General features: G+C 36.0%; 68 protein-coding genes, 2 long non-coding RNA genes, 5 other non-coding genes and 12 pseudogenes across 137 annotated transcripts; 50 read left to right on the forward strand and 37 right to left on the reverse strand.

Annotated features, from left to right (window-relative positions):
* The first annotated feature begins 1,820 nt into the window (after positions 1–1,820).
* Positions 1,821–3,677, forward strand: LOC104722698 (PR5-like receptor kinase). 2 transcript variants are annotated; one of them, XM_010440902.3, is made up of 4 exons: positions 1,821–2,241; positions 2,309–3,005; positions 3,334–3,380; positions 3,472–3,677. In XM_010440902.3, the coding sequence occupies exons 1-4, from the start codon at positions 2,187–2,189 to the stop codon at positions 3,564–3,566; spliced, it is 894 nt and encodes a 297-aa protein (XP_010439204.1). In that variant the 5' UTR covers positions 1,821–2,186; the 3' UTR covers positions 3,567–3,677. The 2 variants fall into 2 exon arrangements, with proteins under 2 accessions (XP_010439204.1, XP_087331886.1); XM_087475760.1 differs by having other exon boundaries at positions 2,095–2,241; positions 3,288–3,380.
* A 7,800-nt stretch (positions 3,678–11,477) lies between these two features.
* LOC104727811 (cysteine-rich receptor-like protein kinase 13) lies at positions 11,478–15,588 on the forward strand. The gene is made up of 12 exons (XM_087472329.1): positions 11,478–11,795; positions 12,027–12,087; positions 12,544–12,990; positions 13,629–13,775; positions 13,869–14,012; positions 14,099–14,214; positions 14,310–14,520; positions 14,613–14,850; positions 14,936–15,080; positions 15,130–15,160; positions 15,263–15,476; positions 15,582–15,588. The coding sequence occupies exons 1-12, from the start codon at positions 11,478–11,480 to the stop codon at positions 15,586–15,588; spliced, it is 2,079 nt and encodes a 692-aa protein (XP_087328455.1).
* A 694-nt stretch (positions 15,589–16,282) lies between these two features.
* LOC104722699 (cysteine-rich receptor-like protein kinase 11) lies at positions 16,283–20,131 on the forward strand (annotated as a pseudogene).
* Positions 20,132–34,405: 14,274 nt separating this feature from the next.
* LOC147933796 (small nucleolar RNA R71) lies at positions 34,406–34,512 on the forward strand. The gene has a single exon (XR_015573409.1). It is a non-coding gene; the product is annotated as a small nucleolar RNA R71 (small nucleolar RNA).
* Positions 34,513–43,356: 8,844 nt separating this feature from the next.
* Positions 43,357–46,388, forward strand: LOC147933797 (uncharacterized). Its single transcript, XM_087472330.1, has 6 exons — positions 43,357–44,205; positions 44,289–44,502; positions 44,588–44,820; positions 45,086–45,439; positions 45,622–45,648; positions 45,738–46,388. Exons 1-6 carry the CDS (start codon positions 43,357–43,359, stop codon positions 46,386–46,388), a joined length of 2,328 nt encoding a protein of 775 aa, XP_087328456.1.
* Positions 46,389–49,303: 2,915 nt separating this feature from the next.
* Positions 49,304–50,308, reverse strand: LOC104727815 (uncharacterized). The gene is made up of 2 exons (XM_087472332.1): positions 50,122–50,308; positions 49,304–50,016 (listed from the first exon to the last, which is right to left on the reverse strand). Exons 1-2 carry the CDS (start codon positions 50,306–50,308, stop codon positions 49,304–49,306), a joined length of 900 nt encoding a protein of 299 aa, XP_087328458.1.
* Positions 50,309–52,633: 2,325 nt separating this feature from the next.
* LOC104722700 (cysteine-rich receptor-like protein kinase 11) lies at positions 52,634–55,360 on the reverse strand. Its single transcript, XM_087475758.1, has 7 exons — positions 54,450–55,360; positions 54,231–54,362; positions 54,032–54,153; positions 53,740–53,950; positions 53,418–53,655; positions 53,186–53,336; positions 52,634–53,112 (listed from the first exon to the last, which is right to left on the reverse strand). Exons 1-7 carry the CDS (start codon positions 54,589–54,591, stop codon positions 52,789–52,791), a joined length of 1,320 nt encoding a protein of 439 aa, XP_087331884.1. The 5' UTR covers positions 54,592–55,360; the 3' UTR covers positions 52,634–52,788.
* On the reverse strand, positions 54,355–55,293 carry LOC147933798 (cysteine-rich receptor-like protein kinase 11 pseudogene; annotated as a pseudogene).
* A 427-nt stretch (positions 55,361–55,787) lies between the features above and the next one.
* LOC104722701 (uncharacterized) lies at positions 55,788–57,087 on the reverse strand. The gene is made up of 3 exons (XR_757241.3): positions 56,909–57,087; positions 56,294–56,807; positions 55,788–56,200 (listed from the first exon to the last, which is right to left on the reverse strand). It is a non-coding gene; the product is annotated as an uncharacterized LOC104722701 (long non-coding RNA).
* Positions 57,088–66,313: 9,226 nt separating this feature from the next.
* Positions 66,314–66,420, forward strand: LOC147933799 (small nucleolar RNA R71). Its single transcript, XR_015573411.1, has one exon. It is a non-coding gene; the product is annotated as a small nucleolar RNA R71 (small nucleolar RNA).
* Positions 66,421–72,841: 6,421 nt separating this feature from the next.
* On the forward strand, positions 72,842–75,330 carry LOC104727816 (cysteine-rich receptor-like protein kinase 10). Its single transcript, XM_087475759.1, has 8 exons — positions 72,842–73,147; positions 73,297–73,527; positions 73,615–73,745; positions 73,823–73,944; positions 74,026–74,236; positions 74,321–74,558; positions 74,640–74,790; positions 74,864–75,330. The coding sequence occupies exons 4-8, from the start codon at positions 73,900–73,902 to the stop codon at positions 75,185–75,187; spliced, it is 969 nt and encodes a 322-aa protein (XP_087331885.1). The 5' UTR covers positions 72,842–73,147; positions 73,297–73,527; positions 73,615–73,745; positions 73,823–73,899; the 3' UTR covers positions 75,188–75,330.
* Positions 75,331–94,295: 18,965 nt separating this feature from the next.
* On the forward strand, positions 94,296–94,402 carry LOC147933800 (small nucleolar RNA R71). Its single transcript, XR_015573282.1, has one exon. It is a non-coding gene; the product is annotated as a small nucleolar RNA R71 (small nucleolar RNA).
* A 3,969-nt stretch (positions 94,403–98,371) lies between these two features.
* Positions 98,372–99,304, forward strand: LOC104727817 (cysteine-rich receptor-like protein kinase 11). The gene has a single exon (XM_010446888.3). The coding sequence runs from the start codon at positions 98,457–98,459 to the stop codon at positions 99,252–99,254; it is 798 nt and encodes a 265-aa protein (XP_010445190.1). The 5' UTR covers positions 98,372–98,456; the 3' UTR covers positions 99,255–99,304.
* A 2,917-nt stretch (positions 99,305–102,221) lies between these two features.
* Positions 102,222–105,046, forward strand: LOC104722702 (cysteine-rich receptor-like protein kinase 11). 2 transcript variants are annotated; one of them, XM_087475750.1, is made up of 7 exons: positions 102,222–103,163; positions 103,251–103,382; positions 103,500–103,621; positions 103,720–103,930; positions 104,016–104,253; positions 104,340–104,499; positions 104,588–105,046. In XM_087475750.1, the coding sequence occupies exons 1-7, from the start codon at positions 102,317–102,319 to the stop codon at positions 104,651–104,653; spliced, it is 1,776 nt and encodes a 591-aa protein (XP_087331876.1). In that variant the 5' UTR covers positions 102,222–102,316; the 3' UTR covers positions 104,654–105,046. The 2 variants fall into 2 exon arrangements, with proteins under 2 accessions (XP_087331876.1, XP_010439208.2); XM_010440906.2 differs by having other exon boundaries at positions 102,223–103,163; positions 104,580–105,046.
* Positions 105,047–105,149: 103 nt separating this feature from the next.
* LOC104722703 (cysteine-rich receptor-like protein kinase 10) lies at positions 105,150–108,150 on the reverse strand. Of its 2 annotated transcripts, XM_010440907.2 has the most exons (7): positions 107,136–108,150; positions 106,786–106,923; positions 106,560–106,678; positions 106,255–106,465; positions 105,931–106,168; positions 105,693–105,843; positions 105,150–105,619 (listed from the first exon to the last, which is right to left on the reverse strand). In XM_010440907.2, exons 1-7 carry the CDS (start codon positions 107,953–107,955, stop codon positions 105,296–105,298), a joined length of 2,001 nt encoding a protein of 666 aa, XP_010439209.1. In that variant the 5' UTR covers positions 107,956–108,150; the 3' UTR covers positions 105,150–105,295. The 2 variants fall into 2 exon arrangements, with proteins under 2 accessions (XP_010439209.1, XP_010439210.1); XM_010440908.2 differs by lacking the exon at positions 106,786–106,923 and having other exon boundaries at positions 107,136–108,116.
* Positions 108,151–118,775: 10,625 nt separating this feature from the next.
* On the forward strand, positions 118,776–121,916 carry LOC104722714 (cysteine-rich receptor-like protein kinase 5). 2 transcript variants are annotated; one of them, XM_087475748.1, is made up of 7 exons: positions 118,776–119,943; positions 120,026–120,166; positions 120,245–120,366; positions 120,496–120,706; positions 120,791–121,028; positions 121,110–121,263; positions 121,347–121,916. In XM_087475748.1, the coding sequence occupies exons 1-7, from the start codon at positions 119,016–119,018 to the stop codon at positions 121,668–121,670; spliced, it is 2,118 nt and encodes a 705-aa protein (XP_087331874.1). In that variant the 5' UTR covers positions 118,776–119,015; the 3' UTR covers positions 121,671–121,916. The 2 variants fall into 2 exon arrangements, with proteins under 2 accessions (XP_087331874.1, XP_087331875.1); XM_087475749.1 differs by having other exon boundaries at positions 118,857–119,734; positions 119,820–120,166.
* Positions 121,917–122,044: 128 nt separating this feature from the next.
* Positions 122,045–123,410, reverse strand: LOC104722712 (cysteine-rich receptor-like protein kinase 14). The gene is made up of 2 exons (XM_010440917.3): positions 122,493–123,410; positions 122,045–122,380 (listed from the first exon to the last, which is right to left on the reverse strand). Exons 1-2 carry the CDS (start codon positions 123,307–123,309, stop codon positions 122,259–122,261), a joined length of 939 nt encoding a protein of 312 aa, XP_010439219.2. The 5' UTR covers positions 123,310–123,410; the 3' UTR covers positions 122,045–122,258.
* Positions 123,411–123,851: 441 nt separating this feature from the next.
* On the forward strand, positions 123,852–126,857 carry LOC104722711 (cysteine-rich receptor-like protein kinase 10). 2 transcript variants are annotated; one of them, XM_087475755.1, is made up of 7 exons: positions 123,852–124,964; positions 125,056–125,184; positions 125,267–125,385; positions 125,493–125,703; positions 125,808–126,045; positions 126,139–126,289; positions 126,378–126,857. In XM_087475755.1, the coding sequence occupies exons 1-7, from the start codon at positions 124,172–124,174 to the stop codon at positions 126,699–126,701; spliced, it is 1,965 nt and encodes a 654-aa protein (XP_087331881.1). In that variant the 5' UTR covers positions 123,852–124,171; the 3' UTR covers positions 126,702–126,857. The 2 variants fall into 2 exon arrangements, with proteins under 2 accessions (XP_087331881.1, XP_010439218.2); XM_010440916.3 differs by having other exon boundaries at positions 125,270–125,385.
* A 252-nt stretch (positions 126,858–127,109) lies between these two features.
* On the reverse strand, positions 127,110–129,947 carry LOC104722710 (cysteine-rich receptor-like protein kinase 14). 2 transcript variants are annotated; one of them, XM_010440915.3, is made up of 8 exons: positions 129,507–129,947; positions 129,044–129,395; positions 128,822–128,953; positions 128,567–128,691; positions 128,267–128,474; positions 127,954–128,191; positions 127,710–127,863; positions 127,110–127,609 (listed from the first exon to the last, which is right to left on the reverse strand). In XM_010440915.3, exons 1-8 carry the CDS (start codon positions 129,864–129,866, stop codon positions 127,316–127,318), a joined length of 1,863 nt encoding a protein of 620 aa, XP_010439217.1. In that variant the 5' UTR covers positions 129,867–129,947; the 3' UTR covers positions 127,110–127,315. The 2 variants fall into 2 exon arrangements, with proteins under 2 accessions (XP_010439217.1, XP_010439216.2); XM_010440914.3 differs by having other exon boundaries at positions 129,044–129,905.
* Positions 129,948–131,526: 1,579 nt separating this feature from the next.
* LOC104722709 (cysteine-rich receptor-like protein kinase 5) lies at positions 131,527–134,401 on the forward strand. The gene is made up of 7 exons (XM_087475751.1): positions 131,527–132,452; positions 132,532–132,672; positions 132,756–132,877; positions 132,966–133,176; positions 133,261–133,498; positions 133,582–133,735; positions 133,824–134,401. The coding sequence occupies exons 1-7, from the start codon at positions 131,651–131,653 to the stop codon at positions 134,157–134,159; spliced, it is 2,004 nt and encodes a 667-aa protein (XP_087331877.1). The 5' UTR covers positions 131,527–131,650; the 3' UTR covers positions 134,160–134,401.
* Positions 134,402–134,630: 229 nt separating this feature from the next.
* Positions 134,631–137,494, reverse strand: LOC104722708 (cysteine-rich receptor-like protein kinase 8). Its single transcript, XM_087475757.1, has 7 exons — positions 136,613–137,494; positions 136,284–136,436; positions 136,073–136,194; positions 135,774–135,984; positions 135,436–135,673; positions 135,203–135,353; positions 134,631–135,115 (listed from the first exon to the last, which is right to left on the reverse strand). Exons 1-7 carry the CDS (start codon positions 136,764–136,766, stop codon positions 134,798–134,800), a joined length of 1,347 nt encoding a protein of 448 aa, XP_087331883.1. The 5' UTR covers positions 136,767–137,494; the 3' UTR covers positions 134,631–134,797.
* Positions 137,495–140,043: 2,549 nt separating this feature from the next.
* Positions 140,044–142,919, reverse strand: LOC104722707 (cysteine-rich receptor-like protein kinase 8). 4 transcript variants are annotated; one of them, XM_010440912.3, is made up of 7 exons: positions 141,997–142,919; positions 141,740–141,877; positions 141,529–141,644; positions 141,215–141,425; positions 140,875–141,112; positions 140,637–140,787; positions 140,044–140,553 (listed from the first exon to the last, which is right to left on the reverse strand). In XM_010440912.3, exons 1-7 carry the CDS (start codon positions 142,877–142,879, stop codon positions 140,299–140,301), a joined length of 1,992 nt encoding a protein of 663 aa, XP_010439214.2. In that variant the 5' UTR covers positions 142,880–142,919; the 3' UTR covers positions 140,044–140,298. The 4 variants fall into 4 exon arrangements, with proteins under 4 accessions (XP_010439214.2, XP_019087864.1, XP_019087865.1 ...); XM_019232319.2 differs by having other exon boundaries at positions 141,529–141,647; positions 141,997–142,918; XM_019232320.2 differs by having other exon boundaries at positions 140,044–140,566; positions 141,529–141,647; positions 141,997–142,918.
* A 5,832-nt stretch (positions 142,920–148,751) lies between these two features.
* Positions 148,752–151,839, forward strand: LOC104722706 (cysteine-rich receptor-like protein kinase 5). Of its 2 annotated transcripts, none has more exons than XM_087475763.1 (7): positions 148,752–149,764; positions 149,881–150,018; positions 150,091–150,212; positions 150,302–150,512; positions 150,615–150,852; positions 150,937–151,090; positions 151,217–151,839. In XM_087475763.1, exons 1-7 carry the CDS (start codon positions 148,972–148,974, stop codon positions 151,523–151,525), a joined length of 1,965 nt encoding a protein of 654 aa, XP_087331889.1. In that variant the 5' UTR covers positions 148,752–148,971; the 3' UTR covers positions 151,526–151,839. The 2 variants fall into 2 exon arrangements, with proteins under 2 accessions (XP_087331889.1, XP_010439212.1); XM_010440910.3 differs by having other exon boundaries at positions 148,858–149,785.
* A 504-nt stretch (positions 151,840–152,343) lies between these two features.
* On the forward strand, positions 152,344–154,949 carry LOC104722705 (cysteine-rich receptor-like protein kinase 5; annotated as a pseudogene). Its single transcript, XR_015572702.1, has 7 exons — positions 152,344–153,192; positions 153,296–153,433; positions 153,514–153,635; positions 153,728–153,938; positions 154,025–154,262; positions 154,336–154,489; positions 154,572–154,949. The product of XR_015572702.1 is annotated as a cysteine-rich receptor-like protein kinase 5 (transcript).
* A 189-nt stretch (positions 154,950–155,138) lies between these two features.
* LOC104722715 (adenylylsulfatase HINT3-like) lies at positions 155,139–157,062 on the forward strand. 2 transcript variants are annotated; one of them, XM_019232328.2, is made up of 5 exons: positions 155,139–155,587; positions 155,665–155,720; positions 155,938–155,995; positions 156,130–156,176; positions 156,659–157,062. In XM_019232328.2, the coding sequence occupies exons 1-4, from the start codon at positions 155,270–155,272 to the stop codon at positions 156,160–156,162; spliced, it is 465 nt and encodes a 154-aa protein (XP_019087873.1). In that variant the 5' UTR covers positions 155,139–155,269; the 3' UTR covers positions 156,163–156,176; positions 156,659–157,062. The 2 variants fall into 2 exon arrangements, with proteins under 2 accessions (XP_019087873.1, XP_019087872.2); XM_019232327.2 differs by having other exon boundaries at positions 156,140–156,176.
* A 6,286-nt stretch (positions 157,063–163,348) lies between these two features.
* On the reverse strand, positions 163,349–166,313 carry LOC104727818 (cysteine-rich receptor-like protein kinase 11). 2 transcript variants are annotated; one of them, XR_015572703.1, is made up of 7 exons: positions 165,241–166,129; positions 165,018–165,164; positions 164,770–164,879; positions 164,453–164,663; positions 164,155–164,392; positions 163,906–164,042; positions 163,349–163,795 (listed from the first exon to the last, which is right to left on the reverse strand). XR_015572703.1 is itself a non-coding variant. In XM_019232333.2 (7 exons), exons 1-7 carry the CDS (start codon positions 166,031–166,033, stop codon positions 163,469–163,471), a joined length of 1,980 nt encoding a protein of 659 aa, XP_019087878.1. In that variant the 5' UTR covers positions 166,034–166,313; the 3' UTR covers positions 163,349–163,468. The 2 variants fall into 2 exon arrangements, 1 of the variants encoding a protein (XP_019087878.1); XM_019232333.2 differs by having other exon boundaries at positions 163,906–164,059; positions 165,241–166,313.
* Positions 166,314–168,836: 2,523 nt separating this feature from the next.
* On the forward strand, positions 168,837–169,304 carry LOC147933801 (uncharacterized). The gene has a single exon (XM_087472333.1). It carries the CDS (start codon positions 168,837–168,839, stop codon positions 169,302–169,304), a length of 468 nt encoding a protein of 155 aa, XP_087328459.1.
* A 2,709-nt stretch (positions 169,305–172,013) lies between these two features.
* Positions 172,014–174,714, reverse strand: LOC104722717 (cysteine-rich receptor-like protein kinase 15). Of its 2 annotated transcripts, XM_087475761.1 has the most exons (8): positions 174,058–174,692; positions 173,807–173,967; positions 173,543–173,680; positions 173,338–173,456; positions 173,040–173,250; positions 172,709–172,946; positions 172,478–172,628; positions 172,014–172,399 (listed from the first exon to the last, which is right to left on the reverse strand). In XM_087475761.1, the coding sequence occupies exons 1-8, from the start codon at positions 174,636–174,638 to the stop codon at positions 172,076–172,078; spliced, it is 1,923 nt and encodes a 640-aa protein (XP_087331887.1). In that variant the 5' UTR covers positions 174,639–174,692; the 3' UTR covers positions 172,014–172,075. The 2 variants fall into 2 exon arrangements, with proteins under 2 accessions (XP_087331887.1, XP_010439227.1); XM_010440925.2 differs by having other exon boundaries at positions 173,807–174,714.
* A 13,999-nt stretch (positions 174,715–188,713) lies between these two features.
* LOC104722718 (glutamate--cysteine ligase, chloroplastic) lies at positions 188,714–193,831 on the forward strand. Its single transcript, XM_010440926.2, has 16 exons — positions 188,714–189,933; positions 190,305–190,656; positions 190,848–190,998; positions 191,171–191,278; positions 191,360–191,452; positions 191,592–191,675; positions 191,792–191,860; positions 191,948–192,018; positions 192,099–192,167; positions 192,384–192,477; positions 192,604–192,693; positions 192,782–192,862; positions 192,962–193,054; positions 193,137–193,217; positions 193,330–193,399; positions 193,490–193,831. The coding sequence occupies exons 2-16, from the start codon at positions 190,313–190,315 to the stop codon at positions 193,576–193,578; spliced, it is 1,587 nt and encodes a 528-aa protein (XP_010439228.1). The 5' UTR covers positions 188,714–189,933; positions 190,305–190,312; the 3' UTR covers positions 193,579–193,831.
* A 1,088-nt stretch (positions 193,832–194,919) lies between these two features.
* LOC104722720 (glutamate--cysteine ligase, chloroplastic) lies at positions 194,920–198,539 on the forward strand. 4 transcript variants are annotated; one of them, XM_010440929.3, is made up of 14 exons: positions 194,920–195,165; positions 195,782–195,899; positions 195,983–196,133; positions 196,214–196,414; positions 196,514–196,666; positions 196,763–196,833; positions 196,958–197,026; positions 197,112–197,205; positions 197,295–197,384; positions 197,484–197,564; positions 197,649–197,741; positions 197,845–197,925; positions 198,000–198,069; positions 198,183–198,539. In XM_010440929.3, exons 2-14 carry the CDS (start codon positions 195,796–195,798, stop codon positions 198,269–198,271), a joined length of 1,347 nt encoding a protein of 448 aa, XP_010439231.1. In that variant the 5' UTR covers positions 194,920–195,165; positions 195,782–195,795; the 3' UTR covers positions 198,272–198,539. The 4 variants fall into 4 exon arrangements, with proteins under 4 accessions (XP_010439231.1, XP_010439232.1, XP_087332049.1 ...); XM_010440930.3 differs by having other exon boundaries at positions 194,929–195,165; positions 195,724–195,899; XM_087475923.1 differs by having other exon boundaries at positions 195,014–195,165; positions 195,768–195,899.
* A 1,824-nt stretch (positions 198,540–200,363) lies between these two features.
* On the forward strand, positions 200,364–204,222 carry LOC147933802 (glutamate--cysteine ligase, chloroplastic-like). The gene is made up of 14 exons (XM_019232753.2): positions 200,364–200,419; positions 201,397–201,518; positions 201,599–201,749; positions 201,844–202,044; positions 202,160–202,312; positions 202,401–202,471; positions 202,591–202,659; positions 202,754–202,847; positions 202,955–203,044; positions 203,142–203,222; positions 203,300–203,392; positions 203,483–203,563; positions 203,687–203,756; positions 203,871–204,222. The coding sequence occupies exons 2-14, from the start codon at positions 201,415–201,417 to the stop codon at positions 203,957–203,959; spliced, it is 1,347 nt and encodes a 448-aa protein (XP_019088298.1). The 5' UTR covers positions 200,364–200,419; positions 201,397–201,414; the 3' UTR covers positions 203,960–204,222.
* Positions 204,223–205,603: 1,381 nt separating this feature from the next.
* LOC104722719 (glutamate--cysteine ligase, chloroplastic-like) lies at positions 205,604–208,950 on the forward strand. Of its 6 annotated transcripts, none has more exons than XM_010440927.2 (14): positions 205,604–205,707; positions 206,187–206,311; positions 206,396–206,546; positions 206,648–206,848; positions 206,957–207,109; positions 207,210–207,280; positions 207,391–207,459; positions 207,550–207,643; positions 207,744–207,833; positions 207,941–208,021; positions 208,099–208,191; positions 208,283–208,363; positions 208,435–208,504; positions 208,614–208,950. In XM_010440927.2, the coding sequence occupies exons 2-14, from the start codon at positions 206,205–206,207 to the stop codon at positions 208,700–208,702; spliced, it is 1,350 nt and encodes a 449-aa protein (XP_010439229.1). In that variant the 5' UTR covers positions 205,604–205,707; positions 206,187–206,204; the 3' UTR covers positions 208,703–208,950. The 6 variants fall into 6 exon arrangements, 3 of the variants coding, with proteins under 3 accessions (XP_010439229.1, XP_010439230.1, XP_087326975.1); XM_010440928.2 differs by having other exon boundaries at positions 205,621–205,707; positions 206,199–206,311; XM_087470849.1 differs by lacking the exon at positions 205,604–205,707 and having other exon boundaries at positions 206,072–206,311.
* A 960-nt stretch (positions 208,951–209,910) lies between these two features.
* Positions 209,911–212,360, reverse strand: LOC104727819 (protein neprosin-like; annotated as a pseudogene).
* Positions 212,361–216,182: 3,822 nt separating this feature from the next.
* Positions 216,183–218,686, forward strand: LOC104722722 (RHOMBOID-like protein 7). Its single transcript, XM_087475924.1, has 4 exons — positions 216,183–216,590; positions 216,875–217,202; positions 217,293–217,546; positions 217,671–218,686. Exons 1-4 carry the CDS (start codon positions 216,328–216,330, stop codon positions 217,771–217,773), a joined length of 948 nt encoding a protein of 315 aa, XP_087332050.1. The 5' UTR covers positions 216,183–216,327; the 3' UTR covers positions 217,774–218,686.
* On the reverse strand, positions 217,870–221,219 carry LOC104722723 (protein IQ-DOMAIN 22). The gene is made up of 4 exons (XM_010440935.3): positions 220,428–221,219; positions 218,978–219,190; positions 218,800–218,877; positions 217,870–218,653 (listed from the first exon to the last, which is right to left on the reverse strand). Exons 1-4 carry the CDS (start codon positions 220,983–220,985, stop codon positions 218,006–218,008), a joined length of 1,497 nt encoding a protein of 498 aa, XP_010439237.1. The 5' UTR covers positions 220,986–221,219; the 3' UTR covers positions 217,870–218,005.
* Positions 221,220–225,110: 3,891 nt separating this feature from the next.
* LOC104722724 (uncharacterized) lies at positions 225,111–229,235 on the reverse strand. Of its 4 annotated transcripts, none has more exons than XR_015572825.1 (14): positions 228,658–229,148; positions 227,921–228,347; positions 227,689–227,811; positions 227,069–227,600; positions 226,919–226,959; positions 226,767–226,835; positions 226,576–226,676; positions 226,393–226,471; positions 226,200–226,298; positions 226,040–226,108; positions 225,896–225,950; positions 225,682–225,763; positions 225,497–225,591; positions 225,111–225,399 (listed from the first exon to the last, which is right to left on the reverse strand). XR_015572825.1 is itself a non-coding variant. In XM_010440937.3 (14 exons), the coding sequence occupies exons 1-14, from the start codon at positions 228,978–228,980 to the stop codon at positions 225,303–225,305; spliced, it is 2,187 nt and encodes a 728-aa protein (XP_010439239.2). In that variant the 5' UTR covers positions 228,981–229,235; the 3' UTR covers positions 225,111–225,302. The 4 variants fall into 4 exon arrangements, 2 of the variants coding, with proteins under 2 accessions (XP_010439239.2, XP_010439238.2); XR_015572824.1 differs by having other exon boundaries at positions 227,689–227,814; positions 228,658–229,145; XM_010440937.3 differs by having other exon boundaries at positions 225,896–225,945; positions 228,658–229,235.
* Positions 229,236–230,030: 795 nt separating this feature from the next.
* LOC104722725 (plant UBX domain-containing protein 13) lies at positions 230,031–233,712 on the forward strand. Its single transcript, XM_010440938.2, has 10 exons — positions 230,031–230,391; positions 230,924–230,985; positions 231,089–231,485; positions 231,609–231,805; positions 231,908–232,163; positions 232,283–232,456; positions 232,624–232,767; positions 233,056–233,199; positions 233,288–233,344; positions 233,439–233,712. The coding sequence occupies exons 1-10, from the start codon at positions 230,308–230,310 to the stop codon at positions 233,544–233,546; spliced, it is 1,623 nt and encodes a 540-aa protein (XP_010439240.2). The 5' UTR covers positions 230,031–230,307; the 3' UTR covers positions 233,547–233,712.
* A 2,278-nt stretch (positions 233,713–235,990) lies between these two features.
* On the reverse strand, positions 235,991–237,788 carry LOC104722726 (protein DETOXIFICATION 49 pseudogene; annotated as a pseudogene). Its single transcript, XR_015571085.1, has one exon. The product of XR_015571085.1 is annotated as a protein DETOXIFICATION 49 pseudogene (transcript).
* A 6,916-nt stretch (positions 237,789–244,704) lies between these two features.
* LOC104722728 (uncharacterized) lies at positions 244,705–247,305 on the forward strand. Of its 2 annotated transcripts, none has more exons than XM_010440940.3 (3): positions 244,705–245,589; positions 246,225–246,321; positions 246,741–247,305. In XM_010440940.3, the coding sequence occupies exons 1-3, from the start codon at positions 244,933–244,935 to the stop codon at positions 247,256–247,258; spliced, it is 1,272 nt and encodes a 423-aa protein (XP_010439242.2). In that variant the 5' UTR covers positions 244,705–244,932; the 3' UTR covers positions 247,259–247,305. The 2 variants fall into 2 exon arrangements, 1 of the variants encoding a protein (XP_010439242.2); XR_015572826.1 differs by having other exon boundaries at positions 244,791–245,935.
* A 5,671-nt stretch (positions 247,306–252,976) lies between these two features.
* LOC104722731 (UDP-galactose/UDP-glucose transporter 2) lies at positions 252,977–255,842 on the forward strand. The gene is made up of 7 exons (XM_087473881.1): positions 252,977–253,561; positions 253,903–253,931; positions 254,031–254,232; positions 254,322–254,564; positions 254,670–254,771; positions 255,177–255,284; positions 255,384–255,842. The coding sequence occupies exons 1-7, from the start codon at positions 253,439–253,441 to the stop codon at positions 255,612–255,614; spliced, it is 1,038 nt and encodes a 345-aa protein (XP_087330007.1). The 5' UTR covers positions 252,977–253,438; the 3' UTR covers positions 255,615–255,842.
* Positions 255,798–261,564, reverse strand: LOC104722729 (uncharacterized; annotated as a pseudogene). The gene is made up of 16 exons (XR_015571782.1): positions 261,228–261,564; positions 260,466–260,883; positions 260,148–260,380; positions 259,802–260,050; positions 259,595–259,710; positions 259,388–259,486; positions 259,173–259,260; positions 258,823–259,052; positions 258,545–258,729; positions 258,239–258,438; positions 257,669–258,001; positions 257,468–257,569; positions 256,892–257,189; positions 256,589–256,737; positions 256,213–256,497; positions 255,798–256,127 (listed from the first exon to the last, which is right to left on the reverse strand). The product of XR_015571782.1 is annotated as an uncharacterized LOC104722729 (transcript).
* Positions 261,565–263,351: 1,787 nt separating this feature from the next.
* Positions 263,352–263,826, reverse strand: LOC104727822 (uncharacterized). The gene is made up of 2 exons (XM_010446891.2): positions 263,599–263,826; positions 263,352–263,504 (listed from the first exon to the last, which is right to left on the reverse strand). Exons 1-2 carry the CDS (start codon positions 263,824–263,826, stop codon positions 263,352–263,354), a joined length of 381 nt encoding a protein of 126 aa, XP_010445193.2.
* Positions 263,827–267,815: 3,989 nt separating this feature from the next.
* Positions 267,816–271,350, forward strand: LOC104722732 (SPX domain-containing membrane protein At4g22990). Of its 6 annotated transcripts, none has more exons than XM_010440942.3 (10): positions 267,816–268,156; positions 268,523–268,581; positions 268,672–268,792; positions 268,884–269,195; positions 269,275–269,840; positions 269,912–270,219; positions 270,313–270,491; positions 270,574–270,764; positions 270,844–270,977; positions 271,060–271,350. In XM_010440942.3, exons 2-10 carry the CDS (start codon positions 268,529–268,531, stop codon positions 271,296–271,298), a joined length of 2,103 nt encoding a protein of 700 aa, XP_010439244.1. In that variant the 5' UTR covers positions 267,816–268,156; positions 268,523–268,528; the 3' UTR covers positions 271,299–271,350. The 6 variants fall into 6 exon arrangements, with proteins under 6 accessions (XP_010439244.1, XP_010439245.1, XP_087327871.1 ...); XM_010440943.3 differs by having other exon boundaries at positions 267,816–268,112; XM_087471745.1 differs by having other exon boundaries at positions 267,821–268,112; positions 270,319–270,491.
* Positions 271,351–272,965: 1,615 nt separating this feature from the next.
* LOC104722735 (uncharacterized) lies at positions 272,966–275,221 on the forward strand. Its single transcript, XM_010440950.3, has one exon. The coding sequence runs from the start codon at positions 273,246–273,248 to the stop codon at positions 274,944–274,946; it is 1,701 nt and encodes a 566-aa protein (XP_010439252.1). The 5' UTR covers positions 272,966–273,245; the 3' UTR covers positions 274,947–275,221.
* Positions 275,222–275,688: 467 nt separating this feature from the next.
* On the reverse strand, positions 275,689–277,273 carry LOC104722736 (uncharacterized). Its single transcript, XR_757243.3, has 3 exons — positions 276,879–277,273; positions 276,232–276,317; positions 275,689–276,065 (listed from the first exon to the last, which is right to left on the reverse strand). It is a non-coding gene; the product is annotated as an uncharacterized LOC104722736 (long non-coding RNA).
* Positions 277,274–277,541: 268 nt separating this feature from the next.
* Positions 277,542–288,172, forward strand: LOC147933803 (separase). 6 transcript variants are annotated; one of them, XM_087474347.1, is made up of 28 exons: positions 277,571–278,360; positions 278,486–278,666; positions 278,761–278,868; positions 279,071–279,205; positions 279,299–279,488; positions 279,570–279,762; positions 280,110–280,215; positions 280,328–280,453; positions 280,619–280,912; positions 280,983–281,099; positions 281,281–281,502; positions 281,587–281,697; positions 281,816–281,950; positions 282,058–282,435; positions 282,515–282,604; positions 282,718–282,981; positions 283,053–283,176; positions 283,287–284,036; positions 284,441–284,672; positions 284,797–284,899; positions 285,002–285,199; positions 285,344–285,399; positions 285,485–285,714; positions 285,786–286,026; positions 286,174–286,585; positions 286,825–287,064; positions 287,145–287,232; positions 287,337–288,172. In XM_087474347.1, exons 1-28 carry the CDS (start codon positions 277,726–277,728, stop codon positions 287,903–287,905), a joined length of 6,528 nt encoding a protein of 2,175 aa, XP_087330473.1. In that variant the 5' UTR covers positions 277,571–277,725; the 3' UTR covers positions 287,906–288,172. The 6 variants fall into 6 exon arrangements, 5 of the variants coding, with proteins under 5 accessions (XP_087330469.1, XP_087330471.1, XP_087330470.1 ...); XR_015571975.1 differs by having other exon boundaries at positions 277,542–278,360; positions 279,299–279,762; positions 285,802–286,026; XM_087474343.1 differs by having other exon boundaries at positions 277,542–278,360; positions 279,299–279,762.
* Positions 288,173–288,898: 726 nt separating this feature from the next.
* On the reverse strand, positions 288,899–292,565 carry LOC104722737 (uncharacterized). The gene is made up of 12 exons (XM_010440951.3): positions 292,275–292,565; positions 291,954–292,054; positions 291,751–291,830; positions 291,576–291,663; positions 291,159–291,480; positions 291,003–291,057; positions 290,829–290,910; positions 290,584–290,664; positions 290,379–290,483; positions 290,252–290,295; positions 290,051–290,114; positions 288,899–289,277 (listed from the first exon to the last, which is right to left on the reverse strand). Exons 1-12 carry the CDS (start codon positions 292,429–292,431, stop codon positions 289,125–289,127), a joined length of 1,332 nt encoding a protein of 443 aa, XP_010439253.1. The 5' UTR covers positions 292,432–292,565; the 3' UTR covers positions 288,899–289,124.
* Positions 292,566–294,377: 1,812 nt separating this feature from the next.
* On the forward strand, positions 294,378–298,520 carry LOC104722738 (agamous-like MADS-box protein AGL19). 2 transcript variants are annotated; one of them, XM_010440954.3, is made up of 8 exons: positions 294,378–294,699; positions 294,868–295,083; positions 296,804–296,882; positions 296,973–297,034; positions 297,136–297,235; positions 297,903–297,944; positions 298,075–298,116; positions 298,214–298,520. In XM_010440954.3, the coding sequence occupies exons 2-8, from the start codon at positions 294,902–294,904 to the stop codon at positions 298,367–298,369; spliced, it is 663 nt and encodes a 220-aa protein (XP_010439256.2). In that variant the 5' UTR covers positions 294,378–294,699; positions 294,868–294,901; the 3' UTR covers positions 298,370–298,520. The 2 variants fall into 2 exon arrangements, with proteins under 2 accessions (XP_010439256.2, XP_087330477.1); XM_087474351.1 differs by lacking the exon at positions 298,214–298,520 and having other exon boundaries at positions 298,075–298,128.
* On the forward strand, positions 298,462–301,070 carry LOC104722739 (putative serine/threonine-protein kinase At1g54610). 5 transcript variants are annotated; one of them, XR_015571976.1, is made up of 6 exons: positions 298,462–299,212; positions 299,309–299,596; positions 299,676–299,993; positions 300,081–300,304; positions 300,403–300,585; positions 300,664–301,070. XR_015571976.1 is itself a non-coding variant. In XM_010440956.3 (6 exons), exons 1-6 carry the CDS (start codon positions 298,883–298,885, stop codon positions 301,003–301,005), a joined length of 1,689 nt encoding a protein of 562 aa, XP_010439258.1. In that variant the 5' UTR covers positions 298,462–298,882; the 3' UTR covers positions 301,006–301,070. The 5 variants fall into 5 exon arrangements, 4 of the variants coding, with proteins under 4 accessions (XP_010439258.1, XP_087330474.1, XP_087330476.1 ...); XM_010440956.3 differs by having other exon boundaries at positions 300,077–300,304; XM_087474348.1 differs by having other exon boundaries at positions 298,830–299,202; positions 300,077–300,304.
* Positions 301,050–303,681, reverse strand: LOC104722740 (dihydroorotase, mitochondrial). Of its 4 annotated transcripts, none has more exons than XM_010440958.3 (9): positions 303,430–303,681; positions 303,130–303,198; positions 302,793–302,941; positions 302,406–302,587; positions 302,138–302,274; positions 301,890–302,055; positions 301,693–301,809; positions 301,444–301,604; positions 301,050–301,361 (listed from the first exon to the last, which is right to left on the reverse strand). In XM_010440958.3, exons 2-9 carry the CDS (start codon positions 303,163–303,165, stop codon positions 301,170–301,172), a joined length of 1,140 nt encoding a protein of 379 aa, XP_010439260.2. In that variant the 5' UTR covers positions 303,166–303,198; positions 303,430–303,681; the 3' UTR covers positions 301,050–301,169. The 4 variants fall into 4 exon arrangements, with proteins under 4 accessions (XP_010439260.2, XP_010439259.2, XP_010439262.2 ...); XM_010440957.3 differs by having other exon boundaries at positions 303,372–303,483; XM_010440960.2 differs by lacking the exon at positions 303,130–303,198 and having other exon boundaries at positions 303,430–303,659.
* LOC104722741 (magnesium dechelatase SGR1, chloroplastic) lies at positions 303,647–305,910 on the forward strand. The gene is made up of 4 exons (XM_010440961.3): positions 303,647–304,313; positions 304,439–304,612; positions 304,896–305,063; positions 305,155–305,910. The coding sequence occupies exons 1-4, from the start codon at positions 304,176–304,178 to the stop codon at positions 305,479–305,481; spliced, it is 807 nt and encodes a 268-aa protein (XP_010439263.1). The 5' UTR covers positions 303,647–304,175; the 3' UTR covers positions 305,482–305,910.
* A 408-nt stretch (positions 305,911–306,318) lies between these two features.
* On the reverse strand, positions 306,319–309,658 carry LOC104722743 (protein FIZZY-RELATED 2). The gene is made up of 8 exons (XM_010440962.2): positions 308,953–309,658; positions 308,401–308,523; positions 308,192–308,296; positions 307,524–307,766; positions 307,237–307,431; positions 307,040–307,141; positions 306,808–306,939; positions 306,319–306,711 (listed from the first exon to the last, which is right to left on the reverse strand). The coding sequence occupies exons 1-8, from the start codon at positions 309,451–309,453 to the stop codon at positions 306,658–306,660; spliced, it is 1,455 nt and encodes a 484-aa protein (XP_010439264.2). The 5' UTR covers positions 309,454–309,658; the 3' UTR covers positions 306,319–306,657.
* Positions 309,659–310,809: 1,151 nt separating this feature from the next.
* Positions 310,810–312,221, reverse strand: LOC104718016 (uncharacterized). The gene has a single exon (XM_010435672.3). It carries the CDS (start codon positions 312,207–312,209, stop codon positions 311,061–311,063), a length of 1,149 nt encoding a protein of 382 aa, XP_010433974.2. The 5' UTR covers positions 312,210–312,221; the 3' UTR covers positions 310,810–311,060.
* A 594-nt stretch (positions 312,222–312,815) lies between these two features.
* LOC104722746 (PGR5-like protein 1A, chloroplastic) lies at positions 312,816–315,391 on the reverse strand. Its single transcript, XM_087474352.1, has 10 exons — positions 314,853–315,391; positions 314,410–314,516; positions 314,216–314,312; positions 314,018–314,118; positions 313,868–313,924; positions 313,698–313,774; positions 313,441–313,603; positions 313,262–313,359; positions 313,089–313,171; positions 312,816–312,994 (listed from the first exon to the last, which is right to left on the reverse strand). Exons 1-9 carry the CDS (start codon positions 315,040–315,042, stop codon positions 313,102–313,104), a joined length of 960 nt encoding a protein of 319 aa, XP_087330478.1. The 5' UTR covers positions 315,043–315,391; the 3' UTR covers positions 312,816–312,994; positions 313,089–313,101.
* A 1,734-nt stretch (positions 315,392–317,125) lies between these two features.
* LOC104722745 (leucoanthocyanidin dioxygenase-like) lies at positions 317,126–318,555 on the forward strand. Its single transcript, XM_010440966.3, has 2 exons — positions 317,126–317,729; positions 317,821–318,555. Exons 1-2 carry the CDS (start codon positions 317,243–317,245, stop codon positions 318,387–318,389), a joined length of 1,056 nt encoding a protein of 351 aa, XP_010439268.1. The 5' UTR covers positions 317,126–317,242; the 3' UTR covers positions 318,390–318,555.
* Positions 318,556–318,949: 394 nt separating this feature from the next.
* Positions 318,950–323,343, reverse strand: LOC104722744 (protein TPX2-like). Of its 4 annotated transcripts, none has more exons than XM_087474354.1 (18): positions 322,807–323,343; positions 322,421–322,591; positions 322,224–322,262; positions 321,691–321,823; positions 321,503–321,614; positions 321,283–321,333; positions 321,096–321,193; positions 320,936–321,011; positions 320,794–320,856; positions 320,609–320,695; positions 320,429–320,487; positions 320,245–320,323; positions 320,101–320,166; positions 319,934–319,996; positions 319,778–319,840; positions 319,645–319,689; positions 319,451–319,557; positions 318,950–319,334 (listed from the first exon to the last, which is right to left on the reverse strand). In XM_087474354.1, exons 1-18 carry the CDS (start codon positions 322,979–322,981, stop codon positions 319,316–319,318), a joined length of 1,506 nt encoding a protein of 501 aa, XP_087330480.1. In that variant the 5' UTR covers positions 322,982–323,343; the 3' UTR covers positions 318,950–319,315. The 4 variants fall into 4 exon arrangements, with proteins under 4 accessions (XP_087330480.1, XP_087330479.1, XP_087330482.1 ...); XM_087474353.1 differs by having other exon boundaries at positions 322,182–322,262; XM_087474356.1 differs by having other exon boundaries at positions 322,182–322,262; positions 322,803–323,103.
* A 1,187-nt stretch (positions 323,344–324,530) lies between these two features.
* LOC104722747 (uncharacterized) lies at positions 324,531–327,164 on the reverse strand. 2 transcript variants are annotated; one of them, XM_087475934.1, is made up of 5 exons: positions 326,575–327,133; positions 325,960–326,196; positions 325,384–325,601; positions 324,901–325,088; positions 324,531–324,811 (listed from the first exon to the last, which is right to left on the reverse strand). In XM_087475934.1, the coding sequence occupies exons 1-4, from the start codon at positions 326,848–326,850 to the stop codon at positions 324,905–324,907; spliced, it is 915 nt and encodes a 304-aa protein (XP_087332060.1). In that variant the 5' UTR covers positions 326,851–327,133; the 3' UTR covers positions 324,531–324,811; positions 324,901–324,904. The 2 variants fall into 2 exon arrangements, with proteins under 2 accessions (XP_087332060.1, XP_010439271.1); XM_010440969.3 differs by having other exon boundaries at positions 324,531–325,088; positions 326,575–327,164.
* A 115-nt stretch (positions 327,165–327,279) lies between these two features.
* Positions 327,280–329,759, forward strand: LOC104722749 (putative sodium/metabolite cotransporter BASS6, chloroplastic). 2 transcript variants are annotated; one of them, XM_087474357.1, is made up of 9 exons: positions 327,280–327,583; positions 327,679–327,764; positions 327,995–328,158; positions 328,235–328,428; positions 328,508–328,760; positions 328,861–329,114; positions 329,208–329,290; positions 329,362–329,436; positions 329,625–329,759. In XM_087474357.1, exons 1-9 carry the CDS (start codon positions 327,409–327,411, stop codon positions 329,673–329,675), a joined length of 1,335 nt encoding a protein of 444 aa, XP_087330483.1. In that variant the 5' UTR covers positions 327,280–327,408; the 3' UTR covers positions 329,676–329,759. The 2 variants fall into 2 exon arrangements, with proteins under 2 accessions (XP_087330483.1, XP_087330484.1); XM_087474358.1 differs by having other exon boundaries at positions 327,995–328,122.
* Positions 329,669–331,350, forward strand: LOC104722748 (uncharacterized). Its single transcript, XM_010440970.3, has 5 exons — positions 329,669–330,032; positions 330,382–330,460; positions 330,587–330,655; positions 330,818–331,002; positions 331,088–331,350. The coding sequence occupies exons 1-4, from the start codon at positions 329,719–329,721 to the stop codon at positions 330,923–330,925; spliced, it is 570 nt and encodes a 189-aa protein (XP_010439272.2). The 5' UTR covers positions 329,669–329,718; the 3' UTR covers positions 330,926–331,002; positions 331,088–331,350.
* Positions 331,351–332,868: 1,518 nt separating this feature from the next.
* On the reverse strand, positions 332,869–333,852 carry LOC147933804 (uncharacterized). The gene is made up of 2 exons (XM_087472334.1): positions 333,126–333,852; positions 332,869–333,074 (listed from the first exon to the last, which is right to left on the reverse strand). The coding sequence occupies exons 1-2, from the start codon at positions 333,850–333,852 to the stop codon at positions 332,869–332,871; spliced, it is 933 nt and encodes a 310-aa protein (XP_087328460.1).
* A 590-nt stretch (positions 333,853–334,442) lies between these two features.
* On the forward strand, positions 334,443–337,595 carry LOC104722750 (nitrate regulatory gene2 protein-like). Its single transcript, XM_010440971.3, has 2 exons — positions 334,443–334,693; positions 335,044–337,595. The coding sequence occupies exon 2, from the start codon at positions 335,263–335,265 to the stop codon at positions 337,504–337,506; it is 2,244 nt and encodes a 747-aa protein (XP_010439273.2). The 5' UTR covers positions 334,443–334,693; positions 335,044–335,262; the 3' UTR covers positions 337,507–337,595.
* LOC104722752 (uncharacterized) lies at positions 334,578–340,109 on the forward strand. Of its 2 annotated transcripts, XM_087474359.1 has the most exons (8): positions 334,578–334,693; positions 337,928–337,987; positions 338,082–338,236; positions 338,431–338,872; positions 339,167–339,245; positions 339,344–339,412; positions 339,566–339,751; positions 339,839–340,109. In XM_087474359.1, the coding sequence occupies exons 4-7, from the start codon at positions 338,556–338,558 to the stop codon at positions 339,677–339,679; spliced, it is 579 nt and encodes a 192-aa protein (XP_087330485.1). In that variant the 5' UTR covers positions 334,578–334,693; positions 337,928–337,987; positions 338,082–338,236; positions 338,431–338,555; the 3' UTR covers positions 339,680–339,751; positions 339,839–340,109. The 2 variants fall into 2 exon arrangements, with proteins under 2 accessions (XP_087330485.1, XP_010439276.1); XM_010440974.3 differs by lacking the exon at positions 334,578–334,693 and having other exon boundaries at positions 337,849–337,987.
* Positions 340,110–340,657: 548 nt separating this feature from the next.
* LOC104722753 (zinc finger A20 and AN1 domain-containing stress-associated protein 9) lies at positions 340,658–342,379 on the forward strand. Its single transcript, XM_010440975.3, has 2 exons — positions 340,658–341,178; positions 341,619–342,379. Exon 2 carries the CDS (start codon positions 341,641–341,643, stop codon positions 342,217–342,219), a length of 579 nt encoding a protein of 192 aa, XP_010439277.1. The 5' UTR covers positions 340,658–341,178; positions 341,619–341,640; the 3' UTR covers positions 342,220–342,379.
* A 2,941-nt stretch (positions 342,380–345,320) lies between these two features.
* LOC104722754 (AT-hook motif nuclear-localized protein 24) lies at positions 345,321–346,984 on the reverse strand. The gene has a single exon (XM_010440977.2). It carries the CDS (start codon positions 346,638–346,640, stop codon positions 345,654–345,656), a length of 987 nt encoding a protein of 328 aa, XP_010439279.1. The 5' UTR covers positions 346,641–346,984; the 3' UTR covers positions 345,321–345,653.
* Positions 346,985–352,307: 5,323 nt separating this feature from the next.
* LOC104722755 (protein DETOXIFICATION 56) lies at positions 352,308–354,536 on the forward strand. Its single transcript, XM_010440978.3, has one exon. It carries the CDS (start codon positions 352,804–352,806, stop codon positions 354,262–354,264), a length of 1,461 nt encoding a protein of 486 aa, XP_010439280.1. The 5' UTR covers positions 352,308–352,803; the 3' UTR covers positions 354,265–354,536.
* A 96-nt stretch (positions 354,537–354,632) lies between these two features.
* TRNAK-CUU (transfer RNA lysine (anticodon CUU)) lies at positions 354,633–354,705 on the reverse strand. The gene has a single exon. It is a non-coding gene; the product is annotated as a tRNA-Lys (tRNA).
* Positions 354,706–359,600: 4,895 nt separating this feature from the next.
* On the forward strand, positions 359,601–362,657 carry LOC104722756 (ACT domain-containing protein ACR7). The gene is made up of 6 exons (XM_010440979.3): positions 359,601–360,127; positions 360,627–360,672; positions 360,780–360,894; positions 360,971–361,038; positions 361,133–361,804; positions 361,909–362,657. Exons 1-6 carry the CDS (start codon positions 360,066–360,068, stop codon positions 362,296–362,298), a joined length of 1,353 nt encoding a protein of 450 aa, XP_010439281.2. The 5' UTR covers positions 359,601–360,065; the 3' UTR covers positions 362,299–362,657.
* A 3,838-nt stretch (positions 362,658–366,495) lies between these two features.
* LOC104722757 (AT-hook motif nuclear-localized protein 2) lies at positions 366,496–368,679 on the forward strand. The gene is made up of 4 exons (XM_010440981.3): positions 366,496–367,383; positions 367,689–367,759; positions 367,859–367,990; positions 368,104–368,679. Exons 1-4 carry the CDS (start codon positions 366,942–366,944, stop codon positions 368,473–368,475), a joined length of 1,017 nt encoding a protein of 338 aa, XP_010439283.1. The 5' UTR covers positions 366,496–366,941; the 3' UTR covers positions 368,476–368,679.
* On the reverse strand, positions 368,665–371,602 carry LOC104722758 (pentatricopeptide repeat-containing protein At4g22760 pseudogene; annotated as a pseudogene). Its single transcript, XR_015571978.1, has one exon. The product of XR_015571978.1 is annotated as a pentatricopeptide repeat-containing protein At4g22760 pseudogene (transcript).
* A 2,530-nt stretch (positions 371,603–374,132) lies between these two features.
* Positions 374,133–374,770, reverse strand: LOC104722762 (uncharacterized protein At4g22758 pseudogene; annotated as a pseudogene).
* A 5,891-nt stretch (positions 374,771–380,661) lies between these two features.
* Positions 380,662–383,407, reverse strand: LOC104722764 (uncharacterized protein At4g22758). Its single transcript, XM_010440986.3, has 3 exons — positions 382,584–383,407; positions 382,200–382,404; positions 380,662–381,077 (listed from the first exon to the last, which is right to left on the reverse strand). Exons 1-3 carry the CDS (start codon positions 382,932–382,934, stop codon positions 380,857–380,859), a joined length of 777 nt encoding a protein of 258 aa, XP_010439288.1. The 5' UTR covers positions 382,935–383,407; the 3' UTR covers positions 380,662–380,856.
* Positions 383,408–384,442: 1,035 nt separating this feature from the next.
* LOC104722765 (methylsterol monooxygenase 1-2-like) lies at positions 384,443–386,638 on the forward strand. The gene is made up of 5 exons (XM_010440987.3): positions 384,443–384,935; positions 385,034–385,356; positions 385,810–385,957; positions 386,043–386,075; positions 386,266–386,638. The coding sequence occupies exons 1-5, from the start codon at positions 384,600–384,602 to the stop codon at positions 386,323–386,325; spliced, it is 900 nt and encodes a 299-aa protein (XP_010439289.1). The 5' UTR covers positions 384,443–384,599; the 3' UTR covers positions 386,326–386,638.
* A 118-nt stretch (positions 386,639–386,756) lies between these two features.
* Positions 386,757–386,829, forward strand: TRNAK-CUU (transfer RNA lysine (anticodon CUU)). Its single transcript has one exon. It is a non-coding gene; the product is annotated as a tRNA-Lys (tRNA).
* A 12,098-nt stretch (positions 386,830–398,927) lies between these two features.
* LOC104722766 (methylsterol monooxygenase 1-3-like) lies at positions 398,928–400,943 on the forward strand. Its single transcript, XM_010440988.3, has 5 exons — positions 398,928–399,476; positions 399,820–400,142; positions 400,287–400,434; positions 400,549–400,584; positions 400,697–400,943. Exons 1-5 carry the CDS (start codon positions 399,153–399,155, stop codon positions 400,739–400,741), a joined length of 876 nt encoding a protein of 291 aa, XP_010439290.1. The 5' UTR covers positions 398,928–399,152; the 3' UTR covers positions 400,742–400,943.
* Positions 400,944–401,027: 84 nt separating this feature from the next.
* Positions 401,028–402,797, forward strand: LOC104722767 (methylsterol monooxygenase 1-3-like). The gene is made up of 5 exons (XM_087474360.1): positions 401,028–401,524; positions 401,604–401,926; positions 402,072–402,219; positions 402,304–402,342; positions 402,470–402,797. The coding sequence occupies exons 1-5, from the start codon at positions 401,201–401,203 to the stop codon at positions 402,485–402,487; spliced, it is 852 nt and encodes a 283-aa protein (XP_087330486.1). The 5' UTR covers positions 401,028–401,200; the 3' UTR covers positions 402,488–402,797.
* On the forward strand, positions 402,722–405,548 carry LOC104722768 (putative protein S-acyltransferase 13). Of its 2 annotated transcripts, none has more exons than XM_010440990.3 (7): positions 402,722–403,104; positions 403,819–404,047; positions 404,149–404,240; positions 404,506–404,635; positions 404,822–404,907; positions 405,022–405,084; positions 405,231–405,548. In XM_010440990.3, the coding sequence occupies exons 1-7, from the start codon at positions 402,916–402,918 to the stop codon at positions 405,357–405,359; spliced, it is 918 nt and encodes a 305-aa protein (XP_010439292.1). In that variant the 5' UTR covers positions 402,722–402,915; the 3' UTR covers positions 405,360–405,548. The 2 variants fall into 2 exon arrangements, 1 of the variants encoding a protein (XP_010439292.1); XR_015571979.1 differs by having other exon boundaries at positions 402,737–403,104; positions 404,754–404,907; positions 405,231–405,273.
* Positions 405,549–406,199: 651 nt separating this feature from the next.
* On the forward strand, positions 406,200–407,082 carry LOC104727827 (methyl-CpG-binding domain-containing protein 4 pseudogene; annotated as a pseudogene).
* Positions 407,083–408,779: 1,697 nt separating this feature from the next.
* On the forward strand, positions 408,780–410,020 carry LOC104722769 (methyl-CpG-binding domain-containing protein 1-like). Of its 2 annotated transcripts, XM_010440991.2 has the most exons (3): positions 408,780–408,850; positions 408,958–409,015; positions 409,382–410,020. In XM_010440991.2, exons 2-3 carry the CDS (start codon positions 408,977–408,979, stop codon positions 409,832–409,834), a joined length of 492 nt encoding a protein of 163 aa, XP_010439293.1. In that variant the 5' UTR covers positions 408,780–408,850; positions 408,958–408,976; the 3' UTR covers positions 409,835–410,020. The 2 variants fall into 2 exon arrangements, with proteins under 2 accessions (XP_010439293.1, XP_087332192.1); XM_087476066.1 differs by lacking the exons at positions 408,780–408,850; positions 408,958–409,015 and adding an exon at positions 409,032–409,177.
* Positions 410,021–410,609: 589 nt separating this feature from the next.
* On the forward strand, positions 410,610–412,233 carry LOC104722770 (methyl-CpG-binding domain-containing protein 1). The gene is made up of 3 exons (XM_010440992.3): positions 410,610–410,753; positions 410,904–410,994; positions 411,532–412,233. Exons 2-3 carry the CDS (start codon positions 410,950–410,952, stop codon positions 412,039–412,041), a joined length of 555 nt encoding a protein of 184 aa, XP_010439294.2. The 5' UTR covers positions 410,610–410,753; positions 410,904–410,949; the 3' UTR covers positions 412,042–412,233.
* Positions 412,234–416,291: 4,058 nt separating this feature from the next.
* On the forward strand, positions 416,292–417,755 carry LOC104722773 (methyl-CpG-binding domain-containing protein 1). 2 transcript variants are annotated; one of them, XM_010440994.3, is made up of 3 exons: positions 416,292–416,437; positions 416,584–416,638; positions 417,084–417,755. In XM_010440994.3, the coding sequence occupies exons 2-3, from the start codon at positions 416,603–416,605 to the stop codon at positions 417,561–417,563; spliced, it is 516 nt and encodes a 171-aa protein (XP_010439296.1). In that variant the 5' UTR covers positions 416,292–416,437; positions 416,584–416,602; the 3' UTR covers positions 417,564–417,755. The 2 variants fall into 2 exon arrangements, with proteins under 2 accessions (XP_010439296.1, XP_010439297.1); XM_010440995.3 differs by having other exon boundaries at positions 416,386–416,465.
* Positions 417,756–419,092: 1,337 nt separating this feature from the next.
* LOC104722774 (uncharacterized) lies at positions 419,093–421,377 on the forward strand. Of its 4 annotated transcripts, none has more exons than XM_010440999.3 (7): positions 419,093–419,359; positions 419,676–420,127; positions 420,212–420,426; positions 420,516–420,596; positions 420,687–420,762; positions 420,862–420,945; positions 421,031–421,377. In XM_010440999.3, the coding sequence occupies exons 2-7, from the start codon at positions 419,704–419,706 to the stop codon at positions 421,156–421,158; spliced, it is 1,008 nt and encodes a 335-aa protein (XP_010439301.1). In that variant the 5' UTR covers positions 419,093–419,359; positions 419,676–419,703; the 3' UTR covers positions 421,159–421,377. The 4 variants fall into 4 exon arrangements, with proteins under 4 accessions (XP_010439301.1, XP_087330487.1, XP_010439298.1 ...); XM_087474361.1 differs by having other exon boundaries at positions 419,097–419,359; positions 419,681–420,127; XM_010440996.3 differs by having other exon boundaries at positions 419,097–419,359; positions 419,676–420,426.
* A 1,398-nt stretch (positions 421,378–422,775) lies between these two features.
* LOC104722775 (jacalin-related lectin 45-like) lies at positions 422,776–424,989 on the reverse strand (annotated as a pseudogene). The gene is made up of 6 exons (XR_015571263.1): positions 424,931–424,989; positions 424,573–424,771; positions 424,346–424,471; positions 423,824–424,264; positions 423,281–423,743; positions 422,776–423,209 (listed from the first exon to the last, which is right to left on the reverse strand). The product of XR_015571263.1 is annotated as a jacalin-related lectin 45-like (transcript).
* Positions 424,990–428,039: 3,050 nt separating this feature from the next.
* Positions 428,040–431,004, reverse strand: LOC104722776 (uncharacterized). The gene is made up of 4 exons (XM_010441001.2): positions 430,106–431,004; positions 429,732–429,992; positions 428,758–429,648; positions 428,040–428,679 (listed from the first exon to the last, which is right to left on the reverse strand). The coding sequence occupies exons 1-4, from the start codon at positions 430,533–430,535 to the stop codon at positions 428,195–428,197; spliced, it is 2,067 nt and encodes a 688-aa protein (XP_010439303.2). The 5' UTR covers positions 430,536–431,004; the 3' UTR covers positions 428,040–428,194.
* A 1,962-nt stretch (positions 431,005–432,966) lies between these two features.
* On the reverse strand, positions 432,967–434,855 carry LOC104722777 (uncharacterized). The gene is made up of 4 exons (XM_087471320.1): positions 434,679–434,855; positions 433,837–434,376; positions 433,588–433,743; positions 432,967–433,500 (listed from the first exon to the last, which is right to left on the reverse strand). Exons 2-4 carry the CDS (start codon positions 434,035–434,037, stop codon positions 433,150–433,152), a joined length of 708 nt encoding a protein of 235 aa, XP_087327446.1. The 5' UTR covers positions 434,038–434,376; positions 434,679–434,855; the 3' UTR covers positions 432,967–433,149.
* Positions 434,856–443,147: 8,292 nt separating this feature from the next.
* LOC147933805 (LOB domain-containing protein 32 pseudogene) lies at positions 443,148–444,295 on the reverse strand (annotated as a pseudogene). Its single transcript, XR_015570498.1, has 2 exons — positions 444,225–444,295; positions 443,148–443,927 (listed from the first exon to the last, which is right to left on the reverse strand). The product of XR_015570498.1 is annotated as an LOB domain-containing protein 32 pseudogene (transcript).
* Positions 444,296–446,576: 2,281 nt separating this feature from the next.
* LOC147933806 (LOB domain-containing protein 32 pseudogene) lies at positions 446,577–447,612 on the reverse strand (annotated as a pseudogene). The gene is made up of 2 exons (XR_015570669.1): positions 447,543–447,612; positions 446,577–447,245 (listed from the first exon to the last, which is right to left on the reverse strand). The product of XR_015570669.1 is annotated as an LOB domain-containing protein 32 pseudogene (transcript).
* A 1,901-nt stretch (positions 447,613–449,513) lies between these two features.
* LOC104722778 (flavonoid 3'-monooxygenase CYP75B137) lies at positions 449,514–451,534 on the reverse strand. The gene has a single exon (XM_010441003.3). It carries the CDS (start codon positions 451,323–451,325, stop codon positions 449,745–449,747), a length of 1,581 nt encoding a protein of 526 aa, XP_010439305.2. The 5' UTR covers positions 451,326–451,534; the 3' UTR covers positions 449,514–449,744.
* Positions 451,535–458,956: the final 7,422 nt, after the last annotated feature.

The raw sequence follows: 458,956 nt of genomic DNA on the forward strand, positions 1-458,956 counted from the left end.
CTTTTTGCATTTTCGATTCTATACTCTTCCACTCTACTCTATTTTTAATATAATGCAATTTTCTTTTATCTATGCTTTTGTGTTTTCTGCAATAAGATCTGAGTAGTGAAACAAAGTTTCTAGGGATGGGATAGACGATTTTGTGTTCTTGATCGGTTAGGATGTCTTAGCTTTGATATTTGTGTTTTATAAATTCCCTTCTAGATTGGTTTTCTTAATGCTATCAACAGACCGAAAGGTTGAGATTAGATCTAGGGCGTTTTACCACCGAGAGGTGTAGATGAAATGCTTGAATAAATCAATGCTAGAGATTTACTCACTTAGCCTAAGAGATTAGATGAGTAAGGGGTTTATTGACAATAATGAATCGGTTTTTATTGCCTGCTTGGTCATGTTTCTCCAATGAGAGTTGGGTAGGGGAGTGATTAAGGTTGATTGTTTCTATCACGAGAACGCTTTAACAAGATTTTAGAGATTCATTGTCTAGGGAATATTTGCTTGAGGCATGTAGGACATCCATATTGGTCAGGAACACTTAGGAGTCGATTACCCCATCCTTAGGAGCTTTCGTATTTAGATTGTTTACATTTTATTCATAACTCGATCTCTTACCCGAATAGGTACACGATCACATGCTTCGAGTATACCTTCGAGCTGTTCTTGCTTATCCTGTTTACTCGATCACCCCACCCGATCCTATACTCGAATGCTTGCATCGAGTGCTTAGGTCGTGTGGTTCTTGTTTATTTGCTTTCTTTAGTTTATTTTAGGATTGTTAAATCAAACCCAACTATTGCTTGTCTTGACTTGCATAGTTCTGATTGTATCTTATCTGCTAGCATAACAACCATTTGGATTGATAACCCTTTGTACTACAACTGCATAGGGAATTGATACCCTGGGTGAAAATCCTGTTACCACAGCCACGGTTAAAGCATACATGGCTTTACCTGCCTTGACCTTCCACTTCTTTAAGGCGTCATGATCACTCGTTGGTCTTTGAGGTGCAGCATCTTGTCGTACTGTTGTTGAGGTTGAGGTGTTGGAAGTTGTATATGTGCTTCTTGCTTCTTTTGGTGGTGTCGTCTCAGCTCCATTAATGATATCCCATAAATCTTGTCCGAGCAAATAAAACTTCATGCGAGTACTCCATGACCCATAATTGTTGTTATTGAGCTTCTCAATAGAGGTAGTAAAATCCGCCATGATTTTACCAAAAGCTTCCAAATAACAACTAAACAAATAAATATTATAGTTGGTCGGCTCGACTTCGCTCTGATACCAAATGTTGAGAATTTAATCGGTTTAATATTGGGTTAAAATATAATTGGTATCTTGTAAATACACAATTAATAAATTAACCACAAATATATAAGTCAACTAAAGTAAACACTCTTATATTTATTTGTAAATCACTCACAATACAAAGTTTATAACTTAATAGTAAAAACACTCAAATCTCACACCACTCGTTATTTTCTTAAATCTCACACACTCACTTATTTTGTATGTTGCTTAGTATTTCAACTTCTCTTTTATTATACTGAATGCTATGTGATGATTTTCTCACGTTAGATCTCTCTCTATTTATAGAGAACTTGCAGCCACTTTTGTTGACAAATATAACAACCACCACTTCTTATTTCAACAATAGAAACACCTTCCTATTTAATTACCTTCTCTTTTTGACTTTTAGTAAATCTTTGTAGCACATGTGAAAGTGATGATGAATTACTTTTAACAGTTCCATTGAGACGGCTATGTGAGATATGTGACTTATATATAGTCAATCAAAGTTTACAGACGAAGTCTTTTACCTTGGCTACATTTATAATCAATATACCAAGGGATTCTTGACGTATAATATCAAAACCGGTTTGTTGACTTAACCAGTCCTATATCTCGATGAAGAAGTAATTAAGTGTCTTGCTTATCTATTGCTTTTCAGTACCTGTGTTATTTGTGACTTGAATATTGGTTCCACTTTGTTTACCATTCTTTTCCCTTTCTTTATGTCACTTTCGTCTGCATGATTTTGACTTTTCTCATCGTAAATCTAGTCCTCACAACGTGTATTTATGGGTTAGGCTTTTCTCTCATGGCCGGTCTAGTCCTGACAACCTGTTTGTGTTTATTTGTTCATTAGAAAATAATAACGTTCTCAAAAAGAAGATATTTTAAAGACAATGACGGAGAGGCTGCCATTGATTGTCTTCCTTACTTCACATTTGTTTATATCTGGTAAGATATATTTTTTTGGTTAGTTGTTGTTAATTGTTGTGTTTCTAATCTAACTTTTTGTTGACAGGAGTGTTGTCAATGAGTATACTTACCATCGAGAACAAATGCAATAACACAGTTTGGCCGGTAATTTTCTCATGGGATTCACATATCTCCACCACCGGCTTCGCTCTTAGAAGCGGGGAAGCTCGTGCCCTACTCGCACCGTCTTCCTGGTACGGTCTTATCTCCGCTAGGACGCTGTGCTCCAGCTCAACAGAAAAATTCTCTTGCCTCACAGGAGACTGTGAATCTGGAAAAATCGAGTGTCCTGGTACATACGATTGGTCTCCAGTGACATATGCCTACTTTATAATCGATAAAGGAGGAATCGACAGCTACTTCATCAGTGTCGCGCACGGTTACAACCTTCCGTTAATGGTCATCCCGTCGTCACAGAGTAGCCGCCGGACATGTATCAGCTCCGGTTGTGTGGTTGACTTGAACAAGACTTGTCCAAATGATTTAAAGACACTGGTCGAGGGAAAACCAATCGCGTGCACTAGCGCGTGTCACAAATCCAAGACAGATGAGAACTGTTGCACCGGTGACTTTGAGTCAAAGCAAAAATGCAAGCCGACAGTTTACACGCAGAACTTCGAGCGCGCTTGCCCATCCGCGTCTAGCTACGCCTACGAAAATAGTAACAACACCTTCGTATGCCCTAACTCAACTGACTTCACCATCAGGTTTTGCCCATCCTCCAATATTCCAGAAAACACCAGGTAAATTCCCGTATATATCCCTCTCCCTTCCTTTTATTTTCTAGTATTTTGCTGGAGTTGATTTCGTCAAACATCACATAATTCCAGTTTTCGATTTTAGAGCTTACCTTAACTCATAGGAATTGGATAAAGTCTCTAATAATCAATCATATTTACTTAGAACAAAAGTTACATGTGGTAACCAAGATCTAAGCCCAGCCAATACTAATTTCATATCTACAATTTCCAACATCTGGAACCCAATGAATGCATAATTACAAATTTCTTTTTACACACACACAGTATGCTGAAAGCTAATATATGTCATTATTTCATTTGCTTGGAGAAGTAACAACAGAAGCTCCATGGCTCCATTACCATTAGCAGGACCAAACCGTAAGTTTTTTTTTTATACTACAAAAATTATATGCGGATTATATATTTTATTGATTTTGTTAATCAGATTTTCTCTTTGATACATTTGCAGATAATTCTCTACCGAAGTTAAAACCCATTTTTGGTACGACCGTCACTGCAACCACGTCTCTCTTGCTCATTCATATCTTTAAAAAAATTAATTAGAAATTATGTACAAATTCTTCGATGGTATTTACTTGTTCTTTCCCAGAAAGTTGTGTCTTGTCACCGAGTGAGTTACAAAAAAAATAAATAATAACATAAGTACTAACCCCATATATTCGTGATTTTTTAAAAATCTTTTTATAGACTAACATCGTGAATCTATATGATCATGACTCAATATAAGAAGAAAAGATGACCTTATTTAAAAAGAAGAAAAAAAAGTAAGAGCCACATTAGTAACTAAAATGCTATTTTTTTTTCAAATAAATGTAATAATGAACTAAAAAAGATGATGGGGCAGGGACTCGTCTATTCGTTAATCTGGGGAGAAATCAGAATAACAAAGTTAGATTCATCTGTTAATGAACGGCTTAATAGGACAAACTAATATCATTAAATGATAATATTTGAACCTAGGTTTCATCAATTTGGGACCGTGCTACGCAAGTAACTAGATCCAATATCCACCAGAGTCCGAGTTTTCCCGATATTTTACCAAAAGGTCCAAAACCGGTTTGTTTGCAAAACCAGTGACACTCTAGATTCATTAGCCTACTGCAATGATCATGATCATCTGATCCCTCTGTATTTGCCTCTATGGTTCGTTCGGTTTTTGTGATAGGAGACTTAAGAGTTTCTTGGTTCAACGGTTAAAACATATGGTCACGAATGATGATTAAATTTCAACGTTTTCAATTACCCCAAAACCGTTGAATTTTGTCGCAGGCCCGTTTCACGCCGTATATGTCTAACATGGAAGGTTTAAGGACCACTGCTTATCAGTTTTACGTATTCAACATTTAGAGATTTTCAGAGACACTTCAATTTCTTTTTAAATAAGTAAGATCTCGAATAAACTCCTAAAGTGCTAAGCCAAAGAATTAGCAATCATTTTTTTTAAGGAATAAGACTATGTGACGAACGCTTGATATTGTATAAGTCGAATGATTTGCTGCATTATTAACGTCGGCCTGTTCGTTTGCCTGTCGCTGGATCCAGCGACCAACGACAGATTCCAGCGACAGCATATGTTGTTCGTTTGTCTCTCGCTAGCGACTGTCGCTAGAAACTGTCGATGATTTGTTTGTTTGTTTGTCGGTGCGACTAATTACTATATATATTTTTTAAAATTTAATAAAATTTAATTTTTGATAATGTATATTTTTATTTAAAAATAGAAATTACATATACCCATGAAAATAAATTAAAAACATATTCACATATTTTAAAATAATTAATTTGAATTTTATTTTTAATTTATTCATTTTAATATTGTTAAATTTAATTATAACTGATTTTTTAGAATTTTATTTAAATATATTCAAATTAATTTGTTATTTTATTTAGTTAGATTTAGTTTAATTTTAATAACTATATGTAGTTATATTTTTATTTAATCTATATAATAATAACAATCCGAATAAATGCGACCAACAGTTGTGTTTTTTCAATGGATCATTAAAACAGTTATTTTATGAAAAATTACAACTGTTCACTGTTAAGTTGTGTTGATTGGAACATTCATATCTTTTGAAATCTATATATATTTGTCTGTTTGAACTGTTTTCATTTTTTATGTCATGACACAAAATCAACTAAAAATTCAATTTCAACGGTTTATACAGTTTTCTAAATTATTTTCTAGCTAGCATTCATTCTTTTAACAAAAGATTTTTGGAATGATGAAACTAATTTACATCTTTTAGTTAATTTTAAATATAAAAGTTTAATGAAAATACCTAGAGTGTTATTCCAAGAGTTAGATGGATTACATAGTGAGTTTTTGGATTTGACTTTTCAATATGGTAATAAAGACGCTTTCATATATAAAAATTTAATGTAACTAGCTATATATAATAGCAATCCGAATAAATGCCACCAAAAGTTGTGTTTTTTCAATCGTACTTTTCGGATAATTTTCCAAAAAAATCTGTAGAAAATTTAAATTGTGTGTTTTATAAAAAGTTATGATTGTTCATTGTAACGGTTTTTCGTAAAGTTGCAACTGTTCATTGTAGAGTTGTGTCTATTTGAATATTCATATCTTTTGAAATATATATATATATATATATATATATATTTCTGTTTGAACTGTTTTCATTTTTTTTGCCATGACACCAAATAATAAAAAATTTCAATCTCAACGGTTTTTACAGCTCTCTAAATTATTCTCTAGCATTCATTCTTTTAAAAGTAAAGAGATTCCTCCTGTTCTTGATTTAACAAAAGATTTTTGGAATGATGAATCTAATTTACAACTTTTAGTTAATTTTATATCTAGAGTCTTTTTCCAAGAATTAGATGGATTATATAATGAGCTTTTGGATCTGACTTTTGAATATGGTAATAAAGATGTATTTTATTTAAAAGCAGTTTATATGAGTTTGTAGGTATAATCAAGTGCAGATACAACGGTTGCGATTTTTCGTAGTACTTTTTCATAAAAAAAATGTTTTTCTTTGTTTTTTATAATTCAAACGGTTGTATATGTTCATTGTAGATTTGTGTCTTTTCAATATTTTATTAATATTTTTTCATCACAACTTTTCGTTTTAATAGGTGTGTCTATTTAAATAGTCATGCTTTTTGAACTCTCTTTATATTTGTCTCTTCATCACTAACTAACAAGTTCGTTGAAACAAATTTTCCATTATATGTTGATAATTGAATATATTCTATAATCTAGCTAAAATTTTAGAAATGATTATAGCAATAGAGAAAAATACAACTTAGTATTGAATTTACAGTTGTTTTTATTTATCTTAAATTTCCGTTCAAAAAATATAATAACAATATGAATAAATGAGAACAACAGTTGCGAATTTTCGTAGTATCTTTTTGTAAAAAGTTCATTTTATTTGTTCTTTTTAAAAAACTCAAACAGTTGTGTCTTTCACTATATTTTATTCATATTTTTTCATCACAATTGTTTTGTTCTAATAGGTGTGTCTATTAAAATAGTCATATCTTTTGAACTCTATATATTTGTCTTTTCATCAATAACTTACAAGTCATTGTTCTTTGAAACAAATTTTTCATTTTATGTTAAATCTAAATAATTTGAATATTAATATCTAATATTTAATGTTATTCTATAATCTAACTAAAATTTTAGAAATGATTATAGTAATATAGAAATTTAATAAAACTTAATATGAAATTTACAGTTGCGTCTATTAAATGTAACTTTTCGTTAAAAACTATTTTAATATTTAAAATTTATTTTATTTTGTTCTTAAGAGTTGTGTATTTTAATTTTATTTTTTTGTTGATACTGTTTCACTCATTATTAAATATATTTTTAATTATAGTTCTTTCATAGAAAATTACATTACTCAATATAACATTAGTTCAATATTCTCAATAAGGATCACTTTTTATAATATATATATTTTTTTCATTTTAGCTCTTTACCATAATTTTTCATAAAAATATCTTATATTTACAATACTTTAAACAATCTGTTTTGCAAAGTTGCGTCTATTCTATATAATATTTTTTGTTATAAGTTTTTATTTTGATGATTGTGTTTTTAGTAACAGTTTATGTATTCAAAATATTCTATTACATTCAAATAATTTCATAATGTATAATTTTAAATTTAATTTTTTTTCTAAAATATTTTTCCCATGACATCGCGGGGTCTGAGTCCTAGTTAACTTTAATTTTGATCATATTTAATTTATCAATTTTTATTTTTTTATTTTATTTGGTCGTTATGTTGTTCGTTTGACTGTCGCTGGATCCAGCGACTATTTTCAGCGACTGATCGCCCATGATCGCTGAAAATTTTAGCGACTAAAAATTACGGTCGCTAATCGCTGGCGAAAGTTGCTGCGACTGGTCGCTGAACCAGCGACGGACAAACAAACAACTTTATGTTACTGCCGCTGGTTTTGGTCGCTGGCGACAGGCAAACGAACATGCCCATTTACTTTGCTAATGAATATGAATATATGATTGTATAGCTGAACTAAGAAATGAGACTACTTGCTAATGAATATGAATATACGTTTTTTTTTAATGTTAAGAAATTGATTATCAAAAAGCTATGTATTTTGGCTACAGACGAGTTTTACTGGTGCCTGCCTCGACCCCAGCCTACAGGCCTAGTACAACTTATCTACATTATTATTTGAAAGGATTTAAACATAATACTAATACTGTATGAAACTTAGCCTGCGGTGAAAAAATGTTTTTTCTCTCTCGTGGCGATCGCGAAGGCGATTCACGATTCCATAACCGCCGAGGACAAATTGATTCGATTTCTCTTTATGAGAGTGTTTTTCCGACATTACAGACTGTTTTCGGTTTGGATTTTGACGGTTATTCTCTGCGACAGATAACTGTTAGCAGTTATGTATCCCCGATTTTATCGAGGGATAACTGTGAAAGAAAACCGCCGTGGACTTTTTTCTATAAATACGGTGGAACTGTGTCGTTCATCGGTAACATCCAAACCCCCCCCCCCCCCCCCTCTTGTCCGTAATACTCAAACACTATCTGTGTCTCCCACGATGAGTGATAATGTACGGAAGTCCTTACAAAACCTTGATTTGGGGATCAATGATGCCCCAATTGTTCTGCCGTCTGAGTTATGTGATTGTCTGCGCTGTGAATCCGAAGAAGCAAAACTTAAGGGCGATTGTTGATCAAATGCCGAAGATTTGGGGTTTCGCCAATGGGTGTCGTGGAAGGATTCTGGGTGAGGGCAAAGCACTCTTTGTTTTCAAGACAGAGGAGGCACTGAACTTAGTCCTTTGTCGTGGTCCCTGGACGTTTAACGACTGGATGCTTACGGTTCATCGCTGGTACCCCAACATCTCTGAGGCGGAAACAAAAGTGATTCCTTTTTGGATCCAGGTAAGAGGAATACCAATTCAATTTCTCAACACAGCCATGGTTAACTATATAGGGAATCAACTGGGTCATGTTGCAAGTGTGGATTTTGATGAAAATGCTAATTTAGTTGAGTTTTTGAGAATCTGTGTGAATTGGAATGTTGATACTCCACTAAGGTTCCAAAGAAACTTCCAATTTGGAGGCAATGATGACAACAACATCTGAAGTTTAAATATGAAAGACTCCGCAATTTCTGCTCTAAGTGTGGTGCTCTTACACACGATGGCAAAGAGTGTCCTCTGTCCTTTGACAATGACGCCAATGATGATGAAAACGATGGTGATGATGGCTATGATCCGGATGATTACGATCACCATGATGGTCGGGCTTACCAGAACCCTAATGACCCGGACTCTGACACTAACACGCTTCAAACCATTGCACCAGATGGTGAGATCCCGGGAGTTGGTCCTGCGAAGGCTAACCGTGAATTCATTATCTCTAAATCTGATGATGATTCCTCTCCAAGTGTTTTTGAGGACACGGAACTGACGGCTGAAAGACTTCGCTACATATACACAAAGTATGCAAAGGGGAAAGAAGTGATGACCCTGTCATTTCCACCACAGGGTTACACACATAAGCGAACTAGAGATGACATGGAACCGTACTACTAATGTCGTGAAGTGAAAGAAGACCTGATGGCACTTAACCAGCTCAATAAGAAATCTCGGCTGGAGTCTGCAGGTTCCTGCAGTGGTACTGCTTTGGACGGAGGCGCGGGGGGGGCCCGGTACCCCCATTGTTTCCCCCATGAGAGTCGTTTCCTGGAACTGTCAGGGCATCTGCTCGCCCTTAACACAATCTCGTTTAATATATCTATGTCGTATTTTAAAACCACAACTGTTGTTTTTGTGTGAAACTCTTAATAAGTGTTCAGTAGTATGTAATTTTGCTTCTGTTTTAGGATACTCTAATGTAATAACACAACCCCCTCAGGGTAGGAGTGGAGGTTTAGCACTGATGTGGGCAACCGATGTCTCCTTATCATCTATGTATCAAGATGAAAGGATTATTGATGTACACATTGAACATAATAATATTACCTTTTATTTTTCGGGTGTGTATGGGCATCCTGATCCAAGTCAAAGACATATATTTTGGGATCACTTAGAAAGTATCAGTGAAACTAGATGTGGAGCCTGGATGTTAGCTGGAGATTTTAATGAAATCCTCAACAATGAGGAGAAAATTGGAGGTCCTCCTAGAGAAGAGTGGACCTTTCGAAGATTCAGAACTATGCTGGCAATTTGTGACCTATCTGATTTGAGATCAAGAGGGGACAGACTCTCATGGGTGGGTGAAAGACGAAACCAAACTATAAAGTCTGCGGCTTTTCCTACTGCAGAAACAGAGTTCTTGGAGTTTAATGGCTTTGATCATAAGCCGTTACTGACTAACCTTAATCCTACAATCTATGGTCCCCATAAACCATTTCGATTTGACAAACGCCTCACAAACATAACAGATTTTGATAAAATAGTTGAACAAGGATGGAACTCTTGTAAAAACCAAGACTGTTACAATATTTGTGACCAAATAACACGATGTCGTCAAGCTATGGCAAAAGGAAAGCATTCTGCCAATATAAATGCTGCCAAACGAATAGATCATTTTCAAGCGGCCTTAAATAAAGCAATGACAAGTCTAAATCCAGCAGAGAGGAGCCACATACCAAGATTGCAGAGGAAACTAAATTCGGCATATAGAGATGAAGAATATTATTGGAAAAACAAAAGTCGAAACCAATGGCTCACTCTTGGTGATCGGAACACTGCATATTTTCATGCTAGTACCAAGACTAGATATGCCAAAAACCATATCAAAACAATTCAGGATGATATGCAAAATATCCATCAAGGTGACCATGAAATTGGTTCCCATGCACAACAATACTTCACCAAAGTTTATACATCTAGTCATATTCCTGTATCTCCAATAGACTTTGGCGACTTTCCTTCCATGGTAACTTCAGAGATAAATGCAGAGCTAACGAAAGAGTTCACTAGTGATGAAATTTATGCTGCTTTATCTTCCATTGGGGATGACAAAGCCCCAGGGCCAGATGGACTCACAGCTCGATTTTACAAACACTACTGGAGCATTATTGGAACGGATATAGTGACAGAGGTCAAAGAATTCTTTGCCACTTCCTACATGAAGACAGGTCTGAACCACACCAATATCTGCATGATAGCTAAAAAACCAGACCCGGTTACACTTGCTGATTATAGACCGATAGCTTTGTGTAATGTGATATACAAAATCATTTCAAAGTGCTTAGTGAATAGATTAAAACAACATCTTGACTCTATAGTTTCTGATTCACAAGCTGCTTTTATACCTAGTCGGTTAATAACGGACAATGTATTGATCGCACATGAGGTTATGCATTCTTTGAAATCAAGAAAGAGGGTTTCACAAAACTATATGGCAATTAACACTGATGTCACAAAAGCCAATGATCGAGTAGAATGGAAGTTCCTTGAAGTTACGCTGCACTTATTTGGATTTAATGATCAGTGGATATCGTGGATAATGGCTTCAGTTCGATCAGTTAGCTATTCTATTCTAGTAAATGGATCACCACACGGCTTGACTATCCCTGAGAGAGGAATCAGACAGGGGGATCCCCTTTCCCCTTATCTCTTCATTCTCTGTGCAGACATTATGAGTCATTTAATATGAACTAGAGTACAATGTGGTGATATAAAAGGAATAAAAGTTGGAAATGAAGTTCCGGCTGTTAGTCACCTGCAATTTGCAGACGATTCTTTGTTCTTCTGTCAAGCAAACACTAGAAATTGCAGAGCCATTAAAGAGGCTTTTGAGGTGTATGAATACTATTCTGGACAGATGATAAATAAAAGCAAACCACTGATTACATTTGGAGCACGCGTACATGGTCCTACTCAAGAACGTCTTAAGAGAATCCTAGATATACCAAACCAAGGCAGCGGAGGAAAGTATCTTGGATTACCAGAATAATTTGGTCGGAAAAAGGCAGAAATGTTTAGTTATATTGTAGACAATGTACGGCAAAGAACATCATCCTGGAGCACCAAAAGACTCTCTCAAGCTGGCAAAGAAATAATGCTCAAATCTGTAGCTTTATCAATGCTTGTATACTCAATGTCGTGTTTCAAATTCCCTATGAGTGTGATAACAGAGATAGACGAAGTCCTTCAAAAATTTTGGTGGGAGAAGAGTAATAGTGAAAGGGGCATTTCATGGGTTGCCTGGCAAAGATTACAATACTCTAAATCAGAAGGGAGTTTAGGATTCAAAAACTTATCCAAATTTAATGATGCCCTTCTTGCCAAGCAAGTGTGACGTTTGATACAATATCCAGAGTCCAAATTTGCAAGAATAATGAAGGCAAGGTATTATCCTGACACTCACATCCTTGACGCCAAGAAAAGACCATACCAATCTTACGGATGGGCTTCAATTTAAGAGGGCCTTAAGATAATCAAAGAAGGCTACAGACACCTAACTGGCGATGGTACATCAATACGGGTGAATATTGATAATGTTCTACCTACAACACCTCCTCAGCCTATTCACAGTATCACTACTGATAATGATCTAGTGGTCAAAGGCTTGCTTGCAAATACAGGTTCTTACCGTTTTTGGAATGATGATAAACTTTTAACTCATATCCAACAGGAGGAACATGATCAGATCAGATCTTTATATTTACCACGGGTTACACAACTAGACAGAATTGTTTGGCATTACACTAGCTCGGGTGAATATACAGTACGATCAGGCTATTGGCTAAGTATGCAGAACCATCTACAATTGGATCTTCCACCAATACCACATGGCTTTGTAATTTTAAAACGCAGGATTTGGAAACTCAATATTCTTTCCAAAGCACTACCATCAATAACTAGACTGAACACACGAGGAAAAAATATTGACCCAATATGTCCAAGATGTTTTCAAGATGATAACACAATTAAACACATTTTATTCCAATGCAGATATGCGAGACTAATCTGGGGACAAGCTAATGTGCCAATAGATATTCTTTTGGATATGAATTCTGACTGTGAATCAATTTTAACAGCTTTCTTGGATTTGGATTATACGGAAGATGTCAATACTACAGCTCAGTTACTACCTCTCTGGTTACTCTGGCACATTTGGAAGTCAAGAAATAAATTTGTTTTTGAAAGCATTACAGAGCATCCGAGGAACCTAATACAGAGAGCACAAAATGTTCAGAATTGGGTTACCAACAACCCTCAAAATTCTCCAAGAACTACAGACCAATTGGAGGAAACAATCAAATGGAGAAGACCTGTGGATACTTTAGTTAAATGTAACTATGATGCAGGTTACGATCAACTCTCAAATCAAGCCACTGGTGGTTGGATCATACGAAATAAGGATGGGATATCACAAGGATGGGGATCCAAAAGACTTGGAATCACAAGAACACCACTTGAAGCTGAAGCAAAAGCACTCTTAATGGCTCTCCAACATTCCTGGATTAGAGGCTTTACTTCTGTTTGTTTGGAAGGAGATAGTCAATTATTATATAAGATACTCACCTTCAATCATATAGAAATCTCACTAGATGGGATAATTCAGGATATTAGAGTTTGGGCATCGTACTTCACAACTCTTGTTTTCAGTTTTACAAAAAGAGATGGTAATCATGTAGCTCATCTTCTAGCACAATATCGGTGCCTCAATTGTAATTTCTACTTTGACTGTTTTAATCCTCCAAGCTGGCTCTACAAACAATTGTATTTTGATTATCAACATTCATCATCAATATAATTTCTTTTCGACGAAAAAAAAAAAACTAATACTGTATGAACAGAAGAAAAAAAAAAGCTTTATGCCTTTCGATTTCCATATCTAGTTTTGTGACAATTAGAAAGTTTCCGAGAAAAAGCAATTGCTGTTTAAATTGGTAAGAAACAAACAGATGTTTAAACACTAAAACAAAGCTACAATCTTTAAGGCAAAATGAAGCAGAGGAGTTTCTTATAAATTCTCTGTTTTGTCCTCTTGAGCTTTCTTGTTGCCTCTGTTTCAGCACAAACATGCATACAGAACCGTAAGAATTTCATACCCAACGGTACATACGATTCAAATCGCCGTCTCATCCTCTCTTCTCTTCCTTCCATAACGCGTCTCAAGATGGTTTCTACTACGGTTCGATTGGAGAAGAGCCAAATAGAGTCTACGCATTAGGGATGTGCATCCCAAGATCAACTCCAAGTGACTGTTCTGATTGTCTAAAGGGCGCCGCAGACGATCGGGCCAATCCCAAGACTACAGACAATAGTAAGTCCTTGCAAATTTATGATTGAGAGTTCTGATAAAAGACTCTGTCCAAAGGTTCAAAGATTATAATGTTATAAGTTTTTAATTCTCCAGGCAGCGGAAATATGTCAACGAAAACTATTGTAGCAATTGTTGTGGTTGGGGTAGTCATCCTTAGCATTATCTTGGGACTTATTGCTCGCCCGTTTGCTCGGAAGGGAAAATCATATCAAGAAGTTGAACTTAATCAAAGTGAGTGTTGTTCACTTTTTTAAATTTGGCCTCTTATCTTTTAGCAAATATAGTCAATGGAATCTAATTAAGACCATTTATTACAACTGTAGCTGGTATTACATCTGTACGCTCTCTGCAATACAAATTTAGCACGATTGAAGCTGCAACAAATAATTTTTCAGAGAGCAAAAAACTTGGTCAAGGCGGATTTGGAGATGTTTTCAAGGTATCATTTCTTTAGCTACTTGTTTATTTGCTTCCCTTGCCTATTACTTGGAGTAAAAGCAAGCTGGTATATCATCTTATTGATGTTATTTGTAGGGTATGTTGCCTGATGGAAAAGAAATTGCAGTCAAGAGGTTGTCAAGAACATCAGTGCAAAGTAAGAAAGAGTTCAAGAATGAGGTTGTTCTTGTAGCGAAACTTCAGCATAGAAATATCGTTAAGCTTCTCGGTTTTTCCGTCAAAGGAGAAGAAAGAGTCATAGTCTACGAGTTTTTGCCTAACAGAAGTCTGGACTACATCCTCTTTGGTAAGAAAATAAACAAATGATTGGGTTATATATATTCTCCTAAACCCTAATTCTTGATCTCATTGTATAATGGGTCTATATGAGATGTGCAGACCCTAAAAAGCAAGGCGAGTTAGACTGGGAAAAGCGGTACAAGATCATTGGAGGGATTGCTAGAGGGATTCTATATCTTCATCAAGATTCACAACCCACAATCATACATCGTGACCTCAAAGCGGCTAATATTCTCTTGGACGCTCATATGAACCCGAAAGTTGCAGATTTTGGGACGGCAAGGATCTTTGGGATGGACCAAAGTGTAGCTAACACAGAGAATCCAGCTGGAACTCTATAAAATACTCTTATTACCCTTGATGGCTTATGAACTTAAGTTTCAAGAATCTTTTCTTGACCAAATGTACAATTAATCTTGCAGGGGTTACATGCCCCCAGAATATAGGGACCAAGGACAATTCTCAATGAAATCTGATGTGTATAGCTACGGAGTCTTAGTTCTTGAGATTATATGTGGCAAGAGGAACACAAGCTTCTCATCTCCGGTTCATAATTTTGTCACATATGTGAGTACCTAAAAAGAACAGTATAAATCTTATGATCCTATCTAACTAGGTCTGGAGGAGGAGAAACAAGATGTATCCACATTGCCCTCCAGAGAATTACATTAACCTTGTGGACCAAGCAATGTGGATACATCTTGTTTCCGGTGACCAGATTTCTCCTATCTAACTATGGTTGTTATAACTTAACCTTGTGGACCAAGCAATTGCAGAGAATTATAAAAGTAAAGAAGTAACAAGATGTATCCACATTGCCCTCCTATGTGTTCAAGATGATCCCACAGATCGTCCCGACTTTTCTATAATCATGTCGATGCTCACTAGGAATTCCCTCATCTTACCTGTTCCTAAGCGACCTCCATCCCTCATTCCAGATAGGCCCAACCAATCTAGGCTGAGGTCCAATTCCCAAACCACATGAATGATGAAATTTGATCCTCGTTAAAGATGATGTTCCATTGGACTTGTTTGATGTTAAGTAACCATGTTTTTCTGTTATTTCAGTATATAAACTGTAATGAAATTATTCAAAAGTTGTGTATGTGTTAGTTGTGACTTGTGAGATACTCATCAAAAATTACGTACCCTTTTAGCATTTTCTAGTTTCTACGTTCTTTAAGTAGCGCTCTTTGTTATAAAATCCTTTATCTGAATTTTTATCAATTTACTTCTTTAACCGGTCCTCGCTAATTCAAGTTATACGGAAAGGTCTGTTAGTTTTTTTCCTCAGTTCTAGTCAATGAGGTACAGCTCAGCTCAGCTCCCATTTCTTCTCTTCAATAATTACATGCCAAAAAAGATAATTCAATTTTGATTTTTTAAGACAGTAGTGCATGATACTTTACTCAAATTTGATAGTACATTTAGCTATAAGAAAAATAAGGTTCTTTAATAAATTCATCACTTTATGAAGGATTTAATATTCAGGATGCTTTAAATACTGTAAAGGAAAAGGAAAAGAAAATGAAAAAATAGTCTTTCTTGTTATTTAAGTAAAAAGTATCTAGTTTAGTTTTAATATTAGGTTTAAGGAAAAGCTAAGGATTCAATAATCAATACATAGGTTTAAGGAAAGAAACACGTTTATCAGTTTGACGAAATCAACATCTTAAAAATTGGTTGATCGCTTTTATTAACAAAAATATTAGAAGCTATAGTTGCATGTTTACATAATCTAAGGCAAAGCGATAATCTTTTAAAGAACCATGAAGCAGAGAATTATATTTTCAATCCTCTGTTTTGGCCTCATAAGCTTCCGTGTTGCTTCAGAGATATCACAAACATGCACGAGTGACCAGGGGACTTTCAAACCCCACAGTACTTAGACGTAAATCGCCGTCTCATGCTCGCTTCTCTTCCTTCCAATGTCACAGCTCAAGACGGCTTCTTCTACAACGGTTCCATCGGACAAGAACCAAACCGTGTCCACGCAATAGGGATGTGCATGCCAGGATCAGTTCAAGAAGACTGTTCTCGTTGTCTCACGTATGCGTCAGATTGGTTGATTGGGAGCTGTCCTAATCATATAGCTGCGTATATTTGGTATATTTGGTCATCTGATCCAAGGCTTTGTTTTGTGCGCTACTCCAACGTCTCTTTCTCAGGATCTGCAGATCTTGACCCCAAGTATGTGGTCTATTTCACTGCGGATGTCACCTCAAATCTAACCGAGTTCAAGACGATATGGGAAGGATTAACACTTAGTATGATTTCAGCAACTCCGGCCGCAAAGAACGTACCATTATCTAGTAATAACTATTACAAAGCTGATGTCGCAACCTTCACCAAATTCCAGAAAATATACGCTGTGATGCAATGCACGCCAGATTCTTCTAATGTTGATTGTGACAACTGTCTACGACAAAGCGTGTCTGACTACCAGTCATGTTGTGAACAGAAGATAGGAGGCTATACTATGCGGCCAATTTGCTTTTTCCGGTGGCAGTTTTATCCATTCTGTAAGGCTTTTGGTAACATTACATTGACTTCTCCTGCTCCTCGTCCTACGATGGAACATCCTTCTTTAGTCGACCAAGCCAACGTGAAAAAAATTGGTAAGTTATTGAAAAGCTGTGAGTATTATGACAAGAAGCTGTTAAAAGATTCAAATTATAATGTTATACTGCATTTGCCGCAGGTAGTGGAAAAATCTCAACAAGAGCTATTTTGGAAATTGTTTTTCCCATTGTATTAGGCGTAGGTCCAGTATTTGTGTGGCATGCCGGCATGAGTGAGAAGCGACAACCCGGTTTCAACGATGTGGCGATGCTTTCTTTCGGAAATCCCATTGTGTTCAGGAGTGTGTGGAGGTGATGTGAGATGAGAGATCCCTGAACTGGATAGGAACGATCGTAGAGCAACAAACTCACCGCCATTGTCAGAGTATAAGGTGCCTATACGTTTGTTGAAGCGGTTTTCAACAATGGCCTTGAACGTGATGAATGTGTCGCGGACTTGAGATTTAGTGATCAACAAGTATAAGGTAATATTTGAAGATATCTATGGATAGGATTGGGGAGGTCCAGACATCGGAGAAGATGATTTCAAGAGGGGCAGAAGAGATAATGGATGTTTGTGAAAAAAGGAGTTTATGGCTTTTATTAATAGCGCAATCAGTACACAACAGTGTCTGTGAATCTGATTGAGAATGCAAAAGGGAGAATTTTGAAACAATTGTTTTGAGGATAGAGTGAGAAGGGTGGCCTAGCCGAGAATGCCAGTCTTTGAGAGATGGTTTGGAGGAGGGTGAGGCAAAGAAAGATTGGATGGTGGAGAGAGAGACCGGTCACTCGTAAAGTTCGCCTTTAGTTTTGCCTTGGAGTAATGGGACTCCCGAGATCAGATCCTTCACCTAAAAGTGAGCAGGGAAAAAGTGGACAGAGACACTGTTAGAGTTACATAGACGGTATACGGAGAGTAGATTTTTGTGAATGTGAGGGACACATAGGACATTGGTAAGAGATAAAGGTTTAGAGTTGGAAGGGAGGGACAGTGAACCAGTGTGAGAAATTGAAAGACCCGAACCGTCACCGATGAGGACTGCATCATCTCCTTGGTAAGGCTGGTGTGAGGCCAAATTGCCAAGATTGCTTGTCATGTGATGAGTGGCTCCGCTGTCAAGTATCCATGGATTTGTCGTCTGTTGATGGCCAAGAGCAAGATTGGCACGTGGTTGCCATGGGTGGAACGGAGAGGGTAGAATGCCACTTTGAGAGCCATAGGAGGGCTGTTGAAGGTGGGAGCAACGTTTGGCACTGTGACCAAACACCCCACAGATTTGACACTTGCCTTGGTATCCCTTGAGCATGCGGTTGTCTAGGCGTGGTTGTTGATAATGATGCTTGTTGTTGTTGTTGTTGTTCCATGGCTGATGTGGACGGAAGGAGTGTCCCCCAGAGTTGAATTTGGGACGATAGGTGGCAGCATAAGCCGAGGTTGGTCCAGTGGAGGTGGTAGACAAGGAGAGAGAGAGAAGTTTAACCTCTTTGTTAATGAGCTTTTCATGGACTTTGACAATGGAGGGAGGAGTGTCACGTCCTTCCACTTGATCAACAACAGCTTTGTAATCTTCGGGTAAGCCACCAAGGATAACTTCAAGTTGGTCTTCAAGAGCAAGAGGCTTGCCAAGAAGAGCAAGTTGATCAAACCGCGTGGTGAGTGTCTGCATGTCCTCATCAATAGTCTTCTCACCTTTCGATGCTTGCTTGAGTTGCAGACGGAGTTGTTGAATGTGGCCCCAGCTTGGATTGGAATAAGTGGAAGAGATGTGTTTCCACAACTCAGCAGAGGATTTGGTTTTGGAGACCACTGGTTGGAGCGCTGGAGACAATGTGCCAAGAAGAGCACTGTAGATCAGCTTGTCTTGACGTCTCCACTTTGCATATGCCGGATTTGGAGTTGGCAGAGTAGTGGAGCCGAGTGTTTGCTCTGGTGGAACAGAGGAGCCATCAATGTAACCAGAAAGGTCGTAGCCGTCGAGGAGAGAATGAACTTGAAGGCTCCATGTGAGATAGTTGGTAGAGGTGAGCTTAGTGATATTCATCATATTGATGTTGAGGAGACCTTGAGTTGAGTCAACAATTTCTGCAGCAGCCATTGTAGAGAGTGAGAAAGAAACGAGAAAGAAGAATGAGATCTGGGAATGAGAGGGGAAGAAAGGAGATCGAAGGAGAAGATACTTTGTTGGCTGGGAAAAAAAAAAAATTTAGGGGTATCGGTCTTGCTCTGATACCATGTAAATGTTGTATTATTGAATATATATATCAAGAATGATTACAGACTCATATATATACTGAGAGGAGAGGAGGACTCTAGGTTATACAACTTATGGAATGAAATACAAACAAGGAATGAGAATATTGAGGTAGTGAAGTCGTGATACTATTGTATCAAGGTGATACGACTGTATCAAGGTGTGATTCGACTGTATCAAGATGTGATACGAATGTATCCTTGACAGATACGATTGTATCCTTAACATCTTCATCATCATCATTATTTTGGTACTGCTTGCTCGGCGATCTGTTATACTTTGCTGGAGGAAAAAACCATATCAAGAAATTGATTTTGACCAGTGTGAGTGTTATTCATATGCTTTTCACTGAACTAGCTTTTATATATAGTCTATGGAACTAACTAATTAAGAACATTTATGAAAACAGTCTCTGATGATTAAAATTTGTTGTTGGTGATATGATTATGCAGCTGGTATTACCACTGTACGATCCATCCAATTTGATTTGAAGACAATTGAAGCTGCAACAGACAAATTTGCAAGGAGTAACAAGCTTGGTGAAGGTGGATTTGGCACAGTTTTCAAGGTGTCATTTCTTATGCTACTTTGGTGTTCATTTCTTCTTTTAAAAAGTAATGAAAGTAAGATGATCATATTATCTCATTGATGCTATGTGTAGGGTACACTGCCTAATGGAATAGAAGTTGCAGTGAAAAGGCTATCAGAAACAGCAGAACAAGGCACACTAGAGTTTAAGAATGAGGTTGTTGTAGTTGAAAAACTTCAGCATAGGAACCTTGTCAGGCTATTAGATATTTAAATGGTTTAGTCTTGGTTATGTACATAACCGGTTTGTACCGGATACACACTACTTGTATATAACATTTGTACTCTGCATTAAGTGTGAATAACAGAATCATTTTAATCTGATCTTCATCTTCTTCATCGCTCTTCTCTCTTCATCATCTCATCGATTATGTTCATCATATTCAACTAATATGGTATCAGAGCTATACACTTAGCTCAGATTTCGTTTTCTCTTACTTTGATCGTTTTATTGTTGGTGATTTGTTTTGTACTCGTTTGTGTCGATATGGGAGTTCCGATCCGGAAAAGTACTCGTCGTCTTGGTAAATCCACTGGTGCTGGGAGTTCTGCTTCAAAATCGAAAGCTCCGATGAGCTCTTTCTCTTTGATTCTGGCAGATCCAGCTCTGGGTGTTCCGATCACCTCCGTTTCTGAGATCGATACTATGGATAGTCCACACTCACCGTTTTTTCTTCACAGCGCTGATCATCCTGGCCTCTCTCTTGTTGCGGATCGTCTTGATGGTACGAACTACAACCACTGGTGCTCTGCGATGAAGATTGCTCTTGATGCAAAGAACAAACTCGCTTTCATCGATGGTTCTCTTCCTCGTCCGGATGAAGGTAATCCTATCTTTCGGATATGGTCTAGATGCAACAGTATAGTCAAATCTTGGATGTTAAATGCTGTTTCAATGCAGATCTATGGTAGTATTTTGAACTTTGATGATGCTACTATGATATGGAAAGATCTACACAATAGGTTTCATATGACAAATTTGCCGAGAACCTTTCATTTGATTCAGCAGATTCAAGATATGCGTCAGGGTTCCATGGATTTTTCAAGCTATTACACTGCTTTAAAAACTCTATGGGATCATCCTGATGGCAGTAAACCTACTGAATCATGTTTGTGTTGTCGTTCTTTCAACTGTGTGAGCGAACGTAATTTTCAGGCAAAAGTTGAAAGAGGACGACTCATTAAATTTTTGGCTGGTTTAAACGAGTCTTACTCTATCATCAGAGGTCAAAGCATTATGAAGAAGCCTCTACCTGATATTGCTGAAGTTTACAACATCTTGGATCAAGATGATAGTCAGAGACTGTTTGGTGTCAGTGTCGTACCAGCTTCTTTTCAGGTTGGGAATGTTGTGCCACATCCTGGAGTGATGAATGCCACTGTTCCTCCCACCTCTGCTGGTTCAATCAATGCTGCATATCAGTCTCACAAGAAGGATAAACCAATTTGTTCTCACTGTGGATTCATTGGCCATGTTGTAGATCGTTGCTACAAATTACATGGTTATCCACCTGGTTGGAAGCCTAGAAAACAGCAATTTGCAGCTTCTCAGTCTACTACTCCTGCTGTTACTGCTCAAGTTTCGGCTCCAGTTGGTTCTATTGATAAGAAGTCTGATGGTTTTGAAAGTTTGGTTGGAAATCTATCTAAGGACCAGTTGCAAAGTTTCATTGCATATTTCAGCTCTCACCTTGTTCCTCAGTCCACTTCTCAGATATCTCAGCCTACACAAGCTCCAACAAACGATGCTTCTTGTTCTGGTATATCTTTCTCTAATTCCACCTACTGTTTTATTGGGATATTAAATGCTGCTCAATGTGTAACAAACAAGAGATCATGGGTTATTGATTCTGGTGCCACTCATCATGTCAGTCATGATCAGAATTTGTTTGAGGATCTTGATGGTTCTTTTTGTCGGAAAGTTAATCTTCCAAATGGCAATCTTGTTGTGGTTGCTGGTATTGGAACAGTGGTGATCAATAGTTCTATCAGTTTGAGAAATGTTCTGTATATACCAGATTTCCGCCTCAATCTTCTTAGTATAAGCTCGTTAACTTCAGACCTTGGTTATCGCGTGATCTTTGATCCTGCTCTTGCATGATACAGGATCTTACCAAGGGATTGACGATTGGAAGAGGTAGACGGATAGCAAATCTTTATCTCCTGGATGTTGAAGAACCTGCAGATTCAAGACAACTATCTTCTTTTAGTTTGAATGATGTAATAGATTTGGCTGTTTGGCATAAGAGACTTGGTCACACTTCTTTTTCTCGGATTGATATGCTTAGTGATGTTCTTGGGATTTCTAAACAAAGGAATAAAGGAGTTTTACATTGTGATATTTGTCAAAGAGCAAAACAGAAGAAATTACCATTTTCTAATAGAGGCAATATCTGTTCTGCACCCTTTGACTTGCTTCATATTGATGCTTGGGGTCCATTCTCAGAGCCAACAGTAGAAGGATTTAGATATTTTCTAACAATAGTGGATGATCATAGCAGAGTAACTTGGGTTTACTTGCTAAAACTTAAAAGTGATGTTCTGCACATATTTCCAGAATTCATACAAATGGTTGAGACTCAGTTTGACAAACGAGTTCGATGTGTCCGATCAGATAATGCTCCAAAGCTGAAGTTTTCTGATCTTTATCGGAGATTGGGAATTGTTGCGTACCACTCATGTCCAGAAACTCCAGAGCAAAACTCGGTGGTTGAAAGGAAGCATCAACACATCTTAAATGTGGCTCGGGCTCTTTTGTTCCAGTCTCATTTGCCATTGTCCTTATGGGGAGATTGCATACTTACTGCAGTCTTCCTCATCAACAGAACACCATCACCACTATTAGAGAATAAAACTCCATATGAGAAGCTTACTAACAACGCACCAGAGTATGAAGATTTGAGGACATTTGGTTGCTTATGTTATGCAAGCACTTCTCCAAAACAGCGAACTAAGTTTGAAGATAGAGCCAAGGCATGCATTTTCTTGGGATACCCTACAGGATATAAGGGTTATAAATTGATGGATATTGAGAGCAACCAAATGAAGATACTGTTTTCATCTCGTGAAGTTCTTCGAGGATATTTTTCCTTTTCATGATTCTAAGAATCACGAAGGTGCAACCGAGTTTTTTCCTCATATTTGTACTCGTGTTTCAAACATTGGTGAATCATCTGGGTTATCTGATCAGGGGGAACCACTTACGTCTGATAGACAGGGGGAATCATCCAAAAGGGCTTCTCGACCTCCTGGTTATCTTCAGGATCAATGTTACTCTACGCAAGAATCTACAATGCATCCTATTTCACAAGTCTTAACCTACTCCAAACTCTCTGATTCATTTTGTGCTTATGTTAACGCTCTTACCAAATATCCTACACCAACTAGTTACTTTCAAGCTACTAAAATCAAGGAGTTTTGTGATGCTATGGATGTTGAGATAGTGGCTTTAAAACGCACACACACGTGGGACGTTTGTTCTCTTCCTCCTGGTAAGACCGTCATTGGTTGTAAATGGGTATACATTGTTAAGTTGAATGCAGATGGGAGTTTATAACTGTATAAGGCTCGACTAGTGGCAAAGGGATATAATCAAAAGGAGGGTCTTGACTACGTTGAAACCTTCTCTCCCGTTGCTCGAATGGCCACTATTAAGTTTTTATTGGCTGTTGTGGCACCTAGAAAATGGTTCCTTGATCAGCTTGATGTTTCAAATGCGTTTCTTAATGGAGATTTAAAAGAAGAGATTTTTATGAGTTTACCCCCTGGCTATGGTCCTAAAGAGGGAGAATCGTTTCCACCAAACGTTGTTTGCAAGCTTTGCAAGTCCCTATATGGCCTTAAACAAGCCTCACGACAATGGTTCTTGAAGCTTTCTGAATCTTTAGTCTCTTTGGGTTTTCAGGGTGGCACTGGTGATGATACACTGTTTACAAGGAAGACTGGAGAGGTGCACATGGCAGTGTTGGTATATGTCGATGAGACATTTCATCGAACACCTTTTGGGTGTCGAAATGTCTAAGACATAGTTCCAATTGATCAGAGAGAAACTATGATTTCTAACTCTAGTCCAGAAGGGAATCACACGAATCTAAACTTAAACACCCTACATACTAAGATCTTCCACCTAATCTATCCCATCCCCAAGAACTATCACACTACTCGGATCTAGAAATAATCATCAAGGATACAATCTCAGAAAATGTTGAATCAAGCATCATCAGATAGACAAAAATGAAATGAACAACTTTGTAGAAGAAATAAAATGCAAAATCTCAATAAAATCAAAGCTATCTGGATTAAAAAGTCTCAAGCGTTTTAGGTGGCTCGGTAAACCTTAGGGAAAAGAAAACAAAAAAAACGAGTTAAAAGAATGTCTCTGTCAAAACTTAACAAAACGTATTTATAGTAAAACATGGAAATCCCTAAAACGTAAAACGACAATATAGAACGTCGGTTCGGGAACCCTTCTCGGACGCGTCTTCAGAACAAAACCAGGACGTCAGTTTAAAAGCATCGATCGAGTCGTATCGTGGGAGTGTCGATCGAGTCAGAGTTCAGAATGTACGTGCATCCACTAAAACGGTGATAACGTTTGAACCACGCCTCCGATTGGCTTGAAATCAATGGAATTGGAAAAATGACTCAATTCTATACAACTTTGATGAAGACGTAGAAGGCTGAATCCCAAAGTAAAATCTTCACTCGACTCGATCAAAGACTTGGAAGGTTGGGTCGCGCTGGGTAGTGTAGATCGAGTCGCTGGACTGCTCTCCTGCTCTCTGTTTGCTCTTGATGGTTTGGACATCTCCTAAAACACCTTAAATAATACCAATATGCAATATGCATGCAAAACCAATGCGAAGACTACCTAAATATGCATATTATGCAAAAGAGACGAAAAACAGTGCAAAACAATGAGTTAAGAGAACAAAATGAATGAGAAATGCATGATGAAAGTGTGTAAAATATATACATATCAACTCCCCAAACTTATTCTTTGCTTGTCCTCAAGCAAACAATCAATAACAAAGTATGGAAGAGAGGTTTGAAGATGGGGTCTCAGAACCTAACACATGCTGAGTAGAGTAGTTAGAATCAAGGTCCTTGTTTTTAGTTCTATGATGCATGGTGAAGGAACTCTATTTAAAAACTTTAGACAAGCTCATCACAACTTGAAACGATTCCGAACCTTAGTCTACACATGCTATCATTTCTATCATTCCCGTTAACATTCATTAACAAAGAACCATGAATCAAGCTATGCAATGTCATCAAACTCATTTGGCTGCGGTGAAAGAGTAGAGACAAAAATGGTCTCCTTTTCAAGTGGTTTTAACAATGTAGAACAAGGTTCTCTCGCGAAAATGAGTTGAGCTTAAGAGAAGGCTAAAGGTTGAAACCAACTGATACATACAAGAGCAGTGTCCCGTCTACCCAAAGGTGCCAAAGAAACTTAGCTCTAACTTTCTAACCCAGAAGTTGGTTCTATCTCTACCCTTCATCGATATCTCTTTTTAAACCCATTCTCTCATTCTTTTCACTTAGCCTTAGGAGGAGGTTACTTCATATCAATCTAGCGGATGGGAAACTTTTTTATCACTATGGTTCTCTTTCTTTTCTTCTTAGAACTCTAGACTTCTTAAGCGTTTTGCTTTCTCTTCTTTGTCTAAATTTTTTTCTTTCTATGCCCAGAACCAATAACACTTTTACATTGCACAACCCACATCCGTTACTAGACTTGTAAAACTTGAAAACACATTCCCCTACTAAAGACTCTTTACCCTCTTTTTTCTTTCTCTTTTCAGTACAAATCCAATCCCAAAACCCAAAATCGAGTTCTCACCTAGTCCTACTAGCCAAGAAAATGCGAACTAGAACTACACATGATCTTACTCTTGTCGGCTAAAACCTAACACTTTCTAACAAGCTCAACTCGGAAAAGGCCTCACACTCAAGAATACAATTGGCTTGAAAGAACGGTTGGTTAAGGGTGCGGGAAAATGTTCCAAAGATGGGAATCAGCTACTTGGATAAACAAGGGTGGTAAAAAGGAGAAAGATAATCCAAGTATGTATATAGTATCTATGAGTTCAACTTCAATGCATAACAGGATAATTGCAAGTCAGGATTAGGTTCATATAGATAGGGAATGCTGTCAATTCAAAACATGCTTCAATCAAGACTAGAATGCAATTTCGAGAATTCAAAGCCTGGTTCAGTCTTACATTTCAAGTTCAATCAACATGCATCAAAGAACTAATAACGAGGGCCTTGATCCTATCCTATTGAATTCAGCTTGCTAACAAGGTTACAATCATCATCAACCCCTATGCTAAATGCAACAGCCCTATATGAATAACACTAGACTCAATCTTAATATGCAAATGCAAACTACATGAACACTCTTTTTTTTGTGGAAATTTTTGAAATTTTTTCAAAGTTTTTTTGGTTTTTCTATGCAAATAGATGAATGCAGACTCAAACATGATATGATGCAAAATTTTTAAATAAGAATCACAGAAAACATCATCAGATACATCATCTCAAACCCTCCCCCAAACTTAAATTACACAGTCTCTGTGTAAGAAAAATTTGCAGAAGGATTTAAGAATCACAACACAAACAATGCATGAATGAAATGGTATATACAAAGGAAACGTAGGAGTACCTCAGTAGTAGAAGAAGGAGTCGGTGCTCGCCCAAGGAGGAGCGTGGTACTGACTTTATCTTTCGCCTTGTTCAGGGTCCGCATGAGTGACCTCAGTTGGTTGGTCGACTTGCTCATCAATCACTTGCGTGTTCGGATGAACGTTCTGCTGTCCATCGCACTGCATGTCGTCGACGCGAGACTCACCATGATCCGATAATAGCACAACATCCACCGTAAGCGGATGGTCACCTTGAGGCTCATTCTGCTGCTCAGTCGCTGGCCTGGTCTGGTATTCGATCTGAGACTCTTTTGCTGTTCAACCACTAGTTCAGGTAAGTGCTCAGAAGGACCGCCTTTGTGATGCTCAGTTGGACGACTTGATGAAGTTCCCTTCTTGGCTTTCTTCAACGACCTTCTCGCTCTGTCCCAAGGCTCATGAGAGGAATGCCGTGGTCGAGCTGGAGAGGGTTGCTGCGTTTGTGGTGTGTAAGCAGATCGGCGTGCTGGAGATGGCTGTGCTCGGCGAGTTGGCTCGAGACGTGTAGACAAGCGTCCCTGTACTGGCATGACATCCTAAAGAGGCATTGGGATGGCGGCAGTGGATGTTGAACAACTGAATTTACTCATGAAGTTCATGAAAGTCTTCTTGAAACTACTGAGCGTCCTGTCCCTTGCCTTGCCCCATTTCTGAAGCTTGTTGAGATGTTAATGAGCCTCCCTAACACCCTTTCCTAGTCTCGGTGCTGTGTAATCGTCGAAGTGATACCTCTCAGGGCGATAGTCTTCTGAATCCTCCTCCATCGGGTTGTCTTCTTCTGCAGAGATCTCCATTCGCTGATCTTCTTCCTCAACATACAAAACGCTTCTATCAGGGATAAACTCAATGTTCTCACCATTCAGGATCGTTGTTAGACTCGCACAAGGGAGAAGGATTCTTGCTTCTTCTACCTCTGGGTGAACGAATTTGTAGACAAACTTTCCATGCTTGTTTTCCCAGTCTAAAGTGTGAATCTGTTTCAGGTGGTACATATCCATCCAGCGCGGAGGAAACGAGTCTGAAGGGAGAGGGACACCTGCTGCTTCTAATATCCATGTCACAACCCCTCCCATACACATAACTCCGGGTGAATGAGTTTTGTTCAGTCTCACCACCCACGTCTTGTAAGTCTGCAGATGGTTCAACAGGAAGAAAGAGAACGATGTGTCTGATGCATCACGTCTAAGCATAACACCCTCTGTAGTCTTCTTTAGCGGGTCCTTAAGTGCCAAATCCAACATGTCAAGCTCTACCTTGGTGACAAGGCCAGTGATTTCCTTCGCGTAGAAAACGTTCGAAATAGCCCTATGGAAGTATCTCAACACTGGGCTTCTTATTAGCGTCCCTTTCGACCTTGAGGCGTTGAAGCGCTGCTCAGTGCTAATCGATGCCCATAATGACGATGCCTCTTCCCTGTCGATTTCTGCGGCAATGCCAGTCCCATTAGTGAATCCAAACACTTCCTCAAGCTGCCTCACAGTAAGGCTATAAGTCCGACCATGTATCATAAACGTGAAATAGCCTAAACTGCCATCCGACTCTTTCTCAGGTGCATCTGCAAACAGGTGAACTTGCAAAGAGCTTAGAAGCTGTATGGTTTCCTCTCTGTAAGCGTTTTTTGGCGTGTTCATAAGTCTGCTGAGGCTGCATTCGCCGAAAAGATATTCAACATCTTCTGCTATACCGAGGTCCTTCATGGTTTGACTGTGGGGATATCGTGTTCCCATAAATTCATGTTGCTGAAACAAATCATAGTACTCCTGGGCAGATAGCTTCGATTTAGACTTCTTCTTGATAGATTTCCTTGATGATGCACTCTCGCGAGCCTGCTCCATCTCATAATCGCTACCCTTATCCCTCTGTTGCACTGGCTTCTTGCCACGAGCTTTGTCTTTACTAGATCGTTTTACTGCTCTGCTTGAGTCTGCGCCTTGCATAGGCGGATTAGAAGTAACAGCACGTCCTGGTACCTCACAACCATACTTGTCATACATCTCATCCCAAAAATTGTTAGACATTGTCAAGCTGAGACAATTCAAACTCAAAACCAAAGATTAGTAGGTTAGTGACGAGGCAATAATACAAAATGCAAAAATCAATGAGAGAGCTACGGTGTTGGGAACAGGCAAACGCAAAAGATCGAGGATAGGCGTCTCGGGTAGCAGCTCCGGGACGGTCGATCGAGTCAGGTTTGAAGTAACAGTGTTTGTCAAATCGAGCGTCGGTTGAGTCAGGTGGGTCGAGTCGGATGGGTCGAGTCGGAACCTCGTTTCTCGATCAAGTGGAATAAAGAGGCTGCTTCAGCGGGTGCTCTAGGACGTTGGATCGAGTCGCGTGAAACTCTGAGAGTGTTCTGGTCAAGTCACTTGAGGAAAAACAGCTTCAGACTAAATCACACAAGTTGCAGTGTCGTTGGTCTTGAGAGAAGCTAAACACAAGGAATCGATGAAGGACGTCTTGGTTGGCAGCTCCGCGATGGTCGATCGAGTCGGGTTTGGCTTGATGGTGGTCCTTGAGGATAGATCGAGAGAGACGGTTAACAACTTGCTCGAGGTGGAGCTTAAACGAGAACTTCTCAACGACGACGAGATGATGGCGGGATGAGTCAGACGGTTTCATTTGAGTTGCAGCTCCGCGCCGGTTTGGAGGGACGTCGAGACTGTCGGTCGAGTCGAGCTGCGAGAGGGGGCTTCACGGCAGCTCCGGTCGAGTGGAGTAGCGTCAAGGGTCGAATCAGCGAGAGTGAAGTGTGGAGATGAAAGCTTGTTTGGTTGGTGGGAGTAAAGAATGAGGAGGGGGGGGGTGAAATAATTAAAGAGAGAGTGAGGGGGATAGGGATGGTGGTGAGAAGATGAGACAGAAATGTGATGTGTCTTCTGAGAGGGAACAAGAAAGGGAGAGATTGAGGTGATGTGTGAGAGAGTTCACGTGGGTTGCATTTTTTCTTTTTCTTTTTTTTTTTTTTTTTTTAAATGCAACCTCACTTCACTTTTCTTTCTACCTTTCTTTTCTATGTATTCTCTATCTCTGTTGCTTATACTCCTTTCTGTAGATTCCTGAAAACAAGAAAACCAAAAACAAAAATTAAAAACATAAGGATCCTAAAAAATATTTACAGTGATACATTTGGGACTTCCTCCCAAGTGAGCTTGTTTAGAGTCCCAAGCTTGACTTTTCAGTTTATAAGGCTTTTGGGGGTTCATAGAGGAGCCTTATAAACTGAAATAGTGTCCATTTACCATATATCAGCTGAAATAGTGTCCTTCCTATTGGCGTTTTGAAAGCCGTCCTATACGTCTAGAGAGTCTCGTCCAACTTGACAGACCAATCTTTCTTCGAAACCCCAACAATCCTTGACAAGATACCCTTGATCTGCTTAATTGAGACTTCAACCTGTCCGCTAGTCTGAGGGTGATACGCGGTAGACACTTTGTGCTTGACCCCATACTTTCTCAGCATACTCTCGAACACCTTGCTGAAGAAGTGAGTTCCACCATCACTAATCACTGCTCTGGGTATCCCATACCTTGGAAAGATTATACTCTTGAACAACTTCAAAACGACCTTGTGATCATTGATAGGACTGGCAATGGCTACAACCCACTTAGAAACGTAATCAACCGCTACAAGAATATAGACATTACCATTTGATGGAGGGTTGAAAGGTCCCATGAAATCTATCCCCCAAACGTCAAATATCTCTACTTCCAGGGTCGGATTCTGGGGCATCTCGTTCCTCCTTGTGATGTTGCCCATCCTTTGACAAGCATCACACTTGGTGATGAAACTGTGAGCGTCCTTGAACAAGGTTGGCCACCAAAGACCTGCTTGAAGAACCTTCTGAGTTGTCTTGAATGTGGCGAAGTGACCTCCATAGGTTGAACCGTGGCAGTGTTCAAGCACTCTCTGCACTTCCCCTTCTGCTATGCATCTCCTGAACAGACCATCAGAACCTCTTTTGTACAGATAGGGCTCATCCCAGAAGTAATGGTTGACCTCCCTGAAAAACTTTTTCTTCCTGTAGGGATCCACAAACCTTGTAATTCACGACATCTGCATACCATGGTGCAGTCTCAGAAGTGATCGCCATGCATCTGATTCTGAGGTTGTCAAGCTCCGTGTCATGCATCTGCTCACAAACTTGGGCGACCAGAAGTTGTTCCTCAGGCATTGAATCATCTATAGGAACAACATCTTCAATCCTCATCCTTGACAGATAGTCCGCAACTCCATTTTCTATGCCTTTCTTGTCAACAATCTCCATGTCAAACTCCTGAAGAAGCATAATCTATCTCAACAGTCTTGGTTTGGTATCCTTCTTCGAGTAGATGTGTCTCAGAGCAGCGTGATCAGTATACACTATGACTTTCGAACCCAAAAGGTAACTCCTGAATTTTTCGAATGCAAACACAACTGCTAGGAGTTCCTTCTCTGTGGTTGCGTATCTTCCTTGAGTCTCGTCCAAGGTGCGACTAGCGTAGTAGATGACATGAAGCTTCTTGTCAATTCGCTATCCCAGAACTGCTCCAACTGCGAAGTCTGAAGCATCACACATGATCTCAAAAGGGTGATCCCAATTTGGAGCTTGTACTATCGGTGATGAAACCAACGCCTCTTTGATCTTGCTGAAGGTTTCCAGACATGCTGCATCGAATTCGAACTCAACCTCCTTACACAACAACCTTGTTAATGGTCTTGCAATTTTTGAGAAGTCCTTGATGAATCTTCTGTAAAACCCAGCATGTCCCAGAAAACTTCTGATGTCCTTCACTGTCTTTGGCGGTTGAAGCTGAACCATGACCTCAATCTTTGCTTTGTCAACCTCAATTCCTCTTTCAGAAATCTTGTGTCCCAGAACAATACCTTCTTCAACCATGAAGTGGCACTTCTCCCAGTTCAGCACCAGTTTCGTCTCCTCGCATCTCGTCAATACCCTGCACAGATTTAACAAACAGGAGGAGAAATTGGAACCGTATACAGAGAAATCTTCCATAAACACTTCCACTGACTCCTCAATCAGATCCAAAAAAATCGATGTCATGCACCTTTGAAAGGTGGCAGGTGCATTGCACAAACCAAATGGCATGCGTCTGTAGGTAAAAGTGCCATAAGGACAAGTGAAAGTTGTCTTTTCCTGATCATTTGGGTGGATTTGGATTTGGAAGAATCCACTATACCCATCAAGGAAACAATAATAAGGATGACTAGCTAGTCTCTCCAACATTTGATCAATGAAAGGGAGAGGAAAATGATCTTTCCTAGAAACAACATTCAACTTCCTATAATCAATGCACATCCTATGTCCTGTGATGGTTCTATTTGGGATTAACTCTTTTTTTTCGTTTTTGATCACAGTTATGCCTTCCTTCTTAGGTACACAGTGCATTGGAGATACCCAAGTACTATCAGAGATAGGATAGATAACTCCAGCATCAAGCAGTTTTAAGATTTCTTTCTATACTACTTCCTTCAGGTTAGGGTTCAATCTCCTTTGGGGTTCAATGCTAGCATAAGACTCATTTTCAGGATTGATCCTATGTGTGCAAAGACTAGGTGAGATTCCCTTGATATCATCTAAGGAATAACCTATAGCCTTTCTATACTTCTTAAGCTCAGTTACCAGCAACCCCAATTTATCATCACTCAACCTAGCATTCACTATGACAGGATAAGTAGAATTGGTTCCCAGAAAAACGTACCTGAGCCCAGAAGGGAGAGTTTTGAGTTCTACCTTTGGAGCCTTCAGTTCCGATAAGTCGTCTGCGTGGGAGTCTGGAGAGGTGACGGTCGAGCGGCGGGGGTGCGACTCGATCGGTGCCTCGATCGAGTGAGACGTTGGTGAGTCGAGTCGAGTCTTGACGTCGGTCGAGTGGGAGATTTTACGTTCTGAACTCTCTGTCTCAACTACACATACCTCCTCTGTGTCAGATAGCTGCTCGAACTCCTCTTGTCCTTCTGTTTCTCTGTGGGAGTCTAGCAGATTCTTGTAATAAGTGGTCTTCTCATGCAGGAACCCTTCTTCTCTATCCTTGGTTAGAGCAGTTTTGAGAGTATCCTCCTCAGCTAGTTCCTCCAACAACTCATCAGCCAACTTATCCATATCTTCAATGTAGAAGACTTTTTCTCCTATTGTTGGCTTCTTCAAAGTATCCTTGATGTCAAACTTCATAATGAAGTCATCGCCCAAGTTGAGATCAATCTTGCCATTTCTGACATCAATGATGGCTCCAGCAGTCGCCAGGAACAGTCTTCCTAAGCTCAGAGGATCTTTCGGTTCTTCATCCATCTCCAGAACCACCAAGTCGCTTGGCACTTCCACGTCTCTGATCCTGATAGGTAAGTCTTCTAACACACCATTTAGAAGTCTCACTGATCTATCTGCAAGGATGAGAGATATGTCGCATCCCTTAAACCTTGTGAAACCCAACCTCGTAGCAACAGAGAGTGGCATCAGATTAACTGAAGCGCCAAGATCACAAAGGCACCTGTCAAAAGATATAGGTCCAAGGGAGCAAGGTAGAGTGAATGATCCAGGATCTTTGAGCTTCTTGGGTACAATCTTCTTCTAGATGATTGCACTGCACTCAAGACTTAGTACCACCATGCCTTGAACTTCTTTTGATCTCTCCATCACTAAGTCCTTGAGGAATTTCTGGTAGTGAGGAACAAGTGTGAATGCATCCAGCAATGGCATCCTCAACTCAATCTCCTTGACTTGTTTTTCGAATAAGGCTTTGTACTTTTCAGTAAGCTGCTTCTTGAACCTCACTGGGAATGGTAGAGGAGGCTTGTATGGTGGAGGGATGAATCTCACAGGTTTATCTTCAGAAACGACCTGTTCCTTAACAGCTTCAGATTCGGACTTCTTCACTGGTTTAACCAGGTCCTTGGCTGCTTCGACTGGGTTCTCCATGTGAGCCTCATCCTGAACAAAAGCCTCCCCATCTAATTCCTCACTGTCCTCAGTGACGTCCGGAACTCCCCGTCTAGGAGGCAATGTTTTCCCACTTCTCAGCGTAATTGCATTTGCAAACTCCTTGGGGTTCTGAACGGCTTTCCCTGGGAATTGGCCAGAATTTGGTGCAGAAGTAGAAGCAGATTGGCCTTCCATATACCTTATCTTTGAGTTCAGAGCTTCAAATTTGATGTTCAGGTCATTGTAGGAACATTCCATCTTCTGACTAAGGTCAGCAAACTTCTTAGCAGTGTTCATAGAACCGCTAGCTTGACCTTGAAGAAGTTGTTGCATCATTTGCTTCATTTCTTGATCTGGGGATGTAGTAGGCTGAACTGGTTGAGGGCGGAATCATGGCGGTGGTCCTGAAGGAGCTTGGTAACCCTATTGGAACTGTTGTTTTGGAGCGAATCCCGGATTGTAAGGCACAAAAGGTTTTTGTTGACCTTGTTGTTGTTGTTGAGGCGGGTACACCTGATCTTGTGGTTTAGCAACATTGGTACTTCGGTAAGACAAATTAGGGTTCGTCTTGTAGGGGTTGTAACCTTTGTTGTATCCACCCTGATTCTGAACATAACTGATCTCCTCAGTCTGCTCGCCCTCCCCATCTGGAACTTGGAAAGGGTCATCCTCAGCTACAAAGTGGACGCTCCTCTGCTGGCTTAGCAGGATACGGTCAAGCTTCTCATTGACATTTTTGAGGTCCTTCTTGTACTTGTCTTCAGACCCAGCGTCGCCGTGAACTGCGCGGTTCAGGAAATTACCATTAAAAGCAGTGTCAAGAAGCATACGAATCTTTGGTAGTACACCACGGTAGAGAGTGCTCAACAGTGATTCGTTCTTGAAACCATGGTGTGGACACTGGCTATGGTAACTCTTGAAACGCTTCCAGGCTACACAGAATGATTCTGAGCTCTTCTGAGTGAAGCTGGAAATATCATTCCTGAGACGTGCTGTTCTGGAGTTGGAGAAAAACTTGGCCAAGAATGCTTTCTTGCAACCCTCCCAGGTGGTCATTGATCCCTTGGGAAGGTTTTTCTCCCATTGATGAGCCTTGTCTCCCATCGAGAATGGGAAGAGGCGCAACTTGTAACCATCCTCACTCACGCCATTGATCTTGGTGAGACTGCACAGACGGTCGAACTCGTCCAAGTGGTCGAGTGTTACCTCCATAGGCAACCCGTGAAACTTGTTTCCTTGGATCATGGAGATAAGACCACTCTTGATTTTGAAGTTGTTGTTCTGCACGGCGGGAGGGACGATTCCAGCATGCTGAGTATGAGTGTTCGGTGCATCCCCAACACCAATGCTTTGCGGTCCCGGATGTGGTCCATTCGGTTGTTCCATTGTGACGGGTGTGGGGTGATCAGTGAGTTGACGAGCTTGTCGTGGTCTTTGTAACCGGTTGATATTGTCGATAGCAGGAAGGAGGTTCTGATGTCCTCTTGATCTGGTGTGCATGCAACGTTGCAATCAACAGGTTCCTGAGATGCAAAACAAACAAGCAGACAACCAAAACAAGTCAATACTCAGAATGATAAGTGTAAAAGAACTTAATCTTGCAAACTTGAAATCGTAAATGTAGCAAAACGAATCCCAAATGGCAACGACGCCAAATTGGTACTAAGGTTTTTTTGTCTATCCTAGCAGGTCTCAATTAACCTTATGCAGTTGTAGTACAGAAGGTGTCAATCCAAATGGGAAACTTTACTAACAATCGAGATGCAATCAAGCAGTCACAAGTTAAGCCAGATTCAAAATGAGTTTTTGTCTAACAACCTAGAGTGAACAAGATGCAAGAACAAAACGAGTTTGCAGAACAAGAGCTAAAATGCAATAACTTAAGAGAGCAAAAACAAGCTAAACGAGCAGAGACAAATGAGCAAGCTATTGGAACAGAAATAAAGAACAAGCTTAAAGATGCAGAAACAATCAGATAAGATAGAAGTCCTAAGGATGGGAGTAATTGATGTCGGTGGAGTCTCTTAATCTACAGAGTGTTTAACATGCCACAAGCAAGCTATCCCTAAACAATGAACATCACGACTTAGCTAATCCAATCTCTTGACAGAAGCTACTCAAACTCAAACACTTCCAAACCTAGCTCTCGCTAGAGAAACATGATCAAGCAGGCATGACAAACAAGTTCATTCACGTCAACAAACACCCTAGACAACTAATCTCTTAGGCTAGGAATGTAAGTCTCTGGCACTAGTTGGTCAGACATTTCATCGAACACCTTTTGGGTGTCGAAATGTATAAGACATAGTTCCAATTGATCAGAGAGAAACTATGATTTCTAACTCTAGTCCAGAAGGGAATCACACGAATCTAAACTTAAACACCTACATACTAAGATCTTCCACCTAATCTATCCCATCCTCAAGAACTATCACACTACTCAGATCTAGAAATCATCATCAAGGATACAATCTCAGAAAATGTAGAATCAAGCATCATCAGATAGACAAAAATGAAATGAACAACTTTGTAGAAGAAATAAAATGCAAAATCTCAATAAAATCAAAGCTATCTGGATTACAAAGTCTCAAGCGTTTTAGGTGGCTCGGTAAACCTAAGGGAAAAGAAAACAAAAAAAACGAGATAAAAGAATGTCTCCGTCAAAACTTAACAAAACGTATTTATAGTAAAACATGGAAATCCCTAAAACGTAAAACGACAATATAGAACGTCGGTTCGGGAACCCTTCTCGGATGCGTCTTCAGAACAAAACCAGGACGTCAGTTTAAAAGCGTCGATCGAGTCGTATCGTGGGAGTGTCGATCAAGTCGGAGTTCAGAATGTACGTGCATCCACTAAAACGGTGATAACGTTTGAACCATGCCTCCGATTGGCTTGAAATCAACGGTATTGGAAAAATGACTCAATTCTCTACAACTTTAATGAAGACGTCAAAGGCTGTATCCCAAAGTAAAATCTTCACTCGACTCGATCAAAGACTTGGAAGGTTGGGTCGCGCTGGGTAGTGTAGATCGAGTCGCTGGACTGCTCTCCTGCTCTCTGTTTGCTCTTGATGGTTTGGACATCTCCTAAAACATCTGAAATAATACCAATATGCAAGATGCATGCAAAACCAATGCGAAGACTACCTAAATATGCATATTATGCAAAAGAGACGAAAAACAATGCAAAACAATGAGTTAAGAGAACAAAATGAATGAGAAATGCATGATGAAAGTGTGTAAAATATATACATATCAGTTCGTCGTGTACGTGGGGTGGTCGAGAATGTCTTAATCGCCGGTATAATCCTCATTGTTATATTAATCTCTTTGGTTTCGTAGATAGATCTTTCAATTAAGTTGTAAAATCTGTGAACCTTTCTTTATCGTGTCTGTTTGTTTGAATGACATATTTCTGTCTGTAATCTGTGAACTTGCTTCAGTTTCTGTAATATTTGGACGTCTTCGTTGTCTTCAATAGTTGACTTTTACAATAGACTTCTACCGTTTAGATATTGTCGAAAAATTAAGATTATGAAGTCTACTCCTTAATCTGTGTAAAGAAGTCAGGGAATGAAGTCTGCTCGTTAATGATTTACGACGCGACGGTTTGCGTTATTAATTAATTATATGTAACTGTTTATTGCAGCCTCTTCGTCTCGTATATATAACCCAAACCCTGGGCCTTGTGATTATTTTAAAACTACAACCAAAAAAGTTATCAGTAAATCATTTATTTTCTCTTAAAAAATAGTACGTAGTTCATCTTCACGACAGAGAATTGGTGATTGAAAGTCTTTCAGTTTCATTGGAACAGTCAATATAAATCATCACAACCATGAGGAACTGTTCACGGTTGGGTAATAATAGAAACTTTCTCTATATCAGTTTGTTTTATTTAACTTATAAGTGTAGAATTCTATCACGGTTGGGTAATTAGTTTCTATTCAACTTCACTTCACGCTTATAAAGTGAACATATACCATAGAAACTCGTTCATCGAAGTTAACGATGTATTAATCTGGTTGATTAGATAGATTTGCAGTTTAAATCACGTTTCAGTTTCCCAGGAAGAAGTCTTCTTGATAAGTCTACAGCATAAACAGTACAAATATTAATTTGATTTGATGGATTTGCAGACGGTTCAGTGGCCCGTGGAGAAGTCTGCCAGAGAAGTCGTCAACATCATCATTACAAGGTATAAATTGATTTGACGTTAGTTGGCGGTAATATATATATGTTTAATTTGTAAGAATTAATCACGAGTGAGAATGAAGAGAACTCGAGAAGAAGAAGATGAGAGATTTAGAGTATAGGGAGAGAACAGAGAGACGGCGAGATGAGAATAGGAGAAGGAGTGTTTCTCATTCCTTAAGAGAAATATTGACCTAGTTACATTCTATTTATATGCATACAAGAAGATCAAATAAGGAAAGTTCTAATACTCTACAAAACAACATAAACGACATATATACTAAGGGTTGGCGTGTTCATCTCAATACTCCCCCTCAAGCTTAACCGTATGAGAAACAGTTGAGCTTGGAACTATGAACACCCACCTCATTAAAAAAACCTTAGTGTATAAAACCCATTTGGGACAAAAACACACTAAGGAAAAAGAGTATGGGGTCAGTAGTTTAGGGTCTTCACTTGCGGCCTAGTTAGATCCATGAGCCCGAGTTTGGAGTGTATATACTCATAAACCTTTGAACTTGCTGCTTTGGTGAAGATGTCCGCCAATTGTTCAGAACTCTCAGTGTGGCATGGTAGGATCACTCCAAGTTGAACTTGTTCCCTGACTTTGTGACAATCCACTTCTATGTGTTTGGTCCTTTCATGAAATACTGAGTTGGTTGCAATGTGAATGGCAGCTTCATTATCACAGTGCATTGTGATCGGTTTTGGAGTGTTGATGCCTAGGTCCTTTAAGAGAGCTTTGAGCCACATTAGTTCAGTTGTGAGCTTCCTCATTGCCCTGTATTCTAATTCAGCACTTGAGAGAGAGACCACCTTTTGCTTTTTACTCTTCCAAGTGACAAGGTTTCCTCCCACAAACGTACAATAACCGGTTGTTGAGCGTCTATCTTTACGATCTCCAGCATAATCTGCATCACAATATTCTACAAGCTCCGTATTTTTGTTACATCCCATCCAAATGCCTTGACCAGGAGCTCCTTTGAGATTCTTGAGTATGCGGCTCACCATCTCCCAATGATCTATTGTTGGCTTTTGCATATGTTGGCTTACCTGGTTCACAGCAAAACATATATCAGGTCGAGTTATGGTGAGATAAATGAGCTTACCTACCAACCGTCGATACTGTTTTACATCTTCAAACAGAGCTTCATCAGACTCCCCCTTACGTTTTGACTTGTAGTTTTCTTCGAGTGGTGTTTCAACAGGTCTTGATCCAAGCTTACCTACATCTTTTAACAGATCAAGTGTGTACTTTCTTTGTGATAAGAAGAGTCCTTCCGAACGACACACTTCTATCCCAAGAAAGTACTTTAGTTCTCCAAGATCTTTAATATCAAATACAGATTTAAGGTACTGTTTGGTATCTTGAATGCCTACCTTGTCATTCCCAGAGATGATAATATCATCAACATATATAAGAATGACAATAATACCTCTTTGGCTTGGATATGTGAACAATGTGTGATCAGCCTCTGATCTTCTAAAGCCTTTATCAAGGAGTGTTGAGCTTAGTTTGTGATACCAAGCCCTTGGTGATTGTTTTAGACCGTAGATGGCTTTCCTGAGTTTAAACACCTTTCCAGGTCCGATAGTGTCTTCAAGGCCCGGTGGTGGTCTCATTTACACCTCATCCTCGAGTTCTCCTTGTAGAAACGCATTCTTCACATCCATCTGCCACAATTCCCAAGAGAGGTTAACCGCTAGTGAAAGAACTACTCTTACCGTGTGGAGTTTGGCAACTGGTGCGAATGTCTCAAGGTAGTCTTCTCCATAGATTTGGGTGAATCCTCTAGCTACAAGCCTGGCTTTATGTCTTTCTATCCCCCCATCACTCTTGTACTTGATAGTAAATATCCACCGAGATGTCACGGCTTTCTTCCCCTTTGGCAAATCAGCTTCATCCCATGTATGATTCTTTACCATAGCATTAGTTTCATCTCCCACAGCATCCCTCCAAACTTTGTGTTCTTAAGCTTCCTCATAACTCTCTGTGGGATCCAATGTTGGTCTATTTGAATAAGAAAGACTTGATGTTCGATAGGAAGGTGTGCAAGAGTGCAGACTGCTTGTATAGGGTGAGCCACGGCCTGACTATTGTAGTAGACTCGAGTATTTTTCCAGTTTGATGCAGGAAACTTGAGACGCTCACTTCTACGGAGTGGTATAATATCGGTCTCCACATTGATCCTCTTCAATTTCAGCTTCTTCTCCTTTAGAGGTAAGATCATCAGCTGATGTAGATTCCTCACTCTTGTCAGTACCAAGAGAGTTGAGAGTTTCCTTATTGTTATCAATGTCATCCTCGGCTTGATGTTGTAGACCAGGTTCTACTGGTGAAATGCTCACGTCCTCACTTGTCGAGTCCGGGTGATGCAGCTCAATCGGTTCATTGTCAGATGTAATTGGTGGTGTGTTGACCAAAGGTGATGGTGGAGGTTGATTATGGACATAAGGTGATGGTGAAGGCTGATTATTTGTAACCCCAAGCCTCTCTAGCAGAATTCGAAGATTGTTTGCTTTGTCGGATTGTGAACAGGAGAGATCTTTCAAGTCTTCCAAATTCTTTTCATCATAGAACCCCTTGGATTCTAAGAATTTTACATCCCTTGACACCAAGACTCTTCTAGCTTCTGGTTCATAGCATTTATATCCCTTCTATGTAGTTGAATATCCAATGAACATGCTCTTGACACTCTTAGCATCGAGTTTATCACGTTGCTCACCTGGTTTTAGGACATAACATATACAGCCAAACACACGTAAGTGATTAATAGATGATTTAATTTTGTTAAGCACTTCAAATGGAGAGATATCACCCAGTATTTTTGTTGGAGTTCGATTGATTAGATAGCAAGCCGTAACAACTGCATCTCCCCAGAACTTCTTTAGTACATTTCCGTGGAACATCATCGACCGGGCAACCTCCATAAGGTGTCTATTCTTACTTTCAGCTACACCATTTTGTTGTGGCGTGTAAGGACAACTTGTTTGGTGTACAATCCTATGTTTGGCTAGATGTTGTTTGAACATATGACTTGTGTACTCCCCACCATTATCTGATCTCAAAATCTTTATCTTAGCATTAAATTGGTTAGTCACATAATTCTGGAAGTTGAGCCTCAAGAACTCTATCCTTAGATGGAAGCAAGGTTAACCAAGTATATTTTGATTTTTCATCAATGAAAGTAACAAAATATTTCTGATTTTCACGAGACAAGCATGGTGATATCCAAACATCAGAATGAATTAAATCAAAACAATTCTGATACATAGTAGAAGAGTTGGGCAAAACTCTTTTGCAATGTTTACCAAGAATGCAAGCTTCACATTCATTATTTTTAAAAGAAAAACTAGGTAAAGGTAGTTGTAATGCACGAAAATGTGGATGACCAAGTCTAGCATGCCAAATTGAACCATTTGTCTCATCGATTATTGATTTAAAACAAGAAGATAAAGCAGTGGTGAGATTCGAATCCTCAAGCACATAAAGATCATCTTTAGTGCTTCCTTTGCCAAGAACTTTTCTTGTTTCAATATCCTGAAAAAATACATCATTAGGACCAAAAATTGCATAACAATTAAGATCATTAGTTACCTTCTTAACATATAACAAATTTGATATGAAACGAGGCATATAAAACGCTTTAGATGTTCTATCAAACAGATTTAAATTTCCAACTCCCTTAATCAGTATCTTATCTCCATTTGCTATGATCACATTCCCTAAAGTCGGTTTGATATCACTAATTAGCTTAGAATCACTAATCATATGGTGAGAAGCTCCAGAATCCACAATAAGAGGTTTTATAGCATTACGAGTGAGATAAGCATTACCAGAAGACTCTTTTAAAGCCTTTATGAGAGCATCGAGGTCGGACCTCCTCACTAGCTCCGAGGAGGCTGCTAGTGCTGCTCCATTACCTTCAGTGGTGTGAGTCGTCACCTAAGCTTGACCTTCACCATAGCCACATGCTTGGTTTGCTTTTGGATTGACACTTCTTGGTCGGAGATGAGGATGAAGGTTCCAGCATTTATCCTTGACATGACCCGGCTTATTACAATGGTAACATATGACACGGTTCTTCCCATCATTTTTTTAGTACCCCTTGTTTGCTACAACAACCTCTCCTTTGTTAGCAGTGATAAGATCTCCTTTAGCTCTAAATAGACCAATCGAGCCATGCTCCTTTTGAATTTGATTGCACACATCATCGAGACTTGGGAGTTTATCTGACCGGAGGATGTGCTTCATGAGATCATTGTATGATGAGTTTAACGTCAAGAGAAGACCAAACACTTTATCTTGCTCACGGCGTTCGTTTAGGACTGCTGGATCCACCGATTTAGGTCTTAACATCTCTAACTCTGCCCACAGAGATCTGAATTTCCCAAAATGTTTGGTGAACTCCATCTCTTCTTGATTAAGGTTGTTGATGGCTCTCTTTACCTCAAACACACGGCTGAGGTTTGAAACATTTCCAAATACATTTTTCAATGTATCCCAAAGATCCTTAGCCGTTTCGCAGTAAGAGTATGACTCAAGGATCGGAGCATCCAAGGAGTTTTGGATGAAAGCCAAGACACTTTGATTCTCTTGGAACCATTTGTCACCATCACAAGCCACGATCTCCTTTCCTTCTTCGGTAGTCGTGATCTCCTTTGTAGCTTCATTCTTCTCAATGTGCTTCCAAAGCCCACGACCACACAACGCTGTCTTTGTAGTCCTTTCCCAAAGCAAGTAGTTTCCACCCTTGAGTGTGACCGAAAATGATTAGTGTTTTGTTGAGATCCATGAGAGATTTTCAAACTGAATTTGGTTGCGGAATAAAACAGACTGAGATTTTGTAGAATAGGAGCGTTACTGCTCTGATACCATGTAAGAATTAATCACGAGTGAGAATGAAGAGAATTCGAGAAGAAGAAGATGAGAGATTTAGAGTATAGGGAGAGAATAGAGAGACGGCAAGATGAGAATAGGAGAAGGAGTGTTTCTCATTCCTTAAGAGAAATATTGACCTAGTTACATTCTATTTATATGAATACAAGAAGATCAAATAAGGAAAGTTCTACTACTCTGCAAAACAACATAAACGACATATATACTAAGGGTTGGCGTGTTCATCTCAAAATAATTTACCGATAAGCGGGAATTGGTTTACCGATAAGCGGAATCCGGTTTTAATCGGGTTCTTTATAATTTTTCGGTAATTATTATAATTTTATACAACTTAAACACCGAGATAACAATAATTGTTATCTCTAACTCTGTCTTGCTCATTTTCTTGTTAACTTTCCTCCTCCGCTTATCTATTTTGCTTATTACTAACAGTTGATTTTCCCATTTCTTTTTGTGTTAAACTCAAATCTCTATCTTTCGGATTGTATTTTTGCTTACTTCGCTTAATGTTTTTGTACCAGATCTCGCCGAACTCTGTATTCTTCAACCCCGCCGCTTCATCTTTGCCGCAACGTCTTCGCCGCCGTTTCATATTCTATTTAACTGAAAGTTGACTTCTTTTTCAATTCGATTTTAGACTTCTTTTTTAATTCTATTGTAGACTAATCGTATTTGTCTTATTCTATCTCAATCTATCGTGTTCTAATTCCCCGCCAAAACTAATCTTATTTTTGCAGAATGGACGAGGCAAACAATCTAAAATTTCCTCGGAGGTTTTTCACGAAGGGTGAGGAGCCGTTCCCGTGCAAAAGCATCAGCTATTTCAGCAACGATACAAAGCTGTTTGATGAACTGCACGAAGCTCTCGAACCGGATGAATGGGATGAGATTCATAACTCTCGACTGGGTGTCTTCTTACAGTTCAACCGTCTCCAATTCGAATGGGCTTCCAGACTGGTTCACTATATGCTCAGTTTTCAGCTAGTTTGCAACAAAAAGTACGAGATATGGATTCTGGTTGGGTCTAATCCAATAATATTTTCTTTGAATGAGTTTGAAGCCATCACTGGACTTAACTGTGAAGATGTCGAGTCCTTGGAGCAACCACAGGTTGATGTGACAGGCGAGATGGAAGAGTTTTGGGAGAAGCTTGGAGTCAGTTTAGACATCGGTCCGAGTATTGAGCAACTCGTCGCAGCATGTAAGAACGCTTACGACTGGGATAGAGTAGATCGTATTAGGTTGGGTTATTTAGCCATCTATGATGGGTTTATAGAAGCTAGAAAACCCTCAATGCCCACCCGTCTAAATATGGCTAGGTTAGTCATGGATTTAGATGAATTTCTTGATTATCCATGGGGAAGAGTTGCTTTCAAGAACCTCATCCATTCTGTGAAGGAGAAGGACATTAACAAGAGTTACACCATAGACGGATTTGTTGGACCTCTGCAGATTTGGGTATACGAATCTATGCCAGACTTTGGTAAGGAATTTGGCGATCCGTTGCCTAATAAACCAACTCCACCGTTGCTTGCTTACCGCGGTTCCCGCGGTGGAAATTATGTCAAAGAGGGCATTCTAAGACACGTACGCATATCAGTCTATCTACTATCTTAGATTTGTCTATTAGCAACACTTTGAACAACTATACTGATTTATATCAATTGTAGACTCGTTTCAATCACTTCAAGACCATTGGTGGCATGATTAGCCCTGTTTGGGAAGAGGATGAAGCAGATGACAAAATTGATAACATTTTGAAAGCATTGAATGGGGATTTTGGTCCATGGAAGTGGGGGAGAGGCTTGTGGGAGACGGATGATATTTATGAATCCAACAATGCGAAGGTGAAGGTGGAGGAAAAGGGTGAGAAGAAGACAGCCGGTACATTTTGATGAACCAAGTGGGAAGAGGCACTGTCCAGGTACTTCAACTGCCTTGGACTTCAATATCTTGGATTCTATTAAAGATGAGCTCGGCATATGGGTAGCAGCTCTGCTTCAAGAGATTAAGGACGAATTTAGCAGTTGCAATTTGAGGTTTGACATGCTGAATGAGAAGATTGAAAGCCTGGCTTCGGATCTTACCAAAATGAAGGGAGTTGTAACTGGTAAGTCAGATGTTGATACCAAACCAAAGGAACAGAAGGCTCATGAAGCTACTAGGAAAAATGAAGAGCCTGTCACTCAAAAAACGGATATGGTTAGTTCTGAACACTTGCAAATTCCTAATACGAACCCTCACAAACACAATACCAGGTACAAGGCGAAGAAAAAATAGACTTCCAGGAGTTGTCAACTTCGCAGACAACATAACAAGTGTATCAAGTAGACTTCATTACGTGAAGTAGACTTCTTTAATTGTGTTGTCTTTGTTTGTTTTATTCGAGACTTTTAAACATATGTTGCGACTTTAGTATTATTTGTTTTCATCAATGATCATGTAACTTTTAAATCGGAATTTTCAGAACACGCTAGGTCAATCTCAGACCCTGGACCCTTCTCCATCTGTTAATCGTACGGATAGGAAGGTGCCAAAGGGGGTCAGCTATGAATCATCTGACACTGATTCAGAGCCACCTGAGTTCATTCGCACAGAAATCCCAACATCAGTGGACTTCACTGCCAGAGCTAAGAAGCAACAACCACGAGTTGAACCAGCTATGATTGTGTCACATGGAAAGGCTGAAAGGGTTAAGAGATTGACGTCAAGTCAGCGATCTCCATTCGTTGGTGATAACACAACCAAGACTATCATGGGTGATAAGTCAGCTACGTCAGCATACAATCCTTTTGATAAAGCAGACAAAACTTTGAAGAAGGTTTTGGTTGACTTCTTAAAAAAAGATCCGTAAGTCTACTACCTTTTATGGTATGTTTAAAAAATTATACGTTTCGAGACTCTAGTAACTTATATGTATCCAACCCATTCTTCACCCGTAGGACGTAAACGAACAAGGCTCCAGACAAATCCCGATGTTGTCTTTGGTGGTACGAACTGCAGACAAGAACAATGTGGCTACGAGATTCGGTAAGTCTACTAGAAAACTTCTTGTAGGATTTATGATGACAATCTTCAATATTATTAAGCTTCGTTTTAAAATCTATGTGATTATCCAGCACATGGATGCGGGTTTGAATCTATTGAGACATCAATACATACATCATCCTGAGAGGTTTAAATCGAGTAGAGTTGCCTTCCTAGACGCTATGTTCACTCATCTGTTGACATCGAAGTACTTTGATTTTGTCAAATCTGAGCCGCATGCTAATGGATCTGGAAAAGTTCTGCCGGCTGGTGCCTTCAGCTACCACGCTGGTGAGTATCCACCGTATGCTCAGTCTAACAAACAGTGGGTTCTGGAGGTGGACGACTTATACGCGCTGTTAAATGTCAAATCGACGCATTGGGTTGCTATGTGGATAACGATTCCAATGAGACACATAGTGATCTGGTACAGCATTCCCAATGTCACAAACGATGATGAGCTTGCGTCTGCAGTTGAGCCGATATCCGTGATGATCCCGTATGTGCTGCGGGAGTTGGCCAGTCATGACCACAAACACATGTACCCATACGAACCCTTCACCCATGAGCGTGTCACAAAGGATGTGCCTCCGAATGGGAAGCCAGGTGACTGTGATGTTTACACATTGAAGTACATAGAATGTCATGCACTCGGACTATCGTTTCCTTCTACGTTGTGCGACGCAAACATCACATGGATAAGGGAGAAGCTGGCTTGTGACTTATTTCATCAGATTGAGTGATGTGGACCAAATGAACAGAACTACACTGAAGACTTTAGGCTCTATGATCCTCCCCCAATCCGGGGCTAACTAAGAACTTTGTTTCTGTTGTTTAAACTCTTTTTAATTATGTATGTCTTATGTATGACCTATTAGGATGATGTTTTGTTTCTGTTGGGGGATCTTGATATTTTGTGGGTGGGATCTTTCTTGTGCAACTTCTGATTATGGGCGGTATCTTGATATTTTTTGTGGGATCCTCCTTATTAACTTTAATGTAAATGGATTATTGTTCTTGTTGTCTACTAGTTTTTAGTTTTATGTGGGATAGAAATAGGTATCCATTATGCATAATGACATGACAAATATAAATAGAAATAGGTATCCATTCGGCATACTGACATGAAAAAAAATAATTATGAGTTTGTTTTTTGTGGATATTACATTAGGTAAAACTTACAATATAAAAAGGAGTTTGGGTGGTGCTACTAATTGTTGAAACGGACACCAAGCTTGCCCCAATCAATAGGAGGAGGAACCACACACTGTTTGACATCGGCTGCCGCAACCTCTCTCATCTCCTCTAACCTCTTGTGCTCTGCCTCGAAGTCGACAAGTTGTTGACCTAATATTTGATTCAGTTGGGATAGTTGAGCGTCGATTAGTTCCACTTGATGCACGAGGGCGGTAGCCTCTTCCTTCTTCTTCATATGATCTTTCATCATATGAAGAATTGCTTTGAAGCGATCCGATGTCTCTATCTCAACCACGACTCTCGTCCTCTCAAACGCATTTTTCATGGCCTCTATTGCTTCCTCTTCCCACTCGAAATCAGAATTGCTTCGTGGTCGTTTACTTGAACTCTCTCCGGCCATAGCTCGAGAATTAAAATGAAAACAATCGTAACCAACTTATTCTCTTGTGATCGAAGAAGAAGATGCAATAGATTGAGTGGAGATTGAGAGGATATTTATAGGTGCAATGATCGAAGAAGAAGATGAAGAGAAGGCAACAATACAATGAATGTAGAGAAAGCAACGATACAATGAATGTAGAGATATCAAAAGGGTACAATGAATTTAGAGATATCAAAAGGGTACAATAAATGTAGAGATGTGTATATACGGAATCGGAACAATACAATGGATTTAGAGCATATCAGAACTTAAAAGAAAAAGATACAAGTAGCGGACATGGAAAGCTTAGTAGACTTCAGATTGAAGTTAACTTGGAGACTTCTATTATCACCTACTTCATACACATCCCAAGACATATGGCGATGACAACAATGAAACCTATCCAAGACAAAGCCATGAATTGTCGAAGTATTTTTTCCCTCTCATTGGCTGTCATAACATCACACTCAAACTGCTTCTTATCTTCCTCATATTTGTTAACCAACTCAGAGTTCACTAGACCATTAACAACTTGTTTATTCATTGCTCTTATAGATTCTTTAAGTACCTTGATTTCTTCTTTCTGTCAACGAATCTCATCCCTCGATTCAAATAAGCTCCACTTTTGCCATCCATGTGATGGTTCTTCGTCTGACCAATGGGAAAAGCCATGAACAGTGGATCTGAAGAAATTTCTTCCCGGATTTGCATCTGTCCATGATTTCACAAGTACCGTAGATCTACCACAGTAGTTACAGATTGGACCAGGAATTTGTATCAGAATCTGACCCTGAAATATGACTCATCATTCTCTATCTAATGATATTTGATGAAGAAGAGAAGAAAATGGAATCCTCTTAGGAGAAAATAGATAATGTCGAATTGAACACGTGGAAATATATCCGAAAATATTACAAAAACATATTAATGCTACGGAAATTCCAGTTGACTTCACGATGAAGGTAACTTCTACTCTCCGTCTTCAGCAACCTGAACAAATACTATTAGTATAACCAACGATATCAGCCACAAAACATTAAAAACAATCAAGTGAATGTTACTCACACAATTAGGTCGAGTATGTCCAGGCTGCCTGTATTTTGAACAAGCATATGACTTCTGTGTCTTCCTCGGCTTGGTCCCCTTTTTACGTGACAGTTCTAGCCATGTAAGCCAACGAGACTTCTTTTGCCTACCAGGCTTCCGCTTTGGTATTGGAGGTATACATCGGATATCTGGCCCAATCGGAGCGTGCTCGACATTGGGCATAGTGTTAGCCGCGTACGACGCATATACATAATCTTTTCTATAGTAACCGTCGACCACGGTAGACATATGCCATCCAGCTGACTTGACATCCTTAATTGCATGTAAACATGGTATTTTCTCAACACCAAACACTCCGCATGAACAAGATTTTGCTTCTAAGTCAACCAAACAGTCACGTTGCCCACCACGAACGTGGAAAAGCCAACCATCAATATGTTCGACCTTCATCATATCTGCGTAATGCTCCCTTACGGCCAATAACAACTCAACACCCCAGCTAAAAGTGGTTGTCAGACTTAGTGCATCCTCTCGTCTTTTCCAATACCACCTACCTAACGTTTTCGTAATAAACTCAATGAGATATGTGATGGGATAACCTTTGGCTTTCATTAGCATGGAGTTAATAGATTCTGCGATGTTGCTAGTCTTGATGTTGTATCTATCTCCTGGACAGTAAACTCGAGACCATAAAGCTGGATCTGCCTCATTCAAATATGCTTCAAGAGCCGGATTTACGTTAGTGAGCGAAGCCATGTAGCGGGTGTAATCATCATGCGTTTGCGCATATGCTGCCCCTTTCACCAAGTACATCAGTTGCTTTCCATTGAAATTAGAAATTATGTTTTATTGAAGATGGTAATAACATATCCCTCTTGTTGCCCATGTGATAACATTGCGATATGCTTTAGCTATTGTATTGTGCCTATCTGAAACTACTACCAAAGGATATTCATTCGAGATACACTCACTTAATTTGCTGAAAAACCAATCCTATGAAGCATCACACTCCGAGTTGACAATTCCAAAAGCCAACGGAAATATCTGAAAATTGCCATCCTGTGCGCAAGCGACTAACAGTACACCTTCATACTTGCCAGTGAGATGGGTCCCATCAACCACGATAACTCGCCTCACGTAATTGAAACAACGGATTGAAGCATCGAAAGATATGAAGAGGTACTTAAACCTATGCTCGTCATCAACAACAAGGTCAATGACACTTCCCGGTTTTGACTGCTCTATTTTCCAAAGACAATAAGGCAACTTTTCATATCCGGATTCAGCGCTTCCTCTCACATATTCTTGCGCATATTGTAAAGCCCTGTACGAAGTGGTGTAATCCAAAGTCATGCCAAACATTGTCCTCATTGAATCTTCGATATGTTGTGGGACAACACCATGTACTATTCCTATCCGGTCGATGAAAAGCCTCCCAATATATTTTGAGGTGCAACGCTTACGGTTAGCTATGCGGTCCACAATATAACATGTATGCACGTTCAGATATTTGGTGACCCAAAAAGTGTTTGGATCATTCTTCACAGTGGCTACGACCCTCCATGTGCATCCTGGCACAGAGCATATTGCCACCAACCGAGACTTTGTGAACTTCTTAATTTTGAAAGAGAACTTTAACATAACAGCGGTCAAACGCACCTCAGTTATGACGTCATCTTTGCATGCAAAGCATTGACCTACTTGGTCTATCCAAGGATTATTTAACTGTCCATGAATACCACCAAAAAACGGTTTCCCTACTCCATCTCCATCTCCATCGTCATCTTCATCTTTAAATTTCCCTTACTCACTGTAATCGAAATCCATATCATCAACATCTTTTGGCTTCTCATCTGTATGATCAGTTTCATGACATTCTTCTGCACATTCATCTGCACACTCTTCGGCACCTGGATCTACATCGTTACCAAATTCATCTGTTGGCTCTCCACCGTCAACAGAACGAGAGTTGTTTAACATAACCAGATGTCCATCCATGCACTGCGTAGAGACGCAAAGGCGAACAACATTCCTACTACTAAAATCTATCAAGTTCTGAACTGATCTATCATTTGTGACATAGACAGGAGGGGTATTTTGGGGCAATTGCTAAAGCATCATCTCTGTTAAGGGATACGATAACTGAACCATCTCTATTTCTTTGTCAATCAGATAATCTTCTACAACCATTTCAACAAGCTCAGCGTATGTACAACCGTGTCGCAAAAAAAATATTCTCCCACCTTTGCGTCCATCCATGTCAAAATGCCGAGACCCATTTCTCGTCAGCCATACTCCGAAACAACAAGTATTTGCGCCATTTACCTGAAAGAGTAATCAACAAGTTAAATACTCAATAACCTAATAACCTAAGAAAACCAAAAACATGATTGATCGAAAAGTATAATTTATTATCATCGTAAAAATATACATAGGCAAGTACATAACCGATATAACACGTACGCACTAAAAATCAAAAAAAATCTTTATAAATTTCCAATTAAAAACTATTTCAATTCTTCAGACTTCACAGATAACTCCAACATTTTGACTTCCTAAATAAGTCTAATTTAATAACCTAATCATGTCAAAACATACAAAACGAAGTACATACGATATATCAAAGAATACAACAATAAAATCTTTAAAATTATTCACCAATTTGCAATAAATTGGTTTTCAAATTATGACGACTTCATGTTGATGTCAACATCGTAGACATAAACTAGCCTCTATGAAGATACTTCCCTTGAAGTCTATTTTGTGTGGTCTATTTTTGCAATTACAATTTAGTAAAGCAGACACCGTATGAAGTCTACTAGGATAGTTGACTTCTTTCGTTATCTTCCTTTGTTAATTTTTTGGTCTGTTTTGCAATTAAAAACAAATAACAGAGTAGACTTCTTAGCAAGTTTGAAAAAATTAACTTCGACTACAGTCTACGCTGGTTATTTTTGCAATTGACCAAACCATTTACTTTGTAGTAGACTTCTAGCTAACAAGTAGACTTCATCTATCCGTCAACTAGAAAAAGTAATCTTCGTTGTGGTTAGTTTTGCAATTGACCAAGTTTGACTTTCGCCAATTAGACTAAGTAAGAAGTCTCCAGGAATGTTGACTTCATTTGCAGTCTGCCGTGGTCATTTTTGGGATTGACCAACATTTTAATTTTTTAACTAGTAGACTTCTTTTGCAGTCAAATAAATATTTTTATATCAATAATATTACGGTTAATGCTTTTATATTTTGGTCAACCCCAAAAATAGCCACTATAGAAGTCTACTATTTTATTATTCTAAGAAGACTTCGTCCGACAGTCATACTAAAAAGTCAAGAATTTGGTCAATTGCAAAAATACACCTTCGTAGACTGCAAACGAAGTATCCGTTGGAAATATTATAATGCAGTCTAAACCATATTTTTTTGTTTTCAAATGAAATTAAGGAGACTGAAATTTTAGTCTACGGGCTCGAAACTCGATAAATTTTAAATTGCAAAACTGACCACATAGTATACTTTACATGATATTATGACGGTTGGACTAACAAATGAAGTCTAATTTCGACAAAACACAAGGAAAATCATGAAATCTACCGGAAAATAACCTTACGGTGGTTGTTTCGCAATGTCAAACACCGAGGACGTTGTCTTTAGTCACCACGGAAGAAACCCAGCGCCAATTTAATCACTATCCAAGAATCATGACATATAACAAGATGAATGCAATTGCAAATTTTCTTGGATTAAAATGGAGAGGAGATGGAAGAAAATGAAGTTCTCATAGCATTGAGTGTTATTTAAGCTTACAAATTCAGGTTGTTGAAGCATTAAGAGGTTCAAATTTGGTTGTTCATGGTTGTTGGAAAATTGATGGTGGTGGCTCAACCGTAAATAAAAGAAGAAGATGATGATATGAATGTAATAAACATTTTCGCAAGAAATTCAAATAAATCACAAATAATAACATTTTTTGAATACAATGAACACATAAGGATTTATTAGGGAGAAAGTGGCAAATGTTGGAGAGAGAAAAAGAGATGGTTAGTTTTGCAATTGACTCAAGTTAGGGGTCTAATTTTGCAAGCATCCTTTTTTTTTCTCCATGGACATAAGAAATATTGCATGTTTATCTGTAATTATATGTTGTTAACTGTAAAATGCTATGGTCAGTTCTGTAAGGATCGCTTCATTGTTAAGTTCTTACAGAAGAAACATCTGCAATTTAAGACAATATTTACAGGTTTAATTTTACTTTCTTCAACCTGAATGGAATTCTCTTCTTTATCATTGTGTAGGCTTAATTTGGAGAAGAAAAAAAATCACTGTTACGTCTTCAAGAAGAAACGCGTAAATGGTATATATCTCATGCATGCTTGTGGTTACAATTACAGTACTACAAAAATTCTACAACAAAACAATTTAACTTATTTTCAACACCAATAGATTCAGGAGTCAGGCAAGAAGGTAATCATTCATACTCAACGAGGATACAAATCTGTGATCGATGCGTCGTCAACAGACCCTATAAGAGACCTGGTCGTTGAAAATTGGTCCGTATCAAGCGGGTCTTTTCCAATTCTACTCTGGAAAGAAAGACCTGGTTGTCGTGGGACGGGCAAAGTCATAGTGTTACTAGTGAGCATCATAACAATGGATGACAATGTCGGACGCTCAGAAGGATCTTCTTGAACACATAAAAGACCGATATGGACACATCGAACAACTTCATTTCTTTGAAAACTATCAGCAATAGCTGGATCCACGAGTTCTGATGGTGTCCCGTTACTCCAAAGCCTCCAAGCCTAGAATATCAATAGATCAATCAAACACTTACAACTATAGGTTAATATGGAACTTGATTGCCTCAAAACTTACATATGAGACCAAGTCATGTGCTTCGTCTGTTTGGTAGAAGCTGCTATTCTTCTTTCCACTTATAATCTCAAGAACTAACACTCCGAAGCTATAGATATCAGATTTCATTGAGTATTGACCATGCATTGCATACTCGGGAGACATGTAACCACTGTAACCCACAGCAAAAACTATGTTAACAAAATAATGTTCAGAAAACTTGAACTTATGAGAAGTTACGAGGAAGACTTACTAGGTCCCAACTATTCGGCTTGTGTTCTCTTGGGTTTGCTCCATTCGAAAAATAGTTGCCAATCCAAAATCTGAAATTTTTGGGTTCATATTTGCATCTAAGAGAATGTTACTTGCTTTGAGGTCACGGTGTATGATTGTGAGACGTGAATCTTGATGAAGATACAGAACCCCTCGAGCAATCCCTCCAATGATCTTGTATCGTAGGGTCCAGTCTAGCTGACTTTGCTTTACAGGGTCTGCACATATCAATGTACAATCAATCAGGACAAAGCTCAAGAAGAACCTTTCTAATAAGCCAAAAATATTGAAAGGAACCATACCAAATAGGAAATAGTCAAGGCTCTTGTTGGGGACAAACTCATAGATCAAAATCTTCTCCTCTCCTTCCAAACAGAAACCAAGAAGCCTAACCAGATTCCTATGTTGAAGTTTTGACACAAGAACAGCCTCGTTCCTAAACTCTCTTGTGCCTTGTCCTGACTTTTTCGACAGTCTCTTCACAGCTACTTCAGTTCCGTTAGAAAGCTTACCCTACACATACCATTGAAGAAACAAACATTATAAGTTAGCCTATATGAACTTAGAATAAATGGAAAACAGAGACTTTCTTACCTTGTAAACCGCACCAAATCCACCTTCACCAAGCTTATTACTCATTGCAAACTTGTTAGTTGCAGCTTCAATTGTCTTAAAATCGTATACCAATGAATCTGTACTTGAAATATCACTTTCAGCTGCAAAGAACGTGTGTATTAGTTATGTGTCGATTTTTGCCCTTTCGACTAAAGAGGTAAAACACAAAGAAACTAACATTCAATCTCAGCTCGTTGGTATGGTTTTCTCCTCCGGAAAATAATAAATCCTACAACCAGCAGTATCAAGACGGCCATTACAGTGGGAACGGTAATAGCCACAACAACTCCAGCTGAGATTCCTTTGTTATCTTTTCACAACACACACAAAAACACAATCTCATATATTTCAATTCTGCTTACAGTCATAATAGATATTCCACAGCTGGAAGACTAACCATTGTCGGTCGAGTTGTTCTGATCACCTGCAGGTTGTGGCACAGTCACAGGAGGTTTTGGAGGAGGAGAAGCCACCGTAATATTATCAAAAGCTTTGGAATACGTATACAAATCCCACCGCAAAAAGCAGCTTGGCCGCATAACAACACCTCCTTGCCTCTAACCACAGCATGACTGGTAGTCAGTTGCGCTTTGTCGCAGACAATTTTCACAATCAAGAGAAGAAAGATCCGGCGTGCATTGCATCAAGGCATATATATTCCGGATAGGTGTCAAGGCTGCTGCATCAGCTGTGTAATGGTTATCACTAGAAGAAGGTGTGCTTTTTGCTGTGGAGGCTGTCGAAATCATACGAGCCATTAATCCTTCCCATATTGTCGTGAACTCTGTTAGATTTGAGTTGATATCCCCAGTGTTATAGAGCAGTGAGCGCGGGTCAAGATCTGCAGATCCAGAGAAAGAAGTGTTGGAGTAGCGCACATAGCAAAGCGTGGGATCACCTGGCCATGAATACGCTTCTGTTTGGTTAGGACAATTCTTTAAAAATTCATCAGACGCTTTCTTGATACAATCAGAACAGTCTTCTGATGTTGATCCTGGGATGCACATCCCAACTGCGTATACACGGTTCGGTTCTTGTCCGATCGAACCGTTGTAGTATAAACCGTCTTGAGCCGTGACATTAGAAGGAAGAGAAGAGAGGACGAGACGGCGATTTACGTCGTAAGTACTGTTGGGTCTGAAAGTCCCCTTGTCCTCCGTGCATTTCTGAGCTGAAACTGAAGCAAAACCGAAGCTTATGAGGACAAAACAGAGGATTGAAAACAGAGTCCTCTGTTTCATTGTTTCTTCAAGATTATTGTTAAAGCAAAATCTTTATGTTTAGTGTTTATGCATCTGTCCGTTTCTTACCAGTTTAAACATCGAAGTTTCTATTCCAAATTTATAATATTGAATTCGTCAACTGTCAACGTGGTCCTTTGTTTTTTTTTTTTTTTTGTCGTCTACATAACTGAATTTGCACGGTCATAAAAACGAGTATGATAGTCAAAGTCAAAGGTATTTTCTATGTTCACATTATATAATAAGGGATATGTTGGAACGAAAGCAAACCCACTAACCCAGTGATGGAGTAGACAAAAAAAGTAGGTACTATTAAATTTAAGTGTCAGTTTCATTGCATTGGTGGTTACACAGTAAAACCGGTTTTGGTCAAGATTATTGACTTAGAAATTAGAATAGTATAGGACCTATTAAGTCAACTAACCGGTTTGGCTTATCATACAAAATTACAAACATGTGACACCAAGAACACGTCAAAATTTAGAGCTATAAATACATAAGTTTAATTTAGTATATATATCTCACAACTGATAACGCGGTTTTATGTTAAACAGGTCCAATTTCTCAATGGAACATAAATTCAACGAGGTTCAAGATCTGTAATGGTTACATCATTGATAGTTTGTGGATCAGACCTGGTCGTACACTGGCTACACTCGACACCATCTCTTTCTTGGTTATGTCTATTTGGAAAAAAGAATCCAGATGGCTGAGGAACGGGTAAAATGAGGGAAGTGTTAGTGAGCATTATCATGATTGTCGACAAGCTGGAACAATCTGTTGGATCTTCTTGAACACATAGAAGTGCCATGTGGATGCATCTTGTCACTTCTTCGGTTTGACAATTTTCTGAAATGGTTGAATCCACGAGTTCTAATGGCGACTCGCTTCTCCACAATGTCCAAGCCTGTAACACAGATCATCAACCAAGAACTTACTGGTAATTTAATCACAGTTAAGCATTTGATAATCTAACAAGAAGTTCTTCTTTTGTACTCACATATGTGACCAAATTCTCTACTGTAGTGCCTGCTCTGGTGGACGAATCTGTTACTTCGACCGCCAATAATCTCATGAACTAAAACTCCAAAACTGTAGACATCAAATTTTGTTGAGAATAGTCCATGCAACACATATTTTGGGGGCATGTAACCCCTGCAAGAATTTAAAAAAAAAAAAAAAAAAAGCAAAAAATATGAAGTACATAAATGGCGAAAAAGATTCTTGAGCTTTGGTAAACAGGACACATCAAGACTAAAGAGTAATAAACATATATCGTGTCCCAACTATTCTATTTGTATTAGCTCCACTTTGGTTGATCCCAAAAATTCTTGCCATTCCAAAATCAGCAATTTTAGGGTTTATATCGGCATCTAGGAGAATGTTGCTGGCTTTGAGATCATGATGTACGATTGCGAGCCGTGAATCTTGATGAAGATAAATAATTCCTCTAGTCATTCCCTTTATAATGTTGTATCGTTTTGTCCAGTCTAACCGCCCTTGCTTTGTAGGGTCTTCAAATACAAAAGTATTTATTAGCTACCTACTTTGGATCTCACCTAGAGAAGCTTATTAAAATATCATGAATACATATATTTAAGGTAATTTCACATACCAAAGAGGAAGTAATCGAGGATCTTGTTTGGGACAAACTCGTATACAAGTATCTTTTCTTCTCCTTCTAGACAAAACCCGAGAAGCCTGTATTAGTTGAATATGATAAACAGAATCGATGAGATGATGAAGAGAGAAGAGCGATGAAGAAGATGAAGATCAGATTAAAGATTCTGTTATTCACACTTAATGCAGAGTACAAATGTTATATACAAGTAGTGTGTATCCGGTACAAACCGGTTATGTACATAACCAAGACTAAACCATTTAAATATCTAATATTCCCCCTCAAGATGGAGTGTATATGTTAATAACACCCATTTTGCGAATTAGTCTCAAGAATTGGGTAGAAAATAATGGTTTAGTTAAGACATCAGCCAATTGATGTTCAATCCCTACATGCATTGTCTTGATGATGCCCAACTGAACTTTCTCTCGAACAATATGACAGTCCATGTCCAAATGCTTGGTGCGTTCGTGAAATACAGAATTGTTGGCAATGTGGAGAGCAGCTGTATTATCACAATAAAGGGCAAAAGCTTCAGAAGAATCAACCCACAAATAAAGCATAAGTGTTCTCAACCAAAGAATCTCTTTCACTGCTACGGCCATAGCTCTATACTCAGATTCTGCAGAGGACATGGATATAGTATCTTGTTTCTTTGACTTCCAAGAGACCAATGATGGTCCAAGAAACATACATAATCCCAAAACAGAGCGCCTTGAATCACTACACCGACCCCAATCTGCATCCGCAAACCCTTTTAATTTGAGATCAGAATTTGCAGAATAAAACGTACCTTGACCAATTGTGCCGTTAAGGTAGTGGAGAACCTTATAGACAGCATTCAAGTGAGGTTGTCGTGGAGCAGAGGTGAATTGGCACAACTTATGAACCGCAAAAGTAATGTCAGGCCTCGTGAATGTAAGATACATGAGCTTGCCAACCAGCCAACGATATTGTTCCACATCTTGCAATAACGTCCCTGTTTCAGTGTTTAAGACATCACTAGGATCCATAGGGATAGGTAATCGTGCACACCCCGATAGTCCTGTCTCATCCAATAAGTCCAAAACATATTTACATTGACAAACAAATATACCAGCCGAGGTCCTTGCAACTTCAAGACCCAAAAAATATTTAAGTGGACCTAAATCTCTCAACTTGAAAGTCTCCTTCAGAGCCGTGGTGAGAGAAACAGTAGCACTAGAGGAACTGCTTGCTATGATGATATCTGACCAACTAGTGCCAGAGACTTACATTCCTAGCCTAAGAGATTAGTTGTCTAGGGTGTTTGTTGACGTGAATGAACTTGTTTGTCATGCCTGCTTGATCATGTTTCTCTAGCGAGAGCTAGGTTTGGAAGTGTTTGAGTTTGAGTAGCTTCTGTCAAGAGATTGGATTAGCTAAGTCGTGATGTTCATTGTTTAGGGATAGCTTGCTTGTGGCATGTTAAACACTCTGTAGATTAAGAGACTCCACCAACATCAATTACTCCCATCCCTAGGACTTCTATCTTATCTGATTGTTTATGCATCTTTAAGCTTGTTCTTTATTTCTGTTCCAATAGCTTGCTCATTTGTCTCTGCTCGTTTAGCTTGTTTTTGCTCTCTTAAGTTATTGTATTTTAGCTCTTGTTCTGCAAACCCGTTTTGTTCTTGCATCTCGTTCACTCTAGGTTGTTAGACAAAAACTCATTTTGAATCTGGCTTAACTTGTGACTGCTTGATTGCATCTCGATTGTTAGTAAAGTTTCTCATTTGGATTGACACCTTCTGTACTGCAACTGCATAAGGTTAATTGAGACCTGCTAGGATAGACACAAAAATCTTAGTACAACGAACTGACAGACATAATTCCTTCATATGATCTTTCACCTTGTCTAGCTCCTGCTGGACCCATAGATTTTCCTCATTTTCCTTGATGGCTGTAATAGAATCCCTTTGGTCAGCAAGTCCACCTCTCATGCTTGAAGTTCTTGCATAATAGCCTCATCCCACCATTTCATAATATGGTCCTCTCCATCCTATACCATAGAAATAAATTTACCATAAAAAAATTATCTATACTCAAATAATAATAATACCAAACAAACAAACCACCAGACAATCTAACAACCTCATGGTTATTGCATCCAAAGAAAATCCTTCCAAAATTGTTGGCTGTGGTGGAACATTTCATAACGGTTTCCCTTCTGCAGAAACATTTATCAGGAATTTCAACAGTCAGGCCAAGAAAGTTTACTTCGGGTGGACCTTCACTCCATACTTGCAAAGAATTAGAAGATGGCTGAGTGTAGCTGTGTAACCCCATATATGTGTGCAAAATGAACAAAAAACGATGAGAACATATATATTTTCGAACAAAATTAGCTAAAGCGTTACAAAAGCAAATCGCCGACGATAAATCAAGAAATACTTATCTTAGATGTCCTTGAGCTTCGAAGACGAGAAATGATGAGAATAGAACAATATCGGAATTTTTGAGAGAGAGATCACATAAAAACTAGGGTTGACTTACAGAAAGAAGTATATATATCGTTAAATTATCCTGTTAGGTTAAAATCAAAGAATCAGTATGCATTCGGTTAGGTTCAACTATCAGTTTGGTTAAATTATCGGTATTAATATGATAATAATAATTGATGGCATAACAAAGTCAACCACAAATAGTCCACAGAGAATTCTACTTAAGCAAACCCTAAATCAAATAATTATAACCTAATCAGCTTTTCCTCCCTTAATTTGACTCGTTTATAAGTAAATTTATTTTATTTCAATGCAGGAAGTCTATGTGGTTATTATTTGGTCAATAGGTTTATCAAATTATTTTTTATAATTTTTTTAATTAAAATTTATGTCTTCTTGTTAACGTCAATTTGTAATCCACCTTAAAGAAATCTATCGCAGACTTCCTCCGGGTTACATCTGTCATTTCGGCTTGTGTTTTTTGTTTGGTCGTAAGGGAGTCAACTGTAATTTCAGTACCCTTAGTGGTTATGTTTCTCAAATATCGAATATGGGGTTTACTATTGCATTCAAGACCAAATAAAGGTATACAAAATGCAATTGTCCCGAAAAAAAATCAGAGGAAACATATCACTTCTTACGAACTAAATGAGGAAAAGACTGCTAGTAGTAGACTGACTAGACTCTGATCCCTCAGATACCAGGTCCTTTTCTTACTACGTGGGAAAAATCCCGGTAGGCGAGGCACTGGCAGAGTGACATTGTTGCTAGTGAGCATTAACATTGGACTGTCTATCACATCCCCAAGAACTCTAACTCGGATCTAGAAATCATCATCAACGATACAAACTCAGAAAACATTGAATCAAGCATCATTAGATAGATAAAAATGGGAAGAACAACTTTGTAGAAGAAATCAAGTGCAATAACTGAATAAATTAAAAGATATCGGGATACAAAGTCTAAGAACGTTTTTGGTGAGTAGGTAAAACCTTAAGAATAAAACGAGATAAAAGATGTCCCTGTGTAAAAACTGAACAAAATGTATTTATAGAAAAACATGGAAAACCCTAGAACATAAAATGACAAGATAGAGCGTCGGTTCGGGAATCGGGTTGTCCAAGTCGTGGATCATCAGTCATGGGAGTGTGTTGGTCAAGCTGGGTCGAGTGGAGGGGTGTTGGCTCGACCCAGAGTGGTGTTGGCTTGATCCAGAGTGGTGTTGGCTCGATCCAGAGTGGTGTTGGCTCGAGCTGGGTGTATACGCATCCACTAAAACAATGATAACCCTTGAACCACACCTCCAATTTGCTTGAAATAAACAGAATTGGAAAGATGACTCAATTTCCTACAAATTTGATGAAGACAACGAAAGCTATATCCCTCGACTGGTGGCTCGAATGGTGGCTCGAGCGCGTGAGTGAAATTAGCTCGATTGAGTGCAGCAGCTTGAGTGGCTTGATTGAGTTCAGTGGTTGGCTCGATTGGTGAGGCTCGAACAGAAGACAAAGTTGGATCGAGAGAGGGAGTTCGGAATGTTGGCTGTCGAGCGGCTCGAGTGAGGGAGTTCGGAATGCGGCTCGAGCGTGGATGTTGGAGCGTGGCTCGAGCGTTGATGTTGGAGCGTGGCTCGAGCGTTGATGTTGGAGCATGGCTCAAGTGTTGATGTTGGAGCGTGGCTCAAGCGTTGATGACATCCATTCCAGGCATGATGGATCGAGTGGGATACTGGTGCTTCTTCTTGGGAGCGCGTCCAAGTCGCATGTCGGTCGAGTCACATGACGTCCATTCCGATCATGCTTGGTCGAGCCACATATCTCAACCTCCATTCGGTTCCAACAGTCTGGACATCTCCTAAACACCTGAAATAACTCCAATATGCAAGATGTATGCATGACCAATGCAAAGACTACCTAGATATGCATATTATGCAAAAGAGATTAAAAACAATGCAAAACAATAAGTTAAGAGAACAAAATGAATAACAAATGCATGATGAAAGAGTGTAAAATATATACATATCAACTCCCCAAACTTATTCTTTGCTTGCCCTCAAGCAAATAACAAGAACAAAGTATGGAAGAGAGGATTGAAAATGGGGTCTCAAAACCTAAAACATGTTGAATAAAATAGTTAGAATCAGGGTCCTTGTTTTTAGTTCTATGAGGCATGGTGAATGAACTTTATTTCTTTAATCTACACATGCAATCCTATCAATCACTCCCTTTAACATTCATTAACAGAGAACCGTGAATCAAGCTATGCAATGTCGTCAAACTCATTTGGTTAAGGTAAAAGGTTAGAGACAAATGTGGTCTCCTTCTCAAGTGGTTCCATCAATACATAACAAGGTTCTCTCATGAAAAGGAGTTGAGCTTAAGAGAAGGCTAAAGGTTGAAACCAACTGATATATACAAGAGTAGTATCCTGTCTACCCAAAGGTCCCAAGGAAACTTAGCTCTAACATTCTAACCTCGGAGTTGGTCCTATATCTACCCTTCATCAAACTCTTCTCAAACCCATTCTCTTATTCTTTGCACTTAGTCTTAGGAGGAGGTCACTTATTATCATTCTAGCGGATTGGAAAATCTTTCTTTATCACTATGGTTCTCTTTCTTTTCTTTTCTGAATTCTAGACATTTTAAGTGTTTTACTTTCTCTTCCTTGTCTAAACTTTTCATTTTATGCCCAGAACCAATAACTCGTTTTTTTTTTTTTTTACTTTGCTCAACCCAAATCCTATACTAGACTTGCAAACCTCGAAAACGCATTTTTCTCCTAAAGACTCTTTACCCTTTTTCTTTCTCTTTTACTCTTCACTTTTCTGCACAAATCCCATCCCAATACCCAAAATCGAGTTCTCACCTAGTCCTACTAGTCCAGATAATGGAACTAGAACTACACAGGATCCTACTCTTGTCAGTTAAAACCTAACACTTTCTTACAAGCTCAACTCGAAAAAGGCCTGACACTCAAGAATGCAATTGGCTTGAAAGATGGGGTTGGTCAAGGGTGCAGGGAACTGTTCCAAAGATGGGAATCAACTACTTGGATTAATAAGGGTGGTAAAAAGGAGAAAGGTAATCCAAGTATGTATATGGTATCCATGAGTTCAACTTCAATGCATAACAGGATAATTGCAAGTCAAGATTAGGTTCAGGTAGATAGGAAATGATGTCAATTCAAAACATGCTTCAATCTTACATTTTCAAGTTCAATCAACATGCATCAAAGAACTAATAACAAGGGCCTTGATCCTATCCTATTGAATTTAACATGCTAACAAGGTTACAATCATCATCAACCCCTATGCGAAATGCATCAACCCTATATGAATAACACTAGACTCAATCCTAATATGCAAGTGCAAACTACATGAACACTCTGTTTTTGTAGAAATTTTTGAAAATTTTCAAATTTTTATGGTTTTTCTATGCAAATAGATGGATGCAGACTCAAACATGATATGATGCAAGAATTTGAAATACGAATCACAAAACACAACATCAGATACATCATCTCAAACCCTCCCCCAAACTTAAATTACACAGTTTCCTGTGTAAGAGAAATTTGCAGAAGGATTTGAGAATAACAACAAAAACAATGCATGAATGAAAGGGTATATACAACGAGAGGGTAGGATACCTCAGTAGTAGAAGAAGGAGTCGGTGCTCGCCCAACGAGGAGCATGAAACTGACTCTGTCCCTTGCCCTGTTCGGGATCCGCGGGAGTGACCTCAGCTGGTTGGTCGACTTGCTGCTCAACCGATTGCGTGTTCTGATACACGTTCTGCTGCTTGTCACACTGCATGTCATCAACTCTAGACTCACCATGGTCTGATACCAAGACAACTACCTCCGTAGGCTGATAATCACCTTGATGTTTCATCTGTTGCTCAACCGCTTGCATACCCTGATAATACCCCTGAGCTTCATCTCCCTGCTCAACCTCAACCCCTCGCTCATCTTGAGCTGCAGAACGACACGCTGATCGATGACTTAAGGAGGCTCTGGAATCTCGCGAACCTCGTCTCCTTCTCTCCCTGGACTCATGAGACGAGTGGCGTTGGTAAGATGGTGATGACTCGCGTGCGTCGAGTGGAAGCTGTGAACGTAACGGTGTCGGTCAAGCGGAGCGGTGGTTTCTTGGGCGAGACAGATTTGTCGGTCGAGTGGAACCGGATTGCAGACGAAGGCTCGAGTGAGGCAATCGGGAAGGTCAGTTCGATTCGTTGGTTCGGAACGGCAAGAACAGCGGCTCGAGTGAGGCAGTCAGGAAGGTCACCTCGATTCGTCGATTCAAAACGGCAAGAACAGCGGCTCCAATGAGGCAGTCGGGAAGGTCGGCTCGATTCGTCGGTTTGGAATGGCGAGAACAGCGACTCGAGTGAGGCAGTCAGGAAGGTCGAGTCGCCAGCGTGATGTGCTGGTGCCGGTCGAGTCGAGTTCCGCGCGTGTTGAGCTTCCTGGTCGATTGGGTCTTTTGACTGCTACTTTCACTTTTTCTTTTGTATTGCTCATACTCCCTTCTGTAGATTCCTGAACACCAGAAAACAAAAAAACAAAAATCAAAAACACAAGGATCCTAAAAAATATTTACAATGATACCTTTGGGAATTCCTCCCAAGTGAGCTTGTTTAAAGTCTCTAGCTTGACTTTGCATACTCCTTATGCTTTGGGAGGGTCATAGAGAGGTTTTGTAGACCCCTCTAGAATGTCTTGTCTAGCCATATACCCTTTAACATTCTGCCCAGGTTCAATGAGAAAAGATCTTCTCTTCTTCATTATCCCCAACCTCTGCCTTACTTTTCTTGGAGAAGAAATTTTAACTTTTCCCTGAAGCTACATGATTTGCCCTCTCATCTCCTCCAACATGGCTGTTAACTCCGTCACTATATCCATTAGAATCTTGGTTGTTTGGAATTCAGACAAACTGTCAAGCGCGGGAGGACTTGTCTCTTGCGGTTGGTGATTAGGAAGTAGGTCTTGACGCTTAGGGAGGGTAACGACTGCACTCGAGTTGGAAAGTGATCGAGTGACACTTTGAGTTTTCTCTTTGGTTACCAAAACCTCTTTTTCTGCCTCATTCACACCCTCAAAGATGTCAAACCCAACTTTCTGATCTTTCTCTTCAATCACGAAGGTTTGTCTATCAATAGTTGGTTTCTTCTTAGAATCCTTGATATCAAACTTCATCATGAAGTTTTTACCCAGATTGAGATCAATCATCCCCTTCTTGACATCAATGACTGCTCCAGATGTAGCTAAGAAAGGTCTTCCCATGATTAGTGGATCTTTCAGCTCTTCATCCATTCCCAGCACCACAAAGTCAGTAGGAATCTCAGCTTGTCCAATTTTGATAGGCAGGTTCTCTAGTAGACCATGAGGTAATCTAGTAGTCCTATCAGCCAATATTAAGCGGAGGTTGCATGACTTGTATTTCTTGAATCCTAGCCTCTGAGCTACAGAGAGTGGCATGAGACTGACTGAAGCACCAAGGTCACATAGGCACTTTTTGAAGTACAATGGACCTAGAGAACAAGACAAGGTGAAAGAACCAGGGTCCTCTAGCTTCTTTGAGATAATCATCTTCTGAATAACAGCCTTGCATTCATGAATAACCCCACCTATGACATGTACTACCCTCTCATCTTCCAGAGCCTTAGCTTGAGCTCCTTTAGCTATCCCTCCTTCTCTTTGGTCCTTTCTGTTACCAAATCAGTTAAAAACTTTTGATATTGAGGTACAAGTGCAAATGCATCAAGCAACGGCATCCTAAGTTCAATCTCCTTGACTTGTTTTTCGAACAGAGCTTTATACTTCTCAGTAAGTTGCTTCTTAAATCTCACTAGAAATGGTAGAGGTGGCTTATATGGTGGAGGAATGAATCTCACAGGTTTATCCTTGGGAGCAGCGGGTTCTTTAGTAGCTTCAGGATCACATTGCTTGGCTGACTTAATTGGATCCTTGAGCACATCGACGGGATCCTTTATCTGAACTTCATCTTGAAGAAAATCCTCCCCATCTAAACTCTCATTGTCCTCAGTGAGCCGTACATCTACAGCTTGGGTGGTGATGGCATGGATAGTAGCATAGTCTTTGGGGTTTTGAACTGCTTTTCCAGGTAGTTGGTCAGGTGTTGGGGAAGAAGTAGAAGCACTCTTGCCTTCCATATACTTTATCTTGGAGTTAAAGCTTCAAACTTGACATTCATATCATTGTATGAACACTCCATGCGCTGACTGAGTTCAGCAAGCTTCTTGGCAGTTTCCAGAGAACCGCTAGCTTGACCCCTTGAAGAAGTTGTTGCATCATTTGCTTCATTTCTTGATCAGGAGCTGGAGTAGGCTGAACTGATTGAGGGCGGAATCCTGGTGGTGGTCCTGAGGGAGCCTGATAACCTTGTTGGAATTGTTGTTTAGGCATGAATCCTTGATTGTAAGACACAAAAGTTTTTTGTTGACCTTGTTGTTGCTGCTGAGGAGGGTACACTTGATCTTGGGGATTTGCAACATTGGTGCTCCGGTAAGACAAATTAGGGTTCATCTTATATGGGTTGTAACCCTTGTTGTATCCACCTTGATTATGGACGTAGTTGATCTCCTCAGACTGCTCACCCTCCCCATCTTGAACTTGGAAAGGGTCATCCTCAGATACGAAATGGACATTCTTCTGCTGGCTAAGCAGGAGGCGATCAAGCTTGTCATTAACATTCTTTAGGTCCTTCTTGTACTTATCCTTAGAACTAGCGTCGCCTCTAACTGTGCGGTCATAGTCGTCATGGTAGTTGCCGTTAGACTGGGCGAGATTCTCAACCAGTTGTCATCCTTCATCAATGTCTTTGTTCAGGAAATTACCGTTAGAGGCAGTGTCAAACAGAATTCGGATTTTTGGAAGGACACCACGGTATAGAGTGCTCAGCAGTGACTTGTTGTTGAAACCATGGTGTGGACACTGGCTCTGGTAACCCTTGAAACGCTCCCAGGCTTCGCAAAATGATTATGAGTGTTTCTGAGTGAAGCTGCAGATTTCATTCCTGAGACGTGCTGTTCTGGAGTTAGAGAAGAACTTGGCCAGGAAGGCTTTCTTGCAGTCTTCCCAAATGGTGATGGATCCCTTTGGAATGTTTTTCTCCCATTGATTAGCTTTGTCTCCTAGGGAGAATGGGAAGAGTCGCAACTTGTAACCATCCTCACTTACTCCATTGATCTTGGTGAGACTGCAAAGACGGTCGAACTCGTCCATGTGATCGAGTGGATCCTCCATAGGCAACCTGTGAAACTTATTCCCTTGGATCATGGAGATCAGACCACTTTTGATCTCGAAGTTGTTGTTCTGCACAGCAGGAAGGATGATTCCAGCACGTTGAGTATGACTATTCGGTGCATCTCCAGCACCAATGTGTCGCGGTCGCAGATCAGGTCTGTTAGGTTGTTCCATAGTGACTGGTGCGGGATGATCGGCGAGAAGACGAGCTGGTCGTTGTCTTTGTAACCGATTTATGTCTTCAATGGCAGGAAGGAGATTCTGATGTCCTCTTGACCTGGTGTGCATGCAAGGTTGCAATCAACAAGTACCTGATATGCAAAACAAACAAGCAGACAACCAAAGCAAGTTAGTACTCAGAATGATAAGTGTAACAGAACTTAATCTTGCAAATCTTGAAATCTCAAATGTAGCAAAACAAATCCCAAATGGCAACAACGCCAAATTGATACTAGGATTTTTGTGTGTCCTAGCAGGTTCAATTAACCTTATGTGTTGTAGTACTTAAGGTGTCAATCCAAATGGGATGTTGCTAGCAATCAAGCAATCACAAGTCAAGCCAATTCAAAAAGAGTGTTTGTCTAACAATCCTAGAATGATCAGAATGCAAAATGGAAATGAGTTACAAAACTAGAAACAAAAATGTATGACAAGGAGTAAACGTGAGTAAAAACGAAATCGAGTCTAAACAGGAACTAAATAGCAAGATGAATAACGGTCTCAGGAATGCAATATCAATCAATAAGATAGAAGTCCTAAGGATGGGGTAATCGATGTCGGTTGAGTATCCTAGTCTACAGAGTGTTTAACATGCCACAAGCAAACTATCCCTAAACAATGAACATCACAACTTAGCTAATCCAATCTCTTGACAGAAGCTACTCAGACTCAATCACTTCCAAACCTAGCTCTCGCTAGAGAAACATGATCAAGCAGGCATGACGAACAAGTTCATTCACGGCAACAAACATCCTAAACAACTAATCTCTTAGGTTAGGAATGTAAGTCTCTGGCACTAGTTGGTCAGACATTGCATCGAACACCTTTTGGGTGTGGAAATGTCTAAGACCTGGTTCCAATTGATCAGAGACAAACTAGTATTACTAACTCTAGTCCAAAAGGGAATCATATAAATCAAAGCTTAAATACCCTACATCCTAAGATCCTCCACCTAGTCTATCCCATCCCCAAGAACTCTAACACTACTCGGATCTAGAAATCATCATCAACGATGCAACTTTGTAGAAGAAATCAAGTGCAAAAACTGAATAAATTAAAAGATATCAGGATACAAAGTCTACGAACGTTTTTTTGTGGCTAGGTAAAACTTTAAAAATAAAACGAGATAAAATATGCCCCTGATTAAAAACTTAACAAAATGTATTTATAGAAAAACATGGAAAGCCCTAGACCATAAAACGACAAGATAGAGCGTCGGTTCGGGAATCGGGTTGTCCAAATCACGGGTCGTCAGTCCTGGGAGTGCGTCGGTCGAGCTGGGTCGAGTAGAGGGGTGTTGGCTCGACCCAGAATGGTGTTGGCTCGATCCAGAGTGGTGTTGGTTCGATCCAGAGTGGTGTTGGCTCGAGCTGGGTGTATACGCATCTATTAAAACGATGATAACTCTTGAAACACACCTCTGATTGGCTTGAAATAAATGGCATTGGAAAGATGACTCAATTCCCTACAACTTTGATGAAGATGTCGAAAGCTAAATCCCTCGACTAGTGGCTCGAATGGTGGCTCAAGCGCGTGAGTGAAATTGGCTCGATTGAGTGCAGCAGCGTGAGTGGCTCGATTGAGTTCAGCGGTTGGCTCGATTGGTGAGGCTCGAACGGGAGACGAAGTCGGCTCAAGAGAGGGATTTCGGAACGTTGGCTGTTGAGCGGCTAGAGTGAGGGAGTTCGGAATGTGGCTCGAGCGTGGATGTTAGAGTGTGGCTCGAGCATTGATGTTGGAGTGTGGCTCGAGCGTTGATGTTGGAGCATGGCTCGAGCGTTGATGACATCCATTCCAGGCATGATGGATCGAGTGAGATACTGGGGCTTCTTCCTAGGAGCGCGTCCAAGTCACATGTCGGTCGAGTCACATGACGTCCATTCCGGTCATGCTTGGTCGAGCCGCATGTCTCAACCTCCATTCGGTTCCAACAGTCTGGACATCTCCTAAAAACCTGAAATAACTCCAATATGCAAGATGTATGCAGGACCAATGCAAAGACTACCTAGATATGCATATTATGCAAAAGAGACTAAAAACAATGTAAAACAATGAGTTAAGAGAACAAAATGACACTACAAGAAAACAGGATATTTACGACTACGATTGGCGACTAAATACGTAGTCGCTTATTTTCCCGACTACTTGCCGACGATTTCGCTACCATGTTACAACTGCATAAATTTATTCGTAACTTAGACGTTATTTACCGACCAAATACAATAGTCGGTAATGTAGTCGTTGATTAAAGACCATTATACGATTAAATGGGAAGAAATTAATTTAGTTGCATGAAAGTAGTTAATTTGGCGACTACGTAGCGACTCAGTCTTAGAAAATTGTTTAGACTTGAGCTTTTGTTTTCTATTACTGCAGATGTGAATTGGTTGGAAAGTGAAAATTTACCTATGAAAATGAAGGTCAAGAAAATGTATATAAATCAGTAGGTCTGAATTTTTAAATTTAGTATCTTCATTTATGCTAAGTCATAAATGTAATTTTATTTGAAAAATAGAAAATATAATTTTTACTATATTAAGTATATATGTAAGTAATGTTTTGTATAATTCCAAGTGATCAATATATTATATAGTGTATATATAAGTAGTATGCTTTATATAATATGTAAACTAATTTAAATTATATGTTTTTTATAAAATTAATTTTGGCACTGATTGGCGACAAACAAGTGACTATCTTCAAAATATTGGGCTTAAACATGGTTATTACGTGTTGGACCAGATTTTGAACTCCAAAACAAGCCCAAATTTTTAATTAAAAATTACACACCAACTATACCACGACTAATAAGCGACTACTTTTAAAACATTTTGGGTTAATTAAACCCGGGAATCCATTTACGCGGTCCAGCCCATAACTTCACGACCTAACCCTAATTTTACAACCCTAATCTCTCATTTCTCACCATCCTCTCTCAATCGCCGATTCCCTCAATCGGAATCCTCTCTCAATCTCAATCCTCTCTCAATCGCCATCCTCTCTTAATCACCATCCTCTCTCAATCGCTCGATGCCTCATGTTAAGAAGCCTGGACGAAAGAGGAATGTTGTCCCCAACGCTCCTCTCAGATCCGGTGGCTCTAACCCTCCGTCGAAGGTGAGAAAAGTCAACCCTCTACCGCCTCAATACAACTTCACGCTGGCGGCTCAAAATCCTACGCCTTAGACGCCTCAAGAACAAGTCCTCGTTTCCCCCCAACTCTCGACGTCAGCCGCACTGCAGGTGATGAACTATCCACCACCGCAGACCCTATTTCAGAACTCCTTTAATTGAAGCGTTGATGACCAACCAACTAGGTCATTACCAGAAGTTCAGAACAATCCTTTGGTTCGATCGAATCCTTTGCATGATTCTGCGAGATCTCCAGCTTAGAACTCTCACGCTCCTTCTTCTCAAGGTAACAACTTCGGCGAGTCAGATCTAGTGTTGCCGGAACTCCAGGAGGACACGTTGAGGGCTATTAACGCCATTCTTATGGTGTCGGACCGGCATACCTTTACAACCGTACTCTCTCCGGAACCGAAGCCTAACACGACTTGGTATGTATACACTTACTATCTAGAATTCGACATGTTTTCATATGTTTTCTTCTAGATTAGAGTCGATGAACTCGGTTGCAGAATACATGTTTTCATATGTTTTCTTCTAGATTAGAGTCTTATGTTTAGTAGTCTCTCATCAGTTAGTAGTAAGTAGAAGAGTAGTAACTAGAAGAGTACATGTGTTTTTTTTATTTGATTTGATTCTTATGTGCTATGTTTTTTATTTGATTTGATTCTTATGTTGGACCCGGTTTACTCGTGATGCCAAATCACAACTGGTGCGGAAGATTACTAAGGATTTTACAAACAAATTTGATGGTCCATACTATAACTGGTCTTGTGTGCCTCCGGAGAGACGAGAAAGATACTTCCTTGAGTTTGCGGTATAGTTTTCAGTCATATATCATTCCTCTTGAGGTTTTAATTGTTGTTTATCACTAACTTAATTCTATTTTCTTTTTCCTAAGAAAACACACACTTGGGATCAATTGATAACAGGGACAGTGCAACATTTTTTCTATGAGATATGTCAACGCCGGATGAAAAACATGGTAAGCGATGCTAGGACTAGTCGAGTGCAACCTAAATGGATCGCGGGTGAACTGTGGAAAACAATGGTTGCGCAGTGGGATACTGAAGAAGCACAGGAAAGGAGTCGAATCTATTCCAATGCTCGTATGTCAGACCGTAATGGTCTCGGTCCACACTCGCACTTATCTGGGCCAACATCGTATCAACAAGTGAAACACGGCTTGGTGAGTAATTTTAACTTATGTCTTAAGGTTTTTTTGTAGCTTTAACTTATGTCTTAACCTTTATTTTGTTTTTGTAACATTCCAGGAAGAGAAACTTGGGAGACTAGTGAGTCTTGGTGAGGTTTTCAAACAGACACATACAAGGCCAGATGGTACGTATGTCGATCGAAAAGCTGAGAAGATCTTCTCAACTTATGAGAAAAACTTACAAGCTAAGATATCTGAGATCGAGTCAGATCCTTCACGAGCTCAGGAGCTCACAGCAGAAGATTATACGGCCATCTTTATTCAGGTAAAGTATCATTTTCACAATCTACATTGAAAGAGTCTTCAAAACTTTCATTTTCAGAACTAACAGTTTCAGTTTTTCTTTTCTAACTCCACTAAGAAGGATTCACGAGGTAATCTTTTTGGACTTGGAAGCCTCAAGGATCATCTTCAGGATCTTCTCTGTGGCAAGAGCTATCAACAAGGACAGTCGTCGTTTGTAGCATTGGAAGAGAAAATGAAAGAAGCTCATCGTATAATTGAAGAACAAGTTGCCTATAATGCAAAACGTGATGCTGAGATTGCTGCTCGTGAAGCAGAGCATTCCAAAGTTGTGGCTGACCAACAGAAGAAGATAGAGAACTTAGAAAACTACTTGGGCAAAACTGATCCAGCCTTTGTGGAATTCCTTGTGTCTGAATCAAGTGATGCATCCACCGCCTCTCCAACACAAAGATAACCTACTTCTTAGGTTACTTCTTAGGCTACTTATCTCTATTCCTTAACTCTAATGAACTTGTCAGTCATAGTTTTTGATTGATCATTTTGCTTCTCTTTTGGTAATTATGAAATTGTCACTTTGGGATGATGTGTCAATCATTGTTTTTGATTGATCATTTTGGTTCTCTTTTTGTAATTACTAATGTGGTGAACATATTACTATTGTGGTGAACTTTTGGTTATTAAAAATGTGAATTTTAGGTTTCTCTTTGATTAGAAATTCAAATTATAAAACAAAACAAAACAATTATGGTTTTAATCACTATGGTAACCAGCCATTAAATCTGGCTTAAAGTCGTTGTAACATAGTCGTCAAATAGTCGTCAAATAGTCATCCAATAGAAGCCACGTAGTCGCATAATTTAACGACGAAATCACAACTATTATCAAACTAATCGTAAACTACTTCTGTTCACATTTTATTAATCGTAACATTGTCATTAAATAGTCGTAACAATTGATGACTAACTTATGACTACGTTTACCACTACGCGTCATAGTCGTAATTTTGTCGCTATTTACCGACTATGTTACGACTGAATTTCCTTACCGACTATCGATTTACGACAACAGTTATTAGTCGTTATGTATGAAATAGCGACTATTTAGTGACTATTAGTGCAGTCGTAAATCGCCTGTTTTCTTGTAGTGTAAATAACAAATGCATGATGAAAGAGTGTAAAATATATACATATCAGCAGCGGTTAGATGCCCCAAAAATATGTGTTGCATGGATTATTCTCAACAAAATCTGATATCTACAGTTTTGGAGTTTTAGTTCTTTAGATTATTAGCGGTCGAAGTAACAGATTCGTCCACCAGGTAGGCACTACAGTAGAGAATTTGGTCACATATGTGAATACAAAAGAAGAACTTCTTGTTAGATGATCAAATGCTTAACTGTGATTAATTTAACAGCAATTTCTTGGTTGATGATCTGTGTTACAGGCTTGGACATTGTGGACAAGCGAGTCGCCATTAGAACTCGTGGATTCAACCATTTCAGAGAATTGTCAAACCAAAGAAGTGACAAGATGCATCCACATGGCACTTCTATGTGTTCAAGAAGATCCAACAGATCTTCCCAGCTTGTCGACAATCATGATAATACTCACTAACACTTCCCTCATTTGGATTCTTTTTTTCAAATAGACGTAGCCAAGAACGAGATGGTGTCGAGTCTAGCCAGTGTACGATCAGGTCCGATCCACAAACTATCAATGATGTAACCATTACAGATCTTGAACCTCGTTAAAATTAAAGTTCCATTGAGAAATTGGACCTTACATAAAACCGCGTTATCAATTGTGAGATATATGTACTCAATTAAAGTTATGTAACCATTACAGATCTTTCTTCTCGTGATTATGAAAATCGTCTGCGACAAAGCGCAATTGACTACCAGTCATGCTGTGTTCAGAGGCAAGGAGGTGTTGTTATGCGGCCAAGCTGCTTTTTGCGGTGGGATTTGTATACTTATTCCAAAGCTTTTGATAATATTAAAGTGGCTTCTCCTCCTCCAGAACCTCCTGTGACTGTGCCACAACCTGCAGGTGATCAGAACAACTCGACCGACAATGGTTAGTCTTCCAGCTGTGGAATATCTATTATGACTGTAAGCAGAATTGAAATATATGAGATTGTGTTTTTGTGTGTGTTGTGAAAAGATAACAAAGGAATCTCAGCTGGAGTTGTTGTGGCTATTACCGTTCCCACTGTAATGGCCGTCTTGATACACTGGTTGTAGGATTTATTATTTTCCGGAGGAGAAAACCATACCAACGAGCTGAGATTGAATGTTAGTTTCTTTGTGTTTTACCTCTTTAGTCGAAAGGGCAAAAATCGAAACATAACTAATACACACGTTCTTTGCAGCTGAAAGTGATATTTCAAGTACAGATTCATTGGTATACGATTTTAAGACAATTGAAGCTGCAACTAACAAGTTTTCAATGAGTAATAAGCTTGGTGAAGGTGGATTTGGTGCGGTTTACAAGGTAAGAAAGTCTCTGTTTTCCATTTATTCTAAGTTCATATAGGCTAACTTATAATGTTTGTTTCTTCAATGGTATGTGTAGGGTAAGCTTTCTAACGGAACTGAAGTAGCTGTGAAGAGACTGTCGAAAAAGTCAGGACAAGGCACAAGAGAGTTTAGGAACGAGGCTGTTCTTGTGTCAAAACTTCAACATAGGAATCTGGTTAGGCTTCTTGGTTTCTGTTTGGAAGGAGAGGAGAAGATTTTGATCTATGAGTTTGTCCCCAACAAGAGCCTTGACTTTTTCCTATTTGGTATGGTTCCTTTCAATATTTTTGGCTTATTAGAAAGGTTCTTCTTGAGCTTTGTCCTGATTGATTGTACATTGATATGTGCAGACCCTGTAAAGCAAAGTCAGCTAGACTGGACCCTACGATACAAGATCATTGGAGGGATTGCTCGAGGGGTTCTGTATCTTCATCAAGATTCACGTCTCACAATCATACACCGTGACCTCAAAGCAAGTAACATTCTCTTAGATGCAAATATGAACCCAAAAATTTCAGATTTTGGATTGGCAACTATTTTTCGAATGGAGCAAACCCAAGAGAACACAAGCCGAATAGTTGGGACCTAGTAAGTCTTCCTCGTAACTTCTCATAAGTTCAAGTTTTCTGAACATTATTTTGTTAACATAGTTTTTGCTGTGGGTTACAGTGGTTACATGTCTCCCGAGTATGCAATGCATGGTCAATACTCAATGAAATCTGATATCTATAGCTTCGGAGTGTTAGTTCTTGAGATTATAAGTGGAAAGAAGAATAACAGCTTCTACCAAACAGACGAAGCACATGACTTGGTCTCATATGTAAGTTTTGAGGCAATCAAGTTCCATATTAACCTATAGTTGTAAGTGTTTGATTGATCTATTGATATTCTAGGCTTGGAGGCTTTGGAGTAACGGGACACCATCAGAACTCGTGGATCCAGCTATTGCTGATAGTTTTCAAAGAAATGAAGTTGTTCGATGCGTCCATATCGGTCTTTTATGTGTTCAAGAAGATCCTTCTGAGCGTCCGACATTGTCATCCATTGTTATGATGCTCACTAGTAACACTATGACTTTGCCCGTCCCACGACAACCAGGTCTTTCTTTCCAGAGTAGAATTGGAAAAGACCCGCTTGATACGGACCAATTTTCAACGACCAGGTCTCTTATAGGGTCTGTTGACGATGCATCGATCACAGATTTGTATCCTCGTTGAGTATGAATGATTACCTTCTTGCCTGATTCCTTCTATTGGTGTTGAAAATAAGTTAAATTGTTTTGTTGTAAATTTTTTGTAGTACTGTAATTGTAACCACAAGCATGCATGAGATATATACCATTTACGCGTTTCTTCTTGAAGACGTAACAGTGATTTTATTTCTTCTCCAAATTAAGCCTACACAATGATAAAGAAGAGAATTTCATTCAGGTTGAAGAAACTAAAATTAAACCTGCAAATATTGTCTTTAATTGCAGATGTTTCTTCTGTAAGAACTTAACAAAGAAGCGATCCTTACAGAACTGTCCATAGCATTTTACAGTTAACAACATAAAATTACAGATAAATATGCAATATTTCTTATGTCCATGGAGAAAAAAAATCAGAGGAAACATATCACTTCTTACGGACAAAATGAGGAAAAGACTTGCTAGTAGTAGACTGACCAGACTCTGATCCCTCGGATTGTGCTTTGCTTACTACGTGGGAAAATCCTGGTAGGCGAGGCACTGGTAGAGTGACAGTGTTGCTAGTGAGCATTAACATTGGACCGTCTACTAGGATTTTCTTTTAAAATTACATTTTGTGTTTATCATAATTTTAAATACAATACTATAATTTTATATTTTATTTGATATTTTGTATTTTAACATAAACAGAATTACAAATATATGTAGTATTACATTTTTATTTTATTATTAACTTAATAAAATAAACCTAAAACTAGTCATTGATTAAAACTAGTGCTTGTTTAATCTTCATTTAATCTCCGATGTTTTCGCTAGACGTTAGGCTCATCCCGCCTGTCCAGCTAGCGCTTCTAAAACATAGGAAAAAACTATGGAAATTTTTTAAAAAAAAAATTAACATGATTATCAAAACATTGAACTCCAAATTTACGATTTAAACTCTAAACTAGATTAAGACCCGTGCTAGAGCACAGGTTGAAATTCATTTTATTTACATTGTAATTTTTTTATAAAATATAATTTTGTGATTATTTTTAAAAGTTTTTTTGGATAAAATATTATGTAACAAAATCATATGCTAAATATGATGACTTGAAAAAGATACTTATTTTGTAAGTTTTATATTGTTAATGATTCTAGATAAGTATCCGTGCTATAACACTGGTTAAATTTTATTTTATACAAAATTTTTTATATGTTCTATTTTAAAATAAAATTTTAATATGTTGTATTAGTTTATATACTTGAAGTTATTTCAACAATGTATATTCTACCCCATGACTTGAATGTCATTATAAGATATAATTTTGTGAATTTGGTCTTTAAAAAACGAGTTATTATATTATGAGTAATTTAATATATTGTTATACTTTTTGTTTTAATATACTTGGTTTTGTAAAATTCTTTCATATTATAGTGACATATTATTGACATTGCTATAACAAACCAATTTAGAGTGTTTATAGTTTCTAACTGTAATATCAAGTTTCAATATTTTAAAAATATTTCAAAATAAATTATTTAAAGTTTATTATATTATATAAAATTATAAAATTTAACAAAAAAGTATGAAATTGAATTTAAATATTCAAATTTTGACCCGTTACTTAGTAAAAATTTTAATTCAATAGATATATTTTTTAAAAATAATATTAATAAAAATTGAATATTTTATAAATTGAATCATTTATATTTGTTTTTAAAAATTCAACTTATGGTATATCCGAAAATAAAACTATTTTTTAATTATAATAAATAATATGAGAATTTATTTGTTTCAAAAAATAAACTCATATATAAAAATGAGAGGTGAAGTATAATAATAATTAACAAATTAATATGTTAAGTTAGATATCAAAGGATTTTATTTGATGAATAATTTAATAAAGAAAATTAATATGGTAAGTTAGATGATATCAAATGATTCTTTAGAATATTCTCTTTAAGATTTTTGGAAATAATAAATCCATACTATACAAATAATATAAAACTTACTCTATAATCTATTTATAACTAACATATTAAAATTATATAGTGTACAAAAAATGTTATGTACTTCCGTTTTATTATATAGGGGGATTCTTACGTTTTTTTAATCGTGAACTACATTTGATATCTCATTCCAGAGAAATAGACTATTATTGGTATGTGGAGATATTTGAGGAGAAAGAAGATGTAGCATGACATGATTTCAGACATCTTAATTACTAGTAGTACAATTTAGATTTATAATAGTATATAATTTTTTTTTTCTTGAATTGAATTAAATTTCTTTTCATAAATTGTCCTTTTGTTGAATAGATTGACCTTTGCAATCTTTGTTGACTCTTCTTTAAAGAAATATTCTGGGGCCGAAAAGTATACCATATACGCTATGATAGCTAATTATATTTGTTCCAAAAAAGAGCCTAGATTACTTCCTCTTTGGTATGCGAATTAGCAAAAATATGTATTCGTGATATTTTGATAAGCTTACCTAATTAGATCTAAAGTAGCTAGCTAATAGCTACTTTTGTATTTGAAGACCCTACAAAGCAAGGGCGGTTAGACTGGACAAAACGATACAACATTATCAAGGGAATCACTAGAGGAATTTTTTATCTCCGTCAACATTCACGGCTCACAATCGTACATGGTGATCTCAAAGCCAGCAACATTCTCCTAGATGCCAATATGAACCCGAAAATTGCTGATTTTGGAATGGCCAGAATTTTTGGGATTGACCAAAGTGGGGCTAATACAAACAGAATAGTTGGGACAGGATATATGTGTATTACTCTTGAGTGTTGATGTGTCCTGTTTACCAAAGCTTCAAAAATCTTTTTTCGCCATTTATGTACTTCATATATTTTGCTTTTTTTGCAGCGGTTAGATGCCCCCAGAATATGTGTTGCATAGACTATTCTCAACAAAATCTGATATCTACAGTTTTGGAGTTTTAGTTCTTGAGATTATTAGCGGTCGAAGTAACAGATTCGTCCACTAGGTAGGCACTACAGTAGAGAATTTGGTCACATATGTGAGTACAAAAGAAGAACTTCTTGTTAGATGATCAAATGCTTAACTGTGATTAATTTCACAGTAAGTTCTTGGTTGATGATCTCTGTTACAGGCTTAGACATTGTGGAGAAGCGAGTCGCCATTAGAACTCGTGGATTCAACCATTTCAGAGAATCGTCAAACCGAAGAAGTGACAAGATGCATCCACATGGCACTTCTATGTGTTCAAGAAGATCCAACAGATTGTCCCAGCTTGTCGACAATCATGATAATGCTCACTAACACTTCCCTCATTTTATCGTTCCTCAGCCACCTGGATTCTTTTTTCCAAATAGACGTAACAAAGAACGAGATGGTGTCGAGTCTAGCCAGTGTACGATCAGGTCCGATCCACAAACTATCGATGATGTAACCATTACAGATCTTTTTTCCAAATAGATGTAACAAAGAACCTCGTTGAATTTAATGTTCCATTGAGAAATTGGACCTGTTTAACATAAAACCGCGTTATCAATTGTGAGATATTATACTCAGTTAAAGTTATGTACAAACTCTTATCATTTCCACACTTGTATTTATAGCTCCAAAATTTGACGTGTTCTTGGAGTTACATGTTTGTAATTTTGTATGATAAGCCAAACCGGTTAGTTGACTTAATACTATTCTAATTTCTAAGTCAATAATCTAAACCAAAACAGGTTTTACTGTGTAACCACCAATGCAATGAAACTGACACTTAGAGGAAGGCCAACGGTGGGATTTAATTTCCAGTCTCTTATGTACTGTTGTAATTTTTAATGAATATAATATGTACTGTTTATAAAATAAGAACCCTTAACATTTTAATTAAAAATATCTTCCTTTAATGGTAAGACATAATTTTGAGTCTCTTATTTTTTAAAATATAATTTTTAAAAATATGTTCATGATTAATTAGGAAGAACCATGACAGAATTTCTTTGATAAGGAAGAACCATGACAGAGCAAGAAGAAGAGCCAAATGGCAAGCTCTGCAACAGTTTTCTAGAAAACACATCACAACAAAGTTGACACTTGATGGTATATGTATGAATTGATGTTTTAGATTGAGACCTTTCAAGAGAATTCATGATCTCGTAGTAGAAAGCAAAGAAGTTGAGAGCAAGGCCAAGACGAATCGGATGGGTCAAAGGAAGCTCATTGCTTGCAGCTTGTGTTGCAGCCTAATCAAGATCATGCATATCACCACCACTTTGGCTATCTTGCTTTCACGCCTTAACTGATCCTGCATATCAATCAAAACTTTTTCTCAAAAAACAATCTCAAGAATCTAAACTAAGCTTGTGAAGACTGATTTTGCTTAATGGTATGGTAATTCAATCTTCCAGTAATAACATTCAAGGAACAATTCTGATGTTAAATGATGGAGAAAAGAGTTTTGATAAGAGTCCAGGCTGGCCAATGTAAATGCTAAGTTCAAGCATCTAAAAACACTACCTAGATGTAGAGATGCAGAGATAATTATATCCTGAACCAAAGTAGAACTACTACTTGTCCGAAATCTCATGTCTCCGTGGATATATCTTGAACCATATTAAAATTCAAGCCAAGCCTGCAGCAAAATAAAACCAGTACACCCTAACAGAGAATGAACAAAAACATATCAAAACATTTGTAACAAACCAACAATTTCCAACTGAGCAGCTAAATCAGAACAACAATCATAAGCAAAACAATGAAGCTTGCACAATTTTTTGAGACAATAAGAAAGCTACATAGAAAATTGTTCTAATCAAACCCAACAAATAGGTTCAATTTTGTAGCTAGGAGAGTACATGTTCATTTTTGCGATGTCTAGTGCTAAACAATAAAAACAAACCATCAACCCCATCAAGCCTATACCTTTCTAACATTAACTCATCTGATGTCCAATCATCAGTAATTTGAACTAAACAATAGTTTACAAAACTCCTTAAATCTTCTAGCTATGAAGACGCAATGGCATGATCGATTATCGAAGGCTACTCCATCAAAACCGTGGGAGATTAAAAAGAATTGCTTACCTGGGAACATTATAAGTGAGAGGGATAAGATAATTTGAAGGAAGACCAGCGACATGTCCTCCAAATTGATGCACAGGAACAGCAAAGATCCCAGCTCCACGGTTCATGTGTTCCTCATACTGACCAGGATTCAATCCGGGAACAAGACCCGATTCCAGTTCAATCTCCTTCGATTTCAGTCTCCTCGATTCCAGAGGGAGAGAGAGAAATCGCGCAATTTGTTTTTGCTCTCAATAACACTATTCACCCGATCATACGCTGACAAGTCACAGTTTCTTATGTAAAATTGAGTATACTATATAAGAATATTTGCATTCTAACACACTTTTCTATAAAAAAAATTGTATTTTAACACATTTTTGGACCACCACACACTTTTCTTATAGTGTTTTACTTTCTTACCCTCTAATTCTCTCTCTCCAAACACATTACTTCTCAACACACATCTTTCTTTTATTTTTTTTATTTTTTACTCTATTTTCTTTCCTTTATCTTTCTTTCTCACCCTCTCTAACTCTCTCTCTATTTCCAAATAATTTTTATTTTATTTCTTTATCTTACTCCTTTTCTTTGATATATGTATTTGAATAATCTTGAGTAGTGGATAACAATATATATATTCCTTTATATCTTTTTAAAATTTTGTATTTTGATATATTTATCATCTACAAAATCAAATCCAGATGCTTATATGTTTATGATTATTTAGTTTCATGTTCAATATATATAATATCATCCATCAAATCTTTTTCATATGTTATTGATCATCAGTTTTATGTTTTCTAGTAAAAAATCTTCAGATTTGGCTACATTTGTTACAATTACTATGAAATTAAATTTATGATTATGGTTTATGATCTAAAATTTAGGATTTATGGTTTAGGGTTTAAAGTTTTAGGGTTTAGGGCTTAGAGATTTAGGGTTTAGAGTTTAGTATAGGATATAATGAACGGTTTCATCCTTAGGTTTTTAGGGGATATGATGAGGTTAAAATTGTTTAGTAGTTAACAATGACTAATTCACCAAAACACAAGTAGTTTTTAGTGGAAGTGTATAATTTAGCGTCTATGTGGACTTGATTTTATGGACATGAAATATTAAAATCGTTTGATAGTTTACCATGACTACTTTACTAAACCACAAGTTGTTTAACTAATTAGGTATTCATATTTTTTTTCTCTGGTCATCCAAAATAAGTATCCATCTATGCATGTTAACCATCCAGATAATAGCGAACAACATCAATAAATTTGGAAATTTATAAAGATTGTAATGCAAGAAGTCAAAAATTTGGCCTAATTTAAGGTTCAGGCTTTACAGGCTGGGATAAGTCAATTTCATGTTTTATAGTAAAGGATCTTCATATTTGACTACATTTGTTAAAGTTTCTATGAAATTAAATTTATGATTATGGTTTATGATCAAAGGTTAAGGTCTAAAGTTTAGGATTTAGGTGTTAGGGTTTAGGCTTTAGGGTTTTGGGTTTAGGATTTAGAGTTTAGGGTCTAGGGTTTAGAGGTGATACTAGGATATTTGTGTGTCTCCTAGTAGGTTCAATTAAACTTATGAAGTTGTAGTACTTAAGGTGTCAATCCAAATGGGATGTTGCTACCACTCAAGATGCAATCAAGAAATCACAAGTTAAACCAATTCAAAAAGAGTGTTTTTATGTCTAACAATCCTAGAGTGATCAGAATGCAAAACGAAAATGAGTCACAGAACTAGAAACGAAAATGTATGAAAAGAAGCGAACAAGAATAAGTAAAACCGAAAACGATTCTAAGCATGAACAAACGAAACAGTCTCAGGAATGTAATAAAAATCAGAAAGAAAGAGGTCCTAAGGATGGGAGTAATTGATGTCGGTGGAGTATCCTAGTCTATAGAGTATTTAACATGCCACAAGCAAACCATCCCTAAACAATGAACATCACTCCTTAGCTAATCCAATCTCTTGACAGAAGCTACACAAACTCAACCACTTCCAAACCTAGCTCTCGCTAGAGAAACATGATCAAGCATGGCATGAAAAACAAGTTCATTCACGTCAACAAACATCCTAGACAACTAATCTCTTAGGCTAGGAACGTAAGTCTCCAGCACTAGTTGGTCAGCCTTTTGGATGCGGAAATGTCTAAAACCCAGTTCCAATTGATCAGAGAGAAACTAGTATTTCTAACTCTAGTCCAGAAGGGAATCATTCAATCAAAGCTTAAACACTCTACATCCTAAGATCCTCCACCTAATCTATCCCATCCTCAAGAATTACTACACTACTCAGATCCGAAAATCATCATCAACAATACAAACTCAGAAAACATTAAAACAAGCATTCTTAGATAGATTAAAAAGTGAAGAACAAATTGTAGAAGAAATCAAATGAAAATACTGAATAAACTCAAAGGTGTCGGATTACAAGTCTCAGAACGTTTTTTTTTGTGGCTAGGTTAACCTTAAGGAAAAGAAACAATATGGGATAAAAAAGATGTCCCGGGACAACGACTTAACAAAATGTATTTACAGTTAAAAAAACGTGTGAATCCCTAAAACTTAAAACGACAAGATAGAACGTCGGTGTGCGCAATTTTGTCAGTGTGCGTCCAGTGGCTCGATTGAGTGTTCCCGACTGGTGAACTCAGAGTGGCTCGATTGAGTGTTCCCGACTGGTGACTTCAGAGTGGCTCGATTGAGTGTTCCCGACTGGTGACTTCAGAGTGGCTCGATTGAGTGTTCCCGACTGGTGACTTTAGAGTGGCTCGATTGAGTGTTCCCGACTGGTGACTTCAGAGTGGCTCGATTCAGTGTTCCCGACTGGTGACTTTAGAGTGGCTCGATTGCATGTCTGAGAGTCTACGTTTCCGACGTCTCCTAGACACCTGAAATACTCCGAAATGCACAATGTATGCCAGGATGATACAAAAACTTCCTAAACATGCAAAGTGTATAAAAAAGGTTCTAAAATGATGCAAAACGACTAGTTATCCTAGCTAAAAGTATGACAAATGCATGCTAAGGAGATGCAAAATATAGACATATCAACTCCCCCAAACTTATTCTTTGCTTGCCCTCAAGCAAACAATTAAGAACATAGTATGGAAGAGAGGTGTGAAGATGGGGTCTCAGAACCTAAAACATGCTGAATAGAGTAGTTAGAATCAAGGTCCTTGTTTTTAGTTCTATGATGCATGGTGAAGGAACTTTTATTCTTTAATCTACACATGCAATCCTATCAATCATTCCCTTAAACATTCATTAACAGAGAACCGTGAATCAAGCTAAGAAATGTCATTGAACTCATTTGGCTAGGGTAAAAAGGTCAGAGACGTAGATGGTCTCCTTCTCAAGTGGTTTTATCAATACAGAGCAAGGTTCTCTCACGAAAAGGAGTTGAGCTTAAGAGAAGGCTAAAGGTTGAAACCAACTGATGCATACAAGAGCAGCGCCCTGTCTACCTAAAGAACATTCCAAACCGAAGTTGGTCCTATCTCTATCCTTCATCCGAAACTTCTTCTCAAACCCATTCTTTCATTTTTTAGACTTGGTCTTAGGAGGAGTTCAATTCTTATCATTCTAGCGGATTGGGAAATCTTTATTATCAGTAAGGTTCTTTTTTTCTTTTCTTCTAAGGACTCTAGACATCTTAAACATTTTTTTTTTTGTTTTTTTTTTGTCTAATCTTTTCATTATATGCCCAGAACCAGTAACTCATTATTTTGCTCAACCCAAATCTTTTAATAGACTTGTAAACTTTGAAAACACATCCCCTTCCTAAAGACTTTCTACCCTTTACTTTCTTTTTACTCTTCACTTTTCTGCATAAATCCATACCCAATGCCCAAAATCGAGTTCTCACCTAGTCCTACTAGTCCGGATAATGCGAACTAGAACTACACAGGATCCTACTCTTGTCGGTTAGAACCTAACACTTTCTAACAAGCTCAACTCGGAAAAAGGCCTGACACTCAAGAATACAATTGGCTTGAAAGAAGGGTTGGTTAATGGTGCGGGGAACTGTTCCAAAGATGGGAATCAGCTACTTGGATTAACAAGGGTGGTAAAAAGGAGAAAGATAATCCAAGTATGTATGTGGTATCCATGAGTTCAATTTCAATGCATAACAAGATAATTGCAAGTCAGGATTAGGTTCAGGTAGATAGGGAATGATATCAATTCAAAATATGCTTTAATCTTACAATTTCAAGTTCAATCAATAAGCATCAAAGAACTAATAACAAGGGCCTTGATCCTATCCTATTGAATCCAACATGCTAACAAGGTTACAATCATCATCAACCCCTATGCTAAATGCAACAACCCTATATGAATGACACTAGACTCAATCCTAATATGCAAATGTAAACTACATGAACACTCTGTTTTTTTTTTTTTTTTGTGGAAATTTTCGATTTTTTTTCAAATTTTTATGGTTTTTCTATGCAAATATATGGATGGAAACTCAAACATGATATGATGCAAAAAATTGAAATAAGAATCACAAGACACAACGTCAGATACATCATCTCAAACCCTCCCCCAAACTTAAATTACACAGTCTCCTGTGTAAGAAATATTTGCAGGAGGATTTAAGAGTCACAACAGAAACAATGCAAGAATGAAATGGTATATACAAGGAAAGGTGGGAGTACCTCAGTAGTAGAAGAAGGAGTCGGTGCTCGCCCAAGGAGTTGGTGCGTGATACTGGCTCTATCCTTCACCGTGTTTGGGATCCGCGAGAGTGACCTCAGCTGGTTGGTCAAGTTGCTGCTCAACCGCTTGCGTGTTCTGATACATGTTTGGCTGCTCGTCACACTGCATGTCGTCGACTATGGACTCTCCATGGTCCGATTCTAGCACAACTACCTCGGTAGGCGGATAATCGCCTTGATGTTTGACCTGCTACTCAACCTCTTGCTCACCTTGAGCAGCGGAACGACACACTGATCGACGACTTGAAGAGGCTCTAGAACCACGCAAACCTTGTCTCCTTCTCTCCCGAGATTCATGTGACGAGTGGCGTGAAGGGGCAGGTGTAGGTTGACGCTCCCGAGGCACATATGAAGATTGACGTGCTGGGGAGGGAACTAGAGAGAGTGTTCTCTGACGAGTTGGCTCGATTGTCACGGAGGCTCGTCCTGGCATGGGTCTGGTGTCCTCGGGGATAGACCTAGGGACGGCGGTAGTGGAAGTCGAGCAGCTAAACTTGTGCATAAAGTTTGTCATTGTCTTGGTGAAGCTGTTGAATGCCTTGTCTCTGGCCTTCCCTCATCGCTGAAGCTTGTTGAGGCATTCATGAGCTGCTCTAACTCCCTTAGTCATTCTCGAGTCTGAGTACTCTTCGAAGTGAAACTACTCAGGGCGGTACTCAACTTCGTCCTCCTCCATCGGGTCTGCTCCTGCTTCTGCAATCTCTACCTGCGGCATCTCATCCCCAGACTCGTATAGAGTGTCCGTGGGAGGTATGAACTCTACATATTCACCCCTCAAGATAGTAGTCAGCTCAATGCAAGGCAGGAGTAATCTCGAGGGATCAACCTCCGGATGCAAAAACTTGTAAATCAACCGTCTCTGCCTCAAACCCCGCTCCAGAGTGCGCAACTGCCATAGTTTGTTCGCGTCAATCTAGCGTGGTGAGTGTGGCTCGGATAGTAATGGAACACCAGCTGCCTCAACAAACCAAGTCGCCATGCCACCCATACACATCACTCCGGGAGAGTTGTTGCTGTTGAGTCTCGAGACCCAAGTCTTGTATGACATCATGTAGTTGAGGAGGTAGAGCAAGACGGAAGTGTTGGATGTGTCACCTTGCAGCTCGGTGCCATCCATTGCCGTGAATGAGAGTCCTTTGAGCGCTAGATCTATCATCTCGAGCTCGCTGTTCGTGATGTATCCCTTAATCTCCTTGGCGTAGAATGCATTGGCCACTGTCTTCTGGAAGTAACGCAACACTGGGATTCTCAGGTTCGTCGCTTTCGTTTTTGATGAAGTGAATGTGGGCGTGCTTCCAATCGTCACCCAGAGTGCTGATATTTCGTTCCTGTCGAACTGCGGCGTAGTCCCTGTTCCGCTGGGAAATCCAAAGATCTCTGATATGCTCAAATTTAACCCTGAGCTACTCTCTCAAATTAAGAGATCAATTGTAGTACTTAGGGATCGTATCCACAAGGACTCCAGATTCACACAATAGATTTAATAATCTTTTAATTATGCTAAACCAAAATATTAATTTAAAAGCAATGCAAAAACAGAATTCAAAAAGTGTTGTAAATACAGGAATTAAAAACGCTAGGCTTAGGGAATTTCTCAGGAAATTATAGAATATTAAATCAATAAATTAATAGGGTTCAAGCAATTAAATTTCAGATCTAGAACTCTAAACTCTTATGTAAAATAAATCAGTTCTCACTGCAAATATTATCTAAATTTAAAACCAGAAAATTCAAATCTCTTTGCAAAATTCTAGGTAATAAATCAGCTTTAAAAACAAGTTTAGATTGTTCACAAAATCACTAAATCAAATCTCTTAGGAGAAAGTAATTTTGCTCATCAAAAGGTTTTATCAGGAAAATCAATTATATTCTCATATCAATTTATTTTCCTAGGTTATTAATTCTAGGTGATCAATCAAGAATCAATATGAAGAACAACCTAAGATGAAGATCACAGAAGATAAAGAACCCTAAAAATAACAGATTTAATAAACCATAGAAACCCTATGAAAAACCCTAAACCTAACAAGCAAACTATTCAGACATGTTCAATGAAGAACAAAACATCTTTTCTGAATAATAAGCAATAGATATCAAGAAGTAAGAAAGGAGTTCAGGAATTCTTCTCTCGAAGGAGTTCAAATCTCTCTCCCAAAAGCCCTCAATATCTCTTCTCTCAAAAAGGTTGCAGAAATTAACTTAGGTCTAAACAATAACCCAAAAATCCTATTTATTTTCCTAAAAACGTCCAGGGACTAATGATGCAAATATGGAAGACTTTGGGGCAACTTTGTAAATCTTCAAAACTTGTGAGAAAACTTCTGATTCTTCTGTGGGATGATGCATCGATCGACACCATCACTTGCATCGACCGATGCAAGTCTCTGAACTTGTCTCCCAACTTCGTAGCTCAGCCTCAATGCTTGATTGTGCTCCAAATCCTCCTATTTAGCTCCATTATGCTCATATCCATGCTAAATTCTATAAAACCTGTAAAGACACTCAAAGACTCTAAAAACAACCAAAAAGACTCTATAAATAATACTTATATCATGGCTAAAAACACCTAAACACCATGATATATCAATCTCTTCGATGGTTCTTAAAGTAAGGGTGTAGAACTGACCATGAACGCGGAATCTAATGTACCCCAGCCCTCCATCAGACATCATGCCTGGCTCATCCGCGTATAAGTGCATCTCCAAAGTAGAGAGGAACTGGATAGTCTCCTCTTTGTACCCATTCTTGGGGGTGTTCATGAGTCGCTCCAGATGGCATCGCCTAAATAAGTACTGAACATCCTCTGCAATCCCGAGTAGCTCCATAGTCTCGACATGAGGGTATCTTGTTCCGCTGAACTCCAACTGCTGAAACAGCTCGTAATACTCCTTGGGAGTCAGTTTCGTCTCGGTTGATTTTCGTCTTACGGATTTCCTGGGAGCTTGCGCGGAACGCGACTCAGGTTCTTCCTGTTCGTAATCACTGCTTTCCTCTCTTGAGTTAGAAGTTTGTGCCGGTCTCTTCCCCCGACTCTTGCTCTTAGTGAGCGGATTGGCTGGTCTGCTTGACCCCGCCGCTTGGCCTGAACCTCCAACAACTTCGTCGACCATGTTTTTCATTTCTACGAAGCGCTTCGCCATAAACTTAGGCGATGAGCGCTCTCCAGCCTTACAACCATATGCATCTCGCATTTCCTCTATTAGCTCAGTACTCTTTCTGCTCCGCTGAGACATGATGAACTCAAAGATAAGCGTTAATATGTTAGTGCACAAGTGACAAGAGCAATTATAAAGTTTAAAACTGTAAAGTGCAAAGAGAGGATAATCCAAACGAGCGTGTGCAGCGGAGTTGGCTCGATTGCGGTGGTCGGACAGGCGAGAATAGCGTCGATCGATTGGGGAGGTGAAACTGGCTCGATTGGGGAGGTGAAACTGGCTCGATTGGGAGAATCGGGATGTGGCTCGGTTGCTTGAGTTCAGATCGAGTTAAAGATAAAGTCGAGAGTGGTATCATGAGCGGAAGGTGTGAAGACGACGGCTCGAGCAGGACTTCGGTGGTGGCTCGATTGAAGTGGTGAGATTGGCTCGATTTACGCTTCCCAAAGACGGCTCGATTGACGCTTCTTGGACACGGCTCGATTGACGCTTCTCGGACACGGGTCGATTGCAGAGTCGTGAACAAGGGAGTGCGGAACGTCGCGAGCGTGTGAAGTAGAGTTGGCTCGATTGACGAGTTCGGAGGTACGTCACGGGACAAATCGAGCGGATGAACGACGGTGATGAACGGGAGAGACGAACGGTGGTGTTGAAGCGAGCGTGGTGCTGCGTTGGTGGTTGAGTGAACGGGTTGGCGGAGATTGCAGCTGCGGTTGGTTTGTGCGAGCAGAGTTAAATGAAACAAAGTGATAACAAAAATAAAGAGTGATGAGGGAGAGTGATGCGAGAGTGTGGTAGGTGAAGAGGGGAGAGGGATGGTTTAAATATTAAAGAGAGAGTGTGATAAGAGTTTGTCTGCTGAGAGAAAAAATAATTGAGATTTCATCTCTTCTGTATATTTTCTCTGTATCTCCCATCTCTTCTGTAGATTTCATCATATTTGACTTGACTCTGGACTCACTCTTTTAATTGGTCTCTTTTTTTTTTTTTGTTGCTTATACTCCCTTCTGTAGATTTCTGAACACAAGAAAACCAAAAACAAAAATCAAAAACACAAGGATCCTAAAAAATATTTACAATGATACCTTTGGGATTTCCTCCCAAGTGAGCTTGTTTAAAGTCCTTAGCTTGACTTTTCAGTTCCTTATGCTTTTTGGGGTTCAAGGAGGAGCACAGAAGATCCCTCTGGGCGGACTTGGTCAGCTAAATATTTCTTGACTCTCTGACCATTTACAGTAAATTCACTACTATCTTTGTTCAGAAGAGTGATGGCTCCGAATGGCAGAACTTCCTTGACGTCAAAAGGTTCAGACCACCTAGACTTAAGCTTTCCAGGAAATAACTTAAGTTTGGAGTTGAAAAGCAAAACCTGATCTCCAACCTTGAGCTCCTTGACAACAATTTTCTTATCATCAAAATTCTTGGTTCTCTCTTTCTAAATCTTTGAGCTCTCATAGGCATCAAGTCTGATTTCTTCCAATTCATGTAGGTCGAGAGTCCCCTTGGCCTGAGCTGTATCAATATCCAAATTCAGCAGCTTGATAGCCCAAAGCGCTTTGTACTCAACCTCCACAGGGAGATGACATGCTTTACCATATACCAACTGAAATGGTGTTCTGTCTATTGGCGTCTTGAACGCTGTTCTGTACGTCCAGAGAGTTTCGTCCAGCTTGACAGACCAACCTTTCTTCGAAACCCCAACAATCCTTGACAAGATACCTTTGATCTGCTTATTTGAGACTTTAACCTGTCCGCTAGTCTGAGGGTGATACACAGTAGACACCTTGTGCTTGACCCCATACTTTCTCAGCATACTCTCAAACACCTTGTTGATGAAGTGAGTTCCCCCATCACTGATCACTGCTCTGGGTATCCCATACCTTGGAAAAATTATACTTTTGAACAGCTTCAGAACAACCTTGTGATCATTGGTAGGACTGGCAATAGCTTCGACCCACTTAGAGACATAATCTACTGCCACCAGAATATAGACATTACCATTTGATGGGGGGTTGAAAGGACCCATGAAATCTATTCCCCAAACATCAAATATCTCTACTTCCAGGATCGGATTCTAGGGCATCTCTTTCCTCCTTGTGATGTTGCCCATCCTCTGACAAGCATCACACTTGGTGATGAAACTGTGAGCGTCCTTGAACAAGGTTGGCCACCAGAGACCTGCTTGAAGAACCTTCTGGGCTGTCTTGAATGTGGCGAAGTGACCTCCATATGTGGAACCGTGATAGTGCTCAAGCACTCCCTGCACTTCCCCTTCTGCTATGCATCTCCTGAACAGACTGTCAGAACCTCTTTTGTACAGGTAGGGCTCGTCCCATAAGTAGTGGTTGACTTCTCTGAAAAACTTTTTCCTCCTGTAGGGATCCGTGTCATCAGAAACTTCTCCACAAACCTTGTAATTCACGACATCTGCATACCATGGTGCAGTCTCAAAAGTGATCACCATGCATCTGATTCTGAGGTTGTCAAGCTTTGTGTCATGCATTTGCTCACAAACTTGGGCGACCAGAAGTTGTTCCTCAGGTATTGAATCATCTATGGGAACAACATCTTCAATCCTCATTCTTGACAAGTGGTCTGCAACTCCGTTTTCTATTCCTTTCTTGTCAACGATCTCTATATCAAACTCCTGAAGAAGCAGAATCCATCTCAACAGTCTTGGCTTGGTATCCTTCTTCGAGTATATGTGTCTCAGAGCAGCATGATCGGTATACACAATGACCTTCGAACCCACAAGGTAACTCCTGAATTTTTCGAATGCAAACACAGCTGCTAGGAGTTCCTTCTCTGTGGTTGCATATCTTCCTTGAGTCTTGTCCAAGGTGCGACTGGCGTATTAGATGACATGAAGCTTCTTGTCAATACGCTGTCCCAGAACTGCTCCAACTGCGAAGTCTGAAGCATCACACATAATCTCAAATGGGTGATCCCAATTCGGAGCTTGCACTATGGGTGCTGAAACCAAGGCCTCCTTGATCTTGTTGAAAGCTTCTAGACATGCTGCATCAAATTCGAACTCAACCTCCTTGCACAGCAACCTGGTTAATGGTCTTGCAATTTTTGAGAAGTCCTTGATGAATCTCCTGTAAAACCCAGCATGTCCAAGAAAGCTTCTGATGTCCTTTACTGTCTTAGGTGGTTGCAGATGAACCATGACCTCAATCTTAGCTTTGTCAACCTTAATTCCTTTCTCAGAAATATTGTGTCCCAGAACGATCCCCTCTTCAACCATGAAGTGGCACTTCTCCCAGTTCAGCACCAGGTTCATCTCCTCGCATCGCGTCAATACCTTGCACAAATTTAACAAACAAGAGGAGAAAGTGGAACCGTATACAGAGAAGTCATCTATAAACACTTCCACTGACTCCTCAATCAAATCCGAGAAAATCGAAGTCATACACCTCTGAAAGGTGGCAGGAGCATTGCACAAACCAAATGGCATGCGTTTGTAGGCAAAAGTGTCATAAGGACAAGTAAAGGTTGTCTTTTCCTGATCATTTGGGTGGATAGGGATTTGAAAGAATCCACTATACCCATCAAGGAAACAGTAGTAGAGATGACCAGCTAGTCTCTCTAACATTTGATCAATGAAAGGCAGAGGAAAATGATCCTTCCTAGAAGCGGCATTCAACTTCCTATAATCAATGCACATCCTATGTCCTATGATGGTTCTAGTTGGGATTAACTCATTTTTTTCATTTTTGATAACAGTTATGCCTCCCTTCTTAGGTACACAGTGCACTGGAGATACCCAAGTACTATCAGAGATAGGATAGCTAACTCCAGCATCAAGCAGTTTTAGGATTTCCTTCTTCACTACCTCTTTCAGATTAGGGTTCAATCTTCTTTGGGGTTTAATACTAGCATAAGATTTGTTTTCAAGATTGATTCTATGCATGCAAAGGCTAGGCGGAATACCCTTGATATCATCTAATGAATACCCTATAGCCTTCCTATACTTCTTAAGCTCAGTCACTAGCAACCCTAATTCATTATCACTCAACCTAGCATTCACTATGACAGGATAAGTAGAATTGGTTCCCAGAAAAACGTACCTGAGTCCGGAAGGGAGAGTTTTGAGTTCTACCTTTGGAGCTTTCAATTCCGACCAGTCGTCAGCATGGGAGTCTGGAGTGATCACGGTCGAGTGGGAGGGGTGCGACTCGAGCGAGCGGAACGTCAGTGTCTCAAGTCGGGTCTTGACGTCGGTCGAGTGGGAGATATCACGTTCTGAACTCTCTGTCTCAACTGCACATACCTCATTTGCGTCAGATAGCTGCTCGAATTCCTCTGGTCCATCCGTTTCCCTGTGGGAGTCTAGGAGATTCTTGTAACAAGTGGTCTCCTCATGCAAGAACCCTACTTCTCCATCCTTGGTTAGAGCAGTCTTGAGATGATCCTCCTCAGCTAATTCCTCCAACAACTCATCAGCCAACTTGTCCATCTCTTCAATGTAGAAGACTTGTCCTCCTATTGTCGGCTTCTTCAAAGTATCCTTGATGTCAAACTTCATGATGAAGTCGTCGCTCAGATTAAGATCAATCTTGCCATTTCTGACATCAATGATGGCTCCAGCAGTCGCCAGGAACAGTCTTCCTAAGATCAAAGGATCTTTTGGTTCTTCATCCATCTCCAGAACCACAAAATCGGTTGGCACTTCCACGTCTCTGATCCTGACAGGTAAGGCCTCTAAAATACCATGTGGAAGTCTCACTGATCTATCTGCAAGGATGAGGGAGATATCGCAACCCTTAAACCTTGTGAAACCCAACCTCTTAGCCACAGAGAATGGCATCAGATTAACTGAAGCGCCAAGATCACATAAACACCTATCAAAAGACATAGGTCCAAGGGAGCAACGTAGAGTAAATGATCCTGGATCTTTGAGCTTCTTGGGTACAATCTTCTTCTGGATGATTGCACTGCACTCAAGAATTAGTACCACCATGCCTTGAACTTCTTTTGATCTCTCCATCACTAAGTCCTTGAGGAATTTCTGGTAGTGAGGAACAAGTGGAAATGCATCCAGCAGTGGCATTCTCAACCCAATCTCCTTGACTTGTTTTTCGAACAAGACTTTATACTTCTCAGTAAGCTGCTTCTTAAATCTAACTGGAAATGGTAGAGGAGGCTTGTACGGTGGAGAGATGAACCGCGCAGGTCTGTCATCAGAAACAACAGGTTCCTTAACAGCCTCATGTTCGGAATGCTTCACTGGTTCAACCGGATCCTTGACTGCTTCGGTTGGGTTCTTCATCTGAGTTTCATCCTGAACAAAATCCTTTCCATCTAATTCCTCACTATCCTCAGTGACGTGGAACTCCCTGTCTGGGAGGCAATGTTTTCCCACTTCTCAGCGTAATTGCATTTGCAAACTCCTTGGGGTTCTGAACAGCTTTCCCTGGGAATTGGCCAGACTTTGGTGCAGAAGTAGATGCGGATTGGCCTTCCATGTACCTTATCTTCGAATTCAGAGCTTCGAATTTGACGTTCATATCATTGTACGAACATTCCATCATCTGACTAAGATCAGCAAACTTCTTAGCAGTATACATAGAACCGCTAGCTTGACCCTAAAGAAGTTGTTGCATCATTTGCTTCATTTCTTGATCTGGGGGTGTAGTAGGCGGAACTGGTTGAGGGCGGAATCCTGGCGGTGGTCCTGAAGGGGCTTGATAACCTTGCTGAAACTATTGTTTAGGAGCGAATCTCGGATTGTAAGGCACAAAAGGTTGTTGTTGACCTTGCTGTTGTTGTTGAGGCGGGTACACCTGATCTTGTGGATTAGCAACGTTGTTACTTCGGTAAGACAAATTGGGGTTTGCCTTGTATTGGTTGTAACCTTTGTTGTATCCACCCTGATTATGGACATAGCTGATCTCTTCAGTCTGCTCACCCTCCCCATCTGGAATTTGGAACGGATCATCATCAGATACAAAAAAGGTGCTCCTCTGCTGGCTTAGCAAGATACGGTCAAGTTTCTCATTGACATTCTTGAGGTCCTTCTTGTACTTCTCTTCAGACCCAGCGTCGCCTCTAATTGTGCGATCATAGTCTTCATTGTAATTGCCGTCAGAATGGGCGAGATTCTCAACCAGTTGCCAACCTTCATCTACGTCTTTGTTCAGGAAGTTACCGTTAGAAGCAGTGTCAAGCAGCATACGTATCTTTGGTAGTACACCACGGTAGAGAGTGCTCAGCAGTGACTCGTTGCTGAATCCATGGTGCGGACACTGGCTGTGGTAACCCTTGAAACGCTCCCAGGCTTCACAGAATGATTCTGAGCTCTTCTGAGTAAAGCGAGAAATCTCATTCCTGAGACGACCTGTTCTGGAGTTGGAGAAGAACTTGGCCAAAAATGCTTTCTTGCAACCATCCCAAGTTGTGATTGATCCCTTGGAAAGGTTTTTCTCCCATTGATGAGCTTTGTCTCCCAGGGAGAACGGGAAGAGGCGCAACTTGAAACCGTCCTCACTCACGCCGTTGATCTTGGTGAGACTACATAGACGGTCGAACTCGTCCAAATGATCCAGTGGATCCTTCATAGGTAACCCATGAAACTTGTTCCCCTGGATCATGGAGATCAGACTGCCTTTGATTTTGAAGTTGTTGTTCTTCACGGCGGGAGGGACGATTCCAGCACGCTGAGTATGAGTGTTGGGTGCATCCCCAGCACCAATGTTGTGCGGTCCCGGATTTGGGCCATTCGGTTGTTCCATAGTGACTGGTGCGGGATGATCAGTGAGTTGACGAACTTGTCGTGGTTTTTGTAACCGATTGATGCCGTTGATAACAGGAAGAAGATTCTGATGCCCTCTTGATCTGGTGTGCATGCAAGGTCACAATCAACAGGTTCCTGAGATGCAAAACAAACAAGCAAACAACCAAAACAAGTTAGTACTCAGAATGACAAGTGTAACAGAACTTAATCTTGCAAAACTTGAAATCGTTAAATGTAGCAAAGATAATCCCAAATGGCAACAGCGCCAAATTGATACTAGGATTTTTGTGTGTCTCCTAGTAGGTTCAATTAACCTTATGCAGTTGTAGTACTTAAGGTGTCAATCCAAATGGGATGTTGCTACCACTCAAGATGCAATCAAGAAATCACAAGTTAAGCCAATTCAAAAAGAGTGTTTTTATGTCTAACAATCCTAGAGTGATCAGAAAGCAAAACGGAAATGAGTCACAGAACTAGAAACGAAAATGTATGAAAAGAAGCGAACAAGAATAAGTGAAACCGAAAACGATTCTAAGCATGAACAAACGAAACAGTCTCAGGAATGTAATAAAAATCAGAAAGAAAGAGGTCCTAAGGATGGGAGTAATTGATGTCGGTGGAGTATCCTAGTCTATAGAGTATTTAACATGCCACAAGCAAACCATCCCTAAACAATGAACATCACTCCTTAGCTAATCCAATCTCTTGACAGAAGCTACTCAAACTCAACCACTTCCAAACCTAGCTCTCGCTAGAGAAACATGATCAAGCATGGCATGAAAAACAAGTTCATTCACGTCAACAAACATCCTAGACAACTAATCTCTTAGGCTAGGAACGTAAGTCTCCAGCACTAGTTGGTCAGCCTTTTGGATGCGGAAATGTCTAAAACCCAGTTCCAATTGATCAGAGAGAAACTAGTATTTCTAACTCTAGTCCAGAAGGGAATCATTCAATCAAAGCTTAAACACTCTACATCCTAAGATCCTCCACCTAATCTATCCCATCCTCAAGAACTACTACACTACTCAGATCCGAAAATCATCATCAACAATACAAACTCAGAAAACATTAAAACAAGCATTCTTAGATAGATTAAAAAGTGAAGAACAACTTGTAGAAGAAATCAAATGAAAATACTGAATAAACTCAAAGGTGTCGGATTACAAGTCTCAGAACGTTTTTTTTTGTGGCTAGGTTAACCTTAAGGAAAAGAAACAATATGGGATAAAAAAGATGTCCCGGGACAACGACTTAACAAAATGTATTTACAGTTAAAAAAACGTGTGAATCCCTAAAACTTAAAACGACAAGATAGAACGTCGGTGTGCGCAATTTTGTCAGTGTGCGTCCAGTGGCTCGATTGAGTGTTCCCGACTGGTGAACTCAGAGTGGCTCGATTGAGTGTTCCCGACTGGTGACTTCAGAGTGGCTCGATTGAGTGTTCCCGACTGGTGACTTCAGAGTGGCTCGATTGAGTGTTCCCGACTGGTGACTTCAGAGTTGCTCGTTTGAGCGTTCCCGACTGGTGACTTCAGAGTGGCTCGATTGCGTGTCTGAGAGTCTGCGTTTCTGACGTCTCCTAGACACCTGAAATACTCCGAAATGCATAATGTATGCAAGGATGATGTAAAAACTTCCTAAACATGCAAAGTGTAAAGAAAGGTTCTAAAATGATGCAAAACGAATAGTTATCCTAGCTAAATGTATGACAAATGAATGCTAAGGAGATGCAAAATATAGACATATCAAGAGGTTTAGGGTTTTGGGTTTAGGATAGGATATAATGAACGGTCTCATGCTTAGTTTTTTAGGAGATATGATGAGGTTAAAATTGTTTGATAGTTAACAACGATTGTTTCACCAAAACACAAGTAGTTTTTAGTGGACGTGTATAACTCATCATCCATGTGGATTTGATTTTAGAATAAGTATCCACATAAGTATCGACAAATAAGACATTAGTATCAACAAATACGTATCCACATAATAAGACATTTTTAGCATCCACGTAACAATTAACATATATTAACTATAATTGGATAATTAGGTATTCATATATTTTTGTCTGATCAACCAAAAGTAAGTATTCATCTAGATATGTTAACCATCTACATAATAGCGAACAATTATTAAAATTTAAATAGATAATGTATAACTAATCAGTATCCATAGCACCTCATCCACATGATGGCATCAAATTTTCATTATACAAAGCTAGTTTTTAAGATACAAATATAATCTGCTCCATACAAATTAATGGACACCAATTTTGTAAAGAATGTTGTCCACATAAACAATACATAATGGACACCATTAGAGAAACATTCTTATTGGAAACAATGCATTATTATGTTAATTAGGCATTCTTATATATCCACAAAAAAGTATCCACAAAAAAATATTCACAAAAACGTATCCACAAATAAGTATCCATAAAAAAGTATCCACAAATAAGTATCCACATAATAATTTACAAATATTCAACTATAATTGGATAATATGTAATACAATTATTTATTTTTAAATATAGTAAAATGGATCTTAAAATGTAGAAAAAAAAATTATAATGAATCATAAAAACAAAATTGAAAATATATGTCATCATAATTAAATAAAATGATTACAAAGAGAGAAAGAGATAAACAAGAAAAGAAAAAGATAAAGAAAAAAGTGAAAAATAGAAAAAAAGTGGACAATTCTAGTTAACACTTGGTTAGAGAGTTTCAATCTTTCTGCTTTTCCAAGTGTTTCTAGCACAAAAACCAGTGATATAATTCTCAAATCTTTCTTTATCAATTAAGAACAACATCAATGAATTTGGAAATTTATAAAGAATCTAATACAAGGAGTCAAAAATTCTTCAGTTTCATGTTTTCTAGTAAAATATCTTCAGACTTGGCTACATTTGTTAAAATTGCTATGAAATTAAATTTATGATTATGGTTTATGATCTAAAGTTTAGGATATAGAGAATAATAAGAAAAACATATAATGAAAAAAAGAGAAGGAAAATAGGAGAAAAGAAAAAAAAAATGAAAAGAGAGAAGAATAAGAAAGGAGACAAAAATATTTGTATTTTTTTGTTGTATTTAGTAAAGGTATAATAGTCATAAAATTAATGAATAGTAGAAAATATGATGCAAAAAGTGTGTCAAATAAAAGAAATTTTAGATAAAGTGTACTATTATGCAAATCTCCCTACTATACAAGAAGAGCTCTTCCTTTTTTCTTTCCTTTGTGATTTATTTTTTTCCTACTTTTCTCTTAAAACTTCTTCTTAAAACCTCCGTTGGAGAAGGTCTTAAGTTTAATAGTACTTTTTTTGTTCTTCTCCATCACTCCATGCGTCACAGTTGAAATTGGTTTGGTTTCGTTCCAACATATCCCTTATTATATAATGTGAACATAAAAAATACCTTTGACTTAGACTATCATACTCGTTTTTATAACCGTGCAAATTCAGTTATGTTGACGACAAAAAAAAAAAAAAAAAAAAAAAAAACGACCACTGTTATCACGTTGACAGTTGACGAATTCAATATTAGAAATTTGGAACAGAAACTTCGATGTTGTTATTTAAACTGGTAAGAAACGGACAGATGCATAAACACTAAACACAAAGATTTGGCTTTAACGATAATCTTGAAGAAACAATGAAACAGAGGACTCTGTTTTCAATCCTCTGTTTTGTCCTCATAAGCTCCGGTTTTGCTTCAGTTTCAGCTCAGAAATGCACGGAGGACAAGGGGACTTTCATACCTAACAGTACTTACGAATTAAATCGCCGTCTCGTCCTCTCTTCTCTTCCTTCTAATGTCACGGCTCAAGACGGTTTATACTACAGCGGTTCGATCGGACAAGAACCGAACCGTGTTTATGCAGTTGGGATGTGCATCCCAGGATCAACATCAGAAGACTGTTCTGATTGTATCAGGAAAGCGTCTGATGAAGTTTTAAAGAATTGTCCTAAGCAAACAGAAGCGTATTCATGGCCAGGTGATCCCACGCTTTGCTATGTGCGCTACTCCAACACTTCTTTCTCAGGATCTGCAGATCTTGACCCGCAGTTACTGCTCTATAACACTGGAGATATCAACTCAAATCTAACAGAGTTCACGACAATATGGGAAGGATTAATGGCTCGTATGATTGCTACAGCCTCCACAGCAAAAAGCACACCTTCTTCTAGTGATAACCATTACACAGCTGATGCAGCAGCCTTGATACCTATCCGGAATATATATGCCTTGATGCAATGCACGCCGGATCTTTCTTCTCGTGATTGTGAAAATTGTCTGCGACAAAGCGCAGATGACTACCAGTCATGCTGTGGTCAGAGGCAAGGAGGTGTTGTTATGCGGCCAAGCTGCTTTTTGCGGTGGGATTTGTATACATATTCCAAAGCTTTTGATAATATTACGGTGGCTTCTCCTCCTGTGACTGTGCCATGATGTAGTACTTTTATCAGTTAAATTATGGAACCTCAGTTTGCAATGATCAACACACTAGGAATACACATGAATGCTTAATCTAAGAAAATTTAAACAAAGTAAAAGAAAGAAAACACAAAGCAAGGAAAAAACAAACTTAAAACTGATTTAAATCAAGATTAAACAAATGAACCTTGGGCAAAGTTAATGACTTGAGAAATAGCTAATCAATCCTAGATGTCTAAGCAAACAATCAAGAACAATTAAATTTAATCTAACATTATAATCACTAAAAAAGAAATGATTCATGTAAATAAAACCTTAAACAACAAAGATCAATCATCTATCTCCCTAATCAACCAAGCCCAAAGTTCTAAAAGATCTACTCACTCATGATCATGATCACACAAAGGTAGATGTTTGATCTTTGTAAAAACATAATTAGAGATTGTAGATTAGAGAAGATAATAGAGGAATTACTATTGATAACTTGAAAATCAACAAAAAAATCCAACAACTTAGAATAAACAAGCTTAAGAACCCTCAAAATTGCTAAAACAAAATATGGTCTTTCTAATGAAGAGTTAGTGTATTTATTAAAAATTAGGAAACTAAACCGGGACAAACCGGATTGGAATAAAACAATTCAGAGAAAAACGGAATATACCGGGTCTTGGTTCCAAAAATAACATTTGATCGACCATTGATCGATCGCTTTGATCGGTCAAGTCTCAGAAGTCTGGTCAAGTCCAGCTCGGGTTGATCGACCATTTGATCGACCAAATGGTCGATTATTGAAGTCTGGGAATCTGTTCAAGTCCAGCTCAAGTTGATCGACCACACGATCGACCAAATGGTCGATCGTTTTGTCCCGTGGCTCCAGTCTTCGCTCTGGCTGTATATACGTTCACTAAAATAGGTATAACATTTTACACGCACGTCCGATTGGCCTGAAATCACCTCCATTGCAAAGCTTACTCAATTTAAAATAACTTTGATGAAGAATTCTGGAGCTAAATACAAAATAAAGGTCTTCATAAGAGTCGATCTTTGAGGGACTGCAGACTGGTTCCGAATCATCAATCATCTTGTTTGCATCCAAACGTGTGTCTTCCATTATATTAATCTGAAATGGTTCAAAAGACACACAAAACACACCAAACCATAGATAAAGACACTATATAACCTCTAAAATGTAAGAAGACTCACTTGGACACTAAATGCAACAAAACACAATGAAAATACTAGTGAAACACAATATAATGGAACATAACAACCATGAAAAAACAGTAAATATAGAGTATATCAACTCCCCTAAGCTTATCTTTTGCTAGTCCTCTAGCAAAAACCAAGTGGAAACAAAGGAGAGAGGTATAAAAATGGGACTCAGAACCGAAGAGCATGAGACAAAGGATTCAAACCACAGTCCTTAAATGCAATTCAATGGTGCTAAGATCAATCAAAGTGTTTACAAATATTTTTCTAAGCTTATCACAATGCACCACTCTAGTTCACCTTCTATCTATTGGCAAAGACTTGCAATCCTATTGAACATCTCTTTCACATTTATTAAAGTGTTTGGTGCACTCTTGCAAATGGAAAACTTTAAAGTGGGTTGGCATAAGTGTTTTTAGATGGTTTACTCTCAAACAAGAAGGAACAATAGACAGTTGTGAAACAATCTAAGATTGAGAACAATTTGGGCATACAAAGCTTAACTCTTGATGTTCTACCCACCTAGAAGTTTTTCTAACACTTTTATCATCTTTCTTTTCTTTCTTTTCAACCCAAAAGCTAGACTTTAAGCTCTTAAACTTCCTTTATAACTTCTGGTCTTATTCTTTTTGTAAATCTCTAAAGCTACTCTTTATTTTAAACACTAGTCCCCTTTTTTTTATTTTTTTTATTGCTATACTTCCAATCTTATTTGACTTTTCTTTACTTTTTTCTTTTTGATTCTAGGAGACTGTAACAAGACTTAATATCTCTTTTCTTTGAGACTTGGAGATTTTAACCAAACTTAACCTTATGGACTTTTTTTTTTTTGACCAAGTAAACCTGTCTTTCCCTTCCTATTCTTTCTTGTTCCCAAACCTGAACCCAAATCAACATTCTAACCACCTATTTCTTTCAAAACCAATCATATTAAGCCAAACCAGTTTATGACTTAATGTAGAAACTGAGTTTCACACAATGAATTTGTTTGAAGGGGAAAACAAATTCAATAAAAAACTTTCTCAAAGAAACTCGATCAAAGCTTAAAGAACAAAAGGAATTGATATCTCTTGAGGAAGAAGTTATGGTTTCCCAAGAACAAAGAGGAATTAGGATTTTTGTATTGATTATTGGATATTTTACAAGGAGATGGGTACCTCTCTATTTATATGAATGTATTGATTACAAGATAAGTCTATTTTCCTTAAATCTCGAATCTTCAAATATGGTAAATTTCCTCTTCTGATGATCAGGTCGGGCTTAGGAGGCGGTCTCGGAAATCGGTCAAGTGACTTCGCCGGGCTTCTGCTTATAAGCCTGTTTAGCTGGTCCAAAGGGGATCCCTCGGTTTAGTTGATGTGCAAGATTACTCGATTTACCTTCGGTTTAGGTTGGTATGTCGTGGGTGCTAAATCTCGCACCAACACTTAATAACAGGTACTATACGATTCAAAGAGGTTTTCTCCAAGTCTATAATATAAACCAAAACTGGTTTAATTGCGTAACCTTCAAAGACATTGACAATTAAGTTTAATACTTTATCTTGTTCCTCTCCATCACTCCATGCGTCACTGGGTTTGATATCCCTATTATTTTATGTGAACAAAGAAAATATCATTGACTTTTATCTTTGACTATGATACTCGTTTTTATGACCGTGTATGTAGCAAATTCAAAGGACCAAAGTTTATGTGACAAAAAAAATAAAAATAAACGGACCACTGTTTATCAAGTTGATAGTTGACGAATTCAATATTAGAAATTTGGAATAGAAACTTCGATGTTGTTGTTTAAATTGGTAAGAAACGGACAGTTGCATAAAACACTAAACACAAAGATTTGGCTTTTACGAAAATCTGGAAGAAACAATGAAACAGAGGAGGACTCTGTTTTCAATCCTCTGCTTTGTCCTCATAAGCTTCAGTGTTGCTTCAGTTTCAGCTCAAACATGCAAGGAGAACAGGGGGACTTTCATACCTAACAGTACTTACGACGTAAATCGCCGTCTCGTCCTCTCTTCTCTTCCTTCTAATGTCACGGCTCAAGACGGTTTATACTACAACGGTTCGATCGGACAAGAACCGAACCGTGTATACGCAGTTGGGATGTGCATCCCAGGATCAACATCAGAAGACTGTTCTGATTGTATCAAGAAAGCGTCTGATGAATTTTTAAAGAATTGTCCTAACCAAACAGAAGCGTATTCATGGCCAGGTGATCCCACGCTTTGCTATGTGCGCTACTCCAACACTTCTTTCTCTGGATCTGCAGATCTTGACCCGCGCTCACTGCTCTATAACACTGGGGATATCAACTCAAATCTAACAGAGTTCACGACAATATGGGAAGGATTAATGGCTCGTATGATTTCGACAGCCTCCACAGCAAAAAGCACACCTTCTTCTAGTGATAACCATTACACAGCTGATGCAGCAGCCTTGACACCTATCCGGAATATATATGCCTTGATGCAATGCACGCCGGATCTTTCTTCTCTTGATTGTGAAAATTGTCTGCGACAAAGCGCAACTGACTACCAGTCATGCTGTGGTCAGAGGCAAGGAGGTGTTGTTATGCGGCCAAGCTGCTTTTTGCGGTGGGATTTGTATACATATTCCAAAGCTTTTGATAATATTACGGTGGCTTCTCCTCCTCCAGAACCTCCTGTGACTGTGCCACAACCTGCAGGTGATCAGAACAACTCGACCGACAATGGTTAGTCTTCCGGCTGTGGAATATCTATTATGACTGTAAGCAGAATTGAAATATATGACATTGTCTTTTTGTGTGTGTCGTGAGAAGATAACAAAGGAATCTCAGCTGGAGTTGTTGTGGCGATCACCGTTCCCACTGTTATTGCCGTCTTGATACTGTTGATTCTAGGATTTGTTCTTTTCCGTAGGAGAAAACCATACCAAAGAACTGAGATTGAATGTTAGTTTCTTTGTGTTTTACCTCTTTATTTTTTTCCTTTCATTATCAGCATGTGTTGTCCCTTTAGCCAAGAGGGAAAAAAATTGAAGCATAACTAGTACACACGTTTTTTTGCAGCTGAGAGTGATATGTCAACTACAGATTCATTGGTATACGATTTTAAGACAATTGAAGCTGCAACTAACAAGTTTTCAATGAGTAATAAGCTTGGCGAAGGTGGATTTGGTGCGGTTTACAAGGTAAGAAAGTCTCTGTTTTCCATTTTTTTCTAAGTTCATATAGGTTATGGGTAATAACTGAAACTGATAATGTTTGTTTCATTCAATGGTATGTGTAGGGTAAGCTTTCTAACGGAACTGAAGTAGCTGTGAAGCGACTGTCGAAAATGTCGGGACAAGGCACAAGAGAGTTTAGGAACGAGGCTGTTCTTGTGTCAAAACTTCAACATAGGAATTTGGTTAGGCTTCTTGGCTTCTGTTTGGAAGGAGAAGAAAAGATTTTGATCTATGAGTTTGTCCCCAACAAAAGCCTTGACTATTTCCTATTTGGTATGGTTCCCTTCAATATTTTTTGCTTATTTAGAAAGATCCTTCTTGAGCTTTGACCTGATTGATTGTACATGGAGATGTGCAGACCCTGTAAAGCAAAGTCAGCTAGACTGGACCCTACGATACAAGATCATTGGAGGGATTGCTCGAGGGGTTCTGTATCTTCATCAAGATTCACAGCTCACAATCATACATCGTGACCTCAAAGCCAGCAACATTCTCTTAGATGCAAATATGAACCCAAAAATTGCAGATTTTGGATTGGCAACTATTTTTGGAATGGAGCAAACTCAAGCAAACACAAACAGAATTGCTGGAACCTAGTAAGTTCTGCTCATATTAGCTGAAAAAAAAAAAAGTTCACTGAATCTTTTTCTATTGCATATTAACGGAGTTCTCTGTTTTTCAGCGCATACATGTCTCCGGAGTATGCAATGCATGGTCAATACTCCATGAAATCTGACATTTATAGCTTTGGAGTATTAGTTCTTGAGATTATAAGCGGCAAGAAAAATAGCAGCGTCTACCAGATGGATGAAACTAGTACTGCTGGAAACTTGGTCACTTATGTGAGCATATAGTCCTCAACTTTCAACATTTCATCATGTTTACACAGATGCCAAAGGTTATTTATTGTTCATTGTTTTAGGCTTCCAGGCTTTGGAGGAACAAGTCACCATTAGAGCTGGTGGATCCGACGATTGGAAGGAATTATCAGAGTAATGAAGTCACTAGATGCATCCATATCGCGCTCTTGTGTGTTCAAGAAAATCCAGAAGACCGTCCAATGTTATCAACAATCATCTTAATGCTCACTAGCAACACTGTCACTCTACCAGTGCCTCGCCTACCGGGATTTTTCCCACGTAGTAAGCAACTGGACCTGGTATGCGAGGGATCAGAGTCTGGTCAGTCTACTTCTAGCAAGTCTTTTCCTCATTTAGTTCGTAAGAAGTGATATGTTTCCTCTGATTTTATTTCTCCATATGGACATAAGAATATTGCATGTTTCTCTGTAATTATATGTTGTTAATTGTAAAATGCTATGGTCAGTTCTGTAAAGATCGCTTCTTTGTTAAGTTCTTACAGAAGTAAAAACTGCAATTTAAGACACTATTTACAGGTTTAATTTTTATACTCTTTAACCTGAATCAAATTCTCTGATTTATCATTGTGTAAACTTAATTTGGGGAAAACAAAAAAAAATCAGTGTTACGTATTCAAGAAGAAACCTGTAAATGGTATATATCTCATGCAAGCTTGTGGACTTGTGGTTACAATTACAGTACTAAAAATACAAAACAATTTAACTTATTTTCGACACCAATAGATTCAGGAATCAGGCAAGAAGATAATCATTTATACTCAACGAGGATATAAATCTGTGATCGTTGCATCGTCAACAGATCCTATAAGAGACCTGGTCGTTGAAAATTGGTCCGTATCAAGAGGATCTTTTCCAATTCTACTCTGGAAAAAAAGACCTGGTTGCCGTGGGACGGGCAAAGTCACAGTGTTACTAGTGAGCATCATAACAATGGATGACAATGTAGGACGCTCAGCAGGATCTTCTTGAACACATAAAAGACCGATATGGACACATCGAACAACTTCATTTCTTTGAAAACTATCTGCAATAGCTGGATCCACAAGTTCTGATGGTGTCCCGTTACTCCAAAGCCTCCAAGCCTAGAATATCAATAGATCAATAAAACACTTACAACTATAGGTAAATATGGAACTTGATTGGCTCAAAACTTACATATGAGACCAAGTCATGTGCTCCGTCTGTTTGGTAGAAGCTGCTATTCTTCTTTCCGCTTATAATCTCAAGAACTAACACTCCGAAGCTATAGATATCAGATTTCATTGAGTACTGACCATGCATTGCATACTCGGGAGACATGTAACCACTGTAACCCACAGCAAAAAAACTATGTTAACAAAAGAATGTTCAGAAAACTTGAACTTATGAGAATTTACGAGGGAGATCGACTTACTAGGTACCAACAATTCGGCTAGTGTTTTCTTGGGTTTGGTCCAATCCAAAGATCCTGGCCATTCCAAAATCCGCAATTTTAGGATTCATGTCTGCATCCAAGAGAATGTTACTTGCTTTGAGGTCACGGTGTATGATTGTGAGTCGTGAATCTTGATGAAGATACAGAATCCCTCGAGCAACTCCACCAATAATCTTGTATCGTCGAGTCCAATCCAGCTGACCTTGCTTTGCAGGGTCTGTGCACATTCATACAGTTAACTCTAAAGATTTGCAACCCCAAGTGTCAAGAATCATTGAAACAAAGCAATAAAATTCAACTGACCAAAGAGGAAAAAATCAAGGCTTTTGTTGGGGACATAATCGTACACGAGTAACCTTTCTTCTCCGTCTAGACAAAACCCGAGAAGCTTGACCAAATTTCTATGCTGAAGCTTTGCAACCACAACAACCTCGTTTTTGAACTCTACTTCACCTTGTCCTGATGACTTTGATAGCCTCTTCACCGCAACTTCAGTCCCATCCGTTAACGTGCCCTGTTATTTATATCAACATCATCCTCTTATCCAAACGTGTTGGCTTTAAGTTTCAAGAAAAGAAAACACCTCAAGGGAAGTATAGTATAGTTACCTTGTAAACCTCACCAAATCCACCTTGACCAATCTTATTACTCGCTGCAAAATCATCAGTTGCAGTTTGAATTTTTCTATAATCAAGCTGCAGTGAGTCTGCGGTTGTGATATCATCTCCTGTTGCACAAACGAAAGTCTTAGAAGGCAGGAAAAATAAGATGACCATTGACATTAATCAACATTCAAAACCTAGCTAGAAAGACTGAATCATGCGAAATCTATACCATCATATGCAGATGTTGTGTCATAACTCTTCTTTGCCCTTTTTGCAAGGAAACAATAACCAGCTATGAAAAGCAGAACAGCCACTACAATAGGTACAACAATGGCTACCACTAACACATTTGAATTCCCACCTTTCCCTGCTTTCCAAACATCAGTTGCTTAAGATCAGACGAAAAAGAACGAAACTTTCCCTATTAACATAGCTAATTTCAAGAAATCAGGGGAAAAAAACAGAGGAAGAAGACAGATTAGATCATGAAAGACACATAGCAAAGCGAAATTATGTCGAAAGGATGAAACTTTCTATTAAACTAAGGGAAAAAACAGAGGAATAAGACAGAGCGCTTACCAGGTCGAGGAGGAGCTGACACAGGAGGAGCAGAAACCGGCCGTGGTGGTGGCGGCGGTGGTGAAGGTATTGTAATGGCGGATTCGTTGTAAAACGCGTAAAGCTCGTATCTTGAATTACAGCTGTGCATAATGAATCTTCCCCCAATTTTGTCAGTAGGTAACTGATTAATGCTTTGTTGAAGACAACTCAAACAGTCTTGTCTCGTCAGATCAGGAGTGCACTGAACCAGTCCGTACAAACTCCGCAACCGAGTAAAATTGGCTGTTCTTGCGCTGAATTTTCTGGGACTGTTGGCAGCTTCAGTGGCGGCTTGGTTCATAGTGGACGCGACCAAATCTTTGAATTGGTCGAGTTGGTTAGATGTAACGTTTTGGTTGTTCCACATATACATTCCTCCACCGGTGCTTAGGGTTGAGAGTATACTCTCGTTAGAGTATCTGAGCATACACTCATCGTAATAAACCACGACCACTCTCTCCTTAGGACACCGATTGAAAGTGTCGTTGACGGCAAAGGTGACGCAGCGACGGCAAACTTCCGGCGACAAGTCACCACGGCAGAGGAAAAGCCCGGTGACCCTGTCGGGAGCTTTCCCGGCTGTGGCGTTTTGGAATCCGGTGGAGTAAGGGGAGTTACGGGACGAGAGAGAAGCCAAAACGGTTCTGAGATTGGTCAAGTAAGTGCTGTTTCCTGAATACGTCGTCGTGTTGGGACAAATATGGTAAAGGTAAGTGTGATCTTGATTTTGAGCAGAAACTTTGAAGCAAGTAAGGAAGGAGAAAAAGCAAAGGAAGATGAAAGAGGCGCGAGAAGACATAATTTGGCTTTTTTCTTGATTTTTGTGTCTTCCTAATCAAGAAGCTTTTGGGAAGTGGCGATATATATGAAACAATAATTTGATTTTTTATTTGTGGCTCTCTTCTCTGTGGCTAGTGTAGATAGCGTGAAACAGAGGATGGTTATGTGAAAAGTGACGACGAAAAGTCAAGGTCAAAGTAAACGCGTTTGTATTGAATTGTCGGGTCCAATCCAACTACTTGTGTTGAGATTCTAATTTAATGATTTGGGGAAAATAATTTATATAACTGGAAGAAACTATGGAACAAAAAAAATAATATATTCAATTAACATGATTATCATAACATTTAATTCCAAATTTACGGTTTAAACTCTAAAATATAAATTCTTACGTGAACTACACTCGATATGTCATTGCAGAGAAATAGATTATTAGGTGGAGATATTTGAGGAGAAATAAAATGTAGCATGACATGATTTCTCAATTTTCAAAGTTCGAACATCTTAATTACTAGTAGTACAATACAATTCAGAAATTTTTGTAATTATTAGACTTAGATTTCTTTTCATAAAATGTCGTAGTATGTTTTTTTTGTTGAATAGACTTGACTTTTGAAATCTTTGTTGACTCTTCTTTTAAGAAATACTAGGAAGTGGGTCCGTGCATTGCCGCACGAAAAAATGAAAGTTTAAAAAGATTAACATTGTTAAGTCATGTTTTAGAGAGGAAATTTGATAATAATTCTCTTATTGAGAGTATTTCGATTGTAGAATTTCTAAATTGGTTTTACGGCTATTCATTTTTCTGATTTATCAAGTTTTGTTAAAAATATATTTTTATAACTTTTTATAATCTTAATCACTTTTTATTTGGATGTGTCCATCATCGTCGGCTTTTTTGACAAAAATAATAATAATAATAAGCTAGATAAGTTAAATCTTTGCACAAAATAGGAGAATTCTAAGGAGTATATACATAAATAGGGAGTGCCTAACATTTTTTCGTAACTTCCTCCACACTGCAGTCGTTAGCTTGGCAAAGAGATCTTAATTTGTGTTGTTATAACCACATCTTAATTTTGTTATAACTATATCTTGCACCCAAAAGAAAACTACAAACTCTATTGTTAATAGAAAACTACAAACTCTATTGTTAGCCCGATATATATAGGGACATTTATCAGTAAAAATAGAAATGTTCCAAAGTCATGATCTCATTTATCAACTTTAAATCAAGATCCATATAAAGTGTACAATGTGAACAAAACACAAATCATATGTGAGAAAAAATAGAAACATAAACAGATATGTATATATATGCTCTACTGATCGTTTTAAGTTACAATTGATGTTATAGTATATATACTATGTAGCCATATACATACTCAATTCGAGCATATTGCCAATACAATGCCATGATAGTAATACATGTTGTCCAACTAATTAAACTCTTATACATTAAAATAAAAAATCTGAATTAACAGTATACATATGTACTTATTAGAAATTTATTTTTCAATAAAGCAAAAATAAAATCTAAAATTTCTTTTAGTGTTTCATCAATCAAGAGGAAAATATCAATACAATAAAAGAACAATGTGTTGCTTTTCTTGTGTGACACATCAGCCTCAACATTGAACATGGTGTTGACACCTCATTTAAAATCAATAGCCAATGAATACATTTCAATTAATACAACTAAGATTTCTAAACCAATAAAAAAAACTGTGTGTCACCAGGCATGTCAATTAGGCCCAAATCCCGCAGGCTGGTCCAGCTCGGTCCGGTCTTGAAAAACACCAGGCTCGGACTAAAATATATGTCTAGAAAAACACAAGGCTCGGACAAAAAAAATATAATTATATTTGTATAAGAGTTTTCGGGCCCGCCCGAGCCCGATCGGACTAAGCTCTAAAATTTTGATTGATTTGAATTTTTGAATTTTTGATCCGAAAAGTCTTGTAGCCCTGTTAGAGGCGGGTCAGGCTTTGAAATATAGGCTTGAAAATATTTTGGGCCGGGCCGAGAAAAGCTTAAATATATCCGGGTTTTGCGGATTTTGGGCCGGACCGGGCCGAGCCAGCCTGATTGACACCTCTATGTGCCACATCACGTTGTCTTTCACTTCATAGACCTTTGCCAACATAATAAAAAAAAAAACACGACGACTCTAATCGTTTGTTCTTCTCCTTCACACTATAAAACTGCTCTAATTTAGAAAAAACAAAAGAATCGTCACAAAGTTTTGCCTTCAATGAAACAAACATAAAGAGAAGAAAACGCACGACTCGTGCAGCACGAGACATGGAAGAAGCATAGGTCATTGTTAAAGAGGCAAAACAATCTTCCCAAATTCACCTTTGATTAATTCGAACAAGAATTTTATCAAAATCTACACATTTTGAAATTAAATTTTCCGGTTATCGATAACTCTTTGAAAGAAGAGGCAAGGTTAAAAATTAGGATAGGGAAGAAATTTGAAAAGGTAGAATAGAGAGAGAGAGAGAGAGAGAGAGAGAGATAGAGAGAGAGAGAGAGAGAGAGAGAGAGAGAGGAGAGAGAGAGAAACACATAGTAATATGAAGAAGAAGGAAGAAGAGAAGAGAGACATAGAGATATCAATTCCTCAGGTAAGCCCCTCCCTAACCACATAATTGACGTCTGATATACAAAAGATTAAAAAATTCACAAAATAGCAACTTGGGCATAACAAAGTTCATTAATTTCTTTGCAGGTCCAATCGAAGTAAAGATGTCGTTTTTATTCAAGCTTTTAGGGTTGATTCAAGAAGAAATATTAGTGTTTGTGTAAATTGACTCACCTCTTTTTTCTTGACTTAGGTCTTAAATGAAGAAGATATTGAGCAGATTGCTACTTTGGATCAGAACATTTTCTTTTTTTTCAAGGTTTAGTACAATACATATTAATTACTTACTAATACTTATAGAACTCTCTATGTGAAAATTATCATTTTTTATTTTCCTTTTGATCTTAGTAAATTTCAAAAGTTTCATCTTTGGTTTATGTCAGATTTTATGAGACAAAAGATTGAAGTGGTTAAACCTAAAGTACTCTAAGATATCCATTAAAAACATTTGAAATGTAGACATCAAAGAGTAATATGTCTTACTGTTCTAGAGGATTTGTGAGTGAGAAACAAATCAAGAACTAATGGTTTGTAATCCCTAAACTTATTTGGTAATAAATATTAAACAGAAACTAAATTTATGAAATAAAAAAAAACTCAAGTATCATATGATGATGTAAATAATAATAATAATAATTTATTGAAATTATCAAAAACTTATGAATTGATTCCAAATAACATATATTAAATTATGAATCGAGAAAGACAAAAGAGAAAAATATGATAAAAAATAATATAAAAAAATTAATCCCGCGGCGTAGCGCGGGTACCAACCTAGTATATATGAAAAAAGATGTATGAAATATGTTCACTTAAATTTTAAGATGCTTACCAGTTAATTTCTTTTTTTTTTAGAGTCAAAAAGGAAAAAACAAGATGCTCAACATTGTAAGATGCTCAACATTGAAGGAATAATGTTGGGCTTAACTGGTGAGCATCTTAAAATTTAACTAAATTCGTTAAACTGATATAGTAACCCTTGGATGAAATATAAATTTTAACTTACTGGATTTATAATTTTAAGATGCTCAACATTGTTCCTTTTGGCTTTGGTTAATGCCAAAGCCCAAAGACAATATCATCGGCTTACGCTCGTCGTAATCCACAACAGATAAACCATATTTTGAATTATGAAAAATACTTTCCCATCTAATCAAACATCAAAAGAATATTCCAAAAATTAAATATACTTATATACACATAGGAGAGTTTCCAATTAAATTCGTTAAACTGATATAGTAACCCTTGGATGAAATATAAATTTTAATTGTTGCAGCATGTTAAGTAGAAATCGTAACATTGTTCTATATCGAGCATCACTATATTTACGAAGAAGAAAAATACGAGTATTTTAACAAAATTTATTTTTATAAAGAAAGACCTCATGGAAAATGTTCACAAAGGTTTTTTTTCTGGCCTGTAAATCATTTTTTCTCTAAAAGATTCGCAGCTTTGTTGTTATTACTTCTGATTAATTGAAATTGAACATTTGAAAATAAATGATTCATATTGATCGTACTGAACCCGCGACGGACTTTCGGAAATTTTTTTTCGTTTGAAACATCAATTCAATTACATACATGCCTCTCTGACTACTCTCCCTCCATGATAAGACTATCATTATGAAGGGTAGGGGAGTTAGATGATACCCATAATATTTATAATGTAAAGAATCATAATATCCTTCTATAGTTACAACACAAACAGATAAAATGTCTAAACATCTGTTAATTATTTCATATATTTTATTTGATTTTTGAAATAACTGGCCAATATATTTTAATTATTTTATTATATCTTAGATTTGATCCTGTAGAGCTGTTCTATACCATATAGGAATACAATATGATAATAAAGGAATCGAAATCATGACTCAAGCGGTGCAACGTTAGTGACAAACTGTAGTCTATGGAGGTGGATAGTTTTGGTGATGCGGGTGCGTGTTGACTTCCAAACGTTACCACCGCCAAATTAAAATTTTTCCAGCATGTCTTTCCTCGAACAAAAAACTTTAACACTCTTTAAGTTTGGAAACAAAGAAATCTCCACCCTTCATCAAACAGAGTCATGACTTGCAACATAATTCTCTTCATCTTTGACGCATCATTCTGCTAACAAGTGTTTTGGCTTGTGAGGGCATACGCGCGTCTCTATAAAAGCGTATTGTGGTTGTATATATACCTTTGTTAAACTCAAAGTCTAATCACATTTATTTTCACTTAGAAAAATAAAAACTCAAATAAAAGAAACACAAAGAAAGAAGTTCAAGTAGGGGCGTTTCACAATCATTGAAGATGAAGAAGCCCTTGTACGAAGCTTTTCTTTTGAAAGCGAAGAATCATTGTTTATTAACTTAAGAAAGAAAAAAAAAGTCGTTGATTAGAAGAAAAACTTTTCGAAGCAAAGCTGCTATTTCATATCCACGGATTAATAACAACAACAGGTTTACCGTCTATAACATGAGCGATTAAAGTGATGAAAATCAGAAACTTTGATGATTTAATTAAAGAAAACTCAGACAATATCAAATCCAAACAAAAATGAAGTTGTAATCAGCAAATGAACTAATTCATCAAAGTCAATCTAAACAGTACATTATAATGATGGTTAATATCAGTTCCACAGAAAATCTACATATGGCTTTATATATTAACATGCCTTTAATTATGACAATTAGTGGACTAAGCGACTAACTCAGAGGGTATGTATGATATATGAATTCAACCCCATTCATCAGAGACTAATCAATATAGTTCTCCATCTGTCGGAATGAAAGTGACTCCCATCTGCAGTTTTCCATATTATTTTTTGGATTACATTTCTATCAGAACGTACAAGTTAAAAGATCACTGGTAAGTTTAATTTTTACAGACCTTCTTGTTTGGAAAATGATTAAGAGAGACAGAAGAGGTAGGAGTTACATAAAAGAGAACACCAACCTAATTAAAGAGTAACGATGGTAAGGGTGTCACATCTACCATCGTGTCACATCTTGTTGACTATAAGAGAATTTTACGAAAACAAAGACTGGATTTATAATGTCAAGTAAACGGATTAATATATATAGCAGATTCTCTGCAAATAAACACCACACGTAAAAGTACATAACTTAAGCAATGCAACATTATCTGTTTCGTTTTAACATTTAATCGAACATTCAAAAAATATCTAAATATAAAATCTACACATTGAGAATTAAGACATTAACGTTACAAAAATATGGCAGGCCTACTTACCATCAACAAATGGAATTCAGGGACAAACGATAGGCTTGAAAAATTTAAGAAACAAAAAGTTTACAAAACAAAGATTAATGATGACTGGGTTTAGAAAATATAAAAAACATCAAAAGGGTCGACTTTATTCTGTAATACATTTGTTAAAACACCAACGAATACGCATATCTCGACCGGACAAACTGTTCAGTTATTCGAAGAGAAGAGAGAGTAAACTACTCCTTGCAGTAAATTCACGACAATAAGAGAGTATATAGATAAAATGTGAACCATAACAACTAAAATGATTGAACGAATTCCAAATATATAGATCTGAAAAGAGGCAATTGAACAGGTTTTTTACATAGAGAAGCGTTGATTCGAAGGGCTAAACAAAGTGAAGCGACGATTTGGGGAAGGAAGAGAAGTGCATTTTCATTTAATAAATTAATGACATCATCTTAGATCTAAACTGTTGGATGAGAAAATAAAATAATTTTATCCGTTGGATTAAAAAAATGACGTCAGCAGTGTCTAAAAAATGAGTTTGCTATTATAAAATTATCTAACCGACAAAATATAGACAAACAAAACACTTCAGAAAAACCAAATTTCTGTTAATCTATAATCTATATATGAAAACGAAACCGAAAAGGGAACAAAACCAATTTTTCAGAATGGACACTAACAAGTTTATAAACATACCTTGATATAAAGATTGATGCAGGTTAATTTAAAAACACTCCAATAAAACAATTCTTTGATTTTATTTTTAACTTTTAAAAATATTCTGAAAACGATAAATTCGAAACTTGTTTTTGTATTCCATAGAAGTTTATATATAATAAATAAAAATGTGTAAAATTTATAGGTGTGAAACCAAAAGGTGCAAAAATAAATAAGTAGGATTTTTAAAAGATGGAGGTACGACGAATAGATGCAACAATTAAAAGGTGCGATTTTTAAAAGATGGAATATGACAAAAAACACACGATTATTTAAAGGAAAAATACTTGCAACTCTTGGATCATTAATAAATATCAACCATTAGATGGAATAATAGAACAATTCTCATCCGTTGGATTAAAGATAACACAAAAAAATGGATTTGCTATTATATATAGATTCTGGGGACGAAAAGTTGTACTGTATCGCTATGTTGAGAAGTATACTGTATACCAAACAAATTTATTTTTTTTTTCATAATATTTTTACTCGGAGGGTTCACTAACATAATATTCCACATGACGTCGTTCTCATTCGTGATTCATGTTTTCACCCTTTTAAAGAAAATTTTCCTTTCTTCAAAAAAAAAAGGCGAATTTTCCTTCCATAAGCTCTATCGTCTAGTTGCAAAGTTCTTTTTCTATGAGTTTGTATAGATATATGGAAATTAATATTGATCGATTGCCCCTTTCTCACTTTGTTGCAAGCTACACATAAGGAAGAATAATAGAAGAAAGAAAAAATGACAAAAGGAAAAATAATGAAAAACCAGATTTTTTTGACAAAAGTAAAAATTTGGTAAAATTTATTTTTAGTATATAGGTTCTCATGTCCAAGTACAAAACGGTAAAGACAGCGACGCTGTTCCGTAAGGTAATGCATGATACGGGCATATGAGACCTCCGCCATGACTTCTTCGTGAAGAAGACTTGACATAGTTAATCTGTGACCTATACTTTAGGGTTATACAACTTCGATCGATTGCCCCTTTCTCAAGTATTCGTCACTTTTATCAAGAAATAAAAACGTAATCAAAGAATCTCAGGAAGAAGAAAATAATTACTGTTTAAAAGACTACTCTAAACTCAACAAAAACAAACAATTTTGGCACTAATGTAATCATACATATATAATGGAAGAAGCTAGAAATCTTTAAAGAACGTGAGGTAAACAAACGAGACGATGAGGAGGATGTGATAACTACAAACTAGAGGAGGATGTAATTATATATATATATAAAAACCTAGAGACTCGTATGAGGCGGTGGGATACACACCAAAGCCCTTTTATTTTTTCGGGCTAATTGAAAACCCTATATTTAGCCCAGAGAGTACGAGGGGATATTAAACTCATATTTTATAAGATTTTAAAGTATTCTTAAAATCACTTGTTATTCAATTGATGATTTTTAAAACTTTTTAAAAATCCTATGTTATTCAACTTGAAATTTAGATAAAATCATTTAGAATGATTCACAATCTCTTGTTATTCAATACATAATTTGTAAAACTCACTTAAAATCTACTGTTATTCAAAATATTACAACTTTTTTAAAAAAAGCTACTTTGAATGATTTTAAAAGATTTTTTTAGTTTTTTTAGTTGAAAAATATGACTCATACAATCACACCCTTTAGGATGGGATTTTGAAGGATTTCCAAAAAAAAAAGGTCAAACCAATTGCATCTTCCACCTACGTACATGACTCTGTTTTTCGTCATAGCCACTGCGTTTTCCCGATTTGTGAACGTCACTGCGACAATAGATGAAGGCTCGTATCTTCCCACTGAACCATTTATACCCTCGTTGGCAACATAATTCCTCAAAAGCTTCGTTCAATACGACATCAGAGTCACTACCAAAACAATCAGAGTTATTACTGTCCAAATATCAGCTTTTTAGCAGAGAATGAAGTGTGAGATCCAGTGGGAACCATAATGATGTTCAATTATTGTTTATCAAAAGGCCATTTCATAGTTTCTCGTTTACTCTAAAGTGTTTTGTGTTTTTTTTTTTTGCAGGCTGCTAATGACGATGAGATATCAATTATGTTAATCATCAAATCTTCTGGCCATCGATCCACCATCTGTTAGCTATAAAAGCTAATTTCAGTCACTCTTCAAAGCAAAAGAGAATTGCTCATAAGAACAACACAAGAACTCAAGTTTCTTAACAATATTTTCTTCATGTTCGATTCTATAATAGCCAAGATGCTTAAATACACAAAACATAAACTAGCTCCTAAGAACGTGAAACATGGGCAGAGAAACACATTCCCACTACATAATTAAAATAACCAAATAACTAAATGTTGTGTCTCATACATGGTGTATACAGTTGGAAGTCTGGTAATTTCTTTAGAACCATCTTTACAACATCTCACACTTGGAATCATTTGAGACCAACTCGCTCTACCCAATCTTGGGCAAAAGTTGTGTGGTATAAAGGAAACATTCCCAAATTGGCTTCCACTTTCTGGATCTCTCCCTCGGATAGACTCCCAAACAAGATCAAGGCTTCACTCTTGGGGTATCACCAATGCTCTCTCCTGCACCTGCAATCTTCACAGAGAAACACGAGTAAATCTCCTCTATTGTTTCCTCTATCTTCAAACAAATTGACAGGAACATTAGGGGCACTATTATGGTTCGGAGAGAGCACCATGCTTTTAACAATCTTCTTTAACAATGGTTTTGGAGTAAATCTCTGCATCTTGTACTTCCCTTTTTTCAATACCACTGCTACGCCAAGATCTTGCAAAAAAACTGTTCCTTTTGGTAAATAATATTCATATTTTATCAAAAAAAAAAAAAGTTAGATAGTGTGTTTTGAAATATTCTAAAATCACTTACAAAATCTCACAGATTCTCATTTCATTTTCATTTTCTTTAAATTAAAATGTCTAACAAATAATCAAATTTCCTAAAATCTTACTCAAATCTTTCAAAATCCTAAAATATTAAAATCTAACTAAATCCTAGAAAAAACAAGTTGAATACCCCTCTCTACGTACTCAATTCTTTTACATAGCTTGACAAGGAAAAAACACTAATCGGCTTTTTATATGCACAAATTTTTAACAAGAGGACTGCTTCAATGCTCGTCTTGAACTTTAGCGTAATCTTTGATGTTTTGTTTTTGATTATCGATCAGCGTAATATAAATGGCAACACTAACGTTTCTAGTTTTGTGGCCACTGAGCCACATATTTTTCGGTGCTAATATACACCGTTGCTACTGTTATATATCCACATAAAACTGAGGTGAATCCATAAAATTTAAACACTCATTTTTCATTGATGTCAAAAAAAAAAAAAAATGGAACCACGTTTGTAGCTAAAATAGCCATATATATTGTAGTAGCCACTGCTAGCCATATAATTCAGTTGGCAACTGTAATTTAGCCAGAAAAATATTTTAGGTTATTCGTACGTGGCTGAAAAAAATGAACCACGTAATTTTAGAGATTATTCACAAAATTATTCACAAAAATATATGTGTATCGTAATCACTGATTCTTGCAGTATTGGTCGCAGGTTTGTCTTGCAGGATCTTTGATTATTAAATCACAACCCATCGATTTCATCCAATTCCATAGGGTAATTGATCTGTTTTTTGGGTTGACTCATGCATATACAATTTTTTATTGAGTCAACCGTGGCGTAAGATAATTGCAAATATATGGCACCAAGAAGAAAATGTCATATATAGAAAATCAGATAGATGCACATTTTGGAACAACCAATAAAGAAAGGATTAACGTAAAAACAAAAATATTTAGACCAAGTAATATAATGAAAGCGAAAAGGAAAAATAGTAACGGATTGAAAAGTCCGGTCCATTGATTGGAAAAAAGCTAGCAGAGCAACACTATCAACGACGAAGACGAAGATTAAACAAAAATACCAAGACTCGTTGGCTGCTTCACAATTATTATCTTATCTTTTGTAAACGAAGTATCGTCTACTCCAAACTGTGTATATGACAAAAAAAGAAAACACGAACATGAATGTAAAACATGCAGTCAATTACATTGATGAAACATATTTTTACTGCAACATATAAAGAAAACAAGAGGAACATCGTATAACGTAATACAACTGGACAACTAGGGCTGTGAAGTAGCTTTCTTTTGTTTATTTATTAACCGTTCACTTATTACTTTTCCTGCAAGAAAGAAACTCTAGGTTATTTTGTTTTTGAGTTAATTAGTTGACTGACAAAAACTGAAGAAGTGTTTAGGTATTAGAACATAGCTAATGAAATTCATTAAAAAAAAAAAAAAAAAAAGAAGAAGGTGAAAATGTTATTTTCTTTTGAAATATTCTAAAAATATATTTCAATTAATGCAACTCAAATTTAGACTGCACGAATGAAGTTACACGTCAAGTAGAAGTCCTTTTTGTAGTTAAGCGTTGACATGACTTAAGAAACTGTATAAGATTTACAAAGCATTGCACTCTTGATTTGAATAAAAAGCCCAAAGGCATTCATGGCTAAGTGTTGGAAAATGTCTGCTTGTGGTTTCCTCTTCATTCTCACCTTCCTTACAAGCATGAGACCTTCAACACAACAACCGAAACCTGTTGGTTCTCATTGTCCTCCGGGGAGACATACTTACCTCAAAAACAGCACATATTTTTCCAATCTCAAAACCCTTTTGTTCTCTCTGTCTTCTGAAGACAATCATTCATCCTCCAACGGATTCCTACGCCTTTCAAAGGGACTAAAGCGGGACATGGTTTACGGACTTTACCTCTGCCGAGGAGACTTGTTGCCGGAAGTCTGCCGTGATTGCGTCAACTTCGCCGTCAAGGACATTCTGAGACAGTGTCCAAATGAGAGAGAGGCTTTGATTTATTACGATGAATGCATGCTGCGATACACTGACCGGGATACTCTCTTGGATCCTGTAGCCACACCTGGAATCTTGATTATGAATCAACAAAATATTACGGTAAACGAATCAGAACAGTTCAATGATGAACTCCTTTCTTTAATTAACGAAACTTCAAAGGAGGCTGCTGATAGCTCAAGAAAATTTGCGGTTAACAAGGGGAAATTCACATCGTCAGAAAACATTTATGTAATGGTTCAGTGCATGCCTGACCTGACAAGAGAGAATTGCTCAAGCTGTTTGCAAGAAACCATCAGGAAATTGCCTCGTGACAAAACTGGAGGAAGACTTCTCTGGCCAAGTTGTACGTTAAGGTACGAGCTTTACCCATTTTACAATAAAACCTTGCCAAGGTACGAGCAGTCAGAACGTTTAAGTCAAGCTCCTACTCCTTCCCAGTCAGCACGTTCAAGTCAAGCTCCTCCTCCTCCTACTCCACCGCAATCAGAACGTTCAAGTCAAGCTCCTCCTTCTCCGCAGTCAGTACTTTCAAGTCAAGCTCCTCCTCCTCCTCCACAGTCTGGTAAGAGCCTCTCTCTCTCTCTCGTTATTTTTTTTCTGGATTTGGCAAACTATATGTCTTGTCTTATCAATGGTTTACACAGGAAAAAACGGAAACTCAATCGTGATAATCATAGCAATTGTTGTGCCATTAGCTGTCTATATTCTTCTTTTTGCTGTTATTTCTAGCTTCCATGTGATAAATAGAGTGAAGAAGGCTTATGAGACAGCAGCTGCAGATGATGGTAAACAAAATCCTAAATAAACGATAGTATTTGTTTACTTGGAAAAAGCTTTATATATGGAGATTCATGATTTGGCAGATGGGGATGATATTACAACTGCTGGCTCATTGCAGTTTGATTTTAATGCTGTTGAAGCTGCAACAGATAAGTTTTCCGAAAGTAACAAACTCGGTCAAGGCGGATTTGGACAAGTTTACAAGGTATATATACTTGTTTAATTATTGTGTTCCACAAGGACCACACAGGGTAATGATTTAGGTTTTAAATTACCATATATTATTTTTTTTTTTCTTTTTGTTAACAAATCATACATATTCTATTCTTTGTAGGGCACATTCCCTAATGGATTACAAGTTGCGGTGAAGAGACTATCAAAAACATCAGGACAAGGTGAACAAGAGTTTAAGAATGAGGTTCTTGTTGTTGCTAAACTTCAACACAAAAATCTGGTCAAGCTTCTCGGATTTTGTTTGGAAAGAGAAGAGAAAATACTTGTGTACGAGTTTGTGCCTAACAAAGGCCTTGATTACTTCCTCTTTGGTCAGTTAATTACATTAGTACTATTCATTATTCGTACCCCTTCATTCACTGTTGTTTGTTAACATTGTAAATGCGATGGTACAGACTCTACACTGAAAATCCAACTTGAGTGGACAAGACGGTACGAGATCATTAAAGGAATTGCTAGAGGAGTTCTTTATCTACATCAAGATTCACGACTCACAATCATACATCGTGACCTCAAAGCGAGTAACATCCTCTTAGATGATGATATGAATCCAAAAGTTGCTGATTTTGGAATGGCAAGAATTTTCGGAATAGACCAAACAGAAGCCAATACAAAGAGAGTAGTTGGAACCTAGTAAGTTTTTTTCCTTACTATATATTTGTTGCCTTTGTAGACCGTATCATGCATTAACTCAAGTTTTGAGTTTTTTCTTAGTGGCTATATGTCTCCAGAATATGCCATGTATGGCCAATTCTCCATGAAATCAGATGTCTATAGTTTCGGGGTCTTAGTTCTTGAAATAATAAGCGGCAGAAAAAACAACAGTCTTTATCAAATGAAGGACAGTGCTGGAAATTTGGTTACATATGTGAGTATACACCCTTAACACACTTCCAATCTCTTGCTTCGTTTAACAATGACCAACATTACAATTATTATAATGTTCACTAGACTTGGAGACTATGGAACAATGGATCACCAATAGAGCTTGTGGATCCATCTTTTCAAGAAAATTATCAAGTAGACGATATTACTAGATGCATCCATATCGCTCTACTATGTGTTCAAGAAGAAGCTGAAGACCGTCCAACCATGTCAGAAATCAACCAAATGCTCACCACAAGTTCAATCCCTCTCGCCATTCCTCAACCACCTGGTTTTTTCCTCCGGAGAAAACATGAACAAGTAGGATCATCAGGAGCAGGTCCATCGACAGGTTCGTCTGTTCTCTGTTCCATCGACGATGTTTCCATTACTCAAGTAACTCCTCGTTGAAGACAAAACATTTTACAAAGACTAATAAGCAACGACAATGAAGAAATATTTTTCTTAGTTAATTGTTCATAATTTTCTTTTAAGTACCACTGATAGTAAATTATACAAATATTTAATATGTCCTCCTAATTCATCTTTGTTTCTCTTTTTATTTCTTATGTGTCTCTTTTAATGTTTTCTTTTTTCTCAATTACAAACAGAATGTCTCTAGTTTGATCAGCTAATAGATAAACAAATAATTTCACTTCTTTTTTTAAACAAAACATACTAATTGCCATTCGTTAGGTGCATTCTTCATTATCAAGTCAAGATTGCTTAAGCCTTTTGCAAGGGTCCATAAATGAATTGCATTTATATAAAGAGTTGGAGGAATATTTTTGAATATTTTTGTATTGAGTAATAACTCAATATGTACTCTTATTTTTTCTCTTGTAAATTGTAAATTTAGAAAGTAATTAACTAAGATAACAACAGAACCAGAATCAACTTGATGTTACAGAAGTAGCAGTTTCCTTGGACTTATATGTAAGATGGATATGATCGTTAAATCTTCAACTGAGCAAAGAAAAAAGAACCGTCTGGATCGGTTCAGCTCTTCAAGAAATCTCCTTTCTGATTAGACTTTCTCATCTTGCGAGTAAAACATGCTAAACCAAGTAATGCCAAGAAGATAATAATTATCGTGGGAACAACGATTGCCACGACTATTCCTGCACATGCCCGGATAGAGGCAACAATTGACACAAAGCAACATAAATCATCTAATGGTTAAATATGTTTCAAGCCTTTTTTAAATCATGGGGCAACAGGTAGACAACTTACCTTTCTTGGTTGTATTGGTCTTGTGGCCTAGGTAAGGCGGGATAGATGTTGGGGTTTGAGCTGGAGGTGCCAAAGTAAGGTTAAAAGCCTGAGAAAAGGGATAAATCTCCCACCTGAAAACACAGCTGGGACGAAAAACAATGCCACCTTGCTTCCCATGGCAACATGATTGATAGTCTCTGACACTTTGACTTAAACATATGTTGCAATCCTTTAAAGATATGATTGGAATGCATTGCATTAATGCGTAAATATTCTGGATTGATGACAAAGGTACTGCTTCAGCCGCATAGTACTTGCGTTCAGATGACGATGAAGTAGCTCTAGCTATCATACGACTTGTTAAGTCCTCCCACAATGTATCGAACTTTGTTAAATTAGATCTATATTTGATATCTCCAACATTGTACAGGATATACTTTGGTTGCATCTCGAGCGATCCAAAAAACGAACGGTTGGAGTAACGTACCATACAAAGAATCCCATTTTCAGGCCAGACAAGGCCTTCTATCTGGTTGGTACATGTCTCAGTCACCTCATTAGAAGCAAGGTCAATACAGTTTGAGCAAACCGTTGGTTCAGCACCTTGGATGCACATCCCCACAGCATACACCCGATCAGGTCCTTGTCCAACCGAAGCATTGTAGAAGCCGCCTCGAGCTGAGACATTAGAAGCAAGAGAAGAGAGGAGAAGGCGACGGTTTATGTCATACTGCTGATTTGGTTTAAAGAAACCAGTTTTCCCGCATGGTGCAAACACAACAGGAAAGCCTACAAGGAGAAACCAGAACAGTGGCGAAAGATTCTTCAGTTTCATTTTCAAGATATTGTTTGGGTTACGTTAGGACCGGAAGCAAGTCTGTGTGTGTATATATGTTTTGTCCATCAATTCCTCTGTATCAATTAATTTACCATTGCAAGTTGTCCATGACCCGTTGGTCCTTGTGTCTTAATCAATGTCAATTGGGTTGACTCACGTTCAAACTCTGTTGAGTGGAGCTGGAACTGTACAACGGTTGTTGCAATTATTTGAATGAGTCATGTGGCACTCAGAAGTACACGTTATAGAATTTCAGAGATTGAAAGGAATTTGTAATGAGGAAAGTCATAACAATTCATACAAAATGGAAAATTAGTCAATTTAGATAAAGCAGAGCAACATTATCAAAGACGAAGACAGAGCACAAAGACTCATTAGCTGCTTCACAATTCTTATCTCTTTGATATATATATTTTTTTTTTATGTATTTGACAATTACAACAATGCATTATCGTAACAAATAGAGTAACTTACTCAGATGAAACCAAATTTTAATGCATAGCATTATATCCCCAAAAGGTTGAGTAAAAAAGGCTTGTGCATCTAGTTGACGAATAAAATAACGTAGAAGTTACAATCATACATCTCCAAAAATGGTGCCAGTATAATAGCAGAAAAAAGTCGAGTGATCAGATAACGGAAAAAAAACAAAACAGGATACTAAAACGTTAAAATTTTAGTATTACACTATTTTAGTTGTTATACCTTTTGATTGACTTATCAGCCGTACGTCACAAAATCACAAAAACCATCGCCTGAAACCAGCCTAATATACAACAGTCCCATATAGAAACTAAAAACTCAACTGTTTTCATATGTGCTAGCTTCCCAAAACTTGACGAGAAACAGAAACATAAAAATGTCATATTACGCCTGTTTCATATTCCTACTCCTCTTCTCTTTCCTCACGAGCTCCACAGTTTGTGCTCAAAATCATACTTATTTTGGTCATGACTGTCGGAAAGAGAGAACTTACACAAGAAACAGCACTTACTTCACCAATCTAAGAACTCTTTTGTCCTCTCTCTCTTCCCGCAACGCCTCTTACACCGCCGGATTCCAAACCGCAACGGCTGGACAAGACCTTGACAAAGTCACCGGACTTTTCCTCTGCCGTGGAGACTTATCCCCTGAAGTTTGTCGTAGCTGCGTCACCTTTTCCGTCAACGAAACCTTAGCTCGGTGTCCAAATCAGAGAGAAGGCGTTCTCTATTACGATGAGTGTATGCTCAGATACTCTGACCGGCATATTCTCTCGACCGTTGCACTAGACGGTATTGGTCTCGGTGCACTATCATCTAGTAGCAACCAGGTTGTTCCATCAAACCAATTCCAACGATTCAACGAGGTGTTGCTGCTTACCCTGAACCAAGCCGCCAGCTATGCCGCGGCAAGTCCAAGAAAATTTGATGCGAGAAAAGCTAATTTCACAGTATCACAGACTGTGTACGGGCTGGTCCAGTGCACTCCCGATCTGACAACACAAGGCTGTTTTACTTGTCTGCAAAAAGCTATCAATCAGTTAGCTACTAACAGACTTGGTGGAAGAAGTCTTTTCCCAAGTTGTAGTTCGAGATTCGAGATTCGCCCGTTCTACAACGAAACGGCCCTTAAAGCCCCACCACCACCGGTGACAGCTCCTTTACGACCTGGTCAGAGCTCTCTCTTCTTCCTCTCTTTTTTTTTTTTTTTTTAAGTTTTGTCCTTTTAATTGATCTTAAGCCAATGATCTTTGAAAAGCAGGAAAAGGTGGGAAATCAAACGTATTGGTCTTACTGATTGTTGTGTCTACTATAGTGGTTGTTTTGCTTGTTATATCTGGTTATCGTTTCTATGCAAAGAAGGCTTATGCTACGGCACCTGCATTTTATGGTAATGATATATATTGGGTCTCATTGATGTCAATGCTCTGCTTTTTTTTTTCCTCTTAAAAAGACTTTTCGTTGTGCAAGAGGAGATGATGGAGCAACGGCAGACTCGTTGCAACTCAATTACAGAACAATTCAAGCTGCAACTAATGGTTTTTCAGAGAGTAACAAGATTGGTCGAGGTGGATTTGGCGAGGTTTACAAGGTACTATTACTAGTTCCTTAAGATAGCGCCTGAGGTTGAGTATTTTTTTTCATGAATTTTGTGCAAGTGCGTTTTAATAACGAGGATGATGCTGATGGAAATGGTAGGGTACGTTTTCAAATGGGACTGTAGTTGCAGTGAAGAGACTGTCAAAAACATCAGGACAAGGTGAAGCAGAGTTCAAGAATGAGGTTGTAGTTGTTGCAAAGCTCCAGCACAGAAATCTAGTTCGGCTTCTCGGGTTTTGTTTAGAAGGAGAAGAAAGGATACTGGTCTACGAGTTCGTGCCCAACAAAAGCCTCGATAACTTCCTGTTCGGTCAGTTGCATCCAATGCTTTGTTTCAATTGGTTTTTTAGCCATTCTTGAAACTGATATGGTTGCAGATATGTAGAGGCAATGATAATATATGAATGTAAACAGATCCTTCAAAGCAAGGTGAGCTGGACTGGACTCGACGTTACAACATTATTGGAGGAATTGCTAGAGGAATTCTATATCTCCATCAAGATTCACAGCTCACGATCATACACCGTGACCTCAAAGCGAGTAATATTCTTCTAGATGCAGATATGAATCCGAAAATTGCTGATTTTGGAATGGCAAGAATATTTGGAATGGACCAGTCTGCAGAGAACACAAACAGGATAGTTGGAACCTAGTAAGGCTTCCCCTTAACTCCACATAGTTGTTTGAAGTTTGATGGACAGTTTTTTCCAAGATATATAATTAAGTTTTTTCTATTGTGTTTCAGTGGGTACATGGCTCCTGAGTATGCAATGCAAGGTCAGTACTCAATAAAATCTGATGTATATAGCTTTGGAGTGTCGGTACTCGAGATAGTAAGCGGCAAGAAGAATAGTAGCTTCTACCAGACAGATGGCGCACATGATTTGCTCTCATATGTAAGTTTAGAGGCAGTCAAGTTTCATATTACCTCTCTTACAAGTTACAAAAAAGGTGAAAGTATTAAATAATTGACTAATATTTTAGGCTTGGAGGCTTTGGAGAAATGGGACACCATTAGACCTTGTGGATCCGGTTATTGTACATAATTGCCAAATGGATGAAGTAGTTCGATGCATCCATATAGGTCTTTTATGTGTTCAAGAATATCCTGTAGACCGTCCAACCTTACCAGCCATCGTTATGATGCTTACTAGTAACACTGTGACTTTACCGGTGCCTAAGGAACCAGGGCTTTTCTTTCAGAGTAAACCCACAAAAGACCCGCTTGATTCAGAACAATATACTAAAAGCAAGTCTGTTCCTTGGTCTGTTAACGATACATCAATCACCGATTTATATCCTCGTTGAAAATGAAATGGTTACCTTCTTGCGTAAATCAACTGGTGGTATTGGAGATTAATTAGTTTAAAACTTGTTTCGTTGTAATATTGTTTGTATGCTATTGTAACCAGAATCACATATGTAAGCTATTTAACACATAATAGCAAATGCATATTACAATTAGTCACTCCAATACCAGTGACCTAATCTTCTAAAGGCTCTGATAAGTCAATCAGAGAATTTGATTTGTGTGGAGTAAGAATTCAAATATCCTCTCACGCTTTTTGCATTTTAACGTTTCAGATATGATGATGTTATCATATGTCATTAATGTCATTGGATTAACACCCAAACCGGTTTTGTTATGTATAACATCAATTGATAAATCTGAAAACTTGGATGGGACATAATTAGAATATGATTTAGAATCTTGGATGCACAAACTTGTTCTAGTAAATAAACTACATATGGTAAAGATTGTACAAAAACAAGTGTTGTAAATTGAACACATAATACACATATATAATATATCCATTATAAAGATCGTAATTACCAAGACGGCAGAAACATAATCAACATGATACTACAGAAGTAACATTTTCCTAGGACTTGGATACATATAAGATGGATATGTTGGTTTTTCAACGAGGTTCTAAATGAGTAATCGTAGCATCATCGACTGACCAAATGAAAGAAGTGTCTGGATTGTTTCCACTTTTGAAGAAAAATCCAGGTTCTTGAGGGACTGGTAAAGTGATTGTGTTACTCGTGAGCATCAATATAACTGTACTCATCCTTGGGCGATCTGCATGATCTTTCTGTACACATAACAGAGCGAGATGGATGCATCTAATGACTTCGTTACGCTGATAGCTCTCCTCAATAGCTGGATCAACGATTTCTAATGGTGACCCATTTCTCCATAGTTCCCAGGCCTAAAGTATATAATCAGTCAATGAATGAGTACTCACAAGTCTGATCAGAGTTTGAGTAAGTTCAAAATTCTGGAATTTGGTTAGCTTAATATATACTCACTTGTGCGATCAAGCTGCTAGTATTACCATCCGGCTGAAAAAAGCTGCTATTCCTATTTCCGCTTATAATTTCAAGAACTATTACTCCAAAGCTATAGACATCTGATTTCATGGAGAAATGGCCTTGCATTGCATATTCTGGAGCCATGTAACCACTGAGATAATAATAAAAAGAGAGATAACTTAAGATTACATACAACAGAAATGATTAGTAAAAATGGGCTATCAAGGGAAAATGTACTTACTAGGTTCCAACAATCCTGCTAGTATCACATTGAGTTTGGTCCACTCCCATAATCCTTGCCATTCCAAAATCTGCAATCTTTGGGTTCATATCAGCATCTAAGAGAATGTTACTTGCTTTGAGGTCACGGTGAATGATTGTGAGCCGTGAGTCTTGATGAAGATAAAGAATTCCTCGAGCAATCCCCTCGATGATCTTGTATCGTGTTGTCCAATCCAATTGTCCATGTTTTGAAGGGGCTGCGCACAAACCAACATTAGCTATAACTTCTGCCAGCTAGAATTTTCAAAGAATGTCTATTAAATTCGACTAACCAAACAAGAAGTAATCAAGGCTTTTGTTGGCCACAAATTCATAAACAAGTATCTTTTCTTCTCCTTCCACACAGAATCCAAGAAGCCTAACTAGATTTCTATGCTGAAGCTTTGCCACCAGAACAGCCTCATTCTTGAACTCTCTTGCACCTTGTCCTGAGGCTTTTGACATCCTCTTAATAGCAACTTCTGTCCCATTAAGAACAGCCTACGTACATATATGAATACGACAAACATCATCTCATATGTGGATCCGATCCCCTTTAGAAATCATAAATCAGGCTGTTAAATAAACCATACCTTGAAAACTTCTCCAAATCCACCTTCACCAATTACGTTTTTCTCTGAGAATTGATCAGTTGCAGCTTGAATCGCCTCGAAATCAAATTGCAGTGAGTTTGTATCTGTGATGTCAAGACTAGATCCTACAAAAAGAAAGGACGTGCAGAGTTATATTGGTGAAGTAGTAAAACACAATAAGCATGTCCTCAGTGCAGTAGTATCACTATTGTGTTTTTTTGCCTTGCATCCAAAACAATGTGCAAAACAACTCACCTTGGCGAAGAAAAGCTTGGTCTGACTTTCTCCTCCTACAAATAAAAATTGCTAGAGCAAGTAGTACAAAGAAGATGATGACAGAGGGAACAACAATTGCTACGATGATTCCTGTTGAGATAGACTCGCCACCTGCACAAACCCGAAATAGCGTTAACACAAAGAAACATAATATAATGTTTTTATATGGTTTCAAACTTTCTTTAAAGAGTAGTCAACTACCTCTTTTGGTTGTATTTGTCCTCTGGTTTACCGAAGGTGAGAGAGGTTTTGGGGGTTGAGGTGGAGGTGCCAAAGTAAGGTTAAAAGCCTGAGAAAACGCATAAATTTCCCACCTGAAGACACAGCTGGGACGGAAAACAATGCCACCTTGCTTCCCATGGCAACAATGTTTATAGTCTCTGACACTTTGATTTAAACATAAGTTGCAATCCCTTAAAGATATGATCGGTGTGCATTGCATTAATGCGTATATATTCTGGATAGACGTCAAAGGAACTGCTTCAGCCGCGTAGTACTTGCGTTCAGATGAAGATGAAGTAGCTCTAGCTATCATACGACTTGTTAAGCTCTCCTACAATCCATTAAACGTTGTAATATTGGATCTGATATCTTCAACGTTGTACAAGATATACCTTGGTTGTATCTCAAGTGATCCAAAGAAGGAACGGTTGGAGTAACGTACCATACAAAGAATCCCATTTTCGGGCCAGACGAGACCTTCTGTCTGGTTGGGACATGACTCAATCACCTCATTAGAAGCAAGGTCGATACAGTTTGAGCAAACCTTTGGTTCAGCACCTTGGATGCACATCCCCACAGCATACACCCGATCAGATCCTTCTCCAACTGAAGCATTATAGAAGCCACCTCGAGCTGAGACATTAGAAGCGAGAGAAGAGAGGAGAAGGCGACGGTTTTTGTCGTACTGCTGATTTGGTTTGAAGAAACCAGTTTTCCCGCATGGAGCAAACACAACAGGAAAGCCTACAAGAAGAAACCAAAAAAGTAGTGAAAGATTCTTGAGTTTCATTATCAAGATCATACAGATATGGTTTTTGGTTGGGATAGCAAGCAAGTGTGTATCATAAAATACATATATATATATATATATATTATATTTACGTACATCAAAACCTCTGCGTGACTTTGTCAAATAAATTTCCATTGCAAGTTGTGTCTGACCCATTGGTCCTTGTGTCTTAATCAAGTTGACTCATGTGCGGTTTCTGTTGAGTCAAGGGTCGTAAACAAGCTGGGGCTTGTACAGATAGTACTGTTGCAATCATATGAATGAGTCATCTGGCACCAAGAAGTACACGTTGTATAATCTCATACGCAGAGAGATGATGCAATGCCATATAAAGGGATTTGCCATGGCAAAAGCCAAAAAATATTAGGACGAAATAACATAAAGACAGCTAAAAGAAAATTTGTAAAATTTGTCCATTGATTGGAAAAATTTAGAGCAACACTATCTATCAATCAAAGACAAGAAGACTAAGTAAAAACAAAATACGACGACTCACTAGCTGCTTCACAATTATTATCATCGCATTTTCTCCACATTATATAGAGAACGAAAAATATGGAACTGATTTAATCTAAAAACAAATATAAAACAAAACGAATCAACAATCTAAAAATCTACAGAGCACCAATAGAATCAAAATGCTAAACCCTAATTCAGACGCTAAATTGAGCGAAAACAGAGGATCGCATAAGTTTTTTTTAGGATAACTTAAATTTTCGGTTTAGTAAATTAATCGGTCTGGCGGTTTGGGTTACATTACATTCATATCAAATTCGTTTTAAAATTTCAGCCATGTAAGAAAAGTAAGCTCATGACTATTCAAATTACTAATGACAGAATACAATTACTAGTCAGATGTAGCTCTTTGTATTTGAAATTGGATTTAGTATTGTTAGTATATTGTAGGATATGATTGTACCAAATCTTATCTCTTAGCTTGGGACTCAAGGAAAAATCTTAATCACTTAATATATGATTTGATTGCATATATTAGGAAGATTTATATAGTATATATCTTTTTCTATATATAAAGCCTTATGGCAATTGATAATAAACAAGAAAACATTTTTCAAATTATGTTTTTTTAACAAGTACTTAGTAGAACATGATGCAGAAGAGCTACTACTATGATGATGGACGACTCCATGTTTCCATCCATTAAAGATTATGTTTTCAAACTCAAATTGATTTCACAACAGATGATTATTATTTTTTGGCAATCAAATTTTTTTAACGTTCTTTAAAAGTATAAAAATCGTTTTGCGCACAACACATGCAAGAAATTAATTTTAAATTAAGTTGATTTTAATCTCTTTCATTTCTAAATTAATGGGATTCAAATCCATATAGTACATTAGTTAAATATGTAATTTCGAAGAAAGTGATAGGCGTTAAGAATCATCGACCTTTTTGCCAATCGTTTTATAACTTCTACTTGGAATCTAGGTGATTTTTACGTTTAGACTGTTTAGAATAAATTAATTTATATATGAAATGAATATAGTAGAAAAGTTCAACATTTTTAAATTTTACATTCTATAGTAAGTAAAATAAAAAGGAAAAAATTATCAGATATTTAGACATAGGTTTGATATTTTTCTTTCAAAAGGACAAAAATATAAAGTTGATGTTACTAGTCAACTACAAATAATTTGGGGTTTTATGCGTTGACGTGGAACTGCAAATGCAAAAAAAGAAATTGTATCGGTTAACAGAGCAGCACTCCTCATTGGCTTTAGATTTATCAAAAGACCAATCAAATAAATAAGTTAAAAGCACAACTGAATAAGTATATAATGGTTGCTTATGGTTCTCTCTTCCTTCTCCTCGCCTTCCTTACAAGCTTGAAACCTTCTATACAGACAGTACAGCAACCCGTCCCTAACTACGTCGGCTATAGTTGTACAAATGGGAAAAACAGCATATACTCCTCCAATCTCCGAACCCTTTTGTCTACTCTTTCTTCCAGCAACACCTTCTCCATCGGATACCAAAGCCTCGTTTTAGGTCAGAATCCTGACTTGGTTTTCGCACTTTACCTTTGCCGTGGAGATGCCTCGTCTGAAATCTGCCGTGACTGTGTCGTCTATGCTGTTAGCGAAATACTGAATCTATGTCCAGATGGTAAAGAGGCCTTGATTTATTACGACGACTGCATGCTTCGATACGCTGACAGGAATATTCTCTTCGATCCTCCTAAGACAAGAAATGAAATCGCCTTGCTGAACCAGCAGGATGTTACGGCAGACATATCAGATCGGTTCAATAAGGTACTCTTCTCTTTGATGAACGAAGCTGCAGAGGAGGCTTCTGAAAGTCCAAGAAAATTTGCGATTAAGAAGACGTACATCACATCGTCCCAAACGGTTTATGTAATGGTTCAGTGCACGCCTGATCTAACAAGCGATAACTGCTTAAGTTGTCTGCAACATACCATAGGTATATTGCCTCGTGACAAAATAGGAGGATTACTTTTTTTGCCGACTTGTACCTTAAGGTACTATACTGATCCTTCCTTCGGTGACACCCCACTTACTCGGCTGGTACCAGCTCCTTCATTGCCAGTACGTCAAGCTACTCTCCCTCCTCTGCAGCTTGGTAAAACTAAAGCTCTCTCTATATTACTTCATGATCATGAAATTTTCATATGGCATTTCTGATCTAAGACTTAACGCAGGAAAAGGCAAAAAATCCACAATAATAATCATAGCAAGTGTAGTTGCCGTGCTTGCTATCTCTGTTCTGCTTTTCATAGCTTGTTATTGTTTCCGTGCAAAGAGGGCCAAGAAGACTTATGAAACAGCAGCTGCGGATGATGGTAAAAGACTCCAAGAGATACTAGTTATTGCTTCTCAAATTTATATCAATGGAGCTAAATCTTGCAAGCATTTTATTTTGCAGATGAGGATGATATTACAACTGCAGGCTCACTGCAGTTTGATTTTAAGGTTGTTGAAGCTGCGACAGATAAGTTTTCCGAAAGTAACAAACTCGGTCAAGGTGGATTCGGACAAGTTTACAAGGTACATTACCTGTTCGTTCAGCAGCCTAATTAGTTGCATGAGAGTTTTCCATAAGGTGATGACTCTGTTTAGTGCACAATCGTTTTAGGGAACACTTCCTAATGGCTTACAAGTTGCTGTGAAGAGACTTTCAAAAACATCAGGACAAGGTGAAAAAGAGTTCAAGAACGAAGTTGTTGTTGTTGCAAAGCTTCAGCACAAAAATTTGGTGAAGCTTCTCGGATTTTGTTTGGAGAGAGAAGAGAAGATACTTGTCTACGAGTTTGTGCATAACAAAAGCCTTGATTACTTCTTGTTTGGTATGTTACACCAATGCTATTTATCAAAGACATATAATTTTTTTTATTGATGTTTTTTGACATTCTTACTGTATGGGTGTGCAGACTCTAGAATGCAGAGCCAACTGAATTGGACTAGAAGGTATAAGATCATAGGAGGCATTGCTAGAGGAATTCTCTATCTTCACCAAGATTCACGGCTCACAATTATACATCGAGACCTCAAAGCTGGTAACATCTTACTGGACGCTGATATGAACCCGAAAGTTGCAGATTTTGGAATGGCTAGAATTTTTGAAATGGACCAAACCGAAGCCAATACAAGAAGAGTAGTTGGAACCTAGTAATATTTGTTTATTCCATCTATTTAATTTAACAGGCTTGTATCATGCTTCTATTAACTCAAACTTTTATGTATAATTTCAGTGGCTACATGTCCCCAGAGTATGCAATGTACGGTCAATTCTCAATGAAATCAGATGTCTATAGCTTTGGAGTCTTAGTTCTTGAGATAATAAGTGGGAGGAAGAACAGCAGTCTCCGTCAGATGGATGGTAGTGTCTGCAACTTGGTTACATATGTGAGTGTAGACACTTAAAGTAATCTTAATATTTTCTTTTATATTTTGAAAGTTACCAATGTTTTGAAGTCTTAACAATGTTTGATAGACTTGGAGACTTTGGAGCAGTGGGTCTCCACTAGAGCTTGTGGATTCATCCTTTCGTGATAACTATCAAAGAAACGAAATTAGTAGATGCATCCATATCGCTTTATTATGTGTCCAAGAAGATACCCAAGATCGTCCAAACATGTCAGCAATCGTCCAAATGCTTACTACTAGCTTGATCGCCCTTGCAATGCCTAGACCACCTGGATTTTTCTTTGGAAACAAGCATGAACAAGCTGGTCCATCCATCGATAAGTATGCTCCCTGCTCCGTCGATGATGCATCGATTACATCTGTAGCTCCACGGTTAAAGATAAACTCAGTTCACAAACCATAAACAAGCGCAAGTTTTTGTGTTCATATTCGAATCTTGGAGAACGCCACTTGCTTTGTGGTCATGGTATATGATATAAGATTATAAGCCCTCCCAGTTTTGAAACAAAAACAAACCACTTAAGTTTTTATCAAAGTCTTAACATTGTTTATTTCACCACATTATAAATCATGTACATCACTTTCCCACAGTACTCTGTTTTTTTCCTCTGTTTCCATATCAAATGGTTCAAGTCTTCAAGATCATTGGAGGTATTCACACTATTCACATGCATACATTATGACTTCAAAGCAGGTTATATCCTCTAAGACGCTGATATGAACTCCAAAGTTATAGATTTTGGAATCGCCAAATTTTTAGAATGGACCAAACTGTAACGTAGATACTCTCTCTAAGTTCTCTCTCTCCCGATCTCATTTTTTTCACTTACATAGGTAATGAATTTTTAATCGGTGGTGATGTCAATAGAGAGACTAGATTAATTATTCTTTAATTAAAAATCAAACCAAATAACAAATGGTTTTATTTTTTTTAATTGAAATAACAAATGATTTTAACAAACCAAATCGAAACTAAACAATAAAAAGGATTGATCAAGTCTAGAAATATGTATGCTTCAAGCCTGAAGGTTAACATCATATCTAGCGAGGATATAAATCAGTGATTGATGCATCGTCAATAGACCCTGACTTGTCCGTGGTAGATTGAACTGAACCATGCAGGTTCTTTTCGGGTCTACCTTGAATGAAAAACCCTGGTTGTCGAGGCAGTGGTAAAGTCACAGTATTACTAGTGAGCATCATGAAAACGGTTGATATTGTTGGACGCTTTACAGGATCTTCTTGAACACATAAAAGACCGATATGGATGCATCGAACTACTTCACTGTTCTGGCAATTATCTACTATAAGTGGATCCACGAGGGCTAATGCTGCTTTGTTATTCCAGAGCCTCCAAGCCTAGAATATCAATTTATCAATCAGTTCTAGCTAACATTTCTTAATGTAAGGTAGGAGTGGTAAATATCGATTGCCTTTAAAACATACATGTGTGAGCAAGTCTTGTGCGCCGTCTGCCTCGTTGAAGCTACTATTCTTCCTACCACTTATAATCTCAAGAACTAACACGCCGAAGCTATAGACATCAGATTTCATTGAGAATTGGCCATGCATCGCATATTCAGGAGACATGTAACCGCTGGAATCCACAACAAAAACATTAGTATATATATGTTGACAAAATAATGCTCAATTTATGAGACGTTAAGTGGAAGACTTACTAGGTACCAACTATTCTGCTTGTGTTATCCTGCGTTTGGTCCAATCCGAAGATCCTAGCCATTCCAAAATCTGCAATTTTTGGATTTATATCCACATCTAGGAGAATGTTACTCGCTTTAAGGTCACGGTGTATAATTTTGAGCTGTGAATCTTCATGAAGATATAGAATCCCTCGAGCAATTCCTCCAATGATCTTGTATCGTTGTGTCCAGTCCAGCTGAACTTGCTTGGTAGGGTCTGTGCACATCCATGAGTTACAATTAAATAAAGATAAGTAACCCTAACTTTAAAAGAATGGCTAAAGAATCACTGAAAGAATGCAGTAAATGCAACTGACCAAAAAGTATATAATCAAGGCTTTTGTTTGGCATATACTCGTACACCAATATCCTTTCGTCTCCTTGTAGCGAAAACCCTAGAAGCCTTACCAAATTTCTGTGCTGAAGCTTTGCAACTACAACAACCTCGGTCTTGAACTCGGCTTCACCTTGTCTTGAGTTTTTCGACAATCTTTTCACCGCAACTTCTTTCCCATTTGAAAATGTATCCTATAGGTTTACAAAATATTCATCAGCATCATATCGTTATTGTTGACAGAAAATATCAATAAAAAGAACTAATAATAATATAGTTTACCTTGTAAACCTCGCCAAATCCACCTTTACCAATCTTATATCTTTCTGCAAAATTATTTGTTGCAGTTTGGATTGTTCTATAGTCTAGCTGTAGTGAGTCTGCGGCTTTTATATCATCTCCTACTGCAAAATAAAATGTCTCAGTAATCAAATATGAAGCTGATGAATGACATTAATCATAATCCAATTAAGATTGCTTATTTGATCTTTACCCTCAGAATCAGATGGAGGTGCTGTGTCATAAGTCTTCTTTTTCCTTTTTGCAAGGAAACAATAACCAGCTATTGAAAGTAGAACAACCGCTATAATAAGTACAACAATGGCTACCACTAACAAAAGCCTTGATGTTGAATTCATACCCTTCCCTGCTTTTTAAAGATCATTGGCTTAAGATCAGATAATGGTAGACAGAAGTATAAAAAAATTACAAAATCAATCGTAAGGACAAAACTTTCCCTATTAGTCTTACATGCAAATTAAAAAGAAAAAGAAAACAAAAACAAAATCAGGGTAAAAAACAGAGGAAGGAGAAAGAGTTAACCAGATGATGAAGGTGATTTCATCGGAGGAGTAAACACCGAAGAGTCCAACGGTGGGGGTGTTTGGATGGCGCTCTCGTTGTAGAACGGGTATAGTTCGTACCTTACACTACAACTCGGCCAAAAAAGTCTTCCTCCAATTTTTTTAAGATCCATTCCATCGATACAACTTTGCAAACAGTTTATGCAGTCTTGTCTTTTAAGATCAGGAGTGCACTGAAGCAGCCCGTACAAAGTCTGGTATGCGGTCAATGCGGTCTTTACCGTAGAGAATTTTCTTGCACTGTTGCCTGCTTCAATGGAAGCTTTCCTCGTCGCGAACGACACAAAACTTATGAACCCGTCTATTTGATTTTGAATAGTAGAAATATTACCAGGGTCATCATGAGTAATTGTCCTTCGTACGTAACGGTCGAGAGTATACTCTTGTAAGAGTATCTGAGCATACACTCGTAATAGAGCACGACCGCTCTCTCATTCGGACACCGAGTTAAGGTTTCGTTAACGGCAAAGGTGACACAGCTACGACATACTTCCGGCGAGTAATCTCTGCGGCAAAGGAAAAGTCCGGTGACCCTGTTGGGGGCTTGTCCTACCGTGGCGTTTTGGAATCTGGTGGAGTAAGGGACGTTACGGGAAGAAAGAGATGACAAAACGGTTCTGAGATTGGTAAAGTAAGTGCTGTTACTTGTGTAAGTTGTCGTATTTGGACAATTGTGATATATGTAAGAAGGATTTTGAGCAGAAGCTCTGAAGATAGTGAGGAATGAGAAAAGGAAAAGGGAGATGAAAGACACCAAAGAAGACATGTTTCGACTTCCTTAAGAATTAAGATTTGAATTTCACATAATGGAGATCTCTCATTTATAAACTGAAAAAAAATCTTTTCTCTCTAACTACGGCTGATTAACGTGAAGTAGACGACGATAAAGTCAATCAAAGTCAAAAAGTCAAAGTAAACAAATTTTTTCTATTTTTTTTTTTTTAAATTGTATTCTTATAAAGATTCTCAAAAATACTCATTTTAAATATCCTTCCATGACCATTTTTAAAACTACCTTTTTTTATATACAAAATAACCAAATTACCCTATTATTGAGTGATAACAAGAATGTACAGTCATCAAAATCGAAAAAATTTCCCGCCAAAAAATAATAAATTTCCCACCAAAAAAATATTATTTTACCCAAAATCGAAAAATTTTCTCGTCAAAATTACGAAATTTGATTCTTCCACCAAAATTTTTGAATTTTATATCTTATAAAAAGTCTTTTAAAAATTTTGTAAACGCTTTTAAAAACGTTTAAAAAGTCTTTTAAAAACCTTGTAAACGCTTAAAAATATTATAAAAACCTTATAAAAACATTATAAAAACCTTATAAATGCTTTTAAAAACATTTAAAAACCTTGTAAACGTTTTTACAAGGTTGTAAACTTTTTTAAAACGTTATAAAAGCCTTGTAATTTTTTTTTACGGGAAAATTTTTTGTCGAAATTTTTTGTCAAATTTTTGTTGACAAAATGTTTTTTGGTGGGAAAATGTTTTCGAAAATTTTTTGGCGGGAAAATATGTCAAAAAATTTTGTGGTGGAAAAATTTTATTTTTCATTTTATTGATTGAATAAATTTTTATGTAAGGTTACAATGGTAATTAAAAATTAAAGGGTGTCAAAATGAAAATGGCCAAAAAAGGGTATTTTTGAAAAAATGTATATCAAAAAGAGTATTTCTAACAAATTCTTTATTTTTTTATTTTGAGGTTCAATTGGTGACCAAAATTTAGGAAAAGAATGAGGATAAATATCACATTCCTCTCTATTCCACAATTTTTTTACCATTTGAAAGTATTAAAATAATATTAATATTATCATTGAAATTTAATTTATTTAATATTTAATATATTTTAAAAACATTTTTATTGTTTGGTTACCATTTACTATTTTGTTCTTTCTCTGCAGATTTTCTTTTCATTCCTCAAAAACTGTTTATTCTATTATGCATTATTCTTTTTATTCTTTTTTTTTTTTTTTCTAATGGTTACCAGTAGGAGCCTTGGTTTTAACGTGAAGATTTTTTTTTTTTTTTTAAATTGCCATTTTAACCAACAAAAAAAAATAAGAATTGGAAATAGGCTATGATTTTAGTTATTGGATCAATGATCTAAATATGGAATATGTGGCGTCTATTGGAGTTTGCTTTTAAAAAAGAGAAATACCCTAAAATAGCACTAAAACAAATTTATGAACAATTATAGCACACATTTCATAAATTTCCAAAAATAACACTATTTAACACATAAAATATTTAAAATTAATTTTTAGAGTTTTTTTTTTTTAGGTTTGGGTTCTCAATTTCATATTTAGGATATAGTTTTGAGGGGTAGGATCTAGTATTTTGAATTTAGGATTTAATTTTAAATGATTAATTGGTGCTATTTAAAATATTTTAGAAATGTTGTGCTAAGTTTGGAAAAAAAAACTTATTTTGGTGCTAATTTTGAGAATCTCTCTTTAAAAAATGATCTAAGGAAGAAGATGGGAGAGAGTGATCTAAGTCATATTTTAGTTATTTGTTTTCCAAAATGACTGAAAATCTAATACACAATTGTCAAGCACTATAATAGAAATTCAAAGGTTCTTTCTTAGATGTGTACTTTTCCGTTGAGCGTGTTGATTGGTTCTGAAGCAATGAATGAAGGATAGAAACTGATTCAGCTAGGGTTGTGATATTACTAATGTTTTAAACTTATAACTGTTCGTTTGTTACTTGTCTGGTACGTAAGTTTAACGGTGCTGTATTATTGACCTCCGGATTTTATAATTCTCTTCTTTTTTTCCTGCTTATCGCTTTCACATGTTTAGACTAACATTTCAATAACAATTAAAGTTGATGTTACTCTTGTAGTTGGCTTTGGCTTTCAAGAAATTGTATTGATTATTAAGTACGCAACCAAGAAAGAAAAAATAGTTTGACGTGCTGGATGGTTTTCAAATTTTGATTCGTTAGTAGTTTATTACTCATGACCCAGTAAAGATAAGAAGAAAAAGAAATGTATCCTTAACTACAGCATAAACAACACGCATAGTGACATTTACCTCTGTCGCGACTCGCGAGTCGTGACATCGTTAGACTCGTGGATCTGGTTATTAGCTCGATGCATTCATATATTGGGCTTTTGTGTTCAACTTGTGAAGTTGTGATGCTCACTGTGACTTAACAACGGAACCATGACTTTATTTCTTCAATAATAGTAGACCCGCAAAAGACCATTTGATTCAGAACAATCTATTAAAAGCAGATATTTATGTTCCTTGGGTCTATTGTGGATACATCGATCAGCAATTCACCATATGTCCTCGTTGAAAGTGGTACTGAAGATTAGTTTAAAAATTGTTTCGTTGTATTTAAAATGTATATATATAACAATGATAAATTTGGATTTTGAAGTTATTTTTAACTAAAAATCAGACAAAATTACAAATGGTTGTAACAAACCAAATCAAAACTAAACAATAAACAAGGTTGACCACCTACAGAAATATCAAATATGTAATAAATACATGCTTAAACTTGATTTCAGTAATGCCAGTTAGTTCAAGCGTGAAGGCTAACACCATTTTCAAGGAGGATATATATAAGTGATCGATGCATCATCAACATATACTGAATCTGACTTGGTCGACGTAGATTAATCTGAATCAAGCGGGTCCTTTTCCGGTCTACTTTGAATGGAAAATCCTGGTTGTTGAGGCACTGGTAAAGTAATAGTATTACTAGTGAGCATCACACAAATGGTTGACATTGTCGGACGCTGTACCGGATCGTTTTGAACGCATAAAAGACCGATATGTATGCATCGAACCACTTCACTCTTCTGGCAATTATCTAATATAACTTGATCCACAAGGTCTAATGCTGTTCTGTTACTCCAGAGCCTCCAAGCCTAGAATATCAATCTATCAATCAGTTCTAACTAACATTCCTCATTGTAGGAGAGGTAAATATTGATTGCCTTTAAAAACTTACATGTGTGACCAAGTCTTGTGAGTTGCTTGTCTCGTCAAAGTTGTTATTCTTCCTACCGCTTATAATCTCAAGAACTAACACTCCAAAGCTATAGACATCAGATTTCATTGAGAACTGGCCATGCAACGCATATTCAGGAGACATGTAACCGCTGGAATCCATAACAGAACTTTAGTATGTTGACAAGATAATGTTCAACCAAATTCAACTTGTGAGAGAATTAAAGTGGAAGACTTACAAGGTACCAACTATTCTGCTTGTGTTCTCTTGGGTTTGGTCCAATCCAAAGATCCTAGCCATTCCAAAATCCGCAATTTTGGGATTCATATCCGCATCTAGGAGAATGTTACTTGCTTTTAGGTCACGGTGTATGATTGTGAGCCGTGAATCTTGATGGAGATAAAGAATCCCCCGAACAACTCCTCCAATGATATTGTATCGGCGAGTCCAGTTCAGCTGAATCTGCTTTAAAGGGTCTGTGCACATCCATGTATTACATATAAATCTTAAGATTTACAAATTACAACCCCATGCATGGCTTAAAAAATCATTGAAAGAAACCAATAAATGCAACTGACCAAAGAGGAAGTAATCAAGGCTTTTGTTGGGCATATACTCGTACACCAATACCCTTTCTTCTCCTTGCAGCGAAAACCCAAGAAGCCTAACCAGATTTCTGTGTTGAAGCTTTGCAACTACAACAACCTCGGTCTTGAACTCTGCTTCACCTTGTCCTGAATTTTTCGACAGTCGCTTCACCGCAACTTCTTTCCCATTTACAAATGTACCCTATCCATTTTTATCACCATCATCACGTTACCCAATGTGTTTCAAGAAAAGGTACATAAACCTCAGGAGCAAGTAAAGAACTAATAGTAATTTTATAGTATACCTTGTAAACCTCACCAAATCCACCTCGACCAATCTTATTATTCTCTGAATAATCATTTGTTGCAGCTTGAACTATTCTATAATCAAGTTGCAACGACTCTATGGTAGTTATATCATCTACTGATGCAGGATAAAAGAGTTAGTAATCAGGAAAAATATACTTATGAATGAAGTTAATCAAACCAAATTAAGATTGTTTATTTTATCTTTACCCTCAGATGCAGGCGCTGTGTCATAAACCTTCTTAGCCCTTTTTGCTAGGAAACAATAACCAGCTATGAACAGCAGAACAACCACTATAATAAGCACAACAATGGCTACCACTAACATATTTGAATTCCCACCTTTCCCTGCTTTCCAAACATCATTTGCTTAGTCCAAATTATGTTAAAAAAACGAAACTTTCTGTTTTGGTGCTATTTCCAAAAAAACAGGGCAAAAAAAAACAGAGGTAGTAAAAAGTGTTTACCAGGTAGTGAAGGAGATATCACCGGAGGAGTAGACACAGGCGACTGTAGCGGTGGTGATGATGGTAGTGGTGGTGGTGATGGTGTTTTAATGCCGGTTTCGTTGTAAAACGCATAAAGCTCGTACCTTGCAATACAACTCGGATAAAGAAGTCTTGCTCCAATTCGGTCATGAGACATTCCACCGACAGAACGTAGCAAACATCTCCTGCAGTCCTGTCTTGTAAGATCAGGAGTGCACTGAAGCAGCCCGTAAAAAGTCTGAAATTCGGTCAATTCGTTCTTTATCGTATATAATTTTCTAGAACTTTTGGCTGCTTCGGTGGCAGCTCGGTTCATCGTGGAGGACACCAAATCTATGAACCGCTCTGTTTGAGTTTGATTAGAAGAAATAGTATTCCTGTTATTCATGAGTATATATCCGTCGTACGTAAGGGTCGATAGAAAATTCTGGTGAGAGTATCTGAGCATACACTCATCGTAATAGAGCACGACCTCTCTCTCATACGGACAAAGAGTTAATGTTTCGTTAACGGCAAAGGTGACGCAGCTACGACATACTTCCGGCGAGTAATCTCCGCGGCAAAGGAAAAGTCCGGTGACCCTGTTGGGGGATTGTCCCGACGTGGCGTTTTGGAATCCGGTGGAGTAAGAGGCGTTACGGGAAGAGAGAGAGGACAAAAGGGTTTTGAGATTGGTGAAGTAAGTGCTGTTCCTTGAATACGTTGTCGTATTTGGACAAAAACGACCTAGGTAATTAAGATTTTGAGCAGAAGCTTTGAAGCTAGTGAGAACTGAGAACAGGAAAAGGGAGATGAAAGATACCAAAGAAGACATGGTTCGACTTCCTTGAGATTTGAGTTTCACATGATGGAGCTTTCTCATTTATAAACAGAATAGTTTTCTTGTCTCTCTGATTAACGTGAAGTAGACGATGGTTTATGACGACCATAAGTAGGAAGTCAAAAAGTCAAAAGTAAACGATTTTTTTACTTCATTTTTATTTAACAACATAACTTTTTTGTGGGGAAAAGGCCATGTTAAAATTAAGTTGAATTTCGATGAAAAAATTAGGTATTTGATTAAATGACGATTTACATAATCACTTATTGAATGTAACAATGTACTTAAGTAATTAAAGGGATTTTTGATGTACTAAGACAAGTGAAATGGTACTTGGCTTAGTTCGAGCCAACACAACGCCACATATGTAGTACAGGTTGAAAAGTTTACGGGACGTTTGCAGCGGGAAGACATCTCCAGTGAACTGGGTGAGGGACCTGATTAGTTGGTGGAATCTCCGTCGGATCGCAGCGGTCGCCTTGAGCGTAGCATTCATAGACCGGTCCATAGATTGTCTGGCCATAAGACGGTTCGGGGGCGTTACAACGGTGATATCAAACCCAAAAGTTCATACTCCTATTTCACAAAGAACATTATTTTAGACTTTTTTCTTTGTTTCACAATGAATGTCACTTTACATTTCCAATGTGATTTTTAAATAGGTTGCAATGGAAACGGATACGTGGAAACGAAACGTTTCAGAAACGGGAAACGATAATCTTCTAAAATTAAAAAATGAAAACGTTTTGGAAACGTATGTATACCTGGATATATATATATATAGATATATATATATATACATAATAAAACATCAAACATAAAACCTATATCAATAAAAATATTTGAAACAACATAAATTCAAAACATAAACTTTAAATAGTTGAATTAAAACATTAATAATATTATATATTTATATGTATTATGAATATATATTTTCAAATTATTTTATTTATTAAGTTTCTTAGCTAAAAAATGTCTCTGTCGTGTTTCCAAAACGAAAACGGAGTTTCCATCGTGTTTCCAAACAGAGATTTTTAGGAATCATGTTTTCGTGGCTTGTTTTCGTGTTTCCACGAGTTTCTATTTCTGAAACGTTTCGGAAACGGGAAACAGACCTTAAAAAAAGTTTACATGCAACATAGATTTTTAACATCATATTTTTTATTCTACTCTTATCCCGAAGCTCTTTTTACTAAATTTAAATAATTAATTACTCCTTCAATATATAAAGATATGTATGTATAATTTAATTTTTTTAATTTGTGTGTAATGTGTCAAAATAACACTTTGTGAAATAGAGTAAGTAATTGTTTCTGCACCTCTAAAGTCTAAACCAAAAGAGTTTAGTGGAAGCTTGGCTTCAAAAGTTAAGAGATTTATTAAATTTGTAAGGTTGTTTTTTTAGAAACCTTAGTTATAATTAAGGGATCGTGCGTTTCTCAAATTTGTGTTTTATTAAAAAATTGTAAAAACAATGACATCTCAACAAAAAATAAAATTACCGGAAACTAAAAATTTTGAATAACAAGAAGTTTTGAGTTGAATATAGATATCATGAAACCAATACACACTAAATTTTATTGTGAATATAAAAACCCATGATACAAAATAACAAAAGAATCATATATGCAACTTTTACACACGGCTTCTTCCTCATTCTTGTTGCAACCTCTCTTTCCCGTTACACAATTTGACAATTCCTCATTCTTGTTTTGTTTTGTTTTTTTTTTTGATATAGAAACTCTTGAGATCACTCTTTTCCTCAAAACTTCTCTTTTGTCACCTTCAAATCTAACACACCCCCTTACGCTCAGGACTGGACATCTATAGCGTAAAGTTTGGGACTGGACATCCACGAGTGGTAGTTCACAATCAAGAAATTTGAATCTATTCTCTGATACCATGTTAGAATATTGAGAGAAAGAAGAATAGAAACAGAGCAAGAGACTTTGTCTCTTCTCTTTGGAGAAGACAAGAACGAAAACTGAAATATGTATTTGCATGAAACTTGTTGTTTACAATCAAGACAAAATTGGTTTATATAGTTAACAAATAGACACGATAACACAATGACTTGTGTCTTTTCATACTTGATGACTCTCTAGTGAAACATCCCAAACTGCAACGTTTAGACCAAAACGTTGCAACTGTTGACCAAACTCAATTATCAACTAACAGATTTCAGTAATACATTAATACCAATTTATTTTTATCACGAAGGGTAACACCATATTCAACGAGGATGTAAATCGCTGATCGATCCATCGTCAATAGATACAGCTAGAATATACATGTTCCTCGTTGATTGATCTGATTGAAGCGGGTTTTGTCTACTTTGCATGAAAAACCCTGGTTGTTGAGGCACTGGTAAAGTCACAGTATTACTAGTGAGCATCATGGACATAGTTGACAAGGATGGAAGCTCTACTGGATTTTTTTGAACACACAAAAGACCAATATGGATGTATCGAACCACTTCACTCTTGTTCTGACATCTTTCTACAATGATCGGATCCACAAGGTCTAATGTTGTTCCCTTATTCCAAAGCTTCCAAGCCTAGAATAGTCAATCAGTTCTTGCAACTATTAATTGCTTATTGTAAGAGATGAGAAAAAATATAGATTTAATTTCCTTTAAACTTACATGTGTGACTAAGTCTAGCGTGTCGTTTGTCTCGAAGAAGCTGCTATTTTTCCTACCGCCTACAATCTCAAGAACTAATACACCGAAATTATAGACATCAGATTTCACTAAGAACTGGCATCGCCTCGCATCGCTTATTCAGGAGACATGTAATCAACAACAAAAACTTTAGTATGATGGCAAAATAATTTTCGACAAATTTCAAGGTGTGAGAAGTTAAGTGGAAAGACTTACTAGGTACCAACTATTCTACTTGTTTTCTCCTGATTTGATCGATTTTAAAGATCTTAGCCATTCCAAAATCAGCAATTCTAGGATTCATATCTGCATCTCGGAGAATGTTATTCACTTTGAGGTCACGGTATATGATTGTAAGTCGTGAATCTTGATGAAAATATAGAATCCCTTTCTTTGCAGGATCTGTGGACATCCATGAATAATAGTTAGCTCTAAAGATTTGCAAACCCATGTTTCAAGACTGATTAAATGAAACAAATCATTTCATGCAACTGACCAAATAGGAATATATCAAGGCTTTTATTTGTCACATACTCATAGACCAATATCCTTTCTTCTCGTTTTATAGAAAATCCGAGAAGCCTAACAAGATTCTTGTGTCGAAGGTTTGCAACAACTACAACCTCGTTCTTGAATTCTGTGTCACCTTTTTCTGAATTTCTCGACAGTCTCTTCACTGCAACTACGGTTCCATTTGTAAATGTTCCCTATCCATTTTTATCAGCAATATCTCGTTATCCAAATGTACTAATTCAAAACCGCAACTGATAAATTATATACAGTATATAATAATAATATACCTTGTAAAAAAATAATAAAAATAATAATAATATACCTTGTAAACCACATCATATCCACCTTGACCAATTTTGTTGTTTTCTGAATGATCATTTGTTTCAGCTTGAACTGCTCTGTAATCAAGTTGCAGCGACTCTACGGTTGTTATATCATCTCCTGATGCAGAATAAAAGTGTTAGTACTCTGGAAAAAAGGGAATGACATTAAGCAAATCCAAAAATATTATCTATTGAATCTTTACCCTCAGATGCAGGCACTGTGTTATAAGTCTTTGATGTGTCTGCATTTTGTAGGATTTTAACTATAGTTTTTACACTTGTTTTGAGTCTTTTATTAGGTCCAAGTGTGCTTTTAGAGTCTTTTTAGTCTTTTGTGAGTCTGTACAGGTTTTAGGCTACTTTGGAAAGAAACTAAGTGTTTTGGGGATGAAAGCATGCATTTGGAGCTAAATTGGTTGAAGACCGATCAGACAAACAAGCAGATGGAGATAATGCAGAAAAACATCCAGGATCGGCTGATCCTCATTCGGGATCGATCAGTCCCGTACCCGAAGCAACTTTTCCTTTTTCGTTTTAAACCGACTTTTAGGGTTTTATTTTAGTATTAAAGCACGAGGCTCGGCCTCCAGAGACACAACTTTGATATTACGCAGCTTTTGAGTACTTGTAAGCTTTGGGAGAAGATCTCTAATCCTCTCTAACCCTTTGGAGAAGAATTCTGAACCCTTTTATTTCTCTTTGCAATTCAATTATGTTTTCTTCATCTTTGATTTGTTGTTCTTTTGTTTCCATGTCTGAGTAGTTTCACTATTGGGTTTCGGGTTTCAAAAGGATTTATGTTTCTCTAAACATAGGTTGTTAGATTTGGGGGCTGATCTATTTTGTTCTTCATCTATTGTTGTTCTTAAAGCTTAAGCTAGATTGATCACCTAGATTAAGATCTTAGGTTTAATTCATCGGGGCACCAAAAGTGTTGTTGAGTTGCTGGAAAAAAGCTTAGCAGAGCAAGATGGACCTTAGCCAACGAAAGTTGAAGTTGAGGCACCTTGTGAACAGATCAAACCTAAACTTTTATTGCTTGCTTGATTTGCTAGGTCCAAACGACAGTTTAGGGTTTAGTATATTTCATTACATAGGTAGCTAACGTTGCGGAAGTAGGTTAGTTTTACATCAGTGATTTGAGTTCTAGAATGGTGTCTAATGCAACCTCATCTTCCACCTTAGTCTGAGAATCATCCCCATATCCCTACGCCCAATATTTCCAAATTGATTTAATAGCAGTTTATTTACTTTCCGATTTTAGTAGTTACTTGAAACACAAACTTCCTCTTTTGTTTTAGCTAGATTCGACCATCATAGTTTTATAGTGCAATACTTGGTCTCTGTGGATTCGATCCTAAAGTGTTATAACAATACCACCCACAATTACACACACATAGTGGTACAACCACTTAGGAGGTTTTTAGGATCAATGCTAAGTGTTTAGGAAGTATTTGGAAAAATATTATGTAAGTATATAAGAAAAATCTTTATACAAGGGGATAAACTTTATTATTGAAACACTCAAAAGGTTACAAGAACTCTTAAGACTCTTACTCAAACTCACTCAGTTAAGCTTGAATGAAACTCTTCACCAAGCCTTAGTATTTATATTACAAGTCTTAGGGAATATTACATAGAATATTCCTTAAGATATTTTTATGCTTTATTTTACAACCCTCCATTTATTCAACTCTCTACTTTATTTTACAACCCTCCATTTATTCAACTCTCTCATAACCATATACGCCATATCATATATCACACACTTATTATTTATTTTTTATTTTACAACCCTCCATTTATTCAACTCTCTACTTTATTTTACAACCCTCCATTTATTCAACTCTCTCATAACCATATACGCCATATCATATATCACACACTTATTATTTATTTTTTATTTTACAACCCTCCATTTATTCAACTCTCTCATAACCATATACGCCATATCATATATCACACACTTATTATTTATTCCCCATAGATCCTGGTGGAGTATACACTCGGTTTTAATTGACCTTTGATCAGTCTTCTTTCCCCTTTTTGCAAGACAACAAAAACCAGCTATGAATGAAAAAAAAACACATGGTAACGTGATACAACTGGGCCAACTAGGGTTGTGAAGCAGTTCTTCTTTCTTTGCTTTTCAAGTTTCAAACTGCTTAGTTATACTTACAAGATACATATATAGTCCCGGCAAAAAAATCAAATTCGGTCTTCAAAAACCATGATATTTTGATTCTTAACGGATTAGATTAAAAACTTATGTTGTCCCTAAACCCCGATTTAACAAGTGTTTTCTTAATCACGTTTTCGTTTTGGTTTTGAAAAATCGATTTCACTTTTTGAAATAGTGGAGTTGAAAATTCTACAATTAAAGTAAAGCTATCTACCGACGTCAAAAAAAAGAATCATTACAAAATAGAAGAAACTTGTTTTTTTTCTGTGTGAAAACACTAAATATCAAGTTGATGTTACTCGTCAACTACAGGTCTATCTCTTTGGTTTTAAGCGTTGACGTGGACTTAAAAGAAACTGTATTGTCTTACAAAACAGAGCACTCTTGATTGGCTTCAAATTCATCAAGACCACCAATTAAAAAATAAATAAACGAAGCACAAAGGCATTAATTAATGGAGAAGTGTTGGGAAATGTCTGCTTATGGTTTCCTCTTCCTTCTTACCTTCCTTACCAGCCTGAGACCTTCTATACAGCAACCTAGACCTGAGTACGTCGGTTTTGTTTGTTCGAGTTCCTATTCTACTTACCTCGAAAACAGCACATACTCTTCTAATCTCACATGGCTTTTGACCTATCTTTCTTCCAAAGAAAATTATTTATCCTCCAATGGGTTCCTATGCCTTCCGCGGGGAGAATATCCCGACATAGTTTTCGGACTTTACCTCTGCCGCCGAGACTTGTCCCTGGAAGTCTGTCGTGACTGTGTCAACTTCGCCGTCAAGGACATTCGAAATCAGTGTACAAATGGGAAGGAGGCTATCATATACTACGACCATTGCATGCTTCGATACGCTAACCGGAATATTCTCTCGGATCCAGTAACAACAACTGGACAGTTCATGAGAAACCAAAACACTGTTCCGGCAAACCAATCAGATCAGTTCAATAAGGTACTCCTCTCTTTGATTAATGAAACCGTAGAGGAGGCTGCTGCTAGTCCAATAAAGTTTGCGTTTAACAAGGCGAACTACACAGCCTCCCAAACGATTTATGTACTGGGTCAGTGCACGCCTGATCTGACAAGCGAAAACTGCTCAAGCTGTCTGCAACAAGCCATCATGAACTTGTCTCGTGATACAATCGGAGCACGGTTTTCTTGGCCAAGTTGTAATATAAGGTACGAGCCTAACCTTTTCTACAATGAAACCTTCAATCCATCTACTCCTCCTCCTCCTCGGCAGCCTCGTAGGAGTCCTCGGCAGCCTGGTAAGAGCTCTCCATATCTCTCTGTAAATGTTTTTTGTATTGTGAAATTCAAGATTTTGGAATTTTCGTCATGTCTGATTCAAGACTTAATGCAGGAAAAGGCAAAAAATCCATAGTGATAATCACAGCAATAGTTGTGCCATTAGCCCTTTCTGCTATGCTTTTCATAGCTTGTTATTGTTTCCGTGCAAAGAGAGCCAAGAAAACTTATGAGACAGCAGCTGCACATGATGGTAATATATACACTAGTGTTTGCTACTTAATCATTTGCTCGAGCTTAATTCTTAAAACATTTAAAATTGCAGATGGTGATGATATTACAACAGCAGGCTCCTTGCAGTTTGATTTTAAAGTTATTGAAGCCGCAACTGATAAGTTTTCGGAAAGTAACAAACTCGGTCAAGGTGGATTTGGAGAAGTTTACAAGGTACATGTTTACCAATTCACTAAGCGTCCTGATTAGTTCCATAACCAAATCAAACAATGTAAATGGGTTGGAACTCATAATTTGTGTAGGGCACATTTCCTAATGGGTTACAAGTTGCAGTGAAGAGACTATCGAAAACATCAGGACAAGGTGAAAAAGAGTTCAAGAATGAGGTTCTTGTTGTGGCAAAGCTTCAACACAAAAATCTTGTCAGGCTTCTCGGATTTTGTTTAGAGAGAGAGGAGAAAATACTTGTCTACGAGTTTGTGCCTAACAAAAGCCTTGATTACTTTCTCTTTGGTAAAAAAAAATAACTACAATATTTAATCCCAAAACTATTCATTATTTCAAGCCCTTTCTTGAGACCAGTGTTCTTTAACATTGTGAATGCGGATGTTGCAGACTCTACAATGAAAAGTCAACTTGACTGGACAAGACGGTACAAGATCATTGGAGGAATTGCTAGAGGGATTCTTTATCTACATCAAGATTCACGACTCACAATCATACATCGTGACCTCAAAGCGGGTAACATCCTCTTGGATGATGATATGAACCCAAAAGTTGCAGATTTTGGAATGGCACGGATTTTTAAAATGGACCAAACGGAAGCCAATACGAGAAGAGTAGTTGGAACCTAGTAAGTTTTGCGTTTCCCCATTCATTGCCTCTGTACGTAGACTGTAATATGCTTCTATTAACTTTACACTTAATATTATGGCAGTGGCTATATGTCTCCGGAATATGCCATGTACGGCAAATTCTCCATGAAATCAGATGTATACAGCTTTGGGATCTTAGTTCTTGAAATTATAAGCGGCAAGAAAAACATCGGTACCTATCAAATGGATAGTAGCGAGGGCAATTTGGTTACATATGTACGTATACACCCTTTAAATTTTGGTCATTGTTGTGAGTATATACAAAGTTATTTAAACTTTCAAAATCCTCTGTTTTATATAAAAATGACCAAAGTTTTGAAAATTTCTTGAACTGTTTAACAGACTTGGAGAGTATGGAACAATGAGTCACCAATGGAGGTCGTGGATCCATCCTTTCAAGATAGCTATCAAATAAACGAAATTACCAGATGCATCCATATTGCTTTACTATGTGTTCAAGAAGAAGCTGAAGATCGTCCAACCATGTCAACGGTCGTCCAGATGCTCACTACTAGCTCAATCGCTCTGGCTGCTCCTCGACCACCTGGATGTTTCTTTCAGACTAAGCATGAAAAATTTGGTCCATCGATGGGTTCGTCTGCTCTATGTTCCGTTGATGATGCTTCTATTACTCATGTAACTCCTCGCTGAAGACAACGAAACGTTTCAGAGAGATTATGACAATGAAACAAGATTTGTCTTAATTTACCTTCTTCCATTATTTTGAATTTTACATGAGTGCCCCTCAAGCAAGTGTAAGATACTCTTATTTACTACATAATGGGGGCAAAAGAGTGAAGAGACAGTGGCCTAATTGTTGATTCTTGGCACTAGGTTTGTTTTGTTGGAACAGAGAGATGTGTTAGCTAAGTACGATATTGTGTAGAATTTTGTGAGGAAAATACTCAAAATAGAGAGGTGAGAATGATGTAAGTAAGCATGTATGAGTTCCATGTTTCCCAAAATGACTCTAAAAGACTAATACACACAATTGGTAAAGTTAACAAGGTAAAAAAGTACTAAAATACGAAGTCAACGACTATTTCTAGAAATCAACCTTCCACTAAATAGTGTTGATTGGTTTTGAAGCAGTGAAGGCTCTAACTGAATTAGCTAGGGTTGTGAAATTACTTACTGTTTTAATTTAGAACTGTCCATTTGTTACTTGTCTGGTAAGTAAGTATAAAACGGTTTTTGTCTTAATCACCCAAAGTCTCCGCGCCTAGCAAAATAATCTTGAACCTATTCAATATTCAACTCCAATATGTTTTATCTTTTTCGGAAATAGATTGATAGAGAATAATAACTTTATTTTAAGTAACTGATTCATTGTTCATCATTTAAATAACAATACAAGTTGATGTTACTCGTCTGGTTGACTTAGACTTACAAGAAAATTGCATTATTCTACAAAACCAAAATTTGACTGGCTGTTGGTTGGTTTCACATGTATTCATTAGTACTCATAAAGAAAAAAAAAAAAAAAAACAGAGAGGAAAGGAGATAATGTCTGATTATGCATCATTAAACTCTCTCTTCTTTCTCACCTTCTTCATTACAAGCTTAAGAGCTTATGCACAATTACAAGACCCTATTTACGTCGGCCATGTTTGCAGTAACAGGATATCAACAAACACTAGTGACAACTCAAATGTCGGATCCGTTTTGATTTCTCTTTCTTCAAACACTTCTCTCTTCTCCAATGGATCAAATATTATCACAGAGGGTCAAAACCATGACAAGGTATTCGGAGTTTTTCTCTGCAAAGGAGATATCTCCGCGGAAGTTTGCCATGAGTGCGTTGCATTTGCTTCTAAGGCCGCTCTGAAACGATGTCCAGGAGGGAAAGAGTTCTTGATTCAGTATGACGAGTGTATGCTTGGATACTCGGACCGGAACATATTCATGGATCCTGATGCCACAACTGCAATAATCACTTGGAGCAATCAGAATGTTACGGCCGAGCAATCTGGCCGGTTCAACGCTGCGGTCGTCTCACTGTTGAAAAAGTCTGCAGAGGAAGCGGCTAATAGCAAAACAAGAAAGAAATTTGCGGTTAATAAATCGGATTTCACTTTGTCCCAAACGCTTTATACATCGGTTCAGTGTATTCCTGATCTGACTGGTGAAGACTGCTTAAGCTGTGTTCAACAGTCTATCGGAAAACTATATTTCAACAAAGTCGGTGGAAGGTTTCTTGTCCCGAGTTGTAACTCAAGGTACGAGATTTACCCTTTCTACAATGAAACAATAGAGGGAACTGTTCTTCCTCCCCCCGGATCCGGCTCCTCCATTGCCACTGGTTTCAGCTCCTCCTGGTAAGAGCTTTATCTTAATTCAATTCCATGATAGTTATTTTGGTTGAGACGACATTCAAAATTCGGGAAACTATGTGTCATGTCTAATCTAAGACTTATGCAGGGGGCAAAAATTCAACAAAGATAATCGTAGCAATTGTTGTGCCGCTCGCTATCTCTTTTCTTCTTTTTGTAGCAGTTTTTAGCTTCTATGTAACAAAGAGAGTGAAGAAGCCTCATGATACAGCAGCTGAAAAGGATGGTAAGGATTTTAAAAATTTATGTGTGTGCTGGTTAAAGTTTTTTGGACTTGAATTCTCAGAACCTTTTATATTTTTGCAGAACGGGATGACATTACAGCTGCAGGCTCATTGCAGTTTGATTTTAAGGTTGTTGAAGCTGCGACAGATAAGTTTTCGATATGTAACAAACTAGGTCAAGGCGGATTCGGACAAGTTTATAAGGTACTACTACTAGTTCATTGAGCTTCCTAATTAGTTTTAAAAGAGATTCAACTAAGGTGATGACTCTGTTTATTAACTCACAATCTTTTCAGGGCATACTTCCTAATGGAGTACAAGTTGCGGTGAAGAGACTATCGAAAACATCAGGACAAGGTGAAAAAGAGTTCAAGAACGAAGTTGTTGTGGTGGCAAAGCTTCAACACAGAAATCTAGTCAAGCTTCTCGGATTTTGTTTGGAGAGAGAAGAGAAAATACTTGTCTACGAGTTTGTGCCTAATAAAAGCCTTGATTACTTCTTGTTTGGTAAGTTAAACCGATGCTTAATTAGGGAATATATTTCATTTTTGAACTCATGTTTTAGATATTCTAACTATATATGGAATGTTCAGACTCTAATAAGCAGAGCCAGTTGGATTGGACTACACGGTATAAGATCATAGGAGGAATTGCTAGAGGAATTCTGTATCTCCATCAAGATTCACGACTCACAATCATACATCGTGACCTCAAAGCAGGTAACATCCTCTTGGATGCTGATATGAACCCGAAAGTTGCAGATTTTGGAATGGCGAGGATTTTCGAATTGGACCAAACAGAAGACAACACGAGACGAATAGTTGGAACTTAGTAAGTTTTGGTCTTGTCATCTACTAAATGTAGAATTCCTTGATTAACTCAAACCTTTTATGTATTATGGCAGTGGTTACATGTCTCCCGAGTATGCCATGTATGGCCAATTCTCAATGAAATCTGATGTCTATAGCTTCGGAGTATTAGTTCTTGAGATTATAAGCGGAAGGAAGAACAGCAGCCTCTATCAGATGGATGCTAGTTTTGGAAACTTGGTTACATATGTAAGTATAACACTTCATATCTCTACTCTTTTCCTCTATTAAACAGTCACAAATAATTTGTCTTAAATCGCTCAACATATAGACTTGGAAGCTATGGAGTAACGGTTCGCCACTAGAGCTAGTGGATTCGTCCTTTCGAGAGAATTACCAAAGAATCAAAATAATTAGATGCATCCATATTGCATTATTATGTGTCCAAGAAGATACTGAAAATCGTCCAACCATGTCAGCGATAGTCCAAATGCTTACTACTAGCTCAATCGCCCTCGATGTACCTCAACCACCAGGATTTTTCTCCCGGAGTAATCATGAGCAAGCAGGTCCATCGATGGATAAGTCTTCTCTTTGTTCCATTGATGTTGCGTCGCTTACTACTTTAGTTCCTCGTTAGAGAAAAACTAAAACCAAAATTAATTGAAATAATTATTCAAATGTTATCCAAAAGTTAGTTTATTACTCATATCTATAAATCTTTTGAAAATTACTCAAATGTTTAGTGCTTTGAGAGTAATTACAATTTACCCTTTGGTTTTTGTTTTTCGATTTTGAATAAAAAAATATAAAAAAAAATACACATCAGCAAATTAAAATACACATTATTTTCGATTTTCCACGTTATGTTAAAAAGGAAAATCAAACAGTTTCCACTGTTCATAACCGAAAAAAAACCTCTCTCTCGTCGCAGAAACTCTAGTTCCGCCGGCTCGCCTGCGATACTCTATCTTTGTCCAGTCTCTAGCCATCAAACAAATCGTCTTAAACCCTGAAACCCTAGATGAGATGAGATCAGAGAACAGATCAAACACTGAGTCCACCGTTAGAATCAGAATCATCTACATTATTTGCTCTTTTCGGGAATCAAAAGAATCGGATTATTATAATTATTTGGTTCAACTTCAGATAATGGAAGCTAGAAGGCTTGCGATCCTCTGTTCACACCTCAACCCACATGGTCCGAACCCGTCCCGAGACCCGACTCTCAGGGTCTTCGGTTGCAGCTCTGGTTCGTCCGGCGACGACGGGAAAGTGGAACCATCCAATCTCCAAAACGACTGCGTTTTCTGTAAGATTATCCGTGGCGAGTCTCAATGTCTCAAGGTTTTAAAAACTCTCTCTATTTCTTCAAATTTCTTTATAACAGAGAACTAAAAACTAACTGAACTCTTTTGATGCAGTTGTACGAGGATGATATGTGTTTGTGTATACTGGATACTAATCCACTACGCAATGGGTAATACAGTCAACAAATCTTGATTCTTTTTTTTTTTTTTTTTTAAGAACAATCAAAACTGAGATTGGTTTTGCCATATGCTCTGTTATATACTTGTGTGTTCTTGATTACTTGGTGCAATTTGGTTAGAATCTTGATTGATGGATTGCATTTTGTTACAAGTGTTTGTTATTCTCGAATCTGATAGCTATGAACTTTTTTTCTTCGGGTGTTTCAGGCACTCTCTTATTATTCCCAAGTTACATTATCCAACTTTAGAGGAAACTCCTCCCTCAGTAAGTTCCTCTTCCTACCTTGTAATGTTTTATTTACTTATGGATTTTGGGTAGTTACGTATGTTTCATTTGTATGTCTTCTTGCTTGAAAGTTTTTTTTTGTATATAAGATTTTGATTATGGTCTCCTCCAAGGAGAATGCAGGTCGTTGCTGCCATGTGTTCTAAAGCTACTGACAGTGGTATGGTCTATCAATTCTCATTTCTCTATCCATCTCTGTCTGATACAATCAGATTATAAGAACTGTCTTTACATATATATTAGTAATGAAGTTGTAAGAACCTTAACATTTTGATTATGTAACTTTCCCTTAGGAACCCGATCTCTCGATGATCTCAAACCCATTTCTTTGCGCATCTTTTAATAGAAGGACCGTATAACCTATGTCTAGTGTCTACCATAGTTTTCTTATACAGAAAGAGTACAAGGCTTTTCGTTCAAGACCTTATATATCTCATCATTAGTTCACGCAACCATTGAATACCTAACCTGGCTTGTGAACTAAGTTTCTTGTTCTTGTTATGTAAACATAGCAATCTTGTTATGCAAAATAAAACAGACTTTGAACGGGTTTTACCAGTACTTGTTGTCATATTCTAAAGTAATCTTGCCATTCCTTAGAGTGATGGTGGACTCAGTGTTTGATCTGTTCCAATGATGAAGGGAAGGATGTCTCAGCAAAGAAAAGCAAGAAGAAGACGGCAAAGGGTGAAGAAGAAGAAGAAGAGGTGGTGGCAATGGAAGAGGACAAGTCAGAGAAAAAGAAGAAGAAAGAAAAAGGAAGAGGAAGATGGAGACAGCAGAGGAGAATGAGAAATCAGAGAAGAAGAAAAAGAAGAGTAAAGCTGGAGGAGACGAGGAGACTGATGATGGCCACATCATGAAGAAGAAGAAGAAGAAGTCAAAGAGTGCAGATTAGGGATGCAAAACATAACAAACCCTGTATTGTATTTTTATTTTTGAGTAATGTCGGTTGCGTTTCGTTTTCTTAGTGAACTTTGGATAATTTTTGTTTTGGTCTGGAAACGATGCGAGATTGGTAACATCATAATATTGTTTAGGTTTCACGATTCTGTTTTCACTTTTCAGTTTTACAGGCTGTAAGTTCTGCAATCACATGATTACTTCGAAAAATATCATTAGAAGTGCATATCAAAATCTCCCATGCTATGTGAAAAGATTAAATGGTAAAATTAGTATGTTGGATGACGTTTACAACCGTGGAGTCTCCATTTTACAAAATACTACAACTGCTAATAATAGACTATTGGTTGTGCTTGTAGAGTATATAGACTATTAGTTGTGTGCCAATTGTCAAAAAAAAAAAAATTATTAGTTGTGTGCCTATACAACATTAGTTTAACTTTTTACGGTAGGGATCTTAAATTGCCTCCATATTTCATCATCATGCTAGTTGTGCTTGTATAGAGTATGTATCATCATCATGCTAGTTGTACTTGTATAGAGTATGTATAAAACTATAAATTAATTAAGAAACATAGCTTATACAAATTGCCATCTTTCTATATAACATTGAATTGAGGCCATATTATACATATCTATGTGAATTGAGGCCATATGATACACATTGAATTGAGGTCATATGATACATATCTCTGTGTATTTAATATTGATAAATATTAAATAAACATATATGTTATGGATGAGTTATGTACTTCGTACGGCTGAGTTATGAACTTGGTACGGCTTCATTTGGTCTTCCGTGTTGTGCCTCGATATTACAAAAAGTGTTGTTGGAGAAACCCAAGCAATAATTTTGTGCCTGCTAAGATCCACACGCGTAATAAATTTATAAAGTTAGTTTTTTCACAATATATTATACAAAATAATTAAAAAATTGAACTCAAAATTCGAATAAAAAATAAAAAAATTTCGACGAAGTGACTAAGTGATGGCTGAGTTATTGACTTACACGGCTGACTTATGAAATATTTGTAAATTTATATTATTATAACTTAATATTTAAATGTACAATTGAAATATGAATATTACAATTATTGTAACCAATAAAAAAGTAATAATTATAGAGAAAGATTGATTTTTACACATTTTCACCAGAATATGTTAAACATACAACACATGATGTTTAGGGGTTAGGGTTAGGGTTGGAGTTTAGGGTTTGAGATGTAAGGTTCAGATGAGTAACGTTATTTGTTTTTTGGTTTTGGTTCTAATGTATTTTAATGTGTTTGGTTTAAGGTGGTAATATGGATATACTAATATTATTACCATTTGAATATTTTTTTAAAAAAAATCAAATTTTGTTTTGGTTATTTCCGGTTATGGGTCGGTTAGATTAATATATAACCATAAATAACTCAAAATATATTGTAATTAAGTAGATTAGCCTAATATAACCGAAAGTAAGCCGAATATAACCGAAATTAACCAAACATACCAATTCAAAAATACCAAATTGGAAAAATTATTTTTTTCGGTTCGGTTCGGTTTGGTTTGTTATTTAGTCATTCTAATTTGAGGGTTGGCTGAGTTATGGTATAATTATGGCTGAGTTATACAACAGATATGTTAATTTATTATATACCTTCTCGAGAATACAAAAAGTGTTGTTGGGGAGACGCAAACAATAATTATGTTTATTGTTAACAACCACACGCTTAATAAATGAGATTTTAGCGATTTTTTATTTAAAAGAAATTCAAAATTTGAATTTGAATTTTTTAATTTTTTTTTAATAAAAGTATTTCTCAAACAATTGACTGATATGGCTGAGTTATCGACATAAACGGCTGACTTATGAAATATTTGTAAATTAGAATTATTATAACTCAAAATTAAAATATAGAATGAAAAAATGAATATTACAATTATTATAAGCAATAAAAAGTAATAATTATGGACAAAGATTGATTTTTACACAGTCTGATCAAAATGTGTAAAACATTCAAAACATGACATTTAGGGGTTAGAATTAGGGTTAGGGTTAGGGTTAGGGTTTGAGGTTTAGGGTTCATATTTCCAACATTATGGGTTTTAATATAACAGTTTGGTTTCGGTTATATTGTGTTTGGTTTAAGGTGGTAATTTGGATATACTAATATGATAACCATTTGAAAATTTAAAAATTTTGAAATTACTTTTCGATTATTTCCGGTTATGGGTCAGTTAGATGAATATATAACCATAAATATTCCAAATGTTATCCAAATTAGGTCGATTAACTTAATATAACTGATAGCAAGCCGAATATAACTGTAATTAACCAAAAATATTGGAAAAAATAGTATCCGGTTCGGTACGGATTGGTCGGTTATTTAGTCATTCTAATTTGAGGGTTGGCTGAGTTATGGTAAAGTTATGGCTGAGTTATCGTTTAGGGTCTTCTCAATAATATGAAAACATATTTTTCTTTCAATTTTGGGTCTTTTGTTCGGTCACATTCCTAATAAGTATTAAAACGTCTCTCTATGTCACAAAAAGTGTTGTTAGGGAAGCGCGAAAAATCACTAATGTTGTGCCTGCTCAAATCCACACGCATAATAAATTCATAAAGTGATCTTTTTATCACAAGATATTATTGCAAATAATTAAATAATTATTATTTGAATTTAGAATTTTATTTTTCTAAAAGTATTTCTCCAACAATTGGATATTAAAATTATTATAACTCAAAATTTATATTTAGAATGGAAATATGTCTATTATTTCCGGTTCGGTTCGGTTTGGTCGGTTTAGGATCTTCTCAATAATATGAAAACATATTCTTCTTTCTTTTCTGGGTCTTTTGTTCTGGCAGATTCCTAATAAGTATTAAAACGTCTCTCGATGTCACAAAAAGTATTGTTAGGGAAGCGCGAAAAATCACTAATTCTATGCCTGCTCAAATCCACACGCATAATAAATTCATAAAATGAGCTTTTTATCACAAGATATTATTGCAAATAATTAAATAATTATTATTCAAATTTAGAATTTTATTTTTCTAAAAGTATTTCTCCAACAAGTGAATATTAAAATTATTATAACATAAAAATTAAATTTAGAATGGAAATATGTCTATTATTAGGTTAACTGATGGTTTCCCGCCAAAATATCGCTTTACGGCTGAGTTATAATCATTACGGGAAAACGAAAGGTCATGTGTCGGCTGAGTTATAGTGAGTTATGGCTGAGTTATCACAAGAAACAATCTAAAAGTAAATGGATGATATATATGACTTTACGGCTGAGTTATAATATTTATGGGAAAACGAAAGGTCATGTGACGGCTGAGTTATAGTGAGTTATGGCTGAGTTATCACAAGAAACAATTTGAAAGTAAATGAATGATATATATGACTTGACGGCTGAGTTACAATATTTACAGGAAAACGAAAGGTCATGTGACGGCTGAGTTATAGTGAGTTATGGATGAGTTATCACAAGAAACAATTTGAAAGTAAATGAATGATATATATGACTTGACGGCTGAGTTATAATATTTACAGGAAAACGAAAGGTCTCGTCGATTCATGTTACGGCTGAGTTATCACAATAAACAATATGAAAGTAAATGACTGATATATATGACTTTACGGCAGAGTTATAATATTTACGGGAAAACAAAAGGTCTCGTCGATTCATGTGACGGCTGAGTTATAGTGATTTATAAATCCTTAATGGCTGATATATCGGAGTCGTCGAAAACATTAAATCGGATTTGAAAATTCATCGTCTTCTTCTTCGTCAGATGCTACTTCGACAACTTCTTCTTCTTCTTGGTTTTCTTTGTCAACGATCTTACCATAATCAAAACAAGTGCCTTCAAATCCTCCACTGTACACTTCGTTTGTAGATTCTACTTTCGAGTAACTGCTTGGCAGAATCATACTTCCTCTAGCTCCACTAGTTTCTGTAGACTTTTTTGCTGAAAACTCTACACAGAGACGTAGCTGATCGTTTGTTGTGCCTCCATCTATCTGCACAACTATAAACCCTCTATCGTCGGTGTTAAATACATATCTCTATGTCTTTACCCAATTACCAGAAACAACTAGAACCGGAACTCGATCCATGAAAGAAAATGAAGAACAAGGTGAAGAAGAAGTAGAAGAACAAGGTGAAGAAGAAGTAGAAGAACAAGGTGAAGAAGAAGGTAAATAGTTCACTTATTTACCAGTTGAAGAACAAGAGTCGAACGACGTTTCGTATTTCCGGAGGAAAAAAAAAAGATGACATGGAATGCTGACATGGATGCTGCATCCGACGTGGCAAGTCAGCCATCAAACAATTAATAACTCAATCTATATAAAACTCAGCCATCAAACAAATTATAACTCAGTCACAATATGAAAAACATTACAGTAATTAAAAAGCAAAAAAAATTGCTGCCAAATTCAGCCGCTTCATCAACTGAAAATATGTAACTCAGCCGTATCGTTTAATAAGTCAGCCGTAACTGAATAACATTCTAGTAATTAATTTTTTGCTACTAAGTCAGCCGTCGAATGGCTGAGTTGTACGATAAGTCAGCCTATCACGGCTGAGTTGTACGATAACTCAGCCAGTCGGAAAATGGTAACTCAGACGTGTCGTAGTGATAACTCAGCCGTGTCATAGTGATAACTCAGCCAAAAATTTTACAACTCAACCATCGGATGAAAACTCAGCCGTAAGGACGGCTGAGTTAGAGCGTAACTCAACCAGATTTTGATAAGTCAGCTGTAACGTTTGGCTGAGTTAGAGCATAACTCAGCCAGATTTTGATAAGTCAGCCAGATTTTGATAAGTCAGCCAGATTTTGATAAGTCAGCCGTAACGCTTGGCTGAGTTATGCTCTAACTCAGCCGTCCGCTCTTACTCAAATGTTTTTTTCCATAACTCAGCCGGAATATACCTATAACTCAGCCGCAACATACCTTTGTAATGCCTTATGGCTGAGTTATTGTTACACGTCAGCGTTTTGACGTGGCGTCTGACGTGGCAATGATATTTTTGTAATTACGTTTTTTCCGGTAACATAAAACAAGAGTGCGCTGGGTATTTTGAAAATACCCGAAATATTCTAGTAATAAAATCTTTGTTTGTAGATTATGGTAATATTACCTAATTTGGATAACATTTGAGTAAATCACCCAAATTAATTTCAGTTTTTGTGTTCATATTAGAATCTAGGATAATGTTACTAGATTTGAGGTCACCGTGTATGATTTTTAAGCCATGAATGTTGATGGAGATAAAGACTTCTTCGAGCATTGACTCCAATGATATTGTCTAATCCATATGTACCCCTCGTTTGAATGGTTTGTATCCCTAAAAAATTTCCAAAACTAACATTACTCCAGATTTTGTTTTCTTAATATTTTACATTCCATTTCTAACATAATACTGCAAATATTTTATGGAAACAGAAACTATAATATATTAATGACACTTTCTATTGTTTTTAAATTTTTTTGCTTCTATTCTATAGAAACAGAAACTATAATATTTTATGGAAACAGAAACTATAATATATCACAGGTTATATAGCAAGACAAATTTGAGTTGATATAAATATAAATTAAAATATTATTAATTCTGTGTTCATCATGTTATTATTTTATTAACACCATCAATATTAAAAGATTAAATTTTAATTAAATTACGATTATGTAAAAAACAAATATCATGCAATGTACCATAAATTAACCATAAAATTAACAATCTAAATACAATTATACGATCGCAAACACTAAACAAAATCAACAAACATTTATAACTTAAATTTAAAAGTTTTGGTTTTAAAAAAAATTGTCTCGTGGTGTACAACGGGTTAAATCTTAGTAAATAGTAACTAATCAAAACCGACATGTATTATTTCCACAACTCTAGTGATAATTATATTTTATTCTAAATTTAGACAGTTGGTAGATTTTTCATTTTTTTTGCTTAATAATATTTTGATGGGAATGATGAGAGTGCACGCTTATATACATATGGAAATTTTACATATATGGCAGATTCTGATTTTGATTTCGTTCCCATCTCCCATATAACAATGTATCAAAAAAATTAGAAAAAAATAATAACATGAAGCAATAGTTAACCATGTAATCGAAAATAGTTAACTATATAATAATAAAAAATCACTTTTATTATTCTTCGCAATATTATTATACCCTCGTTTAAAATACGTACCTACATAGAATGATAGAAATCATGAAGACTTTTTCATTAGTGATATATTTGATTTTTCACACCAATTTTTAATTAGAGAGTTTCGTTATTGCTTCATACTGCTTTTTCAAAAGAAAATCATATTCAACTTTTTTTTTTTTTTTTTGTGAACATATTCAACCTCTTGTATTCATTTTTATAAATGTGAATGATAACTGATGTTAAAAAAATAGATTGTTGTTAGATAACATGATATTGAAATATTTTTAAGTAACTTCAGCGAGTATATCCAACAACAAATGTTTTACATTCAACAATTTGAATAGGACATTACAGACATAGTTTCGGTGATCTTCAACGAGGTTCAGGATCTGTAATGGTTACATCATTGATAGTTTGGGAATTGGACTTGTTCGTAGACTGGCTAGACTCTAGGCCACCGTGTTCTTGGTTGCGTCTATTTGGAAAGAAGAATCCAGGTTGTTGAGGAGCAGGTAAATTGAGGGAGTTTCTAGTGAGCATCATGTTAACTGTCGACAAGTTTGGACGATCTGTGGGATTGTGTTGAACACATAGCAGCGCAATGTGGATGCATCTTTTCACTTCTTCGGTTGGACAATTCTCTGAAATGGTTGGATCCACGAGTTCTAATGGTGTCCCGTCTCTCCATAACCTCCAAGCCTGTAACATAATGTAACTATCAACTAAGATCTGACAATTAGATAAAATCATGTTGTTGATATTGTCATTTTGATCATCAATCAAGAATTTAGTTCTTCTTTGGTACTTACGTATGTTACCAAATTCTCAACTGTAGTGTCTAACTGCGGGAGGAATATGTTTTTCTGACCACATATAATTTCAAGAACTAAGACTCCAAAACTATAGACATCTGATTTCGTTGAGAACTGGCCTTGCATCATGTATTCTGGGGACATGTAACCGCTAAAATAGTAAAACAAACGAGATATTGAGTACACTAGTGAAGAAAAATTTCTTAAAACTTCAGAAAATAGAACATATCCAACACCCGTACGTACCGTGTCCCAACTATTCTTTTTGTATTAGCTCCACTTTGGTTCATCCCAAAAATCCTAGCCGTTCCAAAATCAGCAATTTTCGGATTCAGATCTGCATCTAAGAGAATATTGCTGGCTTTGAGATCACGGTGTATGATTGTGAGCCGTGAATCTTCGTGAAGATATAGAATTCCTCGAGTGATTCCCACAATAATGTTATATCGTTTCATCCAGTATAGCTGCCCTTGCTTTGCAGGGTCTACAAATACGCAAGTAGTTATTTGCCACTCATACAAATTCAAACAAATAAGTCACGTACCAAAGAGGAAGTAATCGAGGCTCTTGTTGGGGACAAACTCGAACACAAGTATCTTTTCTTCTCCTTCTAGACAAAACCCATGAAGCCTAACAAGATTTCTATGCTGAAGTTTTGCAACAACAACAACCTCATTCTTGAACTCTTGTGCGCCTTGTGCTGATGTTTTTGCTAGCCTCTTCACAGCAACTTCGGTTCCATTAGGCAACATACCCTACAAATAAAACAATGAGGTAATGTTGATCAGCATACGTTTACTCTGTAATTCCAAGTTTTGTCCAGAGAAGTAATTAAATAGCACTTAGCTACATAAATGACACCTTGAAAACTTCGCCAAATCCACCTTGACCAAGCTTGTTACTAAATTTTTCAGTGGCAACTTCAATTGTCTTATAATCGAATTGGAGGGAGCGTACATTTGTAATACCAGCTGTAAAATCAATTTAATTAAAGACATTCTCTCTGATATTATCGACGAGTTATGTAGTAAATGTTCTGAACTATTCCACAAAATATATACATGCTAAAAGCTAAGAGGCCATATAAAAAGGATGTGAAAAACACTCACATTGATCAAAGTCAATATCTCGAGATGGTATTCTCCGCCAGCAAAGTACAGCAGATCGCCGAGCAAGCAGTACTAAGATGATGATGACAACTACTACAGTGGGAACAACAATTTCCACAATTGCTCTTGTTGAGTTTTCTCTACTACCTGTAATAGTGCAATATAATCGTTAAATATTTTGACCGGTTCTTGTCACAACACTCATAGCTTTGCGACCACTTACCATTGTCAGAAGGAGGTTGCAGCGGAGGAGGAGAAAAAGCCACCGTAATATTATCAAAAGCCTTAGAGAATGTATACAAACTCCAACGGAAAAAGCAGCTTGGCCGTATAATAACGCCATCTTGCTCCTGACCACAGCATGACGGCTGTTGTTTCAGACATTTTTCACAATCACGTGAAGAAATATCCGGCGCACATTGCATCAATGCATATATATTTTGGAATTTTGTCAAGGCTACAACATCAGCTGCGTAATGGTTATTACTAGACGATGGTGTGCTTTTTGATGTGGAGGCTGCAGCAATCATACGAACAACTAAGTCTCCCCATATGGCCGTGAACTCCGTTAGGTTTGAGTTGCTATCACCTTGGTAGGCCAAATTTATAAGGCCTAGATCTGCAGATCCCAAGAAAGAAGTATTGCAGTAGTGCACATGGCAAAGCGTAGGCTTACCTTGCCATGAATACGCTTCTAACTGGTTACGACAACTCTGTATCAAACCAGCAGAAGCTGTCTTGATACATTCAGAACAGTCACCTAAAGATGACCCTGGGATGCACATCCCTGTTGCATAGACACGGTTTGGTTTCTGTCCGACTGAACCGTTGTAGAAGAAGCCATCTTGAGCAGTGACATTGGAAGGAAGAGAAGAGAGTATTAGTCGGAGATTTGCGTCGAAAGTACTGTTGGAACCGTACCCAATGTTCATGCAATGTAGTTGTGCGGAAACTGAAGCAACACCGAAGCTTATCAGAACAAAACAGAGGATTGAAAAAAAAATCATCTGCTTCATTGTTCCTTAGATTATAGCAAACGCAGGAATTTCTTTTTTGTTCAAGCAGGAAACAGCAAAACTGAAGTCCTGTTCCTCTCTAATGTTGAATTTGTCGACGAATGCCAAAAGTCAGATAAAGTTGATTTTCACGTGACTCGGAAAATAGCTCCGAAATTTCTAATGAGTGTTAACCCAGCGAAGCACGGCAGATGGAGAAAGACCTGAAAAAATGACATAAACTAATGTGTGTAGTGCTTTTGTCTTTTGTCTTTCCACCCCTTTAACATGTCACTAAAACAATTTTCAAGATTTGTCCAGAAAAAAAAAACAATTTTCAAGAATAGCATTCTATTGAACCAATCTTTTCATCATCAGCTAGTACACTCGTTTAAAATTTAATCGGCTTGTTTTGTCCAAAAAAAGGAAAAGTGGATCGGCATGAGTCAATATGTCAACACTCGAATCCATCGGCCGTGCTTCGCTGGGTTCTACAACTTGTTTCACGATCGGCTGGAGTCAAAACTAATTTCTTTTAGTTTTTTAATATATATTTATTTGATAAGATGTTTAATTTTCTTTCTATTGTTTTAATGTAATAGCCAATAAATATTTTTCTTACAGAATATATTAAATAAGGTAAAACAGAAAACAGTTGTTTTCTTGATGTAAATAAGAAATCATAAATAACCAAAAAACACTTTAATATTTAAAAAATTTAAAAATTAAATTAATAAACAAAAGATAATTTAAAAATAATAAATAATAAGCACTTTAAAAAATAAATATTTTTTTAATACGTTCAGAAAATACCAAACCTTCTAGCTTCGAATCTAGATCGAGTTTTCTAGAGCTCAAATGAAACAATGAGATGATAAACGAATTTGATTAATTTAGCGATGCAGTGTAACAAAAATCAAAGCAGAGTTCTACGATCCAAATTTGAGAATTTGTGGAAATGTCTAGTAATTTTTTCTACAAAAAAAGTATAGTAAAAGGATGAATATGTGACCTCAGTTGTATTTGACAAAAAAAAATCAATTAAGTTTAATACTAATTTTTCAGTGACCCCAAATTCCTTCTTTTTTTTCTACACTAACGTTAGTTTTCACTTTTCACAGTATCGTTTGGGATTTTAATTTTAAATATTTTTATTAAAATAAATTATTAAGTTCAAATATAATTATTCAAACTTGTGAGTATAAATCTATATAAATACTAAACTTAATTTACTAAGAAGGGGTTATTGAACTTAACGTTTTAAAGGATTCTTAAAATCTTTTGTTATTCAATTGAAAATTTAAAAAAATCTCATGAAATCATATGTTATTCAACTAAGATTTATAGAAAGTCTTTTAAAATAATTCAGAATCTCTTGTTATTCAATCAATAGTTTATAAATCCAAATTTAAATCTCTTGTTATTCAAAATATCACAACTTTTTTTAAAATGCTACTTTGAATGATTCTAAGAGACTTCTTTTTTTTTTTAGTTGAAAAGTACTCCTCTCAAAAGAACAATTCTTGGATTCACTCCTAAGGTGAACCCCTTTGTTCACTTCTCTTTATTTTAGCCAATGAGATTCTGACATGTCCTATTACATTTAAGAACCTATTTATTCACCTCCTTATAAAATAAGGAAACAAAATCTGTATACATTATTATAAAATTAAAAACTTAAACCGTTTATTTATAAACCCAAACCGATATATAATTTCATTCTAATTGTAAAATCTAAACCCTAACCATCTTATTTCTAAACTCAAACCGACATATAATTTCATTCTAATTGTAAAATCTAAACCTTAACCATCTCATTTGTAAATCCAAACCGACATATAATTTCGTTCTAGTTATAAAATCTAAACCCTAACAATCTCATTTGTAAATCCAAACCGACATATAATTTCGTTTAATTGTAAAATCTAAACCCTAATCACTTCATTTGTAAACTCAAACCGACATATAATTTTGTTTTAATTGTAAAATCTAAACCCTAACCACTTCATTTGTAAACCCAAACCGACATATAATTTTGTTTGAATTGTAAAATCTAAACCCTAATCACCTTATTTGTAAACCCAAACCGATACATCATGTCATTCTAATTGTAAAATCTAAACCAAGCCAATATTTAACTTTCCTTAAAAAAAGTTATACATAATTTGTTTCCTTAATATGTATTGCTTTTTAATTTAATTTTGATTTATATTTTTAAACAAAATAATATATAGAAGATTCTGATTGGTTGAAAAGGAAGAAGTGAACAAGAATGTTCACCTAGGAGTGAACCTAAGTATTATCCCTCTCAAAATCATACCTTTTGAGGTAGAATTTTAAAAGATTTCAATTAAAAACAAAAGCAAACAAATGAAAGGAGCAGAAAACTCTTGGGCAGCTACCACCAGCAAATGATGCACGAACCCTCCACCCATCGTCTCTTATTACCAGCCACAAAGGAACCAAAGTCACCAAATTTATCACATGACTAAAGCAAACTAAACATACTCGGATCCAAAACCTATCAAACTAACACACTCAAAGAAAGGAATCTCGGAGCTCACCTTCTTCGATAAAGACAGAGCAGCCAAAGTTATTGGGATAAGACTAAATCTTAGGCGATTATGTTCAATATATGATTCATGTATATCTTTGCTAGAATATAGGATCTATCATAGCCGACTCTGATCTGTATAAATACTTGTACGTTATGGTGATGAATAACAACAGCAGAGTATTATTGATCTTACATGGTATCAGAGCACGATCTGAACCTTTGACAAATTTTTTTCTATTTTTTTTTTCTTTTTGCTTTTTTAAAAAAATGAGTGAAATTGAATCTACCACCTCTGTTGTTAAACCTGATTCAAAAGAAGCCTCTGCTGCTCTTATGTCTCCGTACTATCTTCATCCAGCAGATAGTACAGGACAGGTGCAGACTCCAATCTTGTTGAATGGAGCGAATTACGAACGGTGGTCGAAGTTGATGTTGAATTCTCTTCATACCAAGCGGAAACTGGGTTTCGTTAACGGAACTCTTAAACGACCTACCGATAACCCAGACGAAGAAGAGAAGTGGGATATGGTCAATGCTATGATCATTGGTTGGATCTACAGCAGCGTCGAACCGAAGTTGCGACAATCAATCTCGTTGGTGGACAACGCCAACTCGATGTGGGCAAGCCTACAACAACGATTCTCTGTCAGTGATGATACGAGAATTCATCAGCTACACTCTGACATCGCGGCGTGCAAACAGAACGGCGATATGATTCATGTATATATTTGCTAGAATATAGGATCTATCATAGCCGACTCTGATCTGTATAAATACTTGATACTAAGATTTTTGTGTCTCCTAGCAGGTCTCAATTAACCTTATGCAGTTGTAGTACAGAAGGTGTCAATCCAAATGGGATATTGCTACCACTCAAGATGCAATCAAGAAATCACAAGTTAAGCCAATTCAAAAAGAGTGTTTTTATGTCTAACAATCCTAGAGTGATCAGAATGCAAAACGGAAATGAGTCACAGAACTAGAAACGAAAATGTATGACAAGAAGCGAACAAGAATAAGTGAAACCAGGGACGATTCTAAGCATGAACAAATGAAACAGTCTCAGGAATGTAATATCAATCAAAAAGATAAAAGTCCTAAAGATGGGAGTAATTGATGTCGGTGGAGTCTCCTAGTCTACAGAGTGTTTAACATACGACAAGTAAACTATCCCTAAACAATGAATATCACGACTTAGCTAATCCAATCTCTTGACAGAAGCTACTCAGACTCAACCACTTCCAAACCTAGCTCTCGCTAGAGAAACATGATCAAGCGTGGCATGACAAACAAGTTCATTCACGTCAACAAACATCCTAGACAACTAATCTCTTAGGCTAGGAACGTAAGTCTCTGGCACTAGTTGGTCAGACATTTCATCGAACACCTTTTGGGTGCGGAAATGTCTAAGACCTAGTTCCAATTGATCAGAGAAACTAGTATTTCTAACACTAGTCCAGAAGGGAATCATACAAATAAAAGCTTAAACACCCTACATCCTAAGATCCTCCACCTAATCTATCCCATCCTCAAGAACTACTACACTACTCAGATCCGAAAATCATCAACAACAATAAAAATCCAGAAAACATTGAACAAAGCATAGTAGATAGATAGAAATGAGAAGAACAAGTTTGTAGAAGAAATCAAATGCAAATACTCAATGTATTAATAGAAATCTGGATACAAAGTCTGAGAACGTTTTTGGAGGCTAGGTAAAACCTTAAGAACAAAATGAGATAAAAGATAAGATGTCCCCCAAACCAAGACTTAACAAAATGTATATATAGTAAAAACGTGTGAATCCCTAAAACTTAAAACGACAAGGTAGAGCGTCGGTTCGGGAATCTCCTGAAGCGTGTGAAACCAAACATGTGCGGTCGAGTCGCATGTCGTCTCTCCCTGGGGTGCGGTCGAGTCGCATGTCGTCTCTCCCTGGGGTGCGGTCGAGTGGAAAGGATCGAGTAGAGGTCATACGACTCGAGCTGGGTCGAGTGGAGGTGATGCGACTCGAGCTGGGTGTATATGTATCCACTAAAATGGTGATAACTCTTGAACCACACCTCAGATTGACTTGAAATAAACGGCATTGGAAAGATGACTCAATTCTCTACAACTTTGATGAATACGTCAAAAACTGAGTCCCTCTACCGGTGGCTCGAGTGATGGCTCGAGTGGCGACTCGAGTGGTGACTCGAGAGTGGCTCGATTGGTGCAGCTGAGAATGGCTCGATTGGTGCTGCTGAGAATGGCTCGATTGGTGCAGCTGAGAGTGGCTCGATTGGTGCAGATCGACTGGTGCCCTGAGAGTGGCTCGATTGCGTGGGTTGAATGTGGCTCGATTGCGTAGGTTGAGAATGGCTCGATCGTCTGCGTCTCCGACGTCTACTAAGCACCTAAAATACTTCAAAATGTATAATGTATGCAAGGATGATGCATAAACTTCCTAAATATGCAAAGTGTATAAAAGAGATTCTAAAATAATGCAAAACAACTAGTTATCCTAGCTAAATGCATAACAAATACATGCTAAGGAGATGCAAAATATAGACATATCAATACTTGTACGTTATGGTGATGAATAACAACAGCAGAGTATTATTGATCTTACAAAAGTCAATAGCTTTGAGCATAGCATCCTGATCATTACTCGAGAGCAAGAAATTCGCAGGCTTTAAATCACGATGCATCACACCCATGAAATGGCAATTCTTCACAACATTCACAATATCATTTTTCTATATTTTGTGACCATTCTTTTTGTCTTTTTAGATGAATTATTTTCATAGTTTTTTCAAAAAAAGTGTGAACCTTACAATGTCTTCGTTTTAAATCAAAACTTGTAAGTTGAGTTGAGTAATTAATTTTTTATTTTTCTTAAAGTAAAATTTCATAATATATTTTTGTAGTATATGTTTCTTAGAAACTAATGTTTCACTTTAATTGTATTTCTATGTTTACAATTTTATAATTACAATTACATAAATTCTTTATTTACTCCACCAAATGCATTAAAATCTTACTTCTATTCTAAAACTCATTAACCTATTCTAAATTTTGAAATATGATCATTTTTTGGTTAAAATTTGAATAATAACATTATTACTAAAACAAAATTTTAATATTTTAAAATGTTCATTTATTTTAGTTAATTCATTTTATATAGTTATTATTTTATTATTTACTAAAAAATATTATTGTTTTTCTTATTTTAAAATTTCATTAATTTTACGTAATTCATTTTTTATTTATTTTTTATTATTATTAATTATAAGTAATAAATATGCAGTGAATGAATATTTAAAATAGAATTTTTAATGTTAAAAAATATAACATTATTTAGGTTGATGCTGATGTGGTGGAAGAAGGTAAACAGAAAAAGAAAAAATAGATAGATAGATTCACTTGTAGTGAAAGTGTAAGACAACCCGTAGCATTAAAATATTTGATAAAGCAAAATAAGCATTTCAATACGAATTGGTACAAGCGTGGAGGTAACATCATATTCAACGAGGATATAAATCAGTGATCGATTCACTATCAACAGATCCCTGGAACAGACTTCCTCGTTGTTGATGATCTGAATCAAGTGGGTCGTTTCCCAGTCTACTCTGAACGAGAAACCCTGGTTGTCGAGGCACTGGCAAAGTCACAGTATTACTAGTAAGCATCATAAAAATGGTTGGCATGGTCGGACGCTCTACTAGATTTTCCTGAACACATAAAAGACCAATATGGATGCATCGAACAACTTCACTGCTTTGAAAATTTTCTACAATGATTGGATCCACAAGGTCTAACGATGTTCGGTTACCCCAAAGCCTCCAAGCCTACAACATTAATCAATCAATTGTTGCTTACTGTAAGAGTGGTATATATATCTACAACATGATTGCATTTGAACTTACATATGTGACCAGGTCATGTGCACCGTTTGTCTCGTAGAAGCTGCTATTTTTCCTACCAGTTATAATCTCAAGAACTAACACCCCAAAGCTATAGACATCTGATTTCATTGAGAATTGGCCATGCATCGCATATTCAGGAGCCATGTAACCACTAGAATCCACATCAAAACTTTAGTATGTTGGCAAAATAATGTAAGTGGTTTTTGTGAATACCAAAGTTGGAAAACTTACTAGGTACCAACTATTCTGCTTGTATTCTCCTGGGTTTGGTCCATTCCAAAGATTCTTGCCATTCCAAAATCAGAAATTTTAGGATTCATATCGGCATCTAGGAGAATGTTACTTGCTTTGAGATCACGATGTATGATTGTTAGCCGTGAATCTTGATGAAGATATAGAATCCCCCGAGCAATCCCTTCAATAATCTTGTATCGTCGAGTCCAGTCCAGTTTCCCTTGGTTTGAGCGGTCTGTGCGTATATCAATGAAATATAGTAAAATCTTAAGTTTCCAAGAGTAGCTAAAGGACCATTGAAACAAGTGAGTAAATAAATCCAACTGACCAAAGAGGAAGTAATCAAGGCTTTTGTTGGGCACATGCTCGTAGACCAGTATCCTCTCTTCTCCTTCAATAGAAAACCCGAGAAGCCTAACCAGATTTCTGTGCTGAAGCTTTGCAACAAGAGCAACCTCGTTCTTGAACTCTGTGTCACCTTGTCCTGATGATTTTGACAATCTCTTCACCGCAATATCACTCCCATTGGAAAGTGTACCCTATTCGTTTCGATTAATTAGCATCATCTCGTTATCCAAAATGTGAAAGTACACAACATCAGGCGAATTAATAGTAATATGTAGTACCTTGTAAACCTCGCCAAATCCGCCTTGGCCAATCTTATTATTTTCTGAATAATTATTTGTTGCAGCTTGTATTGTTCTATAATCAAGTTGCAGCGACTCTACGGTTGTTATATCATCTCCTATTGCATAATAAAAGTACTCTTAGTAAATAGGAAAAAAGAATCTGATCAATGACCATTAAGATTGTCAACATTGGATTCTTTACCATCAAACGGATGTGCTGTATCAGAAGTCTTCTTTGTCCTCTTTGTAAGGAAACAAAAACCAGCAACGAAAAGCAGAACAGCCACTATAATAGACACAACAATGGCTACCAGTAACACGTTTGATTTCCCACCTTTCCCTGCTTTTCAAAAATCTTTATGTGAGATAGTATAGTGACAGATGAATTAAATCTCGACAATTAATCACAAGGAAAAAAAAAATATGCATCACGGCAAAAACAACAGAGCAAGAAGAAAGAGTTCACCAGGTCGTTGAGGAGATGACACCGGAGAAGTAGAGGCGGGCGAAGGCAACAATGGCTGTGGTGCTTGTTGTTTTCGTGGTGCTCTAGCGGTGGTTTCGTTGTAGAACGGGTAAACCTCGTACCTTGAGTTACAGCTTGGCCAGAGCTGTCTTCCTCCAAGTCTGTAAAAAGACAATCTATTGATGGATTCTTGCAGACAGGCCAAGCAATCTTGTCTTCTAAGATCAGGAGTGCACTGAACCAGTACGTGCAAACTTTGGAGTGCGTTCCATTTGGCGGTTATTGTATAGAACTTCCTAGAATTATTGGCTGCCTCCATGGCAGCTTGGTTCATCATGGAAGATACGAAATCTCCGAACCCGTCTTCTAGATGAGATGAAATATTATTGGCGTTCCTCATTCGGTATCCTCTATCGTATATAAGGGTTGACAGAATATTATTGTGAGAGTATCTGAGCATGCACTCGTCGTAATAGAACACGGCTTCTCTCTCATTCGGACACATAATTAAGGTTTGGTTGACGGAAAAGGCGACACAGCTGCGGCAAGCTTCCGGGGACAAGTCTCCACGGCAGAGAAAAAGTCCGGTGACCTTGTCGGGCGCTTGTCCCACCGTGACGTTTTGGAATCCGGTGGAGTAAGAGGCGTTGCCGGAGGAGAGAGAGGATAAAAGGGTTTTGAGATTGGTGAAGTAAGTGCTGTTCCTTGAATATGTTGTCGTATTTGGACAATAATCGTGTATGAATTTGAAAGTAGGGCTTTGAGCAGAAGCTCTGAAGTTAGTGAGGAGAGAGAAAAGGAAAAGGAATATGAAAGAGGCGTAAAGAGGCATGGCTCGATTTGGGTTTCACATCATGGATCTCTTTATTTATAAAATGAATAACGTGAAGTAGAGGATGGTTTGTGACGACCATATAATTCTATCAAAGTCATAGTAAACGCAAAACGCCTCTTTTCCTTTTTTCGTTTCATTTTTTTTTTCTTTTCTTGTATTTTATTGTATGGCAAATTTTTATAGTTTCATTTACCGGATCAGAATGATGACAAAAGATAGTTTTGTCACTATTAATTATTCTTCCATGTTGATGCGGGAATTGGCACCTCCAACATACTGGTTTAAACTAAAGATAAACTGGTTATTTGATCTGGGAATCCGTCCGAACTGTAAATTCAGCTTTCGAATGAAGGTCCAATTAAATTCAGTCTAGGAGCAACAAACCGACTTCCCAAATCACCTCATGACCGACTTGATTAAGAAGAAGAAACTTTCTTCATTTCAGTTCAAAGTATTAGGAAAGTATACATATTATGTAATCTAAGAAAGCATATAAATAAAGGGAAACCCCTCTTTGTAATCTATCTAGCAATTAATACAATAACTCTAGTTATTCATAGTTCTTGAGCGAAAACCTAACTTGTTCCTCAAGAGATTTAAATTCCCTTTTTATTTTTAGCTTTGATCGAGTTTTTTGAGAGAGTTATTTATTGAATTTGTTTTCTCATTCAAACAAATTCATTGTGAAAAATTTAGTTTGTACAGTTAGTTGGAACAAAGACGTGCTAATTAAACAGTCCTTCGAGGAAAAGAGAAATTAAGATGATATATGTAACTGTCAGATCCCTATTGATTTCTCTTCCCTCCAACGCTTCTTTCTTTTCCACTAGATCACATAGTCTCGCTGAGGGTCAAAACGCTGATATGGTATATGATCACCAAACCAATGTTTGGATAACCAAATATCTGTAATGTTTGTTTCTATATTATTATTTTTGAAGTACATTTTCTGTTATGTCTTTGAAGTTTTGGTTATTTAATTTGTTTTATTTATAACATTAATCCATAAAACAATTCCATAAATAACATTGCAGAAAAACTCAAATACTAAACTTTCTTAAATTGACCAACATTTGTTACATTTATTGCCATAAAATCTTAACAACATCTATACATTCCGATTTTTCCAAAAACAACTCTACCCATTAAAGTTTTAACCCATTAAATCTCCAAAACTATTTTTATGGATGCTAGAATCTCTCAAATTTAAATAATATACAACAGATTTTGCCATAACAAAAGTTTACAATCTCCATAATTATATTAACATTAATAAATTTCCTAAACCGAAAATCTAATTTTAGAATGATTTGAAAACCAATATTCACAAATATTTAACTTTAGCAAGAAGACATACATTTAATTCAGTATATATTTTATTTAGAAACTGAATATTGTTTGGTAATAATATAAACAACTAAAAACGGAATACAATTAAATTTCGCTTTTATTGGTCTCGATAAAAGACTCCTTCCTCATCAAGCATATTTAGATATATAAATATCAACTTCAAAAACTATACAAAACATCTACGACCAAAACCTACAATCTCATATCTAAAAGAGAAATGGCTGCAACATTTGGTTTTTTGAGAGATGTCCGCCCTTACAAGACGGCGTGGAGGGTGCAAGTGAAAGTCCTTCACTTGTCGCGTCAATACACAAGCAGCACTGCGGAAACCCTGGAGCTGATCTTGGCACTGTAAGAATCACACAAAAACATAATTTCCATTATTCTCTTTTATTATTCACATGAATCTTACTATGCTGCTTTAATCATTTCAGGGAATGAAAATCCACACATTAGTCAAAAAAGACATGGTTACACGGTATGTTTGATTATTTTGATTTTTTTTTTTATGCAAAAACTTATTTTGATTATTATTTTTTTCGCAAAAACTTATTTTGATTTTTTGTGAGACGGGTTGGCATTAATCCCATATAGGGAGTTAAGTGGAATTGTTTTTTTTTTAAACACTTTTAGATGTGTACCAGGAGATAAATGTATTACTAGACTATACATATACCACACGGGTTAAAACTTTGAAAACACTACAAAAATCCTATACTTTGAATACTTATATCAAATACCTGTAAAATTTTATATTTTTAAAATTAATAAAACAATAATAAAATAACAAATAAATACAATATTAATTTTAAAATTGTAAAATTAAAAATATTGTCCCGCGGTGTACCGCGGGTTAAATCCTAGTACTAGATGAAGAGAATATAAAGAATTAATAGATACAATATATGTAATTAATATTTTCACTTTTAAATATATCTTAATATTTTTGAAGTACATTTTGTATACAAACCTTACAGATTTTATATTAGTTGTTTCTAAATATGATCATTCATCAAACTACAGATTTTAAATCTATCATTAACAAAAAAATTATAGCTTAAAATCGAGATCATAACAATTACATACTAAACACAGCTTTTTCAGCTTTAATTAGATTATTAACTATAAATATGTCAGTCAATATTCATTTCTCTTTCCTTTTGTAAATAGACAACAAAATATATACTAAAAAATTGTAATATTTTATTAAAAACAAAGAATATCAAACATTTCATAATCCCCCTATATAATAAAACGGAAGTACACAACTTTTTTGTGTAAACTATATAATATGAGTTATAAGATTAATTATTTGATTATTTGATAGGTTATAAGTTATATGAGTTGTAACCATTAGTTAAATCTCGATTTGAGATCCTCTTAGAAATTCTAAGGATATTCCAAAAAAAAAAAAATAAATAAAATAAAATCTCCACTGAATATTTAAGTAACCATATATACGCAACAAAATATCAAAAATTAATATTATTCACAACAACTTTTAAAAACAATCACTTTTAACCCGGGTCCTAAATTTCAACTTGGTTCTTAACTTTTATTCACAATAACTTCTAAAAACAATCACATAAATTATATTTTATATAAAAACTACAATATAAATAAAAGAAATTTCAGTTCGTGCTCTAACACGGGTCCTAATCTAGTAGTATATAAACTATTATCTCTTGATGTACCATAGAGTCCTACTAATAAAACTTAAAAAGATACAAAAAGAGGTAAAATTTGATTTCCTTTTAATAGCACAAGTAAAAGTAATTATATAGTGAGTAACATTGTCTTTAATTAAATTACACCGATTCAAACTTGTATGAACATCTGCCATTTGTAGAAATGCAATGTATTTGTTTATGTGACCTGTCCAAAAGTAACGTAACGTTCTAAAATTAGTCGTCACTCGTCACGCAGTAATCGTGTTTACCCAAATCAATGTTTACAAAAACGGTGACGTGTTAAGTTTGGTTTGATGTTGATTCTATCGAAGAATCTTGAATGAGTGTTTTTTTGTTGATAAAAAATTAGTGTATTTAAGAAAATTAATGTAGTATACTTTTTATATAGATGCATTGTATGGGAACAATATTATAAAAACATAAGCTACAAAAGTCTCCTTCATTTAACCTAAGCTACAAAGACTCCTTCGAAAGAATCTCATTTGCGCTCGACATTTTTGGGAGTAGATGAAGAAGCATTTATATAGATGCATTGATTCTTTGAAGTCGGCATTTAATTCATCAAAAGTGAAACCAATATTGATCCAGGGAAGAAAAAAAACCTTAACTTTAGTCACTTTAACATGTCAAAGTCACCAAAGATGTGATTAATAATTAATATGAAGATCATTTAGGTTCAGTGGTATTGGGTCAACAGGAACATATCCGCTTTTGAGGTTTTATCGTGACATTTTAGTAGGCAGCAAAAAAAACATCAAAATTAAGATTCAGACAAAACGTGAAAGGAATCTACATCTGTCAAAAAAAAAAAAAAGTTATCTTTGAATTAGGAATTATCTCTGAATTAGGACCATGCCTGAAAACCCTTTTCGTAACGTCGATTGCCCAATGACTCAGTGGCCAAAAGTTGAACTCGCACCTGCTTGTCAATCCATCCGATAAGAATTATCTCTGAATTAGGAACTTTACTATGTCATCTTGCATTTCTCTCCCGTCAGATAGAATGAATGGTGAGTTAGAAGGTGTGTTGTGTCAAAAAGCCTTGTACTCAATCAGCCAGAGACTCTGTAACATAATCCACTAATTGTTGCCAGATTGTAGTGAACCTATGTTTGTAAAGACTTTTTGCCATAGCAGACCAAACTGTAGAGGTATATTGACCTGAGAAGAACAAGTGATTTTTAGTCTCAACCGGTGCAGAATAGAGATGCAGTTTGCAGTACAACCGTTATTCCAAACCAACATTCGATCCCCTGTTGACAGACGGTTAAGCACAGCTAGCCAAGTACAAAAAGAGTATTTCAGGGTTGAGTGAGCAAACCATACTCCGTTGTGCCAAGCTACATTATTTGAGGTAGTTCGAATATGATTCCATGTGTCCTTAGTAGTAAAACTTACCTTGAACACGTCCCCTTCAACTTCTTCACTATGTCATGAAAGATGTCCAACTCGCAAAATCGTCTTTGCCACGTACAACATCTATCTCATGCTTTTTCTGCATGTCAAGTGAACTTCCTAAGCTTCTTCAAAACGGTATCATAAACATTCTGCATGTTAGAGGCTTTAGAGCCAGGATTGCGTTTACGGTTTGGGGTTTGCTTATTCTCTTGGACGAGATTCAGCAATCATTTCATTTTTTTGGAAAGCAAATGTTAAATTAGATTTAAAAAAAAATAGCGTTTGTACATTAGGTGCAACGTTTATGTCAAAACTGATACAGAACAGAGGAATCGTTATTCAGTGATGATTAAATTGTGAAGCAAGCCAAATCTCCAGACCGTCCTTATATCTCGTATCACTGCCGAGCTGGATTGCAAGGAGCTGATTTCGGACATGGTGGTCAATCCGGTGTATAAGCTGAGCTTGGGGAGTGGGAGTGGTACCGTGACAACGATAATTCCGCTCCTGCCAAAGGGTGTAAACAACTGTCTGCAAGATGTATCGCACAAGAAAACCCGACGTTCGGTCTGTCCAGTGAGTGGAGGCACATTCGACGATAGTTTGCTAATCTGTAGAATATCGAGTGGTATAGATAGGTGAAGCGAGGTCTTCCCAAATGTCAGCGGTGAAAGCAAAAGAAAAGAAGAGGTGATTCCTCGTCTCAATCGCATTATGACAGAAGACGCAAGTTGCATCAGCTCTCCTGTTCCACTGCAACAGCCGACCCCCTGTCGAAAGCTTGTTTTGGACAGCTAACCAACACAAAAAGAATATTTGGGAGTGGCGTGAGAGAACCACATCCCATTACACCAGCCTATAGCGACTGAATGCATTCGAATATTATTCCAGGTATCTCTAGTGGAAAACCGTGGTCGAAACACATCGTTTTTCCCCTTCCAGAGGACCATATCCGTTTCAGACTTGCAGGTAGACCAATGTGTTGATAATTTATCCTCCATTAAGTTGAAATGTGTCATATGGTGGCATCTTCTACGACTGTTCCAAGCCTCAGCTACCGTGGCAGTGCCACCAATACCCATGTCAATTGGTCCTCTCACCCCCGCAATCTCCACAAGTCGACCCATACTTGACCAATTATCAAACCAAAACGATGTCCGATTGCCATCCTTGACAGTAGTTTTGCAGCATCCCTAAATTTTAAGATCTTCCTCCACATCCAGGACCCTAGCTGCGTGGCATCAACAGCCCAAAGAGAGGAGTTCTTAAGCAGGGACTGTTTTACCCACTTGACCCACAACGAACCATCACATGATATAATACGCCAAATGAGGTTCAAACAGCTTACATCATTTTTTTCTTTCAGAGAACGCAGGCCTAAACCACCCCGAACTTTGGTTTACAGACATCCACCCAAGCTACTTTTGCTTTCTTAGTGTTTAGATTCGCACCAGACCACAAATAAGCTGAACAGAGCTTCTCCACCGATCGTATATATTCCTGTGGGAGACCAGCCATCCAAAAGTTGCAAATACTCCATAAAACAGAAGTAATTAAACTGAGGCGCCCTGCATAGGACATAAAACATGCTTGCTAGGAGCAGATTTTCTTTTTAACATGCTCAATCAGAGGGAGGTAATTAGTGGAGGAGAGACGCTTAGTGACAAGGGGAAGTCCTAAATATCTAACCGGGAGAGCACCCACATCAAATGAGTACCGAGCAGCTATCTCTTGATGAACATCATCTGTAAGTCCAGCTAAATAAATTATCATCTTTTCCATGCTAATTCTAAGCCCTGACCACTTAGCAAACTCATCGAATACTTGCAAAATTCCGTCTACGGAACGCACTTTACCATCCGAAAAAAATTAGGAGATCATCTGAAAAGCTAAGATGGGTTAAACCAATGTTTTTACAGCGAGGATGATACCCAAATTGGCGTGAACCGGCAGCTTTATCCAGCTTCTTATATAGCACATCCATGACGATGACAAATAAATAAGGCGAGAGAGAGCATCCTTGCCGTAAACCACGCTTACTAGTAAAATATCCTGCTAATTCACCATTAACTTGAACTGAGAAAGAAGGTGTAGTGATGCAAAGCATTATCCAATGAATAAATTGCGGTGGAAACTCCAACGCCGCAAGAGTGTTCCGCAAGAAAACCCATTGAACTGAGTCAAAAGCCTTGGAGATGTCAACTTTAATAGCACAGCGTTCTGAGACAGAATCTTTATGATAATCCTTCACTAATTATGTGGCAAGCAAAACATTCTCAAGAGCAACCGGTTCTTGACAAAAGCAGACTGGTTACCAGCAATGAACTTAGGGAGGACTAACTTCAGTCTATTAGATAGGATTTTTGAAATTACCTTGTACAAATCATTGCAACATGAGATTGGTCGGTAATCCTTCATCTCACTATCTGATTTTTTTAGGAATAAGAGCCAAGATTGTGGAGTTGATACCCTTGGGCAAGAAACCTTTTACGAAAAACGACTGTACAGCCATGACAAACTCGCTTCCCACAAACTCCCAAGCCATTTTATAGAAATCAGAGGTATAAGTATAACCATCCGGACCAGGAGACTTGTCATTAGGCATTGCAAACAACACTTTCGTGATCTCCTCTGTAGTAACGGTGCGAGTGAGCATAAGTTTGTCTATATCAGAACAGCGATAAGATAGAAGTCTTTGCAAAACATCCGATGAAACCTCCTCATAATCTCTTGGTATCAACTGCAGAAACTCCCGAAAAAACCGTTCAGCCTCTGTTTTGATAGCCGCTTCTTGTTTAGTAATCGATCCATCCGGTAGCTTGATCTCCCTAATCTAATTATTCGCTTGTCGCTTAAGAACAGCACGATGAAAAGTTTTGTTGTTCATGTCCCCCACCTGCAACCAATGCAATTTGGATTGCTGCTTAAGATAGTTCTCCTCCAGTCTAGGAACACGCTCCCAACGTTCATAAGCCACAGTCTCCTCTTCCATGGCTCGAGCAGTGGGGCACAATAGTGTTTGTTCCTGCTTACGACAGAGCTCCTGATAGGCCTCCTTAGCCTTCTTAACCAAGTCTCCCATTCGAGTCTTTGTCAGCTGGTGTAGGGCCGGTTTTAAGGCTTTCAATTTCTTGGTGAAGCGATATAGAGTGGAGGTGGACATATACAACGGCTCAGTCGCTTGCCACGCCTCACGAACTAGTGGTTTAAACTCAGCGAGACCTGTAGTAGTGTTTACAAATTTAAACGGCTTCTGACAATTACCTTGACTTCCCATTCCGGCTAGAAACTCTATCCGACATCGCAAATGGTCAGAGCACCCACCTGCCTCAAAAACACTATACGATGATGGGAAGGAGCTCAACCAACAGGCATTTACCAAAACGCGATCCAATTTCTTGGAAATCAGGTCATTTTCTCGCCTATTACACCAAGTATATAGAGGACCATGAGCCGCCATATCTGACAAAGAGCAATAGGTGACAACATTCTGGAAGTCCCGCATACCAGACGTAACCACATGCTGAAGATCCTGATGAGAGTGCTCCGACAGATCTAATGTTTCATTAAAATCCCCCATTATTATCCATGGCTTACTACGAAGAAGTGGAGAATCCGCATGATCACGAAGCTCCTTCCACAACTCTGTTCTCTCTGATGCCGTATTCAAAGCATAAACAAAAGAACAAAAATATTCTGCATCATGAGTAGGTAATTTTATCGAGCACGTGACCATCTGTTCGCTTTTGTAGAAAGGCATAATAAGAACATCATTACCCCACACTATCTAAAAGTGACCTCTCCGATTGTGCTCATAGTTTATCAAAACAGATCAATCATTCAAAACTTTATTAACCAACCTCTGAACATTTTTCTCTCGAACTCGTGTTTCAATGAAACACCCAAACTTCATCTTCTTCTCCTCAACCCATTTCTTTATCACGGAATGTTTTTTAGATTTGTTTAAGCCACTTCATTACAATGGACACTGTAGCAGAGGTCTCTTGAGGCTTTGGATTCCCAGTTTCGGACATTTTTTCTCTACATCTTCTGGAAGATAAAGCCACTCACTGCACTATAAGCTTCACATTTTTTCCTTATTATGATATAACAACAACAGAAAAAAATCATCCAGAAACAAATACCCAATTATACTTGTCAACAAACATGTTGATTGAGAATTGAATTTGTGGCTACAAAATATAAGTGAGTTGGAAGAATTGGAAGTTAGATTTGAATTATCCGGAGGTTTGCCTTATATATAAAACAATATACTAGTTAATTTAGAAAAAAAATTGGGTTCATCCTAATAACCCGTTCTAATATTTTTATAGCAACAAGTTAATTTATACTTAAACCGAAATCAACTAAGCAGGGGTGAGTATGGTAACAATATACCCGACAAAAGAAAATTTTACCAACAGAAAAGTTAACTACTTAATTATGTAATTAAATGAAAATCACTTAGATATTTAGTACTGTAGTATTAGTTACTCGAATGTGTACTTGATTCTTAATTATCACGCCAGACTATGTTTGGATATGTTTTGGCATCGTTTTACAAATAGATAACCAAAATTTATGTGATATAACTTCTGTAGATATCTACTGAGCCTTTTTCTTTTAAGCTGGTTTTAGTAATCATATAATTAAATTAAAAACAATATAAAAGAACTAGTATTAAGTTTTACGATAAATCTGTTTTGTTTTTCACTTTAATTAAATAATAAATTTGAAAGAAAGACTATGAGGCAAAAAGGGAAAAGAAGAAAAAGTTTTGAAACTAATATAATATATATATATATATATATAATATTTCCTTTTAATAGCAAACAAAAGCTAATTAATCACGCATTTTGTTTTTTTGTTAATAACAATTAAATTCTATGAACTGTCATTTGATATTTCGTCCAATATAAATAATGACTATTAAAATGATTTTTTGTCTTTTAAGTTACAAGAGAAAAACTTCGCACCTTGCATTCCGTTTTCCAATGAAAACGACACCAATGGTTAAGTCACATGTTTAAGCTGAATTTTGAGCGTTCAAAAACATTTCTAGGGTTTGTGAGAGTTGGTGACATTATAAAGTAGAAAACTGTCTTCAATAGTGAGAATTTGGAGAAAATCTCTAAGTTTCTAAATCTCAAATTTGGTGTTGTTTTTTTTTCACTCAAATTTTTAACTTTACCGTTCAAAATCATGTTTTAATGTTCAAGAAATAGTTCATTGTAAAAGTTGGATTTTCTTCACTTTATAGCTTCAGTATATTTTAACTTTAGGTTCTTTGGAGATCTTATATTGGATTTTGAGATTTCCGATAATCAAACATAAATACAAGTAAAAGCTGCGAAAAAGACTTTGAAACAAAAATATTAACTCCATTAAATGAAGAACAAGCTTGAGCAAGATGAGCTCACGAAAGAGGGTAAAAACTAAGAAAGTAAAAACAATGTATTCTGTATTGATCAATGAGTAAAGAGTGTCTCAGTTCATTTACAAGTCAGTGAATATATTAAGTGGTTTAGCTTAAACGTATTCTTATCCACTAAACAAACTCCAACCATGTAATTAGCCACTTATCACTTTTAATAAATAAAAAACTTTATTGTCCCACAATGTAATTTTCTTTTCTTTCTCAACATGCATCGTTTGTATATGGAATTTTTTAGAAAAGAAAGATAGAGAATCCCCGATCTCATTGGTACACAAATAACAGCTAGCTGGAATCAAAGATGATTGAGGTTCAAAGGAATATATTGGATGAAAATTCTCAACAAAGCTGATATTTAATGTTTATGATAGAACACATAATTAATAATCAGAATTCAGAAAAATACTCCAGAAAATAAAAGATAAGAACTAAATCTTAGACCAGTCATTGTTGTCTCCTTGGTTTTACTTTAGTCTTGCTTATGGTTCTGCGGACATGGTTCCTTCACGAGCATCTTCGCTATCAGCTGAAATTGTTGGTTCTGGTGATCGAGCTCTAATGAGAAGAGCTTTGTAGGGGGCTTTTCTCGTACCAGTGTTTCCCCTCGGTGTCATGTTTGTACCGGTAGCTTCACGATCCGTTGAATTCACCCTAGCTGGTTCAGGTGACTGGGCTCTTATGAGAAGAGCTTTGTAGGGGGCTCTACTCGTACCAGTGTTTCTCCTTGATTCCATCGTTGAACCGGTAGCTTCACGATCCGTTGAATTCACCCTAGCTGGTCCAGGTGACTGGGCTCTTATGAGAAGAGCTTTGTAGGGGGCTCTCCTAGTACCAGTGTTTCTCCTCGATGTCATCTGTGAACCGGTAGCTTCACGATCCATTGAATTCACTCAAGCTGGTTCAGGTGACTGAGCTCTTATGAGAAGAGCTTTGTAGGGGACTCTACTCGTACCAGTGTTTCTCCTCGATGTCATCTGTGAACCGGTAGCTTCACGATCCGTTGAATTCACTCGAGCTGGTTCAGGTGACTGGGCTCTTATGAGAAGAGCTTTGTAGGGGGCTCTACTCGTACCAGTGTTTCTCCTCGGTTCCATCGTTGAACCGGTAGCTTCACGATCCTTTGAATTCACTTTAGCTGCTGGTACAGGTGACTGGGCTCTTATAAGAAGAGCTTTGTAACGCTTCTTGAGATGGGGAGGAGCCCCATATGACGTTATTCTTGACGGCTGACACTTTTCCCTCATTGAACTTGGAAACCTAAAAGAACAAAGGAATCAACAAGTGAGAGCGTGAGAAACAATGAAAGATAAAAGATTGTGTATGAGAAATTATAAGTGTCTTGGGATGACTTTATATATACATATAACATTTTATCCTTCACTACAGGAATGCGCGATTTTATCCTTCACTACAGGAATGCGCGAAAAAACGTTGCATTTTTAAATCTGACCGTTTGTTGAGCCGAATTGGAATTCTTAAATAATTTACATCTATTTAAAAATGTGATGCGATACAATGTCAATAAGTTTATATAATTTATAGTTCAAATTACGACTTATTAATTATAATTAGTTGGAAAAGTAACATATATAGTTCTTTAAATTATTTTACTAGATTCAAATTAAATTGGTAAAATGTCCTCTACAAAACTGAGGTATTAAGATATATATATATATATATATATATATGTATATATTATTTTTGTATTTTTTTTACTATAAATGTATATGGTATTAAATTTTTAAAACATGGAAATAAGCTTTCCCCATATATAATTGTTTTATATTTGGTAAAATTTATTAAATATGATTTTTCCTTTATTTTATTTTAAATAAGGACATTATGTATCTTTTGCCTCTTTTGTCAAATAAATTTCAAGACAGTTCATTGTTATTAGACATTTTTTTTCTTTTAATCATTTTCATCTTGTAATTTATATTAAGAAAAAACTCTCTATATAGTCATTAGTTTTCTATTGTTTCCTTGATATGCTTCTATGACTAGAAAAATAACACTTAAACCATTTAACATAGACGACAAGTTTCAATATTTTCATAATTTTGTAACGTATAAGTAAAACTCATAGACGCATAAATAGGAAAACTAGAAACTTGACTTTATAGGAGACATTTTTAAATATAAATTATAAAAGAAAAAAATAAGTTAGAACATTGAAAACTGTCTTGAGATGGTGGTATTGTCTAGTTAGGAAGAAGTTGCAGCTCGATGTTGGCTTTTATAGGCTTTTCGTTATGGGCCGTAATCGTTTGTAAGGAATCCAATTACACCAAAAAACACTTTGGAACAACCTTCAAGATTGTGTATCATCTCCCTCTTTGGCCACATTAATATAATTTGTATAGATGGACTGATTAAATCTCGGACAAGTTTCAACTTTTGTAGTATGAGTTAGAAAGCAAGGTAAAGAGAAATAGATGGAGAGACAAAATAGCCTAAGATCAAGCAAGCATATCAAAACCATCTTTACCATATATCATAGCCATTTCTCGACAGTCGAGAAAATAGAATGTATTTTGGTTTGCCCTCGCAGAGCTACTTCTGCTACAAGGCGTAGATGGTTCTTTTTACTCTTTCATGCGCCCCCTTCAAAGGTTAGGAGGCATGGATTTTAATAGTCAGTAGTTGACTTTAGTTGAAACATATTGGGCTTGTATATATCATTTGACAGAGATTAATTAACTGGGCCTGAGACTCACCTTTTAATTAGCAAAGTCGATTTGTCTATACTCATTTTTCAGGTGCTTCGTTATTCTCATGTTAATTGTAACTTTAAATCATTATAGTGCAATTATTTAATGTATGTGTGATCATATTACATACTTTATGCTGAAATTAGGGGGGGTTTTGATGTGAAATCGGAAGTTTAGGCTAGCTGGTAATAATTGAATAATATTAAGGTTGTAACTTGTAAGTATAAAGGAAATATCAATTGAAAGAGTTTGTAAAGCACACTCCAAGCTTAATTTCGCATCATTTGTATAATTTCGTGACTTCACTCTTGACGGCTATCATTATTTTTAGTCTATCTTTTTATTTTGACGGCTATCTTTAATCTTTCTTTTTTTCCTTGCTATATATTATTAATGATGAGATATCGATTATGTCAAATGTTAATTATCATATTTAACTTTATGTCCAAAAACAAAACAAAATGTTATTTATTGAAACTTTTTGGAGATAAGAAGTTTCGTTGACGAATGTCAATAGGAAAAGGAAGAAACTGTGGAGGTGGGGTTCCGTTTACGGCTTTGGGTGTGTGAAGAGTAGTAGTAGTAGTAGTAGTGTAACTGTGTAAGTAAGTCATGGCCGCCATATTTGAGTCACGTGTCCACCTACCTTACCTTCTGCATCCATGTTCCATTCCATATCATTTTTGTTTTGGGTTTAAATATCATATTTATTTAAATAATACGATAACATAAGAGTGCACAATTACACTAGTTTTTTTTTTTTTTCTATGTCTTGTAGAACGCTACGCTACAAGAGTTTTGACGTACGTATATGCACACGTAAGCAATTCTGCATCTATTTGGTTTAATACCCTAATGGCAGCCATAATTGATATCGAATAAATAAATTACTAAAGCCAAATGTTCTTTTGGTTAGCACATTTTCATAACTTGTAAAGAGTATCGATATGCAAAACACTTACGGATTTTGTAGTAACAGTATCAATAGTTTTATTTGTGTAATCAAAGAATTTAAAAAATAAGAAATTAGCACTATCACGTATGATCAAATTGTTGTTATTTATTAGTTTTCCTATTTTTTTGGATTTTTTAGATATAACCAATCTGGACCATACTTATTTTGTGAGACCATAAAAACTTGATATCTCTCAACACCTGAGATAAATCGTCAAACTCATCTATAAATGAGCTAATATACATATTATATGATAAAAAAACAACAACAAAAAAGACACTTATTTCTAAAAATTAATAGAATGCTCATTTCATCAACAATATACACAAAAAGGCAAACCCTTCTATTATTACAAGTAGGATATCTTCAAATCCAATCCCGTATCTAGATATTACTAGAACTTTTGAGAGTGATTCATTATCTACCCATATATATTCACGTGTTTTTTTTATTTTAATATTTATTTCATTCATTTAATTTGCTGAATATAAAAAGTAGTACTATTTGATTCCACCTACTACAAGAAGTAGCAAATATACATATGAGGCCAATTTTTTGTTCATCACACCAAAGATATTATGTCGACATGATACTGTTTAATATTATTTCCCATCTACTATGGTTATAGGTGCCGGATTAAATAAATTTCGAGTCCATTCTGGTTAGTGACACACTTTTTCATTAAATTTAGGGGTTATTGTCTAAATAGGCTTTTATTCTTCTAAAACTTTGAAATTGGGTATTTTTTTCCATGCCATCGATTTTAGACATTTTTAGATAAACCAAAAATACAGTTTAACCTTCTTCTTCCTCCCCTTTTGCTGATAAAAACCCACGCTTCTTCTCAATTGACAACCATGACTTCAATGGATTCAATATATCTCTGTTTGGATGAAAGAATCTAAACCCTAAAGGAATTCAATCACAAATAATCATCAAATTAAAATTTCTAATATTCCCTTTTCCGACCAAAACGCAAAACTTCTCCTCCACCACCACCACAACCACCGGATCTCATCCTCGCCACCACCATCTCGTTCACCGGATCTCATCATCTTTACCAGCATCACTTTCACCGGATTTCATCATCACCACCACCTTCTCCGTTCACCAAATCTCATCATCGTAATCACCACCTCCGTCACCGGTTTTCATCATCGCCACCACTCTCCACCAAATTTCATCATCATCACACTAACATTGTTCGCTAAATTGAGAAAAAGAATTAAAGATACAATTGTCTTTTTAATATGAAAGTAAATACCTAAATCTGTAATGTAATCATGAACAAAAAGTCTTAATTAAATAATACTTTTTAAAATAAATGTTTATCCCATAATTAACTCTTAAATTTATCTGCTAACTAATTAAAAGAGATGCGAGGAGGTTAATAAAGTATAGTATAGTATTTAAAGAATAGAAAATACTATAAAGTTAGAACCTCGTTTAGTATTATAATAATAGAATTTTATAAAACTAATGGGTAAAATTTGTGAATATTAGAAAAGTAAGAGGCAAAATTAGGAAAGAATCATTTTGTTCAATGATTATTAAAAGACAGCTCAGCTCAGCTCCACTGATCGGCTCGTGTTTCATTTCATCGTCATCATCATCATCAATCTCCTTCGTCTTCTCATTTCTTTAAAATGGAAACGCCGATGCGTATTCGCTGAGAAAAAAAAAAAGCTTTCTTATTTCCTTAGCTCTCTTCTCTTCTCTATTTCTACGCTCTCTCACTCGCCGACGATTTCAGGTATGATTCTTCTTCATATGCTTTATCTTGTTCTTCGCTTTCTAGATTTCTGGATTTTTTTTTTTTCCAAAATTTTCTTGGTTCGTGATTGATTTGTCCCCATGATTTTCAGATTTTACTTTATTTGCATGATTTTAGTTTTGATTCTTGTTTGGTTTTGAGTCGAATTTTGCTGATTTTTTTTTTTTTTTTTTTTTTTTTGATTTGGTGATCTATATATATATATATGATTCATGGAGTGTTCTTGGGTGATCTATACTCGTTTCATAGTTTGATTGAGTGGGGAAGCTGCTGATGCCATTCATATTTTATTGGAACTGGGAAAAATGCGGATATCTTGTGGCTTTATGATGAGTTACTGATTGTTGCAGGGGGAACCATGGCGCTCTTGTCTCAAGGAGGAGGATCATACACTGTGCCATCTGGACCTGTATGCTCAAAGAATGGAGCTAAAGCAGTTTATGGTGGTGGTGTGAGAAATTTGGATGTGTTGAGGATGAAGGAAGGGTTTTTTGGATCCTATTCTGGGACTAGGAGTCTAGCTACTACCAAATCAATGCTGCTCCGTTCAGATCGTTCTGTTAAGAGGAGCAAGAGAGGGCATCAATTGATTGTTGCGGCTAGCCCTCCAACAGAAGAGGCTGTAGTTGCAACTGAGCCGCTGACTAGAGAGGATCTCATTGCTTATCTTGCCTCTGGTTGCAAAACAAAGGACAAATATAGGTATAGTTGTATCCTTTTACGTTCTGTTAGAGTGTCACTTACCTAGTGTTAATAATTGTGACATAGCTCTTAGTTTGTGCTCTTCTGTGGCATTGGTATTGTTTTAAACACATCCAGATTTTTTTTTTTTCTTTTTTCTATTGGAGAAATGTCCCTTTTGTGCTAACTAACTTAACATTCTGTGTTTGCAGAATAGGTACAGAACATGAGAAGTTTGGTTTTGAGGTCAATACTTTGCGCCCTATGAAGTATGATCAAATAGCCGAGCTGCTCAATGGTATCGCTGAAAGATTTGAATGGGAAAAAGTAATGGAAGAGGACAAGATCATTGGTCTCAAGCAGGTCAACATTCCCCTGTGTTTCATCTTTTGAGCCGTTTTATTATTTAAATACATTTCCACTCTGTAGAACATGTTAGCTTGATATACGACACAATGATGCTATATATTATAAGGTCACTTTTTCCCTTTTTGGTTTGCTGTAGATAATTTTTTCTGCCATTTTTGTTGATCAGGGAAAGCAAAGCATTTCACTGGAACCTGGTGGTCAATTCGAGCTTAGTGGTGCACCTCTTGAGACTTTGCACCAAACTTGTGCTGAAGTCAATTCACATCTTTATCAGGTATACTAATTGATACTAATTATTGCCAATACTCTTACCCTAAAACGTGACATATAACCAACTCTCTATGGATGTCAACAGGTAAAAGCTGTTGCTGAGGAAATGGGAATTGGTTTCTTAGGAATCGGCTTCCAGCCTAAATGGCGTCGAGAGGATATACCCATCATGCCAAAGGTACGAGCCTTTCTCTATTCTTAAGATTGAAGAAAGTTCATACATTTTGTTTCATCTTCAGACAAGATTACATGGTTCTTTTTAATATTTTACTATGGCAAGTCTGATAGTAAGATTTGACATAATATGTTCTGTGCAGGGAAGATACGACATTATGAGAAACTACATGCCGAAAGTTGGCACCCTTGGACTTGATATGATGCTCCGAACCTGTACTGTTCAGGTTAGATGAATATTTTTGACTTAGTGCCTCTTCATAATTTCCTTAAATTAAACTTTCAGCTCTCATTAATTTTATGTTAAAACTTATAGAAACTGAATTACATGCAATCTTGACAGGTTAATCTGGATTTTAGCTCAGAAGCTGATATGATCAGGAAGTTTCGTGCTGGTCTTGCAATGCAACCTGTGAGAAGCTCGAGCTCTTTCTGGCATAACCACTTTTTATTAACCAGTATGACTGACCATTGCCTGAATATTATCCAAATTCAACAGATAGCAACGGCTCTATTTGCAAATTCCCCTTTTACAGAAGGAAAGCCAAACGGATTTCTTAGCATGAGAAGGTATCAAGATCCAGTTGTTATTATCCCCAATATATTTATTATTTTTTCCTCCCAAGTTGTAACTCTGGTCCTTTTGACAGCCAAATATGGACGGACACGGACAAGGACCGCACAGGAATGCTACCCTTTGTTTTTGATGACTCTTTCGGGTGAGTATGAAATTGTTTTTTCCATGAACGACAATTACATCACATCGTTTAGTTGGTTTGAGAAGCTTGTCTTCAGCATTCTTGATGAGTTATTCAAAAATTGATATGTGCTATTCTTACGTATGTATGTGTTCAAGACATAAAGATGCTTCGGATCTTTATCTTTCTCATGCAACAGTGTGGCTAAACTTAATTGTACTACTCTCACTGTTATAGGTTTGAGCAGTATGTTGATTACGCACTCGATGTCCCTATGTACTTTGCCTACCGAAACAAGAAATACGTGGACTGTACTGGAATGACATTTCGGGTAGAAATTTACCTTTTTTATTTCTGTTAGATTCTATAAACTCTTTCAAGGCAAGGAAATGACAAAATGCAATCCATGGGATCTCCTTGAGCCATTAATAATCTCATCATTTTCTTCATGCTGCAGCAATTCTTGGCAGGAAAACTTCCCTGTCTCCCTGGTGAACTGCCTTCATACAATGATTGGGAAAATCACCTGACAACAATATTCCCAGAGGTTTATCATCTGCCTCAAGAGTCCATTAATTACCCTGACTACGTTCCCTTTTTGATGTTGAAGTCTGACAACGTTCCATCATTAATAGGTTCGGTTGAAGAGATACTTGGAGATGAGAGGAGCTGATGGAGGTCCCTGGAGGAGGCTGTGTGCCTTACCAGCTTTCTGGGTAATTAACACCTATTCCTATATATATATTGCTTGCTACATGAAGTCGTTTCTTTTAAAGAAATATTGACTGTTGTTTTGATTTGTCCGCAAATTTCAGGTGGGTTTATTATATGATGAGGGTAGTCTCCAAGCTATTCTTGATCTGACAGCTGACTGGACTCCAGCAGAAAGAGAGATGCTGAGAAACAAAGTAACTAGGAGACACACTACATATACATTTTCTGATTCCATACTTAAACAACCTGTTTACACCAATACTTGATTTCCAACAGGTTCCAGTAACTGGCTTAAAGACGCCATTTAGAGATGGTTTGTTAAAGCATGTTGCTGAAGATGTCCTGAAACACGCAAAGGTGTGTTCTTGTGCACTGTCTTAAGAAACTTCTAGCCAGCTTTCTACCCTGTCTGGTCCAGTTCCTGACTATAAATATATTGGGCTTCTTCCTTTCTTTTCTTCTCCCTCAGGATGGTTTAGAGCGCAGAGGCTACAAGGAAGCTGGTTTCTTGAACGCAGTCACTGAAGTGGTCAGAACAGGTAAATGAAGTTTCCCAATGTATAATTGAATCGCGCATTGACATTTTGTTTGTTAACATGTTGATGAAAATATGGTTTCGATATTGGCAGGAGTGACGCCAGCGGAGAAGCTCTTGGAGATGTACAATGGAGAGTGGGGGCAAAGCGTAGATCCCGTGTTTGAAGAACTGCTGTACTAAGAATGGGACGTGAACAAAAAGGTGTCTTAAAAAGCCTTTGTGTGTGTGTTTATCATGGTATCTGAAGAACTCATGTCTCAGGAATAAGGTTCTTCTTTGGTTGTAAAGTCGGATTTTATAACTGATTTTGTTTGTTTTAGAAATTTCGAAGCCTTGAAAGAAAGTTATGACTCAACGATTTCGGTTTTGGAAATCGTTTTGGAAGTGTGTTGGCATCTTTGAATAAAAATGACCCGTTTTATCTTGTCACAAATTTGTTCACATGTGCGAGTTCTTCCTTGCAATACTTACGTGTTAGGAATGTGGCTTTGAAATTTAGTGATGTTGAATCTACCAGACTCGGCGTACATCAAACGTGATTGATTGCAATGGGGATAATCTCGAAGATAGTGACTGACACGAAGGTACCGACAGATAATAAGTAGACCCTACGAGAGTGAGAAGCAATAATTAATTCCTAGTAGCAAATAATTGCTCGAACGACAGCACCAAATTTGCGTTACAAATCACATTAAATTTAGTGTTTCGTTGTCTCTTTTTTTTCACATTAAATTAAGATTTTTTGTAGCTTTTAATAATCTAGTAAACATTAAGTACTTATATAACTGAACAGTTAGAAAATTTTTAATAGAAAATTATTATCGTGCCAACCCGAAAAAAAAAATTACATAAACTAATAATAGCTGAGAAAAATTACATCATACTAATTAAATTATTTTTCCAATAAATCTTCAATTTGTGTTTAATATAAGCTTTTTGATCTTTGATTTCCTTGTAATTTTTGAAATGAGACATATTTATCACCTACCATCTCAACTTCTATGGTTAATAAAAAATAATTTACTTATATTACTAAATAAAAATCTCAAACAAAATATTTTTTGTTTTAGTGTTTATGAACAGTCTCATATCAAATGTAGTGGTGTTAATGTGATAACGTTCATAAACACTAAAAAAAAACAATTTGCCAATCAATTTTTTGTCGTCCTTTTGTCTTGTCATCCCAATGGAGAGGGCCTAATGAATGTACCCACATTACTAGCCTCATTCACTCACCTCAGTTCACTTACTTCAGTCCACTTACGTCACGTCAATGTTTGCATGTCCGTGTGAAATTGGAATGGAGTTTCCGCATACACGAGTGAATCCATAAGTATAATTTATTTAAATATGTTTTGTATAATATTTAATTTATTTCTGACATGTTACTGCATTCCATTACTCTAAAATTAATGCCAACGTGGGCCAGTCAATAACAATAATAGTGTCTCTCATTTTATTTTATTTTTGTATCAAGCGGTGTGGAAAGTCTTAGGGTAACGATATGTGGGCAAAATCATCAGAAAGGTTATCAACATTATCTCGACATTTTTTCAAAAAAAAAAAAAAAAAAAAAACATTATCTCGACAGAGCAATATATATACATACAGGTCTGTATTACTATGTGGCATGTGCAGGCCTGTATTATGTGCACAGAGGTACTACAAAACCACCAATAGTTACTACTAACCCTGCATGCCTTTGTGCTCTCTAGCCCCTCCTCTTCTTCATCCCTTAATTTAGACAACTTCAGTTCAGCTGTTCAGGTGACTCTTCTTCGTCTTCTTAACTCTTCATTTATATAAGTTTTCTTGTTCTTGTCGCTACATATCATCTCCACTCAATTTTAGAGGAATAGTTTTCCTAATCATTTTTTTTGTTGTTGTCACAATAATACAGTCATACAGATTTTCTAATTGATGTTTTTTTTCTTTTTCATTTCAAAATAAATGCAATATATAATATAGAAATCCGCTGCTACTTCTTATATTAAAAAAAAAACACTTATCTAATATGAGACAGGTTTTGTATCAACTATTTTGCATGCAGTTTGAAAGATTTTTATGTATCTCCAAAATTCTCATTATCTCAAAATCTCCCAAAATATATATCTAGTTAGCAAAATTTCGTCTCTTAATTGGTAGCTTGTCTTGTTGTAGACCTGTAGTTATATGAAAAATATAATGTATGATTTTTTAATATATAATACTTTCGGTATTCCTTATGGGTTTGACTTAATTCATTTGAACTAAACCACGGCGCTCTTACACTCTTCTTCTTGGGTTATCGCTGTGATAAACTCCGGTGCTTTAACTTAATGCTAGCTTTCACCATGACCACCCAAGTAATCTCTTGCTCCTAAAATAAGCAAGATTGTTGCAGGCGATCAAGTGAATATGGTCACCGCAACCGCATCTTCTGTCGTCACGACCAAGCCACTGACCAAAGAAGATCTAATTGCCTATTTTGCTTCTGGTTGCAAACCAAAGGAAATGTGGAGGTACGAGTATGATCATATATCATCTCCTCTCTTTACTTTAACAAACTAAATTAATTGCCTCTCTTGGAATATTGGGTATTCAGAATAGGTACAGAACACGAGAAAATTGGTTTCGAGGTCAAGACCTTGCGCCCTATAAAATTTGAACAAATAACTGCACTGCTTAATGGTATAGCTGAGAGATATGATTGGGATAAGGTGATGGAGAATGAAAGAACCATTGGTCTGACACAGGTAACTACCCTCTTGATCTCTTCTTTTTAAAATACTAAATACTGATAAAAAAAATATGTTTTATTATTATTACATTTCAGGGAACGAAAAGCATATCACTAGAACCAGGAGGCCAACTAGAGCTAAGTGGAGCACCTCTAGAGACTTTGCACCAAACTTGTGATGAGCTCCATTCACATCTACACCAGGTGAAAAATGTTGCTGAAGAATTGGACATTGGTTTCTTAGGAATTGGCTATGAACCCAAATCTAGTCTCGAGGATGTAACTCTTGTGCCCAAGGTTCCTTCTTTCACAAGCATATAAGTTCTCATATTATTTAACGTAGCTTACAAGCAATTTTCTTTTAATTTAACGCGCCAAGTATTTTTTAATGAGCAGAAAAGGTTTGACTTTGTAAACGACCACTTAGCCAGAGCTAGCTTATCAGGACCTGACGTGTTTTTGAGAACGTGTACTGTTCAGGTCAATTTAGACTATAGCTCAGAAACCGATATGATCAGGAAGTTCCGGGCTAGTCTAGCTTTGCAACATGTGAGATGCTTGATTCTAGATCTTTTAATGCTAGTATTTTTTGGACTCAAACAAACATTTTTCTTACTTTTTTGGGTTATATTTCTAATCAAACAGGTCGTGACTGCCATGTTCGCAAATTCCCCTTTTAGTAATGGAAAACCAAATGGGTTTTTAAGCGTGAGGAGGTTGGTTTCTACGTTACTCGTTAGTATCTTAGTAAAAGCAAATTCTACTCAATGTGCCTCTCTCGCTCGCGTTCATTTTCTTAGCTATAAGTTTCTCATCTATTGACATGCTTTAATTTGACAGTCACACATATATAGATTCCGTTAAAAACCGCACAGGGATGCTACCTTTTGTTTTCGATGACTCATTCGGGTGAGTATAGAACTGTTTTTATCTAAAACTGTGATTGAACTTTTTCCTAAAACGTATGGTTAATCTTCATTGTGTTAATATATAGGTTTGAGCGGTATGTCGAATACGCACTTGATCTTCCAATGTTGTTCTTAATTCGAAACAAAATCTATCTCAACTGTGGAGGAATGACATTTCGGGTATAAGAAAAATCATATAGTTTAACCCTTTGACATGACATCTTCTTGAGTCTGGTTATGATCTGACCATACTTATTGAGTTTTTCCAGGATTTCTTGTCCGGGAAAATTTCTCATCTCTCTAATGAACAACCTACCATTGACGACTGGGAAACTCATATAGGAACAATATGGCCAGATGTTGATTACTTTCTCTCAACAACACAATTCAAATTCCTTGTTTCTTATTGCGTTCACAGTCATTTTTCTTATGATTATGTTTTTTAATAACATTAATAGGTCCGGTTAAAGAAATACTTGGAGATGAGAGGTGCTGATGGAGGTCCCCTGGGGATGTTATGTGCCCTACCAGCTTTTTGGGTAACGACATATTTACATTCTTTTTACAAATATATAAACATTTTCTTGTTTAGTGGGTTACTTTGGATTGTACTTGCATCTCAGGTGGGTTTGCTATACGATGAAGACTCTCTCCAAACTACTCTCAATATGATAGATGATTGGACTCCTGAAGAAATAGAGATGCTTAGGAGACAAGTAATTAAACTTAAAAGAGAGAGCAAAATACTCGATATATTTTGTCCAACTTAACGAAATATAATCGTTAAATTTGATACCAATTTTCATCGGCTTTCTCTAGGTTCCAATCACTGGCCTAAAGACAATGTTTAGAGATATGCCTTTGAAACATGTCGCAGAAGATATCCTAAAGCTAGCAAAGGTATATGATGTGTGCCTGGTTTCTCCTTATAATGTGTTATAATTACTTATTAAAGTTATTTTGTCATTGTTCAGGATGGTTTGGACCGTAGAGGGTACAATGAAACCGGTTTCTTGAACGCTGTAGCCGCGGTGGTTAGAACAGGTATTTTTTTTTTGTGTTTCTTGGTCAACTGAAATTAAGCTAATTTTCTTGAAAGAACAGTTAATACTTTGTCTTAATTAACTGAAAATAAGCTAATTATATTGTTAAAACAGGGGTTACGCCTGCAGAGAAGCTCTTGGAGTTGTACAATGGAGATTGGGGAAAAAACATAGATCATGTGTTCCGGGGACTGCAGTACTAGAAAATGAACTATGACCACAATAGCGATGAAAGGACGTTCAAAAGCTCAATTGGAGTCGATAGTTAATTAATTATTTAATAATATAAATAAACTCTCATGTCATTTGAAAAATAAACTTTTCGTTGGTGGGTGAGGCCGGGGAAATGGTAATTTCGGTGGAATAAAATATTGTTGTAATTCATGGAAAAATATTATTGTGAATCTTGTGATTGTTGGTAAAGAAACATTGTTGTACTTTAATCAATTTATTTAAAAGTTCCCTTAACCATATAGTTGATCAAGTTACTTACAAATTATGGTCCAAAACTTACACGAAGTTGACTATTGCTTACATAGCTGTCCCTCATGATCTCCGTATATATATATTGCAAGGAGAGCGTCTTCATCGTGGAACATGTCGTACATGAAAAACTGTTTGTCGTGGATCTTAAATTCTTAATGTTACAAAAATATCTGGTCATATAAAAATTGTTCATTGAGGCTATTTATTGCTTTCTCCGTATTATGTCGTAGGATATTTTAGAGATTTTTTAATTTTTTAATTTTTTTTTCAACCTAATATTAATTAAATTAAAAAATAACTCCAAAATTGGTTGTCCAAACACGAGGATAAAAGTTTACAAATGAAGTTTCAGAAATTAAAGATCTTGAAGAACGGACAAGACAATTCACCCTTACATTGAGCTCTCGTGTGATCCGGGTCAGAGTGAAGGAAGGAAAAGATGATTTGAGCAAAAATAACTCTTTCAAGAGATTCGAAAAAGCAGGTCAATCATCAAGCGTCTGTACCATCGCCACTAATTCTGCACAGTATGTCTCAAAGGTCTGACAGTCAACTCCAACCGCCAACAAAGACTCCATAGCCCATATCATAGTTTGTAACTCTGCGTGTAAGGATGTAAGACCGCGTCTATGACTCTGTGCGCCCAAAAGAAACGTTGAATCTTCACCATTACAACACCACCAACCCAGACCCTGAAGAAAGTCTGAACCTTTCCATAAACCATCAATCTGACACCGAAGAAAAGTTCCCCTGTCCTCCAATATTGGCAGAGGATGCAGAGATTTTTTAATTTTATAATATAAGATATTTTTAATTTTCTAAGTAATTTTTAGATTAATTTAATATTTTTATTATTTATTTCATACGATTTTGTTTATTAATTAGTTAAACTTTTTAAAAATAAATATTTATTTTTATGTTTTTTTGGTTAAAATATCTATATTTGAAATGGTTGGACCGCCGGAGTATAATGTAAATGTTGCATGTAGTTAAAAATTATTATTAATAAGTTTATATCAAATATATGTAATCTAATATAATAGACGATATCAACAACAAAAAAAAAGTTATAAATATTTTTCTCTGTTTGAACTTTGAAATCCTAATCCAGATCCGCCAAAGCTATTAAATTTTATTTGATTCTAAAAAAAACATAAAATTTGTAACGTAGAGTTAAATATGATACATATAAAATATTGTGATCCTTGGTGTAAAAGGATATACGGGTCTAGCCGTCTAGGGTCAGAAACTCCTTGATAATTACAAATATATATATGTTACATTACATAGCTCAGTTGTCGGCCACATGACATTTGGAGCCAATTCCACCAATATTAGTAAAATATGTAGGAACTAGAAAGTCTAGTTTGGTCTTTTTTTTTTGATCAACTGGAATTATACTAAGAAGGTTGTTACTTTAAAAGAATTGGTTTGGTCCAGAAACCTTTAAAGTAACCCGAAATTTTTAAATTTTAGTGACACATCAACAGATCATCTCTCGAAAAATCTAAAGCAGCGATGCAAGTGTCGGTAAAATACTAAAATACGACATCGGACCAAACCAATTTGTATTATTATTAGTTTGATAACTATCTAATGTGTTGTTGTTGCTTGTTACTCCTATTACAACGTGGAGATAAATTTAATGTCAACGGGGGCCAATTAATAATAATGATGTCTTTATTTATTTTTTCCTTTTTTAGTAACCACGTGGTGTCTTAATTAACAATTTGTGGGCAAAATCGTCAGAAAGATTATCAACATTATTTGAACACAAGCATATACATATATATGTGCATAGAGGTACTTACAGAACCACCACCAAGCTTCATCCTCTTATTCAGCCCTAAATTTGACAATTTCAGGTGATTCTTTTCGTCTTCTTATATCTTCTGTCGCTACATCATTTCCATTTTTTTCTTTCTTTTACATCATCTCAACTTAATTTTGGAGGAATACTTTTCCTAACCATTTACGTTGTTGTCACAATAATACAGATTTTCTAAAGGATGTTTTTCTTTTTATTTTATTTTTGTGAAAGGATCTAGGATTTTTTCTTTTACATTTCAAAATATATGTTGGATATAGTAAAACTTCTATAAATTAATACTCGGTAAATTAATAATTTCTATAAATTAATAAATATTTCTGGTCTCAAGTTGAATCAATATAATTTTGAACACAATTCGATAATATAATAAAATAATAATTATTTTTAAAATATTTTATAAATGTATGGTCCCATTAATAATATAAATAACTAATTATATAAAATTATCAAAAGATATACACATTTTTTTATTAGAGTTATTTCTAATATTTTTATTATATCAAAATATATGATAAATTGTTATTTTATTTGTAATTGATTAAATAAAAATATTAGTTATAGCAATTAAATCTTATTATTATTTTTATTTTTATTTTTTGAAATTTTTACCAAATTAGGAAAGTCTATAGAAATAATCAAGAAATTAAAACCTCTATAAATTAATAGATTTTATTAAGATTTTCATGGTCCCAAAATTATTAATTATAGAGGTTTTACTGTATATATATTTAATATTTAATTTAGAAATATATCCGTTGCTATTTTATCTCCAAAATTATCATGACATCATCTCAAAATTTCCAGATATACATTTCTTCGTCTCTTAATTGGTAACTTGTCTTGTTGTAGACTTGTAGTTATTATATTTGAAGTTATATAATATAGCTACTGTATGAATTATATATATTTTGTATTTCCTTTGGTTTGATTCTACTTCATTTGAATAAATTAAACAATTAATGGCTCTTACTCTTCTTATGTGATAAACTTGGGTACTTTAACTTATGGTAGCTTCTCAACAAGGGAAATATGGACACTGCAACTGCATCTTGTGTAGTGGCGACCAAGCCACTGACCAAAGAAGATCTGATTGCCTATTTTGCTTCTGGTTGCAAACCAAAGGAAATGTGGAGGTACGATTATGATGATCATCATCTCTTCTCTTGCTTTATCGAATTTAATTATTGTATCTTTTGGAATATTGGTTATTCAGAATAGGTACAGAACACGAGAAATTCGGTTTCGAGATTAAGACCTTGCGCCCTATAGAATTTGAACAAATAACTGCACTCCTTAATGGTATAGCTGAGAGATATGATTGGGATAAGGTGATGGAGAATGAAAGAATCATTGGTCTGAAACAGGTAACTACTTTCTTGATCTCTTCTTTTTAAAACACGAAAAACTGATAACAAATTTCATATGCTATTTTGTTTGGCATTGATTATTACATTTCAGGGAATAAAAAGCATATCACTAGAATATGGAGGCCAACTAGAGCTAAGTGGAGCACCTCTAGAGACTTTACACCAAATCTGTGATGAGCTCAATTCACATCTTCACCAGGTGAAAAATGTTGCTGAAGAAATGGAAATTGGTTTCTTAGGACTTGGCTATGAACCCAAATGTAGTCTCGAGGATATACCCGTTGTGCCCAAGGTTCCTTCCTTTACAAACATATATAAGTAGTTCTCATATTATTTAATGTACCGCACACTAGCAATTGTGTTTTTTTATTTAATGCGCAAGTATTTTTTTTTATTTTTATGAGCAGCAAAGGTTTTACTTTGTAGCAGACCACTTAGCCAGATCTAGCTTATCAGGACCTGACGTGTTTTTCAGAACGTGTACGGTTCAGGTCAATCTAGACTATAGCTCAGAAGCCGATATGATCAGGAAGTTTCGGGCTAGTCTAGCTTTGCAACCTGTGAGATGCTTGATGCTAGTGGCTTTTGGACTCATACAAATATTTTGCATTTTGCTTACTTTTTTTGGTTATATTTCTAATCAAACAGGTCGTGACTGCTATGTTCGCAAATTCCCCTTTTAGTAATGGAAAACCAAATGGGTTTTTAAGCGTGAGGAGGTTGGTTTCTACGTTACTCGTATGTATCTTAGTAAAATCAAATTCCACTTTCTGTGTCTCTCTCGCTCGTGTTCATTTTCTTAGATATAAGTTTCTCATCTATTGACATGCTTTGACAGTCACATATATATAGATTCCGATAAGAGCCGCACAGGGATGCTACCTTTTGTTTTCGATGACTCATTCGGGTGAGTATATATAGAATTGTTATTGTTCTTTCTAAAACTGTGATTGAACTTTCCCCTAAAACGTATGGTTAATCTTCATTGTGTTAATATATAGGTTTGAGCGGTATGTCGAATACGCACTCGATCTTCCAATGTTGTTCTTAATTCGAAACAAAATCTATCTCAACAGTGGAGGAATGACATTTCGGGTATACTACTATACACCTTCTTCCTACGAAAAAATCATAAAGTTATAACCCTTTGTGATCTTCTTGAGTGAGATTATTATCTGAACATACTTCTTGACTTTTTCTAGGAATTCTTGTCCGGGAAAAATTCTCATCTCTCTAATGAACAACCTACCATTGACGACTGGGAAACTCATATAGGAACAATATGGCCAGAGGTTGATTACTTTGTTTCAACAGCACCATTCAACTTCCTTGTTTCTTATTACGTCCAGAGTCATTTTTTATGATTATGTTTTGTAATAACACTAATAGGTCCGGTTAAAGAGATACTTGGAGATGAGAGGTGCTGATGGAGGTCCATTGGGGATGTTATATGCCCTACCAGCTTTTTGGGTAATTACATTATCTTTTAACAAATATATAAACATTCTTGTTTCGTGGGTTTAATTTGGATTGTATTTGAATCTCAGGTGGGTTTGCTATACGATGAAGATTCTCTCCAAACTACTCTCAATATGATAGATGATTGGACTCTTGAAGAATTAGAGATGCTTAGGACACAAGTAAACTTTCAAGAGAGCAAATACTTTATTTTTTTGTCCAATTTAACGAAATTTTATCGTTTAATACCAATTCTCATCCGGTTTCTATAGGTTCCAATCACTGGCCTAAAGACAATGTTTAGAGATAAGCCTTTGAAACATGTCGCAGAAGATGTCCTAAAGCTAGCAAAGGTATATATATGTGTGTCTGGTTTCTCCTTATAATGTGTAATATATACCTTTTTTATTTGGGTTTTAATGTTAATTAGTGTAATATATACTTACTTTGTTATGAAGTTATTTTGTTGTTGTTAGGATGGTTTGGAGCGTAGAGGGTACAATGAAACGGGTTACTTGGACGCTGTCGCCGAGGTGGTTAGAACAGGTAAATTTTTTTGTTTCTCGGGCAACTGCAAATTTGCTAATTTTCTTGAAAGAACAGTTAATACTTTGTCTCAGTTTACTGAAAATAAGCTAATTTTTTTGTGAAAACCTACAGGGGTTACGCCTGCAGAGAAGCTCTTGGAATTGTACAATGGAGAATGGGGACAAAACATAGATCATGTGTTCCGGGGACTGCAGTACTAGAAAATGAACTATATATAACCAGAATTACGATGAAAGAACGTTCAAAAGCTCAACTGGAGTCGTTAACTGATTATATAAATAAATTCTCATGTCATTTGAAAAATAAAACTTTTCTTTGGTGTGTGTGTGTGTGAGGGGACAATGGTAATTTCGATGGAATAAAATATTATTGTAATTCACGGAATAAAAATATTGTTGTGATTCTTGTTAAATAAACATTGTTATGATTTAATTTAATTTATTTAGAAGTTTCTTAAATCAAATGGTTGATCAAGTGTATTAAAAGTTTTATGTCCGATTTGGGATTCGAATCCCAAATAATGCATTTTCTTACAAGTTATGATGTAAAACTTCTACGAAGTTAAGTTTTGCAGGCATAGTCCTCAGTTTATTGTTTCTATGTATTATATTACAAGGAGATCCGAATTTTCCACCGTGGAGCATATTGTATATGAATATCTGTTCATCGTGATTTTGAATGTTACGGAGCTATTTATTATAAATGTGTATGTTGCAGCTAGTTGAAAATCATTATGAATAGGATTATATCAAATTTATGTAATATAATGTAATCGTAGACGATATCAAAAAACATTGATTGATCCTCATATAGTTCTGCCAAAGCTATTACATTTAGTTGGCCTCTAATAAAAACATATAATTTGTAACGTAGAGTGGAATTAAATATGATACATTGTGGGGCATACGGCATTAGGAGCCCATATCACCAGTATTAGTAAATAGCTAAATTATGTAGAGAGCCTCCTTTCCTGGCTAGGTTCGTTTAGTCCGGATACATTCAGAACATACCATTAAATTTTTAATTTTGTAATGACTCAGCAACACATCATCTCTCGAAGGATCTAAAGCAGCGATGCATGTCGCGACATCGAAACAGGGCCATATATTTTTATTACTAGTATTATACTAATTATTTTGATAATTATTGTAATGCGTTGTTACTTGTTACTGTTTCCCCATTATCAATGCGGGCCTAAAAATAATGCGTTGTTGCTTGTTACTATTTCCTTAATTTCTATGTTTATAACAGGTGTCTTTATTTCTTGTTTTCTTTTTCCTTTTTTATTAACCACGTGGTGTCTATATTTATTTTTCCTTTTTATATTAATCATGTGGTGTCTTAACTAGATATTAATCTGCGAAAACTTGCATGCTAAATTTTTTTGATGAAAATTTGTAATAATTAATTTTATTATTTATTAATTTTTAAAATTTAAACTGTTAAATGGATATAAATTTTATTCGATTAGATTTTTAATAAAAAATCTAATCTGTGCTGGTAAAAAATGTTGATAAAATTTGTAGTTGTAGATTTTATTCGATTAGATTTTTAAAATCTGTTAATTTTTTAATAATATTTTTCTTTTCAAATAAATTAATTTAGATTCGAATATATTCTATTTACTTTTATAGATTTAATTTAATTTGATCTATTAATGATTTTTCTATTTATTAATAATTAATTAAGATTAGTTAATTAATTAAGTTTTTTTAATGGCAAATGAATGTAATTTTTTATAGATTATAAGATTAGTTTCATATTTGTACTTCCTAATTAATATAGTAGGATTAGAAAAGTTGATTACCAATTTGTGGGAAAAATCAATTTATATAGTAGGATTAGGAAAGTTGAACGCAGAGCATATATATGTAAGTGCACGTAGGTACTTACACTACCACCACTAAGCCTACGTCCTCTTATTCAGCCCTAAAGTAGACAAATTCAGGTGATTCTTTTTCCTCTTCTTAGCTCTTCATTTATGTTTTCTTGTTGTTTCGTTGTACATCATCTCCATTTTTCTTCTTTTTTCTTTTACATCATCTCCACTAGATATTGGATGAATAGTTTTCCTAACCATTCTTGTTGCCACAATTATACAGATTTTCTAACGGATGTTTTTCTTTTTACATTTTAAAATATATGTTGGATATATATATGCAACATAAAATTTAGAAATCGACTCGTTGCTATTTTATCCCCCATATTAATTCTCATGATATTATCTCAAAATATCTCGATATATATATATCGTTGTAGACTTGTAGTTACTTTATTTGAAGTTATACAGGACTAATGTATGATTATATAATAGTTTCTCTATTTCCCTTTGGTTTGACTCTAATTCATTTGAACTAAACTAAACCACCACGCTCTCACTCTCTTCTCGTCTTCTCTGATAAACTCGAGTGCTTTAACTTATGTTAGCTTCGTATCAAGGGAAATATGGTCACCGCAACCGCAACTTCTGTAGTGGCCACGACCAAGCCATTGACCAAAGAAGATCTGATTGCCTATTTTGCTTCTGGTTGCAAACCAAAGGAAATGTGGAGGTACAAGCTAAGTATGATCATAATCTCCTCTCTTTGCTTTATCAAACTAAATTATTTACATCTCTTGGAATATTGGGTATTCAGAATAGGTACAGAACACGAGAAAATTGGTTTCGAGGTCAAGACCTTGCGCCCTATAAAATTTGAACAAATAACTGCACTGCTTAATGGTATTGCTGAGAGATATGATTGGGATAAGATGATGGAGGATGAAAGAATCATTGGTCTGAAACAGGTAACTACTCTTTTGATCTCTACTTTTTAAAATACTAATTACTGATAACAAATTTCATATGCTTTTTGCTTGGCATTGATTATTACATTTCACTATTTCAGGGAATGAAAAGCATAACACTAGAATATGGAGGCCAACTAGAGCTAAGTGGAGTACCTCTAGAGACTTTGCACCAAATCTGTGATGAGCTCAAGTCACATCTTCACCAGGTGAAAAATGTTGCTGAAGAAATGGAAATTGGTTTCTTAGGTATGGGCTATGAACCCAAATCTAGTCTCGAGGATGTCACCGTTGTGCACAAGGTTCCTTCCTTTACAAACATATATAAGTAGTTCTTATTGTCTAATGTAGCCTACACTAGCAATTGTGTTTTTTTTTTTAATGCGGAAAGTTTTTTTTTTTATGAGCAGAGAAGGAATGAAATTGTAGCAGGCCACTTAGCCAGATCTACCTCATCAGGACCTGACGTGTTTTTCAGAACTTGTTCTGTTCAGGTCAATCTGGACTATAGCTCAGAAACCGATATGATCAGAAAGTTTCGGGCTAGTCTAGCTTTGCAACCTGTGAGATGCATGCTTGATGTTACCTCTTTTAAAGCTAGTGGTTTTTGGACTCAAACAAACATTTTTCTTACTTTTTTTGGTTATCTTTCTAATCAAACAGATCGTGACTGCTATGTTCGCAAATTCCCCTTTTAGTGATGGGAAACCAAATGGGTTTCTAAGCGTGAGGAGGTTGGTTTCTACGTTACTCGTTAGTCTCTTAGTAAAAGAAAATTCCCCTCTCACAGTTCATTTTCCTAATATAAGTTTCTCATCTATTGACATGCTTTGACAATTGACAGTCACATATATTTAGGTTCCGATAAGAGGCGCACAGGGATGCTACCTTTTGTTTTCGATGACTCATTCGGGTGAGTATAGAATTGCTTTTTTTCTTTCTAAAACTGTGATTCAACTTTTTCCTAAAACGTATGGTTAATCTTCATTGTGTTAATATATAGGTTTGAGCGATATGTCGAATACGCACTTGATTGTCCAATGTTGTTCTTAATTCGAAACAACAACTATCTCAACTGTAGAGGAATGACATTTCGGGTCTACTTCTTCTTTATAAGAAAAAAATCATAAAGTTTTAAACCTTTGATATCTTCTTGAGTCTGGTTATGATCTGAACATACTTCTTGACTTTTTCCAGGATTTCTTGTCTGGGAAAATTTCTCATCTCTCTAATGAAAAACCTACCATTGACGACTGGGAAACTCATATAGGATCTATATGGCCGGAGGTTATTTACTTTGTTTCAAAACCACACCATTCAACTTCCTTGTTTCATATTACCTTCAGAATCATTTTTCTTATGATTATGTTTTTAATAAATAATAACACTAATAGGTCCGGTTAAAGAAATACTTGGAGATGAGAGGTGCTGATGGCGGTCCATTGGGGATGTTATGTGCCCTACCAGCTTTTTGGGTAATTACATTATCTTTTAACAAATGTATAAAAATTCTTGTTTCGTGGGTTTATATTGGATTGTATTTGAATCTCAGGTGGGTTTGCTATATGATGAAGACTCTCTCCAAACTACTCTCAATATGATAGATGATTGGACTCCTGAAGAATTAGAGATGCTTAGGACACAAGTAAAATTTGAAGAGAGAGCAAATACTTTACTTTTTGTCCAATTTAACGAAATATTATCGTTTGATACCAATTATCATCTGGTTTCCATAGGTTCCAATCACTGGCCTAAGGACAATTTTTAGAGATAAGCCTTTGAAACATGTTGCAGAAGATGTCCTAAAGCTAGCAAAGGTATATGTGTGTCTGGTTTCTCCTTATAATGTGTAATATATACTTACTGAGGTTATTTTGTTATTGTTCAGGATGGTTTGGAGCGTAGAGGGTACAATGAAACCGATTTCTTGAATGCTGTCGCCGAAGTGGTTAGAACAGGTAATTTTTTGTTTCTCGGCCGGTCAACTGAAAATTTGCTAATTTTCTTGACAGAACAGTTAATACTTTTTCTCACTTAACTGAAAATAAGCTAATCTTGTTAAAACAGGGGTTACGCCTGCCGAGAAGCTCTTGGAGTTGTACAATGGAGATTGGGGACAAAACGTAGATCATGTGTTCCGGGAACTGCGGTACTAGAAATGAACTGTGACCACAAGAACGTTCAAAAGCTCAATTGGAATCGATAATTAATTATATAATTATATAAATAAAGTCTCATGGCATTTGAAAAATAAAACTTTTTGTTGGTGTGCGAGGAGAAAAATAAATATTTGTATGGAATAAAAATATTGTTGTAATTCATGGAACAAGAATATTATTGTTGTAATTGTTGTTAAAAAAACATTGTTGTAATTTATGTTATTTTATTTGGAAGTTCTGATTAATGGTTGATCCAGTGTTTATTAAAATTTCTACTTCTAGTCTCGTGAATTATAACAGGTACTAGGTAACAATCCGCACTAATGTGCGGAATAAATCAATTTAAATAAAATTATTAGGAGTAAAATTATATTGAATTAATATATGTTTTTATCAAACGTAGTCTATAGTTAAAGTATTTTTTTAATTCAAATTTTCGTTTATTTCGTGTTAAAATACGTCTTACCCGTGAAATTTTTGAACGTGAAAAAATTTTAACGTAGTCGAAAAAATATTGATATAAGATTATTATTTATGGCAACATGTCTTTTGCTCAATTTATTGAAACATGACAAATGACTAAATAAAAAAAAAAAGATATTTTTAAAATTTTGGAAATTTTCAGAAGTGTAATATGCATTTACATAAAATGTAAAGATATGAGTACTATTAAGTTCAAATTTGTATTTTAATTTGCTGTTTTTTTTGTTACATTCATTTCTTTTTTTTTAGTTTTTGGGAAAAAAAATTTGGTATATTATTGATGAATAACTATTTTTACTAATAAAATTAGATGTTACATTTTAAATTTTTTTTTTAAGTACACATTAACAAAATATAGTACAGGTGAAAAAAAGAAAAATTTAACAATAATTATTATTACTATTTTTTGGTTAAACATATAATGGCATGTATTGTAAATAGTATTACCAAATAGGGGTAAATTGCTAAAAAGTGCGTGGAGTTCTCCAGCGACGTCACCTCAACATTATTCTCAAAGTGCTTCCCTATTAATATACAGGGGATTTAATTCAACATTGAAAGTTTTGGAACATATATTTAGGTCTTCTTTTAACCACAAATAAATAAAAAGTAAACTCATATAGTTATTTTTTTCACTATCCTTCATATTAAGAATATTTATTCTCAATTGGTTTCTTTCAACATGTTAAGATATTACAGTTTTGGAATAGTTCTAAGCATTATCAAAGTTTATTACACGCACGGCCTCCGTAAAGAACAAAATGACCTACATGGTTCCAAAACGAGTCCTTTACGTCGAGCACTGGATAACAAAATTTGTTGTTTGAAAAAGTTTCTGTGTTCCCCACCCTTTTGTCGGTATTATAATTTTCATCCACAATCGTGATTAGGCGCATGTAGGCGTCCTCCTCGGGAGTCAACCGTAGATCACCATTTCCCATCGGAGGACTTGGAAGTGACGGGCTATAGACTTCACCACCCCATTCTATACCTGTACCATGACTTTCTTTGAATCTACTTGCTGGCCAGAACCCAATTTCTTCCCATGAGGGCCCCATCAGCAGCCACCAATTCCCGTTGGCTTTGTCCTGTACTCAACAAAACCAAAATTAAAATCAAATTCTTATTTTATAGATAAAAGAGCTTGTCATGGCTTCAGAGTTCAAACATATTAACATATTACTATCCGTACCCCCTAGTATGATCGAATTTATGACTTTAATAGTTGGGGAAAAAAATGAGCACGAAAAAAGTGACCTCTGTATGGCGATGTCATAATCTCTCTGATGGAGAAGTAGACCAGGAGCAAAATCTTGCCTGACTAGTATCATCCCGGATCCGTCCGGACAGAAGTTATTAAAACACGGATGTCCTCCCGCCTGTATTAAACCATATAACATGTGACTATTAATCATTGATTTATATATGGTATGGAAATATTTTTAAAAAAAAGATAGTCTACTCACATTTGTAAATACAAACAGCCGAATCAAAGCGTCTTTGTATAATTGTGGGTGTGACTAAAAATGAATAGACAATATGAATCATATATTTTGATAATAGAAAAGGATATAAAAAGCAGATCTAAATAAATCTACTTACGATCCGACCAACTTGAATGAATTCATTTCCGATTTGAAAGGTCATCCGACCAGAGCCGAATTGCATAGGTCCAGCCAGACAAGTGCCTCTATGCATATTCATAGATGCACCATTGTAAATCCTTGGTTTTCCTTTAGTCCGCACCACAGAAAAGTACTGAAAACAATGATTGAGAAAACTAACATTGTGATATGGCATAATTGTAATGTGCTCGGATAGTATCAATATCATAATTAAAATCCCCCATATATAGAAACCACTATTTTGCTATATTCAAATATATAAATGTATCACACTATATATAATATTAGAAATTCAACTACAATGTACTCATGTTTTTTCTTAGCAAAAAAAAAAATTACTTATGTTTTTAATGTCATCCGCCATATGTATGTATTACTATTCACGATATATAAATCAAAACATTTACTCTTGGCAATCAGGTATATACATTTCAACGTGTTTAAACCCCTAACCACTTAAATAATTGTTATCTATATATCTACTTAAAAGGGAGATTTTAGTCATATTTTAATTAATCATTATGTGCAAACATATTCATTTCTCGTTTCAACTATACCATCGGTCTTATTATTACGTACGATGTTCTATTATGTTTGGCATATCTTACTCATAACATAAAAACTTAAAGAAAGCACTTACGTGATGACCAAGCGTAGGTTGATAGGTACTTTCCCACGAACTTTGCGGATTATAATTCTCGTCATCAAATGATTTCATTCTTAAAAGATCGTCTTTGGTGACTCGATATGTGGGAACCGTACCAATAGGGCAACCTACGCCATTTTCCCATAAGTGACCAAATGTTTTCTTACGAAGTACTGTCTCTCTTTTTTACTTTTGATCCTTTAGGGTGTGATATCATACGCATCTGCACATCAAAATCCAATATCAGTTAATAAATTACTTGAACCAATATTAGATTAGGACAAAACCCAACTGTTTTTAGTATATTACTCAAAAAGTTTCTTAATTTCATAACAGTAAAGCTTATTCAGAAAAATAAGTCATATCATTGCCATGCCAATTTCTTAATTACCATTGAGATCCTGGTTGAAATTCATATTATTAGAGAAACATACCTCATAGTGGAATGTGTGGTTCTTCATGGATGATTGGTCAAATCCTGGTTGTTTGTAAAAGTCCACGCATCCATACCGTTGACCAGAAATAGACTGGATTCATAAATAAGAAAATATATTATATATTTTGATAAGTGTTTCTCGCATGATTACATAACTTTAATTACGTTTGTATTATATAGAGCTAAGGATACTTAGGATAGTAATTCTAATGTTCATATATAATAAAACACCTACGATTATTGTTTTAATATGGTGAGAAGATAAACCTTTATAATTTTGACAGCAGGTTTGTTGATATGCTTTAGTTTTTGCTCTATGTCAAAATCTTCAAAACTTTTTATTTTCTCCGCTGCTTCTACAATGTCATGGCGATGACCTTGACTCATCAAAATACTACAACATAGAATATAGCACAAGAAAGTCATCCACATTACTGGAAGTGGACACCCCAGTTTCATTTTCATCAACCTGCTAAATAGAGAAATGAGATGGTTAGTTTTTTCTTATATATAGAGAGAGGAGCTAATTATTATGAAAGATTTGTTATAGAATTGGAGAAAGATTGAAGAAGTCATTTGAAATATAATCACATTCTCCCTATAAATGTAATATCTGGCTATACATGTAACTGCGTTTCCTCAACAGTCTTGTAGTTAATTTTGAAACGTACATGTCAAACGAAATCTCTCTATATTAAGTAATTTCCATCAATACATTAACGAGATTTAATGTCATCTTTAACGCAAACCTTCACAAGTCAAAGGAGGCATAATTAATTGTCAACCAAAATATCTTCTTAGGCTGAGTAATTTCCGTCAATACATTTGAGAGTTTTACTGTTACATTTGATGAAATTATTTAAACTCAACTCGGAATCATAATTAGGTGGTTGGTCTGACCGATACAACGGAACTTTCACGGATTGAATTTTATTTATATAGAAATTTTGAATAATTTTTTATATTTTATATTTTGATATGTTATACTAGTTTAAAATCATCTCATCATAAATTTTGAAATTCTAAATTATCATTCAAAATCATAATTCATTCTATCATATACAGTAAAACCTCTATAAATTAATAAGGTCGAGACCATAAAATTATATTAATTTATAGAGGTTTTAGTTTATCGATAAATTAATAATTATTAATTTATCGATTTATTAATTTATGAAGAGATTTTCTCATATTCATAATTTTGAAAATTTTCTATTACAACATAAAATACTTTTGTTATCATTTACATTTTTAAAGAAATTTTCTTAATTTATAACATTGGTTATCGTAATAGGATGAATGTCAATCGTTTACTAAATTATCTAGGTAAAAATGATAAATGTAAGAAGTTTTGAGATTATAAGAAATTGCTACTACTATCTTTTATGGTAATGATGAAGTCGAATAAGATATTGCGGTACATTTAGAACCGGTTACTAAATAAACAATTATCGCATCTAGACTCTCTACAATTTTTGGATGTGATTGAAAAGACAACAATAAAAAAGATTAAAGATGAGTTCCAACAAGAATACAAATTCAATAATAGGCAAACAACAATAGAGTCATATTTCACTAGATTTTTAGTTTATTTAATTATTAATTTATGATATTGATGAGATCATATTTAATTATTTTTAGTTTATTTAATTATTAATTTATGATATTGATGAGACCATATTTTTACATAGGATTTCTAAAAAAAATATTATCTTATTATTTTATCGAAATGTGTCATTTTTTATACCGGCCCAATTGGGGACCGAAAAAATTTATTAATTTATAAAGGTTCTATTGTAACTCACTACATTTAATCCATCATCTGCTATATGAAATTGGTCTTTTTTAACTCTCATAATTAAATTAATACCTAAAACAAAAACTACAATAATAAAATATATAACTTAATCTAATTATAAAAAAACTACAATAAAAAAATATATAACTTAATCTAATTATTAAAAAAAACTACAATAATAAAATATATAACTTAATCTAATTATATTATTACGAAGCTTTTGAGGTAAAAGATCAAAATGTGCAGTTGTGCACACAAAATAATTTCTTGCAATTTCTTGAAATTTGTTGCACGTCTTGCATCGCAAGTTTCTAAAGGTTGAAGGATTAGTTTTACAGATTATATGTGACTGGTCCACTCTACATTCTCCAAGTTCTAAACAAAAAGCACTGTTAGATGATGAAATGACGAAATATATCTATAACAATTATTGATAATGTCTGAGTTTTGCAATGTATGCTTGTTGGAGCCGTCATATGCGATGCAATGCTCTATCCTCTTGGATCTTATGGACGCTGGAGATACAAGGTATGTATATGCTTTTCCCTTAAACCCTAAAAAATGAATTGATGTACATCAACTCTCTAATTCTTTTACTAGCAAAAGAGGTGTCGTGGGATCAACAAAATCCTTAGTTATTTTAAGCCAACAGATCCAAACGGAAATAACGAAAATGGCAGGATTTGTATCTGGCTAGCAAGTGTTGATGGAAGGATATGGTTCTTTTTTCTTTGTGTGGTAATCAAGTGTTACAACATTGGGCTAAAATTACCCTTTACCCTCTATATGATTCTTCTAGGTTTGGTTTGGTGAGGCGGACGTTGTTGTTTGGAGCTTCAAAATCGTGAGGGAAGGATGGATTGGATCTTCAATTGGTTTCATTGAGACAGGGGTTTGGACTTCCAAACGACTTCAATATCCTTGAATGAGACAAATTATCTTTTAACCTAAACAGATTTCCAGATTCATGAGCCATAGCTCATGATTTCTATTCTGAATCGGATCAATGTCACGTTATACCTCTCCCCGGCCGATTATGGTATTGCAATCTACAGATTATACAACTTATAAAAGTTAGGAGTTGAATTATAGTACAACTCATGAACATTTGTAGTCGTTCACGAATTGTAAATCAATTACCTTACAGGTGGTATAAACACTTTCGGTTATCAAAACAATATGCGATATCACAAATTACTGTGTGCATATAAATAAAGTTCTTATATATGTTGTACGTCATATACATACCAACTAGCTAATAGCCTAATACCAATTACCAACACACACAAAGCTGAAACCAAATTCCCAAAAAAAATACCAACTATTTAATATTTGCCAGAAAAAAACATGAATTTTTTTCGGCGCCAGAAAAATACGGAGACTAATTTTTAGTTGATAAAAAATACATAAACTATTATTTTTTCCCTTTTCTGTTACGACCGTTAACGGTATTATGACGGTGTTACTATTTTTGAAAAACATTCCAGAAAAAAACACAAACTATTTAATTTTGCCAAAATAATACATGAATTTTTTTTATTTGCCTGAAAAATACATAATTTTCTATTAACAATGTTAGAGATCATAACTCATAATTTTCTCTGCTCTCTTGAACTTCATACAAGTTTTCACTACTATTTAGGATAATTAAATCCAAGAACAAAAATATACAATTAGATTAATCGATTTCCAAATTTCTCAATTAGTATTGTTTTTGCATTAAAAAATGGTGAATGTGGTTAGGTTGCAGGAGTTGATGTCCCACAAAATGGCTATAATCTATGATCTCGATCAAGTTTGCCTACACCAGGCCATTTGATGATTTACACTAGCTATAAGCATCATAAAAGATACTAAACTAAGGAGATGAATATTTTATGAAAGGTATACAAAGGTGGAGATCTCATGAAATTTTAGAGTTTAAGTATTTATGAAGTTTCAAAATTTGTAAAGTCGGTATAAATCCAAAAACAACACTAATTGAGAAATTTGGAAATCGATTAATCTAGTTTTGTATTTTTGTTCTTGAATTTAGTTATCCTCTATAGTAGTGAAAACTTATATGAAATTCAAGAGAGCAGAAAAAATTATGAATTATGATTTTTAACATTGTTAATGGAAAAATAAGAAATGGAATATTACGTATTTTTTAGGCAAAGAAAAAAAAGTTCATGTATTTTTCTGGCAATAATAAATAGTTTGTGTTTTTTCTGGAATTTGTTTTAAAAATAGTAATACCGTCACAATGTCGTTAACGGTCGTAATGGAAACAAGGATAAATTGGAAAAAAATAGTAGTTCGTGTATTTTTTATCAACTAAAAAATAGTTTGGGTATTCTTGCAAAGAAAAAAGTTCATCTTTTTTTTTTGTAAATATGAAATAGTTGGCGTTTTTTTTTTTTGGAATTTTCCCGTTTTTTTTTAAACTCTTTGACAGCAAATATCTCTCTGTTCGCAGTTTACCTGTCTAATGCGATTTGGCAGTTATTATTTAAATATTTTTAAAATTTTTTAACAATTTGAAGTTTTCTTTTTAAAATTTTGCTCAAACTATGATATGTTCCCAAATTCTGATACTAAAGAAACATATTCAAGATTCGCAGAGATTGCTATATTAATTAGCTAAAGACAGAGATGGTTTCCACGGCGGAAGCAGATCCTGAAGAAGGGAGAGACGGTCATAACGGCGGCGGCCAGACGACGAGGAGACCTGACGTGCGATGGAAGTCGTGGGTGATTCCAATGGTGGTGATCGGGAACGTCGTCGTTTTCATTGTGGTGATGTACTTCAACGATTGTCCTCACAATAGCGATCGATGTCTGGGAAAAAAGTTGCTAGGACGATTCTCATTTGAGTCTTTCAAGTCAAATCCTCTTCTCGGTCCTTCTTCTTCTACGTGAGTCTTTCATTCTCTCTCTCTCTCTGAACATTGTAGCAAATTTTGATTTCGTTATAAAGTTTAAGTTTTTATGATCTGGGTTTGAGGTTTTAGCATTGTAGATTTCAGATTTTAGTCAAATCCCCAATTTTTAGCCAAAAAAAAAAGTATTGAATCTTGTTTGATTCTTGAAAATGCATTGGGTAGGTTTTGAGCTGACGAGCTCTGTTATGTATTCTGAGAAGGTTTAGTTCTTAAGGATGCATTGGGTTTGGTTTTGAACTGATCTGTGAATTTGGCAGGTTGGAGAAAATGGGAGCTTTGGCATGGGGCAAAATAGTTCAAAGGGGTCAAGTTTGGAGACTCTTAACATGTATGTGGTTGCACGCTGGTGTTATCCATTTGTTAGCAAATATGTGTTGTGTTGCCTTTATTGGAGTTCGTCTTGAACAACAGTTTGGTTTTGTTCGAGTTGGGACGATCTACCTAGTATCTGGCTTCTGCGGGAGCATATTATCTTGTCTGTTTGTTCAAAATGCTATATCTGTTGGTGCCTCAAGTGCTTTGTTTGGCCTCTTAGGAGCAATGTTATCTGAGTTGTTAATCAATTGGACTACTTATGACAACAAGGTATGCACTCACTGAATGATCTGATTTTAGCAACTCTGGATTCACAATTGTTTGGTTGGTTGATTCATTTTTTTCTCTCTTTTTTTGTAGGGTGTGACTCTGATAATGCTTTTGGTGATTGTTGGTGTTAACTTAGGATTAGGAACACTTCCTCCTGTTGACAATTTTGCTCACATTGGAGGTTTCTTGGGTGGTTTTCTTCTCGGCTTTCTCCTCTTGATTCATCCACAGTTTGAATGGGATGAAAACAGAGTTTCTCTTATCCCTGGTTCCATTGTTAAACCGAAGTACAACACTTGCCAACTCGTGCTTTGCGTAATTGCATCCATCGTCTTTGTCGCCGGGTAAGATTCACAACTTTCTTAATCCTTCATGATACCAACGACCATACTACTTAAGCTTCAGAACATTTGTTTTGTCTATAAACATTTGGCCTTTGATTGTGTTACTAAACTGGCCAATGTGCAGGTTTGCTTCGGGGTTGGTGATACTATTCAGAGGAGATAACTTGAACAGATACTGTAAGTGGTGCCATAAACTGAGCTACTCCTCTAAATCCCAGTGGACATGACATTTTTCTAAGAGTTAGATTTTTTTTTTTTTTACACCAGTTCTGTCAAATTGCTACAATCTAGGCAAATGATAGTGCTTTCTAGAGATGCCAACATTTTGATTAAGCAAGTTGTATTTGCAATTTAGATTAAAATCCACTTAACTCCAAACTTACAGACCAAGAAAATTAGCAGTAAAGCTCAATCCACTGATCTACAACAAAACCAGGTTAACCAGTCCAGCAACGTTTCTCAATACCTATATCCAATTGGCATTCCAAGACGGTCCAACCGACCTGAACCGGGATAAGCCTTGTTCATAAAACTAGTGTGCAGAACAGAACCTTTCTGAGGACCTGACTTCATATCACCACAGAATGGACCTGACTTCGTATCACCACAGTATGGCACATCCACAAATCCAAACCGTTTAGACGAAGACCGCTCGTAATATAACTGTGGTCGAGACTTTGGGGCACTTACGGACCTGGCCTTAGCCCTAGAGGACTCTGTACAAGCCATGTAGCTTGGATGGTCCCCGTAACAGCAGCTTTTTGTGCAATCGCTCGGTGCTATAGAACTTGCAGTGAAAGTACTGCGTTTGCTTCTAGAAGTCGCTGAGTATATCTGAGGACTGTTCTCTGCAGTGCAAAACTGGCTTGTGATCTCTTCATGCGACGAGGACGGACTAAAAGGCGTGACAAAAACTGGTTCAGAACGGCCTGCATTGTCTAGGACAAGGTGGGATGAGTAGAACATGTCTGGTCTGCTGCGTCTTGTGTAAGAACTGATGTGTTTCCTGTCGATTTGAAGGATCTTTTCTTCTTCATCCATGGCTGAGAATGTTTCTCTATGAGCAGCATAAAGTCTGTTGTTGTCGCTAGCCTTAGAACCAATCCTCTGAAAATTTTAATCCAAGCTCTTAGTTTAATTGGTTGTAGGAGTCACAAACTAATTAGAATAATGAAATGTGAAATGGATAAGCCTAACATAAATTCAATAATGTGAGAAACATATAAGGTTGGACCATAAGCAAAATCTAATACCTTAAAAAGATGAGAATGAGAAAGCTTGGAGCTGCGGGAAGAGATTGAATGCTCGAGTTTTTCCGGCGTTGGTGGACCCTTGAGGATAAATGAAGTTGTTAAAAAGGAACCTTAGACTAAAAGACATATTTTAGGTTAAAAAGAAACAATGTTAAGGGATTTAATTAACCAGGCTTACGGGGTTCTGGAAGTGAGAAGATTTGGTATTGTTGGATTGAGAAGAAGAAGATTCAGGAGTGACAATAATCCGACTGGCACGGACACGAGACTGAGCCCGAACCAAAGCGTGCATCCTGCGCAGATGGACTGACATTCTCTTCCGTTCGATATGGCCTCTAACTATTGCTTGAAGCCTAACCAAACCCTTGAGTGCCCTTAACGCTCTCCTTGCCTACGATTAAATTATACAAAAAATCACAAATTGCTTTTAAATTGGAGAGAAAGCCAATAATCACCAGAGAATATTCCAAGTGTCAATTCTTTAAATAAATTTGAGTCCTTGAGATCAAGCCTCCCATTATGGACAGGACAGGACCACAAAACCATATTGAATTTTTCAAAAGCATTACTTTTGAGTTTTGATAGAGGTTGGCGCCAAACGTAAGTGGAATAAGAAAAAAAAACAAGTTGACCTTTCCAAAACGAATTGAACTTTTGAAATTCAACAAAAATTAAATAGAGGGATATAAATAAATAAATACCATAAAACCAATTATTTACATGTATAGTCACTCTCTACGAGAAGAAAGATGAATCGACTATTAATGAACAATGCGACTTTTATGTCGATGAGTACACATTCGGGGTGTGAATTGTCTTACACACTACTATACACTAATAAAAAATAAAATAAAAAGGATTCGCCATAAACTATAAAGTACAGAGTGCAATAGGCATGCATGCATCACAACATTAATAGACATATATATTAACTACATAGAGGCTATAAAATATAGAGAATGAACTGAAATATAGACTAGTTATAGCAGCCAGCAGCATTCACCATGTTGTTACAGTGGTCCAGTCCAGTTAAAGACAATTCAATAATAACCAATAGGAAAAAAAACTCCTAATAATTTGTACTGCTTGATTGAACAGAAAAACCTCTTAATTTTGTAATAATTCGTTACATGGTTCGAACCGGAATCAATTTTAGAGTCGGTTGAACAGAAAAACAATCAATCCATTAACCGGTTAATATAAAATTAAGAAGAAAAAGCAAATACTACTAGTACAATTTTGTTTTTTGGGTATCCGCAAAGCAAATTACTTTATAGTTTTATACAAAGAATATTCAAGTGGCCTCTATAGAAGAAGGTTAATGTGTCTAATCACTCGTCTAGGGAAGTGGAAGCAGCAGAAGGTTTACGACATCGAAAAATGTTATCTGGACGATAATCCCCGTGAATTTTTTTTGTATTAACAAATCTATAACCATTTTTATTAACTTTTATGAAATTATGTAACAGATAAATTTATTAAGCTTCCGTCAAAGAAAAATTTAGCTTCGTAGTATAAAGTTTTATTTCTATGAAATTATAGATTTAGCTTCGTAACATACTTTTAAGAAACGAGTCAAATAAGTATTGTATTAGCATAGCAATTAAAGAAATGAAAAAGAAAATTACCAAATATCCACGAAACGTTGCTTGTATCTTAATCACAGCAAGATCTTCACGACCGTCGCGGCCGTAACCGTTAAACTTACTAACATGCGCCGCCGCGTCGTCGTATCCGTCGCTAAAACGCGTCTTAACAGGACTTCTCGTCGACCTCCCGCTCGTGCTCGTGAGCCTGACGACCGCGGCAGCAGCATTAGCGGCGGCGACGGCAGCCTCAGCAACAGCAGCAGTCGCGGCGGCCACCGCAATCGCGTGCTTGTCAGAATCTTCATCTCCCTCGTCCTCCCACGTCGGCTTCTGTTTCCTCCGTCGTCTCGGAGACGATTGGTGGTGAGACGGCGGTGGAGGCGTCGAGTTCGGTAGCGGAGGATGCGGAAGAGGAGGAGAAAAGTGATTCGGCGGTGCGGTTTCTTTCTCGCGTTTGGATTTGACGAAGCTCCATCGGCGTTTAGGATTGGAGGAAGTTGACCGAGAAGGTGTTTCGAAAGATGGATCCGGATAATAACCCGGGTCGGGTTTCTTAAGTCCGAATAAATTCTTAAACCACCGTGAAGCTTTTCCCATTACTATTAGTCACTTGACGAATGAAACGACAACGTTTCTTCTCGCCGGAGTTATTTGGAGAGAGAGAGCAAGATAGAGAAAGAGAGAGAGAGACAAACAAAAGAGAGCTTTGTAATAAAAGAGTTAAGTAGCCTCGTAGCAATAGAACACAGTGTTCTGGTTAGTAACCAAACGCCTCACTCGCGCGTGTGAGTCACTCACTTTCTATTTTCTTTTCCCGGGAAATTTCGTTAATCTCCATATCAATTAGTAATGTAGTATTATTTATTTTATTCCAGTCCAGAGTTGCGTCTAGTAATTTCCATGCATTACATAGTATTAAAGCATGTCCATTGGAGTTTTTTCATAAAAATTTGTCGCTTAAAAAGATATAATAAAATACATTAGAATATCGAGAGTTTCTCATAAAAGGTGAAAACGATTCTCAAATGAGAATCTTTAAAAACTTTCTTCTTTGTTTAAAGAAACTTTTATAATAGTACAAAATTATTATTTTATATTTTATTAATTTTTTTGTTAATGAAAAACTTAGCGAGAGACTAACTACTGCACATTATCTTAATAGCACCATCTTATAAAAATATTCTTACATATCATAATGGGTTTTTGAGATAAATCCGCTAATCCAAGTAGGGCCGTGGTTTTTAGTGAAGAAATTGGAAAAATCCACAAATCATAATAACTTATAAAAAAAAATTAGGAGTCAATAAAAAAACTTGTAAATTTGGGGACATTTTGATATTTAGAAAACCTAGTAGCGTTATGATATCTTTTTAAAACTAGAAAGTTATCAAAAACTTGATACGTATGTTTCGCCTACTTACATCTTTTGTATATTTCTACTTTGTCGGTAAATCTACTTAATACTATTCATAAAAACTCTTGTTAATCATTTTCTACTTTGTAGTTTGTAGTTTTATGTGCCATCTTATAGTAACACTTTGTAGTTTTGTTAAATTTGAGACAAACATTCAAATCAGTAACTGTTTAGGAAGGCTTATTTGGACCTTTACAAAGTAATCTTTAATTTGTAGATTTATTTCCTGTGGTTTAGCTAATTCTTTTTAGAATCGCCTAAAGTCTTTGTCGTCGTAAGCACCGCACTGGAACCAAATCTAGAAAAAAAGTAACATTTATTTAAGAAGAAATTGTCATTACTATAGTTATTTTGGTCATGTGAATCTGAAGAAATAATATGACGGAGTCCTAAAGAACAGAGAGATGACAAAAAGTGTCAATACTTTTTTGTTAGAGATGCATGGGAAGAGGACCACAACTATACTACGGACCCCATTACGGTTGGCGTCACTTTGATATGGGTCCTTCTCCTTCGGCCGTAAAATCCAATGGCCTATCGTTATAATAATATCTCCTTCCATGATCACGTTTTCGAGGTCCCTAACTCCTTTTTTCGTCTCGTTACGGAATAGCGCCGTCCGGTGTTACGTCGTTTTGCTCCATGGGAAAAATCGAATTTGGTATACAATTCTTATACAGTATTTGTGTTTTTTCTTTGTTAGTTTCCTTCTCTTGTCTTTCAAATCATTAATGTGCATTTGGACTGTATAGCGAATTTTCTATGAATAGTTGTTTTCGTTTCGATGCGATTAATAATATTGTTGTACGAATGAAAATTACGTAATTCACAAAACTACATAAGCACTCATATGTATAAGTTATATATATATATATATATATTGGAGAAAATATAATATTAAGATGTTTAGTCAAACAATCAAAAAAGTTTCCTAAGAGTATGTTCTTAATTAATCTAATTTTTATTCGACGGAGAGAAAGAGAAAACTCATTATCCACCAAGTCGCTACTAAAACCAAAAGAATGAAAGATAGTGTGTTTTCTTTAGAACAAAAGATAGTTAGTGGGAGTAATATTAAATATCTAAAATGGTAATTATATTGCAAATCATCTTGGACTTGTACTTTGTATTGTACAGATTTCGTGAGATGCAATTGACTAAATTACAAGACATTAAGACAATTAGGGATACTAAGTTGAGTTGTAAATATATCATATGTTTCATGTCAATAAGAAAAAACACTGTTAAGAAAGATAAGTCTCATAGTATGTATATAACGAATCCCATGGTAATCCCATGGTTCACGTGTATGGCTTCAGAGAATCTAACTCGTAGTCGTAAAAAGGAAAACAAGAATTGGACCGACAATTAATCCGCACTGGAATCTTCGGTATGTCTCATGACTCCATGCAATGAGAAAAAGACAGGACAAAGACTGAGAGAGATGGAAGAAGACATACAGACGAAACGGCCGTTGCGATTTAGCCATGTGTCATATACAAGTACAAAATGTGGAGGGCCACATGAGTTTTCTTAATAGAGTCGTATATAGTAGTCGACTACGAGTGGACGGTGGTTCTTCTTCAGCTTTTTACGGATTGTGTTGACCTTGGTCAACCTCTTATCGTGTGTGAACTCGTTCGTACCGTGTCTCTCTTCGCGTTCTGTCTCTAAATTTAATACTAGTCAAAATTTATCAGCGGGAACTATTGTTTCCTATCAAAATAACATTTTTGTTGGCAAGTAGTATATTTGATGTTATTGTAATAATGCAAGAGATTTGGATAGGAACTAGGAACTAATTTAACGAATACTATGATTTATTAACAAGATTAGGTGCACCTAATAATAAGAAACATCCAATTTAGGAGTGAGATTGCAAAAAAAAAAAAAAATGAAAGTCATTTGATAAGATTAGTTTCGTGAGTTGTTGCGATCACACACGTTCACGCCATGCGGGACATTTTTAATTTGGTTTATTCTTCTTTACGCTCGTTTGTTTTAGTGGAATTATACTTTTCTTCAGTCACATAAATTTCAAAACTAACTATCTAAACTGAACTAGAATCAGTATTCAGTAATAAGCCTAAAAAGAGGAATCCTTTACTGACCGATAAAAAAAAGCATTGCAAGCATCGCAAATTAGTACTGAGTTTAGTCATGTTTTCTGTTAAGTCACCACTGGCATCATTTCTTATCATGAGCATCAAATCCTTCCTAATCAATATCATTAAAAGGTAAAAGATTCCATCTACGAAACTTTAACCTACTCTATTTTTGTTTCTTTTATTCGATAGTTTTTATTTTAAGAACGAAAATATGTTTGCACAAAAAAAAAAAAAAAAGAACGAAAATATGTATTGGTCCAAAACAAAAATATGTACATATATTACGATCCCTAAAAGATACCTCTTGGTAAAATAGACACGTTCATCAATCAATGAATTACACATAATAGAAAGATAAAGATGTCTCTATTGTGAAATGTTACAATATCGAAATACATACAAGGCAAACAACAAAAAAGTCTTAAAAGTTTTTTTTGTCTAGAGGTCACAAGCATGTATTGTAAACTAAATATTTACTACTATGTAGCTCGATGTGATTTGTTCTGACCTAACCAGACAAGCAGACAATTATCTTCAACCCCCAAAATTTTCTTCCTTTCAATACTTCTCTTCACGCACATGCATGCACATACTCGGTACAATATACCCATCTATGTATCCTTTTAATTTCTTTTAATAAATCAATTATGTAACTGCGTCTACATCAAGATGCCGAATTGAAGAATTAAAAGTTTTTAAAAAATATTGTTGTATTTAGGCTTCTGACTCTTTTATATTAGGTGCTGAGAAGCTACAGACGACGCAGTGATGGGAAGCTGTAATGAGAGAATAAAAAAGCAAAAGAAGCAAAGCTACGAATTGTCACTACTCAGTCACCTTACCCCTTGCTTCCATTTTCTGCTCTCTTCTCTACCCCATAAAAAGAAACCAACTACAGTACAATTCACTACAAGACACCAAATCTCTCTGTTTTTCTCCTTATTCTCTTTTTCACCCCTTTTGTTTTATAAATTACATCTAGGTCCTCCTCTGGCTGCACTTCCCATCCCCATTTTACGACTAAACCGAACTCAAACCGAAAGCATACCAAGTTTTATTGCAGAGAATTGAACCAAACTTTTACCACTAATCGGAAAACAAGGTTCTATTTCTGTAGACATTCCAAAACAGAACAGAACACACTAGCCTAACTCTAATAAACTAATTAGTAACGGGTATGTATGTTACTTTGATTCAGCCTTTTGCTTTCTTTCTTTCTTTTTTTTCATATATTGAAAATATATAGTAGTTTGGTATAATACAATGAAACATTTGTATAGTAAGTGATCAGGACGATGCTTTCTTTTTTTACACGTCCTTGCTTTGAAAACCTTTTCTTTTTTTGACAATTATGCCTTGTAAACTTTTAAAACCATGAACCATTTACCTTCTTCAATCATCGTCTTCTTGCGCACCCGACCCAGGTTTGCGGAAGAGACTCATCATCTGACTAATTAATTCCTCAAACGAAGGTCGTTTTGCTGGATCACTGTTCCAAGGATAGAGAACAAAGATTATTAAAAAACGCTTTTCCGAAGTTTTGAGGGTGGATTTGATGAAACAATTTATACATATATCACTCTTACGTTTGCCAACAATCCTGTATTATGGATGCGATCCGGGGATTTAATCCTTCAGGTAAGTCTAATCGTCGATCCATGAACCCGACTACTCCAACAACCTAATTAAAAGTTGATAGTATTACAATCTTAAGATTAATACAATCTCATGATTTAGCTATACTATCCTAACGACATCATTCCAGAGATACCTGAATAGAGTTTAGACGGTCCCATGGTATTAAAGTAGTCATTAGCTCCCATAAGATGACTCCAAAGCTGAACACATCACACCTATTACAAGTTTACAACGAAAGTATTGAGTTTTTTTTTACTCCAAGGGAATGTTCAAGTTATCGAATAATATTGTCAAAAAAAAAAGAGAATAAAAAAGGGTTTAGTATGTTCATATTATATCAACCGTACTTCTCATTCGAAGGTTCACTTCTGAGAACTTCAGGAGCCATCCACTGCGGCTGCACTTAGAAAACAATGAAAAATGATTAGTAACAGAAATCCAATAATGTTTTGTGGATTAAAAAAACAGAGATGACATTTACGAAACATTACAGTTCCTTTCCCGGATTTAGTACTCAAGAAGGTTGCGTTCTTCCACTTTGACAACCCAAAGTCTCCAACCTAGGGAAGAAAGAGTTGTCAGTACATGCAGTAATAAGCTCAGTTTACAGGTATTCATGAATGCAACTTGAGTAAACTGAAGCCTTTGTACCTTGACATTCCAGTTTCTGTCCACAAGTAGATTGGACGATTTCAAGTCTCTATGTACTATTGGAGGATTTCTGCGATGTAAGTAATTCATTCCCCGAGCCTGCAACAAAAATAGAGAACCCGAACTCGCTCAGCATTTCATATGTTTTTCTTTCATTGGGAGGGAGGTGGTCTTTGGAAGATCAGAGTCTTACAACATCAAGTGCCATTCTTAGACGACGTTTCTTGTCCAATGGCTGATTCGAACTATGTAGTATTTTGAAGAGACTCCCTCTAATCACCAAAACCGGAAGGAAAAAAATGAACACAGGGTAATTTATACAACACACTCGATAATGAGCAACACTACATCCAGATCCATAGGTCAATGATCTCACCTTGGCATATACTCCATGACTATGGCAGATTTTTCTTCTGTGCAAACCGCTCCCATAAATAATAGCACATTCGGATGTCTCAGTTTCTTCATAATGTTGATCTGGTGATATTGATCCCAACTGATTTATTTTGTCTGGCACAGATTATTTCTCTAAACACTTGCATAGCAGAGGGAAGTAAATATGCGTACCTCCTTTTTGCACTCCGTCAATGTCATCGCATTGTAATCACCCTCGAAGTATACCTTAATAGCAACATCCTGATCCAGATAGATTGGACTACTTAATAACTCATCTGCACTGATACAGGAACCATTTTTGAATCACATTACAAAAAACTTACTGATCCATTCCAAACTCCACGATGAACCGCAGCAAATGAACCTGTGATGTAACACATCATCGATTTAAACATACAAGACAAAGATCTGTACTGAATTTTGCATATCTAAAACGTGAAAATGAGTACAAGACTCTGGTAAACGAAATGCACCTCTCCCGACCTCCTCCCCAAGTTGTAAATCTTCCCATCGTATCTCACATGACGAATCAGTAACGAATCTATTATTCCCTTGGTTGGCAGGAGTTTGTTGCTTATTGATGCTGACTCCAAGAATTGGCAAGGGATCGCCGCTAGGACGAGTATTCCAAGCATCTTCTATCTCACCATTTAGGTCCGACATTTTTGTTCCCCGCATGCCAGACACCAAACCACTCTCTAGTCCTCTGGGAGGTTTCCTTTGTCCCAGATTCCCAATATACTGAAAGCGGTCTCCATTATGTATCACATCATTGAAATCCTCATCTCCATTCCCATAGACATCTGAAAATCTAATTTCAGCCTTTTTTGGTTTTCCATTGCCATTGTCTCTGAAAGCCGTATATGTAACTGCATTAGAAGCCTTAGAACTAGCTCCACTGCCACAGGCTGACTTATTTATACCATTTCCTAAGATAGGCTCATTATCTTCATTTCCTTGGTTGCCAGTAATCTTTCTTTGCAGCTTCCCCAAAAACTTATCCGCCTACACTAGTATATATGTAGATTCAGAATCATTGTACTAAGACATTCTAATGAGAAGTGTCCTGTTTAAGTAGACAACAAAGACTTACCAGTGAACCATACTTCTCGAAAGTTGTGGAGGCAACAACAGGAACATTTTCATCTCGGCTCCTAGAATTCTGATTTGCATTGACAGAATCATCTCCATTTCTCTGTGGTCGAAGCTTCGACGCCTTCTTGGTTTGTGCACGAAACAGCAAAGCAAACTATCATTCATCTTGCACAAGTTTTTTTTTTTTAAAAGGTACAAAAAACTTCGAACACTCAGGATGCGAGATTTACCAGGTTTGAATCAGTTGATGAATACTGTGGGACAACTGGAACCTGTGGTGGTGCAGCAATCTGAGCCCTGGGAAGGTGCCATTGGTGCTTTCTCGAATTTGATTGCTGTCTATTACTATGTGATTGTTGCTGATGCTCGTTACTTAGTGGATGCATCCTATTGAAAAGCGTCGCATCACTCGAGACAGTAACAACACCAACGAGCTCACCATTTTCATAAACAGGGCTTTTAGTCACCAACGCCATGAATAGTTCACCAGTTTTCTTCTGAAACGGAAACTGACCAGTCCAAGTCTCTCCACGGCAAACCCTATTCCTGATACCCGTAAGGCTATTACGGTATTCTTCGGTTACAAGCACATCAATCGTTCTGTAGCCAACAACTTCCTCAGCATACCAGTGGTAAAGATTCTCAGCAGAACGACTCCTAAGATAACAAAAAAAAAAAAAAAATCTCTTCACTCAGAAACGCATAGTATATTACCCCACTTGCATAAACAAAGAATCACTAATTATAACTTTGTTTAACTGCTTAATCTACAGAACCTTAAGCAGATTCAGATACTCCAATCTCGAATTTTCATTTGTAAAACTCACTAAATAAACTAAATTCATCAGGTATAGCGGATCACAGAAGGCAAATCAATGGAACAGTACACTCCTCCCTGATTTAAGCAAAAGCATCTACAAAACACCATAGATGAACACTACACCGAAGGAAGTTATCAGTCTCTCACCAGAAAGTAATTTCTCCAGACGCGGCAGATGTTACATGAATCGCGTGTCCCATCGAATCCATCAAAGTCCGATACGCACTATCAGCGAAATAGAATCCTGAAACCGCTCTCTCCCAAGTCGCCGTCGGATTATCCCAGGAATCCGCCGCCTCAGCCTCCGCCTCCGTTTCCAATTCCGCCGCAGGTTCCTTACCGGTTCGACTCTCCTCCTGAAGCAGCAAGTCATCAACGTCCTCCCTCAATCTCGCTTGGCTCGTCTCCATTCTCTGACACCACTCCACCAAAACCTGGTAGAGACTCGAATCCGAGTTGTTCCCGGCCATCGTACTCGCCGGAGAATTGGTTTGAGCAGTCGCATCAAGATCCGACTCTGGTAAAATCCACAAATTAAGTTATAAATTTAAAATAGACGAAGACAATCTTGTGCTCCACATTTGTTTATTAATTTTTTTTTTTTTTTTTTCAGCTGCTTCTTTAATTACGTTAGTGACGTTATAATTAACAAACCCCAGCTAATAAATAAACACTCCGACGCATTAAGCGTATGCCACGTGTACTTAAGCTAATGAGCTGCTGACACTTGTGGAATTGCCGATGTAAGAGGAAGATTTGAATTTCGAGGATAGACGAAATTGTCAGGATTTAAAAGTGGTGATTTGACGATATTAACCTTGATGATAGCTTTAAATTACGATACAGCCTTTCTTGTTGCCGCCGCCAGTGCCTAAAAAATATCAAAAGGGACCTTGACATGTGTAATTTGATTTCATTGATCGATATAGGCCTTTCTAGTGTATTTTACATTCACAGTGTCTCTAACTAAAAAAGTTCAAGTCGAATAACAAATCAATTCTAGATTAAAAAAAAAAATCAATTATTAATAGTCTTCAAATCAGTGTAGAATAGTATATTTAAATGTAGTCAACTGGATTTGTTTCAGTTTAATCTAAACACTTGCTTGTTCCTGGAACACAAATTGAAATAGCCAAGCCAAATGACCACAATTCTCCAAACTCCAAAAAAAAGAGCATGATCATCATCATGAGCTAGTTTCTGATTATGGGTTTTATAAGATTTTTTTGTTGGGCCTAAGGCCTTTTTACGTTTTAAGGCTTATATTTCCATATATTTACCGCAATTGACAGAAAAAATATGTGGTAACAAAACTGTAAATACTAAATAAGCATCAGGTAAGAAATTTATAATATTGAACACAATATATTTTAATAGAAAAAATCTCAAATATATATATATATATATATAAAAAATATTCAATCGAATTAATTTTTTTTTTTTTTTTTGTAAAGATTGGGAATTTGGGATACCCCAAACCTAAATATTAGTATCTTAAATAGGGGAATATCCTGATTCCTGAACCGTACAGCGAAGAAAATTTACAAAAAGAATAAATATTAAAATAAAGTAAAATCTAAAACCAAAAAAAAAAAAAAAGAATGAAGGAAAGAAGAACCAAAAAAAGGCTTTAAACTCTGAGAGTCGCCGATCCAATTCATCTTCTTCCACTCTGCAATTTATTTAGGAATTTACATAAAACATTATTAATTCTTTGCCTCCTCCTACACTCCAGCTTTTCAAACACACACAAAATCTTCTCTACGACGATACTTCCTCTCTCAAGGTTTCTCGTTAATGGCGACACCCACTCAGGAAGCAATCGACACCTTTATGAGCATCACCGGCGCTTCCAATGCCGTCGCCGTTCGGAAGCTAGAGGTGATTCGTTTACACTTTTCTTCTTCTATTGATTAGAATTTTTCTTTTCTTTTTGGGTAACTTTAGGATTTGATCATCAAAATTCCTTTTTTTTTTTCTAAATATGTTCCCTTAATAATAGTATTGTTTTTAGTTCAAAATTTTGAAGTTGATTTTGTCAAAATTTAGGTCATCCGATGATCGGATTAAGTTTTTGTTTGGAACGTTTCTGCTGTTTCATTGCTCTGTGTACTGTGTAGCTTATCGATTTTGGTATTTGTTCATTGATTATCTAAACAAGTCTGTGTTACCTATACGCATTGTGAAATTTTGTGGTTTAAGTTGGGAAAAAAGTTTCGTTCTTTTTTTTTGTTTTTAGGGTTGTTAAATATGCTGAGGGGTTTAAGTTGATTGTTGGAAGTTTCTTCAAACTTCTTCTTGTGTACAATTTAGTTTGGGTTTACAACTTATTTATTGGGTGCTTTATGCCATTCTATAGTCTCTGTATTACTTGTAGCGTTTGCCTAAAACTTACATGATTTCTTTGTTACAGGAATATCGTGGGAATCTTAATAGAGCTGTGAATGCGTACTATAATCACGGACATCAAAATTCGTATGCCCTCCTCCCACTCTTTTCTATCTTTGTTGCTACCTTGCATGTTTTTTTTTTTTTTTTAGACATGTGTGTGTGACTCCTTCCTATCATCTTTGTGCAGACTATATGAAAATCAAGCTAATATCCCTCAGGGTGATGCAATGGATACAGATGGTGATGTGACTCCAGCCCTCTCAGAAGCTAGAACCACGGTCCCCTTCCCGCGCCGGGATCCTCCGATGCCACCTCATCCAAGGGGTGTCAGGCAGATACCTATAGAGGTTAAGGACAGCAGTGTGCCATCAGGTCGATCTAATGATGCTCCTTCTATCGAGGATGTGACCCAGACATCTCGAGCTCATAGTCCAGCTCCCCAAGAGGCGGTCATTTTAGAATCTAATGATGATAGTCAGTCTGCTCCAACCGGACAAAGTAGGAATGCTATACCTGTTGATTACAATGACATAGAAGAAGATATGATTCGAGCTGCTATTGAGGCCTCAAAAATGGAGACTGGGGTAAGTTTTGCTTCGATAATGGAAAGTATTTAAAACTTAATAATTAGGGATAGGCATAGCCTGCTCGTTTTCTGTTTACCTTGAAGTCACAAGATTTATTCAGTGGTTTCTATTGTCATATAGGTACCAAGGAATCAGTCGCCTGAAAATGATCAGTCTCGCATGGAAGATGATGATAACGCAGCAAAACCTGTCACAGTGCAGTCAGCAGAGGAAGAAGTGTTGCGCAGTGAAGGTTGGAAGGCTTCATCCTCAGAAAGAGAAGCCTCTGAAGTTTTTCCTATTCCAGGACAGCAGGGTACCCGAGCCTCAAATGGAAGGTTAGTTTGTTCTGTTTTGTTTTGGAACACCTTTTGTAGTCCATCAGTTTGTCTTCTGTTTTTCCTAGAAAATGTCCCAAGAAATTGTTTTTACATGTGTAGACTCGCAGCACCTAGCTCACTGTCTGAGGATGATGATGATGACGACGACGACGATGACTATGATGATGATGATGATGATGACGACGACGATGACTATGATTATGACCCTGATTATGTTGACGAGGAACTCATTGAACCCCGTGTTAGGCACAGACCAAGACGTGCGGTTTCTCGATCTCGGGCCCCACTTAATGATGATCTTCCCCAAGATGCAATTATTCATTCAACTGATGCTGACAATGGTTTTCCTTCTGAGGTAGTGAAGCATATATGTGTGTTTCCTATATTTATTAATCAGATTACCTTTACTTTCAAGTAAGAATCCTAGAGTAATTAGTGGCTGAGCTATTACTCTTATTACATGTTTGGTTTAAGTGGGGAGGCATTTCGTCTGAGGAACATGATGAAGCTGTCATGCTAGAGGCTGCCATGTTTGGAAGCATTCCTAATAGTGAATATCGTGTTCCTTATGCACCATCTTATCCGCGAAGGACACAGCGTCCACCCTCACCGTCATTGACAGCTCAAAGGTTGATTCGAGAACAGCAGGTTAGAAATATTTTTTTGTTTCTTTCCTCCCCAAAGTTGTTTGGAGATTACTTTTTTAATTGATCTATCCTTGTGACAGAATAAAAGTAATGGGCAAAGAGTTTAACTCTTTTAGGTTTCGAAGGGATTGATAAGTTTTTTCTTTGTTGAAATGTGAACTCATGTAGGACGATGCGTATCTTGCATCGCTGGAAGCTGACAGGGTAAAGGCTGAGGCTCGTCTATTGGCAGAAGAAGCTGCTAGAGTAGAAGCTCTTGAAGAAGCAAAGAGAAAGGAGGAAGAAGCTCGCAGGAAGGTCGAAGAGGAACAGGTGCGCTTCTGGTTATACATGAGTCTCTCTAATCCTGTGTGTGAACAGGTTATCCCGAATGTTATGTTTTGAGTGGTTACCAAGATCCTGCACTTGAATAGAGAAAGAGTACCCAAACCAAATAAACCTTTGGAAAATGGATGTCTATACTTTCTTGCATTTACGAAAAAATAGTTAGAACTAGCCTCCCTACTAGGTTTAAAGTCTCATAGGTACTAAGCTGTAGGCGGTATTTGGATGAGTTTCTTCAGATTCTTGAAAAACCAATTTTTTTATTTCTCTTACTAGGAGCTGGAAAGGCAATTAGTTACCAAGGAAGCGTCTCTGCCTCAGGAGCCACCAGCAGGCGTAGAGAACTCCATTACACTTCAAGTCAGACTGCCAGATGGCACCCGCCATGGCCGCCGGTTCCTTAAATCCGACAAACTCCAAGTGAGTATCCCAAAAGCAGCTTCATTTATCCTCAGACAATATGAAAAACCTTACAACCCACTAAGCATGTCTTCTTTCTCATATGCAGTCACTTTTCGACTTTATGGACATCTGTAGAGTTGTGAAGCCCAACACTTACAGGCTGGTAAGTGGTTTGTGCCAAAAAAATGCTATATTCAAAATTTCGTTGGAGACTTTCTTTTATTCTTAGTTGGTAATGTTTGTGTGATCAAAAACAGGTAAGGCCTTTTCCACGGCATGCTTTTGGCAATGGGGAATGCTCATCGACTCTAAACGATGTAGGTTTAACAAGCAAACAAGAAGCATTGTTCTTGGAGCTGATCTAAAATGGGTATTCTATTGGGGTCTATATAACTTATTCTTTAGGTCTCTTTTTATTTTTCTTCATAGAAAGTTGTTTCCTCTTATTGTTTTATTGAATATTGAATCCAAGGCTGGCTTTTACAGGAAAGGTTTCGTTTTCGCCAATATACATCTTCGTATTCGTTGGCTTTTGTTGGATGTGATATTCTCTCTTTACATATATTATTAGTATTGGTGTTGTGGTGGATACCAAATTTACCAGATTAGCAAAGATATAATATTCAAAGCTAAAGTTTTGGAATTATAGAACTATAGAACTCATTGTAGCGGGATCGAACTTTAATGCTCAAATTTATCCTAGAGCTATTCTCTCAAATTAAGAGATCAATTGTAGTATTTAGGGATCAAATCCACAAAGACTCAAGACTACACAATAAAGAGTTTTATAATTAAGTTAAACAGATTAATTTAATCGAAATAACAATGAAAAATATTAAATAAAACTGTTGTAAATTCAGAAGATCAAATAGCTAGTTCTAGGGAATTTTTCAGAAAATTATGGAATATCAAATCAATAAATTAATTAGGATTCAAGCATTTAAAAATCAGATCTAGAACTCTAAACTCTTCTGTAAAATAAATCAGTTCTCATTGCAAATATAATCTAAATGTAAAACCAGAAAATCCAAATCTCTTTGCAAAATTCTAGATTAAAAAATCAGCTTTAAAAACAGGTTTAGATAAGTTCACAAAATTACTAAATCAAATCTCTTTGCAGAAAGTAATTTTCCTCATCAAGAGGTTTTATCAAGAAAATCAATTATATTCTCATATCAATTAATAATCCTAAGATCTAAATTCAGATGACTAATCAAAGATCTAGCATTAAGAACAACCTATGATGAAGATCTAGAAAGATAATGAATCCTAAATAAACAGATCTAATAAACCATAAAATCCCTGTGAAAACCCTGAACCTAACAAGCAAACTACTCAGACATGTTTAATGAAGAACAAGACATAATTCTGAATAATAAGCAATTGAAATTAAAATAGTAAAGAGGGAGTTCAAGAATTCTTCTCTCAAAGCAGTTCAGATCTCTCTCTCCCAAAAGCTCTCAAAATCTCACAGGGTTGCAGAAAAATAAAACTTGCTAGAAAATAACTTAAAAGTTTCTAAAACCTAAAAATACTATTTATATGTCAAAAAACACGTAAGGGACTAAAGATGCAAATATAGAAAACTTTGGGGTAGATTTGTAAAATTTCCAAAACTTACTTCTCTCTCGGCTAAACATGGTGTCGATCGATGCTAAGGCAGTGTCGATCGACACTCTCATCCTTCCTCGGCTCCAAGTTCTCTTCCTTAACTGAATTGCTCCAAAATCCCTTCTAATTGCTCCATTTTGCTCTTTTCATTCCAAAATCCTAGAAAATCTGTTAAAACTCTAAAACATCCTTACAAAACAAATCAAAAGACTCTAAAAGACTCCTAATATCATGGTTAAAAACCATAAAAACCATGATATATCAATATAATACAAAAATCCAAAAGATTATGCAAGTGTCTTAGAAGTTTAAATTATAGATCTAGACAAAATAATTGAAGAGAAAAAACAAGAAAAGAAGAGGTGATGGAGGATGAAAGACATTAGAAGCTATAGTTATATAAAAGCAAGTTGGGACAGTTGAGGGAAAATATATATTTGATGTTAGTGGCAAGTTCATAACTAATTCTCCTTCGTTCATGCTTCATCTTATGGGCCATTTTTGTTCCTTACCACCACACCATGAGTTTGTTACATTTTTAGTAGTCTATAAAAAAAAGTTCAAATTTACACCATGAGTTTGTTATAACCAAATGGTCGTAAAATTTGTAATTCAGATTTGACTTCTAAAGTTGTATTGTCAAAAAAAAAGTTCTAAAGTTGCATTATATTATTATACTTTATCCAACTCATGGGAAACCAAAGAAAAATAAAAGTGGACTGAAACTATGAAACGAGTCGGGTAAACGGGTTAGTCGGCGTTGTTAGTGGAAAAAAAAAACGAAGGAGACGACAAAGAGACCAGGTCGTTCACGGCGTCGGCTGTCGCAAACGACGACCTTAAACTTTTCTTGCCGTCGTCAAAAAAGTTACACAAACTCCTTACTTACACACGCGCTTTATCACGTAAACGTCACGCGTACACAGGAGGACCACTTAAAACATGCATGTATATTATTTTTCTCTTGCATAAGAATTTCCCGGCAACGAAACCAACTTCTATCTTGTCCTTTAATTGCTTAACCAGATTCATATACTTTATATAACAACTCAAACCACTTGAAAAGGATAGTTTTATGTTTTATATTCAATTTTAAAAGTCATTCTCATGACAACAAATTCACTCTCATGATTTATTTTTATTTTTTTTTTAAATGGACAGGTTATTAAATACTATTGATTATTAAAGCTTTTTACAATCAAATCAAACAACCTTTGTAACATTCATTACTTAAAATCAAATATATCTCACAAATCAAATGTTTCATCCTAAAATAATCAATTAGAAGAGTTGAGTGTACAATGAAACGAATCTCGTTAGATGCCAATAAATCAAAACATGGAGAGACAAGGTTTTTAAAACACATTCAAATGCCTATAATTCCCACTTTCTTCTATATCCAAAGAATCCAACAAAAACGGGGTCGTGTTCCCATCGTCTTCACCATCACATGATCTAGTCATGAGCTCTTTTGATCTATGAACTTCGACTTCCCAATCAGTCGTAGCCAACACAACCAACATCGAAACCAGGCATGATCCTTGCGCCGCAAAGAGACCGAGCCACAGTCCCTTGAAGTCAAACCCACTAAAGAAACTTAACCATATAGCCACTGGCATTCCCACAAAGTAGAAACAACACAAGTTTATGTTTGCTCCTAACTTAGGTCTCGCACTTCCTCTCAACACTCCACAAACTGTGGTCTGAGGACAGTTCCCTAGCTCGCAAAGCCCTATGATAGGCAAAACCATAGAAGTCAACTTCACAATCTCTTCCTCATCCGTGAACAATCTAGCCCAGCAGTTCCTCACCATGAAAGCGAAAAACATGGCGAATAAACCTAAACCTAGGCTTAAACCTAGTCCTGTTCTCGCGGCTACTTTCGCTTTATCAGGCTGATTCACACCTAGTTCGTTCCCAACACGTGTCGAAACGCTAACACTAAGAGAAGAAGGGAAAATGTAGACCAAAGCGGTGGTTTGGATCAAGATTCCCATAGATGCCACAGTTGCTTGCGGGTTAAGTAACAGTCCACATAGAAGAATCATGATTTCGTACCACCACCATTCGAGACAAACCGAGACACAGCTAGGGATTGCTAACTTCATTAGAGATCTCCATCCTTTAAAACAATCCATCGAAAACCCTCCCCAAGTCTTGTCGTAAACACCGGAAAACACAATATAGATGATCAGAAACCCTAAGAGATTGACATTAGTCCAGATTGCTCCCAAAGCGACTCCTTTAAGTCCGAGACCAAGGGAAGAAACGAGAAGGTAGTTGATCGGAATGTGGAGCAATACGGCGAAGAAAGCAGAGTAAGTAAGAGGAAGAGTGATCGATTGAGATCGGAGGTAGATACGGATAGGGTGTAAAAAAGATTGGAGAATCAGATCAGGGAGAGAGAAGAGGATAAAGATCTCAGCTTGGTTCGAGATTTCTTCGTCTTGTCCGAAGAACAAAAGGATCTTTTTGATGTTGAGCCAGAGGATAGAGATGGGAAGAGAACAGAGGAGAAGCAAAAGTGTGGTTCTTTGCAAAGCAAGGCCTAAAAGTTTGAATCTTTTGGCGCCAAAGGCTTGAACACAGATGGGTTCCATACCAATAGAGAGACCGGAGAGGAGAGAGTAGCCTGTGATGTTTGCAAAGCCGAGTGCGAGCGAGCCGCCGGAGAGAGCAGAGAGATCGTTGAGACGGCCGAGGAAGAGCATTGAGATCATTGAACGAGAGTAGAGAAGTAAACCAGTTAAGATCATTGGGAGAGATATTTTGGCGATTGATTTGGCTTCTTGAATCAAAGAGGAGAGATGATTCGGGTTTGGATTCGGATCTTGTCGGTGATCTGTTTGGTTCTTGATGATCAAAGGAGCTGCCATGATTACAGGTTTGAGAGAGAGAGAGGACAGAGAAAAAGAGAGAGGATGATGAAGAAGAAGAAGAAGAAGAAGGTATTGTTGATGTGTGAAAGGTGTGCTATAAGTTTGAAATTAAGTGACTAATTATGCTTTATTGGGAACAAGAGATGTTATTTTGACTAAGATATTAAGTCTTAATTACAACATAACAATTTTGGCGGTTTTTGACTAGCCATTATGTCATTTCTTCTTATGACTCCGTCTTCATCCTACTACTACCGAGAAGACACTATTTTTTTTTTTTTTTTTTTTTTTTTTATCATTTGTGGGAAATTGAAATACAAAAACAAAAAAAAAGTGTCCAAGAAAATATGATTTTTTTCAGATTTGGAATAACATGAAAATTTACGTTTATTTGGATTTCCAGGGGAAATTTCCCTTGTAAATTGTATTTTGGAAATTTTTTTATATATTTCTAGAGATACATTACAAGTTTACAACTAAGCTGAGATAGAAATGAGACGTTTGTTGGGGTTTCTATTCTTAAAAAAAAAAAAACCAGTGTAACAAATTGACTCGTGTCGTTATCTTCCTCACTTTTAATAGTATTGAATTTGACTATTAAAAGGATTCTTCAAGGTGCCAAAAAAAAAACAAGAAATTGTTTTGTAAAACTTACGTATTTTTTACAGAACCTCAATTAATTAATTAACTGCTCAAAGTAGTAGTAGGCTAATAGGGAACACATGGACACAGATCATACATATACCAAAATGGCGATTAATTTGGCTTCTTGGATCGGTATGATCACCACGAATTGAATTGGTTGGACAATCTGATGTAAAATACATGTGATATTATAAAATAATTTTCCATTTGCTCGAGTCTTTGACCAATAATGTATAAGAAATCTCCTTATTTTTCTGTATAATATGATACAACTTCGTCCCATTCTATTTTTGTCAATCCAAATAATAAATTAAGCAACTATAGAGAGATTGATATCAAGTTGTTTCGAAATACGTACTAAGATTTAAAATTTCTGGACCCTTTGTTAATATTAAAATTCGGAAGATGTTGATGCTTGCAAATTGCAATAAAGTGAGAAATTATATGGAGTACCTATTTAATACATATTATAAATTGCAAAATAATTATTGGACCACCCTATTCATATAGTCGAGGGGAAAATTCTAGTTTGGCACAAAAGAAAAGCTTACTTTCATAATTAGTTTCAATTGAATATTTTTTTATGAGGTGTTTATATATATTTGGAATAAGAATTTATTGTTTGTGCATAAATATAATACGAGGTCACATGCTTCACCTCTATAGAATGTGGACCATTAATATATAGCTTAAGTTGAGGGATGATGGGATATAATAATAACATTATCTTATCACAAGCTATGTCGATCGTTTATTATATTATAATAAATAATTCACAACCGTAAATAGAAATAGAGAATATATGAAATACAAATAATAATTAAAATTTTAAATATAAATGATATGACAAAATTACACATTACAAATATAATTAAAATCTACTTATTTTTAGAGATTTTATATTTGATTTTCTAAATGATAAGAATTTTCAAATAAAAAAGATTCAATCAATTTTTAGGAGAGTTTTGCTTTCTAAATCTTTAAATGACCCGATATACGAACGAAAGAGAATTATTTACATCAAGAACTAAGTTTTCTTTTAGAGTAAACTTGTTGTCTAGTATTAGACCTATAAAGTTAATAACGAATCACAAATTAGATCAAATTATGTTTTATTGATATGATAAATTCCAAGATTTAAGAATGTACTGTATTTTGATGATATCGAATCTTATTTTAAAATGATGTGAATGTTTAGTTATTCTCTTCTTTTTCTGTGAAAAAAATTTAAACTTGGGTTAAGGTAATCTTGAAAAGAAAATATAAGGTTAAGGTTATCTAGGAATCTAATAGAGTACAATTAGATAGATTTTTTTCCTTGACTGTTAAACTGTGTTCCTAATTCTCATTATCCTGTCAATGTTCGATTGTATTTTTCCTGTAATCAGTATAACACATATATTTAATGGTTTGTTATCCATATACATTAATCTAGAAACAATATCTTCATATATATGATCTTAAACAAGAATATCTTGTGAGACAAAAGATGCCATATAGTCAAAAATGTTCAAAAAACTATAATATCCTTGGCATGGAATGAATCAACAGCAAAAAGATATCCTAAGTAATAGGAGGAATCCTAATAGTCTAATTTATGCATTCTTATGCATGTAGCTTTTAACTAAACAAACCTTTGTGTCCTGTCGCTTTTGGTGACTTTGGTTTATGAGATAACCATTATCCGATAAGCTAAAGAGTAAATAAAGTACTCTACATTCAATAGCTTAGTTATATACACTTAATGCTTAAATATATTTAGAAGTTGTCGTGGGATCTAAGATATCAATCATCGTATTACCTTATAAAAATTGTTTACACGCTCGTGCTTTAGTTGGTATTTCTTCTTAGTCTTAAGTTTACAAACATTGAAACATTCCTCTGTAATGGGTATCATTTGCTTTTGAATATATTTAAGATTTACACCAAAAAGAAGAAAAAAAAAAAAAGAGAGTTAACATTTTGATAGGATTGTAATGACTTTCTTTAGTCTTTATTAAGATCACTGAGTTCTGTTAGAATCGTTTATACGAAGTGGATTGTCATGATGACTCATGACTTTCATGAGTTCTTTATTTCATGACTATTAAAACAAAAGAGAAAATAACGTTCTTGGAGCTTCCAACGGTGAAAATACTATTTTGAGGTTTTTAATTTTTTTAATAATATATTTTGTACTTTCTTAAAATAAGAATTTGTGAAAGAGTAATAAAAATTTTGCTCTTCCAATGATGAAATTTTTATTGGAGTTTTTAATTTTGAAAAAAAATATTTGTCAAAAATATTATTTATGAAATGAAAATATTTTAAGTAAAACATAATTACTTTGAATGTTTAAATATTTTAAATTGTATAAAAATGAGAAATAATAGCATTTCATAATTTTTTAAACATTAATTTTTAAACTTAAAAATTATAAAAACATAGTAAAAATAGGAATACAAATCATAAATGGGATAATAGATTAGTTGTAATCTTGATTGTAATCTTGATTTGTGCCAAACTTTTGTCATATATGCTCAATCAAATCATTTTGCAAGCGTTCATTTGTTCTTTTATCACGAACATCATTTCGCGTAATCATCATCTCGGTGATGTTTGAAAGCCTCGCAGTAAGAAGTGCGTAGTCCACATGTGAACTTCTGTTTGATTGTATTTGTTCGAATTCTGCAGCATTAAACTGTGTGTACCCAACATATGATAGTAGAAGACAAACGCGATGGGTACATACAGTTTAATGATGCAGAATTCGAACAAATACAATCAAACAGAAGTTCACATGTGGATTACGCACTTCCTACTGCGAGGCTTTCAAACATCACCGAGATAATGATCACGCGAAATGACGTTCGTGATAAAAGAACAAATGAAAGCTTGCAAGATGATTTGATTGAGCATATATGACAAAAGTTTGGCACAAATCAAGGTTACAATCAAGATTACAACTAATCTATTATCCTATTTATGATTTGTATTCCTATTTTTACTATGTAATTATAATTTGTAAGTTTAAAAATTAATGTTTAAAAAATTATGAAATGCTATTATTTCTCATTTTTATACAATTTGAAATATTTAAACATTCAAAGTAATTATGTTTTACTTAAAATATTTTCATTTCATAAATAATATTTTTGACAAATATTTTTTTTCAAAATTAAGAATCCCAATAAAAATTTCACTATTGGAAGAGCAAAAATTTTATTACTCTTTCACAAGTTCTTATTTTCAAAAAGTACAAAGTATATTATTAAAAAAATTAAAAACCTCAGAATAGTATCCTTACCGTTGGAGAGAAGCTTTTATTGATCCGAAATTAGAACTGTCTCTTTTGCTTTTCTGTGTTTTTGATTTATTTTTTGCCCAATTTTAACATAAGAGACATGGTAAGAGGCCTCGTTGGAGAAGCTCTTATGCCAAGGGATGCCAATACAAAAGCCCAGTATTTGTTAGATAAAGCCCAACAAATATATATCTTCCACCAATTTACATTTTTATTTTATTTTGTCATTAGTTAACTAGATCCCAAATCCCACCTTTCAAAAATTGGAAAGAAAAAAAAACTCATACTGAATCAGTGAATCTCTGAATTAAATTATACAAAAATAGTTTATTACAAAACCAAACAATACATAACTCATATCTGTTCTTTGTATGAAAGTGCAAAATGCACCTATGATATCTGTGTAGGAAAAAAAAAAAAACCTTATTTCCTGTTATTTTACTGAAATCTTTGTTATTTTACGGTATACAGTTTTTGAATATTTAGTAGACCATAGCACGAAACTAGTGATCTGAAATACCGGACTTATTACAAAATATATTTCATCATACAATCTCAAATTCGAACTCTAATGAGGTGATTACGTCATGGTTTCTCAAATTCAAGCTCTAGCTTTAACCTTCGTCCGAATAAACTATACGTCAAAGTCTTAAAGATATGAAAACAAATGTTATATAGATGGAAGTCAGTTGCCTCGTTGCAGTGTCGAAGCTGTTAGGAGAGATCTAGATAAGTCTAAAAGTATAATAAACTTACATTATTCGATTAAAACAGCAATTTGTTTCTTTTACAAGTACAATTAAATCTGAAAGACGTGCACACGTGGTGGTGGCTTTAACGATGATTGGGCAACATCTGCATGGAAGCCGCAAGAATCTCGTCCACTGTCTTTTATTTACGAGGTCAACTTGAGGTCTTTCCTCTTAAACGGTTAAACCCATAAGTCATATAACCCACTAGTATTTGCTCCTAGCATACGCACGGAATTAAAAGTGTTGAAATCATATAATATAGGAGTATTAGCACAAAGAACCACTACGACTTTCTAAATTATGTGTTACTTACTTGCTTAGGGCACATGGCAATTAGCATATATGTAATTTATTGGTCTGCTTCGAGTTCCAAATGCTTAAAATGTTCTCCGGCGATATAATAGAAAAGTGAGTGAACTGAAATAGTGGGATGGAATGTTTTTTTTTTCTCCATTGTCAACTCCCCGAAATCCTTAGAAACATTTTCCTACTTGAAGGCATACTTGTTCTGCAAAGTTTTAGATAAAGTAACAAAAAATAATAATTTGGAATTTGGTAAATTGGTTTACAAAGTTCAGCGTACTTATGCACGTGGATTTCAAAAATAATTGTTTTGGTACCTTCTCTTTTAGTTGTTTCCTCAACAGCTTTCTAGGTCGGCAACATGATCCTTGTGATTAATTAGCAATTGGGCCTCTGAAATGGTCTTGTTGTTACTTTGCATCTTTCTGTTTGTCCTTAGAAATTAAGACGTGAGCATAATAAATACTTTTACTATCACTCTGCAACTCCTTGAACACTGCATATTGCCAAATACATGGTTAAATGGGAACAATGTATCCATATAAACTATCATATTAACAAAAAAAAGTATATGCGAATCTCAATTCTCAAAAATCATGACATTGAATTATCCAATGAACTGAGCAATGATGACGTGCTAATCACCTTAAATTATCATCCCACTTTCCATGAAGCATCGTAATTAAGTATATCTCTCCTCAAGGATACTTGAATAAATAACTAAGACACAAAGAGCTCATGACGATTCTTCCTCCATGACAGATTTGATGCGAAAGAATAAGACGATGAAATAAATAAACCAGACATGAGCAAACGGAAAAAGACATATATAGTAAATTGTAAAAGATCAAAAGGACGAAAATCCTTGAAAGTGAACATAAAAATATGATTTGAAGCCATGCGTACTCTAGGGTTTTAAGAAAAATAAAGAATGAAAAGAACCCAAACTATGAAGATGAGGCAAATATGAGAGATCAAGACATGCTTATATATGAGAATAATGAACTGTTTTTGTTTAGAAGCATGGCCGAGAAAAAGGGATCGTGGAGTAGTGCCTCAGTGGAACAGTTAAATATTGTTTTTTTTTTGTTTTCAGATTTCTCTGCAATGATATCTTGTTTTCAAATACGTTTTTTTAGATTACCAAATCATGGGCCTTAAACTTACGAAGCCAGTTTTTTTTCCTACGCCTTTTCTTCAAATTTTGCTTACTTTTTCTACACGATCTCTAATTTGTTTTAGAATTGTTTTATAATTAAAATTTAAAATAGAAGTCCATTAGCAAAATTTTACTGTACATGTGACTTGTGCTTTATAGTATAAAGGATAAGGCATAAAACAAAAAAACTAATTTTACCAAGAAATTTGTGAAAATCGATATTCTTATTTCGTAAATTTTAAAAATTTCAGTTGTTGCAGTTTATTAGTAAAAGTTTATCTTCCCATTAGTTATATGGAGTGAAGTACATAACATTGTCATTTATATACTATTTTTCTATGTGGAGACCAGATGGTTTGTTTTAAAAATAAATCTATCTTTTCAAACGTAGCATTCAATGTATAATTAAATCCAACATGATTTACTCGGTTTCTTGTCTGTCGTTTTCATTTTTGAAAATTTATATTGATGATTTTTCACATATACTACTATATATGTATATTTATTATTTATATCACTGTGAATTAAAAAATAAAAAATATTACAAAACTACAAAAAAGACTCACACCCTTTATATAATTGTGTTGTTAATACTGTTAAGCTGTAGTTCAATAATTTTGTAATTATTAAACATCTAAAAACATTTTCCCCATACGGGACACCTCATACCAAATCGATAAAATGTGTGTAATCTCCGTAATCAATCATTTGAGTTTTTTTTTCTAATCTTATGACAATCGTAATAACTGATCCTCTATAGTCACGTCGCTACCACATCTTTGTTTTTTTAGCATATATCTTTGTAATTACGTACTTACAAACATATCTATCCCTATAGATAAAATCATAAATGTATAAAACTTTAATTTCCCCTATAGCTGTTACATATAATTTTTTTTTTTTTTTTTAACACTGTATCCTCCCAAAAATTAAATACAGTATCTCACCTCTGTCAAGTATTCAAAATCCACAAAGAAGCTTATCATTTCCCTGCTCTTCTTTTATATACTTGTGTAACTCTCTCTCTCTCTCTCTCTCTCTCTCTAACTCTTTATCTATCAATCTCAGTCATCACTCACATCTTCAGATTCACATGCTCTTCGATTGCTTCCTTCTCCAATGGCATCGATCAGTTCCTCCAATCATCACCTTCCGGTGAGCAAAAGACGGTTAAATCCATTGATATTACGAGATTACCTCCTCGAAGATCTCAGCTCATGCTCATCCAACGGCTTCAAATCATTCCCTCGCATCCTCAACGCTGAGGTCAAACGTTCAAGAACCTTCCACCACAGTCCTCGTCTTACCTGCGGGTTAGCGTTTAGTCACGCCGTTCATAAAGCTTCGACGGCGTTACTCACCGCCGTTAAACTCTTGCCGTTCCCTTCCTCTCCGTCTCGGAAGAGAGATAACAAGAAAGTGCTTTTCTCAAGAAGCTTCTGGAGGATCAAACGTTCACGACGTGAGCTCAACGTCGACGGAGGGACCAAACAAGAAACGGAGGATCGTGAAAAGGAGATCAAACGGTGGAGAATATTCGCTGATTTTCTCCAAGAGAGTCAAGATCAAATGTCCGATCACGTTTTCCCGACGGATTCGTTTTCCGGTGAAGCGACATTGTCAAACGACGCCGTCGGTGGCTCGTTAAGTTTTAGTAGCGAGAACTCGGAGGTCGTGACTCACTCATCATCAGGCGAAGTAGTAGTTATTATGAGTGGGGATTGTGTAGGGTCACATGTCAGTGACGGATCGTCGTCTCTCCACGACAACACAGAGGTTAGTTAGTTAACAAACTTTCAATTTTATATTTTTGGCTTGTCCACTGATCATCGGCCACGTCATTTTTCTCAATGCACCAAACTATTAATATCACAACTTATTACAAGAGCTAACAATTAAGTGAACTAAGTTGAACTTAACATTATGATGTTGGTTTTTCTGAAAATTGTCGGTTCGTACGTGAGTCACGTGTGTGTGTGGTAGGAGGGACTTGGAATGTGAATAAAAATATGAGCGATGTAACCGAGAGCTCTCTGATTCTTCTTGGTGGCTTCGAAAGCGGATTCTACGGATGATATGATATCACTCAATTCCCAACGTCAATTTTGGTCCATTTATATTCGTAATCTATTAATCTCTTAATTAAGTTTCGGAATTAGTACTAATAGTATAATTATAAAAATATGGGAAAATGTGGAGAGAATGTATAATGTTGTTGTTGTTGTTGTCTTGAAGTGGGTTAACTCGTCGATTTCCTAGATTTTGTTTTGCCAGCTTGGTACAACTTTAAAATTTAGTAATCTAAACTCGTACACGATTTAATACACAGTTGACCTCTCGTTTATACGAGTAAATTCTCTTCCATATACTACTATTGTCTATTGAATTAATTTAATGAGTGTAAATTGTAGGAATGCGTGAACGAAGAAAAAGAACAACACAGTCCAATATCGATCTTAGAATGCCCATTTGAAGATGATGCTATCTCTCCTCCTTCGCATCACAAGGGTAAAGTCACTGATTATATCCTTTACGTTCTTTGAATATTCGCTAATCGATGTAGGGACATTACTTTGTAAACTTGTACTGTCTATACAATATATAGGTTTTATTTACGTTTACAAGTTATACTATATTTGTTTTTTTCTTTCTCTTATAGATTTACCATTTTTAGCGTCTTCTCTTTTTTTTTTTTCTTTAAAAAGAAATTTTCAAACACACACGTGTGAAACAGTAATAAGATATGAAAGTGTTGTTTACGTTTACTATTTTTGATTCATGTTCGATCAAAATATCAATTAAAATATTTTATGTGTTTTGAAATTTAGATAAAGATTACAATATGTTTATTTGGAAGCACTTTGTTTTTTTGATAAATCCTACCAGCTGATCCGATGAACTAAACTTTTATAAATTGACATTTACAGAAAGAGATGAGAAGACGAAAAACGAGAGAAAAAGCAGAAGATTTGAGAGTTTGGTACGACTTGAGCCTGTGGATTTACAGAAACGCATAGAGCAATACGTGGGAAGACAAGATTACAACTCTGATCACATTATTAAAACCGAAGAAGATCAATCCGAAACCCGAGCAAACCGTTTGCTTGCTCTAGTGAAGTCTAGAACAATCGAGGAACAGAACCATTTACTGGCATCTCATGTAGTATACAATGTGATGGTAGATTTTTTCAAAGAAAAAGGGAATAATGAGACAAGAGACGAGGACAAGTTGGTGGATATAGTTGAAGAATGGGTGACGAAGAGACAAGAAGAAGAATATAATATGTTTACGAGTTGGGGAGTGAGAGAGAATAGAGAGATCTATGTAAAGGAAATGAAATGGGGTTGTATCAATGAAAATGGGAGAGAGTACGTGGTTGAAGAGCTGGGGACTGGTTTCGTCAGTTCCTTGATTGACGAACTTATTCTTGATCTATCGTTGTAAAACTAAATTTTTTTGTCACATGTTCGTTATTGTAATTCATCACCAAAGTATATGTATTACTATATATATATATATATATATATATGGTTGTCTTAGTGAATCGTTTGAACTTTGAACTTTTGAAAAAAAAAATGAAGAGAAAAATATATAGTAGTACAAAAAGATAATAGTTAATTACGACGTTAATGTAGAAATGTTCCAAGTAATCTTTAGTTAATTACGACGTTAATGTAGAAATGTTCCAAGTAATCTTTCTTAGCTTCAATAATATTATACCCACTAGGTAACAATCCGCACTATGTGCGGGATAAATCAATTTAAAGGAAATTCTTATTCTAAAACAAATATATATTTTTGTCAAACATAATACGTAACTAAATTTTTTTATTTATTTATTCAAAACTGCGTTTATCGTGTAAAAAATACGTTTTCACCCTTGAAATCTTTGAATGTGTAAAAGGTTTTATGGTAAAGAAAATATTGATAAAATGTTACCATTAATTGCAAGATGTCTTTTATGTGGTTTAAAAATCAAATTCATATCTTCTTATGTTTTATTTTGTAATCATAAAATTTTGCATTTTTCTTATGTAACCGTAACAACATATACTAAATTACTCAGTAGTTTAATTATTAAATTTTATTATATGTTAGTAACAATCGGATTCTAAACCAAATTTTCCGAAGATAATCTAATTTATTGATTTAATATTATGACTAGGCTATTTAAATATTTTGAGTTAGTTGGTTTGTTAATATTTTCTATAAATGACGAATTATTACCAAAAAACTATTATGAAAAAATTAATGAAATTCCAAAATCGATAACTAATAAAAAGTTTTATGAATGGGATTTCCACATCAACGAAATTTTTTAGGATTTTTGGGGTATGTATGTATTTGAGAGAAGAGAGAAGAGAGAGAGAGATGGAGGAGGTACTTTGTAAAAAAAAATTGCAATAGGTGTCGTCGAACTTTCTTTTCAAAAAAAAAAATCTGTCAAAGTTTCACTTTTAAGGTGTGATTTTTTGTAAGTCATATTTTTAGCTAGAAATGTTAGAAAATCTCGTAGAATCCCATTCAGTAGTTTTAAAAAAAAAAATGTGATATTTTGATTAACCGTAGATTTGAAGTGAGATTAACAAATTATTGATTGAATAACAAGAGATTGTAAATAATTTTTATAAATTTCACATTCAATAACGATTTCAGATGATTTTTAAAAATCACCAATTAAATAACAGAGGATTTAAGAATACCCCAAAATCTCCTAAAATAACAAGTTCAATACACCCCCTATGTCTCTTTAAATGAGTTGGAGATAATTCAGGGATAATTTATTTCCTTTTATAATCAATTATAATAACTATTGAAAGCTTGTTATTTAAATTATTATGGTAATAATACTAACATAAAAAATAACATTTCGTTTTTATATGATTATATTAATAAGTTATATGTTCTTTATTTTTATTAATTTTATATTATTGATATGTTTTTATAGCCTTTTAAAAATATTTTTATTAACTTTGACTTGTATATTTGTAAGTAAATTGTAGTGAAATTTTACCTTAAAATAGTATGTAATTATTTAATTGATTATAATATGTGATAGTTAAATTTGTTTGAGAAATGATGACATATCTAATTATTATTCAGTTAGTTGTTTCTAAAAAAATATAATGTCATGTTAATGTAATTAAGTAGAAAATTTAAGGGTATTTTGCTAAAATGTACACAGAGCTCTCTGACGGCGACACATCAGCTTTTTCAAGAATATGCTTTTCTGTTAATATATAGGAGATTACGCAAGATGGACTCAAATATAGCTATTGTTGAGCTTTAACAACTTTGGTTTTGGTGATGAATTGCGATGGTATGTAAGTGAATGTTGCGATCGTTGAACAGCAGTTTTTCACTTTTCAGGCCCGTCGGACTTCTAAATCGCTATTTGCGATTTCAGTAGTTGTGGTCAAGTAGATAAGTTTAAATCCATGTAGAACGAGTGTACCACTAAGTAACTGAATTGTAGTTTTAGTTAGGAACTTAGTACAAACTACAAACTACAACGTATGCAGTATCCTTCGAAAGCTTAGTGAATGATTTTGGTACGTAGGTATGTACATAAATTGTGGTATATATTATTATTATTCTTAGGGCGCGAATGTACTAAATAATTGTTGGGGAGAGATAGACACTTAACCGAATGAAAACAGTTTTGATATTTGAAAACTTGTTTATTAGTAATTTATATGAATTTAACAATAATGCAGTTGTCGCACTTAACAGATATCACGACATATCACCTATCATTGCATTTTTAATCACACATATGACAAAAATAATTTGGTGATCTTTGTGTGTGTATATATCGATTACACATCTATAATATTTTCAAATTAAACATGCTTATTTTATCATACAAAGTTGAATACGTGGAATACCAACAAGACGTATGATAGAATTATAATCTACTAAATTTAAGAAAAATGTGTATAAGTTGATATCTTAAAAAACTATACTTTAAAACATATTAGTAGTGAAATATATATATATATATATATATATATATATATATATATTATCACCTAGTTATTGCTATGATAAAATATTTGAATTTAAGCATATAATAGATTTAACAAGTGTACGTATTCTACTATGCCAACCCTATTTTAGTCATGGTATGAAGGCCCATAATTAATGTTTAAAACCAAATAACTGTATCTTAAAAAAAATTTAGTACATGATGTAGTTAATACTGTATTTATTTATTTTTTTAAAAAAATCTTATTTCATATTTATGGAAAGAAGGAGACAGGAGTGTAACTGGACCTGTCTTCGGTTTGGTAAGATCCCGGTGCGCGGTACAAAATGGCCGAAGATAGACCCACACCATTTTGACCGTACGTCATTGTATTGTCTCTCTAACGACTTTGATTCCGTAACTCGACCCCAGTCTCAATATTTATATATTTCCTTTTTTGTGAATATATGTAATGTGATCGGTTGCTTCCAAATGCAAAAGTCTCCAGCGCAGTCTCCCGTTTATTATAAACCACACGACTGGTTTTAAGCAAGAAAAAATATCTACGAGTGTAATCAATTTTGTTATGTGTATTTATGTTTTGATACCGTTTCACGTAAAGATTTTTACCTTAAAATACACTCCTAGATATTTGTTAAGAAAGGTTGCACAAAAAAAAAAAAAAAAAAAAAGATATTTGTTAAGGAAAATATGTAATGCTAATTGCGATATATAGTACACATTTGTTGTTGTTGTTGTAGGTTGTAATATCAAATTTATTGGCCTTATTTGTTGAGGAGTTGGATTAGTCACGAATAATCGCTCCTGATAAGTTGAGGTGGTATAATTAGTTCTCTGAATAATTGTCAATTTCATGTAATTAGTATTTTCAAGAATAAGAATGCGGTCTTTGCGAAGGCTAACTGATTGTCGTCACTATTTCAAAGCAATTATTAAACGTTCGATAATATTAAACAAAGCATTTGGTCTATATGCTAATTCATATACGATTATATTCGCATTTTGTTTTTTAGTTTCACCAATTAGTATCAATTATGAATAAATAAGAATGTATATTTTCGACTGTTCACCCTACACGACTACACACCTTTCACCTAATTATGCTATAAGCCTATATAACATGTACTCTTTTTGTTTGTTTTGTTTTATAAAAGGGCTTAACAGTTACTTCGTTGACTAAATATTGCCATTAATTTGTCTTTAATCGTCTATAATTTAGTGCCTAATTGCTCACCTAATTTTGTTCAATATCCAATTTCACTAGTGTCCAATAACCGACAAAACTGTTACTCCGTTGGTGAACGAATGAGTATGCACGATATTTATATAGATTATAGAAGATGACAAACAAAAAATAGAAGAACAAAGACCGAAACGTGTCCAAAAATATATGATTAAGATGTTACTCTGACATAACAAAGAGCTACTACTACTATAACGCATTTAACAATCACTACCGAAATTGTAAGAGACAGGCTGTAATGGCGTCTATTGAGACGATGACTCGATTCACTTCAACCAGAAAGTTGACTCAGAAGCCATTCTTGATTACCATTATTAATTTCGTTTTCATTTTCTCGAAGTTGTAACTTTCCTTTAGTCAACTAAAAGAAATATGAAAATGAGCCCTGAAGTGTATGAGTCCTTTAGTCATTGACACACTTTTTAACTTTATTTGAAGATCTGATGATATCATGATTTCTTCTAGTTAAGGTTTCTATAAAAAAAAGTGCCACACTGTTCAAATGTAGATGAAAACATTATAATATGTTTACTAAGATAGATATTTAATGTGGTTTATAGAGAAATCTAGATATTTTTATATCTATCTTAACATTTTTGGAGTACATTTTTGTGTCATCTTTTTTTATCTTTGTATCCAAACAAGTCTCAATTAAATTCTCTACAATTCTTACAACCAAACACAATCATTTCATTATTTGATAATATTAATTTCAAATTTCCTAAAATCTATCTACCTAATTTAAAGCAATATGTTAGATTAAAATATAATTCTCCTTTCACTTTTATTTAATCTTATCTTTAATTATTTGAATTACTATTTAATACATAAAGTTAAAAAATATTAGATTTTTTTCAATATATGATGTGATTTGAATTTTTATAAACGGATATATATTTTTAAAATCTATCTTAACATTTTTGAAGTATATTTTTGTGCAATAATCTTTTTTGAAATGATTTTCCAAAAAAACATGGTCTTAAACACTATTAATCACCATAAATTTGATTTTAATCATATTTTATTTTATTTTTGACCATGGTTTAAGACCATGCACAAAACCATGGTCTTAAAACAAATTTGATTTTAATCATAGTTCATTGTATTTTTGAAAGTACACATATTTATTGTTCTTTCAAAGTCAATCCATATAATTTTATTAACAAGTACTGTTAATTATTGTAAAAACACCAAAATAAAATATATATATAAGTGCATTGATATTACAAAACAAAGAAATTTACTATGGGGTAAATTTTGCAAATACAACGTATTATATATAATATTCTAATATTTATATTAACTAACTAAAAAAACCTGATTATATTAGTATACTAACCTATTTAAATGATTTATGAAAACGAATAGACCATGGTGTACTACGGGGTAAATCCTAGTACTCATAGCATTTATCATTCTTGTCTTTATTATATATTAAGAAACACAAAATAAATGTTACAAATCTGGTTTTCAATCATATACACAGATACAACAAAAATTGTCATACAAAACTCAATTTCTATATATATACAAAATTATATGTTGGTTTGGGTTTACAAATGAGATGGTTATGGTTTAAATTTTACAATTAAAATGAAATTATATGTCGGTTTGGATTTACAAAAGAGATGATTATGATTTAGATTTTACAATTAGAATAAAAATATATATATCGGTTTGAGTTTATAAAAAAACGGTTTAAATTTTTAATTTTATAATAATGTATATAGATTTTATTTTCTGTAAACCCAAATATACTTTACTTATACCACAGATTAAATTCTTAGTGATCTTAAATTAGCAAACATGAGATTATGCACTAAAAAGCTACAAGACAAAATAGAGGTGCCACGTTGGGTAATGTAAATTTTGTCATCATGTGTAAGACAACCAAAGTTTTTCAGACCTCAAGTAAAAATAAAATAAATTTAGGGACTTATTTGCAAAAATTGATTTTGACCGGTGAAAAAAAAAAAAAAAAAGAACAAAGGAAAACGTAAAAAGAAGAATAAGAAGAAGAAGAAGAAAAACGTGTCAACGAAGTGGCAAATCACGCGACGAGTCTCGGACTCGCCTCTTCTATTCATTCTTCTTCATGCGTTTTCTCCTTCCTTCTTAAAAGCTCTCTTCTTCTTCTTCTTCTTCTTCTATTTCTCTCTCTCTACTTTGAAAGTAATTGGACAGAGACCTCGAGACTCGAGAGAGAAAGAGTGAATTAGAGAAGAGTTTGGTTTACTGCGATCACCCCCTTTTTTTTTTGGTTACATCGAGGTGGTGATAATTATACCGTTATGAATGAGTGACTTCAATTCCTAAGATTTAATTTTTCTAGGTTTCCTTTTCATTGCAATCTCTCTCTCTCTCTCCGCCTCTTATTACGAAAGAGCAAAAAATGAAGGAGGAACAGTCAAGATCTCTGTTTGGAATCTCTCTGTCTGATCGACCAACTTGGCAACAGTTTCTCATTTGTACTTCTGGTTTCTTTTTTGGTTACCTCGTCAACGGAGTTTGCGAGGTTCGTTTCTTCTTTTCTCTTCTCTTTTTTTTTTTTTTTCAGTTCCAATTTTGATTTCCGACAAAACATAATCGATGTTTTTTTTTGTTTGTTCTTGTGATAATTCACGTACCCTGCCTGCTCCTGAATTTTGTAAAGTTTTGGTTTTTGTTTTTTTTGCATGCTAAGTGTTTGATGTTTGGTTTCTGAGAAAAAAAAAAAAAAAACAGAGGAAGAAGTAAAAATTGCATGACGAACTAAACTCTCTCCAAACAAACATTTTGGTTTATATCTTTCAAAGTTTAGTCAAAAAGATTTGTGAAATCACACCAAAGATGTGATCTTTGATTTTTTTTTTGCAGGAATATGTTTATAATCGCCTTCAGTTTAGGTAAATAAAATAGTCAAACTTTGATTCATTCTCCTAATTTTTTTTGAGATTTTAAGCAAAAAGTAACAACAATGGGATTGATTTGCTCTGTCTTTGTAGCTTTGGTTGGTATTTCACGTTTATACAAGGATTTGTCTACTTGTTCCTTATCTACCTTCAAGGCTTTACCACTAAGCATATTGTTAATCCCATGAGAACTTATGTCAAACTCTCTGCTGTTCTCATGGGTTCTCATGGATTAACCAAAGGATCTTTGGCTTATCTCAATTATCCTGCTCAAATCATGTTCAAATCCACCAAGGTGATCTACAATCCACAAATTCTCAATGTGGTTTTTAATGTATAGGCTTAAGTGTTTAAGAGAATGATCGAAATGGCTGATGTTTATAGGTACTGCCGGTGATGATAATGGGAGCGTTTATACCCGGTCTTCGAAGAAAATACCCTGTCCATGAATACTTTTCAGCGTTCTTGCTAGTTCTTGGTTTGATCCTATTCACATTAGCGGATGCTCAAATGTCTCCGAACTTCAGTATGATTGGGATTATGATGATAACCGGTGCATTGATCATGGATGCTTTCCTGGGGAATTTACAAGAAGCTATCTTCACAATGAATCCAGAGACAACTCAGGCAAGGAACCCGAACAAAACCAGAGTTCTTTTCGGTTTTTTTTACTTTACCGTTCTGTTTTGTTTTGTTTCGTGTCTGAGATTCTTGTGATGTGTTTGTGTGCAGATGGAGATGCTTTTCTGCTCAACTGTTGTTGGATTACCGTTTTTGTTCGTTCCCATGGTCTTAACCGGTGAGGTTTTCCGTGCGTGGACTGCGTGTGCACAAGTAAGTAAACAACCTTTTTTCCCTTTTCTTTTCTTTCTTTCTTTTTTTTTTTCTGGTTTGAGTTTTGGTCAACCTTTAACCATACCAAGTTAACGCGTTTCGGTTCTTCGTTTATACACCATTATATGAGATAGTTGGCCATCTGAAATGAAAGTGTCAAAAGTGAAACCTTGTATTGGCTTTGGAAAGTACTTGGTTTAGGTTTGACTCGGTTTAGTCTGTATTATAGAAAAAGTCAACACTAGTAGGATTCTTGGAACCGGGGAAATGAAATCATTGACCGACGACGTGCCTGAATCTGCCAAGCTTTTAAAAAGCCAAATTGTCATATTATAAAAATGAAATTAAATCTATTGATTCTATGACATATTGTAAAATCAATTGTTCCTTTTGTGTAATTTGCAGCATCCGTATGTGTACGGAGTGCTTGTATTTGAAGCTATGGCCACATTCATTGGTCAAGTCTCTGTTCTATCCCTCATTGCACTCTTCGGAGCCGCCACTACCGCCTTGGTAAAATACCTATTCTTATCTGTAAACGCTCACTTGTGTTTTTAGTTGACTCAGCGTTCTAAATTCACATTTTGGTTATAAAAAAAATGTTTTGTGTAGATAACAACGGCGAGGAAAGGTGTTACGTTGTTGCTGTCGTATTTGATATTCACGAAACCGTTAACTGAACAACACGGGTCAGGCTTGCTGTTGATCGCAATGGGGATTGTATTGAAGATGGTTCCAATGGATAGTAAAGCTCCGACCAAGATTCCAGCTAGACCAGCGGTTAGGAGCGCTAGTGGGGACGGTGATAGAGAAGATGATGAAGAGAGGAAGTCATTGGTTTGAGAATGTGACATGTATTATTTATATACACACTATATTTTTATTTTCACTACTTCAAAGGGTTTATAGAATAATAATGTTGGGTGAAGGGAAAACAAAAGGGAGAAACAGCAAATAGATTTAAAGTTGTTTCAGAGACTTGTTATTAGATTCTAAAGTAAAATCACAAAAAATTGAGATGTTAAATTGTAAACTATGGTATGATTTATATGTCGTCACTTTCAAAAGCAACCAGTATTCATCTCATAAGCCTATTCATAAAGGCTGGAAACGCTACAGACTACATTCTAAAAGGTAAAGTGGATCAGTGATGAACCTGATTCTATCTTAAGACTCTTCATTTTTTTTTACTGTTCTACGAATAACAAAATGATCAACAATCTTTACGGTGTTGACGGGATCCTGCTGCAATGTTGTTGCACACCATTTGCTTGGAAACATTCTGTGATGACTCATCTTCACAGTCGGTCTCGGCTCTGCATCCCAGTCCTTGTCCAGCTTCCATTCCTTTGGCACCTAGACTCATTCATCACATACATTTCTCTAGTTAATTCCATAATCACAAACTTTTTCTTTTGTAAATTTCAGGTTCTTTTCTCACCTTGTCTACTCCGAGAGTGAAGACTTCAAGGTCTCCGTCAGGTTTGATGTGCAAACGGGTGAATGATTTGTAATTGGCGATCCGAAGTGAAGAAAATGCTTCATCAAAGTGTATGTGAAGCCAGTTGATGGATATATATAAGTAACTTCCAAAAACCAAAGATACAACAGGAGTTGAGAAGACCCAAAAGTAGAGGAAGACAGAAGCATAGTAGATTGCTGCTCCGCTTCGAGAAAGCGACTCCATTCCTTCTCGACATATGTTAGTCCGTGTAACCGCCATTACCTAATGTTAAACACATTAAGTTCGGCTGCAAAATAAATAAGTATGTTTTACCTATAGCTATAATGAAGACTAAGTTGACGAATTATGTTACCTCGGGAATATCAAATGCCGACATAAGATACTTGATGCAGGCGGGGTAAAACCCGAACGTCCACTGTTCAATACGGTCTCGAAGGCCAGTTGGGTCTGGAAAGTGTTCATTTTCTACTGATTTATACCATTGATACAATGTATGATACCCTGTGTAGCCAAGAGTTCCAAAATCTCAAAATCCATTAAGGTTTAATCACAGACGCTAAAAACGATGAAGGTAGGATCACTTTTTTTTAACCATTGGTGTCAATGTTATTGTGATGGAGAAAGCGAAAGAACATCTTATGGAAAGGAAACTGACCGGAGGTCGCAAGAAGCTTATGCTGAATACAGATTTCTATGCCAAGTTCCAACAGCAACATTAGAATCAAAGCAGCTGTCAGGTGTGCAGCAACATGGAGGATTCCAATTACCAGTCGTCTCCTCCGAGATATTTTTGAGGGAACAAACATTATTGCAGTTATTAGCAACATAAGAACACTGGTGAAAGACACATATGACTGCTCTGCTACGTACACAAAGGAGCTCCAAACTGTGCCAAAGAAACTCCCCAGGTGGCCAGAAAATGAATCACCTCGTAAGATATGGCCTAGCTTACACTGAAACCAACGAGGAAATAAAGACCTTCTTGTGAGTGCAATTAAGTAAAACATGGTTCACTTCACACAGCACAAGAAAAAAAAAGACTGCAGATATGCAAAGGCTTGTCTAGGTTTCACCATTCAGTAGTGGATGTTAATAATTTGTACCGATTTAATAGACAAATCTTAATGACTAATTCAGGTTGCATTGCTGGCAGAAGAAATAAATGGAAAAAACAAGAAACAGTACATAAGAAAAAGGAGTTCGAGGAAGCCAAAGCTCTGTAAAACTGCACCTGAGGGAACAAGGAAAAGACCAAGAGAAAGTATATGATGCCACCAATGAAATCGAATTGCCAGTTCTTTTTCCTGAACTTTAAAATATTTCCTAAAGCAATCTGCAAAGAACATCAAACAACATAAAATATCTGAATGTGAAGAAGGAAAAGTCAGTGATTGTGGACTATAAGCAATCAGAAAAAAAGAAAAATGTTTACCCTGCTTGAATCATGAAACGAAGGATAAGCAGATTTACTTTGATAAGAAGCACCATAAAACTTTGAAAAGTTGCTAAAAACATGGGTGGGATGCAAAAAAGCCCCTCCACAACCATTAACGAGGAGATGTTGAACATGAGCAGGAGCATCTGATTGAGTACATGAATGACGCATATAATGATGCAAATCTCCTGCCATTCTAAGTTTACATCTGCCTTTCAAAAAGTCACATATCAGGTGTCTCATGTTCTTTCCAGTATCATCGTTCCAATACCAATCAAGAAGCCAATTCGGCTCATGTGTGATAATGATCACTGCATCTTTCTCCCCAATCTAAATGAAAAGATTATAAACATTCATCAAAGAAACAAACTATAAATTTACTAGTATCAAACAGAAGACACCTACTCTAATAGCCCAACCCATTGTCATTTCACAAACCAAAGAAACACCCAACCCATGGTCATGAACAAAAGAACAGAAGAGCTCAAGTAAATAAGAAATAGTATATTTTGTACAGCATCTGCAGAGTCTATTTAGCAGGAGAAATAAAGAGGATGCTGAAACTACCTTCTCCTTCACCAATTCAGAGAAGAAATTGAACTGGTACACGTCAATATCACCATGAAGCGCCAGATCCAAACCAAACACCCACCATCCTTTAGGTAGTTGCAGGGCAAAATAGCTTTTCTTTTGAGGCATAAACCAGCCACCCAACCAACTTTTATGGCATACATACCTCATGAAAGTATTAAGTCCATCGAACCAGTCTAAAAATATGTATACGAGCATTACAATTAGAAGCAATACCAACAAACACCAATTATGTGAAACATGTTACTAGAGAGAGATATAAAGTTGAGAGCTGAAACTCACCATGGTTTCCAGGGATAAGAAAACATTGGGGACCATCATAATGTTTCAGATCAGACACCCCATCAGGTAATTCAGGCTTGTCAACAGAAATTGAGTCCGCTTTATACCAATGGGGAGGTTGGAGCGCATACTCAAAAGGACAAAATAGACGTTTTTCATATGTAAACGCTGATGGATTGGGGTATCTGCAATATATCAGAGAAAGACATTGATTCTGTACATTCAGACCTGACAAAAAAACAGAGAACATGGAAATCACAGGTATACAAAAATCTTACGCAAGATCTCCCCCAATAAGCAGTACGTTACCCCTTTGCAGAGATATTAAATCATTATCTAGCGGGACTTTGATAAAAGGCTGAGCTAGGAGTTTCGCAACAGAATATGATGAATTTCCACCATCACCAGTATCAGCCATGAAGTCAAACCAGAAGTCATCCTTATCGGATAAATGGTCATATAAAAGTTCCTTGCTCTTGTTTCCATCACAATCATTGGTCATTGCAGCCTAAAAATTTAAAGATGAGGAAGGTTACAAAAAATGCAATATAATAAGGAAATCAAAACGCGGAAAGATAAAATAATCTGAAGTTGAAGAGGCAAAAAAATATCACTAAAAATAGTATACCTGCATCATTCGCATGTCAAAGCGGCCAAGAAAGACAGTCACTGATACGAGGAGGTCAAACACAGTTTTAAACAAATCAGCTGATGTTCTGAAATAGATAGTTAGAAAGATCAGACAATGCTCAAGTATCCTACTTTTAATGTGTATTCTTCAAAGAAAACATTGGTAGATATTAAAATGTATAGAAGGGAAAAGATCAGTTGGCATAGACGTACCCTGAATACCAAGGAACCATATCTAAGAAATTAGGTTTCATCTGTTGCCTCTTCAACTTCTCATAATTTTCCACTGACAGAGGATGTGCCAGAGCCCACCTAACGTTACAACGAAATTTAACATTAGACAAGTAGTTATTCTGTATGTGTTGAACATTTTAGTTACAATATTCGTTTAACAAAAACTATGCCCAAGCTGCCACTTACCCTGTTGATCTCTCCACTACATAATTAGCAATGTAAAGGCCAATAAACGTTGCCCACAGTGAGTATATAGGAGAAATTTCATCAGATGAATCAGGACAAGAGCCATTGCATGCCAACTGCAAATAAAAAGGTAGGAATACAACAGGAAGTGGTCAAATAAGCAAGAACACAACAAATTAGAATAATACTGTATAACAGAAGCCAGACCTCCCCATAAATGACCCATTTGGACAATAGTGGATAGTCACGTGCAGATCCAACAGGAGCAAACCATGATGAGCAGACTTGGTCTCTCAGCTCATCAATGTGAGTGAATTTCGCAAGCCAAGTACTATTGCCATCTTCTCCTTTCCAGAGTGAAAAACGACTAGAATGCTTTCTTTCAAGGGGTGTTTGCCTCAGAAAAGCACGATTACCACAATGGCTGTAGAAAATACAGCACGCTATGCTAAGAACCTGCACAAGATAAAGGACGTTGAAATTTGATTAATATGTAAAATAATGCTTATAAGCAAGTGTCATTGATCTACAAGATTGGGGATAGCGTACGTACAGCACAACTTTGAAGAATGGTTAAGATCTCTGGGCGCCTTCCAGCCACACGAGAAACAAGACCAATATACCAAAGCCCAAGAAAAATAATGTGGAAGACAAAAAGGAAGACTATGGATGATATATAAATTGTTAGAAACAAGGACAGATTCATCCTCAAATCCAGACCCATTGACTGAAAACTTGGGACTTGGGAGATGGTACAAAGCTGCAACTAAAATCCACGCAATGTACCTACAGAACAAAACAAACAAAGAAAAAGTGTTACATAATTTTTTGATATACACATTGTGGAAGACAGAATAAAGGATCCACTTACCACCGACTGAAGGTTGAGTAGCTAGGTCGAATAGTCTTTTTGATGAATGGAGATGAAAAGAAATAGAAAAACCCAAGCAAGCAGGCATACATGGACCACCACTTGAAATTATTGTCTAACTTTTCTACGAGGCTGTGCATGTTCTCGGACGAAATAAAGAAAAGGCAACCCAAAATCACAGCAATCATAGCATGACGTGAATGCTCATGAGGATAAGGGTAAGTATGGGTAAGGATCGTTCTGACCCTCTCCATCTTGAGGTTATGTAGAAAACGAGCAGAATGCTTATCAGATCCCATTGCTTGAGGTTCCCCTAGTCCTTCAAAAACTTATTGACGAATCCAAATCTTGACAGAGCTAAGAATGGTTAGCAGAATAATAACTTCAGCATCCCGATTTCAAATCCAGCATACAGAACCTTCAAAGCAAGAAAGGAATACATTTCAGCACACAGTCTGGTCTACTAGCGGAACTGAGAATTCATGAACCATTGAATTGCATATACAAGCATGAATGCTACTGATTCCCTAAAAATTTCCTAAAATGCCAAAAAAAAAAAATCTAATTTCCTACCTAAACTTTGTCAACAGTCAAAATCAAACTCTATATATTCTTGTGGCAACAATCAAAACAGTACTTATATCAATTATTATCATCCTGATTGATTCAATCACTTAATAATCCTAAATTAATAAACATTAAACAAAGTAATGTCTCAAACAAATACGTCTGACGATATGAGAGAAAACTATGTATATACACCTTCAAAAGCTTCAACTGCGTTTTAAAAATCGAACCTTGGAATCAATCGAATGCTATCGAATTCTCCGATCGATTCAGTGGAATTGGTAATGATCGTCTCCCAAATTGACTCGTAACCCTAGAAGAAAGTACATTTCTTAAGAATGTTGGATTCGGGAAAATGGTAACGGTTGATTGATTGATTCTATGGTGGGTGGGTGAGTCAAAGCGGATGGTGAATCCACGAGATTTGTGGTATTGAAAAGAGAAGCACCATTTTTTTCGGAGAGGGATGAGGTACAGATGAAGAAGATGAGAGCATAGATGATTTCCATTTTTTTTTTCTTATTCTGCTGATAGAGAGGGAATCTCCTGATTCCAGAATCTTTTTATTCTTGGGAGCTCATTTGTTTTTTGTTTTTTTTTTTGTTATTATTAATTTTCCAAAGTTTTTTTTTCCTTTTTTTTTTGGGCAAAGATATCATTGATTTACTATGTTAAAAAAAATTGTAAATTTTTATTTCATTTTTACGTGTAAAAACTTATTTTTGAGATTTTAAAAATGGTCTAAACTAGATTTTGGGAACTTTTTTTTTTTTTTTTTCTTAGCCACTCTCTAGTCATATATATACTTCAAATATTTCTTAGTATTTCTTGTACAAGTGCTTTCTTATTGTCTATTGTACAAGTGCTTTTAATTTCGCATAAACTTGTAAAGCACATGTTTAATTATAGCGCAATTGTCATAAATACCAGGTTTTTGTTCCAAAAATACCACAATTCAGTTTTTTTTCTAAAAATACCACTAAAATATATCTTTTTCCAAAACTACCATATAATTGAACTAAAGTTCTAATACTAAAAACTAATTCCTAAAGTGAAGTGGCCTTAGTGCAGTGGCAGGAGGTAAATCCATTTGTATAAGGCACCATCACACCCAGGATCGAGTCCCGGCTCCTACGAATGTAGGAATTTGGCTAATGGGCCGGCCAATTGTGGCTCAATGGTTGACAAAAAAAAAACTAATTCCTAAATTTTAAATACACTACCCCTAAAAACTAACCCTAAAACTAAATGTGTCAACCCAAACCTCAAAAAAAAAAAAATCTACATTCTTAAAAATCAATTTTTTGTGTTTGTGGTAATTTTGGAAAAAAAAAAATTTATGGTATTTTTGAAAAAAACACAAAAATGTGGTATTTTTAGAAAAAAAAAATTTTAGTAGTATTTAAAAGAATTTCTCTTAATTATATATGAAACCAATATACTTTCTTAATTACATCAAATGGAAATTCCGGTCAAGATTACCATTTTATAAATCTAGTAGGTGAAATAAGATTTAGGGGATTTTGGGTCAGACTTTCGGTAGAAATAATGAAAACAAAGAAGGAATGACGAACTGGACTTGTATTAATGTTTTTATCGGAAAGTTACAATCTATTTTTTACATCCTATCTTGAGACACTTATATCGAAAAGCTCCAACGAGGATCCCTGGATTTACTCTGATGATATCGCTTCGTTCATTTGCGATCTCCTCAACTCACCGTCGTCCGACTCGGCACCGTTCCTCAGCCAACTAACATCCTCTAGGCCCTTCTAAAGCTCACCATAAACCCATGGAACCCACTACTTAATGGGCATTACATACAGGCCTTTGATTGGCGAAACCCAACCCATGATTGTTTTATGTTTGTTTTCTTTCTCTACCTACACTTATTAGTTTATTATGTTTTGTTACTATCATCTATTGTAATTTTTTTAAGAATTAATTGTGTATTGTTTTGTAAATAAGAACCCATGATCTCTTTAAAATTTTCTCCTCCAATGGTAAGTTCTAATTTTGGGTCTCTTATTTTTGAAAAAATTGTTTTTTGAAATTTTAAAATTTTAAATAGAATAGAAGTAGTATAAATGTGTAAACATTTAAGATTTTATTAAAATAGGAAAATATTGCATTTAATTAATTTGTAAACATACAAAACATAATAAAAAACATTAATACATTGTCAGAAAGAAGAAAGAACACACATTATTCATGTAGAAATCAATGTCTGCATTGGAGATGATCCCACCATTGGAATCAACTGAATGAATTTTTGGAGAGAGACTGACCTTTTGGTAAAAGCCATCTGCCCATGGCTCCTCACCTTAGCGTGGACTCATCAACTTCCATGTATTTTGCGAGCTTAGCAAGAGAAATGGAGGAGTAGACTTTGAGGAATGTCCGCACTCCCGACAACAGCTGCTGCTGCGTTACCTCATAAAGGAACATCTTCAACTGAAGCTTGTATGCGTCCTGAGATAATTCCCAAGTTTGATAAAGGTAAACAAACACACAAGTCCTTTTTGTAAATTTTGTTTTGACTCTGATATAATAAAAACAGTGGTACCTGATTGTAGTTGACAAGAGGCTCGTCGAAACTTGGTGCCGAAGGGGTGATGAACTTGGGGCATGCATAAGAGAAGAGCTCATCATAGATACCAAATGCCTCATCGTCATACCTCTGCATCCTCATCATCTTTTCACCATACTTCTCGCGGAGCTGAGAGTTGACAGAGTCGTCAACGAGTTTAGTTTGAGGGTAGAGGGAGAGGCAAACAACAAGTAATGCATACATCTGCTCATTCTTCTTGAGTATTTGCTCGTACTACAGTGACTTTTGATGGTACTGCTTAGTCTTGAAAATGTAGAGGAGAATCTTGTTGAATTCACGAACAACATCAACATACCTTCGCACCATGAGGTTGGCAAAGCCATAGTGATAAATAGTAGCGATATGGCATCCAATGACACTGGTGTAAACACCTTGCTGGGAGATGTCAATGGGCTGAAACATTTGAGAGCAGTGTGGTAGTCACCGAGGAGGCAGTGAACACACAAGAGACCAAAAACATACCATCTGTCTCATGCTCCATGATTTCACAAGGAAGACATAATCAAATGAAAGCAATCGACTTTATACAGACATTTTCACATCAATTCCTTATAAAAGTTGAGACAGAACATAATATAATCTTAAAAAAAAACAACACCAACACCTAAACAATCAGAATTAACACCAAAAATACTCAGGACATTCTCTGTGAACCCTCATACAAGAATCAAGGAGTCAATTCGATTTCGATTGTACACGCCATGGTCCTAAAATGCTTGTGAAACTCCTTCATATTAGGAATACAACATGCCCAAAGAACCTAAAATCCATCATTCATTAGACTTGATGTATCCTTTGAAACATTAACAATCACCATTTCATGCCTGATTATACTGAATACGAATCCTACTCATTGCTCTTATTCATGTGAACGTTACTTAAAGAGGAAAACAAAATCAACCAAAAGCTTAAAAATTTACGCAAAGAACAAACAAATCCAGCTTACAATATCCAAAATTCTCAAAATTTCATCATAAGATTCTAATTAAAGAACCCTAATCATAAAACAATATGCAATTTCATATTATTCTACTGACAAACTTACCTTGTGATTCCAATTGATTCAATCTCCAGAACCTTCGAATCCAAACCCTTCCTCTGATTTCAGATCAATTGATTCCAAACTCTTCCTTCTGATTTCAAATTCCTTTGTCGTATCAGCATATCGCGAGAGAAAGAGAGGGAGAGATAGAGGAAAAGAACTCGAGTTTAGAGGAATTTTTGTTTTCTTTTGTATTATTATGTTCGGCCAACAGAAACAACATGTAGCGTCTCTTAGAACAAAATCGGGTATACTATATAAGAGGCTCTCTTAACTTTTTCTTTTCTTCTAAATTATTTTTTGTTTCAAAACACTAAAAACTCCTCAAAGAATCTACCGATGGAGAAGGTCTAATACTTACTAAAAGCACTACTCAGCTTCTTCATACGTACCTTGAGAACTCGTGTTTTTTTAGAAGTATTAGACTACCAGCTACATTCGATCTGATGTTTGAAAACAAAGTATAATCAGCATAGTTTGTTGAGTTGTATCATATGTCAGATTCTCTTTTGGTTCTTATTAGCGTTCTCATTACCCTTTTCGTTTAGTTGGTCAATACGTTATTTGATCTAGTGACTAGTAGTTAAAGTATGGTCATATATCGTCGAAAGCAAATGGCTTCGGTTAATTTTTATAGTTTGATTAATTGGATAAACAGAAATCGAATATCCCTGTTTCGAAAGTGATACTACTTTTTGAGTTTATTTGTAATTGTATTCGTCATGAATCTCATGATAGAGGTTCGTATTTCTAGACTAATATTTTAATTTGTCTACTCATTGGTCAGATTAGCTTGTTCACGTGATGATATTTATATGGCACATGATATTATACTAAAACTAGTATTTTGTTGTCTCATACATAAAAAGAAGAGATCCTCAACTTAACATTTTATATAATCGAGGACCCACTCAATCTTTCAGCAAACATGAATTATTTCATTTATGTACTGACATGATGAAGTAAGTAAAGTACTAGGTGGTAATTCTAAATAAAATGATGACTTGATTGTTTATCTAATTTATACTTTATACTTGTACTGGTGGTATCTTATCAGTTTTCGCATTCACATCCAGTATATGTGTGAATTATTGAGAAAATGTAAATCAGTCTAACCACACACACATGACACATGTATGTCTTTTGGGCTGTGCACATCAATGCCACCAACTACGTACATGTCTTTCTCGATATTTTTAGTTTTGTACTACTATTTTATATGGACAAGAAATTTTGTTTTTCTGTTTTTTTCCATATTATGCTTGTTGTCTGTGTGACGATCACATACAAAGTCTTTGACACTTCTTGCAGGCACATGGGAACTTGGTTCTTGGGGTCATCCTTATTTATCAACCCATGCAGTACTGGTTAGGAATTTATTACGTTCTCTGTTAGCTAGTAAGATAATGTTTCGTTAATTTTGATGTAGAGATAGAGAGAAGATACAATTGTCCTTATGTGATTTGTAATTACCCTAGATTTTGCCTCAAGACCCTCAACTATCACGAAAAATAAATTACGACATATTTTTGTTTGGAAATATGTAAGTGCTACACATTAGTCATTAGTACATATCATGTTACGTGTTTGTATTAACTTTTAATACACAACATGTCATTTAACGTCTGTTAAGAAACTCAAATCCAACCTAAATCCATATTTCCAACAAAACATTTGACTTTTATCATACTCTACGTATCGTAGAGATTGTTTTTGGAAATATTTATATCATAATCAATGTTTCTGATAGTGGTTTATTGTAAATTGCGTACATAATTAACATGTGCTATTTAAACACAGGTAAGGTACAATCGAGCAATCGTGGCAGGGACCACATTACAAGAACTACCACATGAATTCTAATGACATACTTATATACTAACGGTTTAAGAGATGGCTAAGAATGACGACATGGACCAAGAACACACATGGACCGACCATGATCATGAATATAATGGATGTCTACATTAGAAGGGATTAGAAAGGTATATAATAATATGCTTGAAAAGATAGAATGGACCAAAAGCAAAATGAACAAACTTTTCAGAGAATGAAAATTAATATTGGTTTTTATTAAGAACTTAAGAAAAACGTTGACAAATCATATGACGAATCACCACTTCATCTAGTCAATCTGGAATCCGAACCGGGTTAGATATTCACTATATATATATAAGTTCTGAAATAATAAATTGAAGCATGGAAACATTATACAATAAAGGTAACCACAGAAAACTTTCGATGAACACTACGAATCTTGATCCTCACTCCTCATATCCGTATCCACGTGAACTATACTACGGATAAGCGTCTCACGACAGCCAAGTAATCATATGAACTTTCCACACCATTAAACCATTCACTAGAATTAGTTGGTCCCAAAAAAAACAAAAAAAAATCAGTAGAAATAAATATTATATAAAACCAATTTCTTCTTTTATACATATATATTGATCCCAACTTTTTCAATTAAGTAATAATGTGATCTAGAAATAGAATCATATCATATTTGACCATTATGGTGGCACACCTCTCAATTGTTTCAAAGATGCTCTTATCAATTGTTTAGTAACACATGTTTAGTAGATCCCACAAATGTATAAAGGTCAAGAATACGTCTACGTCTAACCCCCTGAATCTCATGCCAAAAGCAATGACTTATTATAAAATGCCATAACCTCGGATTAATTATATATCATGCAGTATGATCGTAGAGCTCTTCCAAGGAATGTGTTTTGATTTTTTTCAACACACGTAATTGTAGATCCTATCTACGGAAAAGTCTACTCATTTTGTTTGATCTATTTTAACTTTTTAGGCAAAATTCAAAACATTAAAAAAAAAAAAAGAGGATAACAGAAAAGAATGAGATATATATATATATATATATATATATATATATATATATTTTTAATTTTTTTGTTTGCCGTCATGAAAATGTTTTTCAACAGAAAAATTGCTGTTACCAAGATAAAATTTTAAATTCATTATCTCAAAAAACCAAAAAATATTAAGAAAAAATAAAAAAATAAAATTGAATAGGTCCGAGTCGACAAAAAAAAGATGGACCCGACCCTGTCAGCAGCACTTGGTTACTCTTCATTCATCCTCTAAAAACCGTATAAAAATCGTTCAACGTGACTCCACAGTTCCAACTCAGAGAGGTCAGAGAGCCACTCTCTTAATTTGATTTCTTTCCTTTTGTTTCTTTTCTCACCGAATCTTAGTCTCAAGTCGGTCCTTAGCCAAATACAATAGGGTTGTTTTACAGTTAAACAAATTACGATTTTGCAACAAAAACAATTTTCTGGTCTCTCTCTCTCTCTCTATATATATATATATCAACCTTTGAGAGTACTGAACCTTTCTCTGTTCTCTTCACGGTGAGTTTGTAAAGACTAAAGGTTGAATCTTTAATTCATTCACGGTGAGTTTGTAAAGACTAAAGGTTGAATCTTTAATTCATTCACGGTGAGTTTCTCTGTTTGATGATTAATGGCGGTTTCGCTCATTTCTTATCCATTGGATAAGAAAAAAAGAAGAGTTGTTTGTGAATTCTTGTAGATTGCATTATAACTTCAAGTTCTTATTAGTGATTTGTTACCATTTGCGTCTTTAACTCTTTATCTGAAAACAGAGTCTCTCTGGTTGACCAAATCAACACATCACAATCATGAATCACACTTATTGATTACATATCTCACACATATCCGAATCTTTATTTTCCAGTAGCAGCAACATGTCTTGTCCCCGTCACTAATTGAGTGCACCGCATAGTTCAGTTTGTGTTTGTGGTTTTCATTTAAAGTTGGATTCGTCTTTTTATTTTCATTGTAGAAGAAGATGGTTACCTTCGGGAAGAAGCTCAAGGAACGGAGTATTCAAGAATGGCAAGGGTAATTTCTTGATATACTATTCGAAACAGTACTAATGTTTGTCCTTTACTAATGTGAATCATGGTCTCTCTCTCTCTTTCTCTCTTGTAGATATTACATTAATTACAAACTGATGAAGAAGAAAGTGAAACAGTACAGTCGCCAGTTAGAAGGAGGGAATCTTGAACGTCGCCATGTTCTTAAAGATTTCTCTAGGATGCTTGATAATCAGGTAACTACACGTTTTAGCGTGTTTTAAGAATACAAAAGTGGTGTGGAGCGTTTTGTAATTTGCTAATTCGGATGTGAATGCAATTTACTAGATCGAGAAGATAGCTCTTTTCATGTTGGAGCAACAAGGATTGCTTTCAAGTAGGCTACAGAGACTAAGGGAGTCGCATGATGCTCTTCAAGAGCAGCCTGATATATCTCTTGTAACTAATCTTAAGGAGGAGTACAGAGCTGTTGGACAAGATCTTCTCAAGCTTCTGTTTTTCGTTGAGATGAATGCTATTGGTATCCGTAAGATACTGAAGAAGTTTGATAAACGACTTGGTTATAGATTCACAAACTATTATGTCAAGACTCGTGCTAACCATCCTTATTCTGAACTTCAGCAAGTCTTTAGACATGTGGTAAGCTCAAGTCTTATATGCAACTGTATTGATCACTCTTGATCTAAGCTTGAATTTAATTATAAATGTTGATATATAGGGCCTTGGAGCTGTTGTTGGAGCTGTATCTCGTAACCTTCATGAGCTTCAAAACAATCAAGGAAGCTACTTATCGATTTATGATCAGCCAGTTCTTCCACTCCAGGATCCTGTTGTGGACTCAATTAGAGCAGCAGTGGATAGGCTAACTCGGTCAACAAACTTTCTACACTTTATGGCTCAGCACGCGCTTATAATGCAAGAAGAGTTACCGAGTCCACAAGATGAGGAAGGGGAAGAAGAAGATGGGAGATATCACTTCATGTCTCTATTGTTGAATTTGGTTAACACGTTTCTCTATATGGTCAATACATATATCATTGTCCCTACAGCAGATGACTATTCCATGAGCCTCGGTGCAGCAGCAACGGTGTGCGGTGTTGTAATTGGTGCTATGGCTGTAGCTCAGCTTTTCTCTTCAGTTTACTTCAGCGCCTGGTCCAATAGATCCTACTTTAAACCCCTCATATTTAGTAGCATTGTCCTCTTTATTGGGAACTTGTTATATGCCTTAGCTTTTGACCTCAACTCAATAGCAGTTCTCTTGATTGGTCGGCTTTTCTGTGGGTAAGTCTCTTTAGGCTTCAAACTGCTCATATCATCAGTTCTTGAGGAATTAACCATATTGTATATATCAGGTTGGGATCAGCAAGAGCAGTGAACCGGAGATATATAAGTGACTGTGTACCGTTAAAGATCAGGATGCAGGCTTCAGCCGGGTTTGTTAGTGCAAGTGCTCTAGGAATGGCGTGTGGTCCAGCGCTTGCTGGTCTATTGCAAGTCAGATTCAAGATCTATAAAGTTACATTTAACCAAGATACATTGCCGGGGTGGGTTATGGCTATAGCTTGGCTTATGTACTTAGTCTGGCTAGCTATTTCATTTCGGGAGCCTGCACTTCACCCTGAGGAGATTCCTAAGACTTCAGAAGAGTCTAATAACTCTGGTATGTCTAATTCCTAATTCCTTCTTTGATAGACTGATAGATAGGACTTATCAAAAACTGATTGTAACGGTTTTTGTTTGGTGTGAGTGATAGAAACAGTCCATGATGTGAATCTGGAGAAAGGTATAAAACAACCATTGCTGATTACAGCAGAAGAAATAGAAGAACAAGGTGAAGATGAATGTGATGGAAGCGAAGAAGCTGCTGAAGATTCCCGTGCACCTGCAAACTCCATTGTAGCTGCTTATAGGTTACTTACACCTTCAGTAAAGGTATATAAAAACCTGAAACAATAGAATTCACTTCTGAGATGTAATTGTGCAATTCTGATGATGCAACTTGATTGGTTTTCAGGTTCAACTATTGATATACTTCATGCTGAAGTATGCAATGGAGATTCTTCTCTCTGAATCTAGTGTCATCACAACTTATTACTTCGGTTGGTCCACGAGCTCAGTTGCCATCTTCTTGTTTTGTCTTGGTCTCACGGTTCTTCCTGTTAACCTCGTCGTTGGAAGCTACATAAGCAACATGTTCGAAGACCGGTAAGTTTTTTTCTCTGTTTGCTGATTTCTTCTGATCTCCTTAATGTTTCCCTAAAGTCATAAACTTTATGTGTCACAGGCAAATCCTCTTGGTCTCGGAGATCATGGTCTGTGTAGGAATACTTCTCAGCTTCCATGTAGTTGTTCCTTACACTGTTCCACAATACGTTTTCTCAGGACTCATCATGTTTGTTTCTGCAGAAGTTCTTGAAGGTAAAAAAAAATAAAAAATTGATACTATACTCAAAAACTTCTATATAGATCAATCTTACTAACCCCACTTGTTGTTTTATAGGTGTTAATCTATCGTTACTCTCGAGAGTAATGTCGTCGAGGCTATCGAGAGGGACTTATAACGGAGGTTTGCTTTCGACGGAGGCTGGCACGATCGCACGTGTGATTGCTGACGCAACGATCACGGTGGCTGGTTACTTAGGACGGGATATGCTTTTGAATGTCACGCTGCTTCCGTCTCTAGTCATTTGTGTTTTGTCCATCGTAGCTACTTGTTTTACTTATAACTCCATGTATTAGTAGTACAAATTTTATCCCTTAATAACCAAATCGTTACAATTTGAACCAAAAAGTAGATGTCACACTAATAAGGGTACGTTGACTAAAACATTAATGACATATCAAAAAGGACCATTTGCCTGCGCTTTCGGCAAATTTAATACAAAATCGGTCACGTGATTGGATAATTATTGTGCTATGGACCTCAAACTCCTACTTTACTCTTCTCTTTGGTGGATCATCGGAATTAATTTCTATAAAGTCTTTGATATTTGTTTCTTTCTTCTTATTATAATCACATCACCTGCTGTTTACATATTTTGACGATTTATTTCTGTGAAATATCATTTCGAAATGTAACAAAACTGTTCTTTTTTTTTCAGAAGTTTCTTCGTTTGCTACTTTTTTTTTCTTGGTTTTTCTGTTTATTTGGTTGTGATCGTATAGTGGATGCCACACGGATTGTAATAACGCCAAGAAAATCATAAATCATTGTAAACTTGTGATTTGGTTCGTTGAAAATGAACGTTGCCACTAGCAATTGTTCCTTGGTTTCCTTTTTCACTTTTTTGTTATTTTTTATATATTGTAGTATTTCTTAAAGATATAGTGCTTTATAATCTCCACATAATTATGTCTCGTGATTCTTTAATTACAAGTCTCCATACATGGCTGACCAAAATCAACAAGTTGGTTTTAGTTAAGCAACGTTCAATGATTCAGAATTTCATAAACTTGATTTAGCATGCGACCACAAATCTTAATATATGATGTGATATATTTTGTTTTTATTTTAATAGATGTAACATACAGTATTTGTTAATATCATAAGCTATTATATAAAAGTGCAAATGAAGATATACAAAACACTAACACAAACCACAAGTTTACAAGTTTTTATTCATCTTTCTATAATTAACCAAACACTAGTTATAAAAAAAGCAATTTGTACCACCCAACATCGACACACCCATGTAGTGGAGTCAGGAGTGGATGATAAATATATGGACACGTATAATATGGATAAACGCACACACATACATTCCATGTTTGATTGTGATGAGTGTAAAGACATTAATGATTAAAGTGTAGTGTAAACACGAGATGAAGAAAGAATAAGAAGATATAATATTGACCAAGTCCAAAGCGCGTCGCCCTCGAGGTTCTACTTCTACGTGCATGATTCATGAAATGATGAAGTTGCCATCTACTTTCGCATTCGTTTGAAAGGATGTTACAAAACAAATGAAACATGATTAGCATTGAAGAAGAAAATCTTATAGTAAAATATTATTTCAGTTAGGAAGTCTCTTATTGCACAAGTGACTTAGTATATTTTAACAACAACCAAGAAAAAAAACAGACTAGTCCAATATATCGTTATAAGAAACATTAAAAAGTAGTAGGCCAAAAAAGTTATATTTTCACTTGGACCCCATTTCATGGATATAATTTTACTGGTCATTGGTCAATAAAACATCTGGCCAACCATTTAATTCGTAAACTAATAAATCTCTTCGATTGCTTGTTTGTTTTTTCTTTACCAACATATTTTACAATTCTCATTACCATTACACTAATCAAATGGAGTAGTATAAGCCAACAAAGAGACAGAAGTCAACTCTGTTCAACCTTCAACGTGAGCATAATATACTTACCTAACTACCCATAATATTCTTTCTATACATTATTGTTATGTTTTAGAAATTGACTACTATCAATCAGAAGCAAAATTTTGGTACGAGTCTCCTTTTCTCCAAAGAACAGCAACTTTTCTTTTGATTGACTATGCATTGCAATTAGATTACGACAGCAAATTATTTTTCTAAAGACCCAATTTTACACTTTTTTTAATCTCATTGACTTCAACGTTCTCTCAAGTCACTCCTCCCTCTTTTCTCCGGACAAAAGAACAGAGGAACAGGGGAGAGAGAGAGAGAGAGAGAGAGAGAGAGAGAAAAAAGACAGATGAAGACTTCACACTTCATACAAGAAGCTTGCTTCAATGGCTGCTGTTCATCACCATTCTCATCTCATTCAGTATCTGAGAAACAAGAAGAGCTCGAGTTCTCAGTAATCACAACAGGAGCTTCTTTACTAACACGAGACGCCAAATTCACGAGCCAAGAATCTCTCCCTCGTCTCCGTACATCTTTCTACGATCTCATCACAGCTTTTCCAGATTACTTGCAGACGAATCAAGCCGATCATCTCCGATCTACTGATTACCAAAACCTCTCATCCTCTCCCCATGTGTTTGGTCAGCAACAACCTTTGTTCTCTTACTCCCAGTTTCGACGAATCTCAGAATCAGAACCCGATTTGAATCCTCCTTCTCTACTTACCTTCTCTTGCAAGCAAGTGAGCTCCGGTAAAGAACTGATATCATTCGCGAGCGAAGAAGAATCTCAGTTTCAGTCAAGGATGAGGAGAAGACTCACGGGTTTTATGAATCTTGAAGAATCCGAATATCACATGATTCTAACTCAAGACCGTTCCTCTGCTTTCAAGATACTAGCAGAACTCTACTCTTTCAAAACCAATCCTAACCTTCTCACTGTCTACAACTACGAAGACGAAGCAGTTGAAGAAATGATCAGAATCTCAGAGAAAAAGGGTGTAAAGCCCGAATCAGCCGAGTTTTCATGGCCGAGCACTGATATTAACTCGGAGAAGTTGAAGAGAAGAATCACGAGAGGGAAGAGAAGAGGAGGCAAAAGAGGGCTCTTTGTGTTTCCGCTTCAATCTCTAGTCACAGGAGCTTCGTACTCATACTCATGGATGAGTCTAGCTCACGGAAACGAATGGCATGTGTTGCTAGATACCTCTGCTTTAGGGTCTAAAGACATGGAGACTTTAGGTCTTTCTCTGTTCCAACCAGATTTCCTCATCTGTTCTTTTACAGAGTTTTTAGGTCAAGACGATCCTTCTGGTTTCGGTTGCTTGTTCGTAAAGAAATCTAGCTCTCCAGCTTTGTCGGAAGAGCCAACAAATCCGGCGAATCTCACGGCCGTAAAAGCTGAGCCAGCTCGGGAATGGAAAACAGAGTATTCAGAACAAAATGACGAAACTACCCGTGTGGACCACGAGGACCACAAGGCGGCGTCTACTTCTGGTGGCAATGAGATAATTGAAATCGAATCATCATCGAATGAACAAGATAATAAAGCAATGATTGAGTTTCGAGGATTGGATCACGCAGATTCTTTGGGACTAATACTAATCAGTAGAAGGTCAAAGTCGTTGACTTTATGGCTTATACGAGCTTTGATGACTCTGCAACATCCAGGCTCTCATCAAAATGAGATGCCTTTGGTGAAACTCTACGGACCAAAGACGAAACTGAGTCGAGGGTCGTCTATTTCGTTCAATATTTTCGACTGGCAAGGTGAAAAGGTTGATCCTTCGGTGGTGGAGAGCCTTGCGGAGAGGGAGAAGATTGGTTTGCGATGTGCGTATTTGCACAAGATTAGGATTAGGAACAAGAGGAGAAGTGATGAAGCGATGAGTTTGAGATTGTCGGTGGTGAGTGTTAGGTTAGGAGGATTTATGACGAATTTTGAGGATGTTTTTAAGGTTTGGGAGTTTGTGTCGAGGTTCTTGGATGCTGATTTTGTTGAGAAAGAGAAGTGGAGAAAAAAAGCTCTTGAGAAAAAAACCAATGATTGATTATTGCGTTAATTTGTGTGAACCGTATAATCTTAATCCGCATGGTTCAATTTTGTCACCCATGGTTGAACATTTTCGGATTTGGATTTCGGTTTTAGGCACTTAAGCTAGATTTGTTTTTTTATTAGGGTTGGTTTAGTTTTGTTTCATTTTGGTGGGTACATATTTTCGTTTTCAACTTGGTCTCGGTTTGATATGACAAAATCCAAAATCAAACGCACAATTGTTTTTATACTTTGAATAAAAAGATGAACAAACTAGTAACTTTTGGAAAATTTAAATACGTTTAACAAATATCTAGCATATAAAAACATACTCATATTAAGCTGTGCTAAAATATCAAATACTATTTGCTGTCAATCAAAACGTGTCCAACAATGTATTACACATTGTACTTAAGGTAGTACGAGTACCTAAATTTTGGATACTATAGTTTTGTCCTCGGACGAAGCTTGTCCACAAAAATCGGTATTACGCCGTGTTTGAGTTTTGGATTGTGATATAACAATATAATACATGTCATAAACCCATATAAAAAAGTTTGAATAACTTAACTAACATCACATGACAAAATATAGGATTACCATAAATTATAGAAATGATCACATATAAATTATTAGAGCATCTTTATCGGGAGATTATAATTTTGAGACTCTTAGAATCTTTTAACAATAAATTGTGTACTTTTTAAAACTAAGAACTTTTTGTAGGTGAAATAAAATTATCCCCCTCCAATGGTCAATTTCTTAATGAGATTCTTATTTTTGAAAAATATTGTTTTCAAAATAAAAATATTTGAAGTAGAACATAAATGTTTACACATTTAAAAGAGAAGGTAAAGATGAGCTTAAACTCATGAAGAGAAAGATCTGAGTTTACTCTTTCATAGATGATATAATAGCTTCATGATCTTGGACCCATCAAAACGGTAACAAGTACGCTTTCCAACAATCTCAGCAGGGAAAGCAACATCTTCGAGCATTGCTTCATGAACAGAGGTTAGAGTCCTGTTACGTGGCCTCTGAACAGCAGCACCTTTCTTGGGAGGACGCATTATCCTTCTGAATGGGATGTAATTAAATCACAACAACTTTGCGGTTTCGAGAGATATCCATGTGCCTGCAATGAGAAATCAAATTATTTTCCCTCTGTATAACAGAATGCAACCATTAAATGAGAAGGGGAAGACACTAAATAGAGCAACAAACAAAGCCTAAGAGAAGATGAATAATTCCACAAAGGAGGACAAAATTACAAACAAAGACATAAAAAAGGTATTAGTTACCTGAGCAACTTGCTCCTGGCAATCTGTTGGTTCAGCATTCTTATCCTTCTTGATCTTGTTCTAAGCGGATAACATCTTCACAGATCCTGAATTGCAAAGAAACAAAACAAGAAAAAGGTCAGACTTTAGGCATAGGAGATTACTACTAACATAACAGGTAACCTTGTAATATACGAATCATTTCTACAAAATTCAGGAATACACATTTTAAAAGTCCATGAACACAAACTAAGTAATAGTTTCAACCAAAGCTGAAGGCTTTCAATATCAAGAGAACAATCTATCAAGAAGACGTACAAACAAAATTTGTTTGATTCAATCATACTAGTCTGCAGCAAAAGACAATGCTTGATAAACTACAGAGACTTAAAGTATATCTTTAACCACAATAAGGCAACGAATCAGAAGCCTAATGACAGAAGCTGAATTTTTATGTCACCAGTTTACAAAGCTCTAAGATTTTAGTAGAAAACACCAACATTGCCTCTGAATCAATTTCAAATGTGATCCAAAAATTACAGTTTCTAGCCGAAGAAGAAGACATAATTTTCAAAAATCCAGTTGAACCCTAATTTCAAAAATCAATGAACACTAATTTCTGAATCCTTACTAAACAAAAATTGATTCAAAAATAAAGACAAACATACTATGAGAAAGAGATTGGTGATTGAACATCTCCGAATTAGTGAAGGAAAGGCTCCGATTTGGTGCTCTCCGATTTCATCTAACCAAGTCGTCGATTAACTCACCGAAAGTCACCGTTGAGATCCACCATCGGTGGAGAGGCTGAGCTAACGGCCAAGAACAGACGAATGGTGACCAAAAATCGAATCAATCTACTCCACTTCCAACAGATCATTGAGAAATCTCAATCAATTTCGCAACCTTCATTGCGAGAGAGAAGAAAAAAAAAAATGTAATTTTTGAGCACGTCGACGCTTCTTAGAGATTCTTAAACGCCTTAATTAAGAGGCTCTTCTTAGTAATATTTATGATTTATTTTTAATCAGATTAAAGTTAAGAAGTATGACTAAGAAGTCCCGATAGAGATGGTCTTAGTAAGCAATATCAATACACAAAATTATCATATCTATGATACTTACTTTTACTGCAAAACCTCCTTAAACAGAAAGGGCTTTGAAAAAGTAAAGTGGGCTTTTATTTTTAAATATCATAAACAAGCCCACTAAAAACCGCGAGAGAGAACATCCGGAAGGTGTTTTAAAAAGCCGTTTAGGGTTCTTCTAATTTCTAAAACTTGTAAAAAATTCCGAAACATTTTCAAAATAAATTACACAAAACAGTTTTTAAGAGTTCTGATTATAATTTTCAAAATTTCAGATTTAAATCAACTGTCTTCTTCACTACGATTCTTCACGGCGACTGAGATTTTGAAATTACAAGGAAGAGAGAGAGAGTGACTAGAGTAGACCTAGAGGAATGAGCATCTTCTTCAATTAGCGGGAATTCTAATTTTTTTTTTTTTTGAAATCAATGGCGTCCGCTGACGACCTCCGTCTTCTCTCACTCATCGACTCCACCTCCTCCGCCGGCGAAGATGTCTTCTCCTCTTTCTCCGATTACCTTAAACCTTTCTCGACTCTATCATCAACAACTTCCCGGAATAAAAAACAAGACCGAGCAACTACCGTTCGAGCCCTAGCTAAGCAATTCCTTCCTTTCCTCAACAAATCGATGTCGCTGCTGCCGAAACGCCTCTCCGTCGCCAAATCTGACGACGGAGCTCGCGAATCCGCCTTGGGTTTGTTCCGCGTTTATGAGCTTTGCGTAGATTGCTTAGAATTGGTCTCCGCTCAGTTAGCTTGTAAGCCTCATACCGTTCAGTCTCAGAGGCTGCGGATGATTTATTGTCTCGATGTTTGGGGTTTGTATGAGAATGTTTATGCTGAAGGGTTTACGGTTCTGGAGAAGCTAAAAGGCGGCTCTGATTGCAAATCCCGGAAGTGCCTGTTGTTACCTGAGGTTCAGGATGGTGAGGCGGAGCTGGCTTTGGTCGTTGTTGATGCGGTGAATGCAATCATTAAGGCTGTGGCAATGGGTCAGCACTTAGAAGATAAGCGGTGTAGGAAAGTCCTTCTTTTGATCGAGGAGGTTAGACCCTGGTTTAGGTCAGTTTGGGTTTATTTAACTTTCTCTTCTTTGATTATTAGATCAATGCTGTTTCCATTTGGCACCAGTAAGTTGAATTTTTCTTTCGAGAGATAGCACAGCCTGAAATTTTGGTACTGTGTAGGGTCTTAGATGCTAAGGCGAGTGAAAAGTTGCAGAGAGGGATCGTGACATATATGGGTAAATGTGCTGTTTCCTTGGTTAAAGAGGCTGAACGTTTCGATGAGGATTTGGTGCTGTCTTTCTGCGACTTAACTGTGAAAGAACTCTATAAATCTGCATTGTCAAAAGATCGGATTTATAAGGTTGCTTTTGTCCTTTGATGTCTTTCCTTCTTGTTGCTGCTTTCTTTTACATGCTGTCATCTAATAGATAGTTAAATCTGATCCCTGTTTCCAGTTTGCTCGCGAGGTGCTTTCTGTTCTGTTCGGAGTGAAGTATAGAAAAATGTCAGTGACCATTGACATTTCAATGGCTTTGTTGCGCAGCTTAACTTGTCAATTTGAGGTTTGCACGATTTCCTTGCATCTTAATTATCTACCGTCTTGTGTACATCGAGTAACTATTTCCACGAATTTTTTTCCATACATTTTGGTGTGTCCTGCTCCTTTATCTGTTGCTAGATTGGATGACTTTAGGTTTCTGCTAGCTTCTCAGTTGATGTTCTACCGTAAACTTGCAATACCTTATAACACTGCTTCTTTTTCAGGATGAAAGTAATGAGAATTTAATGGAATTTTATGACCTAGTCGCTTATTGCGCTCACAAGTTTCGAGCAGCAGGAGACATGTACTGTGCAAAAGTTTCAAATAAATTAAATGAGATGGCAGCTACTTTCGTAGAGGTATTTTTACTCTCCTAGGCATGTAAACTTGCCTTAACTTATTCATGATTTATCCTGGTGTATGAGTTAATTTACAAATTGACTGCTTGGCAGGCAATACCCCAACTTAATCTGGTTCTTAGACTGTATTCGACTGGGTTGTCCATCACGGTTTGCGATTCCAAGCTCGGAGAAAGTAAGGATGAAGATGCAACAAATGATTGGAAGATTCAAGCTTTGTTTGATGATGATGCCAGATGGCAAAGCTTAGCTTCTTTACTCGGCATGGTTGATAGTTACTCAGGTAAAGTGGGTAATCGGACTGGTTCATCATTGATTGGTGGGAATAAGAACTACAACAATAAAAGACATGATAGCTGTATAGACAGGAACGAGAAGACTTGTCGGCCAGAATACTTAGATGCCTTGAAATTCTTGTGCCAACCGCTTGCAGACTTGATATATTCAGTGAAAAGAAAAATTGTGTTGAAGACAGAAATGCCCTGCGCTTCTGCTCATCTAACTACTATTCACGATGCCTTTCTCCAATTTTGTGATGGCTGTCTCTTCCTTCAAAGGTAAGGTGATCATTATCTGTCCCTTATGCTATATTCTGTAGCTTTTAGTCAGAGTCGTGCGGATCATCAGAAGATAGTTTTTGCTTATCACATAGTGAATATATTTGGGTGGATTTCAGAAGATAGTTCTTTTAAATTGTAGGTTTTATGCAACTGTAAAAGCATCTTTTTGTCACCAGTTTTTTCAATATATGTATTGTTATCATGGTTATATGCAAAGCATTGGCAGGTGAGATGATGTCTAAATTTTCAGTGCACATAGAAAGTGGAAACTATATCAATTCTTTTGTGAAATCATCTTTTGTGGGTTGAATGCATCTCTCACATCTCTTGTGCCCACTTCTTAGATGCACGTCTGACAAGGGAGATAGAGAAAATGACAATAACAAAGTTTTGTTAAACGTGGCTATGGGTGCTTTCATTGTCTCATTGAGAACCCAGCTTAAAGTGGAGGTTTGGTATTAATGTGCAGTGCATACAAATCAATGGATTTAATTTTGTTCAATTTCCTGAACATGCGATCGATCATAAATCTAACTTAGTAATCGAACATCTTTCTTTTCAGATCAGTGCCCATGTAGTTGAAGTTGTAATTGCCAGTCCATGGATCCGATCTCAAGAACTCAAGTTTCTAATTGCGACGCTTTACAATATTGGTATCGTATTGTACAGAGATAAGGAGCTAAATAAGGTGGAGTACATGCTTTTTAGCGTCTTATAATTTTTTCTATGCAAACAAGACTAGAATAAAAAACTGGTTTTGCTTTACTTGTGCGGACCTATGCATCTAAATGATACATTCTTTTACTTCTTTTCCTCATGGTACATTTTATAGAGTTAGTGTTCTACTTTGCAGGCTTGTGAGGCGCTTGAGCTGAATTCCAAGGCATCATGGAGATGTGTTGAACTACATTGTCAGATGTTTGTAAATCAGTCTAGTTCATCTGATACTGACTTGTCAGAAGATGCCATTATGGATTTTGTGGGGGAAGCATGTAAGAGGTGTGCATTCTACCTGGATATACTCCAGCAATGTAGCAGATGTAAGATTAGACAGAGTATTGTTCATATTCTAGAAAATTGGTTGTCAGCTGAACATCTGATTAGAAGGTTACCAGGCCCTGAGGCAATTGTTAAGCAGTGGGTTAAGGTAAATTTTTGATGAAGTACATTTATACGAATTTTTGAAGTACAAGTATCTGAGTCTGTGCTTTCAACAGATAGAACGGGAATGTCACACGAATCTGGATGCGGCTGATTCTTGTACAACTTTGTACTCACTGTTATTATCTTCTCCACAAAAGTCAAAGCGTGGTATCGGAAAAATCCTAGAGCAGGTTGGGATCCTAACAACCTTTCAGTTAATGTTTGAATAAAAGTTTGAGCATCTTCTAACTTGACGGGGCATGCTACTAGAAAGTCCGTTGGATACTTAATTGGTGAATGTACTTTACCTATAAAATTGGTAATCCTGATTTGTTTTTATTTTTATCTTCTCTTTTCTATAAATGCTTGCAGGAGCTTCTTGCCTATGAAAAAATGTTCTCATTAAGTTCAAATCTAGGTCAAGTAACGCGAATCACGATAGCAGATATCCTTTTGAACGATGTTTATGTCACTGAGGATATGCATATAGAGAGAGCAAGAATCTTAATATGGAAAGCACGAATGACAAGGACATCTGGAACTGAACATCTAAATGAGTGCATTTGTTTACTGTCAGAAGCAATCTCTATATTGGTATATGTCTTAGTACCTTCACAATTAATAGCTCATTAATGGCTTGTATATTTAGTGAACAAATTTCGTATTGTCTGAAAGCAGGACGAGGTACATCATGGGCCAAACAAAGAGGGTACTCCATCTTCTCACATGTTACCTATTGCGTATTGCTTGAGGGCTTTCTGTACCCAGGAAGCTGAGCCAAACTCGAAGGTGCAAATGCGTATTGCATAGCTTCTAATCATTGACAGTTTATCTTTCAGTTGGTGAATTGTGTTTCACTGTTTACTTTATCTTTCTTGAAACATTTTGCCTCGTCCCTTTTGCGCAGAAAGTTTTTCAAGATATTAGAACTTCACTAAATCTCTGGCTGAGGATTCTTAGCCTAGATGATAGTGGGGACAGTCTACCAGCAGAGAACATAATTCCGTTACTGTATAATATGATTGATTTGATGTCAGTGAAGGTAACATTTTTCCTATTATGTAGCTGCACTATGTTTTTTTTAGTGGCATACTTTTTAGTGCGTTCTTCATATCTATCTGGCCATTGATACTTTTTTTCCATCTCCAGGGATGTACAGAGCTCCATCATCATATATACCAGCTGATTTTCAGATTGTTTAAGTGGAAGAATGTCAAATTGGAGGTCTGCCTTGGAATGCTGTGGGAATGTAGAAGGCTTAGTCATGCCTTATGCCTTTCCCCCATAAGTGATACCTTTATCCGTACCTTATCAGAGAATTGTGGTGACAAATCTACATGCATTAGTTTCTGGATAGATTGCTTGAAAGATTCAAAAGCAAAGTTAATTGGGTTCCAGCAGAACTTCCATGATTTACATAATAATTTCTTGCGTGCCTCCAATAAAGATGAAGGCCCCTTTCAATCAGACATCACAACTGATGATATAAAAGATGCAGCTTCAGAACTCATTTCAAGTGTAAGAAAGGTAACTTATGTGAAGTTTTGTCCTCTCAAAACAATATCTATGGGGATCATCCAAATTTTGCTAATGAATGTCATTGCAGGCTTCACTCTCTGGTACTTCATCTTTTGTAGCCGCATATCTCTATTATGATCTCTGTGAAAGGCTCATATCATTTGGAAAACTTTCTGAGGTAACGTAGTTATACATATATTACATCTATTGCCTCAAAAGTTTGATTGTGAATAACTGCCAGTTTCATTGTTATAATCTCTTGAGTTGATGGTCAACCATTTTCTCTTACAGGCTCTTTCATATGCAAAAGAAGCATATAGGATACGGACTCTTATATTTCACCAGAAATTTAAGTATTCAGCTGAGAAGCAGTTCGAAAAACACAACGACGCTGGAAAAATATCAAAGATACGGACTTTTGGCATAAAAAACTTCCAAGTCTACGGATGGGTAGCAACTGAGTTTTGGCCATGTGGAAATTTTCTCTGGGACGTCAATTGCTGCTACCTAAGTCCTTGGAGTGTACTCCAATGTTATTTGGAAAGCACCCTTCAGGTTGTTCAAACTTTCTAGTCTAGCTGGGTCCCATCAGTTCTCTGTTTCTCAATTTGGTGTCAAATGTGCAGGTTGGAATTCTTAATGATCTAATAGGGAATGGACTGGAGGCAGAAACCAGTCTATCATGGGGAAAAGCCATTTCATGCTCGCAAAGTCTATTCCCTTTTTCAGTTGCATTTTCTTCTGCCTTAGGTATGAAACTAATCCTTTATTCAATGGGTATAGTCTTTTCTTTTAGGTTTCCTTAATTATTTTGTTAATAAGCTGCTTGATTTGTTTTCTTTCTTCTTTAATTTCTCAAGGAAATCTTTACCACAAAAAGCAGTGTCTGGGTCTGGCAGAAAAGGAACTCCAAAATTCAAAGGAGATACTAATTGCTAATCAGCGAGATTTTTCGTGCGTCAAGTGCAAACTGAAGTTGGAAGTTACATTGGATAAACAACTTGGAGACATATCTCGGAAAAAAATTGATAAAGTTTTCCAGACAGATGGCTTCTTGCATGCTGAAAGCTTGTTTAGTACTGCCCTGGGAAAAGTCTGTTGCTCAGCATGGAAAAGCTGCATCAGATCACATGGGGAAGAAATTGCTGAGGAAATAGTGATTGATAGAAATGGAGGGGAAGTTTTAGGACATAAATTAAGTAAAACAAAACTCAATATAAAGGAGCCAACAGGAAACAGAGCCTCCAGAAGGGGTCGAAGAGCTATCCCAACTTGTTTGTCAAAGGACAAGGATTTGATATCTGAGCCAACGTCAAGGTTGACTCGATCTATGCGTCAGTCACTTAAAGAGCAATGCCAAAACCTTTCCAATGTGCCTGAAGTTATGTCAAATAACTCTAATTTCTGTGATAGATCTGATGGCACTAGGGGTGAAAGGGTGTTCTTGGACACAAAAAATGCAGTCCTTGGCTTTTGCATTTGCTACAAAGAAAAATATCAGCAGTGCCTCTCCGAAGAGGCAACAGGATCTGGGTCTCTCAACAATTTAGTGAGTTTGAAATGGGAACTCTGCCATAGGAAGCTTGCGTCCTCAATACTTGTTAGCCTTGGTATGCTCTAATTCCTTATGCATCTGCTCACTCAAATAGTCAAATGTGCATGCATGCATATGAAGTTAGCCTTTTGACATTTTCCTGTTGAAACAATCTAATAGCTTAATAGTTTAGATGACAACTGAGATCCAGTAACCTTTTGATTCATCCATTGTCGATAAAAAAGTAATGGGTATGAAAGCCCTTGAGTGAGTTTCGAGGCCAAATGAGTTTGATCATATTCTCCCTTTCCATGCTTTTGTTTTATGTTCTGACCATTCTCATGTAGTTCATGAAAATTGTGTTGGCTATTCATTTGTTTATTCTCTTAAAACACACACACATGGTATATACACGTCTCACATATGAATCTTTGCTAGAAGATATGTATCTCTGCTTACAGTTTTAGTTTTCCAATTCAGGAAAATGTTTGGCAGACTCTGGTAAAGTTCATCTAGCTCATGAGGCTTTACTGCATAGTATCTCTGTTTTATTTAAAAGCAACTGGTCCAGCCACAACCAGCCTTCTGTCAGTCAGCTGCTGGAGTTTATTAGGAAAGAAGTTGCAAGAGATGTATTCGCTGTTGATCGTGCAGTAATACTATACAACTTGTGCTGGTTGAATTTGCGGAATTACCACTGCAGGGAGAGTAGGTATGTGAGACATATATCGGTTGTATACCACTTGGCCATGTAAAACATCATATGCTAAATTGATTAAGTATGCTCTTTAGAACTGTGTACTTATCATCCTTCTTAACCTTTTTACCTTTAATAGGTCTATTTGCTGTGATCTGTCTCATATTCCGTTCACAAAACTGGTGTCATGGTTAATGTTAGCATTTGTACTCAGCAGAGAGGTTCCAATATTATTTCAAAAGGTAAAAGCTTGGGTTGTTCAACAGTAACCTGTCCTTGCCTATTTTGCTTCAATCTTAAAATCATTGTTGTTTGGTATAAAACTGTTTTTTTGTCCCTGATAGGTTTCAAGATTGCTTGCCTCTTTATATCTGCTTTCTTCATCGAGTGCTGAATTCTCATTCGAATATGATGGAAATGAGCTATCAGCAAGTCATTGGGTCTCATTTTTCCATCAAGCCTCGCTTGGTACCCATATCAGTTACCATTTCATTTCAAGTTTGAGCGGAAAACACAAATCACGGTGCCTCTCAGATAAAGAGGTAACTGAAGTAGGTCGGATAAGTTTTTTCAGCTTCTCAATTTGTGGATTGACCTCGGTGTTATTGATGATATTTTGACGTAGTTATTGATTGCTTTTTTCAAAGTAGGTGTTTCATCTTCTATCTGACAGCTTTTATTTTCAGTGCACAGAGGCTACTTGCTCGAGCTGCATGGTTCCTGAGGATTTGGACTTACCCAGGTATAAGATAATTTAACTTAAGCAACCAGACATGCTTTATACTTTTCTGTTGGCTGACTCTGTATCTGCTTACTCGCCATTGTAGGCTTGCTCCTGAGCGTACTGAAGATCTTGTACAATTTGCTAGAGAATTTTTCATCAATCTTCCAAGCTCTACAATCATCTGCATTAGTTTGCTTGGAGGTGCTTTAAACCAACTTTTACAGGAGCTAATGCACATTCGTTCACCTGTTTGTGCCTGGGTGCTCATATCACGCCTAAACCCAGAAAGCCAACCGGTTGCCACACTTCTACCTGTAGATTCGATTTTAGAAGGTAATATGAACTCCATATTTGTTGATCAATGGTGTTTATATTTTGTACTCACGATCTCATTGATTCACTAGACATGTCAGATGACAGTGCAAATCTTAGCTCTACGAAAGCGACTCAAGTCGAAAGTTTAAAAGGGCCCTGGCTTTGTCCATGGGGTGCCACCGTGGTTGATGAGGTAGCTCCAGCATTTAAATCAATATTGGAGGAAAGCTACGCATCATCTTCTACTCCTAGAGAAGACACAACAGAGAGTAGATGTCTGTGGTGGAAAAAGAGAAAGAAACTTGATCATCGCCTGGGAATATTTCTAAGGTATGATGGCTCTCTTTTTATAACACGTGCACATATCTGTCTATTTTACAATTAAAGGACTTTGTTTTGATCCATCTTCTGAATCGAAAACTGGGTAAGGGTCTGCATGTGTGTAAACAACATCAGATAACCATTTTTTTGTTCTAGGAATCTAGAAGCTTCCTGGCTGGGTCCCTGGAGGTGTCTGCTTCTTGGAGAATGGTCGAACTACAAATTGCCTGACTCAGTGCAGAAAAAGCTGGTAAATAATCTCAAGTCCAAGTGCAAAATGGAAGTAAATGAGATGCTTTTGAAAGTTATTCTTGGTGGTGGTACGGAAAACTTAAAAGGAGAAGCATGTGTTGCTCAGCTTTCTTTAAGAAATGGTTGCTATGTGGGTAGAGGGGGATATCTTTACGAAGAAGATAGCTGTAAAACTCCTACTGCTGCATCTAATATATCTGAAAGTAGGCATGAATTGGCCTTAAAACTGATACATGACGCAGCAGCCAAACTAGGGCAACAAGACGAACATGAAAACAGAGAACCTATCATTCTTGTGTTAGATCCCGAGGTTCAGGTTCGTCAATTATATACTTATCATTTTCCTGCACATGAATTAGAAAGTTTGACTAGTTGGTTTAGCCATCGCGATTCTTGATGAAAAACATAGATCCTTTTCGTGAAGACTGCTGCTAATTCTTGCATGATAAAAAATATTGGGTTCGATGAATATGAAATTTTAAGCTATTGGTTTTCAGGTTGATCTGATGTTTAAGCTGTTAGTGCAAATTTAACTAACCTTCTGATTTTGCTTAGATGCTTCCTTGGGAGAATATTCCAATACTAAGGAAACAAGAGGTGTACCGCATGCCTTCTGTAGGTTGCATATCTGCTGTGCTAAAGAAGCGCAGTCTCCAAGGAGAGCCAGCAAGACCTCATCTTGATTCCTTCCCCCTTATAGATCCGCTAGATTCATTTTACTTGTTGAATCCTGGTGGTGATCTCCCCGAAACACAAGACATGTTTGAGAGTTGGTTCAGAGATCAAAACTTTGAGGTAACATACAAAAGCATACTTATACCAAACCTTATTGTGATGCTTTGTTTTCAAACTTCCATGATTGTGTATACTTTCAGGGGAAAGCTGGATCAGAACCAAGTGCTACAGAGTTGACAGAAGCATTAGAAAATCATGATCTCTTTCTTTACTTTGGTCATGGAAGTGGTATGATTCTTCTAGCACTTTGGATTTATTAACCGTTTTTGGTGCAATCTTCGTTTACTTGAGATTGATTTCTAAAAGATCCTCTACCTTTCATGATACGGCAGGAGCACAGTATATACCGAAGCGTGAAATAGAGAAGCTCGATAACTGTTCTGCAACTTTCTTAATGGGATGCAGTAGTGGTTCACTATGGCTAAAAGGCAGTTACATTCCAGAAGGCATACCACTCTCATATCTCCTAGGTGGATCTCCAGCCATTGTGGCGACTTTATGGGACGTAACAGACCGAGACATTGATCGGTTTGGGAAAGCGTTGTTGGAAGCATGGTTGCAAGAGAGGTCAGATTCCTCATCAGAGGGTGGGTGTAGCCAGTGTGAGTCATTAGCTAATGAACTCGCAGCCATGAATCTAAAAGGAAACAACACCACCAAGAGGTCAAGGAAACCGTCTTCGCGGAACAAGCCAGCTCCATCAAATGTTGATGATGGGTCAGGGAAGAAGATTGAGTGCAACCACAAGCAGAGACGTAAAATCGGTTCATTTATAGCCGCAGCTCGAGATGCGTGCACCTTGCAACACTTGATTGGGGCTGCACCGGTCTGTTATGGTGTACCAACAGGTATCACAAGGAAAAAAGGAATCGATTCTCTTCTTCCTTCTTCATCGTGTTAGTTTGGTTAGAGAGCATTTCCTAATAAGTCCATTCTTAACTTGGAATCCTCATTGTCTGGTCATATAACGATTTTGAGGGATATATATTTAGGAGTTAGGACTTTTAAATCATAGGATCATATGACAACACAAGAGAAGAGAAGAAAAGAGACTCTAGAGATATATATGTATTCATCCCTTCTTTTATATAACAAATTGTAAAAAGAAATCACATGGTGCACATCCTTCGAATTTTATGTTATAAAAGTGTCAGTAATTTATGATCAATTTCTGCGTATTTCAGACACTACTTGTTCATGTTATATCATCATTTTGACATGAATATAGTTTTTGTTTTCTATCTTTGCATAAAGAAAAGAGGGCATTTCAAACTGTCAACAGAACTGATTCCACTGTAAAAAAAGTATTCTCAAACATATATTAACTGATTCTATTTTAATTGAATAATTTACATTTGTAAGACTAACATACTAACATTTTTTTTTTTTTTTTGACAAACTACTAAGTGCATCTCCAACCCACCTCTATATTTGCTTTTTAACTCTATTTTAGAGTAAAATATACTCCAACCCATCTCTATTTCTACCTCTATAATAGAGATCTCTATTTTTTCCTCTATATATAGAGGAACTCTATTTTTTCCTCTATAATAGAGTTGAATTTTTTTATTTATAAAATGGTCCTTGAACTTTTAACACTTTTATATTTATGATCAAAATAAATAAAATATGTATTTAAATAGTTTAATAATAATTTAATGAAGTGGAGGTTTTGTATTGAATAACACAATACTGAAAGTTAAAAAAATCTACTATGTTTTATTATTTTATATGATGCAATGTATTTCTTTTAATAAATGTGATATTTAAATAATATTTATGAATGTTAAAAATTTAAATAATATCATAATTTTATGAAAGTTTTATAAATTAAATAGGTTAATTTGCAACTTTTATAAGTAAAAGGTATTAATATTAAAATAAAAAAGGAATCTCTACGGAAAATTCTTTTTTAGAGGAAAAAATAGAGGTATCTATTGGAGCAAAAGTCACCTCTATTTTAGAGGTAAAAATAGGAAAAACATTGGAGATGGTCTAACATACTAACATATGACCAAAATAAATTACAAAAGAGAAACAACCCATCACAATTCAAAAAGCTCTGATTGCTGGTTGTTACTCTTAAAACATTTATGTAAAGCTAATAAGAAAAAAAAACGTTAGTAAGATAAAGAAAGAAGAAAGACATAGGCAGAAGTGGTAAGGGGACAATGCTTCATGAGATATATTACAGGATTGTCCATTTGCCATATTAGGAATTCTTTCCATCTTTGTATTGAAGAAGATATGTGCTTGAGGGAAATTATTGGTACCTGAAGAGATATATCACACAATTATTACACATCCTATCATCCTTTAAAATGTTTCACTTAATTTGACACAGTTTCAATTGTAAAAGATGTACCATTTACACTAACATCTGGTGGTTTCAAATATATTTTCGGAGTTTTGCGATTACAGTATTATGCATCATGATCGTTCTTGTTTGATATTGCAGTCGTCCCATAAATTTACCCAAGAGTAAATCGTATTGGGTGGTTACTGCTTTCACTCTTTTTAAGCTTATTTGTGTTACACCTTGCTATATATGGTGTGAATTTGGTTAATGTGAATTTGGTTAATGTTTTCATCATCAATGTATTCAGTAAAAACGCATATAAACAATATGCTGTTACCTTTTCCATTTGTTTGTTTTTGTTACATTTTACTTTTTTTGGTATCTTACTTTTGAGGTAATTCTTCTGTAGTTTTAAGTGTTTTACTCGTTGTTTTTAACTTTTAAAAGGTTTTGAAGGGTATAGCTGTTTGGTACAAGAGCATACTGCAGAAGAGGTCCTCGGTCATGTTCATGGGCAGACATAACAAAGGACAAGCAGAAGTAGGGAAACAAAAGAAAGATAAAATGGCATAAAGGTTCCTCTCTTCTTATGTTTTGGGGAAAGCCATGAGATTGTACATGTGCTATAGAACTAACAGAGTATATATGATAATGAGTTCTGTTTCTATATTTTTCTCTACACTTTTACGACAGTTTTATATTCAGAGATGATATATCAGGACTTGCAAGTATTAAAGTCACCTATACCTCTGATCCAGTCTCTGCAGCCCAAATTTGACGCTGCAACTCCTTCGCCACTTGAAGATCCAGACTGCCATTAAAAACGAAAAAAGACTAAGAATCTTAAAAAGATTATAGATGTAGATACAAAGGGTGAAATAGTCTAAACAGATTGACTTTGAAGTCCTCGGAGATCAGTAAAGTATAAAGTAAGAGATAGATATTTACTCATTATCATCACTGTCTTCACTGTTGATTCCGGGGATAACATTCTGAGAAAGACAAAAAAAAGGATCTAAATTAGTAAAAGCCATGTTCTATTATAGCAAAAAACAGAAGCAGGAGGAGTTCATACCTCAGTTTTAGTAATTGCGTGATGTTGATCCCATTTTCGGCTTGTGCAACTGTCACGGTTGAAGACATAGAAGTTACCAGTCATGAAGACAGAGTCGCCATTGATCTGAAAACCAAACCAAACCATTTGCAATCAGGAGACTTTGAAAATAGCAAAAATTCATCTTCTCTTTACAAGGACAGCTTAATACATAATTCTCAAATACCTGACTTAATCTCTCCCAAACCAAGTCTTGCTCCATCAGATAGCCTTGATCAGAAACCAAAGTAAAGAGTTTTTCACCATGCTGCAAAATGAGAGAGCAAAAGAAAATATCGAAATTAGAATTAACCTTCTAAGATATTATGTATAAACTGTTGAAATCACTTTTGGGAAAACACTTCCTGATTATCGATTCAAAAGACTGGGAACAAATAAAAAACACTACAGCTTTACATCTAAGTAAGTAACCTTTATCATGGTAGAGAAGTGATCGTTGCGGTACAAGACACAAAGTTCATCTTCGTTAAGCTCATCTTCCAAGTTAAAGAGCCTGGAGGAAATGAAATATCAATAATTATTAAGATATAACCAGTCTTAGACAATGATAGAAAATCTTCGTAAGCAAACAACACAATCACGCACCCATCCCATGTTAACTGACTGGCATTATCTTTCAAGAATGTTTTGATCACTTCACCTGAAAATTCAACCATGGTGAAGTTTTCTTGATCAACTTAGGAAATGTATGGAGTTATCTTTATCCACAATAGATATAAAAATGCATGTGTATGAGCTTACCCTCTTTTTGCGTGAGCCCATTTACATCTGAGGATTTAGACACAGCCTCCTCTGCTTCATTTGAGTCTCTGTGAGTATCAAAACCAGGCGCTTCCTTTTCAGATAATGTCAAGGCTCTTAACAAGGCTTCTTCTTCTTCAATATCTCCCTTTCCCAATCTACCATGCTCTGCAGACGCAGTACCCGACACAGGAAAATCAACAGAGCATTTCTCACTACTTTTACAGCTTGGAGCCTTAACAGTCTGTGTATCCAAGGCAGTAAGCTCAGTCATTAAAGCATCATAAGTTCTGCCTCCAATAGCAGTAGCGATTTCCGAATCCTGGAGGTATAAGCAGAGGAAAAGCAATCATATATTGAAAACTATTCCAAAACAACAAATATTGAAAGATAATAAAAACAATCAAAATGATGTACCTGAGGATCAACTATCCATCCATGATACAAAGGAATACCAAGTGTTGCAAATAAAGCAAGCTCAGGTGTAACCACGAAATCCTTAATGCTGCAAACAAGTAAAATACATTATGATATATAGAAGATTAAACAAAAAGTTGTAACATATTAACAAAAAAAAAAAAAAAGGATTAACCTCTCGAATTTAATATCGACATTTATTCCATAAGCAAGGCGTCTGAGGAGCTCAACATCAATACACTCATAATCATTTCTCTGCCATGAGAAACAAAACTAAAAATTAAAATCCTCTCACTCTTGTAAACCAGAACAACACTGTTCTGAGGCTAATGAAACATAAAGAGGAAAGAAGTGAAGGAAAAAGTCAAGGATTATTACTTCACAGAGTACGTCGGCCACATGATTCAGCAAATCATCTTGAGATACATCAACAATGCCAAGAACTAGATTCATTTCTTCTCTCAAGATAAGAACATTACCTGTAAAACAAAACAAATTCTTAATAACAGTCACAAACAAGAACTTGTAAACAGAGAACCACAACGACGACGACGACGATGAACACAAAAAAACTCACGGATCTAATCCAAAGAAACGACTACTAAAACATCAATTTCACCCCTAATCAAAACCTACATTCTCCAATGCCGTTCTCCTAATCAAAGATTCAAAAACCCTAGCGAGAGAAGATGAACGTACAAATGGAAATGAGAGGACATGGTCCGTTCTTGTCTTGGAGTATGATACGCTTCGATCGTCCTCGATACACAATCTCCTTCGTCTTGTAGAAGACTTGCTTCGGAGTTTCGTTCTTCTTCTTATTCAGTTGCTTTGGAGGAGAATGATAGATCGCCATTAAAAGAAGAAGACTGAGCAGGTTCTCACGACGAAGATGATCACTCGAATTCGAGAAGTGCGTCTTTTGAGATTTTAATCGTCTCGGCGAAATCGGAGAAGAAACATTTTTCTTCTCCAAAGAAAAGTGAGTTTGGGACTACTAACTGACTTGGCTTTATATATAAATAAAAGCATTGGGCGACGAGATAAAAAATTGATCTTGAAGTAAACCAAACCGGAACTAAATCAAAACCGTAATTTGTATGGTTTTACTAAACCGAAGTTGTTAAAAGATAACCCACCCGTATCTCTTTTCTTGGCTCCATCAAGATGAAGCGTATAAAAATCAATTTTTTTCATAAATAAACTGTATTTAGGGATCAATCAATATTTGAGGAGCTCCAGTCACATAATAGAGTTTTTTAACTTTTTTTTTTATGAGATTAAACACGATAAAATCCCTTATTTTATAACTTTCCATTAATATATATATATATATATATATATATATAATCTGAACCGTAATAATAAATTATGCTAAGATCATATTAGACCACCAAGAGCGACGTTGAACCAGCTTGGTAAAGATAATAAGTAGAAAATATGGGGAGACCTTGATAGATTAAGGAGGTTAGATAATTTGGATGTAACTACTACTCTTATAGCTAACCACACTTGTCAGTATAAATCATTACATTGATTCTCTCACTCTCGCATAAGTTTTTCATTTTATTTTGTTTTCCATGTTTTCTTATGTAAACTTGTTCTTTTATATATTTATGAAAACCCTTTAACAAAACAAACAAAATGTTTCCATGTTTTCATATGCATTTTTAAGAAGCAAGCATTTTGTTACGCACATGTTGGTGAAAGGGATGTGGTCCTCCTAGCGTGCGACACCTGGTCCGAGATATGGAAGAATAAACAAATGTTAGCTTACGTATTATTATTGTAAAAAGCATCCAATAGTGGATAACCACTTGCTAATGCTAATTTGCTTAGGTTATTAAAAATGTTTTAAAAACGGGAAACGAATAAAGTAAAAAAAGCAATGAAGTGGTGTTACGAAGCGCATCAAACAAGAGTCGAAGCTATAGCTACCACGTGAAACCATCTACATGTGTTACTATCTAATTGGCCTTATGGTCGTTGTTATAATTAACGTCGATTGTACGGACGTCCCGACGGGTTTGTTTTTTTATTTACTTATATCACAACGATTAAAGTCCTGTGCTTTTTCATTTTCTTTTGCATAAAGTTTCTGATTCATCTTTGGAATTAAAATTATTTGTTAAAACAAAAGTTTGTTTCAATCTTATTAGGGGCCATATATGACGATGACGATGTGAGAGTCTTAGCACTATCATACTTTATGTATGTAGACTACTAACTTGGTAAAATACAAAGGAAGATTAATATAGTCACGAAAAAGTACGTACGTTATCTTACACAACTATACAATAAATGCTTAAAACCCATTTTGTGTCGAAGTCTTTTTATACTAGAGAATATGGGTTTCGAGATCGGACGGTGTGCGGTTGGAGAGAAGAGAAGATCAGACGGTGTGCGTGCGTAAGCACTTATTTGTCCGAGAGGAGCTGGCAAAGGGAACAATGATGATGGCTGTCCTCAGGTGCGCAATAGTTTAAACCCCTTTTTAAAACCTATACTTTGACGGACACCGGATCTATAGGTTGTCGGTTACTCTGGACACGTGCCAAGATCTCCCCCATTACCTTCAACATCGCCTTCGGTTTCCCCCACACTCTTAATTACGTTTTAAGAGGTCAATTTGCAATTTACACACCAATCCATAAATATCTCCATTTTTACCTGAGTAGTAGTTATTTACCAAACAGTAATGAAGTCAGTTCATTGGGAAAATTATTATTCTTACCCTGCCCACAATTATTGAACATGTTACTACTATTATTATATACACATTGGCCCTTCAGTTTGCATTTTGAGGTTTTTACCAAAAGAAGAAAGAAATTGCGTAATGTTATTTCTAAAAATAAAAGTGATGTACTGCTACCTAGCCAGGTCTACCTAGCTAGGGTTATAGGCGTAAGAGAAAATGGCAAATTATCAAATATATCAATCATAAAGGAGAAAAAAACCTTTTTTTTATTAGTTTTTGTTTTTCTCTCCTCCTCCTCCATCATAAATCTAGGGCTTTCCAAGAATCTGTAATTACATACCCTCTTCCCAAAAAAGTTGCTATTTTATCTCTCTCTCTCTCTCCACTCTCATATATACACAAAGAGAACACATCAATCCAAAGAGGGTAAATCTCAAAATCCGTCGTCAGTTTTTGGTTGATCCATATTCTATTTAGAGATCTTTTATTTTCTTTCTTAAAATGGTTAAATTCAAGATTCTTGTTGATGTTCTTGGTCGCTATTCTTTTTATTCTTTTCAATTACATAAACTTTTCTTGTGTGATTTTAAACAGAACCTTTGGATAAGGAATAAATTAGAAGTAAAGGATGGTGAGGGGCAAAACGGAGATGAAGAGGATAGAGAACGCAACGAGCAGGCAAGTGACGTTTTCCAAGAGAAGAAATGGACTTCTGAAGAAAGCCTTCGAATTGTCGGTCCTTTGTGATGCTGAAGTTGCTTTGGTCATCTTCTCTCCAAGATCCAAACTCTATGAGTTCTCTAGCTCTAGGTATGTCTCCTTTTTGTTTTTAATTAGTCTCCTTGCTATCAGATTCGACTGAGAGGCTAATCCGGTCTCATTTACTCCATAATTATATAATAGATTCGATGGATTGCATTTGGTTATATGATTGATTATCAAGATCTAATAATAGAGATAATGGTGATTTTTTTTTTTTTTTTTTTTAAAGTAGATTGGAAAAAGAAAATGGAGTATTTTTTTTAATAGGATCGAAACTAATGATCTTATTTCAAGATGTAGTCACCAGATTTTTATGGCACTACAACCTATGATTTGTGTATAAATTTGTATGTACTTGTTGTGAGCCCATCCACTTCTCGCTGTAGATGAGTTGATCTGTTTGACTTTCTTTATCAAGAGAGATCTTTTTGATATGGAAGCAGCTTTTAGTTTACAGATAATTGATACTTATCCATTTAGACTTCAATGCTAGCTATGTAATATAGTTGCTTTTGTATGTATAGCAAATTAGCAATATCAAGTCTAGTGTCGTTACTTAGTCAAATAAGACCTAATTATATATCAACGATTCAGCATATCTTCATGAATTAGGAAATTAGCAATACTTGGAACTAACGCTAAATTTCCTTATTTAGACCGTGTGTGTGTGTTTGTGTGTTTGGCTGTTTGCGTGAGATTGATTTTACCATGGTTCAATATAGTTAATAGATTACGTATAGATATATGACACATTATTGAATACTTTTATACACATGTTGGGAATTATGGCTAAATTACTCATTTATGTGTGAACGGTCATGTGATGAGTACATGTATTCTGGTACATGCTTCTATCTCGTATAAGTGTGTATATGCATTATCGATGTAAGTATAGATCTGTAAAATGTGGAAACAAAGATATTTTGGTTCACTTTTTACCCACAAATAGCAGTGATGGAGTCAGCGCATGTGTGTAGATCAGAATTGTATATTCATTATTTTTATGGTTTCTTATTTATTTATATTTTTTTGGGTTATTATGCTGATTTGTTTCGGTATAAATTTATGCTGATTAAAACATTAGAGTAGAAGGATTAGACACTTCAACATCGTTAGTGTACTTAAGTGTCTTTTGAGCAAAGCCAAAAGAAATTTAATCAAGATTAACTAGGCACTGTTAACCACAGAATCCAGTTGTGTTAACCCACTGTTTAATGTGTTTTAAAGAATAAAAGTTATTCATATCTATGTCGATTGGAGCATGTCCATGTGCATCTTTATATACATCTGCCTGTCTCTGTATATGTGTATAACGATGTATAATATTGGGGCATTATGTTGTACCATAAATCTCAATATTGCTATGGTACTTTATTTTATGCATTCGGAAGTGTAGAAACAAACCTTTTGTTTCGAAAATGTTGGTGTGTTGAAATTAGAAAATGTCAAAATATGTCATGTGTATATAAGATATGATCCTTGGGAACAATGCAAGTAACCGTTTACTTGATTCCGTCTGTCTCTCCTTAACACATTCTATGTGTATAGTATATATAATACGGTCATGCATGATGGCATCTCTGCGTAAATAATTATATATGAATTCACCAGAACTGTTTATTCTTTTTTTTTTTATCAAAAATATTCGGATACAAGCATTTATAATTGATTGATTTTGCTTGCTGGAATTTGACGTGAAAAACGTTTTGACTCCACAGTCTCCTTTCTTTTATTTGATTTGATTGTTTGACTCCTTGATTCTTTTCAGTATAGCAAAAACAATAGAACGATATCAGAGACGAATAAAAGAAATTGGGATTAACCATAGGGGAGATGCTAATTCTCAGGTGAAACTATATATATCCTCATTCATATTTTGGTTAGTAGATTTTTTCGTGTGGTGGTTTTAAATGTTTCATACTACTATGACTTGACAGCAAGCGAGATACGAAACACAGGGCCTGACAAAAAAGATCGAACAGCTAGAGATATCTAAACGGTTTGGAACCAGCTCATAGTACTATCTTATGAGGGACCTTTATATGGATTGTATAGACACTAGCTACTGTAAGGTAATTTGATTGTAAAATTTTTTTGCAGAAAATTGCTTGGGGAAGGCATTGATAAATGTTCTATCGAGGAGCTGCAACATTTAGAGAATCAGTTGGAGCGAAGCTTGACCAGGATAAGAGCCAAGAAGGTATTGTTTACAATTATGCCCGCATGATATATCATATATGAACATTTCAAAAACATCATCCATTTCATTCATACATTCACATGCAACCTCAATTTCCTATGATAAATGAAATTAGGAGTAGTTCTCGTTTTTATGCGATTTTGCGAATATGAAGTGTTTGATGATATATGTTGTATTTTATGTTATATGTTGCGGGTTGTTAAAGACGACCTTACTCAACAAATCTTTTGATCTACACATGTTAAAGATATAGTCAAACACAAAATTCAATTTGTTTGTACGTTACACAAGAAAATCATAGGTTCTTTATAATTACTAATATGCCAAAACGTTGTTCTGTTAACCATCTAGCATATATACGTTTGATGTGATTGCGGTTTGTGTCGTTCCATGCATGTATTTATAACTGATATCATCGATATATACTCAAGTCAATATGGTTTGCATGGGCATACTAATCATATATATTATCATCCTCAAGTTAACATTGTAATAAAAAGGAGTATCAGCGATTCAACTATATATGTATATGCATGCACTGATAGTGATTGTGTAGGATATATGTATGGTTTTAACGATTCCTATAGAATATACATCTGCAAAGGTATTCATAAAATTAATTTTAATGTGGAAATTTGCTTACATCTCTCTGTATATTGAACTTCAGTACCAATTACTCCGTGAACAAATTGAGAAGTTGAAGGAAGAGGTAAAACAGAATACATGCTTCTTTTTTCTTTTCTTTCTCTAAGTATTAGTGAGTACATCATATGTACTTTATAATGACATAAAGAATCATATTCTATAAACTTACTTGTATATTAATGTCTAAACCTTAGGAGAGGAAACTCGTCAAGGAAAATAAAGAACTGAAGGAGAAGGTACAATTTTAATTTCTAGTTTTGAATGCTAATATTACTAGTATAAACGTAAATGTGCTTCTGATTAAGAGTTTTGGTGAATTTTGTAAACTAAAAGTGGCTTGGAATGGGAGCAACAGTAGCATCATCACAGTCAACGTTATCATCATCAGAAGTGAACATAGATGACAATGACAATATGGAAGTGGAGACTGGTTTGTTCATTGGACCTCCTGAGACAAGACAATCCAAGAAAACCTCTCCTCAATACTAATCTCACAACTTCAAAACGAATGTATCAACAACCATCAACTTTTTTTCATTGTATCATATTTTCGTCCAAAACTCTATGATATTCTATAAATTCTAAACATAGTGTATTAATTTGTTCTTAAACAAGGAAGCTAAACTTGTTTGTTCTAAAATTATGATATTGTTTCGTCTAAATCTTGAAAAAAAAAATATCACAATGATCATCATAACATAAAAAACAAACTGAAGTAAACCAAAAAAGGTTAACCATTAGTTACGTAAACTCTAAATATGAAGAGAATAAACATAATTAGCGACATAGCATTTTCAGAGAGGGGTCCACGGCTAAGTGGTGGGATTGCGTACTGTCGCTTTCCGACGAATTTGGTTCTATTCAGACATCTGACATTTCCTTTTTTCCTTTCACTTTTTTTTTTTATTGTTTAGTTTACGTTTCTTTATTGCACTTTCTATATTCTCTCTATATCTTCTGTAAACAACTTCAGTGCCGTGGGTTTCAAGGCTTTTGCCCAATATGGGTTGCATCGTTTCTTCTCGGAAAAAGAAACCGGCGACTAAAGGGTTGCCGGAAAACCGTCCTCGCTTCCATACTCTTCCATCAGAAAGAAGAATAGCTGATGATGATGGTCATGATCAAGCCCCAAAGGTTTCAGAATTGTTGAAGATGAGTGATATTTGTCCCAAGGAGCTGAAGAGAGAAGAAAGCGTTCTTGTTGTTAATGTTCATCCTCGTTCATCGGAATTAGCTGCCTCCGGTTGGCCACGGTGGCTTATCTCTGTAGCTGGTGAAGCTCTTGTCGGTTGGATCCCTGGCCGTGAATCTAACTTCGAGAAGCAAGAACAAGTTTCTCTTTCTCTTTCTCTTTCTTTTCTCTGTCGTTGTCTTTCTTTGTTCATTCCCGTTTGATGAAAATAGGCATATACTCTGTATTTGCCACAGATTGGGGGAGGAACATTCAGTAAGGTGTTCAAAGCTAGAGATCTTCTTCGTAACAAGACTGTAGCTTTAAAGAGAATCCGGTTTGATCTCAACGACTCAGAAAGCATCAAGTGTATAGCCAGAGAGATCACAATCCTGCGCAAGTTGGATCATCCCAATGTCATCAAACTGGAAGGGTTAATGCTTGTAGACCACGATTCCTCTACCCTCTACCTGATCTTTGAGTACATGGAACATGACCTCTTGGGACTCTCTTCATTACTCGGTAACCAATTCTCAGAACCTCAGGTACTTTTTATCGCTTCTGTTCAGACTCTCATTCAATACTTGGTGTCAAGTTCTCAGATACTCTCTTCTTCTCTGTCAGGTTAAATGCTATATGAGGCAGCTCTTAAGAGGGCTTGATCATTGTCACACTAACCATGTACTCCACCGAGACATAAAAAGCTCGAACCTTCTGATCGACGCTAATGGAGTCCTTAAGATTGCAGATTTTGGGTTAGCTACGTTCTTTGATCCTCATAACAGTGTTCCCTTGACGACTCATGTAGCAACTTTATGGTATCGACCTCCTGAGCTTTTGCTTGGAGCCTCTCATTACAGTGTTGGGATCGACTTGTGGAGCACAGGCTGCGTCATAGGTGAATTATATGCTGGAAAGCCTATACTTCCTGGAAAAAACGAGGTAAACCATTGCATTCCAATCAGTCTTGTTCTTACCATAGAAGTAGAGTCTCAGACATTTTTTCTCTATATTCCAATGTTAAGACAGATCAACTGCACAAGATATTCAAGTTGTGTGGATCGCCTTCAGATGATTATTGGACAAAACTAAAGTTACAGCTGTCAGCTCCGTTGAGACCCCTCTTTCCATATGGATCGCATATAGAAGAAACATTCAAAGGTTTTCCAACTTGTGTTATTTCGCTTCTAGAAACTTTGCTCTCAATAGATCCAGATTTTAGAGGCACTGCAGCTAGTGCACTCAAGAGCAAGGTAAGTTTGGATTAGGGAACTTTACATTTTCCTCTGTCAAATGTTGGTTCGTTGTTCTTATGACTCTTAACTGATTAACTTCTTCCACCGTGAAACAGTACTTTATAACTGAGCCATTGCCTTGTGATCCATCTTGTCTACCAAAATACCCTCCCAGTAAGGAAATCAACATTCAAATGCGCGATAAAACTAGAAAACAAGCTTCACAAGTTAAACGAACAGACGAACCTCAACCTGTCCAGCCAATACTTGCAGAATCTTCTATCACAAAACCGGTGCAGGTATCTCTAATCTTAGGGGTCTAAGTTTCTTGAGTGTTTTAGCAGAGAGATCCTAATTAAAAGATGATGTATATGCAGAGAAAGTGCTCAGATTCCACGAGCAGAGACAATTCATTCACAAAGTCTTACGAGGAAGAAGAGACTTCCAGTTTACCGGATCATTCTGCTAGACAAATGCAAACATCTATGGACATGATAACTGAGGATGAAACTATAGCACAAGTCTCTTACACGGACCGATCTAGAGAAGACCAGAATCTAGGTGGATCAATGAATATGGAGGAACACATACCTTTGCCAATAAGTCCGTTTAGAGTTAAGCCAACAGCAATGCTGCTTAGCCTTTATGAGAATGGGACATCTTCATCTGGAGGAGTAGGCATAAGACCCACTCTGATTGAGACTTATACTATCATTTAGATTAAAATGGAGAAAAAAAAGATTCAAACACAAAATAAACATTCTTGGTCAATATTTTGCTTTTATTCCTCAACCAATGCAGTGTATAACTCAGCCGCAAGAAAATCCAATCCAAAAGATACACTGATTTGGGAAAATAAATTTGACAACACCAAACCACCACATTAGTTCAACGGTTGCCACTGAAGGGTTTCTCCAGCAAACATAGGGACGATCTCTCCAAAAGAGAAGCTGAAAACGTCCGGGACCTTCCAAGGAGATTTCTTTAGTGTGATCTTTGACGAGTTTCTCGGGAGTCCATAGAAATCAGGTCCATTGAAGCTAGTGAAAGCTTCTAACTTGTCAAGCGCACCCGCCTGAATGTAAAAGAAGTAAAAGCTATGAACTTAAGGAATTCCCAAACCGGGAAGTAAACTGTTTGAAGTTACAGAGTTTTACCTCATCGAAGACCTTAGCATATAAGGACAAGGCAACAGGAGCACTGTAAATACCAGCACATCCACATGATGTTTCTTTTCTAGTCCGTTCATGTGGAGCACTATCTGTACCGAGGAAGAATTTCTTGCTTCCACTAGTTACAGCTTTAACAATAGCTTCTCCTGTACAATTAAGTAAAAGCAATGACCTTTCAGAAAGCTGCTAAAAGAAATGAAATCTTAATGTTCTAATGAAAAGTGAAGAACATACGGTGTATCTCTCTTTTGAGAACGGGAAGACAGTAGTTGTGAGGTTGTAATCCACCTTGGAAAAGGGCATTTCTGTTGAGAAGGAGATGTTGTGGTGTGACTGTTGCACCCACAGACCCTACAATCAACAAAAGGCTATGAGCTAGGCAGATTAGCAAAAACCAAAGGACGAAATGATAAGTAAGATATTTACAAAACCTTCTTTGCAAGATTCAACAAAATTCACAGCATCCATGGTAGTGATGTGTTCCATCACTACTTTCAGCTGTGGAAGGCGTTGGATTAGAGGCTGCAAAACTGTCTCAATAAAGATTTTCTCGCGGTCAAAGACATCAATACTCGGATCTGTGACCTCCCCATGAACCTAATCAAAACATTCCTCAGACAAGAGAGTTGTATAAAAGACAAAAATACAAGTCTAATAATCTGCTATGTGATTTACTTACCAGCAAAGGCATGTTTTGTTTGACCATCTCTTCTAGTACCGGTAAGCATTTTCCAAAAAGGTCCGTGACACCATCTTGAGAATTGGTTGTTGCTCCAGCAGGGTACAACTTAACCGCATAAACCACACCACTTTCCCCTAAAAATAAGCATATATATATATATATATGAGCAGAAACTAAACAGTCGCAAGTAGAATCTCAATCTGAAAGATGAAAAAAGGATCAGACCACTTTGCAACATGATGTAAAAAGAAACAGGTGTACTTACTTGCAAGCTTGATCTCATCAGGTTGAGTCTTGTCAGTCAAATAAAGTGTCATAAGTGGATCAAAGCTGGTCCCAGATGGCAAAGCTTTCATGATAGATTCCCGGTAAGTAATGGCAGCTGCAGTTGTTGTAACAGGCGGCTTCAGATTTGGCATCACAATCGCTCTCTTAAAAGTACTCGCACTACACACATTTTACAAGACACCCTTGTTAAACCATCAAGTACAGCACAAGCATCACCAAAAAAAAATAATATAAAATTGTAATTGACGATCTCATACATAACAAACAAACAACTGTTCCTATATCAAACACCAACAACATCCAAGACAGTAATGAAACAAAAAGATACACATCAGGTTGAGTGATTGTCAGGAAGTTAAATGACCTGTGGGGAACAAAAGCGTGAAGAAGATCACTGTCACGGAGATGAAGATGCCAATCATCAGGTTGAGTGATCGTAAGTTCCATTCGTACTGCCCTTGGCTTCACTTTCTTACAAGATCGGTCAAACTTCAGTTTCTGAGATCCAAATCCCTAAATACAGGAATAACACAAGACTTTTACAAACGCATGTGTGGACAACTATATGCTTTCTACTACATTTAAATAAAACTAAAAAATTTGAGTCACGTGGATTGAATAAAATTGGGTAAAAACTAGAAAACAAAGACTCAAAAGCAAGAGTGGGGGGGGGAGGGAGGAGGAGGAGGAAGACACAGTACATATACACTACAAGGAGAAACCAAAGTCTTTATCATGTCAAAATCTCAAGGCTTTGCAAGATTTTTCACCTGTTCAAAAAGGGCAAAATAAGGCAAAGACATTCAACAAGTGAACCAAACAAACAACCATTGATTCGATTTCTACTCTCAAGTCTACAAAAGTTTCGATCTTTATTAGAAAAAGCCACTAAATTGATGCTACCCCAGTTCATAATATATTCGAAATAATCACTCATACATACCAGATATGTGAAGATGACCTCAAGGGGACGAACGAAGAAGAAGAAGAAGGTTACTTACCACTGTTAACGAATGGGAGTCAGTCTCCTCCGATGTCAGAATCAGTTTTGGATTAAAACGATGGCGTTTAGTAGTTTTCTTTTATGTTCTCTGAAAATTTTAACCCAGACTAAATTTAGACGAGGTCTAACTACTAAACCGAGAAAACGAATGAAATTAAATTAAACCGGAACTAAACCGGACAGTTATGGGTTCGGACTTCAGAGACAACTAAACTATACTTGTACATTGAGTAAAGGGAAAGGTTCGGCTAGTGTCTCTTTGTCGAAACGAGATGGCTAAGTTATCCAAACTGACGGTTAGAGGCACCTGTTAGCCCCACCATGACGACACATGGATATTCTCATGCAAAGATGAGAGTACACGTGGCACTCTCTGGTGGTCAAGAAGAATACCAAAAGAGTGTTTTGGGCACGGAAGTGTGAAGCGTGAAGCAACCAACACCTTTTAAAACACAAGAAGAACCAACCCAATACGCATCACAAAAGAAAGAAAGAACCCTAAATTCCAGGAAAAAATATTCAAAGACCAAAACTTCAAGCAATCAAAACTCAAAAATTGGGTTTTTAAAAATTTATTTTCTTTCATAAAGTTACAAGCTTTTTTCGGTTGTGGTTTCAGTATACGAACACGCAAGAAATCGCGTGGTTCCAAGGGCTTCTCTGTATTTAGGGCTGTTTCGTTTCCGTCTTAATTTCTGTAAAATTGAAGCTTTGGGATTTGGTTTCAAAGAGAGCAGAGCAGAGATGTGTAGTTTATCGGCGAATCTGTTGCTACCAACGAAGCTGAAACCAGCTTATTCAGACAAACGGAGTAACAGTAGCAGCAGCTCACTCTTCTTCGGCAATAGAAGATCCAAGAAGAAGAATCAGTCGATTGTTCCCGTAAGGATTTTGTTCTTTTTTAATCATTTTGACAACAACCAAAAAACACTCTGTATTGATTCTTGAATGTAAAGTAAGAACATAATTCGAATAATTTGAGGTTTCTTTTTGGATGTTTGGTGCAGGTTGCGAGGTTGTTTGGACCGGCGATATTCGAATCATCCAAATTGAAAGTACTGTTTTTAGGGGTTGATGAGAAGAAGCATCCATCAACGCTCCCTAGAACTTACACTCTCACCCACAGTGACATTACAGCTAAATTAACATTAGCCATTTCCCACTCCATAAACAATTCTCAGGTAAAGGTCACTGTAACCACTCTTAACGTATCTGCAAACACAAACACTTTTATGGAAGTAGAAATTTATGTGTAGCAGAGCATTTGAAGCAAATATTAAAGGTTGATGTATAGATTTAGGCTCTATGGTCTTAGCCTATGTATGTGTCTGAATCTCTGTGATGTGTCTATATTCTCCAGAATCTTCCACCTTTGTGGTGCTACTGAAGAACACTATAAAGGTCTAGCTTTTATGGTTTTAGTAAAATTAGAGGCGTATGATGTATATAAATGCTTGTGTGTAGTTGCAAGGATGGGCAAATAGGCTATACAGAGATGAAGTAGTAGCAGAATGGAAGAAAGTGAAAGGGCAAATGTCGCTTCACGTTCATTGTCACATAAGCGGTGGCCATTTCCTTTTAGATCTCTTTGCTAAGTTTCGGTACTACATCTTTTGCAAAGAACTACCAGTGGTAAGTTTGCCAAATTCAAAAGAAGCTTTTTTTTTTTTTTTCATGTGTAGACAAATATTGATTATTGTGATTGTTTTGATATATGTATTAGGTGTTGAAAGCATTTGTGCATGGAGATGGGAACTTGTTGAACAATTACCCTGAGTTACAAGAAGCTCCTGTTTGGGTTTATTTCCATTCTAATGTCCATGAGTTCAACAAAGTTGAGTGTTGGGGACCCCTCTGGGAAGCTACTTCACCTGATGGTCACAGAACTGAAATTCTCCCCCAGACTAAATGCGTGGACGAATGCAGTTGCTGTTTTCCACCGGTTAGCTCGATTCCATGGTCTCATAGTCTTAGTAACGAAGGTGTTAATGGTTACTCTGGGACACAGACCGAGGGACTTGCTGCTACTCCTAATCCGGAGAAACTCTAGTTATGGGAATTGCAAGTTTTTCGTTTTGGTTCCTGGTAGTTTGTAAAGTAAAAAAGGGAAATGGAAGATTCCTCTTGGTGGATTTAGTATTTATTGGTTTGGTGTAGATAAATGTGGTATAGGAAAAATAATGATTGTTTGTAGGTAAAATAATAGTACAAAATTAAGTTAAAAAATAGTATGTTTTTGTTGGTTGTGTATACTACTCTCGAGTCTTGACCATCATTGTAGCATCTCTCATCCACACAAGATCAATTCCAAATGTAAATCTATCTGCCACATATTAGCTATCTTATATAGGTGACAGACTGGTATAGTTGTGGAATAACTTAAAAAGATGAATAAACTTAAACAAAGGTTTCAAAACTTATTCGTAAAAGATTTGTGAAAGGTGAAAATAAATAATAGAAAGAGTTATATATTAGAAATGTGAAGACATTCATGAGAATCATCACCAGTTTAATAAGTAATATTTGAAGATAAAAATAATGAAATTACTTTCATGAGAATCATCACATCACTAAAGTAAAGTGATAGACGTATATTAGGATTTAAGTACCGCAGTCGACGGTATAACACGTGAAACGAAGGAGAAACGTGAAGGTAAAGAGTATGGCAAAAAGACTTGCGTCTTGGGTTTACGAAGCGTATCAGCCACTTCTTGCCTTCTAATGATTCCAAATCATTTTCTTGGATTTTTATTTGGTCTCTCTTTCTTCAAATCCTTTTCCATTCTATAACCAAAATAAAGATAGGCTTTTTTATGTGACCCCATTCGTCTATCAAATTTACGACCAAATACAGAAAGAGAAGAAGAACAGGTAAAGCATAAGAAAATGGTAACGAATTATTGCATTTATTATATGGCTCGCTATAAAATGTTTTTGTGTTCGTAAGTAAAAAAATAAATACAAGAAGCTATATTTTGATATATGAAGAAAAATTGAATAAAGATATACACTTTTTTTGGAAAATTTTGAGATATTGTTGCGCGCATCTTGACGAACCCTGATCGTGATTAAATCAAAGGGTTAGATCTCTTTGCATCCGTGTAAAAAAAAGAATTTAATGCCTCTCCGTGACCGTGTGAAAAAAAGTTGGTTGAGTCGACCAACTCAAAGCTGGCAGCTGTTGAAGAAACTTACAACTTTTGTCTGTGTCTTTTGAAAGGTACTTTCACCGAATTGTTGTTCTACCAAAGAAGGATGACCCGATTTCACTATCCGTGTTCTGAAACATAGCCAAACACACATCAAATCAGTTCCTCAGAATCTTTAAATAGTTAGGATCAGTAATTAAACAATTAGATTAAGTTTGTTTTCTTACCTGAGATTTGGGTGAAGGGAACACATTCCAGAACCTTAAGGTTTCATCTCCTGCTCCGGTTACTATCGTCTGTCCATCGGGTGATACCGCAAGGTACAGGACACGGTATGTGTGACCGGTCAGAGTTGCAATCTGAAGAAACAAACAAAAAAACAGAGAGTTAAACATATGATCCTTAATAAATAATCAAGAGTAATAATAAACAGAGAAAAAGGTCAAAGAGATTTCATACTTTGGACATAGTTGGGTATTTCCAGACAATGATTTGGTTTTGGGAGTATCCGTGCGTGCTAACCAGCTCGTTTACATTCTTAGACCAAGCCAGATTGCATACCTATAATATGCAAGAACAAAGAAGGTTATTAAATGTGAAAATGTTGGTTATGTTTTTTTGTGAAGTCATGTCAAGTTAAGAAAACATTTACTTACCTGACTACAAGTATCTATGGAACTTAAATGAGTATTTGTCGTTGTATTCCAAAAACGTATGCATCTGTCAGCAGTACCACCACCAGAAGCAAGAAGCCCATGAACATGAGGGGACCAAGCAATGGCTTTTACCGCTGCAGTGTGTTCACTATATTTCAAAACTGGTTGTGTTGAATGTTGGTTCCATACAAAAAGCTGCAAACAGTTTAAACCATATTAGCCATGTTGGGGGATTAAATAGAAGACTAATGTAACCGAAAATCAAGAAAAATAATACTAATACATACCCGATTGTCGTTTCCGCCAGATGCTAACTCTCTGTTGTCATAAGACCACTTGAGTCCACATACCTCAGATTTGTGACCTGCCAGTTTACTGACATGATCTTCTTGACACCTTATGTCCCTCTGAAGAATACTCTTGTCTCTGCTACCAGATGACAGAACCGATGAACCCCATGCCAGAGCGCCAACTCTTAGACGATGACCTTCCATTGTTCTTGTTCTCTTGCAGCGCGACGCATCCCATATCTACAATAACATAACTAAAGTGAATATTCCATAAAAAGAATAAATCATAAATCCTATCCGCCAAGGTTTTTATATATGTGCTTTGTTACTTACTTACTTTCCATATTAACCCCAAAGGATTAACTTTACTCAAGGTTACAAACCCTTTGATAAAGATTTATTCGAGCATATATCTTCTTTATAAAGAAAAAAAAATCTTTCTAATAATCCCCATGATATAGTACCATCTAAAGATCAGGATCCCAGTAAAAGATAAAGGTCCTACAGTCCATACGATAAGGTCTAGTCATGTTGTAACCGTAACTAGTTAATATATACTATTTCTTCCAGATTCAGAAAGTTGTAAAGTAACGTACATTGTTACTTACACATATGCATAGGCCAAAATAGTGGACAAAAACAAAAGAGAGTAAATGAGATCTAACCTGAACTTTCCCCGTACTAGTTCCAACAGCCAGATGAGTTCCACGTAACGCCCAACCAACTGAGCAAACACTATCATCTGCCCCGAGATCACATAACTTTGTTACCTGTTCAATTTTTTCAAGAAACAAATCAACCATCAAAACAATTTGAAACTACTTTGATTTATTAAAAATTTGTAAGTGACACAAAAATAAAAAAGAGATCTCACCTTGCTGCTACAAGCATTCCATAAATAAACGCAGTTACCTAATCCCACTGCAAGAACATTTTGAGCAGACCAATCCACAAGATTCAAGTAAAAATCATCTTGCAAAGCCGGTGCATCCAGTACCTAATCAAACACAATAAAACAAAAACAAAAAAAATCCTCTGTTATCATCTGTAAAGATCCAATGACAAGATCAAGCTCCTCCCTCACATATAAAACCAAAATAAGAACACTAAACAACAAGCATTCTTCAATAATGACTTCATCTAGATCACTCTACACAAGAACTCAAATTCTAGACCATCAGAGAGAACAAAAACATCATAAAGATCACAAATTGTTTGAAATCAAAGATCACAAGTCAACTAGATCAAGAATCTAAGCTTCCCCAACCCCCAACTCTGCAGACATTATACAAACAAACAAAAAAAAAACCATCAATCAAGAAGCAAACAATGCCACAAATTACTCAAAAACAAAACAAGAGACATGATCCAGATTCAATCTTCAAATCACCACACAATTCAAGAATTAAACTAAAAAAATCCATACCTTATAAGGCGATCGCGGGACTTTACGAGGAGCTTTGACCGGAGAATGAGAAACACAACCAGGAGGATCATCAACACCAAAGGGAGAAAACGAATTAAAAGAACGATGAGTCTTAGTCTCCGTCTTAAACCTAAAAATATTCCTAGAAGAAGAGAACCCAGTAATATCCCTCTTCTCCGGCGTCTCAGGACCAAACATGGCCGCACGCAACAGAGTGGCGTAAGAGCCAGCTCCGTCTTCCTTACCGTCTTTACTCGGCGAAGGAGACAGATCGAAGAGCGCGAAATTGGATCCGGATCTACTGGGTATGAATCTATCGGAGTATATAGACCTCGACGGTGATTGAGATTGGTTAGCATTGATCAACCGGTTGATCCGTCGCTCAAGTGAAACCACCGGAGTAGACGATGATTGATTCATCAAGCGAGATGATGATGATGATGAAGATGAAGAATTCGTTATCACATTGCTTGCGCTAGGATCTTCATCATCCATCATCATCGTTTTGACTATTTTTTTTTTTTTTTTTTTTTTTGTTCTTCTTCAGATTTAACAAAGGCTTCTTTTTTTTTTTTTTTTTTTTTGTAATAAGGGGAGGAGGGGTTGAAGTGTTGTTGTTGAAGACAAAACCTCTCTTTGTTTGCCTTTTTATTGTAGTTTTTTTTTTTTTTTTTAATTTAATGTTAATTTACCTTTTTGGTTATTTGACATTTTTATTTTTATTTTTAACCTTTTTTTTTTTCCTTTCCCGGGAAATCTCAGGGAAAAAACAGAAAACGACATGTGAAGTGATGCGGTTTTAAGCGGTGTTGTGTTGTGTTGTGTTGTGATGAGATCAGGTAAGGGGACCGTGAGGTTTAAGCTTTCTGATTAGTGTCCACTTGATTCAATCTCAATCGTTGGATGAAGGAGATTAATGATTAATGGGCTTGTTGGGCTTAGATAGTTATGGTTTTTTTTTACCCTTTTCTTTTTTTTGTTAAAATGCTGCAGTTAAAACTCCAGTGATCTTAGAATCTTAGATGGCAGGCGTTGACATATAATATTAATATGAAATAATTATTACTTGATAAATGTTTGTAGATCTATGTCAAATCAAACCAAAACATGCTCTTTTTATATATTAAAAATTAGATCTGTATTTTTTTTATTTAATTGTTTTTCTTTTTTTTTTAAAATTTCTTATCTAGGTAAATTGAGATATATACAAAGTACAAACCAAAAATGTTATATCTTATACATATTATTAATACTAGAAATTTACCATAAAAATAATATACACTTGTCAAAAATAATTCAATCAATGTAATAAAATTAAATTTTTGCAGATTTAAGAAATTATTTTAACTTTATTTCATTTAAATATTTTTTAGATGAAATCTAGTTAATTGATTTTTAAGGAAATTGTGATAGAGACTACAACCCAAAAGAAAAAAATAACAAAAAAATGATATACTAGTCAGAAATAATTCAATTAAAAAATATAACTAAACTTATACAGTTATCAAAAAATAATTTAAATTAGATTTAATTGTAATTTTTTCTTAATAAAGTAAAACACTAAAACCTGGAAAAAAAAACCAAATCTTAGTAATATGAATAAATATTGACTGCAACTTGCAATGAAGGTGGTGATTTGTTTACAATTCCGTACTTGGCATTTAACAATAGCTTACTGTGTAAAGGAGAAGATGCTTGTAGATGTGTAGGTGGAAAATTCTATTTACTTTTCATAATTACTATAAACCTATATTTTTCTTTACCAAATCAGAAAATTATATATAACTTTGGAAAAAAAAAAGAAGAATCATTAAGGAATCAAAATGAGAAAGAAGAGAAAAAAAAAAGCTTACAATATGAAAGTTGGGAGGGACTATCTGATTTTTTTTAATATAAATTACATTTTTTCACTTAGAGAGAAAACGCCCCATTTTACTTTTTTTGTAAAGGGTAAAAAGAAAACAAAAGATTTTAGTCGTTTAAACAAAACAAAAACAAAAATACAAGAAATTTCATACTGAAGCCATTGAAACTCTTTGTATATAATATATATTTATGTTAAGATTAACACACACAAAAGTGAGTAATAAGTAAACAAATTATAATAATTATGGATGATTATGATTCAAATGAGTGTTTTTATACCTATCATCGCCCATTCTAGGAAGAGTTCTAGTTCCAGGAGCAGTAGAAGCCCTAACATGACCCACCATTGAAACCTGAAGAGCTTCTTCTTCATAAGCTCTTCTCTCCATCTCTTCTCTTATTGCTTTCTTCTTCACTTTCACCAACATAGCCACCACCAACATTCCCAGCAAAATCGCCCCTATCCCTGACCCAATCACACTCCCCACCGCCACTTTCCACCGGCTCAGCTTTCCTCCTCCGTTGCCACCATTCACCTCCGTCGATGACGTCACTACTCCACCACCACCACTGTCATGATCATCTATTCTAGCTTCTGTTTTCATCACCAGAGCGTAATGCCCTTGTCTTGTCCCTTTACACACATACGGCGAAACTTGCTCGCTAATCGTTGTGTTGCCGTTGCTTGTGAAACACGCACACAAGACTGATGAGTTCTTATTCAGCGTCGCCTGAGGGTTAGGGTCAATACTTGACTTGTTGCTCAAGAAATCGACCAAGATTGGGTTTTGGTCGGTACCCACAACGTTAACCTCGTAAGGGTTGGTGGCCACGCCGTCAGGGTTAGCATTGTAAGCTAACAAACCGAGAACCGGTGACACGAGCTGGTAATTTTCACCGGTTAAGTTATAACCAGTAGAGTAGATAGAAGACCAACTCGAACCAAGGTTTTGTCTAATTAGCATGACTCTCTCAGGGCATGGCTCCACCGTCACCCCCGAACCAATGTGAAACTCTCCTAGTTTTGCACCGTATCTTCTCAAACTCCCGCACCTTAACTTCACCGCGTCGATGTCTATACCAGAGAAATTAGAAGGGAGATGGATAGTCTGAGTGATGCCAGTGTTGAGATTTAGCTTAAAGTTTCTAATGGTGTAATCTCTGATCATGAGATCAAGGAGATGTGTAGATTGAGACTCAGATTGGTGGAATGATAAGAGAAGTATGATGATGATTGGGATATTAAATGTATAAAGACAGAATGAATCCATGAGAGAGGAACAAGAGAATCTAAGGTTTTTCAGAGGAAATGAAGAAGAGGAAAGAAAAAGAAAAGTTTTGATTGTGTTTTTTTTTTTAACTTTGTGGGGATGTGTTTTGTGGACAGACATTATAAACACTTACACTTTGATTTGTCAGATTACTCTTTTTACCTTTATAGAAGACATGATAATTGTTAAATAAGCGCATATGACCGTTCTAACGTAGAGGTTTAAAATTCTAAAGGTCTAGTGGAGGAGAGAAATTGGATCAATGATGATAGAGGCATGGGAAGATGATGATCATGATTACACTTCTGTGTTAATTTAAAAAAAAAAAATTGTAATCTATTTTATACCACAAAAAAGAGACATTGGCGTGCTTATGTTTGTGTGACTCTATCCTCTTTTGTGTAATGTTACCTTTGTCTGTCCTTTCATTATATAAGTTCTTGACTTTTATGTTACACACCATTTGAAATTTTTGACAACCAAATTGACATTATGCATTTCTTATACTACTTGCTTTTAGTTCTAGACCATATAGAATTTATCGTTTGGCTTATGCTAATTTGATCTTAATGGTTAAATCAACGTGAAGTTAAAAGAAATGGCGGTTAATTTTCATATGTTCGATATCCAAACTTTTATCGTTTAAATGTTTAGGATTTAGTTATTTTTTTCGGGTTAGGTAAGTTTGATATAAGTATATTAATGATTATATTTACCTACAAAAGGTTGATGGAAGAAGTACTCATATAATAAACATTTCTCTTATTGCTTACACAATACTTACAAATCAGAGAACATGTGAAGGAGAGAGAGCTAACATGGAAGATCTTACATATACATTAACTTCGAATCTTATTTTTTTGCTTCTGACAAAAACCCCATTCTTCTTTTTTTCCAGCTTCAATCTTGTTGGCAAAATCAAATATTACTATCTCAGATTTCCATGTGATTTTTAAAGAGAGTAACTAATCAGTATTTACTATATATGTATATGTGTACCTCATCACAGGGTTTAAGCTTGGCTTCCTTCTGGCAATGTGATCAACCTAGACCCCGCGTCATACACCATCGCGGTTCCACAGCTATAACCGATACAACAGAGATAATTAAAGATTCAGATAGGGTTTTATGTTGAAACTTTTGGAAACTAAAGCTTAAGTCAAAAATCTTACTTGGTGCATTTGACAGTGTTGATCTTTCCACCGCTAGAGATTGACAGAATTGTTCCAAAGAAGGAGACATTCTCCGTTCCACAATTCGGACACGGACCCTGTGAAACAAGAACATTCATGAAAAGGGCTCTTTGTAGCACTTCTTCTGCAATTTCAGTAATGGTTTTTTTTGTTTTTACCTTTAAGATCAAGAAGTCTTTGATGATCAGTTTAGTGATCGATAGAGCCAGATATACAATCACAGGCACAGCAGCGAACCACGTGAATATGAAACTGTATGGTTCCGAAAGCTCCATGATGTATGTGATCTCAAAACCTGTAATGTCGTCGAGGAAGAAAAATCTGCAAGTACCCCCCAATTGAAGAAAATCAGGTAAGCAAAGACAAGACCTGCGGTTTAACTGATTTGAAAGTGAATTCGGTATAGAGTACTCACAGTCCTAGAGCAACAACGGTTGCTGGAACATTCAACAAGAACATTTTGAAATAATCTACAGCGAGGTCACTATACACCTGTTTTGAGGAAGTTCACAAAGATTGTAAATCAAATCTCTATCCACAGTCTTAACTGCAAGAATGCATCTTAATGTCTTATGTTATATTTACCTTTTTACTACGGAGACTGCATCTTGGACCTTCGCACACAATATCACTACCATCCATCTAATGAAAAGCAGAAAGAATTATAAAACTGAATCTTAAAGTCATAGGAAGAAGACTTATATGTTGATTGAAGCATAAAAAGGGGAATGGAACCTTAAGTTTCAGTTTCAGCTTGTCATATTCTTCATCATTCAAGATTGGATTTCCAGAGACATAAGCCATTGAAGCTTCCAAGAACCTTTGTTCATCGGAACCTACGTTTCATAAAACCAATCAAAGATCAGGACTTTAACTCCCTAAAGAAACCAAAAACAAAGATATGAAATTGTTAATCTCATAGTTGATAATTACTTAGCATGACAACACTGCTTCCTTCCCACATTAACTCTTCTTTAAGGTTATCAAACTCTTCATTAGACATGATCGCTTTGCCATCGTAATAGAAAGACTACAAGAAAGGAGGTCAAACACTATTCTCAGTCTCTTGAAGATTTATTATGTAACTGGCAAACTATATAAAAGGATGGTTTATGTAGTAGCGTTACTTGCATCGCTTGGAGAAACTCTTGTTCCAGTTCACCAATTGTTTTCTTTTCAGCCTTGTTGATGCTACAATATGGCAAAACATTGCTATCCACGTTGTCTCCTCCCCCTAACGAATACAAAATACTGTCAATGAGGGAACCTCATAGCAAATATTTGAAACTGCATACATGTAGAACAGAGATAAACTCTAAACATTGCAAATGAAGTCCAATACAACAACGATTGCTAAATTCACAAACTATAGCCATTGAAACAAATCAAACCCCTTCAAGAGTTGAAATTTAACAGGGCTCGAGTCTTAATACTATAATTTAGCCACTAAAAAAAAACACTGCTTTCAGAGGAACACAAAATTCTTAAAAGGCTACAACTTTCAGTACAAATTCGAAGCTTTGTAAGCAGAGAGATCAAATTTAGAGACTCTAAGTGGAAAAATCAAGACCTGGTTGCTCAGTGGTGGCTTTGGCAGGCAATAAGGAGACTCTTTTTCTCAATGAAACTGATTTGGCAGGGCAGAGCTGATCCAACTGAGTCTTTGAAGAAGAAGGAGAGAAAGAAGAAGTGGTGGGTTTGCGAGAAACGGCGGAGAAGAGTCGAGGGCTTGTCAAACTGAACAACATCTTGCTACCCATTTTTTTTTTCCCCTGTGAGAGTAGAAAAAAAAAGGAGCTCCCTTTTTCCTCTGTTTTTTTTGATTTTTCAGTAAGAAGGAATGGGAACCTGTGGTTGAAGATGTGTTTACTGTTGTGAGCTTCAAAATTTGTTCTGATTTTTGAGTTTTTTTTTTTTTTTTTTTTTTTTTTTTTTTTTTTTATTATTCTTTGAAGAAAAAAAGTATTTGGATGCAGAAAAAAAAAATTGAGGAGATAATATAAGTGTGGAGATAAATTTCTAGGCAGATCTCTCTGATATTTTCTTTGATTTCCATGTCAATAGAAAATATCCATGTCAGCATTACATAGATTTCTCCCTTTTAAATTTAAAAATATAAAACTTCTTTAATCCAAACATTTGTTATTTTAAAAAACTTTATATATTTATGGCAGAGATGATAACAATACATATTTTTAGGTATTTATTGGTATGAAAATGATATTTTAAAAATGATATTATTATTTATAGCATAAAATAGCACTATAAACTTTAAATAATTATTGTCAAAAAAAAACTTTAAATAATTAATTTACTTTCATAACAATAAATAGAGTAAAGAAGAACTAAGAAATACTTGTGTTTTGGAAATTAAAATAATAATAATTGCCATCAGTGGAAAAAAAAGGAAGATTAACTCTTGTACATACAGGGGTGTTATTGAACAAAAGTTTTTAATGGATTTAAAATATTAGTAGATTTTAGAATTCAATGGTTTTGTAAATAAATTGAAAGTCGATTTGAAAAGCATTATTGATGTTATTAGTGGATTTGAAAAGCATTATTGATGGTTTTGGACCTTTTTATTTTTGAAGGTAAATAAAAAAGAAGTAGAATTTATCCATAAATTGGGTTGTGAATTAAAATAACGACGAGGAGGATGACGACGAGTACGAGGAAGATGACACGATGACAATGAAATCTTGACAACAGAGGAACCATCAATCTTGTGCAACGCCACAACTGAATCTCCCGTCTTGCATATCCCCTTCTTCTTTGCGAATTCAATGGCGGGCCTAATCGTCTCCTCCGTCGAGTTCTTGTTCGAAGTCCATCGAGTAATCTCCGAACACAACAACAGATACAATCGGAATGCTCGGCCTGTATTTCACCACAATCTCCACCGTGTAACCTCCCTTGGTGAGAACCACAATCGCAGCCGCACATAGACTCCTAGCCGTCGAAATAGCTGAAGCGGCTAAGCTCTCAATAGGGGACAACAGCAAGGAAACATAGACTGTGCATTGTCTCGTAATCAAGGAAGGCCTTTGCTTCCTTACAGATCCTTGACATTGTAAGGACGGCGGTTTCAGGGTGAGCTCCAGCGATGGTTTCTCCACTTAGCATGACACGGTCTGTGAGATACTCATGAGAAGTCTCATAGATGAAATACTTCAAAAATTGTTAGGATTGTGTTTGTTTGTGTTTTGGATGTAAAATACATTCAAATCTAAAGTGAAACAAAATCCATTGGAAATAGAATAACAACAATTTTACAAGTGCTTTAAAATCATCCAACAAATGTTTAATCCAATAATATCAGATTTTATTGTACTTTTTAGAATACCTAATTGAAAAACGCTGGATTTTGAAATATACCCACCTCCATTAAAATACAAGGTTGAATAACCCTCTTAGTCTAATTTGAAATTGAAACCAGTCAAATTGTTTTATTAAAAATGTGGATATTAATGTAAAATGTCCACTGTACACACAGCTAGTAGTAGCAGAGGCGGACACGTGGAGACACGATTTGGGCACGTGCACATGGACGTTTTAAGTAAGTAACGTCTAACAAGAGAAATTGATTTATTCTATTGGGCTTTTAGCACCCAAAGCCCATACCAATGCGGGATAACAGACTAAATTTATAAACCTATCAGTCAACCCTAACGTAACCACCTTCAACCCGTTGACCGTGAAGTGTAACACACTCACACACACAATATCACTAACCACCTGGTAGCTCTACATTTTCTTAATTCCTTACTTGTAAGTCTTCTTCTTTATTTTCTAATCAAATCTTATTTGCTATATATGAGCCTTTGCACGTTTCATTTACTTGCAACAACAACTCCAAAATAAAAAAACAGTAAGAACGTTTAATTTACTCTGTTTTTTCCTCTGTTTTAATTAGTTTCTTTACTTAACTCTGTTTCCTTCTTAGACCAAGAAGAAGAGATGGTTGCAGTCGAAAGAGTTGAAAGTTTAGCAAAGAGCGGAATCGTATCGATCCCAAAAGAGTACGTTCGTCCCAAAGAAGAGCTCGAAAGCATCAACGATGTTTTCCTAGAAGAGAAGAGAGAAGACGGTCCTCAGGTTCCCACGATCGATCTACAAAACATCGAGTCAGACGATCCAAAGATACGTGAGAGTTGCATAGAGGACCTGAAAAAGGCATCTTTGGATTGGGGAGTTATGCATTTGATCAACCATGGCATACCAGTTGAGCTAATGGAGCGTGTGAAGAAAGCTGGAGAGGAGTTTTTTAGTTTGCCCGTGGAAGAGAAGGAGAAGTATGCTAACGATCAAGCCACAGGGAAGATTCAAGGGTATGGAAGTAAACTTGCTAACAACGCGTGTGGACAACTTGAGTGGGAAGATTACTTCTTTCATCTTGCTTATCCTGAAGACAAGAGAGATCTATCTCTTTGGCCTAAGACACCAAGTGATTACATATAAAGCCTTTTGATTGTTTTACACTTTAACTTATATTTTATAATCTTTTGTTAACGTTTTTGGATGATTTTGTAGTGAAGCAACGAGTGAGTACGCGAAGTGTCTACGTTTGCTAGCGACAAAAGTCTTCAAGGCTCTCTCTATCGGTCTAGGTTTAGAGCCTGACCGTCTAGAGAAAGAAGTGGGTGGTTTAGAAGAGCTTCTTCTACAAATGAAGATAAATTACTACCCTAAATGCCCTCAGCCTGAGCTAGCACTTGGCGTGGAAGCTCACACCGATGTAAGCGCCTTAACCTTCATTCTACACAACATGGTTCCGGGTTTGCAGCTTTTCTACGAGGGCAAATGGGTTATTGCAAAATGTGTTCCTGATTCAATTGTGATGCACATTGGAGATACTTTGGAGATTCTTAGTAATGGGAAGTTTAAGAGTATACTTCATCGCGGGTTGGTGAATAAGGAGAAGGTTAGGGTGTCTTGGGCTGTGTTTTGTGAACCACCAAAGGATAAGATTGTTCTTAAGCCGTTGCCGGAGATGGTGAGTGCTGAGTGTCCGGCTAAGTTTCCTCCAAGGACATTTGCTCAACATATTGAGCATAAGTTGTTTGGGAATGAACAAGAGGAATTGGTTTCTGAGAAAAAGGATTAAGTTTGTGTGTTTGGGAAAGGAACAAGTCTTTTATATGTAAAACTCTATTTAAGAGTTTCTTTGTTTTGTGTTCGTGTCACTGTGATATTGTAAGAAACAAATTATTATCTCCATTTTCTAAATTGTTTACAATATCTCTGAAGTAATGATAGAGATTACAGAAAAAGACGAGAGAGTAACTGTTAGATTTACGATACCGTAAGCTCCAATTACACGAACACACAATTACAACTAACTGATAAGAACAGAGAGAGGCCAGCACATCACTAGCTCAGCTCCCAACACACCATAAGAGAGAGACTAGCACATCACTAGCTCACCTCTCCAAACACAAGCACATCGCTTCACCAACATTCACAATATTCCACATTCAGCATAATCTCTCTCGATACTCATCTCTCTTATTTATACTCTCAGATTGCAACTGCAGACCTTCCAATTGCATTAGAGGCTTCTCTAGTTCTCTTCAAACTACCAACTCAAGGTCCACGTCATTAGCATTCATTTAACAATGAAACACTAGACCAAGTGACCAACCGTATCAGTAACCAAGATAGATATTTGTAGATCTATGAACCACATGTTGTATTAAGAACTTGGAAGTATTTCTGATTTACATTTTCTGTTTCTCCTTTTTATGCTACTAACTGTAAAAACAGATGCCGAAGAAAGTAAAAAGAGAGCGGTAAAAAGAGAGCGCGATGCAATATATGGCTCTTATTAGGAGAAACTGAAGAATCCGGTTTGCTTCGCTTTCTCCTTTTCTTCCTTTGTCTTCAAGACAAATTGGTCTACTTCTTTGGATTTCAGAATGTTAGCATTGCGCCGGAGGAGTTATACCACAAGATCAGACTGAGAAGAGAACGATATCCGAATGTACATATAAGGAGATGATTCCAGATCCTACGAATGTGTAATCTGTACCATCAGCGAATGCCTAAGCTCCTGCAAAATTAGATATAACAATGACAACAAAAGATATAAGTATATATGTTGTTCCATATTTGATCAGATGCATCGTTTGAAAATTAGTGGTTGCAGAATTGACTTTATTGGCCTACCTCCTAGGGGTCCATTGCTGGTTTGTTTCGGGAGTTATTCCGTTATTACTAAATTGTATCTGTTGTCCAGCTGAAGAGACTGGTTTTACTGCTGCCATTCTTGTTACCTGTAATGGTTGAGTATCGATTCAAGAAATCAAGCAATCGCAGTCGTAAGTTACAAAATCCTATTTTTCTACAAATTTGGAGCTTACCTCATTCCTAGCTTGGAAAGGGTTCATTCTATTTTCCTTTGAGACCTTATACCAAGAAAAGATTGCAAATCAATAACTTGACTTGGAAAATGGAAAAAAATAAATCAAGTGAAATTGAGTTTACAAGCTGCACCTTTGGTTGAAACAATCTTGTGCGAGATCCATCAGTAGACTGGAGCTCGGATTTGATGGAAAGCTGTAGGTTAATAGAACCAGGTCAAAAACTAGGAGACTATTAAATAACTAGAGTGCGTTTTAGAAAGATCATACGTGAAACCATGAGCTGTACCTTACTGAAAAGGTCTGTTGGTAAATCTGGTTGAACTCTCTTTCCTGAATGAAAACTAAACTCCTGTGTAGGATTTCCAAAAACAGTTCAAGTACTCATTAGGAAACTCCATTCACAGACATACCAGAAGATCAAGTGCAAAGAATGATTGGTAAGACTACCCATACCAAAGGCACTGTTGTTTCTCGCTTGCTGTTTTTGAAAATTCCCATGTCTCCTCTGCTTGAAAGTATCTATTTTGGCAGGAAAGAACACCAATATTAGGTGTGAAATTTGTAATACAAGCAAATGAGACTCGAAAAGGATAATACCTTCTTGTTCAGAGGGCGAGCTTTAAAAACATGGTTTCCTTCTGAGACATCATGCTTGGGTATATCCATTGCAGTTGGTCTGCAGAAAACGATTAAAGTTTAAGTTGACATTCACCTCAAAGACAAATTGAAGTGAGAAATCAAGCAATCCTTCTTAATTTTGTATTGATTTACGGTTTCATACCTCCTATTTTCCCTGTTAGCACCATCAAGCACATCACTTATACTAGATTTGTCTAACCCCTGTCAAAAAAAAAATTTTGATCATATAAAAGGCAGCACTTTGAGAAGGAACAAGTTGTTTAGATGAAAGGTAAGATCACAGGACACTGGATAAACAAAGATAAAGAAATATTGTTGCTACCTTATACGCATCATGCCCCTGATGAGATCTTGTTGTTACTGCTGATGAATGTTGCATAGCCCTTTCAGAAGTCTTCAAATGGAATTCCTGATAAGTAATGGCAATAAATTTAATATAAAGCCTGACAACAGACTATGATATGGAAACACCATAGCAGCTGTAACAATTTCATTTGTCATGCTTACTTGGAATTCTGGTAGTTTCGGAGTGCTCTTTTTCCGGATAGGCAATGAGGGAGCATCAAATATCTACAGATCACAAACGCGAGATCAATAATGCAGTCATTTCCATACCACATTTCTTAGTAGCAGATTGGAAGTTACAAACCTTTCGGTTAAATGGGCGCGCTTTGAATCTATATACAGTTGTTGAATCCTGTTCTAACTTCGCATCAGTCTTGTGCCTGAAATTGATCATTAGCAAAGTATTCAATAAGATATGACTTTTCCAGTAACAGTTCACTTTGAGCAAACTTTTAGTTTCTAACCGTATCCTGTGAGCCCTCTGTGATGTAGCAAAATCAGGCTTATGTGGGATAGTAACCTTTGCCCTGGCTTGTTGTGCGTTTTTATCAAGAGTTGTATCCTGCATAACCATTTTTATAAAGAATTAAATGATTTGATTTGAAAACACTATAAACAAGAACAAGCGTATTCAAGCAATAGAAAGCAAACCTTCTTTGGTATCTTGTGTACAAAACTCACTTCCTGCTTTGTATCAGCAACCTGAAACAGTGAACAAATGACTTTTATTGCCACTACTTTCAGCACCTAAATATATCTAGTACATAGTTAAAAAGGAAGTATACACTGTTCAACGCGGAGCACCATGATAGTCACCCTATTAGAAAAGAAAAGACAAAGAAGTAAAACCGATAACTGCTTAATACTCTACCTTACGCAGAAGACCTCCATCAAGCTTTTGTCTTTTAGACGCTTGAACTTCGGTCCCAGATGTCCCACAATTGCCTTTATCATGAATTTGATCCACTTGCATATGAGATTTACTATACCAGCAAAAGAAGCAACATATTAGATGAGTAAAATTAAGTTGACAAGTAGAAAAGTACCAAGATTCTTTACCTGGCATTATTTTGTTTTGCTAACTGGCTAGCAGTTGGTCTCATTAACGTTGAGCTCCTAGGAGTTGGTCTGATGCTGGACTTAGCTCGGAATTTTGGTTTATCAGTGTGTTTGTGATTGCTAACCGTCGGCCCTGATAGAAGTAGATAAAGTGAGACCACAAGCAGTTAAGAAGACGGTATTTTTAAAGGGGCAACAAGTTTGATCAATAAAGTATATACCAAAGATGGACACAAGTAAGATGGACCACATTTGATGGTTAAAGAAAAAATGGATCTGATAATACACGTCAACTGGTGGTGTTTCAACAAAAAAATGAAAGAGCCATAATTGGAGTGTAGGTGCATCATGTTGGCATTATAGCAAAAAAATGATCACCTTTGCAAATAAGCTGAATACACGTCAACTGGTGGTGTTTCAACAAAAAAATGAAAGAGCCATAATTGGAGTGTAGGTGCATCATGTTGGCATTATAGCAAAAAAATGATCACCTTTGCAAATAAGCTGAATTGGAACTTTCTTCAAATTACTACCTTGTTGTGAGGAAAAAATCCCAGAACGCATTCCACTTCCTGAAAGAAAGCAAAAAGACAATTTTTTCAAGAATCTAAAAAAAAAACCAAATCTTGTAGTCTTTCAACATAATAATGCTTCAATTCCTACTTCAGTAAACTAAATCCCAAAAACTCGTAAGCTACTTAATAAGAGATGCAAAAAGTATATAATTCACCTGTCTTATTACTCAAATTTGTAGCTAAATGATGTCGTTGCTGAAAGATTCCTCTACTCTTATTATCACAAACATCTCCTGCTGCGACTTCCTCATCCTCTGATCTAGTAGATGCCTCAGTCTTGTCATCATACACCTCCTCCTCTCTAAGTAACAGTTTGGTTACAAAAGCTGAAACCACAAAAAGAGTTCACAACAAATTTACACAAAGAATCAGAAACAAAATGGAAAATGTAGGAACCAAAAATAGAATTGTAAAATCAAAAGCATACCCATTGTAGCTATAACACAAAGCAAATTCCAAAAACATAGAAACGGACTTAAAAAGAAATTTTTAGGTTTTTTTCACAGTGATTAAGAAAACGAAAACAATGAGAGAGACTCACGAGAAGGAGCGTAGGAAGGAGCAGAGTGAAACCAGAACTCAGCGAGTTGAGATTCAGCCGGTAACTCGTCCCGAGTGAAATCGTACCACCTCGCCGCATCAAACTCGTACTCAAGATCGATCTCTCTAACCTGATACACCAATGTCTCGATTTCCATATCTTCATCCATCTCCATCTCTCTCTCTCTCTCTCTCTGACTCTCTTTATAAAACCTCCACTGTCACTTTCTCTTCTCTTCTCTTTCCTTGGGGGGAAATTGCAACAAACTCTGATCGGTTCAGAAAAAAAAAACCCTAATTTTTTTAATCAGAGGAATCTCTCTTCTGACTCATTGGGTCTGAGGAAGAAGAACCCAAAGGAAGAAGAAGAAGGCAGCAAAGGAAATAAACGGCACAAATTTCGCTGTTTCCAGAGTTTTTTTTTTTTTTTTTTTTTTGGGTTTAAGCGACAGACAAAATGGAGTAAATGTAATTTTTTCCTAATATAATAAATGCCAAAAACGACACCGTATTAAAAAAAAATCGTACTCGGAAGCACAAAAGGGGCATGGAAGACGCTCCGGTTTTTGTAACGACTCGAAATTTTTTGAAATTCTAATTTGATGCTTGGAAAGACGATAGTATCCCTTACCAACGAGAGAGCGTGAGGGTTGTTTTGGTAAATTCTAATGGGAAGAGTCTTTTTTTTTTTTTTCTTCTTCTTCCTACGTGGCTGCTGCTTCGAGGCGCGTCTGGGACTGTGAGCTTTTTTTTTAACACTGTGGCTTTCGAATTCGACGAGACTGGAATTCCGGCGGGGTTTCATTATTTACCCTTGACGTTTGTGTTTATTTACGGAATCTGCCACTAACGGTTGTATTCAGCTTTGTCTTCTGTATGAGACCTGACATTATGCGCTTTCTCAGTAAAATTAAATTAAATTTAATTATATATGTCTTATATAAAAAGTATATATATAACCATGGTTGTAATTTGTAAAGTGTGTGTGGACTGCAATAGAGGCTTCTCCACTGCAAGTCTGCAACTGAATATTTATTTTCTGAAGTAACGTTTTCAAAATGATTTTTATATATAATTGGTATTTTAATATTTTGAAATCAAGTTCATATGAGAGAATGAGACGAAGTGGACACACAAACAGACAGCATGACGTTGACTGTGAATTTAATAACTTTATCCATCAATTTTCATTTTTTAATTTCTTTTGTTGTAAGCAAAAGTTTGACATTTAATAGGTTCAATGTTGGGTATACAAAGACCCAAATTTGTGTAAAAAAGAAAAGGACAAATTATCAATTTTTTTTGGGTTCTTGGGGTAGGACAAATTTTTTCAAAATCTTTATATGTTTTTCAGGCATTAGTTTTTTTGCTCAAAGAGTTTTGTTGGGTTTTGGACCAAAGCTACTTTTGGGAGAGTACAAAAAAAGATCACATTTGTTTGGGGTGTTGTTGTTGGTTGAACTTTTTCTAGAGAGATAGTAAAAGAAAATTTAACTACATATAGAAAAAATTGTAAATCTTAATACACACATACGTGTAAATCATGTATGTTGTTATGATATCTACATCTTAATTGGTGTCTATATATTCATTTAATTGGGTTCATATGATCCCACATGACAATTCTTTCCATAATCATATATAGATTTCTTCTTCTAACCATCATTTAATATGTTCCAAAGAATCTAAGTTACATTCAAAATATTAAACGTCACTCTGACAAGCTTTAAGTAACATTGTTTTGATTGGACAGACACGAAAAAGTTAACATTAGTATCCTCCACAAAGTTAAAAAAGAAGGATAAATCAATACAAGATTCTTCTCATTCATGTCAAATTGACTACAATAATCACATTTAAAAAAAAAAACATTGTTAGCTTTTTTTCCTCTGCTCATACTTGTTAACCTTTCTTTTTCCTTCTGATTTGGTTAATGAAAGAGAGATGAAGAAGAACCAAGGACAAAAATAACCAAAGCTCTTTCACATCTTGGAATAGGACCTGTACTGTGCATGGAGACAAGACATGTTTCAGATACAAAAGAAGCAGAAGAGACTTAAAGCAGCTCAGAGTTTGTCACGTGGGTTTTTTTTACAGTTTTACTGCAACAATGCTTCCTCCTCTTTCTTCATAGTCTCCAGCTGTCTTTTCGCATATTTTGTGATGAGAATCGTTGTAGCCACTGTTGCTAAAAAGCCGAGAATGTTTAGCATAACCTGTGTGACCGAGAGACCTTGCTCTTCTGCAGAAGATGCTTCTGCTAATGTCCTTACAAGAATCCCTCTGCACACACAGACACGAGACATTAGACTGATCAGTGACATTTGACTGATCAGTGACAGTGATCAAGGACTAACTTCAACAGTTCAACATTTAAACTTATAGAGAGCTAGATGCCTATACCCAATATAAGACTATTCAGTCTATTCTACAATCATGAAATGTAATGATATTATTGTTAAGGATGATTCTTTTTGGACGTTATCTGCTGATTAGGTTAAATGATAATTGCTCTAAACAGTATTGGGCTTAACAAATTGTTTTGGAACTGACAAGAAGAGAACGAAACCTGACTTACGTATAGATAGCGACAAAAACCTCAGGCACCATGCCTAAGAGAGATCCCGTTATGTAAGGACCATACTTAACACGAGTTGCTACAGCACAGTAGTTATAAAGAATGTAAGGAAATGGAGAAACCCGGATTAAGGTCACTAATCGGAACTGGTGAAACCAATTTCCTTCACCCGCAGCTCTTAAAACAGCTGCTTGATCAGGATATCTTGCTAGCCATCCCTGCACAATCACAAAACAGCTGCATTCAGTAATATGCCAGTTTTAAACAGCTGCATTAATCAAAGTCATCATTAAAGCATTTGAGGAAGCCGAAACAATGTTAATCCAGCTACATTCACAAGTGCCACTACATTGATCAAAGACATCATTTAGAGAAAAGGAAAACAATGCTAATCCTGATTTCAACCTAACAAGTTTTAGTATTGAACCAAGATAACCAAGTTTTAAGTCATCTACTGAGAAGCTTCTTGTTTTCTAAAACCTACCTACCGTATAGATTTCTAGCAAAATAAAACTAGGATATTTTATGATTGATTCAAGCGAAAAAGGAAGCAGCTTTTGAGGGTTTGACACATACTTGAATTTTGTGGCAGAAGAGGTGTCCAATAAAGTAAGGCAGCGACACACCAACAGCTGCAGCAGAGATAATTAGTAGAAACCCATAGCCATAACCAAATGTCATCCCAGCAATCCACATTGATGGTGTAGATGGAAGAAGTATAGTCGGGAATATCGCCACGGATGCAAATACAAGAAGACCGCACACTGGATGTGTAAAAGTCCTTATCTCCCATTGTATAATCGGGATAAGCTCCTGCAGAACCAGGCAAGTTAAGAGATAATTCCCCTTGTTAGGAACATAGCAAAGGATATTACACATACAATCACTAATGCAAGAACCAGGGGAGATATAAGTATCGTATACGAATAGATACATGAAGCATCAACATCATGGGGATTGTTAAAACCTCAAATCTACTCAGACTTATAATCATGCAAGGCTACATACAATGGGATTGACATGGATTAAAAGTTATTGAAAATTTATCCAAACTCTCATCCTGAATCTATGATCTAAACCTCGATGAGAAGCACTAGACTTAAATCAAACTCAAAATAATTAAACTTTTTGGGAATGCATAAACACCCATGCAACAGCGAATAAAGAGCTAAAAAATTTGAAATTCAAAACCTTATCCATGATTAAAGGACCGATCCAAATGTAACCCACGATAGCCAATGCAGCAAGAACGATGAATAAAAGAGAAAGCTTGAACCAAAACCAAAACGGCGACGAATCAATCTTTTCTTCTTCTTCTTCTTCATATTCCATCTCCAGCTCTGATTCTTGTCTTTTCTCTAAACCCTCGCTCAATTTCACGTAAGAGCCCTTCTCTTCTTCTTCTTCTTCTTCTTCGACTCTCATCCGCAGCTCAAGAACCGGATTTTCTTCCTCAGGAACAGTCATCGAATACAACAAACCCAGAAACAGAAAGAGATAAACACTAAGCAGAGAAGGAAAAAAAAAAAAAACCTGATCCACTGGATTTTTCCGATTAAACCGGGAAAACCCAGTGATCGGAAACTCGAAGAAGATCAAATGCAATCGAACCCAGAAAAAAACAAATTGATGTGAGAGAGAAGAAGAAGAAGAAGAAGAAGAGAGCCAATTTTTGTGGGGCAAATCGCACTGACGAAGTTTTCTCCTCGATTTGTGACTTTTGCTTGTACCGATGTTTGTTTTTAACCCTACCACTAATTTTTTTAATTGCGTCTTTCTCACTACACAAGAAAAAAAAAACAAAAAAAAAAAGTATATATTCACTTTACCTTTGTCATCAGGCCCAAAGTGACCCAGCCCGTTAATCTCTAAACGGGTTCGGGTCGGGTTTTGTTTGTGATGTTGTTGACAGATTCCTGAATCCTCTAAATCTTCTTCTTCTTCTTCTCCCAGCACTCTCGGGGGGTTTTGTTTCGCCATTAAATTCATCAACCAAGTCAAAAGAAAGAAGAAAACAAAAAAAAAATGAGTGTGATCAATCCCATAGAAACTGTACTACATGTAAAGCCAACATTTCGTCTTCTACCACGAGCTGTTTACCATCGCAGTCAACCGATTCAAGTTTTCCCGCCTAACAACAACACCTTCACGAACTCTTCTTCTTTGAGTTCTCCACTTCGCATTAAACCGGTTTCTCAAGGTTTTGTTTATCTTATGCCAATCGATCTCAGGCTTTTTTGGTTTTTGGGTGTCTGAAAAATCCAACCTTTTTTTTGTTTTTCAATCGATACACAGTTGGCGGATCGAGGAATTTGTGGCGTAGTTATGCATCCGATAAGTTCTCTGATATGGGTTTGAATCCTGGAGCTGATTCATTTGAGGTGATCTTTCCTTTTCTTTGTTAGATACTGTACTCATGATGTGTGAGACATCTTGAAGTCAAAAATGTGGTTTTGGCACTAAATATTGAAAATCTGATTAGCTAAATCACAGTTCTGCTACTTTGTTACTCATTTTCTGATGATCCCTGTTGTTACATGAATCTAGTTGTGGCTTGCAGGTTAAATAGTTATTTTAGTTATATTTTTATATGTTTTGTTTTGTGTCTCAGATGTTCAGTGAGAAGGTTTCTATAATGGATACACTGAAGAAAGCAAACTCTATACTTCCTCATGTAGTGTTGGCGAGTACTATATTAGCTCTTCTCTATCCTCCTTCTTTCACATGGTTTACGTCGAGGTTCTTGCTATCTATAATTCATGGAATTAGAACAAGGTCTTATTTGGTTTTACACTTTTGAGTTGTTGACATCAGGTTTTCTAAAATCTTTGCTCTTCTGTTCTCTCTTTAGGTACTTTGTACCTGCTTTAGGATTCTTGATGTTTGCGGTTGGTATCAATTCAGATGAGAAAGACTTTCTTGAAGCCTTCAAAAGACCAAAAGCTATTCTCCTTGGCTATGTTGGACAATATCTCATTAAGCCTCTCTTAGGTTTCGTTTTTGGCCTAGCTGCTGTTTCTCTTTTCCATCTCCCAACTCCAATAGGTTAAAGCTCATTCTCTCTCTCTTGCATCATTCAAGACTGTTTGCAGGTCGTCTACTGACTAGTCTTTCTCAATCTCAGGTGCTGGAATCATGTTGGTTTCATGTGTTAGTGGAGCTCAGTTATCAAACTACGCAACTTTCCTAACTGATCCAGCATTGGCACCTCTTAGCATCGTCATGACATCTCTATCAACCGCTACTGCAGTTCTTATCACACCAATGCTTTCACTGTTGCTCATTGGGAAGAAACTACCCGTTGATGTAAAAGGAATGATATCTAGCATTCTTCAGGTCGTTATCGCACCAATCGCTGCAGGATTGCTATTAAACAAGTGAGACTGAAAGCTACAACTATAAGGGGATTATATTAGCTCATGTTGTTTCTCAAAGCTTAAAACATTTCTTTCTCATTTGTGTGCCTTTTTTCTACAGGTTGTTCCCAAAAGTATCTAATGCAATTCGACCGTTTCTTCCAATTCTATCGGTTCTTGACACAGCTTGCTGTGTTGGAGCACCACTGGCATTGAACATAAACTCGGTCATGTCTCCGTTTGGAGCTACCATATTGTTACTAGTAACAATGTTTCATCTCTCTGCTTTCCTCGCTGGATACTTCCTTACAGGTTCCGTCTTTAGTAACTCTCCAGACGCAAAAGCCTTGCAAAGAACATTGTCCTATGAAACTGGTACTAACTCTTTTGTATTTGAAAACTTTACAAGAATTTACTATTATGTTTAATAAAGTTTTGAGAAGAGAGATGTGCTTATGAATATCTCAGGAATGCAGAGTAGCCTTTTGGCACTAGCGCTTGCGACTAAGTTCTTTCAAGATCCTCTTGTGGGGATTCCTCCTGCTGTCTCTGTAAGTTTCAACGACATCTTCTTCGCATTATCTAAACCTTTTTCTGATTGTTAATGATTTGTATTTTGCAGACGGTGGTAATGTCATTGATGGGGTTCACTCTCGTTATGATCTGGTCTAACGAAAAAAAAAAATCATCTAACAATGTAATTTAGTTTCACTTCACATTTTGATTATACATATCTATACTACAAACTATTGGAACTTCTTCTTGTAATATAATTCAATGCAATTTGAGATTTAAGTTCACCAATCTCTCCGTTTTGTCTTGTATTATTGTGTTCAATTTAAGTTTCTACTTTGTTTGTGTGTGTTGTGTGGTGTTGCACTTCAGCGCTTGGGAAATAATAAAAGACGGTTCAACGAGAAACCCGGTTTAAATTAAACCAGAACTTGGGAAATTGAAAATTGTGGAAAGAAGCTGAGCCATGGCGATTGCTTCAACAGCCACCGTTCTCTTCTGCTGCGCGAAACCCAGTTACCGGCGAATTCCGATCAAACAGACCAGTTCATCCTCTCCTCTCACAACCTTAAACGAACGTCGGATTCGGAGCCGCAGCTTAACCCATGACCCAATTGCGTTGTCGGGTCTAATCGGAACCGGTTTGGTTGCGGCTGCGTTCGTCGCGGCGGGACCAGAGTCTAGTGCTATGGCGGCGGTGGGCTCACTTCAGCTGAACGAACCGGCTAATGCGTTGTCTTTACCCACTTGGGCAGTTCATGTTTCCAGCGTTGTCGAATGGTTCGTCTCCTTGTTCCCTTGCACCTCCTATTGATTTCAAATTTCACCTAGACAAGATTGAATCTATAGTGACACACGTTAGTGTATCTTGGTGTTGTGAGTATTCATGTGCTCGCTCAGATCAAACCAGAATGAGAATCTTCTTCATCTCCATAGTTTATTTTTAAGACTGATCTCAAAGATCAAGACTTTGCATTTAGATATTGAACTTTGTGATTACTTCATAGATAAACTCATTTCAAAGCCAGGTTCAGTTCAAAAATGCAGTCGTGGAGCAAACATACTAGAAAATGTGATCTCTTCTTCGGAAGAAGTTCTTCCTAATTCTGGTTGTTTTTTGCTACTAAAGGATCACGGCTATGGCGTTGGTGTGGAAATATGGAGAAAGAAAGGGTTATGAGTCTTGGAAAGGTCTCTCATGGGGAATGGTGAGCTCTCTTAGCTTTTATCCTAGATGCTCAGCATGTTGTGTATTTAGATAGCTTGCATATGGTTTCAATTTCTGAGGTTTTTGTTTGAAGGATAGAGTGTTGTTGTTCTTGAATCTTGATCAGGTACCTTTGCTTGGTGGAGCTCTCTGCGCATGCACATGGCATTTCTTTTACAATGATGAATCTCTTGAGGTCAATAAATTTCTTTACTCTCACTTTGCCTATAACTCTTTTTCCCTTTGGTAATCAGATCATCTGATGAATCACTGATGAATAAATAGGGCTAAGCTCTTTTTAAGTGTGATTTTGTTGTTTCTTCTTAACTCCCACTGAATGTTGTGATGGTGGGTTTAGGTGTTGGTCGCGCTTCAGGCAGCACTAACTGTGATCGGTAATATTACGTTGTGCATCGCTGCCTTCCGAATCAACAAGTTGTCATCCAAGAATGAAGTCTCTGAATAACCGTGAGGGCTAAAACACATCTTTGTGTTAGCAAAAACGTAGAAGTGAAATATCTATTGCCCCATTTCTACAGACGGGTAAAGCTGACTTTTGCTTGATATGGAACACCTGATTAGGGACTAGGCTAAGGTTTATGATTTTTTTGATATTTGCGTATTGCAGGAATCAGAGTGTAGCCTTCTAGATGGGAGGAGAAGCAACTGGATCTTCGAGAATTGCCAATGTGGTATTTAAGTCAATAGATCGTGCTTTATATTTCTAAAGATTGCATATCAAACCAGATTATATTGAGCGTATATATATTGTATCTTCCTGATTATACTCTTAATGAGTAATACTAAAGCCATAATCTTTGTAGTAGTGAAAATGTTGTTTTGGGTCATAGACTTGACTCAAATATAAAGTGGAGAATCTTTTTCCCAGTATGGAAACGTTGACTCAGATATTAAAAGTTACTTTCCGCATCAAACAACGCCGCATGCATGCTAATTTGCTATTAATTCGTATGTTGTGTAGTATCTAGTGTAGTAAAACATGCCCAAAAATTAGTCAAAGAAAACTCATTGTGTCACTCTCAGTCTCTCACACATAGGATTAAATGTTATTTAAAAATCGATTTAAAAGTAGGAGCAAAAAAGCAGGTAGTTGAGCAAATTCCTGGTAGGGAGGACTAAAAAATGTTTAATTAAGAAAAAAACGAGTTCCACTAATATCTTTACAACTCGTTCGTTAATCGTGTGATTAGAGTATTAGACCAAGCCAAAGCGTGAGGACAAAGGCATATCTTTTTATCTTCCCAGAAAAAAGTCCACCAATTATACCATCTTAATCATTGCTTAAACAACCCCAAGGTCATATATACAGACATTTAAAATTTTGTTAATTAAACTAATATCGAATTTTTTTTGTCAATTATAAAAGTTAAATGTACATTTAGAGAAAAAGGAAAAAAAATGTGTATTAGATCAGTGGAAGAGTCTAGAAGAAATGTATAAGATTGACAGTTTTGACCTCATAAGTTTGTTAAATATTAACAACTAGGTACTAATCCGCTGAAATTTTTTGATGAAATTTTTTAATTATTAATTTTGTTATTATGTTATTTATAAAGATTTGTGATTAAAAGTTCAGTTTGTTTATATTAAAATTATTGTATTTTAAAAATAATTATTGAAAACCTTTCAATAAAACATTTGCATGTAACAAATAGAACGGTAGCTAAAAGAAAAAATATAACTTTTTTTAAATAGATAAGATACTATATCTATATCTTTTATTTTTTTATTTCTTAATTTTTAAAATCTAAGCCGTTAAACTAAAATTTTATATATTTTATTATATTTGATTTTAGATAAAAAAAAATTTAACCCGTGCTGGAAATTTTTTTTGATAAAATTTGTAGTTATATAGATTTTATTCGATTAGATTTTTAAAATCTTAGCTGTTAATTTTTTTTATTAAGTACAAATTAGTTTTGATTCTAATAGATTTTTTTTACTTTCTACAATTTATTTTATTTTATAGTCCCCAATTTTCGTTTTTTAATTAATTATTTTTATTTAATTAATTAATTTATCTTAATTAAGTTTTTTTAATGGCAATTGAATGTAATTTTTTACACATTTTAAGGTTAGTTTAATATTTGTACTTCCCAATTAACATTATTCGATTAGATTTTTAAAATTTTAGCTGTTAATTTTTTTTAAATATAAATTAGTTTTGATTCATTTTTTTTTTTTGACAACAGAGGAAACAAGATTGGCTCAAACAAGCCAATACGAAGGGACATTGTTTACATAGGTGACTAAATGCGGAACTGTGCGAACGCGTCGCGCAAGATTATCCGCTTTACCATTCTGTGAGTGCGGGACGTAGACTAATGAAAAGGAGACAAACTCCTCCTTATCTGCCTGGATGTCCTCCAAATAAGGTGTAAAAGCTAGCTACTCGGAAGGCGAAGACACCATCTTCACTAAGTCGGAGCAGTCGGTGAGGAAAATAACAGATTGGTTATCCGCTCCAATCATACATCGCATGGCCCAGACAAGGGCCTCAATCTCAGCATGAAGAGGAGCCAGACTACGGCGAAGATTGGCAGCTCCCATAGTGGGGACGTCACCATAGGGCGACGTGCAGAACCACCCACTTCCTGCATAACTATATGTCGCTTTCTATGAACTATCTACAAAACAAATATAACTCGCCAAAAGATTAGGACCACCGAAGCCCCTGCTTCCCCGGGGAACAACCTCAATAGTAACAGCCGATGCAACCATTAAATCTTCTGTTTGAGCCAAAGCCCATGCTTTTGCCTCATCCTCCGCTAGCCTCAAAATCGCTAGGGGATTAGAATCTAGATTACTGAAAAGTTTATCATTACGCGCTTTCCATATATACCACAGGATCCAGGGGAAAAATTCATGTGTTGTGACATTTGGAAACCGCCAAAAAAGGAAATCCATGTTTGTGAAAATTGAAGCCGATGGAAAAACACCCAAGGCTGTCGGAAACTGCGACAGAGCCCAAACCTGTCTAGCAAGCGGACATTCAAAGAGAGTATGATTAATTGTCTCCTCCTGAAAACCATAGAGACCACACGTGGCATCACAACTCATACCACGTTTCCGTAGATTAACTGTAACCGCCACACAACCCGATAGAATTTGCCACATGAAATGACGAAGTTTTGGCGGGCATTTCGTTTTCCACATAAAGGCTTGAAGAGGTGTAATATCCGGCCCAAAAGTGGTCGGCCCAGAGGAAAACGTCCGAAGAGATCGTAGACAATGATACTTTGATTTAACCAAATATTTACTAGACTTAGTAAAATGCCATCCCGGGAAATTCGGTTTATCCGATTGTCGCAACGGTAAGGCAGAAATTATAGCAACATCCTCCGGTACAAACGTAGCCGTAAACTGAGTCATATCCCAGGAGTTGGAGCTCCTGTCAATGAAATTTGCAACTCGAAGCAGAGGATCAGAGGGCGATCATGTGCTCAATGCTGGTCTCGGGGATTGAGCAGGGATCCAAGGACCAGTCCATACAGAGATGGAAACCCCAGATCCTACTCGTGTAGTAAGTCCTTTGTTAACCAGAGAGCGAGTAGAAATTATATTTCGCCACCCATAGGACAGCGAATAAGATTTAATTGGATCCAAAATATCAAAATGTCGATAATATCGTCCTTTAAAAACCCGTGCAAAAAGCAATTTCGGCACTGTGATCAAGCGTCAGAGCTATTTTGATTCTAATAGATTTTTTTTTTACTTTCTACAATTTATTTTATTTTATAGGTCCCCAATTTTGTTTTTTATTTAATTAATTTTATTTAATTAATTAATTTATTTTAATTAAGTTTTTCTAATGACAATTGAATGTAATTTTTTACCCATTTTAAGGTTAGTTTCATATTTGTCCTTAATATTGTAACATTCCTTCTCCAATCAGCCAGCCCCAGGATGATAATAAATCACAATCGGACGGCTAAAGATATTTAACGGTGTAGAGGAACATTACACAATAAACCGTACCGTGTGACTCGTTTATTATAAATACACACACAAATGTATGTTCCTGTTTTCTTCTCGATTACGAATTTACGAAAGGTCTCCTCGTCCTTCTCAATTGCCTTTTTTTTTGTTATATCATCGATTCATATAACAACAACACATCTCACGAAGATTACTTTATTTTTTCTGAAGAAGATCAGAAAAAAAAAAAAAAAAAACAATTTACCAGAAGAAGGAGATCTCTGGTTCACGACAGGTAAATTCACAATCTCTTTTGTCTTTGTTTTTAGATTGAATTGTTTGGTTTTGTGTGTTTGTCCGATCTGAACAATAACATTGTGTGTTCGTAGTGTTAGTCGTGTATAGCGGAAACTCAGATCTACTTTTACGCTTTTTTTGGGTTGGTGTTTGTGTTAATTTGGTAACGGAATTGTTAGAACGTAGCTGATACCCAAACTCGATCTAATGTTTGTTTTTTGGGTTATAAAACCGAATCAAGTCAAATGTTATGTTGTGTACTTTTGCATCTTACAGAACCCGACAACCTTAAAAAAAAGATCTTCTGACATAAAAAGACTTTGATTTTTTTTTTTTTCCAATTAACAGGGGAATATTCAGCCTCGCTATACAAAACAATCGAATTTGCTTTTGAATTAGGGTTTAACTTGTAACTTCTGCCAAACCAAGGTTTAACTTGTTAGTGATGTCGTCAAAAGGTACAACCTCAACTCAATCAATCCAGGAAAGATCGGTTGTTAAAGCGAGGAAATCAAATTAGGGTTTTATCCGGTTTCGAGAGAGATTCATCAAGTTTGTTGAAGATTAATGGGTATTGTTTTTTTCTTGAAAAAGAGATTAATGGGTATTGTTGGTTCCAAGGGAGATAATAATACTCCATTGTTGAATCTGTGTGAGGAGAGGAAGGATTTGATAAGAGCAGCGAGAGATGCTAGGTATCTCTTAGCGGAATCTCATCGTCTTTACTTTAGTTCTCTTGTAGAATTCACTAGCGCTCTTAACCAGTTTGTTCATAAGGAATTGGTTGTGATTCCCTATTCAGATGATGATTCGTCAAGTAGCGATCTTGTCTGTTCTGGATCAGAATCAAACTCGGATTCTGATTCTGATTGTTTTGTATGTGATCAGCCTCAAACAGCTCCGTTGAGAAACAATGACGAACAGAATCCGGAAAAAAACGTGGTTGGAGGTGGAACTTGTGGTTCAAGTAACAATGGTCAAGAGGGTATAGAGAATTCAAGTGAAGAAGGTTTAGGGTCTGAGGGGGCAAAGTGCGTGAATGATCCATATGAAGATGAGAGGAAAGGTTCGAAAAACATTTCTTCTGCTGATGAACAGAACCCTTTCCTAGGTTATAATGATATATTTTGTTTGTACGGTTCCCCGGAGGATGAAACGCAATGTGATGTCACCGTACCGGATCAAAGAGATGATGAGGTTGAGAGTGATGGATTCAGAGAAATTAGGGAGAGAGAAGGGATTCCTGATTTGGAACCTGCTGAAAGTGATGTTGATTGTACTCTTATAAGGAAGAATCCAAGGAAGAAGAAGAAGAAGAAGAAGAAGAAGAAGAAGAAGAATGCTGAAACAAGCTCTTCGGTTGCTAGTGGAGTTGATAAGATAGATGTTGAAGCAAACATTTGTAATGGTCAAGTTTCAGGTGAGGTTGATGATTCTAATGAAACTTGCGCGCATGAGACCGAAGAAACAACTCCAGAGAGTGTTACTGAAGAAGTGACAAGATCAGATGAGGAGGATGGTTCTGATGAAGCGTATGAGTCTTCTTCTTCTTCCTTTTCGGAATCATCTGGTTTGTCCTTGACTGATCTTAGGAATGTAGTAGAAAGGATCAATCGTATAAGCGAGAAAGCTAAGAGTAATAATAATGAAGTCTCCGAGTTGCTTGAAGTTAGCAGAGTTGATAACCATCAACCTTTAGGATCAAAGTTCAAGGGATTTGCTTCAAAGGGATTTGGTAGTTCCGGGAATTCGACTCGTGATTTGCCGTTGACACGCCGTTTTCGCTTTGATGATATTGCTGTTACACTCTCCATGACATTAGAGAAGCTTTATATGTGGGAAAAGAAGCTTCACGCAGAAGTTAAAGTTGAAGAATATCTTAGGGTTTCTTATGACGAAGCGTACAAGATTGTTCAGACTCTTGATAACAACGGAGCAGAATCAAGCGACATTGACGAGGCCGAGACTGTGCTTAAACGCCTGTTATCCAAGATTAATGACTCGGTTAGAGCAGTTGAATCGATTTCGATGAGAATTCATAATATAAGAGACGACGAGCTTTCGGTTCAGGTGATTGAGGTCATCAACGGATTCCAAAAGATGTGGAGATTCTTGGCGAAATGTCACCACAAGCAGTTTCGAGTGATCACTAGAAGCAAGTCTTGTGTTCATATTGTTGAAAAAGGATCGAGCTCGAGGAAAGCAACGCAGAAGGTTGAAGAACAAATTAGAAGATACAAAGAATATTTGAGAGGTTACATCGATGCACAAAGAGGTTTCGTTAACCTCTTGAACAGGTGGCTTAATTTAAACATCATGGAGGACGAAGATGAAACGGAGACCGAGGCTCCTAAGATATTTAAGGTTTGCAGCGAGTGGTTAAGAGAGATTGAGAATGTTGATGAGATTGAAGTGTTGAGTGCTGTTGAAGAAATGAGATCGAGATTTCAAGGGTTAGGGTTGAAGCAAGTAGAGGAAGAGAAACAGAGGAAGAGAACAGAGAGATTGTCTAAGGAGTTAGAGAGGAAGACGAAAGAAGTGGCGGAGATTTGGGGAACCGCGGTTGTTTTTCCGGAAACTAATTCTGGTCGGACGGCAAACGTGATGCTTGGACCGGAGTTGCTGTCTTTGAGAGAGAGTGTGACGCAAGAAACAGAAAAGCATGGGAAAATGATAAGAGAGTTAAACGACACCTTATCGATGAGTTTGCAAGAGTGTTTGGTTCCCATCTTTGAGGGTTTGGAGGAATTTTGTTTCGCTAATTTTAAAGCATATAAGAACATTAGAATCGTTTCCACAGAAACTTTATAATTGCTTGCGTCAATCATAGAGAAATAAAGATGTAAAGATAACAAAATAAAGACTTTCATATGTTGATAATTTTCATCAGATTTCGCATATTATTGGTTCTGGAATCGTAGCTTTTTTAGGTTTTAGAAGATTAGGAATTGGTACTGTTTGATTTAGCTTATGAGAATTGGAGTAAAGATAAGGCTGTTTCTTAATTCTGTTAGAATCTCTGTGGATTGAAGTCTGAATCTTTTATCAATGTTCTTAATTGGGAGCAAGTTCAGTTCCACTCCTTTACTGAGAATTTGAGATATTGAGAGTCTGAGTGTTAGAAATGAGAAGAGAAAAGAGCTCTAGGTGTCAATGTTTCTTCTCCAGATAGTCTTTAACAGTTGCTTAGAATCTTTGAAGAAGTGATTACTTGCTATTATGATCCGTGCAGGTAGCTCGGAATCTTGGAAAAACTCTGCGTACATTTCAGCCAACGATTAGAGAGTTACAGGTTTACTTTTTATCTCAACACTTTGAGAATAGTTTTGGTAGGTTTGTGTATGTGTCAACTATTTTTGATTGCTTACTACAAGTCTTTTTCGTAGGATGTTTCAAGAGATTTCAAAAGTACCCTTGAGCGTGAAATTGGTCTCGATGACATTTCATCGCCAAACGTGTACAACCAAAACAGAATGAATACTGTTCAGCCTCCTCCTCCAGTTCCCCGAACTGAAGATCCTGTGACTGCAAAGTGACCCCAGTGAGTGCTCCTTTTAAGTTTACTATGCATATGCTAACAACAGAATAGGCATTTGATTGAGACATAATCACAAGTAGTTTTGACTCCCGTCTAGACAATTTAGCTAATCTATAACAAAACTGTTATTGTTTTCCATATACATGATGTTCTGAAATAGTGAAGCTAAGCGAAGATGATTTCCTTGAAATAAGCAGATGATGTTCGATCACCAAAAGCTTCTTACACAACCGAGGAAGTAATAAAAGACGGTTCGGCGACAAACCCGGTTTAAATTAAACCAGAACTTGGGAAATTGAAAATTGTGGAAAGAACCTGAGCCATGGCGATTGCTTCAACAGCCACCCTTCTCTTCTGCTGCGCGAAACCCAATTACCGGCGAATTCCGATCAAACAGACCAGTTCATCTTCTCCTCGCACAACCTTAAACGAACGTCGGATTCGGAGCCGCAGCTTAACCCATGACCCAATTGCGTTGTCGGGTCTTATCGGAACCGGTTTGGTTGCGGCTGCGTTCGTCGCGGCGGGACCAGAGTCTAGTGCTATGGCGGCGGTGGTGGGTTCACTTCAGTTAAGCGAACCGGCTAATGCGTTGTCTTTACCCACTTGGGCAGTTCATGTTTCCAGCGTTGTCGAATGGTTCTTCTCCTTCTTCCCTTGCTCCTATTGACAACATTGAACCTATAGTGACACGTTAGTGTATCTGGTTTTGTGAGTATTCATGTGCTCGCTCAGATCAAACCAGAATGCCATAGTGTGTTAAGACTGATCGCAAAGATCAAGACTTTGCATTTAGATATTGAACTTTGTGATTACTTCATAGATAAACTCATTTCAAAACCAGATTGAGTTCAAAAATGCAGTCGTGGAGCTAACATACAATACTAGAAAATGTGATCTCTTCCTAATTCTGGTTGTTGTTTGGTACTAAAGGATCACGGCTATGGCGTTGGTATGGAAATATGGAGAAAGAAAGGGTTATGAGTCTTGGAAAGGTCTCTCATGGGGAATGGTGAGCTCTCAACATCTTTGTATTTTGATTGCTTTGCTCATGGTTTCAATTTCTGAGCTTTTCGGTTGAAGAATAGACTTGCTGTTGTTCTTGAACAGGTACATTTGCTTGGTGGAGCTCTCTGCGCATGCACATGGCATTTCTTTTACAATGATGAATCTCTTGAGGTCAAAAACCTTCTTTACTCTCGCTTTGCCTATAAGTCTGTTTCCCTTTGGTAATCAGATTATCTGGTTTTACACTGGCTAAGCTCTTGTTTAAGTGTGTTTTGTGTTCTTTACTCTCACTGAATGTTGTAATGGTGGGGGATGGATTATTAGGTGTTGGTCGCGCTACAGGCAGCGCTAACTGTGATCGGTAATATTACTTTGTGCATCGCTGCCTTTCGAATCAACAAGTTGTCATCCAAGATTGAAGTCTCTGAAAAACCGTGAGAGGCTAATACACATCTTTGTGTTAGCAAAATCGTTGAAGTGAAATATCTATTGTCCCATTTCTACAGACGGGTAAAGCTGGCTTTTGCTTGATATAGAACACCTGATTGGGGATGAGAGTAAGGTTTATATGATTAGTTTGCTATTTGCCTATTGCAGGAATCTGAGTGTAGCCTTTTTGGTGGTCGGAGAAGCAGCTGGATCTTCGAGGATTGCCAATGTGGTATATAATTCAATTGATCTTGCTTTATATTTCTAGAGATTGCATATCAAACAAGATTATATTGAGCGTATATATATTGTATCTTCCTGATTATTCTCTTAATGAGTAACTAATACCAATGCCATAAATAATCTTTGTAGTAGTGAAAATGTTGTTTTGGGTCATAGACTTGACTCAAATATAAAGTGGAGAATCTTTTTCCCAGTATGGAAACGTTGACTCAGATATTAAAAGTTACTTACCGCATCAAACAACTCCGCATGCATGCTAATTTGCTATTAATTCGTATGTTGTGTAGTAGTATGTTAGATTATAGATAGTAAAACATGCCCAAAAATAGTCAAAAGAAAACTCATTGTGTCACACTCACACATAGGATTAAATCAACAAAATTATTTAAAAAATGTCTTTTAAAAATCGATTTAAAAAGTATGAGAAAAAAAAGCAGGGTAGTTGAGCAATTCTTGGTAGGGACTAGGGAGGGACTAAAAAAAATCCAAAATGTTTAATTAAGAAAAAAACTGAGTTCCACTAATATCTTTACAACTCGTTCGTTAATCGTGTGATTAGACCAAGCCAAAGCGTGAGGACGAAGGCATATCTTATCTTTATCTTTTTATCTTCCCAGAAAAAAGTCCACCAATAATACCATCTTAATCATTGCTTTAAACAACCCCAAGGCCATATATACAGACATTTAAAATTTTGTTAATTAAACCAATATTGTAATTTTTGTCAATTATAAAAGTTAAATGTATATTAGAGAAAAAGGAAAAAAAATGTATACTATTAGAGATCAATGGAAGAGTCTAGAAGAAACGAAAAATAAATGTACAAGATTAATGAAAAGACAGTTTTGACCTCATAAGTTTGTAAATATTACAATTCTTTTCTCCAATCAGCCATCCCCGCGATGATAAATCCAGAATCGGACGGCTAAAGATATTTAAAGGTGTACGTAGATGGCGGTGTAGAGGAACATTACACAATAAACCGTACTCGTGTGACTCATAGAAATAAGTTATTATAAATACACACACACACAGATGTATGTTCCTCCATAGTTACGTGTTTGTGTTTTTCTTCTCTTTTCTTCTCTTTTCTTCTCGATTACGAAAGGTCTCCTCGTCCTTCTCAATTGCCTTTTTTATTTATCATCGGTTCATATAACAACAACACATCTCACGAAGATTACTTCTTTTTTTCTTATTAAGATCAGAAGAAAAAAAAAATCTTTTAAAATTATCAGAAGAAGGAGATCTCTGGTTCACGACAGGTAAATTCACAATCTCTTTTGTCTTTGTTTTTTGATTGAATTGTTTGATTTTGTGTGTTTTGTCCGATCTGAACAATAACCTTGTGTTATCTTAGTGTTAGTCAGTTTGTGTCTATCGGAAACGCAGATCTACTCTTACGCTTTTTTTGGGTTGGTTTGTGTTAATTTGGTAACGGAATTGTTAGGAACGTAGCTGATACCCAAACTCGATCTAATGTTTGGTTTTGGTTATAAAAACGAATCAAGTCAGATGTTGTGTACTTTGCATCTTACAGAACCCGACAACCTTAAAAAAGATCTTCTGACATAAAAAGACTTTGAATTTTATTTTATTTTTAATTTACAGGGGATTTTTGGATCTTATGATTGAAAATTTGAAATTGTAAGATTCTGAATTTGACTTTTATTTTTTGTTTTGGGTTTTGATTTTATATGTACAGGAAAAAAAAACAGAGAGTAGTAATGGGATCTGAACAAAACGATAGCACAAGCTTCACGCAGTCGCAAGCATCAGAGCCAAAGCTATGTGCAGGCGGATGTGGTTTCTTTGGATCACCATCGAACATGGACCTATGTTCCAAGTGTTACAGAAGCTTCTGTGCAGAGGAGACTCAAACTGTAGTTGTCAAAGCTGCTGTTGAGAAGTCATTCAAGCCATCATCAGCTCCTTCTCTTTCTCCTCCTCGTAGGCTCTTCATAGCAGAACCTTCTGTGAAACCCGAACTACTACCAGAAAAGTCCGTCCTTGTGGTGGCTGAGCCATCATCTGCTGCAAGAGAAGATGGAGAAGGAGAAGCGGTTCCGGCTCCGGTTACTGATGAGAACAACGAGCCATCGAGACCTGCACGACCGAACAGGTGTTTGTGTTGTAACAAGAAGGTAGGGATCATGGGGTTTAAGTGCAAATGCGGCAGCACTTTCTGCGGGGAACATCGGTATCCCGAGACTCATGATTGCACCTTTGATTTCAAAGAAATGGGTCGTGGAGCGATTGCTAAAGCTAATCCCGTGGTTAAGGCTGATAAACTTCAAAGGTTCTGAAACATTCGAATGTTTTCAAACGATTTGGCGGTGAATTTACTCAAAACAAAATTGTATTTGAAATCGGTTTGGGGGTTGTATTTGGATTGTTTTCAATGGGAAAGAGAATGAATCTGGTTCCATAATAAAGTGAATCGATGAAGTTTGGTTCTTAATTTTATTTCATTGTCTCAATCAATTGGTCACTAACGTTTTGTATCTTTTGCTTCTGCATCGTTGGAGTCCACACTCCTTGATAGTCTCTGACCAACGAAGAAGAAAGGCAAAAGGTTCATTACGTCTCAAGATGCATACCCATATTTTAAAACTAAAGGCAATGAGTTTGACTTATCTCAGTTTTACAGTTTCAATATAGACCTCACCTCACAAGGCAATATACACTAAAAGATACTTACCGATGGACCTTTCACGAAAGAACCACGGCAATATAGGTCTGGGCAAAATATCCGGATTGGATCTTCGAATCTGATCCAAAAAACCCATATCCGAAATTGTAAAATACTCGAACGGGTTTTAAATTTCTAAATCCGAAAACTTGAACCTGAACCTGATCCGAACCAAGATCCGAACGGGTATCCAAATATATCCACATTGTTAATATATAGTAGTAATATATTAGTAATATTTATAATTTTAATAATATAAGTGTTCAAAATATTCATATTTTTCGATATTTTTGATAATTTGAAGTATTTAAACTGTTTATTCGTAAATTTGGGTAAAAAATACTCTAAATTTTTAGATATATTGTGTATTATTGAATAATTTAGACTAAATTAGATATTAAAATTTTGAGTTTTGTGAACTTCGGGTAATCCGAATCCGAACTTAAAATATCCGAACCGAATCTGATCTAAACTCGAAGTCTAGAAATACCCGAACGGATACTATATCTCTAAACTTGAAAATCTGAAATATCCGATCCCAACCCGAACGGGTACCCGAATATCCAGGCCTAAGAGCAAGACAGGTAGACAGCCATCCAGGCAATGTTCAGATTGTTTTTCCCCTTGAGTTTTCCAATCTTAAACTCGCAATAATATCTATTGGTGAAAAGACTATTGGAAAATTATTATGTCCAATGAGAATCTCGAACATGATAACTTCCCAATAACATTTTTACATAATAAATATGTGTCTTCTTCTTTTCTAAGATGGTACAGTAAAGGTTTTTAGAGGCTTTAATTGAAAAAGGGTTAATAAAACCTCTAGTAAAAAGAAAACATCACTAATCTTATAAAAAAATTAAAGGTTCTTTCCATCTTAAACCCTCCATAATATGAACATGCAAAAATATTAGTGGAAATCCAAATGAGAGAGATACTTTCTCACTCCCTCATTTCGGTTCTCCACAAATATTTTTACATACACACACTCTAGCAAAAAAAGATAAACATGAATGAAAACTTAGTTTGCTTTCAGCCTTTTTATCTTTGAAAAATCCATTTTTCTTAAGTGAGCTAACTAATTCATACCAGATCAACGCATAACACAAATTTCATGTTCTCTATAAACACCACAATGTTGCTCTTGAAATATAAATTAGAACAGGGCATATATTTTGTGTTTTATCTTATTTTATCAACATGATAGCATAATGGGCCTGAAAATATGTTACTTTAAATATAATTATGGGTCTGTAAGCCCACATGTAAGATTGAGAAGAGAATTCTTTTTTGCTAACGAGCTATTTAGATTGATTTTCGTTTTATTTAATTTAACTTCACGTACGTGTATAAGCAACAGTTGGAACAATCATGAATTTTTCACTGAGAGCAATTAACAGTGATGAATGATATTTCATATCTGTCTCTTTACATTTTGTGAGATCCATTCCTAGAAAGCTAATTCGAGGTAATCACTCTTTTGATTTTCATTCACCTTAGATTAAAACCTCGCCTTGTTTTGGATTAACAAATATCTGATTGGCCTTATTGAACTCTGATGTCATATAAATAGTATTAGTTTCCGTTTTAATCCATTTTGATTATGAATCAGAATTGAGTGATTGTGTCTTCTATATTAGCGGTGACTTTTACATTTTCCATATATATGAGATCGTATAAGTCTCGCGTATGTCGTCACGAAAAGAACCTGGTACTCACTTCTCTCGAGCAAGCCTCACGAGTAAGGCAGCAGTTGAATAATTGTATAGTCTCCTCCTTATCCACATATGACATATCCATACCATACGTATTCGAACATGCATGTATGAAGATACGGACATACCAAACTTGCCTATGTAGAGAGAACATGCACATAAAGCCCCCATTATCCATACCTCTTTATTTTTTCTCGTAAATTGTAAGCCTCCCGTTTAAGCCGCCGGTATATTGCAGCTTTTCTTTAAAGCATATATTACTTACACACAATTTAAATAAACATATCAAAGATTGTTATTTATTCATGTATTTAGAGTTTATTCATACATGTTGTAATGTTAATGTATATCGTCTTTATTTTATATATGTATACTGCTGTCCGAGCGGACGACATGTGTATAACACTGATACACATCTAGCTATTATCATGTAATAACCAATTATTAGGATAATCATTATCCACATTGACCTATTGAGTATTGATTGATTTTGGGTTTAAGTAGTAATTAAGCACGACATGAAAACTCTCGTTATAATATAAGTACATGTTTTAAACTTACAGATATATTAATGTTTTCATGTAAACTAATAATAACAACCAACACAAGTTCCTTTCTAATTTTGGAAAGTAACTTTTTAGACACTTCAACAGAACTACACATATAAATAGCCGTTGGACATAGACAACAGTAACTAATCATCCCAAGTTATCTATGATTATATATCATATATCTAACTATAGCTAGTGTAAATATACTAGGTAGCTAAAATGATTTTAAAAAAAAGTAGAAAGTCTTGATTAATTCTACTTAATTTTATGACTAGTAATATAAGTGAAAGTCTATATCGAAAACTCAAACTGGGAATATAATGTTGATAAGTTAGTTGTTGTATCTAAATAGTTTCATATTTAGTATGTTAAGAGCTATAAAAATTGTCGAAAAAACACCATGAAATGTTGATAAAAACCATACTTAGAGAGCCAACGACACACACGAATCAAATGCAAACTAGCAATGATAATTCATCAGATAAAAACCAATACATAAAGAAAAGTGTTACTCAAATCATCATAGAAAGATCTATGGACTAAAAAACGAACCAAAATAAATTAAAGAAAAAAAGAACCTGATTCATCTTATGAACGTTGACCCAAACACAATGAAGCTCGATTGAATCCTGATTCTTTGATCTTCGTCGACTAAATCCATAATATAGTCTTATTAATGTTCATAAGCTAACCCCTTTCAATCATATATCCACTAAACTCATGATTCTTCGTTAGCTAGCTAGCCAAGATGATGAGTGTGTGTGTCTATAAATATGTTTTGATCAATAAGGTGGTCGTCCCGTTGACCAGTAAGACTGATCATGCTGCTGCTGCAACTGAACCGAACCAAGAAGGTTAGGTGGTAGCCCTTGATGACCCGACATAGCTTGTTGCTGATGCTGAAGTTGTTGTCCCATCATCGGTGGCGACTCCATTGATCCTCCTCCTCCTCCACCGCCGTGAACTGGCGTCTGCATCTCATCATCCTCTAAAGGCAACCTCTCGTACGCGGCATTGCTAAAAGACGCCGCCATGACAACAACAGGACCAGCACACAGCAAAGGACCAACCACGCTTCCTCCAACGACCTGTCCTTGTCCTCCGGCGAGGTAAACACTCAAACCGGTGGCTGTAGGAGGAGCAGGAGGAGGGAGAAAAGAGCCGGAGAGAGAGAGAATCTCGAACCTTCCGTGAAGGCTAACGACCGAGCCAGGAGAAGGATGAGATCCAGGCTGACGTATGGTGACGTTCGTGACGTTTCCAGTACCGCTCATAACGCAAACGCCGCGTTGGCGTCTGCGTGCGAAAGTTGCAACGCTCTCGACTAAATCACAGCCGTCACCAATCTCCATCACGTGGGTTCGAAGCGCGTTTGCGCTGTCCCGAGTGATGATAATAGGTGGTTTTGGTTTGTTCTTGGATCCAGCTGGTCTTCCTCTTGGTCTTCTTGTCATCTGATGATCTCCTCCAGAGCCACCTCCTCCTTCTCCTGAACCGCCGTGTAAGTCTATGTCTTTACCTTCACTACCGCTGTTGTTAGCGATGTTGTCTATGTTGTCGCTTGTCTCCTCGCGATCCATCTTGATTTGTCTGTTTAGTCCTCCTCCTGACCCTGCTCCTTGTTGATCATCTTCGGTTTGGTTTCTTTGTTGCTGGTGATGGTGGAGGAAGAACTCTTGTTGTTGCTGTTGGAGATGTAATTGAAAGTCTCTAGCGTGGAAAGGAGGAGGGAGAGAGCTTTGTGATCCATGAGATTGCACTGGATCCATGATCTATGATTCAATGGTGTGGAATTGGATCAATAGAAAGAAGTCAAGAGAGACTATACTGATCGATATAAGAACAGATCTTTTTTTTTTTAAGTTGACCTTTTTTCTTGCTAAGTTGTCAAAAGTAGCTAGCTAGCTAGAATTAGAAGAAAGAAAGTAGTAATGATGAACAACGAAATCCAAGCTGGATCTTCTTCATCTTCGTCTCTTCTTCCTTTTGATTTTTGTAGGGTTTCTCTCTCTATACCTAGTTTTTGTTGTATGGCTTCTCTCTCTTTTTTGAGTTGGAGGAAGTGAAATTTGGAAAGTGGAAAAGGGGGTTTGGTGGGTCTTTATATAAACTAATACTGAGATGTGTGTGGGTGGGTCTAACTTTGGTTTTTTGATTGGTAAACTAGGGTTATGTTAAAAAAAAAAGGGACAAGGGATAAGAAGCCCAAGTTATGGGATTTTTATTATGTGTATTAATGTTCAACCGGTTATCCCAAGGTCATTAACTCATAAAAATTCGAGTATCATTTGCTATGTATCAACACGATTCATTACATGTTGTCTGGAAAAGAAAAAAAGCGCAATGGATTCAAACTTTTTTTAATTATCAGGAGAAAAAAAGAAGCAAGGCTGGTATCAAAAATAAAATATACATTATTAAAACTAAATTATTGCATGGTTTGACCAAAAATAAATAAAAAATGATTGCATGTATTAGCTATAGAATTATTACGATTAGTGAATATAAATACACGCACCAACAAACAAACTTATACAACTCTTTCAATGATAAGTATCAATAACCTATATATACTACACGTTGGTTGGAATATTAAATCTTTAACATATGATTGATTTGTAATATTGATGATGAATGTTCTTGTGTTGTTGAATTTATTTAAAATCTAGTCCTTTAAATATCTTTAAATGAATAACCGCACTAATGTTATTTTTTATAAAATTGTCATTAAGGTTATAATTAGTGTTGTGCGTTGAAAAGAAACTATATAGGCTACATATAAGTGTAGCCTTTACTTAGTTGATAGTCAAACGATCCATTTGTCAATATCATCCGGATCTAAAGTTGTTTCTTTATTAAAAGTATGTTCATACACACATGTGTTTATATAGAGAGAGATTGAACATTGGAGAGCGTGAAATAACAAGAAGGCGCGAAGATGTCGCTGACAATTCCGAAACCACGAGAGAGAGTTTAAAAAGTTGAAGAAGAAGAAGAAGATAAGAGAGGAGAGGAGAGGCATCGCATGAACTGTTGGGAGAGATAAACACAAACTCCAAGGTGTTAAAGAGATGCCCTTTGTCGGCTCTCTCATGATCTTCACCCCCTCTCTCCACGTGCCCTTCTCTTCCCACTCCTTTATTTTCTTTACATCGATAAAATTTTCCGATCTATTCCAGCCAATAAACATAAGCAAGGTTTTTTGAATTTTATCTACGTGTATGTGCATAATGGTATTGATATAGAGTTAAGGGTGTAAAGTTTGATAGTTTCATATTAATTCTAGTGTCTAAATTTTGCGTATGAACCATTTTAGTCACTTGAATTTTGGTTTGACATTTTATATTTTAGGGTTACGGAATTTTTTTCTTGCAACCTCTAAATTTAGTCGAGTAGTCGAGCAATTTAGTTTTAGGCCTCACCTCAAAATATACTAATGTTATAGCGTGTGTCACTATATGTATTTGGTAACAACTTTAGTACCAACTTAAGACAACTATATATTGGTATCAAAAATAAAAGATACATTATTAAAAAGAATCAACGTTGGTATCAAAAATATACTAATGTTATAGCGTGTCTTAAACTATTGCTGTGTAAAAAACAAAAATAGTACTCCTACTACTAAACTATAACGCTGACTTTCAATTGATTCACTTAAAACATGAAACCTTATATGTATGTTATATAGCAGATTGTACTAAAAAAATGTGAACGTGTACCAAATCACAAAAAATATACCGATGCTTCTTTCTAACTTTTCTAGTCGTACAATAAATGATATGAACATTCCTAAATAAAAAGATTAAACTACCAATTTTTTGTGCTTGATTATGCATTTTCTAACAGATTGTAAATTATGAGAACAATTACATATCATTCTACTATGGGCAATTCCTTCTGACTTTATTAGATTCACTACAAACACTCTTGCTCTCCTACGAACGGCGATAATTGCGCATCATTGGAGATCGTCTGTAATTTACCTCCATTAATCTAGACAATTAATAAATCGCATTATCCGGAGCTCGAACCCCAGATTTCCTGATATAGAACCACTAATTTAAATAATTAGTGACCCATTACAAAAATCAATAAAATTGTAGGAAAATGAAGTCACCCGACTAATTTTATGTTAAAATACGAAAGGCATGAAACTTATCAAACCAAAGTTTTGATGAGTTCACGAGCGCTTAAAAAGAGAAAAGGACAGCTTGCTTTCAATCCCGAATTCTACGGATAATTAGTTGATTGGTTAATTAAATTATGTGGGGTTTCATTAAACGTAAGTAATCGAGGCATTAATATTATATATTGACGTCATACTCTGTATTAGATGCTTTGGTTAAGTATTATAGGTTTTGCCATTATCCAGTACTCGAAGAGGGCATAAAAATGATTCTCATATTATTTGGTTTTCCAAACCATTACCAACAGAAATCAAAATTTGAAAATATCAAAAACTTATGGTTTCCATATAGTAAAAGTTTTTCGGGTCAATTAATTTAGAATAATGATTTACATATTGTGGTAACTGATAGTAAAATAATTGAGTTAAAGTTGGTAAATGAAGCTAATTAACAACTAGTAAATCTAAATGTAAGTCCCACGTGGAAGACACCTAATTTGCGTCAAACCTTGTCGTGCTTCTGCTTTTCTCACGAACCCAACTAATGGTCCCTCCCCACCATATTTTATAAACAATTATGTTTATAAATGTTGAAATTAATTTTTCCTAACCTCAAGTGGATGTTAAATAAAATTTTAAGTGATCTAATCTACAAGCCGTGTATATAGTTTTTTTTTGTCAAACAGAAGTAATATGGTTTTTTTTTTTTTTTTTTTTATAAACATAGTTGTGTATTGAGATAGAAACAAAGTTGAAGGCTAGTGACAGTGTCATACTTAGGGACGGGGGAGGCATGTGGGTTAATTAATGATTAAGTGGGTGCTTTGAACTGTTGAAGGCCATTAAGACGGCATAACTGGAGACAAGTTAAGCTAACGACAAAACTATAAAGCTTAAAGAAACCTCACATGATTTAAGGGGTTCTTTCCATTAGGAATCTCATTAACACATTTATATTCATTGATATAATCATACTCAGTTCAGAAACACTCAGTTCACACTAACATAGGAAAATCCAAACACTCAGTTCACACTAACATAGGAAAATCCATAACTGTGGATTGGATTGGATACCGCTCATGGGCTAATAAAGAAAATCTAATTTAAGTAATACTGTAAAAACAGATATATATATACACTGATTGGATGTAGTGTATTTCACGTGCTCCGGTTTTTTCCCCTTTGTTTTTACCTCTTTTGGTCTTAGTCTCCGGAAGTTAGTTTGTACTCGCCGGCTTAATCATCTCGAAGGATTGATATCATTGCCAGCCTTTGTAATTTTTTTTCTCTTGTGGAATATCAATGAAATCGTAAATATATATATATATACGCTGATATTGTTTAATTAGAAATATATGTTTGTTTTTGAGGTGATTAGTCTAAGGCTGTTATGTTGGTTTAGAATGATAGTGATGGAGTGGGACTAACATATCGATATGTTTTACTCGGATTGATTGGTTCAGTTTGGATTTATTCTTGTTTTTAGGATATAGAAAAAGAAAAAAGTAAACTCATTATAGCTTAATGTTGAACATTGTCTGAAATGGAATCTTGCATTATAAACAAATAATGGGCGTCTGAAATTTAACAATAAAGGTTACATTGGTATATGCAATAATTATAACTAATCTTCCAACTTTTCAGGAGCTCGTTAAGGGTCAAATTTCAGTTTTTTTTTTACAAAAAATATTGAACACTAATCTCTCTCTTTTGCTATTGGCTGACCAGAATGTTTCCGAACAGCTTGTCTTAGTTCTGCCAAACAGCAATTTTTTTTTAGTTAATTATACCTTCTTAAGAGTATTACTATAATACTTAACCGCAAGATAAACTAAAATATACGAGGACATGAGTTTTTCTAATCAGGTTTTGCTTTCCCAGATATGGCAGTTGTCCAAAGATGTATAGGTTATATTTTATTAACTCTCTATGGCTGGAGAAAAAAATAAAGTAAACCTAATAATGGCTAAGATAGTATTACAACACAAGATTTTCTAAGTTCCAACTTCTCCAACGATTTTGAAAATGTTGAATAATTTAACAGTGTTCGTTCTCGCAGGCAACGCAGCAGCGATGACAAACAATTTCCTAACAAAAAACATATATTATTATACATATGATTGTCTCAAATAAATATCATAAATTAGTAAAATTAAACATATGTACTAGGAGGGATTAAGTCAAGGTTATATATATGTCTATATATTTTATATAGTGTTGTTAACCGCCCAGAAGTTTAACGTCCATTAAAGAAAAGATTGGGAAACAAAACATGTAAATTACTAAAAGAAGTTACTATTGGTTTAGACATGCCTAATCTTTTTGATGGACCGGGTGACCGAGATTTAAAAAAATGGGCCATCATTGCATGAATGGGTTTTTTTGGACCCGAACAGTTTCTCACTCATATTTAATTAAATTACTTGAAGATCTTACGATAAGATCAAGGCTATAAAGTATAAACGAATTTATATAAACGTATCCAAAATTATACTTATTTGTTTCTCATCTCTAATTCGATGTAAGAGTATATATTGTTGAATGCGAATTCTTAAGATCCTGGTACCAGATTCCATTTCACATACTTTTGTGTTCTTTAATTAGTCCTCGTATATCATTAGCTATCTAACTTTGATAAAAGGATATGATAATTTCTGTTAAATAAAAAATCATAGCTAAAGTGATTCGCATAAGAAGGAAGCAGAACTTTACAGGTTAACTTAGCCGTATGGGTCGACTATGGTTCGGGTATAGGATGAAATACCAATTTATTAGTTTGTGAAAAATATTAATTTTTGTTTCCTGATTGTTTCTTTATGGTTTTGTGACTTTATCCAACAACCACTTTTAATCCCCAATCCCGGAAAAACAGTGATAAATCCTTGTCATTTCATAAAAATTAACTAATCGTATCTTTTTATATTTGTCCTTGAGCCCTCTTTAGTCAAAACCTTTTTAGAGAAGCAACAAAATTAAAGTTGAAATATCCAATCATCCAAGAAAAAGATGGTATTCTTATTTCTTAATTCATAATGTTTTTATTTGAAATGATGCCTTATGCAATTATTTGATGCTTTTTGGAAAGGAAAATATAAAGCCAAGGTCCACACTGGTCACATATCCTCTTCAAACACATCTTATTAGTCTTTGTTATTTGTATGTTCAACTAATTATTTCACAGTTCCGTGAATTATTTAGTTTTACACTAGTTTCTATTTCTACAAGTGAAGACAAGTTCTGAAAACCATCCACACAACTAAAAGACTACATTTGTGGTGTATTAGATGATGTCAAACTCTTCTTACATGAAAGTTTTGTTGTTTGCTTTCCCCTATTTCATTCCTCAATCAATATCCAAATTTTCGTACAAACAATAGTTAATTTTTTTCTACTAATTGCACATTTTGGAAAGAAAAAAAAAAACAAAATATATGATTGAAAAGTGGAAATGAGACTGTTATGGATTCATCATCACCAATGCACTTAAGGGTATACAGGAAACCCACCCAACTTGTTTAACCATTTCTCCCTATTGGCCGTTACAAAAGCCTTCCTCGAGTCGAGATAATTGTTTCAACATTTAGATTATTATTAGCTCATCACTCTCTCACGCAACTCATGCTTTTAATCTGCAAGTTTTATAAATTCCTCCACGCAAACACAACAAAACCATTGCCCACTTCCAGACGCAAATTCTATCTTCATCAACAAAACAAACAACTATATCCGCAAAATTGGCTGAAACTTCTTAAAAGTTCTTTATTCCTTTTTTTTCCAAATTGTTCATTTTTCAAAGAAGAAGGATGTCTGAGACATCAAAGTCAGAGTCTATCGATCCAGAAGTGTCGGGAGGGTTTTGTTCAAAGAGCTTGATACAGAGCACTGTTCATGAGCTGAAGCTGCAGATGAGAATTGGTTTACCATTGGTGGCTATGAACTTGATGTGGTTCGGTAAGATGACCACCACGTCTGTGTTTCTTGGCCGTCAAGGTGAGCTTAACCTAGCCGGAGGTTCTTTAGGGTTTTCTTTTGCAAACGTTACTGGTTTTGCTGTTTTGTATGGAATCTCTGCTGCAATGGAGCCTATTTGTGGCCAAGCTTTCGGAGCCAAGAACTTTAAGCTTCTCCACAAAACCCTTCTCATGGCAGTGCTCTTGCTACTCTTGGTTTCGGTACCAATTTCTTTCTTGTGGCTCAATGTTCACAAGATTCTTATTGGTTTTGGTCAGAGAGAAGACATTTCCTTCATAGCCAAGAGATATATTCTCTACCTCCTACCTGAGTTGCCAATCATCTCTTTGCTTTGTCCTCTTAAGGCTTATTTAAGCTCACAAGGTGTTACTCTCCCAATCATGTTTACAACAGCTGCAGCCACTTCTCTTCATATCCCCATCAACATATTCCTCTCTAAAGCAAAAGGGCTTGAAGGAGTTGCAATGGCGGTTTGGATAACCGATTTCATCGTTGTGATTCTTCTAACGGGATACGTGATAGTCGCAGAACGATCGAAAGATAACAAATGGAAAGAAGGTGGCTGGTTAGACCAATGTGCTCAAGACTGGCTGACACTGATCAAGCTAAGTGGACCATGTTGTCTCACCGTGTGCCTTGAGTGGTGGTGCTACGAGATCTTGGTCCTTTTAACTGGGAAGTTACCAAACCCGGTGCAAGCCGTATCAATCTTGGTCATAGTTTTTAACTTCGACTACTTGCTTTACGCTGTGATGCTCTCGTTGGGTACGTGCGTGGCAACGCGAGTGTCCAATGAGCTCGGCGCAAATAATCCGAAAGGAGCTTATAGAGCAGCTTACACTACACTCATAGTGGGTGTTGTTTCAGGCTGCATAGGAGCGTTAGTGATGATAGCGTGCAGAGGAGTTTGGGGGTCTCTGTATACTCACGATGACCAAATCATCTTAAACGGTGTGAAGAAGATGATGCTGATAATGGCAGTTATAGAAGTAATAAACTTCCCAGTAGTAGTTTGCGGAGAGATTGTTCGGGGAACAGCAAAGCCGTCGCTAGGAATGTATGCGAATCTTGGTGGATTCTATCTCTTGGCTTTGCCTTTGGGAGCAGCTTTGGCATTCAAGGCTAAACAAGGGCTTGAAGGGTTCTTGATCGGGTTTTTAGTTGGAATCTCTGTCTGTTTTACGATATTGCTGGTCTTTATTGCAAGGATAGATTGGGAGAAAGAAGCTGGGAAAGCACAGATTCTGACCTGTAACACAGAGGAAGAAGGTCATGATAGGATCTCAAATTAAACGTGAAGAAGTGTATCAAGTTTAAAGAGGTAGATAGTTACGCCTAAGTGAGCCTTAAAGTGGACAACAAAGAAAGGATTGGCAAATAAGGAAGGAGGAGGTAGAGTCAGAAGATACCCTATGAAGGACATGTGTTCTGTTTGACCAAAACCAACAAGGATCTTGGTAAGTAAGTTGTTATTTAGAGAAAGTGTGTGTTTATTAGTAAGTTTTGGCCATTTGGATCATCAAATTTGTTTTTATAATATGAAATTCAAAGCTTTTCTCACCTATATATTTCGTTCCAACATGAGAAGTAAATAAAGTTAATCTGATTTTGGAAAGAGCCTTTAAAAAGTAAAGTAAGAAAAAAAAAAAAAAGAGAAATGCGCCCACCGTGGGGCTCGAACCCACGACCACAAGGTTAAGAGCCTTGCGCTCTACCAACTGAGCTAGACGGGCTTTTTGTCAGTAAACCACAGTAAAGTTTAATGCCCTTAATTACCTGACGAATTTTACTAAAGAACTCTTTTTTTACATCTGAAATCTTGAGAACCACAAAAGACATGGATCCCGAATATACAAAGAAACATCTCCAACATTGATTTCAGTTTACCAAAAAAGAATAGGATTCAGCTATACAAACTACGTTAGCGTTAGCTGAAGAAGTGAAGACTGAAGAGGAAACAAACCTGGATTCTGATTTTGATATGAGAGACAGATACAGAGAATCAAAACGCCTAAACCCTTGAGAGGCATCTTCACACACACACACACCAAACCCTGTAAATGCATAAATACACCATTCCCACATTAAATATATCACTCAGATCTGATTCAACCAAAATTCTCACTCACTACTTTCAATTACTCAAAAAAAAAAAAAAAAACGGAGTTTCAAATCAAAACCAATACGACGCTGCACTGTAATCTTATACGCTTTATTTAAAAATTTCGAATCAGAAACGAACACCATTACGATTCCTGTATAAAGATCAAAGAAGAAGAAACCATCAAAAATTAACGAAGATCACCAAAACCTACGCGGTGATTTGAGCTTGATTTACGGTACCCTAACGGATCCGTCTGTGCTTGCGCATTTTAGCTTTCTGGTGCTAATATGGCCTCAGGAATTGAGATGCCCAAGGAAGAAGAAGATGACGTCTCCGGTCTCCGGTCTCCGGTCTCCGGTCTCCTCCGACTCCGACGATGAAGAACTACGAAACGTTATCCTTTTTACACAGTTGACTCTATTATTATTTAGTATTTGTTAACATGTTAGTGGGCTCTTGTTATAAATTAGACCAATGGGCCTTGGCTTATCTTCAGTAAACATAAAAATATCCACCTAATGTTATTTAAACTTTAAAGAGTATCATATATTTTAATGTAGTTTATTTTTATGTTAATATTATCTTCTTCCAACCCAAAACAAAAACAAACAAAACAAAAATCTAGCTCCACCACTAAATGTATATATATATCTTACTTAGCAAACACAATGAATAGATAAAGTATGTATATCATTTTCTCATATATTAGTTGCATCAATATCTGGATCCATATTGCAAAAGTTCGAAATGTTGTATTCATATCTAACTAACTTTTTTTTTTCTTCTAACTTTTAAACTAATGATTTCTTTGGTCAAGAATGTACCAAACGAAATTGTACAGTACTTGTAGCTTCCATCGATTTTCATGAGTATTTTTACTTCTGCAAGTATTTAAAAATATATATATATATTTGTTGTTCATTGAAATGAGGAGTGACATATACCAAACGGAAATAAATATCTTCACCAATACACAGCAAAGCTATTGGAGTACAACCCATTACTTGTTTTTTTTGGTTCTTGGTGTTTTGGTAGACAAAGAACCTAAAGACATTGATTGTGTCTTGTGAGTGCCATGTGAATCGGAAACACATCTCCGAGGAGTAGTGTGGGGCACTCAAAATATATCTCAACTTTAGGGTTAACATTAACTTAGGTTGGTTTTGGTTTTTATTATATTTATTGGTGATATATTACTAAGTCTTAAATGTACGACCACGTTCGTTTTATAGATCGATGTATAGACAGACACGCACTCGGGTGGTTCGGAGTTATTTTATGTTTTGTCAACGTTTTATTAATATTTTATAGCGTTGAGTTTTTTTGGGATATGTCAAAAGGCCGGTTTTGAAGTTAAGACTCTTTCTTGTTAGTTGTTTGTTACATATGAACTTCATTTGAATTTAGGTCGCTCACATGATATATTAATTTTTTGGAATCCATCGCTGTTTGGAGAGGCTGATTCTGGTTTCAGAGTTCAAATTGTGTTTCAATTTCATGGCTAAGTGTTGATCATGAGATAGATAGATTTTGGTACATCCTGAGAGGATGATGAAGTGGTATAACACCCCATGTGATGTATCATGCATATGAGCTTGTGATGTTCCTTCTGTGCTTAACACATTTATTTCTCTCCTGCATTTTAATTTTATTAGTATAACATATTTAGAGAAAGGTGAAAAAGAATTGCGTTATAAAATAAAATGACAAACAAAAAGTTAAACGGGTTTTCTTCGACATCTTTCTTAGAAATTTAATAACATTACTTAAATCACGTTTTTTTTTCCTCTATAAATACAAAGCTAATAACAAAAATCACGTTATGTTTTACCAAATATGTTGATCATCAACCAAAAGGTGGACACGACAATGTCGTTAATTATCTAAACTTTTGGAACACGATTGAAAAATCTTAAGAATAAGTAATAACTTGTTTCAAAGTGAAAACTTATTAGAGCTTCCGATCCCTACAAGGCTACACGATTAGAATATCGTAAGAATAAGTCATATCTTTTTTCATGAAGTGAACTAGTGACAAAAGTGAAAACTAATAAAAATGTTACGAAATCTATATAAATGTAGTTGTTACACCTATCTAAATATTTTGAACAATATAAATTATTTCGAAGAAAAATACAACAACTATACTCCTAATTTTGATATATGATCGTGATCAGGCAGTTAGTTGTCGCTGTATCGAAATGTAAAATTCTTAGGTTCATTTTCAAAATTAAAAAAAAAAAAGATAATATAGTCTGAAGAACATCTTTACATATTCTATATATTTTTTTAAAAAATGTTGGATAATACATGACTTTTTTTATATAAGTGTAATACATGTCTTAAGAACGATATATACGTATTATATTGTTAAAAGTGATTAGAAGATGTCACTATCTTCTAAATTGTGAGTCAAATAATAAGAAAAGTGAAATGATAAGAAATTGGCCGGTTCAAATGCCTGAACTTACAAGCCAAATAATAGTCCCACGCCACACTCTTCTCTTTGAAATGTCTTTGACAATTACTATTTTTTTTTAGTTCATACGTTCCTTACATTCTAAATAAATTATCTCACTCATTAGTATCAAATGCGAATGGGAAATATAAAAATACGAAACTAATGGATAGCATATTATTATATTCGTTATTCTTGTAATTCTTCTGACCATTGAGTAGTGAGAACTGTTGCATGCAGCGACCACATGTGTTCTGTCTTTGACCAAATCCTAATCCCCTCTATCTGTCCTCTGATTCTTTACAGATTTCATAGAAGAATCTATAACTCGACCGTGATCGACGGCTCAGATCCGACACTATAAATATCGAGATCCAGATAGCTAATTGCGTCCCACTTTCCCGGTTTCACCACTTACTGCGACAATTGCGGATATTTTTTCTCAATAACAGATTATTAAAGATTTAAGTTAAAATAAAAAAGAAAAAAAAAAGAGAGATTTACATCGAAGAAAAAAAGTTGTTTTACATTCAAACGAATTGTTCCAATAATAACTATCCTTTTTATTATTGTACATCCATTAGCGATTTCTACATAAAATAGTTTAAAGTTTAGACCTAAAGCTATGCATCTGTCAACCTAAAATATCATATTTTGTTGTGACAATAATCACACGCAAAAACTCCATGTCCGCTATCCCGGATTCAAGTATAAAGATAAAATGCATAATTGTGTCTAAAAAATATTTCTTCCGTTTTAAAATATAAGATGTTTTAAGTGAAAACATGCAGATTAAAAAATAACTACTTTAAAAAAGTTCAACCAATTATAAACAAAACTACATAAAATAAATAATAAGAAAATAGAAAAATAATCTAAAAATTACTTAAAAGATGGTTGAAAACATCTTATATTATAAAATAAAAAGAAACTTTTAAAACATCATATATTATAAAACTGAAGAGTATTAAAAATGGGCGTGACTCCATAAAAAGACAAATACGCATCGGTGCTACAAGCACTCAAGCAACCGCCACCACGACTCGAGTGTTTCCATTTAAATAAGTCTCAAACCATTTCATATGACACTTTCAAACTTATATTTTTGTATCAAGTTTTTACTTTAATGCATGATAATTATGATACTTTCCGTTACAAAATCATTATATAAATGGGGACTAAGAATTAAATGTTTTAACAGAACGACGGTTACTATTTATTCATTTATGACTAAATCTTTTGACGGTGAAGGTTAGGCCATTAATGAATATGTTTTGGGTATCTCATGTAAAAAATAAATAAATTAAACAAACCCACACCGACCAAAGTCGCTCACATGTAGAATGGTACACATGGGTCCAACTTCTTTGACGCGCCTTCAACTACTACTACTACTACTCTACTACCCCTTCAAAGGCCGTTTCTTCTTTACCGTGGCGTGAACACATGATTTTTCCACAATTTTTCTTCAACTTTTCAACGCGTTTTTAAATTTAAAATGAAAACTAACACAAGACTTGTTTTATCTTCTAAGTTTCGCAATTTCCTATATTCAAATTACTACAATGAAAACAAAATCAGATTACCAAATTTTATTATTTCAGAACTGAAGTTGAAAGTTGAAACGCTATTGGTGTATACATTTTTAAGTTAAAAAAATGTATATAACCCAAAAAAATATCTGAGTGTGAACGTGAAAATTGGCGGGAAGACAGCCGACTAATCCGGGGAACCGGAGACATCAATGGCTATTTGTTATCACTACTCAAATCCCGTAAATCCTAACGGCGTTAATTTTTTTTTTTTTTTACTCAAAACGTTGTTAAATCTACCGTTGACAAACCGCGCGTAAAAATCTTAAAACACTCACATGTGACATGCGCCACGTAGGATCCCCCCCGACCAAAGTGGTTCACTTTGTGTTCGGTTGTACCGTACGGCCGAACCATTGATTTTTTTTTTCTTTTCTTTTCGGTTCTTTTAATTTTTGTAAAATAAAAATAAAAAATAAAAACAAAAATAGTTAGACAAGAAAAAAGGGAAGGTGGGTAAAGAATCCAGGAGACAAGAACGGAAAGTCTAATAGGAAAGATTTTTAGTTTGTTTTTGAAAATTCTAATGGTTTAGATTTTTTTTCTATGGGAGGGGAATCCCCCAGAGTTTTCCAAAGCCGGAACAGGTCAGCGTCTGTTTTTTCTTTTAATGTATTTTTTCTAGAGCTCGGTCCTAACGCCTACTTGATATTTTAATCATAAATACTATACTATTTCTATTTATTTTAGTAGTATATATTACCCATTTATTTCTTATCCTATTAAATTCTAAAGACAGACTTGGAAGTAACTCTGCCCCTGGAGAAAAAGAGAGAGAGAGAGAGAGAGAGAGAGAGAGATGCTCTGTAGAAGAAGCACATGAGTTGTTCTGTTTTTATTATCTCTTGACATCAGAAAGATAAAAAAAAGGTTTAGTTTCTGACTTCTGAGTGTATAAAGATTATTTTCTGAAACAAGGAGCAAGAAGAAGAAAATAAGATGGAGTTATCTGATTGCTCTAATGAATATGAGAAACTCGTTGTTCGGATGAACATGCCCAGGTACATATATATCTTCTTTAATCTTGTTGCCCTTTTCTACTTATGAACATCATCACAGAAAAGAATCGATGTTGAAGATTATAATCTTTTATGAAGAAAAAAAAAAAGATTCTTTCCTCAAACATCAACTTTTTCTTTTTCTCCTTGTAATCGTTCAAAACTTGATTTCTTTGTGAAATTATTACTTCATCTATGTTTGTTATATATTTAACCTAAAATTAAAATATAATCATCTTAGGATGAGTTTTCAGAAACAATTAAGGTTTATAGGAATTTTCTGGAATAAAAAAAAAGCAACCCTCCAATTTGTATGGAAGGCTTCGTCACAACCTGGCTTTACCGTCATCTAATAGTATAATAAACAGTAAATTCACAAGTCAAATTTAATTGACAATTTCAGTAGATTTATATATTATTTAAATTGTTTTGCTGTTTGATTCATACACAACAACAGTGAGTTTAATTAAAAAGGGTCACTGTCTTTTTTGGTCACTTGCAGGGTCGTAATTGACAATGGAGTTTGCCCTAATTCAACTGTCGTCAAGGTTTTATTTTTTTACCCTCACGCAACCTTCCTCTGTTTCGTCTTCGTCTCTTCTCTTCCTTTTTTATTGAAAACGATTTTTTTCATTAATTTTTTTTTTATATAAAGATTGATAGTGCAAGAAGCCCAGGGATATTGCTCGAATCTGTACAGCTTCTCACAGATATGAATCTCTGGATTACAAAAGCTTACATCTCCTCTGATGGGAAATGGAATATGGATGGTAATCTCATCCCTAATCTCACGCTAATTAATTACTATACTAAATTAAGGTTTTTCATGTGAGCGATCTTATTCAGTTTTTCATGTGAGCGATCTTAACGGAAACAAATTAACCGACGAGAACCTAATCCGTTACATTGAAAAGGTAAATTTATATTTTATCATTAATCACTCTGTAATTACAATATTAACTTTCTTAATATTATTTGCTTACACTCGTTTCTTTTTACATTTCATAGTCGATCGAGACGTCTTATTACTGTAAAACCGAAGGGTATACCGGTTTAACCGCTCTAGAGTTAACCGGAACAGACAGAGTCGGTTTACTCTCGGAGGTTTTCGCTGTTCTAGCTGATCTTGAATGTGATGTTGTTGAGGCTAAGGCATGGACGCATAACGGGAGAATTGCGTCGATGATTTATGTTAGAGATGGCAACTCCGGGACTCCGATCGATGGAGATTCCGACCGAGTCCAACGAGTAGAAGGGCAGTTACGTAACTTGCTAAAAGCAGACGATGGTTACCAAAACAACACGAGGACATGCGTTACGTATGGTGGCAATACTCATATGGAGAGAAGGTTGCACCAGAGGATGTTTATGGACCGTGACTATGAGAAGAAGTTTGATTCCGAGAAATCTCCGATCGTTTCGGTGCAGAATCTTCAGAAACGTGGTTACTCTGTTGTGAACTTGCAGTGCAAAGATAGAATGAAGCTTTTGTTCGACGTTGTTTGCACGTTGACGGATATGGCTTACATTGTGTTCCACGCCGCGATTCGAACGGTTGGAGAAACGGCGTTTTTGGAATTCTACGTAAGACATAGTGATGGACATCCGGTTAGTTCGGAACCGGAGAGACAACGTTTGATCCAATGTTTACAAGCCGCTATTGAAAGAAGGACGGTTAAGGTATGAAACTATGAACAAACTCTTGTTTGGTTATAAGAAACTTCAAACTGATTGGTTTATAGTAGGCTAGTAGCTGACTTACAAGTTATATAACTCTTATGTAGGGTGTGAGATTAGAGTTATGCACCGCGGATAGACCGGGATTGTTAGCGGAAGTAACACGAGTATTGAGGGAGAGCGGATTAAACATTGCTAGAGCCGAAATATCTACAAAAGACGGTATAGCGAGGAATGTGTTCTATGCGACGGATGCAAATGGTAACCTAATAGATCCCGAGATAATCAGATCGATAAGGGAGAAGATTGGGATCAATGATCTAAGTGTTAAAGAACCGTTCCCTACTAATTGCCGAGAAGAGGTTGAGAGGGAACAACAACATCAAGAACTGCAAGATCACAACGGACGCAATGGAGGAGGGGCAGTGTTGGTGTCACTTGGGAGTCTAGTGATGAGAAATCTATACCAATTGGGTCTGATCAAATCATACTTTTAACCGAGTAGCTGATCCATATAGACCAATTAAATCGTGTTTGTTAATAACCCACGCGGTTGAATTGGTGTATATGGAGCAGATAGTGAACCGGTTGGTTATGTTGTAATGTGATGATATCTTGAAAAGGTATTATTGTACATAAAAGTTGGAAGTTAGTTAAGAATTTGGTGGTCGGTCTCCATGTTGGACCAATAGGTAGTAGAAGGGGTGTTAGGTAGAATCTTGGTAACATTTATATTTTTATCTGTACATATTTATGATATAACCTATGGTTGTTAGAAGATTAGTTTTGTGAATAGTGAAATCAGTGTGTTTATGTAAAATTACATAATTAAATTATAGGGTTAGTTTTACGCAAAGGACACAAACGGGTCCTACATGTGTGAATCTTATTGATTCGTTTTTGTTTTTATAATCTCAAGTTATCTCCGCATGCTTATTAAAAACTAAAAAGTCTAATATTTCTTCAAGATGAAGATAAGCTTTCACATGTGACCAATAAACAAAAGATTAAGAGTTATGGTTAAGAAGAAAATGATAAATAAAGTTTACAAAAAACTATTGGCACATATGTGTCGTCCCTATGACGTAAAGCCTACGTATTATTGTGACATCTATGATGATGAGTCATTTGCTTATGGACAGATTAAAATAACAAACATTAAAAAATTCTTAAGGTATTAGTTGATAGTTGATACTTATGAGTTATGACCGATTAAATATTTTTCGAAATTGTTGGTATCAATATTATTATTTTGAATTAAAAATAATAATTGAAGGCAGCATTATTGTTGGAAAAATTGAATGAAGAAGTCAAGCAAAATTTGAAAATTGGGAAAATCGTACTCATGCTTCTCTGTACTTGTATGCTTGTGTACATTTCTGAGTTCTCTATGAATCAAAATTAGAAAAACAATCCAATAAGAAGTTAAAGAGAATCTAACTTTACTGTGGGCTTTTAAAGCAAAGTTGCAAACAGCTAAGCATTAGTGACCAATACAAGCCATACACGTGACTTCTGAATCTGAAACTTGCACCAACCCGGTTCTTCTGACATGTTGCCATACATATACCGCCGGTTAAAGTCAGGTTCGCATAATATATAATATAAGCTGCAAAGTATGATTGGACTTTTATGTAAAGTATTTTTTATTCATTGGTGTAATGATGATACAATTAGATGTAATGTGAGACGTTTATACTATGGATTATTAGGCCCAAACTAAATTACATTGGGCTGTTTCCATTATTAGCTCATGGTCTTATATATATTTTAAAAAGCAAATTGTAGTCAATTATGGAGAACACATTTTACCTAATCACATTTCTTCCTAAACAAATAGTAATTCACTATTACTACTACTAAATTGCTAGTTCTGATCTTATCTCTATTTTCTTAATTAATTTTCTTGTATTTTTTTGGGAAATTATGTTTTAATCGCTACATGTCAATGCTTTGTGGTCCCAAAGTATATTATTTAAAAACGATTATGATTCATGATTACTTCCATTGTGTAAATATTCAAACAAAAAAGTAGGCCAAACCTTGGAAATTATAAGTATTCATGTATTATAGTATACTATATGCTTACATTAGCATATAATGTGATAAAATATTATTATTGACAAAGAAAGCAATTATACAATGTATCTTTTTTTTTTCAAAAGAAAACAATTTGTTTTGTAATTCAAAATGATAATAATTAGTTTCGTATATCATAGTGAGCCAAACAGATACATGTCCGTGCTGGTTTAGCTTGAAATATCGCATTATTTTAAGGACACGCTATAGATTGTCTATGGCTCATTCATCTCTTTGTGTTGATGTATTAATTAAACACTTACGACTGATGTAGTACGGTGAACAGATTCATGGCAATTTACAGAATTAGCGACAAATATTATAAATTTTTGACCAATAAGAAAATGAAAGTCGAGTAAAATTCAAAGTCAATACCATGATATGGAGTAGTTGGAGCGCATCACAAATCACACCCAAAAAAAATTAAAAAATAACATCTGATTATTATTATATGATGTATTATTATTATTTTTCAACTACCAACCTATTCCTACAGATATTTACCAACATGCGAATTAGTAATAAGTAAAAAAATATTTTATACACAAATATATATGGTTGGAAATTTCAATTGTATATTGTTTCTTTAGTGACCATACTTTTTGATACATACATAAACCGGGTATTACTATACTCAGGCTCGGTTTTGTTAACTTTGTTCGTATTGACTGGCATGTTATATGTTTTGTGTGTGTGTGTGTTTGTGGCCTTGTGGGCAAGGTCTTATAAATCAATAGCGTTTGTTGATATCCAACTAAATAAAACAAAAAACATCTAAAAATTCAAACCAAAAACTAAATTATTCCTACCAAAATTATCATTCTAAAAACCATTAAATTCTATATCAAATCAGACGTTAACGTTGTCAGATTCGATTTCTTCCACCAGAAAGAAATATTTATTATGCAACAGAATAGAATCCGTAGCTACAGGTTCATTGTCTTGGTTCCTAACTTTCTATGCCATGTGCATTGTGCATGAGTTTTGTTTTTGATCTCTAAAATGGCATGAACAAATCTGGCTTTCTTATACGTCGAGTAACTTGGTTGTGGATCAGTGAAACTGTTTGCGATTCCTTTAATGTTTCCTCCATCTCCGGTAGTAATGTAAGTAAGAGTAGAGGAGTCTTTCACCGGAGAGCTCAAGCTATTGGTGATATTGTACTTGACATTAGATATATGTTACGTTATTGTAGAATAGTGTTTTGTTGTATCTTTCTTTTTTATATTGTAAATGTAAATATCCTTAAAATGAAAAGTTTAAGGGTTATACTATATACAATGCCTATGATGATTGAGAGTCGACCTTGGCAAAAAAAAAAAAAAAAAAAAAAAACCATGTAACAATAAACGAAGGAGGCACAACAGTGAATTCATCTAATCCAACATTACAGTAGGTTTCCAAAATGTTTCCTTTATCTTCGAGGGGTGATGCTGTTCCAAATCTCTTTATCATGAACTTGAAAATAGTGTAATGAGGGATTGAATGTTGGTTGTGTAAACCGAGCATTCATAACACTGTTAATTTCAAACTATATACAACATATAGTACTAAAAGTTGATTTGGGAAGAGTAATTAATGACTAAAATTAGTTATACCAAAGAAGATAATTCTTTTATCATATGAGATTCTTTGAATTTTTTTATTTTGTCGACACTAAAATTCATTCGTTAAAGTTTTAAATTCAATATTAGATTGTGTAATCTGAAGGACGCCATAGATTAATAGGTGACAACGACATTAGCTTCACATGGTTCAATCATCTTGCAACGAATTGAAGACACTTCACTTCATAGTCACGGATTAATCCATTATCCATTTGGACCATTGCATAGATTGATAGATAGCAGCAACAAATATATCGCTACTGTTAAATATATGTATACATATTTTTGCATATATAACACTGCAAAATTTGAGAAGATTAACAAGGAAACACTAGCTAGGAGCATCCAGAAAAGAAGGTATGAAATAACGATAACTACTTGAGTTGCGTACCGTGGTCACAGTGTCACACTAGTAACAACGATACAGTTTTTATGTTTGACATACATCAAAATGTTGAATCTGTTTCAAGAGTCGTGTTTTAAGCTTAGTTAGCAATTTAGCATAGAAGTAAAATCTTTACGTAATTTGTGTCGTCTAGTATTTACAATTTTTTTTATTGTTGCTAAAAATCAATTTTCTGTATATTCCAAAAACAACAATGATATTTTGTCAAAAAGAACAATGATATAAAAATTCACAAGCTAGAGAGGAAAAAGAAAAAACAAACTCTTATCTACAGGCCACCTTTATCTTTTCAAAATTAACTTAAAATAATAGTAGAAATTAGTATCACCCACTTTCAGTTTTTTTTCTTCTACTCACACTTATTTAATAAATATTCTCTCTCATTTAATTTATTAATTTCCCCCATCGGATTCCAGCTAAAAACACGAGTTCCCATTTCTATAAATGACAAAAATGATAAATATTTTCTCTAAATTAAAATATATATATTATTGTGAGTTGTATTATAACGCCCTATTAAATACATTTCCTTTTCACGAAAACAATACATTTTCTTTTTTTCGTATTAATTTATTCAAATATTAAATTAAAAACGGACAGACAAGGAAAAAGTTAGGAAGGAAATGAACTGAAAGCCTGAACCCAAAATATTATTAAATTGTATATATGAAACGCTTTTCTTTTTTAAATAAATAAATCTTTGGTATTTCCAAAAATTCAAAAATCAAATATTCATTGCCGTCAAAAAAAAATATTGATTTTCTTTTTTCATCTAAACCACACAAGCATAAATAAATCTAATTTTGCTCACTTTCCTCTCAAACATTTCCTAATTCCATCCTAATAATTTCCATAGCTTTTAATTCTAAAGAAAATTGTAATATTCTCTACAAGAAAATATTATTATCTCATATTTTTCTTCCTCTTTTGATTTTTAATCTGATTTCTAAATTATAATTTCAACTTCTCTTAAAAAATAAAAAAAAAGTTTATTGTTCTTGTTTCTTTAATTTCTTGAATGGTTTAAAAGCTTCTGTCTTTAAAATCTATGGTCGATATGGAGACTACCGGAGGAGAAGTTGTAAAAACAACCACCGGGACCGACGGTGGCGTTACGGTGGTGAGATCCAACGCTCCCTCTGACTTCCACATGGCTCCGAGATCAGAAACTCCAAATCCACTTCCCACCACCTCCCTCTCTCATCCTCCTCCTCCTCCTCCACCGTCGCAAAGCTCGTTCGCTCCTCCTCCACCACCGGCGACTTACTCAGGCGGACCAGTGAAGAAGAGACGCGGACGCCCTAGGAAATACGACGGAGCTGGAGCGGTGACGCTATCCCCAAATCCGATATCATCAGCCACACCAACGACTTCTCGCGTCATCGATTTCTCTGTATCGGAGAAACTTGACAAAGTGATGATATCAGCAACTACTACTAGTTCTAACTCCTTCATCAGACCAAAGTATCACCACCAAGTCGAGAATTTAGGTAATCATTTTTTTTTCATTTTTTTCTTCTAAATCTTTTGTTTCATTTTTAAGACTGAATCTTGAGTTCTTGTGACTATTAAAGTTTTTTTAGAAAGATATATTTTGGGATCTTTCTGGGTCCTTTTTAAGTTTTAAGACATGCAAAAGAAAAGCTTCTCTACTAACTTCAACAAGTGGGACCTCTTACCTTTTAATACTTCAACTTTTTGTCCGTACATATACGGTTAGCTATACGTATATATATACGGTAATAGTGATATATATTGCATGTTATATTGAGGGAGAGATGTTGTGCTTTTTAAGGTGAATGGGCTGCTCCTTCCTCTGCCGGAGGTAATTTCACACCGCATATTCTGACGGTGAACGCAGGAGAGGTCAGGAGAAACATATTTTATATTAACAAAATTTGTAGTTTATGTTATAATTAAATTGATGATTAGTATTGGGGAATTTGGTTTTTTTTTCCTATATAGGATGTAACGCAAAAGATAATATCGTTTTCTCAACAAAGGTCTGTAGCTATTTGTGTTTTATGCGCAAACGGTGTCGTTTCCAGTGTTACACTTCGTCAGCCTGATTCATGTGGCGGTACATTGACCTATGAGGTATGTGTTGTGTTGTTTCCATCTCAATCACTCTGATGCAAAAGAACGTAACCAAACTTTTATTTAATTTTTTTAACCGATTTTTTATTTTATTTTTTATAATCATTTTTAAGGGTCGGTTTGAGATATTGTCACTGTCTGGAACCTTCATGCCTAGTAGTGACGCGGATGGGACGAGAAGCAGAACAGGCGGGATGAGTGTGTCGTTGGCTAGCCCTGATGGACGTGTTGTAGGCGGTGGTGTTGCTGGCCTGCTGATTGCAGCTACTCCTATTCAGGTGGTTGTTGGAAGTTTCTTACCCGGAACGAACCAGCCAGATCAGAGACCGATGCAGCAGAACCACCACAACTTCATGTCGTCTCCAATGCCAACCATCAGGCCCATGCCCTCCTCTTCTCTCCCTATCAGTACATGGACACCGCCTTTAGCTTTTGATCCGCGACACAAGCCTTCTCATCATGACATTAACATCACTTTGACGTGATTGCTACCTCAAAGATCTCATAAATCATCTGTATCTCAGTTCCTATATTAGGACTCTACCTGCCAGAGAGGTTTAGGTGTTATGTTGGTCTGTAACTTAGGATTGTTTTTTTTCCAACTTTTTCTACCGTTTCTCTTCACTCTTGGATGTAGAAATTGGATCAGTTTGCAATGATTGCGCTCTTAGTGATTGCGCGTTTAGCAACTCCACTAGCAAGCTCTATGAAAGTGACATCTGGTCACTACGCAAAATACAGTAGTATTACTGAACTCAATACATGACCATAACTAATTAAATCTACAAATACATAAGGGTATGAGAGAGTCGTTGGCTAGCCCTGATGGTTGCCGCGGTGGCGTCGCCGACCTGCTGTTTACAGCCACTCCTATTCAGGTAGTTGTAGGGATACAAACCAGAAAGATCAGAGACCAAATCAGAAGAACTACCACCTCATGTCTACTCCAATGCCAACCTCTTCCTATGCAGCTGATTATCAGTCCCACGCCGTCTTCTCTCCAGATCAGTACATGGACAGTCTTTACCTTCTGATCCACAACACAAGCCCTTGCACATTCTGGTTTACCCAATCTACAGACTGTTTCTTTAACACTGATGTTGATGGATGATCCTAAACCGAATTCAACTCTCAACCCAGCTACACGCAAGTGTCTTACGCAGTTTCTTCTCTTCCATTGTGTCTCTTACATTCCTTGCATCATCCCATCTACCAACAGACGTATATATATTAGCAAGATGTGAAAGATAACCAGTAGGATCAGTCTCAAGTTCAACACATTGGCTGCACGCAATCTCCCCAAACTCAACGTTGTTGTGTAAACCACTAGCTAAAAGCAACGCTCCCCAAACACCAGCATTTGGCTGCATCGGCATACTCTTGATCAGCTTATATGCCTCCTCTAGCCTACCAGCTCGTCCCAACATATCCACCATTATCCCATAATGATCAGCTGAAGGTTCCAGGTTGTAGTCTTTCATGGATTTGAAGCATTCGTAGCCTTCTTGAACAAGACCTGAATGGCTATACGCTGATAATAGTCCTGTGAACGTTACTAGATTTGGAGGGATTTTCTTTTTGATCATCTCTCTGGACAAACGGTTTGCTTCTGTGGCCATGCCATTTATCCCACAGCCCATGATCATAGCCGAGTAAGAAACTGTGTCCTTTTTGTTTAGATTGCTGAACAATTTGAATGCCTTGGCAAAGTCTCCTCCTTTCATGTAAAGATCGATTAGCGAGGTGCTTAAGAGATCATCAATCTTGATTCCATGTTCGGTTACATATGACTCAACCCATGTACCGAAACTGGTATCACCCAACTGTGAATTAGCTGATACAACACTTGAGAGTGTGATCTCATCAGGCTGAATATTAAAATTAAGCATCTGAGAGAATAGCTTCAGAGAATCCTTTGGCTTCCCGTTTTGAGCATAACAAGTTATCATGGCATCATAGACGAGTTTGTCTTTCTTAGACATCTGTCTAAAGAGCTCCTCAGCAGACTGAACATCACCCGATTTTGTGTACCCTGAAATCATTGTAATCCAAGAAACACTATTCCTCTGAGGCATTGTATCGAAATAGGTTCTTGCTAGTTTCATTTCCCTGCAATTCACATACCCACCAATCAAAATATTCCAAGAAGCTGAGCTTTTCAAAGGCATCGCCAGAAACAAAGAGCATGCATTGCCCATGTCACCTTTTGTGGCATAGCTCGAGATAATCAGGTTCCACGACACAACATCTTTCTCTGAAATCTTGTCAAAGACCCTACGAGCTTCATCCAGATTCCCACTTTCCAGATACCCCTGTAAAAGAGAGTTCCACGAAACTGTGTTCTTCTCAGCAATATCATCAAACGCATTCTTTGTTGCAATCTCAATGTAACCGAGTCTAGAATACAAACCCACCAGACCTGTCTGAACATAAACACAGCCACATAATCCGTTTTTAAGCACCTGAGCATGAATCAACTTACCATCAATCACGTTCTCTATCTTACCACAAGCTCTCAAGACTGAGGTTATAGCATGTGAACTTGGAGGAACTCCAGAGTTGTGCAATTCGATGTACACGGCAACCGTTTCTTTAAACTTCCTATGCTGGCTCAAGAACCGAACAAGACATCCCCAAGAGAAAGAATCCAGACCATTGAACCAATTGAGGATTCTTTTGACATAGTTTACAACATTTCTAGAGAACTCTCTAGTCAACTGAAGAGTTTGGTGGACCAAGATGGGTTCAAGATGGTTAAAACCGTTCACAACTAACTGTGCATGGACTTGCTTTGCCTGTCCAAGCACTACACATCTTTGAAGGAAGAACCTCAGCTTAGAATCCAACATTTTGAGAAACCAACTTCTAAAATTCAACACCCAAAGTAAAATTCACAAATCAACAAAGAAAACCCCAAATTCAAAGAAATCACTATCCTTCTAATGCTCCGTTAATGGCTCAGTTCCTAATTTCAGCACTGTTATATATAGAAAGGCCAATTTCGGAGAACTAAAGAAAATATTGATTTCTGAATGGAGAGATAAGGATAATCTGCTGATCTAGAAGCACAGCGGGTGTTAAAGTTTAAAAGGACTCAATGAAGTGTTCCAACAATTTAAAAAAAATAAAATTTATTTTTATCAAAGTTAAGAACTTGAATTGTAGTTCTTAAGTTTTGTCTCCTCCAATGGTAATGGGGTTCTTAAGAAACTTATATTTTACAAAACAAACACAATCTCACTAACAGACCAACAAAAACTAAAAAAGCTTAGCTTTTGTGACAAAACTCGCCTAACACAAACAAACGGATACATGTAGGCTAGTCACAATAAGAGCTGACATGTTCACTTCTTCTTGCCTAACTCTATCTTGGGAATTCAGCTTTTACAAAGAAAAGAAAACAGAAAGGAAAACATATATATTGTTGAATAGCTCTTACAAAACTATGATATCGAGAATTCAATCCTTGTTGCAACAAACTATCGAAAATTCTTACAAAAGGAATATATAAACACAGATCAACAGAGAGAAAGAAATCGAAAAAAGACTAGTTAGTCTCAATGCTGAAAGTCACACCAAGTAGTGAAAAACAGAAACTGCAGCTCTCTTTTTTATCTTGATGGACTTTAACATTTGGGACAGCATGTGAAGCTCATCAATGGTTTGTCCCAACTGGCACAGAACTTGGTTGACAAGTTTGGTTGGCCCTTGTCATAGACTGTCCTAGCACCAATTGAACAAAAAATGAAGAAATTGCAGGTCTACTGTCTTGTAAACCCCCAGACCACCATTCTGCAATAAGATGCTCTACACCACTATTGGAAGCAGACACAACCCTCGTCATTTAAGAACACAGAAAACTCATTCAAGAAAACAGAACATACAAAAAACATACAAGTACTCCTTCACAGGTTATCTACACAGCCCAAACACATCCATAACTCAGTCTATCACTATTACAGACATCAAACAAACACCATTTCAACAATGAATATACTTGTAATATAGATGAATAAATTATGTGAATATCATATACGTAATGTTATATCAATTTCACGGTCTTACCTCAATCCCTACACTTAACGTCCATCTAAAGAACTGATCGAAAACTAACTAAACAGAATTCAACAAATTAATCCACCCACCCTGAAACAGAAAGAATGAAGAAGAAAAAACAAGTGACACACTCATATTGAGTTCTCTTTTTCTAAATGGAAACAAACAAGCTATGCTTACAATCGTCTTCAGTCACTGATAATTTCGTTAACATTAATTTAAAATTATGACTGGGGATATTGAAAGAAACTGATTTCGAAGAACCCTAATTTAAGAAAATCAAAGAACAGCCGTTGAGGTCTGCCGTCGTGAAGATGATTAGTTACCAGAAATTGAATCGCTCTCATCTGCTTGCAATCAATTTTTGAGAGAAATCTCTTCTGGTTTTGCAACCTTTTTCGTCGACAAAGAGAGAAAGAGAAAAAACGACAATTTTAAAAACAAAACCATATCTTGAAAACAGTCGATTAAATTCAACTTTATGGGAAACATTGAAAAATCGAGTTGACCGTAAATCAATTGGGTTCGCTTTATTATGCGACTATTGCGATTGGGACACCAACACAAACTGGTAGTCTTTGATACCGGTAGTGCGGATCTCTTCATACCTAATACGACGGAATGTAAAGTGCAAGAAACTAGTAAATATGATTCTTTTGAATCATATTTACTAGTCTCTTGGACTTTCCATTCCACTCGATTTTTGGATGTTTCCATAGAGTTGAATTTACTAGGAAATATACTTTGAGATAAAATTTAGAAGTTTGCTGCTGATCTATTTATAGATATTGATTAGAACGTGAAACCTAATTCATACCCTATTAAAACCAGAATTGCATGAACACGGCAAATGTACACACCACCAAATTTTCAACCATTCTTCTTGTTGTGATACATGCGTTTATTGTTTTTTTTTCTTTTTTTTTTTTTTTTTTTTCTATCTTTGACTTTGATATTGATTCGATCCCTAATCGTTGGAGTTGTGGTGATACCAAGAGGACTTCTCTTTATTTGCTCAATTTTTACCCTCTATCTATCTAAGTTGTGATGTCTACTGAACCCGTCAAACGGTTCTCTACTTCCCATTAAAATCAAAATCGCTACCAAAACTCCGATCTTATTAGAGATTGTCTCCGACTGATGGTGGAACGACGAAAGCTATAGCGATGTCCACTCTTTTAAAAAAATCCTCTTTGGGTTTTGCATTTTGCATATAAGAAGACACATCCAAACTCCAAAGAGTCTGACTTAACTAGAAGGTTTTCAACTCATTGTCTCTATTTGTGTCTCTTAAAAAATCGAAAGTCTAGATTTTAATAGTTTTTATTAATTTAAAAAAAAAAAAACTAAAATCTATGTTTCATTAGTTCTTCATCAATGTAACTTGTTTTTTCTTTCAATTTTTATTTTTTAAAAGATTTTGTAACACAAAAAAACTAAAAACCATAAACCAAATCCAAACTCCAAAAAACCAAAAACTATAATCCAACCACTTTAAAATTTGCAAACATTCATATCCCTTCGTTTTCCAACTTTCAAATATATCTATATATATTCCATTTGTTTCACAAAGAGTGTTATTTTAGAGTTTATTGTTATTTCACAAAAAATGTGATATATTTTCCATTTTCAATACATATTTTTACATCAAATTTTCTAGTTCTACCCTTAATCCAAACTAATTAAACCATTAACAATTTATTAAATAGGGATATATTTATATTGGGTGCACACAAAAAAGGGATATATATATATATATAATTTAATAATTTTTAATTTGTGTGAAATGTATCTAACTCACACTTTTTTTAGAGAGAGTAGTATAGTAATTTTGTGCTATCCATATTCAAATCTGCGTAATGCATGTTGTGGAAATTTCGTAGTTATCTTGTTGTTGTTCACCACATTGGACAAAGTTTGCCAGTTTGGCTTACAAATCAATATCCGGTAACAAGTATGTATGGTATAGTAAAATCTGTAAACTATATAGCACCGTTTTTATGAACAATAAAGTGCTCTTATATTGGAGTAACAACACAAACTAAATTATATATGTGCCACGCTCAAAAATGTACCTTGGTATATCTCACTGCACACATACCAATATGTTCCATATCTTTCTCGTTCTCCTTATGATTTTCCCAATGAACTGAGCGATGCACGATCCGATCAAATTCGACGACGGAATAAGGCTAGCTCTCACCGTTGCAATCCCGGGTAGCGAACCTCCGTTTTGTTCATGAGCTTTCTTTATCATGTAGAAGCTTCTACTTCCTAATTCTCCTATTATTTCTCTTTTTTCCAAACTTGAAAATTACATCACATTAATAGCTCAATTTTTTCCCTCAATAAAAACATTTAAAATCATCGGTTTAAATCATCCTTTTCTTTATTAGTATAAGCTAACTCATATATTATGTGATTTTTTTTTCACATGATCACTAGAGTTTAAAGCAAAACTATATAGTATAGGATAGATATTTTAATCCAACCTAACCAATCTAATACACATAAGTGATCAGACTGAAACACAAAACTGCTTTTAACTTTTAGATAGAGTTACGTTATAAATATAAGTTATAATATCTTACACTGGATGCTGAAATGTGACTGATGCAATTCAAAAGCGGAATCTCGACTGAGTTTAGGTGTTCGTCCTTCTTCGCAGTACTTATCAACAACGATTTTGATCGTTCCTTCGACGTTAGAACTCAACTTAACCATTGCTCTTATAGGTCCCGGACCTGGACTTCCTTCTACTGCTACATTAATTACTACTTTTGGTGCTTCTCTTTTATTACCCTGTAGTTTTGTTTTGTTTCCAATTTAAGAAAAAGTTGAGGGTTTGATATGTTATATTAAAAAGTAATAGTCCAATATAAAATATTATCAAAACTTGTGGACTAAATGTAAACTTATTTTACAGAGTTGAAAATCATCATTATGGAAAATAGTAAAAAAAAAAAAAAAAAACGAGTCTGACCTCTTGATTGATCGGAGATGAAGAAGACGGCGAAGATAAGCTCGTTAACGTCGGAGAAGAAGAGAAAACCTCAGAGCGAATCCTAGGCAAGTATACGATCGGGTCTGCAGATTCTTCCGTCTGTAATCCTCTCATCGGCGACGGTCGCCGCAAACTACTGTCTCCTCCGTCACGGCGACGATTGATGAGACTCGGCTCCGAGAAGCTTCGTTCGAAAACATGATTTGTCGATTTTGAACAAGTTGTCATAGACAGCAAGCATTACCATGTATAGTGTGATGCGTATCCCAAATTGTATGATCTTAAGGGATTCATACATATAGCCTGGTACTGTTTAATTCTTTATTTTTAATTAATGCACCAAATTATGGATCAATGATAACTAATGATGGATTCTGTCCTTAAAGAATTTTCAATATATATGTGTATCTGCAACTCCAAGCGTCAACAACATTTATTTGATAGAAGAAAGTAGCATCAGTAGAGAAAATCAAATGTAGATGGGTCGTAACAGTTTGGTTATCATTCTCATTATCGTCTCTCTTTTCGGCCTCCACAATTGTAAGAAGTGATTCAATCCTTTTTTTACTTCAGATCCCATGAGATTCAATTCATTGTTGCCACATGATAACACTTTTGACCTAATGCTTGTAGGTCAAGACGAAGATCCCGATCATCCAAAGGGAATAGAAAGATGCTTTCAACACTTTATGGGAGAGCCATGGCAACTCGAGTTTTTGTGCTGTATCGAAGATATTACCGTTTGCTTCCCTTTCACCGAACCAGAAAATTGCCTCAAGCAATGTCCGCCGCTACGAAAAGGTGAAGCACCGTCTCCTTCACCTGGTGCAACACTGCCCCCTCTATGAATGCTCAATGATTAAGCTCCCTAGCCTTTTTATATCATGTACTCTCCTGACCCACATGAGAGGTCTACTACAATGTCATCAATAAGTTATTAATGCCAAACTCAGTTTTGCTTTCTTCTCTGTTCTGCTCCATGTTCTGTTTTCTTATTGATTCCCAGTTTGGGTTTCTTCTGATATGATTTGTTTCCGAGAGTTTCGGTTAATATTGATGATATTATACAACATGTACGATGAGAACGATGAGGTCATGGGCAACGAAAACATAAGAGAAGATGTTTCTTTTTGTGTTTCTGAATGAGGATCAGACCGAGGTGAAGCTAAAGCGGGTTGTAGAAGTAAGTTAAGAAAAGGTTGATCACAGTCATGAGAATGGAGGTGAGTGAGAGTACATTTTGGTCATGTTAGAGATGATGCAATGTGTAAGGAAAACAATACACATCAAGATTAAAAACTGCTTTATATGCAACAGAGAAAAATGATGGAAACACAATGCATGCGATAGATGTAAGGCATCGTTGCTTAAATGTTGCGTAGATTGACTCACCTGACCTGATTCTATTGAGTGTTTTCAGTTGGATCAGAAGTTCACATGGCTTACAGTTGATTAGAAATATCTCCTTGAGGCTTCTTTTTGGCAAATCATATCTTCAATCCAAACTCTTGGTATTCTGACTCTTCTCTGGTGTTTGCATGAGTATGAGACCATGGAGCCAGTTTCCACAAGATCACACGCACATGAGTACTTTGGTTGACAAGAATGTGTTATAGCAAACATTGATGGTTAGTTAAGTACACAAAAATGCACTGCTTTGTCTCTATATCATCTCCTACTTTGGGTTGTAACTGATTGTACACATGCTTGCTGTCTATGACAACTTGTTTTACCCCAGAAGAGTAGTGTGAGTGGCTGAGATTGGTCCGAGGTTTGTTTTCAGTTTCACTGTTGAAAGAAAGAACTTTTGGGATTCTTAAAATGACATTAAATGAATGGTGCGGTCGACGTCCCTTATGCCATACGCACTCACGTTCACCCGATTTTGTGTAATCCAAGAAACAGTATTCTTCTGAGGCATTGTATCGAAATAGGTTTTTGCTAGTTTCATTTCCTTGCAATTTACATACCCACCAATCAAAATATTCCAAGAAGCTGAGCTTTTCAAAGGCATCGCCAGAAACAAAGAGCATGCATTCCCCATTCCCCATAAAATAATACGAGTATTTATAACATTCAATAGTATTGTTTGTACCAACTTTTTAGTCTGTTTGATAAAAAATTCCGCCAGAAAAAAATAAAGAATTTGAATGAATCAAATTGTCTTCCTCTTATTGATTATTATATTTGGTGGATATTAATATAAATTTGAAATACTATTAGCTTTTATTGTATTATCATTTTTTTTTTTACTAGAACCACCAATATTAAATATTTTGAATTAAGTTGATTCGATTATGTTAGTGTTAAAAAAATGTTCCCACATATTAAATCATAGTTAGATTATTATATTTGTAACCACTAAAAGTAATAGATAAATAATATTTAACCAAATTACATGCCATGAGAACATTAATATCAACCAAAGAAAGCAAATTATTCTAATTCTCATATCAAACCGTCAGTATCAAATTTACCTGTGAGAAACCAATGCTAAGCATATATATATATATATATATTTAACATATTATGTTATATATTAGTTATATTAGTTTCATTAAGAAAATATATTATTTGCATGTACTTAAAGAGTATAGAATCACAACTAGAAATATGAACATTATATGTTAATTCAAAAATATATTTAGCTTAGCCTTTATTATATTTACTTTTGTTAACATGATTTTGATATGGTAAAACCCAATAAAGGGAATTTAGCATATACAGTCGTCAATGTGTGTTAATATTATTGCTGAAAACTAATTAAGAGACTACTTAAAAGTAGTTAATTTCACGTGTATATACAATATATATGTGTGTTTGGTACATTATATATAAATATATCTTCAATGTAAATTTATTTAAATAAAAGTAATTGTGTGTCATCTTTAGCTATTAAGTTATAGTGATACTTACCTTTAATTAATATATATATATATATATATATATAACAATTAGCTATTGAGTTATTTTTTGAAAAACTACAAAATAAAAAAATGTAACCTACGAATTAGTTATAATTAAACAAATAAAATTTTCAGTAATAATTTAATTAAAAAAATAATTATTATTAATTGTTTATCCATATTAAACTAGGTAGCCGGATCCACACTACTGATATCAAACGGTAGTGTTCCAAGGTCATTCCTAAGCATTTGCTATTTGCCCCATTAGCATCAACAAGAGAAAATAAATTATTTATTTATTTTCATTCCCATGCTAGCTGTCAATACCAACTTGTTAGAATAAATTTATTCAAATAAAAATAATAGTGTATCATCTTTAGCTATTGAGTTATATTGATTATCTTTAATATATATACATAAAATATCAAAAAGTTAAAGAATAATGCAAGAAGAAATGTATTACAAAAAAATTAAATCTAAATAAAGAAAAGAATATATAATTAATTTTAAATAATATCTTAAAAAATTGATTCATGAAAATACAAATAAGTTAACAAAAATGTAAAAGGAACAATGAGAATAATAATTAAAAAATGTTACTTAGGATAGAAAAAAACAATGATGTCATCATATTAATAAATTAAAAAGGTATATGGTTTTATATTGGAAATTAGCATGTTTTCATTGAAATAATAAAAAGATTAGTTACGGGAGTGTATAAGCATAATTTTAAACTATGCATCTTTAGTTTAAAAAGAAAGAATATACTGCATGCGCATTAATACTTATATCATAAATATTAGAATAATTTGATGTATAATTTATCACTTGATGAAGTGGGAAAAAAAAAGAATGGTTTGTAAAAAAAAAAAATCTACTAAGACACCTTTGTATATATGATGTATGTGTCCCACCAATTAGCCTAATAAAATAAGATAAAAATGCATACATACATGTTGCTTTAAATGGGAATTGGACAGCTAATTCATAGAAGATTAGGTACTAACCCGCAGAAAACCGCGGGCTGAATTTTTTTTTAATGAAAATTTGTAATAATTTATTTTGTTATTATGTTACTTATAATAGTTTGTGATTAAAAATTTGGTTTGCTAATATTATAATTTTTATTTAAAAATATTTATTGAAAACATGTCAATAAAACATTTGCATGTAATGAATAAAATTATTTAAATCTTTGTCAATTAAAAGCAATTCTTGTGATAGTTGTGAAGTACGTAAAAAGATATAACTAACATATAAAAAGAGCTAGTGAAAGTTCTGAAAAAACTTTTTTGAATAAGCACTTTCAAGCATTGAATATATTTAAATCTTAACTTAATTTTATTTTCCTAAAGAACAGTGTGGCTAAAGAAAAATATAATTTTTTTAAATATATAAGATACTATATCTATATCTTTTATTTTTTATTTATTAATGTTTAACTATAAACCGTTAAACGGAACTGTTATATATTTTATTCGATTAGATTTCTGATAAAAATTTTAATCCATGCTGGAAATGTTTTTTGATAAAATTTGTGGTTATATATATTTTATTCGATTAGAATTTTAGAATCTTAGCTGTTAAATTTTTTTTAAAGTACGAATTAGTTCTGATTCTAATAGATTTTATTTTATTTTTCTACAATTTATTTTATTTTATGTGTCCCCAATTTTCGTTTTAATTAATTATATTTATTTAATCTTAATTAAATATTTCTAATGGCAATTGAGTGTAATTGGTTAGTTTCATATTTGTACTTCTCGATTAATATAAACCAGATTACATGACAAATGTTAGACACCAAAATGACTATGAGTTTTTATGTGTAGAATATTATTTTGATACTTATAATAAAAAATAATTTAGTAATGTATGATAATGTTTGGATGTCGTGGGATGGTCTGTTTACTTGTTTATGTAGGAGAAAATAAAGCAATTGGGCCATACCATTAGTGGAGTTAGGACCAAATATATAATAGGGTTAAAAAGACCATTACCATTGTTGTAGTAAGTAAAATCTTTTGGAAATTATAATTTATTTTCCTACTTTCAAATATATTTCATAAATTCAAATCATGATACAATATATAGCATAGTGATTTGTGCTGTGTTGTGTTTACCCATATTAATAGACATTTTTCGTAGTTATTTTGTTGAACCAATCATGATTTGTATCATGAGGACACGTAATCCCTTATATAATATTACAGAAGTATATTTTAAATATAATTTTAAAATGTGTAAATAATTATATCATAATGTCATTATAAATATAGGTTTTATAGAACAAATTAATAATAGTCATTAAAGGTAAAAATGTCAAAATACTAATTTATTCACTAATTATTTAAAAAACAAAAAAAATCATTAATTTGTTAAAAAATCAATCAAAATAAACATATAAGATTTTATATCTAACTTACCTTATAAATTTTGTCATTAATCATGATACTTCATCTCTTATTTTCATATGATTCTATTTTTGTAAAATAAATAAATCATCATATCATCCATATATGAAAAATTATGTTTCATTCTACATATGCTATGATTTGAATTTTGAAAAGCAAACATAAATTATAATAGATTAAATGTAGTGAGTTATATAATGGAATGAGTTATGGTTATAACAATTGGTTGAACGTAAAATATTAAAATTATAAGATGAAATAATTTAAAACTAAAATAATATTAAACATATATTTTAAAACATCAATATTTTGTATAGAATAAAATTTAATATTCGTGTTGTAGCATAGACACTGATCTAGTTATGGTAGAAATCTGTAAACTACATATAGCACAGTTTTTATAAACAATAAAGTGCTCTTATTTTGGAGCAACAACACAAACTAAAATATTTATGAGCCACGCTCAAAAGTGTACTTTGGTATATCTCATTGCACACATACCAATATGTTCCATATCTTTCTCGTTCTCCTTATTATTTTTCCAATGAACTGAGCGATGCACGATCCAATCAAATTCGACGATGGAATAAGGCTAGTTCTCACCGTTGCAATCCCGGGTAACGAACCTCCGTTTTGTTCATGAGCTTTCTTTCTCATGTAGAAGCTTCTACTTCCTAATTCTCCTATTATTTCTCTTTTTTCCAAACCTGAAAAGTACATCAAATTAATAGCTCAAGCTCTTTTTTTTTCCCTCAATAAAAACATTAAAAATCATCGGTTTAAATCATCCTTTTTTTATTAGTATAAGGCTATAAGCTAACTCATATATTATGTGATTTTTTTTTTCCACATGATCACTAGAGTTTAAAGCAAAACTATATAGTATATGATAGATATTTTAATCCAACCTAACTAATCTAATACACATAAGTGATCAGACTAAAACACAAAAACTGCTTTAACTTTTAGATAGAGTTATGTTATAAACTAGGTTTTTACCCGCGGTACACCGCGGGACTAAATTATAAATTACTGTATTTTAAAAAATAAATTTTAATTTATTTAGTTTTCAAATTCCTATTTAATTAACTTTTATCTAATTAATTTATAATTTTGTTTAGAATATTTTTTCTTCTTCTTATGCTTTATATAGTTTAGTTACTAACTACATTAAATTTGTTATTAGATAGAATAGAAAAATTTAAACTACTTAGTTTTGTTTTCCATGATTAAACAAAGGTAATGCATATATGGTATGTTAGTGTTTATTTTTATGTGTATACAATTTTTTTTTGGAATATTAAGAATGTGTTGTAGTATGTGTAATATTTTGTAGTTCATACACTAAATAATTTATAAGTTAATTTTCTAAACTATGACTACAAATCTATATGAAATTAACTAATAGTTTTAGTATTGGTTCTATAGTCCAAACCAGCCATGCTAGACGGATCACGCAACATGTTCAAATATTTTTAATCCGCAAAAACTCATCATATGAAACTCGTGAAAGTAAAATATAGTATGTGAGGCTAAAAGTCACTTTTTATCAAATCAATTTTTCAAATTTTGATCAAGCAAAAAACAATACTTGGGTTCAACCTCTTCATTCACCTTCTTAAAAAATAATGAAATAAAATCTGTATATATTTACAATTATGTTTGTTACCTTTTAAAACACTTAGTTTCTATTTAAAAAATCAAATAGAGGTAGAGTTAATTTATTTATTAAATTAATAATTAATATCAATGACATGCTTGTAAATAGGTATAAACTTCAGGATTTATCTCAAAAATGTATATATAGATATAAGTTTATAATATCTTACACCGGATGCTGAAATGTGACTGATGCAATTCAAAAACAGAATCTCGATTGAGTTTAGGTGTTCGTCCTTCTTCGCAGTACTTATCAACAACGATTTTGATCGTTTCTTCGACGTTAGAACTCAGCTTAACCATTGCTCTTACAGGTCCAGGGCTTCCTTCTACTGCTACATTAATTACTACTTTTGGTGCTTCTCTTTTATTACCCTGTAGTTTTTTTTTTGTTCCCAATTTAAGACAAAAGTCGAGTGTTTGATATATAGTATTAAAAAGTAATAGTCCAATATAAAAAATTTCAAAACTTTTGGTCTAAATGTAAAATTATTTTACAGAGTTGAAAATCATGATTATGAAAAATAGTAAAAAAACCAAAAAACGAGTCCGACCTCTTGATTGATCGGAGATGAAGAAGACGGCGAAGATAAGCTCGTTAACGTCGGAGAAGAAGAGAAAACCTCAGAGCGAATCCTAGGCAAGTAAACGATCGGGTCTGCAGATTCTTCCGTTTGTAAACCTCTCATCGGCGACGGTCGCCGCAAACTACTGTCTCCTCCGTCACGGCGATGATTGATGAGACTCGGCTCCGAGAAGCTTCGTTCGAAAACATGTTTCGTCGATTTCGAGCGGGTATTATGCTTATCGGAAACGCACCGTGACGCCGTGCGTCTCGTTCTTGAGCTCCGGCCACCGTTTGCAACCGGATTCGAAGCTTTTCTCCTGTGAATCGAATCAGACATTTTTGATGAGTTTGCGTAAGGATCAGAAGGAGAGAAAGGTTTTGTGTGTGGGGTTTGCTTGGCAAAGAAGCGAATTCAGAGTTTATTCTCTCTGCTTTTGCTTTACTCTTTTATCTTTGTTCTCTTTCATTTGTTAGTATTTGTTTTCAAACGTTAAGTGTGGCTTTTAAAATTCAAGCCGACCAAAAAAAAAAAAAACCATTAAAGGTAAAATAGTAATATGAGACGTGGTTCTATGATATTTATTATTCCTGTCAACATTATAGTATGATATGATATCTTGTGCTGATTCTTACGTGTATTTGTATAATTTAATTCTTATAAATAAATTGGAAATTGCGTTGCAGTATATGTATTACTAAAAAATAGATATGGAAAGACGTATAAACTATTGATATAAAATGCGTTATGGAAGGCAAAAATACTAGAGGAATAAGGAAAGACAGTTTCTTGATGCATCGTTTTAGAAGATTATTGTTACTTGAGAGACTCACAATTCTATAAAAGTGTATAGGGAACAAATCTATTGGATTTGAAGAAAACTCGACACGTCAAACAAGGAAACGAGAAATCCAAAACAAATTTACAAAAATCTAAGGTGAAACAGTAGTGTGACGTACATAAACAACTACTAGTATCCAATTTCATTTGTTATACACGAAAGTGCCGATTAATGGAAATATTAGAAAATCATAAACGTCAAGAAATGATACATCAAAATGAGTAATATAAAAAAAAGAGTAGCGTGTGTGGATGAGATTGGTCCGAGGTTTGTTGTCACTCGTTGAAAGAAAGAACTTTTGGGATTCTTAAAAAGACATTAAATGAATGGTGTGGGTCGACGTCCCTTATGCCATACGCACTCACGTTCACAATCACGCGTAACAACACACTTGTTTCCCACCAAGTATTTACAACGATCGATCGTTTGTACGTTTGTAACCCAACCCTTTTTAAAATTGTTAAAACATTTGTCTTACCATTACCATTACATTAAAATATCATTTTGTTACGAAGCAAAATTTTAGATTTGAGACTTTCAAATGTAACGTCACGTTTCGTGATGTAATACCACCATTCGAAATACTTAATTACAATTGGCCAACAGCTTCAAATTATTTCAACGTTTCGCCACAATAAATTTAATGCTGTCTTTAAAATTCTTACACAAGCCACAAAAGTCATATATATATATATATATATTACATCCGTGAATTTTCCATCAAAGACTACTCTGATTCTACGGGTTTTGAGGAAGTATAAAGTATAGTTTCTTTGTAAAAATAAATTGCATAGATGAAAACTTGAAAGAATTAGTGAAGAAAAAACAAAAAAGTTAAATAGAAACAACATGTTCATGTGACCTTGAGTCTAACTAAACCAGTTGAATTAATCGTCACGAGAATAAACATATAACTCTCTAACAAAATATCACAAAAGGTTCGAGACACGTTAGCAATATTGGTTTATTCCGGTTTAAACAAATCTAACTAAACCGATAATGCCACGTCACCAGTCTAATTATTCGCCAACTCAGTCTAATAACAGACAAAAAAAAAAAGAAAGCCAGCCACAACGACGACGAAACTCACACTCACTCCTCTCTCCCAATCTCACCGTCACCGTCGCCGTCGCCGGAAGAAACGAGTTCTGACATCGTCCACAATGATCCCTTACGTTACAGTCGAAGAAGTGTCCACGGCGTTAGGCCGAAACCTCACTCGGCTGGAGACTCTCTGGTTCGATTACTCCGCCACCAAATCAGACTACTACCTCTACTGCCACAACATCCTCTTCCTCTTCGCCATCTTCTCCTTCGTCTCTCTCCCTCTCGTCTTCATCGAATTGTCTCGATCTACCTCGGATTGGTTCGATCGGTACAAGATTCAACCCAAGGTGAAGAACTCCTTCTCCGATTTCTTCCGGTGTTACAAAGACGTCATGAAGATGTTCATCCTCGTCGTTGGTCCTTTACAACTCGTTTCTTATCCTTCGATTCAGGTTTTTTTTTTTTGGAATTGATGATTCTGCTTTGTTAGATTGTGATCATAGAGATGAATCTTTTGAATTGGTTGTGTTGTTGTGTGTTTAAAAAACAGATGATTGAGATTCGAAGTGGGTTGCCATTACCATCGTTAATGGAGATTGTAGCACAGTTAGTGGTTTACTTCTTGGTAGAGGATTACACTAACTACTGGATTCATAGATTCTTTCATTCCAAATGGGGTTATGAGAAGTTTCATCATGTTCATCATGAGTATACAGCTCCTATTGGTTATGCTGCTCCTTATGCACATTGGGCTGAGGTTTTGCTTCTTGGCATTCCCACGTTTCTTGGACCGGCCATTGCTCCTGGTCACATGATTACCTTTTGGTTGTGGATTGCTTTACGCCAAATTGAGGCTATCGAAACTCATAGCGGGTGAGGAAAGAAGACATGGTTGTAGATAGCTTTTTCCTTTCTTCCCAAGTTTGTAGCTTTTTAGTTATATTTCATCATATCCACTTTTTGAATTAGTTTAAAGTGAGTTGTTAATGTATATATGTGGGATGTTTCAATAGTGGCTTACCTTTTTTTTGGTGGGGCTAAGGTAGGCACTAGCCTTTTCAGATACATTTTTAGACCCTTTTAGTTCTTGAGGATTGTGAGCCTTTTTCAGATACATTTTAGACCATTTTAGTTATTGAGGATTGTTTTAATAGTGCTTAGATAACCTTTTAATGAACATTCCTATTTACTAAGGAAGAAAGCATTCTTTAAATGAGAAGTATTTCCTCTTGTTCAAAGAAGTATTTGGAGAATCTGATGTTTGCTTGGTGGATGAAGCTTGTTTCTCAGGGAGATTATTTGAGTTCTTTCTTTTTTCTTTCGTAGGTATGATTTCCCATGGACTCTGACAAAGTACATTCCGTTCTATGGTGGAGCTGAGTATCATGATTATCATCACTATGTTGGAGGACAAAGCCAGAGCAACTTTGCATCAGTTTTCACTTACTGCGACTATATCTATGGAACTGACAAAGTGAGTATTGAAAACTTCAGTTCCTTTCTGGTTAGTGTCTAGCAATAAAACATTGACAATGTTATTATATCTTTACTTTCATTAGGGTTACCGGTTCCAAAAGAAGCTTCTGCAGCAGGTAAATTCAAATACTCCCAAAACTGAGACTCAACAACATTTAGCTTATCTCTTAGCATAAAGATAAATGCACTATCAATTGCGAGTTCACGTAACGATTCATAGTTTTATTTTGTATTGATGATGTGTTTCCTCTTGATCTTTCAGTTGCGTAGACTCTCCTACTTAATGCTGTATCTTTTGAAATGCAGATCAAAGAATCGTCCAAGAAGAGCAACAAGCAGATTAATGGAGGAGGGAAATTGGATTAGTTTTTAGAAAGTGGTGCCTATTGAAGCAGCCACAGCTCAAAATGCTCTTTCCTTTTGACATTTTATGATCTGAAGGTTTTCTATAAAATTTGCTAACTCTTTTTGAGATATTAGAATTTGGTTTGGTAGAGGAAAGAAGATATGAGAAGGAATCATCAAAATCCGAAACTGTGTTGGTGAGTTTTTTAGTTTGTACCTTTGTCCTTTGTTTATTCATATCCAGAATTTGGAATAGGTAAAAATTGTTTAGTTGTTTTGAGGATTTTAATGAGTCTTGAAATGTATAAATTTCTTTGCTTTTTGAAAAAATAAATGAAAAGATTGTGAATACTAACTTTTCGTCAGACTGTTTGGTTTAGTTATTAGTAGTTTTTGATCACCTAGGGTCTGATACTGGTAATACTACTGACGCCGTCAATACTGTCAACAAAGCCCGTCTAGCTCAGTTGGTAGAGCGCAAGGCTCTTAACCTTGTGGTCGTGGGTTCGAGCCCCACGGTGGGCGCATTTCTTTTTATGTTCTTTTGGGGCTATCTCAGACCAATGTTGTAGTATGTTTTTACTTCACTGTTGCAACTTGCAAACTCACCCACATGGCATTTATTACACTCCATGATTTATAAAAGGGAACGATATCGATAGTTGCATTGAATTCACTTTTGAAGAACCAAAACTAATTGAAATGACCGAAACTAACGAAACACACACATTTACTAAATGCTTTCTCACCAAACTTCAAAACAGTTCTAGTAGACAGTATCATTTATGTCGTAGGTACAATTCGTTCGTTTTTACTAAATACCAAGTTACCAACCAATAATCATCGAAACAGTCTCTTCATGGCATTTATTACACTCCATGATTTATAAAAGGGAACGATATCGATAGTTGCATTGAATTCACTTTTGAAGAACCAAAACTAATTGAAATGACCGAAACTAACGAAACACACACATTTACTAAATGCTTTCTCACCAAACTTCAAAACAGTTCTAGTAGACAGTATCATTTATGTCGTAGGTACAATTCGTTCGTTTTTACTAAATACCAAGTTACCAACCAATAATCATCGAAACAGTCTCTTCCTCTTCAATTTCAGCTAACACACATGCTCTTGTATATTTATAAAGTAAGTCGTCCTAGATTTACCATGCACACGTAGTAAATATAATAATGCTAGAAAAACTCACTATCCATAAATCGTTATTGATATCTTCAAAATTTAGTGAAAAGTACAAATTTTGCAAGAAAACTTCCGAAATGACATTAAAAACTGGGTATGAGCTAGAATCTAAAACATGTATTCAACGCGTCATAATATCTTGACAATAATTCAAGGAATGGGGCAGTGGCTGTCAGGTTATATTATGAAATACTTCAATGAGTTTATATACACTCTAAAAACTAATTCAAGAAAAAGTTTTAATGAACTAAGTTTGTCCACTCATATTTTGTGTATCAACGATTTTTTCTATTCTAGACGTTTGGATCACTATTCGGTAACAGAAGAATATAATTTGATCCCGTAGATTTTCAAAAAAAAACAAAACTTAAGCAATTCACAATCATTTGCTGAAAATAAATTCCTGCCCAATAATAATTCTATAAATGAAATTTGCAATAAATATTTACGAAAATATAAATTTTAGATATCCTCCTATATGTTAAACTTTATAACTGACCTGATGCCAGTAATCTATGTTTTAATTTCTTATTGCACGTCAAAAAAAAAACAAACGAAAATCTGATCCCTTTTATTTAAATAAAAGATGATGTAAAAAAAAAAAGAGATGTGAATCTAGAAGTAACGGTAATTGACAAAAAAGAATTAATAATAATAAAAGTAACAGTAAAGATATAAACAAGAAATCATTGATGTGCCTACGAATTATAACAATAAGAAAAAAATGGCGTCGCTCTCTCTCTCAGAAGGCGATTCTCAGGGTGATTTCAACAATTTTTTTATTCAATTTTCTCCTTATCGGAGTGTTTTTCCGGTACTAAAATTCAGTTTTTCTTTGATTTCTAGTGACGGTTTCCCTCTGTTATCGTTATCAGGTAACAGTTTTTTGTCTCCTTCGAAATCGGGGAGTAACTGCTCTTGGAAACCGCCATGGACACCCTATAAAATTGTCGTTTTCAGACAACAATTCTTCTTCTTCATCCTTGTCCCCTATCTTCCATCCAAGTTCCTTTTTCTTCTACTCGAAGAAATGAGTGATGTTCGAAAATCTCTGCAACGATCTGAATCTGGGTATTGGTGATGCTCCAATCTCCCTCTCCCCAGAATTGTGTGGACATGCCGCTGCGGTGAATCGATTCGCCCTGATTGTCACTGTCACAAATCCAAGGAAACAAAACCTTCGTGCTCTCATTGGCCAAATGCCCAAGATCTGGGATTTCGCTAACACATGCCGCAGTCGTATACTAGGCAATGGTAACGGCAAGGCCCTGTTCATCTTCAATACAGAAGAGTCCATGAATCTCGTTCTCAATCGTGGTCCCTGGGCCTTTAATGATTGGATGCTTGCTATTCATCGGTGGTACCCGAATATTTCAGATGATGAACAGAAGATCATACCTTTTTGGGTTAAACTCAAAGGCATTCCCATTCTGTATCTGACGAATGCAATGGCTGAATACATTGGGAGTCAACTTGGTTATGTCACTGCTGTGGATTATGATGACAATGCTAACTGGGTGGAGTTTGTTTGTGTTCGTGTTAATTGGAGTATAGATAAGCCACTACGTTTCCAAAGGAGCTTCCAATTCGATGGTCTGAACAACACCATCCTCAAGTTTCGATTTGAAAGGCTCCACAATTTTTGCACAAAATGTGGTTCTCTGACACATGATGCAAAGGAGTGTGCTCTGGCTTTTGATGACCCTGATGACGCTCCCTATGATCCTGACCAGAACGGTGATGACAATGATGAGCCCCACAATGATGGTGTGAATGATCCAAATCCTCAAGGGGATAATCCTTGTAATGGTGATATGAATCTGTCGGACAACAATCCTACACCAACTACTCTCCAACAAGATGTACCTTCGGTTGTCCAAATCCCTGGTCTGCATTTCACACATGCTAAGAGGGAATTCATCATCAGCGACACTTATGATGACTCCTTTGTACCGAGTGCTTTTGAAGACACTGAACTCACGGCGGAGAGACTGCGCTACCTGGTCGCAAAGTTTTCAAATGGTAAGACCTATTTTCCTGAGTCAAACTTGCAGGTTGGACAAATGCTGGGTGAATCTACTGCTTCGTTACCATTCACTGGAAAGAGTAAGGCGAGGGAACACTACTACCAACAATGGGAAGAAGAACAGGACTCGATGGCAATGTATCACATGCGTAAGAAGGAAAAGATGGAATCGGAAGGCTCTTGTTCCGGTACAGCTCGGAACAGAGGCGCGGGGGCCCTGGTACCCCCACCTCCTCCATGAGAGTCGTCTCCTGGAACTGTCAGGGCGTAGGACCGTCGCTGACTCAATCTCGCTTAAAGCGTCTATGTCGTACTATTAAACCACATGTTTTATTTTTATGTGAAACACTAAATAGGTGTGACATTGTGTGTGAATTTGCTTCTGTTTTAGATTTTGATTCAGTTATTACTCAACCCCCTCATGGTAGGAGTGGTGGTTTAGCTATCATGTGGATGAACACAGTTCAATTGTCCTGTATTTCTCAGGATGATCGAATGATTGATGTCCATGTAATCTATAATAATATGAACTTCTATTTGTCTGGTGTGTATGGACATCCTGTCCAAAGTGAACGCTATTTGTTTTGGGAACAATTAGAACAGTTAGGAAGAACAAAGACTGAATCTTGGCTATTAGTGGGATAATTCAATGAGATACTAAATAACTCGGAAAAGGAAGGGGGACCTCTAAGGGAGGAGTGTTCCTTTAGAGATTTTAGAAATATGATAACAACTTGTGATCTTCAAGATCTAAAATCAAAAGAGGATCGGTTTTCTTGGGTAGGAGAAAGACGAAACTACACCGTTAAATGTTGTTTAGATCGAGTCATGGCAAACTCTCGCTGGTCAGCTGAGCATCCGACAGCTGAAGTAGAATTTATGGAATTCACTGGGTCTGATCACAAACCAACCTTAACAAGAATCTCAACTTCAACTCCAACTTATAAACCTTTTCGTTTTGATAAACGTTTACTTCAAATAAGTGATTTTGAGAAAGTTGTAGAGGAAGGATGGAACTCTTGCAAACAAAACAATTTGTTTTCCATTACGGACCAAATAGTAAACTGTCTTAAAGCTATGGCAAAGGGCAATCATTAAGCAAATTTAAATGCCTCAGTGCAGATCGACTATTTTCAAACAGCACTTAACAAAGCAATGGAGAGTCTCAACACTCGACAAAGGCGACAAATACCAGAGATACAGCAGAACTTATTACTGTAAACTGTGTATCTTGTTCTATATACAGAAGGGATTACATCGAGATATATATACATGAGTCGAGAGAGAGAGGTGCTCTAGGGTTAGCTAAGTATGGAATGTAATATACAAGGAAATGAGATATTGCAGAAGTAATGGTGTGATACTCGCATATCCTTGACATGATACTGTCGTATCCTTAACATCCCCCCTCAAGATGGAGGGGCAGATGTCACTCCAATCTTGCTGCGAAGTGTCAAGAACCGATGACGTGTTAAAGGCTTAGTGAGGGCATCAGCAAGCTGGTCCGTTGTATGAACATGTGAGACCCGGAGAAGACCACGTTGTACCTGACCTCGTATGAAATGGTAGTCAATAGCTATGTGTTTCATCCGTGAGTGAAACACCGGATTTGCGCAAAGGAACGTGGCTCCCACATTGTCACAATATATCACCGGTGGTGCAGTGCGGTGGATCCCAAGTTCGGATAGGAGATTGCAAATCCATTGTAGCTCAGCAGCTGTGTTTGCTACAGCTCTGTATTCAGCCTCTGTGGAAGATCGAGCCACGCCATTCTGTTTCTTGGCAGACCAAGAGATAGGAGTTTTACCAAGATAAACAATATAGGCATTGGTTGATACATAGTCATGTGAGTCCCCTGCCCAGTCTGCATCAGAGTACGCATGTAAGGAGAGGGGATTTGCAGCGGAGAAGAATATACCATGAGTTGGTGTACCGGCAAGATAGCGGAGAACTCTCTTGGCGGCTTGCCAGTGAACATCTGTGGGGCGGTGCATGAATTGCGACAGTCGGTTAACCGCAAATGCTATGTCAGGCCTTGTGAAAGCAAGGTATTGGAGACTACCAACGAGTTTACGATAAGGTGTAGGATCTGATAGCGTGTTGCCAGAGTTGATTGTGATTTTTGGAGAAGATGCCATTGGAGAGCTGACAGCATTTGCAGCAGTCATGTCGTAGGTGTGAAGCAGATCAACAATATATTTGCGTTGTGACAAGTGAAGTCCTGTGCTGGTGCGATGTGCCTCAAGACCAAGGAAATAATTGAGATCTTCAGGATCTTTGACGGAGAATCTGTCAGCCAGGAGATTAAGAACCCGTTGAACTTGTGCTCCATTGCTACCCGTTATGAGAATGTCATCAACATACACTAGAAGATAGACGTAGTCCTTGCCATGTCGAAGAACAAACAGGGATGTATCTGCAAGCGAGTTAACAAAACCTACACCCACCAAATAATTTTTCAACTCAGTATACCATGCCCTTGGTGCCTGTTTTAAACCGTATATGGCTTTGCGTAGACGGCAAACGTAATCCGGGAAATCAGAGTTGACAAATCCAGGTGGTTGTTCCATATACACTTCATCCTCAAGTGTTCCTTGGAGAAACGCGTTGTTCACGTCAAGCTGTTTGATAGGCCATGATTTGGAGACTGCAACATCCAACACCAAACGAATAGTTGTAGACTTGATCACTGGACTGAATGTTTGATCATAATCTCTGCCAAGTTGTTGAGAGTAACCCTTGGCCACGAGTCTTGCTTTACACCTGCCAAGGGAACCATTAGAGAGAAATTTGTTCTTAAACAACCATTTGCACCCAACAACATTAAAGTGAGATTGACGAGGAACGAGATCAAGTGTTTGATTTCGAGCAAAAGCATCAATTTCTGTGGACATGGCTCCTCGCCATTTTCGATCCTTTAGAGCCTGGTTCACTGTTGTTGGTTCAGGGGGGATATGACGAGACAGGGCAACAGAGAGATTAAGTTTGGTGTTGGGTTTTATGATATTGTTTTTCCTGCGAGTGGTCATAGAGTGTCGGTTAGCCGGAACAGGTTATGGAACTGGTTCATGGATAGGTCGAGGTTGGGTCGGGATTGTCGGAATCGGATTCGGAGGAGGTGGAGGTGGGTGTGGTACAGTCATGGATGGATTCGTGGTTGTTGATGAAGGTGTTGGAGCGGGTAAGGTTGTTGGTGGGCTTGTGGTTAAACGAGTGGGAGTGGGCTTGGTTGTTGGGCCTTTAGTGGATTGGCGACGTTGATATTGTTTAAGTGGGGCTGGTTGGGTGTTTTGAGTTTGTTGGGGTTGTTGACGATGTGGATTGGGCTCGACTAGTGCAGCTTCCCGAGTCGTATTGTTGAGTGATTCCGTACTTACCGTTCGGTGATTGTCTGATGGCGGAGATCCTGTCAGCGGCGACGAAGGCATTACGAGCGGTGACTGTGGCGTTGGGGGAGTAGGTGTTGAATGGTGAGGTGATAGAGCAACAGCACATGGTAGTGGAAAGGACGGGGATGAGGATGATAAATCTGAAGGTGGAGAAGACGAGTTGTGCAACGGGAAACTCTGTTCATCAAACTTGACATGCCGAGAGATGTATATGCGACCCGAGGTAGGTTGAAGGCATATGTAAGCACTTTGAGTTAGAGAGTAGCCCAAGAAGATGCATGGTGTTGATCGATTCTCTAATTTGTGTTTGGTGTAGGGGCGTAGCCACGGGAAGCATAAGCATCCAAAAACACGTAGCTTGTCGTAGTTGGGAGACGTACCAAACAACCTTTGTAGCAGGTTCTCCATGTTGATGACAGGAGTTGGGAGGCGGTTGATGAGGTAGACGGCCGTAGAGAAGGAATATGTCCAATACTTGTGTGGTAGACCAGCATGTGTGAGTAGCGATAATCCAGTTTCGACAATGTGTCGATGTTTTCTTTCAGAGATTCCGTTGTGTTCTGGTGTGTGTGGTGGAGAGGTATGATGTGAGATGCCGTTGCTTGCTAGAAATTGTCGAAGTGCTAAGAATTCACCTCCATTGTCGGTGTATAAGGTTTCAATTCGTTTTCCAACTTTGTTCTCAACAAGTGCTTTGAAGTGAATGAAGGTGTCACGAACTTGTGATTTAAGCTTAAGGGGATAGATCCAAGTGTAACGGGTATAGTGATCAACAAGCACTAGATAGTATTTGAAGTTGTCAACAGAGATAACTGGTGAGGTCCATACATCAGAGAAGATAATTTGAAGAGGATAAGTGGAGACAAGAGTTGTTTGTGAAAAAGGGAGTTTGTGGCTTTTATTGATAGCACAATCAGTGCACAACATGGTCTGTGAATCTGATTGTAAGCAAGGAAGAGAAAAATTTGAAACAACTGTTTTAAGAATAGAATGAGAGGGGTGGCCTAAGCGAGAGTGCCAATCTTTGAGAGAGGGTTTTGAGGAAGAGGATGCAAAGAAGGAGGTAATGGTGGATAGGGAGACCGGCCACTCGTAAAGTTCGCCATTAGTTTTGCCGCGGAGTAACGGGATTCCCGACATTAGATCCTTCACCTGAAAGTAAGCAGGGAAAAATTCAACAGAGACCCTGTTAGAGTTGCAAAGTCGATAGACGGATATAAGATTTTTATGGATGGTTGGTACACAAAGGACATTTGTTAGAGATAAAGTTTTAGAGGAAGAGGGCAGGGACAGTGAACCAGTGTGAGAGATCGGAAGTCCAGAGCCGTCACCAATGAGAACAGCATCGTCACCATGATACGGTTGATGCAGCGCCAGGTTGCCAAGGTCACTTGTCATGTGGTGAGTGGCACCACTGTCTAGGATCCACGGGTTTGTCATCTGTTGCTGTCCTAGGGCCAGGTTTGCACGTGGTTGCCATGGCCGGAACGGAGAGGGAAGAAGACCAGTTTGGGAGTCGTAGGAGAATTGTTGTTGAAGTTGAGAGCACCGTTTCGCACTGTGCCCAAAAACGCCACAGATTTGACACTTGCCTTGATAGCCTCTGGTGGTACGATTGTCTTGACGTGAGTATTGCTGGTGATGCTTGTTGTTGGAACATGGTTGACGAGAACGAAAGTGCTGCTTGTCTGGGTGCTGTGAGGAGCGAGAAGTAGCAATATGAGCAGAGGTGGGACCGGTGGTGACATTGGTGAATGCAACAGCGAGAAGCTTGGCTTCTTTATTGATGAGTTTCTCATGAACTTCAATGATGGAGGGAGGGGTTTCACGACCCTCAACTTGATCAATCACGGACTTGTAGTCTTCAGGGAGTCCACCGAAGATGAACTCAAGTTGCTCTTCATGGGCAAGGGGCTTACCGAGGAGAGCAAGTTGATCAAACCTAGTTGTGAGTGACTGCATGTACTCGTCAATAGTCTTATCTCCTTTGGCAGCTTGTTTAATTTGCAGGCGAAGTTGTTGTATGTGACCCCAACTTGGGTTGGCATAGGTTGCAGAGATTGTCTTCCACATCTCGGCTGCAGATTTTGTCTTGGAGACGAGGGGTTGGAGAACTGGGGAGAGAGTGCCAAGAAGGCCACTGTAGATGAGCTTATCCTAACGTCTCCATGTCGCATATGCAGGATTTGGTGTAGGTGGATCTGTGTTGGGAAGCGTCTGATCGGGAGGGACAGAGGAGCCATCAACATAGCCAGCAAGATTGTATCCATCAAGGAGAGAATGGATCTGAAGGCTCCAGGTTATGTAGTTTGTGGAAGTAAGTTTGGTGATGTTCATCATGTTGATGTTGAGGAGACCTTGAGTGTCAACAGTTTCGGCAATGGCAGCCATCGAGAGAGAGGAGAGACAGAGAACAGATCTGAGAAGAGAAATAATAACGAGAAGGAAAACAGAGGAAACAGAGAGATGCGGCTGCAAGAAAAAAAAATTTAGAGGAGTATCGATGTGGCTCTTGATACCATGTAAACTGTGTATCTTGTTCTATATACAGAAGGGATTACATGGAGATATATATACATGAGTCGAGAGAGAGAGGTGCTCTAGGGTTAGCTAAGTATGGAATGTAATATACAAGGAAATGAGATATTGCAGAAGTAATGGTGTGATACTCGCATATCCTTGACATGATACTGTCGTATCCTTAACAATTACAAGCATACCGTGATGAGGAATATTATTGGCAACTGAAAGGCAGAAACCAATGGTTAAACCATGGCGATCGCAATACTGCTTATTTTCATGCTTCAACCAAGGTAAGATATGCACAAAACTTCATAACCACGATTCAAGACAACCAAAACAACACTTACCAAGGAGACTTCGAAGTCGGACAGCATGCTCTAAGATTTTTTCACACGAACATATACATCAAGTGGCATTCCTGTTTCCCCCATTGATTTTGGTGATTTCCCTCCAAAGGTAACGCCAAACATCAATGATGACTTAACAAAAGATTTCAGTCCCAGTGAAATATATGAAGCAATCAGCTCAATTGGAGATGATAGAGCACCAGGACCTGATGGACTCACAACCCATTTTTACAAGCACTACTGGCAGATCATTGGAGACGACATCGTTAAGGAAGTGCTGGATTTTTTTGCAACCTCTTTTATGAAGCCAGGTATTAATCATACAAATATCTGTATGATCCCCAAAATTCAACAGCCCAAAACTTTATCTGACTGCAGACCTATAGCTTTGTGCAACGGTCTGTACAAAATAATTTCTAAATGTCTAGTCAATCGTTTAAAGAAACATCTAGATAGCATCATATCAGACTCCCAAGCTGCTTTTATCCTTGGTAGACAAATTACTGATAATGTTATGATAGCTCATGAGATAATGCATTCTTTAAAATCTAGAAAGAGAGTTTCTACAAGCTACATGCCTGTAAAAACAGATGTAAGCAAGGCTTATGATAGGGTTGAATGGAGTTTTCTCCAAGTCGTTTTACAACTTTTTGGGTTCTCGGAACAATGGATTAGCTGGATCATGTCAACAGTACGTTCGGTACGTTATTCCATCCTTATAAATGGCACACCACATGGTTTGATAATCTCTGAGCGAGGAATTTGCCAAGGAGATCCTCTCTCACCATACTTATTCATCATCTGCGCTGACATCATGAGCCACTTAATCAACTCCAAAGTGCTTTCTGGTGATATCCGTCGTGTTCGCATTGGCAACGGTGTCCCTGCTATTACTCACCTACAATTCGCTGATGATTCCTTATTTTTCGTTCAAGCAAATCAACGGAATTGTCGTGCCTTGAGAGATTTTTTTGATGTATACGAGTACTATTCAGGTCAACAAATAAATATAAGTAAATCGCTGATTACTTTTGGATCAAGAGTTAACGGCCAACTCCAGAATCGTCTTAAAGATACACTTCGTATTCCGAACCAGGGTGGTGGAGAAAAGTATTTGGGTTTACCAAAGCAATTTGGGAGGAAGAAAAAAGAAATGTTTAACAATGTTATCGACAGAGTGAAGAACAAAACAAGTTCTTGGAAGGCAAGATATTTATCTCCCGCTTGAAAGGAAATATTAATCAAATCAGTAGCCATTTCAATGCCTGTTTATTCCATGTCATGTTTCAAATTACCAAAAAGCATCACAGATGAACTTGAGTCCATTCTTATGCGTTTTTGGTGGGAAAAAGGAAATCAGGACAGAGGCATTCCATGGATTGCGTGGGAACGTTTACAATATTCCAAAAAAGAAGGAGGTTTAGGTTTTAAAAACCTGGAAAAGTTCAATGATGCTCTTCTTGCAAAACAAGTATGACGAATCATCAAACATCCCAACTGCCTATTTGCACGTCTCATGAAAGCTCGGTACTTTCGAGATGAATCTATACTAGAAGCAAAACCGAGAAGCAATCAATCTTATGGATGGGCGTCTCTTTTAGCAGGTTTAGATGTCATTTAAAAAGGCACTCGATACATAGTTGGCGAGGGTGACTGCATCAGAATTGGAAAAGATAATGTGACTGCAACACATCCTCCCAAACCCATCACGGGCACTAACACAGACATAACTGTCTGTATAAAAGACCTTATCTCAACTGTAGGCCCTCATCGTTTTTGGAATGAAGAAAAACTCCAAACTTTGGTTTCTCCTGAAGACCATGAACAACTCAAACAAATATACCTCTCACAAATCATCCTTCCTGACCAAATTGTTTGGCATTACAATAAAACGGGAGAATACACTGTACGTTTGGGCTACTGGTTAAACACTCATGATCCTACCTCTCCCAGTGACAGAACATTGGTGCCACATGGCTCTATACGCCTAAAAAATCTGTTATGGAAATTGCCAATTCTACCAAAAATAAAACACTTCCTATGGCGTCTATTATCAAGAGCTCTTCCAACCATAACTCGATTAAACGCAAGAGGCATGAATCTGGATCCTGTCTGCTCTCGCTGTTTCCGTTCAGATGAAACGATCAACCACATTCTCTTTATGTGTCCTTACGCTAAAAACATATGGCGGACTGCTAACATCTCTGTTCCATCAACTAACACTCTAACCAGTGATTTCGAAGAAAATTTAGCTCATATCCTTGACTCTCAAACAAACCAAACTGTTCCAACTGATGAAAAGTTGTTACCTTTATGGATACTTTGGTCTATATGGAAGTCACGAAATAAATTTATATTTGAATCAATTTCGGAAAGTACTTCCACAATAGTACATCGTACACAAGCTGATGTTTCAGAGTGGATTACACATTACCATTCCCAACAAAGATCACTCAATGCCACCCAATCCAATTCGAATGTAGTTTGGGTTCGACCTCCATCTGATTATATAAAATGTAATTATGATGCAGGTTTTGATCCCCAAACAAATTACACAACAACAGGTAGGATATTAAAAGATTGTTCAGGTGTTTCATTGGGTTGGGGCTCTTCCCGAATACTAAATGCAATATCACCTCTTGAGGCTGAAGGAAAAGCTCTGCTGGTAGCACTGCAACAAACATGGATCCGTGGTCTAACCTCCATCATTTTTTAAGGTGACTGTGAACAGCTAACAAAAATATTAAATGGTGTATCATGTGACATATCAATAAACGGTGTATATCAAGACATCTTTCTTTGGGCTTCTCGATTCCATAACATTGTTTTTGCTTCAAAAAGAAGATTATGTAATCAAGCTGCACATCTCTTAGCCAAATTTGGTTGTTTGTTTTATTTTATTCTAGTTGTTTCCAACCACCTCTGTGGCTTTATGAACAGATATGTATACTGACTTTATTAACTCATAAATAAAATTCTATTTTGATGCAAAAAAAAAAAAGAAATCATTGATGTGCTCTCTACTAAAACGTTTTTTTTTTTTTTTTCAAGAAAAAACAGAAAGATAGAGGACCCAATTTGGCGGACTCCTCAATGGGGGAAAAACATAAAAACTGTAAGTTCTTTTCTTTTTTTGTGTGGGCAATATCTAATAACAAAATCGGCGAAATTAAAGTTGGTACCGTGCTTTGACATGTGTGTGCATTTTATATACCTCCGACACCATCCTCATATATACATTGTCAAAAACATACTCAACCCACACGTTATCACTTGTGAGTTTCACTCCAAAAACACTGCTATATATACATAAAACTCACAAGTTAATCCCGACACAACAACATACAGTCTCAACCAAAAATGATCCCATATGGAACCGTTGAAGAGGCGTCCGTGGCTTTAGGACGAAACCTGACTAGGCTCGAGACGGTTTGGTTCGATTACACAGCCACCAAGTCCAATTTCCATGTATATTGCCACACCATTTTGCTTCTCTTCCTTGTCTTTTCCCTCGCTCCTCTCCCTCTCGTGTTTGTGGAACTGTCCGGCTGGTTCGATCAGTACAAGATTCAGCCGAAGGTTAAGTATTCGTTGTCAGAGATGTTCCGATGTTATAAACAAGTCATGAAGTTGTTCCTTCTCGTCGTCGGTACCTTACAAATCGTTTCTTATCCTTCGATCCAGGTTCTTAATTTAATTTATATTTCATTTATTATTAATAAAACCTAATATATATTATACTATATACACATAATACATGTGTTCTATAATATTCCCTATTTTTAGTGTTAGTTTTGCAACTTTTTATGTGTGAGTGGCAGTTACAATCTCTTTTTGCTGATTTTTGGGTTATTTAGAGCAAAATGTAAACTCAACCGTTATATTATCTATATGTATGTACGTATTCTCTCCTTTTACTAGGTTTGGGATTTATTAGCTAAATATATTTTTTTGTGTGTTACTGGTGATGTTCTTGAATTATTATATACCAAAAAAGGAATTGATTGTATATGTGTTAAATTAACAGATGGTAGGGATTCGAAGTGGTTTGCCATTACCATCGTTAATGGAGATAGTAGCACAGCTAGTGGTTTACTTCTTGATAGAAGATTACACTAACTACTGGATCCATAGATGGTTGCATTGCAAATTGGGTTATGAGATGATTCATCGAATCCATCACGAGCACACATCACCGATCGGATACGCATCTCCGTACGCACATTGGGGCGAGATCTTGATTCTTGGTATTCCGACGTTTCTTGGACCCGCGATTGCTCCTGGCCACATTATGACCTTTTGGTTATGGATAGCTTTACGCCAAATCGAGGCTATTGAGACTCACAGCGGGTAAATTTTTTAGACATGATAGCATAATGTTTTTCATCAGTGCAAACGCAAACATAAATATTTACATCACTATCAGAACAATGTGGTTTATATAAATTATAACGAAAATAAAAATAAAAATGCACTTGGTTATTTTGTTTGCAGATATGATTTTCCATGGACTCTGACAAAATTTATTCCTTTTTACGGTGGAGCTGAGTATCATGATTATCATCATTACGTTGGAGGACAAAGCCAGAGCAACTTTGCTTCAGTTTTTACGTACTGTGATTACATCTATGGAACTGACAAAGTGAGTACTACTGTTTATCAAACTTAAATTAAATCAATCCCCTTGTTCCGTATATTTCTTTCTTTTAACAAAACATTGACCAGTGTTGTTATTATTATTTTTATCTATCCTTAGGGTTATAGAATCCATAAGAAGCTTCTTCAACAGCAGGTTAATATTAGATACATATGTTAGCTTCATATATGTCGTCTTAATCATATTTTATTTTTATTTATGATTTTTTTTTTTTTTTTCTGTTTTGGGTGAATCTTATACGTTGTAGGTCAAGGAGGAAGCAAAGGAGAAGGGAGGAACGAAATATGATTAGTAAGAAATTCGAAGAGTGTTAAAAAAATCAATCTGTTGATAAAATATTAAATAATATGTAAACATAAGATTAAGAATAAAGTATTATATAATCTATATTGTCGTTCTCTAACATGTGAATGATAAAAAACTATATTGTATATTTTAGAAATAAAAATATGGACCTCTAAAGAGTATCTAATGGATGGAAATGCTCTTCGCCTCTCGTTGTATTCTTCCTTCCTTGTTTTGTTGTTTTTGATTAATTATTAATCCCTTTAAAGTTTGTATTATTGTATATATGAATCGTACGAACCCGTCGACCAAAAACAAAAATGAAGCACAAGCTTATGTGTCAAATTTTTGGTTGGCTAGATGACTTCTACACTTATATTATAAGCGACCAAATTATATAGTACGTTATTACTCCAAACCATTGTATTGTACATGAAAATAACAAACAAACTAATATAGACACAGTATGATCCCTTATCCAACCGTTGAAGCGGCGTCCGTGGCGTTAGGACGAAACCTGACCTGGTTCGAGATGGTTTGGTTCAATTACTCAGCCACCAAATCCCATTTCTATGTATATTGCCACACCATTTTGCTTCTCTTCCTCGTGTTTTCCCTAGCTCCTCTCCCTCTTGTCGTTGTGGAATTGACCGGCTGGTTCAATCAGTATAAGATTCAGCCGAAAGTTAAGTATTCGTTTTCAGACATGTTCCGATGTTATAAAGATGTCATGAAGTTGTTCATTCTCGTCGTCGGCACATTGCAAATCGTTTCTTATCCTTCAATCCAGGTTACTATAGTTTCTCTGTTTTCATTTACTAATTGAAACAAAGGAGTCATTATTTGTATATGTGTTAATTAATTCACAGATGATTGGGATTAGAAGTGGGTTACCATTGCCATCTTGTTTGGAGATAGTATCACAAATAGTGGTTTACTTCTTGATAGAGGATTACTTTAACTACTGGATCCATAGATTGTTGCATTGCAAATGGGGTTATGAGAAGATTCATCGAATCCATCACGAGTACACATCTCCCATCGGATATGCCTCCCCGTATGCACATTGGGCCGAGATCTTGATCCTTGGTATTCCGACGTTTCTTGGACCGGTGATTACTCCTGGCCACATTTTGACCTATTGGTTATGGATAGCTTTACGGCAAATCGAAGCTATTGAGACTCATAGCGGGTAAAATTAAACATTTGAAACATATCAAATCATAATTATTTACATATGAAGTTATTGGACTATAATATATATATATATATATATAGATATTGGAGAATATTATGTGGGTTTTGTTACTAAAAAGCAAAATTTTTGGTTCATGTAGATATGATTTCCCATGGACTCTGACAAAATGGATTCCTTTCTACGGTGGAGCTGAGTATCATGATTATCATCACCACGTTGGAGGACAAAGCCAAAGCAACTTTGCATCAGTTTTCACCTACTGCGACTACATCTATGGAACTGACAAGGTGAGTGAGTGTGTTGAATAAACTTCACTGAAATTATTCAATTCTTGTTCCCTTACAAACTTCAGTGAAATTTTATGTCACTAGGGCTATCGAATCTATAAGAAGCTTCTTCATCATCAGCAGGTTAATGATATTCTTAACTAATTAAACATTATTAGTGTTAGCTTATTATTAGCTTCATTATTAATGTGACCTTGTTTATATATATTTTTGTTTTTGTTTTTGTGGTCTATTGTATACGTTTGTGTAGATTAAAAGAGTAAGCTGACGAGAAGGGAGGAATGAAAATACGATCAGTGATAAAATTCATAGAAGGTTGAAAAATTTAAATCCATTGATAAGAAAGATTAAACGATGATCCCAAATGTGTTAAGTGGATTGTGTTATCTTAATTAATAAAGTCTTTCGAAGCCAAAAAAAAAAAAAAAAAAAATCACTAAATTTTGTTTCTCATAGATGACACGATTATGTGTAGTTACTATAATATTAAAAAAAAAAAAAATTGGGTAAAATATAAATAAATTGTTCTTTAAAAAGGGAAATTTAATTTATCAATAAAAAATCACATAATTTTTTCAGCTCCAATTTCACCCAAATTTCTATAAAATCTCATCTTCAAATTCAATAAAAAGGGTTTGCTCCGACCAGAAAAATTCTGGTTTTTTTTTTGTTTCTTTCCCCTGAAGAATCCCGACAATGGCGTGGAACGTGTTCAAGTTCTGCACAGCACTTCGTGCCTTGGGTTCGATTATGATCGTAGTTGTCATCGGGATCATCGGATTCACATACTACGCTGTTGTCATCGCGAATTACGGACCTTCTCTATTGACCGGTGGTTTCGATTCGTTAGTAGCTCTTTTGGTTTTAGCCTTGTTTCACTTTCTGGTAAACAAGTCAATTTCTTCTTCTTCTTCTTCTTCTTCTTCTTCTTCTAGGTCAATCTTTAAATTTTTAATATTTTTTTTGTTTTTGTGTGACCCTTTTGAGATCTTTGCATTTAGTACCCTCTAGATTTGGATTTAGATTTGGGTTCTTTTAGATTCACTAGTTACAGTTTGACTTTGCTTTGATGATACTGAGTCAAAAGCTTGTTGCTTTGAAGCTAGGCATGGAGATAATGCTATTGCTATATGTGTTTATTGCTTATATGTTGGAGTTTTGCTTTTTCAGTATGGAATTAGATTCGTATTATGCATACTAGAATCTAAAATTGGGCACTACTTCTTAGTGTTTTTTTTTTTTTTTTGTGGTAATAGGCTCAATCTAGCTGGCTGTGTGGGTTTAGATTTATGGCTGTTGGATTTTAAGTATCTGTTATGGTATCTTTCACTTCTTGTAATACAGATGGCAGTTGAATTAGGAAATCAGTGAGATAGTTATGTTATCATGTCTACTATAAGCTAAGCAAGCAAGCAACCAAAGTAGTCATCCTTTTTTTGGTTTTGGTTTAGTGTAGAGTTTCTTCTAGTTTCAAGCTGTTGGTTTCTTATGTGTTGTAATAGATTACCTACGTTTGAGCTCCTACGCATGTTAGAAGTCACAGGAGAAAGAATGAGGAAGCAAAGGACTCATCTTTCATGATTGTTGTTTTGTGTGCAGCTTGTAATGCTGTTGTGGAGTTATTTCTCTGTTGTTGTGACGGATCCTGGTGGTGTTCCGACGGGTTGGAGGCCAGAATTAGATATAGAGAAAAGCGGCGATGGAAACCAAAATTTGATTGGAGAAGCTAACCCATCACTCTCGGTTGGAGATTCCTCGAATCATGGTGTAAGATACTGCAGGAAGTGCAATCAATATAAACCTCCTCGTTCTCACCATTGTTCAGTATGTAAGTCTCTTCGATGTGTGATTCTTTTCTTTTGAATCCGGTGGTGATATATCTCTATTTTTTTCTTTAGTTGTGAAAAGGATTTCAACTTGGGTTTTCAGGTGGAAGATGCATACTAAAGATGGACCATCACTGTGTTTGGGTTGTAAATTGTGTTGGGGCAATGAATTACAAGTCTTTTCTCCTATTCTTGGTATGTCAACTTCTCAAAGCATCACTGAATGAAGTTGTTTTTGGGCTTACAGTTATAATAAATCGATATGATTAGAACTTTATTCACATGATGATAACTGAAACGAGGGAATTGCAAGTACAGTTTCTTTTGTTTTGATTAATGCTAACTGATTAGCTTTAATGACATAACCCATCCTTTCACATGCACTGCAGTTTCTCCTGAACTATTTGTTCATTAAATGTTTGTCATGTTCTTAATGCATTCCCAATATGTCAAAATGCAGTTTTACACATTTCTTGAGACAACGTTGGTTGCAATATCGCTATTGCCAGTTTTCCTCGTATTCTTCGGTGATGGAGATGGTGACATAACTGTATCACCAGGAAGCCTAGCAGCCACCTTTGTTGCATTTGGTGAGTTCAAAGAGATATATATCTGGATTTCCGTTTTTGTTTGCTTGTTTGTTTCAGAACACCTTAACGTTACCAATTCTTTCGTCTGATTCAAAATTTTCCCTCTCTTGCTTTCCAGTATTGAACATAGCATTTGCGCTAAGTGTCTTTCGTCTGATTCAAAATTTTCCCTCTCTTGCTTTCCAGTATTGAACATAGCATTTGCGCTAAGTGTCCTAGGCTTCTTAATTATGCACATAATGTTGGTTGCTCGTAACACCACAACTATTGAGGTAAAACACCTTTCACTTGGTTTTGCTCTTAACTTGGGGTTTCTTAGGGACCTCCATGCATGGTAATGGCTAGCAAACTAATTTTGTTTTTCTTTCTTCTCTTTTTAATCTCAGGCATATGAGAAGCATACAGTTAACTGGCCGTACAACCTTGGCCGTAAGACAAACTTTGAACAGGTTTTCTCTCCATCTTCTTTGTCTGTCTCAAAAACTCGTGTTGTTATGGTCGATTCTAGAGTTAATAGAAGTAGTTTCTGGCTTGTGAAATGAAATCTTTGGACATATACACAATCAAAGCTTGTTTGTTTATTTTGTTGAATCAGGTATTTGGAAGTGATAAGATGTACTGGTTCGTGCCATTATACATCGAAGAAGATATGAAGAAGTTGCCAGCACTTGGAGGGTTGGACAATGCGAGCAGGTCGGAGACAGAGCCACTTCAGTCTCTATGACCTTTAGACTTGAAATTTTGGAATTAATCAAAATCTGCTTTGTGTATGTATCAATATACCTTGTCACTTGTGTATTACATATTAGTGCCTTTTTTTGTGGAATATTTGTCTCTTTTCTTTTTTTTCGTGTAAAGAAACTTCTCAAGTATCTTTACACACAGCAATCAATAACATGTTCATTTGCATAAATATACATTTTCATTATTATCTATGGATGATAATAACATGCATTGATGATATATCTAGCTTGTATATATTTGGATATGGTGTATGTAGTAAGATTGCTCAAATCTGCAAAGTCCAATGCTTCTCTTTAAGGCAAGAGAGCTTCTACCTCAAACTCCAATAGTGTGTTGGTGTAAAAGCCCACATTATACCAGCTTTTAGGACATTTGAAATCCATGATGACCCTTCTACAACAAAACAAAATAGAAATTATAATTTAATTAAGGATTTTCTTAAGAAAAAAAATAGAAATTACAAATTAATTAGGCCATATTTAGAAAAAAATCCAAGAAAATCTACAGAAATGATATCGGTGTAAGTTTAGCCAATCGTTTCAAGACAACTGTAATTACAGTTTTAGAGAAGATTTCTTTCTTTCTTTCTTGCTTCTTACCACAAAAACTGCATTAAAAGAAAAAATAATAAATTACAAGAGAGTTCTCTCATTACCTATGCTCGTAGAATTTAGGGAAATCTGAAATTGTTGTTCCGAGGTATACCCTCTTTTGAATCAGTCTTGTTAGGGTTCTTAGTAATATTTGATTGATAGGGCTTTGAAATTGAAGGTTTTGTGTGTGTTTTTCTCTTTTGTTAGTGAGTTTTGAAGAAGTGGAGATGGATGCTGAATCATCGAACTCAACAAGCCTTAAGGTAACAACACCACTTAACCAAAACCACTTTAACTGCACTGTACAAACGTCAGTTCGCTTGCTTTGTGTCTCTCTTAATACACACAGTTTCTCTTTGTTTTAAGTGATGTTTGATGCAGACATGAGACATATAGAAGGTGTATTAACTTAAAGTTATGTCATGTTTTCTGGATTTCAACATGTTGTAGCATGGATCTTGTCTGATTCCATATTTGTATTTGTGCAGGGAGAAGCCAAAAGTTCTTCAGAGTGGGAAATAGATATCTTTGCTGTGCAATGTGCAATGTGCCGAGTGCCAAAAGTGGAGGAAGCTTAATTCTCAAGAGGACTACGAGCTAGTCAGAAGTAGACAACTAGAGGAACAGTTTGTGTGCGAAGAGATAGAAGGTGTGTCCTGCGAAGATGCTGGAGACATAGAGTATGACTCCTCCAACACATGGGCTCTGAGAAGCCTGGCTTGCCTGAGACACCAGAAGGGTTCAAGAGGAGCTATGTTATGAGAAAGGACTACTCGAAAATGGATGTGTACTACGTAACTTCTACTGGGAAGAAGTTCAAGGCGCTCGCTGAGATTGAAGCCTTCATTGAGGCCAATGAGGAGTTTAAGAATGCACCACTTGAAGATTTTAGTTTTACAGTCCCAGAGGTAATGGAAGACACTGTCCCCAAGCCATCCAAGGAAGATGATTGATTGAGCTACAAAGTGCTTATGAGTCTCCAAGCTTCTTATGCTGTTGAAGTTGGACTTATGACTTAAGAAATTAAATGTTTAAAAAAAAAAAAATCATGGCTTTCACTATGGTTGGGTCATTATTATCTAATAAAGGATGACATTTTCTTCTAATAAAGAATATTCGATCAAAGCTCGACAAAGTGCGTGGTTCTATAGTCTAGCTTTTGTATGCTCAAGCAATGCTCTCCTCGCGTATAAATGTCTTCATATACTGAAACTGGTATATAAGCTTACAAGTGGCTGATACATGTGTTGGCCATAATTTTGTCATCATAAATACATAAATATAATTTATTTATTCAACACATGTTTTGCTGGATAAAATCAGCGTAGATAAGAGTTTATCTTATAAGAGGAAAATCTTCCTGATTGGTTCAATGAACCGAGAATCTCGTGACTGACTCTGTCACGACACCGAGAATCTCGCGACTAACTTTGTCGATAGACCGAGAATCTCGCGACTTTGAAAAATCTCTTCGTTGAGCAATTTGCAAGCAGCAGGAACCTGGAGAAGACAGCGGATGACCTTTACGAGGTACGACAAAAGAGAGACGAGTCGTTGCGTGCCTATGTGGGACGCTTCAACAAGGAAAAAGTATCGATCCCCAGTTGCAACACGTCAACTACCATCTCCACATTTAAAAGAGGATTGCTTCGTGACGGTGATTTGTATAAGGAACTTACCAATGCAGAACAATGGAAGATGTGCTCTCACGTGCGTGGGCGCAGATAAAGTGGGAGGAAGACTCAGCTTATCGCCAACGACGTTCACCACAATCTGATTCCCGTGTAGTGAGAAACGAAATAACAAGTAGGGATGATAACACCATGAGTGAAAGAAGGAACACACATCGAACATTGAGCGAGGCTGATGACAGGAGGCCTAAATCGACAACATGGCCAGATATTAGTAACCTCTCGATCTCTCATACACATTTAGTCGGTGTATTGAAAGAGATGGGTGGAACCGTGAGATGGTTTCCAAAAATGAAAGCACTTGACAATAGGCGTGACACCTCGAAGTGGTGTGATTTCCACAACGATCACGGCCACAAAACAGAAGATTGCATCTCATTGAAGATGGAAGTGAATGAGCTGCTTAAAAAAGGTCACTTGAGGGAATACTTGTCAGATAAAACCCATAATCGCATGGATGGCGAGAGCAACAAGCAAATAGCAATTGCGAACGCCCCAATTTTGCCTCCAAAACATGATCGAGTCATCAATGTTATCTCTGGAGGATCAGAGATAAGTGGGATAACTTACTCAGCTGCAAAAAGAAACACTAGAGCTGTCAAAAACTCTCAAAACACTGGACATGCTACGAAAGGCGATACACCGTCATACACTTGTCAAGTATCTTTTACAAACAACAAACATGTTTCTTTCATATTCACATTTGCATAAATATACATTTTTCATTATTTATCTATAGACAATAATAGCATGCATTGATGATATCTATCTTTTATATATTTGGATATGGAGTAAAAAGATTACACAATTTCTGCAAAGTCCAATGCTTCTCTTTTAAGGCTATAGGCCCATAGAGCTTCTCTATGACCTTTTTGCACTTGAAATCCATGGACAATCTAATTAACAAAAAAAAAACTAATTATAAGACTTAATTAAGGGATTTGAGAAAGGAAAAAAATAGAAAAATCATAATTAAATTTTATGCCCATGTTTAGAAAAATCCAACAAAAATCTACATAAATGGTATGCGTAAGATTATTAGCCAATAGTTTCAGGACAACTGTAATTTACAGTCTTACAAGATTACTTTCGTTATTTCTTCATATATACCACACAAACTGCATTACAGGTCTCTCATTACCCATGTTCTGAGATTTTTTTTGGGAAATCTGAAATTGTTTTTCGAGGTATACATTTTTTTGAATCAATCTCGTTAGGGTTCTTCGTTATATTTGATTGATAGGGGCTTTGGTATTGAACGTTTTGTGTGTTTTTTTCCTTTTTGTTATGGCAGTGAATTTGAAGAAGTGGAGATGGACGCTAGCTCATCAGCGAATCCAACAACCCTTAAGGTAACAACACCCCCACTAAACCAAAACCATTATCACTATTATGATTTCGGTTGTGTGTTTATCCGTTACATATAAACTTAAGGTCTTGGTCTCGTGTGTGTGTTTGGTCCTCTTTGCCTAATCAATGTGTTGTTATGTTGTGAAATGATTTTCTTGTTTCCGGTAGATAAGGGCACTCCTCCGGTTTCGAATTTTGTTATCTGTTTCATCGGTTCTTGTTCTCAAAGATGCTTTGTTAATATGTTTGGTCATGTTATATTGCTGTCTATTTTGTGGTTCCAACTAGATTTCGACATGTTGTAGCAAGTAGCATGGTTCTTGTATGGTTCTATTTAACCAAGTAGCTGGTGCTTTTGTGTTGTGCAGAGAAAAGGCAAAACTTCAGAGAGGGAGATGGGTATCTTTGCTGTGCAATGTGAGGAGTGCCACAAGTGGAGGCAGATTGAGACGCAAGAAGCATACGAACAAATAAGACGTAGACTACTCGAGGACAAGTTTGTGTGTATGCAGAAAGAGGGTACTACCTGTGAAGATGCTGGAGACCTTGTGTACGACTCCTCCAGAGTATGGGCCGTTGACAAGCGTGGCTTGCCTGAGACACCAAGAGGGTTCAGGAGGAGCTTAGTTATGAAAAAGGACTACTCGAAAGTTGATGCTTACTACGTAACTTCTACTGGGAGGAAGTTGAAGATGTACTCTGAGGTTGAAGACTTCCTTAAGGCCAATGATCCGGATTATGATAGTAGAATGCTTGAAGATTTTACTTTTACAGTCCCAAAAATAATGGAAAAAACTGTCCCCAAGCCAACCAAAGAGTAGAGAGAATGAGAAAAGAGCCACTTCCAGTCTCTATGACCATGAACTAGAAATTCTGGAACTAAAAACTTCTTTGTGTTATGAATTATTGTCTCTTGTCTTGTGTATTAAGATTTGAACCCTTTATGGAATTTTTGTCTTATTATTTTCTTTTTGGTGAAAAGAAATATCTCAAGCTTCTTCTTTACAGAGCAAACAATGTTCCTTTTGATTTTTTTTTTTTCGTTCACTAATATACATTTCATATACCATCAGTTTTGCACACCTGAAATCCATAGAGCCATCTACACAAAAACATTGATAATATAAACATAGAGCCATGAATGATTATTAGCTTTTAAGTGGTTTTTGGTTTTTGATTTGTTTTCTTTTTTAATGGTTTTTAGTTATAGTAATTAATTTTAGAATCAATAAATAAACAATCTTAAACTCAGAAATAAAACATAACGATTGTTGAAAAAAAAAATTCACAAAAACTTTAAAATTATGGTTTTTAGTTCTCTTTAGAAAATTGGGAGAAACCACTAAAAAACTAATTAAAAAGAATCTAGTAAATTTTAAAAGTCTTGAATGGTAAAAAAAAAAGAGAGTAAATTTTTAAAGATGCAAAATTCAAAAATTTCCTAAAACTAATAAACATTCAAAGCCTACAACTTAATTAGGGGAAAATATGAAAAATTTAATTAAATTAAGCCATGTTTAGAAACAAAATCCATGACAAGTTTACAGAAATGGTCTGCGTGTATTGTAGCGAGATAAGTCATGACATCTGTAAAATACAGTTGGAAAAGGATTTATCACATTTACAGATTTTTACTTCTTTCTTTGAACAAAAAAAAAAAAAAACATTTACTTCTGGAAATAAATAAAAGAAACTATTCCTCTGAGATTTCTGGAAAAAAACTGGTTTCGTTGTTCAAAGGTATACACTTTGAATCACTCCCCTGTTTGATGTTTGATTTTCTAATTGAAAAATTCTCAATTTTTGAAGATTTCTCGGTTAGGGTTCTTCGTTTTATTGAATTCTTAGGGCTTAAAAATTGTGTTTTTTTTTTTGTTCCTTTTACGGCAGTGAATTTGAAGAAGTCTCTCTCGGTCACCGGCAAAAAAGTGGGAAGATGGATGCGAAATCAGCAGCATCGGCGTCATCAACCACCGCTAAGGTATAACCCACTTTACTTTTCACTGCACACACTTCGATTTCGCTTTGTCTCTGTTAATAATATACTCACAGATCTTATGCAGTTTATGTTCCGTACAATTCAATCCCATCTCTTTAACTTGGAGATTTTCTCAGTTGAGAGACATCATTTAACATATAAGCTTTATTGAACATAAGTTTTTTGGGGAATCAGGCTTTTATTACCCTCTTTATGAATGTGTTTGCTATGTTTTGGAATGATTCTCTCTTTTTTTTTTTTTTTTTTTTTGTTCCTGTTCTTGTTCTCAAAGATGCTTCGTTGATATGTTTGTGGTTCCCGACTGCATTTTAGAAGAAGAAGTCTTGAAAGTGTGAAACTTTGTGTTCTCTAGGCATGTTTTCTAGTCTTTGCCATAGATTAAGACGAGCTGTGTGAATCAACCTGTTGTAGCATGGTTCTTGTTTGGTTATATTTCATCCAAGTGGCATGTGTGTGTGTGTGTGTGAGAGTGTGGTTCTCTTTTTTTCACAGAGATTCCATATTTGTATATCTGTGCAGAGAAAATTCATTGCTTCAGGGAGGTTGATTGATATCTATGCTGTTGAATGTAAACTTTGCTCGAAGTGGAGGAAGATTGATACTCAAGAAGAGTATGAGGAGATCAGAAGTAGACAACGGGAGGACCCATTTGTGTGCAACAAGAAAGAAGGTGTTTCCTGTAAAGATGCTGCAGACCTAAACTATGATTCCTCCAGAACATGGGTCATTGACAAGCCTGGCTTGCCTAAGACACCAAGAGGGTTCAAGAGGAGCTTAATTCTGAGAAAGGACTACTCGAAAATGGATGCTTACTACATAACTCCTACTGGGAAGAGGCTCAAGTCTCGCAACGAAATCGCAGCCTTCATTGAAGCCAACCAGGATTATAATTATGCACCGCTTGAAGATTTCAATTTCACTGTCCCAAAGGTGATGGAAGATACTATCCCTAGTACTACTGTCCATGGTGGTCTAACTATCAGGTCAAGACCCAGAACCATAAGCCATCCAAGGAAAATTATTAATTGAGCTACACAGTGCTTCCGAGTCTCCAAGCTTCTGATGTTTTTCTCGGAGTGATCTGGGATCTCTGGGTTCTAGTTGGTTTAGTTTTTGTAAGGGGTTTAGGTTGAACTTGTGACTTTATAATGTATTTCAAACCCATCTCTTTGACTCTGATTTGGTCTTTATTATGTAATGAGTGATGATATTTTCTTCTCTTTTCTCGTTATGTCCCACTAGTGTCCAACAAGTCTCTCGCACTAATGACCATCACCACTTGAAATATGCATGGTTCATGAGAGTATTGTCTGCAACACGAGGTCGATCTCAAGAATGTAGAGTAAGTGCAAAAGGAACTAGCATGGAAGAATCAAGTACTTGCCTATCTTTCTACTGATTTTGTGGCTCTTCTCGTTGATCTTCAACATAGAAATTTGAACTGGTTTTGAAATACATAAGTGTAATTTTTGGTAAACTGAAAAATATACTCCATATTTTTGTTTGTGTATTGTATATGTATATCACATATTTTTCTTTCTTTAAATATAACTTTTCATTATTATTTATGCCAATCTATATTTCTAGGAGAGACCAAAGTGCTTCTCCTCACAGTGAAGCTAGTGTGGCAGGGCTTTTTTTGGTCCTCAAGGACTATAAGGTGTCCACGAACAGTCCAGATTCTGCAGCTTAGACCATAATCAGGTTTGATTCTAATCCTGTAGATAGCCGTAGCTCTCTGTTTCAAAATCTGCCTAAACAGCCAGGTTGCTAAGGTGAAAGGATGTTGTATTTAATCCACCCAACAAGACTAATATACCAGTTGTTGCATCGAGTAACAATAGCTATTTAAAAATCGTAGACTCTGTAAATCGATTAAATGGTGTCACATAGTAAGTCTAAAATCACGAAAAGGAAACCTACAAGTGCAAAAGAATCTCAAGAGATAAGGAAATGCTTTGCAAGCACACAAAACCGTAACAAGCAAGTAAGTATCTCTAAGTTCCTTAAGTGTATCACAAATCTCAATTTCTAAAAAATCGTTTCAGCCATGTCTTCTTGTTGACTCGAATCTACTCTACTGGTTTGCTTCCGTCCGGTTAAGCTAGTGGTTCCGGACCAAAGTCACCTCCAACTGCAACAATTAAAGTTATTGTCTTATTGGGCAGAAACAAGTAACCCAAAAATTCCAATAAAGTATAGTTGAGAAAGAGAGTAATTACCACAACATCTCCATCAGTGATAAGCCTATAAGCTTTTGCAGTTCCTCCAAACACACCAGATAGTGTAAGATCAGTCCAGCCCCATTCGGGAAGACGTGACCAGTTAGCTGTAATATATTAGCACGGCCCTGCAATTCATATTTCAATTCATAACCTATTGCATGAATCTCTTCTTCTTCTTTTTTTTTGTCTAAAGTAAACATTTACCAAGTTTGTCAGCATCTCTTGGCGTGAAAAAGAGTATACAGTGCCATCTGAAATTTTCCCTGTTGCATTTCTAAGGTAGATGATCTGACCGGTCCTCTGAGAAAAGGATGCCAACGATCCACATATGTCCTGGCACCAAAGATACAAAAAAAAACGTCACACTTTGGAAAGAACAGTTTCTATAAAGTTTGAAAGAATTGAAAGGGTATAACATACTCGATTAGTGGTGACTGTGAGGATTCTGTGTTCCCTGAAGAATGATTTAAAAAAAAAACCTTTTTATTTCCAAAACTTTGTAATGCAAGAAGACAAAACTGCAACTAGATAGAAGTATAAAAAACCTTGAAGCTGAAAACCTTTGCGGGACTGGTAATATTCGCATTAGATATTTCACCTGCAGACGATGTTTTTAATTAATAAGAGGGAAACAAAAGCTGTGAATACCTCTTGAAGCAGAGACTTTTAAAATGTAACTAATTAAGTAACTATACCTCAACACCTCCATGAGACACATGCCGGATGCCATTACAAGGACCACCAGCAATACCAGAAAGTGTAACTATGACCAAAACAGTTCTCCGTACATTTGGATGTGGTGGATAGATTGCACCACAGATGGCCTCAATTCGCTGAGGATCCTGTTTTTTTTTTTTCCAAAAGACGATCAAGAAACGTGGTGTTGCATGTGCAAAAACCTGAATTGGTTATTATTCCAAAAGAAATTAACAGAGACTTAAGACTTAAAACGTGGTAGAGTAGAGTTCTTCTTGATCGTTCACACCCGCTTAAGACTCTCTCAGTAAGTTTCTCGAGAAAATAAAAGAAACAAGAATCTTTCTTGGGGAAAAAAAATGAAGCGTAGTAGTTAGTAATAAGTTTTTTTCGAGAAGAAAAAAGAATAAAACGTAAGTTTTTTTTATAGAAAATCAAAAACATGGGTAGATTACCTCCACGTGGATTTTTCAGCAAATAATAACCGTCCGATGGATCCACATGCGTACACTCCCAGTTTCCCTGGCCCAGCTTATACGGTTATTATGACGTGGCAATGACATCATCCCTTCACGTGGACTACCGTTGGATTTCTCAGCAACTCCCAACCGTCGATCATTGACCGTTGGGCATCTCTCTGCTCTCAGACGTTGACCCTCATGAATTAAGCAACGAGAGGGCATGAGCAAATTACAGGAATGGTTTCCGAATGACTCGGACCATCTGCCAGTCACAGCTCTACTTCTGTGAAACACATAGTTCCTGAAGATGATTCTTTATTAAATTCGTATGAGAGGCATTGAACTACAAGACTTTTCTCCTATTCTTGGTATATATGTCAACTTATCATAGCAATATAGCATCACTGAATGAAGTTGTTTTTTTTGGGTTTATTACAGTTCTAATACATGCCTATGAGGCTATGATTAGAACTTTAGTCACGTGATGATTGTTGAAACGAGGGAAATGCAAGAAGTTTCTTTTCTTTTGTTTTGATTAATGTTAACTGATTCGCTTTAGAGTCATGTCTCTGACAGTTTTAATGACACACCCCAACCTTCCACACATGCACCGCATATTTTCGTGAACTTGGTATGTTCTGTTCATTCATATTTCCATGATCGTTAATGCATTCCCAATATGTCAAAATGTAGTTTTATACATTTGTTGAGACAGCGTTACGTGGTTGCAATATCACTATTGCCAGTTTTCCTCGTATTCCTTCAGCGATGAAGATGGTGATATAACCGTTTCACCAGGAAGCAGCCACCTAATTTGTTGCATTGGGTGAGTACAAGATATATATATATATATATATATATATATATGTATCAATCTCCGTTTTGTTTGCTTGTTTGTTTCATTGCACCTTAACGATGCCAATTCTTTTTTTTCTGATCCAAAGCCTTCCCTCGCTTGCTTTCCAGTATTGAACATAGCATGTGTCGTAAATAATGCACATAATTAATGTTTCTCACTCGTACTCGTATACCACAACTATTGAGGTAATACACCTCTCACTTGATTATCGAGTCAATGCAAGTAGTTTCCGGCTAGTAAAGTGAAATCTTTGGACATATACACAGTCAAAGATTTGAAAAGCTTGTTTGTTTCTTTTGTTGAATCAAGTATTTGGAAGTGATAAAACGTAATGGTTCGTGCCATAGCACACTAAAGAAGATATGAAGAAGTAGCCATCACTTGGAGGTTTAGACAATGCGAGCATGTCGGAGACGGAGCCGCTTCAGTTTATATATAGACCTTTAGACTTAAACTTTTGGAATTGAAATTTGCTATGTGTATGTATCAATATACCTTGTCTTGTGTAAATTTTCTTTAGCGTGGATGTTTTGTCGCTATCTTTTTTTTTGTGAAAAGAAAGTTTCTCAAGTATCTATCTTTACACACAACAAACATGTTCATTTGATATTCACATTTAATAAATATACATTTTCATTGTGATCTATAGATGATAATAACATGCATTGACGATATCTATTATATATTTGGATATGGATCGGAATAGTGAGATTACTTAATTCTGCAAAGTCCTGATGTTCCATCAAATAGCAATAGATATAGAATCACCACAGTCCATTAATCCTTTTCTTATTAATGCAAGAGAGGTGCTCCCTCCAACTACAATGGTGTGTTGTGTAAAAGCCCACACTATATCTGATTCTTGCTCACTTGAAATCCATGGGCATCTACAAGAAAAAAAACATTGATATTAATAAAACTTATTAGGGATTTAACTAAAGGAAAAAAAATATAATTTTTAAGTAAATTATGCCATGTTTAGAAAAAAATCCATGAAAAATCTACATAAATGGTATGAGATAAGATTTTTAGCCAATTGTTTCACGACAACTGTACTTACAGTTAAGACAAGATTTCTTTCAGTCTTCACAAACTGCATTATAAAAAAAAGGGCTACATGACGCAATTCTCTAATTACCCAACAAAAATTGCTCTCAGATTTTCCATTGAAATTGTTGTTTGAGGTATACACTCTGTTGAATCACTCTCTCGGTTGGTTTTCGTTTTGTGGTTGAAAAATCCTCAATTTTGAAGATATTTTAAATATATATATTTGGTTGTTAGGGCTTGAAATTGAAGGTTTTGTGTGTTTTTTCTTTTGTTATGGCAGTGAATCTGAAGAAGTTGAGATGGACGCTAGATCTGCGGATTCAACAACTCTTGAGGTAACACAACTAAAGCAAAACCACTTTTACTCTCCACACTTCAATTCGTTTTATTCACAAATCTTATGTGTTTATGTTTCACACATTTCAATTCTATCTCTTAACTTTGGGATTCCTCGATGGAAAAATCATAAGGTTTAATACACACTAGTTTTTTTTTTTTTTTTTTTTTTTTTTTTTTTTTTTTTAAGTGGTGCTTGATGCATATATAATAGGTTTACGCAAAATTTTGGATGTGTCTTTTTCTAATTTGTAGTTTAATTGTTTAATCAACATATATGTTTTGTTTTTCGATTCCAAATTACCATTTTCGTCAAATTTGGTTTTAAAGATTATGCTTTTTCGAAGTATCAATTTATTTGTGTCTTTCCTTTATACATGGAATACGTTAGGTCGACCAATTATTATCCAACTAAGCTATATATCCATATGTTTATTTGTGCAGAGCAAAGCCAATACTTCTTCAGAGATGGATATTGATATCTTTGCTGTGCAATGTGAGGAGTGCTACAAGTGGAGGCAGATTAATACTCTAGAAGATTACGAGTATATCAGAAGGAAACTACGAGATGACGAGTTTGTGTGCGAGAGGATAGAAGGGATGACATGTAAAGATGCTGAAGAACTCAAGTATGATTCCTCCAAGGCATGGGCCATTGACAAGCCTGGCTTGCTTGAGACACCAAGAGGGTTCGAGAGGAACGTAGTTATGAGAACAGACTACTCCGGAACGGATGTGTACTACATAACTTCTATTGGAAAGAAGTTGGAGACGCACGCTGAGGTTGCAGCCTTCATTGAGGCCAATCCAGATTATAGTAATGCCCCGCTCGGAGATTTTGATTTCACAGCCCCATTGGTGATGGAAGACACTGTCCCCAGTGTAGATGTGGAGACCCTCGAGCCATCCAAGGAAAACGACTGATTGAGCTACAAAGTGCTTCCGAGTCTCCAAATTTCTTATGTTGTCCCTAGTGGTATACATATTAGCTTTGAATTACAAAAGTGTACCTCAAAAATGTATTTCAGTGGCCATTTTGTTTTTTGTAAGCGTCCATGTATATCACTTGGGTGTTTTTCTTATAGTTATTAAATATATGGAAACTATATTTATTTCTTCTCTCGATAAATATTACATGCATAGATTTTTTTCCATGCTCAATTAAAAATATGACACTACGGTTTGATAATATAATAAAATGTTAATTTTTTTCACTCTCTTTTTAGTATAGGTGAAAATTATTATTGAATGTATTTTGCATATACCAAAAACCTAAGAAAAGAAATATACAATTTTAACTGTTTTTATTATAAAATAATTAACAAAAAGTGGTATGACATTTTTTTTTTGTCAACCAAACATTAATTAAAAGAGATTTACACGGTTGGAAGTCCAAACCGGAGATATTATTAATGCAAACTAATTGTACAGTGGATTTAGATTTTCAAAATAAGTTAGGGCAAAAAATAATTTTAGATCAATTAATTAATTAAAAGAGATTTCCACGGTTGGAAGTCCAAACCGGAAATATTATTAATGCAAACTAATTGTACAGTAGATTTAGATTTTCAAAATAAGTTAGGACGAAAAATAATTTTAGATCAATTAACTATTTTTAGTTATAAGTAATAAATACTCAAAATTTTAATTTATGTTGTTAATATACCAAAAATTTAACAAATGGGAAATTGAGAAGAATGTCATTTAAATAACTAAAAAAATCTAATTCAATTAATATAGTATATAGAAAATGGATTTAAGAAATAGTAAAACTATAAAATCATCAGCCAGTCACTGCGTGATGTCTGTAAGACATAGTTCCTGATTTTTTTTTGTATTAAATTCTTCTGTTGAGTAAAAAAAAAAAACTAAAATCCTGATCATTGTTGTTTTGAGTTCAATGAATGAACTTTCCGATCGATCATAAGGTGATTTTGATTTTGTGTTAAGAAATTTTCGATTTGGAGTAAAATAAGTATATATATGGTAAACTATATTTCTACGTATATACTTTTGATAAATATTACATGCATAAATTTTTCATGCTTATTTTAAAAATATAATACTATGGTTTTAAGATAATAAAATTTTATTTTTTTAGTATAGGGAAAATTACCATTAAATGTAATTCCCAATTACCAAAAAGTTAACAAAAAAGAGTATATCAATTTTGACCTGTTTTAGAATAAAATAATGTGGTAAGATTTTTTTTCTGTATGTTATAGTAATTGTTATTCATGCATAATATACATTGGCAACAAAAAAAGACAACAGTTTTTAGTTATAAAGTTATAAATATCCAAAATTTTAACTTTCTTCTTTTTTTTTTTTAAATAATTTTTTTTATAACTAATACGAAATTGAGAGGGTGCTCATTTACATAATTAAAAAATCGCAATTCAACTAGTAAAAAATATTAGAATTTAACAAAATAGTTAAAAAGTTGTAAAATTATGCAACATGTTTAAGAAATAAATCCATGGGAGCAGGAAGACCAAAATTACAGGAAAGGTGTCCGGTGCCCCAAACCATCAGCCAATCATATCGCGACTTGTGTATTTCCTCAAGATTCGTTCTTATTATTCCTAAATTTCTTCTTCTTCTTCTTCTGCTGCTGAGGCAAAATAAAAAGTTTCCTCAGTTCCTCCCTCCTCAAACGATAGATAACTCGAGAGTCGAGTAGTAGTAGTCTCTCTCTCTCTCGATCCTTGTTGTTTGAGGTATGTGGATCAATCTCCTTCAATTCCTATGATGATGTTTTTGATTTCACTGTTTTTTTTTTTTGTGTGTTTTTGAATTTTTCGATTTGGGGTTTCTCGTTAGGGTTTTTGATTCATGTTATAGCTCTGTCTTAATTTTTTCGATTTTGATTTTTTTTTTTATAGACGATTCGTTTTTGTGATATTTATTTACTCTTGAAATTGCTTTTTAGATAATGCTTTTGTAAGTAGTTTAGAGAGTTGGTTGGTTGTGGCCTTAGAGAATTTGAGATCTCTTATTTATGAATTCTGTTTTTTTGTTTGTTTGTGTGTGTAGTGTAGTTTGAAGTTTAGCCAGGGGGAAGATGCAAGGAGGTGGTGGTGGTGGTAGAGATCCTTTTGGTGGATTTAATGGTTTTGGAGGAGGCTCTTTTGGTGGATTTGGTGGTCCTCCAAACCTCATGTCCAGTTTTTTGGGTGGAAGAGATCCGTTTGATGATCCTTTTTTCACCCAGCCTTTTGGTGGTGGCATGCTTCACTCCAATTTCTTTGGAGGTTCCAGCATGAATCCTTTTCCAGAAATGCGTCCTCCACCCGGTTTTATTGATCAGCCACCAGGACCAAGTCGATCCTCACGTGGACCTATTATTGAAGAGATTGATTCTGATGATGATGAGAAAGAAGGAGAAGAAGAAGGGGGGAAAGAGAAGAAGAAAGGGAGTCTTGGCAAACATGGCCGGTCGACCAGTGAGGCCGATACTGAATTTGCTAGAGTGGAAGCGGAAGGAGGTGATTACAACAACCTTTTCTTCTATTTCTACCTTAGTTCTATTGGAACTGAGTGTGTGTGTTTTTTTTTTATGTTTGATGCAGAGAGAAGGAACAGAGAATTGCAATACATGAATGCAAATCCGGAGAGAAGAAACTCACAGCAAATGCAGAACATGAATGTTGGTGGTATGGTGAACAATGGACTATGGCAACCACAGACCCGTAGTTATAGTTTCCATAGCTCCTCTGTTACTTACGGTGGTCACAACGGCAACTACTACACTTCTTCCAAGACCAGACGGACTGGATGTGATGGGGTCAGTTTTTCACTTTTTACTAGTGATATATTTATATCTGTGATGTGTGTAAGTATGTTAGCTTACGCTTATAGTTAACTGTGATACAGTTAACTCTTGAAGAAAGCAGAGAGGCCAACACTGCAACGCGGGAAGCTGCACACAGGATCTCCAGAGGCCTTCATAACAAGGTAGTTTATACATTACAGAGTTGAGGATAATGAAATATTTGTCTTGTCTTGTTGGATCTCAAATATAATTGATCTTCTTATGCTTTCCAGGGCCACACAGTTGCGCGTAAACTTAACTCAGATGGTCGTGTTGATACAACGCAGACCTTGCACAATTTAAACGAAGGTATAAGTAACACTTTCTCGTTAAGCCTCAGAAAGATTCTATTGTGGATGAGAGATACTTATATATTCCGTTTGCTTTTTCAATTGAAAAATTCTGCAGATGAATTGGCTGACTTTGAGCAGTCTTGGAGTGGAAATGCTAGAAGGCAAATGCAGTTACCTGGTCGGTCTGGTTCCTTTGGCAGTAAGTATTCAAATTGCGCCTTTTTTTTTTGTGTTGTACCTTCCTTTGGGAACACTGAGTAATCATCTCTTTGATATTTTTACAGGCGGTCTTGTAAACAGAGAGCAACCAGTGTTGCTTCCCTCGACTGATCCAAGTCCTTCGCATGCACGATCAGAACCATCAAGAAGAACAAAAGGTGCAATGAATCTAAGAGGACATGGCAGAAACTAATCTAGGACCACATGTCCGGTTTCTAAAAAGGCTTTAGGGCATGCAACCAAAGACTATTTACTGTACTTTGGTTGCAATATTACTGTAACTTGTATGATGACATGATATGAGGGTTTTAACTTCTGCTTCTTGATGATAATTATCTATGTATCTTTTGTTACATTAATCAGTTCTATTTACCTATAATCAAATTAAGGGTTATTTTTCAGTTTTACAAAATTCACAGGTATGGTTATGAGTGTTCCTAACATAAGATAGCAATTGAAGATTACTTTTTAGAATCTTAATACACGCATAGTCGCATAGGTCCACTAATTTGTGTAATTGTGTACATAGAGCATAGGTCCACTAATTTGATTCTCATTATGCTTTGTTGTAGAGTCTATGTTCAAAGATCATTTCTAATTATAGAAATTTGGTATATCACACACAAGATTAGCGTACAAAATGAATGAATGTGTGTGTCTGTCTACACTGGCACCTTACTTTCTCCAAATCATTTGTTTTGGGCAACTCGAGATTGATTCTCGGTGGAGTGATGTTTTCGTGAAGTATATAATATTCCTTCTTCTTCTTCTTTAGTATTTATAGAAATTATACTTTACAGCACCAGAAGGACCAACGACAAATTAGAAAAATTTCCATTAGCAAAAAATAAAATAAAGCTTGAAATTTTTTCCGATAAATTAATTACGGTCAACAGCAATGAATTTACACATTTTCTGATTTTAACAATGTTCTTCCAGTATTTGGAAAAATATTAAAAGAACGCAAGCAAAAACAATGTGAATCTACTATAGCTTCACTTGATAAAATAAAATTTAAATTATTGGAAAAACAAGACTAGTATCAATTACATTTTAAGAATATTTGGCTATTTATCATCCAATTTTTAGTATCAATTTAAATAAATGATCTGTGTAAAACTATAGCTATGGTGTGGATCACATGTTTTACAAGTCAGATACTAAGAGTAGTATATTATATTCATTCCTCGTAATCGTATGTTGCGAAGTCAAAATTATTATGCATGGACAAAGACAAAAAAGTAAGTGACGAATGACTTTTTGGATTGTCGTTTTCTCTCTCGTCTCAAAAGAACTACAAAAGCATAAAATTCTTGTTATCGCATGGTTACAGATATTTTGTTGCGTAGAAAATTAAATTATTGTTCGTATTTGTGATTTTTTTTTGCAAGTTTAGTAACTGTTTCCACTTTTAAAAAGTAGGTTTTATTGAAATTAATGTTTTGAATACAACTTGCAAGAAAATTTGTAACTTGTTAGGTGAAATAAGGTTTCAACTTTGTGAATTATATTGATTCTTACAAGACTGATCACAACAATGAGTTTCTATAACCCTTTACCAGTGAATGTGAAACTATGTTGATATTGATAGATCTCCTTAGTGGAGAATGAGTTTATGTTATAGTGACAAAAATATGCATGTAATGGTAAATGCACCTTTTGCTTTACATGCCACTTCTCAGATTTTTGTAACCGAAAGATCATTGTTAGCGTTTCTCTCTGTTGCATTTTTCAGTGGATTAAGTTAGCTTTTATTTGAAGTATTTATATAATAATATGTTATTGAAGAAATTTTGATAACTAGTGTAAATATAAAAACAGAGTACTTCTTATTCAAATGGAATTCTAGAAACAACAAACCATGACGATAACATAAAAAGGTACTTAGGGAGAGCATATATAGCTTCTGCTCTTTATAAAATAAAAAATGTTTTAAGGGTTATCGATTGGCTTGACGTAAACACCAATTTGATGAACAGTATCAAATGTAAACTTGCAATGGAACCCAACAATCTTGTGACCTTCCATCCCCAACACGAACGATTCTCCCACATACTCATGATCTTCTTCTTCGTTACCTAACGCTTCATATGTTATACCCTTGTTTGTCTTGAACTTAAGCATCGTTATGTATTTGAATCCAATAAGTTCAATCACTTCACGCACCATTCCAGAAAGTGGCAGTCTTTGACCGTAGTGTCCTTCAACGGATGTGATGTATTCATCTCCTAACCTTAGCTTAAACTATACCAAAAAACTATATTAACATTAAAAATTTCATTGCGTATAATTTATTCGAGAAATAAGGCAAGTACCTCTTTAATATCAACACCTGGGATGATCTTCACGTGATCGTTTCCATATACAGTTTGGTGCTGTCCATCGGCGTATCCGTTAACGTACTCAAACTTGACCGCCTTCACAACTGAGTGTTCTCTTGATACTATTATCTTGTAAACACCTTCGTGGATCCCATCATCCCACTCCTCGCAACCAGGATCCCCACCTTTTGCTTCTAGTTTCTTCACTGGAGGAGCTACCACCACCGCAAAATTTGCTCCGAGAGCAGTGACACGATTACCGAAAGACCTTCCTCGGAACCCGACAAGCTTATCAAACCTTTGCCATGAGAACGAATTTGGTACCCTTCGGTTTCCCAAATACCTCAGAGTCTCTATCCTTTGATGTTTTGAAGGTTAAAGACGAAATGAAACGATATCTATCGTAGAATCCCTCAATGGACTTTATGTACTCGTCATTTTCATAGTCCAGCACAAACTACAGAACCAGGGTTACATTAAAAGTAGTGGATAAAAACAGAACATGAATTCAAGAAACCAATATTTATATATATATACCTCTTTACGTTCTTGTAACTTTTTGCCGTGACAATATGTTATCAGCTGATCTCCATTACTGTATACGAATTCAATGGAGGAGACACGACCAGCATCTTCTCCAACACGCACTTTCCTTACACAGTCGTAAACCCCATCGTCCCAAGCGTCCCCAATGATTCCACCATGAGGTTTTACTTGCTTGAAAACAGGAGAAACGAAGATAAAGTGAGCTCCTATAGAGCAGAGAAAGTCACCAAAGCGACCATGGAGCCCAACAAGTTTCGTTCCGTTTTTGCCTTTTAACTTGAACTCCTTGCTAAGCAAACCGGGCGAACCAAACACCTGAGATGTTCTCCCGCATGATGTCTTGAACTGAAGCTCCGACACCCCAAATTTAGACCTAGGATTCTCTTCCATTCGACTAGTTTGTATAGTGAAATTTTCAAGTGGAGGGTTTAACTGAAAACAAGAAAAACAAAGCAATTACAAAATGGTACAACCATAAGCAGAACTGAAAACAGAGCAAACATAACAAACAACCTCCTCTAAGTCTAATCCATCCAGGTCCTCAATATTGATGATACGACTCTCAGATATGTAATCATCTCTAATCGTTCCCCAAATCAATGTGATGTACTCGTCTGGGTGGTTAACTTCAAACTCAGCCTTAAACACAGAGCAAAACAGAGCAATTTTATAGACAAAGCATACCATTTAATCTCGTTGAAAGAGAGGGAGAGAGAATAATAATAAGACAAAAGTAAGACCTGTGTTAGTGTTCCTGTCTTTTTTCCATGTTCTTGTTCCACGACTACTCCATCTCTCACGTACTCAATCTTGATGTAAGTGATGACCTGAGAGCATTCTCCGACAATCACTTTCCTCACATAATCATTAACACCATCGTCGAATAGGTCTCCGTTGATGCCACCTTGATCTGTCACTCTTGTCGTCATTGTTTTTTTCCTGAAATATTCAAGTACAGTGTTTATTATTAAGAGCAAAACTCAAGAACAAGGTAAAGAAGAATATAACAAATGTACAGATGAGAGAGAAGATAGACTTAATGAAAACAAAAATGGAAATGAATGGTGAAAGTAAAAATTAGAGAGAGTGATTTGTAACCTTTAGAAGTTCTTAGCTCTTGTTGTGAGAGTGGTGATGAATGAGTTGCTGTGGTTTATGTGTGTATTTAACGACCCTTTACTTGAAACTGTTTGGTATGGTATGGACTGTTTGGTATGTACCGTTTGCTTGATTTTTTATGTGGTAAAGATAACTTCTAAGTTCTAAGTGATAGATTACATTTAATTTTAAGAAAAACTATTGAAGAACTTGAACAATTGTCAAGATTCACATGTAAAATTCATGCCTACTTTATTGGTGTTTAGTTGTTATAATGTAAAAGTGTTTGAATTATATTTTGCAAGTTTCAATTGGTATTCATCATTAAGTTATTAAAAGTGACAAAATTTTAATTTGACTTTATAAAAATGTAAACTACTAAATACACGATAAAAGTAAGAAAATTGAACAAGAGAAAAATACCATTATACCGTAACCATCGTTTTAAGTGCATGAAAAAAACTTGGCTCTGATACCAACTGAAGTAGCAGAAGCTTCTAGGGATAGGACTAGAGGCAAACTATTAAAAACATGAAAATCTGTAAGAATACATGAGAAAAAGACCAGTATACATAAATACAATAGATATAAAACTTTTAGTTTAAACACTATGTGTTAAATAGTCGAATAAACACAAAAAATGACTATTATGTATCATAAAAAAATTAGTTTTAACACTTGGTTAAATAGTCGAACAAACTATTACAACACCAAAACTAATCACAAAAAAGACCATTACAAAAAAATATAAATTTTTAAATTTTAACATGTGTTAAATTAGTTGAACAAACTATTAAAAGTAAGAAAACTTAGCACGAAGAGAAGACTGTTAAGTAGCATCTACTTATTAATAAGAACTTTTAAAAATTTGATAATTGGACCCATAATTTTTGTAAGTGAGGTCTATGCAAATCTCGTAGACTACTGTGAATAAGGCTTGTAACTTGTAAGTGAGATTGTGAAGTCGAATCAGTATGGACAATGACATATATAGTATAACTAAGTGAATAAGGGTTGTAACTGAGATTTTTTAAAATATTTTTACACAATTCAAGTAATACATTAATATTTTCTTGTCTCTTTCTAAATATAGATTTGATGTGGTCCTCAATTAACTCATAATTTCATATTATAGTTTTATACGTTTATTTATCACTATATTGATGATGACATATATCATATAAATCTCTCAACTGTTAATATCTCATATCTTCTATAGAATTGTTTTCAATTTCTTCTACTGAGAGATTTCATAATTGTTGCCACCTCTACAACGCTCATAGGGGTTCTTCTCTGCAAGTCGGCTTCGTAGTGTTGGAACGCAGCATCAAGAGCCTGGCAGAGAAAACAGGTTTATCATCAATTCATAAACCAGATTACAATGCAAGTTTTGGCTGGTCAAACCGGACATATACAATGTGACTTGACCAAGAAGCTAACCTGTTGCATGGGACGGATCAGTAAAGAAACCTGATGCCGGAGATCAGATTGCACGGACTCTTTCATCGCCTAAGTCATGAATGGGTTAATATCACGGAGACAGTACACAGGAATAATAGACCATATCTAATAAGCTTCAAGTACAATCTTGAGCCAAGTTTACCCAAATATTTCATGTTTGTGCTGCATTGGTATGGAGAAATTAGGAAATACTGTTCTAATGGATTACTTAGATGGTTAGTAAACCAGTTGAAATTTCACATGATCTACAACAACAATTGGATGCTTCAACCAAACACAATAGAGTATGCTTTCCTACAAAAGCATGCACAGGAGCATATTAAATAGAGAGGAAGACTACCATACCTACCTGCCCATCAGTAGATAGTTTGATGCTAGAAACCATCATGCTCTTGAGCCCGACTTGTTGTTTCGACTGTCTGATGGACTCTTTACCAAGTAACTTCTGCAACCAGAATAAAGTCAATCACTACGAAAACTCTCAAAAGAACTATAAATTTTTAAAAGCGAAGGAAACCACAAAAGAACCAACCTTTCTTGTAGCCCAGAGTTCCTCTCTCTAAGGAATTTACTTTCCACAAACTGCTTAAACAATCTCCGCAACTCACTTCATATCATGTACGTTACTCATATTATAAGGAAGTGGTGTAAAAAACCTATAAAAACCAGAAACTTATATAACCAACAAAAAGAAAGCAACTAAATATTCAGACTAGAGGATTACATACCTATTTTCTCGAAGAAGCTTGAAGCGTGTTGCTCAGCTGTAGGCTCCTCAATAAACAGAAACCATGACACATGAAGCTAACTGATCAAAACAGTACAAGCATACATACATGTCCGGATAGTTTTCAAACTCAAAGATATAAACTCCTTACCTTCCCCTACAATCCAAAAAACGAGAAAACTTATATACGGGATGAAGCTTTAAATTTTCAAATCACAAAGCTTTCCAACACAAAGACCAACTAAGAAAACAAACCTGCTAATTGCTCAGATTCAGCAAAGGATATTTTACCGACACATAGTTATCGACTTGTATAGTTGTTGCTTGGTCAGCAATCTTTAGGTTAGGGTTTACCTATGCTGTATATATACTTTGTATAAGCCTCGATGAATACACACACAAAAACATTCTATTCTTCTTTACACTGAACAGTGAAATTGCAATATCACTGAGAAATTAGTCATGAATGCAACATACATACTTTTGATGGTCTGCGTCTGCAATGTAACCTCTGAATCTGATTGTGAATCGAAAAGGAACAACCTTTCTCCCTGAAAAAAAAAAAAATCATTTTTAATTTTACTCTACAAAGTAATTCACCAATTCCGGGAAGAAAAAAAAAAGTAAATAAGCCAAAGAGAACATATAATACGATAGTGAGTAAGTACTCCATGAGTTCCTAGATCCTTCTTCTTCAAATTACTCTTTTAACTCACTCGCCATATTCCGGCAACGGTGTTGGTGACGAAGGCGGTAGAAAACTTCAGTCTTCTCCTCCTCGCCGATTTAACCGACATCGTTTCTATAGTCCGGTTCAAGAAAACCGACTGGTTAAGAGAAAACCTCCCGGTAAATTGTGGTAATTAATTAGCATTTTCTACACACGTTCATTGGCCAAATGATTCAAGTTGTATGTTTATGTTTTGTGTTAAATCTTATTTATATACATAAACTCAATTTAAACCGACCCGGTTCTTGCTGGAAAGAAACAAAACCAAATTGGTGTGATACTACTTAACCGGAGAATCATACTTGGAAAGTTTCAAACAAAGTTACTACTAACTAAAAAAACAGACTCATTCACTCTTTATCATATAGTTTATCTCCTGAAGCAATGTCTCCATATTAGGCCTATTGTTTGGAATCTCTTGTGTACAGCTTATCCCAATCCTCGCCATTGCAACCGCCTCTTGTTTATCAAACTCTCCACGGAGATATTCATCAATGAAACCGTTGACTTCTCCATCTTCAGCTGCAAGTCTCAGTGAAGTTGTAAGCATGAGTTTGCCAGAGATTATCTGGAGTATGATGACTCCAAAGGCGAAAACGTCGGTTTTCTCGGTGAATTTTCCGGTTGTGACGTATTCTGGTGCTAAGTATCCCATTGCTGCACTTGTTTTGAGTGCTGAGAAGACCATATCATCTGCTAGAAGGTTGTGTAAACCTGAATCAGCTATTAGTGGGTTGAGTTGCTCATCGAGTAGGATTTTTTCGACTGAGATGTTTCGATGAATTGTTGTATGCTTCTTTTGTTGATCACTTCCATGTAAGTAAGCAATACCTGTAAGAGATTTTTGTGTGTTAGATATACATTTTTGTTTCCTGAAACAAACACAAAGAAGTGATCAAAAGATTTAACCTTTTGCAATCCCTTTCATGATGGAGATTCTTGCAGGCCAAGCAAGAATTTGATTGGTTTCTTTTTCTTGTAAATCAAGAAAGTTCGAAAGCTTTCCTTTTGAAGCAAAATCATAGATGAGGAAACACTCTCCTCTGCCTCTAGAACAGCAGAATCCGCGTAGCTTCACTAGGTTTTCGTGTGACAGCGAAGATAAAAGCTTTAGACCGTTCATGAATTCGACTTCTTCGTTCTTGCAACTGCTTATGTTGATGCTTCTGATAGCTACCGGAGAACCATCTCTCAGGACTCCTTTGAACACTGAGGTGAAGCTGTTTCTACTCATTAGGTTAGCTTCTGAGAAACACTGTGTTGCAGATTCAATGTCTTCTAAGTTAAACCTGAAGCTACTATTAACAACAAAGAGATGAGGCTCTTGTTGTGAGAACTCAGCTCCGTTTCTGCTATCACCTAGCGGATCCCATTCTTTGGTGTAGGCAAGACTCACGAGAGGCGATGCACGGAGATCTTTTTGCTGATCTGTGCTGAGTCTTCCCTCGGAAAACTCAGGTGTGTTACTAATCTTTTGCTTCCTTCTTCTGTATCGAAAGAAGGTTAATATAGCGGCACCAATCAATGTTATAGAGACGGTGATCACGCTTGATATCAACGCAACTTGTGGGAGTTTTGATGAGGATTTGTGGCAATGTGTTTGGTTGCAATGCTTCTGGAGATATACGGACTCAGAGATGTTATGAAGAGATGTCTTATCAGTGTCTGTTTCACCCGGAGGCTGCTTGAATTCGATATTTGCTTCATTGAAAGCAGAACAAGCTCTCAAAGAAGGGAAATCTATACCACATAATCCAGTGTTGTTCTCAAACTGAAATCTCCCCGACAACTTCTTGAGACCTTTCACAAGTTTAAAATAAATCAGTCAAGAAGCAGAGAGATAAAGCTTATACAAAGACATTTCGAGAATCATCATAACTCACCAGGAGGAACAAAGCCAGAGAGAGTATTGTTGCGCAAGTCAAGAGTATCCAACTGAGGAATGTTGGCTAGGGTTTTTGGGATTAGACCTAACAAACTGTTGAAGCTCAAATCAAGCCTGCTTAACATACTCAAGTTCCCCAAACTCCAAGGAACCTCTCCGGTTAGTTTGTTGTGTTGCAGAGACAACACGTTTAGTTTCTTCAAAGATCCAATGTTATTTGGTATCTTCCCTGTTAAGCTGTTGCAGCAAAGATCCATAACTGCGACAAAAGAATAGCAAAACCATTCAAAATCAAACAAGATGATATGTCGGTGAAGTGTGGTTTAAGGTAATTCAGCTCTGTGGAATCTACCGGTATAGTAAGATGCTAACCTTGCAAGCCAGTCATGGAGCCGATCGCTGCCGGAATCTCGCCGGAGAAGTTATTAACATTGAGATAAAGATCTGATAATTCAGTGAGATTTGTGATCTCTTGAGGTATCTCTCCGGAGAGACTATTGTAATGCAAGTAAAGACCTGATAAACATTTGAGCTCTGCAACTGCCGGAGACAATTTTCCGGTCAAACGTTTCCCTTGTAAAGATATGTTTGCAACTTTCAGATGCTGGTTACAGGCGATTCCTTCGAAAGATCCGTCGCATGGGTCGCCGTTAAACGTCCATGATCGGAGAAGCTTGTTCTCAGGGTCAAGCGACGATTTGAGCTCCATTAAAGCTTTTAGCTCTGCGTTTCCTTGAACACTTTGTGGAGTTGAAAGAAACATTGAGAGAAGAACAAGTAACGTGACACTTACGGCAGCCATTCTTGTCTTTACTACTGATCTTTAACTCATTAATAAAAGCAGAGTACTCTGTTTTATAGAGCAGAGTAATAAAGGAACGAAATTTATAGAGCAGAGTACTCTGTTTTGTTTTGGATTTTGGATCTATTTTTTTGTAAAACGAAGACAAGATATTTTGTGTTTGTTTCTCGGATTTGGAAAATTCTATCTTTCCACTCTTGTGAATAAAAAGTTATTCTGCAGAATTTTCTGGTTTTGGATCCGAAGAGAAAGAAGAAGAAGAAGAAGAAGAAGAACAGAGGCTGAGCTGGTGTCAAGTAGGAAGACAACACAATGCATTGAATACACTGTCTGTGTGAGACGGAGACGTGTACTGCTTTTTGAAAAGGAAAGCCATATTCTTGAATCTTGATGACTTTTTTGGTGATTTTTAACAGTTAATGTTCACATTTGTAAGTGGGGATGTGATGTAATTAGGTGTTTTGTTTATTTATGTCTATTTGCTCGAGATATTTGGGTTTATATCACTTCCTTTGCATTGGCTTAATTATGATTTAGACACATTTTTTGCAACATTTTTAGTATATATCTATATATCACATGTTTTGATTTAATTCAAAAATGTGCTTTTTGGTTAACCGTTTTGTAATTTGTAGACAGAAATAGATAGAAAAATTATTGTCAGCGTATTAATCAAACATATATACGTGCCTTTGTAATAAAATGGGAAAAATGTAGAGTGGCTTTAATGTGAGAAAACGATCTATCAAGTGTAGTTAAAGTTCATGTTTTGGCGATTGGCACTTTGTTTGGCTTATAGTTCACAACTTTTGGAATCATTTTGAAACTTGGATCATCAGTTTCTTCTTTGTCTCATCACTCCTTGGCCTTCGCTGCACATGCCACGTGCAACTGTTTACTCGTGCATACACATACACACATATTGACATATACGCGTATCCAAATATGAACGAGTAGATTTTTGGTTGGGTATGGTTGATTAAAGAATGTTTTGTTTAGATCTATATATTTCTTATAATGTTCTAATATGATTAGACTGATTTAGTTGATTTACTATATAGTATATAGTATACGCCTATAAAAGTCAATGATAGTATCGAGATTTAGGGACAATCATTCCACTAACTCTTTTTTTCTTCTTCTAATTAGTTGTGGACTATATTATATAGGTAAATTGATCTAAATATGCGCTTTATAAGATGATTAGTTATAGAAATACTATTTGTTGATAGAACATGTATTTAAAACCTAACTTGAATTTAGTGGAACATGGACAGTTTGACTATTATAACTTTATAAGAATCCAATGTGGTCTCAAAACATTCATCTCGTTAGATATCTTAGGTATGTACATGCTCTTTGTCACTCTTTGATTGGTACACAATTAAACTACATGTACTATTATTCCTAGGCAACTAGTAATTTCCAATTTTCTACTGTGTGACCGACAAATTAATAATGAATGAAATTGGTGAAAATAATAACAAAAACAAGTAAGTGAAGTAATCTAAAAGTACCAGAAAACGAGACTATTTGGGCTAAGATTTGACGACGATCTGCGTGCAGTGTGAAAGCATAAAACCTTATCAACGGCTATTTTCAGGTCTTGAATACATGAAGTCATGAACCACATTACTACTTTACTTTCTCTTCTTTTTTTTCTCCGGTAATTTTGATGTGGATGAAATTGTAGATCATTATTATTTTAGTTTTTTTTCTTCTTCCAAATAATCGTATTATCAGAATCGTATTATAGTTTAAGAATTTCGATATCAAAATTTCCATCAACAAGTCATTTGTATACCAAATCTCTCAGAGAAAGAAAAATATTATCTCAAAAACCATTTGTCTTTTATTTGTTGGCATTTGAAGATGGAGGAAAGAAGACTTTTGAGATGCTTTATCTCTTCTTTAATTACTTTGACCTTTACTTGATTGTTTTACTACTACTTTTGTCATTTTTTCCTTTTTCCAATCTCTTTTTTTATCACTAGTCTTGTTTGAATCTATATGATGTATTTTTATTTTTTATTAACTTTTGAATATTCTAAACTACTTTTTTGTAGTTTTAGTTTTGTTGTATAATAGTATATCTAAGTACACGTTTATGTGTGATTTGATCTAGAACTCTAATCTCTCTAGAAGGTTCAGTGACTATATTTTTTTCTCCAGTTTTCGTTTCAGTACGTAGTGACACATTTCCATAAAAGTGTCCATCGATTGAATTAACCATTCCCTTACGGCCTTACGTTATACATTAAAAAAACAGTTCTTACTTTTGGTAGTGCCGTTTATCTTCACAGTTGATTTTGTATGACTAAGGAAGACTAATGCACTAATCCCTCCACCATTATCGGTAGAATTGTCGACTTTTGAGCAACAAAAAGTATAAAACAGAAAGCAAACGTATATCGAAATGCAACACAAAAAATTTACAAAGCTCACTTTGAAATTTGAAAGCGTTATTACACCCATCACGAAACTAGTCAAATCAAAAGAAAAACAATCATATAATTTGACTAATAAAACACATTTAATCTTTAACTACTTATCAAAAAAACAATTTATCGAGTACAGAGAGATTCAATCTCAAAATGAACAAATGGGCACCGAATCAAATAGCAGGAACGTTCTTATCATCCCCAAGCACCAAATCTTCTTTCTCTCGCCATACCGCATGAACTTCGTCTGTGCGAAACCGCTGTGTAAAAGTAGAGTCTTGGATCGGCGTTTCAATACCGTTAACAAACGCAAGTAGACCCGTGTAAGCAATCATCGCTCCATTGTCAATACAGTAACGATCATCCGTTGCAAATAGCTTACCGTCACGTTCAGAGCACATAGTCCTCATCATGTCCTGCAAACGCTCGTTACACCCAACACCGCCAACTATCAAAACATCTTTCTTATCACAATGAGCCATCGCTCTTTCCGTGATCTCAACCAACATCGCAAACACAGTTTCCTGCAACGTTCAAATTACTCTTAAAAGTCCAAAACTTTGCATTCATGTGGCAAAGATATAACATTTAAGAACAAGTGATAGCCTTACTTGAAGGGAGTAGCACAAGTCTGCTGGTGTGCACTCGTTATTTTTGAGCTTCTCCTCTGCAGTAGTTTCAATATAACTCAAGATTCCACTGAAAGATACATCCATACCTTTAACAGCATACGGAAGATCAATAAAGTTCTCTCCTTTCTTCGCAAGCTAGTGAAAACAAATAACAACCGAGTTAACATTGTTCTCTAATCTTTATAGAACAGAGATGACATTACACTCTCTAATGAAACTAAAATCTACCTGTTCGATGTTATAACCAGGGCTTGGATCATTAGAAAGCTTCAAAACTCTAGCAAACCGATCCAAACAATTACCAACAGCAATATCAATGGTCTCACCAAAAATCCGGTACCTACCTTCACTATAAGCAATCACCTGAGTGTTCCCACCACTCACATACAGAACAATAGGATCAACAGAACCAGTAACTACTCTCCCCATCTCAATGTGAGCCACACAATGATTCACAGCAACAATTGGCTTTTTCCAAAGCTATGACAACACCCTAACAACAATGGCTGAGACCTGCAACGGCGCTCCCATCCCAGGACCTTTCGTATAACAAATACAATCAATTTCTTCAGGAGTTACTTGAGAAGTCTCAAGAGCTGATTTGACTAAAGGAAGAACATGGTCAAGATGATGATGTGCAGTCTCTCTAGGAAGGAAACCATGACCAGGCAGTGTTATGTAAGTATGCCGTGGATTCGCTAAGATTGTACCGTCTAATGTCACTAGCTGAACCCTCAAAACCAATAGCTATCATCTTCTTCTTCATATCTACATAAAGAACAACAAATTTAGGACTAGATGAAGTAAAAAACCTCAAACTTTACTCGGAACTAACACTAATTACAGAGTAAACGTTGACGATGATGAACAAGATTACTCATTTCATAGACTGGTATTGGTATTGAGAGAGACCCAACAATAGATTCGTATAAACCTTGAGTTTCGTTTCCTCTAAGATGAGAGAGCTCTAAACCCTAGAAACTCTTTTAATCCTAAACCTAGAAACAAATTCAATTCGAGGCACAACACAACGAACCATGAACTGTAGATTGAATTGAATCAAAACTAACCTCAGCTGCGAGATGGGCGGAATCAGAAGTAGCTCACAAAGCTCAAAGCCAAGCGAAATCAGACAGAGAGAGGTAAAGAAGAAGAAGACGGCGATGGAGACGCCGGACCGGGACAGGAAACGATGACGTTTCAGTTTCTCTCAGGACGCTATGTGATACGACATCGTTTCGCATGAGGTTAAAAAAAATATGAGCCTAGCCCATTTAGCTCCTAATTTTGGGTTATGATAAAACGGACGACGTTTGGGTTTTCCACCTAAGATATTTGTTTGAGAATTTTTTACCTAGCCCATATACTTTATTTTTTTTGGTATCAACTTTTTTTTTGGGTGGGGGGGAGAGAGAGGGCGGCCAAATGCAACCACCCTCAATTTATTCAATTAGAAATAAAATTACACCCACGTACATATATGTTGTTCCATCGATATCATGCAAAACAAAATGATTAACAACTACCGGCTGAGGCATCAAATAAATGAAAACTTAACGGAAGAGAAAATGTATAGTTAGTTAACCCGTTTGCAAGACGGTTAGTCTTTTTATACACATGAGAGATACAGACTATTCAGTCCATACAAAAAAAGACATAGCACAGCCGTATTAGGAAAGATAAGGGACACGAATCCTTAATCTCTGTCTTCAAGAAACCAACAACCATCTTCGAGTTTATCTCCAACTCGAGACGCATACACCCTCGCTCCCATGTTATACACAAACCATAATAGACTCCCCACAACTATGCTAGTGGTGCTCAGTCCCGTCTCAGAATTTTTTTTGTCCCTAGGCGTATAGTCTTTTTTGGACCTTTTTCATTATAGAATTTTTATTTTTATTTTTTTGGACCCCAAATGTTTAAGGTTTTTTGAAAAAAAATTTTGTCCCATGGCCACCGCCCCTCTCGCCCTAGCTTTAAGTCGGGCCTGGTGGTGCTGAACAGATGCCAATGTGTAAAGCAAACCCCCCTCGCCAATTGCCCTCCTCATCCCGCAGTACACCATTAGCAGCGGCTAAATCCGAGTTCCCATAAGACGCGCCATCCATATTAAGTTTGATCCAACCATTGCTAGGTGGTGTCCACCTAATCAGACGCTCCTCTATAGCCACCCCAGTGGCTCGGACCCGATAATTCACCTGAGCAGTGGCCACCTCCTTAGCCAAATCTTTGATCAACCACACCCAGTTCCTACAATTACCATCAAATCAAAGATATTGCCACACCGCCATTTCCATCCCCACCCTCCCACCATACCGCCATTGCAAACCCTATTGCTCACAGACTACCATTGACCTCTCCTCCTTCCCCCAGATTCCCATAGATCCATTACAACAAAGAACTAGCAAAAAAAAAACCGTAGTTTCCTTTGTGGAACTAGGCAACACCACACTCCTGCCATTGCAGGGCAGTCCCTGAGGACATGAATAATCGTCTCCTCACCACTCTTGCATACCCTACACAAACCCGAATCACTAAAATGCCTACGTTGCCGCTCAACCTCTGTCATTATCAGTTGATGTACAACCAACGAAAGAAAACATCGGACCCCCTCCGGTGCAATGACCTTCCAAACACGTTCAAATAGTCTTCCCATCCAAACACAAGGCATGTCTTCCGTGTTAAAAAAGCATAATCAGATTTTACTGTAAAATCACCATCAGCCATTTCTCTCTAAGAGAGTCTATCTATAGCCTCAACGACGATATCCAGAACCACTGCACCAAGTTCTAACTGGGTGTTTGTAGATATGACTGCTCCCATCCGGTTAATATCTCAGCCCCCACCATTTTGCCATACATCCCGAGCACATACATCCACTTCACCAAACGATAACTCACTTGTTGCCATGTCAATCAATGGCCGGTTACCTAACCATTTATCTTGCCAAAATTTGATGGTCTTCCCATCACCAGGCACCCATCCCAATCCTGGCATGACCACTTCCCTCAATCCCAACCCAACACTCCGCCAAATCAAGGACCAACTGCTCTTCACTTTCAACCAACGTTGATCTGTAACCTCCCCTACCCTATATTTATGTCGCAAGCCTCTGGCCCACGGACTACTCTTTTTATGTATCACTCGCCAACCTACTTTAGCCAGCAGAGCCTTGTTCATACACCTTGCAGACCGAATACCTAGTCCACCCTCCATTTTAGGCATGCAAACCCGATCCCAAGTAACGAGATGCAGCTTTCTCTTCTCTGTGGTGCTCCCCCACATGAAAGACCTTGAAATACGGTACAAACTGTCCAACGTTGATGCTGGTAAACTAATTATGCTCATAGTATAGACTGGTATTGAAAACATGACTGCTTTTGTAAGAGTCAGTTGCCCTGCAAGGCTGAGAAACCGACCTTTCCAACCAGACAGGCTTGAGTTAACCCGTTCAACAACTTCCCCAAAAGTTTCTTTGTTGATTCTCTTCTCTAAAATAGGCATACCCAAATACTTCCCAAGGTCGCAAGTTGATTGGATCCAACTCTCATCACTTAACACCTTGGCTATCAACTTTACTAGCGCATTATTCGTTTCACTGGGCAGAATTTTTGATTCAAAGATTCCCAACACAAACTTGATCACTGAACTTCCCAAAATATCCTAGCAGTGTTGGTAAAAACTAGGATGAAAACCATCATGTCCTAGAGATCTAAACTGCCCCATGCTTCAAAGTGCTCTCTCCACTTCTGAAGCAGTAAACGGTCTATTCAACACAACTAAATCTGCACAAGAAAGCCTGGCAAACCCCACCATTGGAAGCTGTTCTACCTCTTGATCCACATCATCCATGGAATATAACCATTTATAATACGCTACAGCCAGCTGCTCAAGATCCACCTCATTTGTCAGCCATTGCCCATCATCATTCTTAAGGCTTTCAATTCTATTTCTCCTGCATCTAATAATAGTAGAAGTATGAAAGTATTGAGTATTTCTATCCTTCAACACAATCCATTTTTCCTGAGCTTTCTGGAACAAGACCAATTCTTGCTGCTCAAGAACTACCTCTACCACTTTGTCAAGAGCCTCCTCCTGCAACAATAGAACATCATCCTGTCTCACCTCTAGTTCACTTTAACTTCTGAGAGTAATCGCTCCTTGCGTTGTTAAATTTCACCAAAAATCTCCCTATTCCACTTCTTCAGTTTCCCCTGCAATACCTGCAAAGCCTCTGGCATACTAATATCAACTCTCCACGATTGTGATAACAGCTCTTTAAAACTCTCATGTGTCAACCATACTGCTTCAAAACAAAAATGTCTCCTTCTTGGATCTCCTCTTCCCTCGGAGCACAACTGAACATATAAAAGGGCATGGTCCAATGATAAAAACGGCAAATGTGACACATTAGCCTCTTGCCATTTTAATCGAGCATGAGCATAACATAAGACCCTATGCAATAGTTTAGCAACAAAAGTTTGTTCCTCCCGACCTCTCTTCCAGGTAAATCTATTGCCCTTAAACCCCATATCAATCAATGAGAGTTCACTACACAACTCCCGAAAAGCCAGAGAATCAAAGGACAACTGCCCATTACCCCTTGTTCTCTCATCAAGCCTTAGAATGGTATTAAAATCACCCCCAATAATCAGTGGACCAACCAAAACAGCCAGTGACCCCCCCCCATTCTGACCATTGGCATAAACCTTAAACTAGTTATCGAAACCTATCCCATGACAAATATGATCCGCATTCTTTCCACCAACATGCGTCTCAAAAACAGCTAAGATATTTGTACTCAATTTCTTCAACATATACCTAATTGCTCTGCGGAAGTTGGGTTTATTTGCCCCACGGAAATTCCAAAACAATGCATTCACCATTACGACCCAATTTAAGCTCCAAACCACCGGGGAAAAAATTATGCAGTAGCCATATCCGCCACTTTCTCTGGCGGTTTGCGCTGCAAAACAAGTTTCTGCTGCTCACTCTCTGTAGTCTGATCCTTAGTCGACAAACCATTCTCCATCGGGCCATCCTGGACAACGCCACTTACGAAATCTCCTTCAGTCGACCGCCTCTTAAGTTCTCCACACGGAGGCGTTTCCTCGATGTAGATAAATCAGTCACATCTCGAGATGGACCAAACACCTGACCAAGCGTGGGTCGATTCGCTTGATTGTGTCTTAACTTAGGCCCATTGGCCACTTTAGAACCAATAGTCCCAATGGGCTTATTACACATGGCCTGTATATTTTTTGATCCCTCCATATGGCCCAATAGTCCGTTTCTCCAAAGGCACACCAATCCCTTTTGCAACAATCTTCTCAATCTTTGACTGATTCACAACATCAACATTTTCCATATTCCCATCACAAGGAGCAGTATCTTCCCGTATGGTAACAGTTTCCATAGACTCCTCTAACTGACCATATCTGTTAGACACCACAAGATTCTCTGATATCTCAATCAGGTTCCTTTCCAAATTGGCCCCTGATCCCCCAGCCTTGAAAGTAACTCTAGCCTATGGTTGCTCCGGTCGTCTCCTCAGTCGTCCGATGATTGTGAAACCATCTCCCGAATGTTGACTCTCCCTCACCACCGCAACAGTAGGACAATTCTAACATTCGTTCTAGACCACTAAGTTCCACTCTAGCATCCTAACAAAGACACATAGCAAACAACCGAGCTTCTAGAATATCCCCCTCTTCATCGCCTTGATCCAACGATCACACTTTGCATTTACCTGCGCCACAACACAAAAGAGAGGCGTAAGTATTACCAGAAATACTTAGTGAGGCAATCATTCCATCTACTGGGCTATACACACAAGCAATAAGATCTCTCATGCCACAAACAACAATAATAAAACAAACCAGGAACATGCACAAAGCAACACAACATAAATCGGTTACTGTCAGAAGGGTGTCGACCGACATCCGAAGATATCGACCGACACCTACTCGACACTTCCAAAACCCTAACGGTGTTGACCGACACCTCCACATGGTGTCGACCGACGCTCGCTAAGTCCCCTAGTCGTCCTCGCGTTGGTGTCAACCGACACCGATGCCGAGCAGCGATTTCCTTCGAACAGAACCTGCGAATCTCGCCTTCAAGCTTCCCCTTTTCGTCCCACACGATCCCAAGAACGAATCCAAGCCTTAGGAGCTACGAAAAACTCATAAACAACCAAAAGAACAACCACACAACACACAAAATCACATAAACAAAGATCTTAGCTTAGATAAGCCATGGTCATCCACTCATCTTAGCCAAAACAATGAGATCTCACAAACACACGACAAAACTACACCACCACAAGCTTCCCACCACGTTCCTAGCCTTGGATCCACACCCTCCAGAAGAAAACTCACATTTCAGAGACAGAGAATCCACCAAAACCTCAAGAACTCTCACAGAGACTTTGTTCTCTCTTCTTTCTCTCTTAGATGTGCAGAAATTGCTAAAGGAAGTGGAAGTCGTCGAGTTTCCCTTATAAACTCGAGTTTAGGGCTTCTCTAAACCAGCCACGCAAACCAGAGAATTGAAATCGAACCGATTTGACCAACCACGGTTGGTGTCGATCGGCACTACAGAAATTGAATTTCTGGTTCGCGGATGTTACAGGTATCAACTTGCATACACTTAGGAGAGCATCAAATGAAAAAAACTATGCAAAAAATATGTATAGATATAAAATTTAAAGTATATTGATAAGCTGAACATATTTGTCCTGTCAGAAAATTTTATATTGACTTTATTTTATAGATTATGTTATTATTAAACATGTTGATTTAATTATATTGTATTGAATGATGATATATTACCTGCAAAATAGGCGATAAATAACTTTTTCGAACAATGATTTCATTATTTCTATGATGCAATTTGTGTCGCAACAGTCAAATTTATAACCTATGGATTTGCATGCGCATTATAGATTTTTTTTTCCGCAGCGCACGAGATCACAATGGATGAAATAACCCGACCCGTTTTTTTAATAATAATAATATAATTAAATATCACGTAATATTTAATTACAATTCAAACAATAAAACAACATCTACAAATCCAATTAACATAAACCAACCATCAACATGCACAACGGAAACATATAAACCTAACTAACATTCATTACCTGCACTACAAACACAATGAGATGCGTGAGTATTACCAGAAATACTCAGTGAGACGATCCTCCCATCTACGAGCTATACACACAAGCAAATCAAGAGTACAACTACAAATAAAACATAACAAACCAGCCATTGAATAGAACATCCAATAACACATTCATCACACCTACACATCATCACACAAAATAAGTCATACAACCCAATCGCTCAGATAAGCTCATGGTCACACACTCACCTTAACAAGCTGATTTTAACAACAAATATAACCAGGAGAGACTCTCCTTGCATCTGAAACAGTCCAGAAACGTCCTACAACAAGTAACACAACCAAAAACAACCTTGAAGCAAACTAGACAGAAATACCAGAAAAGAACAGTCTCAAAGGCGAAACCCTAAAATTAAAATCAACCGTTAACTATCAAATCTCTCTGGTGAAAAGCTAGGTCCAGACGTCCCGAAGCTTTCCAAAAAATTTCAGCACGATCCAATCTCAGATGACACCGCAATGGATCCCAGAACACCCGCTGGTCTCAATCCGCGACTGAGAAGAAACGCCCCACGAAACTGCCGATATCTCCTAGAATATTAACTCCTAGAATATTGACGTCTCCAAGCATTTTACGACCAGAATTACCTCCCGTGGTCCGCGTAAAACATCACAATGTCATACTAACCACCATATACTCCTTCCCAAAAACCGCCATGACCACCACCAGGTCACACAGGAAACATCCCCACACCTCAAGATAGTTTCCATACACTTTCGAAAAATAGCAAAGATCTAACTCCCTTAACACTTTCCATATTTAAAAACCTCCTATTTTTAGAAACTTTCCATTTCCAGAACTGCATAATCCCTTAATCCATTCCACATCAAGATTCAATAAGAACTAATCATCTTTTTAAATCCTCTCTACAACATTGTCAGTAAATCCGCAATTCTGTCATCTCAGTCTGAGCAAAATCTGTTGCCACACTCACCGCACCCGCTGGACCTCCAGCAACACCAGTAAGCACATCGGCCACACCCTCAGGTTCCCACCTGACCAGCATAAATCTGAACCTCTCGATCAACACACATAAACTCCTCCCCCGAGATTGAACCCCCATCAACCCCGAGATCCGCATCCGGTCTCAACCAAAAACCTGAGATTGAACCCCCATCAATCTCCTAAATACACATATGGTTACAATGCTTATCCCCACGTCTTTGACCCTTTTACCCCCAACTCATCCGCTCTTAGGTCGCAACCTTCAAGCCATACCGATCTCACTCTCAGACCCCCCATCTTCGAGCAATACCGTCTCACCCTCGAGATCTCGGTACCAGGAGAAGCCCCATCTCCTCTGCCACCCTGAGTATATTGGTGTTCCGGAATTATATTTTGAATTGTGTTGAATAAATCAAAGATGTGGGTTTAATCTAATTAAACCAAGATTTAATTAAATCGATAATTAAAACGAAATTAATTAAAACCCACTTCTTCGATTTATTCAACAAAATTCAAAATATAATTCCGGAACACCGATGTTACAATGGACAACTTTGCCTAGAGTATATTGGAATCTCCAGTAAGTTTTGTATCAATAATGTTTAAGAAATTGTGTTCTTCAAAAATTTAACGCCAAAGCTTTTGTAGAAGTTTGTATACTCTTGATCCAATGGTCAAAAGACTTCCCATCTTTATATCGAGTTTAAGGTAGTAGTTTGTAAAAAAGTTTAGCTAGTTATTGTTAGAACATTACCAAAACAAATAATACAAGTGAGAAAGACTAAACACTAACAAAATGAACCAAAATAATTTCTTAAGCCATTAATCAAATAAAACCAATTGAGAAAAGTTGAAGTGATGTTAATTAATATATATATCTTTTTTTTCTTTAAAAAGACTCATTTTTCTTGTGATACGGAACCCTCACATGAGCTCATAGACAAATATGTTTGATCAAGTACTATACTTCTTTGTACCACATAGAAATTAAAATTATCATTCTTAAATCTATTTCAATAAAAGAATATATTTTATCCATCCCAAGATCAATACTAGATTTTATACCGAATTTTAACTTGGGTAATCTTTGCTTGAGTAAACTAAGAACTTGCATTTCTTAGGTTCTTAGTTTTATTTTTATCTTATAATAACTTATCATTTAAAATCACAAGATTACCTAGAAGAAAATGAATTGTTCTCCAAATTAAATTATTTATAATTGTAATCTACATATATATATACAAATGTATCCATCCTTACCCATTTAAGATCTCATTCTTATTTTTTAACAACTATTATTTCATGTGTTTTAGAAACAAATCTAGTATTTGGTTTATTTAAAAGATGTTAATATGTATTTTCTGAATATTATCTAGTGGAAGTAAATAGGAAACACCGAGGATTAACCAAACAACATAGATATTTATTAAACAAATTACATAGATTTATGAAGAAATGGTGATAAATAAAGGAAAATGATACAACATTATTATGGGATATGGAGTTCAAAGAAAGAAAAAATAAAAAAACATATGACTGAAATTATTGTTGGTTTTAGTTTTTAGGTAACAGAAATATCTGTTGAGTATTATTACTGATGCTTCTTAGGTAAAGTTGCAGATGGTCCCGCAGATGTTGATGCATCATTAATTATCTTACCATCATCCATCTTTTGATCTTCTCTCTTCAAGAGTTGCATATGTTGATTTTTTGCAACTGTGGTTAGCCTCTTTATTTCCTCAATATAAGAATTCAAAGAAGTTGATGTAGTGAGAAAACCATCTTGAATTGGAATATCAAAATATTTTGGCACTTGATCAGGTCCCACATTTGTTTTAAGCTCATTCTCTGCAAATTTGATATCTTGTTCAACATCATTAAGAATACTCTCATGGTGTTGTACCATCCCAAGAATTCCTGAAACGGGATCACGTCTACGAGCATCAGCCGCATAGCACAAAGAGTTGGCAGCAATCTTATGTTGGTCTTCAGATTCAAGGCTGTTGAGGATATTTGCAATGTTTTCAGCTCCAATGATTTGATTAACATCTTTAAATCTTGTATCGTTCGATGGAAAATATGCTTTGTATATGCAATTTGGGTCACAAATTTGTTTTAAGACCCTACAAATAGCACAACGGCTGGAATTCATTTCTTTTTGTTTGGTTTACTCCCTTATCCCCTAAATAAGAAAATTAAATGAAAAATAAATCATCAATACTATATATGTAGATTTGATATATATTAAAAATGATGAAAAAAATCTTGGTTCTTGAAATATTTACACAAATGAAAATCGAATCTCCCATATTAATACTACAAAAATATTTAATCATCACTTGTTAGTTGTAGTGAGCAAATATCTACATAAAATCTACCTAACTTGAGAGATCAAATGTTTTCCAAAAATTCCTATAAACATATTAATATCACGTGAATTATAAAATAAATTAGTAGATAAACCGAGATCACGTAATACCTCGATTGAAAATGTTAAAAGATCTTATATCACTAAAAAACTGAGAGTATTGTAAATTTGAAGGATGCCTATAATGATAAATTTGACATAGTTTTATAGCCTTAAGATGGCTAGTTAAATCACTAATTTAAGATAATATAGTAATATCCAATAAATAAGTCAAATATCAAACGTTTGACTTATTTATATTGCAATTACTATCTACCATTATTGTTACATTTGACTGCATACTTTTGTTTTTGGCAAGATAATATCATATTTTCCATGCATTATAATTGTTGGTCAAATTTTCATGCATTAATTATATGTATTTATATCCCCTTAAAATGTATTGTAATTTTTTTTGTATGTAGTATCAACATAAGATGTTATATTATTAGTTTGTCTATCGCACCAAAATTTGATCATTTATCCTTTTGAGTCACATTCTAAAAACAATAAAAATGAATGCAATTTTAGTTTATCAATCGATCGATAAATGTTTTCTATAATACTATTTGCGTCTGCGCACGGATTTGTGTTTTAATAGATAGTATTGAAATAATAAATATTTATATTATGTTTATTTATCTATTACTCAAAGGTAAAATTACTAATATGAATATATTGTTCTTAGCAATTATACTAACATTTTAAAAAAGAAGTAATTTATCCAAAATTATTCGGAAAAATATAAGTTACATTAATGTAAGTTTTAACACTAAACAAAACTTTATCATAGCCCTAATTTACTCTAAATGGTAAATTAAAAAAACGTTGAGAAAGTGTTAACTTATTTTTTCTATACTAACTCTGTTTTTTATTTGTCGTTTTGTGTTTACAAACTTTATAGAATGACAAGCAATATAAAACGAAGATAGTATATTATAATGAGTAATGAGTAATTTTCTCATTTTCATAAAGTCATATCGACAAATTAAATGAATTTAACGATTTTATAGAGTTACATTCTTTGAGTACAAGCTCATGTAAAAAATCTTTTATAATATAGGAGACTTTATCATATATTAATATATATATATATAATAAACAAATTTTGTTTTATTTTGGGAGAAACTTTAAAATGATAGTTTTAAATTACTTGAATCACACATAAAAAAATATATAATTTTTTTTATCTTCAAGTATAACCGATTTAGATCTATCATTGGTCAAGTTGGATAACTCTAAAACGGCATTATTTGATCAACAATTTAAAGTTACACTCTATGCCGTCATAGATTAACTAAAATTTTAGATTTACAATGATTCCAATATTTCTATGATGCAATTTGTTTCATAACAGTCAAATTTATAACATATGGATTTGCATCCACATTATAGATTTTTTTTCCGCAACGCACGAGACCACGATGGACAACTTTTTCTACAATATTTTGGAATCTCGAATAAGTTTTGAATCAATAATGTTTTAAGAAATTGTGCTCTCCGGAAATTCAACGTCAAACCTTGTGTAGAAATTTGTATACTCTTGATCCAATGGTCAAAAGATTTCCCATCTTTATATCGAGTCTAAGGTCTCAAGAGAGTAGTTTGTAAGAAAGTTTAGATAGTTATTGTTAAAACATTACCAAAATAAATAATACAAGTGAGAAAGGGTATACACTACCAAAATGAACCTAAATAATTTCTTAAGCCATTAATCAAATAAAACCAATTGAGAAAAGTTGAAGTGATGATAATTAATATATATATCTTTTCATTAAAAGAGGACTAAGTTTTTTTTCTTTAAAAATACTCATTTTTCTTGTGATACGGAACCCTCACATGAGCTCATAGACAAATATGTTTGATCAAGTACTATACTTCTTTGTACCACCATAGAAATTAAGATTATCATTCTTAAATCTATTTCAATAGAAATATATATTCTATCCATCCCAAGATCAATACTAGATTTTATACCGAATTTTAACTTGGGTAATCTTTGCTTGAGTAAACTAAAAACATGCATTTCTTAGGTTCTTAGTTTTATTTTTTTATCTTATAATAACTTATCATTTAAAATCACAAGATTACCTAGAAGAAAATGAATTGTTCTCCAAATTAAATTATTTATAATTGTAATATACATATATATACAAATGTATCCATCCTTACCCATTTAAGATCTCATTCTTATTTTTTAACAACTATTATTTCATGTGTTTTAGCAACAAATCTAGTATTTGGTTTATTTAAAAGATGTTAATATGTATTTTCTCAATATTATCTAGTGGAAGTAAATAGGAAACACAGAGGATTAACCAAACAACATAGATATTTATTAAACAAATTACATAGATTTTTGAAGAAATGGTGATAAATAAAGGAAAATGATACAACATTATTATGGGATATGGAGTTCAAAGAAAAAAAAAAAAATAAGACATATGACTGAAATTATTGTTGGTTTTAGTTTTCAGGTAACAGAAATATCTGTTGAGTATTATTACTCATGCTTCTTAGGTAAAGTTACAGATGGTCCCACAGATGTTGATGCATCATTAACTCTATGACCATCACCCATCTTTCGATCTTCTCTCTTCAAGAGTTGCATATGTTGATTTTTTGCACTGTGGTTAGCCTCTTTATTTCCTCAATACAAGAATTCAAAGAAGTTGATGTAGTGAGAAAACCATCTTGAATTGGAATATCAAAATATTTTGGCACTTGATCAGGTCCCACATTTGTTTTAAGCTCATTCTCTGCAAATTTGATATCTTGTTCAACATCATTAAGAATACTCTCATGGTGTTGTACCATCCCAAGAATTCCAGGAAAGGGATCACGTCTACGAGCCTCAGCCGCATAGCACAAAGAGTTGGCAGCAATCTTACGTTGGTCTTCAGATTCAAGACTGTTGAGGATATTTGCAACGTTTTCAGCTCCAAAGATTTGATTAACATCTTTAAATCGTGTATTGTTCGATGGAAAATATGCTTTGTATATGCAATTTGGGTCACAAATTTGTTTTAAGACCCTACAAATAGCACAACGGTTGGAATTCATTTATTTTTGTTTGGTTTACTCCCTTATCCCCTAAATAAGAAAATTAAATGAAAAATAAATCATCAATACTATATATGTAGATTTGATATATATTAAAAATGATGAAAAAAATCTTGGTTCTTGAAATATTTACACAAATGAAAATCGAATCTCCCATATTAATACTACAAAAATATTTAATGATCACTTGTTAGTTGTAGTGAGCAAATATCTACATAAAATCTACCTAACTTGAGAGATCAAATGTTTTCCAAAAATTCCTATAAACATATTAATATCATGTGAATTATAAAATAAATTAGTATATAAACCGAGATCACGTAATACCTCGATTGAAAATGTTAAAAGATCTTATATCACTAAAAAACTGAGAGTATTGTAAATTCGAAGGATGCCTATAATGATAAATTTGTCATAGTTTTATAGCCTTAAGATGGCTAGTTAAATCACTAATTTAAGATAATATAGTAATATCCAATAAATAAGTCAAATATCGAACGTTTGACTTATTTATATTGCAATTACTATCTACCATTATTGTTACATTTGACTGCATACTTTTGTTTTTGGCAAGATAATATCATATTTTCCATGCATTATAATTGTTGGTCAAATTTTCATGCATTAATTATATTTATTTATATCCCCTTAAAATGTATTGTAATTTTTTTTGTATGTAGTATCAACATAAGATGTTATATTATTAGTTTGTCTATCGCACACAAATTTGATCATTTATCCTTTTGAGTCACATTCTAAAAACAATAAAAATGAATGCAATTTTAGTTTATCAATCGATCGATAAATGTTTTCTATAATACTATTTGCGTCTGCACACGGATTAGTGTTTTAATAGATAGTATTGAAATAATAAATATTTATATTATGTTTATTTATCTATTACTCAAAGGTAAAATTACTAATATGAATATATTGTTCTTAGCAATTATACTAACATTTACAAAAAAACTAATTTATCCAAAATTATTCGGAAAAATATAAGTTACATTAATGTAATTTTTAACACTAAACAAAACTTTATCATATGCCTAATTTACTCTATATGGTAATATTAAAAAAACGTTGAGAAAGTGTTAACTTATTTTTTCTATACTCACTCTGTTTTTTAGTTGTCTTTTTGTGTTTACAATGCAACTTTATAGAATGACAAGCAATATAAAACGAAGATAGTATATTATAATGAGTAATGAGTAATTGTCTCATTTTCATAAAGTCATATCGACAAATTAAATGAATTTAACGATTTTATAGAGTTACATTCTTTGAGTACAAGCTCGTGTAAAAAAATCTTTTATAATATAGGAGATTTTATCATATATTTATATATATATATATATACAATAAATTTTGTTTTATTTTGGGAGAAACTTTAAAATAATAGTTTTAAATTACTTGAATCACACAAAAAATATATATATAATTTTTTTATCTTCAAGTATAACCGAGTTAGATTCATCATTTGTCAAGTTGGATAACTCTAATACGCCATTATTTGATAAACAATTTAGAGTTACACTCTATGCCGTCATATATTAACTAAAAATTTAGATTTACATATTGAATATTTAATTCAAAAATGATTGGTGAAAAAAAAACTACAAAAGCAATTGGCAATTTCTAAGACTAATTTGTTATGGTTCTTCTTTTCGATCATCGTTAGTTTTTTTAATCGTCTGAATAATTCAAGAAAGCAGATGTAGAAAAACAGAGGAAAAAACAAGAAACAATAGAGACAAAACAACCTTCTAAAAAATTTAGTATGGTAGCAGGATCATCGTTAGTTTTGAAAGAAAAAAATTATGTATTTACATTTTGTGCTACTTTTTTTCATAATGATCATGGGATTATATCTGGATGTTTGATCTTATGATCATAGAATGTCAACTCGACCTTTGTTTAACTCAAGTCATGAAGAGGTATAGTTCCCATCTTTTTTCGAACAACAAAATTTATACTTTCGTTACATATTAAAATAGAAGCATCGAGAGATCATAAACATTAATGTTAGTCAAAATGTATGGAAGTGGATACAATATATATGATCATAAATATTCATCGCTTATTGGAATTGATATTAACTTGTGTCACTTGAAAAAACTAAAGTTAAATTTTGTACCAATTAATATAACTGATAGAAATATTTGCACCCCAATGATTTTTAAGTGAAGCCTCTTTTTTTAATTTCTTTAAATAAAAATGAGTGCTAATTATTTTTCATTTTATCTTTTGATGTAATTTAACGCCATTTGCTACGTTTACTATTAGTTGCCTCAAGAATTTGAAACTGCCAAATGTAATTATATACCATTCTATAGCTTATGGTATCAAACTATTTGGATACAAAACAAAACATTGTTGTAGTAAGAACACTTTATTACATTTAAATATGATCAGATAAGTGACTTAACACTTTACCCTTTCACGAAACATGAAAACTCCAACCAAAAAGACAAGAACACATGACTCAACTTTGAACTTCCCCAAACCACAAACTTCCCATCTTACTACTTAAGCGGTGTAGAGTTTCGGATCAGACAACCTTGGAACAGGAATAGCCACAAGTGGAGACTTCAACTTAAAAACAAGCCCAAACTTCTCTTCAACCTCAAACTTCTGTCCTTTGGGAGCTTCCCAATCAAAAGAGTGAAGAAGTGACGCAATGTTGAACAGAACAAGTCTCTCGGCCATGTTAACCGCCACGCAACTCCTCCTCCCAGATCCAAAAGGCAAGTACTTGAAATCAGCCCCATTGAAATCAAGTGAGCTATCCAAAAATCTCTCCGGTTTAAACTCGTTTGGTTCATCCCACTGCTTAGGATCTCTTTGAATCGCCCAAACGTTGACGAATATCTTGGAGTCTTTAGGCACTGTGTATCCCGCAACCACCGCGGTTTCGCTGTTTCTGTGAGGAACAAGAAAAGGAAGCGTAGGGTGAAGCCTAAGAGTCTCTTTCATAACTGCTTGTAGGTAAGGAAACTTAGGTAAATGTGATTCTTCAACGATATTCTCCCTGCCAACAACTTGATCCAGTTCTTGTCTGATCTTGTTTAAAACTTCTGGTCTTCTTACGACCTCTGCCATGGCGAATTCTGATGCATTAACCGATGTGTCCACTCCACCAAGAACCATATCCATGAGGAGAGACTTGACATGAGTCATGGAGAGAGGAGCTTTCTTATCATCGTCTTTAACTCTAAGCAAGTATTGTAAGAAATCTTCTTCTTCTTCACTCATCTTCCCCACCATCTTGACATGACTCTCCATAACTCGTTCGAAAAAGAGATCGAGCTTCTTCACATGGACTTTCATCTGCTTAACCAATCCCTGGAAATCGAATCTTGATAACAAAGGGAATAAATCAGAATAGTTTTGAATCCCTTCGATGTCGGAGATATCAGAGATTAGGGCTTTGAGCTCGTTTCCTAAGCTTGCTCTCTCGTCTCCTTCAATAGTAGCCCCCCACATCATTCGTGTCACGACGTTGAAGATGGAAAGGAAAATTTGCTCACCGAGGTTGACCGGAGATCCGTCGCAGGCCATTTGCGACATGTAAACGACGGTCTGTCTGGTTTCTTCTCGCCGAATGGAGTAAGAAGCTTCCATTGTCGGCGTAGTGAACAACTTCATGGCGCAGAGCTTACGGAGTCTCCTCCAATGGGTGCCGTAAGGAGACCGGAGGATATCTTCTCCACCGTAAGTGTTGATCTTTCCAACTTCAGGGAGATCGTGGTTGGCAAAAGTGATGTCGTGGGTTTTGAGAACCTCGCGAGCCATGTCCGGGGAAGATACAACGATTGCGAGTTTGGATCCGAGGTGGAGTTTCATGAGAGGGCCGTGTTTTAGGGTTAGGGCTTGGAATTGCGTGTGGAGGACGTCAGAATTTATGAATGGGAGGTTTCCAACGATCGGAAGTGGCCAAGGTCCTGGAGGCAACGGTGGTCTGTTCTTAGATTTGGACATCCCCTTATTCCAGAGGTAGCAAACAACGGCCAAGAGAGCAGCGACAGCGAGCATCACGTAGCTATACGGAACCTCTGTGTTGAGAATCTGCGAGAGAGTGATGTTAGACTTAGATGACGTCGTTCCCATTTTTTTTTTCTGAGAAAGATCTCACTCTGGTTTAATTGTTTAGAAGTTTTGTGTTGCTTTTGGTGAACACGGGAGTGTGGACATTTATGTAGGCTCGGAGATAATGATTGCATTCTTGTTTATTTATTTTTGTTAGAGATTTATAACTACAAGAGTTGGAGGTTGAAGCCACTTTTACTTAAAAATGGGTAAGCTAATTAAATATATTGACCCCATCTTGTTTGTTGTTTTGTACCCGTTTCATTTTCTTATTCGTTTCTTCTCAAATAAAAGAAAGTTTGTTTCATTTGTATTCTTTGACAAGAGTTTGAAAATACATTCATTTAAGACTTCTAATATCCATTTTAATTAGTATAATAATATATTAGTAATGTAAATTTGTCTTAAATAATCAGATCCAAGATCTAAGATATTGATTTTTGACCAAAAAAAAAAAAAAATATCTAAGATATTGACCCCTCCAATTGAGAACTTAATTTGCGACATGCAGATGTCATAATTATCTATACACAAATCTTACATAGAAAATACAAACCACGACCAACCGAACGTAGAAGAGCCAAACCTATCTTAAGGTTCCTCCGTGTTGAGGATCAGCGAGAGGTTGATGTTAGACTTAGATGACGCCGTTCCCATTTTTGTGTTAAGAGAGAAAGATGTCACTGTGTTTTGATTATTAGTCTGGAGTTTTTCTGATGTGTAGTGGTGAAGATAGAACTGCAAGGGATTGTGGACATTTATACTGTAGGCTTAGAAAGCATGATAACATTATTTTCTTCTTCCAATATTATACTACAAGATCAGGTTTTATGAAATTTCTTTCTTAGGGTTTTGAGACGGCGTTGAAAGTGGTAAGTTTACAAACTTACAGTTACTAAAAACATGCAGAAAATAGTATACTAGACGTTTTATTCCCTTAAAGTTTCGTAACATCAGATGAAATTATATCTTCTAGTCACCAAAATTTAAATTTCATAAGTTCAAAAATATAGATCGAATTTAAGAGCTAAAATAATACTAATACTACCCTATCATATATCTGTGATAAGTGATAACGTTATTATTCGGACAAAAAGAATCTGAGAAGTTAGATAAAAATACAACGCCAACCTTGACCCAAGTCGCCCCCAGTGTTGAAGTCTCATTCAATTCTTCAAAGAGAGACAATGAGACAAAGCACATATGCACGTGATGGAATGAATCCAAACGCAGCCGCTAGAAAAGTGTACTCTAACACTGTAAGTCTGTAACACAACACTACACTTGGGACTTGTCAATAGGATTGTCTGTGCGCTGATTAAACAATAGTAGTAGTCTTAGGTTGAATTTGACTGATTTTGTTGTCTGTGCGCTGAATTTATATTTACTTTTAGATTTTTTTTTTAAAGTTACATCAAAAAAAAAAAAAAAAAAAAAAACAAGACTTTTCAATATTTTGGAACTCTTTTGTCCAGGTGTTTTTATTGTTGTTTTATGTTCTTGCCTCGATTGTTGATACTTGTGAAGACGGAAGACCGGCGGCTAGCTAGTCCACCGGATCTAGCTCAATTTCATTCCAACACAAAAACTATTTTTAAATTACAACTGTATGAAGCAAACTGATCGAATTATCTAATACTTGACGTGATCAAAAACAACACAAGCACACGACAATGCACCATGCAATCAACTTTGCAGTATATATATTGTTGTGGTATGAATTAGAAGTCGGCGTTTCATTTCATTTTCTAGTAATGGTTCGGATTTGGTTTGGTACCATTTGAGTTTTCGTAATATCCGCTGTTTATTAAGATTTGATTCGATTTTGTTAGCGGTCTAATTTTGTCTTTACTTAATATAGTATGGTGAGGTAGATGAATGTTTAAGATAGAATGCATAAGAGTTAAACAATAATGCTGAAAAGGTTATAAATGCTATTTACGAGCGCTTATCAGACTAGGATTTTTGGTCAATTGAAGCCACTTTGTGGAATCTACATAAATACTAAATTGCCAGTCTAGCTAATATTTCTTTAAATGCTTTGCAAATCATTGGAATGTAATGTAATTGCGCTTGTGAAATTACGTGTGAAGAAATATGGAACTTGGTTGGTGAAGAACATAATACATTTGTTGATCACATGGGTAGCAAAACGGGCCTAAAATATTTGATCATCGTGGCACAAGAAGAACCCATTGGAAGATATTTTCTTTGTAGGTCCAGTTAGATATTTAAATTACTTTGATTCAATTCAAACAGTCGTATAAACTATAAGTAATTACTAATAACAATCAAAATTCCTCATCTGTTTGATATGATTCTCCAGAAAATAGCTACTTTGCTTTTGTCTTAGGAAATTCTTTTTGTCAACATTTATAAAGCTGAAACTAAGAACAAACTATATTTTAATCATGATATCAAATAACAAATTGTTGTAAATCACCGGATCTCCATAACCAGTCCATATACATGTCCAAGTCCACAAGGCCCATCGGCCGCCTTCTGTTATTCTAAGTCGGTTTAGGAATCCTATTGTGTTAGGGCTTTATACATTTCTATATATATATGTACTCTTACCAATTTAATCAATAAGAAGAGAATACAACCTCTAGTTTCTCTACTTTTACAACACGTTATCAGCACGAGTTTTCTCTAAACTCCACCGAGAAAATTCCCTAACCCTAAACCGCCGCACATCATCCTTTGTTCGGAAAAACTCTTGATCGTGACAAGCCCGAGGTTTGTTAGCCGTTCGTGATCACGCTCCTGTTCGTTTCAAAGCTCGCACGCGGAGGTTAAGTTCGTGATCAGCTAGTTATATTCGAGGTCTTTAGCTCCCGGATCAATCCATTCAACCCCAATCAGTGGAAGGTAAACAATCAAACCACCTTCGGACACATATATCGAATCTGATCCATAAATTCTATTAGAACCCTAAAATCTACAATTACACAATCAACAAATCTAATTCCTAAAGCTATAAATCCTAAATATTCCAAACCCTAAATCCGATTGATTTTAAATCAAATCCCTAAGTCCTTAAACCCTAAATTATAAAACTTTAAAATTTGGATTATATGAGGTTTAGAATTGCTTAGGATGTATTGATTGTTATTGTTTGATTGATTCTATGTTCTTGCATGAAACCCTATAATTAACACTTAAAATCGAAACCCTAGAGAAAAAAATTTCCCTAAAAACCTCTTGTCCTAATTCTATTCAGAATAGGAAAGTTTACTAAACTAGAAAAGGAAATTCTAACTAGAGAAAAGGAAAACTTGAAAACCTAAAATTATTTGCATATTTCCTTGTTCATACTAGATTATATTTTTGTCTAGGATTGTTTCATGCATATATTAACTACCGCATGGCCTAAAAACGATTGCATGGTTTGGTCTCAAATACCGCATGACATAATCGGGTGCATGTTTTATTCTATAGATGTCAAAGATCAAAAATTTCCAATATGTTGCACTTAATGTCTTTGGGGACAATTATTTACAATGGGCATTGGATACTAAGATTACCTTAAAATCAAAGAACCTATGTGAATGCATTGAGGATGATAATGATTGCACTGAAAAGGAAAGGTATAAGGCGATTTTGCTTATACGCCACCACCTTGATGAGAGTCTTAAGAACCAGTACCTTAACATTTAGAATCCTCTTGACCATTGGACAGAGTTGAAAAACATATATGGACACCAAAAGACGGTGCTCCTACCAAAGGCTCAATTCGATTGGAAAAATCTAAGGATCCAGGATTTTAAATCCGTGGATGAGTATAATTCAAAGCTATTTAAGATAGTCTCGATCTTGAAACTATGTGGTAAGGAGGTTACTGAGGAAGACTTGCTAGAGAAAACATTTTCAACCTTTCACACCAATAACATACTGCTTCAGCAACAATATCGTGAAAAGGGCTTTAAAACATATGCAAGTCTAATCTCTTGTTTGCTACTTGCTGAGCAGAACAATGAGTTATTACTAATGAACAGTGCAATGAGACCTCCTGGTTCTGCCCAATTACCAGAAGCCCACAAGGTTGATATGACCAAGAAAGAGCCTAAAGAGCCTAAAGAGACTAAAGAGTCTAACTACGTCCATAGAGACAAATATCACGGCCGTGGCCGTGGTAGAGGACGTGGTGATCGTGGCAATTACCAAGGAAACCATTATGATGGTTATGGCCGTGGAAATCGATCAGACTTCGGTCGTGATTGTGGAAGAGGCCGCGGATCTTTCAAACCGCAACATAGAACAAAATCGGTTTGCCACTGATGTGGTATGGGGAACCATTGGGCTAAGATGTGCAGGACATCTAATCACCTTATTGATCTCTATCAAGAGAATTTGAAAAAGAATCCAGAAGCTAACCTGGTTCATCTCGATGGTGAAGGAGATTTTGACCATGAGAATGATGACCTATTGGATTATGAGACTTCGGATTGTCTAAGAGAGGATAATTAAATTTAAATATTGTCTTGATTTAATTTCCATGTTTTATGCTTTGAATTTTATTGGATTATAATTTGGTTTAAATTCAATTATTTTATTACCTTCAATATATATTTGTTTGTTTTATTCTGTTATGCCTAAAACATAATTCTTGTCCATATTAAGAAATGGCTGAGGACAAGAACATATTTGTGGTGGATAGTGGATCAAGCCAAACGATTTTGAAGGATAAGAGATATTTTGTTAATCTCATTTTGAAAAATGCCAATATTAGCACAATAGCGGGTATAGCAAGCCTAATTGAAGGCTACGGCGAGGCCCATATTCTTTTACCTAATGGCACACATCTTGAAATAAGTGATGCTTTGTATTCACCCAGCTCAAAGAGGAGCTTATTGATTTTCAAAGATATTCGTTTGAATGGTTTCCATGTTGAAACTAAGGGTGAAGGAAACCAAGAGTTCCTATATATTACTGAAATCACTCAAGGCCATAAGAAAGTCCTAGAGACTATACCCGCATTATCCACTGGTCTTTACCATGCTAAAATTAATATGATAGAGGCTAATATGGTAATGAACAAGATGTTCAATGAACAATTCACTTTATGGCATGACCGGCTTGGCCATCCCGGTTCTAACATGATGCGTAAGCTGATATTAAATTCAAATGGGCACACTCTTAAAGAGAGAAGAGTTATCCCTAAGAATCTCACGTGTGTAGCATGTGCACAAGGAAAACTCATTATAAGGCCATCACCAATAAACGTCTTGTGGGACGTTTAGATATTTTATGGTTCTTATTGATGCATCGACCAGATGGTCGCATGTTTGTTTATTGTCCACAAGAAACCTAGCCTTTGCTAGATTGTTAGCCAATATCATAAGACTGAGAGCACACTTTCCAGATTTTCCACTTAAGACTATACGTCTAGATAATGTTGGTGAATTCACATCCCAAGCGTTTAATGATTATTATATGTCCATGGGGTAAGTGTGGAACATCCCGTGGCACATGTACATACACAGAATGGATTAGCTGAATCCTTCATTAAACGAATTCAATTGATTGCTCGACCATTACTCATGAGGTCGAAGCTTCCTGTGTCGGCTTGGGGACATGCAGTATTACATGCAGCAGAGCTTATACGCATCATGCCATCTAGTTAACATAAATATTCGTCATCCCAATTACTAACGGGTCATGAGTCAGACATATCCCATCTAAAGACATTCGGGTGTGCCGTTTATGTACCGATTGCACCACCACAGAGAACAAAGATGGGACCTCAAAGGAGGATGGGAATATATGTTGGATATGATTCTCCCACCATTATTACGTATCTAGAGCCAACCACGGGTGATTTATTTAAGGCTAGATACGCGGATTGTCAATTTGCTGAATCTGATTTTCCTACATTAGGTGGAGAGATAAACAAGCTGGTCAAAGAGATATCATGAAATCAAACATCCTTGAATTCACAAGATCCTCAGACTCTAGCATGTGAGACAGAAGTCCAAAAGGTTATACATTTACAAAAGCTAGCTAATCAATTGACAGATTCCTTTGTTGACCCAAAGAAAGTTATGAAATCGTACATACCAGGTTGTAATGCACCAGTACATATTGATGTTCAAAAGGGACACAATCGAATTGTTACAGAGTCTAAGGCATGTTTGAAACATGGTAGACCAATAGGTTCCAAAGATAAGAATCCTCGGAAATCAAAGAAAGGTGCAAATCAAACCGAGGTTAAGGAAACCATAGACATAGCCGCGGCAGACCCTAAGGAACCGATTAATGAGGTTTGGGGCGCTAAACCTCAACGTACTGAAGGTATTGATAATAATGAGATCTCAATAAACTATATCATGTCTGAAATTCAATGGAACCGAAAAGATGCCGAGATTGATGATATATTTGCATACAAGGTAGCACTTGAAATAAATGAGGATCATGAACCCACGTCTATATTAGAGTGCACTCAAGGCAAAGATTGGTTCAAATGGAAAGAAGCCATTGACGTGGAGTTGAATTCATTAAAGAAAAGGAATGTGTTTGCTCCGATCTTAAGGACACCATTCGATATAAAACCAATAGGACATAAGTGGATCTTTGTGAGGCAAAGAAATGAGAATAATGAAATCGTGAGATATAAGGCACGACTTGTTGCACAAGGAGTGCACAAGGATTCTCACAAAAACCAGGAATAGATTATGAGGAGACATACTCCCATGTGATGGATGCAACGACTTTTAGATTTTTAATAAGTCTGGCTATAAGAGAAAAACTTGACTTGCGGCTAATGGATGTAGTGACCGCATATTTATATGGTCCACTGGATAATGTAATATATATGAGATTACCAGAGAGTATTGAGCTTATAGATAAGAATGGTTCTCGAGAACAATACTTCATAAGCCTAAACAAATCCCTTTATAGACTGAAACAAAGTGGGCGTATGTGGTACGATAGGTTAAGTGAGTACCTAGCCAAAGAAGGTTATAAGAATGATCCCATCAGTACATGTATTTTTATAAAGAAGTTTGCAAACAAAGGGTTTGTAATTATAGCAGTATATGTGGATGATTTGAATATCCTAGGAACTTCTGGGGAAATCGCCCAAACAGTTAAATATCTCAAGAAAGAGTTTGAAATGAAAGACCTATGTAAGACTAAGTTTTGTTTGGGATTGCAACTTGAGTACATAAATGATGGAATCCTTGTGCATCAAATGACATATATTGAAAAGGTACTCAAGAGATTTAATATGGACCAGGCTCACCCATTTCCTAGCCCAATGGTTGTGAGAAGCTTAAATTTGGACAGTGATCCATTCAGTCTGAAGAAGGACGATGAAGAGATTCTCGGTCCGGAAGTACCATACCTCAGTGCTATAGGAGCTTTAATGTTTTTGGCTAGCCACACTAGACCAGACATATGTTTTGTCGTGAACCTCCTAGCAAGATTTAGTTCTTGTCCGACCCAAAGGCACTGGAACGGTATCAAACACATATTGTGTTACCTACAAGGAACATTGGATTTGGGTTTATTTTATACTAACCATAACAAAGAAGGTTTAGTTGTTTTTGCTGATGCAGGTTATTTATCGGATCCACATAATGCAAGGTCTCAAACCGGCTATGTGTTTACACACGGTGGTACAGCAATTTCATGGCGTTCAATGAAGCAGA

Source organism: Camelina sativa, chromosome 11, assembly GCF_030686135.1.
Source record: "Camelina sativa cultivar CO46 ecotype springtype chromosome 11, ASM3068613v1".
Lineage (NCBI taxonomy): Eukaryota > Viridiplantae > Streptophyta > Magnoliopsida > Brassicales > Brassicaceae > Camelina > Camelina sativa.

Bases quoted from the DNA above. Each gene is read 5' to 3' on its own strand.
- LOC104722698 (XM_010440902.3), top strand. From the start codon at position 2,187: ATGACGGAGAGGCTGCCATTGATTGTCTTCCTTACTTCACATTTGTTT. The intron at 3,006-3,333 runs GTAAATTCCCGT...TGCTTGGAGAAG, and splicing joins AATATTCCAGAAAACACCAG to TAACAACAGAAGCTCCATGG. The intron at 3,381-3,471 runs GTAAGTTTTTTT...ATACATTTGCAG, and splicing joins ACCATTAGCAGGACCAAACC to ATAATTCTCTACCGAAGTTA.
- LOC104727811 (XM_087472329.1), top strand. From the start codon at position 11,478: ATGTTTAGTTATATTGTAGACAATGTACGGCAAAGAACATCATCCTGG. The intron at 11,796-12,026 runs GTGTGACGTTTG...ACACCTCCTCAG, and splicing joins ATGCCCTTCTTGCCAAGCAA to CCTATTCACAGTATCACTAC. The intron at 15,081-15,129 runs GTGAGTACCTAA...CTATCTAACTAG, and splicing joins TTCATAATTTTGTCACATAT to GTCTGGAGGAGGAGAAACAA.
- LOC147933797 (XM_087472330.1), top strand. From the start codon at position 43,357: ATGGACGAGGCAAACAATCTAAAATTTCCTCGGAGGTTTTTCACGAAG. The intron at 44,503-44,587 runs GTACATTTTGAT...ATTCTATTAAAG, and splicing joins GGGTGAGAAGAAGACAGCCG to ATGAGCTCGGCATATGGGTA. The intron at 45,440-45,621 runs GTTTTGGTTGAC...TACGAACTGCAG, and splicing joins CAGACAAAACTTTGAAGAAG to ACAAGAACAATGTGGCTACG.
- LOC104727815 (XM_087472332.1), bottom strand. From the start codon at position 50,308: ATGGATGGACATCTGGTTATGTTAAACAACTCTCGTTCTGTTGACGGT. The intron at 50,017-50,121 runs GTGAGTAAGGGA...ATCCTTGGATAG, and splicing joins TGATATGGATTTCGATTACA to ACCAAGTAGGTCAATGCTTT.
- LOC104722700 (XM_087475758.1), bottom strand. From the start codon at position 54,591: ATGCGGCCAAGCTGCTTTTTGCGGTGGGATTTGTATACGTATTCCAAA. The intron at 54,154-54,230 runs GTTAGTTTCTTT...CGTTCTTTGCAG, and splicing joins CCAACGAGCTGAGATTGAAT to CTGAAAGTGATATTTCAAGT. The intron at 53,337-53,417 runs GTAAGTCTTCCT...TGTGGGTTACAG, and splicing joins AGCCGAATAGTTGGGACCTA to TGGTTACATGTCTCCCGAGT.
- LOC104727816 (XM_087475759.1), top strand. From the start codon at position 73,900: ATGAGTAATAAGCTTGGTGAAGGTGGATTTGGTGCGGTTTACAAG. The intron at 73,945-74,025 runs GTAAGAAAGTCT...TGGTATGTGTAG, and splicing joins GATTTGGTGCGGTTTACAAG to GGTAAGCTTTCTAACGGAAC. The intron at 74,791-74,863 runs GTAAGTTTTGAG...TTGATATTCTAG, and splicing joins CACATGACTTGGTCTCATAT to GCTTGGAGGCTTTGGAGTAA.
- LOC104727817 (XM_010446888.3), top strand. From the start codon at position 98,457: ATGAAACAGAGGACTCTGTTTTCAATCCTCTGTTTTGTCCTCATAAGC.
- LOC104722702 (XM_010440906.2), top strand. From the start codon at position 102,317: ATGAAACAGAGGAGGACTCTGTTTTCAATCCTCTGCTTTGTCCTCATA. The intron at 103,622-103,719 runs GTAAGAAAGTCT...TGGTATGTGTAG, and splicing joins GATTTGGTGCGGTTTACAAG to GGTAAGCTTTCTAACGGAAC. The intron at 104,500-104,579 runs GTGAGCATATAG...TCATTGTTTTAG, and splicing joins CTGGAAACTTGGTCACTTAT to GCTTCCAGGCTTTGGAGGAA.
- LOC104722703 (XM_010440907.2), bottom strand. From the start codon at position 107,955: ATGTCTTCTCGCGCCTCTTTCATCTTCCTTTGCTTTTTCTCCTTCCTT. The intron at 106,679-106,785 runs GTATAGATTTCG...TTTGTGCAACAG, and splicing joins CACAACATCTGCATATGATG to GAGATGATATCACAACCGCA. The intron at 106,169-106,254 runs GTCAGTTGAATT...GAATGTGCACAG, and splicing joins CCTTGATTTTTTCCTCTTTG to ACCCTGCAAAGCAAGGTCAG.
- LOC104722714 (XM_087475748.1), top strand. From the start codon at position 119,016: ATGGCTAAGTGTTGGAAAATGTCTGCTTGTGGTTTCCTCTTCATTCTC. The intron at 119,944-120,025 runs GTAAGAGCCTCT...TGGTTTACACAG, and splicing joins TCCTCCTCCTCCACAGTCTG to GAAAAAACGGAAACTCAATC. The intron at 121,264-121,346 runs GTGAGTATACAC...AATGTTCACTAG, and splicing joins CTGGAAATTTGGTTACATAT to ACTTGGAGACTATGGAACAA.
- LOC104722712 (XM_010440917.3), bottom strand. From the start codon at position 123,309: ATGAAACTGAAGAATCTTTCGCCACTGTTCTGGTTTCTCCTTGTAGGC. The intron at 122,381-122,492 runs GTAAGTTGTCTA...GGGCATGTGCAG, and splicing joins GACCAATACAACCAAGAAAG to GAATAGTCGTGGCAATCGTT.
- LOC104722711 (XM_087475755.1), top strand. From the start codon at position 124,172: ATGTCATATTACGCCTGTTTCATATTCCTACTCCTCTTCTCTTTCCTC. The intron at 126,046-126,138 runs GTAAGGCTTCCC...ATTGTGTTTCAG, and splicing joins AACAGGATAGTTGGAACCTA to TGGGTACATGGCTCCTGAGT. The intron at 126,290-126,377 runs GTAAGTTTAGAG...CTAATATTTTAG, and splicing joins CACATGATTTGCTCTCATAT to GCTTGGAGGCTTTGGAGAAA.
- LOC104722710 (XM_010440915.3), bottom strand. From the start codon at position 129,866: ATGATCTTGATAATGAAACTCAAGAATCTTTCACTACTTTTTTGGTTT. The intron at 127,864-127,953 runs GTAAGTACATTT...TTATTATCTCAG, and splicing joins AGCAGGATTGTTGGAACCTA to TGGTTACATGGCTCCAGAAT. The intron at 127,610-127,709 runs GTGAGTATATAT...TATATACTTTAG, and splicing joins CTAGCAGCTTGATCGCACAA to GCCTGGGAACTATGGAGAAA.
- LOC104722709 (XM_087475751.1), top strand. From the start codon at position 131,651: ATGGTTGCTTATGGTTCTCTCTTCCTTCTCCTCGCCTTCCTTACAAGC. The intron at 133,499-133,581 runs GTAATATTTGTT...GTATAATTTCAG, and splicing joins AGAAGAGTAGTTGGAACCTA to TGGCTACATGTCCCCAGAGT. The intron at 133,736-133,823 runs GTGAGTGTAGAC...AATGTTTGATAG, and splicing joins TCTGCAACTTGGTTACATAT to ACTTGGAGACTTTGGAGCAG.
- LOC104722708 (XM_087475757.1), bottom strand. From the start codon at position 136,766: ATGGATCTTAAAAAAATTGGAGGAAGACTTTTTTGGCCGAGTTGTAGT. The intron at 136,437-136,612 runs GTTAACTCTTTC...TTTAAAAAGCAG, and splicing joins GAAATCACCTTCATCATCTG to GGAAGGGTATGAATTCAACA. The intron at 135,985-136,072 runs GTAAACTATATT...GTAAACCTATAG, and splicing joins GATTTGGCGAGGTTTACAAG to GATACATTTTCAAATGGGAA.
- LOC104722707 (XM_019232319.2), bottom strand. From the start codon at position 142,879: ATGAGAAAGCTCCATCATGTGAAACTCAAATCTCAAGGAAGTCGAACC. The intron at 140,788-140,874 runs GTAAGTCTTCCA...TATGGATTCCAG, and splicing joins AGCAGAATAGTTGGTACCTT to CGGTTACATGTCTCCTGAAT. The intron at 140,554-140,636 runs GTAAGTTTTTAA...TTGATATTCTAG, and splicing joins CACAAGACTTGGTCACACAT to GCTTGGAGGCTCTGGAGTAA.
- LOC104722706 (XM_010440910.3), top strand. From the start codon at position 148,972: ATGGAGAAGTGTTGGGAAATGTCTGCTTATGGTTTCCTCTTCCTTCTT. The intron at 149,786-149,880 runs GTAAGAGCTCTC...GACTTAATGCAG, and splicing joins TAGGAGTCCTCGGCAGCCTG to GAAAAGGCAAAAAATCCATA. The intron at 150,213-150,301 runs GTACATGTTTAC...TAATTTGTGTAG, and splicing joins GATTTGGAGAAGTTTACAAG to GGCACATTTCCTAATGGGTT.
- LOC104722715 (XM_019232327.2), top strand. From the start codon at position 155,270: ATGAGATCAGAGAACAGATCAAACACTGAGTCCACCGTTAGAATCAGA. The intron at 155,996-156,139 runs GTAAGTTCCTCT...AGGAGAATGCAG, and splicing joins TAGAGGAAACTCCTCCCTCA to GTCGTTGCTGCCATGTGTTC. The intron at 156,177-156,658 runs GTATGGTCTATC...CCAATGATGAAG, and splicing joins TTCTAAAGCTACTGACAGTG to GGAAGGATGTCTCAGCAAAG.
- LOC104727818 (XM_019232333.2), bottom strand. From the start codon at position 166,033: ATGAAGCAGATGATTTTTTTTTCAATCCTCTGTTTTGTTCTGATAAGC. The intron at 165,165-165,240 runs GTAAGTGGTCGC...GCACTATTACAG, and splicing joins GCAACCTCCTTCTGACAATG to GTAGTAGAGAAAACTCAACA. The intron at 164,060-164,154 runs GTACGTACGGGT...TTACTATTTTAG, and splicing joins AAAAGAATAGTTGGGACACG to CGGTTACATGTCCCCAGAAT.
- LOC147933801 (XM_087472333.1), top strand. From the start codon at position 168,837: ATGAGTGAAATTGAATCTACCACCTCTGTTGTTAAACCTGATTCAAAA.
- LOC104722717 (XM_010440925.2), bottom strand. From the start codon at position 174,638: ATGCCTCTTTACGCCTCTTTCATATTCCTTTTCCTTTTCTCTCTCCTC. The intron at 173,681-173,806 runs GTGAACTCTTTC...TTTGAAAAGCAG, and splicing joins GTCATCTCCTCAACGACCTG to GGAAAGGTGGGAAATCAAAC. The intron at 173,457-173,542 runs GTAAAGAATCCA...ATTATGCAATAG, and splicing joins TACAGCACATCCGTTTGATG to GAGATGATATAACAACCGTA.
- LOC104722718 (XM_010440926.2), top strand. From the start codon at position 190,313: ATGGCGCTCTTGTCTCAAGGAGGAGGATCATACACTGTGCCATCTGGA. The intron at 191,453-191,591 runs GTACGAGCCTTT...TGTTCTGTGCAG, and splicing joins ATATACCCATCATGCCAAAG to GGAAGATACGACATTATGAG. The intron at 192,019-192,098 runs GTATCAAGATCC...TCCTTTTGACAG, and splicing joins GGATTTCTTAGCATGAGAAG to CCAAATATGGACGGACACGG.
- LOC104722720 (XM_010440929.3), top strand. From the start codon at position 195,796: ATGGTCACCGCAACCGCATCTTCTGTCGTCACGACCAAGCCACTGACC. The intron at 196,134-196,213 runs GTAACTACCCTC...ATTACATTTCAG, and splicing joins GAACCATTGGTCTGACACAG to GGAACGAAAAGCATATCACT. The intron at 196,415-196,513 runs GTTCCTTCTTTC...TTTAATGAGCAG, and splicing joins ATGTAACTCTTGTGCCCAAG to AAAAGGTTTGACTTTGTAAA.
- LOC147933802 (XM_019232753.2), top strand. From the start codon at position 201,415: ATGGACACTGCAACTGCATCTTGTGTAGTGGCGACCAAGCCACTGACC. The intron at 202,045-202,159 runs GTTCCTTCCTTT...TTTTATGAGCAG, and splicing joins ATATACCCGTTGTGCCCAAG to CAAAGGTTTTACTTTGTAGC. The intron at 203,223-203,299 runs GTAATTACATTA...TTTGAATCTCAG, and splicing joins ATGCCCTACCAGCTTTTTGG to GTGGGTTTGCTATACGATGA.
- LOC104722719 (XM_010440927.2), top strand. From the start codon at position 206,205: ATGGTCACCGCAACCGCAACTTCTGTAGTGGCCACGACCAAGCCATTG. The intron at 207,460-207,549 runs GTGAGTATAGAA...GTTAATATATAG, and splicing joins GTTTTCGATGACTCATTCGG to GTTTGAGCGATATGTCGAAT. The intron at 207,834-207,940 runs GTTATTTACTTT...TAACACTAATAG, and splicing joins TAGGATCTATATGGCCGGAG to GTCCGGTTAAAGAAATACTT.
- LOC104722722 (XM_087475924.1), top strand. From the start codon at position 216,328: ATGGTTTCCACGGCGGAAGCAGATCCTGAAGAAGGGAGAGACGGTCAT. The intron at 216,591-216,874 runs GTGAGTCTTTCA...TGAATTTGGCAG, and splicing joins CTCGGTCCTTCTTCTTCTAC to GTTGGAGAAAATGGGAGCTT. The intron at 217,203-217,292 runs GTATGCACTCAC...CTTTTTTTGTAG, and splicing joins GGACTACTTATGACAACAAG to GGTGTGACTCTGATAATGCT.
- LOC104722723 (XM_010440935.3), bottom strand. From the start codon at position 220,985: ATGGGAAAAGCTTCACGGTGGTTTAAGAATTTATTCGGACTTAAGAAA. The intron at 218,878-218,977 runs GTAAGCCTGGTT...TTTATCCTCAAG, and splicing joins CTTCTCACTTCCAGAACCCC to GGTCCACCAACGCCGGAAAA. The intron at 218,654-218,799 runs GTATTAGATTTT...TAAAATTTTCAG, and splicing joins CTCATTCTCATCTTTTTAAG to AGGATTGGTTCTAAGGCTAG.
- LOC104722724 (XM_010440936.3), bottom strand. From the start codon at position 228,980: ATGGCCGGGAACAACTCGGATTCGAGTCTCTACCAGGTTTTGGTGGAG. The intron at 226,960-227,068 runs GTGCATTTCGTT...GTTACATCACAG, and splicing joins TGGGGAGGAGGTCGGGAGAG to GTTCATTTGCTGCGGTTCAT. The intron at 225,400-225,496 runs GTAAGAGTGATA...TCCTTGGAACAG, and splicing joins ATACAGGATTGTTGGCAAAC to TGATCCAGCAAAACGACCTT.
- LOC104722725 (XM_010440938.2), top strand. From the start codon at position 230,308: ATGGCGACACCCACTCAGGAAGCAATCGACACCTTTATGAGCATCACC. The intron at 232,457-232,623 runs GTTAGAAATATT...GAACTCATGTAG, and splicing joins GGTTGATTCGAGAACAGCAG to GACGATGCGTATCTTGCATC. The intron at 233,345-233,438 runs GTAAGTGGTTTG...GATCAAAAACAG, and splicing joins AGCCCAACACTTACAGGCTG to GTAAGGCCTTTTCCACGGCA.
- LOC104722728 (XM_010440940.3), top strand. From the start codon at position 244,933: ATGGCATCGATCAGTTCCTCCAATCATCACCTTCCGGTGAGCAAAAGA. The intron at 245,590-246,224 runs GTTAGTTAGTTA...TGTAAATTGTAG, and splicing joins CTCTCCACGACAACACAGAG to GAATGCGTGAACGAAGAAAA. The intron at 246,322-246,740 runs GTAAAGTCACTG...TGACATTTACAG, and splicing joins TCCTCCTTCGCATCACAAGG to AAAGAGATGAGAAGACGAAA.
- LOC104722731 (XM_087473881.1), top strand. From the start codon at position 253,439: ATGAAGGAGGAACAGTCAAGATCTCTGTTTGGAATCTCTCTGTCTGAT. The intron at 253,932-254,030 runs GTAAATAAAATA...CTGTCTTTGTAG, and splicing joins TATAATCGCCTTCAGTTTAG to CTTTGGTTGGTATTTCACGT. The intron at 254,233-254,321 runs GTGATCTACAAT...TGATGTTTATAG, and splicing joins TCATGTTCAAATCCACCAAG to GTACTGCCGGTGATGATAAT.
- LOC104727822 (XM_010446891.2), bottom strand. From the start codon at position 263,826: ATGTATGCATTACTTGTTGTTTGCCTCTCCCTCTACCCTCAAACTAAA. The intron at 263,505-263,598 runs GTACCACTGTTT...GAATTATCTCAG, and splicing joins CTCTTGTCAACTACAATCAG to GACGCATACAAGCTTCAGTT.
- LOC104722732 (XM_010440942.3), top strand. From the start codon at position 268,529: ATGGTTACCTTCGGGAAGAAGCTCAAGGAACGGAGTATTCAAGAATGG. The intron at 268,582-268,671 runs GTAATTTCTTGA...TCTCTCTTGTAG, and splicing joins AGTATTCAAGAATGGCAAGG to ATATTACATTAATTACAAAC. The intron at 269,196-269,274 runs GTAAGCTCAAGT...GTTGATATATAG, and splicing joins AGCAAGTCTTTAGACATGTG to GGCCTTGGAGCTGTTGTTGG.
- LOC104722735 (XM_010440950.3), top strand. From the start codon at position 273,246: ATGAAGACTTCACACTTCATACAAGAAGCTTGCTTCAATGGCTGCTGT.
- LOC147933803 (XM_087474343.1), top strand. From the start codon at position 277,726: ATGGCGTCCGCTGACGACCTCCGTCTTCTCTCACTCATCGACTCCACC. The intron at 281,503-281,586 runs GTATATGTCTTA...GTCTGAAAGCAG, and splicing joins CAGAAGCAATCTCTATATTG to GACGAGGTACATCATGGGCC. The intron at 285,715-285,785 runs GTAATATGAACT...TTGATTCACTAG, and splicing joins TGTAGATTCGATTTTAGAAG to ACATGTCAGATGACAGTGCA.
- LOC104722737 (XM_010440951.3), bottom strand. From the start codon at position 292,431: ATGGCGATCTATCATTCTCCTCCAAAGCAACTGAATAAGAAGAAGAAC. The intron at 292,055-292,274 runs GTACGTTCATCT...TTTGTTTTACAG, and splicing joins ATGTCCTCTCATTTCCATTT to GTAATGTTCTTATCTTGAGA. The intron at 291,481-291,575 runs GTACATCATTTT...TTATACCTCCAG, and splicing joins GATGGATAGTTGATCCTCAG to GATTCGGAAATCGCTACTGC.
- LOC104722738 (XM_010440954.3), top strand. From the start codon at position 294,902: ATGGTGAGGGGCAAAACGGAGATGAAGAGGATAGAGAACGCAACGAGC. The intron at 296,883-296,972 runs GTGAAACTATAT...ATGACTTGACAG, and splicing joins GGGGAGATGCTAATTCTCAG to CAAGCGAGATACGAAACACA. The intron at 298,117-298,213 runs GTACAATTTTAA...GTAAACTAAAAG, and splicing joins ATAAAGAACTGAAGGAGAAG to TGGCTTGGAATGGGAGCAAC.
- LOC104722739 (XM_010440956.3), top strand. From the start codon at position 298,883: ATGGGTTGCATCGTTTCTTCTCGGAAAAAGAAACCGGCGACTAAAGGG. The intron at 300,305-300,402 runs GTAAGTTTGGAT...ACCGTGAAACAG, and splicing joins CTAGTGCACTCAAGAGCAAG to TACTTTATAACTGAGCCATT. The intron at 300,586-300,663 runs GTATCTCTAATC...ATGTATATGCAG, and splicing joins CTATCACAAAACCGGTGCAG to AGAAAGTGCTCAGATTCCAC.
- LOC104722740 (XM_010440958.3), bottom strand. From the start codon at position 303,165: ATGATAAAGACTTTGGTTTCTCCTTGTAGTGTATAT. The intron at 302,275-302,405 runs GTAAGTACACCT...GCTTATTTTTAG, and splicing joins TGATGAGATCAAGCTTGCAA to GGGAAAGTGGTGTGGTTTAT. The intron at 301,810-301,889 runs GTTTTGTAAATA...TGTTGATTGTAG, and splicing joins TGTTGAATCTTGCAAAGAAG to GGTCTGTGGGTGCAACAGTC.
- LOC104722741 (XM_010440961.3), top strand. From the start codon at position 304,176: ATGTGTAGTTTATCGGCGAATCTGTTGCTACCAACGAAGCTGAAACCA. The intron at 304,613-304,895 runs GTAAAGGTCACT...GCTTGTGTGTAG, and splicing joins ACTCCATAAACAATTCTCAG to TTGCAAGGATGGGCAAATAG. The intron at 305,064-305,154 runs GTAAGTTTGCCA...TATATGTATTAG, and splicing joins TTTGCAAAGAACTACCAGTG to GTGTTGAAAGCATTTGTGCA.
- LOC104722743 (XM_010440962.2), bottom strand. From the start codon at position 309,453: ATGATGATGGATGATGAAGATCCTAGCGCAAGCAATGTGATAACGAAT. The intron at 307,432-307,523 runs GTATGTATTAGT...AACTGTTTGCAG, and splicing joins CTGGCGGAAACGACAATCGG to CTTTTTGTATGGAACCAACA. The intron at 306,940-307,039 runs GTATGAAATCTC...TTGTTTCTTCAG, and splicing joins AATACCCAACTATGTCCAAA to ATTGCAACTCTGACCGGTCA.
- LOC104718016 (XM_010435672.3), bottom strand. From the start codon at position 312,209: ATGTCTGTCCACAAAACACATCCCCACAAAGTTAAAAAAAAAAACACA.
- LOC104722746 (XM_087474352.1), bottom strand. From the start codon at position 315,042: ATGGGTAGCAAGATGTTGTTCAGTTTGACAAGCCCTCGACTCTTCTCC. The intron at 314,517-314,852 runs GTCTTGATTTTT...TGTATTCGTTAG, and splicing joins AGCCACCACTGAGCAACCAG to GGGGAGGAGACAACGTGGAT. The intron at 314,119-314,215 runs GTAATTATCAAC...TATGAAACGTAG, and splicing joins AAGCAGTGTTGTCATGCTAA to GTTCCGATGAACAAAGGTTC.
- LOC104722745 (XM_010440966.3), top strand. From the start codon at position 317,243: ATGGTTGCAGTCGAAAGAGTTGAAAGTTTAGCAAAGAGCGGAATCGTA. The intron at 317,730-317,820 runs GTGATTACATAT...TTTGTAGTGAAG, and splicing joins TCTTTGGCCTAAGACACCAA to CAACGAGTGAGTACGCGAAG.
- LOC104722744 (XM_087474353.1), bottom strand. From the start codon at position 322,981: ATGGAGATGGATGAAGATATGGAAATCGAGACATTGGTGTATCAGGTT. The intron at 321,824-322,181 runs GTGATCATTTTT...TACTTCTATCAG, and splicing joins AATTCAGCTTATTTGCAAAG to GGCCGACGGTTAGCAATCAC. The intron at 319,997-320,100 runs GTATGGGTAGTC...AATCCTACACAG, and splicing joins GAGAAACAACAGTGCCTTTG to GAGTTTAGTTTTCATTCAGG.
- LOC104722747 (XM_010440969.3), bottom strand. From the start codon at position 326,850: ATGACTGTTCCTGAGGAAGAAAATCCGGTTCTTGAGCTGCGGATGAGA. The intron at 325,602-325,959 runs GTATGTGTCAAA...GTGATTGTGCAG, and splicing joins TCTTCTGCCACAAAATTCAA to GGATGGCTAGCAAGATATCC. The intron at 325,089-325,383 runs GTAAGTCAGGTT...CTGTGTGTGCAG, and splicing joins GTTTTTGTCGCTATCTATAC to AGGGATTCTTGTAAGGACAT.
- LOC104722749 (XM_087474357.1), top strand. From the start codon at position 327,409: ATGAGTGTGATCAATCCCATAGAAACTGTACTACATGTAAAGCCAACA. The intron at 328,159-328,234 runs GTCTTATTTGGT...TTCTCTCTTTAG, and splicing joins ATTCATGGAATTAGAACAAG to GTACTTTGTACCTGCTTTAG. The intron at 328,761-328,860 runs GTGAGACTGAAA...TTTTTTCTACAG, and splicing joins GCAGGATTGCTATTAAACAA to GTTGTTCCCAAAAGTATCTA.
- LOC104722748 (XM_010440970.3), top strand. From the start codon at position 329,719: ATGGCGATTGCTTCAACAGCCACCGTTCTCTTCTGCTGCGCGAAACCC. The intron at 330,033-330,381 runs GTTCGTCTCCTT...TTGCTACTAAAG, and splicing joins GTTTCCAGCGTTGTCGAATG to GATCACGGCTATGGCGTTGG. The intron at 330,656-330,817 runs GTCAATAAATTT...TGGTGGGTTTAG, and splicing joins ACAATGATGAATCTCTTGAG to GTGTTGGTCGCGCTTCAGGC.
- LOC147933804 (XM_087472334.1), bottom strand. From the start codon at position 333,852: ATGACTCAGTTTACGGCTACGTTTGTACCGGAGGATGTTGCTATAATT. The intron at 333,075-333,125 runs GTTATATTTGTT...ATAGTTATGCAG, and splicing joins TGGTCCTAATCTTTTGGCGA to GAAGTGGGTGGTTCTGCACG.
- LOC104722750 (XM_010440971.3), top strand. From the start codon at position 335,263: ATGGGTATTGTTTTTTTCTTGAAAAAGAGATTAATGGGTATTGTTGGT.
- LOC104722752 (XM_087474359.1), top strand. From the start codon at position 338,556: ATGGCGATTGCTTCAACAGCCACCCTTCTCTTCTGCTGCGCGAAACCC. The intron at 338,873-339,166 runs GTTCTTCTCCTT...TTGGTACTAAAG, and splicing joins GTTTCCAGCGTTGTCGAATG to GATCACGGCTATGGCGTTGG. The intron at 339,246-339,343 runs GTGAGCTCTCAA...GTTCTTGAACAG, and splicing joins AAGGTCTCTCATGGGGAATG to GTACATTTGCTTGGTGGAGC.
- LOC104722753 (XM_010440975.3), top strand. From the start codon at position 341,641: ATGGGATCTGAACAAAACGATAGCACAAGCTTCACGCAGTCGCAAGCA.
- LOC104722754 (XM_010440977.2), bottom strand. From the start codon at position 346,640: ATGGATCCAGTGCAATCTCATGGATCACAAAGCTCTCTCCCTCCTCCT.
- LOC104722755 (XM_010440978.3), top strand. From the start codon at position 352,804: ATGTCTGAGACATCAAAGTCAGAGTCTATCGATCCAGAAGTGTCGGGA.
- LOC104722756 (XM_010440979.3), top strand. From the start codon at position 360,066: ATGGAGTTATCTGATTGCTCTAATGAATATGAGAAACTCGTTGTTCGG. The intron at 360,128-360,626 runs GTACATATATAT...GGTCACTTGCAG, and splicing joins GTTCGGATGAACATGCCCAG to GGTCGTAATTGACAATGGAG. The intron at 361,039-361,132 runs GTAAATTTATAT...TACATTTCATAG, and splicing joins TAATCCGTTACATTGAAAAG to TCGATCGAGACGTCTTATTA.
- LOC104722757 (XM_010440981.3), top strand. From the start codon at position 366,942: ATGGTCGATATGGAGACTACCGGAGGAGAAGTTGTAAAAACAACCACC. The intron at 367,760-367,858 runs GTCAGGAGAAAC...TTTCCTATATAG, and splicing joins TGACGGTGAACGCAGGAGAG to GATGTAACGCAAAAGATAAT. The intron at 367,991-368,103 runs GTATGTGTTGTG...ATCATTTTTAAG, and splicing joins GCGGTACATTGACCTATGAG to GGTCGGTTTGAGATATTGTC.
- LOC104722764 (XM_010440986.3), bottom strand. From the start codon at position 382,934: ATGTCTGATTCGATTCACAGGAGAAAAGCTTCGAATCCGGTTGCAAAC. The intron at 382,405-382,583 runs GTCGGACTCGTT...AAAAAACTACAG, and splicing joins CATCTCCGATCAATCAAGAG to GGTAATAAAAGAGAAGCACC. The intron at 381,078-382,199 runs GTAAGATATTAT...TGTACTTTTCAG, and splicing joins GTCACATTTCAGCATCCGGT to GTTTGGAAAAAAGAGAAATA.
- LOC104722765 (XM_010440987.3), top strand. From the start codon at position 384,600: ATGATCCCTTACGTTACAGTCGAAGAAGTGTCCACGGCGTTAGGCCGA. The intron at 384,936-385,033 runs GTTTTTTTTTTT...TTTAAAAAACAG, and splicing joins TTTCTTATCCTTCGATTCAG to ATGATTGAGATTCGAAGTGG. The intron at 385,958-386,042 runs GTGAGTATTGAA...TACTTTCATTAG, and splicing joins ATATCTATGGAACTGACAAA to GGTTACCGGTTCCAAAAGAA.
- LOC104722766 (XM_010440988.3), top strand. From the start codon at position 399,153: ATGATCCCATATGGAACCGTTGAAGAGGCGTCCGTGGCTTTAGGACGA. The intron at 400,435-400,548 runs GTGAGTACTACT...ATCTATCCTTAG, and splicing joins ACATCTATGGAACTGACAAA to GGTTATAGAATCCATAAGAA. The intron at 400,585-400,696 runs GTTAATATTAGA...TATACGTTGTAG, and splicing joins AGAAGCTTCTTCAACAGCAG to GTCAAGGAGGAAGCAAAGGA.
- LOC104722767 (XM_087474360.1), top strand. From the start codon at position 401,201: ATGATCCCTTATCCAACCGTTGAAGCGGCGTCCGTGGCGTTAGGACGA. The intron at 401,525-401,603 runs GTTACTATAGTT...ATTAATTCACAG, and splicing joins TTTCTTATCCTTCAATCCAG to ATGATTGGGATTAGAAGTGG. The intron at 401,927-402,071 runs GTAAAATTAAAC...TGGTTCATGTAG, and splicing joins GCTATTGAGACTCATAGCGG to ATATGATTTCCCATGGACTC.
- LOC104722768 (XM_010440990.3), top strand. From the start codon at position 402,916: ATGGCGTGGAACGTGTTCAAGTTCTGCACAGCACTTCGTGCCTTGGGT. The intron at 404,241-404,505 runs GTATGTCAACTT...GTCAAAATGCAG, and splicing joins AGTCTTTTCTCCTATTCTTG to TTTTACACATTTCTTGAGAC. The intron at 404,636-404,821 runs GTGAGTTCAAAG...CTTGCTTTCCAG, and splicing joins AGCCACCTTTGTTGCATTTG to TATTGAACATAGCATTTGCG.
- LOC104722769 (XM_010440991.2), top strand. From the start codon at position 408,977: ATGGACGCTAGCTCATCAGCGAATCCAACAACCCTTAAG. The intron at 409,016-409,381 runs GTAACAACACCC...TGTGTTGTGCAG, and splicing joins CGAATCCAACAACCCTTAAG to AGAAAAGGCAAAACTTCAGA.
- LOC104722770 (XM_010440992.3), top strand. From the start codon at position 410,950: ATGGATGCGAAATCAGCAGCATCGGCGTCATCAACCACCGCTAAG. The intron at 410,995-411,531 runs GTATAACCCACT...ATATCTGTGCAG, and splicing joins CGTCATCAACCACCGCTAAG to AGAAAATTCATTGCTTCAGG.
- LOC104722773 (XM_010440994.3), top strand. From the start codon at position 416,603: ATGGACGCTAGATCTGCGGATTCAACAACTCTTGAG. The intron at 416,639-417,083 runs GTAACACAACTA...TTATTTGTGCAG, and splicing joins CGGATTCAACAACTCTTGAG to AGCAAAGCCAATACTTCTTC.
- LOC104722774 (XM_010440996.3), top strand. From the start codon at position 419,704: ATGCAAGGAGGTGGTGGTGGTGGTAGAGATCCTTTTGGTGGATTTAAT. The intron at 420,427-420,515 runs GTCAGTTTTTCA...ACTGTGATACAG, and splicing joins GACGGACTGGATGTGATGGG to TTAACTCTTGAAGAAAGCAG. The intron at 420,597-420,686 runs GTAGTTTATACA...TATGCTTTCCAG, and splicing joins CCAGAGGCCTTCATAACAAG to GGCCACACAGTTGCGCGTAA.
- LOC104722776 (XM_010441001.2), bottom strand. From the start codon at position 430,535: ATGGCTGCCGTAAGTGTCACGTTACTTGTTCTTCTCTCAATGTTTCTT. The intron at 429,993-430,105 runs GTTAGCATCTTA...CTTTTGTCGCAG, and splicing joins CTCCATGACTGGCTTGCAAG to TTATGGATCTTTGCTGCAAC. The intron at 429,649-429,731 runs GTGAGTTATGAT...AACTTGTGAAAG, and splicing joins CTCTGGCTTTGTTCCTCCTG to GTCTCAAGAAGTTGTCGGGG.
- LOC104722777 (XM_087471320.1), bottom strand. From the start codon at position 434,037: ATGGGGAGAGTAGTTACTGGTTCTGTTGATCCTATTGTTCTGTATGTG. The intron at 433,744-433,836 runs GTAGATTTTAGT...TGTTTTCACTAG, and splicing joins CTGGTTATAACATCGAACAG to CTTGCGAAGAAAGGAGAGAA. The intron at 433,501-433,587 runs GTAAGGCTATCA...TGAACGTTGCAG, and splicing joins ACTTGTGCTACTCCCTTCAA to GAAACTGTGTTTGCGATGTT.
- LOC104722778 (XM_010441003.3), bottom strand. From the start codon at position 451,325: ATGGGAACGACGTCATCTAAGTCTAACATCACTCTCTCGCAGATTCTC.